General features: G+C 47.0%; 2 protein-coding genes and 1 non-coding gene across 6 annotated transcripts; 2 read left to right on the top strand and 1 right to left on the bottom strand.

Annotated features, from left to right (window-relative positions):
• The first annotated feature begins 16,574 nt into the window (after window positions 1-16,574).
• Window positions 16,575-93,610, top strand: TNFAIP6 (TNF alpha induced protein 6). Its single transcript, XM_063932290.1, has 6 exons — window positions 16,575-16,862; window positions 35,807-35,944; window positions 72,853-73,014; window positions 76,620-76,848; window positions 88,492-88,532; window positions 91,447-93,610. The coding sequence occupies exons 1-6, from the start codon at window positions 16,763-16,765 to the stop codon at window positions 91,596-91,598; spliced, it is 822 nt and encodes a 273-aa protein (XP_063788360.1). The 5' UTR covers window positions 16,575-16,762; the 3' UTR covers window positions 91,599-93,610.
• Window positions 93,611-207,063: 113,453 nt separating this feature from the next.
• RIF1 (replication timing regulatory factor 1) lies at window positions 207,064-545,210 on the top strand. Of its 4 annotated transcripts, none has more exons than XM_063933565.1 (36): window positions 207,064-207,201; window positions 209,108-209,226; window positions 225,371-225,449; window positions 225,728-225,824; window positions 231,826-231,956; window positions 238,424-238,515; window positions 249,419-249,608; window positions 249,807-249,899; window positions 249,980-250,118; window positions 250,582-250,733; window positions 253,130-253,238; window positions 298,837-299,010; window positions 299,102-299,212; window positions 304,875-304,937; window positions 305,098-305,198; window positions 322,023-322,109; window positions 376,462-376,535; window positions 378,559-378,739; window positions 419,141-419,248; window positions 419,324-419,470; window positions 419,564-419,663; window positions 455,148-455,424; window positions 456,401-456,440; window positions 456,526-456,728; window positions 460,366-460,465; window positions 460,556-460,687; window positions 510,553-510,692; window positions 510,825-510,914; window positions 510,999-511,050; window positions 511,309-513,984; window positions 541,358-541,504; window positions 541,599-541,676; window positions 542,292-542,407; window positions 542,493-542,646; window positions 542,734-542,842; window positions 544,076-545,210. In XM_063933565.1, exons 2-36 carry the CDS (start codon window positions 209,120-209,122, stop codon window positions 544,297-544,299), a joined length of 6,873 nt encoding a protein of 2,290 aa, XP_063789635.1. In that variant the 5' UTR covers window positions 207,064-207,201; window positions 209,108-209,119; the 3' UTR covers window positions 544,300-545,210. The 4 variants fall into 4 exon arrangements, with proteins under 4 accessions (XP_063789635.1, XP_063789636.1, XP_063789638.1 ...); XM_063933566.1 differs by having other exon boundaries at window positions 207,064-207,213; XM_063933567.1 differs by lacking the exon at window positions 207,064-207,201 and adding an exon at window positions 207,226-207,316.
• LOC134946675 (U2 spliceosomal RNA) lies at window positions 264,847-265,030 on the bottom strand. Its single transcript, XR_010182323.1, has one exon. It is a non-coding gene; the product is annotated as a U2 spliceosomal RNA (small nuclear RNA).
• Window positions 545,211-576,716: the final 31,506 nt, after the last annotated feature.

The following is a 576,716-nucleotide window of genomic DNA, read 5'->3' as shown; positions in this document are numbered from 1 at the left end:
TCCACAATCTCTTTAACTTCAAATTCCTCATTCTGCAAAGAGTGAACTTTAGGAGATTTGGACTGGGTAGTACGGAACTTATTGAGAATCAAAGGCTTCAGTAAAGATGTATGAAAGGCGTTAGGAATTCTCAAAGACGGTGGCAACTTGACTTTGTATGACACAGGGTTGAGTACCTTTACAATGGGAAATGGACCAATAAACTTGGGAGCAAATTTCTTAGAAGGAACTTTGAACCTGAGATTGCGCGTAGAAATCCAAACTTGGTCTCCCACTTTGTAATTCGGTACAGCTTTACGTTTTCTATCTGCAAAAGATTTATAACGAGCGGAAGTTTTGACCAAGGACTTACGTACACAACTCCAGATTCTAGATAGACGTTGAAGCTCTTGATCTGCCGCTGGAACTTCTAGGGCTGGTAATGGATGGAACTCTGGCACACGAGGATGAAAGCCGAAGTTAATATAAAAGGGCGTAGATTCTGAAGATGAATGGAAGAGATTATTATGAGCAAATTCTGCCAATGGAAGGTAGTCAACCCAGTCATCCTGTGAGGACGATATATATAGCCGGAGAAATGTTTCAAGGTCTTGGTTGACTCTCTCAGTTTGTCCATCTGTCTGAGGATGATATGCAGAAGAAAAATTCAACTTGACATTTAAAGATGAACAAAGCGACCTCCAAAACTTGGCCACAAACTGTGTTCTCCGATCAGAGAAAATCTCTCGAGGAAGGCCATGCAACTTGAAGATTTCAGAGATGAACAATCTGGCTAGTAAAGGGGCTGATGGTAACCCAGTTAATGGAATGAAATGTGCCATTTTCGAAAATCGATCCACTATCACCCAAATGGTATTTCGCCCTTTTGATGGAGGTAGATCGGTCACGAAATCCATTGAGATATGAGTCCATGGTTGTTTGGGTATGGATAATGGATGTAATAAACCTGGTGGAGAACTTCTTGGACTCTTATGTTGGGCACATTTAGGACATGCTGCAATAAACTCTTGGACATCGGCTTTGAGACGTGGCCACCAATAAGACTGTTGAATAAACTTGAGAGTCTTTAGAACCCCAGGATGACCCATGAAGGAAGAGGAGTGAGCCCAGGTAAGCAGCTGTTTTCGAAGACTTGTGGCAACAAAGGTCTTGCCAGGCGGAGGAACTGGAGAGGTTCGAGTCATTAAAAAGGACGTAGGATTTACAATGGCTTGATTCGTGGTAGCATCATTTGATTCAGAAGAAGCAAAGGGCCGAGAAAGGGCATCTGCCTTTTTGTTCTGAGACCCTGGTCGATAGGTGAGCTTGAAATTGAATCGTGTGAAGAAAAGCGCCCATCGAGCTTGTCGTGGATTCAAACACTGAGCTGACTGCAGATACAGAAGATTCTTATGATCAGTATAAACTGTAATGCGATGTTGTGCTCCTTCTAGAAGGTATCTCCACTCCTCAAATGCCAACTTGATGGCAAGTAACTCTTGCTCACCGATTGCATAATTACGTTCTGCCGGGAGGAACTTACGGGAGAAATATCCGCAGGGATGGACCTTTTTATCTTCAAAGACTTGTGATAACACAGCTCCTACTGCTTCTGTAGATGCATCCACCTCTAGTAGAAAGGGACGATTCAAATCAGGCTGTCGAAGAATGGGGGCTGACCCAAAGGCTTGCTTTAAATCAGAGAAGGCTTTGATTGCTTCAGAAGACCAGTTCGTAGGATTTGCTCCCTTGCGAGTTAGGGCTGTGATGGGAGCAGCTAACGAAGAATAATTCTTAATGAATCTCCTATAGAAATTAGCAAAGCCAAGAAATCGCTGAATCCCCTTGAGAGTTGTAGGAGTGGACCAATCTCGGATAGCTTGTACCTTACCGGGATCCATACATAGCTCTGATCCAGAAATGATGTAACCAAGGAACGGTATGGAAGATACTTCAAAAGTGCACTTCTCTAACTTACAATAGAGTTGATTTTTCCTCAGACGTGTCAGTACCTCTTTAACTTGGTGACGGTGAGACTTTAGATCCGTAGAGAATATTAGGATATCATCCAAGTACACTACTAGACACTTGTAGAGAAGATCACGAAAAAGTTCATTCACATAGCTTTGAAAAACTGCAGGTGCATTACAAAGACCAAAAGGCATTACTAGGTATTCGTAATGCCCATCCCGGGTATTAAAAGCAGTCTTCCACTCATCCCCTGCCCGGATGCGGATTAAATTGTAGGCCCCTCGGAGATCCAATTTTGTAAACACAGTAGCTCCCTTTACCCGGTCAAATAATTCTGGAATTAAGGGTAATGGGTACTTGTTTTTCACAGTGATCTCATTGAGTCCATGGTAATCTATGCATGGTCGTAACCCACCGTCCTTCTTCTTAACGAAGAAGAATCCGGCTCCTGCAGGTGAAGAAGATGGTCTGATAAATCCTTTGGTTAGATTTTCCTGTATATAATCAGACATAGCTTGTGTCTCTGGGATGGATAGCGGGTAAATTCGTCCCCTAGGAGGTGTTTTACCCGGAACCAGGACGATTGGGCAGTCCCATTCGCGATGAGGAGGTAGAGAGTCTGCTGCTTGTTTACTGAAAACATCCGCAAAAGATTGATACACCGGAGGTAGGTCGGGAAGGCTAATTGACCGGAGAGGTACAATTGAGGCTGAACAGTCCTTGGTACAAGATTTACCCCACGAAAGGACTTCCATGGTTTGCCAATTAAGTTGAGGATTATGCTTCTGCAGCCAAGGTAAACCAAGTATCACATCTTGAGAGGCTTTGGGAATCACGTAGAAGGAGACGTATTCGGAATGGAGCACACCAACTTTCATCTTGAGACATACGGTTCGATGAGTAATTATACCATCTGGAATTCGACTTCCATCCACTGCTGTAACAGCAACTGCTGCTTCCAGAGGCATGGTTTGAACTTTAGACCGTATGACAAAGGCTGAGGAGATGAAGTTCTCGGCTGCCCCGGAATCTAGGAGAGCTGAAACTTTCACTGTAGAACTTGGAACTTCTAATTGAATAGACAAGGTCGGCTCTTTCCCAGAACGTGATTCTAAAGTAACTCCTAGCTTAACCTCTCTTGAATAAGCTAGGAGCGAGAGTTTCCCGGTCGGAGTTTGCAAAATTTAACTAAATGTTCAGAAGACCCACAGTACATGCAGAGGTTACCCTGTCGACGACGAAGTCGTTCCTCCTCTGTGAGGCGGGAGCGCCCAATCTGCATAGGCTCTTCTGTCGTTACCGGAGACTGTGATGAAGAATCTTGTCGAGGCCTAGGATGATAATGTGGACTGGATCGCTCTGCCCTGGATTTCTCTAAACATCGCTCCCTGTAGCGTAGGTCAAGTTTGTTACAGAGAGAAATCAATTCATCCAGTTTAGTTGGCACATCCCGGATAGTTAAATCATCCTTGATTTTCTCTGAAAGTCCATTCCAGAACGCGGCGATCAGGGCCTCCTCATTCCAGTTTAACTCTGAAGACAACGTGCGAAACTGAATAATATATTGACTGACAGGACGTAAACCTTGACGTAGACGGAGAATCTCCAAAGATGCTGAGGTTGTCCTGCCTGGTTCGTCAAAGATTCTCCGGAAGGATGATACGAACTCCTTGTAATAAGAGAGGATAGGATCACCTCTTTCCCATAATGGTGATGCCCACTCCAGAGCCTGACCGGAAAGGAGGGCAATAATATATGCAACCTTAGAATGAGCTGATGGGAAACTGGCGGACAACAGTTCGAACTGGATCTCGCATTGATTCAGGAATCCTCTGCAAAGTTTTGGAGTTCCGTCAAACTTACTCGGAGAGGGTAACTGCAAGCGGGACGTAGGCAGCGTCACAGGAGAAACTGTAGTGGTAACTGGGACAACCGGAGTTGGAATCTGGAATCTGAGACGTTTTAATAGCCGTATGAAGAGTCTCTAAACGGTCTGCCATAGTTTGCATAAACTGCACTATTTGTGTCTGTATAGACTCCTGGTTTTCCAGACGGGAAAGGATATCTGACGTAGCACCGCCTCCTGCGAATTGGTCACTTGACGGATCCATGTGGCCAGTGCTTACTGTCAGGTCCGGGTGTTTTTGTGAATCCGTTAACCCGGGACCAACCACAGGTGTAGGTGCTGGGGTATGAAGAAAGCAGGGAGGACGAAGAAAGTTCCGTTCCATATATTTATTGAAAATAACAATTCAGTAAAGTGGTAAATGGCAAGTTATTAATCACCATAGTATACTGACGTATTGCATGAATAATAGAAATAATATGCAGGATATATCTTAAAGAAAAAATAAAAGAAATGTTCATGGAATTGCGTTCAAAACAGGCTGGAGAATAAATGTTAAATTGTCCAAATATAAACAAGCTTTGATGCTGAACTGTAGAATGTGTTTAACTGGATAATGCAGACATGAAGAAATAACTGTGAGGATTTGCAATGAAGTTTTGAGAGGTAACTGAGAGACTGTGAAGAATTATCCTTGTAATGGCAACATAGAAAGTAAAAGAACTAAATTGGGTTACTTGCGAGTTCCGGAGATCACTGTGAGACTGTAGCAGATGATATAAGTGATGAACGGGTTAAAAGCAGAGCAGAACAAACGAACAGCTGAAGTTAGTGGAATCCTCCAAACTCTGTATGGTTGAAAGCAGGCAGACAGGGTTTCCTCATGCAAGACTCTGGGAATCCAATTGTTACCAGTAGGTGCGTGATTAACTGACAGCACAGCGGGGAGCCGGTGGATCTTTTAGCAGTGAAGGCTGCAGACGGGCCTCTGGGAACGGAGGCGATATCTGGACCACGGGAATCACACGGAATGCACGGAGAGAGCTCAGAGCTAGAGCACAGCGTTGATACAACAAAGCACTGGCCCAGAGTAACATAATCCCAGCCTACTTAAAGGCAGCACAAGCACGGGATTGGCTTACACCTGCCCACAGGTGTTTTCACAAGTGCTCTGTATTAGCTATTTGGTCTCCAACATGGCCACCTCCTATACAGCAGACACACCGCAGTGCCTTAGGCCATTTGGTCCCCGCACTCACAGTTCCCAGACTCTGCATTACCTGTGCCACTGATCACGCCGCGTCCCCACACGGGCGCACAGCACCGCGAGCAACCGCACTGGCAATGGATGAACCCCAGAACCCGCAAAGGTGAGAGACCGGTTCGTGACACACATACCACAATGCTCGTGATAAAGTATACCACACACCATAATATCTGTGACACATTATGACACACACCGCAATGTCCGTGACAGTATGACACACACCGCAATGTCCGTGATACATTATGCCACAAATCGCAATGCCCATTACACGTTAAGCCCTTCAGTAAGGCTTCTAATTACTTTTAAATTATTTACGTGCTCGTTGCCAGGGATTTCATGCTCTTGATTCCATGCATGGTGCCAGGGACTTTCATGCTCAGAGTGTCATGTTCGTTGCCAGGAATTTCATGCTGTTGGTTCCATGCATGGTGCCAGGGGTTTTCATGCTCAGGTTGTCATGCTCATTGCCAGGGGTTTCATGCGCTAGGTGTTATGCTTGTTGCCAGGGGGTAATGATTGTTGCCAGGGATTTCATGAGCTGGGTGTCGTGCTTGTTACCAGAGGGTAATGCTTGTTGCTAGGGGTGTGCCCCCAGTGTCGCATATGCTACCAGTGCCAGATATTCCCCCACAGTGCCAGATAAAAATATGCCCTCATAGTGCCAGAAACACATATGCCCTCAGTGCCATATATGCCCCCACAGTACCAGATACACATATGCCCTCAGTGCCAAATATGCACCCAGTGCCAGATACACATATGCCCCCAGTGCCCCATATGCCTCCCAGTGCCAACTACACATATGACCCCAGTGCCAAATATGTTCCCCCAGTGCCATGTACCCCCCATCCCCCCCCCCCCCGGTGCTGTGCCAATTAGAGCTTGCGGACTGGCAGCTGCGGCTCCTGATTGCATTGCTGCCGGTCCGCGAGCTCTGATTGGCTCACAAACTGGCACGCCGCCGCCAGAGACACAGGAGTCAGGACGGACACAGGAGAGGCGCGTGCTGTGCCCTCCTTCCTGGACTCCTCACACACAGCCCAGCAGCAATCAGTGGCGGCGCCCTCGCAGCCCTGTGCCTCCAAGCCTCCACAGTGGCTGCGGGGGTGGTAGTTACGCCACTGAGTATAGTAATAAATGCAGTGACATGCATCACTGATAGGTGTGCATGTGGAGGGTGTTTGATTGCATAGGTAGGAGACCCGGTGGCATGTAAGGCCATGTGGGGAGATCTGATGGGCATGTGGAGAATGTTTTATTTTCATGTAAAGAGAACTGTTGACATGTAAGGAGGTCTTATGGCATATAAGGTTGTGCGGGGCACAGAGCGCCTGAGTCCACACCTCACACCTGCACCCATAGATGAGACTTACTTCTCTGTTGTCTCCAGAGTGCTGCATCGGCCAACATGAGCAGCAGAAGTCACTGTGAAACTTGTGTGGCGGTTATTTTTCCCGTTGATGTGTGCATGTGTAATAGAGAAATCCCCCAGGAAAAAGGCTTGCTTGGGTGCCATGTTTCCATAAACCCTTGCATGCGCAGTAGACTGGCTTAGTGTGCTTCCAGAGAGGGGTGGACCCACACAGAGCCTGCACAGTGCACACGGGCCCTTTTCACTCTTAAACTGATCCAGGATATGTCTGATTCAACATAATGGCATAAATATGCTGCTGATTTTTTATGTGTTATTTTGGAAGGAGAACACATATGTACTAACTTCTTTGAATGCCCGTGACTCCTTTTTACTGTTATCAGTGACTTAGTGATTAGACTTCACAGTCATGCACTGGCAGATTGCCTTATGGAAAGTTGTTGCAAGACTGTTCATAGACTAGACCAGATTGTGCAAATCAGCAATGTGTCACTGATTTATTTCTACACTCAACAGGGCTAACAACATAAAATTGTTCTACTCTTCCTAAATCTTTCTAACCAGTACTGTGTAAATAAGGTTATTATTGCCTGCTCAGCGTCAGGCTCCGAAGCCTTACCTCCGGTGGGTGCTCCTGTGGGTTACCGACCCGCTGGTTGGTGCGGCTGCGGCGGCAGGGAGCTGCTCACGGCGGGTCCTTCTGGATGGATGTGCGGCTGCCAAGGGCCGGAGGCCGAGGGTCTGGAGAGCCGGGCACTGCGGCGGGGATCGCTGCGGTAAGGTCCTCTAGTGGTGACACAGTATAGTGTGTCAGAGACAGAAGCTGGCTAAAGCTGTGTGCTAACAGCTAAGTATGTCTCCTGTGCTAGGGGTAGCCATGTTGGAGACCAGAGTATTACCAATGAAGTTCCCAATCTGTGTCCAGCCAATCCTGCGTGTTCTCCCCTTACAAAAGGGGGCTGGCTCAGAGGGAGAGTGCCAGTGCTTCAAGTTACCTCCTTGTGAAAGGTTCTCCAGCTCTGTGCTCCCAGGTAATTTCTGGTTCCCTGGTCCTGGTTGCTCTCATCCATCGGTTACCTAAACGTTGCTGCAGTCCTGCTGTTTAAGTCCGTTGCCACTCATGGAAGCGCTCACGGGGTCCCAGGTCGTAGAGGAGCTCCAGGTGCTAACAGCGGTTCCCGCAGACGTCTTTATTTCTTCAAAGTCTAAGTTCTTCAGCCTCGTCTTTCAATCACAAACCACAATCTTCATTTCTTCAAAGTCCAAGTTCTTCAGCCTCGTCTTTCAATCACAAACCACAATCTTCATTTCTTCAAAGTCCAAGTTCTTCAGCCTCATCTTTCAATCCCAAACCAGTCTTCATTTCTTCAAAGTCCAAGTTCTTCAGCTTCATCTTTCAATCACAAACCACGTCTTCATTTCTTCAAAGTCCAAGTACTACAGCCTCGTCTTTTAATCATAAAACACAGTCTTCAGTTCTTCTTTACCGGAGTTCTTCAGCTTCACTCTTCAAGTCATTTAACCATAGACTCTAATTCTTCCAATTTCTCCAGTATTCGTGTACAGCCTGATTATTCATTAAAACTAGTTATCTTCCTACAAAGTCCTTCTTTTCTTTACGCCCTCCGGCCAACGTTAACACTTAGTTTGGCTTGCACCCCATGGGGAGGAATTACATTCAGCCACCTCATTTACTCTCCTCACAGGTAGCTGACCCTTTAGCCAAAACTTGGTTGTCGGAACCCCAACTTACGCTGAGCGTGACTCTCAGCCAATGATAGCCAACCAACAGCCTTTTAGCATGACCCAGGTCGAATAACCCTGAAGCCTATCCGGGATGGACACATGATTTACTCTGGTCGCAACCTGTGTAGCGGACCTGGGACGCACAACAGGGGTCGAGCCTTTCACACGGAGGCAGGACCTAGAGCCTAATTTAGACCTGATTGGTTCTGTGTGTTTTCGCACAGCAGCCGATTAGGTCTGAACTGCGATTGCCTCTGCCTGATTGACAGGCAGAGGCTGGAGGGGGTCGGCCGGCGGCATTTGGGCGCCGTTATAGGGGCGCGGCCCGGGCAACGCAGGCATGCTCAGACCGTGCGAGGGGCGGGGCATGGCAGCTGCATGATGTCACACGCAGCTGCTGCAACCCTTACAGCAACGAGTAGCTTCCTGCCATCGCGCAAGACCTGCGCAGGTAGGGAGCTACTCCTAAGAACAAAAGCATCGCCGCTGTGTGATGCTTTCATACTTGTGCGGGGGAGGGGGGGAGGGCCTGACATGCGGGGCGGACTAGCCCTATGTTGGGCATCCCCCTTCATGTCTGTGTGACTGATCGTAGATGTGCTAAATTTAGCACATCTATGATCAGGTCTGAATTAGGTCCCTAAGTCGCACTGGCAATAACCTGAGCTATCCGCTCTGTGTGAAAGGGGTATGATTTTATTCTATACAAAATGCTAGAACTTTTGAACATATTTCTTTTGGAGGGTATCCAGATAATAGGCCGACAATTAATAGGTCGACACCACATAGTCGATATGCATATGGTCAAAAGATCGACAGGTTCAAAAGATAGACATGACAATGGTTGACACAACGGGTGGTCTTCAGTATGCCGACTGACGGGATCCCGGCGCACAGTATACCGGCGCCGGGATCCCGACAGCCGGCATACCGACACTTATTCTCCCTCATGGGGGTCAACGACCCCCCTGGAGGGAGAATAAAATAGTGTGAGCGCGCCACCGTGCCCGTAGCGTGGCGAGCGCAGCGAGCCCGCAAGGGGCTCATTTGCGCTCACCACACTGTCGGTAAGCCGGCGGTCGGGCTCCCGGCGCCGGTATGCTGGTCGCCGGGAGCCCGACCGCCGGCATATCGTAGTGAACCCGACACAACATATGGTCAACACAAGTTTTGTTTTTTTCAACTTTTTCATACTTTACCATCCACGTAAACTATGATTGAGAACGGTAAGCCAAAGCATGGCAAGGAAAGCAAGCCATGCAATGGGATGTGGTACACTAATTGGGGTTTTATGTGCTGAAACCTACAATTTGACTCGAAAAAACCCCATAAAAAACTCATGTCAACCTTTTAATGTGACGACCTTTTCACTGTGTCGACTATTTTCACATTTCAACCTTGTGCATGTTGACCTTTTTTGGTCGACTTAGACACTGTCAACCTTTTGACCCCTATCGCTTTTGGAGGGGGAGTACGTAGCTTTAATATTTTGCTTAAATAATCAGTACACTGAAAATGCTTTCTTAGCTGATAAATACCTAGTCTAGGGCAGTAATAATGAACAAACTACTACAGTAGCTGAGTTGTTCTACCAATATACAAAGAATCTTTCATTAAGAAATGGGGATTAATGGTATTAGTGCTACCAGGGGCAGAACTCTGGGAGGCAGTGGAGTCGGCTGCCGCCGGGCTCCTGACCTCAAGGGGGCACATCTCCTCCATTGTCTCCAGCTGACTGACCCTGGCGATTGTTTGCTGCGAGGAGCTTTCGAGTCAGCGACACAGTAGCTGCCTCCTCGTATATACAGAGAGCTGGCTGGGGCTGCAGATAGGGGGAGCTCCAGAGTGCAGCTCCTGCCGGGCCCTTCCAGTTGAGCTGGCCGAGTGAAGCTGTCTGTTCCTCCGTTGGGCTGATAGCAGCAGGTAGGCACTGGCAGCACTTGCCTCAAGCTGCATTGTGTGGGGGAGGGGTGTAGTTGGAGGGGGGGGGGGGTGCTGGGGGGTCTTTAATAAATGTTGGTAGCACTGTGTTTTATGTGTGCATGTTTAAGTGAGGTGTGTGTGTGAGAGTGAAGGAGGCATGTGTTTGTTTTTGTTTCTGTGTGTGTGTTTTTAAGTGAAAGAGGCGTGTGTGCGTGTAAGGGAGACGTGTGTGTGTGTGTGTGTGTGTATGTGTGTGAGGCATATGTGTGTTTAAGTGAAAGAGGCGTGTGTGTGTGTGTGTGTGTGTGTGTGTGTGTGTGTGTGTGTGTGTAAAAATGAGAGGCGTGTGCATGTTTAAGTGAAAGAGGCATGTGTGTGTTTAAGTGAAGGAGGCGTGTGTGTGTGTGTGAGTTTAAGTAAAGGAGGCGTGTGTGTGAGTTTAAGTGAAGGAGGCATGTGTAAGTGAGAGGCGTGTGTGTAAGTGAGGAGTGTATGTGTTTAAGCGAAGGAGGCATGTGTGTTTAAGCAAAGGAGGCATGTGTGTTAAAGCAAAGGAGGCGTGTGTGTGTGTTTAAGCGAAGAGGCGCGTATAAGAGGCGTGAGTGTAAGTGAGTGGCATGTGTGTGTGTTTAAGTGAAAGAGGCATTTGTGTGTGTGTGTTTAAGTGAAAAAGGCGCTTGTGTGTTTTTAAGTAAAATAGGTATTTGTTTGTGTTTAAGTGAAAGAGGCGTGTGTGTGTGTGTGTGTGTGTGTGTGTGTGTGTGTGTGTGTGTGTGTGTGTGTGTGTGTGTGTGTGTTTTTAAGTGAAAAAGGCGTTTGTGCGTTTTTTTATATATAGATATATATATCGACACACCACTGCGCCAAAGCATCTACATTGTGACACACTAGTGGGTGAAGGAGTACTGTAGGTGTGCTATAAAGGTATGCTGGTGTCTATTTTATTGTGATGACTGACTTGGAGTGCCGGTCACTTTGCTTGTGTGTCTACATTACTATTGGGAAAGGCACCTGAGCACACTGCTACTGTTCACCATGAGTGCCAGATAGCTACATATGAAGAGGGTGTGTGTGTATGTAGGGGGGGCACCAACATTTTTCATGCCTCCGGGCGACTGGGGCGAACTTCCGCCACTGAGTGCTACCGTTAAGTATAGCAAATTACATGCTTGCTACTGAGACAGAGTGACAGATCTTTGCTATATTTAAAAACATATGTACTGTAATACCACATTAACTACAGCCATGTATTTTACTGCCCTTTTATACTGTAGGAAATACATCTTTCAGTACATGAAAAAGGTATGTATTTGCTGTTTAAGTAATTGTATAATTTGTAGCATATTAGCCTTTGAACATCAAACACAGAGGGATTATGTGGCTTCCTTAGGCGCTAGTAACATCTGCTTGGTAATCATAAGCCATATCTCTCTAAGTTACACAAGAGCTCGATTAGAGAGTTCTCTGTTCTGAAGGGTAGTGTTTAGCAACGTGAGAGATGCAGATAAGTTGTGAATGGCATCTACTGTATTTCTGTAGCCCATCTGCTTTTCAGGATTTAGATATTATTAACCAGTAATTGAACCAGGGTATAACTTAAGGTGAAATATCAAGTTGATGAGCAATTATCATAATGAAGGATAACTGTATTGAAAGCTACACTTTTAAAACTCACCCCACAAACACCTCACTTCATCCTTCCAAAAGAAATTTACCTCCATGAGCCAGGCCCCCTCCCAGGCCCAAAGCAGTAAGTAGTAGGTTGGTGAGGACTTGAGCAGATTTGGTATCCAGATGATAGGTCGACCACTAATGGTCAACATGGACAAAAGGTTGATGTGGTCATTAAGTCGACATGTAAAAGGTCAACAGATACAAATGGGTGACAGCTTTTTGTGGGGTTTACCATTTTTTTCAACTTTTTCATACTTTACCTTCCATGTGGACTACGATTGGGAATAGAAACTTGCCTGAAACTTGGTGAGCGATACACTAATTGGGGTTCCATGTGCTGTGACGGTGAAAACGACATAAAAAAAAGTGTCAACCTTTTTTGTGTTGACCATTTGTCATGTAGACCTTTTCCAGTGTCAGCCTTTTGTCCATGTTTACCTTTTCTATTTGTTGACCATGTCGACCTGTCACATGTCGATCTTTTCATCGTGTTGACCAATAGTGGTCAACCTAATGACTGTGATCCATACCCAGCAGATTTAGGCCATCCCACATAATGGTAGGAATCAAACCCATTATACTGTAACACTGACCCAATTGCAACCACTTGATCTGTTCGAGGTATAGGTACAGCTTGTTAGAATATGTGTATTGTGCCACTGAAACTTTCAAAATGACACTCACAAAGTAAATTGGACCATATCTCTACCAGGCAATTCCCCAATGCCGATTCGTTTTCACTTCTCCGAGACAAAACTCTGACTCACCAATTCCAATTGTTTTTGAGTCAGAAATAATGTAATAATGACTTCCAACATGTTGGACTTTTCCAACGACCCAACTCACTTATCAGCACAACGGAGAATCGCCCCATATGATTGTAGATGTACAGTATGTGTCCCATAATTCCCTTCCAATAAGAGTACTGTATTCCAACGCCGGAATCCCGACACTGGTCAGAATACCGATGCCGGGATCCCGACATGGATCAAAATGACATCGCCAGAATCCCAACTGACGACATACCGAACGTAAGTATGCTGGAGCTCCTTAGGGTCAGGTCGCAGGAGGGGGTTATGTTTAGGCTCCTGGAAGGGGAAGGTTAGGTTTATGCACCATCGCTTAGGGATAGGCTGCCAGGTGGGGGGGGGGGGGGGGGGTTAGGGTCAGGCTGTGGAAAGTGAGGGTTAGGGGGGCAGAAGGGAAGGGTAATATACTCACCTTCTAGGTGTCGGGATGATGCGCGTTGGGAGACCACTATCTGTATTCTGACCACCGGCCGGGATCCCAATACCATCCCCATTGCTGAAGTGTTCTTAATTCCAATAGGGGGAAACAGTATATCAAACAAATTATTTAAAAACAATTCTCAGAACTTATGTATGATCATGACCAAATATTACCACTCCTTATTCAATGTTAAACTGGTCACAGCAATCACTTATAATGTATCAGCCCCTTTGAGTACAGATGATGAATAATATAATAATTACCAGAGATGTAATAATAAATAGTAATAATATAATAATTACCAGAGATGATGAATAATAATGACTGTCATAAAATGGTGATATTTAAATGATATAGCATCTCACCATGGGGCAGATGTACTAAGCCTTGGAGAGTGATAAAGTGGAGAGAGATTAAATTGTAAGTTAGTTTTCCAGTATAAGGAACTACAGTATCACTGCATTACGGACACAGTCAGTATGCTGTCCATGTGGTAAGTAGCCTTGCGGACCAGAACTCCTCTACTTTGGGCTGTGAATCAGAGATTGGGTGGTCACAGGTTATATGCGGGTAAGGTGGAGTGTGGCTGTGACTATGCAACTGCAGAAAGATAGCCGGAGAAAGAGCTACAGACTCCTGTGATTGAATATGCACGGTTGTAGTGCATCTGCAAACTTGGAGATGGTAAGTTTGTGGCATTGGCGTTTCTATAGGTTGCAATGTGTGTGGCCCACACCACACACATCGCACCCTTGTTTTAATACTTAACCTTTCTGGAGTCCCATGTCAGGCACTGCAGTCGTGGCAAAAATCACAGCCAAGATGGCCACCGCGCATGCGCAGTAGTGAAATTAGTCTTCTGAACAGCAGCCGGAGGCAGGAGCTCACTCCTGAGCTCCGTCTTCCAATTCCGGCTTCCGGCTCCAGCAGTGTGCGGCTGTGCAGCACTATGGGAGAGATGTCATGATTGCTCTCCCATAGTTCCGAGGAGCAGGTGGCCAGGCGGAGGGCAGCGGTCTGGAAGCAGGAGCAGGGCTTTTGAGTATTTTTCTTTTCTTTTAATGTGTATGTGTAAGCGGCGCTACTAGGGGGCATATCTAATGGGGCATAACAACTGACTGGGGACATATCTAATGGGGCATAACAACTGAATGGGGGCATATCTAATGGGGCATAACAACTGACTGGAGGCATATCTAATGGGGCATAACAACTGACTGGGGCCATATCTACTGGGGCATAACAACTGACTGGGGGTATATCTGCTGGGGGCATAACTACTGACTTTGGGCATAGCTACTGGAGACAGGCTAATTTTTAAGTTGATCATTTTTGTATGGCCCCCAAAGGATTTTATAAATATCCAAATGGCCCTTTGTAGAAAAAAGGTTCCCCACCCCTGCTCTAATCCATCGCTTATGTACAAAAGTCAAAATATCGGTTAGTAACTGAACATTTCTAAAAAGTTTTATTCAAGTGTAACTCGTGTTATGAAGCCCAGTATTGCTGGGTGGTGGTACAGTATATCATTTCTAAATAGCTTTGTCAGACATGCCACAATCCATCACAGTAAGAGGAAGCACTAATCAAAACATCCAGCCCAGTTACAGTAGGTTTAAACAAATCGCCTGTGAGCATTTCTTATGACCCATTACATAATCCTAATTTAATGTATGTTATGTGTTTATGTACTTGCCTGAACGTAAATGTAGTTATTATACATGTCCGTGCTTTGGAGCCTATCCTCAATACTCCCCTTGTAGCCACTATTTTACTGTATGTTCTGCTTTAGAGGGGCTTTTCACTACATATTAGAAATTAAAAATATTATTGTAACATTTATAACAGGTATTAAGAATAATGAACCTTTCACATATGAATTTAAAGGTGGAAAAAATACAAATTTTTTGAAGCAATCCAGGAGTATATGAGGTGTGTTTTTATTAACATACTGTAAATCATAGTGGTAAGCGATAAGAACAAGGATGGTGTTTGCCATTTTCCTTGGTTTGTTTCTTCAGGCTGTTAGTGGTTTTTTTTATTTTATTCTGCACAAAGTATACCATGGCAACCACAGGCAAATCATGTAGCGAGCAGAGAACCTTAGGGAAACCCCTCTGAGCTCTGACTGCTCTCTAGTGTAAAATCATACCCTGCTCATGCCCCCTCTGCCTTCACATGACATGTTGAGAGCTGTGAGCCTGTGTTTGTGTAACATGCAGCCATGTTTAGTAAACTCCAGAGATTTTGAAAAAGAGATTACAATTTGTAGGACAGCTAACAAAAATGACTATTAGATGGTTGCTTAAAAGGTACTTAAATTGCTATAATGAAACAGTAGTGGAACAGACCATAGACCTTCTGTATGTTCCTATGTGAAAGCTGCCTACCCTATCAGACTGGTAGTGTTCTATCACTGACATCCTTTGGTTAAATAAAAAATGATTGGTAAAACATTGCACGGTTAATAGTTGTTACATCTTTGTTAGATCACTCGGGCTTCCTCCATAAACACGTGCCCCAATCCAGTTCTTACTGTACATGAAGGTAAGTAATAACTAAGTAATAAAAGGTCACTAATTAATAGTAAATTATGCAAACTATAAATGAGAGACAGCTTTACAAGGTTTTGCTGCACCTTGTTATAAGAAAATTAAAAGATTTTATAAAATCAAATAAGAAAAAGTAAAAATAAGAAAGGAAGAAACTTCCCAATGTTGTTCTCCCACAATTGCCCCGTGTCCTATACAATTATTTGGCCAGTATTGTGGGTCACCCAGATAATTGAACAGTGTATTGCCAGGACCAACCACTATTGCTGAAATCATCCAGTAAGTCGGAAAGATTTTATAATTATTCAGCCAAATATGGCAGTGTATGCACTACTGACATTGCCCATGTTCCTTCACAGTGGAAGAATGGGAACAAGTCTCCACCCCAGAATGCAGATATCATGTGGCCATACACTGTGAAATATGGGCCTAATTCAGATCTGATCATAGATGTGCTAAAACCCAGGGTGCAACCTCACCCCTTCCCCCGTAGCCAAAATCTAACCAACCCCCACTGCTTACCTCCCCGGCGTGGCGAGGGATGCTCGTTCAGGATCCCGGCTGTCGGGATTCTGGCACCTGGCTGAAGTGTCTGGATTTCAGCGTTGGTATTCTGACTGCGGGGATCCTGACCGGATCCCTGTAAAATGTACAGTATGTCTCTTTTGCTGGTTCTTCGCAGTGCGCTGGGGTGAATTTGTTTGTTTCTTCTTGTTAATATTGGAATACTGTAAATTGTCCAGACATAAACAAACCTTATCACAAGCACTTACCATCTACAGTATATATATCCTGAATCTATAACAATTCCACATTATCATACATTCTTTTTACTGTAGATTTTTCCATCCAAGCATACAGACACAAAGTTATCTTATAAAGACAGGAAAGTTGAAACAGATTAAGCAACCTTTGATGATTCCCCACCACAGAGTATGGTTGGTCATAACCACATGGGAAGTCATTCTGCTGGTTATATTATCGTCATCTTCTCCCTAGAAATATAATGTGACATCATTCTAATTGTGAAATACTACAGCTGTACGTTTAATTGGAGCAAACTCACTAAACTCACAGTAAGCAGGAAAAAAAAAAAAAAAAAGATCTTGCTTTAAAAGATCTGGTGACCAGATGTTTAAAAAGGGCTCCGTGAGATGCAAGAGTAGTTTCCTTGGAAGAAATCCCTCTTAAATAGCTGAAACATGAAAAAATTGATATTCTTCATTTTGATAGCCTTGCACTTGGATGAAACGTTTGAATGGGGAATCAGGAACGGAATATTCCACAATTCAATCTGGCTAGGTATGTGATTAATCCTATTGACTGTTTTTTACGTACACAAATGTTAGTATCATTTGCAGCAGAGTTAGGAATCCTGTGGTTCTTATACAAGTACAGAATTTGAGGCTCTCCCGCTGTTGTAGAACTACTAGTCCCAGCAATAGCTAGGTAACGTTTTCCTCTCATACAGCAAAACTAAGCAACCTCTATTTTACTACTGTGGAACTACAAGTCTCATCATGTCCTTACAAAGTTGTCAGGATATGTTTAGAGTTGTAGTTCTACAAAAGCTGTCGATTCCCAGGCTGTCAGAGTATAGACTACAGAAAGTGACATGTTTTAGAAGAACAATATTGGATTTATTCAAATGTTTACATTATCAAGTAAATATTTACAGTTCGTATATGATGTTTTAGTACAATTTCTTCATAGCAAAGAAAGCCTTTGATCTGAATTACTGGTTAGGTCACTTTTCCTGTAACAAAATTAGTTTGTTTCTCTACATATACATGTACAGTTCTGTGTATTTCGTATGGTTTGTGCTTCAGCTTTGAACTTTCATTTATATAATGCCTTTTCAGACTTCTTCAATTAACACTTTTTAAGTAACATTCTCTCCCTATAAAAGTTGACAGAACACCAAGGCACTGTGATGACAACCACTAGTATGTGCTCAGTTTCAATAAATATCAAAAGCCCAAAACTGCATGACTTTTATGCTATATGCTACAGATGTTATCGTAAAGCAAAATACTATTTTCTGATCAATATTATGTGCCTTGCATTATGCAAATGTTAATTTAAACTATAGTGAATTTTACTAAAGTTTGATACTGTAGTTTGCGTTCAGTAACGGGAAAGGGACACTTGAGCAAATGTTCTATAAGACGTCCCACGGTCCCAGTCTTACATAAACACATCACAGAGAAGAATTAATTGGCTGTCGGACTCCCATGGTCTTCATGGACTACACATTTATCAAAATGCAAATTTACAAATAAAGTGCAGAATGTTATTCCATGGAATGATAAGAAAAACTGTAGATAGTATCAGCTGAACTGTGTATTCTTCTTTCCACAGTGTGATCTCTTGGCCAAAGAATAGCCAGGTTAATCTTTCTAAAAGAATATGTAGAAATAAATACATAGATTGCTCTTTATGGCAGAAAAGAAATACTAAATATACACTAGTTTATTCTTTGTCCCATGCCCATGTTTAGCAAATTCAGTCCTAGTGCCTTTACAGGGTCTGATTAAGAGGTGCATGCTCCAGTATGTTGATGTCGGATACAATGGAGCAATTTTTGCTATTGCGCCAACTCCATACAGCATACGTGCGGTGATTGTCTTGCGATAGGACACGCACAGAGGATTTATTTGCAAAGTAAGTGCCAGATAATCAGCATTTGTGGATGTTGGTGATGGGTGGCTAGAAAAACGCAGGCATATCAGCCACTGTGAATTCATTCGCAGCAGGAGACGGCCAGGCGTCTTAGGGAAGACTTTGGTGAGCCGTTGTGCAACCGAAGTTTCCGTACATGAGAGGCAGGTGTGAGGCACCCGAGGTGGGCATAGCTGGTCGCTAGACAGCATATTTTCGCACTCACTCCACAAAATGTAATAGCCTCCAACAGGGGCTGGCTGGCAACTTTCAGCCTGTGGGGCAGACTCAAGCAAGTGGCCCAGCTTTTCATAGGGAATGCAGTGAGAAAATAGCCCTGGAACACCCTGCGCCCCTGCCCAGCCAGCTCCTAGCCTCCAATCTCAGGAGATGTTGGACTTTGTGCAGCAATTGTGTGCGAGTCTGCCCGTGTTTTTAAAGCAGCAATCATTTACAAGGTAAAACTAACCTGATTTTGCCTTGTAAATGATTGCTGTTTAAAAAAACGGGCACTCGCCAAAAATTCTCACCCCTCCGGAACTCGGAGGCTATTCCACTTAGCCAACCATACATGAGCGATCACAGCTGCAGTTGTGTGTACATCAGGCCCACAGTGAGCACTCAGCCTGGGGCTGCAGGTACAGGCTAGCTGGGCCACCTGTTGCCCATCACTGGTATAATGCATGTCTGCATGAACTTATAACATGGCATCACGTCTAAAAGAAGCATTGTCCCTCCAAACGAGAGACAGCTGACAAGTAGGAATTCTAAAATATTACTGTATAGCTATATGCACAAACACATACATAGTAATGCATAGGAAAAGAAAACTAAATTGGATTGAATGAACATTGTTGGTTTCATATTCCCTGCTACCCTATGCTATAGAAGTATGAACACCCAGCTACACATGAAAATGTATAACTGGATATTTATTAGGTTTAAAGTTCAACAGTGACTTTTGTTACTTGTTTCTATGAATGTCATCCCTTGTAACCCATTATTGTACAGCCTTACCGAATATGTTGGTGCTATTAATGTAATAATATAGTAAGGAAGATGAGAATTGATATACAGAAACTAATAAAAGTATTGTATTTCACAAATGAAACATTTAGAATGTTTGTGAACCTATATTTAGCCAACTTTCTCGGAAACAGTGACATCAGTGAGGCATGAGGCATGTATCCTAGCTAATACATAGGCTGTATTTATGTAAATATTGGCACAACCAAAACTGCCACCACTACTGTGCCTCATTCACAATGTATAATGCAGCTATTTGTGCTGGTGTGTCTAGATTTTCACTATTTGTGGAGCAAGATGTAGTCACTGGGAGAGGGTAGAATTGTGCAGCACAAAATTAATTCATTGGACGGAGCATGATGTTCGTCATTAAGTTCATAAAAATGTGGTTAAATAAACAAAAACGTATGGCAGAATTCACACGAGATTAGATCAGGGATGTCGAACTCGTGGGCCGCATTCAGACCCTACCGCATACTTTTGCAGGCAGGGGTCCTTTTGTGGCCCGCAGGGGATTAACTTGGGCCAGAACGGGGCTAAACTGCTTCCCTGGCGATGGGCTGTTGCAGGGCAGAGCTTGGAGAGTGACAGCAGCCGGGTGATACACAGCAGACGGGTGATACACAAAGCCGGCCCCACGCCCATAGGCTGATAAAAAAAGACATGCCTGACCATCTTTCTCTCACTGGCTTGTAGCTGCAGGTATGTCTGCCTCCCCTCTGCCGCCTCCTCCTTTCCCCTCCTCCATCTCTCTCTGGCTCTCGGCACGGGGGAGACTTCCATCGAGGTACACGTGTGCTGGCTGTGCCTAGAATAGAGCAGACATGAAGCACTGTGGTCTCTGCAGTGACTGTGCCACATCCAGGGTACCAGCCTGCCATACATACAATGCCTGTGCCCCATGCGGTGGTGTGAAGCAGGGAGCCCCGACAGACAGATTCAGCCCTTACAGCCGGAGTCCTGATGCCCTGACCTGTGAAGCAGCATGCCCACGAAGGAGCATTCTGCTAATCTAAGTCTCTGGGGCTTGCTGCAGAGGGGATGGGAGTACACTGGGGACATTATGTGTATCAGGCACTATACTGGTAGAAATTATGTGTAACTGGCAGTATATGGGGGACATGTGTAACTGGCACTATACTGGGGACATTATGTACAAATGACACTATGCTGGGGGCATTATGTGTAACTGGCACTATACTGGGGACATTATGTTCAAATGGCACTATGCTGGGGGAATTATGTGTAACTGGCACTATAGTGGGGGCAAAAAAATCAAAATATTCCAAAATAATAATCTGTTATTCAGAATGCTTCTGGTCCCAAGCATTTTGGATAAGGGATACTCGACAGACACACACACACACACACACACACACACACACACACACACACACACACACATATATCTTTTTATTGCGGCCCACACAAGACTTAGACCTTGATATTTCGGCCGAGTTGGGATTTGGAGTATGACATGCCTGGATTAGATATTCTTAAAATATTTTAACAAAAAGCACAACCATTCAAATATACAGGCGGTAGCTTTAAAGTTTATGCATAACTTTACGGTTTGTGGCTATGTACTAATAGCATAATGCAGAACTTCACAGAAGTCTCCTGCAGAATGTTAATTATCACTACAGATTGCATTACCTATTATTATCAATGGGGACTACAATCTGACCCTTATTTACTCAGGGTTATTCAGGGTTGTTAGCAAACCAAAAAAGCAATTGGGCAAAACCATGGGGGTAATTCAGACCTGATCGTAGCAGCAAATTTGTTAGCAGTTGGGCAAAACCATGTGCACTGCAGGGGGCAGATATAACATGTGCAGAGAGAGATAGATTTGGGTGTGGTGAGTTCAAACTGAAATCTAAATTGCAGTGTAAAAAAAAGCAGCCAGTATTTACCCTGCACATAAACAATATAACCCACCCAAATCTAACTCTCTCTGCAAATGTTATATCTGCCACACCTGCAGTGCACATGGTTTTGCCCAACTGCTAACAAATTTGCTGCTACGATCAGGTCTGAATTACCCCCCTTGTTGCACTGCAGGTGGGGCAGATGTAATGTGCAGAGAGAGTTAGATTTGGGTGGGGGTAGCAGGAGAGAGATCTTCCTGTAGCCTCTGACCGGCGCCGGTTCAGATTCTGGAAACAGACAGTGGGGTATATTTACTAAGATGGGAGTTCTATTTAAGATGGGATGTTGCCTATAGCAACCAATCAGATTCCAGGTATTATCTTCTAGAAGGTGCTAGATAAATGAGAAGTAGAATCTGATTGGTTGCTATGGGCAACATCCCTTCTTAAATAGAACTCACATCTTAGTAAATTTACCCCACTGTGTGCATGCATAGTGTCAGATTTTCCCATAGGAGTTTTTCACAAACATGAAAACTCCTCCAAAATATAAAACTTGCAGGGACAGCGGTTATAGGGCCCAATTCAGACCTGATCGCTGCTGTGCGTTTTCGCACAGCGGGCAATTATCAATGCGCATTGCCAAACAGCGAAAAGCTGGTGCGAAAATTTAAATCGCAACAGCCATTCGCAAGCCGATTGACAAGAAGAGGCTGTTTGTGGGTGGTAACTGGCCGTTTTCTGGAGTGTCAGGGAAAACACAGGTGTTCCCAAGCGTTATCTGGGAGGGTGTGTGACGTCAGCTCCGGACCTGATCAGCCTGTTCTTTTCAAACTGGAGGAGTAAGTGCTGGACTGCGCACAGACAGTACACCCTGGAAAAACCATTTGATGGTGAGTGAGGTGCGAATGGATTTGCAGCTGTCCGCTGACTGATGGACATTTGCAGCACAGCGTACACATGGAATCGCACGCTTGCACGGGCCAAATTTACATTCCCCTTGGGCGGCGACTATCTGATCGCAAGACAACAAAATTAACAGCACAGTGATCAGCTTTGAATTTAGGCCCATTGTTACTGCTCTCCCTGTGAGATTCCCTAATTACATAGAAGGGATATTTTCATTAAAAATGAAAATATTTACAGCAAAATGTAATGTTAATAATCATGGCAGTTCTGCAATTATTAACACATATGCCCATTAATGTGTAAACAGGTACCACAGTGTTTAACCATGAAAGATATTTTTGGACTTCTACATTTGCTACTCTATAGATTCAAATAGGGTGGCAAACCATGCCACAATGCAGAATAGTTCCTCACATTTTAGCAGTACCATTCAGTGCCCCATTAGGTCATGCCCCTTTCTGCTGGAAGCTATGTACAATAGCTGATGCAATGGACATTATGTAATATGCACAAATTGGAGCAATTACTTTGAGCTTGGTAAACCGCCATCTCCTCTGCATGTTGGAGTTAACCATATTAGGGAATGACAGACGATCATCTAAATTACCATTTAATGTGAAAAATATGCGGTAACTGAAGGTGACTCTTGTTTATGCTTTATTTCACAACAATTTACCCAAATTCTTTATAAAAAAAATTGTGTTTCTTTTTCAAACAGTATTATGAGTGACAGTGTGCTGTTTGCAAGCAATTATTAGGCCTCAGGAAACCCCTACCTCATGAGAACATCACAATTTTTTATGATTAATGTCAGAATTCATTTAATATAAACTAAGGGGGTAATTCAGACCTGATCGTAGCAGCAAACTTGTTATCAGTTGGGTAAAACCATGTGCACTGCAGGTGGGGCAGATATAACATTTGCAGAGAGAGTTAGATTTGGGTGGGTTATTTTGTTTCTGTGCAGGGTAAGTACTGGCTGCTTTATTTTTACACTGCAATTTAGATTTCAGTTTGAATGCACCCCACCAAAATCTAATTACCCCTAAATCTCTTGGCTATGACAGGTTGTGTTCAACCCCTGTGAGCAGTAACGTTAAGGGGTGAGGATAGCTGTTTATGATAGTTTAGTTGCAACCTACAAGGTAGGTTTCTATAAGTTGGATTTTTGTAGGGTGACCAGACTATGGGCCTAATTCAGACCTGGTCGCATGTAGGCTATTTTTTGCACTGCTGCGACCAGGTAATCGCCGCCCACAGTGGAGGGGGGATTCACTGTGCAGGGCTGCAAACGCTTGTGCAGAGAGCTGCACAAACTGTCTCTGCACAGCTCAGGACTTACTCACCCGCTGCGATGAACCGGGACGGAGCTGACGTCAGGATCCCTCCCTGGAAACAGCCGGGCACGCCTGCGTTCGCATGGACACTCCCTGAAAACGGTCAGTTGACGCCCACGAACGGCCTCTTCCTGTCAATCTTCTAGCAATCGCCGGTGCGATCGCTATCTTCGCTAGATCTGTCGCTCCCAGGCGACGGCCGCCGCCTGGGAGCAACGTGCCTGCGCATTGCGTTCCATGCGCAGGCGCACTTCAGACCTGATCACACCGCTGCGAAAAACGGCAGCGTGCGATCAAGTCTGAATGACCCCCTATGCCTTTAACCTGGGACACTCATGAATTACACAGGTTCTGTGGCTGCTTAAAACCAGGTGAAATGCAGGCTTGTACTCAGCCAGCTACAGAACCTGTGTAATTCATGAATGTCCCAGGTTAAAGGGATAGTCTGGTCACCCTAATTTTTGTCTTCAGTAAGGTAATGTCACCATCTACTGTAATCACTTTTTCTTCTGGAAATCCCTTCCACCCTCCCCGTCACTTTCCTTATAAGCTCTGGCATTAGGTGGGAAAGAACATTAGTAAGTGACCACCTTGCAGTAATGGATTTCATTGTGCTCTCCCTAACAATACAATGGTGAGGCTGATCTGTTACCCTACTGTGGTCAGCCAGCGGCACCATCTGACTGGGTGGGTGAGATCATTAGTCATATTATTACAAATCGAGTCAACAATGTCGGATGGCATTGACTCAAGTATTATTGAAGAGACAATAGCTCATTCACCATGTATAGAATTGGCACGGCTGGTTCCATGTATGTACGCATAACCATGAGTATAGAATAAGGGTTTAAATATACACCCCTATACCAACCGTTAGACACTGTTTTATACCCCCCTGCAACCTGAATAGATAATGTCAGGCAATTCATAGGGCACCTCAGTGAATAAGGGTATAATTCCAGTAGTCAACAATTTTGAGGTTGGTTTCAGGAATCTTTGCACACACACAAAAGTGATATTGATACAATAAAGACACATAAGTGAATTTGATATCGATTTTTATTCAGTGTATTGTTTGTAATCTTTGTCTTGCAATTTTTCACATCATCAGGCATTTTAATTTTATGATATTAAAAGTTAAATTTTAATTATACTTACCTTCTTTCTACAAGTGCGCCAACAAAGAGACAAACCTTTCCTTTCCAGTGTTTTTCCTCTACTTTTTTGTCTATGGCAGCACCCCCTAGATAGTATCATGAATTGATTCATAATATTTAAATTGGGGAACCGTATCGTCTATTTGAAGCATTGTCAATCTGACAAAAGTCTAGTGCAGAGGATTTCCATTTCCCCTTTTTCCTTAATCTACGGCATATAACATCAGCAAGGCACCACAACACTGCAAGCCTACACTCAAGGTCAGACATCTAGCTATTATCTCAAGGACACGCTATACAAGTGTTCCCCTAGTGAACTTCTACTGACCGCTGGTGCTCCCCACACCCATACCTGTATTCATACACTGCTATAGAGAGAGAGAAAGATAGATAGATAGATAGATAGATAGATAGATAGATAGATAGATAGATAAGAAAGAATGGAAATGTAATACCACCAGAAACAGTATAACCTGCATCACGTGCTGTAATAAAGGCTGTCAGTCATATAGTCACCTGAAGTGTCAATGCTTCGGTCCCCTTCCGGACCATTTTCAAGACCACCAACAATTACAGCAGCAGCTCTCAAGCCAAAAAGCACCTGCAGTTACTTGCAGGCTTGACAGTGGCTGCTGTAATTACAGTATTGGCAGCTTTGATTCAAGGGACAATGGGGCAGATTTATTAAGCCTGGTGAAGTGATAAAGTGGAAGGTGATAACGTACCAGCCAATCAGCTCCTAATTGTCATTTTTGAAACCCAGCCTGTAACATGGAAGTTAGGAGCTGATTGGCTGGTGATTTACCACCTTCCACTTTTTCACTTCTCTAAGCTTTAATAAATCTGCCCCAATGTGTGGCGGGCCCTGTGTGAAACAACCCCTAGTCACAACCCTGCTGTTGCTGTTCACTCCCCCTGCGATGGTACACAATAGGCCCTTCATAAATTTCAGCTCCAGGCCCATGTGGTCCTTAATCTGGCACTGGGGATCAGCATTAATGGATAACTGATTAACCATGACGTTCTAAGAAAAGGTACTTCCAGCTGCTCCCTCACCTCAAATTATTGATTGTAGGAGGTGCGTTTTCTGGGAAAAAGTAACAAAACATTAGGAGTGAGAACATTTTGAGCTTTAATAATTACTAATGTTCTAAAATAGTGGATATTTCTCTTTGGCCCAAATATTTGGCAAATAAGTACTTACATTATCCAAGACTATGTGATCTGATCTATGAAAAATGTAAGTGCTGTGTTAAACTAGCAGAGGAAAGCTGGAACCCAGGAAAGTTTATCACCGTGACAGTTTGTATTTCGTAGTATTAGTTGAAGACACAAGAGCTTACAGTTCCCAAGAGCCCCTAGTTCCTACTATATGCTACTACTGGCTCAGACGTACCACAAGCATTGTGATACCACGTATCACTGCATTTCTGTATCTGAGGCATTCACATAGTTACAAAACCATTGTAAATGTCAGTTATCAATGTAATGTTTCTTATTTCCCCAGTGTGCTTTCAGCTCTACTATAAGGTTAGGACAACTGTATTTTGTATTTATCCTTTGATTTATATTATTGTTATAGTTAAATAAATAAAAATAAATGACACAAAAAGTTGAAAAGAGGATATAAATGTTTTTAAATAAGATAGTTTAGTGCAGTGGTTCCCAAATTCGTTCCTCAAGGCACCCTGACAGGCCAGGTTTGGGCACAGGTGTCTTAATTACCACCTCCGTCAATTTGATTTAACCATCGGTGCACATTGCTCAAGCATGGATATCCTTAAAAACTGGACTGTTACAGTACCTTAAGGACTGAGGGTCTAATTCAGATCTGATTGCAGCAGCAAATTTGTTAGCTAATAGGCAAAACCAGGGGGATCATTCAGACCTGATCGCTCGCTAGCGTTTTTTGCAGCGCTGCAATCTGGTCAGAACTGCTCATGCTTATGCACCGCAATGCGCAGGCGCGTCGCACGGGTGCAAAGCGTATCGTTGCTGTGCAATGGGTTTTACAAAGAACCCATTCGCACAGCCGATCGCAAGGAGATTGACAGGAATAAGGCGTTTGTGGGTGGCAACTGACCATTTTCAGGGAGTGGTTGGAAAAACGCAGGCGTGTCCAAGCGTTTGCAGGGCGGGTGTCTGACGTCAATTTCGGCCCCGAACAGTCTGAAGTGATCGCAGCGGCTGAGTAAGTTCTGGGCAACTCAGAAACTGCACAAAGTTTTTTGGTACCGCACAGCTGGACATGCGATCGCACACTTGAAAAGCTAAAATACACTCCCCTGTAGGCGGCGACTATCTGATCGCAGGACTGCAAAAAACTGCTAGCGAGCGATCAGGTCTGAATGACCCCCATGTGCACTGCAGGTGGGGCATATATAACATGTGTAGAGAGAGTTAGATTTGGGTGGGGTGTGTTCAAACAGAAATCTAAATTGCAGTGTAAAAATAAAGCAGCCAGTATTTACCCTGCACAGACTCTGCCTGCACATGTGTTATATCTGCCCCCCCCCCCTGCAGTGCACATGGTTTTGTCCACTAGCTAACAAATTTGCTGCTGCGATCAGATCTGAATTACCCCATGAGTTCAGGACCCACTAGTTTAGTGAATGCCATAACCAACTCATCACTACTTGGGTGGAAATAAAAATATAAGGGGTCTATTTACCAAGCCCTGCAAACTCACCCCCAGCAGCTTTTAGCTAATATGCCTAAATTGCTGAAGCAAGGTGGCATTACATGATGATGGGTGGAGGCAGGTTCACTGTGCATATGCAGATCTGGTCATGCGACATCAGTTGCAGTGCCCCAAAAGCTGCAACTTGACTGACATGTTGCTAGGTGCAGTGATGGATGGCGTTCCAGAAAGCAGGGGTATGTCGACCCCATTCTCTGGGCGTGTCGAAGCCAGTGGCTTTTGGATGCAGCCCCACTAGCCTGTCAGCGTGATTTTATCGGACATCCTGAGTAACCTGAAGGTTACTCAGATGTCTGATAGTCATGCAGTTGATCCGTTGCTGCATCTTCACATGCAACAGAAGTTCATAGAATCTGTCAGTGGACCTCTTTTTACGTAAGATGCCTCCGGCAGCTTTTGCATAAAAGATGCAGCAGCTGTGCTATAGCATCTATCTCTGAATTGGCCCCATAATCTTGTGGCTGGTGCCCCATCCCTCATGATAAACCCGTGGCGCACTAGTTATTTGCTAATTAGACAAATCAGCAGTAGGCGCCATATACTGTAAATGTATAGGTAATAATGTGTTTTAACATGTTATATTTAGTGCTCTATGAATATTTATAATATTGCATGTTTAAAATGTATAGACTATGCACTTATAAGAAATGTATAAAGTATATTTTTTCCAAAAGGTTTTGACATTTGGAAACAAATTACCCTTGGGACATTCTCACATAGGAATTGATATGTCAATGTCCCTGGCCCCCGCAAGGGTCTTTGGTGGTGGGACTAGACAAGCAATTTTTTTGAGATGCAGTCCAGGGGGTATTTTTGTGTGTCTCTATGTAATACATAGACACACAGGTGAAGAGACAGTTTTGTTGGTTTTCAGAATTTCTTGTTGTGTGGTATTTTCTGTGAAAGGGAGAGGCAATTGAAATTCAAGTTATATTTACATTTTGAAAGAGACTATGCTAAATCAGATTGTGCTTAGGAAAGCAAACTGGTTTGGGCTATATATATATATATATTAAAATGGAAGCAGGAAAATGCTTTATCCAGTTGTTTAACTTCTTTTGAAATGTAGTCTGTATTTATCTATATTTTGTGAGAGAGCATGATTGGTTAAAGAGACCACAGGGCGGAACTATCTACCTGTGGGACTGTAAGAACAGGATAAAAATTGGGAATGTTAAACTATATACCTTCTGTGACATCAAGAAGTGTACTGCTGTGAACATCTGTATGCTGTACCTCCTTCCAAAAGGGAAGAGTCTTTTTTAAGACTATTGAGAAATAAATGTCTTGCCTTCAAGACGAATGCTTTATATTGCAACCAACAGGAGTGCAACAAACGCAATCTCATTCTCCGGCTGTTTTAGGTTGAGACCAGCATCTCCATGCACGGCTCTCTGCCAGCTACCATGCAGGGCTTGGTCCATGTGAGGGAACAAAGGGAATCAGCTGACACCAATTAGGTTGTGTCAGCAGCGTGTCTACGCATAAATAGCAGTAAGCGGTTCCAGTAGCCGATGGGAGGAGCCTGGTAGTGGCAGCAAAATACAGGCAGTTACTGACAGTAAGAGGGAATCCCCCAGTGGTGCAGCTCCAGTGTGATTGCTTGGTGCAGGCAGCGAAGTGCATCTGGTCACCGTCATATTTATAATTAGTACTGTATTATAAGCATGATGCAGACTTGAACAAGTCAGCCATAATTGCTCTTATATTGTGTGCACAGAAATAAATGCATGTGTTTGCCTGTGGGCAGAGATGTACACATCACTGTGTACAAACCTTCTTGAATTCATAGTCATCATCATCAGGGATCACTGAACCAACCCTATCCCTGGCACTGTTACGCAATCTGTCTAGCCTACTATTCCATTCTTTCTGTATGTAGCCTATGTGAGACCAGTTACATTCCTTCAGCCACGAGTGGAGATTCAACTGATTTGTGCACAACTCAGCAATGCCTGTAGAGGTGTTTGCTTGGCTCCAACCCATGTATAACGTGAAACATGCAAGATAAGCTCAGCAAACGGACTTACGTTCCACTCCACGTAAACTCAAAAGTGCTTGAAGCTGGAATTGTGGCATGGAATATTATAATGCACTTTGAGTGGTGGAGTCTGCACATACTGATGGTGTTCCTGTTTGAGTGGTGTCCACAAAATTAACACACAGTATTTTTAGATTTCCACTAATGTAAAGCTAACCAACGCATGTAGCAGTCGGGTTATACCCCTATACCCCTCTGTAAGCAAAACAGTTGTAAAAAAAAAAAAACTACACATGTGAAAATAATAAATGCATACATTTTGGTTGCACGAATTTGCTAATTATGTGAGCCATCCATCATTAACTAAATTCTTCCACCAATGGGATAGTCCAAGCTGTAATCCATGACATTACTAAAGAGATTACCATAGCCTTTGAGACAGTTATAACATTGCATCTGCTGTCTGGAAAATCAGTACATACCCACTACTTCCTATGCTTTAACTTTTTTTGCCTTTATTTAATTTCCACTAAGGGCCTATGTACCAACCCTATTTTTACGTAAATCATCTGGTAATTACATTTTCTAAGTTGTATTGGGACTATTTGGGTCATTCAGAGTTGTTAGCAAACCCAAAAAAGTAGTAATTGGTCTAAACCATCTGCGATTCCATAAATATTAAGTGCAGCACATACTTTCTTGAGATGTGAGATTCGACCGGCGTGCCCGCTCATCGCGCTGTAAAGGTACCTAAAATGTGCATATAATCCTTCGATTTCTCTCACAGATGCGGTCGAAGGTTAGCACCGATTATCTCACAAGTGTATGGGCACCATTAGATTTGAGTGGGGTGTGTTCAAACTGAAAACTAAACTGCAGTGTAAAAATAAAGCATCCAGTATTTACTATGCACAGAAACAATATAACCAACCCAAATTTAAATCTCTCTGCACATGTTACATCTGCCCCACCTGCAATGCAACATGGTTTTGCCCAATTGATAACTTTTTGGTTTGCTAGCAACTCTGACTAACCCCCTATGTAGCAATAGCCCAATGCAGGAACTATCACAGATATCTCCTGCAAATTGGCAATTAGTGCTGCAGACCGTAGGTATCATCTTCACCTTTTTCTTATGGATGCATTCTCGCTGGAGAGGGATGTTGTGATCCATCATGCTCCATCCTTCTGATATTTTTTTGAGGAAAATGTCACACAGGAGAACTGAAGTGTGAGACGGTGAGGAGATGTGAAAGGAAATGCATATGCAAAAAATCCTGAAAGTTTGAGCCGGGATGTAATTTGCAGGTGGTCATTCCGAGTTGTTTGCTCGCTAGCAGTTTTTAGCAGCCGTGCAAACGCTGTGCCGCCTCCCACTGGGAGTGTATTTTAGCTTAGCAGAAGTGCGAACGAAAGGATCGCAGAGCGGCGGCAAACTTTTTTTGTGTAGTTTTAGAGTAGCTCAGTACCTACTCAGCGCTTGCGATCACTTCAGACTGTTCAGGTCCTGTTTTGACATCACGAACACGCCCTGCGTTCGCCCAGCCATGCCTGCATTTTTTCTGGCATGACTGCGTTTTTCCTGGCACGCCTGCGTTTTTCCGAACACTCCCTGAAAACGGTCAGTTGACATCCAGAAACGCCCTCTTCCTGTCAATCACTCTGCGGCCAGCAGTGCGACTGAAAAGCTTTGCTAGACCTTGTGTGAAGCTACATAGTTTTTTGTAATAGTACGACGTGCGTGCGCATTGTTCCGCATACGCATGCGCAGAAGTGCCTTTTTTTTTTTGCTCATCACTGCACAGCGAATGAATGCAGCTAGCGATCAACTCTGAATGACCCCCAGTGTGTTCCTTGCAACTGCTGACCCTGCAAACTAAGGGGGTAATTCAGACCTGATCGCTGCTGTGCGTTTTCTCACGTTTTCTCACTGCCGCGATCAGGTCTGAACTGCGTATGCACTGCAATGTGCAGGCGCAACGGACCGCAGCAATGGGGAGCGCCGGTTAGCGACAGGATGGTGCGAAAAATCTGAACGCACCGGCGATCGCATGGAGATTGACAGGAAGAGGGAGTTTGCGAGTGGCAACTGACCGTTTTTAAAGAGTGTCCGGAAAAACGCAGGAGGGACCAGGCGTTTGGAGGGAGGGATTCCGACGTCCGCTCCGGCCCTGATCATCGCAGCAGCTAAATAAGTCCTGGGCTGAACAGAAACTGCAAAAACTTATGTTTGTGCAGTTCTGCAACACATGCGATCGCACACCTGCACACAGCTAATACTCTCCCGCTGTTGGCGACGACTACCTGATCGCAGGGATGCAAAAAACGCACCCTAGCGATCAGGTCTGAATTAGGCCCTAAGTTTCATACTGTACATAGCAGTGTTACTATGAAAAACCATGCCTCAATATGGATTAATACATATCGCAGCACTACTGTCATGTTTGCAGGGCCGGCTCTACCATTTGGCAGCTTTAGGCAGCTGCCTAGGGCGCGGGGATCTGGGAGGAGGGGGGCATCATTGAGTCTGCCTATCCTAAATTTAAGGATGTCTCCGAAAGTAACATCCTTGTTGTACTATGCAAGTGGAGCTTATAAGTCACACTTCATCTGGAGGGCTGGGAAGTGGGTATTGGTGATGGCTGGGGGCAGTAGGCTGAAATTTTGCCTAGGGTGCCGAGAAACCTTGCACAAGCCATGCATGTCTGATACATAGACCCCTAGGTGTGGTTAACTTGCAGACTTGTCTTTATTTCAATGCTATCTGGTATCTTATGGTTTGCATATCATATAGGCACCACAAAAGGGATAGTACATGAACTTATTTCCTCAATAACAGGTTACAGTATAATGAAATACATTTCTAGATCATGTATGGAAGGAATCAATCACCAGGTGGTTCACCAACCCCTTAGTCTTAGTTCTTACCAGTCTCATCAGGTGGAAGGTGACACTCCATATCCCAACAGTCTGACAGGTAATCAAAGAAATATGTTTTTCACATTTCTACCTTTCAGCACTGGCCAAATTCACATGCTGTCATGCTACTGTATGTCCCTAAGTAGGTGTTTGTGTATTGCGGCCCATAGTTAGGTAATTGGCTCATCTATAATGGGTGCAGGGTGTACATATAAAATTATACTTACCCCTTCGGAGTCCCACGGCGATCGGCGATGCAGCCAGAAATCACTAGGAAAATGATGTGGCAGCCATGTCCCAGTGTTTTACACATATGCAGTAGATATGTCCATGGGAATAAGGCACGGGTGCCATGTTCCCAGAGACTTGGCATTCGCAGCAGACTGTGGCACTAAGCCAGAGTCTATAGTGCTGCGGCCACTGGTAGAGAGGTGGGTGACTGCAGGGAGCCTGTACACTCTCTTCTCTTAATATGCCTCTGGATTGGGTATATCTCCACCTTTTGATCTGTCAACCTAGAACATGTTGACCTAGAAACCATGTCGACCTAGGAACCATGTCAACCTAGTGACTATTGACCAATAGTGGTCGACCTAAACATTGTCGACCTAGACAGTGTCGACCTTCAGACCGGATCCCATATCTAATATAGGTGCTGGATTAAGTATAGTTGTGTCTCCCTCCTGTCTGGGATGTCTACAGTAAACTTTAGAGGTACAATGGGTACCAGGGGATGCTAATGACGAGGTATAGCCTCAGAAATTAAGGGTGTCTCACCGAGTCAGTGTCCCTCTTATTTCTCTCCTACTCTACCCCTCCTCCCTCTTCTCTCTCCCACCAATTTTTCATTCTCACCCTCTGTTCTTACCTCCACCATGTCCACCTCCATCAGGAGTACAGCCACTCTGACCTAACCAGCAGGTCCAGGCTGCATGGGAAGGTAGGCAGGCCATGGGATCATACTAAAGGGAAGAATGTCTCCCAGCGCTTGGTTATATCGAGTGAACTCTATACAAACAGAATCATCAATAATCACACAATTCAAAGGAATAAAAATAAATTTTCTTTTATTAAAGATAAGCTATGGGGATTTCCATAAAAAATGTCTTTTACTTTAGTCTAGAATATTAAAAATTATACAGTGACTCCTAATACCGGTATACTAAAAAAATAATAAGACAACAGGACAAACAACATAAATAACATGTACGATAGCGGTACGCTGTCTTTTAGCGATTTATCCACTAATCACTCATGGGTGAGTCTTAAGTCCCAAAGTATGTAAATTATTCCAAGATAAACCTCACTGAAAAGTGAGTCTTAAGTCCCAGGAATGAGGTAGTTTTCCACATTGATTTGTATCAACAAAGCAGTCTTAGTATACCTTCCATTCAGGTCACAATTTTCTGGGGTCAAATTGCACAGTTCCCTTTTATGCACAACCTGTGGAAAGTCACTTACTTCAAAACCGCAAAGAGACAAACGACGGGTGTCTGCCGGCAGACAAAAACACAGTGCCTCAGTGATCAACTAGTTTCGCCTGTCTCAGCAGGCTTCCTCAGGATAGCCGAGTACACCTAATCCCCGCTATTTAAGCCCCCGTGCGGTTTCCGTTTCTATAGTGACCAAATACTCACAGCGTTCAGCTGCGCTACGTCATTTCCGGTCCTTGTGGCTGGTTCCTCTATCTGTGTTGCCGGTCGCTTAGCAACCCTCTCTTCAACCACCGCCACGTCTTGGCTGATGCGTCACGTCACTTCCGGTCCTCGTGACTTTTCTCTTTACATACGTCGTCTAGGTTACTTCTGTAACTTCCGTCCCAACGTCTCCATTTGTATATAAATGGGATAGTGATTATTGATGATTCTGTTTGTATAGAGTTCACTCGATATAACCAAGCGCTGGGAGACATTCTTCCCTTTTGTTGTTCTAATAACGAAGAGGATAGTGGAATCCTCTTTTTGTTCTCCAGAGCAGCTGGAACTTGTCGAGTGAAGTAGGAATAAGCGCAGTCCCCTACCCCTTCTTTGTACATGGGATCATACTGCTCATCTTGTTCTGGAACCTTCATCTCCCGCTCTGTGGGGCACAAATGACAGCATGGTAGATACACTGCAGCCAGGTCATGGCCATAATTAGTGGCAATTAGGTATCTCAGGATGGGCACACGCTGCATGCGTCTGCCTCCGCCTGTTTCACACTGCAGGTCATAGGCACACAACTTTGTTCCATTATAGTGATTCTTTTAGTGCTTGAGAAAATATACATACACTTTTATGTATGTAGACAGCAATACAGTAATCTTTTTAGTAGCTAGAGTTGGCCCTGAACAGAACAATTCACTGGAAAATTAATTATAATTGACATTTCTGAAAAACATGTCAAGGTAATATAGCAGTTATACAGTATACCACATAAAGAATAAACATTTATTTTTAGTACATTTGCTACAAACCAGATCCGAACAAAGGTGAAATAGGGCCCATGTCTACTTGCATTTTCCCCTATTGCACTATCACTGCTTCCTGCAAACAGGCACAGCCTCCATGTTCTACCAACATGCTCTCTCAGCACTGCCCTGCACTGTACCAGCTGTATTTTCCACATTCCACAGTAAACACTTAACACCTTGTGGTGTAGGAGGTGACCTTAATCCACAGTCCCTCAGAGACTGCTGCCAGTGTGTGTTGCTCATGCCATGAAGTAATTGCTATTCCGAGATGTGAATATTGAATGAGACAAGGATTGTGTAGCATTAAAATTACATTTCTTTTATTGTATAATTATTACTGGTTGAGTATCCCATATCCAAATATTCCGAATTACGGAATATTCCAAAATACGTGGGTTTTTTGTTAGTGAGACTGAAACAGTGAAACCTTTGTTTTCTGATAGCTCAGTGTACACAAACTTTGTTTAATACACATAGTTATTAAAAATATTGTATTAAATTACCTTCAGGATGTGTGTATAAGGTGTATATGAAACATAAATACATGCTGTGCTTAGACTTGGGTCCCATCACCATGATATCTCATTATGGTATGCAATTATTCCAAAATACGGACAAATCCAATCTCCAAAATACTTCTGGTCTCAAGCATTTTGGATATGGGATACTCAACCTGTATAATACATTTTGCATGAAAAGAGGGATTTTTTTTTACCTCAGATGCACTGTGAGTGGAGAAACGTTAAGTAGAGAAATTGAAGACAGGATGATAATTGAACAGCAAGCCTTGTAGGAGACTGAAATGGGTCTAACCACATAGGAGGAAACTCTGACATAACCAAAACAATGGAATAGTCTGTGTTTTTATAAACCAAATAAAAAAAGCCTTTAACAAAAGGATCCTTGGAGCCTTTCCGCTGGTTTTTAAATTGAAACTATGGGACATTTCTTTATGGATTATAATCTACAGGAAACAACAAATTAGTAGGTTTACATTGAAACAATGTTGCTAGGGTAACATACAGAATGAAAAATCTGGAATATATATATACTAAAGTACAGTATGACTTTGTTCTAATTCTGGGCCACTGTCCAATACTCTCAATGAAACCGATCTTGTGTTTCTTTCTGACAGATTTGTACTACAGTATATGCAATGCTGGAGGTAGATTAATGTCTTGGATTGGATACTGCTAAACAATATCCTAATTGTTACTTGTTATATTATTCAGAACAAGCAGCTGGAGTTTATCATCGAGAATCACGGAGTGGAAAATACCAGCTTACCTACAGAGAGGCCAGGGCGGTCTGTGAATATGAAGGCGGGCAGCTGGCCACTTATGATCAACTGGAGGAGGCGAGGAAAATAGGTATATAAGTCATTGTGCTTTGGTATATTCAGAAGTGTATAATACATGGTTTTGCAATTTAGGGAGAATGGCAAATTCTCCAGAGGAGTAAAGGCTGGAAAGAGAGCAGATGTGGGCCAGTAGATAGCAACAATTTGAATTGTAACATATATGAATTTAACTAGCAAAAAGGACCAGACTGACCAGTACAGAGTACAATGACCAGTACAGAGTACAATGACCAGTACAGAGTACAATGACCAGCATTAATTAGCTTGCTGATAAATTTCTCATCACCACCGCTTGTCACCAGGGAGGTGCATACTGTATGTATCAAAGCTTGCAGAGAGATAAAGTGGGGAGAGATAGAAGTACCAACCAATCAGCTCCTAACTATCATGTTAAAGGCTGTGTTGAAAAATGACAGGAGCTGATTGGTAGGTGCTTTATCTCTCTCCACTTTATTTAGCTCACAGCTTTGATACATTTGTCCCTAAGACCTCACTCCCTCAGAATTCTATTAATTTCAACACCAGATGTAGCCACCACCACATTTTCGCAAAAACACCACATAAACGATGGGGGCGTGGCCATGTCAGCAAGGGAGTAGGAAGCGGTTTCCCTGAGCACCCCGGTCCAAGATCCTGATTGCCCAATTTAGTGATGGGAAATCTAGTTCAGTTTGGTGATTAGTTCATTATGATCTAGTTCACTGAAAAGATTAGTTCAGAAGATTAGTTCATCTAGTTCATTTAGTTCATCATTTCACTCACTGACTCTGAGACTGAAAGGAGTGATTAGATTTAGAACTAGTCTAGACTACTACACATAGAGTAGGTATTTCTAATACTAGCTCATTGTAGGAGTTATAGGGGTATATGCAATTGCGGTCGAATTCCCGAAATTGTCGAATTTCGGGTATTTTTCGCCAAAAATAAATAAATTCGTCAATGCAATTCAGTGCTTTCCGTCAAAAAAACGGACTTTCAAAATTCGACTTTTTGAAATTCGACTTTTTGCAAATTCGACTTTTCTGCAATGATACAAGTGCTGCAATTCGACAAAAGCATATTCAATTCAAGTTTGGAAATTCGACAGCAGTGCTTTTAGACAGCAAATTCGTCATTTTCAATCCGCCACACTTTGGAGGGTGAAACCAATAAAAAAAATTTAAAACATGTTTTTTGGTGGGTTTTTTTCGTGGTAATATCAGATCTATTTATATTAGAAGGGATTAGGTACTTGGTTTGTCTTTTTTAGAGGCACAAGTATTATTATTGGTTTTTTTTAAATAATATATATATTTTTTTTATTATTTTTTTATAGATGGAATGGTAAAATCCCTGAAAAAAATGGCGTGGGGTCCCCCCTCCAAAGCATAACCAGCCTCGGGCTCTTCGAGCTGGTCCTGGTTCAAAAAATGCGGGGGGAAAATTGACAGGGGATCCCCCGTATTTTTAAAACTAGCACCGGGCTCTGCGCCTGGTGCTGGTGCAAAAAATACGGGGGACAAAACGAGTAGGGGTCCCCCGTATTTTTTACACCAGCATCGGGCTCCACTAGCTGGACAGATAATGCCACAGCCGGGGGTCACTTTTATACAGTGCCCTGCGGCCGTGGCATTAAATATCCAACTAGTCACCCCTGGCCGGGGTACCCTGGGGGAGTGGGGACCCCTTCAATCAAGGGGTCCCCCCCACCCAGCCACCCAAGGGCCAGGGGTGAAGCCCGAGGCTGTCCCCCCCATCCAAGGGCTGCGGATGGGAGGCTGATAGCCTTGGTAAAATGTCAAGAATATTGTTTTTTCCAGAAGAACTACAAGTCCCAGCAAGCCTCCCCCGCAAGCTGGTACTTGGAGAACCACAAGTACCAGCATGCGGGAGAAAACCGGGCCCGCTGGTACCTGTAGTTCTACTGGGGAAAAAATACCCAAATAAAAACAGGACACACACACCGTGACAGTAAAACTTTATTTCATACATCGACACACACATACTTACCTATGTTCACACGCCGACATCGGTCCTCTTCTCCATGTAGAATCCACGGATACCTGAAAAGAAAAGATCAATATACTCACCTCAGCCAGGGTCCAGAGATAAATCCACGTACTTGTTAAAAAAAACAAACCGGACACCCGTACCATGCCGGACTGAAAGGGGTCCCATGCTTACACATGGGACCCCTTACCCCGAATGCAGAGAGACCTCTCAGAGTGACAGCTGTCACAGAAAGGTCTCTAAAGCCAATCAGGAAGCGCAACTTCGTTGCGCTCACCTGATTGGCTGTGCGCTGTCTGAACTCAGACAGCGCATCGCACAGCTCCGTCCATTACTTACAATGGTGGGAACTTAGCGGCTAGCGGTGAGGTCACCCGCCGGTCAGCGGCTGACCGCGGGTAACCCCCGCAGACGGCAAAGTTCTCACCATTGAAAGTAATGGAGAGGCTTTGCGATGCGCTGTCTGACAGCTCAGACAGCGCACAGCCAATCAGGTGAGCGCCACGGAAGTAGCGCTTCCTGATTGGCTGAAGGGACTTCAGTGACAGGAGTCACGTGGTGTCCCGGCATTCGGGGAAAGGGGTCTGATGTGAAAGCATGGGACCCCTTTCAGTCCGGCATGGCACGGGTGTTCGTTTTTTTTTTTTAACAAGTACGTGGATGTATCTCTGGACGTGGATGTACCTCTGGACGCTGGAAGGTGAGTATAATTTTTTTCACAGGTACCCTCGGATCGTCGGAGACCGTGGCAGTCGGCGTGTCAACATAGGTAAGTATGTGTGTGTCGGCAGTGTGTAATAAAGTTTTACTGTCACTGTGTCTGTGTACTGTTTTTATTTGGGTATTTTTTTTTCAGTAGAACTACAGGTACCAGCGGGCCCGGTTTTCTCCCGCATGCTGGTACTTGTGGTTCTCCAAGTACCAGCTTGCGGGGGAGGCTTGCTGGGACTTGTAGTACTGCTGGAAAAAACAATATTCTTGTCATTTTACTCAAGGCTATCAGCCTCCCATCCGCAGCCATTGGATGGGGGGGACAGCCTCGGGCTTCACCCCTGGCCCTTGGGTGGCTGGGGGGGGGACCCCTTGATTTAAGGGGTCCCCACTCCCCCAGGGTACCCCGGCCAGGGGTGACTAGTTGGATAATTAATGCCACGGCCGCAGGGCACTGTATAAAAGTGACCCCCGGCTGTGGCATTATCTGTCCAGCTAGTGGAGCCCGATGCTGGTGTAAAAAATACGGGGGACCCCTACTCTTTTTGTCCCCCGTATTTTTTGCACCAGCACCAGGCGCAGAGCCCGGTGCTGGTTTTAAAAATACGGGGGATCCCTGCCCAATTTTTCCCCGCATTTTTAGAACCAGGACCAGCTCGAAGAGCCCGAGGCTGGTTATGCTTTGAAGGGGGGACCCCACGCCATTTTTTTTACGGGTTTTTCCCGTTTTTTCCCGTTTTTTTAAATCGCAGCAAAATCCGGCAAATCGGCCGTTTTTCGCCCGCGGAACTGTCGAATCCGTTTTTCATTGAATATGGTGAATTCCGGCAGCCACCTGCCGGAATTCACCTGTTGAATTGTGTCGAATTAAAAAACGTCGATAAGTTGCCGCGATTCGCCGTGAATTGCATATACCCCATAATCTTTTTCAAATGATCAGATGTGTGTAATATGTCATATTTTTTTATTTTTAAGAAAAGCAATAAGTTATATAGCAACCTTATAGTGACATATGTATCTCTGCAATATTAATCCAATTGTTGGTACTCCTTTTTACTTCATAATATGCATGTGAAAGACCCAAATCCAGAGTAATGTCATAAGTCACTTTTAGTTTTTTCTGCTTTTAAAATACAGTAATTAAAAGAAAAAAAAAGTCCCTTTGCCCCAATGTAACAGACCTTAGAGAGATAAAGTGGAGATGTTGCAAAGTAACCAATCAGCTTCTGTCATTTATCTTCAACAGTATATAAAGTGACAGAAGCTGATTGGTTGCTAGGGGCAACTGCTGAACTTTATGTCACTTGAAGGTTCATAGTACATATCCCCCTGTGTCTTGTGTGGAGTAATCATACCCTACAGCAGGCATGTCCAAACTGCGGCCCTCCAGCTGTTGTGAAACTACATATCCCAGCATGCCCTGACACCGTTTTGCTGTCAGAGAATGCTAAAGCTGTGTCAGGGCATGCTGAGATGTGTAGTTTCTCAACAGCTGGAGGGCCGCAGTTTGGACATGCCTGCCCTACTGGATAGCATGCAGCACTCAGCACTGTGTCTTTAGCTGATTGGGAGTGTAGCTTGTCACCTAATATACTGGGGGAATGAATCATGGCTATATGCAGTTTAGTATCAGCTCCATACAATGCATATGCCTGTGCACAGCAGTGCCACACATGCAGGGCCGTCTTAACAGCAGTGTGGGCCCCTGGGCACAGCAATACACTGGGGCCCCTACCCATCCTCCATGGGTGGGGGTGCTATCAACGGCAGCTTTGATATCCCACGGACGGTAGGGGGTGTTCTAGCTTCCGCTCAGCATGTCGGACCTGGAGCAGTAATTTCTGCTAATTACTCCTTTACTGCACAGATGGTGCGGGAGGGAGAACACTAAACTGTAGAAAGTTCACATTGGGCTGAATGAAGGGGCCCCAGTACATGACTTCCAGGGTGGTATGGGGTGTTTAATATGTAAGGGAGGGGTCGATAGTGGAGTGGGCTTCATTTTCATCATTTTCTGGTGGGAGGGCAGCTTGCTTAACTGCAGATATGTCAAGTTCCTGGAAAAATATTTTGTAGCTTTGCATGGGATAAAAAAATTAGAGTGTCTCACCTGTCAGGAGGTTCTGGGGAATTGGGGATCACAGTTCAGAAGCCAGAACAATCCACCAACTAATATACAAAACTGCATATTAGGCGTGTGGAGCTTGAGCAGGGACCAGCTGCTTGAAGGCTGATATCTCTGGTTATGGGCATAGTAGAGACAAGCTGCTAGTGTCCACCAAAAGGGAAGAGTCACAGCTTTTGAAATGTACCATCAGAAAAACTCTAAGTCATACAGAGCCCGAGATATCTTGATGGTAATAGCAATTAACAGGCTTGGATGGGGACCACTACTTTGAACTCGGATATCTCTGGTTCCCTAGGGCCGATTTTCAAAAATCTGGTACCCCTGGAAAGAGGGGACCCTCAGCTATCAGCCCATGGCGCTTATACTTCTGGGGCCCTTGGGCAAGAGCCCATTGAGCCCATACGAAAAGACGGCCCTGCACACATGGTAGCTGAGAAGTACTGTACTGACTCGTATGGCTGTATGAGTCATTGAGTCAGTGAACTGATCAGTGAACTGCAATGAATCACTGAACTACTGAACTACTGAACTACTTGCAAGGAGAGTGACTCATGAGTCGTCAGGACAATGCAGTTCAATCAGCTTCACAGAGTCCACTGACTCCATGAGCACAGCAGTGACCCCTGTGGCAGCTGAGGTAAACTGACTCATGAGTATTGAGTATTCACTCTCTCTCTCTCTCTCTCTCACACACACACACACACACACACACTGATTGGTTGCTATGGGCAACATCACTTCTATAGAACTACCTAAGTATATGTACCATCATATTTTTAATTATTTCAAGACTGAAGGTTCATCAGACAGACATACATATCCCCCTATGTCTTGTGTAGAGTAATCAGACCCTACAGCAGGCATGTCCAAACTGCGGCCCTCCAGCTGTTGAGAAACTACACATCCCAGCATGCCCTGACACAGCTTTAGCATTCTCTGACAGCAAAACTGTGTCAGGGCATGCTGGGATATGTAGTTTCACAACAGCTGGAGGGCCGCAGTTTGGACATACCTGCCCTACAGGATAGCATGCAGCACTCAGAATTTGTCTTTGGCTGATTGGAAGTGACAGTGTACCTTGTGACCACCTAATATGCTAGGTGAATTAATCATGGCTATATGCAGTTCAGTATCAGCTCCATACAATGCATATGCCTGAGCACAGCAGTGCCACACATGGTAGCTTAGAAGTACTGTACTGACTCGTATGGCTGTATGAGTCATTGAGTCAGTGAACTGATCAGTGAACTGTAATGAATCACTGAACTACTGAACTACTTGCAAGGAGAATGACTCACGAGTCATTGGGACAATGCAGTTCAATCAGCTCCACAGAGTGAGTCCACTCCATGTCTGAGCACAGCAGTGACCCCTGTGGCAGCAGAGATGTACTGACTCATGAGTATTGCTGAGTGAGAGCTGAATAAAAACAATGCTGCTGCTGCAGCAGCACCTACACAACACCCAGCAGAAGATTTAGCACAGCAGTATGCACAGGAGCCAGTAGTACCAGAAGTAGCAGCAAGTGTTTGGACATCGGGACTAATAGGACAGTGATTGTATCACAGAAAGGTGAGCAGCATGACCACACATGCTCACTCACAGACACACATAGGGGTAAATTTACTAAGGTGGGAGATTTTTAGAACTGGTGATGTTGCCCATGGCAACCAATCAGATTCTACTTACCATTTATCTAGCTGCTTCTAGCAGATAATACATATAATCTGATTGGTTGCTATGGGCAACATCACCAGTTCTAAAAATCTCCCACCTTAGTAGATTTACCCCATAGACTTTGGCTAGGCAGTGCAGATGCTATTTTTTATTAGATCTGTATTGCTGGGCTGTGTTGTACTTTTAACTTTCATTTCACAGCATCAGATTCAGGAAGTGAAAATCCAGTGAATGAGACAGTGACTAGCCTAATGCTGGCTCTATTCTGTCTGTGTCTAACTCCTCCTTCCTGATGAACTAATCTTTGCCAAAGCTGTGAACTGAACGAACTAGTTCACTTTGAAGATTAGTTCATTTTGAACTAATCATTCATGAACTACCCATCACTATGCCCATCCGGACCTATATTCAGTGGCTCTTTTCAACCAACACTGTTCCTTACCCACTTGGGGAACCGGTGACGCCCCGCGGACCCGCTCTGAGACCCTGCAGTGCGCAGCAGCCAACTTCTCGGTGCCACGGCCTGTGCCTCCTATTTATCACTGGGGCGCAGCTGGACTTCCGGTTGCGTGTCCCCGGCGGTCGGCTCCTGATTCCCGTGGCGGTGTCTGGCGTCATCCGGCGCTGGTGGTCTGGTTCCCCGGTGGCTGGTGACCTTGAGCAGCTTATAGCCTGCCTGTGGGCGCTGCTTGCTGCTGCTGTGGGGGAGTTCTGGATGCCCGGCAGCCATTCTGGGAGCCCACATAGCACACTGTGAAAATCAATTCTACACGTGGCTGCTGCCTCAGTGGAGATGCTGTGATACTAGACACCTGTGATGAATTGCTATCTCTGATATCAGTGAGTACACAGTGGTCTGCAATTGGACTCTATCCGCTCTTATTATACATTATATTGTCAAGTGTGTGGTGCTGTTTCTGACTGCCTCTGCTCCTGCAATACACCCGCAGCTTTGTTTCATATTGGGAGTGCTCACGCCTGTGCCCCACACTCCTGCCTGATATCCCTGTGTCAGTTTAATTACACTACATTTATACACAATGGTGAAAGATCATAACCGTACAGCAGCTGCCAAGCTGGAGAACTTTGCCAGACAGCCTGTCAACCAAGACTCTAGCTCCCCTCCTGTGCCTCACCAACCTGCTCAACCTGACTCCCCTTCTGGGTTGAACTCTGGCGCTTTAGCGTCCTCCTCGACCACCTCCATCCAGCAGGTGTTCAACCTGACCCCCCCTTCTGGGGTGAACTCTGGTGCTTTAGCGACCTCCTCCATCCAGCAGGTGTTGGAGGCTCTTGCGGGTAGTGTAAAACGCCTGAGAGAGTACAATGTGATCTCTCACTGCTGCGACAAGATGTGCAGCGTATCCGAGAACGAGTTGGGGAAGTTGAGACCCTGTGTTTCTACCCCTGAGGACTCCTGTGGCCCCTTACAGCAAAATGTCTCTACGCTTTCACATCAAGTCTCCTCAATCCAGGCTAAGCTCCTTGATATGGAGGGACGTCTGCGCAGAAACAATATCAGGTTCATTGGCCTTCCTGAGAAGGAAGAGGGCTCCGATCCTAAGGAGTTTCTGGAGTCCTGGCTTATTGCGCGTTTTTTGCATTACAGAGACCGTGATTCTGTCCTTCGTCTGGGGCATACTAAGGGCCCTCTCCCCAGGAACGGTGTCAGGGTTTCTGCATTCCCAGACTTTGCTGCGGACGTTCAAAAGGACCGAGCCCAGTTCCTCCCTGTTAAACGTCGCCTTTGGGATCTTAACCTCTCATACTCTCTGCTGTTTCCCTCCAAGCTGCGTGTGGTGGCAGGGGGTGAATCAAAATTCTTCAATTCTCCTCGAAAGGCGGCTGCATGGCTGGATCACTACGCGCCGGGTGCCCGACAGCTAGCTCCAGACTAGCATCCTGTATCTGTTGTCTTATTTTGTTTATATTGTGTCCTGGGTATGCAAATATATGCCCGGGGAGCCACCAAGATCTTGTGGTTTTAGTTCTCAGGTTATCGCCTCATCCATAGATATACGTTAGGTCTACTGTGTATTGGGGGTTTAGTTTCGGGATCCAAGTATGCCACTGTTTGCGGAGCTATACAGGGAAGGGGGTAGTTGGGAAATGTTTTGTCTTTTCTCTGTTTTTCTTTTTGTTTTAGTTTTTTGTTTTTCATATGTTTGCACTGCTCTTTCTCATATAACCGTGTATTGGTGCATTTTTTCTGTGCGTTTGCTGCATATGCGATATTGGATTTGCTCTGTCAAGGATATAGCCCGCTGTTCTTTACAGACCGCTGATGGTTTAGTTTTAGAGCCCTGTGATGTCTTATGTACCCTGCGCCCACACTTGCTCTTTATGTGTAAACGCTTCTATTATGCTGAGGGGGAAGTTTCTATAATACCTAATCATTTTGTTGTTGACCTTGCTGATGGTCTTGGGTGCCTTCATTACCATATTGAGTTTCCTGCTGGTTGCTTCTGTCAGGGGATGTGTACTCTTGTTCTCCTTCAGACTTATAATGTGCCGTCTCTATTATGCCTGATTTAAAACTCTTGGCCTGGAATGTCCGGGGCATTAATAGCAAGGTAAAACGCTCCCTAGTATTGAAAATGGTCAAGAAATATGACCCGGACATTGCTTGCCTTAGTGAGACTAATTTGGAGAGTACTAGATTGATGTCACTCCGTCGACCTTGGTTTGGGTGGGTGTACCACGCCTCCCACTCCTCTTTTTCTAGAGGGGTCTCGGTCTTTGTCAAGAAAACTGTACAATTTGAATTACTCTCGATAAAGGCAGATTTGTATTTATTGAATGTAAACTGTGCTCCCAACCCTTCTTTATATTGGCAATTTATATTCCCCCTAATTTTGCCTATGAGGTTTTACAGAAAGCGGCTACCTGTTATAGCCTCCTCTCCCCATACTCCTGTCATTTGTTTAGGGGACTTTAACAATCTTTTAGACCCAGGGGCGTTTCTACAGAGGATGGCCCGTGTGCACCTCCGGGTGGGCCCCCTCCTCTGCACGGCGCTGTAGACGGCGTATTAGATGCCGGCACTGTGCCGGAGTCTACTGCGCATGCGCAGATCTCCGGAAACATGGCGCCCACCATGATCCGGAGACCAATTTGGCTACCGCGCATGCGCGGTGGCTATTTTGGTGGCGATTTTTGCCGTGATTGCAGCTCCCGGCGCTGGACTCCGGAAAGGTAAGTATTAAAATGGGTGCAATGGGTGCGGTGTGGGCCCCCCTGGATCCAGGGGCCTGTGTGCACCGCACCCATTGCACCCATTATAGAAACGCCAGTGTTTAGACCCCTTCCTTGACAAATGGAAGACACCTCTCTCTGTTATGGCTGGTGGCGGCCCCTCTAGGTTTGCTGATTATCTTGGGGTGGGTAGATGCCTGGAGAAGCCGCCACCTCTCACTTCGACAATTCTTCTGTTTCTCTAAGACCCATGGTTCCTTTTCCAGAATCGACCTGGCCCTAGTCTCCCCTTCTCTTTTACCCAAACTTACTGATATACATTACGAGGCCAGAGGTATTGCCGACCACTCACCCTTGTTGTTATCACTTACTGTTATGCCAGAGGGGACAGTCCTATTGGAAATTGCACCTGTCCTGGTTGCTGCAGATGAATGACGGTCCTGCTTTAGAGAAGCAATGGGAGGGATACTTTGCTCTTAATACTGGGTGTGCACATGTAACTGTGGTTTGGGACTCATTCAAGGCCTACATGCGAGGTACACTTATTAAGCGAATTGCTGCCCTCAAAATATCTTCTCGGACAACCGTGAGGGCTCTGGAAACCGAATTTTGGAATCTAGAAACACAATATTTGATGGACGATTTGCCTACTACTAAAACCCGCTGGCTCAATCGGCCTGGTTAGCTCATCTGTCAGACAGGATTTCTAGATCACTTATGTTTAGGGCCCAAAATATTTACATGCAAGCAGATAGACCTGGCAGTCTGTTGGCCCATTTAGTGCATTACGATCGTCCTGGGACCGCTATTACACAGGTGATTGACCCTGCCGGTGCCACTATTGATACTACACCAGTTATTGCGCGTACATTTCTATCCTATTACAGCACTGTATATAAGTACCGTTTAACCTGCTTGGCCTTTGAGCTATGTAAATTCCTGTCTACCATTACCTTTCCTAAACTCTCCTCTGAGGCATGCGCTTTCCTAGATGCGCCTATAACACTTGAAGAGGTGACCGCAGCAATTGGCTTCTTTCAGCATGGTAAAGCCCCTGGAAGCGATGGTCTCCCTATTGAATTATATAAAAAACATGTCAATATTTTCCCCCCATTTTACATTCCTTATATCTAGATCTTTTTGCTGTGAATAGGCTTCCTCCCTTTATGTCTGAGGCTGTTATCATTGTGTTGCCGAAGCTTGGCAAGGACCTCAGACTCCTAGAGTCTTATAGACCAATTTCTCTTATCCCCACTGATGCCAAGATCCTGGCAAAACTTCTAACCCCGAGGCTTAATGCTGTCATCAAAACCATTATTCATTCGGCTTAGTCTGGTTTCATGCCTGGCATGTCCACATCCACCAATTTACGCCGCTTAAACACTGTTCTCCAAGGTCCTCATGATTTTCCCTCCGATTCGGTCATAGTTTCTCTGGATGCGGCCAAAGCCTTTGACAGTGTAGAATGGCTTTACTTGTGGGAGGTTATGAGTGGTATGGGCTTTGGTCTGAACTATTTGCGTTGGACCAAACTCCGTTATCAGCACCCTTTTCTCCCACACTTTTTGCTATTGCCATCGAACCTCTTGCATGTATTATTCGGTCTTATCCCAGCATACAAGGTATATGTGTTGGCTCTAGTTTGCATAAGATTGCCCTCTATGCGGATGACTTAATGCTGTTCTTGCAAGACTACACTGTGTCCATGCCAAAACTTCTACAGGTGATAGAAGACTATGGTAGGTTTTCTGGCCTTCGCATAAATTTGTCCAAGTCAATTATAATGCCAGTAATTGACCCCCCCCCCCCCCCTCCTGCTACTCCCAAAATGTCCTTGCCCTTGTGCTGGACTGGCCAATTTAAGTACCTAGGCATTCAGATCACTAATGATCCCTCTGATTTTATCCCCTTAAACCTTGACCCATTAATGCAGCAAATTATACGCAAATCTAAATCATGGTGTAAACTTCCGTTGGCGGTAACCGGCAGTTCAATCTTATTAAAATGTTATTGTTGCCCAAGATTCTGTACATACTTTTACAGTATCCTGTCTATATTTTTCCCTAATTTTTTAGGAAATTGAACATTATTCTCTCTTCATTGATTTGGGCCAATGGGCGACCTCGACTGCAGTTAAATACTCTCACCCGACCTAGGGCAGAAGGTGGAATGGCGCTTCCTAACTTCCAACTATACTATTATGCTGCTCAAATTACACACCTCAGGCTCTGGTTACAGGATATTGATATGCAGGCTTTACATGTAGCATTTATTCAATGCTACTTCCCTGGTTTTTCACCTGTGCAGGTTTTGCTAAGTGATAATTTATCCCCGTTTTCTCCTCCCATCGTTTTTCAGGCTGCAAAGATTTGGCTGGCGTTGCGGGTGCTCACTAAGTTTGATGGTCTTGATCCGGATACTCCCCTCTGGTACTCTCTCTGGCTCCCTGAACTGAAGTCTCTTCTGTGATCTGTGATTTCACTGTCTCAACTTTGTAGTGGTGGTTCATTGAAATCCTTCCAGCAATTGAAGAATGAGTTTGGCTTACCTAACTCGTACTTTTATTGTTTCCTCCAACTTCGACACGCATTGCAGGCTCAGTTCAGGGACTCACCTCCTGTGATTCTCCCGTTTCCTATTAAGACTTTTGTATTTAATCTGGGTCACAATAAGACGATTTCCCTCTCCTACCTACATCTCCTTGCCTTGCATCATACTGACCCACTCTCTCATTTCCGTGCGAAATGGGAGGTTGACCTGGGCCCGGTGGATGAGAAGGAATGGAAACTAGCTATGGAATATCCATGTATTGTTACTAAATCCCTTAGATTCCAGCAGATCCAGTTTTTTATATTTCATAGGACCTATATGACATTGGTTAGACTTGCCAGGTTTGTGAGTGGGTGCTCGGACGCCTGTGCTAACTGTGCAATTGCCCAGGGTACTTTCTGGTATCTTCTGTGTAGTGTGGACATGCCCTACTATACAGTCGTTTTGGTCTCGGGTCAGGTCGGTTCTGGAGAATACAGGGATAACCCTGAGAGTATTAACTCCTAAATTATGTGTTCTTGGGATAGTGGGCTCTGATTCCCTGTCCAGGTGGGAGGAATTGTACATTTACAATGTCTGTGCCCTGGCCAAGGTGTGTATTGCACTACTTTGGATGGTTCCTAAGGGACCCATTTTTTCCTCCTTTCAGGCACTAGTGAATGACTCTTATCTCTAAAGAACATTTTGTTTACATACAAAATAATGGCAGTTCTAAATTTGAAAAAATATGGTCTCCCTGGTTAGAATCTGTATATTCCTCCCATGAACCCTCTATATAGCCTTTTATAGCCTTCTTTGGGCCTGTAGCACTGTTTTTTGGGCTTGGTTTGTCAGAGCTTGTTCTTCCTGACTACTCTTGCTGTACTTGCGGTACACTTTATCCTATGTACCTATTGTGTGTTTGTTTTGTTTATTTTTTGTTGTTGTAGGCAAGTGCCTGCTTTACTTGGCTAGGTTGTGTTTCAAAATTGCATTTTGTGTTATTGTGATCAATAAGATACTTATGTACAGACTTGATGTAATAATTGTTTATTGCTTTGCGAGTCTCCTAGTAATATACACGTGTTTCTGTCATTTTTTTTTATATGGAACTGATGTCGTATTCTAATATGTATATATCACAAGCCATGTAATGTGTTTGCTTGCTTGCATCATCTCTTATATGTACCTGACATTTTTCTGTAAATAAAAATCTACTCTATTAAAAAAAAAAAACACCACATAAACGTGCCCATGGAAGTGGAACATGGAAAACTGTCTGGTGACTAGAAAGCTTAAATAAACAATACAAGTCAGTAATGGACCATATTAAAAGGCACTGGGAACCCACCTTGGTTTTACACCATTATGTCACGATAGTCCAATATCACTTAAGATGCTCTTAGGAGAAGCCATTGAAGAATAAGGTGAACATCAGAATGCACTTATCCCATACCCATAGTGTACTCATAAGTGCAGAATGCATACCTTTAAAAGAGCAAGACAAGAATTTCTCTGTTAGAAGGTGTCAAATTAATTTAGGGAGTAAGAATTGTAGTGTCTTTGCAAATACCATACATAAAAATGACATCCTCTCCATTCCTTTCTCTCATTTCAATAATCTCGCAATGCACAACTAAATCTTATTTCTCATACGTCCTAGAGGATGCTGGGGTCCACTTCATGACCATGGGTATAGACGGTTCTGCAGGAACTATGGGCACTCTTAAGACTTTTCAATGGGTGTGAACTGGCTCCTCCCTCTATGCCCCTCCTCCAGACCTCAGTTTTAGAAATGTGCCCAGGCAGACTGGATACACTCCAGGGGAGCTCTACTGAGCTTTTCTGAAAAGACTTATGTTAGGTTTTTTATTTTCAGGGAGAACTGCTGGCAACAGACTCCCTGCTTCGTGGGACTGAGGGGGCAGAAGTAGGAACCAACTTCCTGAAGAGTTTCATGGCTCTGCTTCTGGCTGACAGGACACCATTAGCTCCTGAAGGGTACTGAACGCTAGCCGTGTCTAGATGCTCACTCCCACAGCACGCCGTCACCATCCTCACAGAGCCAGAAGTCAGAAGACAGGTGAGTAGAAGAAGACAGATCTTCTATCAAGTAAAGTGACGGCTGAGGTACAGCGTGGCTGGTGGGAGCGCAGCGCGCCATTGCTGCCCACACACACAGGCACTGCAGGGTGCAGGGCCCGGGGGGGGGGGCGCCCTGGGCAGCAAAAACACCTCTATAAACTGGCAAAAAGGGGGCATAAGGTGCCTAGGCACAGCCCTACCCCCGCCAGTATAAATATTATGAAAAGTCTCTGAGGTAAAAATGCGCCATCCTCAGGCAGCCAGCACACTGCTCAGCGCCATTTTCTCTCTCCTCAGGCCGCAGAGACATCGCTGGTCCTTCTTCACTTCTGACTACAAGTATCAGGGTGCAAAACGGGAGGGCACAAGCGAATTTGGTGCTTTACAAGTGTATTTTTACAGTGCAAAAAGCGCTGCATGTCAGTGGGCATTCTGTGTTCACAGGCATTAGATACTGGCGCTGGGGTTGTGAACTGGCTGCTCCTAAACTGTGTCCCTCTGACAGATTTTACTGTGGGTCTGTCCCCTATAAGTCCCAGTGTGTCTGTGTGTGTGTTGTACACGTGTGTCAGACATGTCAGAGGCAGGGAGTTCCTCCCCGGAGGAAACCATTTTAGGGACACAGAAGTGTAATGTGGTGGCGCTGCCGGCACACCAAGAGCCTGCATGGGTGAAAGAGATATCTGATAGTATGCATCATATCAATAGGAGATTAGATAAATCTGAATCTCATGCTGAGTGCTGGAGAAAATCTGTGGAAGATGTGATTTTTCAGGGCTCTGTTCTTCCATCCGCAGGTGACCCCTCTGTGTCACATAGGATACCATTTGCAAATATTGTGAATACTGATACTGACACGGACACTGATTCTTGTGTCGATGATAGTGACTCCAGAGAAATAGATCATAAATTGGCAAAAAATATACAATATATGATTGTAGCTATAAGGGAAGTGCTGGAAGTCACGGTAGAAATTCCTGTAAATCAGGAGAATGTTAGGCGCCGGGGTCCGCTCGTCGGTGCGGCCCGGCGCCTAGCAACCAGGGACGCCGTGCGCGTACAGCCGCCGGCTCCCTGGCAACGCTAGACGCCGGGCGCACGGAGCCGCACGGACCCTAGCAACGGGGACGCCACTGGCGGACCGCGTTCCCCGTTGCTGGGTCCATTTAAATTAATAGGGCACCTGTTTTCTGGCCGTGCAGCAAGGCAGCTGCACGGCATTTAATCCAATCAGCCTCTGAACAGCTGATTGGAGGACTCCCTGTTAAGTACACTTCCTGGGCTTCTCACAGACGCCGGTAATAGCTTCCTGCATGCTGTATCTGTTTGCTGAGAGTGTTTCCAGTCCTGCTGTACCCGGTCGTTCCTGTCCTCAGTTGTCCTGTACTCGGAAGTCGTCATCTGTTCCTGGAGTCCTGACTGAGCACCTTTAAACATCCAGTGGTGTTCGTGAGTCACGGCGTAGCCGTGTGTTGCGGCTTGGCCGCTTTATTACTTATTATTTATCATTTGTGTTCCGGAGCTTTTGCGGAGGATTCCGCTCCCACAGATCCACTCTGGTATCCAGCGGTTCTGGGTAGGAGTAACGGACTAGTGGATTTTGGTTGTCCTTTTATCTGGCGGTTTTTCCGCGCATACTTTTGGTTTGGTTAGTTAGCTTGTTGCCCCTGGCCTGTTGTCAGTCAGAGGTCCTCTTGTCATCATCCTGCCTCGGATTTCCCTTTGTCTCTCACTAAGACCGGGGGGCACCGGAGTTGGGCAGACATAATCCGCCTTTCAAACGTAGCTGCCAGGGGCTCAAGAAACCATAGTCTCGCAAGGGATTTTCGATAGCACGGGTGAGACAATAGAGTTAGGGCGCCAGGGGCAACTAGTCTTTCTAGCTCCCGTAACGAGCATTCCCCTTCCAGTACTCTGGCCATTGTCATTAGATCTCCTCCGGTCAGGAGTACTGGAATCATAACATTATTACCGGCCATACCAAAACTTAAAATTAAACAGGGTTTGATTTTTTCCTTATTCAGTTTTGTAAGAGTTATCGGCCTCATGAATCCCACAGGTTTAGGGCCAAATCCTGGCCAGCTCCTAGTCAGCCAGATTCAAGAACTTACTCAGATGGTTCAGGATCTTTCCCTTCGGGTGAAGTCGCAGGAAGATCTTTTACGAACTTCCCCGAGGGTAGTCCCTGAACCAAAAATGCACTTGCCTGACCGTTTTTCTGGTGATAGGAAGGAGTTTTTTAATTTTAAAGAATCCTGTAAACTTTATTTTCGTTTAAGACCGATCTCCTCAGGTACTGAATCTCAGCGGGTCGGAATTATTATTTCTTTGCTCCAGGGGGATCCTCAGACCTGGGCTTTTGGTTTAAAAGCAGAGGATCCGGCATTGTTGTCAGTAGACGCCTTTTTGGGGTCTTTAGGGCTTTTGTATGATGACCCTGATAGAGAGGCATCCGCTGAGAGTCAGTTACACGCTCTCAGACAGGGTAGAAATCCTGCAGAGGTTTATTGTACAGAATTTCGCCGTTGGTCGAACGACTGTGGCTGGAATGACCCAGCCCTGCGCAGTCAGTTTCGCCTCGGCTTATCTGAGTCTATAAAAGACAGTCTCCTTCAGTATCCCGCTCCTGAGACTCTCAATAAACTCATGGAGCTTTCTATTAAGATTGATCGTCGTCTCAGAGAGCGGAGGGCTGAAAAAGGAGCACCTGTCAGGTCTACTCCATGTGTATTTTCCATTCCTGAGGACATAGAGGAGCCCATGCAGATGGGTCTCTCTCGGCTGTCTCCAGAAGAAAGAGCCAGAAGGCAAAACTCTGGTCTTTGTTTGTACTGTGGGGGTAAGGGACATTTTGCCCGTAATTGTCCGAACAAGTCGGGAAACGCCTCGACCAAGTGAATTGTGAGGGGGTTCACTTTGGTCTGCAGCTTATCTCCTCGAATAACTCCCTTTTAGTCCCAGCTAAAGTTTCCTTTGGCAGCCTCAGTTCTTCGGTGTCGGCTTTTGTTGACAGTGGAGCTGCAGGGAACTTTATGGACTTAACGTGGACCAAAGCCTTAGGTATTCCTCAGTTAGCCTTGGGTAGGTGTATCACCATGCATGGTTTAGATGGGAGTCCCTTGTCCAATGGGGTTATTTCCCTCCGTACACCCCCTATACTACTTACGGTAGGAGCTCTTCATTCCGAAAAGATCGAGTTTTTCCTTACCCATTGCCCAGCAGTTCCAGTGGTTCTGGGTCACCCTTGGCTGGCCTTTCATAATCCCATCATTGATTGGCAGTCGGGGGAGATTTCACAATGGGGTACCATCTGTAATAAGGAATGTATTACGTTTCCCGTCAGAATAGCTGCTGCCATTCCCGAACTCATTCCCGTGGAATACCAGGACTTTGTTGATGTGTTTTCCAAGGGCAATGCGGACATTCTGCCTCCCCATCGGCCTTATGATTGTGCTATTGAGCTAATTCCTGGTGCCACATTGCCAAAGGGAAGGTTATATGCATTATACGGGCCAGAAACTGCGGCCATGAATGAGTATGTTAAGGAGAGCCTAGGGAAAGAATTTATCAGGCCATCTAAATCCCCTTTAAGTGCAGGCTTCTTCTTTGTGGAGAAAAAAGATGGATCACTCAGACCTTGCATTGACTTTAGAGCCCTGAATAAGATCTCAGTTAAAAATACTTACCCTCTGCCGCTGATTTCTGTCCTCTTTGATCAGCTGCGTTCGGCTGTGATTTTTTCTAAAATTGACCTGAGGGGAGCGTATAACCTCATCCGAATCAAGTCGGGAGATGAGTGGAAGACGGCTTTCAGTACTCAGTCGGGTCACTACGAGTATCTGGTGATGCCGTTTGGCTTGTCTAACGCTCCGGCAGTTTTCCAGGATCTCATTAACGATGTGCTCCGTGATTTTCTAGGAAGATTCGTGGTCGTTTACTTAGACGACATTGTGATCTATTCTGACTCAATTGAACAACATGTTACCCAGGTGCGTCAGGTTCTTCAAAAATTACGTGAAAATCACCTATATGCCAAGCTGGAGAAGTGTGAGTTTCATGTCACGGAGGTATCCTTTTTAGGGTACATTATTTCCCCTCGGGGATTCTGTATGGAACCTAAGAAGCTCCAAGCCATCCTTAGTTGGGCGCAACCCACCAACTTAAAAGCAATTCAGCGCTTTTTAGGGTTTGCGAATTATTATAGAAGATTTATTCATTCTTTTTCCGACCTGGTTGCTCCCATTGTGGCACTGACTAAGAAGGGAGCGGATCCTACCAACTGGTCACGTGAAGCTGAGTTATCCTTTCAGGCCTTGAAACAAGCTTTTGTCTCAGCTCCAGTCCTCAGACATCCCAACCCAGAATTGCCCTTCATTGTTGAGGTTGATGCCTCGGAGGTTGGAGTGGGGGCTATCCTATCTCAGAAGGATCCGGACTCACTGGAACTACATCCTTGTGCCTTTATGTCCAGGAAATTCTCATCTGCTGAATCCAACTACGATGTTGGTAACCGGGAGTTACTGGCTATTAAATGGGCTTTCGAGGAGTGGAGGCATTGGCTTGAGGGAGCAACACATACCATTTCAGTATTGACTGACCACAAAAATCTTCAGTACATCGAATCAGCTAAGCGGCTGAATACCCGGCAGGCTCGTTGGGCTTTATTTTTTACTCGTTTCAAGTTTATTATCACTTTTAGGCCAGGTTCCAAGAATACCAAGGCGGATGCCCTGTCACGCAGTTTTCTTCCAGTTCATAATAACAGTCCTGTTACTCCCATACTTCCGTCTTCAGTCATTTGGGCAGGCCTCACACAAGATTTGTTTACCCAGTTAAAGCAGCTTCAACATCAAGCTCCTGGAAATACTCCTGCTGGTCGTCTTTACGTCCCTGAGTTTTTGAGAGCTACTGTTTTGACTGAGTTTCATGATAGCAAAGTTGCCGGGCATCCGGGGATCTCTAAGACTTTGGAATTAGTCTCCCGCTCAGTATGGTGGCCTGGTCTTTCTAAAGACATTAAGGAGTTTGTTTTTTCTTGTCAGGTCTGTGCACAGCATAAGGTTCCCCGTTCCTTGCCTATCGGGCAACTTATGCCCTTAAATGTTCCTCTCAGGCCATGGTCTCATATTTCCATGGATTTTGTGGTAGACCTCCCTCTGTCAGCCGGATTCCAAGTCATATGGGTGGTAGTGGACCGTTTTAGCAAGATGGCCCATTTCATTGCTCTTCCCCGACTGCCATCTGCCCAGGGATTGGTTGTTTTGTTTCTCCACCATGTTTTCAGACTTCATGGGTTGCCCACTGATATTGTTTCTGATCGTGGTCCACAATTCATTGCACAATTCTGGAAGTCTTTTTGTGCCTCATTAAAGATGAAATTGTCTTTAACATCCGGCTATCATCCCCAATCCAACGGGCAGACCGAGCGAGTTAATCAATCATTAAAACAGTATTTGCGTTTGTACTCAGCCAAACTCCAGAATGATTGGTCCGAGTTTCTTCCTTTGGCGGAGTTTGCTTACAACAATTCTTGTCATTCCTCCACTAATGTGTCTCCATTCTTTTCAGTTTTTGGTTTTCACCCCAGAGCTAATTCTTTTTTCCAACATTCCTCTGTTTCCTCGCTAACCTTAACCTCTCATCTCAGAGTCATTTGGAAAAAAGTGCACCTTGCTCTCAGAAAAGCGGCATTTCGAGAGAAAAAGTTTTCTGACAGGCTCCGGCGTCCTTGCACTTTTAAGGTGGGAGACAGGGTATGGTTGTCGACTCGTAACATTAGACTTCGACAAACCTCAGCTAGATTGGGCCCCAAATTTATTGGACCATTTCATATTATTAAAAAAATCAATCCAGTTGCTTTCCGGTTACGTTTACCAAGAGCTCTCCGAATCGGAAATACGTTCCATTGCTCCCTGTTGAAACCATACGTTTCTTCCAGTAGATTTCCTCGGAAGATCTCTCAGGGGAAATCACCAGTAGATGTACAGGGACATCAGGAGTTCTTGGTGGAGAAGGTTCTCGATTCCAAATTGTCCCGGGGTCGGCTTTATTTTCTGGTGCACTGGAAGGGCTATGGTCCAGAGGAAAGGTCTTGGGTCCTGGATAAGGATCTCCATGCCCCGAGGCTCAAGAGGGCATTTTTTCGGGAATTTCCTCGGAAACCTGGCTTTAGGGGTTCCTTGACCCCTCCTCAAGGGGGGGGTACTGTTAGGCGCCGGGGTCCGCTCGTCGGTGCGGCCCGGCGCCTAGCAACCAGGGACGCCGTGCGCGTACAGCCGCCGGCTCCCTGGCAACGCTAGACGCCGGGCGCACGGAGCCGCACGGACCCTAGCAACGGGGACGCCACTGGCGGACCGCGTTCCCCATTGCTGGGTCCATTTAAATTAATAGGGCACCTGTTTTCTGGCCGTGCAGCAAGGCAGCTGCACGGCATTTAATCCAATCAGCCTCTGAACAGCTGATTGGAGGACTCCCTGTTAAGTACACTTCCTGGGCTTCTCACAGACGCCGGTAATAGCTTCCTGCATGCTGTATCTGTTTGCTGAGAGTGTTTCCAGTCCTGCTGTACCCGGTCGTTCCTGTCCTCAGTTGTCCTGTACTCGGAAGTCGTCATCTGTTCCTGGAGTCCTGACTGAGCACCTTTAAACATCCAGTGGTGTTCGTGAGTCACGGCGTAGCCGTGTGTTGCGGCTTGGCCGCTTTATTACTTATTATTTATCATTTGTGTTCCGGAGCTTTTGCGGAGGATTCCGCTCCCACAGATCCACTCTGGTATCCAGCGGTGCTGGGTAGGAGTAACGGACTAGTGGATTTTGGTTGTCCTTTTATCTGGCGGTTTTTCCGCGCATACTTCTGGTTTGGTTAGTTAGCTTGTTGCCCCTGGCTTGTTGTCAGTCAGAGGTCCTCTTGTCATCATCCTGCCTAGGATTTCCCTTTGTCTCTCACTAAGACCGGGGGGCACCGGAGTTGGGCAGACATAATCCGCCTTTCAAACGTGGCTGCCAGGGGCTCAAGAAACCATAGTCTCGCAAGGGATTTTCGATAGCACGGGTGAGACAATAGAGTTAGGGCGCCAGGGGCAACTAGTCTTTCTAGCTCCCGTAACGAGCATTCCCCTTCCAGTTCTCTGGCCATTGTCATTAGATCTCCTCCGGTCAGGAGTACTGGAATCATAACATTGAAGGCTTATTTCTATAAAGAAAAGAAATCCAAGGTCACTTTCCCTCCTTCCCACGAGCTTAATACTCTCTTTGAAGGGATGTGGGTGAATCCCGAAAATAAATTTCGTATTCCCAAGAGAATTCAGATAGCCTATCCTTTCCCGATGGAGGACATTAAAAAAATGGGAGTCACCCCCTGTGTTAGACAGTGCACAGTCCAGGTTGACAAAGAAGGTAATTCTACCTGCACCTGGCACGGCTTCACTAAAAGAGCCGGCAGACCGAAAGATGGAAACTACATTGAAATCCATTTATGTTGCCAATGGTACGCTGCTCAGGCCCACAATTGCTTGCGCGTGGGTGAATCGTGCTATTGAGAAATGGTCAGAAAGCGTGTCATCAGAAATTGACACGATTGATAAAGATGAGGTACTCCTTAAGTTAGGGAATATCAAAGACGCTGCCACATACATGCTAGAAGCGATGAAAGATATTGGACTCTTGAGTTCACAAGCCGCTACCATGGGCATTGTGGATTCGCCAGTGGAACGCGGATGCAGATTCCAAAAGAAATATGGAGGCTCTCCCATATAAAGGTGAGGCCTTATTTGGCGATGGACTGGATGCGTTAGTCTCGGCGGCTACCTCAGGTAAGTCGACATTTTTGCCCTCTGCACCTGCACCGGCAAAAAAGACATATCACCCTCACATGCAGTCCTTTCGGCCCAATAAATACAAAAAAGCGAGAGGTTCCCCCTTCTTTGCAGGTAGGGGAAGGGGAAAGAGAAAGAAGTCCACAGCGGCTTCAGGTTCCCAGGAGCAGAAGTCTACCCCTACTTCTGCCAAATCTTCAGCATGACGCTGGGGCTCCTTTGCGGGAGGCCGCTCGGGTGGGGGCACGTCTCAAACTGTTCAGCCAAGGTTGGATTCTGTCTGGCCTGGATCCCTGGGTGTTGCAAATAGTGTCCCAGGGATACAAGCTGGAGTTTCAAGACATTCCCCCATGCCGATTTTTCAAATCGACCTTGCCAGCTTCTCTTCCGGAAAGGGCAGCAGTAACAGCGGCAATCCAAAAATTATGTCAGGATCAGGTCATAGTCCTGGTACCTTTGTCACAACAGAATCTCTACTTGGAACGATTCAAGTTCAAAATGGAATCACTGAGGTCAGTGATTTCCAGTCTGGAGGAGGGGGAATACATGGTCTCTGTAGACATAAAGGATGCTTACCTGCATGTTCCCATTTATCCTCCTCACCAGGCTTATCTGAGATTCGCGGTCCAGGATTGCCATTACCAATTCCAGATGTTACCTTTTGGTCTCTCCACGGCGCCGAGGGTATTCACCAAGGTGATGGCGGAGATGATGGTTCTCCTGCGTCAAAAAGGAGTCAATATAATTCCTTATCTAGACGATCTCCTGATAAAGGCGAGATCCAGGGAGCAGTTGTTACAAAACATCACACTCTCCCTGTCAATACTCCAACAACACGGTTGGATCATAAATTATCCAAAGTCACAGTTGGAACCGACGACTAGATTGTCTTTTCTCGGGATGATCCTGGACACAGAAGTTAAGAGAGTTTTTCTTCCGGTGGAAAAGGCTCTGGAAATCCAGAGAATGGTAAAACAGATATTGAAGCCAACAAGTGTGTCGATCCATCAGTGCATTCGGTTGTTAGGAAAGATGGTGGCGGCCTACGAGGCCATACAGTTTGGCAGGTTCCATGCCAGACGGGTTCCCATTTACACATGCACCGAAAGATAATCCTGTTGTCGAAAGCCAGGATTTCGCTCCTGTGGTGGTTGCAAGGCTCTCACCTGCTAGAGGGACGCAGATTTGGGATTCAGGACTGACTCCTGGTAACCACGGATGCAAGTCTCCGAGCCTGGCGAACTGTCACTCAGGGAGAAAGCTTCCAAGGAAAATGGACAAGTCAGGAAGCCTGCCTTCACATAAACGTGCTGGAATTGAGAGCCATTTACAACGGCCTTCAACAAGCGGTACATCTTCTTCAAGATCCTCCCATGCAGATCCAGTCGGACAATGTAACAGCAGTCACATACATAAACAGGCAGGGTGGAACGTAAAGCAGAGCGGCAATGGCAGAGGTGACGAAGATCCTCCTCTGGGCAGAAAGACATGTAAAGGCTCTGTCTGCAATTTTCATTCCGGGAGTAGACAACTGGGAAGCAGACTTCCTCAGCAGACACGATCTCCATCCACGAGAGTGGGGCCTCCACCAAGAAGTCTTTGCAGAGGTGACAAGTCTTTGGGGAGTTCCTCAAGTAGACATGATGGCATCTCGTCTCAACAAGAAGCTTCAGAAATATTGTTCCAGGTCGAGAGACCCTCAAGCAATAGCAGTGGATGCACTAGTGGCCCAGTGGGTGTTCCGGTCGGTGTATGTCTTCCCTCCACTTCCGCTGATCCCAAAAGTATTCAGGATCATAAGAAGAACAAGAGTTCGAGCAATCTTCATTGCCCCAGACTGGCCAAGGAGGGCTTGGTACCCAGATCTTCAGGAGTTGCTCATAGAAGATCCTCGGCCTCTTCCTCTCTGTGAGGACCTGCTGCAGCAGGGGCCATGCTTTTATCAAGACTTACCGCAGCTACGTTTGACGGCATGGCAGTTGAACACCGGATCCTAGCCCGAAAGGGTATTCCCAAGGAAGTCATCCCCACCCTTATTCAGGCCAGGAAAGGAGTAACGTGTATGTGTCTTGGTGTGAATCCAAGAAGCATCCTACGGAAGAGTTTCAGTTGGGACGTTTTCTCCATTTTCTGCAGGCTGGTGTGGAGGCGGGCCTCCGATTGGGACCAATCAAGGTCCAAATTTCAGCCTTGTCAGTGTTCTTCCAAAAACAATTGGCCTCTCTTCCAGAGGTTTATACCTTCGTGAAAGGGGTTCTGCACATCCAGCCTCCATTTGTGCCTCCAGTGGCACCATGGGACCTTAATGTGGTGTTGCAGTTCCTTCAGTCGGATTGGTTTGAGCTTCTACAAGAGATAGAGTTGGAGTTTCTCACTTGGAAAGTGGTGATGCTTTTGGCTTTGGCATCTGCACGGCGGGTGTCTGAATTGGGGGCCCTGTCTCACAAGAGCCCTTACCTGATCTTCCATGAAGATAGAGCAGAGTTGAGAACTCATCCACATTTTCTCCCAAAGGTGGTTTCATCTTTCCACATAAACCAACCTATTGTGGTGCCAGTAGTTACTGACACGTTCACTGAGTCAAAGATGTGGTTAGGGCTTTGAAGATTTATGTCGCTAGAACAGCTCGAATACGGAAAACAGAGTCTTTGTTTGTCCTGTATGCTCCCAACAAGATTGGGTGTCCTGCTTCCAAGCAGACTATTGCGCGTTGGATCAGAGGTATGATTCAGCATGCTCATACTACGGCTGGATTGCCGTTACCGACGTCGGTGAAGGCCCATTCCACTAGGAAGGTGGGCTCATCCTGGGCGGCTGCCCGGGGGGTCTCGGCATTGCAACTTTGCCGAGCAGCTACTTGGTCGGGGTCAAACACATTTGCAAAATTCTACAAGTTTGACACCTTGGCCGATGAAGACCTCAAGTTCAGTCAATCGGTGCTGCAGGGTCATCCGCACTCTCCCGCCCGTACTGGAGCTTTGGTATAAACCCCATGGTCATGAAGTGGACCCCAGCATCCTCTAGGACATATGAGAAAACAGGATTTTTATACCTACCGGTAAATCCTTTTCTCCTAGTCCGTAGAGGATGCTGGGCACCCGTCCCAGTGCGTACTTTACCTGCAGTTTTGTTATTAAAGTTACACGAGTTGTGTTATATTAGTTTCAGCATGTTGCTGTAATTGATTCATGCCTGTTGGCATGTGTTATGCTGAATGCCATGTTGTGCGGCATGGTTGAGGTGTGGGCTGGTATGTATCTCACCACTAGTATTAAAGTAAATCCTTTCCTCGAAATGTCTGTCTCCCCGGGCACAGTTCCTATAACTGAGGTCTGGAGGAGGGGCATAGAGGGAGCAGCCAGTTCACACCCATTGAAAAGTCTTAAGAGTGCCCATGGCTCCTGCGGAACCGTCTATACCCATTGTCATGAAGTGGACCTCAGCATCCTCTATGGACTAGGAGAAAAGGATTTACTGGTAGGTATAAAAATCCTGTTTTGTGCACCGTTCTGCAATACTGTAGCTCTGCTCCTCTGCAATCGCCAACACGGGGTCATTCTGACCTGATCGCTCGCCGCCGTTCATCGCAGCGCAGCTATCAGGTCAGAAGTGCGCATGCGCCACTGCCGCAGTGCGCCAGCGCATGGCTGACAGCCGACGGCTGTCGTTGCCTAGCGATCGCCTCTGCCTGATTGACAGGCAGAGGCGGGAGGGGGCGGCACCGCAGCGTTTGGCCGGCGTTCTGTGGGCGCAGTCCGGCCAACGCAGGCGTGACCAGAACGGGTGCGGTATGTAAGGTCGACCACTATTGGTCGACAGTAAGTAGGTCCACAGGGATGCTAATTCGACAGGGTCTTTAGGTCGACATGGTCTAGGTCGACAGGTCAAACGGTCGTTTTCTCCGTACAGTGACCGGGAACCCCAATTTTGCAGGGCTACGATCAGGTCTGAATTAGGCCCACAAAGCTATACCTGCTTTGTAAGAAATTTAGGCACTACAGCATTAAATGCTCCAAAGGAGATTTATCTTGCTGTATGGCAGTTAGTCATTTGCACGTTAAGTTTTGTGTATTATTTTGTTATGTTTTCATTAAACAAACAAATGGATGCTTGTAGGTACTTGAAGGTTTATTCTAGCCATAAAAAGGGGTTGGGTATATTAGACTAAAGGTGTATACACACTATATAGTCAAAATCGCAAACGTTAGTACTGTACATATTGCACCATGAGGGTAATATAGAGTTGATCGCAGCAGCAAATTTGTTAGCAGTTGGGCAAAACCATGGGGGTCATTCAGACCAGTTCGCACGCTGCGGTTCATTGCAGCGGTGCGAACGGGTCGGTTCTGCGTATGCGCGGTGGATGCAATGCGCAGGTGCGACGTTGCTCAGCGATGGTAGTCGCTGGGCAACGACGCCGGGAACGAAGAAAGCGGTTGCAGCGCGGATCCGAAGAAGATAGACAGGCGGGAGGCGGAACGGGGCGTCTACTCACCGTTTTCTGGGTGTGGAGATCCGAACGCAGGCATGTCGAGGCGTTTGGAGGGTCGATGTCTGACGTCAATTCCGGGACCTTCATCGCTGGATTCATCGCACAGGGTAAGTAACTGCAGGGCTAGCCTTCTTTTACACAAAACTTTTTTAGCATAGCAGGGCTGCACAAGCGAGCGCAGCCTTGTACATTCCCCCATAGGCGGCTTCTAGTTGATCGCAAGCAGCAAAAAGTTGCTACGTGCGATCAACTCGGAATGACCCCCATGTGCACTGCAGGGGGGGCAGATATAACGTGCAGAGAGAGTTAGATTTAGATGGGGTGTGTTCAAACTGAAATATAAATTGCAGCGTAAAAATAAAGCAGCCAGTATTTACCCTGCACAGAAACAAAATAACCCACACAAATCTAACTCTCTCTGCAAATGTTACATCTGCCCCACCTGCAGTGCACATGGTTTTGCCCAACTGCTAACAAAGTTGCTGCTACGATCAACTCTGAAATACCCCCCATGTGTACACAGCTTGCGATACTGATGCGCTGTCCCGCGGGATCAGTATTGCAAGAAAAAACTGACTGTGCAGGCAAGGCAATTTTGACTATCTAGTACTAACGTACAGTATAGTCAAAATCGCACATAGCCAATATCGCACATAGGCCCTCATTCCGAGTTGATCGCTCGCTGCCGTTTTTCGCAGCATAGCGATCAGGCTAAAAACTGGCTGTTCTGCGCATGCGTATGGGCCGCAGGGCGCACGCGCCAAGTACTTTCACACAAAACTAAGCAATTTTACACAGGGGCGAGCAATGCTTTTCAGTCGCTCTGCTGATCGGTGTGTGATTGACAGGAAGTGGGTCTTTCTGAGCGGAAACAGACCGTTTTCCGGGAGTGTGCTGAAAAACGCAGGAGTGGCTGGGGAAACGGGGGAGTGACTGGCCGAATGCAGCACGTGTTTGTGACGTCAAATCAGGAACCAAACAGTCTGAAGTGATCGCAATCTAGGAGTAGAGCTACTCAGAAACTGCAGGAAAAGATTTTCGAGCAATTCTGCTAATCTTTCGTTCGCACTTCTGCTAAGCTAAGATACACTCCCAGAGGGAGGCGGCTTAGCGTTTGCACTGCTGCTAAAAGCAGCTAGTGAGCGATCAACTCGGAATGAGGGCCATAGCCAATATCGCATAGTTAAAATTGCATAGTCAAAATCGGGCAAAGTCAATAGCTCACTGTGTGTATGCACCTTGACATTAATAATGTTGACACTGACGAAATGTGAACATGTCCAAAATGTTGACACAGCATTTTTCAGGTAACTCTAACAGTGATGTCAACATTTTGTCTATGTCAGCATTGTTTTGACAAATCAACTATATGGTCATTATAACATTCTGATGTCTATATCATGAATGTCGACACAGTGAATATCAGCATCATAACTGCATACCCTTTTCATGATAAAGCCAGGTAGCTATGTTTGCTAGTGGCTTGCCAATCATGGGGTATGGGTCATTAGGTCGGCTCTATCCGACCATGTTGACCTACCGACCATGTCGACCTAATGCCTGTCGACCAATAGTGGTCGACCTAATGACTGTCGACCTAAGTGTGGTCAACCTAATGACCGTATCCCCAATCATGTACCACTGTTCCTGGGTGATGCCGCCTTCTTTCCTGGTTAGGTGAAAAACACTGTTTAAGTAAAGCTGCCCATGCATACAGCCCATACACCCAGGCATACCAATGACAATTCAGTCATTTCAGACAAAACTTGGCAGAAATTACTGTGTGCATGAGCTCTTAATAACATTAACTTCTGATCAAGATCTGACTGGAATCTATCAACAGTCAGTTATTATAACTGATTACAAATATGGGGGGTAATTCCAAGTTAATCGCAGCAGGATTTTTGTTAGCAGTTGGGCAAAACCATGTGCACTGCAGGGGAGGCAGATATAACATGTGCAGAAAGAGTTAGATTTGGGTGGGTTATTTTGTTTCTGTGCAGGGTAAATACTGGCTGCTTTATTTTTACACTGCAAATTAGATTGTAGATTGAACACACCCCACCCAAATCTAACTCTCTCTGCACATGTCTGATGTCTATATCATGAATGTCGACACAGTGAATATCAGCATCATAACTGCATACCTTTTTCATGATAAAGCCAGGTAGCTATGTTTGCCAGTGGCTTGCCAATCATGGGGTATGTGTCATTAGGTCGGCTCTATCCGACCATGTCGATCACCGACCATGTCGACCAATCAGAATAATTGCAACCAGCGGCGGCGGCTGTCCCTGGGCTGCAGTGCTGTCCAAACTGTGCAGGGGGGAGCTGGCCAGGACATATAGATAGAGCCATATTTATCTTGGCCTTTAATAGGATTAACTGAGTCAAGGCAATCAGACTTAATCCCCTGCTGTAATTACTTAATTCCCTGCTATATTGTTCTCTCTTATTGTATTGCAGCTGAGAATAATAGATTAAAGGCTTATGCTAATAAACCATGGTGTGCCTAGACGCGGCATAGAAGCCAAGATGATCGTGGCTCCATCTGTATGAACATACATGTGAAGTTGTATGTAACGTATTTACTGGCTTTCTTCCCTGCTAATCAGCAGCCGCTGCAGCATGGAACACACTGTGTCACTGCTCAGCCTGTGAATCGTCATTTAGCCCGCCTCCAGACACCTGTGAAACCAGCCAATGGGAGTCCAGGGGTGGGCTAAATGACGATTGATAGGCTGAGCAGTATGTTGCATGCTGCGATGGCTGCTTATTCCCAGGGAAGGAAGCCTGGACATATGTTACATACAAATTTGCAAGTATGTTCATATGTCCTGGGCTGGCCAGCTCCCCCCTGCACAGTTTGGACAGCGCTACAGTCCAGGGGTAGCAGCAGCCGCTGATTGCGACCTATTATTAGGTTCCAAATCCTATTATTTTATGTTTCTGTGCATGTATGGACACTAATAACTAATACAATAATCATAATGACTAATACAAATAACTAATACAATAATCATAATGACTAATTCTAAACAAATAGACACTGTTAAAGATAATGTATTATTGGACACTGATATTCGCCATGTAGTAGGCTTCTCTATAATAAAAACTATTTTGGATCATGGTCTTATAAAAACACTCCTGAAGGACAAACCCTTCATATTTCTGTATAAAGACTTTAAAACTTCCCTTACAATCCCTAAAATCCCGAGGGTAAAGTGCTGTCTTAAACATCTGCAATTCCTTGAATTTTGGCAGGGTAAAATAATGGCATTGTGTAAGTACAGAAGTAAAACTTGTATAAGTCTCACTGATATGAGATCATTTCCCTTGATAAGTCAGATGAGCAAACAAAAGTCTTCCTATGATTTGCAACTAGGTGATTCATCGTGCCCTACGCCCCCTTAACCCTTGCATGCCCTTGTGGCGTGCAATATTTTTATTATATGGAGTATTACCTCCAGTCATAATTGTGTGAGTGGTTGAATATTGCACGGACAAAGGGCTCCGGGGCTCAGAGAGTATGCGGCACAGGGAGGGCTATGAAAGCCTTCCGCTGTGCTGCTTTCGTACACATCTGTGCCGGTGGCCGCAGCAGCTTTTGTTCCACCTGCAGCGCAGCTAGGGAGTGGGGACTGTTGATGGCAGTGCATGCAGGCGGACTGGCAGCAGGACATAGGACGCTGCAGTAAAAGGATTTTTTTCCCCCTATCTACAGCACAGAGACTTGCTGCAGATGCAGTGGCATACCCTCCAGCTGTACCTTTTTGGCAGGTACAGTACCTTTTTTTATGGTCTGTACCGATTTCTGGCTCTCCAAACTTCCATTGAAAGTATAGGAAAAGGGGCATGGCCATGTCCCTTTATCTGTGGCCACGCCCCCTTTTCATATTTGTACCGATTTTTATGTGTACATTTTTGGAGGGTATGTTGCTGCAGATGCAGTGGGCCTATTTTGGGGTGTGGGCCTGGAGCTGCAGCTCCATCAACCCCATTGCTAATCCTGCTCTGGGAACACACAGCAGCCAAAGGGCAGAGCCTCCCATTGGATGTAACCTGTGTGGGAGGGCGTTTCTCGCCCAATCAGCTGTGGACTGGGTGTGATAGACCTGCTGCTAACCTAATGAAAGCACCTAGCCACGCCCAGCGTTATCCACACAGTCACAGAGTGACAGATCTGGGCTATTATATAGATTATACTCATTTACTTTTTCTCCATGGGCAGTTGAGAAACTAGTAATTAGTGCAAACTTAAGACAAGACTACTACTACGTGTGTGTGTGTGTGTGTGTGTGTGTGTGTGTGTGTGTGTGTGTGTGTGTGTGTGTGTGTGTGTGTGTGTGTGTGCGTGTATACATATACACACAAATATATCTCTTAGGGACTTATGCAGCATTATAAGTGAGTACTGTACATATTCCCAGCTGTCCACATTTCTAGATGTTGTGTTGCTGTGGAAAGATATGTTCCAATGGGGTGTAAAAGCTGATTTACTTACAGGACTAAAAGCAATACTTCAATACATTCAATACACTTAAATTCAAGCCGCTGCGGCCGCTGTATTCAATCCTCAACCTACGTACTTTTTACACAGTTAGCGGACAAGGGCACGTACCGTGTACGCACTTTGCATACACACGCCGCAACGGACGTACAAAGTACACACAGTGAAATACACACACGCCGACACGTTGAGAGCACAATGCAGCTTCACGTGTGGCAGAAATACACTTAAAACCTTAGCAGGAAAAGAGACAAGACACCAATTGTATTTAAGAAGTTGGGATCCGACCCGCCAACATATAATTGATAAAAGAGGGTTACAACAAATATACAATTACAATAAGAGAAAAGAGGCTACAATACAATGGTACATACGTTTGGTTTCGCCAGCGCCATGCGGCCCTGGTGCTCAGATCAATCAGGCAAGATGACCCTTAGAGAGAGAGTGACCGGCTAGGCAGCTTTGGCTTTTATACAGTTGGTAAATACACAATACAATGGAAACTGTAACCTCTTCATCCATAGGTCAAAGGGATGGTCATTTACAGTACAGGAGGGGTCATAGGTTGGTTTGAATAGGTGGGCGATGTCTGTTCTAGGTGTGCTTGCAGTTGTTCTCCACTGGGTTCCTGCCGAATATCAGAGTACAATAAACACAGTATAATAGTAATATTCTGTTCCTGCGCATAATTATGCGCAGGAGCCTGCTATCTTCTGCAAACTGCTACCGTTATGTTGCCCTTAAAATACCCTATAGTTGGATACCAAACACCACCTTATAACCTAATGCTGTCCCCTCATATCCTGTAAAGGTGAATCCCTTTGTTGTTGTACCATTTAAACAAGTATACATTGCTGGTGCGGTGCATGTGGGCTATGTGTACATTGTGCACTATGTGGATTAAATATATGATATGTCTTTGTGGCTTTTCCATGCGAGCACAAATGCTACCGCAATTACTCATACCACACGCTAACACGCACGACCGCGCAAGCGGTCATACGCAATTTGCAAATATGTGCACGCACGGCAGAACAAGTACACGCACGGAGGCTATCTGTGTGGTGTTTGTACGTGATGTGTGTACTGTAATATTTTCCGACTTCGACAGGGGTGTGGATTGATTTATCAACAGAAAATAGGTCGACGGTCAATAGGTGGACCCCATATGGTCAACATGCATTAGGTCGACATGGTAAAAAGGTCAACATCAAAAGGGTAGACATTGGTAAAGGTCAACAGGTATAAAAGGTCAACAGGTGCAAACGGTCAACATATAAATGTTTGATGCAAAAAAAATGGTCAACAGAAGTTTTTTTTAAGTTTTTGGGTTGTCATTTTGTATATTTCATCATATGTTAGCCCAATTCGTGTAAAGTGTACCCTCGTGAAGCTTGCCGTGCTTCAGGTAAGGTGCATTACATATATTTGTATAAGAGAGCAGTACAATGAATAAGGCGGCAAGACCTCTCATTGAGTAAATTTATTCAACTCGTACATATACAGTAGATATAATCAATAGTATGGCTTTGGTACGTTTTTTACCACATAGGGGTATATGCAATTAGCGGCAAATCGCGGCAATTTTTCGCCCGTTTTTTAATTCGACACAATTCGACCGTCGAATTCCGGCAAGTGGGTGCCAGAATTCAACATATTCAATAAAAAACGGATTCGACAGTCCCGCTGTCGAAAAACGGCCGATTTGACGGATTTTGATACGATTTTTAAAAAAACTGAAAAAACTGTAAAAAACCCGAAATAAAATTGCATGGGGTCCCCCCTCCAAAGCATAACCAGCCTCGGGCTCTTCGAGCCGGTCCTGGTTCTAAAAATCCGGGGGGGAAAATGACAGGGGATCCCCCGTATTTTTAAAACCAGCACCGGGCTCTGCGCCTGGTGCTGGTGCAAAAAATACGGGGGACAAAAAGAGTAGGGGTCCCCGGTATTTTTTACACCAGCATCGGGCTCCACTAGCTGGACAGATAATGCCACAGCTGGGGGTCACTTTTATACAGCGTCCTGCGGCCGTGGAATTAAATATCCAACTAGTCACCCCTGGCCGGGGTACCCTGGGGGAGTGGGGACCCCTTCAATCAAGGCCCCCCCAGCCACCCAAGGGCCAGGGGTGAAGCCCGAGGCTGCCCCCCCCATCCAAGGGCTGCGGATGGGGGGCTGATAGCCTTGAGAAAATTGAAAGAATATTGTTTTTTCCAGTAGTACTACAAGTCCCAGCAAGCCTCCCCCGCAAACTGGTACTTGGAGAACCACAAGTACCAGCATGCGGGAGAAAAACGGGCCCGCTGGTACCTGTAGTTCTACTGAGAAAAAAAATACCCAAATAAAAACAGGACACACACACCGTGATAGTAAAACTTTATTTCACACATGTCGACACATACATACTTACCTATGTTCACACGCCGACCTCTGTCCACTTGTCCAAGTAGAATCCACGTGTACCTGTGAATAAAACTATACTCACCTGATCCAGTGTCCAGATTATAATCCACGTACTTGGCAAAAAAAAAAAACGAACACCCGGACCAAACGGACTGAAAGGGGTCCCATGTTTACACATGTCTGCTTCCACAGAAAGGTCCCTTCAGCCAATCAGGAAGCGCTACTTCATGGCACTCACCTGATTGGCTGTATGCGCGTCTGCTGGCAGACAGCGCATCGCACAGCTCCCTCCATTAGTTTCAATGGTAGGAACTTTGCCGTCAGCGGTGGGGTTACCCGCGGTCAGCGGCTGACCGCGGGTGACCTCACCGCTGACCGCAAAGTTCCCACCATTGAATATAATGGAGAGGCTTTGCGATGCGCTGTCTGACAGCTCAGACGCGCATAGCCAATCAGCAGAGTGCCAGGACGTTGCGCTCGCTGATTGGCTGAAGAGACCTTTCTGTGACAGCAGTCACGGGGGGGTCTCTGCATTCGGGGAAAGGGATCCCATGTGTAAACATGGGACCTCTTTCAGTCCGTTTGGTCCGGGTGTTCGTTTTTTTTTTTTTGCCAAGTACGTGGATTATAATCTGGACACTGGATCAGGTGAGTATAATTTTATTCACAGGTACACGTGGATTCTACTTGGACAAGTGGACAGAGGTCGGCGTGTGAACATAGGTAAGTATGCATGTGTCGACATGTGTGAAATAAAGTTTTACTATCACGGTGTGCGTGTCCTGTTTTTATTTGGGTATTTTTTTTCCAGTAGAACTACAGGTACCAGCGGGCCCGTTTTTCTCCCGCATGCTGGTACTTGTGGTTCTCCAAGTACCAGCTTGCGGGGGAGGCTTGCTGGGACTTGTAGTACTACTGGAAAAAAACAATATTCTTTCAATTTTCTCAAGGCTATCAGCCCCCCATCCACAGCCCTTGGATGGGGGGGACAGCCTCGGGCTTCACCCCTGGCCCTTGGGTGGCTGGGGGGGGACCCCTTGATTGAAGGGGTCCCCACTCCCCCGGGGTACCCCGGCCAGGGGTGACTAGTTGGATATTTAATGCCACGGCCGCAGGGCGCTGTATAAAAGTGACCCCCGGCTGTGGCATTATCTGTCCAGCTAGTGGAGCCCGATGCTGGTGTAAAAAATATGAGGGACCCCTACTCTTTTTGTCCCCCGTATTTTTTGCACCAGCACCAGGCGCAGAGCCCGGTGCTGGTTTTAAAAATACGGGGGATCCCCTGTCATTTTTCCCCCCGGATTTTTAGAACCAGGACCGGCTCGAAGAGCCCGAGGCTGGTTATGCTTAGGAGGGGAGACCCCACACAATTTTTTTTCTGATTTTTACCATTCCATTTAAAAAAATATATATATATTTTTTTAAAAATATATAAATAATACTTGTGCCTCCAAAATAGACAAACCAAGTACCTAATCCCTTCTAATATAAATAGATATGCTATTACCAATAAAAAAAACACAAAAAAAAACATGTTTTTAAAAAATTTTATTAGATTCCGCCACCAAAGTGTGGCGGATTGAAAATGACGAATTTACTGTCTAAAAGCACTGTTGTCGAATTTCCAAACTTCAATTGAATATACTTTTGTCGAATTGCCGCATTTGTACCATTGCAGAAATGTCGCATTTGACAAATGTCGAGTTTCAAAAAGTCGAATTTGGAAAGTCCGTTTTTTTGACGGAAAGTACTGAATTGCATTGTCGAATTTTTTTGGGGGGGCGAAAATGTCCCGTTTTTCGACATTTTCGGGAATTCGACCGCAATTGCATATACCCCATAGTCCGCATACTTGTTTAAGCATTTATTCCAAAGATACACCAAGGCATTTATCCAGCATAGAAGAAATAAGTGTCATGCACCCGAAGCCAGGACATGACGGGTTGCTGAACTTCACCGCTGGTTGCGAATCGCCTTTCAACCAGGTGGAACCATTATCCAATATCAATATTAGTATACTATTATTGGTTCCATTTTTTTCCTTTTTTCCTCCCCCTTTTTTTCTTTTTCTTTTTCACTTCTATATTCAACTACAATCTGTTTTATTTGTGATATGAATAAAAATTAAATGATTTTATCAATTATCTTATCTTTAATACTTTAAGACCATTTAAGAGTGCACCCACAAGAGTCTTCTTTTCTTCTTTCTTTGTCATATGTATTATTACTGACTCAGGGTGCACCACCAAATCCAAGATTGATTAGGAAATACTAAATTTTCAATCTCTATCATTGTATTTTGGTACCTAGAATATCTATCCTATATTTCATTATCTTCCTGTGCGGTATACCCCTATACATGCTTCTTCAATGGTCCAAAGAGATGGAAATCAAATTGACATCTGTGGTGGACATGTTTCACTAGCCGGATCGCTGCTCATCTTGAATGTTTGTCCTGTCGATATCAGAGGCAGTGGACCAAAGCCAAACCTGTTTCCCTGACATGACGTTATCAACGTACACCTCCACAAGTTGGCGATGAATGCCAGCTGCTGATGTGCCCTTTAGACGCAGAAATCTGATTACACTACGCACCCATGTTTCCTCCAGCCCGCCATCCTACAGCAGTTATTGGGACAGTATGAGGCATAGGGGGAAGGGGAAGCAGTGGTCTACCTGCTCTGTCCCTGTGGGAAATTAGAAAGAAATAGAGAACAGTAAACATGTGAGAGGTCTTGTTACCTTACTTATTTCTAGTGTATATGTATATATGTGTGTGTGTGTGTATATATATATATATATATATATATATATACACACATACAGTACAGAACATTATATTTTTTATATTTTCCTTTATGCCACTAATTTTGTTCATTTGTCACAAGATAGAGTATGTACCGAATCATAATTTAGTGATGTGTGCTCAAATTTTAACAGAAATCTAATGCTAGCGATTGCATCATGATGGTTTTATATGGTTCTTTATTACACAGTCTAGAAACTATTGACTTTAACAAATGCATCTACGTAAAATAAATTGACTCTACCCTAGCCATGCCAAGTGATCACATAATAGATGTTTTATATTTATTGCTTCTTTGTTTAAACAAGTCAGTAAGTTAAACTGTCTGAGGATTACAGTCACGCAAAATGTCTGATCTTTAATGTCTTGTGCAGCCGTAGAGAACAGTCCATACTATTAAGAGTAATTAAGCCTGGCCATTAACATTAACAGAGGAAACAGACAGGAAAAGAAGGAAAATTATAATAAGTAATGGGTCTGGTATTACAGGGTAATGAGAGATGATAGTTTTTATAACCGTTCGGCAACACCCATGGATTCTGCTTATGTTGATTACTTTTTATGTTTTTATGGTCCCCAGGGTTCCATGTATGCGCTGCAGGATGGCTGCAGAAAGGAAGAGTTGGGTATCCCATAGTAAAACCTACATTCAACTGTGGATTTGGGAAAAAAGGCATCATTGATTATGGCTACCGGTTAAATAAGAGTGAAAGATGGGATGCCTACTGCTATAATCCTCACGGTACTGTACAAATAAAGTGTAATTTATGCTGTTCTTAATTTATTTATTAACAGTTTCTTATATAGTGCAGCAAATTCCGTTGCGCTTTACAATTGTAAATAACAATGATATAACAATGAAAACAATGATATAACAAAACTGGGTAATAACAAACAGTCATAGAGGTAGGAAGGCCCTGCTCGCAAGTTTACAATCTATAGGTAAATAGGTATGGATACACAAGGATAGGTGCTACCTATTGCATAGTTGTCCACCAGATTGCAAAGGTTCTTGGTGGGCTGTATGATATGGTCACACAGCAATGATGAATCGGGGTCGAGAGAAGGATAAGAAGACGTGAGGATATGTGTGGACTGTGCAGAGTGGATGCAATTTGATAGGAAGGTTTATGAAAGTTACTGTGTGTGGGCAGTTCTGGAATTTGATACGCTTGCCTGAAGAGGTGAGTTTGCAGGGAATGCTTGAAGGTTTGGAGACTAGAGGAGAGTCTTATTGTACGAGGTAGGGCATTCCACAGAGTGGGTGCAGCCCGATGAATGTCCTGTAATCGTGAGTGGGAGCGAGTAATGAGTGCGGATGAGAGACTCAGATCTTGTGAAGAGCGAAGAGGTCGGGTTGGGAGATATTTTGAGATAAGCGAAGTGATGTACGTTGGTGTAGTTTGGTTAATGGCCTCGTGTGTGAGTAAAAGTATTTTATATTGAATACGGTAGAATACAGGTAACCAATGGAGGGACTGACAGAGTGGATCTGCAGACGATGAACGTCTAGCGAGGAAGATTAGCCTCGCAGCTACATTCAGTCTCGTTTTGGGAAGACCAGCTAGGAGACTATTGCAATAATCAATGCGGATAATGAGAGCATGGATTAGAGTTTTAGCAGTGTCTTGTGTAAGGTATGGTCGTATTTTGGATATGTTTTTTAGATGCATGTTACATGATTTTGAGACCGATTGAATGTGGGGAACAAATGACAGATCAGAGTCAAGGATGACACTTAGGCAGCGAGCTTGTGGGGTAGGGTAGATTGTCGAGTTTTCTACAGTTGTAGAGATATCAGGTTGGTACCTACTATTGGCTGGTGGAAATATAATTAACTCTGTCTTTGAAATATTAAGTTTGAGGTGGTGAGATGACATTCAAGATGAAATGGCAGATTGGCATTCAGTGATATGGCCCAATACAGATAGGGACAAATCTGGAGAGGATAGGTAGATATGAGTATCATCTGCGTACAGATGATACTGAAATCCAAAAGAGCTGATTAGTTTACCAAGAGATGAGGTATAGATAGAGAAAAGCAGAGGACCCAAGACTGAGCCTTGCGGTACTCCAACTGAAAGAGGTAGCAAAGAGGAGGTAGATTCAGAGAAGTGAACACTGAAGGAGCAATTAGATAAGTAGGATAGGAACCACAAAAGGGCTGTGTCAGTAAGACCATGTATAATATGCAAGTAAGGGTAATATTTTCTCCTATTACAATTAGAGATTTGTGGTTCGATTTCTTTTTCAGAAATCCAAACTGATCTGAATAAAGGGGATCTGAGTGGAACCGAATCCAAATTCAGAACTTCCCTTGTGTCGAAACTTGAATTTCAGATCCAAATCTTGGGTTTCGGCATACCTCCCAACTGTCCCGATTTTGGCGGGACAGTCCCGTTTTTCACGGTCTGTCACGCTGTCCCACCCGCGGGTCGCAGTGTCCCGCAGGTGGGGGGGCAGTTGGGAGATCCCCATTTGTCACTCGCTGCTCTGAGCAGAGCAACGGTGAATAGATGTTGTGCGCATGCGCACAGCGTCTATTCCCTGACAGAGAGGGACAGGGGGCATGGCCAGCAGCTCTCTCAGCGCTGTCCATGCCCACATAATGACAAAAATGGGGGCGTGGCTTGCGATCGCGGCAGTTGCCGTGAGGCCACGCACCCTTTTCATTAGGCAACGGCCCCTAAATTCGTGCGCGCGATGATGTCCCTCCCTGGATGATGCTAAAGTTGGGAGGTATGGTTTTGGATTGCTTGCAAGTGCAGGAGAGTGTGGTCAATACTGCCTGGAAATGAATGTTATGATGTTAATATTACTGTAGGAACTATTGTAGTAAATAGTGTAGAATACTGTAGGTACAAATTACATGTTTTTTAGAGAAATCCAAATCCAAATCAGAATCAGAATCAAAACACTTGAGGTGACTCCTTTTCTAAAAGTCGATTTTAGATGACATTTTTTAACAGTATTCTTTTTTAATCGATTTCAAATCAATCTAAATTAATGTTGTGTTTCAGGGGCTGAAACACACATTTACTAACATTCAAAAATCAGTGATTCAGACCTGATCGCTGTGCTGCTTATTTTGTTGTCCTGCATTCGGATAGAGTGTAAATTCGTCCGTGCAAGTGTGTGATCGCATGTGTACGCCGTCCTACAAATTCCCCTCAGTCAGCGGACAGCTACAAATCTGTATGCACCGCACTCACCATTTAATGTTTTAACCAGTGTGCGCAGCCCAGGACTTACTCCTACAGTGCGATGAGAACAGGCTGATCGGGTCGGGAGCTGACGTCACACACCCTCCCTGCAAATGCTTGGGAACGCCTGCGTATTCCCTGTCAATCAGCGTCTTCCTGTTAATCAGCAAATGGCTGTGCAATTGAAATTTTTGCACCAGCCTGACGCTGTTCAGTGATGCCTGTTGATGTTTGGCGACACACGTGTGCATTTCGGTGCATACGCATGCGCAGTCTATCGATAATCGCACGCTGTGCAAAAACGCATAGCAGCAATCAGGTCTGAATCGAGACCTTTGTCTGTTAATACACGTGTTGTAGCCCTGCATTTTTCCACTGCAATTGACACGCAATGCTGGTTTGAATGCATCAATCTCAGTAATATATTACACTTTTTAGAACTTACATTACATATGTATTAACCTACACTTTAATTCCGGGTATCTAGGGTATACAGATATTTTTGTCCGGATCATAACTATACGCTCATTTTTCTATTACTGCATATGTGTAACAATGTTGCTACTTGTACCATTAACCTTCTTTGAAAGAGTACCATAAGTCTTTCCCTTTTATGTGTGAATATGCAGCGAACTGGTGCTCTGTTATACCATACCTCCCAACTGTCCTAAATACAGCGGGACCGCACCGTTATTGGACACTGTCCCGCTGTCCCTCCCGGCAGCCGCCTCTCTCCCCAACCCAGTACACAGCAGCTTGTGCTGGGCTGAGGAGAGAGGCTGCTGCAGCAGCAGTTGTCAGTCCTCTATCTCCCTGCCTTAAGTGTCGCTGTCTGCAACTAGGAAGGGGGGCAGTGGGACCTTGGCCCTAACTGGGCCCCTCCAAGTTCCAACTGGCCCTGCCTGACTAAAGAGTACTCACTCCCCCCACTCTCAGTGCCACTATCCCAATAAAACAGGAAAGACTATCTTGGATGAGACTATCTAAGTACACTTGGAAGAGACTATCTAAGTACACTTCCACCATTCTACAACTATTATATTACATAGACAGAAAGGAGGAAATGTAATGACTAGAATGTTGATATTTTATGTACTTGAATATACAACATAGTATATAGTAATTATATGTATTTGGTTTTCAGCAAAGGAGTGCGGTGGAGTGTTTACTGAGCAAGAGAGGATTATTAAATCCCCAGGATATCCTGATGAATATGAAAATGAGCAAATCTGCTATTGGCATATACGAGTCAACATTGGCCAGCCGATTCTCCTGCAGTTCTTAGAGATGGATATTGAGGAAGACACTGACTGTCTGTCTGACTACTTAGAAGTATATGACAGCTATGATGATTTTCATGGTTTAGTAGGAAGGTAAATCATATCCTAATATCTAAAATTCATGAATTTATATATTTTTTACTTCTGTGTTTTTTTGTTTTTGTTCTTTACTTTCTGGGTTTTTTAACTACATTTTACAGAGAATATTTTCAAAATGAGTCATGTCATGCTAGTAGGGAGAGTCATTGGATATGCAGACAGAAAACACAAGCACTATTACTGGCTCCTTTATCAGTAAATGTTTACAATGAAAACATCTATAGACAGTGGAGCTCATTAATGAAGCTCAAGCAATGCGCACCACAAAGTAACTTTGTGTGCCATTAGCGCACCTCAGTGGTCCACCCTTCACATATAAAAGCACATTCCCTCTCGCTGTAACTGCAGCATATAAATCTGTAGGAGATGCAGTGTAAACGTCCAACCTTCTGCCCTTTTGTACCACCTCTCCATTTTAATTAAATAAAGGTTTCTGTTTTGGTTCTACAATAATGCTGTTTACTGGGGCGCTTCTAGAGTGGAGGAGGCCCGTGTGCAGACTCAGTCTGGGCCCCCTCCACTCTAGCCAGCAGTGATGAAGACTCTGGGCACTAGGGGACCCTAGCAATGTCCCAGAGTCTACTGCGCATGCATAGGTCTCTGGGAAAATGGCATGGCGGACATTTTCCCTGTGATTTTCTAACTGCACCACACCATTTCCTAGGTGATTTCTCCGGAGGGTAAGTATTGAAAAAAATGGGTGCCAGGTGTCGGTGTAGGACCCCCTGGTCCCCATGTGCACCGCACACGCTGCACCCATTGTAAATACTCCAGTGGATGTTTAGCCTTACTATTTAGAAGAGCGAGGTGACATAGAGATATATTTTATTATGTTTCACTGTAATATGCATGAAGCCTTCTGTTATGTAGCTTGGACTGTGGCTTAAAAATAAGATTTTAAACCTACCGGTAAATCTTTTTCTCCTAGTCCGTAGAGGATGCTGGGGACTCCGTAAGGACCATGGGGTATAGACGGGCTCCGCAGGGGACATGGGCACTATAAAGAACTTTAGATGGGTGTGCACTGGCTCCTCCCTCTATGCCCCTCCTCCAGACCTCAGTTAGAGAAACTGTGCCCAGAGGAGACGGACAGTACGAGGAAAGGATTTTTGTAAAGCTAAGGGCAAGATTCATACCAGCCCAACCCATCCACACCGTATAACCTGGAATATACGCAACCAGTTAACAGTATGAACACAACAGTATCAGCCAACGACTGATCTTAACTGTAACATAACCCTTATGTAAGCAACAACTATATACAAGTCATGAAGAAATATGTCCGCACTGGGACGGGCGCCCAGCATCCTCTACGGACTAGGAGAAAAAGATTTACCGGTAGGTTTAAAATCTTATTTTCTCTTACGTCCTAGAGGATGCTGGGGACTCCGTAAGGACCATGGGGATTATACCAAAGCTCCAAAATGGGCGGGAGGGTGCGGATGACTCTGCAGCACCGATTGAGCAAACATGAGGTCCTCATCAGCCAGGGTTTCAAACTTGTAGAATTTTGCAAAAGTGTTTGAACCCGACCAAGTCGCCGCTCGGCAAAGCTGTAATGCCGAGACGCCTCGGGCAGCCGCCCAAGAAGAGCCCACCTCCCTAGTGGAATGGGCCTTTACCGAATTTGGTAACGGCAATCCAGCCGTAGAATGAGCCTACTGAATCGTGTTACAGATCCAGCGAGCAATAGTCTGCTGAGAAGCAGGAGCGCCAATCTTGTTGGCTGCATACAGGACAAACAGTGCCTCTGTTTTCCTAATCTGAGCCGTCCTGGCTACGTAAATTTTTAAGGCCCTGACTACATCAAGGGACTTGGAATCCTCCAAGTCTCCCGTAGCCACAGGCACCACAATAGGTCGGTTCATATGAAATGATGACACCACCTTAGGCAAAAATTGAGGACGTCCTCAACTCAGCTCTATCCACATGGAAAATGAGATAAGGGCTCTTATGATACAAGGCCGCCAATCCGGACACCCGCCTTGCAGATGCCAAGGCCAACAACATGACCACCTTCCAAGTGAGAAATTTTAATTCAACTGTTTGAAGAGGCTCAAACCAGTGAGATTTTAGGAACTGTAACACCACGTTAAGGTCCCATGGTGCCACTGGGGGCACAAAAGGAAACTGGATGTGTAGCACTCCATTTACAAAAGTCTGGACTTCTGGGAGAGAAGCCAATTCCTTCTGGAAGAATATAGATAGGGCCGAAATCTGTACCTTAATGGAGCCTAACTTTAGGCCCACATCCACTCCTGTCTGTAGAAAGTGGAGAAAATGGCCCAAGTGGAAATCTTCCGTAGGAGCATTCTTGGCTTCACACCAAGATAAATACTTCCTCCAAATACGGTGATAATGTTTCGCCGTCACCTCCTTCCTAGCCTTTATCAGAGTAGGGATGACTTCCTCCGGAATACCTTTCCCAGCTAGGATTCGGTGCTCAACCGCCATGCCGTCAAATGTAACCGCGGTAAGTCTTGAAACACGCAGGGCCCCTGCTGCAACAGGTCCTCCCTGAGAGGAAGAGGCCATGGTTCTTCTGTGAGCATCTCCTGAAGATCTGAATACCAGGCCCTTCGAGGCCAATCTGGAACAACGAGTATTGTCTGCACTCTTTTTCGTCTTATGATTCTCAATATTTTTGAGATGAGAGGAAGAGGAGGGAACACATAGACCGACTGAAACACCCATGGTGTCACCAGGGCGTCCACTGCTACTGCCTGAGGGTCCCTTGACCTGGCACAATACCTCCGAAGCTTCATGTCTATTTGAGGAAGTCCCCAAAGACTTGTTATCTCTGCAAAAACTTCTTGATGAAGTCCCCACTCTCCTGGATGGAGATCGTGTCTGCTGAGGAAGTCTGCTTCCCAGTTGTCCACTCCCGGAATGAATACCGCTGACAGAGCACTTACGTGATTTTCTGCCCAGCGCAGAATCCTGGTGGCTTCCGCCATTGCCACTCTGCTCCTTGTCCCGCCTTGGCGGTTTACATGAGCCACGGCTGTGACGTTGTCTGATTGAATCAGAACCAGTAGGTCGCGAAGAAGATTCTCCGCTTGTCGAAGGCCATTGTATATGGCCCTTAATTCCAGTATGTTGATGTGTAGAAAAGCCTCTTGGCTTGACCATAGTCCCTGAAAGTTTCTTCCCTGTGTGACTGCTCCTCATCCTCGGAGGCTCGCGTCCGTGGTCACCAGAACCCAGTCTTGAATGCCGAACCTGCGACCCTCTAGAAGGTGAGCACTCTGCAGCCACCACAGGAGAGACACCCTGGCCCTGGGGGACAGGGTTATTTTCTGATGTATTTGAAGATGGGATCTGGACCACTTGTCGAGAAGGTCCCACTGAAAAGTCCTCGCATGAAACCTGCCGAAGGGGATGGCCTCGTAGGTCGCCACCATTTTCCTCAGTACTCGTGCATTGATGTACTGACACTCTCTTCGGTTTTAACAGGTCTCTGACCATGTTCTGGAGTTCCTGGGCTTTTTCCATCGGGAGAAAAACCCTCTTTTGTTCTGTGTCCAGAATCATGCCTAAGAACGACAGCCGAGTCGTAGGAACCAACTGTGACTTTGGTAGATTTAGAATCCAGCCATGCTGTTGCAGCACTCTCAGGGAGAGCGACACACTTTTCTGCAACTGTTCCTTTGATCTCGCTTTTATCAGGAGATCGTCCAAGTACGGGATAATTGTGACTCCTTGCGTGTGTAGGAGCACCATCATTTCCGCCATTACCTTGGTTAAAACCCTCGGGGCCGTGGAAAGCCCAAACAGCAACGTCTGAAACTGGTAATGACAGTCCTGTACAGCGAATCTCAGGTATGCCTGATGAGGAAGATATATGGGGATGTGAAGGTATGCATCCTTTATGTCTAGTGACACCATAAAATCCCCCCCTTCCAAGCTGGAGATAACCGCCCTGAGCGATTCTATCTTGAACTTGAACCTTTTTAAGTACAGGTTTAGGGATTTTAAATTTAGAATGGGTCTGACCGAGCCATCCGGTTTCGGGACCACAAACAGGGTTGAATAGTACCCCTTTCCCTGTTGAATTAGGGGAACCTTGATAATCACTTGCTGTTGACACAGCTTTTGAATTGCAGCTAAAACTATCTCCCTCTCTGGGGGAGAAACTGGTAAAGCCGATTTGAAGAATCGGCGAGGAGGCACGTCTTCGAATTCCAGCTCGTAGCCTTGGGATACAATTTCCAGCGCCCAAGGATCCACGTCCGACTGAACCCAGACGTGGCTGAAAAGTTGAAGACGTGCCCCAACCGGCTCAGTGGAGCCCCAGCGTCATGCGGTGGATTTAGTAGAAGCCGGGGAGGACTTCTGCTCCTGGGAACTAGCCGTAGCAGGCATTCTTTTCCCTCTACCCTTACCTCTGGCGAGGAAGGAAGATCCCCGACCTCTTCTGGACTTATGCGACCGAAAGGACTGCATTTGATACTGTGGTGTTTTCTTTTGCTGTGGGGGAACATAAGGCAAAAAGGTAGATTTACCCGCTGTAGCTGTGGAAACCAGGTCCGTAAGCCCTTCCCCAAATAAAACCTCACCCTTGTAAGGCAAAACTTCCATATGCCTTTTTGAGTCGGCATCACCCGTCCATTGGCGGGCCCACAGTGCTCGCCTAGCAGAAATCGCCATGGCGGTGGCTCTCGAACCTAGCAGCCCAACGTCTCTCTGAGCGTCTCTCATATATAAGACTGCGTCTTTAATGTGACCTAAGGTCAATAAAATGGTATCCCTATCTAGGGTATCAATATCAGCTGACAAGGTATCTGTCCAAGCTGCTACAGCGCTACAAACCCAAGCCGATGCTATTGCCGGTCTGAGTAAAGCACCCGTATGTGTATATATTGATTTTAAAGTCGTTTCCTGTCTGCGATCAGCAGGATCCTTGAGGGCTGCCGTGTCTGGAGACGGTAGCGCCACCTTCTTGGATAAGCGCATTAAAGCCTTGTCCACCCTGGGCGAGGATTCCCACCGCACCCTGTCCTGTGCAGGGAAAGGATACGCCATAAGAATTCTTTTGGGAATCTGCAGTCTCTTGTCTGGAGATTCCCAAGTCTTTTCAAATAACGCGTTCAGCTCATGAGATGGGGGAAAGGTTACCTCAGGTTTCTTTTCCTTAAACATGTGTACCCTCGTGTCAGGGACAGAGGGGTCATCTGTGATATGCAAAACATCTTTTATTGCAATAATCATATAATGAATGCTTTTGGCCACCCTTGGGTGTAACCTCGTATCATCGTAGTCGACACTGGAGTCAGAATCCGTGTCGGTATCAGTGTCTGCTATTTGGGATAGGGGACGTTTTTGAGACTCTGAAGGGCCCTGTGACACCGACAAAGCCACTGATTGACTCCCTGTATTATCCCTGGACTCTGCTTTGTCTAATCTCTTATGTAACATTTGCATTTAAAACATTCCACATGTCCAATCAATCAGGTGTCTGCGTTGCCGACGGAGACACCACAATCATCTGCTCCACCTCCTCCTTAGATGAGCCTTCCGCTTCAGACATGCCGACACATGCGTACCGACACCCCCCCACACACAGGGATATATTTAGATAAAGACAATTCCCCAATAAAGCCCTTTAGAGAGACAGAGAGAGAGTATGCCAGCACACACCCAGCGCCTACTGACACTGGAAACAAAATTCCCAGATAAACAGCGCTTTTATATAATTATATGTATATATCTATACACTCACTGCGCCTTACAAGTGCCCCCTCCCCCTCTTTTTTGCCCTGTGTCACCGTGTTCAGCAGGGGAGAGTCCGGGGAGCCAGCTTCTCTGCAGTGTGCTGTGGAGAAAATGGCGCTGGTTAGTGCTGTGGGATCAAGCTCCACCCCCTCAGCGGCAGGCTTCGGTCCCGCTCAATTTTTTTAATACTGGCGGGGGATTATAATATATATTGCCTCCTCAGCCTATATATGCCTGTTTGCCAGTCCAATAGGTTTATTATTGCTGCCAGGGCGCCCCCCCCCCCCCCCTGCGCCCTGCACCCATCTGTGCCTGCAGTGTGTGTTGTGTGTGGGAGCAATGGCGCATTACCTCAGAGAAGATCTGAAGTCTACTGCCGCCTTTGAAGTCTTCTTTCTTCTTATACTCACCCGGCTTCTATCTTCCGGCTCTGTGAGGACGGCGGCGCGGCTCTGGGACGAACGGCGAGGGTGAGACCTGCGTTCCGACCCTCTGGAGCTAATGGTGTCCAGTAGCCTAAAAAGCAGAGCCTATCATTTAAGTAGGTCTGCTTCTCTCTCCTCATTTCCACGATGCAGGGAGCCTGTTGCCAGCAGTGCTCCCTGAAAATAAAAAACCTAACAAAATTCTTTTTCAGAGAAACTCAGGAGAGCTCCCCTGTAATGCACCCAGTCTCCTCTGGGCACAGGATCTAACTGAGGTCTGGAGGAGGGGCATAGAGGGAGGAGCCAGTGCACACCCATCTAAAGTTCTTTATAGTGCCCATGTCTCCTGCGGAGCCCGTCTATACCCCATGGTCCTTATGGAGTCCCCAGCATCCTCTAGAACGTAAGAGAAATGTGCTTCTTTTCCATAGACAGAGACTTTAGGGCTAAATGTAATAGCCTCTGAGTTGCTGGAGGTACAGGACTTTGGGCCTAATTCAGCATGGATCGCTGCTGTGGCAGCGTTTGCATGCCGAAGCCCTGTTAAGTGTGCGCACACGCAGCAACTGCACTGCGCGTGCGCGCACAGTAAAATGGGAAAGAATCTCACATCTGCGAACGCCTCTGCTGACTGACAGGCAGACGAGTTAGCGGGATGGGGAGGGGGCGTTGCGGGAGCATTTTCAGGGCGCAGTCCAGACAATGCAGGTGTGTCTGGGCCGTTTGCGGGGCAGGCCGCGGCGGCTGCGTGACGCCACACACATCCGCTGTGACCCGAAACATGGCGGGTAGCCATCTGCCTACATGCGAAAACATCGCCTTGCAAGTCAGAGAAATGGATCGTAGATGTGCGTTTTTTCGCACATCTACAATCCATGCTGAATTAGGCATGCTGATCCATGCGAGTAAGCCCATTTATTTTTAAAGCAGCAATCATTTACAAGGCAAAACCAACCTGGTTTTGCACTGTAAATGATTGCTGTTTTTAAAAAAAAATGTCTAACACTGAATGATACTTTATTTAAAATCTTAAAAAGGGGTAATAAAAAGATACAGGTTTAAGTAAATCATATAATTGGTACAATAGCATTGATGGGATAAAGGTTGAGTGGCATATATCAAATGCACTCAATTATTTTATTAATTCGACGTGGTGATTAAATGATCACACTTTTTATCATGTAATAGTGAGGGTCTAAGTTTCCTCAATTAATAGTAATGCGTCCGCACTGCCGACTTATTTTTGCATACCATCCAATATTATGATCTATGTCTGATGAGCCAGCACCTATTATCATCACACAAAGTGACAGCATCTGGTGATTGGACAGTGACTCATCAGTTTTCATTCATATTTCCAACTTTATTTCACATTTTCTTTTACACAGTCTATTGAGTACACATTGTTTTAGCATATTTTACTAGTTAGGCTTTTTATTAATAATACAAATAAAAGTTATATTTTAAATTCATGATTTTTTTTGTGCGCCATTATAAGACAATGAATCCTTCTGTTCTTGCCTGTTTCTAGTTCCATTTATTGTCTTAGGCAGCACTCCCGTAATATACACTGGGTATATTAAATAACCACTTTACCAGAGGGTATGCCATTCAACTAATACAAGTACTTGTGCACAGGTTTCTCCCTCTCCCCAACCCCAATTTAATTGTCTAAGCACAGTATTAAAAAGTCTGACCAATGATTGTTCCTCATCTTTCCAATGCAAGGAAACCAGTCTTATGTGTTCATTTAAGGTTTATAGGAAAAAATTATCCACAGTGTTCTTTAGTATTGATGCTCCCATATTTCTTACCACCTTGCTCCCTCACAATCACTTTCACTCCTGATAATACAAATGGCTACGAATTATGGTGCAAATTCAGTAAAGATTGCAAAAATTACTAATTAGCAAAAATTGCGAGCAAAAGCAAAATTGCGAAAGCACGCCAAAACGGAAAAACTGCAACACTAATTTAATTTAACGAAAAGGAGGCCTTGTGAAATGTGCAAATATTGCAAAAACCATCCTAATTATCGCAATTTTTGCGTACATGTTTCTGATGTTGCATTTTGTGCTAACAACAGTGTTTTTCCCTTAAAAATTGCACAACCTACTTTCCTGCACCCAAATTAAAGAAACTACTTAACAATTGTAAATCAATTCAATCATCACTTAATTGGTCAAATGATCTTGTGGTAATTTAGCAATTATTATCTTAAAGACACCATAGTGTTTTTCTTCAAACATTGACTAATGCCCATAACTGTGTTCAAATATATTCAGCTAGAGAAAGTGTGAATTCTAACCTCTAAACACTACAGAACAGCAATTATTGGTATATGTTTTAACAAACACACTTTTTTTGGAGTCAAAATATTTCAATTCGGAAACAACAGTAAAATTTTTATTTAAAAAAATATAGTGTTTTTTTGATTGTGAAGTGGTCAAACATTACATACTATTGTTTCTTTGCTTTTATTTACATACTGTACCTTACTTTAAGGAATTATGGCCCTCATTCCGAGTTGTCCGCTCGCTAGCAGCTTTTAGCAGCAGTGCAAATGCTAAGCCGCCGCCCTCTGGGAGTGTATCTTAGCTTAGCAGAAGTGCAAACGAAAGGATCGCAGCACTGTTACAAAAAAAAATGTGCAGTTTCAGAGTAGCTCGAGACTTACTCCTAGCTAGCGATCACTTCAGACTGTTTAGTTCCTGTTTTGAGGTCATGAACACGCCCTGCGTTCGGCCAGCCACGCCTGCGTTTTTCCAGGCACACTCACGTTTGTATTTGTCATGCTTGCGTTTTTTCACACACTCCCCGAAAATGGTCAATTACCACCCAGAAACACCCATTTCCTGTCAATCACTCTGCGGTCAGCAGTGCGATTGAAAAGCGTCGCTAGACCTTGTGTGAAACTACGTCGGTTTTTGTGAAAGTACGTCGCGCGTGCGCATTGCGCCCCATACGCATGTGCAGAATTGCCGTTTTTTTGCCTGATCGCTGCGCTGCGAAAGAAAGCAGCTAGCGATCAATTCGGAATGAGGGCCTATGTGTAAATATTTGTTTCAATAAGTATACAAATGGAGCAGAATTTGCAGAACTTGAAAATAAAAAGATGGTGTTGCTGTTCTTCAACATATGTTTATGTATGTAGCGCACAAATAAAATAAAATAAAAATGTATGTGGGTATGTTTAACAAAAAAAAAAGTTAGGAAGCTAAATGTCATTCAGCAGATACTACTAAGCAAAATGCTTGTAAAGGTTATTTTACATTTGTTTCTATCAAATAGTGTGGTTGTAAAACCTCGATTGTTAGTAAGTGTAAACACAAATCGGTTAGTAACATATATTTTCACAATCAACATGTTTTACAGAGTTAAACAATACCTTACATGTTTCTAAGTTCCAATACAGCTGAATGAAGTGATTTGTGGTCTGAGGTGTAATGTAGCAATGATTGCAGTTTACATGCAGTCTACAACTGAGGTCAGCTTGTGCAAATTTTAAGGTAGACCTGTAGTCACTCAGAAACTGCACATCAGAAATGTGCGATCTGTTGTAAAAATTGCAAATGCACCGCCCACTGACCATCAGCATACGCCCACACACGCCCCTGATCATAGTTTTTGCGAGTCCAGCCCTTTAGTATGCCCCCTACATGCCTACTTTCGTAGTGCAAACGCAGTTTTTGCCAAGTCTCAGAAATTGTGGTTTTTTTTCTCAGTTTTTGCTATTTAAGTTGCAGAATTTGTGTTTTTACGCTTTTTTTTTTACTAATTTTGCTGATTTGCGATCCTTGCTGAATTGGGCCCTATATGAAGTCAGTAGGACATGATTACGTCACAGAATGAGTTCAGATGTTACTCATCCGGAATCCTCCGATGTCAGCATGTACTGGGAGCTTCTCCTAGTTCTGTAGTTCTGTGAGTGTATGTAAGGGGGTGGGGGGAAATGAAACACACTACTGAGAGCTTGTACAATTAAAACAAGCCTTTATTCAACAACTCTTGCAAGCAGTGACATGACCTAGGTATGGCCATAGACCATCGATGATTCATAATCATCGATGGTTTATGGTCAGTGTAGAATACTTTTGCCATGGATGTGGGAGAACCATAGCTCCACCCCCGACATGCGCAAGGCCCCATTCCCAGGTTTTGATTGGCCCATGGGTCAGTCATTTAATCACTTAACTGAGGAATATTTTTTCCAATGCTCAGAAATAGTCTGGGTTTTTTTATGATTGACTTAGGTCAAAAATATTTAAATAAAGATTGTACAAAATAATTTTCTAAAAAAAAAATCAAAAAACATTGGTGCAAACATCGATGGTCAGAAAATCATGACCATCGATGATCGGAACATCGGGGGTTCAGTATGTGTTACCGCCGCACGGGATGCCAAATGTCAGTATACTGACATAGGAGTCCTGAGCGGTGGAATGCAGCAGGGGGCGAGCGCAACAAAGCCCCTTGCAGGCTCAGTGACAAGCTATGGTTGCCACAGGGTCTATTCTCACTCTATGGGTGTCATGGACACCCATAGAGGGGGAATCACCTACCTCGCCGGTATACCGTCGGGAGTATGGCTCTCCAGTCGGGATTCCGGCGTCAATATTCTGACAGCCGAGCGGTATGCTGACTGCATACCACCCCCGGTGTGCCTCTCAGGAAGGTAAGGGGCTGGGGGTTTTTTTACATTTCCCCAGCGGCTGCTAATGTCTGTAGTGGGTGTGGGGGTTGCTGCCAGGCTGACCGGAGGTCCCTCTGAGAGCAGCAATTGCTGCACAGTGAGCTTTCTGATTGGTTCGCATCAAATGCGACCATGTCAGGGAAAGCCCAGCCTGGTGTGATAGCATCTGATGTGACCATGCCAGGGAAGTGGTTAAAGAACAGGGATGACCATTGGTTTGTTAATCCATTGATGGTCATCCATTGCATAGTTTGCTATCATCGATGGCCACTTGCCATATCACCATCAATGGCAGTCACACCGATGGCCTTCCCTAATATGACCACTGTCAGAATTGGCATGGCCCAGTCAAAAACATCATGAATTTCACAAATATTAAAATATGATATGTCGTTTATACATGGCAATGTGGCACATAAGGGGAGAGTGAGCAGTGAAAAGAGTGGAGAAGTGAGCCAATGGAGAAGTTGCCCATGACAACCAATCAGCTGCTCTGTATAATTTTATAGTATGCAAATTATAAATGTTACTTCAATGCTGATTGGTTGCAATGGGCAACTTTTCCACTGGCTCACCTCTCCACTCTTTCACTGCTTAATACATCTCCCTAATAGTAACAAAAATGTGGGTGTGGTCCTAGGCATTTCATTGCAGGTCATCCAACTTCCTCAGGAGGTGTTCTTCCAAAATAATGAGGCACGGCACAGAATAAACTTTGGTTCCATGGTTTACTTTGAAAGTTTTTTTTTTTTCAATTATATTTATTCCTTTTTATGTTTTTCATTTTTCTTTCTTAATCTCTAGGTTTTGTGGAGACATGCTTCCTGATGACATCATCAGTACAGGTAACACTGAAAACTGATCAGTTATCTATTGTGTGCAAATGCAGTTACTGACAGCTATACAATACAATTACTGTAAAGCTGATAAATTTGTTATGTTTCATAAGTACTGGCATGAAAATCTAAAACAGTATGAGGATCATATGGTACTTTATTAAAGAAATAGTTTATTTCAATGAGAAAAAAATAAAGGAAATAACATACATACAAAGTAATTCTCTTTTACTAAGAATGAGATGGAAAATCTGCATATGTATACACTGCACAGTAAATCTCCATTGGGCTAAATATATTGCACAGAGGAAAGGGAAGGATTATCACTAGTTTCTGACTGTAACTGCGAGTAATAAATTGGATTAGTATCTTCACATTTCGTACGCAAAAAAGAAACTTACACAAATATAGAACTATTTAGCAACACTGTTTTTAACATTTGCTAAAGACTTTTCAAAAGAAGATGGGAATTTTGTATAATGTATAGTTTATGTGGCAGTTTCTATTGGATTTAACTTTTTAGAGAATTGTTTCTCAAACTCCTCAAGACATACTAACAGTCCAGGGTTTAAGCATATACATGTTGAGCACAGGCAAATTAATTAGTATCTCAGTCATTTTTATTTAACTACAGTATCTGTGCTCAAGCATGGATATCCTTAAAGCCTGACCTGTTTGTGTGTCTTGAGGACTGAGAAGGGGATTTATCAAAACTTGGATAGAAATAAAGTGAAGACAGATAAAGTTTAAAAAGCATTGTGGTAGAGCATGACATGGTGACCTCATCGAAGCAGGCCTAGTGGTGCTGGTCTACATTGTTAAGTGCTAAAGAAGAGGCCACAGTGAAACACTGAGAATAGATAGGGAGTCATTAAGACAATACTTACTTGGAGTAACACTAATATTCAGTGCATACCTCTAGAGCAGGGGCATCTTTTTTTGGAAAGATATATTTAAAAAAGATTATGTTGAACAGAGAGTGACACATTTTTTTTCTTACAGCTCAGAACCCACCATCATAATATGCCAATCCAGAGCCCCCTATCATGGATTTATATGCCAGTAAATAGATCTACTCTCATGTCCGTATACTGTATGCCAGCCCGGAGCCCCCCTGTCTCCTGTCTGGCTCCAATAGCTTATCTTTGGTCCACCCAACACCCACCTTTGAACCGCCACTTGGCACTAACTCCAGTGACTGCTGTTTCTGGATGGCAAAGGTGGACTGGAAGTCGAGTTGGTGGGATTTTCAGCCCAGCAGTGATGTTGCTGGGTGATGCTAAGCATTTACCACTTCCAAACTACGGACAGAGGTGTCCAGAGCTCTGGTAGAATACTGTATGGGGTGAGGGGGTGTAATTTGTAGAAGGGGGCAGGCTGCTTTTGGGCCACAGGCCATAGTTTGCCCATCTCTGCTCTAAAGGGTCTCTCTTTAAGAGGGATACTCACTCTGGACTACACATTTCCTTTTGATATTGTCCTTAAAAATAGCCTAATCTCCACATTCTGGTTCTGATTTACAGAACTTTGAGAATAAATTCAGCCACTGGCTGCTAAAAGTGTATTTTCTGAGCTAATAAATTATTAACTTAATACTGTAATCAGATTTTTGAGCAATTTTATTATAAATGGGGAAACCAAATATACCAGGTGAAAGGGAGAATAAAATACAAATTAGCTTTCACAAAACAATTTCTATTAAAGGCAGATAAATCTGAGAAAGAGAAAAAAAAACTACACAAAAATATCCAGTTAACAGTGGGAACAACTACTACTGTAGTACTGCATAAAATGCCTCTCCAAGATAATACCATTCCTCGGAAAACCACATATCCTATCACTGATCACTATTCAACTAATTCACCAATTAAATGTAATGCTGAAATCTGGACTAGCATCTAAATGACAGAGAAAGCTTCTCCTGTAGGTACAGTAAATACAATACCCATTAACTGAGGAGGAAAGAGATTTAGGAGTCATTATTTCAAGTGACTTGAAGGCAGGAAAGCAATGCAACAAATCAATGAGAAAGGCAAGTCAGATGCTTGGTTGCATAGGGAGAGGAATCAGTAGCAGGAAAAAAGAAGTGATAATGCCACTGTATAGGTCATTGGTACGGCCCCATCTGGAATACTGTGTCCAGTTCTGGAGACCCTATCTCCAGAAGGATATAAATACATTAGAGAGTGTACAAAGAAGGGCAACTAAAATGGTGCATGGCCTACATCACAAAACTTACCCGGAAAGGCTAAAAGATCTTAACATGTATAGTTTGGAGGAGAGAAGGGAAAGGGGGGACATGATAGAAACTTTCAAATATATCAAGGGTCTTAAAGTTCAGGAGGGAAACATTCTTCAAAGGAAAAGAAGTATTAGAACTCGAGGGCATACATTGAGACTGGAGGGGGGGGAGGTTCAGGGGAAATTTAAGGAAAAATTACTTCACAGAAAGGGTAGTGGATAAGTGGAATAGCCTCCCATCAGAGGTGGTAGAGGCTAAGACTGTAGGGCAATTTAAACATGCTTGGGACAGGCATATGGATATCCTTACAAAGAATTAAGGTTAAAAAAGGGTTGAGATTGCCTAAAGGATAAAATAAAAAAGGGGCAGACTAGATGGGCCAAGTGGTTCTTATCTGCCGTCAAATTCTATGTTTCTATGTAACTGCAAAACTACTCTTATAAATCTATGTATGGATGAGCGTTTTACGCTTGTATTATAAACTGGATGGCTGCTTTCTCCTGGTACCTCAATATGCTTGGAATTATATCCAGTATATATCCAGTAGAAATTAAATAACAGTGATTTTGCAAAGTAACTTAAACCTGTGATTATGTTATTTCAACGAGGAGTCCAACCCAAGTAGAATTGTAAAAGTATTACAAATTCTTACTCATACTCCTTCTTGTGTTTTCCTTTCAGGAAATGTTATGACTTTGAAATTTTTGTCAGACGGTTCCATCACCGGAGGAGGATTTCAACTCAAATATACTGCTCTAAGCCCACCCTCGAAATATGACCCTGAAATAGACACAAACTTGACGTCTGAAGCAAACCCTGATTTTTTACATTAAAGTGCTTTAATGAATTAACGGAATGCTTGTTTATGACCAAAGAAGCAAATGAAATTAATTTGGTGGTGATTCATCTGTCTTCACTGTGCGTAATGCAGATTGTTCTGGGCAAAGCTCCAACTGACTTAAATGGGAGATGAATGGAACACTTAACATGCGACAGACGATGATAGATTACTTCTTAGACTTTCCATGTAATGTACTAAAGTTATGTTGATTTATCATCAGAAAGATGATAGCTGGACAGTTGGACATGCACAGGCCTGTTAAGTGTAATGTTTTGCTGCGTACTTTTAACTTTTCCAACCAACATGTCTGAAAAATGTCAAGTTCACCTTATTCCTAAATAAGGAATAATTTACGCCAGGGACTACTAGAATTGAGGATTCTGTATTACCTTGATTTAGCATAACCACAAATGTTGCTACCACTCCATAAATAGACCTGGCTGGAAACCATCTAATTTAATTACCAGCAATTAATTAATTCCTGGGTATGCTAATCACGCACCGTGATACTCGTCCACATGATAATTATATTATTATTATTATTATTATTATTATTATTATATTAATCATTACCATTGGAACAAATGTACTGCTCCCTCCCTGCACTGATCTGCTCCATCACCTCTTGTCTGTTTACTATTAGAGCTGTATTATATGTAATGCCAAAATACTACATATTGTGCCTCTCTGCAAAAAAACTTTCAGGTCACTATGGTAAAATGGTACAATTGTACCTATAATTGCACTTTTCCTATGGAGGTGCCTGGAATGTGTGAAAGGAATCCCATTGAAAGTTTAGGCCATTGTCTGATCATTGGCCCATTGAAAGTGGTGTAAAAATTGTCACTTTGCCAGAGGAAGGCGGCTCTGTGGTTCTCCACTAACCCAAGAACAGTGCTGTAAATGCACACTTTCAATCCCATAAAACTCATTTATTTCGGTCTTTCCTCAACATAAAATTTTATTTAGGGCGGGATGTATCAAGCATCGCATTTTAAATGCGATACACTGCCGTACAATGTACAATCTCAATTAAAATTGCAAAGGGCAGTTTTTTGATAAGAGCTGTCTTTGCAACGAGAGGACTTTTGGGTTTATGATCCAGGAGTCTTTTTGTAAATGCACAGCTGTCGGCACACTTGGGAACTATGCAAATATTAGCCCATAATAATCCTATCTGGCGCAAGCTCCAGAAAGATTTGCTAAGCTTTGGATTTATGGTAAATGCATCCAAATGGAAGTAAATAAAAGTGACTAGCCTTTATTCAGTAAAGAACACGAGACAGATCCTTCCATCTTGAGATACAATGCTAAGCAATACACAGGCACTTTCAAGTACATCTGTTTTTCCAACCATCTAACATACTTGCACTGTTGATGAGATGCACTCTTTAGTCTATGCTGTCTGCAGAAATCATGCATTCTATGCAGTCCTAGGGCAGGCACATGAGCCCTACACTTCATAGATGCTACCAGCCTCCTTATTTCTTACCTGTGAGGGGTACTACAGTGAAATCACTGAATAAATTACACTACGTTGGCAAAATTATATTTTATTATAGCTGTATTATACTAATTCAGTGCTTGGCACTCTACTGGACTACCACCTTCTTCTAGTCGCAGTATTAGCCCTGTGCACATACTAGCCGGTAGCCAATCCGTTATCATTTGAAGAATGCAGATATTTTTTGAAAATCCGGTACAGTTATCTGGAACACCATAAATAAGTGTGTACAGGTATCAAATGAATGATTGTGCTTGGTAAAATGCATCTGCTGTCCTACCAAATAGTTTCACTGGTTTATCTGTTTTAATCTGTCATCCAGATTTCTCAGATTATCCAATCTGAAGTTTTTTCCATGTTTTAATATGTCAAATACAGGAAAAGGCAAAATACCACATAGCACATTATTTAAGACAACGTTCATTTAGAATATGAATAATTACATTTATTATTTTCACCCCTGAATTTGAAAGGGCAATACTAATATATTCGAAACAAAATGGATGTGAAAAAAAGAAAGAATGGGAGCGCTAGATGAATCTAATATATCTTTTTTTATTAAAATATTATTATATCAACCACGTAAAAATACAGTACATAAACTGGCCTAAAAATGATGAACAATTAATAATGTATAAATATATTTGTCACTTAATACAGCGCGGGAGTCCGCAATTTCAATACTGGGATACTCTTTGCCAATGAGGTTCTTTTGTGTACAAGGAGAAGAGAGTGTACACTTTAACAGTGATTTATAACAGAGGCACTTTTTCATCAGTCTCCTTTTTATAAATATTTCAGCTCGTGGACGCACGGCTGATTTTCATGAAGCACCAATGCAGCCCTTAATTAAGGTTTATTAAAGGTTTTCTTATTCATATTGGTTCAGGAGATATTGCAGTCTTGTATATATTTATACATTATTAATTGTTCATCATTTTTAGGCCAGTTTATGTACTGTATTTTTACGTGGTTGATATAATATTTTAATAAAAAAATATATATTAGATTCATCCAGCGCTCCCATTCTTTCTTTTTTTCACATCCATTTTGATCTATTGTTGGGGCAGCCCACCCACAACTGGTGAGTAGCTGTCTGAATCCAATTGGATATAGTGTGTGTACTGTAGAGCGCCAATCTTTTGTACATATTATTGGTATATTCGAAACAAGACTGATTAGCATTTATTGTTATTGGCCTTTTACATATAGCCGGCAAATCAAAAAAGAATCAAAGACAGTTTGATATGTTGCTTTTCTTACCATGAAAAGTATGCTTCCCCTTCACACAGTCACTTTGAGCCTAAAGTATTATTTAGTTTCACTCCAAGAAGTATAAATGTAATGGTACTGCACTGCCACCTCTGGGGACATGTGGTTATAACGTTACAAAGAGCTGTTAAACCAGCATTAAAAAACTGCTCCTCTACAGTTGTAGGTTATCTAGGCTTTGTCCGGCAGTAAATTACACAAAACGTAATCCATGTTAGATAATATTTAATAAAACGTTTAATTTGTTTTTGATTGTAAACAGATCTCACAGCTCACAAATATTAATTGTGTGTAGCAATGGTTTGATTACATTATTGCATTAAATGCTGATCTCAAGCTTGACTGAATTTTCTCAGGTTTGTTAGTTGGTGGGGAGAGAACAACACATAGCCCAGTGGTTTCCAAACTTGGGGGGTCATTCAGACCTGATCGCACGCTAGCTCTTTTTTTGCAGCGCTGCGATCAGATAGTCGCCGCCTATAGGGGAGTGTATTTTAGCTTTGCAAGTGTGCGAACGCTTGTGCAGCCGAGCATTACAAAAACAGTTTGTGCAGTTTCTGAGTAGCTCAGGACTGTCAGGAATCGACTTACCAGACTGGCATCCGTCCGCCGCTGCGGACTCCGTCCTGGCTCCCTGCGGTCACCTGTCGCCTATGCCCCTGCCATGGGACATCATCAAGGTCCTGGGAACACTCCTGAGCCAGCGGGCGTGTGCGCGCCGCGTCCCCGCTGGGCCGCGGCGTGGGCGCCGCCATGACAGTTTCCAATCAGCTAGTATGCTGCGGCCAATCCGGTGCGTGGCCGCACCCACTGTCCTTTCCTCCATCCAATCCCTGCACACCATGGGGTATATAGGAGGCTACAGTTTCACCTCACAGGCATCCTGGACTTTGTGTCATTCTGACAACCTGCATGAAAGGATCGACTCCTGTTTCTCCTGAGTTCCTGGTTCTCTGCTAAGAACTTATACTCCTGGTGATTCTGCTTTGCTCCCGTGGAACTTCAAGGCTCAGCAATACCAGCAACCTGCATTGGGCTTCACACTCATCACCACCTTGTGTGCTTCAGCCTGCAGTTGAAGACTAAACTCCAGGTGTGTTCATTCCTCCACCTGTGACACAGCTTGCTGCTGCCAGTGCCTCATCACCTGCACTGTGAGTTGGTCTCCTGCTTATGCTCAGGTTTGCAATATCCATCTACTGCCTTAGTTCTCTGTTTTAAAACCCTGCTCTGGTTTCTAAACCAGAATCATTTCATTGACATTCATTCTGTTGTTTTATATTTCCGGATATGATTTCTCAAGTCACCTATCATCCATTACCATAGACTATTTGTTATCATTCCAAGTGTTTGACTTTCTCATCTGATTTATTATTTCTGCTGCATTTCTGTTTAAACTTATCTGCTAAATAAAATACCATTGCGCTCATGCGCAAGAACGTGATACAACCTCCTCGTCTCTTTCCTCCTACCTCCACTGACCCACTAGCGCCCCCTCCGGGGACACAGACCAAACACAATCTGACAGTAAGTCCAGGATCGATGGACTCGGATGGTGGACGGAGTGTGGGGTCAGAGGCCTTGCAAAATCTGGTCTCCCGTCTGGATGGTCAAGAGGTTGCGCAGCAGCAGATGCTTCACTTTCTACAAGGGATGTCCTCCCGATTGGATACACTGCAGCAATCCCTGCCAAGTGTACTCTCACCTACTGTTACCCCAGCACCTGCCAGTGCTGTAAGTTCTTCTATGTCGGCTGCATCAGCTCCAGTGTCTCGTCTGCACCTGCCCGTGCCGAGCAAATATGATGGCAGTCCTAAATTATGTCGCGGGTTTCTTAATCAGTGCGAAATACAGTTTGAGTTATTGCCACATAACTTTCCTACACCAAGGTCCAAGGTTGCCTACATCATTTCCTTACTCTCTGGATCTGCTCTGAATTGGGTGTCTCCTCTGTGGGAACGTGCTGACCCTCTGATCAATAACTACTCAGACTTCGTGTCAACCTTTAGACGGATCTTTGACGAGCCTGGTCGTGCAACATCAGCTTCGGCAGACCTGATCCAACTTCGTCAAGGTAACCGAAGCATGGGACAATATGTCATCCAGTTCCAGACGTTGGCTGCAGAAGTCCAATGGAACAACCAAGCTCTGGTAGCAACCTTCTGGCACGGACTTTCGGATCGGATCAAGGACGAACTGGCAACCCGTGACATCCCTGTTCAACTGTCTGACTTGATCTCCCTGTGTATAAAGCTGGACTCTCGCATCCGCGAACGCAATAATGAACGCGCTCGGAGTGAACCTCGCAGAGTAAGGTTCATACCTTCTGTACAGTTTCAGCCTCCTTCTTCTGACGAGCCTATGCAGGTAAATAGGTCCCGCCTAACCCCTGAGGAGCGGGCAAGAAGATTACGAGAGAGGCTTTGCCTATACTGTGCTGCTGCGGGTCATCAAATTAACTCCTGCACGATGCGTTCGGGAAACGCCAGATCCTGACTTGTAAGGGAGGAGTCAAGTTAGGATCATTCAGTCAAGCTCCTTCTCAACAAGATCTCATTCTTCCAGTGACGCTAGAAACTTCCGTTGGGCTCCAGTCTGCGTCAGCATTAGTGGACTGCGGTGCTGCAGGAAATTTTATCACCCAAGCTGCGGTAAACAAATTTTGCTTGTCTACCTGTGAACTCTCTTATCCTGTATACATTACTGCTGTGGATGGTAGTAGAATCTCTAAAGGGAACATTTCACATCAAACTACCCCAGTGGTTCTGGGAGTTGGATTTCTCCATTCAGAAGTGATCAAGTTCCTGGTCATCCCTCAAGCCACCCAGGAGATTGTCTTGGGCATGCCTTGGCTTCAACTACATAACCCACAGTTCGACTGGACAACGTTGCAGCTTACCTCATGGAGTTCACACTGTCATCATTCCTGCTTAGCCCAAGTGTGTCCCATCAAGTCTACCGAAGTAAAGTCACAGCTAACACTCCCAGCAGCTTATCAAGACTTCGCAGACGTCTTCTGTGAAAAGGCTGCTGATATCCTGCCGCCCCATAGGGAATGGGATTGTCCCATCGATCTCCTTCCTGGCAAGAAGCCACCCAGGGGGCGCACCTACCCTTTGTCTGTTCCTGAAACAGAGGCGATGAGTAATTACATCAGAGAGAATCTTCAGAAAGGATTCATCCGTCCGTCATCATCACCCGCTGGTGCAGGTTTTTTCTTCGTCAAAAAGAAGGATGGTGGACTACGTCCATGCATTGACTATCGGGGTCTCAATGACATTACCATCAAGAATAGTTATCCTCTACCACTTATTACCGAACTTTTTGATAGAGTTAAGGGGGCTCGCATCTTTACCAAATTAGATCTCCGCGGTGCCTATAATCTCATCAGAATCCGGAGTGGTGACGAGTGGAAGACAGCCTTCAACACTCGAGATGGCCATTATGAATACCTGGTAATGCCATTTGGGTTAAGTAATGCTCCAGCGGTATTCCAACACTTCGTGAACGAGATCTTTCGTGATGTCCTGTATAAGTACCTTGTTGTTTACTTAGATGATATTCTTATCTTTTCTCAAGACCTTCCATCTCATCGCCTACAAGTCTGTGAAGTTCTCCGACGTCTTCGTGAGAACCGTCTCTACGGGAAATTATCTAAATGTACCTTCGAAGTTCCCTCTATACCCTTCCTGGGGTATATAATTTCCGGATCGGATCTTCAGATGGACCCGGCAAAATTGGAAGCCATTGCCAATTGGTCCATTCCAAACTCCCTCAAATCTATCCAGCGGTTCCTGGGTTTTGCCAACTATTATAGAAAATTTATTCGAGGATTCTCCACTCTCATCGCTCCTATTACCAACCTGACTCGGAAAGGGGCAGATCATTCCAACTGGTCAGAAGAAGCCTTGGCAGCCTTCCGGAAGATCAAGCTAGCCTTTATGTCTGCTCCAGTGCTGTCACAGCCAGATGTCAACAGGCCGTTCGAGTTGGAGGTAGATGCCTCTACAGTTGGGGTTGGAGCTGTTCTCTCCCAGAAGGGATCTGATGGGAAAGTTCACCCTTGTGGATTCTTTTCTCGCAAGTTTCTTCCCGCAGAAGCTAACTACTCCGTGGGAGATCAAGAGTTACTGGCAATCAAACTGGCTCTCGAGGAATGGAGATATCTCCTAGAAGGGGCTAAACATCCGTTTAACATCTTCACGGATCATAAAAACCTGCTATACCTAAAAGCAGCTCAGTGCCTTAACCCTCGCCAGTCCAGGTGGGCTATGTTTTTCTCACGTTTTAATTTTAGGCTTCATTTCCGCCCAGGTTCACAGAATGTGAAAGCCGACGCATTATCCCGGTCCATGGAATCAGAAGAGGGAACATCTGACTCTGTGCCACATTCCATCCTGAGTCCCGTGGTTTTCGCTGCCTCTCAAGTCTCTCCAGCTCCACCTCCGGGTAAGACTTTTGTTTCCCCAGAACTCCGTCCCAAGTTGCTAGCTTGGGCCCACCAATCCAAGTTCACTGGTCATCCTGGTGTCCTGAAGACATTCAAGTTCCTTTCTGCGTCATATTGGTGGCCGAAGATGAAAGTGGACATCCAGGATTTCGTGGCATCCTGTCCTAAATGTGTGCAGCACAAGACTCCTCGTCAGTCTCCAGCAGGTCAGTTACAACCCTTATCTGTCCCTAATCGTCCTTGGTCTCACCTATCAATGGATTTTATCACTGATCTTCCACCTTCTCAGGGACATAACACTATTTGGGTTGTAGTGGACAGATTTTCCAAGATGGCTCATTTCGTTCCTCTCCAGGGTCTCCCTTCAGCCCCGAAACTTGCCCAGATCTTCCTACAGGAGATCTTCCGTTTACACGGTTTACCCTCCGAAATAATATCTGATCGGGGGGTACAGTTTGTAGCAAGGTTTTGGAGGGCCCTGTTCTGCCATGCAGATAAAATTGAAATTCTCGTCATCATACCATCCTCAGACGAACGGGCAGACAGAGAGAGTCAATCAAGAACTTGAGACTTTCCTAAGGCTATATGTAACATCCTCCCAGGATGATTGGTTCAATCTGCTCCCATGGGCCGAGTTTGCCCATAACTTTCGTTACCACACTGCTACAGACACGACACCTTTCTTTGCAGTCTATGGGCAACATCCCCGGGTACCTGAATTCCAAGAACTCCCTCACATGGATGTTCCTGCTGCCACTACTGCTCTGACTCAGTTTTCCTCCATTTGGAAAAGAATTCATGTTTCCCTCAAAAAAGCCTCCAGTCGATACAAGATCTACGCCGACCGCAAGAGACGTGCGGTTCCCCATTTGAAACCGGGGGACAGGGTTTGGTTATCAACCCGCAACCTTCGTCTCAGGGTCCCATCCATGAAGTTTGCACCACGCTTCATTGGTCCATACCCTATTGAGAGTGTCATCAACCCAGTGGCTTACAAGTTGAAATTACCACCTTCACTTCGTATTCCTAATGCCTTTCACATTTCTCTCCTCAGACCTCTAGTCCTAAACCGCTTTCAGAATACTCTTCCAGCAGGTCCCAAGGTTCGAACTCAGCGGGGCGTGGAATTTGAGATCAACAAGATTCTGGACTCTCGTTGCCGGTATGGACGTCTCCAGTACCTGGTCGATTGGTTCGGTTATGGCCCAGAGGAGAGAAGCTGGGTGAATTCATCTGATGTCCATGCTCCTAGGTTGGTCCGTGTCTTCCACAGCACTCATCCCTCCAAACCACGTGGGTGTTCGGTGTCCACCCCTAAAGGAGGGGGTACTGTCAGGAATCGACTTACCAGACTGGCATCCGTCCGCCGCTGCGGACTCCGTCCTGGCTCCCTGCGGTCACCTGTCGCCTATGCCCCTGCCATGGGACATCATCAAGGTCCTGGGAACACTCCTGAGCCAGCGGGCGTGTGCGCGCCGCGTCCCCGCTGGGCCGCGGCGTGGGCGCCGCCATGACAGTTTCCAATCAGCTAGTATGCTGTGGCCAATCCGGTGCGTGGCCGCACCCACTGTCCTTTCCTCCATCCAATCCCTGCACACCATGGGGTATATAGGAGGCTACAGTTTCACCTCACAGGCATCCTGGACTTTGTGTCATTCTGACAACCTGCATGAAAGGATCGACTCCTGTTTCTCCTGAGTTCCTGGTTCTCTGCTAAGAACTTATACTCCTGGTGATTCTGCTTTGCTCCCGTGGAACTTCAAGGCTCAGCAATACCAGCAACCTGCATTGGGCTTCACACTCATCACCACCTTGTGTGCTTCAGCCTGCAGTTGAAGACTAAACTCCAGGTGTGTTCATTCCTCCACCTGTGACACAGCTTGCTGCTGCCAGTGCCTCATCACCTGCACTGTGAGTTGGTCTCCTGCTTATGCTCAGGTTTGCAATATCCATCTACTGCCTTAGTTCTCTGTTTTAAAACCCTGCTCTGGTTTCTAAACCAGAATCATTTCATTGACATTCATTCTGTTGTTTTATATTTCCGGATATGATTTCTCAAGTCACCTATCATCCATTACCATAGACTATTTGTTATCATTCCAAGTGTTTGACTTTCTCATCTGATTTATTATTTCTGCTGCATTTCTGTTTAAACTTATCTGCTAAATAAAATACCATTGCGCTCATGCGCAAGAACGTGATACAACCTCCTCGTCTCTTTCCTCCTACCTCCACTGACCCACTAGCGCCCCCTCCGGGGACACAGACCAAACACAATCTGACAAGGACTTCCTCAGCCGTTGCGATCACTTCAGCCTGTTCGAGGCCGGAATTCACATCAGACACCCGCCCTGCAAACGCTTGGACACGCCTGCGTTTTTCCAAACACTCCCAGAAAACGGTCAGTTGACACCCACAAACGCCCTCTTCCTGTCAATCTCCTTGCGATCGGCTGTGCGAATGCATTCTTTGTAAAACCCATCGCACAGCAACATAGTATCTAAGGTTGAAAAAAGACAATTGTCCATCGAGTTCAACCTATTTATGGTCTCCTATGCACGATTATTTAATCTAAAATTTGGCTGATGCTGATGTCAGCCGTTACGTTTTATCCCTTTTTATAGTAACTATAGTGCGTGACTAAGGACCATAACCCTGAATATCCATATCCATTAGGAATTAATCTAGCCCTTTCTTAAAGGTGTTGACTGAGTCTGCCATTACAACTCCCTCAGGCAGGGAATTCCAAACACGTATTGTCCTTACCGTGAAAAAGCCTTTACGCCGTATTGTGCGGAATCTCTTCTCCTCTAACCTGAGCAAGTGTCCACGAGTTCTCAGTGTTGATCTAACAAAAAACAGGTCCTGCGCAAGATCTGTGTATTGTCCCCTTATATATTTGTAGATGTTGATCATGTCCCTTCTTAGTCTCCTCTTTTCCAGTGTAGACATGCTTAGTTTGCAAGCCTTTCCTCGTATTCCAGCGTCTCCATGCCCTTAATTAGTTTGGTCGCCCGCCTCTGAACCTTTTCTAGCTCCAGGATATCCCTTTTGTAGTATGGTGCCCAGAATTGTACACAGTATTCAAGGTGTGGCCTCACTAGTGATTTATATAACGGGAGTATAACACTCTCGTCCCTTGCATCGATTCCCCTTTTTATGCATGCTAATATCTTATTAGCCTTCATTGCTGCAATCCTACTTTGGGTACTGCTGCTTAGTTTGCTATCTATGAGGACACTTAAGTCCTTTTCCAGTACAGAATCCCCTAATTTTACCCCATTTAGTATGTAGGTGCTATTTTTGTTCTTGTTACCACAGTGCATTACCTTACACTTGTCTGTATTGAAGCACATTCTGTTATGAGCCACGGCTGTGGCTCATTCCTGTTTTGCATGTCAGTTAGGTATTTTATGTTATTTTTCTGTTCATGTTACCCGTGGGTGTCATGGGGTGCTCGGAACTCACCCTTAAGGAGGGGATACTGTTATGAACCACAGGTAGTGGTTCATTCCTATTTTATGTTTATAAGTTGTTTCGCAGGCCAGGATTTCCCGTTGCTCTGTTTAAGAGTACTCTTGGTTGCTGCCGCTGGTGAGTCTGTGTAATTGCAGCTTGTTCCCATGTGTTCAGCTTCACCTGGCTGCTAATTGCATCTTGTCAGTTTGGAGTCATGCAACAGGGCAGCTGCATGAGATTATTAATTAGGCCTCTCTGTTATATGCTGGCTCAGTGCTATTCACAGACGCTGGTGATATTTCTAGGTTTCCAGTCTGCTTGAGTTCTGAGCTTGGTTCCTGCTAGTTCCTGAGCTCCGTGTAGCAGTGTCAGTCGAGCTGCTTCCTGTGTCGATTCCTGTGTCAGTCCCTGTGTCGATTCCTGTGTCTGATCCCGTGTCCTGCCGTGAGGCGTTCCTGTCCTGAGGTCCAGTGGCTTTGCATGTGCCTGGTCAAGTTTCTGGCTTCTTGGTGTCCACCGGTCTGTCGTTTGGGATTCTGCCTGTCATCCAGTTCTGAGAGTCTGTGTCAGCAGCATTGGGAGTTCCTGTCCGTTTGCCAGTATTCGTACCGGTTCCGTGAGTAGCGGCTCTGCCGCGTCCGTCGGCCTAGGCCGCTGTATTCCGTTATTATTTCTGTCACTGGTGTTTTGCAGAGGGTTCTGCTTATGCTGTCACCGCCGGTACACAAAAGTATTGTGTCGGCGTGTGGTCAGCATTTCCTTTGTTGTTCTTTTCCTTTGGCGGCAAGCCGCACATACATTTAGTTTTAGGCTAGTTAGTAGCCCCTGTCTTTGGTTGTTTCAGTAAGAGGGCCCCTTGTTATCACCCTGTCTCGGTATACTCTTTGTCTCTCATTAAGACCTGAGGGGGCATCGAAGTTGGGCAGACGTAATCCGCCCTTCAAACGCGGCTGCCATGGGCTCAAGCAACCATAGTCTCGCAAGAGTGTACTGACAGCACGGGCGAGACAACGGAGATAGGGCGCCAGGGGTTATTCCCTTTCCATTCCCCTTTCCCAGCGTTACGTCCTGGTGCTCTGGACTCGCTTCATAACATCTCCCTTGTTCTGAGCACCAGGAACCTAACATTTTCTCCATTTCACTGCCCATGCTTCTAATTTAACTAAGTCGTTCTGAAGCGACTCAGCATCCTCCTCCGTATTTATAGCCTTACACAATTTGGTATCATCTGCAAAAATTTACACCATGCTCTCTAGACCTTCTGTTAGGTTGTTAATGAAAATATTGAACAATAGCGGTCCTAATACTAAGCCTTGTGGCATACCACTTAGCACTTCAGTCCAATTTGAAAAAGATCCATTAACCACAACGCGCTGCTCCCTATTATCTAACCAATTTTTGATCCAAGTGCATATTGTGCTTCCTAGCCCTATTTCTTGTAGCTTGTAGATAAGTCTCATGTGTGGTACAGTGTAGAAAGCTTTGGCAAAGTATAAAAAGATTACATCTACCTCTTTACCCTGATCGAGGTTTGCACTTACTGTTTCATAAAAGCCAAGTAAGTTGGTTTGACAGGATCTGTCCTTCACAAATCCATGTTAATTCCTTTTAATGACCTTATTGACTTCAAGGAACTTCTGTATACTATCTCTTAGAATACCTTCCAATACTTTCCCCACTATAGATGTAAGACTAACTGGTCTATAATTACCCGGTTCAGCTTTACTTCCCTTTTTGACAACGATACGCTTTGTACCTGTATGGCACGCCTGCGCATTGCGGTGCATACGCATGCGCAGTTCTGACTTGATCGGAGTGCTGCTAAAAACACTAGCGAGCGAACAGGTCTGAATGACCCCCCAGGTCCTCAAGGCATCCTAAAGGTGCATACACACTCAGCGATATAGGGGGTAATTCAGACCTGTTCGCTTTCTAGCATTTTTTGCAGCGCTGCGATCAGGTCAGAACTACACATGCATATGCACCGCAATGCGCAGGCGTGTCGTACAGGTACAAAGCGGATCGTTGCTGTGCGATGGGTTTTACGAAGAATCCATTCGCACAGCCGATTGCAAGGTGATTGACAGGAAGAGGGCGTTTGTGGGTGGCAACTAACCGTTTTCAGGGAGTGGTTGCAAAAACGCAGGCATGTCCAAGCGTTTGCAGGGCGGGTGTGTGACTTCAATTCAGGCCTCGAACAGCCAGAAGTGATCGCAATGGCTGAGTAAGTCTTGAGCTACACTCCCCTATAGGCGGCTACTATCTGATCGCAGCGCTGCAAAAAATAGCTAGCGAGTGATCAGGTCTGAAAGACCCCAATAGAAAACGATATAGCTCATTTCCCCCCTCCTGAGCGATAAAGTTTACTATATCGCCCACTGTGTATGCAACTGATGACGGCCGAATTGCTGCTGCAGCCATTCGTCCAAAGCTGCATGTACAGCCTGGCCGCAGCAAGACATCACTGTGCGATATCGCACAGTGTGTATGCCCGTCGGGCGGCCCGGGATGGGACACACTAAGTGAAGCCACTCACGGTGCAATGCGCACCCACCTTTACAGTGCAGGTTTTGAGGATACCCATGTTTGTGCATAGATGGTATAATCAAATTAACTGAGGTACTAAATAAGTAATTTTAGCATGGTAATTCCTTAAAACATGGACTGTTACAGTGCTTTGAGGGCCGAGTTTGTAAATAATGATTTTGCCAAAAAGATAATGTGAATGCTCACGCAGCACAAATTATTTAAGCAAAATACTAACATTTACCCGTTTCACATCGCAAAATAACCCGGGTCGACACGGGTCAATGTGCGATGTGAAAGGGGCCATGGAGAATTCCCGGGTTGCCTGACCCAGTAATTCAACCCGGGTTATAAGAAGGGTTATTCCCGGGTTGAATACAGAGTCAGTGGCAGTGTGAATGGGTTCGACCCGGGACCCGTTCACTACACAGGGAGAGGCGGCGTGGAGATGCCCCCGCTGCCGACTCTGCCCCTGCTGCTATGGCAACCCGACCCGCTGCTAGGGTCCAATGCCGGATCCCACCCGGGAAGGACCTGTTTCCAAGTCCCGGGTGGTATCCAGCATTGGAGATGTGAAAGGAGTGATTGTGAAGACTACCAGAGATGGATATGAAGGATACAGTAAGATAGCCTATAGGTTACAATAGCTAATGCCATCTAAAAATGTTATATAAGCTAAACTATTAGAAGTGAAGTTGCCCATAGCAACCAATAATATTCTAGCTATTATCTTTTAGAAGGTGGTAGATAAATGATAAATAGAATCTGATTGGTTGCTATAGGCAACATGTCCACTTCTAAATACCCACAATTTAGTAACTAAACCCCATAGAGTCAGACTACAGTACCCATTGAAAACAATGATACACGTGGTCTGCAGCATTATTTAGCTTTGTGCCATAGATATTTCTGATATCTCTAGTGTAAGGCTGTTGTTAAATATCCCCAATACCTAAATCATGATTTGAAGCAACACGGATCTTGATAATTAAGCCCCTAAGGGGGTATGCAATTTGCTCCGGTATTCTCGGAGCTGTTGATTTCGCCCCACTGCATATTCAATTGAGTCCGTTTTCTAGGGAAATTTTCACCAATGCCTTATCACCTTTTTTTTTTTCTGTGAAAAGGCATTTTTGAAAAATGCCTCAAAATCGGCGAAAGCAACCCATGTTTTTGCCAGAGCAGGTGAGAACACACGTGGATTCGCCAATCCACATGTTTTTCGCTCCTGCTGAATTTTTTGCCTAGGCGAAAAGATGGCCCTGCTGTTGAATAGGGCAAATCCCGATTAGCCCTAAAAATAGCGAAAAGTACAGTTTTTTCGCCTAGGCGAAAAAAACTGACCAAATTGCATACCCCCCTAAGCCTGTAAATCAGAGTCACCCATTTAAAGAGACACTAAAACTTAAATTTGTTTTGATTTGCCTAATGTAAATATTGCTGCTTTTATGAACAGTATTTTTATAGGATATTAATTAATTTGATGGCGATAGTAAGTTTTTGCAAGGATCCACAGGTGGAAACAGCAGCTGACACAGGTGTGCCACACTGGAATCCCCCCCCCCCCCCCCCACACCTCCACCGGGTCATAGACTACCTCCTCTACCCATTGCTCTGGGACTTTTAGACTGCTCACCTGAGCAGCCCAAGTAAACAGTATAAGGGGCTAATTCAGTAAGGATTGCAAATTCTGCTAATTAGCATGCTGTGGTCCGCCCATCGCAGGTCAAGGCCACCCAGCATGCTGACCGCCGCCTTCCTTCCAGCTTCAACAAGCATTTCTGTTTGTTAGCAGAAATTAAGGATGCCTCCTGCCAGCGCAGCTCTGCTGAGCCCGCAGGAGGCCTGCTGCCATGTTTCCGATCGTGGCAGCTGTGTGTGATGTCACACAGCCACCGCGATCACACCCCCATTCACTCCGCCCCCGCAATGCTTCGTCTCTGCCCTGGAAACGGAGCGTTGCCAGTCCGGACGCTCCACAACCACCTCTGCCTGATTGACAGGCAGAGGCGATCACATTTTGTGCGCCGCCCCCCTGCGATCCAACCTGAATAAGCCCCTATGTCCTGGGTGAGGGAGGGGGGGTAGTCCATAATGTGGTGGAGGGAGAAAGTCCCAGAGCGGCGCCCCTGTGTCAGCTTAGGTGCTCCTTTCCTAGGATCCAGTAATCCTAAAACTACAGTAGTACGTACTAGCCTGCATATTTGTATTTTGACTGCCATGTTCCTGCTGTATGGGTTTTTCTCTTATTTATGATGGAGAATGCTGCCTCGCTGAGAACAGTCTTGTGTCCTGTTTTCACCATTAAAAGGATATCCTGTCTGCAGCTTGCCCTCCTATGACGTCTTCTACACCTGGTTCCCCGACAGCCCTTAAAGGTAACTGCTATGACAAAAAAAAGTCTAGGCCCAAAACAATATGGAATGCTTTGGAATAACAGCTACTTTCATAGATCTCTCTGTTTCTCAAGTTAATTAGTACATACAGTGCCAGACAGGAAGTACACAAACCTACCTTGGAAAATGTAATATTGCTGCTGTCGATCTCAACAGTTCAGTCCAACCAGGAACCTAAAACTTTGAGTGACCACGTCTGATAGATTTGGGTGAGGGCATGATCAGTACTTGGAGGCTGTTTCAGCAGGTAGCTAAGGTGGCACAATGTGTAACCACACTTGAATTTCTGGGCTATATCTTTACTCATAAAGGCATTCGGAACAAACCCTCAAAGACTACAGCAATTAATTTGCCAATATCTAAAGGCCCCCATACATTACGAGAAATTGTGTCAAAATCTCAATTACAGACCAGAAACAGTGAGGATTGGCAAATAATTGATTTTTTTAAATTATGAATTACCCCGATTCCCCAATGAATTGCTAACCGGGTTGGGGAATCGGGTAACGTACTAAAGATGTTGGAGGTTTTAAGACGTTAAGGCAGTGCAGCACATTGTTAGCATTGCCAACTAAGACAGATGACATATATAACTTTGTGATCCTGAATATTATCCTGGCTAAACAGGGGATAACATTCCAGTGGTTTGCTTCTACCCAACAGGCTGTCATCCTTCGCTATATCCAGATACCATTCAACCCTCTATCCTGGACATTGATGGCTGGGACAAGCAGTGGGAACCATCCTATCTCAAAGGCAAGGGATAAAAATGGTCCTACATCTATTTGCTTTGTCTTTCGAGAGAACACCTTCCGCTTGAAAAGAATTCAATTGGGCACAGGGAACTCATAGTGATGATGTTTTACAGAGAAAATGGTCAGCTTTTACAGAACAAAAAATTAAAATAAAATAAAAAAAGTCTCCCTACAGGCTTCCTTCACATCAGTGGTCTCCAAACTCAGTCCTCAGGACCCCACACAGTTCATGTTTTTCAGGTCAATTGTGGATTTTTAAAATGTAACAGTTGGTCATATACAGTGCACTTGCCGAATGTCCTGGAAAACATGAACCATTAGGGGTCCTTGAGAACGGCGTTTGGGAACCAGTGCTTTATATCAAACTCTTGGGTGTTGTTCTTTTCTCACTTTCATGCAACCTATTGCCCTGACACTGTAAATGCAGATGTATATGACCACCCTGACAAGTTCTTATTCATGAAATCATCCTGCTCGAGTATACTGGCACTGTGCTCAAGCAGTTCTTTTCAATCCATAGTGACAGGAGAAACAGTATAAAACAATAGCATCAATTCCCAGTTATCTTTCAGAGGTATCCTAGCAGTAGCCCAGTCAGGGAGATTGCTTTCACTTCAATAAATATATTTTTATTCCCAGGTGAATCATTATACTCAGATGTCCTCTTTACTAGTATAATGATCAGAACGCCAGACACCCAGGCATCCATGTAACCTATGAACTTTTGTCTTCTGCCTATTGCTGGTCTAAAATTTAGAGGTCCATTTGGAAGTTTGATCCAAAAAATATTTCAAGGAAGCGAAACCTGATAAACTCAAATTTTAGGGATCTGCACCTTGGGAATGGTGGTTTATATATTCAGTGGCACGCTGCATTCTACTAAACTAGAGCAGTGCTGTGGGTTTATTAATGGCACATTTCCAGAAAACAGTGAGTGTGCATCCTTTGCCTAGATGAAGTGTTTCAGCAATATTGTTGAACTAATACTTACTGTTACAGTTATTAAAATGCAGCCTTTTAACTTGAACCCAGTGATATCACTTAAACATGAAAGAGGCTGCATCCAGTGTGTATGTGTAGGGGACAGGTACCTTAAATATAAACAGATATTTTTTATGTGTCAGTGTAAATGGGAAATAATGAGTAAATATTTATTTACAAACGTAAACCTGACATAATGTATGTACAATGTTATATTTCATATTAATATTATTTAGCATCTGTTCTTATTTATATGCTGTAATATATTAATCATTTAATGAAAATACATATGTTCTCTATTAACAATTTTAAATAAACAAAATATATTCTGAATGATGCTACAGTTTTCTTTTGATTTTAAATGAAATACAAAATGAAGTGCTCGTTTACACTGGCCAGCAAGTAAATAAGAACACTTAGTTTTGTTCCAAAAATTCAGAACTAATATTATTGTTTATTTATAGTGTGCCAAACTATTACGCATCTCTGTTGAGAGAATGTTTATTCAAGCACACAGACTCTTCTCAACTACTTTCCCTAACGCAGACACACATACAAGGAGTGTGCAATAAGTTTCCGGATGCACAAAAAGGAGTATATCTATAAAGTGGACATGACATTTTTTTCAGGATATTTGCCAGAGTAATCTATTTAAAGTTTCATGCGCTAAAACCACTTGGAGAAGGAGCTGGACCACTCCAAAGCAGGTATGTCTTCTATATGCTGGATGAAGGTCTCCACTGCAGCTTCTGGTGACTCAAAATGAAATGTCTTCCAGCAATTGCAGCAGGCATTGGTTTTCGTACCAGTTCCCAGTGACGGTGCGCTGCTGCATGAGTTGAACAGTAGCTACATGACCAGTCTTGGCCACAAAAAAAGCCAACATCTGCTTGGCCATGCTGCGCTCATGTTGGAACTTCTGTGGTGGCACACCTCCAAATGGGGTCCACTGGGCTGACTGTTGTTGGTCTTGGGATCACAACTGTAGATCCAGGATTCATCACCACTGATGATATCCCCAAACATAGAGTGACCACCATAAATCCTGGCCAGCATGTTTCTGGCAGCAAGTCACACAAGCCTCCTTCTGCTTTCGAGTCATTTGTTGAGGAATTCCGCATGCAGAAACCTTTCTCATGCCAAGCTTTTCGTGGAGTATCAAGCAGATGGATCCCGATGAGATACCTTCTCTAACTGGGCAATGGCCACCATGGCGTCCACCTCAACTATGGCCTGCACGTCTGCAACATTGTCCTTAGTGATGGCAGACATAGGTTGGCCATAGCACCGCTCGTCTTCCAGGGGCCACCTCCCACGGCGAAATTAAGTAGACCACTCAAACAGTGGTTCGGGATGGTGCTTCCTCCCCAAAAGCAGCTTGCAGATGGTCAAAACTCTCCTGCTGTCCAAAAACACTCTTGTAGTTGCCTCTGTTGAGATCCATAATGAGTTTGTGAAGGAAGCGAACATGTTGACTCCTTCGGTGTGCACTACTGCTTATATACAGTTCTGTGCCTTGACAAGAACTTTAGTCAAAGATTCCAGTTCACTACCAGAAAGTCAGATTGTGTCTTCCCTACCTGTGCACTGTACATCTGGAAACTTATTGCGCGTGTACAGTATGGCCATTTTACTTAGAAGACAATTAACCTACCAGTGTGATTTTTGGAGGAAACCTATGCAGGAACAATGAGATCATACAAACTCCATACTATTGTATTAGTTCTAGAATTCAGTATATTAAATCCTGGAAAATGGGAGACACTAAGGACAGTTAGGTTGGTATAATGAGGTCCATGGAAATGAGGGAACAAGGATTTTATTACTCTTAACTCTGGGTTCTCAACTCCAGTCATCAAGTATCACCAACAGTGCATGTTTTGTGGATGTTTTAAATCATGTGCAGGTGAGTTAATTTATTTTTCTGGGTCAGTAATTGTGTCCACAGACAGAAATCCTCGAAACATGGATTGTTGGAAAAACTTGAGGGTCAAGGTTGAGAACTACCATTCTAACTGAATGCATTAAAGAAAGCCTATCCACAGGGTCACCTGTATTTATACCCCTTTTTTAATGCCTCTAAAATACCAGGTTTGTGCATGTGAATGCGCATAAAACCAGGGATTTTTGGCAGTGGAATAGGGTCCACGACCCTGCTCTTTACCCAGGTGGGGCAGAGAAGCCAGGGATTTGTTGGGGGCTATATCAATTTAACGCCTCTGTATGCATCCACTTTCAGCAACAAGCCTCTGACACTCTAATAACTATGGAGTTACATAGAACCTGATTAGCCAAACCCCTGTAACCACAGAGGAATTCCTAACACATTTCTAATACACTTCTTGGTGCGTGTATCTGAATCTGTACTGCGACTCTGCATGAAAACCATCGGGAAGCATGAGCAGTGTAACTTCAACACATGCACAAATGAAAAATATTGCAATAGACAAAAAATGAAACACATTTGACCCCACAGTAAAACAACAAACTCACTTGCCCCTACAGGGAAAAAAACAAACATTTTCCTTCACAGTGAAAATATATAAAACACATTGGCCCCAATAGGAAAAGAAAAACAATTTGGCCCCCACAAGAACAAAAACCCACACTTACTGTCCCTAATCAGAAAAACAAACTAAAACACATTGGGGGGAATTCAAATGTTTGAAAAGTCGTTTGGGTGTCTGTTTTTTTCCTGTCTATTAGATAGGAAAAAACAGACACCCAACTGACTTTTCAAACATTTGAATTCCCCCCACTGGCTCCCATAGAAAAAAAAATCAATTGGCCCCCAAAGAAAATAAACACATACATTGTTCCTCACAGGGAAAAAAATAAAACACACTGGCCTTTACAGGAAAATACTAACACTATGGTCATCACAGGGGAAAAAAACACACATTGTCTTTCACACGAAAAAAAAGAAAACACATTGGCCCCCACAGAGGACTGAAATACAGGCATACAATCTCATGAAGGTATATATCTCAACTTACTACCCCCCTCCACCCCTCACCCCTGCCGGTTCTACTTACCTCAGAACTTCTCAATTCTTCCTTTTCTCTCGGCTTCTCTTCTTATTGTTTAAACTCTTTCATTCTGCTTCTCTTCTGCTCTTTCTGTTTTTTCCCCATTGTCTACAGTGCTGGCTGAGTCCAGTCTACCCCACTATATGGACGTGAGACGATGCGGGTAGCTCAGTCACTGCCAAAAAGCTGTGGGACCATGGCGCTGGGTAATAGCTTGAAGCACGCCTTCTAGCATATGCATGCTGGGACTCAGAGTGCCTGCAACCCGGTGTAACAGTAAACACAACTCCCGAGCCCCAGGTGGTTAATCTGCCAGCCAATGGCAGGCACCCGGAAGTGCCCGCTAGCTAGAGCAGATGACAATTTCATGTGTGTTTGTTCACAGGGGAATGCAAGTTCAGAGGTGCTGCAACTGGCATGGGAGATGTATGAATCAGCCTGATTCAGGCAGCGTTAGCCAGCCTGGCAGGTATTGTAAGCCATCCCTGCAGTGGGGAACATGGGATCGGCCCAGTGTAAACCTTACAGCTGTCCCAGAAGACCAATCCAGCCCTGATGCCACCATCGCTGCATCTTGGACCTCTGACTAGAGAACTTTGGTGAGTGCTGTTAGGATGAGACTGTGTGTTCATAATTACATCTATAAGCCTCTGTCTCCTATGTACTGTACCCCTATATTGCAACTGATCTATTTTGATCTATGTGCAGAGGTGGGACGTCACGCAGCCGCCGCAGCCCGCACAATCCGGGCACGCCTGCGTTGCGCCCCCAAAACGGCGGCCAAACGCCGCCAGACCGCCCATTGAATACCTCTGCCTGTCAATCATGCAGAGGCGATTGTTGGGCTGAGATGCCGATCACATCTCTGGCATGCACATGCACACTGCGGTGCATGCGCATGCGAAGTTCAGACCCAAACCCTCAGCAGCGATCAGGTCTGAATTAGCACCCAAGATTTAATTTACAATTTAGCAGCCCCAATACAAATCTATGGGGCATCTTTTGCAATAGGAAATAGAGAAACCACAGCAGGTAGCTTCAATATATGCTGCAGAACTCCCTTCATACATCCTGTGGATGTTTATTTTTTGCAGGTATACCCTATAATGGCAGTTTTAGGGGGTTATATGTAATATAACTTTCATAAATATACACTTTAACATTTTTTTTTCTGTCTTTATCATCGCAGATGTGCACATGTGACCGACATGAGCTGGAGAACAGAACAACATAGGATAAAACAGAATGTCACAGCAAATGGGATAATGTTGGTACTTTATAGCTGCATCTGGCACTTTGGACTGTTTTTTTCACTGGTATGCTGCCCTGGGCCTTCTGGCTTATGCTGGTGTTTTGGGGTGCCACACCCTGCACCTAGATATAGCCCTAGGGACCCCAAATATACAGAGACGCCTTGATGCGGCTTTGGGGCTTATTCACACATTTGCACAAATATGTGTAACCAAGATCTCTGAATTCTAATATTATGTGGGATTTATATCTGGTTACTGTTATCATTCAGAGTGCTGGGGGAAACAATGTCTCTTTTTTTCTTACTTTGGACTAGAGAACAAGAGTGAGCACTGCCTGGATGGGACTGTCTGTTTCTAATTAAGGGCGTAATTCAGACCTGATCGCAGCAGCGCAGCAGCAAATGTGTTAGCTAATGGGCAAAACCATGTGAACTGCAGGTGAGTGTGTGTGGGGGGGGGGGGGGGGAGGGCAGATATAACATGAGCAGAGAAAATTAGATTTGGATGGTGTGTGTTCAAAGGCTTTGTTTGAAAAATTAGTTAGGAGCTGGTTGGTTGGTACTTTATCTCCGTCCACTTTATCCCTCTCCAAGGCTTAATACATACTCTAGACCCCATATTGATTTGCTCAAGTGTATCTAGTTTCCTACTACTTGGCTGCATAGGTCCACAAGGTGACACATTTGTTGAGGAGCAAGTGATCCTAGTACAGAATAGGATAGACAAAATTGAAGCTAAAAAGGAACTAGAGTCACAGTTATTGTGAATGGAGTCCCGGGTTCATGCACAGGATTCCATTATCATAAATGTTCTGGCAATGTATATGAGAATTCACTTGTGGTCCTTTCTCTAATGGTCACTTTATAATGAAAACAGACATTGTTGACTGCAGTCCAGTCAAGGTGAGTGTAGTGGCAGGTGATGAAGCTGAAGGAGGGGCCCCTCTGAAGTCAGCTTGTGAGGTCTCAGTATTGTAATCAGGGCCGGATTATACGCAGGACGGCAGGGGCGGTTGTCCAGGGCCCCCCACACATAGAGATCCCCCACAAACTGTTCCTGGTCCCCAGCCACTACTACAGAAAAACGGAATACAGCGTTGACCAAACAGGTGCTGGCGCTCCTCGGCAGCTTAGGAACTTACTTGGCACGCCAGCTGTACAGTCACTGTCTCGCGAGATGACATTGAATCTCGCCAGACTGTGTTCAGCCTAGAGCCAAAGTTGCAGTGAATGCGCAGCAGAGCTGCTGAGCCAGACGGCAACACTCAAGGCATTGTTCATCAGCCACTCTTCCTCAGCGTTTCTCCGGGGTGCAGTGGTGAGGTAATGCAGGCTCTTGTGAGAAGAGCAACAAGCCAAGTCAGGAGAGTTGACAGGCATGTTGCCCACTGTCCTACAACACACACATATTTATAATAAATATAATGAGCACGCATCAAAGGTTTGGTTAAAATACCATCCCTCCTTAAGAAATACACCAGGGTCTCAAGCAGGGGACAGGACCAGCACATCGTTAATTTGACAAACATTTATTGCCATTTTTCAGGATAAATAAGGCATCTCATGAATAAAATAGTATTTTAATATACCTACCGGTAAATCCTTTTCTCGTAGTCCGTAGAGGATGCTGGGGTCCATTTTAGTACCATGGGGTATAGACGGTTCCGCAAGAGCCTTCGGCACTTTAAGGCTTTTCAATAGTGTGAACTGTCTCCTCCCTCTATGCCCCTCCTCCAGACTTCAGTATAGGAACTGTGCCCGAGTAGACAGACAATTTCGAGAGAAGAATTTAACATTAAGCTAGTGGCTAGATTCACACCAGCTCACACCATGCAAACCATGCCGCACATCATGGCAATCAACAAAAACCATGCCAACGAGGATGACTAACGTAACAGCAATGGCTGTATAACGGCTTAACACATGAGGACCTGTGTAAAAGACAAAAACATAATGCAGGAAAAAGGAGCACTGGGCGGGCGGGCGCCCAGCATCCTCTACGGACTACGAGAGAAGGATTTACCGGTAGGTATATTAAAATCCTATTTTCTCTTCGTCCTAGAGGATGCTGGGGTCCATTTTAGTACCATGGGGATGTACCAAAGCTCCCAGTACGGGCGGGAAGGTGCTAATGTTCCTGCAGAACTGACTGACCAAACAGAAGGTCGTCAGCAGCCAAGGTGTCAAACTTGTAAAATTTAGCAAACATGTTTGCACCTGACCAAGTAGCTGCTCGGCAAATCTGCAACGCCGAGACACCCCGGGCAGCCGCCCAGGAAGAACACACTTTCCTTGTAGAGTGGGCATTTACAGAAGTCGGTATCGGCAATCCTGCCGTGGAATGAGCGTGCTGAATCGTATCTCTGATCCAGCGTGCAATACTCTGCTTAGAAGCAGGACACCCAATCTTGTTAGGGTCATAGAGGACAAACAAAGCTTCAGTTTTCCTTATCCGAGCCGTTCTTGCAACATAAGTCCTCAAAGCTCTGACGACATCCAGGGACTTTGAAACGGCTAAGTGTCAGAAGCCACTGGCACCACAACAGGTTGGTTGATATGGAAAGAAGACACAGCCTTTGGAAGAAATTGCTGACGTGTTCTAAGTTCAGCCCTATCTTCATGAAAAAACAAATAAGGACTCTTGTGAGACAGAGCCCCTAACTCAGACACTCATCTGCCTGATGCCAAGGCCAACAGAATGACCACTTTCCAAGTGAGAAACTTCAACTTCACCTCATGCAGAGGCTCAAACCAGTCCGATTTAAGGAACTACAACACCACATTCAGATCCCATGGTGCCGCAGGAGGCACAAATGGAGGGTGGATGCGCAGAATCCCTTTCACGAACGTCTGAACCTCGGGAAGGGAAGCCAACGGTTTCTGAAAGAAAATGGACAAGGCCGAAATTTGGACCTTGATAGACCCTAATCTTAAGCCTGCATCCACACCACCCTGTAGAAATAGGAGGAGACTTCTTGGATTCACACCAAGATACATATTTTCTCCAAATACGATGGTAATGTTGGGACATTACTCCTTTCCTGGCCTGAATAAGTGTGGGAATGACTTCCTTGGGAATACCCTTTCGGGCTAGGATCTGGCGCTCAACAGACATGCCATCAAACGTAGCCGCGGTAAGTCTTGATAAACCAATGGCCCCTGCTGAAGCAGGTCCTCGCGCAGAGGAAGAGGCCAAGGTTCTTCTATCAGTAACTCCTGAAGATCTGGATACCAAGCCCTACGTGGCCAGTCTGGGGCAATGAGAATTGCCCGAACCCTTGTTCTTCTTACGATCTTGAGAATTTTTGGTATTAGTGGAAGTGGAGGGAACACATACACTGACTGGAACACCCACTGGGTCACCAGTGCATCCACTGCTATTGCTTGTGGGTCTCTTGACCTGGAACAATATTTCTGCAGCTTCTTGTTGAGACGAGATACCATCATGTCTACTTGAAGAACACCCCAACGACTTGCTACCTCTGCAAAGACTTCTGGGTGGAGGCCCCATTCTCTTGGATGGAGATCGTGTCTGCTGAGGAAGTCCGCTTCCCAGTTGTCCACTCCCGGAATGAAGATCGCCGACAGAGCTCTTGCATGTTTTTCTGCCCAGAGGAGGAGTATTTTTGTCACCTCTGCCATTGCTGCTCTGCTTTTCGTTCTGCCCTGACGGTTTATGTAAGCTACTGCCGTTACATTGTCTGACTGGATCTGTATGGGACGATCTTGAAGAAGATGCGCCGCTCGATGAAGGCTGTTGTACACAGCTCTCAACTCCAGAACATTTATGTGGAGAAGTGTTTCTTGACTTGACCATCTTCCTTGGAAGCTTTCCCCTTGCGTGACTGCTCCCCAACCTCGGAGACTCGCATCTGTGGTCACCAGGATCCAGGCTTGAATCCCAAACCTACGTCCCTTCAGGAGGAGAGAACTTTGTAGCCACCACAGGAGCGAAATTCTGGCTTTCGTCGACAGGATAATCCTCTGATGCATGTGTAGATGCGATCCAGACCACTTGTCCAGTAGGTCCCACTGGAACACCCTGGCATGGAATCGGCCATATTGTAGAGCCTTGTAAGCCGCTACCATCTTCCCCAGCAGGCAGATGCACTGATGAATCGACACGCGTGCTGGTTTCAAAATCTGTTTGACCATCTTCTGGATCTCTAGAGCCTTTTCCACCAGTAGAAAGACTTTCTGTACCTCGGTGTCCAGTATCATTCCCAGAAAAGATAATTTCATTGTCGGTTCCAATTGTGATTTTGGAAGGTTTATGATCCAACCGTGCTGTTGAAGCACCGTCAGGGATAGTGCAATGTTCTGCACTAACTTCTCTCTGGATCTCGCTTTTATCAGGAGATCGTCTAAGTACGGAATTATGTTGACTCCTCTCTTGCGAAAGAGAACCATCATCTCCGCCATCACCTTGGTGAATATTCTCGGAGCCGTGGAGAGCCCGAAAGCTAACGTTTGGAACTGGTAGTGACAGTCCTGAACCGCAAACCTCAGGTATGCTTGATGTGGAGGGTAAATGGGAACATGCAAATAAGCATCCTTGATGTCCACCGACACCAGAAATTCCTTTTCCTCCAAGCTGGAGATCACCGCTCTCAGAGACTCCATCTTGAATTTGAATCTTTTTAAATAAAGATTCAGAGATTTAAGGTTTAAAATCGATCTGACCGAGCCGTCCGGCTTCGGAACCACAAACAGGCTTGAATGAAAACCTTTCTCCTGTTGTGGTGCAGGAACTAAGGAAATTACTCCGTCTTGACATAATTTCTGTATTGTGTTCAGTACTTTTGTTCTGTCCGGAACAGAAACTGGTAAGGCTGATTTGAAAAATCGGCATGGTGGAAGGTCTTGAAATTCCAACTTGTAACCTTGGGATACTATCTGTAATATCCAAGGCTCCAGATTTGAGTGAACCCAGACCTGGCTGATGAACAGTAGACGTGCCCCCACCCGATCGCACTCCCGCAGGGGAGCCCCAGTGTCATGCTGAGGTTTTAGCAGAAATAGCTGTTGACTTCTGCTCCTGCGAGCCTGATGGTGTTGTAGGTTTCCTACCTCTTCCCCGCCCTCTTCCTGCGAAGAATGGGGTACATTTTGCTTTTTTGTACTTGTTGGGCCGAAAGGACTGAATCGTATGAGAATGATACCCTTTCCTAGGTGGAGCAGCTGCGGAAGGCAGAAATGCCGACTTGCCTGATGTAGTCGTTGAAATCATGGCATCCAGCTTGTCTCCAAACAGGGCCTCCCCATTGTAAGGGAGCGCCTCTATATTCTTCTTTGATTCCGCATCAGCATTCCACTGGCGGATCCATAGTGCCCTGCGGGCTGAAATCGCCATAGCAGAGGCTCTTGAACCCAGCAAACCAATATCCTTCATAGCTTCAACTAAGTAACCTGCAGCATCTTTGATATGGCCAAGAATTAGGACTAACTCATCCTTGTCATCTGTGTCTATATTCACTAGCAAGTTGTCTGACCATTTTTTCCACAGCGTTACCCACCCACGCACAAGCAATGGTGGGAATGAGCAACGTTCCGTTAGCCGTATAGATGGACTTTAAGGTTGCCTCTAATTTATGGTCAGCAGGATCCTTTAATGAAGCTGACCCTGGGGCAGGCAAAACGATTTTCTTAGACAGCCTAGAAATTGAGGTGTCTACCATTGGGGGTGATTCTCATTTGCACCTGTCTTCCTCAGGGAAAGGGTATGCTACATGTATCCTTCTAGGAATGGTAAATTTCTTTTCTGGGGTAGACCAGGATTCCTCAAAGAATGCATTCAGATCCTTTGAAGGAGGAAAGGTCATTACCTGCTTTTTATTCAGTTTAAAATAATCCTTTTCCTCAGGAACAGGTGTTGTCTCAGTAAACTCTAACAACTCTTTAATAGCGACAATCATACATTGAATGCTTTTGGCTTGTTTGGGGTCAACCCCTCTTAAATCCCCAGTGTCGACCTCAGTGTCGGAATCTGTGTCTGTGTCCCCTTGCATTATCTGGGCCAGAGACCTTTTCTGGGAACTGGAAGGGACCTGAGTGGATGACATGGAGGGATCAGCAAACAGTGCGTCCTCCACAGACCGTCTCCAATACTTTGTCTGTTGTTCAGACTCAGGGAATTTCTTTGCAAGTTGTGCCATATTCTTCTGCAACTTTCTCACCCACTCCGGCTCCTTCTGAGAGGGAAGGGCCACCACATTACCCTCTTGTGCATCTAAAATGGGTTCCTCCGGGGAAGAACTCTTCCCGTTGTCTGACATGTTACACGCGTGTATACACACACACACACACACACACACACACACACACCCCTATCACACAGGAGAGCTATCGGGGACAGACTCACACTAATGTCTGTCAGAGAAACACAGAGGGATTTGCCAGTCCACACACTGCGCCCTATATGTAAATCGTGCAAATATTACACAATTACAGCGCTTTACCAATATTAGGCCCGCAGACCTAATGTAATGTACACTCCCTTCCCCCTCTATAACATCCTGGTACTTGTATCAGTATAGTTTTGAGGAGAAACAGCGTTCAGGACCTTCACAATGGCGGTTATGCAGGAGAAAATGGCACTCAGTGAGTGGTCCGGTCAGTCTGAGAAGTCCCGCCCCCTTGTAATGGCGCGATTCAGCCTCAGCAAGGAACAATATTTATACTGGCCCCGGGGTAGTACAGCCGCGGACACCTTGGATGTACTCTATTTCGCCAGTGAGAGTAAGGATTTACAACATGCCGCTCAGAGCACGCCCCCCTGCGCTCTCTGCACCCGTGTGTTGAGAGACATGGCAGCACAGCGTCCCGCCGCTGCGCTTGTACCTGTATGCCGCCAATGATGACCGGAGGGCCTCTCTCTGCAGGACTCCGGTAATTATACTCACCAGCCTTCTGACTTCTGGCTCTGTTAGGGGGTGGCGGCAGTGCTGTGGGAGTGAACGCTGGCCAGGCTTGAGCTGTGTTCAGTACCCTTCAGGAGCTAATGGTGTCCTGTCAGCGGAAGCAGAACCATTAACTAATTGAGAAGTTGGTTCCTACTTCCCCCCCTAAGTCCCACAAAGCAGGGAAGCTGTTGCCAGCAGCTTCCCTGAAAAATAAAAAAAAACTAACAAAGTATTTTCCAGCAGAACTCTGTAGAGCTCCACTAGTGTGCATCCAGTCTCCCGGGCACATTTTCTAAACTGAGGTCTGTAGGAGGGGCATAGAGGGAGGGGCCAGTTCACACTGTTGAAAAGTCTTAACGTTCAGAAGACTCCTGCGGAACCGTCTTTACCCCATGGTACTAAAATGGACCCCAGAATCCACTAGGACGTAAGAGAAACCATAATACTCAGCAAGAATGCATCCAGCATGGGTTCAGAAGAGATTCGCTCATACCCCAACATGCCCCCAGCTGTTCCTGTTTACTACCTTCCTCAGCGGCCCCTTGAGTATTATGTTCCCTGCTTGAGACCCTGGTGGATTTCTTAAGGACGGATAGTATTGTATATTTTTACAGACTCTGCACATAATTGAGAATACTGATGTTATGTGTGCAGTTTTAATAGCTTCTATATACAGTGTATATATATATATATATATATATATATATTCACAACAGTATATTTGAACTTCAAATGCAAGTTCATTATGTCTGCTTTCGAATGTAAAATACCCGAATATCATCAAACTTCGTCAATATATAACGCCAGCAAGATAAGGACTGCTACAAACTGGTCAGGTATAGGTCTCCTGAAACAGCTGTAGCTAGCAACCAGTGCATTTCTGTCTTCTGATCAATATGTAGCACTTCCACAATGGGGGGTCATTCCGACCCGATCGCTCGCTGCAGTTTGTCGCAGCGCAGCGATCGGGTCGGAACTGTGCATGCGCCGACGCCGCAGTGCGCCGGCGCATGGCAGCCGTCGTTGTCTAGCGATCGCGTCTGAGGCAGAGGCGGTCGCTGGGCGGGAGGGGGCTGGACGGCGGGGTGCGGTCCGGCCAACGCAGGCATGGCCGGACCATTGGTGGGGGCAGGCCGCGGCGGCTGCGTGACGTCACACGCAGCCGCTGCGGCCCGGGGAGTGACGAGCAGCTCCTGGCCAGCACGCTAAAGCTGCGCCGATCGGGAGCTAGTCTTGAAGTGCAAAGGCATCCCCGCTGTGCGATGCCTTTACACTTCTGCAGGGGGGGGGGGGGGCACTGACATGCGGGCGGACTAGCCCTGTGCTGGGCATCCCCCCGCATGTCAGTGTGAATGATCTTAGCTGTGCTAAATTTAGCACAGCTACGATCAACTCGGAATGACCCCCAATATAAAGAGAATAATGTGAGTCCAGCAAACTTGGAGGCACAATTGAAACCCCTCTGTATTGATGGCTTTCTCAAAGAGTCCAAAAATATAATAAGCCTCTCACCACTTCATGGTGCCAAGGCTGGGTACACACTGGTTGATGTGTACCCGGCCCAACATTGCTGCCAAGGGGACCCGGCATGTGGCAAGTGCATACAGACTTGCTGACCAGGGCACCGCTTCCGGTCCATTTATGCCAGGACAATGTTTAGAAGCACCCAGCTCTTTACACCCGCTACCTGCAACACAGGGGTAAGTGCAGAGAACCGGGTGCCTCTAAACATTGTCCCGGCATAAATGGACCGGAAGCAGTTCCACAGTTAGCCAGTCTGACATAGCACACTTGCCAGTGCCGGGTCCAACAGGGGGGAGACGCGTGACATGCTGCATTCTGCCGCGACATGCTGCATTCATCGTCTGCAGACCCACTATGTCAGCCCCTCCATTGGTTACCTGTATTCTACCGTATTAAATATAAAATACTGTTACTTACACACAAGGCTATTAACCATACTACACCAACACACATCTCTTCACTTTTTTCAAAATATCTCCCAACCCAACCTCTCCGTTCTTCACAGGATCTACGTCTCTCTTCCACACTCATTACTTGCTCTCATGCATGATTACAGGACTTTCTTTGGGCTGCACCCACTATGCTGAATGCCCTACCACGTATATTTTGACTCTCCTCTAGTCTTCAAACCTTGAAGGGTTCCTGAAAACTCACCTATTCAGACAAGCATATCAAATTCCAGAATCACTCACATTACCTTCATATCTTTCGTATCCAATTATATCCCCACAGTACTGTCCACACATATCCCCCACATATTTTCTATCTTCACTCTCCCTTCCTCCCGACCCTGGTTCATCACTGCTGTGATGTGATATCATGCAGCCCACCAAAAACCTTTGCAATCTGGTGGACAACTATGCAATAGATATCACCTATCCTTGTGTATCAGTGCATATTTCCCATAGATTTTATGCTTGCGAGCAGGGCCCTTCTACCTCTATGACTGTTTGTTATTATCCAGTTTTCTCTTCTCATTGTGTCCAGTTGTAAAGCGCAACGGAATTTGCTGCGCTATATAAGAAACTGTTAATAAATAGATATATGCAGGGGGGCATCCTTTAATTCCAGTTCAGCTATGCGATCGCAATTAGATTGTGATCGCAACGCTGGGTGGCCCTTTGGATGCCGGACAGCATTGCCCTGTGCTGGGTGGCCCCCAGCATAGGCAAATGCAGGGGGGTTTCCGGTTGCCTGGAAACCCCCCTCCTCTTGGCAAGTGGGTCAAATTACGACAATTGCAATGGTATATAATACAATTACTAGAACTGCCGCCACATCATGCAGTTTAAGCTGCTGCACATGTCCTGGGGTAGAAGCTTCTTCTGCTTCTGAGGCCTCAATCAGTGTACTGGACCAGAGAGTAGCTACCAGGAAGAAGAGACAGGAGCCTTACCATGAGGTGGGAGAATGTGTGCTTAGAAAGTGCAGTACTGGTTCTATTATGTTTGTGTATTTATTTATTTATTGTGGTATGTTAAACCTTTTCCTGACCACTTACATTATCTTATTTATATTAAATATGTTTGCTACAGCCTATACTATAGACCATTTATAGTGTTAAATATTAACTGCATTCCATGTTCCGCAGAGTGGTAGATTGTGGATTGCATTTGAAAACCCCCCTATAGAAATCCTGCGTTTGCCACTGTCATGCGAGCACAAGCTGTAGCAGATTCAAGGTGAGGTGCTTTAAAGAAAATACAAGGGTGACTACAAATTTGGAGGGAGAACATACTGACACATATGACGAGATTCAATTGTTTATCGCTCCTGATCTCCTGTCTAATTAACGGGAGATCGGGGGGGGGGGGGGGGCAATATTCAATCGTGCTTTGGCTCAGAGACGTTGGAGGATATGCTCTACAGCATTGGCCTTCAACCTGCAGCAGGGCATGCTGGGATGTGTAGTTTCACAACAGCTGGAGGGCCGCAGGTTGAAGACCCATGCTCTACAGCAACAGAAGCCTTCCCCTGTGTCTAGGTTGGTGTTAAAATACATCAGCGCATCAGAAGCCTCAAGCTGAAAAAGCAGTCTCAACAAAATTCAGATGACAGAAAGAGGAATGACAAGCTACAGGTGTCAGGCTCCAGTGTAGAACAACAATTTGATAAGAAATAAATATGTTGTACTGTTTATGTTTGCCTTTTTGGGGGGTGTTTCCTTTTTGGAAAAAGGAGATTTATGGCAGACTTACCATGGTTAAATCTCTTTCTGCGAGGTACACTGGATTCCACTAGAGATGAGCGGGTTCGGTTCCTCGGAATCCGAACCCCCCCGAACTTCAGCCTTTTTACACGGGTCCGAGGCAGACTCGGATCTTCCCGCCTTGCTCGGCTAACCCGAGCGCGCCCGAACGTCATCATCCCGCTGTCGGATTCTCGCGAGGCTCGTATTCTATCGCGAGACTCGGATTCTATATAAGGAGCAGCGCGTCGCCGCCATTTTCACACGTGCATTGAGATTGATAGGGAGAGGACGTGGCTGGCGTCCTCTCCGTTTAGATAGAGAGTGAGACACTTGATTTACTAGTAATTTAATTTTAGTAATTTTGGGGAGCATTAGGAGTACTCAGAGATTGCAGAGTTTTGCTGATAGTTATACTAGTGACCACCAGTTTTATTTATTATTTAAAATCCGTTCTCTGCCTGAAAAAAAACGATACACAGTCACATACCATATCTGTGCTCAGCCTCAGTGTGCTGCATGATAATATAATCTATGTATATCTGACTGTGCTGAGTGCTCACTGCTCACACAGCTTAATTGTGGGGGAGACTGGGGAGCAGTTATAGCAGGAGTACATAACAGTGCACACTTTTGCTGCCAGTGTGACTGACCAGTGACCACCAGTATATTGTCTGCCTGAAAAAGTTAAACACTCGTGTGGTGTTTTTTTTTTTTAATTCTATAAACGCATTCTGCTGACAGACAGTGTCCAGCAGGTCCGGCATTCATTATATTATAATATATACCTGCAGTAGTGATATATATATATATTTTATATCATTATCATCCAGTCTATACTAGCAGACGCAGTACGGTAGTCCACGGCTGTAGCTACCTCTGTGTCGGCAGTGCTCGTCCATAATTGTATACCTACCTGTGGTGGGTTTTTTTTTTCTATCTTCTTCATACTAGTAGTTTAGGAGTCTGCTGCTGACAGTGTCCAGCAGGTCCGTCATTATATAATATATACCTGTCCTGCAGTAGTGATATACAGGTTAAGTATCCCTTATCCAAAATGCTTGGGACCAGAGGTATTTTGGATATCGGATTTTTCCGTATTTTGGAATAATTGCATACCATAATGAGATATCATGGCAATGGCACCTAAATCTAAGCACAGAATGCATTTATGTTACATATACACCTTATACACACAGCCTGAAGGTAATTTTAGACAATATTTTTTATAACTTTGTGCATTAAACAAAGTGTATCTACATTCACACAATTCATTTATGTTTCATATACACCTTATACACACAGCCTGAAGATCATTTAATACAATATTTTTAATAACTTTGTGTATTAAACAAAGTTTGTGTACATTGAGCCATCAAAAAAACAAAAGTTTCACTATCTCACTCTCGCTCAAAAAAGTCCGTATTTCGGAATATTCCGTATTTTGGATATTTGGATATGGGATACTCAACCTGTATATATATTTTTTATATCATTATCATCCAGTCTATACTAGCAGACGCAGTACGGTAGTCCACGGCTGTAGCTACCTCTGTGTCGGCAGTGCTCGTCCATAATTGTATACCTACCTGTGGTGGGGTTTTTTTTTTCTATCTTCTTCATACTAGTAGTTTAGGAGTCTGCTGCTGACAGTGTCCAGCAGGTCCGTCATTATATAATATATACCTGTCCTGCAGTAGTGATATATATTTTTTATATCATTATCATCCAGTCTATACTAGCAGACGCAGTACGGTAGTCCACGGCTGTAGCTACCTCTGTGTCGGCAGTGCTCGTCCATAATTGTATACCTACCTGTGGTGGGGTTTTTTTTTTCTATCTTCTTCATACTAGTAGTTTAGGAGTCTGCTGCTGACAGTGTCCAGCAGGTCCGTCATTATATAATATATACCTGTCCTGCAGTAGTGATATATATATATTTTTTATATCATTATCATCCAGTCTATACTAGCAGACGCAGTATGGTAGTCCACGGCTGTAGCTACCTCTGTGTCGGCAGTGCTCGTCCATAATTGTATACCTACCTGTGGTGTTTTTTTTTTTTCTATCTTCTTCATACTAGTAGTTTAGGAGTCTGCTGCTGACAGTGTCCAGCAGGTCCGTCATTATATAATATATACCTGTCCTGCAGTAGTGATATATATATATTTTTTATATCATTATCATCCAGTCTATACTAGCAGACGCAGTACGGTAGTCCACGGCTGTAGCTACCTCTGTGTCGGCAGTGCTCGTCCATAATTGTATACCTACCTGTGGTGGGTGTTTTTTTTTCTATCTTCTTCATACTAGTAGTTTAGGAGTCTGCTGCTGACAGTGTCCAGCAGGTCCGTCATTATATAATATATACCTGTCCTGCAGTAGTGATATATATATATTTTTTATATCATTATCATCCGGTCTATACTAGCAGACGCAGTACGGTAGTCCACGGCTGTAGCTACCTCTGTGTCGGCAGTGCTCGTCCATAATTGTATACCTACCTGTGGTGGGGTTTTTTTTCTATCTTCTTCATACTAGTAGTTTAGGAGTCTGCTGCTGACAGTGTCCAGCAGGTCCGTCATTATATAATATATACCTGTCCTGCAGTAGTGATATATATATATTTTTTATATCATTATCATCCAGTCTATACTAGCAGACGCAGTACGGTAGTCCACGGCTGTAGCTACCTCTGTGTCGGCAGTGCTCGTCCATAATTGTATACCTACCTGTGGTGGGGGTTTTTTTTCTATCTTCTTCATACTAGTAGTTTAGGAGTCTGCTGCTGACAGTGTCCAGCAGGTCCGTCATTATATAATATAAACCTGTCCTGCAGTAGTGATATATATATATTTTTTATATCATTATCATCCAGTCTATACTAGCAGACGCAGTACGGTAGTCCACGGCTGTAGCTACCTCTGTGTCGGCAGTGCTCGTCCATAATTGTATACCTACCTGTGGTGGGGTTTTTTTTTCTATCTTCTTCATACTAGTAGTTTAGGAGTCTGCTGCTGACAGTGTCCAGCAGGTCCGTCATTATATAATATATACCTGTCCTGCAGTAGTGATATATATATATTTTTTATATCATTTTCCTCCAGTCTATACTAGCAGACGCAGTACGGTAGTCCACGGCTGTAGCTACCTCTGTGTCGGCAGTCACTCGTCATCCATAAGTATACTAGTATCCATCCATCTCCATTGTTTACCTGAGGTGCCTTTTAGTTGTGCCTATTAAAATATGGAGAACAAAAATGTTGAGGTTCCAAAAATAGGGAAAGATCAAGATCGACTTCCACCTCGTGCTGAAGCTGCTGCCACTAGTCATGGCCGAGACGATGAAATGCCATCAACGTCGTCTGCCAAGGCCGATGCCCAATGTCATAGTACAGAGCATGTAAAATCCAAAACACCAAATATCAGTAAAAAAAGGACTCAAAAATCTAAAATAAAATCGTCGGAGGAGAAGCGTAAACTTGCCAATATGCCATTTACCACACGGAGTGGCAAGGAACGGCTGAGGCCCTGGCCTATGTTCATGGCTAGTGGTTCAGCTTCACATGAGGATGGAAGCACTCAGCCTCTCGCTAGAAAAATAAAAAGACTTAAGCTGGCAAAAGCACAGCAAAGAATTGTGCGTTCTTCGAAATCACAAATCCACAAGGAGAGTCCAATTGTGTCGGTTGCGATGCCTGACCTTCCCAACACTGGACGTGAAGAGCATGCGCCTTCCACCATTTGCACGCCCCCTGCAAGTGCTGGAAGGAGCACCCGCAGTCCAGTTCCTGATAGTCAGATTGAAGATGTCAGTGTTGAAGTACACCAGGATGAGGAGGATATGGGTGTTGCTGGCGCTGGGGAGGAAATTGACCAGGAGGATTCTGATGGTGAGGTGGTTTGTTTAAGTCAGGCACCCGGGGAGACACCTGTTGTCCGTGGGAGGAATATGGCCATTGACATGCCTGGTGAAAATACCAAAAAAATCAGCTCTTCGGTGTGGAAGTATTTCAACAGAAATGCGGACAACATTTGTCAAGCCGTGTGTTGCCTTTGTCAAGCTGTAATAAGTAGGGGTAAGGACGTTAACCACCTCGGAACATCCTCCCTTATACGTCACCTGCAGCGCATTCATCATAAGTCAGTGACAAGTTCAAAAACTTTGGGCGACAGCGGAAGCAGTCCACTGACCAGTAAATCCCTTCCTCTTGTAACCAAGCTCACGCAAACCACCCCACCAACTCTCTCAGTGTCAATTTCCTCCTTCCCCAGGAATGCCAATAGTCCTGCAGGCCATGTCACTGGCAATTCTGACGAGTCCTCTCCTGCCTGGGATTCCTCCGATGCATCCTTGCGTGTAACGCCTACTGCTGCTGGCGCTGCTGTTGTTGCTGCTGGGAGTCGATGGTCATCCCAGAGGGGAAGTCGTAAGACCACTTTTACTACTTCCACCAAGCAATTGACTGTCCAACAGTCCTTTGCGAGGAAGATGAAATATCACAGCAGTCATCCTGCTGCAAAGCGGATAACTGAGGCCTTGGCATCTTGGGCAGTGAGAAACGTGGTTCCGGTATCCATCATTACTGCAGAGCCAACTATAGACTTGTTTGAGGTACTGTGTCCCCGGTACCAAATACCATCTAGGTTCCATTTCTCTAGGCAGGCGATACCGAAAATGTACACAGACCTCAGAAAAAGACTCACCAGTGTCCTAAAAAATGCAGTTGTACCCAATGTCCACTTAACCACGGACATGTGGACAAGTGGAGCAGGGCAGACTCAGGACTATATGACTGTGACAGCCCACTGGGTAGATGTATGGACTCCCGCCGCAAGAACAGCAGCGGCGGCACCAGTAGCAGCATCTCGCAAACGCCAACTCTTTCCTAGGCAGGCTACGCTTTGTATCACCGCTTTCCAGAATACGCACACAGCTAAAAACCTCTTACGTCAACTGAGGAAGATCATCACAGAATGGCTTACCCCAATTTGACTCTCCTGTGGATTTGTGGCATCGGACAACGCCAGCAATATTGTGTGTGCATTAAATATGGGCAAATTCCTGCACGTCCCATGTTTTGCACATACCTTGAATTTGGTGGTGCAGAATTATTTAAAAAACGAGAGGGGCGTGCAAGAGATGCTGTCGGTGGCCAGAAGAATTGCGGGACACTTTCGGCGTACAGGCACCACGTACAGAAGACTGGAGCAACACCAAAAACGCCTGAACCTGCCCTGCCATCATCTGAAGCAAGAAGTGGTAACGAGGTGGAATTCAACCCTCTATATGCTTCAGAGGTTGGAGGAGCAGCAAAAGGCCATTCAAGCCTATACAACTGAGCACGATATAGGAGGTGGAATGCACCTGTCTCAAGCGCAGTGGAGAATGATTTCAACGTTGTGCAAGGTTCTGCAACCTTTTGAACTTGCCACACGTGAAGTCAGTTCAGACACTGCCAGCCTGAGTCAGGTCATTCCCCTCATCAGGCTTTTGCAGAAGAAGCTGGAGACATTGAAGGAGGAGCTAACACAGAGCGATTCCGCTAGGCATGTGGGACTTGTGGATGGAGCCCTTAATTCGCTTAACAAGGATTCACGGGTGGTCAATCTGTTGAAATCAGAGCACTACATTTTGGCCACCGTGCTCGATCCTAGATTTAAAACCTACCTTGGATCTCTCTTTCCGGCAGACACAAGTCTGCAGGGGTTCAAAGAACTGCTGGTGAGAAAATTGTCAAGTCAAGCGGAACGCGACCTGTCAACATCTCCTCCTTCACATTCTCCCGCAACTGGGGGTGCGAGGAAAAGGCTCAGAATTCCGAGCCCACCCGCTGGCGGTGATGCAGGGCAGTCTGGAGCGACTGCTGATGCTGACATCTGGTCCGGACTGAAGGACCTGACAACGATTACGGACATGTCGTCTACTGTCACTGCATATGATTCTCTCCCCATTGAAAGAATGGTGGAGGATTATATGAGTGACCGCATCCAAGTAGGCACGTCAGACAGTCCGTACGTATACTGGCAGGAAAAAGAGGCAATTTGGAGGCCCTTGCACAAACTGGCTTTATTCTACCTAAGTTGCCCTCCCACAAGTGTGTACTCCGAAAGAGTGTTTAGTGCCGCCGCTCACCTTGTCAGCAATCGGCGTACGAGGTTACTTCCAGAAAATGTGGAGAAGATGATGTTCATTAAAATGAATTATAATCAATTCCTCCATGGAGACATTCACCAGCAGCAATTGCCTCCACAAAGTACACAGGGAGCTGTGATGGTGGATTCCAGTGGGGACGAATTGATAATCTGTGAGGAGGGGGATGTACACGGTGATGAATCGGAGGATGATGATGAGGTGGACATCTTGCCTCTGTAGAGCCAGTTTGTGCAAGGAAAGATTAATTGCTTCTTTTTTGGTGGGGGTCCAAACCAACCCGTCATTTCAGTCACAGTCGTGTGGCAGACCCTGTCACTGAAATGATGGGTTGGTTAAAGTGTGCATGTCCTGTTTATACAACATAAGGGTGGGTGGGAGGGCCCAAGGACAATTCCATCTTGCACCTCTTTTTTCTTTCATTTTTCTTTGCGTCATGTGCTGTTTGGGGAGTGTTTTTTGGAAGGGCCAGCCTGCGTGACACTATAGTGCCACTCCTAGATGGGCCAGGTGTTTGTGTCGGCCACTAGGGTCGCTTAGCTTACCACAGCTACCTCATTGCGCCTCTTTTTTTCTTTGCGTCATGTGCTGTTTGGGGAGTATTTTTTGGAAGGACCATCCTGCCTGACACTGCAGTGCCACTCCTAGATGGGCCAGGTGTTTGTGTCGGCCACTTGGGTCGCTGAGCTTAGTCACACAGCTACCTCATTGCGCCTCTTTTTTTCTTTGCGTCATGTGCTGTTTGGGGAGTGTTTTTTTGAAGGGCCATCCTGCGTGACACTGCAGTGCCACTCCTAGATGGGCCAGGTGTTTGTGTCGGCCACTAGGGTCGCTTAGCTTACTCACACAGCTACCTCATTGCGCCTCTTTTTTTCTTTGCGTCATGTGCTGTTTGGGGAGTGTTTTTTTGAAGGGCCATCCTGCGTGACACTGCAATGCCACTCCTAGATGGGCCAGGTGTTTGTGTCGGCCACTAGGGTCGCTGAGCTTACTCACACAGCTACCTCATTGCGCCTCTTTTTTTCTTTGCGTCATGTGCTGTTTGGGGAGTGTTTTTTGGAAGGGCCTTCCTGCCTGACACTGCAGTGCCACTCCTAGATGGGCCAGGTGTTTGTGTCTGCCACTAGGGTCGCTGAGCTTAGTCACACAGCTACCTCATTACGCCTCTTTTTTTTCTTCTTTGCGTCATGTGCTGTTTGGGGAGTATTTTTTGGAAGGGCCATCCTGCCTGACACTGCAGTGCCACTCCTAGATGGGCCAGGTGTTTGTGTCGGCCACTTGGGTCGCTGAGCTTAGTCACACAACTACCTCATTGCGCCTCTTTTTTTCTTTGCGTCATGTGCTGTTTGGGGAGTGTTTTTTGGAAGGGCCATCCTGCGTGACACTGCAGTGCCACTCCTAGATGGGCCAGGTGTTTGTGTCGGCCACTTGGGTCGCTGAGCTTAGTCATCCAGCGACCTCGGTGCAAATTTTAGGACTAAAAATAATATTGTGAGGTGTGAGGTGTTCAGAATAGACTGAAAATGAGTGGAAATTATGGTTATTGAGGTTAATAATACTTTGGGATCAAAATGACCCCCAAATTCTATGATTTAAGCTGTTTTTTAGGGTTTTTTGAAAAAAACACCTGAATCCAAAACACACCCGAATCCGACAAAAAAAATTCGGTGAGGTTTTGCCAAAACGCGTTCGAACCCAAAACACGGCCGCGGAGCCGAACCCAAAACCAAAACACAAAACCCGAAAAATTTCTGGTGCACATCTCTAGATTCCACAACGGTGTAGAGCTGGATCTTGATCCGAGGCACCAACAGGCTAAAGCTTTGACTGTTCCCAGGATGCACTGCACCACCTCCTCTATAGCCCCGCCTCAAGGCATTGGAGCTCAGTTTCGTTAACCAGTCCAATGCAGTAGCAGGTAAGAGAGACAGTAGATGTTAGTCACATAGTACCACATTCTCATGACAGGAGAAGGGACTAATGGCTAATGCCATACAAACCCAAAGAAGCTTAGGGGCAAATTCAGTAAGAATCGCAAGTAGCGATTCGTACGGATTTTTTGCTGAGGGGGTGTGGGCGCATGCGCAGTGGGTCCTACTGCGCATGCACCCGCATTTTCTGATTGACAGGCAGAGGCGGTCGCGGGGCGGCAACACTCCATTTTCTAGGAGGAAACGGAGCATTGCGGGGGCGTGCCTGCCGAAACGGTGGGCTGGTACGCGCGAACGGGGGGGTGTCGGAGATGCGGTCACGGTGGCTGCGTGACGTCACACGCAGCTGCTGTAACAGGAAAAATGGCGCTGGGACTCCTGCAGCCGCAGCTAAGCTGCGCCGGCAGGAGTCATCCTTAATTTCTGCTAACAAGCAGAAATTGCGTGCTGTTAGCAATTTCTGCTTGTTGAAGGGGAGAGGCACCGGTCACCATGCTGGACGGCCTTGCCCAGCGCTGGGCGACCCCCAGCATGCGTGCTAAAGGTTAGCAAATTCTGCTGATTAGCGGAATTTGCTAATCTAACTGAATTGGCCCCTAAGTGCGTTTGGGTTGGCGCCCTGTGGAATCCAGTGTACCTCGCAGAAAGAGATTTAACCATGGTAAGTCTACCATAAACCTCCTTTTCTGCAGCGGGGTACACTGAGATTCCACAGGGAATGCATCGGGAATGTCCTAAAGCAGTTCCTCATGGGAGGGGACGCACTGTAGTTCCAAAGGAATCTTCGTAGGAGGTGGAAGTATGAAAGGCATAGAGCCTGATGAACGTGTTCACTGAGGACCACGTAGCCGCCTTGCACAATTGTTCAGTGGACGCGCCTCAGCGTGCCGCCCAAGAAGGTCCAACAGACCGAATAGAATGGGCTTTAATAGCAGCAGGAGCAGGAAGACCAGCCTGTGCATAGGCTTGTGCAATCACCATTCTAATACATCTGGCCAAGGTTTGCTTATTGAAAAGGGAAGGGGGCCCTAATTTGCACACCTTAATTAGGTAATGAGGTGCTACTCTGCTTGAGACTTAATACAGTGTACAGAGGGAAAAAGTAGCAGGTAGCACTATCTCACACTAGCTCAACCTGTAATAACCAGAGGCATTTAGCATATTCCTGGCCAGGGCTATGAGCTTACCCACCGCATCAAGGTAGCCTCTCATTGGGTAAGTCCCTAACACTAACTATAGAGGTTCAGGTCCGGGGGGGCAGGACACCCTAGAGCCACCCAGCCAGACAACCCCAGGGCATCGCAAGAGTGATACAAATAAAGGGTTAAAGAGGTAGGAACAGCAGCTGCTGCATGTGTGAGTAATGTGAGGGGTAAAAGAAAATGATGTGAAAGTGTTACATATATATAAAACAAACTATAAGTGCCATAGTGTAATTAAATAGTGTTAGGTTGCGATGCCCCAGGGACGTCCAGCCACGGCAGGTACAGTAAGCCCCGCACCCCAGTGAATCCCCCCAATATTGACTGCCATAGTAACAAAATGTAGGACTCTTACCTCAGTGTGCTCATTCCACACATGCAGGCCAGAGTACTAGACTATTTAAAATCAGTGAGGGTAGGTGGGGCAGGGTGCTAAATTAGGATGAAGGTGTCTCCTACCTTCAGAAATATGTATGAATACATAGAATCAGTTGCACCTTGATGCAGTGGGTAAGCTCATAGCCCTGGCCAGGAATATGCTAAATGCCTCTGGTTATTACAGGTTGAGCTAGTGTGAGATAGTGCACCTGCTACTTTTTCCCTCTGTACAAGGTTTGCTTATTCGCAGGCCAGCCACGTTTGTGAAAACCAAAAAGTACAAAAAGGGTATCTGACCTCCTGAGGGAGGCAGTAAATATGGAGAGCCCGTACCACATCCAAAGACTGCTCTTTGGAGGACAAAGAAGAGATAAAGGCGGGAACCACAATCTCTTGGTTAAGATGAAAAGATGATACCACCTTAGGTAGATAACCAGGGCGAGTTAGAAGAACTGCCTGGTCACGGTGAAAAATCAGAAAGGGTGGACGACAGGACAAAGCACCTAAGTCTGACACCCTCCTAGCAGAGGCAATAGCCAGTAAAAACACGACCTTAAGTGAAAGACATTTAAGATCCACAGACTCAAGAGGTTCAAATGGAGACTCTTGTAGGGCACATAAGACAACATAGAGATCCCATGGAGCCACAGGAGGGACATAGGGAGGCTGAATCCATAAAACACCCTGAGTGAAAGTATGAACGTCAGGAATAGACGCAATTTTTTTCTGAAACCACACCGACAAGGCAGATATATGAACCTTGAGGGAGGCCAGATGAAGGCCTAAATCTAGGCCTTGTTGCAGAAAAGCAAAAACCCTAGAAGTTCTGAATGAATAAACATCATAATTCTTAGCAGCACACCATGTGAAGTAAGAGTTCCAGACCCTGTAATAAATCCGTGCATAAGCCGGTTTGCGGGCCTTCAACATAATATGAATAACCGCCTCAGAGAATCCGTGGCCCTCAGGAGTGAAGCTTCAAGAGCCATGCTGTCAAAGCCAGTCTGGCCAGGTCCGGATAGACACAAGGGCCCTGAACAAGGAGGTGTGGGCGCTGAGGAAGTAGAAGAGGACGCTCTATCGATAGACCCTGCGGGTCTGCGAACCAATGCTGTCTGGGCCACACTGGAGCGACTAGAAGTAGTATTCCTCTTTCTTGCTTGAACTTCCGTAGTACCCTGGGCAGGAGTGACACTGGAGGGAACACGTATGGCAGCCGAAAGTTCCATGGAATTGCCATTGCATCCACAAACGCTGCTTGAGGATACCTTGTCCTTGATCCGGATACCGGAACCTTGTGATTGTGTCGAGACGCCATCAGGTCTACATCTGGTATGCCCCACTTGTCCACTAGGAGTTGAAAGAATTCTGGATGAAAACTTCACTCTCCGGCGTGAACGTCCTGATGACTGAGGAAATCCGCTTCCCAGTTGAGGACTCCGGGAATGAACACTGCCGATATTGCTGGCAGATGGCGTTCCGCCCAACGGAGGATTTTTGATAGTTCCAGCATTGCCATGCGGCTTCAGTGCTGCCTTGATGATTTATGTACGCCACCGTGGTTGTCTGATTGTACTTGAACAAGCCTGTTCTGTACTAGAGGCAGGGCCAGTGTCAACGCATTGAACACTGCCCGCAATTCCAGAATGTTTATCGGGAGGAGAGATTCCTCCCTGGTCCACCGACCCTGGAGAGAGTGTTGCTCCAACACCGCCCCCCAACCCTGCAGACTGGTATCCGTTGTCAGGAGGACCCAGTTGGAGATCCAAAAGGGACGGCCCCTGCTCAACTGTTGGTCCTGTAGCCACCAGCTCAGTGAGAGACGAACCTCCGGAGTCAAGAAGATCATTTGAGACCTGATCTGATAAGGCAGGCCATCCCACTTGGAAAGGATTAACCTCTGCAGAGGGTGAGAATTAAATTGAGCGTACTCTACCATGTCGAAAGCTGACACCATGAGGCCTAGTACTTGCATCGCTGAGTGTATCGACACTCTTGGGCGAGAGAGGAAATATCTGAATCTGTCCTGAAGTTTCAGGACTTTCCCTAGAGACAAAAACAATAGTTGGCTGTGTGTGTCCAGTAGTGCCCCCAGGTGCACCATTCTCCGAGCAGGGACCAGCGAGTACGTTTTCCAGTTGATGAGCCACCCGTGGGCTTGTATGAATTGGCCCGTCAGTTCCAGATGACTGAGGAAAACCTCTTGGGGGTTCACCAGGATCAGCAAGTCGTCCAGATATGGCAGGATCCTGATTCCCTGACGGCGAAGAGCCGTCATCACAGCCATGACCTTGGTGAAGATCCGAGGGGCCGTGGCCAATCCAAAAGGCAGGGCTTGGAATTGATAATGTAGGTTGCCAATAGCAAACTGCAGATATTGCTGATGCGACATGGCAGTAGGTATGTGCAGGTAAGCATCCTGTTTGTCCAGGGATACCATATAGTCTTCGGGTTCCATGGCCAGCACAATAGAGCGCAGAGTTTCCATACAGAATTTGGATACTCTCACAAACTTGGTAAATGATTTAAGGTTGGGTATAGGCCGGAAGGACCCATTTGGTTTAGGAACTAGAAACAGGGTCGAATAGTATCCCCTGCCTCTCTGAGACAGAGGTACCGGCACTAGCACTACTGTGTCCAGGAGGGATTGTACAACAAAGTGTAGAGGTTGCACTTTTAACGGATCCGCAGGGATAACTGTTGTGCAAAACTGGCGAGGGGGACGTCTCTTGAAAGAGATTGCGTGCCCGTGAGAGACAACTTCCTGCACCCAGGTGTCCGAAGTGGTCTTTAACCAGGCCTGGGTGAACTGCAGAAGTCGGCCTCCCACCCTGGGAACCACCATGGGGAGGCCCACCCCGTCATGCAGCAGGCTTGTCTTGTTTGGAAGCAGGCTGATGGGCGGCCCAGGATTGTTTAGATTTGGGCTTAGTGGTTTTGGAAGCACGAGCCTGTCTCAGATACGTCTGACCTTTTGCTTTCCCTGGAAGTCAAAAGGAATGAAAAGTTGTACTCTTAGCTTTTGGAGCAGAAGGATTAGTACTTGGGAGAAACACACTCTTGGCAGTTGCCAAGTCAGTCACAATCTTGTTCAGATCCTCCCAAATAGGATGTCTCCCTTAAAAGGGAGCACCTCCAAGGTCTTTTTGGAGTCCATGTCCACCTTCCAGGACCTCAACCACTGAATCCGGCGAGCCAGGATAGACGTACAGAAGTAGACGCCTTGGCCGCCATTACACCTGCATCAGAGACCGCCTCCTGAATATAGTGGGAGGCTGTGGTAATATAAGACAGATATTGTCTGGCAGTGTCAGAAAAATCCTGAGGCAGCTCATCCTCAATTGGCTGAACCCATGCTTTAATTCCTTTCACATCCCAGGAGGCTGTCATAGTGGGTCTATGTACAGCACCAGTAAGAGAGTAAATAGACTTCGGGCAACCCTCCACACGCTTATCCGTCGGTTCCTTCAGTGAGGTGACAGTGGTGACAGGCAGAGTAGATGACACCACAAGACGGGAGGCATGAGAGTCCACCGGAGGTGGAGTTTCCCACTTGTTACTCAACTCCGCAGGGATAGGATAACGAGCTAGCATCTTTTTAGACAGGGAGAACTTATTTCCTGGAGACGACCAGGATTCCTGACGTATGTCAATTAAAAGGTCAGAATGTGGTAGAACTACTTTAGCAACCTTCTGACGTTTGAACTTATCAGGTTTCTTAGATGTGGCAGTAGGCTCGATCTCATCATCAATTTGGAGAATCAGCTTGATAGCCTCCACTAGGTCAGGAACATCAACCTGGGTTGTAGATTCCTCATCAGAAGCAACTGTATCAGTGTCTGACGGATCAGTATATTCCCCATCCTCATCTGAAGAATTATCCAAAATATTAGTGGATTGTGAGGAAGAAATGCCCGCTTAGATGACCCCTTGGCCCCAGATGGGCGTGGGGTAGACTTGTATCTTATCAAAGATTGATTTAATTGTTGTAACTAGGTAGACAGAGTGTACGCCCAGGGCAGATTAACTACAGGGACAATATGTTGCTGTAATGGCACAGGAGGCCCCACAGGGGGTGTAAGCAGTGTTACAAGCAAGGTGGGTCCTGTTTGGCCACAGGTGCCGCAGGTGGACTGGGAGATGTATGGCACCCAGCGCCTGAACCAGCAGCTAACACTTCTCCCACCGGTAAATCCGTGGTGATAGCACTGCAGGATGCAGAAGCGTCCGCAGATTTCCCGCCCTGTGTGGCCGACATTATAGGGAATGTAGCCTTAGAGCGTTATGTGACAGTAAATACAGGGCACAAACAAAGGATTTAAGTGGTATGAGGTGAGTGAAATATACAGTAAAAAATACAAAACAGTATATACTACGTAGCACTATATATATATGAGACCCTGATGTACCTAGCCTCCCATGGTACAGAATATAGTGATAGCAATACATGTGATACAGGAAAATAGCATTTTGGTACTTACCAGATAAATCCTTTTCTTTGAATCCACAGGGGGCACTGGAGTACTCTTGGGATATGGATGGGGCGTTAGCAGGGATAGGCACATTTAAATATTTAAATTAGTAACTCTCCACCCCCTCCATACTCCCAAAGGTACCTCAGTGTTTTTACTGAGCCGAACAGGAGCGATAGAGAGGATGAACAATAGAGAATTACATATAACATTAGAACATAACGAACAACAATAAAGTTGACAACATAACGGACAACTAAACAGTGGACACTACAATGGACAACAATCACCTTAACCTTTGAACAAATCGGTGAGAATGTGTTACCATAAGATCTACTGAACTTACCACAAGACAGGTGAAACTGCTTTGGGCGGGAGTCCAGTGCACCCTGTGGATTCAAAGAAAAGGATTTATCTGGTAAGTACCAAAAACGAGATTTATGGTAGGTACCTTTGTTAAAAGTCTTTCTGCGAGGTACACTGGGCTCCACAAGGATAGACATAGGGGTGTAGAGTAGGATCTAGATCCGAGGCACCAACAGGCTGAAAAGCTTTGACTGTTCCCAGAATGCATAGCGCCGCCTCCTCTATAACCCCACCTCCCTGCACAGGAGCTCAGTTTTTAGTTAACCAGCCCAATGCAGTAGCAGGAAAAGAGACAACGGTTAGTAGCCACATACACCACACTCTCACGACAGGAGAAGTGTCAGCGGCTAATGCCATACCAACCCAAAGAAGCTAAGTGCGTCAGGGTGGGCGCCTTTTGGAGCCCAGTGTACCTCGCAGAAAGAGTTTTAACAAAGGTAAGTTCTTACCATAAAACTCGTTTTCTGCTGCAGGGTACACTGGGCTCCACAAGGATAGACATAGGGGATGTCCTAAAGCAGTTCCTTATTGGAGGGGACGCACTGTAGCGGGCACAAGAACCCGGCGTCCAAAGGAAGCATCCTGGGAAGCGGCAGTATCAAAGGCATATTGTTCAAGGGTCGCACCACGGCGGGCCGCCCAAGAAGGTCCAACAGACCAAGTAGAATGGGCCGTAATGTGAGCAGGAGCTGATAGACCAGCCCTCACATAAGCATGTGCAATCACCATTCTAATCCATCTGGCCAAAGATTGTGAGCAGGCCAACCCCATTTGTGAAATCCAAACAGCACAAAGAGAGAATAAGATTTCCTAATAGAAGCAGTTCTCTTCACATAGATACGGAGAGCCCGTACCACATCCAAAGACCGCTCTATGGGAGACAGATCAGGAGAAACAAGTACCGGAACCACGATCTCCTGGTTAAGGTGGAACGAAGAAACCACCTTAGGTAAATATCCGGGACGAGTCTTAAGAACCGCCCGGTCACGGTGAAATATCAGATATGGGCCCCACTCGATCACTGCGATCTGTAGATGAAAGACTTTTAGCAGTACCTAGAATCTCCCGTAACTCATCGAGCTTTTAGTTATGCGGCTCGACACTATGGAACGCACTTCCCCGCACAGTTCGAGAGGCCCCAACTATAGAATCCTTCAAAAGTAGACTCAAGACTTTCCTGTTTACTCAAGCATTTCCATAATGTCCCTTTTAGTATCTTCATGCTTCTGTATTTTATGAAAATATACTTCATTATATTCTGTACTATATTATGCTATGTACTGTATCTGTTAAGTGCCTTGAGTCATATTGGAGAAAGAGCGCTATATAAATAAAATTACTATTATTATTAACTACAAGACAAGACACTTAAATCCGACACTCTTCGAGCTGAAGCAATAGCCAGCAGAAACACCACCTTAAGGGAAAGCCACTTAAGATAAGCTGAACCAAGAGGTTCAAACGGAGACTCTTGTAGCGCCTCCAAAACCACTGACAAGTCCCAAGGAGCCACAGGCGGGACATAAGGAGGTTGGATACGCAACACACCCTGAGTAAAGGTATGCACATCAGGTAAGGTCGCAATTTTTCTCTGAAACCACACCGACAAGGCAGATATTTGAACCTTGAGGGAGGCCAGATGCAGGCCTAAGTTCAGGCCCTGCTGAAGAAAAGCCAACAACTTGGCTACACTAAACTTGGAAGCATCAAAAGCGTTAGATGCGCCCCAAACAAAGTAAGAATGCCAGACCCTATAGTAAATCCGAGCAGAAGCCGGTTTCCGGTCCCGCAACATAGTTTGAACGACCGCCTCAGAAAACCCTTTAGCCCTTAAGACGGAAGCTTCAAGAGCCACGCCGTCAAAGACAGTCGGGCTAGGTCCTGGTAGACACAGGGGCCCTGAACGAGGAGGTCTGGGTATTGTGGAAGTAGAATTGGACGCTCTGACGATAGGACCTGCAGGTCTGAGAACCAGTGCCGTCTGGGCCACGCTGGAGCTATGAGAAGCAGATTTCCTTTTTCTTGCTTGAACTTCCGAATTACCCTGGGCAGGAGTGACACCGGAGGGAACACGTACGGCAGCCGAAACCTCCACGGCACCGCCAGCGCATCCACGAATGTGATTGTGTCGAGACGACATCAGATCCACGTCTGGAAGGCCCCACTTTTCCACTAGTAGTTGAAACACTTCTGGATGGAGGCCCCACTCTCTGGCATGTACATCCTGATGACTGAGAAAGTCCGCTTCCCAATTCAGGACTCCCGGAATGAATATTGCCGATATGGCCAGTAGATGGCGTTCCGCCCAATGTACAATCCGTGAGACTTCCTTCATTGCCATGCGGCTTCGAGTGCCACCTTGATGATTTATGTAAGCCACTGTGGTGGCGTTGTCCGACTGTACCTGAACACGACGGTTCTGAATTAAATGCTGGGCCAGGTTCAACGCATTGAAGACCGCCCGCAATTTCAGAATGTTGATCGTGAGGAGAGATTCCTCCTTGGTCCACCGACCCTGAAGGGAGTGTTGCTCCAGCACTGCGCCCCAACCTCTTAGACTGGCATCTGTCGTCAACAGGACCCAGTTGGATATCCAGAATGGACGGCCCCTGCACAATTGTCGGTCCTGGAGCCACCATAGCAACGACAGACGGACCTCCGGAGTCAATGAGATCATGTGAGACCTGATCTGGTGAGGCAGGCCATCCCATTTGGCTAGAATCAGCTTCTGGAGGGGGTGAGAATGGAATTGAGCATACTCCACCATGTCGAATGCTGACACCATGAGGCCCAGCACGTGCATCGCCGAATGTATCGACACTTGCGGACGAGAAAGGAAGCAACAAATCCTGTCCTGAAGCTTCAGGACTTTCTCCTGAGACAAGAACAACTTCTGGTTGGGAGTGTCCAATAGCGCTCCCAGGTGCACCATGCTCTGAGCAGTCATATCCAGATGACTTAGGAGAAGTTCTGGGGAATTTGCCAGGATTAACCTGTCATCCAGATACGGCAGTATCCTGACCCCTTGACGGCGGAGTACCACCGTCATTACCACCATAACTTTGGTGAAGACTCGCGGAGCCGTAGTTAAACCAAAAGGTAACGCCCGAAACTGGTAATGGAGATTGCCAATCGCAAATCTCAGGTATTGCTGATGTGACGCTGCTATAGGAATATGCAGGTAAGCATCCTGTATGTCCAGGGAGACCATGTAGTCCCCAGGTTCCAAGGCCAGAACTATAGAGCGAAGGGTTTCCATACGGAACTTGGAAACCTTCACAAACCTGTTCAATGCCTTGAGGTTGAGAATGGGCCGGGAGGACCCATTCGGTTTCGGGACTAGAAACAGCGGAGAATAGTACCCCCGGCCCCTCTGAGCAAGAGGCACCTGTACTACGACTCCTGTATCCAGGAGGGTCTGTACCACCAAATGTAGAGTGTTTGCCTTTGTCTGGTCCACAGCAAAATCGATGAGGGGGTCGGTTTTTGAAGGCTATGGCGTAAGCTTGAGTAACGACTTCCCGTACCCAGGCATCTGAAGTGGTCTTCAACCATTCCTGGGTATACCCTAGAAGCCGGCCCCCCACCCTGGGATCCGCCAGGGGGAGGCCCGCCCCGTCATGCGGCAGGCTAATCGGTCTTGGAAGCTAGCTGACGGGCCGCCCAGGCTCTTTTGGGCTTTGGCTTACCAGGTTTGGAAGTGCGGGCCTGCTTGTCCAGATCCACGGACCAGGATCTCAGCCACAAAATCCGGCGAGCCAGGATTGATGTAGTAGAGGCCTTGGCTGTTAGGATACCGGCATCAGAAGCCGCCTCTTTAATATAGCGAGAAGCTGTAACAATGTATGACAAGCATTGTCTAGCATGGTCAGAAGAGATTTCAGCTTCTAACTCCAAGGCCAATGCTTCAATAGCCTCAGCAGCCCATGTTGCTGCAATAGTGGGCCTTTGTGCAGCACCCATGAGGGTGTAAATCGCTTTTAGATAACCCTCCACACATTTATCCGTAGGCTCTTTTAGAGACGTGACGGTAGTGACAGGTAGAGCTGAGGAAACCACCATCCTAGCCACATGCGAGTCTACAGGAGGAGGTTTTTCCCAATTTTTAGACAGCTCTGGTGCGAGGGGATAGCGAGCCAGCATCTTCTTTTGAGGCACAAACTTCTTTCCCGGGTTTCACCAGGGTTCCTGACGTATATCCACTAGGTGGTCAGAGTGAGGTAAAACTTGTTTAACCACCTTCTGACGCTTGAACCTATCTGGTTTCTTAGGAGGGACGGATGGCTCGGGATCATCCGTAATCTGTAAAATCAACTTAATAGCCTCCAAAAGATCAGGAACATCCACATGTGAACCACCCTCCCCATCAGCAGTATCTGAGTCAGAATCTGTGGGGTCAGTGTAAGTGCCATCTTCATCAGACGAGGTGTCAAGGACTGGTTCAACTTCTTCAACTGAGCAGATAAATTGTCCGCCCACAGCGGATTAGCTGCAGGGACCACATACGGTTGTACCGGCATAGGGGGTCCCATAGGGGGTGTTAATTTATTAACTAGCGTATGTAGAAGCGTGGAAAAAGCAGCCCACGGCGGGTCATAATGGACCTCCGTTGCCACAGTTCCACTGGGGGGCAAGGAGCCCCCTGAACCAGAACCCACAGCTGCTATATTCTCCTCATATGGATCTGTGCAGAGCTGGATTAAGGCTTCGGGGGGCCTGGGGTTAAAACAGGGGGGCCCTAAGCTCTAAAATGACAATCATAATACATTTATATATATATATATATATATATATATATATAGCTCCCAGTAAGAAACAGCAGCACTCGAGGTTTTTGTGCAATCACAAACGTGTATTCAAAGTACACATAAAACCAACGTTTCGGGGCCTACAAGCCCCTTTGTCAAGGTGCTTGACAAAGGGGCTTGTAGGCCCCGAAACGTTGGTTTTATGTGTACTTTCAATACACGTTTGTGATTGCACAAAAACCTTGAGTGCTGCTGTTTCTTACTGGGAGCTGTACGGATTTCTACCAGAGCGCACCAGGGTATGCTGCCTACATTGGAATGAGTGCCGGTCTATGCATACAATATAAATATATATATATATATATATATATATATATGTATTTGTTTCCAGCATGATCGACACTCCCAAATGCAGTGCTATAGGCCAGTGTCCATACACTCCTTAAAAAAAGTCTAAAATATATACCGGCCTAGTACGGCACTCACAGCTCAATAAATCATGCTATACCAATTTGTAATATATCAACACTTCAATGCATTACATTTTCTTCAGAATATACTGAAGAAAATGTAATGCATTGAAACGTTAATATATTACAAATTGGTATAGCGTGATTTATTGAGCTGCGAGTGCCACCCTAGGTCTGTATATACATATATACAGATACTATACATATATATATATATATATATATATATACTAATATGTGTGTGTGTGTGTGTGTAGATATACATACAGTATATATATATATATATATATATATATATACACTGTATGTATATCCCTGTATACTATATACACACACACACGACCCATTAACTTCAACTTTCTACAGTAACATTAAAAAAAGTGAATGCATCCCGCCTTACTTTAGCACTGCTGTGCTGGAGGCAAAGACAGGCTGTGACAAGGAACACGGGGGAAGAGAGAGAGCTTGCAGGTTCCTCTCTCCTCCTCTGGATACAAACATCTCCACGCGCCGCCAAAGATGAGCATGGCCGGGATCCCGCCTCCCCCTTTCCTGCAGCCTGCGCTCCAACCAGTCACGGAGCCGCAGGCTGCATTTTCATATATCATTGGACAGCGGAGCCGTCGCTCGGCTCTGCTGCCATGCTGAACTCTGGCTGGCTGTCGCTGATATTAGCGGGGAGCCGCAGCGCCGCAGATCGGATCGGTAATAGAGATCCGATCTGTGACGGGGGGCCCCGTCACTGAGGGGGGCCCAGGGTTACTTACCCCCCGAGCACCCCCCTTAATCCGGCTCTGGATCTGTGGCTTCAGCAACACCAGCAGTGTGTTCCGCCCCAGAACCGTTACTGTCAGAAGCAGACATGATATAACTTGCAGTAACAGGTAACACAGTACAATTGGCAGCAACACAATACCTCTTACCCAAACCCCTGCGCAGTGTAGTCAGCACAAGCAGGGACACAGGAGAGATACAGTGACTAAAATCACAGAGAAAAAAATAAGATTTTACTTACCGGTAAATCTATTTCTCGTAGTCCGTAGTGGATGCTGGGGACTCCGTAAGGACCATGGGGAATAGACGGGCTCCGCAGGAGACAGGGCACTTTAAGAAAGAATTTGGATTCTGGTGTGTTCTGGCTCCTCCCTCTATGTCCCTCCTCCAGATCTCAGTTAGAGAAACTGTGCCCGGAAGAGCTGACAGTACTAGGAAAGGATTTTGGAATCCAGGGCAAGACTCAAACCAGCCACACCAATCACACCGTATAACTTGTGATAACTTACCCAGTTAACAGTATGAACAACAACAGAGCATCAGACCAACCCTGATGCAACTATAACATAACCCTTATTTAGGCAATAACTATATACAAGTATTGCAGAAGAAGTCCGCACTTGCGACGGGCGCCCAGCATCCACTACGGACTACGAGAAATAGATTTACCGGTAAGTAAAATCTTATTTTCTCTAACGTCCTAGTGGATGCTGGGGACTCCGTAATGACCATGGGGATTATACCAAAGCTCCCAAACGGGCGGGAGAGTGCGGATGACTCTGCAGCACCGAATGAGGAAACTCAAGGTCCTCCTCAGCCAGGGTATCAAACTTGTAGAACTTTGCAAAAGTGTTCGAACCTGACCAAGTAGCTGCTCGGCAAAGCTGTAATGCCGAGACCCCTCGGGCAGCCGCCCAAGAAGAGCCCACCTTCCTAGTGGAGTGGGCCTTAACCGATTTTGGTAACGGCAATCCTGCCGTAGAATGCGCCTGCTGAATCGTGGTACAGATCCAGCGAGCAATAGTTTGCTTTGAAACAGGAGCACCCAGCTTGTTGGATGCATACAGGATAAACAGCAACTCAGTTTTCCTGACTCTAGCCGTTCTGGCCACATAAACCTTCAAAGCCCTGACCACATCAAGTAACTCGGAATCCTCCAAGTCACGAGTAGCCACAGGCACCACAAAAGGTTGGTTCATATGAAAAGATGACACCACTTTTGGCAGAAATTGTGGACGGGTCCGCAATTCTGCCCTGTCCATATGGAAAACCAGATAGGGGCTTTTATGTGACAAAGCCGCTAATTCTGACACACGCCTAGCCGAAGCCAAGGCTAATAGCATGACCACCTTCCACGTGAGATATTTTAACTCCACGGTTTTAAGTGGCTCAAACCAGTGTGACTTCAGGAAACTCAACACCACATTAAGATCCCAAGGTGCCACTGGAGGCACAAAGGGGGGCTGAATATGCAGCACTCCCTTTACAAACGTCTGAACTTCAGGCAGAGAAGCCAGTTCTTTTTGAAAGAAAATAGACAGGGCCGAAATCTAGACCTTAATGGAACCCAATTTTAGGCCCAAAGTCACTCCCGACTGTAAGAAGTGAAGTAAACGGCCCAGCTGGAATTCCTCCGTGGGGGCATTCCTGGCCTCACACCAAGCAACATATTTTCGCCATATACGGTGATAATGTTTAGCCGTCACGACCTTCCTAGCCTTTATCAGCGTAGGAATAACCTCATCCGGAATGCCTTTTTCTGCTAGGATCCGGCGTTCAACCGCCATGCCGTCAAACGCAGCCGCGGTGAGTCTTGGAACAGACAGGGCCCCTGTTGCAACAAGTCCTGTCTTAGAGGCAGAGGCCATGGGTCCTCTGTGAGCAGTTCTTGCAGATCTGGGTACCAAGTCCTTCTTGGCCAATCCGGAACAATGAGTATTGTTCTCACACCTCTTCTTCTTATGATTCTCAGTACCTTTGATATGAGAGGAAGAGGAGGAAATACATAAACCAAATGGAACACCCACGGTGTCACTAGAGCATCTACAGCTATCGCCTGAGGGTCTCTTGACCTGGCGCAAGACCTCTGTAGCTTTTTGTTGAGGCGGGATGCCATCATGTCCACCTGTGGCAGTTCCCACCGACTTGCAATCTGCGTGAAGACTTCTTGATGAAGTCCCCACTCTCCCGGGTGGAGGTCGTGCCTGCTGAGGAAGTCTGCTTCCCAGTTGTCCACTACCGGAATGAACACTGCTGACAGTGCTTTTACGTGATTCTCCGCCCAGCGATGAATTTTGGTGGCTTCCGCCATCGCCACCCTGCTCCTTGTGCCGAGGCAAGGAACGGCTGAGGCCTTGGCCTATGTTCATGGCTAGTGGTTCAGATTCACATGAGGGTGGAAGCACTCATCCTCTCGCTAGAAAACTGCAGTGCCACTCCTAGATGGGCCAGGTGTTTGTGTCGGCCACTTGTGTCGCTTAGCTTAGTCACACAGCGACCTTGGTGCGTCTCTTTTTTTCTTTGCATCATGTGCTGTTTGGCGGTTTACATGAGCCACTGCAGTGATGTTGTCTGACTGAATCAGAACCGATTGGTCGCGAAGCAGGGTCTCCGCTTGACGTAGGGCGTTGTATATGGCCCTTAATTCCAGGATGTTGATGTGAAGGCAAGTCTCCTGACTTGACCACAGACCTTGGAAATTTCTTCCCTGTATGACTGCCCCCCACCCTCGGAGGCTTGCATCCGTGGTCACCAGGACCCAGTCCTGAATGCCGAATCTGCGGCCCTCTAGAAGGTGAGCACTCTGCAGCCACCACAGGAGAGACACCCTGGCCCTGGGGGATAGGGTGATCAGCCGATGCATCTGAAGATGTGATCCGAACCACTAGTCCAGTAAGTCCCATTGAAAGGTCCTCGCATGGAACCTGCCGAAGGGAATGGCCTCGTATGATGCCACCATCTTTCCCAGGACTCGCGTGCAGTGATGCCCCGACACCTGTTGTGGTTTTAATAGGTCTCTGACCAGTGTCATGAGCTCCTGAGCCTTCTCCCTCGGGAGATAAACCCTCTTCTGGTCTGTGTCCAGAAACATGCCCAGGAAGGGCAGACGAGTCGTAGGAATCAACTGCGACTTTGGAATATTTCGAATCCAGCCGTGCTGTTGTAACACTTCCTGAGAGCGTGCTACGCTGATCAGCAACTGGTCTCTGGACCTCGCCTTTATGAGGAGATCGTCCAAGTATGGAATAATTGTGACCCCTTGCTTTCACAGGAGCACCATCATTTCCCCCATTACCTTGGTAAATATTCTCGGTGCCGTGGAGAGACCAAACGGCAACGTCTGGAATTGGTAATGACAATCCTGTACCACAAACTTGAGGTACGCCTGATGAGGCGGATAAATGGGGACATGAAAGTATGCATCCTTTATGTCCAGAGACACCATAAAATTCCCCCCTTCCAGGCTTGCGATGACCGCTCTGAGCGATTCCATCTTGAACTTGAACCTTTTCAGGTATATGTTCAGAGATTTTAAATTCAATATGGGTCTGACCGAACCGTCCGGTTTCAGTACCACAAACATGGTCGAATAATAACCCTTTCCTTGTTGAAGAAGGGGAACCTTGACCACCACCTGCTGAAGATACAACTTGTGAATTGCAGCTAACACTATTTCCCTCTCTAAGGGGGAAGCTGGCAGGGCCGATTTGAGGTATCGGTGAGGGGGCATCTCTTCGAATTCCAGCTTGTATCCCTGAGACACAATCTCTATTGCCCAGGGATCGACCTGGGAGTGAATCCACTTGTGGCTGAAATTTCGGAGACGCGCCCCCACCGGGCCTAGCTCCGCCTGTGGAGCCCCAGCGGCATGCGGTGGATTTAGTGGAAGCCGGGGAGGACTTCTGTTCCTGGGAACTAGCTGTGTTGTGCAGCTTCTTTCCTCTGCCCCTGCCTCTGGCAAGAAAGGACGCACCTCGGACTTTCTTGCCCTTTTGTGAACGAAAGGACTGCATTTGGTAATACGGTGCTTTCTTAGGTTGTGAGGGAACATATTGCAAAAAATTTGACTTTCCAGCAGTAGCTGTGGAGACCAGGTCCGAGAGACCCTCCCCAAACAATTCCTCACCCTTGTAAGGTAAAACCTCCATGTGCCTTTTTGAGTCGGCATCGCCTGTCCATTGCCGAGTCCACAGGACCCTTCTGGCAGAAATCGACATAGCATTTATTCTAGAGCCCAGTAGGCTAATGTCTCTTTGAGCATCTCTCATATATAGGACAGCGTCTTTTATATGCCCCAGGGTAATTAATATAGTATCCTTGTCTAAGGTATCCAGTTCCTCAGATAAGGTATCCGTCCATGCTGCCACAGCACTACACACCCAGGCCGACGCAATTGCCGGCCTTAGTAAGGTACCTGAATGTGTATAAATGGACTTCAGGGTACCCTCTTGCTTTCTATCCGCAGCATCTTTGAGGGTAGCCGTATCCTGTGACGGCAGGGCTACCCTCTTGGATAAGCGTGTTAAAGCTTTGTCCACCCTAGGGGAGGATTCCCAGCGTAACCTGTCAGTTGGTGGGAAAGGATACGCCATAAGCATCCGTTTGGAAATCTGCAGTTTTTTATATGGAGATTCCCAAGCCTTTTCACATAACTCATTTAGCTCATGTGAAGGGGGAAAGGTCACCTCCTGCCTTTTTTCCCCATACATATGAACCCTCTTGTCAGGGACTTGGGTTTCCTCTGTGATGTGCAACACATCCTTCATTGCTATAATCATATAACGGATGGCTTTAGTCAATTTAGGCTGTAACTTTACATCATCGTAATCGACACAGGAGTCCGAATCTATGTCGGTATCTGTGTCAACAATTTGGGATAGTGGGCGCTTCTGAGACCCTGACGGCCTCTGCGACATAGGATCAGGCATGGGCTGAGACCCCGACTGTCCTAAGGTTTCAGCTTTATCCAACCTTTTATGCAAGGAATTAACATTATCATTTAAAACCTTCCACATATCCATCCAATCAGGTGTCGGCGCCGTCGGCAGAGACACCACATTCATTTGCTCCCGCTCTGCTTCCACATAGCCTTCCTCGTCAAACATGTCGACACAAGCGTACCGACACACCACACACACAGGGGATGCTCTTTTTTGAAGACAGTTCCCCCACAAGGCCCTTTGGAGAGACAGAGAGAGAGTATGCCAGCACACACCCCAGCGCTATATATCCCAGGAATCACACAGTAACTTAGTGTTAACCCAGTAGCTGCTGTATATTATGTTTTTGCGCCTAATTTATGTGCCCCCCCTCTCTTTTTACCCTCTTCTACCGTGAATCTGCAGGGGAGAGCCTGGGGAGCTTCCTCTCAGCGGAGCTGTGGAGAAAAAATGGCACTGGTGAGTGCTGAGGAAGAAGCCCCACCCCCTCAGCGGCGGGCTTCTGTCCGGCGTTTTTGTGTAATATTATGGCGGGGGCTCATACATATATACAGTGCCCAACTGTATATATGCTCCGCTTTTGCCAAGAGGTCCTAATTGCTGCCCAGGGCGCCCCCCCCTGCGCCCTGCACCCTACAGTGACCGGAGTATGTGGGTGTAGTGTGGGAGCAATGGCGCACAGCTGCAGTGCTGTGCGCTACCTCAGTGAAGACTGGAGTCTTCTGCCGCCGATTTTGAAGTCTTCTTGCTTCTTTCACCCGGCTTCTGTCTTCCGGCTCTGCGAGGGGGACGGCGGCGCGGCTCCGGGATCGGACGTCAAAGGGTGAGATCCTGTGTACGATCCCTCTGGAGCTAATGGTGGCCAGTAGCCTAAGAAGCAGGACCTAGCTTCAGAGAGTAGGGCTGCTTCTCTCCCCTCAGTCCCACGATGCAGGGAGTCTGTTGCCAGCAGATCTCCCTGAAAATAAAAAACCTAACAAAATACTTTCTTATAGCAAGCTCAGGAGAGCTCACTAAACAGCACCCAGCTCGTCCGGGCACAGATTCAAACTGAGGTCTGGAGGAGGGACATAGAGGGAGGAGCCAGAACACACCAGAATCCAAATTCTTTCTTAAAGTGCCCTGTCTCCTGCGGAGCCCGTCTATTCCCCATGGTCCTTACGGAGTCCCCAGCATCCACTAGGACGTTAGAGAAATACGTATTAGAGTATATCTTGTGAAGATCCTATATTATTATAAGACCTGACACACCAAGCCCCCTCAGGTTATAGAATATAGGGATAGCAAGTTGAGTGAGAGACACGAAATGGAAACCACTCAGCAAGCTAATGCACACACATATAGTCACAGTTATACAATGCAGAGGTTATTACCAACAATAATACTGCACTGGACCAGCTGATATAGCTATGTAGTCAATAGATATAACACTGCACAGTAAGAACTGGATGTATATCACAGGGTAATTGTACTAGAAAACCCTGACTAAATGCACTCTTTCTTAACTAACACTGTCTAATAGGCAGGTAGAATACTTAAGTGTCATGTAAAGTCACAGCGCTGACAACCAGGCGGCTTTACATAGGAGGAATTGCTCAAGCAGTCCCAGGAACAGTGTAGCTGAGAGAAATGGCGCCCAGACACTGACAGGGAGTGAGGAAAAGACAGATATGCTGCTCCAGGGCGGGAACATTTGCGGGAAATGGAGCCCTGAGGCTGGGGGAGGGGCTCCAGGTCTACGCCTTATCCCCCTGCTGGCAAAACCACCAGGTACTGCGGGCTACTATTAAAATGGCTTTCAGAGAAAACCTGACCTGCACCCATGCCCTGGTGATCTAGTGGGATCGCCTGTACTGCCACAGTGTCCACCGCCAGCGCATGCGGCCCGCCTCCCACTGACCGCGCCGGATCGCGATAAAGTACGGGTCCCGCAAGTGGGACCCACTCACCACCTCCCGAAGCGCGGCCATGCGATCCCAGAGAGCCCCCGTCGTGTGTGCCTGACAATGGAAGAAAACCGGAGCCTCCTGCTGTAGTTACCCGGCAACCAGGGCTCGGGAGTGTACAGCACCGCTGGGGAGAGACGGAGCTGCAGCAGTGAATGTCAAAAGACATATACACACTGCTTGAAAAAAGAACTCAGCTGCGCAATGAAATTGGAAACATGAACAAAAACTGACGTATGCTGAGATAAATTATAAAGAAAATTTAATATGACAATAAAATTAATGGCATACAATAAAACATATAGTCTGGACTTAAACCTTATAAGGAAAATAGTAAAATACCCTGTACTGGATATCAGATAAAACAAGCACTTGTGGTGTGAGCAGTAACAATATGCAACATTTGTATCCAACAAGTAGAAACAGTATCGTATCCCGGATATGAATGAATTGTTAGAATGTGGAGTAATTCATAAGTTTTAAACTGGTAACTGCAGTCCCATGAATGTATTAATGGAGCTCCTTTATGTAGAAATGCTCCGATGTCAGATAAAGTCAAAATTACCTCTCCCGTGGGCTGGTTTCTAAGCGAGCGTCCCTATAATTCTGGATGATGGAGATAGGTCTAGTCTAGATATGTTGGAATCTTTATTTCTAGAAAGCAATAGCCCTCATTCTATCACGCCCATTTATAATGCTGATGAAACCAATGATTGTGTATTAAAGTTTAAAAATAAATCACAATTTTTCCCTTTACATCATAGGAGTCCTCCAATAGATATTTTTTTATAAAAAAAAACATTGGATGAATTTAATACTTTATGTCAGAAAGAACACAAAAAATTTCAATATAGACAAAATTTATCAGTTAATGAAAGATTAGCTTTACAGAGATTGGCCAATGACCCCTCCCTTGTCATCAAGCCTGCTGACAAGGGAGGGGGAATTGTGATACAAAATATAGATGAATATCTATCTGAAGCAAATAGACAATTAAGTGATGTTAAAACATATGTTCAATTATCAACCAATTCTTCCAATGATTTCCATAATTCTTTAACATTATTAGTTAAAGATGCTTTTGATAGAGGAGTTATATTTAGAGAAGAGTTGAGATATCTTATTCCTCCTCACCCTATTGTCCCCTCATATTATCATTTACCTAAAATCTATAAATCACTCACTGCACCCCCTGGAAGACCCATTATTTCTGGTGTTGGGTCCCTCACCTCTAATTTGTCACATTTTGTTTATTTTTTACAGCCACTCGCATCGTCACTTCGTTCTCATATAAAAGACACTACCTCCTTTTTAAATTCCATTTCATCCATAGAATGGAAGGACACATTTTTTCGTAACCTGTGACGTCCAGGCTTTATATTCAAATATCCCACATCATAAAGGGACACAAGTCATTTCTGATTATTTATCTAGGTCGGGAGAAAATTCTTTGGAATTGCAACAATTTATTGTTGCCTCGATTTCATTTATTTTATCTCACAACTTTTTTCTGTTTAATAAAAGTTATTATTTACAGAAACTTGGGACGGCCATGGGGACGAGGTTTGCGCCGAGTTTCGCCAACCTATACATGGGGGCGTTTGAAGACGCCCATATGTTGGGGCGGAACTTCGGCGCGGACCTCGGCTACTATGGCCGTTATATAGATGATCTGTTTTTCATTTTTGACGGTGATCTAACTCTTTATTTTCTAATTTTACCACTGGTCTTAATGATAATGATTTTAATTTATGTTTCACAGCACGATTGATAGCCTATCTATCTCTTTCCTCGATATCTCCTTGACCGTCATCGACGGTCACATTTCAACCAAAACGTATAGGAAGGAGGTTGACACTTTGAAATTTTTACATTATGAAAGATCACATTATAAGCCATGGATAGATAGTATCCCCTACGGTCAATTGCGACGAATCAAACGCAATTGTAGCAGTGTCCATGAATATGTTACACAGGCAGATGAGCTGTCCCTGTCTCTTCAGAGGAAGGGATACCCTCTAGCTCTTATTAGTTCAGCTCGTGAACGAGTTGACCATTTAGATAGAAAAGAATTTCTAGGATATAAAGAATACAATCAGAAATTTGAACAGGATAAGCCTAATTTTTTCTCTCAGTATAATAATTCGTCTGCTAAAATTAAATAAATTATTTATAACAATCATTCCATACTTCTTACTGATCAGATCCTTAAAACTCAATTGAACACTACTCCATCTGTGATTTTCAAAAAATCTACAAATTTGAAACAGCATTTAGCTCCCAGTTTTTTTTTATAGATAAAAGAGATATAAGACCCACTGACAAAACAGTGAACCTTTCCAATTGGTTACCTAAGGCTATAGGTTGTTTTAGGTGTGGTTCGAACAACTGTATCACGTGTTCCTACATTCTGAATAATACGAACAGTTTTTCATCTTCAGATAATAAACAATTTGAAATACGATCCTTCATCAATTGTAACAGTTCTTACATCATATACATTCTAATATGCAGTTGCAACCTCATATATGTGGGCAGGACCACACACAAGCTTCGACTGAGGTTCTTAGAGCATAGACGTAATATCCTAAGGGGTTTTCTCTTCCATAAGGGTAAATTTACTAAGATGGGAGTTCTAGTTAAGATGTGATGTTGCCCATAACAACCAATCAGATTCCAGGTATTATCTTCTAGAAGGTGCTAGATAAATGAGAAGTAGAATCTGATTGGTTGCCATGGGCAACATCACATCTTAAATAGAACTCCCATTTTAGTAAATTTACCCCATAGTGTTTCAAGACACTTCTTAGAAGTTCATCAAAAGAATCCTGATCACTTACATCTTATAGCAGAGGCGGAACTACCGGCAGGGCAAGCAGTGTGTTGAACTGGGGCCCGCCTCTGTCCAGGGGCCCAAGCATGTAATGAGTCAAACTGACTCATTACATGCCGCTGTGCGCTGCGGGCAACCACTGCCCGCAGCGCACAGCCGCCCACAGAGGAGAAGAGCAGCGGCACGGACGGGGGAAGGAGGAGGACGGAGGTGAAGGAGGGAGCCGCAGCAGCGCTTTGTTACTGGTGGAGGCGCTGCTGCCCCTCTGCTTCACTATAGGCTGTCTTCCGAGAACAGCCTATAGTGAAGCAGGGGTGCAGCAGCAGCAGCGCCTCCACCAATAACACAGCGCTGCTGCGGCTCCCTCCTCCACCTCGTCTACTGCCCGGGAATCGTCAAGCTGCACGAGGAGCCTGAGCCAGCGGAGAGGGTAAGTATGATTCTACTTTCTTTCTTTCTCTTTATTTCTTTCTTTCTGTCTCTTTATTTCTTTATTTCTTTCTGTCTCTTTCTTTCTTTATTTGTTGGGACTGCCTGCCGCTATGTGTAAAAATGGGGGACTGCCTACCGCAATGTGTAAAAAGGGTGGACTGCCTGCCGCTATGTGTAAAAATGGGGGACTGCCTGCCGCAATGTGTAAAAATGGGGGACTGCCTGCCGCAATGTGTAAAAATGGGGAATCTGCCTGCCGCAATGTGTAAAAATGGGGAATCTGCCTGCCGCAATGTGTAAAAATGGGGAATCTGCCTGCGGCTATGTGTAAAAAGGGAGAATCTGCCTGCCGTAATGTGTAAAAATGGGGAATCTGCCTGCCGCAATGTGTAAAAACGGGGGACTGCCTGCCGCAACGTGTAAAAAGGGGGAATCTGCCTGCCGTAATGTGTAACAAGGGCACGCTGTCTGCCGTAATGTGTAACAAGGGCACGCTGTCTGCCGTAATGTGTAACAAGGGCACGCTGTCTGCCGTAATGTGTAACAAGGGCACGCTGTCTGCCGTAATGTGTAACAAGGGCACGCTGTCTGCCGTAATGTGTAACAAGGGCACGCTGTCTGCCGCTATGTGTAAAAAGTGTACGTTGTCTGCCGTTATGTGTAAAAAGTGTACGCTGTCTGCCGTAATGTGTAAAAAGGGTGACGCTGTCTGCCGTTATGTGTAAAAAGTGTACGCTGTCTGCCACTATGTTTAACAAGGGCACGCTGTCTGCCGTAATGTGTAACAAGGGCACGCTGTCTGCCGCTATGTGTAAAAAGTGTACGTTGTCTGCCGTTATGTGTAAAAAGTGTACGCTGTCTGCCATTATGTGTAAAAAGGGGACGCTGTCTGCCGTAATGTGTAAAAAGGAGGACGCTGTCTGCCGTTATGTGTAAAAAGTGTACGCTGTCTGCCGCTATGTTTAACAAGGGCACGCTGTCTGCCGTTATGTGTAAAAAGTGTACGCTGTCTGCCGTAATGTGTAAAAAGTGCACGCTGTCTGCCGCTATGTGTAACAAGGGCATGCTGTCTGCCGCTATGTGTAAAAAGGGGACGCTGTCTGCCGTAATGTATAAAAAGGGGGACGCTGTCTGCCGTAATGTGTAAAAAGGGGACGCTGTCTGCCGTAATGTGTAAAAAGAGGAATCTGTGCGCTGTAAGGTGTAAAAGAGTCTCTACCTGGTGTAGTGGTGCTACTGTGCGGCGTAATTTGAAGAATGGAGACTACTGTGCACCGTTTTAGGAATTGGTATTATTTTGTGGCCACACCCCTTCCCCGCGAAGCCACGCCACTATGTATTTTTGTGCGCGCCTACGGCGCGCACTGCCCCTGTTTTGCATGCAGGGGTGGGGCTCAGATGCCGTTTCTTGCACACAGTGCTAAAATGTCTAGTTACAGCACTGTTGCTAGGTATCCATTTCTCTGGCACTGAGCAGGTCCCCCTCACCAGATCCTCTCAAGGGGTGAGGGGGTGGACTTGGATGGGAATGGGGGGGGGGGAGGGCAAAGCATTTTGTCGCACCTGGGCCCACCGCTCGCTAGTTCCGCCACTGTCTTATAGGGATAGAGACAGTCACACCAACAGCACGGGGAGGAGACAGACACAGAAAACTCTGCCTTAGGGAGAATTATTGAATACACAAGTTAAGAACCCTCGTTCCCGAGGAGCTTAATGAAGCTATTGAATTTGACCTCTGAAGGCATATTGTTATGTCTCGTTTCCTTCCCTCACTTTTAGCAGCAAATTCCATCCAAGTATGGATTGTGGTTATTATTTTTTTAATAATTATACAGGACACTGACTAATATATAGGTTTGTTATCCTCTATTTCTTAACTTGAGAATCAGTGGCACATTCAGCTAATGCCCCCATTAGTTCTTCAGAGAGAGTAGAGTTCAAAACCTGACTCTAGATCTTTTTTTTTTTTTTTACTTACTTTAAGAATATGTAGGAACATTGGGGGTAATTCCAAGTTGATCGCAGCAGGAATTCTGTTAGCAATTGGGCAAAACTATGTGCACTGCAGGGGAGGCAGATATAACATGTGCAGAGAGAGTTAGATTTGGGTGTGGTGTGTTCAATCTGCAATCTAATTTGCAGTGTAAAAATAAAGCAGCCAGTATTTACCCTGCACAGAAACAAAATAACCCACCCAAATCTAACTCTCTCTGCACATGTTATATCTGCCTCCCCTGCAGTGCAGATGGTTTTGCCCAACTGCTAAAAAATTTCCTGCTGCGATCAACTTGGAATTACCCCCATTGTATCTATATTCCTTCTACATCCAACATGCACTCATACATATAGTTTATCAGATATAGTGCAGTTAATTAAGTATGGATTGTGGTTTTCATATTAATATTATTAATTATATGGGATATTGACTGTTATATAGGTTTGTTATCCTCTCTTAACTTGAGATTCAGTGGCACATCCAGCTAATGCTTCTATCAGCTCTTTAGAGAGAGTAGAGTTCAAACCTGACTTCAGATTTGTATTATTTTTTCAAATAAATGTTTTTAATTGTTGTTAATAATTCTAATTTCTTTTTAGTCCATCCTGGTTTTTTAATTGTTTTATTTTTTCTGAAATATCTCCTATATATTAGCCCTGTGACTCTGTGGCTGCATTTCTAACGCTGGGGGGAGTCACAGACCTGGGCGGACTTAGCAGCTCCTGCCCTGTCCCAGTGTCAGCACAGCACAGCACACACCAATAGCAGAAGGGAGCACCAGCCAGAGATTCCACCCACCATTCCCTGCCACAAGCCAGCAGCGCACTTACGCCCCACACTGCCAGGTAAGCATGGCCACCTTGCCAGGCGCACCCCACACCACCCTTCCCCTGCAAACACCCACCTTCCTCACCACGGCGGGACACACACCCGCAACCGAGGCCGCCGCTAACCTCTTTAAGATTACAGACGCGGCCACACACTCACAACAAAACGCCCTCCACACCCAGGCCGCACACACCGCTCCCCCCTCCCCACTACCGCTGCACACACTGGCCGGCGGTGGAGGGAGCAGAGGCCGCTGCGGATGTATGACCCGGGGATCGGGGCCGGTGGTGGGGAGAGCAGAGGCCGCTGCGGCTGTGTGCCGCGGGGATCGGAGCCGGCGGTGCGGGGGAGCAGAGGCCGCTGCGGCTGTGTGCCGCAGGGATCGGAGCCGGCGGTGCGGGGGAGCAGAGGCCGCTGCGGCTGTGTGCCGCGGGGATCGGAGCCGGCAGTGCGGGGGAGCAGAGGCCGCTGCGGCTGTGTGCCGCAGGGATCGGAGCCGGCGGTGGGGGGAGCAGAGCATCCAGCCACCGATGCCACAGACGGGACACACTGCCCGGGAGGCCACTGACACCCGCACCCCACACCCCTCCCTCTGCACCAGCCTGTCGCCTGTTCCCACATGCAGCCACTGTCACGCTGCCCGGGACCCGCCGTCCGCAACACGGGGTAACACAGGCCATAGCTGTACATGCGGCATTACCCTGACAGCACGCCGCACCTGACTCTGTACCAGCGTTATCTCTCTCACCGCTGCTGCCTCCGACCCCACGAATCTGTCTGTTTCCAAACGTCCAGCAGGGTCGTCGGGTCCGAGCCAGCAGCAGCGACAGAGATAGCGCTGGTACAGAGTCAGGTGTGGCGTGCTGTCAGGGTGATGCCGCATGTACAGCTATGGCCTGTGTTACTGTTACCCCGTGTTGTGCAGACAGCGCCCCCACTCACCAACTTGACGATGACGTGCCCCCCATATCACCCATCCTACCACTTCCACCAAGCCCCACTCGCACCCTGTCCATCACAAGGGGGGACACAAGTAGCAGCCTCATGGCCCCACACATACCAACACCTATCACCACATACACTGCAACCACTTCTACCTTACACACACTTCTAACAATGCGCACGCACCCTCCACTTCACTTTCCCCTCCCCCCTACACACACACTCTCACCCTCCACAATCCTACCAACACGCATGCACCCTCCACTTCACTTTCCCCTCCCCCCTACACACACACACACTCACCCTCCACACTCCTACCTACACGCACGCACCCTCCACTTCACTTTCCCCTCCCCCCTACACAAACACACACCCTCCACTTTCCCCTCCCCCCCTACACATGCACACACTCACCCTCCACACTCCTACTAACACGCCCGCACCCTCCACTTTACTTTCCCCTCCCCCCAACACACACACACACACTCACCCTCCACACTCCTACCAACACGCACGCACCCTCCACTTCACTTTCCCCTCCCCCCAACCACACACACTCACCCTCCACACTCCTACCAACACGCCCGCACCCTCCACTTCACTTTCCCCTCCCCCCTACACACACACACGCCCACACCCTCCACCTTCCCCTCCCCCCCTACACATGCACACACTCACCCTCCACACTCCTAACAACACGCCCGCACCCTCCACTCCTCCCCCCACGCACACACTCACCCTCCATACACCTAACAACACGCACGCACCCTCCACTGCCCTTTCCCCTCCCTTCCCCCCCCCCCCCCAAACACAAAAACCCTCCACCATACAACCACCCATCCTATGTGGACCTCCTCCACCCATGCCAACTTTAAACCCTCTCACCCATCCCCCTGCCACCTAACTCCATCCCACACTACACCTCCTATCACCACCACCATCCCTCACCCCTACGCAAAAACATATACAGGCAGTGACCCCTCTCCACACACTTGCCCAAGGACCATAAATCATTACCCACAGCATTTCATAAAACCACACGCCAAACTACGTACCCTTCACAAAAAACACTCCACCACACACATTCCCTTCAACACCCTCCACAATCCAGCCACACACCACCCTAACCCTATCGCACACCCACCGCCCTCCCTCTGCACCCAACTAATTCAGTCAAACCATTAAAACACCAGCTACCCCACAAGACTACCCCTATAGCCTAAAGCCACTAATACGCCAATTCTAACTCCAACATCTGCTAACATAACACACCTCTACCCCCAACAAACACCCTAACACCACATCCACTTCACCTTGCCACACACATAAACAATTCACCCACCGCTACCACAAAAACACAATAGACGCACCCTCCAAACACACCATTCCACCACAACTTCACCATCAACTATTCTACTCCTTCACTTTTCTGTTGAGTTTACCGGGGCGTAGCCCCTTACGACGGTGTGAAGAGCGCCCGTAGGGCGCGATGAATCACCTAGTATAAAATAAACACTATATGGTATAAATATCAGACCCTCCATCATGATCCGCCCCACTAGGTACAAAATGCTCTGTTTCTGGACTTCCCTCTTAATTTATGATTTCCATCACCTGTGTTGAACTAGTTAAATGATAAGAAAGCTGTTTCTTCACAGGTGATGGCAATAATAAATTAAGGTGGAAGTCCAGAAACAGAGCATTTTGTACCTAGTGGGGCGGGTCATGTTGGAGGGTATGAAATATGTACAAAATGTTTGTTCACATGTACTGTATGTTTACATATATTGTTCTATCTACCTTAGAGTTTATAATGTACTTAATTTATTTTGGAGTTATAGGTTTCCTCTGTTTTCCGTGACATATAAGGTCTATATAATATTGTGTCTGCCTTTTTGTTCCCTACAAAACACTCTGTTGTGAATTACTAAGCATTTTACTATTTGACAAGCTGACGTTGCTGAGTTTTATAATTAATTAATTGATTATTGACACCTGCATGTATTCAATTATTTGCTTTATATACTGATACCTGGACTGAGGGGATATACCTATGAGAAAGTCATGTGGAGCATGACGAAACCGGTTAGGACTCCTCAATTCTTTTTTACCAACTGGAATTCTACACTCTGCCTAACAAGCATTTTGCATGACAAGCACTTTCATCTATACTAAGAGACCGATATTGGCCTTGCAGCCCCTGCAGTGGCATATTATTCTCTGCACGCCGCAGCTGACATTAAGGCCTGCCGAGCAGCATTGGCAACTCAGTCTCCATAGTGGCTCCTTTATACCTCCAGCAGCATCTCCGTGTAGGACTCCGCCCGGTGCAAGCTTTGCACTCTCCCTCCCAGTGACAGCTACGTGGTGGGCAACGCAGGATAATCTAACCGAGGACGCTCGGTTAGAAACCTGCCCACGGGAGAGGTAATTTTGACTTTATCTGACATCGGAGCATGTCTACATAATGGAGCACCATTAATACATTCATGGGACTGCAGTTACCAGTTTAAAACTTATGAATTACTCCACATTCTAAAAATTCATTCATATCCGGGTTACGATACTGTTTCTACTTGTTGGATACAAATGTTGCATATTGTTACTGCTCACACCACAAGTGCTTGTTTTATCTGATATCCAGTACAGGGTATTTTACTATTTTCCTTATAAGGTTTAAGTCCAGACTATATGTTTTATTGTATGAAATTTATTTTATTGTCATATAATTTTTTTTTAGAATTTATCTCAGCATACGTCAGTTTTTGTTCATGTTTCCAATTTCATTGCGCAGCTGAGTTCTTTTTCCAATCTAGTTTCCTTCAATTAGGCAAATACACAGTGCCTACACAGCAGCGCATTGAAATTGGGGATTTTTTTTTATATAGAACAATTTATTACGAGGCGCTTTCAGCAGTTTTTATTTGTTTTAGTCTGATATACACACTGCTGCTGCCCTTGAAGTCTTCACTTTTCTTCTAAAAAGCTCTTCTCAGGGCTGCCCAGCGCAGCCCCTCTGTTATGTGCCTGCTATCTGCGGCACCAACTACAAAACTGAGCTCCTGTGCAGGGAGGCGGGGTTATAGAGGAGGCGGCGCTATGCATTCTGGGAACAGTCAAAGCTTTTCAGCCTGTTGGTGCCTCGGATCAAGATCCTACTCTACACCCCTATGTCTATCCTTGTGGAGCCCAGTGTACCCCGCAGCAGAAATCCTATTTTCTTTTTCATCCACTAGGGGTCACTGGAGTACTCTTGGGACGTACCAAAGTTTCCCCCTTGGGCGGGAGAGCTGTTTGGCACCTGTAACACTAGACGGCCAAAGCTAGATGCTGGTGCAGCAAACGTATCAAACTTGTAAAAGCACACAAACATGTGCACTGATGACCATGTAGCCATACGGCAAAGTTGCGTCGTAGAAGCTCCACGACCTGCTGCCCATGAAGTTCCCACATAACGTGTGGAATGAGCTGAAACTGATGTAGGCGGTTGTAGTCTAGCATGCAGATAAGCCTGACATATGGTCAGCTTAATCCATCTTGATAAGGTCTGCTTGGAAGCTGGCCAACCCATCCTGACTGCATTAGAGAACAAACAATGTTTCAGTTTTATGTACTGTTGATGTTCGGGCTACATAAACGCGGAGCGCGCTTACCACATCCAAAGTAGCTGGAGTTCCTGCACCCTGTGATAATACCGGAACTACGATTGGTTGATTGATGTGAAAAGATGATACTACCTTTGGTAGGAAAGTGGGATTCATCCGAAGTTCCGCTCTATCATTATGAAAGACCAGATACTGCGGCTTGCATGACAAGGCACCCAATTCTGAACCATCCCTTGCTGAAGCTAAGGCTAGAAGAAAAACTGTTTTCCAAGTGAGAAACTTAACCTCCACTTGTTGTAAGGGTTCAAAAATTGAAGACTGTAAAAAATCTAAAACCAGATTCAAGTCCCGTAGAGCTGTCGGTGGTATAAATGGAGGTTGTACTCTGAGGACACCTTGCAGGAAAGTGTGAACTGTTGGCAAAAGGGCCAAACGCCCTCGAAAGTAAACTGACAAGGCAGAAACCTGCACCTTTAGTGTAGATAAATGTAATCCTCTATCTAACCCAGTCTGTAAAAATAGCAACAGACGAAATAACTTGAAAGAAGATGTCGGAAACGTCCGTGCTTCACACCACCCTATATAAGCACGCCAAATCCTGTGATAATGAGCTGCTGTAACTGGCTTCCTAGCACGTAACATGGCTGGTATAACCAATTCTGGAATGCCCTATCGTCTTAATAAGACAGTTTCAACAGCCACCCCGTCAACCGCAGCCGCGCTAAATCGGGGTAAAGGAACGGACGTAGCGGGAGCAGCCATGGATCATCTGTGAGTAGACCGCAGAGATCGGAGAACCACGCTCTCCGAGGCCAATGAGGCACCACTAGTATGACTGTCGTGGACTCTCTTTTGATCCGTTTTAGCAACCGAGGAAGCAGCGGAAATGGTGGAAACAGATACACAAGGCTGTACGGCCATGCGATTGTGAGAGCATCCACTGCCACTGCCTTTGGATCTCTTGTTCTGGACACATACTGGGGTGCTTGATGATTTTGGCGAGATGCCATTAGATCCACCTGTGGGTAACCCCACCGCTGGACCAACATCTGGAACACTTCTGGATTCAATGCCCATTCTCCTGAATGAAAATCCTGATGGCTGAGATAATCCGCCTCCTAGTTGTCCACTCCTGGAATAAACACTGCCGACAATATCACTTGGTGATGCTCTGCCCAATTCAGGATTCAAGCAACTTCCCACATGGCCATGTGACTTTGAGTTCCTCCTTGTTTGTTGATGTATGCGACTGCTGTCGTGTTGTCGGACTAGACCTGGACAGTCTGAGACTGGAGCATGTGCACTGCCTGTCACAGCACGTTGTAAATTGCCCTGAGTTACAGGACATTTATTGACAGTAATCTTTCTCAGTCTGATCAGAGACCCTGAAGCTGACAATTTTGGACCACTGCTCCCCAACCTCTGAAACTTGCGTCCATCATCAGAATTATCCAGTTCCAGACTCCGAACCTTTTTCCTGCGGTGAGATTGTGAACTTGGAGCCACCAGAGTAGTGATACTCTGGCCCTTGGAGACAACCACACCATCTGATGAATTTGTAGATGCGAGCCTGACCACTGTTCGAGAACATCCAGTTGAAAAGGAAATCATCCGAACTGGAGTGCTTCGCAAGACGCCACCATCTTTCCTAACAGTCGAATGCACAAATGCACCGAGACTGTCCGTGGTTTGAGCACTAACTGTATCAGATGGCGAATACTTTGTACCTTCTGTTCTGGCAGGTAAATTCATTGAGCCACTGTATCGAGAATCATTCCTAGGAATTTAAGTCTTTGAGATGGAATCAGGCTTGATTTCTTGAAGTTGACAATCCAGCCGTGCTGAACTAGTACATTGTACGTTAGTAAGGCATGTTGAAGGAGTGTCTGTTAAGACGGCGCTTTGATGAGCAGATCGTCTAAGTACGGAACTATTTATCGCTCCCAGGGATCTGAGAGGAGCTATAATCACAGACATCACTTTTGTGAATACCTGAGGCACTGACGAGAGGCCAAACGGTAGTGCCTGAAATTGATAATGGTTTTGCTGTACTGCAAACCTTAAGTACACCTGATGCGGTGGCCAAATGGGAATGTCTAAGTATGCATCCTTGAGATCCAGCGAAATCATGAATTCCTGTGGCTCTAAACCTGCAATGACTGACCGCAGGGATTCCATCTTGAATCTGTAGTAAGTGACATACTGATTGAGCCCCTTTAGGTTCAATATCGGTCTGAAAGAGCCATCCGGCTTTGGAACTACAAAAAGACTGGAATAATAACCTTGAACTTGTTGGTGAACTGGAACTGGAATCAAAACTGCTGATCTACGAGAGACTGAATCATGGTCTGCAGAACCGCCTTTTTGTCTACTGACACAGGCAGACCTGTCTTGAAAAATCGCATTGGTGGAAGACAATCGAACTCTATTTTGTAACCTTTGAACACTAAATTGCGGATCCACCCATCTGTGGATGTCTGAACCACACCAAGCGAAACGTCTGAAGGCGTGCTCCCACAACTGAAGATCCGAGAAGGGCTGGAAGCCCGTCATGCCACTGGCTTGTCGGCAGTCTTAGCATCCTGAAGACGGTTAGTGGTTTGTTGAAAACCACATCCTCTACCACGTCTACTGTGTATGGTTGTTCCTCTAGCACGGCCTCGAAAGGACTGAGGTCTAAAGTATTTGAACGCTGGTCCAGAGTATTTACGTTTAGGAACCTGTGTAGGCAATGGCAGAAAAACAGACTTTCCCCCAGTGGCCTGAGAAATCCTTTGTCCAATTCCGGACCAAACAACATCTCGCCAGCATAAGGCAAAGCTTCTATTCCTCGTTTGGACTCTGCCTCCACCTGCCAAGAACGCAGCCAAAGTGCACGTCGTGACGCAACTAGTGATGCTGAAAGGTGAGAACTAACTTGGCCGTACCTAGATACTCAGCAGATTCACATATGTGATCCGCTAGAAGTATAAGGTGGTCTTCTTGTAGGCCCAACTTGAGCTGTGTTGCCCATGCAACTACAGCCTTGTTAACCCAAACTCCAACCAAAGCATGTCTAACCAACACCCCTACTGCTGTATACATTGACTTTAGCATAGCTTCTAGCTTACGCTCTGACGGGTCTTTAAGCGTTGTAGCAGCTGTTACTGGAATTGTTAACTTTTTAGAAAGTTTTGACACAGAGGAATCCACAGTCGGTGGATTTTCCCATTTAGATGTCATAGACTCTGGAAACGGGTAGCTAGACAGAAACCGCCGAGGTATGGAAAACTGTTTATCCGGATTCTTCCATGCTTCCGTTAACTGCTTATTAAGAGAATCTGAATAAGGAAAAAACATCAGCATTCTCTGTCGTTTAGTAAATAACACCTCATCATTTGAAAGAGGTTCTTCTGACGTACTGCCCTGATGAGATTATCAATGGCCGGGCTATCAGTAACCTCACTATCTGATTCCTGGCCCACCTCACTTTCCTCATGTTCCTCTTGAGATATCCGGTCTGGCATTGAATCGTCAGAATGCAACATAGCTGAAACTGGTACGTTATAAGACAAATTATAACTATTTTTCGGAATTGAGCTAGACTAGACTTTCCTTCTGGTATCTCAGGAGGTATTACCTCAGATCTAGCCGCCTCATGCTCCTTTCGCGCAGCGGCCAATTCCAACTGTAAACCAGTCATTACCTCTGCATGAGCCTTACTCATTATGTACACAGACAGAGAAGTACAGAAAGAAAGACAAGTCCCACGACTCAGTAAAAATGTTTTCTAAAGTGTGTATAAGCAAGAAGTGCAGTGCACGCTGGTACACACTACTGGTACACACTACAATCAGTGAAATAAATGCTTTACAAACTCCTACTAACACCCCGGCTCCCCCAGTGGCCGAGTGTTGTAGAATGGCAGCAAAACTTCCTGCAAGAAGCAGGAAGTTACGTTAAAATGGTGTCCAGCCATGTGATATATATAAATAATAAGATTTTACTTACCGATAAATCTATTTCTCGTAGTCCGTAGTGGATGCTGGGGACTCCGTCAGGACCATGGGGATTAGCGGCTCCGCAGGAGACAGGGCACAAAACTAAAGCTTTAGGATCAGGTGGTGTGTACTGGCTCCTCCCCCTATGACCCTCCTCCAAGCCTCAGTTAGGATACTGTGCCCGGACGAGCGTACACAATAAGGAAGGATATTGAATCCCGGGTAAGACTCATACCAGCCACACCAATCACACCGTATAACTTGTGATCTAAACCCAGTTAACAGTATGACAAACGTAGGAGCCTCTGAACAGACGGCTCACAACAATAACAACCCGATTTTTTTTGTAACAATAACTATGTACAAGTATTGCAGACAATCCGCACTTGGGATGGGCGCCCAGCATCCACTACGGACTACGAGAAATAGATTTATCGGTAAGTAAAATCTTATTTTCTCTGACGTCCTAAGTGGATGCTGGGGACTCCGTCAGGACCATGGGGATTATACCAAAGCTCCCAAACGGGCGGGAGAGTGCGGATGACTCTGCAGCACCGAGTGAGAGAACTCCAGGTCCTCCTCAGCCAGGGTGTGCCCCTGACCAAGTAGCAGCTCGGCAAAGTTGTAAAGCCGAGACCCCTCGGGCAGTCGCCCAAGATGAGCCCACCTTCCTTGTGGAATGGGCATTTATATATTTTGGCTGTGGCAGTCCTGCCACAGAATGTGCAAGCTGAATTGTACTACACATTCAACTAGCAATCGTCTGCTTAGAAGCAAGAGCACCCAGTTTTTTGGGTGCATACAGGATAACAGCAAGTCAGTTTTCCTGACTCCAGCCGTCCTGGAAATCTATATTTTCAGGGCCCTGACAACATCTAGCAACTTGGAGTCCTCCAAGTCTCTAGTAGCCGCAGGTACCACAATAAGCTGGTTCAGATGAAACGCTGACACCACCTTAGGGAGAAACTGGGGACGAGTCCGCAGCTCTGCCCTGTCCGAATGGACAATCAGATATGGGCTTTTGTGAGACAAAGCCGCCAATTCTGACACTCGCCTGGCCGAGGCCAGGGCCAACATCATGGTCACTTTCCATGTGAGATATTTCAAATCCACAGATTTGAGCGGTTTAAACCAACGTGATTTGAGGAATCCCAGGACTACGTTGAGATCCCACAGTGCCACTGGAGGCACAAAAAGGGGGTTGTATATGCAGTACTCCCTTGTCAAATTTCTGGACTTCAGGAACTGAAGCCAATTCTTTCTGGAAGAAAATCGACAGGGCCGAAATTTGAACCTTAATGGACCCCAATTTGAGGCCCATAGACACTCCTGTTTGCAGGAAATGCAGGAATCGACCGAGTTGAAATTTCTTCGTGGGGCCTTCCTGGCCTCACACCACGCAACATATTTTCGCCACATGTGGTGATAATGTTGTGCGGTCACCTCCTTCCTGGCTTTGACCAGGGTAGGAATGACCTCTTCCGGAATGCCTTTTTTTCCCCCTTAGGATCCGGCGTTCAACCGCCATGCCGTCAAACGCACCCGCGGTAAGTCTTGGAACAGACACGGTACTTGCTGAAGCAAGTCCCTTCTTATCGGCAGAGGCCCTGAGTCCTCTGTGAGCATCTCATGAAGTTCCGGGTACCAAGTCCTTCTTGGCCCATCCGGAGCCACGAGTATAGTTCTTACTCCTCTACGTCTTATAATTCTCAGTACCTTTGGTATGAGAAGCAGAGGAGGGAACACATACACCGACTGGTACACCCATGGTGTTACCAGAACGTCCACAGCTATTTCCTGAGGGTCTCTTGACCTGGCGCAATACCTGTCCAGTTTTTTGTTCAGGCGGGACGCCATCATGTCCACCTTTGGTCCTTCCCAACGGTGCACAATCATGTGGAAACAACTTCTCGATGAAGTCCCCACTCTCCCGGGTGGAGGTCGTGCTGAGGAAGTCTGCTTCCCAGTTGTCCACTCCCGGAATGAAAACTGCTGACAGTGCTATCACATGATTTTCCGCCCAGCGAAGAATCCTTGCAGTTTCTGCCATTGTCCTCCTGCTTCTTGTGCCGCCCTGTCTGTTTACGTGGGCGACTGCCGTGATCTTGTCCCACTGGATCAATACCGGCTGACCTTGAAGCAGAGGTCTTGCTAAGCTTAGAGCATTGTAAATTGCTCTTAGCTCCAGTATATTTATGCGGAGAGAAGTTCCCAGACTTGATCACACTCCCTGGAAATTTTTTCCCTGTGTGACTGCTCCCTAGCCTTTCAAGCTGGAATCCGTGGTCACCAGGACCCAGTCCTGAATGCATAAGTGTGGCACTTTAGTAGATGAGCACTCTGCAGCCACCACAGAAGAGACACCCTTGTCCTTGAAGACAGGGTTATCCGCTGATGCATCTGAAGATGCGATCCGGACCATTTGTCCAGCAGATCCCACTGAAAAGTTCTTGCGTGAAATCTGCCGAATGGAATCGCTTCGTAAGAAGCCACCATTTTTCCCAGGACCCTTGTGCAATGATGCACTGACACTTTTCCTGGTTTTTGGAGGTTCCTGACTAGCTCGGATAACTCCCTGGCTTTCTCCTCCGGGAGAAACACCTTTTTCTGGACTGTGTCCAGAATCATCCCTAGGGACAGCAGACGTGTCGTCGGAGACAGCTGCGATTTTGGAATATTTAGAATCCACCCGTGCTGTCGTAGAACTACTTGAGATAGTGCTACTCAGACCTCCAACTGTTCTCTGGACCTTGCCCTTATCAGGAGATCGTCCAAGGGATAATTAAGACGCCTTTTCTTTGAAGAAGAATCATCATTTCGGCCATTACCTTGGTAAAGACCCGGGGTGCCGTGGACAATCCAAACGGCAGCGTCTGAAACTGATAGTGACAGTTTTGTACCACGAACCTGAGGTACCCTTTGTGAGAAGGGCAAATTTGGACATGGAGGTAAGCATCCTTGATGTCCAGGGACACCATATAGTCCCCTTCTTCCTGGTTCGCTATCACTGCTCTGAGTGACTCCATTTAGAATAGGTCTCACCGAGCCGTCTGGCTTCAGTACCACAATATAGTGTGGAATAATACCCCTTTACTTGTTGTAGGAGGGGTACTTTGATTATCACCTGCTGGGAATACAGCTTGTGAATTGTTTCCAATACTGCCTCCCTGTCGGAGGTAGACGTTGGTAAAGCAAACTTCAGGAACCTGCGAGGGGGAGACGTCTCGAATTTCCAATCTGTACCCCTGGGATACTACTTGTAGGATCCAGGGGTCCACTTGCGAGTGAGCCCACTGCGTGCTGAAACTCTTGAGACGACCCCCCACCGCACCTGTTTGTACGGCCCCAGCGTCATGCTGAGGACTTGGCAGAAGCGGTGGAAGGCTTCTGTTCCTGGGAATGGGCTGCCTGCTGCAGTCTTCTTCCCTTACCTCTATCCCTGGGCAGATATTATGGGGACGAAAGGACTGAGGCTGAAAAGACTATGTCTTTATCTGCTGAGATGTGACTTGGGGTAAAAAAGGTGGATTTTCTAGCTGTTGCCGTGGCCACCAGGTCCGATGGACCGACCCCAAATAACTCCTCCCCTTTATACGGCAATACTTCCATGTGCCGTTTGGAATCTGCATCACCTGACCACTGTCGTGTCCATAAACATCGTCTGGCAGATATGGACATCGCACTTACTCTTGATGCCAGAGTTTCGCATATATAGAAATGCATCTTTTAAATGCTCTATAGTCAATAAAATACTGTCCCTGTCAAGGGTATCAATATTTCCAGTCAGGGAATCCGACCAAGCCACCCCAGCGCTGCCCATCCAGGCTGAGGCGATCGCTGGTCGCAGTATAACACCAGTATGTGTGTATATACTTTTTAGGATATTTTCCAACCTCCTATCAGTTGGCTCCTTGAGGGCGTCCGTATCTGGAGACGGTAACGCCACTTGTTTTTATAAGCGTGTGAGCGCCTTATCCACCCTAAGGTGTGTTTCCCAACGCGCCATAACTTCTGGCGGGAAAGGGTATACCGCCAATAATTTTCTATCGGGGGAAACCCACGCATCATCACACACTTCATTTAATTTATCTGATTCAGGAAAAACCACATGTAGTTTTTTCACACTCCACATAATACCCTTTTTTGTGGTACTTGTAGTATCAGAAATATGTAACATCTCCTTCATTGCCCTTAACAAGTAACGTGTGGCCCTAAAGGAAAATACGTTTGTTTCTTCACCGTCGACACTGGAGTCAGTGTCCGTGTCTGTGTCGACCGACTGAGGTAAAAGGACGTTTTAACGCCCCTGACGGTGTTTTAGACGCCTGGACAGGTACTAATTGGTTTGCCGGCCGTCTCATGTCGTCAACCGACCTTGCAGCGTGTTGACATTATCACGTAATTCCTTAAATAAGCCATCCATTCCGGTGTCGACTCCCTAGAGAGTGACATCACCATTACCGGCAATTGCTCCGCCTCCTCACCAACATCGCCCTCATACATGTCGACACACAAGTACCGACACACAGCACACACACAGGGAATGCTCTGATAGAGGACAGGACCCCACTAGCCCTTTGGGGAGACAGAGGGAGAGTTTGCAAGCACACACCAAAAACGCTATATTATACAGGGACAACCTTTATATAAGTGTTTTTCCCTTATAGCATTTTAATATATATATACATATCGCCAAATAAGTGCCCCCCCTCTCTGTTTTAACCCTGTTTCTGTAGTGCAGTGCAGGGGAGAGCCTGGGAGCCTTCCCACCAGCCTTTCTGTGAGGGAAAATGGCGCTGTGTGCTGAGGAGAATAGGCCCCGCCCCCTTTTCGGCGGGCTTCTTCTCCCGTTTTTCTGAGACCTGGCAGGGGTTAAATACATCCATATAGCCTCCAGGGGCTATATGTGATGTATTTTTAGCCAGAATAAGGTATTATACATTGCTGCCCAGGGCGCCCCCAGCAACGCCCTGCACCCTCCGTGACCGTTGGTGTGAAGTGTGTGACAACAATGGCGCACAGCTGCAGTGCTGTGCGCTACCTTCATGAAGACTGAAAAGCCTTCTGCCGCCGGTTTCTGGACCTTCAATCTTCAGCATCTGCAAGGGGGGTCGGCGGCGCGGCTCCGGGACGAACCCCAGGGTGAGACCTGTGTTCCGACTCCCTCTGGAGCTAATGGTGTCCAGTAGCCTAAGAAGCCAATCCATCCTGCACGCAGGTGAGTTGAACTTCTCTCCCCTAAGTCCCTCGATGCAGTGAGCCTGTTGCCAGCAGGACTCACTGAAAATAAGAAACCTAAAAACTTTTTCTAAGCAGCTCCTTAAGAGAGCCACCTAGATTGCACCCTGCTCGGACGGGCACAAAAACCTAACTGAGGCTTGGAGGAGGGTCATAGGGGGAGGAGCCAGTACACACCACCTGATCCTAAAGCTTTAGTTTTGTGCCCTGTCTCCTGCGGAGCCGCTAATCCCCATGGTCCTGACGGAGTCCCCAGCATCCACTTAGGACGTCAGAGAAATAGGATTTTAATACCTACCGGTAAATCCTTTTCTTAGTCCGTAGAGGATGCTGGGGATGCTTCAAGAATCATGGGGGGGGGGGGGGGGGTATAGACGGGATCCGCAGGAGACATGGGCACACTATTAGACTTTGAATGGGTGTGAACTGGCTCCTTCCTCTATGCCCCTCCTCCAGACTCCAGTTATAGGAACTGTGCCCAGGGAGACAGACATTTTGAGGAAAAGGATTTAATTATTTTAACTAAGGTGAGATACATACCAGCTCACACCTCTAACACGCCATTCAACAAACAACGCATGCAATGGCATGACCAACAACAGTCACAGACTGACCGAACTCAACGCAACATGAGCGTAACTACAACCAAACTGCAGATACAGCCCGCACTGGGACTACAGACTAAGAGAAAAGGATTTACCGGTAGGTATTAAAATCCTATTTTCTCATACATCCTAGAGGATGCTGGGGATGCTTCAAAAACCATGGGGTTTATACCAAAGCTCTAGAACGGGCGGGAGAGTGCGGATGACTCTGCAGCACTGATTGACCAAACAAGAGGTCCTCCTCAGCCAGGGTATCAAACTTGTAAAACTTCGCAAAGGTGTTTGAACCCGACCAAGTAGCAGCTCTGCAAAGTTGTGACGCCGAGACTCCCCGGGCAGCCGCCCAGGATGAGCCCACCTTTCTGGTAGAATGGGCTTTCACCGACTTCGGTAACGGCAATCCTGCCGTAGAATGAGCCTGCTGAATCATATTACAAATCCAGCACGCAAAAGTCTGCTTAGAAGCAGGAGCCCCAATCTTGTTGGGAGCCCACAGGACAAACAGAGCCTCTGTTTTCCTAATCTGCGCCGTTCTGGCGACATAGATCTTCAAAGCTCTGACCACATCGAGAGACTTTGACTCCGCCAAGGCGTCAGTAGCCACTGGCACCACAATTGGCTGGTTAACATGAAATGATGAAACCACTTTTGACAGAAATTGCTGGCGAGTTCTCAACTCCGCTCTATCAGCATGGAAAATCAAATAGGAGCTCTTGTGAGACAAAGCCGCCAACTCAGACACTCGCCTTGCAGACGTCAAGGCCAACAACATAACCACTTTCCAAGTAAGGAATTTTAACTCAACCTTGCGCAAAGGTTCAAACCAATGCGATTGCAAGAATTGCAATACCACATTAAGGTCCCATGGTGCCACGGGGGGCACAAAGGGAGGTTGGATGTGTAGCACGCCTTTTACGAAGGTCTGAATTTCTGGAAGGGAGGCCAATTCTTTTTGAAAAAAGATCGACAAGGCAGAAATCTGTACTTTAATAGAGCCTAACTTTAGGCCCGCATCCATACCAGCTTGTAGGAAATGGAGCAAACGCCCCAGGTCTTCCGTAGGAGCCTTCTTGTATTCACACCAAGACACATATTTTCTCCAAATATGGTGGTAATGCTTTGCCGTTACTTCCTTTCCAGCCTGAAGAAGTGTGGGAATGACTTCACTGGGAATATCCTTTCGGGCTAGGATTTTGCGTTCAAACGCCACGCCGTCAAACGCAGCCGCGGTAAGTCCTGATACACGCACGGCCCCTGTTGTAACAGGTCCTCCCGAAGAGGACAGGGATCTTCTATGAGCAATTCCTGAAGATCTGGACACCAGGCCCTTTTTGGCCAATCCGGAACAATGAGGATCGCCTGAACCCTTGTTCTTCTTATAATTTTTATCACCTTCTGAATGAGTGGAAGTGGAGGGAACACATAGACCGACTGAAACACCCACGGTGTCACTAGGGCATCCACCGCTATTGCTTGAGGGTCCCTCGACCTGGAACAATGGGGATCATTCCGAGTTGTTCGCTCGTTATTTTTTTCTCGCAACGGAGCGATTAGTCGCTAGTGCGCATGCACAATGTCCGCAGTGCGACTGCGCCAAGTAAATTTGCTATGCAGTTAGGTATTTTACTCACGGCATTACAAGGTTTTTCTTCGTTCTGGTGATCGTAATGTGATTGACAGGAAGTGGGTGTTTCTGGGCGGAAACAGGCCGTTTTATGGGTGTGTGCGAAACAACGCTACTGTTTCTGGGAAAAACGCGGGAGTGGCTGAAGAAACGGAGGAGTGTCTGGGCGAACGCTGGGTGTGTTTGTGACGTCAAACCAGGAACGACAAGCACTGAACTGATCGCAGATGCCGAGTAAGTCTGGAGCTACTCAAACTGCTAAGAAGTGTCTATTCGCAATTCTGCTAATCTTTCGTTCGCAATTTTGCTAAGCTAAGATTCACTCCCAGTAGGCGGCGGCTTAGCGTGTGCAAAGCTGCTAAAAGCAGCTTGCGAGCGAACAACTCGGAACGAGGGCCAATATCTCTGAAGTTTCATGTTGAGGCGGGACGCCATCATGTCCACTTGAGGAACTCCCCAACGACTTGTCACTTCTGCAAAGACCTCTTGATGAAGACCCCACTCTCCTGGATGGAGATCGTGTCTGCTGAGGAAGTCTGCTTCCCAGTTGTCCACTCCTGGAATGAAGACCGCTGCCAGAGCGCTGGCATGTCTTTCCGCCCAGCGAAGAATCTTTGTGGCCTCGGACATCGCCGCTCTGCTCTTTGTTCCGCCTTGGTGGTTTATGTACGCCACTGCTGTCATGTTGTCTGACTGAATCAAGACCGGCAGACCTCGAAGAAGATGTTCTGCTTGCAGTATGCCGTTGTGGATGGCTCTTAATTCCAGAATGTTTATGTGTAGACAAGCTTCCTGACTTGACCACTTTCCCTGAAAGTTTCTTCCCAGCGTGACTGCTCCCCAGCCTCGGAGGCTTGCATCCGTGGTCACCAGGATCCAATCCTGAATCCCGAACCTGCGCCCCTCCAGAAGGTGAGAACTGTGCAGCCACCACAGCAGGGAAACTCTTGTCCTGGGAGATAGAATTATCTTCCGGTGCATGTCCAGGTGAGACCCGGACCACTGGTCCAACAGGTTCCACTGAAACACCCTGGCATGAAACCTGCCATACGGAATGGCCCGTAGGCCGCTACCATCTTCCCCAGCAACCGAGTGCAGCAAGGAACCGACACCTTCGCCGGTTTCAGAATCTGTTTCACCATGTTCTGTATTTCCAGAGCCTTTTCCACTGGAAGAACCACTCTTTGCAATTCTGTATCCAGAATCATACCCAGGAACGACAGCCATGTCGTTGGATCCAACTGTGATTTTGGCAAATTTAGGAGCCAACCATGTAGTTGCAGAATCGTCAGTGAAAGGGCAACATTCTTCAACAGTTGCTCCTTGGACCTCCCCTTTATGAGTAGATCGTCCAAGTACGGGATAATTGTGATTCCCTGCTTGCACAGGAGAACCATAATTTCCGCCATTACTTTGGTGAAAATCCTCAGAGCCGTGGACAGACCAAACGACAAAGTCTGAAATTGGTAATGACAATCCTGCACAGCAAATCTCAGGTAAGCCTGATGCGGAGGATATATGGGGACATGTAAGTAGGCATCTTTTATGTCGACCAACACCATAAAATCCCCCTCCTCCAGACTGGAGATCACTGCTCGTAGGGACTCCATCTTGAACTTGAATTTTTTCAGAAAGAAATTGAGGGATTTTAGGTTTAGAATCGGTCTGACTGAGCCATCCAGCTTCGGGACCACGAACAGGCTCGAATAAAACCCTTCCCCCTGTTGAGACGGGAGTACCGTGACAATTACTTGATTTTGACACAACTTTAGTATCGCAGCGCTTATTATCTCCCTGTCTGGAAGAGAAGCTGGTAAGGCCGATTTGAAAAATCGGTGAGGGGGCACGTCTTGAAACTCTAACTTGTACCCTTGGGTTACTATGTCTACTATCCAAGGATCCAGGTCCGATTGCACCCAGACCTGACTGAAGAGCTTGAGACGTGCTCCCACTGGTGCGGACTCCCGCAACGGAGCCCCAGAGTCATGCGGTGGATTTGGTAGAAGCCGGAGAGGACTTCTGCTCCTGGGAACTTGCCACAGCCTGTAACCTTTTTCCCCTTCCTCTCCCCCTCGCAACAAGGAAGGAGGACCCGCGTCCTTTTTTGAATTTGTTGGGCCGAAAGGACTGCATCTGATAGTGAGGCGATTTCTTCTGCTGTGCAGGAACATAAGGTAAAAAAGACGACTTACCCGCTGTAGCCGTAGAGAACAGGTCAGTGAGGCCGTCACCAAACAAGACCTTACCGTTAAACGGTAAAGACTACATCGCCTTCTTAGAATCAGCATTCCATTGATGAATACAAAATGCTCTCCTAGCAGAGACTGCCATGGCATTGGCCCTTGATCCCAAAAGGCCAATATCCCTTACTGCTTCTTTTAAATACGCTGCAGCGTCCTTGATATGACCCAAGGTCAAAAGCACACTATCCCTGTCTAGGGAATCTACCTCCGATGACAAGTTATCTGCCCACTTTTCAATAGCACTACTCACCCATGCCGCAGCAACAGCGGGTCTGAGTAGCGACCCTGTAGTGACATAAATGGACTTCAGGGTATTTTCCTGCTTACAATCCGCAGGATCCTTCAGGGCTGCCGTGTCAGGGGACGGAAGCGCTACCTTTTTGGATAAACGCAACAAAGCTTTTTCTACCATGGGGATTGACTCCCAGCTGTCCCTGTCCCCAGAGGGAAACGGATAAGCCATTGGAATTCTTTTGGGAACATGTACCTTTTTGTCTGGATTTTTCCAAGCTTTTTCAAAAAGTGCATTCAATTCATGAGAGGGAGGAAACGTTACCGTAGGTTTCTTGCCTTTAAACATACAGACCCTCGTATCAGGAACAGCAGGGTCCTCAGTGATATGTCAAACGTCTTTTATCGCCACAATCATGTACTGAATACTGTTAGCCAGTTTTGGATGTAATCTGGCATCACTATAGTCGACACTGGAATCAGAGTCCGTGTTGGTATCCGTATCTGCTATTTGGGCAAATGCACGTTTCTGCGACCCCAAAGGGGTCTGGACCTGTGACAAAGCATCCTCCATGGATTTCCTCCATGACTGGTTCTTAGACTCAGATTTATCAAATCTCTTAGCCAACTTAGTCACATTCGTATTTAAAACACTCGGCATATTGACCCATACTGACAGTTCTGTGAGTGACAGTGTCGGCACCGCCGACGGATGATTATCCGTCGGCGGTGCCAACACGGTCACTCTCACAGAACTGTCAGTCCCCATGCCAGCCTCCTCCTGGGCAAGAGCATTCAGCCAAAAAACAAGTGTTTCCGCACCGGTAGCTCCATGATTAAGCTACGGGCGAAATGCGCATTGGAGTGAGGCGCTGACGGCCCCAGATATGCTCCTAATGATATTGTGTTAATTATATATGTTAGTATAATTAAAGTGATCGAACTGAGGGTGCAAGTGTTAATGCAATATAACACTGCCCCCCCGAACTTGAGATATATGATATCTCGTGTACTGTGAGAGATTCATAATTGTTTGTAACACCGTGCAGATCAGGATTGCCTAATGCCGTCCTATACAGCACGGCTGACATGAACGCAGCAGACCGCTGTTAACCTAATATACAAATAAACACTGCTTAATTGTGGGAACTGTCTATAACACTGTGCAGACGAGCATTCTTTGCCTAACACAACTTTGTGACCCTAATAGATTGTTACTAGTTTAACACACAAGGAGACACTGATTATTGTGCATATAGCTGAATGAGTGACATGCGTGAGCCACACGACACGTCAGAAACAGCATTATGTTTAAACAGTGATTAAACTAGACGGCTCATCACACACCCTGAAGAGTAATCCACTATACCTGAGTTATTACTAGCTCTCACTATATAACCACATAGATAGCGCATTAACGGGTGGATAATCCCCTGCACCCATTTGGAAGAGATTTGTCATTACTTTAGTGAGGTGTGCTGACGATTCATTTTGCAATCTTATCATAGATTGAAGCAGTATAGAGAAGACAGAATAATTAATTAAGCTATTAGCATTTCAATCAATTTATTATTCTGTCACCTTTACATTCCAGGCACACAATCTCCAGAATTCTGTATTAGTCCAGAGTGTATGGGAATATTCATCCAGGCATTGTGAATAACCACAAATGCAGATCATGTTCTGCATCACAGCAGTTCATAGAAAAAAGAATGCATAGCCTATTTGTTACAATTTTGTTACAGTGAGTTACTCTGTTACTCCTTGATAGTGAAAATTCAGCAGAATATATTTTTGCAACAGTACACGGGGGAGACTTAGTATTCAATTTTATGACTCAGTGACAACTATCAAACCCACTCTTATTCATTACTCCTGAATTATATAACAATATGGACTAAATATATAAGGAGTGTCCGTTGCTTCTGTTTTTGCCGGTGTTAATTAGTGGATCACTATATAATATATACTGCAGGTGATAACTTATACACCACTATGCAAGACTAACATTTATATTGAGTGGTGATAATTTTACACACCACTACACAATACTAATATTGATATTTGGATCGAGCATTGAGCATTAATAGGAGCAATATCAGGTGTCCCAGCGCCAGATTTTAATATTTCACCTCTTACTATCTTCTATCCTTTTTAAAATATTTCGCTTTTCTTGATAGGTGGGGAGTTTATTTTATTTTATCTGAAATATCATAATAAAAGTTATGTTTTAATTGATCAATAAACAGCTATTTGTTGACTGAGTGCACCACAAAGCTACCTCCTTTCTTTTTCTTTTTTGATAAAAAAAGAGCATTCAGCCTCAGACATGTCGACACACACACACACGTACCGACAGCCACAAACCCACTGGGTTATAGGGGACAGACCCACATCAGAGCCTGTTAGAAAAACACAGAGAGAGTTCTGCCAGCAGCAGAAACGGTGGAAACAGATACACGAGGCTGTACGGCCACGCGATTGTGAGAGCATCCACCGCCACTGCCTTTGGATCTCTCGTTCTGGACACATACTGGGGCGTTTGGTGATTGTGGCGAGATGCCATCAGGTCCACCTGAGGGTAACCCCACCTCTGGACCAACATGTGAAACACTTCCGGATTTAATGCCCATTCTCCTGGATGAAAAGCCCGACGGCTGAGATAATCCGCCTCCCAGTTGTCCACTCCCGGAATGAACACTGCCGACAATATCACCTGGTGGTATTCTGGCTAATTGAGGATTTGAGCTACTTCCCGCATTGCCATGAGGCTTCTCGTTCCTCCTTGTTTGTGTATGCGACTGCCGTCGCGTTGTGTGACTGCACCTGGACAGTCTGAGAGCGAAGCATGTGTACTGCTTGTCGTAGTGCATTGTAAATTGCGCGGAGTTCCAGGACATTTATATACAGCAGTCTGTTGTGATCCGCCCAGAGACCCTGGAGCTGACAATTTTGAACTACAGCTCCCCAACCTCTGAGACTCGCGTCCGTCGTTAGAATTATCCAATTCCAGCCGCCGCCTGCGGTTAAATTGTGTACCTTGAGCCACCAGAGTAGAGACACCCTTGCCTTTGGCGACAACCTCACCCTGTGGTGAATCTGCAGATGCGAGGCCGACCACTGTGCGAGCACATCCAGTTGAAATGGACGTGAGTGAAATCTTCCGAACTGAAGCGCTTCGAAAGCCGCCACCATTGTTCCTAATAGGCGAATACACAAATGTACCGAGACTGTGCGTGGCTTGAGCACTAATTGTACCAGATGGCGAATAATCTGTACTTTCTGTTGTGGTAGGTAAATTCTTTGATTTACCGTATCGAGAATCATACCTAGGAATTGAAGTCGTTGAGACAAAATTAGATGTGATTTCTTGAAGTTGACACTCCAACCGTGGTGAACCATTACATTGTACGTTTGCAGCGCCTGTTGGAGGAGCATCTGTTGAGATGGAGCTTTTATGAGCAGATCGTCTAAGTACGGAACGATTGTCACTCCCAGGGATCTGAGATGAGCTATCATCACAGACATCACTTTGGTGAATACCCGAGGCGCTGACGAGAGGCCAAACAGTAGAGCCTGAACCTGGTAATGGTTGTGGCGCATTGCAAAACGCAAGAACCTCTGATGAGGTGACCAAATCGGAATATGTAAGTACGCATCCTTGAGATCTAGCGCAATCATGCATTCTTGTGGCTCTAAATCTGCAATTACTGACCTCAGAGATTCCATCTTTAATCTGTAGTAAGTGACTTACTGATTGAGACTCTGACGGAGCCATCCGGCTTCGGTACCCCAAACAACTGGAATAATAACCCTGCCCTTGTTGGTGTACCAGGCCTGGAATTAAAACTGCTGAATCCAGCAGAGACTGAATGGCAATTTGCCGAACCGCCTTCTTGTCGTCCGACAGAGGCAGGTCTGTCTTGAAAAAACGCAGTGGTGGGAGACAGCTTTCTTTTAACACTAAATTGCGGATACATACATCAGTGGATGTCTGGAATCCCGGCAAATGTAACGTCTGAAGGCTTGCTCCCACTATTGGAACTCCGAGATGACCTGGGAGCCCGTCAAGCCACTGGCTTGTCGGTGACCTTAGTGCCCTGACGTTACAAGGCGTGGCTGTTTCTCTACCACAGCCTTGAAAGGACTGAAGTCTAAAGGATCTGAACGCCGGGCCAGAGTATTTCCGTCTCGGTACCAGTGGAGGCAATGGCAGGAAACTAGACTTCCTCGTGGCCCGGGAAAAGCATTTGTCCAATTTAGGACCAAACAACTTCTGGCCACCGTATGCTTTGGACCTCTGACTCCGCTTGCCAAGAACGCAGCCAGAGTACTTGTCATGCTGTAACTAGCGACGATGAAAAGCGAGAAGTGAGCTGACAGCCGGCAGCCGAAACTGTACACAGATACTCAGCAGCTTCTCAGATTTGATTAGCGATAAGTATAACGTGATCGTCATGTAGAGCAGACTTGATTTCCGTTATCCATACAAATAGCGCCTTAGTGACCCAAATGCCCTTCTATCTTAAGTCTGAAGGGTCTTTATAAGGTTTGACACAGACGAATCCACCAATGGTGGATTTTCCAATGTAGATGTCACTGTGTGGAAACGGGTAAGTAGACTTAAATCTGAGAGGTAAAGAACCGGTTATGCGGTTCTTTCGTGTTTCTACGAACATCTTATTAAGATATTCCTAAAGAAGAACCCCATTGGAGATCTCTGTCGTTTAGTAAATACGACTTTATTATATGTCAGAGGCTCCTTAGTCTATGTAAACTTCAGAGACTGACGCACTGGCCTGATGAGATTATCAATGTCTGGGCTGTCAAAAGCTGCACTATCTGACTGCTGGTCTAATTTGCCCTCCTCACCCTTATTTAGCGCCGTGAGGTCTGGCATAGAATTGTTAGACTGCAACAAAGCAGAAACGGGTAAATTATAAGACAAATTAAATTTATCCCTTGTACCCAAAGTGAAGTTGGACCTTTGCAAAGGCTGAGACTCCTCCGTTAGATCTGGCGGTCTCACCCCAGACTCCGATCTTGCCGCTCGTGTCGAGCGGCGGCCAATTCTAATTGCAACCCAGCCATTACATTTGCTTAACATAGGATCTGGGAATGAAACCGGCTTCCGGAGTGGAAACCTACAAAACATACTGAACATGTGGTAGATTTATGTACAGACATTGCAGTAAAACTTCTTTTTAGTCTTTGCTGGTGCCTTACTCATTATGCAGACAGACAACACAATAGACAAAGACAGACACTTGCACGACTCAGTAAAATTGTTACTTAAGGTGTGTAATATATATATATATATATATATATATATATATATATATATATATATATATATATGGCCGAAGTGCAGTTCACATGGCCAGCCTATATGAAACCTGAACCAAAAATTCCCACTAACACCCCTGCGCCTCCGGTGGAGTAGAGATGTAGGACAGGAACGTTCTGGAATTACAAACAGGAAGAAACAGGAAGCATGGTTAAAATGGCCCCCATGCCATGCTTACACTGATAATCACAGGTCAGGTTACAATACAAGCCTCCTGACTGCAGTTTAATATAGGCTCAATAGTCTATTAATACAACCTATGGTGCATATGGCAGCCTGTCATACAGGCTATTCTTCCCATATAAGTTTTTCTCACTTGCAGCAGCGCTGTAATCAGACTTGTCTCCCCCCCCTCCCCCTGTGCTCCCTGTAGCGCTGTGTCTCAGCAGGGAGCGTTGCCGGGAAGCTGACCTTGTCATTGCAGGGAGGCGGGGGACGCTTATGAAGATAGCAGCCGAGGGAACATTATGCAGACAGCGAAGTTCGGCTGGCCGGTTCGGCGCGTAGCGGCTTCCGGCGGCGCTCCCCCTCTTAGCGCTGGTACTTTGATGGACGTACAGCGCTGACCGAGCGGCTGGGCCAGGCGGACGGAGCGGCTGGGGCAGGCGGACGGAGTGGCTGGGGCGGGCTGTATCAGCGGCAGGTGCGGGCGGCATTATAACACGGATCCCACACAGGGAGGCGGCAGCGAGCGCTGACCGCCCCGTTCACCCCCAGCATACCTTGTCTCCTGTAGGGAGGGCTGCGACGGGGCTTCTTTCTGTAAGCTCCGTCCAGCTCTTGCAGCAGGCAGTGAGCTGCGTGTGGCTGTGAGGGTGCTCTTTGTGAGGACCGACACGCCATGTGCTGCTCTGTGCAGCGGCACTATCCCGGACCCATGTTTTTAGTAGAAACTGGGAAGGGATGTGTTTAAGTAGTAATAAAAAAGGTAAAAATTTAAAATTAAAAACAAAGGCCCTCATTCCGAGTTGTTCGCTCGCAAGCTGCTTTTAGCAGCTTTGCACACGCTAAGCCGCCGCCTACTGGGAGTGAATCTTAGCTTATTAAAATTGCGAACGAAAGATTAGCAAAATTGCGAATAGACACTTCTTAGCAGTTTCTGAGTAGCTCCAGACTAACTCGGCATCTGCGATCAGTTCAGTGCTTGTCGTTCCTGGTTTGACGTCACAAACACACCCAGCGTTCGCCCAGACACTCCTCTGTTTCTCCAGCCACTCCCGCGTTTTTCCCAGAAACGGTAGCGTTTTTTCACACACTCCCATAAAACGGCCTGTTTCCGCCCAGAAACACCCACTTCCTGTCAATCACATTACGATCACCAGAACGAAGAAAAAACCTTGTAATGCCGTGAGTAAAATTCCTAACTGCATAGCAAATTTACTTGGCGCAGTCGCACTGTGGACATTGCGCATGCGCATTAGCGACTAATCGCTCCGTTGCGAGAAAAAAATAACGAGCGATCAACTCGGAATGACCCCCATAATCAAAAAGTATTCAAAGAAAAGTGTGGATCCCCACACAAGCCTCTGTTAGTGCATGAGCACAGAAAAAACACTGAGGTACGCTGGGATATGGAGGGGTGGAGAGTTCTAAATTTAAATATTCAGTGCCCTGTTTCCTGCGGAAGCCGTCCATATCCCAAGAGTACTCCAGTGACCCCTAGTGGATGAAAAAGAAATAACAATGCACAGTAGATACTGGATGTATATCACAGAATATTTGTACTAAATATTCAGACAGCAGCACACTTGTTCTTAACTAACACTGTCTAAAATGACACGTAGAATACTTAAGTGCCTGTAAATGCACAGCGCTGATGAGACAGGTGGCTTTACAGAGGAGACAGAGCCCTGCAGTCCCAGAGATCAGCCCAGCTAGTAGTGAAGATGGCGCCAAAATCTCTGTCAGGGAGTGAGGGAGAGAAATGCAGCCTCAGGGCGGGAACACCAGCAGTAGATGGCGCCTGGAGCTGGGGGAGGGACTACAGGTCAGCGCCTTATCCCCTCTGCTGGGCTTCACCACCGGGTACTGTTGAGCATATTGTAAACGGATTTTAGTAAATCCGACATGTGTTCCCTGCCCGGGTGGATATAGTGCGGTCTCTGTGCAGTACTGTGTCCACGCCAGCGGCGCGGTCCATCTCCTAGAACCATGACCGGGCCGCGATTTACCGGCTGGACCCTCTTACTTCCTCACTGATGTGTAGCCACGTGATCCTGGAGAGTGTCAGCGTTGATGTGCCTGATGACCGGTGCGTCTCTGCTGCAAGTACCTGGGAACCCAGACGCGGGAGTACGCAGCGCTGCTGGGGAGGTGATGGAGCCGCAGCACAGAATGTCAAAATTAGAATCAGTGCTGCGGCCCTTGAAGTCTTCTTGAAAAGCCCCACCTGCTAGTGACCTGCTCAGGCACCAACTTACAAACTGAGCTCCAGTGCTTGGAGGTGGGGTTATAGAGGAGGCGGTGCAAGGCATCCTGGGAACAGTCAAAGCTTTAGCCTGTTGGTGCCTCGGATCAAGATCCAACTCTACACCCCGATGTATTCCCTGTGGAATCCCAGTGTACCCCAGTGCAGAAAGGTACTTTTGTGGGTGAGGTGTGGTGCCAGTGAGTGGTGGTGGGTGAGAGGTATTGCATGGGCAAGGTACAGTGGGGGTAATTCCAAGTTGATCGCAGCAGGAAATTTTTTTAGCAGTTGGGCAAAACCGTGTGCACTGCAGGGGAGGCAGATATAACATTTGCAGAGAGAGTTAGATTTGGGTGGGTTATTTTATTTCTGTGCAGGGTAAATACTGGCTGCTTTATTTTTACACTGCAAATTAGATTGCAGATTGAACACACCACACCCAAATCTAACTCTCTCTGCACATGTTATATCTGCCTCCCCTGCAGCGCACATGGTTTTGCCCAATTGCTAACAGAATTCCTGCTGCGATCAACTTGGAATTACCCCCAGTGTCAGGAACTGATGGTATTACAGTAGGTAAATTATAGTGTCCAGGAGATGTGTTAAGCAATCGGTATTTCAGTGGGTGAGATACTGAGGTTGGGAGCAGTAGTGGGTGAGGGTTTGTTTAGATTGTAAGTTCACACGAGTGATCCCACCTCCCTCACCTGCATTTACCTTCCTCAATTATACCATCATCTCCTTCCCACTAAAAAAAACGGCACCAAACTTTAGGTTCAGTCAGTGCGGCTTTTGTGGAGAATATTACTGCAGTGCATACAGGGCCTGATTCATAATTATAGGGAAAGCAAAAAAGAAAGCAACTAGGCAAAACCATGTTCTGGGGCGGATGTAACGTGCAGAAAGATTTTTGTTTGGGTGGGTTATATACACTGCTCAAAAAAATAAAGGAAACACTAAAATAACACATCCTAGATCTGAATGAATTAAATATTCTTATTAAATACTTTGTTCTTTACATAGTTGAATGTACTGACAACAAAATCACACAAAAATTATCAATGGAAATCAAATTTATTAACCCATGGAGGTCTGGATTTGGAGTCACCCTCAAAATGAAAGTGGAAAAACACACTACAGGCTGATCCAACTTTGATGTAATGACCTTAAAACAAATCAAAATGAGGCTCAGTAGTGTGTGTGGCCTCCACGTGCCTGTATGACCTCCCTACAACCCACACAAGTGGCTCAGGTAGTGCAGCTCATCCAGCATGGCACATCAATGCGAGCTGTGGCAAGAAGGTTTGCTGTGTCTGTCAGCGTAGTGTCCAGAGCATGGAGGCGCTACCAGGAGAGAGGCCAGTACATCAGGAGATGTGGAGGAGGCCGTAGGAGGGCAACAACCCAGCAGCAGTACACCTACCTCCGCCTTTGTGCAAGGAGGAACAGGAGGAGCACTACCAGAGCCCTGCAAAATGACCTCCAGCAAGCCACAAATGTGCATGTGTCTACTCAAACGATCAGAAACAGACTCCATGAGGGTGGTATGAGGGCCCAACGTCCACAGGTGGGGGTTGTGCTTACAGCCCAACACCGTGCAGGACATTTGGCATTTGACAGAGAACACCAAGATTGGCAAATCCGCCACTGGCGCCCTGTGCTCTTCACAGATGAATGCAGGTTCTCACTGAGCACATGTGACAGACGTGACAGAGTCTGGAGACACCAAGGAGAATGTTCTGCTGCCTGCAACATCCTCCAGCATGACCGGTTTGGCAGTGGGTCAGTAATAGTGTGGGGTGGCATTTCTTTGGGGGGCCGCACAGCCCTCCATGTGCTCGCCAGAGGTAGCCTGACTGCCATTAGGTACCGAGATGAGATCCTCAGACCCCTTGTGAGACCATATGCTGGTGCAGTTGGCAGTGGGTTCCTCCTAATGCAAGACACTGCTAGACCTCATGTGGCTGGAGTGTGTCAGCAGTTCCTGCAAGACGAAGGCATTGATGCTATGGACTGGCCCTCCCGTTCCCCAGACCTGAATCCAATTGAGCACATCTGGGACATCATGTCTCGCTCCATCCACCAACGCCATGTTGCAGCACAGACTGTCCAGGAGTTGGCGGATGCTTTAGTCCAGGTCTGGGAGGAGATCCCTCAGGAGACCATCCGCCACCTCATCAGGAGCATGCCCAGGCGTTGTAGGGAGGCCATACAGGCACGTGGAGGCCACATACACTACTTTGACTTGTTTTAAGGACATTACATCAAAGTTGGATCAGCCTGTAGTTTGTTTTTTCACTTTCATTTTGAGGGTGACTCCAAATCCAGACCTCCATGGGTTAATAAATTTGATTTCCATTGATAATTTTTGTGTGATTTTGTTGTCAGCACATTCAACTATGTAAAGAACAAAGTATTTAATAAGAATATTTCATTCATTCAGATCTAGGATATGTTATTTTAGTGTTCCCTTTATTTTTTTGAGCAGTGTATTTTCTGTGCAGGGTAAATACTGGCTGCTTTATTTTTACACTGCAATTTAGATTTCAGTTTGAACATACTCCACCCAAATTTCTCTCTGCACGTTATATCTGCCCCATCTACAGTGCAACATGGTTTTGCCCAGTTGCTGGCTTTTTTGTTCTACTTACAAACATGAATTAGGCCCAAGCAAAAGCACAGATACATTTTTTTTTTAATTGGCCTAAAACTTGAGTCTCAGATGGCAGTAAATTAAAAAAAGTAGGAAAAATAATTTCACACGCTCAAAACAGTAAATTCCCCCAGTGGCCCGATCTCACAGCGGATTTGTGAATTTTTGTGCACAGCCCTATGGAGCTTGCAAAAAAAAAAAAAAAAAAAATCCACGTCTGTCAGTACCATAGATGCAGCATACAGTCCTACAGTGCATTCGGAAAGTATTCACAGCGCTTCATTTTTGTTATGTTACAGCCTTATTCCAAAATGGAATAAAAAAAAAAATCCCTCAAAATTCTACACACAATACCCCATAATGACAACATGAAAAAAGTTTTTTTTTTTTTTTTTAGATTTTGAAAGTTTATTAAAAATAAAAAAACTAAGAAATCACATGCACATAAGTATTCACAGCCTTTGATCAATACTTTGTTGATGCACCTTTGGCAGCAATTACAGCCTCAAGTCTTTTTGAATATGATGCCACAAGCTTGGCACACCTATCTTTGGGCAGTTTTGCCATTCCTCTCTGCAGCACCTCTCAAGCTCCATCAGGTTGGATGGAAATCGTCGGTGCACAGCCATTTTCAGATCTCTCCAGAGATGTTCAATCGGATTCAAGTCTGGGCTCTGGCTTTGGCCACTCAAGGACATTCAGAGAGTTGTCCTGAAGCCACTCCTTTGATATCCTGGCTGTGTGCTTAGGGTTGTTGTCCTGCTGAAAGACGAACCGTCGCCCCAGTCTGAGGTCAAGAGCACTCTGGAGCAGCTTTTCATCCAGGATGTCTCTGTACATTGCTGCATTCATCTTTCCCTCTATCCTGACTAGTCGACTAGTCTCCCAGTTCCTGCCGTAGAAAAACATCCCCACAGCATGATGATGATGATGCTGCCCACCACCATGCTTCACTGTAGGGATGGTATTGGCCTGGTGATGAGCAGTGCCTGGTTTCCTCCAAACATGACGTCTGGCATTCACGCCAAAGAGTTCAATCTTTGTCTCATCAGACCAGAGAATTTTGTTTCTCATGGTCTGAGAGTCCTTCAGGTGCATTTTGGCAAACTCCAGGTGGGCTGCTGTTGTGCTTTTTACTAAGGAGTGGCATCCGTCTGGCCACTCTACCATACAGGCATGATTGGTGGATTGCTGCAGAGATGGTTGTCCTTCTGTAAGGTTCTCCTCGCTCCACAGAGGAATGCTGTAGCTCTGACAGAGTGACCATCGGGTTCTTGGTCACCTCCCTGACTAGGGCCCTTCTCCCCCGATTGCTCAGTTTAGGCTCTAGGAAGAGTCCTGGTGGTTTCAAACTTCTTAAATTTACAGATGATGGAGGCCACTGTGCTCATTGGGACCTTAAAAGCGCAGCAGATATTTTTCTGTACTCTTCCCCAGATTTGTGCCTCGAGACAATCCTGTCTCGGAGGTCTACAGACAATTCCTTTGACTTCATGCTTGGTTTGTGCTCAGACATGTACTGTCAAGTGTGGGACCTTATATAGACAGGTGTGTGCCTTTCCAAATCATGTCCAATCAACTGAATTTACCACAGGTGGATTCCAATTAAGCTGCAGGAAGATCTCAAGGAAGATCAGTGTAACCAGGATGCACTGGAGTTCAATTTTGAGCTTCATGGCAAAGGCTGGGAAAACTTATGTACATGTGATTTCTTAGGGGGACATTTACTAAGCAGCGATAAGAGCTGAGAAGTGAGCCAGTGGAGAAGTGCCCATGGCAACCAATCAGCACTGAAGTAACATCTATAATTTGCATAGTAGAAAATTATACAGAGCTGCTGATTGGTTGATGGGGCAACTTCTCCACTGGCTCACTTCTCCGCTCCTATCACTGTTTAGTAAATGTCTTCCTTAGTTTTTTATTTTTAATACATTTTCAAAAATCTGATCACATTGTCATCATGGGGTATTGTGTGTAGAATTTTGAGGGGAAAAAATTAATTTATTCCATTTTGGAATAAGGCTGTAACATAACAAAATGTGAAAAAAGTGAAACGATGTGTATACTTTCCGGATGCACTGTAACTGAATCGACCCCTATGTTTGCACATGGCATTCTTGTTTTTCATCACTTTCACGTTTCCAGTTTGTTTGAGTACAATTTAAGAACTCAAGATAGAATTTTAAATAGCCGTTTTCAAAGGGCACCAGTGACACTAGTTACGCCTCTGAGGAGCACGTGTCTGTAAGTGCGGATGCTGTCGGAATAAGTCTCTCGCTGCATGTATCTGACTGCGCTCATTTTCAGTGTGTGAAAACACACAGTATACACACTGCCAAAGTGCAAGCTCACAGCTGCATCAGCCCTCAGTGCGTGTTTAGGGTGATATGGGGAAAACTGGGATCTTCTCATGCAAAGCGTGACATAAATGTTTGACATAAGCGCAAGGAGATCACCCATAGTGTAGGGATCTGCGGAATATACACAAAAATAGGATTTTAATTACCTACTGGTAAATACTTTTCTCATAGTCCGTAGAGGATGCTGGGGTTCACATTAGTACCATGGGGTATAGACGGCTCCACTAGGAGCCACTGGCACTTTAAGAGTTTGAGAGTGTGGGCTGGCTCCTTCCTCTATGCCCCTCCTACCAGAGTCAGTCTAGAAACTGTGCCCGAGGAGACGGACATCTTTGAGAGAAGGATTATACACAGATAGTGGCGAGATTCACACCAGCTCACACATACAAGGCAAACCAAGCTAACTAGCTTGAACTCAGCAACGACTGAAAAAACATTACTTAACCAAGTAACAAGGCAGTACTTAACGAAGAACAAAGTCGTACTAAACCAGATAACCACTGCAGGGCAACGAAGCGCTGGGCGGGCGCCCAGCATCCTCTACGGACTACGAGAAAATGATTTACCAGTAGGTAATTAAAATCCTATTTTCTCTTACGTCCTAGAGGATGCTGGGGTCCACATTAGTACCATGGGGATGTACCAAAGCTCCCAGAACGGGAGGGAGAGCGCGGAGGCTGCTGCAGAACTGATTGACCAAACTTTAGGTTCTCAGAGGCCAAAGTATCGAACTTGTAGAACTTAGCAAATGTGTTCGACCCAGACCAAGTAGCCGCTCTGCAAAGTTGTAAAGCCGAGACACCCCGGGCAGCCGCCCAGGAAGAACCCACCTTACGAGTAGAGTGGGCCTTAACAGATCTTGGACACGGCAATCCTGCCATGAATACGCATGCTGGATAGTGAACCTGATCCAGCGAGAGATCATCTGCTTAGAAGCAGTACACCCAATTTTCTTGGGATCATACAGGACAAACAGAGAGTCCGATTTTCTGTGACAAGCAGTCCTCTTCACATAGATTTTCAGAGCCCTTACAACATCTAAGGACTTTGAAGTAATTGAGGAGTCAGTAGCAACTGGCACCACAATAGGTTGGTTGATATGAAAAGCCGATACAACCTTTGGAATTAACTGCTGACGTGTCCGGAGCTCAGCTCTATCTTCATGGAAGATCAAGTAGGGACTTTTGCAAGACAAAGCCAATTCCGACACACGTCTAGCAGAAGCTAAGGCCAACAAAGTGACAGCCTTCCACGTGAGAAGTTTGACCTCAACCTCCTGTAGAGGCTCAAACCAATCCGATTGGAGGAACTGCAACACCATGTTAAGCTCCCAGGGCGCCGTAGGCGGTACAAAGGGAGGCTGGATGTGCAGAACCCCTTTCAAAAAAGTCTAAACCTCAGGGAGGGCAGCCAATTGTTTCTAGAAGAAAACAGATAAGGCGAAATCTGGACCTTTACGGATCCCAACCTGAAGTCCATATCTACAACTGCTTGCAGGAAGAGGAGAAACCGTCCCAGTTGAAACTCCACCGTAGGAAACTTCTTGGATTCATACCAAGATACATACTTTTTCCAAATGCGATGGTAATGTTTAGACGTTATTCCTTTCCTAGCCTGTATGAGGGTAGAAATGACTTTGTTCGGAATGCCCTTCCGAGCTAATATCTGGCGTTCAACCTCCATGCCATCAAACATAGCCACGGTAAGTCTTGATAAGCGAATGGCCCCTGTTGCAGAAGGTCCTCGCGAAGAATAAGAATCCCCGGATCTTCCAGCAGTAAGTCCAGAAGATCCGCGTACCAAGCTCGCCTTGGCCAGTCCAGCAATGAGAATTGCCTGAACCTTTGTTCTCTTTATGAGTTTTAGAATTCTTGGAATGAGTGGAAATGGAGGGAACACATACACTGACTTGAACACCCACGGAGTTACCGGGGCATCCACTGCCACTGCTTGTGGGTCTCTCGACCTGGAACAGTACCTCCGAAGTTTCTTGTTGAGACGTGAGGCCATCATGTCTATTTGAGGCATGCCCCAACGACTGGTCACGTCCGTGAACATCTCCGGATGGAGGCCCCATTCTCCTGGATGGAGATTGTGTCTGCTGAGGAAGTCCGCTTCCCAGTTGTCCACTTCTGGAAGGAAGATCGCTGACAGCGCCAACGCGTGCCTTTCTGCCCAGAGGAGGATTATTGTCACCTCTGACATTGCGGCTCTGCTCTTTGTTCCTCCCGGTCGGTTTATCTAGGTCACCGTCGTTACATTGTCCGACTGCACTTGAATGGCCTGATCTTGTAGAAGATGTGCCGCCTGGAGAAGACCGTTGTACACGGCTCTTAGTTCCAGAATGTTTATTGGAAGAATGGCTTCCAGATTTGACCAACTTCCTTGGAAGGTTTCCCCCTGGGTGACCGTTCCCCAACCTCTGAGACTTGCATCCGTGGTTAGAAGGATCCAGTCCTGAACTCCGAACCTGCGGCCCTCCAGAAGGTGAGGCATTTGCAGCCACCAGAGGAGCGAAATCCTTGCCTGTGGTGAGATGTATTTTCAGGTGCATGTGCAGATGAGATCCCGACCATTTGTCTAGGAGATGCAACTGGAAGGGTCAAGCATGGAATCTTCCGTACGGTAGAGCCTCGTAGGAGGCAACCATCTTTCCCAGAAGGCGAATGCACTGATGAACCGATACCCGGGCAGGCTTCAAAACATCCCGGACCATTGATTGTATCACCAACGCTTTCTCCACTGGTAGAAATACCCTCTGCACTTCAGTGTCTAGGATCATCCCCAGGAAGGACAATCTCCTTGTCAGTTCCAAAAGTGACTTTGGAAGGTTCAGGATCCAATCGTGAACCCTGAGCAGTCGAGTCGCGAGAGCAATGGACTGCAACAACTTCTCCCTGGACACTGCCTTTATCAGCAGATCGACTAGGTATGGAATTATGTTTTACTCCCTGCCTGCGGTGGAGAACCATCATCTCTGTAATCACCTTCGTGAACACCCTTGGTGCCATGGAGAGACCGAATGGCAGTGCCTGGAACTGATAGTGACAGTCTAACAGTGCGAATCAGAGATAAGCCTGATGAGGCGGCCAAATCGGAATGTGGATGTACGCATCCTTGATATCCAGGGATACCAGGAACTCCCCCTTCTCCAGACCTGAGATCACCGCTCTCAGAGACTCCATTTTGAATTTGAACTCCCTCAGATAGGGGTTCAACATTTTCAGATACAAAATTGGCCTGATCGAACCATCCCGTTTCGGTACCACAAAAAGGTTCGAATAGTAACCCTTGTTCTGCATCTGAGGTGTAACTGGTACAATGACCTGTGACTTTTCCAATTTTTGGATGGCTTCTTGTAGGACAGCCCTGTCTGCCAGCAAAGCTGGTAAGCCTGATTTGAAGAATCGGTGAGGCGAGAGTTCTTGAAACTCCAGCCTGTACCCCGGGACACAATATCCTGTACCCACGGGTCCAGGCCGGATGATATCCAAACGTGGGTGAACCGTCTGAGCCTCGCCCCCACGGTCCTTCCTCCAGGCCGTGCGGTCCACCGTCATGCTGAGGATTTTGATGTACCAGAAGCAGGCTTCTGGTCCTGGGAAACTGCAGTAGCAGGTTTTTTTGATTTTGCCCGACCTCCTCTAAAGAAGGTGTTAGACGGCTTGTTCTTTCCTGGTTTAGCCGTCCGAAAGGACTGTGACGTAGCTGAATATAAGGGTTTCTTCGTAGCAGGCGCAGCTGAGGGAAGAAAATAAGATTTTAAACCTACCGGTAAATCTTTTTCTCCTAGTCCGTAGCGGATGCTGGGGACTCCGTAAGGACCATGGGGTACAGACGGGATCCGCAGGAGACATGGGCACCATAAAGAACTTTAGAATGGGCGTGCACTGGCTCCTCCCTCCATGCCGCTCCCCCAGACCTCACTTAGAGAACTGTGCCCAGAGGAGACGGACAGTACGAGGATAGGATTTTGGTAATCCAAGGGCAAGATTCATACCAGCCCACACCATCCACACTGTATAACATGGAATATATACGCAACCAGTTAACAGTATGCAACAAACAGTATCAGGCAAAGACTGATTTCAACTGTAACATAGCCCTTATGTAAGCAACAACTATATACAAGCCTTGCAGAAAATAGTCCGCACTGGGACGGGCGCCCAGCATCCTCTACGGACTAGGAGAAAAAGATTTACCGGTAGGTTTAAAATCTTATTCTCTCTTACGTCCTAGAGGATGCTGGGGACTCCGTAAGGACCATGAGGTTTATACCAAAGCTCCAGACCGGGCGGGAGAGAGCGGATGACTCTGCAGCACCGACTGAGCAAACGCAAGGTCCTCATCAGCCAGGGTATCAAACTTATAGAACTTTGCAAAAGTGTTTGAACCCGACCAGGTAGCTGCTCGGCAAAGCTGTAAAGCCGAGACGCCTCGGGCAGCCGCCCAAGAAGAGCCCACCTTCCTAGTGGAATGGGCCTTTACCGTATTTGGTAACGGCAATCCAGCCGTAGAATGAGCCTGCTGAATCGTGTTACAGATCCAGCGAGCAATAGTTTTTTCGAAGCAGGAGCGCCAACTTTGTTGGCTGCATATAGGACAAACAGTGCTTCTGTTTTCCTAACCCGAGCCGTCCTGGCTACATAAATTTTTAAGGCCCTGACTACATCTAGGGACTTGGAGTCCTCCAAGTCACCCGTAGCCACAGGCACCACAATAGGTTGGTTCATATGAAATGATGAAACCACCTTGGGCAAAAATTGAGGACGAGTCCTCAACTCCGCTCTATCCACATGGAAAATCAGATAGGGGCTCTTGTGAGACAAGGCTGCCAATTCGGACACCCGCCTCGCAGATGCCAAGGCCAACAACATGACCACCTTCCAAGTGAGAAATTTTAATTCAACTGCCTGAAGTGGTTCAAACCAGTGAGATTTCAGGAACCGTAATACCACGTTACGGTCCCATGGTGCCACTGGAGGCACAAAAGGAGGCTGGATGTGCAGCACTCCCTTTACAAAAGTCTAGACTTCTGGGAGAGAAGCCAATTCCTTTTGAAAGAATATAGATAGGGCCGAAATTTGTACCTTAATGGAGCCTAACTTCAGGCCCATATCCACTCCTGTCTGTAGAAAAGTGGAGAAAACGGCCCAGATGGAAATCCTCCGTAGGAGCATTCTTGGCTTCACACCAAGAAACATACTTCCTCCAGATACGGTGATAATCTTTCGCCGTCACCTCCTTCCTAGCCTTTATCAGCGTAGGGATTACTTCTTCCGGAATACCTTTCCCAGCTAGGATTCGGTGTTCATCCACCATGCCGTCAAACGTAACTGCGGTAAGTCTTGGAACACACAGGGCCCCTGCTGTAACAGGTCCTCCCTGAGAGGAAGAGGCCAAGGATCTTCTGTGAGCATTTCCTGAAGATCTGAGTACCAGGCCCTTCGAGGCCAATCTGGAGCAATGAGTATTGTCTGCACTCTTTTTTGTCTTATGATTCTCAATATTTTTGAGATGAGAGGAAGAGGAGGGAACACATAGACCGACTGAAACACCCATGGTGTCACCAGGGCGTCCACCGCTACTGCCTGAGGGTCCCTTGACCTGGCACAATACCTCCGAAGCTTCTTGTTGAGGCGTGACGCCATCATGTCTATTTGAGGAATTCCCCAAAGACTTGTTATCTCTGCAAAAACTTCTTGATGAAGTCCCCACTCTCCTGGATGGAGATCGTGCCTGCTGAGGAAGTCTGCTTCCCAGTTGTCCACTCCCGGAATGAAGACTGCTGACAGAGCGCTTACGTGATTTTCCGCCCAGCGAAGAATCCTGGTGGCTTCCGCCATTGCCACTCTGCTCCTTGTCCCGCCTTGGCGGTTTACATGAGCCACGGCTGTGACGTTGTCTGATTGAATCAGAACCGGTAGGTCGCGAAGAAGATTCTCTGCTTGTCGTAGGCCGTTGTATATGGCCCTTAATTCCAGTATGTTGATGTGTAGACAAGCCTCCTGACTTGACCATAGTCCCTGAAAATTTCTTCCTTGTGTGACTGCTCCCCATCCTCGGAGGCTCGCGTCCGTGGTCACCAGAACCCAGTCCTGAATGCCGAACCTGCGACGCTCTAGAAGGTGAGCACCCTGCAGCCACCACAGGAGAGACACCCTGGCTCTGGGGGACAGGCTTATTTTCTGATGTAGTTGTAGATGGGACCCAGACCACTTGTCCAGAAGGTCCCACTGAAATGTCCTCGCATGGAACCTGCCGAATGGGATGGCCTCGTAGACTGCCACCATTTTCCCCAGAACTCGAGTGCATTGATGAACAGACACTCTTTTTGGTTTTAGCAGGTCTCTGACCATGTTCTGGTGGTCCTGGGCTTTTTCCATCGGGAGAAAAACCCTCTTCTGTTCCGTGTCCAGTATCATGCCTAGGAATGATAGTCGAGTCGTTGGAATCAATTGTGACTTTGGCAGATTTAGAATCCAACCGTGCTGTTGTAGCACTCTCAGGGAGAGCGACACGCTTTTCAGCAATTGATCTCTCGATCTCGCTTTTATCAGGAGATCGTTCAAGTACGGGATAATTGTGACTCCCTGCCTGCGCAGGAGCACCATCATCTCCGCCATCACCTTGGTGAAAATCCTCTGAGCCGTGGAAAGCCCAAACGGCAACGTCTGAAACTGGTAATGACAGTCCTGTACAGCGAATCTCAGGTACTCCTGATGAGGAGGATATATGGGAACATGAAGGTATGCATCCTTTATGTCTAGTGACACCATAAAATCCCCCCCTTCCAGACTGGAGATCACTGCCCGGAGCGATTCCATCTTGAATTTGAACTTTTTTAAGTACCGGTTTAGGGATTTTAGATTTAAAATGGGTCTGACCGAGCCATCCGGCTTCGGGACCACGAACAGCGTTGAATAGTACACTTTCCCCTGTTGGACTAGGGGAACCTTGATAATCACGTGCTGTTGACACAGCTTTTGAATTGCAGCTAACACTACTGCCCTCTCTGGGGGAGAAGCTGGCAAGGCCGACTTGAAAAATCGGCGAGGGGACACCTCTTCGAATTCCAGTTTGTAGCCTTGGGATACAATTTCCATCGCCCAAGGAGCCACGTCTGATAGAACCCAGACCTGGCTGAAGAGTCGAAGACGTGCCCCCACCGGCGCGGACTCCCTCAGTGGAGCCCCAGCGTCATGCAGTGGATTTAGTAGAAATAATGAAAAACCACTCAGAGAAGCGCTGTCGTTGAACAGTATTAATAAAAATTTATTATTAAACATATTTCATATATATCTATCACAATATAATAAATGAACCAAGTATCCTGTGGTTTTGTAATATAAACCAAACATTAGTAGCTAAAAGTAGCAACAAAATGTAAGATACATTGTAAAGACTCCCTTAAAGAAATGTAACTTCCTGTGTTCCGGATGAAGATGCAGCATTTATGCTTGATAGATGCTCCTTAGAATAAGCTCCATGCATGGGCTAATTGATCACATAGGCTTATTAGATGTTCCTTTAAATTTGAGAGTCCATCCACAATGAAAATGGTACACACTTAAATTATCCAACGTTTAATAAACAGCTTGAATGCTCACAGTCTTATCCACCAATGTGAAAAGGCTTTTTATGGGCATCTTATATAGGCTTAATACCATGCACAACACAGTGACTTTTAAGCTGGAACCGCTATTTGAACAGTCTCGTGCAAAGCTTACCCTGGCCTTAGCAGTGGAGGAATTAAACAATGTCTCCTTCCTGATAGTGGGCGCCGGCTGCCCACACCGCTATGCAGCGGCACGGAGGAAGCTGTCAGATGCAGTGGATGAGGACAGGACTCACAGGACAATGTTGGAGCGCGGCTAATCCACCAGAAGCCGTTCGCTCGTGGTTACGTAGCGGGAGCGCGGCTAATCCACCAGAAGCCGTTCGCTCGTGGTTACGTAGCGGGAGCCGCCAAAGCGCGTTGCTGCGTATTTAGTAGAAGCCGGGGAGGACTTCTGTTCCTGGGAACTAGCCGAAGCAGGCGTTCTTTTCCCTCTACCCTTACCTCTGGCGAAGAAGGATGAGCCCCGACCTCTTCTGGACTTATGCGACCGAAAGGACTGCATCTGATATTGTGGAGTTTTTTTTTGCTGTGGGGGAACAAAAGGCAAAAAAGTAGATTTACCCGCGGTAGCTGTGGAAACCAGGTCCGCGAGACCTTCCCCAAATAAAACTTCACCCTTGTAAGGTAAAACCTCCATATGCTTCTTTGAGTCGGCATCACTCGTCCATTGGCGGGTCCACAGGTCTCGCCTAGCAGAAATCGCCATGGCGTTGGCTCTCGAACCTAGTAGCCCAACGTCTCTTTGAGCGTCTCTCATATATAAGACTGCATCTTTAATGTGACCTAAGGTCAATAAAATGGTATCCCTATCTAGGGTATCAAAGTCAGCTGACAAGGTATCTGTCCAAGCTGCAACTGCGCTACATACCCATGCCGATGCTATTGCCGGTCTGAGTAAAGCACCCGTATGCGTATAAATAGATTTTAAGGTAGTGTCCTGTCTGCGATCAGCAGGATCCTTGAGGGCTGCCGTGTCTGGAGACGGTAGCGCCACCTTCTTGGACAAGCGCGTTAAAGCCTTGTCCACCCTGGGCGAGGATTCCCACGTACCCTGTCCTGTGCAGGAAAAGGATACGCCATAAGAATCCTCTTGGGAATCTGCAGTTTTTTGTCTGGAGTTTCCCAAGCCTTTTCAAATAACTCGTTCAGCTCATGAGATGGGGGAAAGGTTACCTCAGGTTTCATTTCCTTATACATGCGCACCCTCGTGTCAGGGACAGAGGGGTCATCTGTGATATGCAAAACATCTTTTATTGCAATAATCATAATGAATACTTTTGGCCACCCTTGGGTGTAACCTTGCATCATCGTAGTCAACACTGGAGTTAAAATCCATGTCGGTATCAGTGTCTGCTACTTGGGATAGAGAACGTTTTTGAGACCCTGAAGGGCCTTGTGACATAGTCAAAGCCATGGATTGACTCTCTGCTTTTTCCCTGGACTCTGCTTTGTCCATCCTCTTATGTAATAAGGTCACATTTGCATTCAAAACATTCCACATGTCCACCCAATCAGGTGTCGGCGTTGCCGACGGAGACACCACAATCATCTGCTCAACCTCCTCCTTAGATGAGCCTTCCGATTCAGACATGTCGACACACTCGTACAGACACCCCCACACACACAGGGATATATTTATATGGAGACGGTTCCCCAATAAGGCCCTTTGGAGAGACAGAGAGAGAGTATGCCAGCACACACCCAGCGCCAACTGACACTGGAAACAAATTCCCAGATAATATAGCGCTTTTATATATAATTATCTGTATAATACACTCACTGCGCCTTACAAATGCACCCCCCCCCCCCCCCTCTTTTCTCCCCTGTGTCACCGTGTTCAGCAGGGGAGAGTCCGGGAAGCCAGCTTCTCTGCAGTGCTCTGTGGAGAAAATGGCGCTGGTTAGTGCTGTGGAATCAAGCTCCTTACGGAGTCCCCAGCATCCTCTAGGACGTAAGAGAAAAGGTGACTTACCCGCGGTTGCCAAGGAAATCCATGCATCCAACGCTTCCCCAAACAGAGCCTGACCTGTGTAGGGTAGGTTCTCCACCCCTTTCCTGGATTCTGCATCGGCAGATCATTGGCGCAGCCAGAGTCCCCTGTGAATCGAGACAGACATGGAAGATATCCCTGCAGCCATCGAACCCAGGTCTTTCATGGATTCCACCATAAATCCTGCAGAATCCTGTATGTTACGTAAAAATAATTTAACGTCACTTTTATCCATTGTATCCAAGTCTTCAAGTAACGTGCCTGACCACTTTACTAGCCGTGAAAATGGATTTGAGCGTAGTGTCAATCTTGCGATCTGCCGGTTCTTTTAACGCGGTAGATCCCGGGACAGGTAAAACCACCTTCTTTGACAGTCTGGAAACAGATGCGTCAACTATGGGTGGGTTTTCCCATTTCTTTCTATCCTCCTCAGGGAAGGGAAAAGCAACCAGAACCTTTCTTGGAATCTGGATTTTTTTCCTCCGGGGTTTCACAGGATTTTTCAAATATAGCGTTTAATTCTTTAGACGCAGGGAAGGTTAGCAAGGCTTTCTTGTTATCTGTGAAGTAAGCCTCCTCAACCTGCTCAGGTGTTGCGTCAGCAATGTTCAACACATCTCTAATGGCCTCAATCATTAACTGCACCCCTTTTGCAAGAGATGCCGCCCTCCGCAGCACATCCCCATCACCGTCTGCCGTGTCAGAATCGGTATCCGTGTCATCTTGCATAATCTGGGCAAGAGCACGTTTTTGAGAGTGTACGTTAGGGGGCCCTGAAGGAACTGAACCGGACCAAATTGCCATAGAGTTCTGTAAAACCTGAGTTGCAGTCTCAGTCTGTGCAACCCTAGTAGAAATCTGAGAAATCATACCCTTAAGAGAGGCTAACCACTCATGCTCCCTTGCAGCGATCTGCGCTAAAACAGTGCAATCCTGATTACATGGAATGGGATCATCCCAAGAGGAATTATCCTCTGCAGCATATGACAGAGTCACTAGACATGGCTGTTTGGAGACAACAAACACTCCACACACACACACACACACACACACACACACACACACACACACACACACACACACACACACACACACACACACACACACAGAAAGGACAGACAGAGTTTCCCCTCCAAGAATGCCAAGAGAGACACAGAGATTGGAGCCAACACCCACACAGCGCTTTTAAGCTATAGGGAAGCCCCTACCCAGCGCTTACTGTGCACCCATATATACACAGTATATACACCGCCACCCCCCCTCCCCTTCTACAACCCCCTGGTACCGTACAAGATAGCTGGAGTTGACTTGGAGGGACAGCTCTCCCTGTCAGTGCTTCTGCAGGCAGGAAAATGGCATTGAACGCTGCTGGGTCCGCTCTGAGAAGCTCCGCCCCCTTTCATGGCGCCGCTTCCCGCTCTCCTGTAGTTTATACTAGTGATGAGCGGATTCGGTTTTACTCGGTTTTACTCGGTTCTCAAAACCGAATCTTATTGGCTATCCAAAATACGTGACATCAGTGAGCCAATAAGATTCGGTTTTGAGAACCGAGTAAAACCGAGTAAAACCGAATCCGCTCATCATTAGTTTATACTGGCCTGAGGACTTGTGCTGGCAGCGATCCTGGGACCCTGACAGGCTTGCTGGACAGTGTAGGGTGTAGGCGCTGGCTCAGGGTGCCCCTCACAGCGCCGCACCATGTACCGCTGAGCCCCGGAGCGCAGTTAGTACTGCGTTCCCTACCCCGTGGCCGCCATCTTCATACCGGCTCCCCGCTTGCCAGGGGAGCCAGTGACTAACTCGCCACTGAAGTCTTCTGGCTCTGTAAGGGGGTGGCAGCATGCTGCTGGGGTGAGCGATCCCCTGTGGCGGCAAATGTTCAATGCCCTCAGGAGCTCAGTGTCCTATCAGCGGAGATAGTGGCTCAGACCCCTCAGGGAGGACGCTACTCCCCCTCCTTAGTCTAACTCTAAAAAAAAAAAAAGAAGGAGGAACTCCTATGGAGCTCCCCTAGCAGTGACCGGCTCCTCGGGGACATTTTCAAAACTATGGGGGTAATTCCAAGTTGATCGCAGCAGGAAATTTTTTAGCAGTTGGGCAAAACCATGTGCACTGCGGTATCCGTTCACATGGTCGACCATGTTATGGTCGACAGTCATTAGGTCGACCACTATTGGTCGACATTGACATGGTCGACATGGACACATGGTCGACACATGAAAATGGTCGACACATGAAAGGTCGACACATGAAAAGGTCGACATGAGTTTTTTAACTTTTTTTTCTTTTGGGGAACTTTTCCATACTTTACGATCCACATGGACTACGATTGGAACGGTAAAGTGTGCCGAGCGAAGCGAAGGCACCATGCCCGAAGCATGGCGAGCGAAGCGAGCCATGCGAGGGGACGCGGTGCACTAATTGGGGTTCCCAGTCACTTTACGCAAAAAACGACACCAAAAAAAGTTAAAAACTAATGTCGACCTTTTCATATGTCGACCTTTCATGTGTCGACCATTTTCATGTGTCGACCATGTGTCCATGTCGACCAATAGTGGTCGACCTAATGACTGTCGACCATAACATGGTCGACCATTCATACCGGAACCGTGCACTGCAGGGGGGGCAGATATAACATGTGCAGAGAGAGATAGATTTGGGTGTGGTGAGTTAAATCTGCAATCTAAATTGCAGTGTAAAAATAAAGCAGCCAGTATTTACCCTGCACAGAAACAAAATAACCCACCCAAATCTAACTCTCTCTGCAAATGTTATATCTGCCCCCCCCCCCCGCAGTGCACATGGTTTTGACCAACTGCTAAAAAATTTCCTGCTGCGATCAACTTGGAATTACCCCCCATGTCTGGTAGGAGGGGCATAAAGTGAGGTGCCAGCCCACACTCTCAAAATGCCAATGGCTCCTAGTGGACCCGTCTATACCCCATGGTACTAATGTGGACCCCAGCATCCTCTAGGACGAAAGAGAAACTACATTTTTCTACCACTATATTCACCTGACATTCCCCTTCCCCTTAGCTGTTCAGCATGTAATTCCTTAACACACCCATTACCAGCATTCATTTTAAAAGAAATGTCTGATACAATGGTTTAAATAAGAATTTACTTACCGATAATTCTATTTCTCGGAGTCCGTAGTGGATGCTGGGGTTCCTGAAAGGGCCATGGGGAATAGCGGCTCCGCAGGAGACAGGGCACAAAAAGTAAAGCTTTTCCAGATCAGGTGGTGTGCACTGGCTCCTCCCCCTATGACCCTCCTCCAGACTCCAGTTAGGTACTGTGCCCGGACGAGCGTACACAATAAGGGAGGATTTTGAATCCCGGGTAAGACTCATACCAGCCACACCAATCACACCGTACAACTTGTGATCTAAACCCAGTTAACAGTATGATAACAGAAGAGCCTCTGAAAGATGGCTCCCTAAACAATAACCCGAATTAGTTAACAATAACTATGTACAAGTATTGCAGATAATCCGCACTTGGGATGGGCGCCCAGCATCCACTACGGACTCCGAGAAATAGAATTATCGGTAAGTAAATTCTTATTTTCTCTATCGTCCTAGTGGATGCTGGGGTTCCTGAAAGGACCATGGGGATTATACCAAAGCTCCCAAACGGGCGGGAGAGTGCGGATGACTCTGCAGCACCGAATGAGAGAACTCCAGGTCCTCCTTTGCCAGGGTATCAAATTTGTAGAATTTTACAAACGTGTTCTCCCCTGACCACGTAGCTGCTCGGCAGAGTTGTAATGCCGAGACCCCTCGGGCAGCCGCCCAAGATGAGCCCACCTTCCTTGTGGAATGGGCCTTAACAGATTTAGGCTGTGGCAGGCCTGCCACAGAATGTGCAAGTTGAATTGTGTTACAAATCCAACGAGCAATCGACTGCTTAGAAGCAGGCGTACCCAACTTGTTGGGTGCATACAGTATAAACAGCGAGTCAGATTTTCTGACTCCAGCCGTCCTTGAAATGTATATTTTTAAAGCTCTGACAACGTCCAACAACTTGGAGTCCTCCAAGTCGCTTGTAGCCGCAGGCACTACAATAGGCTGGTTCAGGTGAAACGCTGATACCACCTTAGGGAGAAAATGCGGACGCGTCCGCAGCTCTGCCCTATCCGAATGGAAAATTAAATAAGGGCTTTTATAAGATAAAGCCGCCAGTTCAGATACTCTCCTGGCGGACGCCAGGGCCAGTAACATAGTCACTTTCCATGTGAGATATTTCAAATCCACATTTTTTAGTGGTTCAAACCAATGGGATTTGAGGAAATCTAAAACTACATTTAGATCCCACGGTGCCACCGGAGGCACCACAGGAGGCTGTATATGCAGTACTCCTTTGACAAAAGTCTGGACCTCAGGAACTGAGGCCAATTCTTTTTGGAAGAATATTGACAGGGCCGAAATTTGAACCTTAATAGATCCCAATTTGAGACCCATAGACAATCCTGATTGCAGGAAATGTAGGAAACGACCCAGTTGAAATTCCTCCGTCGGAGCACTCCGATCCTCGCACCACGCAACATATTTCCGCCAAATGCGGTGATAATGCTTCGCGGTGACTTCCTTTCTTGCCTTAATCAAGGTAGGAATGACTTCTTCTGGAATGCCTTTTCCTTTTAGGATGTGGCGTTCAACCGCCATGCCGTCAAACGCAGCCGCGGTAAGTCTTGGAATAGACACGGTCCCTGCTGAAGCAGGTCCTGTCTTAGAGGTAGAGGCCACGGATCGTCCGTGACCATCTCTTGAAGTTCCGGGTACCAAGACCTTCTTGGCCAATCCGGAGCCACTAGTATCGTTCTTACTCCGCTTTGATTCTCAATACCTTTGGTATGAGAGGCAGAGGAAGAAACACATACACCGACTGGTACACCCAAGGTGTTACCAGCGCGTCCACAGCTATTGCCTGCGGATCTCTTGACCTGGCGCAATACCTGTCCAGTTTTTTGTTGAGGCGAGACGCCATCATGTCCACCATTGGTCTTTCCCAACGGTTTATTAGCATGTGGAAAACTTCTGGATGAAGTCCCCACTCTCCCGGTTGAAGATCGTGTCTGCTGAGGAAGTCTGCTTCCCAGTTGTCCACTCCCGGGACGAACACTGCTGACAGTGCTATCACGTGATTCTCCGCCCAGCGAAGGATCCTGGCAGCTTCTGCCATTGCACTCCTGCTTCTTGTGCCGCCCTGTCTGTTTACATGGGCGACTGCCGTGATGTTGTCCGACTGGATCAACACCGGTCTTCCTTGAAGCAGAGGTTCCGCCTGGCTTAGAGCATTGTAGATTGCTCTTAGTTCCAGAATGTTTATGTGAAGAGACTTTTCCAGGCTCGACCACACTCCCTGGAAGTTTCTTCCTTGTGTGACTGCTCCCCAGCCTCTCAGGCTGGCGTCCGTGGTCACCAGGATCCAATCCTGTATGCCGAATCTGCGGCCCTCCAATAGATGAGCCCTCTGCAACCACCACAGAAGAGATACCCTTGTCCTTGGAGACAGGGTTATCCGCAGGTGCATCTGAAGATGCGTGCATTGATGTACAGACACCTTTCCTGGTTTTAGGAGATTCCTGACCAGGTCGGATAACTCCTTGGCTTTTTCCTCGGGAAGAAAAACCTTTTTCTGAACCGTGTCCAGAATCATCCCTAGGAACAGCAGACGAGTTGTCGGCATTAATTTGGATTTTGGAATATTCAGAATCCATCCGTGCTGCTTTAGCACCTCTTGAGATATTGCTAATCCCATCTCTAGCTGTTCTCTGGACCTTGCCCTTATTAGGAGATCGTCCAAGTATGGGATAATTAATACGCCTTTTCTTCGAAGAAGAATCATCATCTCGGCCATTACCTTTGTAAAGACCCGAGGTGCCGTGGACAAACCGAACGGCAGCGTCTGAAACTGATAGTGACAGTTTTGTACAACGAACCTGAGGTACCCCTGGTGTGAGGGGTAAATTGGAACGTGGAGATACGCATCCTTGATGTCCAAGGATACCATAAAGTCCCCTTCTTCCAGGTTCGCTATCACTGCTCTGAGTGACTCCATCTTGAACTTCTTTATGTACAGGTTCAAGGACTTCAGATTTAGAATAGGCCTTACCGAGCCATCCGGCTTCGGTACCACAAATAGAGTGGAATAATACCCCTTCCCTTGTTGTAGAAGAGGTACCTTGACTATCACCTGCTGAGAGTACAGCTTGTGAATGGCTTCCAAAACCGTCTCCCTTTCGGAAGGGGACGTTGGTAAAGCAGACTTCAGGAAACGGCGAGGTGGATCTGTCTCTAATTCCAACCTGTACCCCTGAGATATCATCTGCAGGATCCAGGGATCTACCTGCGAGTGAGCCCACTGCGCGCTGTAATTTTTGAGACGACCTCCCACCGTCCCCGAGTCCGCTTGAGAAGCCCCAGCGTCATGCTGAGGCTTTTGTAGAAGCCGGGGAGGGCTTCTGTTCCTGGGAAGGAGCTGCCTGTTGCTGTTTCTTCCCTCGACCTCTGCCTCGTGGCAGATATGAATAGCCCTTTGCTCTCTTATTTTTAAAGGAACGAAAGGGCTGCGGTTGAAAAGTCGGTGCCTTTTTCTGTTGGGGAGTGACTTGAGGTAGAAAGGTGGATTTCCCGGCTGTAGCCGTGGCCACCAAATCTGATAGACCGACTCCAAATAACTCCTCCCCTTTATACGGCAAAACTTCCATATGCCGTTTTGAATCCGCATCGCCTGTCCACTGTCGCGTCCATAAAGCTCTTCTGGCCGAAATGGACATAGCACTTACCCGTGATGCCAGTGTGCAGATATCCCTCTGTGCATCACGCATATAAAGAAATGCATCCTTTATTTGTTCTAACGACAGTAAAATATTGTCCCTGTCCAGGGTATCAATATTTTCAATCAGGGACTCTGACCAAACTACCCCAGCACTGCACATCCAGGCAGTCGCTATAGCTGGTCGTAGTATAACACCTGCATGTGTGTATATACTTTTTTGGATATTTTCCATCCTCCTATCTGATGGATCTTTAAGTGCGGCCGTCTCAGGAGAAGGTAACGCCACTTGTTTTGATAAGCGTGTTAGCGCCTTGTCCACCCTAGGAGGTGTTTCCCAGCGCTCCCTAACCTCTGGCGGGAAAGGGTATAATGCCAATAATTTCTTTGAAATTATCAGCTTTTTATCAGGGGCAACCCACGCTTCATCACACACGTCATTTAATTCTTCTGATTCAGGAAAAACTATAGGTAGTTTTTTCACACCCCACATAATACCCTGTTTAGTGGTACCTGTAGTATCAGCTAAATGTAACGCCTCCTTCATTGCCAAAATCATATAACGTGTGGCCCTACTGGAAAATACGGTTGATTCTTCACCACTGGAATCAGTGCCTGTGTCTGGGTCTGTGTCGACCGACTGAGGCAAAGGGCGTTTTACAGCCCCTGACGGTGTTTGAGGCGCCTGGACAGGCACTAATTGATTGTCCGGCCGCCTCATGTCGTCAAACGACTGCTTTAGCGTGTTGACACTATCCCGTAATTCCATAAATAAAGGCATCCATTCTGGTGTCGACCCCCTAGGAGGTGACATCCCCATATTTGGCAATTGCTCCGCCTCCACACCAATATCGTCCTCATACATGTCGACACACACGTACCGACACACAGCAGACACACAGGGAATGCTCTAAACGAAGACAGGACCCACTAGCCCTTTGGGGAGACAGAGGGACAGTCTGACACCAAAAAGCGCTATATATGACAGGGATAGCCTTATAATAAGTGCTCCCTTATAGCTGCTTTATATATATCAAGATATTGCCATTAAATTTGCCCCCCCTCTCTGTTTTACCCTGTTTCTGTAGTGCAGTGCAGGGGAGAGACCTGGGAGCCGTCCTGACCAGCGGAGCTGTGAGAGGAAATGGCGCCGTGTGCTGAGGAGATAGGCCCCGCCCCTTTTCCGGCGGGCTCGTCTCCCGCTATTTTGTGAATACAGGCAGGGGTTAAATATCTCCATATAGCCTCTGGGGGCTATATGTGAGGTATTTTTAGCCTTTATATAGGTTTACATTTGCCTCCCAGGGCGCCCCCCCCCCAGCGCCCTGCACCCTCAGTGACTGCGTGTGAAGTGTGCTGAGAGGAAAATGGCGCACAGCTGCAGTGCTGTGCGCTACCTTTAGAAGACTGCAGGAGTCTTCAGCCGCCGATTCTGGACCTCTTCTTACTTCAGCATCTGCAAGGGGGCCGGCGGCGCGGCTCCGGTGACCATCCAGGCTGTACCTGTGATCGTCCCTCTGGAGCTGATGTCCAGTAGCCAAGAAGCCAATCCATCCTGCACGCAGGTGAGTTCACTTCTTCTCCCCTCTGTCCCTCGTTGCAGTGATCCTGTTGCCAGCAGGAATCACTGTAAAATAAAAAACCTAAGCTAAACTTTCTCTAAGCAGCTCTTTATGAGAGCCACCTAGAATTGCACCCTTCTCGGCCGGGCACAAAAATCTAACTGGAGTCTGGAGGAGGGTCATAGGGGGAGGAGCCAGTGCACACCACCTGATCTGGAAAAGCTTTACTTTTTGTGCCCTGTCTCCTGCGGAGCCGCTATTCCCCATGGTCCTTTCAGGAACCCCAGCATCCACTAGGACGATAGAGAAAAGCTTTTGCAGGACTGCTATACAGGATACTATGCCAGTCACACACAACCACCAGGTCTCTGCCTACTGCAACTCATATGACTGTATGTGTGTGACTGACACCGCCATGAATCTCCAAAAGTTACTTCCCCCCTTGTCTGCTCCCCTCCATCGATCCATCCGAAATCCATACGATCTGTGTGTGATTATGTCCCCTGGCTGTCATCCACCAGCTCGGCACTCTGCTATCCAGGCAGCCACTTCCAACCAATCTGGCGCCATTTTAGTTGGCGGGAGCTGGAAGGGGAGGCGCCTGTAGAGCGCGGGTAAATCAGGCGTTGACGGCTGGGGGACGGCGAGCGCTGGTCCTGTGTCCTGGAAATCCGTAGTGTGAAGGGTTCCAGCGGCTAGGTGCGTCCTTGGGTGAGCGGGGACACTGGGGCATCGGGCAGGGATCCGTTGGGAAGCCTGTCACAGGCAGACAGAGCCCATAGCGCGCTGCAGGGACAGTGATGGTGCCCAAGAGGTTCTGCGGCAGCCGCTTATTTCTCACTGTGTCTCCCTAGCTTGTCCACGGACCACAAACTATATGGCATGTGTGTTGGTGACGGACTACAAGTCACAGTGTGCCACATCAGCCACTTTCAGTTGGACCAACCAACTTCTCCTGTGTTATGCAGCGGCCGGTGTGTCAGTGTCAGGCCCACACACAGGTGTCAGTGATCATGGCCTGCATCTATGGGCAGTGTGCTATAATGCAGCTAGTAGGACCTGTATGTACTGGCAGTGCTGGTGGGCATTGGGCCGGGTATGACCATTTGCATGGCAGTGCTGATCAGGGCCAGTCAGTGGTGATGTGATGCCTGTCATCCTGCAGCGTCTGTCTGCCCTCGTAGCTGACAGTCATGGATGGCTAGACATGCTTAGTCTGTGGTGCATGTGCAAAATAGTGTTCTGTTCCAGGAATGGGCAGAGTTGCTAATTGTATTGCTCTCATTAAGTACTTAAGGCAGCAGAAGTGTCTGATCGTAGCCCTTGTGGACATGTAACGGTTTTCCAAGGCTACCTGTGTATCTTCTACAATGTGTCGGTATTGTTTGTGGTCCCTAAGGGCCAAGTCTGGCCACCACTGTAGTACACTATACAAGTAATCGGAGCACATTTTTTTCTAATTGTATCACTATTTACACAGTTGTAGTGTGTGTGTGTGTGTGTATATACAATTTCTGCCAATGATTCTTTTGGTTATAAGGGATACTTGTATGGCTGCTCGTGGTCCGAAATAAGATTCATATTGTAATAACTAAAACATATTGTGTTCCGGAAGTGTCCATTAGTCAATGTGATTGTCAGGAAGATTAGTCATAGGTCATACAAGGGATGCACGGAGCAGGTTAAGGTGATTCCTGTTTCTCTGCTGAGTCTGTGAGGAGGGTTTACCTGGGTTTCTTGTTTACACAATCATGGCCTGTTGACATAAAGATCAGGAGCAGTGGTTACTTGCTGTCATTTATACCCCTTTCGCACAGCCACTTCGACCTGGGTCACGTTTTGAAGAGATAGGCTCCTCAAAAGCAGAGAACACTGGTCCAGTTACCGGGGAAGGGGGGGGGGGGGGAGCGCCGGGTTAGATACGGGAAGGAACTGGGTAGCAGTGTGAACAGGTAATCCGGCTGGATCCCATTTTCACCCCATGGAGAGCTGGCTCACTGGTGCTTGGAGATGTTATTCCCAAGTTCCATCAGAACAGTTACACTGCACCCTTGTGCAGTGTGGACAATGCAGATCCGGATATAACTCCGGTCAGAGCCACAGTGTCAAAGGGGTCTGTCCCGGATTGGAACACTGGGGCAGATGCATCAAGCCTGGAGACGACATAAGGAATTGATAAGCCAGTGATAAGTGCAAGGTGATAAACGCACCAGCCAGTCGGCTCCTAACTGTTAATTTACATATTGCCTTCTCCAGGTTAATACATCTGCCCCACTGTTCCAAATCCCAGGTCAGTCTCAGGATTTTTGTGTGCAAGGGGTATTAGGGGGAGATGTGTCAAGCCTCTTAATACATTCATACCGTACATACTATAAGAGAAGTAGATGCTGCTGAATCTTTTCTTTGGTCAACTTGTTCCCTCTTGAGAATGTCTCCCCCCTTATTTACTTATTTGCTGCATAGCCATTGACTGCTTGGTACACAGCTGGCTAACAGGCTTTAGAGCTGGTCATTTTGATGCAAACTTGATACATTTTGTGGCTGACTGTCAAACTGCATATCCCACATTAAGTGACAATACAATTTTTTTTTTCTTTCTCCGTAGCATTTATGAAAAATGTCTGCTGCCTTAGATGATTCACAATTGGTGCCTTTACTAGAAACTTTGGAGGACTCCTCTACCTCATACACAGAAAAAACAGATGCATATCTCTCCATTGCAAAGTGAGTAAACACTCTAATAAATGTTTGTTCCTACAATGGTAAAATGTCTTTCTGACATTTCTAGTTTTAACTTGGTGAACACGCTGAGCCGAAAAAAAAAGTGGGTCCCAGGGACCCTTCATTTTTATAAATTGGGATCCTAACTGTCCTTTTCTGGGTCCCATCGGAATGAAGGTTCTTATTAATGATTCAAATATAAAAACACAGACTTGATTTGGACACTAAAAAAGTGTTGCAAGGGGGAGGAGGGGGTGACAATGCTGCTGGGCTATGTAGCATACAGGACACTGCACCAGAGCTGTAACTAGACATTTTGGTTCCCTTGTGGCAGAAAGTGAATTGGTGCGCCCCCTCCCATATTCCAAAGTATGGATATTGCGCGCCGAATATACATAATAGTGCCAATTCACATTACACCACACAGTAGTGCCGCTTATACACATTGCACCAGGTAGAACCTCCTGTACACTTTGCGTCAGGCAGAGCCACCTTGTACACTTTGCGCCAGGCAGAGCCACCTTGTACACTTTGCGCCAGGCAGAGCCACCTTGTACACTTTGCGCCGGGAGAAGCTACCGGCGTTGATTTAATGGCGAGAGAGGCACTGAAACAGTATTATTGGCAGAGACGCACTGGTCATTTAGAGACGGCGTGTCCCGCGAGACCCCCTCATAAGAGTCTCTCTGCGGCTGCTACTGTGCATGGACATGGCTGCCAGTGCCTCTGCGCATTCCTCCCAAGGACTTTTGGGGACGGTCAGGACAGGGGTGTAATAGAAGTAGGCAAGGGCTGAGAGAGCGGCCCCAGTCCTTCTCTTCCTGCCCGGTGTCCGTGTCAGCAGCCATAGAGGGGGAGTTCAGAATAGTAAAATAGGTATGACACAGGCAGCATTTGAGTCTGGGGGGAGGAGGAGGAGAGCGGACCCTTTACTGGATAGGAGACAGGACTCGAGTGACTGGCTATGCCGTGTCTCTTAATACACAGGCTCTGGGACACTGGCGGTGGGCGGGCGAACAGGCGCAGCGCTGTTGGCGGCATTCAGTGAGACTCATTGTAATGCCGTCCCTGAACAAGCCCCCACCGCGGGAACAGACAGCCCCCCTCTTCCCACGCCACTTGTAACCGCTTAAAGCAAAAGCTCCACCGGCCCCCCTCGCCACGGACCACTGGCAGCACTCACAAGCCAAACCTCCTCCCCAGCCGCGGGTTACCCACTGTCACAAAGGAACAACTCACCAAATCGCGTAGAGCTGCCACAGAGCTGCGCTGTTATGTCCGGACTGGCATGGCTCCACCTCCTGTTTCTAAAGCCTGCCGCCGGGCTGCCACGCCAATCAATCTGCCAGGCTAGGGATTGGCTGCAGCGGAGCACGTCCCAGAGGACTGATGCATGTTGGAAAAGGGAGTCCCTGGACATCAATACCGAGTAAAAAAGCGCTATAGTGCGTTTTTGCGGACACTAACTTATCTTGGTGCCTTGGAGTATTTATTTCAGATTGCCAGTTCCTCTGGAGGAAGGGTGGAGGGGGTCTGTTAAGAATGGTGCCCATAGGGGTTGCAACATGCAGATTGGTTTTCCTCCGACAGTGCCTGTTCTGTTACATGCTTTCATAGCGGCAGAGGAGGAAACCTGAACAAGCTGACCAATCACAAGCCGCAATCGTCCTAGCTGTCAACAGAGGAGCCCCTTGAAAAAATAGCTGTACAAGATAGGCTAGGGCAGAGGTTCTCAAACTCAGTCCTCGGGGGCCCACACAGTGCATGTTTTGCAGGTCTCACAGAATCGCAAGTGAAATAATTAGCTCCACCTGTGGACCTTTTAAAATGTGTCAGTGAGTAATTAATACACCTGTGCACCTGCTGGGTTACCTGCAAAACATGCACTGTGTGGGCTCCCGAGGACCGAGTTTGAGAACCTCTGGGCTAGGGTTTCCTTGGATCATATTTCTCTTTCATCCACTAGGGGACACTGGAGTCTTATACAGTAGGGTGTGAAATTTGCAACCGGAGGTGTGGCACAATCTAAAAATTAGCATTGTCTGCACAGCCGGCTCCTCCCCCTTCACATCCCCCATCCCTCAGTTTGAAAAATTGTGCCTAGGAGGTGCAAGTACAGATAGGAGCTCCTGCTCCATTTAAAAAATGAGTCAACCTAATGAAAAGGGGGACAAAAGTCTTAAGAATAGAGAGACAATGGTCCCTAATAAAGGGGATCTGCATCTCTCTACAGGAGATCCAGAGCAGCAGAGTGAGTACTGGTTGTACAAAAGGGCCCTAGTTTAACAGTACCTGCAGTCTGCACATTTCTCCAATGGCGGAGAGTGTTACATAACAAACTGCTGTCGTGCCCCTCTCCTCCCTAACACTGCTGTCCCCCCTTTCAGAATTAAAAAGCTCTGGGGTGCTGGGATTATTCCTCCCGGCTCCCAGTTTATGCAGAGACGCGGCAGCAGCGTTCAGACCAGCGTGTCCCCTGCTTACCCCCCTCCCTCCGCCAGCTCATACACAGTGCGCTCAGCAGCAGCGCGGGATAATCAAAGCAGCCACAGCCCTCCAATACTAGCCCCGTCCACCGACACGCAGTGAGAGATGCACAGTGCGCTTAGCACAGCGGCGCAGGAGACCTCTAGCCTCCCAGTAAATTAAAGCAGGTAACTCCGCGCTCAACAAGGCCGGGGGAGAGTGTTACAGATGCGGCGGAGGGTGACTCTCAGCAGAGGCGTCTCACTGTGGGACGCGCTGCAAGGTCAGGGCAGAGCCGCAACGACGGGCGCTCCAACGTTTACAGACGTGGAGCAGTTTAGCTAAGAAGTATGGTACAGTAAGGGGGCTCCAGCGGCCACAGAGCGCTGGTAGAGATGTTAAATGATGGTGCTTAAATTTTTCAAAGACGGACATTTTTATAGAAATAAAAGGCGCCAAACCTAGATAACAGATCACGCCCCTCTTAGTGGGGACATGAAAAAATGTAACCAGTCAAAACAGAGGGAGGGATCTTATTTAAAATAGATGAATTGCTCCCTCTACTGATAAGAAATCTAGCCAGTTAAAAGTGATGGTAGGGTAATTGCTCCCTCTTCTGGTGAATAGTTGTCTCTGCTGCAAAGGATCCTCCAGTATTTTAATCAGGCATGCCTTATATTTTCAAGGACTTCTATTTAAAAGATCCTGAGAAAATAAAAGGAAGCGACTGAATATCAACCCCGATCATCAAAGCTGAATCACAGTTGGGTGTGTGAGGGTTGTAAGAAGGCTGATGTAATCATATATTTCTCTGACGTCCTAAGTGGATGCTGGGGACTCCGTCTGGACCATGGGGATTAGCGGCTCCGCAGGAGACAGGGCACAAAACTAAAGCTTTAGGATCAGGTGGTGTGTACTGGCTCCTCCCCCTATGACCCTCCTCCAAGCCTCAGTTAGGTTTTTGTGCCCGTCCGAGCAGGGTGCAATCTAGGTGGCTCTCTCAAGGAGCTGCTTAGAAAAAGTTTTTAGGTTTCTTATTTTCAGTGAGTCCTGCTGGCAACAGGCTCACTGCATCGAGGGACTTAGGGGAGAGAAGTTCAACTCACCTGCGTGCAGGATGGATTGGCTTCTTAGGCTACTGGACACCATTAGCTCCAGAGGGAGTCGGAACACAGGTCTCACCCTGGGGTTCGTCCCGGAGCCGCGCCGCCGACCCCCCTTGCAGATGCTGAAGATTGAAGGTCCAGAAACCGGCGGCAGAAGGCTTTTCAGTCTTCATGAAGGTAGCGCACAGCACTGCAGCTGTGCGCCATTGTTGTCACACACTTCACACCAACGGTCACGGAGGGTGCAGGGCGTTGCTGGGGGCGCCCTGGGCAGCAATGTATAATATCTTATTCTGGCTAAAAATACATCACATATAGCCCCTGGAGGCTATATGGATGTATTTAACCCCTGCCAGGTCTCAGAAAAACGGGAGAAGAAGCCCGCCGAAAAGGGGGCGGGGCCTATTCTCCTCAGCACACCGCCATTTTCCCTCACAGAAAGGCTGGTGGGAAGGCTCCCAGGCTCTCCCCTGCACTGCACTACAGAAACAGGGTTAAAACAGAGAGGGGGGGCACTTATTTGGCGATATGTATATATATATATTAAAATGCTATAAGGGAAAAACACTTATATAAAGGTTGTCCCTGTATAATATAGCGTTTTTGGTGTGTGCTGGCAAACTCTCCCTCTGTCTCCCCAAAGGGCTAGTGGGGTCCTGTCCTCTATCAGAGCATTCCCTGTGTGTGTGCTGTGTGTCGGTACTTGTGTGTCGACATGTATGAGGACGATGTTGCTGAGGAGGCGGAGCAATTGCCTGTAATGGTGATGTCACTCTCTAGGGAGTCGACACCGGAATGGATGGCTTATTTAAGGAATTACGTGATAATGTCAACACGCTGCAAGGTCGATTGACGACATGAGACGGCCGGCAAACCAATTAGTACCTGTCCAGGCGTCTCAAACACCGTCAGGGGCGTTAAAACGTCCTTTTACCTCAGTCGGTCGACACAGACACGGACACTGACTCCAGTGTCGACGGTGAAGAAACAAACGTATTTTCCTTTAGGGCCACACGTTACTTGTTAAGGGCAATGAAGGAGATGTTACATATTTCTGATACTACAAGTACCACAAAAAAGGGTATTATGTGGAGTGTGAAAAAACTACATGTGGTTTTTCCTGAATCAAATAAATTAAATGAAGTGTGTGATGATGCGTGGGTTTCCCCCGATAGAAAATTATTGGCGGTATACCCTTTCCCGCCAGAAGTTATGGCGCGTTGGGAAACACACCTTAGGGTGGATAAGGCGCTCACACGCTTATAAAAACAAGTGGCGGTACCGTCTCCAGATACGGCCGCCCTCAAGGAGCCAACTGATAGGAGGTTGGAAAATATCCTAAAAAGTATATACACACATACTGGTGTTATACTGCGACCAGCGATCGCCTCAGCCTGGATGGGCTGGGGTGGCTTGGTCGGATTCCCTGACTGGAAATATTGATACCCTTGACAGGGACAGTATTTTATTGACTATAGAGCATTTAAAAGATGCATTTCTATATATGCGAAACTCTGGCATCAAGAGTAAGTGCGATGTCCATATCTGCCAGACGATGTTTATGGACACGACAGTGGTCAGGTGATGCAGATTCCAAACGGCACATGGAAGTATTGCCGTATAAAGGGGAGGAGTTAATTGGGGTCGGTCCATCGGACCTGGTGGCCACGGCAACAGCTAGAAAATCCACCTTTTTTACCCCAAGTCACATCTCAGCAGAAAAAGACATAGTCTTTTCAGCCTCAGTCCTTTCGTCCCCATAATATCTGCCCAGGGATAGAGGTAAGGGAAGAAGACTGCAGCAGGCAGCCCATTCCCAGGAACAGAAGCCTTCCACCGCTTCTGCCAAGTCCTCAGCATGACGCTGGGGCCGTACAAACAGGTGCGGTGGGGGGTCGTCTCAAGAGTTTCAGCACGCAGTGGGCTCACTCGCAAGTGGACCCCTGGATCCTACAAGTAGTATCCCAGGGGTACAGATTGGAAATTCGAGACGTCTCCCCCTCGCAGGTTCCTGAAGTTTGCTTTACCAACGTCTACCTCCGACAGGGAGGCAGTATTGGAAACAATTCACAAGCTGTATTCCCAGCAGGTGATAATCAAAGTACCCCTCCTACAACAAGTAAAGGGGTATTATTCCACACTATATTGTGGTACTGAAGCCAGACGGCTCGGTGAGACCTATGCTAAATGGAGTCACTCAGAGCAGTGATAGCGAACCAGGAAGAAGGGGACTATATGGTGTCCCTGGACATCAAGGATGCTTACCTCCATGTCCAAATTTGCCCTTCTCACAAAGGGTACCTCAGGTTCGTGGTACAAAACTGTCACTATCAGTTTCAGACGCTGCCGTTTGGATTGTCCACGGCACCCCGGGTCTTTACCAAGGTAATGGCCGAAATGATGATTCTTCTTCAAAGAAAAGGCGTCTTAATTATCCCTTACTTGGACGATCTCCTGATAAGGGCAAGGTCCAGAGAACAGTTGGAGATCTGAGTAGCACTATCTCAAGTAGTTCTACGACAGCACGGGTGGATTCTAAATATTCCAAAATCGCAGCTGTCTCCGACGACACGTCTGCTGTCCCTAGGGATGATTCTGGACAGTCCAGAAAAAGGTGTTTCTCCCGGAGGAGAAAGCCAGGGAGTTATCCGAGCTAGTCAGGAACCTCCCAAAACCAGGAAAAGTGTCAGTGCATCATTGCACAAGGGTCCTGGGAAAAATGGTGGCTTCTTACGAAGCGATTCCATTCGGCAGATTTCACGCAAGAACCTTTCAGTGGGATCTGCTGGACAAATGGTCCGGATCGCATCTTCAGATGCATCAGCGGATAACCCTGTCTCCAAGGACAAGGGTGTGTCTTCTGTGGTGGCTGCAGAGTGCTCATCTACTAAAGTGCCACAGTTATGCATTCAGGACTGGGTCCTGGTGACCACGGATTCCAGCTTGAAAGGCTGGGGAGCAGTCACACAGGGAAAAAATTTCCAGGGAGTGTGATCAAGTCTGGGGACTTCTCTCCGCATAAATATACTGGAGCTAAGAGCAATTTACAATGCTCTAAGCTTAGCAAGACCTCTGCTTCAAGGTCAGCCGGTATTGATCCAGTGGGACAACATCACGGCAGTCGCCCACGTAAACAGACAGGGCGGCACAAGAAGCAGGAGGACAATGGCAGAAACTGCAAGGATTCTTCGCTGGGCGGAAAATCATGTGATAGCACTGTCAGCAGTTTTTCATTCCGGGAGTGGATAACTGGGAAGCAGACTTCCTCAGCACGACCTCCACCCGGGAGAGTGGGGACTTCATCGAGAAGTTGTTTCCACATGATTGTGCACCGTTGGGAAGACCAAAGGTGGACATGATGGCGTCCCGCCTGAACAAAAAACTGGACAGGTATTGCGCCAGGTCAAGAGACCCTCAGGAAATAGCTGTGGACGTTCTGGTAACACCATGGGTGTACCAGTCGGTGTATGTGTTCCCTCCTCTGCTTCTCATACCAAAGGTACTGAGAATTATAAGACGTAGAGGAGTAAGAACTATACTCGTGGCTCCGGATGGGCCAAGAAGGACTTGGTACCCGGAACTTCATGAGATGCTCACGGAGGACTCAGGGCCTCTGCCGATAAGAAGGGACTTGCTTCAGCAAGTACCATGTCTGTTCCAAGACTTACTGCGGGTGCGTTTGACGGCATGGCGGTTGAACGCCGGATCCTAAGGAAAAAAAAGGCATTCCGGAAGAGGTCATTCCTACCCTGGTCAAAGCCAGGAAGGAGGTGACCGCACAACATTATCACCACATGTGGCGAAAATATGTTGCGTGGTGTGAGGCCAGGAAGGCCCCACGAAGAAATTTCAACTCGGTCGATTCCTGCATTTCCTGCAAACAGGAGTGTCTATGGGTCTCAAATTGGGGTCCATTAAGGTTCAAATTTCGGCCCTGTCGATTTTCTTCCAGAAAGAATTGGCTTCAGTTCCTGAAGTCCAGAAATTTGACAAGGGAGTACTGCATATACAACCCCCTTTTGTGCCTCCAGTGGCACTGTGGGATCGCAACGTAGTCCTGGGATTCCTAAAATCACGTTGGTTTAAACCGCTCAAATCTGTGGATTTGAAATATCTCACATGGAAAGTGACCATGATGTTGGCCCTGGCCTCGGCCAGGCGAGTGTCAGAATTGGCGGCTTTGTCTCACAAAAGCCCATATCTGATTGTCCATTCGGACAGGGCAGAGCTGCGGACTCGTCCCCAGTTTCTCCCTAAGGTGGTGTCAGCGTTTCATCTGAACCAGCTTATTGTGGTACCTGCGGCTACTAGAGACTTGGAGGACTCCAAGTTGCTAGATGTTGTCAGGGCCCTGAAAATATAGATTTCCAGGACGGCTGGAGTCAGGAAAACTGACTTGCTGTTATCCTGTATGCACCCAAAAAACTGGGTGCTCTTGCTTCTAAGCAGACGATTGCTAGTTGAATGTGTAGTACAATTCAGCTTGCACATTCTGTGGCAGGACTGCCACAGCCAAAATATATAAATGCCCATTCCACAAGGAAGGTGGGCTCATCTTGGGCGACTGCCCGAGGGGTCTCGGCTTTACAACTTTGCCGAGCTGCTACTTGGTCAGGGGCACACCCTGGCTGAGGAGGACCTGGAGTTCTCTCACTCGGTGCTGCAGAGTCATCCGCACTCTCCCGCCCGTTTGGGAGCTTTGGTATAATCCCCATGGTCCTGACGGAGTCCCCAGCATCCACTTAGGACGTCAGAGAAAATAAGATTTTACTTACCGATAAATCTATTTCTCGTAGTCCGTAGTGGATGCTGGGCGCCCATCCCAAGTGCGGATTGTCTGCAATACTTGTACATAGTTATTGTTACAAAAAAATCGGGTTGTTATTGTTGTGAGCCGTCTGTTCAGAGGCTCCTATGTTTGTCATACTGTTAACTGGGTTTAGATCACAAGTTATACGGTGTGATTGGTGTGGCTGGTATGAGTCTTACCCGGGATTCAATATCCTTCCTTATTGTGTACGCTCGTCCGGGCACAGTATCCTAACTGAGGCTTGGAGGAGGGTCATAGGGGGAGGAGCCAGTACACACCACCTGATCCTAAAGCTTTAGTTTTGTGCCCTGTCTCCTGCGGAGCCGCTAATCCCCATGGTCCTGACGGAGTCCCCAGCATCCACTACGGACTACGAGAAATAGATTTATCGGTAAGTAAAATCTTATTTTTTTGTAAAGTTTTTTTGTTTTGTTTTTAGCAATATATATATTTAGATAACCCAGCCAGGTAAGGTTTACCTTTGCTTCCACCACCCATACGGTCTTTCTCTTCCTAATTTAAAGGGTGAAAGTACCTGTGAGTGTTCGGTATGTGTGTGCGTGTGCTGTTTTAGTTTAAAGCACCAGCCTAGAACACTAGAACAGATTACGTTTGCACAAAATGTAAAATGAACGTTAAAAGCTCTGGGGTGTGCGATCCATGTTATAAATGACAAAGACGCTCAACCCGAGAGCTGTACTCCATCTGGTTTATGGGAATGGCGGAATCCCGCAAACAGCATTCAAAATGAGCTGTAGGATCTTTTTCCAAGAAAATGGAGGAAGTTTCAGATCAAACTAACCCCACCTACACAGGCAGTTTAAGAAAAAAGTCCGTAAGGCGGTTATGAGACCCCCTCCACATCCTACAGGAGGAGTGGGAAGGTTTTGGTAATTGAGGTCCTAAACTTCAAAGAGAAAGAAGTTAAGGAACCAGAGAGGTTTGATTTATCGAATAAAAAAAAAAAAAAAGAGATAGATACTGCTGTCGGCAGTTTTTCCAATTGCTCAATCTCTCCAGCTCAGATGGGGTAGCATGGAAGCAGCCCGATAAATGCTTTCACGTTCCAGGGCAGACTGGTTAGTTCAGTTGGTAGAGTGCATGTCTACACTATCTAGGCCTGTCATAAGCTATTTTACCTATACCAGTGGAAGGTAAATTACTTGAAACTATTTGGGACAGCAGGTGCATCACAGGCCTAAAATATCAGTGCTTGGGTAAACAAGGCCATAGTAGCATGGACTGGATATATTGTACAAGCTATTGAAAGGAGAATAGCCAACAGGACATTGCTCACCTAGCGGAGCATATTCGAGAGTCTGCTACATATATGCGCCAGGATTCAAAGGAAGCTAGCAAAATAGCGTCACACATCGGTATCTGCCATATCGGCTAGACGGATTATGTGACTCAGACAATGACAGATGGACTCTGACGCCAAGTAAGTTGTAGAGGCTTTTCTCTTTGGGGGAGAAAGGTTAGTTGGCCCTGAGTTTGACAAGTGGATTTCACATACAAAACAGACGAGTACCTCTCCACAGGTTAGAATAGGTTACTCAGGTCGAGTGGTAATTCATTTAGAGTCCTTTCGAGTCAAACTAGGACAATCTTGAAATCAGAGGTAGAAGATCGTTCCCAGAAACCAAAATGCAAGACCTCAAGCTGGCTGATAGAACCGGGGCATGACGGTCTCCCAGCTCACCTAGGGTTCCCCTGGTGGATGCAAAGGTGGTTAGATAACTTTTCAAGCGCCATCAGTCAGTTCTTTACTACAAGGTTGCCTCGGTGCCCTCAGAAGGAGAAGGCATTACACAGGGTAATTCGGGAATTATTACACAGGGTAATTCGGGAATTATTACACAGGGTAATTCGGGAATTATTACACAGGGTAATTCGGGAATTATTACACAGGGTAATTCGGGAATTATTACACAGGGTAATTCGGGAATTATTACACAGGGTAATTCGGGAATTATTACACAGGGTAATTCGGGAATTATTACACAGGGTAATTCGGGAATTATTACACAGGGTAATTCGGGAATTATTACACAGGGTAATTCGGGAATTATTACACAGGGTAATTCGGGAATTATTACACAGGGTAATTCGGGAATTATTACACAAGGGTAATTCGGGAATTATTACACAAGGGTAATTCGGGAATTACCACACAAGGGTAATTCGGGAATTACCACACAAGGGTAATTCTGTCAGTCCCGGATTCTCGAGGACAAACAAGGTTTTCTTCAAATCTTTTGGTCGTACCAAGGCAGGATGGGTAGGTCTGACCAATCCTCAATTTACCAGTTTTAATCCAGTTTCTAACTGTTTCCAGATTCAAAATGAAATCAATCCAGTCGGTCATAGCATGGAAGAGTTCCGGGTGTCTATGGACATGAAGGATGCATACCTTCAGGTTCCAATTTGGACCCCTCACCAAGCCTACTTGCGTTTTGCACTAAAAAAAAATAAAAAATAAAAATCACTACCAGTTCAAGGTAAATAAGGGTCGCAGGTTTGAGAGCGTTTGGTACTACGTTAGTACCTTACCTGGAGATCTGCTGATCATGGCCCCTTTGCAGGAACAGCTAATTGAGATGCTCAGATGGCTCATCAGCTTCTTATTCAACTTGGCTGGATTGTCACCTTCAAGAAATCCAACCTGCTACCGACGCAGAGGGTTCAGTTTCTAGGTCTCATATTGAACTCATTACAATTGAGGAGGTCTGTACCAGAGAACAACATCCAGGGCATAAGGAAGCTGGTGGATCAGGTATTAAGACACCGAACGGTGTCCTTACATCTGAGTACAGTTTCTCGGGAAGATGGTGGCGTCTTTCGAGACACTACAGTACGGCAGTCTTGACTCCAGACCTTTCCTAAGCCTCATTGCTCAGGTATCAAATTCGCACGGGCCTCTAAATCGCAGACTCGGGCAGTCAGGTACGGGTCCGTACCTCGCTAATTTGGTGGTCATTACACAAGAAATCTCGCAGCAGACAGGAGATTCGGTATTTAGAATTGGTGGACCCTTACAACGGATGCCAGTCTCAGAGTTTGGGGTGCCATTCTAGTGGAACATCGGTTTCAGGGCAGTTGGACGCCACAAGAGAGCGTTCTACCTATAAATATTTTCAAACTAAGAGCAGTTTACAATGCTCTTCCCTTAACCGGAGACCTAGTCATGGGTCAACACGTAAAGACAGGGTCACGACGTCTGCTTACATAAACCGTAAGAGCAGGATGGGGTTAAAGGAGGCCACAAAGATCCTGTTGTGGGCAGAAAGGCGAAACATCATCCTCTCGGCAGTGTTCATTCCAGGGTGGAACACTGGGAAGCAGATTATCTCAGTTGCCAGGACATGCATACGGTAGAATGATGCCTACATCCACGAATTTTCGACAGGGTGGTGAGGATATGGGGTCTACCTCAAGTGGACCTAATGGCGTCTCGGCAAAACCATCGGCTGCCCGGATATGTGTCCAGGACAAGCGATCCAGCAGCAGGAGTGGACGCATTGAAACTTCCTTGGTGTTACGGAAGGGTTTACATTTGTCCACCTTCCCCACTCATACCCAGGGTTCTGAAAAGGGTGAAACGAGAATGAGTGTGGGCAATTCTATTCGCACCAGATTGGCCCCGCAGGAGTTGGTACTCAGACATGCGGGGGTTACTAGCGGAGGATCCTTGGCGGTTACCTCAGAAAGTGGACCTGCTGTCTCAGGGACCGTTCCTACCTCCAGACCTCAACAGGCTGCGTTTAATGACGTGGTTACTGAAACCCGAATCTTAAGAAACAGAGGAATACCAAGAACGGCTTTTCCTATGATGATTGCCACTAGGAAGCCGGTCACAGCCATGCACTACTACAGGATTTGGAAGAAGTACATAGTCTGGTGTAAGGAACGTGGGTGGAATTCGTCGAACTTCCACTTATCCAGACTTCTACTTTTCCTTCAGGCCGGTCTAAATGGAGGACTGCGGCTGGGCTCCCTGACGTTTCAAATTTCGGCTCTCTCCATCCTATTTCAACAGCGGTTGGTATCCTTGCAAGGGGTTCCAACCTTTTTCCAGGGGGTTCTGAGGATACAACTCCCTTTTTCGTTCTCCCACTGCGCCGTGGGACTTAACTTTGGTGTTGGAATTTTTGAGATCACCAACCTTTGAGCCGTTAGCAAGAACAGACCTGAAATATCTCTCTTAGAGGGTTGCGTTATTACTTGCCTTGGCTTAGGCCAGGAGGGTTTCTGAGTTGGGAGCCTTATCGTGTAAGAGTCCCTTTTTGATTTTCATGTGGATAGGGCAGAACTCCGTACAAGAGCAGATTTCCTTCCTAAGGTTGTTTCGGGGTTTCACGTAAACCAACCACTGGTGATACCATTTTTCCAGGGACTCGCAGATGGGGATGTGTCCTTGGATGTTGTCAGAGTTTTGCGGGTATACGTACAAGTTACGTCGTCCTTCAGAAAGTCGGACCATTTGTTTGTTCTTTATGATGGGCCAAAGCAGGGTTGGCCAACATCTAAGTAGTCTGGGTTTAGCTGGATTGGACTGGCCAGTCGGCAAGCTTATAATTCCTGTGGAAAACAGGTTCCTGTTCAGACGGGTGCTCATACCACCAGATCAGTGGGTGCCTCATGGGCGCCTGCCAGAGGTGCTTACTTTACTCAACTTTGCGGAGCGGCGATGTGGTCCTCAGTCCACACGTCTGCGAACTTTTACAAGTTTGGTAACTTTGCGTCCAGAGAATTTAAGTTCGGACGTTTAGTTTGTGGGCCACTGACAGCACTCCCTCCCTGGGGGATAACTTTGGGACGTCCCCTACTGTATAAGACTCCAGTGTCCCCTAGTGGATGAAAGAGAAAAGAGGATTTTGGTACTTACCGATAAATCCATTTCTCTGAATCCTCTAGGGGACACTGGACACCCGCCTCGGTGCTGTCAGCCTGCTGGGTTCACACTTGTGACTCGCATGATTAGTCCCTGGACTTTGACGAACAAGGTCATAGGATCAAATCTCATTGGGGCTCTATGCCTGCTATGGATTTTACACCGTTGTACAAACGGCGTTAGTTTTTCAGTTAAGAGTTTTTGGGTGCTGTTTGGTAGGTTGTACGGTTCGGTTCCTCGCCATGTGCTCAAGTATGTCCTATTCTCTCAGTCAAATTTTCCAAACTGAGGGATGGGGGGTGTGAAGGGGGAGGAGCCGGCTGTGCAGACAATGCTAATTTTTAGATTGTGCCACACCTCCGGTTGCAAGCTTCACACCCTACTGTATAAGACTCCAGTGTCCCCTAGAGGATTCAGAGAAATGGATTTATCGGTAAGTACCAAAAATCCTCTCTTCCTAAGTGGCAATGCAGCTTTACTGAATGGCCAATGCAAATGATGTGGTGCTATACAAAGACTTCAATTTCAGAAGCTTGCATAGTATATATTTAAATTAATCTCTTATGTCTGACAATAAACAAGCAAGGAATCTGCTGACATGAAAGAGATGACTGCCTCTTACCATTTGAAGCTGTGCCAAGTCCCCAAAACTAGCCCGTTTCTCCGGCACTTTCACCAGACAATCTAATTAGGATGGGTGTTTATTCCGAAGGGTCGGTTCACGTAGCTGTAAGCTGGGTGATGTGCCATTGCAGTGGCATAGCAAATCACTCCAGACCCAGATTTTTGTATCGAAAAATTTGGGGCTACAGTAAGTACACACTTAGAAGACAAATAGACTTGCAGCTTATTGACTTGACCGCTAAGGGACCAATTCAGTCGTTTTAATAGTGGCTGCCACTAGAAGGCCTGCTACGGTCGCAGTTCAATTGATCTGCCGTTCAGGCGCCCAGTAGCCACGGAGGTCTTTTTTTTTCTTTTCTTTTTTTTTCTTTTTTTTTTCTTCTTTTTTTCTCGCAGACTCCTGAGCTGTTAGAAAAACTGTGTGTGAACTCAGCATTTTGGACATCCAAAGCAGGATTTTAGGTGGCTAAACCCCGGTCAGTTTGGTTGTGACCAGGAAGTTGATCACCATCCAATCGTCTCCTGTCATTGTACCTGTAATGATTGGCTGATGCTTTATCACTTCTCCAGGCTTAATACATCTGCCCACGTGTGGCACGCCACACTTTGTCAGATGACACCAATTTTTTTTAAGCTTCCCTGCGACTTTCAAGAACAAGGACTTTACTGGTAGCTTGCTTAGCAGCTGCATGAGCAGAACCCCATCTGCCTATCCGTGCATATCCGAGCCTACTGACATCCTAGCCTGCATTTCCACCCCAGCATTAACAGTATTACACAAAATAAAGTGATACAGAGCTAATTAAAATATTAAATAAAGTGCTGCTTGATCTAAAAGTAACTAATTTAATCTATGGCAAAATATAAACACATTCAACAATTTAGTAATAAAATACCATATAGAATATTTATGGTACCTACTTGCTGAAGGTAGATCTTTCACCACTGTAGACCTGCCGGCATTGCACACAAAGTGCATGCACAGATGGCCCTATGTGCAGCTACTCTCACGACACAACATGCTCAGTCTGTAGCAACTTGTCCAGTAAGCCCTCCGGTCAGTTTGTGGGGTTAGTACCTTCAATACCAATGTACAGAGATTACCAAACATCTGTTAACTGCAACACACAAGCACTCAATAACACAGGTCATTACCTGGACCACCGAGAAAAGAAAACAACTGTTTGGTATTATAATTTGGTTATTAAATCTAAATCTTTTGTTAAAATACACAGTATAATTTGGAGAAGAAATAAAAATAAAAGTGGCTAAATAATATGCAGCAGGTCAATGTGCACACTAAAATGCATTATAACTATGTTGCAGCATTAGTGACCCAGAACGTTGCATCCAATGTGTTGCACTTCATAATATAAATGTGCCCTCCTGATCAGCACCCTGGCCAAAATAAAAGCCAAGAGTGAACACTAAGTAAAACACGATTAGTCATATTCCAATACATTGTTGGGGCTCGATTCAATTCAACGCAATGTTAATAGTGCTGGGAAGGAGGTACTGGAGCTATTCAATTGGCTGTACTGTTTAGCCCGATTACAGGATTTCTGCTCGCACCCATCCTGAGGTGCGAGCAGAAATCCGACTAAACTAGTGCCGCAATGCTGTTTTCTGCCTTTAGTGCTATGCATTCAGCATCACTGCAGCCCATTAAGCAGGAGAGTGCCGGGTCTCACGACTAAACACCTGGCTTCAAGCATGAGAACGGGCTTCTCCCGACCTAGTGATGACAACAATTGAATAGCTTAGATTGTTACGTATGTAATTGCCTTACTTTACTGGTTTGAACAAGCTTTTTTAAATTATTTGTCCTAGACAGCTCAAAACCAAAAGTTAAGTGACTGCTTTATATTTGTGCATGTAGAACAGGCCTGGCCAGCCTGTGGTGCTCCAGCTGTTGTGTAACTACAAGTCCCAGCATGCCCTGCCACAGTTAAAGCATTCCATAATAGTAAAACTGTGGCAGGGCTTGCTGGGTCTTGTAGGTCCCAACAGCTGGGGAGCCATAGGCTGGCCAGATCTGATGCAGAAGATCGGATCTGTTCACCAATTGTTACTAATTGGATACTTTACTAGAGTGTATTGAAGCATTTCTTAGAACAAAATCGGGAATTACAGTTGCAAAATATTTTCACATTGTCCTACATAAACCGTAGATTATTTGTGCAAGTGTTAATTTCAGTTCTCATTTGGGTCAGCACCAGTGACGCTTGTTTTGATCTCTCCCTTTAGCCGTCTTAGTGGAGAAGATGGCAAAGATTTCACTGTCCTGGTTGGAAAACAATTCTCACGTCTTTGTAAAGCTTTTAAGGTATGGAAATTAACTTGTGCGTCCTCTGTTAGAATTAGCCCAATATATTGTATTGCCCCAAAAGTACTTTTGGCAAATACTGGTTTTGATTGAATTTGGTTGATGTATGATCCATGCAGCCAAATTTGAAGCTCTGATTAGCCCATAGGTGGTTTCCTTTAGACTTTAGTAATATGATTACTATAGTGTTAATGCTGTACTATACACATTTACAAGAAACTGCAGTTTTATTTATTTTTTGCCTGGTTTCTCCCTACTCATAATAAACTTTCTTTTAGGTTCACATTTCTCACCAGAATTCTGATCTCAGTAACGCAGCACTTCAGATGTTGGGATTTTGTGTTTTTAATAGTAATATAGCATCTAGCATATCAGGTAATGTATAAGAGTTGGGTGGTGTGGGTGTAATGGTTTTTGGTCATAACTGTAATTTGTATTATGTAAGTTATGTAAAATAAAGGGGGTGGGGGGCAGAGAATACTTGCTATTCTTCCCCCCCCCCCCCCCCCCCCCCCCCCCTGCCATATTGAAGCATAGGATATATTCCTTTTCCTTAACCCCCAACTGGACAATTATGCAAGTAATTACCCCAACAGGTGTGCAGAGACATCCATGCTCATCTTAGCTGTGAATACAGCAAGTTAAGCATGGCTATATCTGTATACCAACTTTTGATATATACCTATAGAGATTGAATAACTAAATTGGGTTTTAACTTCCAAATAAAGTCAGTGTAAATTTCATATTGTTGCACATTTGTTACAAGAAAGGAAAGTGGGATGTAAGGCCTGTCAAGTGAAGTTGTGGGTTTCTCAAATGTATTTGCATTTTCTCTATCGTCCTAGTGGATGCTGGGGTTCCTGAAAGGACCATGGGGAATAGCGGCTCCGCAGGAGACAGGGCACAAAAAGTAAAGCTTTAGGATCAGGTGGTGTGCACTGGCTCCTCCCCCTATGACCCTCCTCCAAGCCTCAGTTAGATTTTTGTGCCCGGCCGAGAAGGGTGCAATCTAGGTGGCTCTCCTAAAGAGCTGCTTAGAAAAGTTTAGCTTAGGTTTTTTATTTTACAGTGAGTCCTGCTGGCAACAGGATCACTGCAACGAGGGACTTAGGGGAGAAGAAGTGAACTCACCTGCGTGCAGGATGGATTGGCTTCTTTGGCTACTGGACATTAGCTCCAGAGGGACGATCACAGGTACAGCCTGGATGGTCACCGGAGCCTCGCCGCCGGCCCCCTTGCAGATGCTGAAACAAGAAGAAGGTCCAGAATCGGCGGCATGAAGACTCCTCAGTCTTCTTAAGGTAGCGCACAGCACTGCAGCTGTGCGCCATTTCCTCTCAGCACACTTCACACGGCAGTCACTGAGGGTGCAGGGCGCTGGGAGGGGGGCGCCCTGGGAGGCAATGAAAACCTATTTTTGGCTAAAAATACCTCACATATAGCCTCCGGGGGCTATATGGAGATATTTAACCCCTGCCAGAATCCGTTAAGAGCGGGAGACGAGGCCGCCGAAAAAGGGGCGGGGCCTATCTCCTCAGCACACAGCGCCATTTTCCCTCACAGAAAGGCTGGAGGGAAGGCTCCCAGGCTCTCCCCTGCACTGCACTACAGAAACAGGGTTAAAACAGAGAGGGGGGGCACTAATTTGGCGTTAGAAATATATAAAAAAGATGCTATAAGGGAAAACACTTATATAAGGTTGTCCCTATATAATTATAGCGTTTTTGGTGTGTGCTGGCAAACTCTCCCTCTGTCTCTCCAAAGGGCTAGTAGGTCCTGTCCTCTATCAGAGCATTCCCTGTGTGTGTGCTGTGTGTCGGTACGTGTGTGTCGACATGTATGAGGACGATGTTGGTGAGGAGGCGGAGAAATTGCCTGTAATGGTGATGTCACTCTCTAGGGAGTCGACACCGGAATGGATGGCTTATTTAGGGAATTACGTGATAATGTCAACACGCGGCAAGGTCGGTTGACGACATGAGACGGCCGACAAACAATTAGTACCGGTCCAGACGTCTCAAAAACACCGTCAGGGGTTTTAAAACGCCCGTTTACTTTAGTCGGTCGACACAGACACAGACAGGGACACTGAATCCAGTGTCGACGGTGAATAAACAAACGTATTCCTTATTAGGGCCACACGTTAAGGGCAATGAAGGAGGTGTTACATATTTCTGATACTACAAGTACCACAAAAGAGGGTATTATGTGGGATGTGAAAAAACTACCGTAGTTTTTCCTGAATCAGATAAATTAAATGAAGTGTGTGATGATGCGTGGGTTCCCCCCGATAGAAAATATGGGCGGTATACCCTTTCCCGCCAGAAGTTAGGGCGCGTTGGGAAACGCCCCTTAGGGTGGATAAGGCGCTCACACGCTTATCAGAACAAGTGGCGGTACCGTCTATAGATTGGGCCGTCCTCAAGGAGCCAGCTGACAGGAGGCTGGAAAATATCATAAAAAGTATATACACACATACTGGTGTTATACTGCGACCAGCGATCGCCTCAGCCTGGATGTGCAGAGCTGGGGTGGCTTGGTCGGATTCCCTGACTAAAAATATTGATACCCTTGACAGGGACAGTATTTTATTGACTATAGAGCGTTTAAAGGATGCATTTCTATATATGTGAGATGCACAGAGGGATATTTGCACTCTGGCATCAAGAGTAAGTGCGATGTCCATATCTGCCAGAAGATGTTTATGGACACGACAGTGGTCAGGTGATGCAGATTCCAAACGGCACAAAGGTGTATTGCCGTATAAAGGAAGAGGAGTTATTTGGGGTCGGTCCATCGGACCTGGTGGCCACGGCAACTGCTGGAAAATCCACCGTTTTTACCCTAAGTCACATCTCTGCAGAAAAAGACACCGTCTTTTCAGCTTCAGTCCTTTCGTCCCTATAAGAGTCATATCTGCCCAGGGATAGAGGAAAGGGAAGAAGACTGCAGCAGGCAGCCCATTCCCAGGAACAGAAGCGTTCCACCGCTTCTGACAAGCTCTCAGCAGGACGCTGAGACCGTACAGGACCCCTGGATCCTACAAGTAGTATCCCAGGGGTACAGATTGGAATGTCGAGACGTTTCCCCTGCGCAGGCTCCTGAAGTCTGCTTTACCAAGGTCTCCCTCCGACAAGGAGGCAGTATGGGAAACAATTCACGAGCTGTATTCCCAGCAGGTGATAATTAAATTACCCCTCCTACAACAAGAAAAGGGGTATTATTCCACACTATATTGTGGTACTGAAGCCAGAAGGCTAGGTGAGACCTATTCTAAATCTAAAAAAATTTGAACACTTACAAAGGTTCAAATCAAGATGGAGTCACTAAGAGCAGTGATAACGAACCGGGAAGAAGGGGACTATATGGTGTCCCGAGACATCAGGGATGCTTACCTCCATGTCCCAAATTTGCCCTTATCACTAAGGGTACCTCAGGTTCGTGGTACAGAACTGTCACTATCAGTTTCAGACGCTGCCGTTTGGATTGTCCACGGCAACCCGGGTCTTTACCAAGGTAATGGCCGAAATGATGGTTCTTCTTCGAAGAAAAGGCGTCTTAATTATCCCTTACTTGGACGATCTCCTGATAAGGGCAAAGTCCAGGGAACAGTTGGAGGTCGGAGTAGCACTATCTCGGATACTGTTACAACAGCAGGGGTGGATTCTAAATATTCCAAAATCGCAGCTGATCCCGACAACAAGTCTCCTGTGCTTAGGGATGATTCTGGACACAGTCCAGAAAAAGGTGTTTCTCCCGGAAGAGAAAGCCAGGGAGTTATCCGAGCTAGTCAGGAACCTCCTAAAATCAGTGCATCATTGCACAAGGGCCATGGTAAAAAAATGGTGACTTCCTTCGAAGCAATTCCAGTCGGCAGATTTCATGCAAGAACTTTTCAGTGGGATCTGCTGGACAAATGGTCCGGATCGCATCTTCAGATGCCTCAGCGGATAACCCTATATCCAAGGACAAGGGTATCTCTCCTGTGGTGGTTACAGAGTGCTCATCTTCTAGAGGGCCGCAGATTCGGCATTCAGTTTTAGATGTTGGTGACCACGGAGGCCAGCCCGAGAGGCTGGGGAGCAGTCACACAAGGAAAAAATTTCCAGGGAGTGTGATCAAGTCTGGAGACTTTTCTCCACATAAATATAGCTAAGGGTAAATTTATAATGCTCTACGCTTAGCAAGACCTCTGCTTCAAGGTCAGCCGGTATTGATCCAGTGGGATAAAACATCACGGCAGTCGCCCACGTAAATAGACAGGGCGGCACAAGAAGCAGGAGGGCAGTGGCAAAAACTGCAAGGACTTTTCGCTGGGCGGAAAATCATGTGATAACACTGTCAGCAGTGTTTCATTCCGGGAATGGAAACTGGGAAGCAGACTTCCTCAGTAGGCACGACCTCCACCCGGCAGAGTGGGAACTTCATGGGGAAGTTTTCCACATGATTGTAAACCGTTGGGAATTACCAAAGGTGGACATGATGGCGTCCCGTCTGAACAAAAAACGGGACAGGTATTGCGCCAGGTTAAGAGACCCTCAGGCAATAGCTGTGGACGTTCTGGTAACACCGTGGGTGTACCAGTCGGTGTATGTGTTCCATCCTCTGCTTTTCATACCTAAGGTACTGAGAATTATAAGACGTAGAGGAGTAAGAACTATACTCATGGCTCCGGATTGGCCAAGAAGGACTTGGTACCCGGAACTTCAAGAGATGCTCACAGAGGACTTATGGCCTCTGCCGCTAAGAAGGGACTTTTTTCAGCAAGTACCATGTCTGTTCCAAGACTTACCGCAGCTGCGTTTGACGGCATGGCGGTGGAACGCCGGATCCTAAGGGAAAAGGCATTCAGGAAGAGGTCATTCCTACCCTGGTCAAAGCCAGAAAGGAGGTGACCGCACAACATTATCACCACATGTGGCGAAAATATGTTGCGTGGTGTGAGGCCAGGAAGGCCCCACGAAGAAATTTCAACTCGGTCGATTCCTGCATTTCCTGCAAACAGGGGTGTCTATGGGCCTCAAATTGGGGTCCATTAAGGTTCAAATTTCGGCTCTGTCGATTTTTCTTCCAGAAAGAATTGGCTTCAGTTCCTGAAGTCCAGAAGTTTGTCAAGGGAGTATTGCATATACAACCCCCTTTTGTGCCTCCAGTGGCACTGTGGGATCTAAACGTAGTTCTGGGATTCCTCAAAACACATTGGTTTAAAACCAGTCAAATCTGTGGATTTGAAGCATCTCACATGAAAAGTGAACATGCTCTTGGACCTGGCCTGGACCAGGCGAGTGTAAAATTGGTGGTTTTTTTCTCAAAAAAGCCCATATCTGTTTGTCCATTCGGACAGGGCAGAGCTGCGGACTCGTCCCCAGTTCTCTCCCTAAGGTGGTGTCAGTGTTTCACCTGAACCAGCTTATTGTGGTGTCTTGCGCCTACTAGGGACTTGGAGGACTCCAAGTTGCTAGATGTGGTCAGGGCCCTGAAAATATAGGTTCCAGGACGGCTGGAGTCAGGAAAACTGACTTGCTGTTATCCTGTATGCACCCAACAAACTGGGTGCTCTTGCTTCTAAGCAGACTTTTGCTAGTTGGATGTGTAATACAATTCAGCTTGCACATTCTGTGGCAGGCCTGCCACAGCCAAAATATGTAAATGCCCATTCCACAAGGAAGGTGGGCTCATCTTGGGCGGCTGCCCGAGGGGTCTCGGCTTTACAACTTTGCCGAGCGGCTATTTAGTCAGGGGCAAACACGTTTGTAAAATCCTACAAATTTGATAACCTGGCTAAGGAGGACCTGGAGTTCTCTCATTCGGTGCTGCAGTCATCCGCACTCTCCCGCCCGTTTGGGAGCTTTGGTATAATCCCCATGGTCCTTTCAGGAACCCCAGCATCCACTAGGACGATAGAGAAAATAAGAATTTACTTACCGATAATTCTATTTCTCGGAGTCCGTAGTGGATGCTGGGCGCCCATCCCAAGTGCGGATTATCTGCAATACTTGTACATAGTTACAAAAATCGGGTTATTATTGTTGTGAGCCATCTTTCAGAGGCTCCGCTGTTATCATACTGTTAACTGGGTTCAGATCACAGGTTGTACAGTGTGATTGGTGTGGCTGGTATGAGTCTTACCCGGGATTCATAAATCCTTCCTTATTGTGTACGCTCGTCCGGGCACAGTATCCTAACTGAGGCTTGGAGGAGGGTCATAGGGGGAGGAGCCAGTGCACACCACCTGATCCTAAAGCTTTACTTTTTGTGCCCTGTCTCCTGCGGAGCCGCTATTCCCCATGGTCCTTTCAGGAACCCCAGCATCCACTACGGACTCCGAGAAATAGAATTATCAGTAAGTAAATTCTTATTTTTTCCCCTTTTGTAGCATCTGAGGTGAAAGAACTGCTGACTGCACTAAACAGTATTGCTGTAAAAGCAACAGATAAAAACACATGCACTAGAGCACTTTGGGTGATTTCAAAACAAAACTTCTCCCCTGAAGAAGTTGGGAAGGCGGTGAGTTTATTTTTTAATTCTGTTTGTAAGATGGCAAGTTAATGGTAGTGTGCATTCTCCATTTACGAAACCGGTGGGCTCTTCATCCCAAGTAGTGACTGTCAATTCTCTTTCTCGAAACATCACATAATAAAAATGTCTGTAGCTGTATTCCGTAAGGGAGGTTCAATATTCGTTATTCCTTAAACGTGAGCTTAATACTGCAACATGTAATTCTGCACATAATACACACCTAAATCAGTGTGTAGACAAGTCTTTGTTAAATCGCCATACAGGTAAAAAGGTGTTTGTATAAAATACATAAATAACAATATTATTTCTCTAACGTCCTAAGTGGATGCTGGGGACTCCGTAAGGACCATGGGGAATAGCGGCTCCGCAGGAGACTGGGCACATCTAAAAGAAAGCTTTAGGACTATCTGGTGTGCACTGGCCCCTCCCCCCTCCAAGCCTCGGTTAGATCTCTGTGCCCGAACGAGAAGGGTGCACACTAGGGGCTCTCCTGAGCTTCTTAGTGAAAGTTTTAGTTTAGGTTTTTTATTTTCAGTGAGACCTGCTGGCAACAGGCTCACTGCATCGAGGGACTAAGGGGAGAAGAAGCGAACTCACCTGCGTGCAGAGTGGATTGGGCTTCTTAGGCTACTGGACATTAGCTCCAGAGGGACGATCACAGGCCCAGCTTGGATGGGTCCCAGAGCCGCGCCGCCGGCCCCCTTACAGAGCCAGAAGGCAGAAGAGGTCCGGAAAATCGGCGGCAGAAGACGTCCTGTCTTCAACAAGGTAGCGCACAGCACTGCAGCTGTGCGCCATTGCTCTCAGCACACTTCACACTCCGGTCACTGAGGGTGCAGGGCGCTGGGGGGGGCGCCCTGAGACGCAATAATAAACACCTTGGATGGCAAAAAATGCATCACATATAGCTCCTGGGCTATATGGATGCATTTAACCCCTGCCAAAATACATAAAAAAAACGGGAGATAGGCTCCGCCCCCTTATTGGCGGCCTTATCTCCTCAGCACACTGGCGCCATTTTCCCTCACAGCTCCGTTGGAGGGAAGCTCCCTGGCTCTCCCCTGCAGTCACTACACTACAGAAAGGGTTAAAAAAGAGAGGGGGGCACAAATTAGGCGCAGTATTAACTATACAGCAGCTATAAGGGGAAAAACACTTATATAAGGTTATCCCTGTGTATATATATATATATATATATATATATATATATATATATATATATATATATATATATATATATATATATATATATATATATATATATAGCGCTCTGGTGTGTGCTGGCAAACTCTCCCTCTGTCTCCCCAAAGGGCTAGTGGGGTCCTGTCCTCTATCAGAGCATTCCCTGTGTGTGTGCTGTATGTCGGTACTTTTGTGTCGACATGTATGAGGAGAAAAATGATGTGGAGACGGAGCAGATTGCCTGTAATAGTGATGTCACCCCCTAGGAGGTCGACACCTGAGTGGATGAACTGTTGGAAGAAATTACGTGACAGTGTCAGCTCTGTATAAAAGACAGTGGTTGACATGAGACAGCCGGCTACTCAGCTTGTGCCTGTCCAGACGTCTCATAGGCCGTCAGGGGCTATAAAGCGCCCGTTACCTCAGATGGCAGATATAGACGCCGACACGGATACTGACTCCAGTGTCGACGGTGAAGAGACAAATGTGACTTCCAGTAGGGCCACACATTACATGATTGAGGCAATGAAAAATGTTTTACACATTTCTGATAATACGAGTACCACCAAAAAAAGGGGTATTATATTCGGTGAGGAAAAACTACCTGTAGTTTTCCTAAATCTGAGAAATTAAATGAGGTGTGTGATGATGCGTGGGTTTCCCCCGATAACAATTTCTAAAATGTTATTGGCATTATATCCTTTCCCGCCAGAGGTTAGGGTGCGTTGGGAAACACCCCCTAGGGTGGATAAAGCGCTCTCACGCTTGTAAGGGCTCTATCCTCTCCTGAGATGGCCGCCCTTAAGGATCCTGCTGATAGAAAGCAGGAGGGTATCCTAAAATGTATTTACACACATACTGGTGTTATACTGCGACCAGCAATCGCCTCATCCTGGATGTGCAGTGCTGGGTTGGCGTGGTCGGATTCCCTGACTGAAAATATTGATACCCTAGATAGGGACAGTATATTTTTGCCTATAGAGCATTTGAAAGATGCATTTCTATATATGCGTGATGCACAGCGGAATATTTGCCGACTGGCATCAAGTCTAAGTGCGTTGTCCATTTCTACCAATAGAGGGTTATGGACACGTCAGTGGTCAGGTGACGCGTATTCCAAACGGCATTTGGAAGTATTGCCTTATTAAGGGGAGGAGTTATTTGGGGTCGGTCTTTCAGACCTGGTGGCCACGGCAACAGCTGGGAAATCCACGTTTGTACCCCAGGTCGCCTCTCAACATGACAGAGGGAGAGGAAAAAGGCTGCAGAAATCAGCCAGTTCCCAGGAACAGAAACCCTCTCCCGCCTCTGCCAAGCCCTCAGTATACGCTGGGGCTTTACAAGCAGAATCAGGCACGGTGGGGGGCCCGTCTCAATGAATTTCAGCGCGCAGTGGGCTCACTCGCAAGTAGACCCCTGGATCATTCAGGTGATATCTCAGGGGTACAAATTAGAATTCGAGACGTCTCCCCCTCGCCGTTTCCTAAAGTCGGCTTTACCGATGTCTCCTGACAGGGAGACAGTTTTGGAAGCCATTCACAAGCTGTATTCCCAGCAGGTGATAATCAAGATACCCCTCCTGCAACAGGGAACGGGGGGGTATTCCACACTGTTGTGGTACCGAAGCCGGACGGCTCGGTGAGACCGATTCTAAATCTAAAATCTTTGAACACTTACATACAGAGGTTCAAATTCAAGATTGAGTCACTCAGAGCAGTGATTGCGAACCTGGAAGAAGGGGACTACATGATGTCTCGGGACATCAAGGATGCTTACCTTCATGTCAAAATTTACCCTTCTCACCAAGGGTACCTCAGGTTTATGGTACAGAACTGTCACTATCAGTTCAGACGCTGCCGTATGGATGGTCCACGGCACCCCGGGTCTTTACCAAGGTAATGGCCGAAATGATGATGGCCCTCATTCCGAGTTGATCGCTCGCAAGGCGATTTTAGCAGAGTTGCTCACGCTAAGCCGCCGCCTACTGGGAGTTAATCTTAGCTTCTTAAAATTGCGAACGATGTATTCGCAATATTGCGATTTACACACCTCGTAGCAGTTTCAGAGTAGCTCCAGACTTACTCGGCATCTGCGATCAGTTCAGTGCTTGTCGTTCCTGGTTTTACGTCACAAACACACCCAGCGTTCGCCCAGACACTCCCCCGTTTCTCCGGCCACTCCTGCGCTTTTTCCGGAAACGGTAGCGTTTTTTCCCACACGCCCATAAAACGGCCTGTTTCCGCCCAGTAACACCCCATTTCCTGTCAATCACACTACGATCGCCGGAGCGAAGAAAAAGCCGTGAGTAAAAATCCTATCTTCATAGCAAATTTACTTGGCGCAGTCGCAGTGCGGACATTGCGCATGCGCACTAAGCGGAAAATCGCTGCGATGCGATGAATTTTACCGAGCGAACAACTCGGAATGAGGGCCGATATTCCTTCAAAGGAAGGGAATTTTAGTTATCCCTTACTTGGACAATTCCCTGATAAGGGTAAGATCCAGGGAACAGTTGGAGGTCGGTGTAGCACTATCTCAGGTAGTGTTGCTGCAGCACGGTTGGATTCTCAATATTCCAAAATCGCAGCTGGTTCCGACGACTTGTCTTATGTTCCTAGGGATGATCCTGGACACAGTCCAGAAAAAGGTGTTTCTCCCGGAGGAGAAAGCCAGGGAGTTATCCGAGCTAGTCAGGAACCTCCTAAAACCGAGCCAAGTCTCAGTGCATCAATGCACAAGGGTTCTGTGTAAAATGGTGGCTTCCTACGAAGCAATCCCATTCGGCAGATTCCACGCAAGAACTTTCCAGTGGGACCTGCTGGACAAATGGTCCGGGTCGCATCTTCAGATGCATCAGCGGATAACCCTGTCACCAAGGACAAGGGGTCCCTCCTGTGGTGGTTGCAGAGTGCTCATCTTCTAGAGGGCCGCAGATTCAGCATTCAGGACTGGGTCCTGGTAACCACGGATGCCAGCCTGCGAGGCTGAGGAGCAGTCACACAGGGAAGGAATATCCAGGACTTATGGTCAAGCCTGGAGACATCACTTCACATAAATAAAGCTAAGGGACATTTACAATGCTCTAAGCTTAGCAAGACCTCTGCTTCAAGGTCAGCCGGTGTTGATCCAGTCGGACAACATCACGGCAGTCACCCACGTAAACAGACAGGGTGGCACAAGAAGCAGGAGGGCAATGGCAGAAGCTGCAAGGATTCTTCGCTGGGCGGAAAATCATGTGATAGCACTGTCAGCAGTATTCATTCCGGGAGTGGACAACTGGGAAGCAGACTTCCTCAGCATGACCTCCACCCGGGAGAGTGGGGACTTCACCCAGAAGTCTTCCACATGATTATAAACCGTTGGGAAAAACTCGACAGGTATTGCGCCAGGTCCAGGGACCCTCAGGCAATAGCTGTAGACGCTCTGGTAACACCGTGGGTGTACCAGTCAGGGTATGTGTTCCCTCCTCTGCCTCTCATACCCAAGGTACTGAGATTGATAAGATGGAGAGGAGTAAGCACTATATTCGTGGCTACGGATTGGCCAAGAAGGACTTGGTAACCGGAACTTCAAGAGATGCTCACGGAGGATCCGTGGCCTCTACCTCCTAAGAAGGGACCTGCTCCAGCAAGGACCCTGTCTGTTCCAAGACTTACCGCGGCTGCGTTTGACGGCATGGCGGTTGAACGCCGGATCCTGAAGGAAAAAAGGCATTCCGGATGAAGTCATCCCTATCCTGATCAAAGCCAGGAAGGATGTAACCGCAAAAACATGATCACCGCAATTGGCGAAAATATGTTGCGTGGTGCGAGGCCAGTAAGGCCCGACGGTGGAAATTCAACTGGGTCGATTCCTACATTTCCTGCAAACAGGAGTGTCTATGGGCTTGAAATTGGGGTCCATTAAGGTTCAAATTTCGGCCCTGTCAATTTTCTTCCAAAAAGAACTAGCTTCAGTCCCTGAAGTTCAGACGTTTGTAAAAGGGGTACTGCATATACAGCCTCCTTTTGTGCCTCCAGTGGCACTTTGGGATCTCAATGTAGTTTTGGGTTCCAAAAGTCACATTGGTTTGAACCACTTAAATCTGTGGAGTTAAAATATCTCACATGGAAAGTGGTCATGCTGTTGGCCCTGGCCTGGGCCAGGCGCGTGTCAGAATTGGCGGCTTTATCCTGAAAAAGCCCTTATCTGATGTTCCATTCGGACAGGGCGGAATTGAGGACTCGTCCTCAGTTTCTCCCTAAGGTGGTTTCAGCGTTTCACCTGAACCAACCTATTTGTGGTGCCTGCGGCTACTAGGGACTTGGAGGACTCCAAGTTGCTAGACGTTGTCAGGGCCCTGAAAATATGTTTCCAGGAGGGCTGGAGTCAGGAAATCTGACTCGCTGTTTATCCTGTATGCACCTAACAAGCTGGGTGCTCCTGCTTCTAAGCAGACTATTGCTCGTTGGATTTGTAATACAATTCAGCTTGCACATTCTGTGGCAGGCCTGCCACAGCCAAAAATCTGTAAATGCCCACTCCACAAGGAAGGTGGGCTCATCTTGGGCGGCTGCCCGAGGGGTCTCGGCTTTACAACTTTGCAGAGCAGCTACTTGGTCAGGAGCAAATACGTTTGTAAAATTCTACAAAATTGATATCCTGGCTGAGGAGGACCTGGAGTTCTCTCATTTGGTGCTGCAGAGTCATCCGCACTCTCCCGCCCGTTTGGGAGCTTTGGTATAATCCCCATGGTCCTTACGGAGTCCCCAGCATCCACTTAGGACGTTAGAGAAAATAAGAATTTACTTACCGATAATTCTATTTCTCATAGTCCGTAGTGGATGCTGGGCGCCCATCCCAAGTGCGGATTGTCTGCAATACTTGTACATAGTTATTGTTACAAAAATCGGGTTATTATTGTTGTGAGCCATCTTTCAGAGGCTCCTCTGTTATCATGCTGTTAAGTGGGTTCAGATCACAGGTTATACGGTGTGATTGGTGTGGCTGGTATGAGTCTTACCCGGGATTCAAAATCCTTCCTTATTGTGTACGCTCGTCCGGGCACAGTATCCTAACTGAGGCTTGGAGGAGGGTCATAGGGGGAGGAGCCAGTGCACACCAGATAGTCCTAAAGCTTTCTTTTAGATGTGCCCAGTCTCCTGCGGAGCCGCTATTCCCCATGGTCCTTACGGAGTCCCCAGCATCCACTACGGACTATGAGAAATAGAATTATCGGTAAGTAAATTCTTATTGTTACACCATGTGAACATGCTTATTCTCTACCTTCTTAGGTACCGTCTATAATTTCTACATTAGAAAGTGTACTTAATAAAGATGCGCATTCGCTTGTCATTGCGTATGAAGCACTGAATGTTGTTATAAGGTAAGAATAAAAACCTATTTCCTTATCTAAGGCTAGTAAAGCTACATGAAAAATAGGATTTTAATTACCTACCGGTAAATTCTTTTCTTGTAGTCCATAAGGGATATTGGGGTAATCTAGTACGATGGGATATAGATGGGGTCCAAAGGAGCCGGTGCACTTTAAATTTCTTCAACTGGGTGTGCTGGCTCCTCCCCCTCTGTGCCCCCTCCCACAGGCAGTTATAGGTAAAATAGTGCCCGAAGGAGAGAGGACGTACTTGAGAAGGCACAAACAATGAGTGGTGAGATTTATACACCAGCACGCCACTAACACAAAACGACCAGCAATGGTTGGTAACAAAACGGCAATAGCTGAACAGGTAACCATAGAAAAGAGAACCTGCAGAAAAGTCAACGCACTGAGATGGGTGCCCAATATCCCTTATGGACTACGAGAAAAGGATTTACTGATAGGTAATTAAAATACTATTTTCTCTAGCATCCATAAGGGATACTAGGGGAATCGAGTACGATGGGCACGTTCCAAAGCTTCCATACGGGAATGTGCGGAGACGTCTGCAGCACCGCTTGCCCAAACTGGGAATCCTCTTTGGCCAGGGTATCAAACCTTTAGAACTTAACAAAGGTGTTCTTCCCCGACTAGTTAGCAGCTCGGCATAGTTGCAAGGCCGAGACTCAACGGGAATCCACCCAGGAAGACCCCACCGATCTTGTAGAGTGGGCCTTCAGAGACTGTGGAACAAGCAAGGCTGCTGACACATAGGCCTGTTGGATAGTATGCCTAAGCATTCGAGCAATGGACTGCTTAGAAGCAGGGCAACCCTTTTTCTGCGCATCATATAGCTCGAACAAGAAATACGTCTTTCTGATCCGAGCCGTTCTCTTGACATAAATCTTCAAGGCTCGCACAGCATCCAATGCCTCCGGAGGAGCAGAAGTGCCAGAACTTGATGGAATCACAATAGGTTGATTCAAGTGGAACGCAGAGACTACTTCCGGCAGGAACTGCTGCCTAGTTTCTGTCCTCATAAAAGACCAAGTAGGGGCTCTTACAAGATAAGGCCCTTAATTCTGTGAGATGCCTAGCAGAAGCCAGGGACAATGTCAGTCTTCCACGTGAGGTACTTGTCTTCTACTGTCGTCAGAGTTTCAAACCAGGAGGACTGTAGAAAGTCCAACATTACATTCACGTCCCAGGGTGGCAGAAAAGGAGGTTAAATGGGAAGCACCCCTTGCAAGAAGGTCTGAACTTATGGCAATACTGCCAATTTCTTCTGGAAGAAAATGGAGAGCGCTGAAATCTGGACCTTAATGGAACGCAGACGCAAGCTCTTATCCACACCAGCCTGCAGGAAACAGAGGAATTGTACTCAAGTGGAACTCCGCAGACGGATATGTGCGGTCCTCGCACCAAGAGGCACATCTCCTCCAAATATGATGGTGATTTGATGTCACAGGTTTCCTGGCCTGCACCATGGTAGCAATAACCATTTTGGAAAGGCCGATGTGAGCTAGGATGTTCCGCTCAACCGCTATGCCGTCAAACAAAGCCGCCGTTAGTTCGGGTAGACGAACGGTCCTTGTTGAAGATCTCTTTGCAGAGGCTGAGGGTCTTCGACAGACATGTCCAGAAGATCCGTGTACCAAGCCCTCCGAGGCCAATCCGGGGCAATCAGAATTGCCTGGACTCCTTGATTCCTGATTCGCATGAGCACCCTTGGGAGCAATGGAATCGGAGGAAACTGGTAGACCAGCCGGTAAGGCCGGGCAATGTCAATGCATCTACTGCCCTCGCCTGAGGGTCCCTGGTTCGTGAGCAGTACCAATGAAGCTTCTTGAGTCGAGAAGCCATCATTTGTGGGCAGCCCCACCAGTCGATCTGCTGAAACATCTAATGGTGAAGCCCCCACTCTCCCGAGTGGAGATCGTGACGACTCAAGAAGTCTGCTTCCCAGTTGTCTACTCCCGGAATGAAGATTGTGGACATTGCTCTTGCATTTCTTTCTGCCCAGAGGAGCATCTTTGACACCTCTCGCGTGCAGACCCTGCTTTTTGTCCCTCCTTGTCGATTGATGTACGCCACTGCTGTGGCATTGTCCCACTGTACCTGGATCGTGTGATCCCTGATAAGAGGCCTGAAGCAGAGCTTCCCCTCCTCTCAGACTCCCATCCGTTGTGAGGAGGATCCAATCCTGAATCCCAAAACTTCGGCCTTCCAGTAGGTTGGAGGACTGCAGCCACCACAGGAGAGAAATCCTGGCCTGAGGTGACAGCCGTATTATCCGGTGCATATGAAGATGTGATCCGGACCACTTGCTCAGGAGATCCAAATGAAAAGTCCTGGCATTGAACCTTCCATACTGGATCGCCTCGTACGAGGCAACCATTTTCCCCAACAATCTTATGCAAAGATGGATGAATACCCGGGTAGGCTGGGGAACCATGCGGACCATCTGCTGAAGTGTTCTCGCCTTGTCCTCTGGGATGAACACTCTTTGGGCCACAGTATCCAGCAACATTCCCAGGAACCAGGAGCTTCTCAGTTGGCTCTAGGTGGGACTTCTGTAAATTGAGGATCCACCCATGATGTGACAGAAGCTGGATAGTGCGGTCGATATGGAGCAACAAAAGCTCCCTGGATCTTGCTTTTGTCAGGAGATCGTCCAGGTAAGGGACAGCATTGACCCCCCTAGACCCAGAGTTGGAACATTATCTCCATCACCTTCGTGAACACCCTTGGAGTTGTGGACAGGCCGAAGGGTAGCGCGTGGAACTGGTAGTGATCATTCAGCTGGGCAAACCTCTGGTAAGCCTGATGAGGTGGCCAAATCGGGATACGGAGATAGGCGTCTTTTATATCCAGGGAGACCATGAACTCCCGTTCTTTCAGGCCCGCAATCACTGCTTGCAAGAATTCAATCTTGAACTTGAAAACCTTTTAGGTAAGGGTTCAAAGATTTTAGATTCAAAATGGGGCTTACCGAATAGTCTGGTTTCGGTACCACGAACAGGTTGGAGTATTAACCCTTTCCCTGTTGCAGCAGCACTGGAACAATGACCTGGGATTGGACTAATTTTAGGATGGCCCGTTGCAGCGTAACACGCATATCCTCCAAAGCTGGTAAGCTTGATTTGAAAAACCGTTTGGGAGGAGCACTGTCGAACTCCAGCTTGTAGCCCTGTGAAATTAAGTCCTTGACCCAGGTAAACCGGCACTTTTTTTTTTTTTGGTCTTACCTCTGGTGCCTCTAGCAGCGTTTGAGGCACCTCTGGCCCTAGATCTAAATCTGTTAGACCGAAAGGACTGGTTAGACGGCCTCGGGTAGGAACGTCTAGCCGGCGGGGCCCCAGAGGGGAGAAACATGGATTTCCCCGCTGTAACTTTAGAAATCTACGTATCCAATTCAAACCCGAAGAGCCAATGCCCTGAAAAGGGGAGAGACTCGACATTGCGCTTGGCTTCTGCGTCCGCATTTCACTGATGCAACCACAAATCCCTGCGCGCTGCCATAGCAGTCCTAGCATTAATATTGCCTATCTCCTTGAGAGAGTCACACAGAACACAAGCAGTGTCCTGAATGTGCTTCAGGAGAGTCACTGTAGTTACCAGGGGCATATCCCCCAAGAGGCCCTGCTGAATCTGAATAGGCCATGTATGAATGGAATGAGTCATCTAGCAATCTGCTATGATCTGTCTTTGTGACATACCCGCTGCTGTGTAGATAGATTTCAGTGTAGTGTCTATCTTCCTATCCCCAGGGTCCTTCATGGTGAAGGAGCCCGGAGCAGGCAGTACCGCCTTTTTAGACAGGCGTGAGACTGAAACGTCCGCAGCAGAGGGTTCTTCCCAGAACTTTCTGCCTTCAGGAGCAGATGGGAAAGTGTGCAGAAACCGTTTTGATACTTGGTATTTTTATCTGGATTTTTCCAGGCTAACTTAAACAGGTCATCTAACTCTGCAGAATCGGGGAAAGTGACACTGAGCTTGTTTTGTGTGAAGAAAAATGACTGCAGTGTCGCAGCGTCCTCTAGAGGGAATTTTAACACGTCCCGTATAGCTAAAATGAGGGGTTCAATACCCTGTGCAGAAGGGGAATCCCCAGTAACTGGATCCAACTACCTCCTCCCCCTGTTTTAGTGGTCCTGAGTTAGAGAGGGGGGCTGTGGAACTTCTGCCGTAGCAGCTAGGTCTGCAACAGCCTGCTGCAGTTGAGGTTTTTTTTAGCATTATCAGTGAGCTGTGATGACATATCTGACACAATGGTTTTTATGGCACCTAACCAGGAAGGCTCTTGACCCTCCGCTGCCCCCCCCCTCACATGATATTGAACCAGACGTAGAGGGAGAGAATCTGGTGTTACATACACTGCACAATTAGTGTTTTACCATGTTTACTGTAAACACTCATATACATATGCACACAGACAAGTAATATAATAGCAACCATGCTCTTAGTGGATGTGAGAGGGAGACAGAGAGAAGGCACCAGCACACCCAAGCTTAACCAGCCCCAGTAAGGCTGCAAGCTGAAATATCACGGTGAAACACCGGTGTTTTTCTCCTTTTCAGGACACAGATTGTGTACAATATCTGCTCTCCCCCTTTGTTACGCCTGTACCAGTTTTCTTGAGTGTCCGGTGGAGCTGTGTGTTTCTGCTGCTGCAGCTGTAAGCAGTTGAAGGCGCCAAAAACGCAGTTGGTCCTGATCTGAGGAAGCTTTGCCCCCTGTAATGGCGCTGGAGACAATGATCTTTATTCTCAAAGTCTCCCTTTTGAATATAAAACCTCACAAGTGCTGTTTCTACCCCCCCCCCCTGCTGCCAGTGTACATGGGGGGGGGGGGGCTATAGTGGGTACACCCCAGGAGGGTCCTGTATGCCGCCCCTGCGGTTTTCTGCACCATGAACCCCGGTTTGTACTCACCACTGATGTCACCTTCAGGCTGTTACGGGTGTGTGGCGTGCTGTGATTGTGACTGCCAAGGCGCAGTGCCCTGCTTTACAACAACCTCTCAGAAAGGAAGCGGCTCTGACAACTCGCCTCCCTCCCCCTAACTCCCACGGTGCAGGTATGCTGTTGCCCAAACAGCGCACAGAAAATAACAAGCATTTAAAAGAAACTGAAGAAAACTCTCTGGAGTTTGCAGTGTGTGCATCCTCTCCTGAGGGCACTTTTTTCTAAACTCCCTGTTCGAGGGGGCATAGAGGGGAGGAGCCAGCACACCCAGTTGAAGAACTTTAAAGTGCATCACCTCCTTTGGACCCCCGTCTATACCCCATCGTACAAGATTCCCCCAATATCCCTTATGGATGTTAGAGAAATGTACTTTCAGGTGAACTTTTTATTATTTTCTCTATCGTCCTTGTGGATGCTGGGGTTCCTGAAAGGACCATGGGGAATAGCGGCTCCGCAGGAGACAGGGCACAAAAAGTAAAGCTTTCCGATCAGGTGGTGTGCACTGGCTCCTCCCCCTATGACCCTCCTCCAGACTCCAGTTAGATTTTTGTGCCCGGCCGAGAAGGGTGCAATCTAGGTGGCTCTCCTAAAGAGCTGCTTAGAGAAAGTTTAGCTTAGGTTTTTTATTTTACAGTGAGTCCTGCTGGCAACAGGATCACTGCAACGAGGGACTTAGGGGAGAAGGAGTGAACTCACCTGCGTGCAGGATGGATTGGCTTCTTGGCTACTGGACATCAGCTCCAGAGGGACGATCACAGGTACAGCCTGGATGGTCACCGGAGCCGCGCCGCCGGCCCCCTTGCAGATGCTGAAGTAAGAAGAGGTCCAGAATCGGCGGCTGAAGACTCCTGCAGTCTTCTAAAGGTAGCGCACAGCACTGCAGCTGTGCGCCATTTTCCTCTCAGCACACTTCACACGGCAGTCACTGAGGGTGCAGGGCGCTGGGAGGGGGGCGCCCTGGGAGGCAAATGAAAACCTTTTTTGGCGAAAAATACCTCACATATAGCCCCCAGAGGCTATATGGAGATATTTAACCCCTGCCAAGATTCACTAAATAGCGGGAGACGAGCCCGCCGAAAAAGGGGCGGGGCCTATCTCAGCACACAGCGCCATTTTCTCTCACAGAAAGCCTGGAGAGAAGGCTCCCAGGCTCTCCCCTGCACTGCACTACAGAAACAGGGTTAAAACAGAGAGGGGGGGCACTGATTTTGGCGATATTGAGATATATATAAAGATGCTATAAGGGAAAACACTTATATAAGGTTGTCCCTATATAATTATAGCGTTTTGGTGTGTGCTGGCAAACTCTCCCTCTGTCTCCCCAAAGGGCTAGTGTGGGTCCTGTCCTCTGTCAGAGCATTCCCGGTGTGTGTGCTGTGTGTCGGTACGTGTGTGTCGACATGTATGAGGACGATGTTGGTGAGGAGGCGGAGAAATTGCCTGTAATGGTGATATCACTCTCTAGGGAGTCGACACCGGAATGGATGGCTTATTTAGGGAATTACGTGAGAATGTCAACACGCTGCAAGGTCGGTTGACGACGTGAGACGGCCGACAAACTATTAGTACCGGTCCAGGCGTCTCAGAAACACCGTCAGGGGCGTTAAAAACGCCCATTTACCTCAGTCGGTCGACACAGACACAGACACGGACACTGAATCCAGTGTCGACGGTGAATAAACAAACGTATTTCTCATTAGGGCCACACGTTAAGGGCAATGAAGGAGGTGTTGCATATTTCTGATACTACAAGTACCACAAAAAAGGGTATTATGTGGGAGTGAAAACTACCTGTAGTTTTTCCTGAATCAGATAAAATAAAATGAAGTGTGTGATGATGCGTGGGGTTACCCCGATAGCAAATATTGGCGTTATACCCTTTCCCGCCAGAAATTAGGGCGCGTTGGGAAACACCCCTTAGGGTGATAAGGCGCTCACACGCTTATCAAGTGGCGTTACCGTCTCCAGATACGGCCGCCCTCAAGGAGCCAGCTGATAGGAAGCTGGAAAGATATCCTAAAAAGTATATACACACATACGGTGGTTATACTGCGACCAGCGATCGCCATCAGCCTGGAGATGCAGTGCTGGGTTGGCTTGGTCGGATTCCCTGACTGAAAATATTTTATTCATATAGAGCATTTAATAGGATGCATTCTATATATATGTACGTGAGATGCACAGAGGGATATTTGCTCTCTGGCATCAAGATAAGTACGTTGTCCATATCACCCAGAAGATGTCATGGACACGACAGTGGTCAGGTGATACAGATCCCATACGGCACATGGAAGTATTGCCGTATAAAGGGAAGGAGTTAGTTGGGGTCGGTCCATCGGACCTGGGGACCACGGCAACAGCTGGGAAATCCAACCTTTTTACCCCAAGTTACATCTCAGCTGAAAAAGACACCGTCTTTTCAGCCTCAATCCTTCCTTTCCCATGAGGGCATCCAGGCAAAAGGCCAGTCATATCTGCCCAGACATAGAGGTAAGGGAAGTAGACTGCAGCAGGCAGCCCCTTCCCAGGAAAAGAAGCCCTCCACCGCGTCTGCCAAGTCCTCAGCATGACGCTGGGGCCGTGCAAGCGGACTCAAGGTGGGGGGGTAGTCTCAAGAGTCTCAGCGCGCAGTGGGATCACTCGCAGGTTGACCCCTAGATAGTACAAGTATTATCCCAGGGGTACAGATTGGAGAGTCGAGACATCTTCTCCTCGCAGGTTTCTGAAGTCTGCTTTACCAACGGCTCCCTCCGACAGGGAGGCAGCATTGGAAACAATTCACAAGCTGTATATCCAGCAGGTGATAATCAAAGTACCCCTCCTACAACAAGGAAAAGGGTATTATTTTTCCACACTATATTGTGGTACTGAAGCCAGACGGCTTGGTGAGACATAGTCTAAACTGAAATCTTTGAACACTTACATAAAAGGTTCAAATCGAGATGGAGTCACTCAGAGCAGTGATAGCGAACCGGAAAAAAGGGGACTATATGGTGTCCCTGGACATCAAGGATTACCTCCATGTCCAAATTTGCCCTTCTCAACAAGGGTACCTCTGGTTCGTGGTACAGAACTGTCAATATCAGTTTCAGACGATGCCGTTTGAATTATCCACGGCACCCCGGGCCTTTTACCAAGGTAATGGCCGAAAAGATGTTTCTTCAAAGAAAAAAGGCATCTAAATTATCCCTTACTTGGACGATATCCTGAAAAGGGCAAGTTCCAGAGAACAGTTGGAGGTCGGAAGAGCACTATCTAAAGTAGTTCTACGACAGCACGACTGGATTCTAAATATTCCAAGAATCGCAGCTGTTTTCCGACGATACGTCTGCTGTTCCTAGGAATGATTCTGGGCATAGTCCAGAAAAAGGTGTTCCTCCGGGAGGAAAAAGCCAAGGAGTTATTCGACCTAGTCAGAAACCTCCTAAAACCAGGCCAAGTATCAGTGCATCAAAGCACAGGAGTCCTGGGAAAAATGGTGGCTTCTTACGAAGCGATTCCATTCGGCAGATCTCAGGGGATTTGCTGGACGAATGGTCCGGATCGCATTTTCAGATGCATCAGCGGATAATCCTGTCTCCAAGGACAAGGGTGTCTCTTCTGTGGGGGCTGCAGAGTGCTCATCTTTTAGAGGGCAGCACACTCAGCATTCAGGACTGTGTTCTGGGGACCACGGATACCAGCCTGAGAGGCTGGGGAGTAGTCACACAGGGAAAAAATTTCCAAGGAAGTGTGGTCAAGTCTGGAGACTTCTCTCCACATGAATATACTGGAGCTAAGGGCAATTTACAATGCTCTGAGCCTAGGAAGACTCCTGCTTCAAAGTCAACCGGTGCTGATCCAGTAGGACATCATCATGGCGGTCGCCCACGTTATCAGACGGGGCGACACAAGAAGCAGGAGGGCAATGACAGCAAGGATTCTTCGCTGGGCGGAAAATCATGTGATAACACTGTCAGCAGTGTTCATTCCGGGAGTGGGCAACTGGGAAGATTTCCTCAGCATAAATGAATTCCACCCGGAAAAGTGGAAACTTAATCTGGAAGTTTCCACATGATTGTAAACCGTTGGGAAAGACCAAAGGTGGTTATGATGGCGTCCCACCTGAAGCGCCAGGTCAAGAGACACTCAGGCAATAGCTGGGACGCTCTGGTAACACCGTCGGTGTACCAGTCGGTGTATGTGTTCCATCCTCTGCTTTTCATACCCAATGTATTGAAAATGATAGGAAGGAGAGGAGTAAGAACTATACTCGTGGCTCCGGTTTGGCCAAGAAGGACTTGGTTCCCGGAACTTCAAGAGATACTAAGAAGGGTCTTGATTCGGCAAGAACCGTGTCTGTTCCGGGACTTACCGCAGCTGCGTTGACGCCAAGGCGGGTGAACGCCGGATCCGAAGGGAAAGAGGCATTCCGGAAGAGGTCATCCCTACCCTGGTCAGAGCCAGGAAGGAGGTGACCGCACAACATTATCACCACTTAGGTGAAAATATGTGCCAGGGTGTGAGTCCAGGAAGGCTCCACGGAAGAATTTCAACTAGGTTAATTTCTACATTTCCTGCAAACAGGAGTGTCTATGGGTCTCAAATTGGGTCCATTAAGGTTCAAATTTCGGCCTGTTGATTTTCTTCCAGAAAGAAATTGGCTTCAGTTCCTGAAGTCCAGAAGTTGTTAAGGGAGTACTGCATATACAGCCCCTTTGATGTCTCCAGTGGCACTGGGCGATCTCAACGTAGTTTTGGGATTCCTAAAAAATCACATTGGTTTAAACAACTCAAATCTGTGGATTTGATATATCTCACATGGAAAATGACCATGCTGTTGGTCCTGGCCTCGGCCAGGCGAGTGTCAGAATTGGCGGCTTTATCTCACAAAGCCATATCTGATTGTCCATTCGGACAGAGCAAAGCTGCGGACTCGTCCCCAGTTTCTCCTTAAGGTGGTGTCAGCGTTTCACCTGAACCAGCTTATTGTGGTACCTGCGGCTACTAGGGACTTGGAGGACTCCAAGTTGCTGGATGTTATCAGGGCCCTGAAAATATAGTTTCCAGGTTGGCTGGAGTCAGGAAATCTGACTTGCTGTTTATCCTGTATGCACCCAACAATGCTGGGTGCTTCTGCTTCTAAGCAGTCGATTGCTCGTGGGATTGGTAGCACAATTCAACTTGCACATTCTGTGGCAGGCCTGCCACAGTCTAAATCTGTTAAGGCCCATTCCACAAGGAAGGTGGGCTCATCTTGGGCGGCTGCCCGAGGGGTCTCGGCATTACAACTTTGCCGAGCAGCTACGTGGTCGGGGGAGAACACGTTTGTAAAATTCTACAAATTTGATACCCTGGCAAAAGAGGACCTGGAGTTCTCTCATTCGGTGCTGCAGAGTCATCCGCACTCTCCCGCCCGTTTGGGAGCTTTGGTATAATCCCCATGGTCCTTTCAGGAACCCCAGCATCCACAAGGACGATAGAGAAAATAAGAATTTACTTACCGATAATTCTATTTCTCGGAGTCCGTAGTGGATGCTGGGCGCCCATCCCAAGTGCGGATTATCTGCAATACTTGTACATAGTTATTGCTAACTAAATCGGGTTATTGTTGTTGTGAGCCATCTTTTCAGAGGCTCCGCTGTTATCATACTGTTAACTGGGTTCAGATCACAGGTTGTACAGTGTGATTGGTGTGGCTGGTATGAGTCTTACCCGGGATTCAAAATTCCTCCCTTATTGTGTACGCTCGTCCGGGCACAGTACCTAACTGGAGTCTGGAGGAGGGTCATAGGGGGAGGAGCCAGTGCACACCACCTGATCGGAAAGCTTTACTTTTTGTGCCCTGTCTCCTGCGGAACCGCTATTCCCCATGGTCCTTTCAGGAACCCCAGCATCCACTACGGACTCCGAGAAATAGAATTATCGGTAAGTAAATTCTTATTATTTGTTTTATGTACTTTTAGGCTTTTGGAGCAAGCGCCTGCACAAATGACAGAGGAGGCCGTTCGATGGGCAAAATTAATCATCCCATTAGTGATCTACTCTGCGCCCAAGGTTCGGCTAAGAGGAGCAACGGCTCTAGAAATTGGGCTGCCGCTGTTGCTTCAGAAACAGCAAGAAGTGTCGGCTGTAACAGAACAGCTCATGTCATCTGTGAGTTAACTTGAATGTTATATCCATGAATGTTTTATATTGTGACTGAGATACATTGGGGTAATTGTGACTCATTTTTAGGGTATTAATACATTAGATACTTGACTGGAAGTAAAGATAAATGTGTATGTAATGTGTGGTATTTTTTTTTTTTTTTTTTTTTAATTTCCATTACGGTACCTTTTTTCCCTCTTGCAGAAAATCATTGCGGAACTGCACAAACTTTTTACAAGTAAAAATGAGACTTATGTGCTGAAACTTTGGCCGTTGTTTGTCAAGCTACTTGGGAAGGTAATTTTGCCATGTCTTTTTCAATGGGTCTGTTATGGGTAGTTTTGTTTCTTGATGATAAATTTTTTTCTCGTCTCAAGACATTACATCGAAGTGGCAGCTTCATTAACTCATTACTGCAGCTGGAAGAGTTGGGCTTTCGAAGTGCATCTCCGGCAATCAAGAAAATTGCTTTTATTGCTTGGAAAAGCCTTATTGACAACTTTGCATTAAATCCAGGTACATCTAAATGAAATTGCAAAACTTAGTTGATTTTATGTAATTTGGAAATATGATTTGCATTTTTCTTGGCAACATAATATACTCAAGAGGTTTGTTTTATAGTTTATATTGTTATGATGGAACAATAAATTGAATTCAGTTACAGTTGTCAAATCCCAAATTGTGCAAAAAAAGTTGTCCCATAATACAAATTCCCTCCACCCCAGCCCAATCCATTAAATCGTGGATCTAGATAAAATGATTCATATAGTTGTGCCTGTTTCTGTGTATGGTATTAGCTAGTATGTGAGAAAAGTGGCTTTCATAACTATTACTCTACAACTGTTCTAATTACATGGGATGTTCTAATTACATGGGATGTTTTAATTACATGGCTTTCATGGGATGTTGTAGTTTTTCTTTTGAGTATGTGCATTGTAAGTGGTCATTCAAATCCATCTTGTACTATCTGTGTTCTCAGATATACTATGCAGTACCAAGAGACTAAAACTGCTTATGCAGCCATTAAGTTCTATTCATGTTAGAACAGAAGCCCTAGCTCTGACAAAAGTAGAAGTCTGGTGGTATCTTCTAATGCGTCTTGGATCTCAGCTGCCAGCACACTTTGAACAGGTAACTTTAGGCTTCCCTTCATAGAGGTTACTTCTTGGTATTATATGTTTAATATCTATCTGGTCGAGAGATACTTCTGCTCTAAGATTAGCACAGGTAGGAAGCTTCAAGGGACACTCCTGCTGGATAGACTAAAGGTTTAGGCTTTCTGTACTCCATACAGCCCCTTGACAGCATTTTAAATTGCTCACTATATATACCAATATAGTTTATTTTTGGGTTCAATATTACACTTTAGGGTGGGGGGATGGAGAAGGATTTTTAAAAAGAAACAAACCAGGAAAAGGGGGTGGTCACAGACCAGATCAAACTGTGCTGATAAATAAGCCCCGGCAAAAAAATAGTGGTAAAATATTTTTTATATAATTTAAACTAACAATCACCTGATGAATATACCAGAGGAAACGCCACTATTGATGACCAAAAATAGCCCAAAAAAACCCAACTATGCATAATACAGAGTTTGAATCTACCTTTCCAGCGGAGAGCAGCATAACTCCACGGCAGCGCAAGGAGCTTTCAATTAATAGTATAATTGCAGTAAAACGTTATAGATTACGATCAAAACAGTCTTCCAATTGGGATTATAAAGCCAAACATATGGTAAAGTCCTCTTGGTGCCTGCTATGTGAGGCAGTTCCTACCTTATTTATAGTGTTCTTACAGTCATACAGGTGGTCCTGTGTTAAAGAACACTGTATAAGCTCCAGGTTTATTACTCACTGCACATGTAGTAAAATAGGTAAACACCCAAGTTACTCGCTTTCAAAGAAGCAACCAAATGTGGAACAATCATTGTGCAAACAGTGGGAGTCCTGACCATTTACTCCATGAAAATAACTAACCAGAAATTCCTTGATAAAGGTCTATTTTGTGTCCTGCCTATGACCATGTTTCACTATACATAGCATTTTAAGTTTGTGACTGCATGGTAGCAAAATTATCTCCTTGATTAAAAGATAACTCGATCACCTATGGCTCCTTAAATTCAGCCTGTTGTAGTGTCAGCTGCTGTTTTCTGCCTGTGGGTGTTACCACTGATCTTACAGAACCAGTCTATGCTAAGTCTTTGACTCATTCTGTACCTGCACATACCTGAGAGGTGGACAAGGGTTAGATTATTTCTGCTTTATGTAAATTATTCTCAGGGAATGGTATATGCTAGACCAGAGATACTTAGGGCCTTTAACAGTCCCCAGTACCAATGGCTTTGGAGAGAAGCCTGTCTGTGCAAGGGCTTGTTAAGGCATTTCCTCTTTAGAGAGGTATTTGGATGTCACCATTCCAGCTAGATTTTGCAAGTACAAAAGAGCTCTGAGTACCTAAGTTAAGAGTCTAGTTTTGTAAAACCTTTTTAATGCTCCAAAGTAAGGTTGGCTTGTAAATCAGCCTTGCTAGATGAATTACTCAAATACTTGTATTCTAAAAAGCTTACCTGTTCTGAAAATGTGAGGCCATATCCTACTGGATCAGTGAATGCCTAATGAGCCATGGAGATTACACTGTGCAGCTATTGTATATCTGAGGCACCTGGTCTTCTGTCCATAATTTCACTTGTTTTATATGTTCAATGTTTGTGCAGTAATACTCATTTTGGCCCAAAGGGGATTTGCACCGCTTCTACTGAGCGTACTCATCCTTTGAATTAGCTTTGGGATATCCACAAGGTTTCTATTAGCTGGCTTCATTTGCAATTACTTCATGGTGGTTGGTCCTTTCACCACAACTAGAAACCAGTGCATTGTGGCATGGGTCATGGATTGCTCCCCTCTTCACTGATAGAAACCTTTCATTATGTTAAGTGGGGAGCACCGGAGAGCTGACTAAAGAAAATGGTGTCCTTGGTGTACGGCAAGTGGGCACCAGGCTTTATTGCAAGTGGTAAATGCCCTATGATGTTTGGTTCACTGAGCCAGAGGTATGGGCTGCCCTCAGTTAACTGCTTAAACTGAGGCAACGGGGTGCTATTACCAGTTGCCTAAAAAATGCCAATGTGAACACTATCAATCTTTAAATGGGTGGTTGGGTGTTACATAATAGCAGCCATGAGGAAAGCGAAAACAACTGATCGACATGGCCATAGAGGTTTCTTATAGGGCTGAATCCACTTGATGCTTGTATAGTGATTTCATGCATTTTTAGAAAATCGTGTATATACCACTGCTTTCATAATGGACAGAGGATTGTTTACTTAAATTCCTCTGTCTCTCTAATATTAGTGGCTCTTGAAAGAATTCTAGCTGCTCTGTGTCCCAAGCTTGATAGTGTGTGGTCGTCTTCCCCCTTCCCAGCACAAAATAAGTTAATAATTAAATGTAATGTGCATGTGTGTCTTAGAACTTTTTACTTTAACCACCTACCATTCATTTTTTTTCTTCAAATTTATATATTTGCAGGTTTGTTTACCTTTGATTCAAAGTGCCTTATGTGTGGACTCTTCATCTCAATCCACTGCGTTACGTGGAGCTAGTCCATGTCTGACTGTGTCTACTCCCTTGCAAAAAGGTACATACCCGGCGATTAATTAGGAGTCGAGCAAGTCCATTTCCTTGTGACATTTCTTCTTGTACTCTGTACGTAGTTGTTACAAGCATTAAAAAAGATTACCATGAAATTAGTAATCTGTTTCTAGGTTACTCATATCAAGTTATGTTGTGCTCAAAACATGTATGACATGGAACAGGCTTGTACAGCACACAGTTCTCCTGCTGTAATATAAGCAATCTAATCAATGAACCTGGGTGCAATAAGAGTCTGCACTGGTATCTGCTGCTGTAAGAGGTAGTCAGACTCTTAAAATAGGTAGTTATAAAAAGTACAGCCTGAGGCACAAGTGAATTGCGCTATATAAATGACTGCCAATACACAAAATGAACAATTAACAGTCATAAAAATTCTATATAGAGAATAAATCTGTATCACTGTATGTTAAAACAAAGTATACATTTATTCTTTCAGAATGCAAAGAAACACCAAAAAAAATAAAATAAAAAGTGACACAATGTTGTTGCTGATTTTTAAATGCCCTCATCCCAGTTAAATTGTTGGCTGATGCATGTGCTTATAAGAATCCTTTACCTCAGAAACTGGAGGAAGTACCAAAATCCTGGTACTGTAGACAATGAGTGTGCAGTTGGCAAGCGTCCTGTCTCCTGCTCTACCGGTCCCTGTGACTGGGAGCGCAGCTAGGCTGTGCTGCGGGAGTGGTTATGGCCAAACAAGGGATGGTAAAAGCAGATACGGAATCCAAGGGGACGCATATGTTCCTCCTACTCCCCTGTCACTTGGTGGTGACAGTGTGGGAGTCCGTAGCTTGTATCTGGGAATGAGGGCTGAGAGCCCGCCAGCTTGTGATCCCTTTGACTGAGGGGGAGGCAGTGTGTGGAGATGCATTGCCTGCACTCTTTTTAGGAGCAGTATCTCACAGGTAGAGGGCGTATCACCTATGTGTTTCGATGGCCACCTGGCGATTACAAGCCGCCAGGCTCTCAGTCCTCATTCTCTGGCTCATTTACCAATGCTGCTACACACAGCTGACACACAGACTCTGCCCTCCTGCCAGCTAAAGATATCTTATAACCTCCTGTATCAGTACATTCACTAGGTTAGGACATTTTAAATCCACAGAATCATGACAATGTTTGTCTTTTAAATTGGCATTTTTATATGCTTATTTGTATTCTATATGATAGAAATAAATTGATACTTTGTTTAATATACGGTAATACACAGGTTTATTCTCTATAGAATATTTACTCCACATTTCCTTGTTCATTTAAATTTACTTGTGCCTCCTGCTGTAATATACATAGGGTTTTTACTTGGTAGACAGAGATCCACACTTTGCATATCACTGCTCTAAATATTTATGGAAGTGAATACATGGACCAAAGATTTTATAATTTGACTGTTTTTGGGACACAGAGTCCTTGGGTATATAGGCTGATCTAGGATTTGGTGCAATTTACTTTATAAAGTCTCTGCTTGGTTAACAATGCTGCAGGAAGTAGACGGAAAAACTTGCAGAAGACCCATAAATTCCTGTCTAAATAGGGAACCGTTCATTGCAAATGTGTGTGGCATCCACATACCTTTTGGGATATAATTCTTTATGCTGGGCTCATAAGGGCTGGGATTTCACTTTCTGGTTTCGGCATCCTGTAAGGTCTGGGAAGTAGTGTCTAAGGGGCCCTACACACTGGCCGTCCCGCCGCCAAGCTGCCCGACGGCGGATACGGCCGACGAGCGACCCGGCGGCGGGGGGGCAGTGACGGGGGAAGTGAAGTTTCTTCACTCCCCCCGTCACGCGGCTCCATAGAACTGCAGGCAAATATGGACGAGATCGTCCATATTGGCCTGCATGCACAGCCGACGGGGGACCAGCGATGAACGAGCGCGGGACCGCGCATCGTTCATCGCTGGAGCCTCCACACTGAAAGATATGAACGAGTTCTCGTTCATTTATGAACGAGATCGTTCATATCTTTCAAAAATCGGCCAGTGTGTAGGGCCTATAAGGGTGTGTACACACGGTGAGATATTTTCTTTCGATTTTGACTATAGTCAAAATCGCAAGAAAAGTTAGTGCAGATCGCAAGGTGAAAGTCACCTTGCGATCCCGATGCGCGGTCCCGCCAGGTCGGCATCGCAAGAAAAGATAGACTGCAGGCAAGTCAATCCTTGCTAGATCGGTGTACTATCTAGTTCATCTCACATGTCAATGACATCTCGCATAAGCCAAAATCGTAAGCACACACAGTCCATGTCTCAAGAAAAGTTAGTCAAAATCTGTGCTATCTGGGCTCCAGGGAGTTCACGGGAAATCGCAAGTGAAAATTGGGCATAGCAAGGATCTCACCGTGTGTACACACCCTAAGACTTTCACAGGCTGTATCTTACTGATCCAGATCTTTTAAAATATTCACTTCAGGAAGTGTAGAAAGAATTGGGATTCTTTAATGTTTCTCTATCATCCATCTGGGGGACGCTGCGCATTTACACTTGGGTTAGAGTGTGTGAGTATGGCCTTTGGCACAAGCTATGAAAAGATCTAACCCCTCCCATCAACCCCCTGTTCACAGGAAGTTCTCAGTTTTAGTTTTGTGACTTGGAGTGAAGGCACTTTTTTTTTTTTTTTGCTTTTAGTTAGGTTTTATTTCTAATTGTTTTCTTGTTTGGTGTTGGTCCCTAATGTTGGCGACAAATATAACCAGAGTGAGAATAGTTAGGTTAGAAGAGCTTCTGTGAGCGCTGTTTCTCACTCTGGACTGCCTCTGGAGAGTCACTACACTTCTGAGGTCCCTGGGGCTCTCCCTTCCTGCTCACAGAATTCGAGGAGGTCAGTTAGGAACAGCCTCCGCCTACAGAGGTAGTGCTGGGCTGTGACACTTTTCATACTAGCATGACAGTCCCTCAGAGTTAGTTCCCCACACTGTGTCTGCTGGCTGTATATTTCCTGTGCCCTGGCTAATTCACTGTAAGGGCTGTATGAAGGACTGTATCATACCCTCCAGCTGAACCTTTTTCTTTTTACCAGGTACAGTACTTTTATTTTTTTATTATTTCTCTATCGTCCTAAGTGGATGCTGGGGTTCCTGAAAGGACCATGGGGAATAGCGGCTCCGCAGGAGACAGGGCACAAAAAAGTAAAGCTTTTACCAGATCAGGTGGTGTGCACTGGCTCCTCCCCCTATGACCCTCCTCCAGACTCCAGTTAGATTTTGTGCCCGAACGAGAAGGGTGCAATCTAGGTGGCTCTCCTAAAGAGCTGCTTAGAGAAAGTTTAGCTTAGGTTTTTTACTTTACAGTGAGTCCTGCTGGCAACAGGATCACTGCAACGAGGGACTTAGGGGAGAAGTAGTGAACTCACCTGCGTGCAGAGTGGATTTGCTGCTTGGCTACTGGACACTAGCTCCAGAGGGACGATCACAGGTACAGCCTGGATGGTCACCGGAGCCGCGCCGCCGGCCCCCTTGCAGACGCTGAAGAGAGAAGAGGTCCAAAATCGGCGGCTGAAGACTCCTGAGTCTTCATAAAGGTAGCGCACAGCACTGCAGCTGTGCGCCATTTTCCTCTCAGCACACTTCACACAACAGTCACTGAGGGTGCAGAGCGCTGGGGGGGGCGCTCTGAGAGGCAAATAACCTTATTAGAGGCAAAAAATACCTCACATATAGCCCACAGAGGCTATATGGAGATATTTAACCCCTGCCTAACTTCAAAAATAGCGGGAGACGAGCCCGCCGAAAAAGGGGCGGGGCCTATCTCCTCAGCACACAGCGCCATTTTCTCTCACAGAAAAGCTGGAGAGAAGGCTCCCAGGCTCTCCCCTGCACTGCACTACAGAAACAGGGTTAAAACAGAGAGGGGGGGCACTGATTTTGGCGATATTGTGTATATATATATAAAAGATGCTATAAGGGAGAAACACTTATATAAGGTTGTCCCTATATAATTATAGCGTTTTTGGTGTGTGCTGGCAGACTCTCCCTCTGTCTCCCCAAAGGGCTAGTGGGTCCTGTCCTCTGTCAGAGCATTCCCGGTGTGTGTGCTGTGTGTCGGTACGTGTGTGTCGACATGTATGAGGACGATGTTGGTGAGGAGGCGGAGAAATTGCCTGTAATGGTGATGTCACTCTCTAGGGAGTCGACACCGGAATGGATGGCTTATTTAGAGAATTACGTGAGAATGTCAACACGCTGCAAGGTCGGTTGACGACATGAGACGGCCGACAATCTATTAGGACCGGTCCAGGCGTCTCAGAAACACCGTCAGGGGTTTTAAAAACGCCCATTTACCTCAGTCGGTCGACACAGACACTGAATACAGTGTCGACGGTGAATAAACAAACGTATTTCTCATTAGGGCCACACGTTAAGGGCAATGAAGGAGGTGTTACGTGTTTCTGATACTACAAGTACCACAAGAAAGGGTATTATGTGGGAGTGAAAAAACTACTTGTAGTTTTTCCTGAATCAGATAAAATAAAATGAAGTGTGTGATGATGCGTAGGGTTACCCCGATAGCAAATATTGGCGTTATACCCTTTCCCGCCAGAAATTAGGGTACGTTGGGAAACACCCCTTAGGGTGATAAGGCGCTCACACGCTTATCAAGTGGCGTTACCGTCTCCAGATACGGCCGCCCTCAAGGAGCCAGCTGATAGGAAGCTGGAAAAATATCCTAAAAAGTATATACACACATACGGTGGTTATACTGCGACCAGCGATCGCCATCAGCCTGGAGATGCAGTGCTGGGTTGGCTTGGTCGGATTCCCTGACTGAAAATATTTTATTCATGTAGAGCATTTAATAGGATGCATTCTATATATATGTATGTGAGATGCACAGAGGGATATTTGCTCTCTGGCATCAAGATAAGTGCGTTGTCCATATCTCCCAGAAGATGTCAGGGACACGACAGTGGTCAGGTGATACAGATCCCATACGGCAGATGGAAGTATTGCTGTATAAAGGGAAGGAGTTATTTGGGGGTCGGTCCATCGGACCTGGGGACCACAGCAACAGCTGGGAAATCCAACCTTTTTTACCCCAAGTTACATCTCAGCTAAAAAAGACACCGTCTTTTCAGCCTCAATCTTTCCTTTCCCATGAGGGCATGCAGGCAAAAGGCCAGTCATATCTGCCCAGACATAGAGGTAAGGGAAGTAGACTGCAGCAGGCAGCCCTTTCCCAGGAAAAGAAGCCCTCCACCGCGTCTGCCAAGTCCTCAGCATGACGCTGGGGCCGTGCAAGCGGACTCAAGGTGGGGGGGTAGTCTCAAGAGTCTCAGGGCGCAGTGGGATCACTCGCAAGTTGACCCCTAGATCGTACGAGTATTATCCCAGGGGTAAAGATTGGAGAGTCGAGACATCTTCTCCTCGCAGGTTCCTGAAGTCTGCTTTACCAACGGCTCCCTCCGACAGGGAGGCAGCATTGGAAACAATTCACAAGCTGTATATCCAGCAGGTGATAATCAAAGTACCCCTCCTACGACAAGGAAAAGGGTATTATTTTTCCACACTATATTGTGGTACTGAAGCCAGACGGCTTGGTGACACATAGTCTAAATCTAAAATGTTTTGAACACTTACATAAAAGGTTCAAATCGAGATAAAGTCACTCAGAGCAGTGATAGCGAACCGGAAAAAAGGGGACTATATGGTGTCCCTGGACATCAAGGATTACCTCCATGTCCAAATTTTGTCCTTCTCATCAAGGGTACCTCTGGTTCGTGGTACAGAACTGTCAATATCAGTTTCAGACGATGCCGTCTGAATTATCCACGGCACCCCGGGCCTTTTTACCAAGGTAATGGCCGAAAAGATGTTTCTTCAAAGAAAAAAGGCATCTAAATTATCCCTTACTTGCACGACCTAAAAAGGGCAAGTTCCAGAGAACAGTTGGAGGTCGGAAGAGCACTATCTAAAGTAGTTCTTCGACGGCACGACTGGATTCTAAATATTCCAAGAATCGCAGCTGTTTTCCGACGATACGTCTGCTGTTCCTAGGGATGATTCTGGACACGGTTCAGAAAAAGGTTTTTCTTCCCGAGGAAAAAGCCAAGGAGTTATCCGACCTGTCAGGAACCTCCTAAAACCAGGAAAGGTGTCTGTACATCAATGCACAAGAGTCCTGGGAAAAATGGTGGCTTTTTACGAAGCAATTCCATTCGGCAGATTCCATGCAAGAATTTTCCAAAGGGATCTGTTGGACAAATGGTCAGGGTCGCATCCTCAGATGCACCTGCGAATAACCCTGTCGCCAAGGACAAGGGTATATCTTCTGTGGTGGTTGCAAAAGGCTCATCTATTGGAGGGCCGCAGATTCGGCATACAGGATTTGATCCTGGTGACCACGGACGCCAGCCTGAGAGGTTGGGGAGCAGTCACACAAGGAAGAAACTTCCAGGGGGTATGGACGAACCTGGAAAAGTCTCTTCACATAAACATTCTGGTACTAAGAGCAATCTAAAATGCTCTAAGCCAGGCGGAACCACTCCTGCAAGGAAAACCGGTGTTGATTCAGTCGGACAACATCACGGCGGTCGCCCATGTAAACAGACAGGGCGGCACAAGAAGCAGGAGTGCAATGGCAGAAGCTGCCAAGATTCTTCGCTGGGCGGAGAATCACGTAATAGCACTGTCAGCAGTGTTCTTCCCGGGCGTGGACAACTGGGAAGCAGACTTCCTCAGCAGACACGATATTCACCCGGGAGAGGGGGGTCTTCATCCAGAAGTCTTCCACATGCTAATAAACTGTTGGGAAAGACCAATGGTAGACATGATGGCGTCTCGCCTCAACAAGAAACTGGACAAGTATTGCGCCAGGTCAAGAGATCCACAGGCAATAGCTGTGGACGCACTGGTAACACCTTGGGTGTACAAATCAGTATATGTGTTTCCTCCTCTGCCTCTCATACCAAAGGTATTGAAGATTATACGGTGAGGAGGAGTAAGAACAATACTAGTGGCTCCGGATTGGCCAAGAAGGACTTGGTACCCGGAACTTCAAGAGTTGGTCACGGACGACCCGTGCCCTCTACTTCTGAGAAGGGACCTGCTACAACAGGGTCCCTGTCTCTTTCAAGACTTACCGCGGCTGCGTTTGACGGCATGGCGGTTGAACGCCAGATCCTAAAAGGGAAAGGCATTCCAGAAGAAGTCATTCCTACCTTGATTAAGGCAAGGAAGGAAGTCACCGCGAAACATTATCACCGCATTTGGCGAAAATATGTCGCGTGGTGCGAGGATCGGAGTGTTCCGACGGAGGAATTTCAACTGGGTCGTTTCCTACATTTCCTACAATCAGGATTGTCTATGGGTCTCAAATTGAGATCTATTAAGGTTCAAATTTCGGCCCTGTCAATATTCTTCCAAAAAGAATTGGCCTCAGTTCCTGAGGTACAGACTTTTGTTAAAGGAGTACTGCATATACAGCCTCCTGTGGTGCCTCCGGTGGCACCGTGGGATCTAAATGTAGTTTTAGATTTCCTCAAATCCCATTGGTTTGAACCATTGAAAAAGGTGGATTTTAAATATCTCACATGGAAAGTGACTATGTTACTGGCCCTGGCTTCCGCCAGGAGAGTATCTGAATTGGCGGCTTTATCTTATAAAAGCCCTTATCTAATCTTCCATTCGGATAGGGCAGAACTGAGGACTCGTCCGCATTTTCTCCCTAAGGTGGTATCAGCGTTTCACCTGAACCAACCTATTGTGGTGCCTGCGGCCACTGGCGACTTGGAGGACTCCAAGTTGTTGGACGTTGTCAGAGCCTTAAAAATATACATTTCAAGGACGGCTGAAGTCAGAAAATCTGACTCGCTGTTGATACTATATGCACCCAACAAGTTGGGTGCCCCTGCTTCTAAGCAGACGATTGCTCGTTGGATTTGTAACACAATTCAACTTGCTCATTCTGTGGCAGGCCTGCCACAGCCTAAATCTGTTAAGGCCCATTCCACAAGGAAGGTGGGCTCATCTTGGGCGGCTGCCCGAGGGGTCTCGGCATTACAATTCTGCCGAGCAGCTACGTGGTCGGGGGAAAACACGTTTGTAAAATTCTACAAATTTGATACCCTGGCAAAAGAGGACTTGGAATTCTCTCATTCGGTGCTGCAGAGTCATCCGCACTCTCCCGCCCGTTTGGGAGCTTTGGTATAATCCCCATGGTCCTTTCAGGAACCCCAGCATCCACTTAGGACGATAGAGAAAATAAGAATTTACTTACCGATAATTCTATTTCTCGGAGTCCGTAGTGGATGCTGGGCGCCCATCCCAAGTGCGGATTATCTGCAATACTGTACATAGTTATTGTTAACAAATTCGGGTTATATTGTTAAGGAGCCATCTTTAAGAGGCTCTTTCTGTTATCATACTGTTAACTGGGTTTAGATCACAAGTTGTACGGTGTGATTGGTGTGGCTGGTATGAGTCTTACCCGGGATTCAAATTGCCTCCCTTATTGTGTACGCTCGTCCGGGCACAGTACCTAACTGGAGTCTGGAGGAGGGTCATAGGGGGAGGAGCCAGTGCACACCACCTGATCTGGTAAAAGCTTTACTTTTTTGTGCCCTGTCTCCTGCGGAGCCGCTATTCCCCATGGTCCTTTCAGGAACCCCAGCATCCACTACGGACTCCGAGAAATAGAATTATCGGTAAGTAAATTCTTATTTTCTCTGACGTCCTAAGTGGATGCTGGGACTCCGTAAGGACCATGGGGAATAGCGGCTCCGCAGGAGACTGGGCAAAACTAAAAGAAAGCTTTTGGTCTAACTGGTGTGCACTGGCTCCTCCCCCTATGACCCTCCTCCAGACCTCAGTTACAATCTTGTGCCGGGCTGAGCTGGATGCACACTAGGGGCTCTCCTGAGCTCCTAGAAAAGAAAGTATATTTTAGGTTTTTTATTTTCAGTGAGATCTGCTGGCAACAGACTCACTACTACGAGGGACTAAGGGGAGAAGAAGCGAACCTACCTGCTTGCAGCTAGCTTGGGCTTCTTAGGCTACTGGACACCATTAGATCCAGAGGGATCGAACACAGGGCCCGACCTCGATCGTCCGGTCCCGGAGCCGCGCCGCCGTCCCCCTTACAGAGCCAGAAGCATGAAGATGGTCCGGAAAATCGGCGGCAGAATACTTCGGTCTTCAACAAGGTAGCGCACAGCACTGCAGCTGTGCGCCATTGCTCCTCATGCACACCTCACACTCCGGTCACTGATGGGTGCAGGGCGCTGGGGGGGGCTGCGTTTGACGGCATGGCAGTTGAACACCGGATCCTGAAGGAAAAGGGCATTCCTGAGGAAGTCATTCCTACGCTGATTAAAGCTAGGAAAGAAGTGACCGCGAACCATTATCACCGCATTTGGCGAAAATATGTTGCGTGGTGTGAGGCCAGGAAGGCCCCAACGGAGGAATTTCAGCTGGGCCGTTTCCTGCACTTCCTACAGTCTATGGGCCTAAAACTGGGTTCCATTAAGGTCCAGATTTCGGCTCTATCGATTTTCTTCCAGAGAGAACTGGCTTCACTGCCTGAAGTTCAGACTTTTGTTAAGGGAGTGCTGCATATTCAGCCCCCTTTTGTGCCTCCAGTGGCACCTTGGGATCTCAACGTGGTGTTGGATTTCCTAAAGTCACATTGGTTTGAGCCACTTAAAACCGTGGAATTTAAATATCTCACATGGAAAGTGGTCATGTTGTTGGCCTTGGCTTCGGCCAGGCGTGTATCAGAATTGGCGGCTTTGTCATGTAAAAGCCCTTATCTGATTTTTCATATGGATAGGGCAGAATTGAGGACTCGTCCCCAGTTTCTCCCTAAGGTGGTATCAGCCTTTCATTTGAACTAACCTATCGTGGTGCCTGCGGCTACTAAAGACTTGGAGGCTTCCAAGTTGTTGGACGTAGTCAGGGCCCTGAAAATTTGTTTCCAGGACAGCTGGAGTCAGAAAGACTGACTCGCTGTTTATCCTGCATGCGCCCAACAAGTTGGGTGCACCTGCTTCAAAGCAGACTATTGCTCGCTGGATCTGTAGTACGATTCAGCTTGCACATTCTGCGGCTGGACTGCCGCATCCTAAATCAGTGAAAGCCCATTCCACGAGGAAGGTGGGCTCTTCTTGGGCGGCTGCCCGAGGGGTCTCGGCTCTACAACTTTGTCGAGCAGCTACTTGGTCGGGGGTCTAACACATTTGCTAAATTCTACAAGTTTGACACCCTGGCTGAGGAGGAACTAGAGTTTGCCCATTCAGTGCTGCAGAGTCATCCGCGCTCTCCCGCCCGTTTGGGAGCTTTGGTATAATCCCCATGGTCCTTACGGAGTCCCAGCATCCACTTAGGACGTCAGAGAAAATAAGATTTTACTCACCGGTAAATCTATTTCTCGTAGTCCGTAGTGGATGCTGGGCGCCAATCCCAAGTGCGGATTGTCTGCAATACTTGTATATAGTTATTGTTTAACTAAAGGGTTATTGTTGAGCCATCTGTTGAGAGGCTCAGTTATTGTTCATACTGTTAACTGGGTATTGTATCACGAGTTATACGGTGTGATTGGTGTGGCTGGTATGAGTCTTACCCGGGATTCAAAATCCTTCCTTATTGTGTCAGCTCTTCCGGGCACAGTATCCTAACTGAGGTCTGGAGTAGGGTCATAGGGGGAGGAGCCAGTGCACACCAGTTAGACCAAAAGCTTTCTTTTAGTTGTGCCCAGTGTCCTGCGGAGCCGCTATTCCCCATGGTCCTTACGGAGTCCCAGCATCCACTACGGACTACGAGAAATAGATTTACCGGTGAGTAAAATCTTTATTTATTTTTAGTAATAGGGGCATGACCACACACTCTTTACCTGTGGCCATGCCCCCTTTCCTAATTTGTACCGATTTTTCTGTGTAAAATGTTGGAGGGTATGCAGTATGTGGCTGCACAGACTAGTGGGGCCAGCGGTGGCCATGGGACACTGAGGGTAGTATTATAAAGTGCCTCAGGTCCTGAGAAGGAGCCATTTTGTGCAGCTTCTTGCTACATACTAAGTCCCTGTCTCTGTATTTCTTCAGCCATGAGGCTGTGGCTCGGCACACTAGTGCAAGAATCCAATATGTATAGAGACCTACGGTCTCTTGACAGACACTATAGCTCAGTTACTTCAAAGGATAATCATTTTGTCCTAGTTCAGACGTATCGGCCGTACACACTGGCCGACGGTCCCGCGATATATCGGCCATTCAAGAGAACGGTCGATATATCGACCAGTTTGTACGGGCCTTAAGACCTGCCTTAGAAGTGACCATAACTAGAGATCATAACAACTAGGACAAAATGATTATCCTTTGAAGTAACTGAGCTATAGTGTCTGTCAAGAACCTGGCTCAGCTCTGCGCAGCCATTTTGGCAATTTATAGGTACATAGTGCACAAGAAAATAAATAGTCTGTCTTGATATAGAAATAACGAAAGGAAAACAGACTACAAACAATCACTGCTTTAGGTGAAAGTCTTGACCACAGAGTATTTTACATTAACTCAGCCATTAACATTTTACAAAGGTTTGTGGGCTAAGTAGTAAACAGATTACCAGTACCATGTCATAGTGCAAGCAAGAGCAGACTGACAATACCGGTATTTGGGTACTGGTACTGGACGCACTGCAATACCAGGTCAATGTATAAAGTGGACAGAGCAAGTTCCTCTTCTATCTTACTAAAAATTCATGTAATATATGGTCCCTAAATAGGGAGCGTATCCGATATTAAACTGATAAAAACAGATATTGCATTTGAACTTTGCTAACAGGCTGAGATAATAAGCCTTTTAGATATATCTACTAGTGTGTACCCACCTTTAGTTTTATACTTCCTGGTGTCTGTCTGAGATGGCTACCTTAAGCAGGATGATTGCGTCCTCAGGCTGTACCGCCAATTGGCAGTGTACTGCACCTTCCTCTATTTCGTTCCTGGTTCTGATCCACATTTTTATGCGTTATCTCAGGAAATTGGTAAAATCCTGTCAGGGAGGATACTTCAGGATAGGAATAAGAAATAGACTACTGAGTTAATTGATTTCCACTTCTTCCCTCATGTTGGGACGATGTAGCGGTTCTTGCTTCTGGGGTAATGCGTCTGTCTCTAGTACACAATGTTGCTTCAGATCCGATAGCTCACATTTACAGACAGTGTTTCTTTATCCTTTCGCTGATGAAGACATTGAGCTGATGGAGGTTCCACTAATAATTAGTGGATGCATCCATCATGTGGTAGCCTTTCCTAAAGTACAGTATGTGACCTTAAATCACCGTGGATTGACAACAGTGAGGCGGTTATTAAATTGCTATTCCTATGCCCTATACTGGCTAATGCATGGATCTTAGAGCGGTTGCAGATTGCATAATGCAAGTTATCCATTATTGTATAAAATGATCCTTTTCAAATTATCCATTGATAGATTGGGTCTCTGAAGCTCTATCCTCTGTCAATGTTTTCTTGGATTCTATTTCTATTCAATCCTGCATCTCTGCCCTGTCTGTGACACCTATATACAGGTTGAGTATCCCATATCCAAATATTCCGAAATACGGAATATTCCGAAATACGGACTTTTTTGAGTGAGAGTGAGATAGTGAAACCTTTTGTTTTTTGATGTCTCAATGTTCACAAACTTTGTTTAATACACAAAGTTATTAAAAATATTGTATTAAATGACCTTCAGACTGTGTGTATAAGGGGTATATGTAACATAAATGAATTGTAAATGTACACACACTTTGTTTAAGGCACAAAGTTATAAAATATATTGTCTAAAATGACCTTCAGGCTGTGTGTAGAAGGTGTATATGTAACATAAATGCATTCTGTGCTTAAACTTAGGTCCCATCACCATGATATCTCATTATGGTATGCAATTATTCCAAAATACGGAAAAATCCAATATCCACAATACCTCTGGTCCCAAGCATTTTGGATAAGGGATACTCAACCTGTATTCATTTTGATTGCAATTTGTGGAATTCTGCTTCCAAATCAAAGTGTGCCTTGCAGGCAGGATCAAATAGCTCTAGGAGTAAGGTGTCTGCCTTCAGTATAACAGGTCATGGGTTCTCATTCTGAGTGACTGCTAAGAAATGTGTTATTTAAAATTAAATATCAATGAAATATGTATTCTTTTTAGAAGGCATTTGTCCACCTGGAACTCTGACTTCCGATATGTCCTCCTGCATGGCTCATGGAGTCGGGTGGTCTGGTTCTCAGTGGAGAAAAACCAACTTTCTCAGATTCCACTCGTCCGTTGGATATACCGAATTATATCATGAGCATATATTCTGAATCTTGGGGAACACTAACCAAGCAGGATTCTTTACCCCTCTTATTTGCATTTCGTCCAAGAGAGAGGCTCTAATTCTTGCAGTAACGTGGTAGTATTCATTGCAATCCCTTTAACATCAACAGGGTCTTGGGGTTTTTACTGTTACTTTCCCATCACTGCCATATTTAGTCGATTGTTGCAAAAAGAGCTCCGTCTCATGCACCTTTTGTCATACACATCTACAGTTCCGGATTTCTTACTTCGTGGAGGATGGTGTTCAGATGTTTATTTTTCAACCCCAGGTATCTGTCTTTCTCAAACGTCCTAGAGGATGCTGGGACTCCGTAAGGACCATGGGGATAGACTGGCTCCGCAGGAGACATGGGCACTTTAAGAAAGACTTTGGATCTGGGTGTGCACTGGCTCCTCCCTCTATGCCCCTCCTCCAGACCTCAGTTTTGATACTGTGCCCAGTGGAGACTGGGTGCTTTCAGGGAGCTCTCCTGAGTTTCCTGTAAAAGTATTTTAGTTAGGTTTTTTATTTACAGGGAGCCTGCTGGCAACAGGCTCCCTGCATCGAGGGACTGAGGAGAGAGAGACAGACCCACTTCTCTGAGTTTCAGGGCTCTGTTTCTTAGGCTACTGGACACCATTAGCTCCAGAGGGATCGGTACGCAGGTCTCACCCTCGCCGTCCGTCCCAGAGCCGCGCCGCCGTCGTCCTCGCAGAGCCGGAATAGAGAAGCCGGGTGAGTATGTGAGGAAAAGACTTCAGAGGCGGCAGAAGACACCTTGATCTTCATAGAGGTAACGCACAGCAGTGAAGCTGTGCGCCATTGCATCTATTCACCTCACACACTTCGGTCACTGTACGGGTGCAGGGCGCAGGGGGGGGGGGGGCGCCCTGGGCAGCAATAAACACCTCCTGTAGCAAATACACATATATACATTTACAGCTGGGCACTGTACATGTATAAAAAGAGCCCCCACCATGTTAGGAAATTTGAGCGGGGCAGAAGTTTGCCGCCGAGGGGGCGGGGCTTCTCCCTCAGCACTCACCAGCGCTATTTTTTCTCCACAGCACTGCTGAGAGGAAGCTCCCCGGACTCTCTCCTGCTTGACACGGTGAAAGAGGGTTTTAAAGTAGAGGGTGGGCACATAATTGGCGCATATACATGCTACAAAAGCGCTACTGGGTAAAAATTCTGTTTTTTTTCCTGGGTCATATAGCGCTGGGGTGTGTGCTGGCATACTCTCTCTCTGTCTCTCCAAAGGGCCTGGTGGGGAACCTGTCTTCAGAAAAGAGCTTCCCTGTGTGTGTGGTGTGTTGGTACGCGTGTGTCGACATGTCTGAGGTTGAAGGCTCACCTAAGGAGGAGGGGGAGTGTATGAATATTAGGTCTCCGTCGGCAGTGCCGACACCTGACTGGATGGATATGTGGAATGTTTTAAGTGCTAATGTTAATTTATTGCACAAAAGATTAGACAAAGCTGAAGCTAGGGTACAGTCAGGGAGTCAACCAATGTCTGTCCCAATGTCGCCGGGACCGTATGGGTCTCGGATGCGCCCACTATCCCAAATAGTTGACACGGATTCTGACTCCAGTGTCGACTACGATGAAGCAAAATTGCAGCCAAGGGTGGCTAAATGTCTTCGGTATATGATTATCGCAATTAAAGATGTTTTGCATATCACTGAGGAACCCCCTGTCCCTGACACGAGGGTACACATGTATAAGGGAAAGAAACCTGAGGTCACTTTTCCCTCTTCACATGAGCTGAACGAGTTATGCGAAAAAGCGTGGGAAACTCCAGACAAAAAATTGCAGATTCCCAAAAGGATTCTAACAGCGTATCCTTTCCCGTCACAGGACAGAATTCGGTGGGAATCCTCCCCTAGGGTAGACAAAGCTTTGACACGCTTATCAAAAAAGATAGCACTCCCATCCCAAGATACGGCTACCCTCAAGGATCCTGCTGACCGCAAGCAGGAGGTTACCTTGAAGTCCATTTACACACATTCTGGTACGTTACTCAGACCGGCAATTGCGTCGGCCTGGGTTTGTAGTGCTGTAGCAGCATGGACAGATTCTTTATCAGCGGATATTGAGACCCTTGATAAGGATACCATTTTAATGACCCTAGGGCATATAAAAGATGCTGTCTTAAATATGAGGGATGCTCAGAGACATTCGTTTACTGGGTTCCAGAATAAACGCTATGTCCATTTCTGCTAGGCGAGTCTTATGGACCCGACAGTGGACGGGTGATGCCGACTCAGAGGCATATGGAGTTTTTGCTTTACACGGGTGAGGAATTGTTAGGAGAGGGCCTCTCGGACCTAGTCTCCACAGCTACGGCAGGTAAATCGAATTTTTTGCCTTATATTCCCTCACAATCTAAGAAAGCGCCTCATTATCAAATGCAGTCCTTTCGTTCAAATAAAAGCAAAAGAGTACGTGGATCGTCTTTTCTTGCCAGGGGTAAGGGCAGAGGGAAAAAGCTGCACAACACAGCTAGTTCTCAGGAACAGAAGTCCTCCCCGGCCTCTGCAAATTCCACTGCATGACGCTGGGGCTCCCCAGAGGGAGTCCGCTCCAGTGGGGGCACGTCTTTGACTTTTCAGCCACATCTGGGTTCAATCACAGGTGGATCCCTGAGCAATGGAAATTGTTTCCCAGGGATACAAGCTGGAATTCGGAGAGGTGCCTCCTCGCCGGTTTTTCAAATCGGCGCTACCAACTTCTCGTCTGGAAGGGGAGATAGTGTTACATGCAATTCAAAAATTGTCTTCAACAAGTGGTGGCCGAGGTTCCCCTCCTTTAGAGAGGGAAGGGGTACTACTCAACCCTGTTTGTGGTCCCGAAACCGGACGGTTCGGTCAGACCCATTTTGAATTTAAAATCCCTGAACCTTTACTTAAAACGGTTCAAGTTCAAGATGGATTCGCTCAGAGCTGTTATCGCCAGCCTGGAAGGGGGGGATTTTATGGTATCGCTGGACATAAAGGATGCATACCTGCATGTTCCCATATATCCTCATCAGGCGTACCTGAGATTTGCGATACAGGATTGTCATTACCAATTTCAGACGTTGCCGTTTGGGCTTTCCACGGCCCCGAGAATTTTCACCAAGGTAATGGCGGAAATTATGGTGCTCCTGCGCAAGCAGGGTGTCACAATTATCCCGTACTTGGACGATCTCCTCATAAAAGCGAGATCACGGGAGAAGTTGCAGAACAGCGTATCCCTTTCACTGAAGGTGTTACAGCAACACGGCTGGATTCTCAATATTCCAAAGTCGCAGCTTAATCCTACGACTCGCCTGCCCTTCTTGGGCATGATTCTAGACACAGACCAGAAAAGGGTTTTTCTGCCGGTAGAAAAAGCACAGGAACTCATGACTCTAGTCAAGAACCTGTTGAATTCGAAACAAGTGTCAGTACATCATTGCACTCAAGTCCTGGGAAAAATGGTGGCGACATACGAAGCCATTCCCTTCGGCAGGTTCCATGCAAGGACTTTCCAATGGGACCTATTGGACAAATGGTCCGGGTCACATCTGCACATGCATCAGCGGATCACCCTGTCCCCCAGGGCCAGGGTATCTCTCCTGTGGTGGCTGCAGAGTGCTCACCTTCTAGAGAGCCGCAGGTTCGGCATTCAGGATTGGATCCTGGTGACCACGGATGCAAGCCTCCGAGGTTGGGGAGCAGTCACACAGGGAAGAAATTTCCAAGGCCTTTGGTCAAGTCAAGAGACTTGTCTTCACATCAACATCCTGGTACTAAGGGCCATATACAACGCCCTACGTCAAGCGGAGACTTTACTTCGTGACCGACCAGTGCTGATTCAGTCAGATAACGTCACCGCAGTAGCTCATGTAAACCGCCAAGGCGGCACAAGGAGCAGAGTGGCGATGGCGGAAGCCACCAGAATTCTTCGCTGGGCGGAGAATCATGTAAGCGCACTGTCAGCAGTGTTCATTCCGGGAGTGGACAACTTGGAAGCAGACTTCCTCAGCAGACACGACCTGCATCCGGGAGAGTGGGGGACTTCACCAGGAAGAAGTTTTCGCACGGATTGCAAGTCGGTGGGGACTGCCCCAAATAGACATGATGGCGTCCCGTCTCAACAAAAAGCTACAAAGGTATTGCGCCAGGTCAAGAGATCCTCAGGCGGTAGCTGTGGACGCCCTAGTGACACCGTGGGTGTTCCAGTCGTTCTATGTATTTCCTCCTCTTCCTCTCATACCCAAGGTGTTGAGAATAATAAGAAAAAAGTGTGGGAACGATACTCATTGTTCCGGATTGGCCACGAAGAACCTGGTATCCGGATCTTCAAGAAATGCTCACAGAGGATCCGTGGCCTCTTCGTCTAAGACAGGACCTGTTGCAACAGGGTCCCTGTCTGTTCCAAGACTTACCGCGGCTGCGTTTGACAGCATGGCGGTTGAAGGCCGGATCCTAGCGGAAAAAGGTATTCCGGATGAGGTCATTCCTACGCTAATAAAGGCTCGGAAGGACGTGACATCTAAACATTATCACCGAATATGGCGAAAATATGTTTCTTGGTGTGAGGCCAGGAATGCTCCTACGGAAAAATTCCATCTAGGCCGTTTTCTTCACTTCCTACAAACTGGAGTGAATTTGGGCCTAAAATTAGGCTCCGTTAAGGTTCAGATTTCGGCCTTATCCATTTTCTTTCAAAAGGAATTGGCCTCTCTACCTGAAGTACAGACTTTTGTGAAGGGAGTACTGCATATTCAGCCTCCTTTTGTGCCTCCGGTGGCGCCTTGGGACCTTAACGTGGTGTTAAGTTTCCTTAAATCACATTGGTTTGAACCACTTAAAACAGTGGAGTTGAAATATCTCACTTGGATGGTGGTCATGTTAGCCTTGGCTTCGGCTAGGCGAGTTTCGGAATTAGCGGCTTTATCACATAAAAGCCCCTATCTGGTTTTCCATATGGATAGAGCGGAATTGCAGACCCGTCCTCAATTCCTACTTAAGGTGGTCTCATCCTTTCATATAAACCAACCTATTGTCGTGCCTGTGGCTACACGTGACTTTGAGGATTCCGAGTCCCTTGATGTGGTCAGGGCTTTGAAGATTTACGTGGCCAGAACGGCTAGGATCAGAAAAACAGAAGCGCTGTTTGTCCTGTATGCAGCCAGCAAGGTTGGCGGCCCTGCTTCAAAGCAGACTTGCTCGCTGGATCTGTAACACGATTCAGCAGGCGCATTCTACGGCAGGCTTGCCGTTACCAAAATCGGTTAATGCCCATTCCACTAGGAAGGTGGGCTCATCTTGGGCGGCTGCCCGAGGGATCTCTGCACTATAGCTGTGTCGTGCTGCTACTTGGTCGGGGTCAAACACCTTTGCAAAGTTCTATAAGTTTGATACCCTAGCTGAGGAGGACCTCCTGTTTTGCTCAATCGGTGCTGCAGAGTCATCCGCACTCTCCCGCCCGTTTGGGAGCTTTGGTATAATCCCCATGGTCCTTACGGAGTACCAGCATCCTCTAGGACGTTAGAGAAAATAAGATTTTAAACCTACCGGTAAATCTTTTTCTCGTAGTCCATAGAGGATGCTGGGTGCCCGTCCCAATTGCGGACTATTTCTGCAAGACTTGTATATAGTTATTGCTTTCATAAGGGTTGTGTTGGTTTCGTCAGTCTTGGGCCGATGATATGTTGTTGTTCATACTGTTAACTAGATTGTATATCACAGGTTATATGGTGTGATTGGTGTGGCTGGTATGAATCTTGCCGTTAGATTAACAAAAATCCTTTCCTCGTACTGTCCGTCTCCTCTGGGCACAGTTTCTCTAACTGAGGTCTGGAGGAGGGGCATAGAGGGAGGAGCCAGTGCACACCCAGATCCAAAGTCTTTCTTAAAGTGCCCATGTCTCCTGCGGAGCCCGTCTATCCCCGTGCTCCTTACGGAATCCCAGCATCCTCTACGGACTACCAGAAAAAGATTTTACCGGTAGGTTTAAAATCTTATTTTTGAGTGCAGGATTTCCAGGCCAGATTACACTTTTTTTTTTCTGCAGTTTCCGAAGTGGACAGTGATCCATGGCATACACTTCCTTTGCAAGATAGAGGCAACTTTACAGGTGGCTCCATTCTACCGGTCTCATGCCTGGATTCTTCCATCTCAAATTCTATGTTATTAATCCCAGGCACAATTGAGTTTACATAAACAAGTCAGTATGTCACTTCAAATACGACTATCTTTGTTGGTGTCTACACGATCCGAATCTGACCCATAGGACTCCATTTTCTGTATTGACATGGAAGGTCATAACCACAGTCACTAGTCTCGGACGTTATTGTTTTGGGTTTCAACTTTTGGTTTTCAAAAACATTGAGGTCCGTAGTGGAGATGTCACTTCCATCTCTGGGCAATCCACGACGCCTTGGGTCCAGCTCAAGGCTCGCTTTGGCAGCACACATACTAAAATAAATAAAATTAAATGGGAACGATACAGAGAAGATTTAGCATGGGCTTGCATCCCGCACCCAGTCAAACTTCGAAACTGCAGTGGCCTATATCAACATGTACAGTGACACTTGCAGCTGGAGAGCCGTCTGAACGGTATCTCACATATGCAGAGGGCTGAACTATGGGTTTCGGCAATATCGGCGTCTCCAGTTCCAGAATGGACAACTGGGAAGTGGACTTCCCGGGTTGTCATGCTTTTCTTCCCTGAAGAAGGTGAAATAATCAAACAGGTTTTTTTTCTGATTTTTATGCACCTGTGTGACAAGCCGACATCGACCTCCAGGGTTTCTTGTAGAGATGAGCGGGTTCGGTTCCTCGGAATCCGAACCCGCCCGAACTTCAGGTTTTTTTTACACGGGGCCGAGCGACTCGGATCTTCCCGCCTTGCTCGGTTAACCCAAGCACGCCCGAACGTCATCATCCCACTGTCGGATTCTCGCGAGGCTCGGATTCTATCGCGAGACTCGGATTCTATATAAGGAGCCGCGCGTCGCCGCCATTTTCACACGTGCATTGAGATTGATAGGGAGAGGACGTGGCTGGCGTCCTCTCCGTTTATAGAGAAGAGAGTGAGACTAGAGTAGAGAGAGACACAGTATTTACTTTAGTAATTTTGGGGAGCATTAGGAGGAGTACTACTACTTGCTGAAGTGATAGTGTGACTGTATATCTGACTTGTGGGGGAGACAGTGGGGAGCAGTTAGAGTCTGAGAGCAGGAGTACATATTTTAACGTACAGTGCACACTTTTGCTGCCAGAGTGCCACACTGCCATTGTGACCACACTGACCACCAGTACATATTGTGATTGTCTGCTTAGGAGTACTACTTGCAAGTTGCTGATAGTGTGACCAGTTACCTGACCACCAGTTTAATTAATCACCACCAGTTTAATATATATATAATTGTATACCACCTACCCGTGTTTTTTTTTTTCTTTTTTCTTTCTTTCTTTCTTGATACATACTACTATAGTAGCTTACTGTAGCAGTCTGCGGTGCTGCTGAGCTGACAGTGTCCAGCAGGTCCGTCATCAGTCATTACATAATAAATATATATACCTGTCCGGCTGCAGTACTAGTGATATTATATATATATATATTAATTTCATCTCATTATCATCCAGTCTATATTAGCAGCAGAAACAGTACGGTAGTCCACGGCTGTAGCTACCTCTGTGTCGGCAGTCGCTCGTCCATCCATAAGTATACTAGTATCCATCCATCTCCATTGTTTACCTGAGGTGCCTTTTAGTTGTGCCTATTAAAATATGGAGAACAAAAATGTTGAGGTTCCAAAATTAGGGAAAGATCAAGATCCACTTCCACCTCGTGCTGAAGCTGCTGCCACTAGTCATGGCCGAGACTATGAAATGCCAGCAACGTCGTCTGCCAAGGCCGATGCCCAATGTCATAGTACAGAGCATGTAAAATCCAAAACACCAAATATCAGTAAAAAAGACTCCAAAATCTAAAATAAAATTGTCGGAGGAGAAGCGTAAACTTGCCAATATGCTATTTACCACACGGAGTGGCAAGGAACGGCTGAGGCCTGGCCTATGTTCATGGCTAGTGGTTCAGCTTCACATGAGGATGGAAGCACTCAGCCTCTCGCTAGAAAAATGAAAAGACTCAAGCTGGCAAAAGCACCGCAAAGAACTGTGCGTTCTTCGAAATCCCAAATCCACAAGGAGAGTCCAATTGTGTCGGTTGCGATGCCTGACCTTCCCAACACTGGACGTGAAGAGCATGCGCCTTCCACCATTTGCACGCCCCCTGCAAGTGCTGGAAGGAGCACCCGCAGTCCAGTTCCTGATGGTCAAATTGAAGATGTCAGTGTTGAAGTACACCAGGATGAGGAGGATATGGGTGTTGCTGGCGCTGGGGAGGAAATTGACAAGGAGGATTCTGATGGTGAGGTGGTTTGTTTAAGTCAGGCACCTGGGGAGACACCTGTTGTCCGTGGGAGGAATATGGCCGTTGACATGCCTGGTGAAAATACCAAAAAAATCAGCTCTTCGGTGTGGAAGTATTTCAACAGAAATGCGGACAACATTTGTCAAGCCGTGTGTTGCCTTTGTCAAGCTGTAAGGACGTTAACCACCTCGGAACATCCTCCCTTATACGTCACCTGCAGCGCATTCATAATAAGTCAGTGACAAGTTCAAAAACTTTGGGCGACAGCGGAAGCAGTCCACTGACCAGTAAATCCCTTCCACTTGTAACCAAGCTCACGCAAACCACCCCACCAACTCCCTCAGTGTCAATTTCCTCCTTCCCCAGGAATGCCAATAGTCCTGCAGGCCATGTCACTGGCAATTCTGACGAGTCCTCTCCTGCCTGGGATTCCTCCGATGCATCCTTGCGTGTAACGCCTACTGCTGCTGGCGCTGCTGTTGCTGCTGGGAGTCGATGGTCATCCCAGAGGGGAAGTCGTAAGCCCACTTTTACTACTTCCACCAAGCAATTGACTGTCCAACAGTCCTTTGCGAGGAAGATGAAATATCACAGCAGTCATCCTGTTGCAAAGCGGATAACTGAGGCCTTGACAACTATGTTGGTGTTAGACGCGCGTCCGGTATCCGCCGTTAGTTCACAGGGAACTAGACAATTTCTTGAGGTAGTGTGCCCCCGTTACCAAATACCATCTAGGTTCCACTTCTCTAGGCAGGCGATACCGAGAATGTACACGGACGTCCGAAAAAGACTCGCCAGTGTCCTAAAAAATGCAGTTGTACCCAATGTCCACTTAACCACGGACATGTGGACAAGTGGAGCAGGGCAGGGTCAGGACTATATGACTGTGACAGCCCACTGGGTAGATGTATGGACTCCCGCCACAAGAACAGCAGCGGCGGCACCAGTAGCAGCATCTCGCAAACGCCAACTCTTTCCTAGGCAGGCTACGCTTTGTATCACCGGTTTCCAGAATACGCACACAGCTGAAAACCTCTTACGGCAACTGAGGAAGATCATCGCGGAATGGCTTACCCCAATTGGACTCTCCTGTGGATTTGTGGCATCGGACAACGCCAGCAATATTGTGTGTGCATTAAATCTGGGCAAATTCCAGCACGTCCCATGTTTTGCACATACCTTGAATTTGGTGGTGCAGAATTTTTAAAAAAACGACAGGGGCGTGCAAGAGATGCTGTCGGTGGCCAGAAGAATTGCGGGACACTTTCGGCGTACAGGCACCACGTACAGAAGACTGGAGCACCACCAAAAACGCCTGAACCTGCCCTGCCATCATCTGAAGCAAGAAGTTGTAACGAGGTGGAATTCAACCCTATATATGCTTCAGAGGTTGGAGGAGCAGCAAAAGGCCATTCAAGCCTATACAATTGAGCACGATATAGGAGGTGGAATGTACCTGTCTCAAGCGCAGTGGAGAATGATTTCAACGTTGTGCAAGGTTCTGCAACCTTTTGAACTTGCCACACGTGAAGTCAGTTCAGACACTGCCAGCCTGAGTCAGGTCATTCCCCTCATCAGGCTTTTGCAGAAGAAGCTGGAGGCATTGAAGGAGGAGCTAAAAGGGAGCGATTCCGCTAGGCATGTGGGACTTGTGGATGGAGCCCTTAATTCGCTTAACAAGGATTCACGGGTGGTCAATCTGTTGAAATCAGAGCACTACATTTTGGCCACCGTGCTCGATCCTAGATTTAAAACCTACCTTGGATCTCTCTTTCCGGCAGACACAAGTCTGCTGGGGTTCAAAGACCTGCTGGTGACAAAATTGTCAAGTCAAGCGGAACGCGACCTGTCAACATCTCCTCCTTCACATTCTCCCGCAACTGGGGGTGCGAGGAAAAGGCTCAGAATTCCGAGCCCACCCGCTGGCGGTGATGCAGGGCAGTCTGGAGCGACTGCTGATGCTGACATCTTGTCCGGACTGAAGGACCTGACAACGATTACGGACATGTCGTCTACTGTCACTGCATATGATTCTCTCACCATTGAAAGAATGGTGGAGGATTATGTGAGTGACCGCATCCAAGTAGGCACGTCAGACAGTCCGTACTTATACTGGCAGGAAAAAGAGGCAATTTGGAGGCCCTTGCACAAACTGGCTTTATTCTACCTAAGTTGCCCTCCCACAAGTGTGTACTCCGAAAGAGTGTTTAGTGCCGCCGCTCACCTTGTCAGCAATCGGCGTACGAGGTTACTTCCAGAAAATGTGGAGAAGATGATGTTCATTAAAATGAATTATAATCAATTCCACCGTGGAGACATTGACCAGCAGCAATTGCCTTCACAAAGTACACAGGGAGCTGAGATGGTGGATTCCAGTGGGGACGAATTGATAATCTGTGAGGAGCGGGATGTACACGGTGATATATCGGAGGATGATGATGAGGTGGACATCTTGCCTCTGTAGAGCCAGTTTGTGCAAGGAGAGATTAATTGCTTCTTTTTCGGTGGGGGTCCAAACCAACCCGTCATTTCAGTCAGTCGTGTGGCAGACCCTGTCACTGAAATGATGGGTTGGTTAAAGTGTGCATGTCCTGTTTATACAACATAAGGGTGGGTGGGAGGGCCCAAGGACAATTCCATCTTGCACCTCTTTTTTCTTTCATTTTTATTTGCGTCATGTGCTGTTTGGGGAGTGTTTTTTGGAAGGGCCATCCTGCGTGACACTGCAGTGCCACTCCTAGATGGGCCAGGTGTTTGTGTCGGCCACTAGGGTCGCTTATCTTACTCACACAGCTACCTCATTGCGCCTCTTTTTTTCTTTGCGTCATGTGCTGTTTGGGGAGTGTTTTTTAGAAGGGCCATCCTGCGTGACACTGCAGTGCCACTCCTAGATGGGCCAGGTGTTTGTGTCGGCCACTAGGTCGCTTAGCTTAGTCATCCAGCGACCTCGGTGCAAATTTTAGGACTAAAAATAATATTGTGAGGTATTCAGAATAGACTGAAAATGAGTGGAAATTATGGTTTTTGGGGTTAATAATACTTTGGGGTCAAAATGACCCCCAAATTCTATGATTTAAGCTGTTTTTTAGTGTTTTTTGAAAAAAACACCCGAATCCAAAACACACCCGAATCCGACAAAAAAAATTCGGTGAGGTTTTGCCAAAACGCGGTCGAACCCAAAACACGGCCGCGGAACCGAACCCAAAACCAAAACACAAAACCCGAAAAATTTCAAGTGCACATCTCTAGTTTCTTGTCTCTGCTAAAAGGAGTTCCTTGGTACGGTGATCGCTCCGGGGATCCTCTTGTGGATGCCGTGTTAGCTCCTTGTAACTTTCATCTGGTGCATTTGTTTCTGCCTCTGGCAAGATCCAGTGAGTGCTTCAATAAATTTGACTAGTGGCTCTTTCGGTCTGCAGTGCTTTAGACCAGGGTGGCCAAGGCTCCTTATAGTGTACCTCTTCGGCCAGATCTTCTTTCAAACTGTCATCACCGTTATTTGTCTCGTCTGGTGGTGACAGCGTGATTGTGGAGAACAGCATTATCAGAGTAATAAGTTTACCTCAGTCAGTAGCCCTGACTATGGCTTGCGAGCCTGAAACAATCACCGTGCCCAGTAAATCTTTTCATCTTTTTTGCGAATATAAAGGTCTCAGCTGAAGTTCTTAGTCTTTTTCGCCTCCTTGTCCTTTCTGCAGAACAGTTGTCAGAAGGACTTTGTCGTCTTATCTTCAGATACGGGGTTCTGCTCTAGATTTTCTTTTCCAGAGTTGGTTACCAACATTCTTATGGATGTTCGGTGTTTCCTTCACAGCTTTTTGCATATACAGTTTCTCTGTGTAGCTCCTGTGTCTCCTTTCCAGCCTCTGGACTCTGTTGGGTGGCGGTTCCTTCTTACGGTGGTTTTGTTATCTTTTGCCCATTGCCTCAGCTCGGCGTGTTTGAGTTGGCAGTCCTTTACTGCAGTCCCCCTTTGGTGTTTCTATTATGATAGTTTTGTATGTTATACCACTCCCCAGACACTAGACACTAGAGCTCGGTTTGTGTCCCCCCCCCCCCCCCCCCCCCCCCAGAAGACTTCAAGGGCCGCAGCACTTTCTATGTCATCCTGACATGCTGTGCCGCAGCTCCATCACCTCCCTCAACGGTGCTGCATACTCCCGCTGCCTGGTACCCGGGTACTTGCAGCGGAGACTCACTGGTTTTTAGGCACTCTGCCGCTCTCCTTGATTGCGTGGCTGCACATCAGGGAGGAGGTAAGAGGGTCCCCCAGGTGGGACCCGCCGGCAAATCGTGGTCCGGTCTAAGGGAACGGACCGTGACGCTGGCATGGATACTGGCCGTGCAGGGACCCCACTATATTCACCAGAACATGGGAGCACAGGTCGGATACCTATATATACATTTAAATAAGGCTCGATAGTACCAGGTGGTGAGGACCAGCATAGGGGATAAGGTGCTTGACCTGTAGCCCCTCCCCCAGCTCCAGGCACCATCTACTGCTGGTGTTCCCGCTCTGGAGCTGCCTCTCACTCTCGCTCCCTGACTGAGACGCTGGGTACCATTTTCTAAAATGGATGCGACTGATCTCCGGGACTAGGGCAAGGTCTCCTTTTGTAAACCCACCTGTACATCAGCGCTGTGGTTTTACAAACACAATTTTTTTTTTTTTGTGTGTGCGTTCATATCAGTTTTGTCATGAAAATAATTATCTGCATTGAAAACGTGACTGTACGCCTGTATATGCTATGTAATTCACTGTGGTGTATTCCAGATCTATCACTGTATACTGTACCCTAGAGGACTAGGTGTGTCTGGGTCAATATGTAGTGCGTCACAGTATTTACCTATTATGTGTATTATACTGTGTACTCGGTCACATAATACCAGATTTATTTGCAGGTGTTGTGTACTGGGTACTCAGTCACATGCTAACTGATTTATATGCAGGTATTGTACTCTGTCTGGCTTCATTGTACTAAACCGCTCTCTGCTGCATTTGTGTATAATGTTTAACATGTAGGGTAGTAAATCTGGGGACGCTCCTGCATCCTTCAGAGCATGCAGATCGGATTTAACTGAGGGGAAAGTTTTGTGTGATGGTCTGTGTACTATGTCTCATACATCTCCCAGTCAGTCCGCAGCTCCTGTAATCAATCTGGAGCCAACCTGGGTTGGGTTCTCGAACTGAACGCTTTATGCCCCCTATGGGACCACCTGTAACATTAGTCACTGATGTCCACATGGTTACTCCGCTTTGGGCGCGAAAATTTAACCTCACAGGTTGTAGCATAGGACTCATCCCTTGCTCAGGCAAAACCCTATTCCAGGTCACTTTCGTGTCTCTGGATCATCTAAGTGGGCTGCTTCCTCCTCCCTATCCAATAATCTGATATTTTATCTGAAGAGAGGGGGAACATACTGTCCTGTCAGTATCTATCTATATTAGGCGTTTCTGACAAGGATTTTCTATTGCTAATTGATACCGCTGACCTTGTGGTTACTGGGAAGCAAATCCTACAAATCATAAGAGGATTTCCCTACTGTGGTTAAGCAAACTGATATGCTCACACATCAGAGGGTAAATAAAATTCTGTTACCCCATTCTGACCATTTAGTGTACATCAGACAAGATCCCTGGTCTAATCCAGGGAAGACATTCCCCCTGTCTACAACGGGCATTAGCTCGATATCCTCCCCCTGCAGCGTTATATAACAAATAGATAATTCACTGCTAGTGAACTAATGTGTCGTCCACTCTGCCTGTCACCACTGTCCCCTCACTGTAGGAACCGACAGATAAGCGTATGGAGGGATGTTCGAAGTCTTATTCCCTTACAGGTGTACATAGATCATGATTGCATACTCCTTGGGGCTGCAAAATATATTGATTGGTTCAGGCATTAGAGGATGTGCTGCCTGAGGATATATTTGTCAATGCCAGACATTCCCTGTCTCACAATGCTACCGCTAAATGTTTTTATTTTTCATCCACTAGGGGTCACTGGAGTACTCTTGGGATATGGACGGCTTTAGCAGGACAGGCACTGAATATTTAAATTTTAGTAACTCTCCTCCCATCTATACTCCAAGAATACCTCAGTGTTTTTTTCGGTGCTCACAGGAGTGACAAGCACGAGTGGATTCCTCCACACATACTTTGATTTTTATACAATATTTTTCTTTTACAACTTCGGCACATAAAGCTTGGTCCGGGATAGTGCACGCTGCAAGGGCAGCTACTGGCGTGTCGGTCCTCACACAGAGCACCCTCACAGCCAACAGCAACTCTATCTCTGAGCTGCAGGAACGGCTGGACAGAGCTTACAGAAGAAGCCCCGTCATAGCCCCTCACTACAGGAGATCAGGTATGCTGGGGGACAGGCCCGCTGTGTGGGGAACGTTCTCCATTATCTGTGTTGCCCGCTCCCGCCACTGCTTACGGACTGTATACGGACGGTACTCAGCGCCCGCCACAGCTGCTCCTGCCGCCGCTGCTTACAGAACGCCGCTCCGAGCGGCCGCACATCACTCAGACGTAGGCCGCACTTACGGACCGCAGCTCCCCGGCGCTATATATCGCTCTCCCTGCACCCGCACTAGCTCCCGTCCGCTGGAGAGGCAGCGATACATGGAGCTCAAGGGGGGGTGTCTGTCCTCACAAGCAGCGCAGCTGGGGGGAATGAGGGGGGGTGAATGCCCATAGCAGCAGCAATATAGGCAAGGCTGCATGTATTAACAGGGGGTTAGTTACTGGCTATAAATGTGTATAGACAAGTATTTATAACCTGAACTGTGATTATGACTGTAAGCATGGCAGGGGGGCCATTTTAACCATGCTTCCTGTTTCTTCCTGTTTATGATTCCAGAATGTTCCTGTCCTACAACACTACACCGGATGGCGCAGGGGTATTAGTGGGAATTTTGGATCATGTTTCATATAGTACTGGCCACGTGCACTGCACTTCAGCCATTTATAGACACACCTTAGTAACAATTTTACTGAGTCGTGCAAGTTGTCTGTCTTTATCCATTTGTATTGTCTGTCTGCATAATGAGTAAGGCACCAGCAAAAACAAAAAAGCAGTTTCAATGCAATGTCTGTAAGAGTGTGTTACCGGATGGTTCTACCACATGTACAGTATGTTTTGTAAATTCAGCTACAAATACGATTTCTACTCCGATTTTCATCCCCGGATCCTCACTGGGCAGTATTAGCGGATATAATGGCTAGGTTGCAATCTGAATTGGCCGCCGCTCGCCACGAGCGGGAGGCGGCAAGATCTGAGTCTCGGGTGAGTCCGCCACACATACCAGAAGATTCTCAGCCTTTGCCAAGGTCCAAGTCCACTTCGGGTAGAAAGGATAATTTTCATTTATCTTATAATTTACCAGTTTCTGTTGCATTCTGACAATTGCAGTTTCGGTTGCATTCTGACGATTCTATGCCAGACCTCACTGCGCAAGATGAGCATGAGGAAGGCGAATTGGATCAGCAGTCAGATAGTGAGGATATTGACAGTCCGGGCATTGATAATCTCATCAGGGCAGTGCGTCAGTCTATGAAGTTTACAGAGACTGAAGAGCCTCTGACAAATGAGGTGGTATTTACTAAACGACACAGATCTCCAGTGTGTGTTCCTTTTTCTGAATCTCTTAATAAGATGTTAATAGAGAACGGAAGAATCCGGATAAACGGTTTTCTATACCTCGCCGATTTAAGTCTAGTTACCCGTTTCCAGAGTCTGTGACATCTACATGGGAGAATCTGCCAATGGTGGATTCGTCTGTGTCAAAACTTACAAAAAAATTAACCATTCCAGTACCAACTGCTACTACTCTTAAAGACCCTTCAGAGCGTAAATTAGAAGCTATTCTAAAGTCCATGTATACAGCAGCAGGAGTGTCACTTAGACCTGGTTTGGGTGGCATTTGGGTAACTAAGGTGCTAATTGTATGGATAACGGAACTCAGTCTGCCCTACAGGACGATCACCTTATACTTCTTGCTGATCAAATCTGTAAAGCTGCTGATTATCTTTGTACAGCTTCTACTGACGTCTATCAGGTCAGTTCTCGCCTTTCATCGTCACTAGTTACGGCACGGCGAGCACTCTGGCTGCATTCTTGCCAGGCGGAGGCAGAGGTCAAGAGAGGAATAGAAGCGTTACCTTACGGTGGCGAGAAGTTGTTTGGTCCTGAATTGGGCAAATGGATTTCTGAGGCCACGGGGAGGGAGGGAGTCTGTTTTCCTACCATTGCCTCCAACGGTACCTAGATGGAAATACTCTGGACTAGCGTTCAAATCCTTTAGACCTCAGCCGTTTCGAGGCCGTGGTAGAGGAACAGCCACACCTGGTAGAGGACGTGGTTTTCAACAAACCACCACCAGTCGTCGGGACGCTAAAGTCACCGACAAGCCAGTGGCATGACGGACTCCCAGCCCATCTCGGATCTCCAGTTGTGTGAGCACGCCTTCAGACGTTCCATTTGGCGTGGTTCCAGACATCCACAGATGGGTGGATTCGCAATTTAGTGTTAAAAGGTTACAAAATAGAGTTCGACTGTCTCCCACCTGTGCGGTTTTTCAAGACAGGACTGCTTGTGTCGGAAGACAAGAAGGCGGTTCTGCAAATTGCCATTCAGTCTCTGCTGGATTCAGCAGTATTGATTGCGGTCCCTGTTCACCAACAGGGTCAGGGTTGTTATTCCAGTCTTTTTGTAGTACCAAAGCCGGATGGCTCGGTCAGACCAATATTGAACTTAAAGGGTCTCAATCAGTACGTCACTTACTACAGATTCAAGATGGAATCCCTGCGGTCAGTAATTGCAGGTTTAGAGCCACCGGAATTCATGATTGCGCTGGATCTCAAGGATGCGTACTTACACATTCCAATTTGACCACCGCATCAGAGGTACTTACGGTTTGCGGTACGGCAAAACCATTACCAATTCCCTGCTCTACCGTTTGGCTTCTTGTCAACGCCTCGGGTATTCACCAAAGTGATGTCTGTGATAGCTCATCTCAGATCCCTGGGAGTGATGATAGTCCCGTACTTGGACGATCTACTCATCAAAGCTCCGTCTCATCTGATTCTTCTCCAACATGCTTTGCTAACATACAATGTGCTAGTTCAGCATGGTTGGATTGTTAACTTCAAGAAATCACATCTGATTCCGTTTTCAGCGACTTCAATTCCTAGGAATGATTCTCGATACGGTAAATCAAAGAATATACCTACCAGAACAGAAAGTACAGAGTATTCGTCATCTGGTACAGTTAGTGCTCAAGCCACGCACAGTCTCTGTACATTTGTGCATTCGACTGTTAAGGAAAATGGTGGCGGCTTTCGAAGCGCTTAAGTACGGAAGATTTCAATCACGTCCTTTTCAACTGGATGTGATCGCACAGTGGTCTGGCTCGCATCTGCAGATTCACCACAGGGTGAGGTTGTCTCCACGGGCCAGAGTGTATCTACTCTGGTGGCTCAAAGTACACAATCTCACCGCAGGGAAACGGTTCGGCATCTGGAATTGGATAATTCTAACGACAGACGCAAGTCTCAGAGGTTGGGGAGCTGTGGTTCAAAATTGTCAGCTCCAGGGTCTCTGGGCGGATCACGAAAGATTGCGGTCTATAAATGTCCTGGAACTCCGGGCAATTTATAATGCGCTACGACAAGCAGTGCATATGCTCCGGCCTCCCTGTCCAGGTGCAGTCAGACAATGCTACGGCGGTCGCGTACATCAACAAACAAGGAGAAAAGAGAAGCCGCATGGCCATGCGGGAAGTAGCTCGAATCCTCAGTTGGGCCGAGCATCACCAAGTGATATTGTCGACTGTGTTCATTCCGGGAGTGGACAACTGGGATGTGGATTATCTCAGCCGTTGGGATTTTTATCCAGGAGAATGGGCATTTAAATCCAGAAGTGTTTAACATGTTTGTAGAGAGGTGGGGTTACCCACAAGTGGACCTGATGGCATCTCGCTGCAATCACCAAACGCCCCAGTATGTGTCCAGAACGCGAGATCCAAAGGCAGTGGCGGTGGATGCTCTCACAAGCGCGTGGCCGTACAGCCTTGTGTGTCTGTTTCCACAGTTTCCGCTGCTCCCTCTGTTGCTAAAACAGATCAAACGAGAGTCCGCCACAGTCATACTAGTGGTGCCTCATTGGCCTCGGAGAACATGGTTCTCGGATCTCCCCGGACTACTCGCGGACTAACCTTGGCCGCTCCTGCTACGTCTGGACCTGTTACAACAGGGTCCGTTCCTTTACCCCGATTTAGCGCGGCTGCGTTTGATGGGGTGTCTGAGACCGCCCTCTTAAGAAGAGAGGGCATTCCGGAATCTGTTATACCAACCATGTTACGAGCTAGGAAGCCAGTTACGGCAGCTCATCACAGAATTTGGCGTGCCTATATAGGTTTGTGTGAAGCTCGGAAGTTTCCGACATCTTTCAAGTTATCCCATCTTTTGTTATTTCTACAGACTGAGTTGAATGGAGGACTACGTTTGTCTACACTACACTAAAGGTGCAGGTTTCTGCCTTGTCAATTTACTTTCAAAGACGTTTGGCTCTTTTACCGTCTGTACACACCTTCCTGCAAGGTGTCCTCAGAGTACAGCCTCCATTTATACCACCTACAGCGCCATGGGACTTGAATCTGGTTTTAAATTTTTTAGTCTTCATATTTTGAACCCTTACAACAAGTGGATGTTAAGTTTCTCACTTGGAAACATTTTTGCTCCTAACCTTAGCTTCGGCAAGGCGTGTTTCAGATTGGGGTGCCTTGTCATGCAATCCACCGCATTTGGTGTTTCATGATGACAGAGCGGAACTTCGGACGAATCCTGCTTTCTTGCCAAAGGTAGTGTCATCTTTTCACATCAATCAACCAATAGTAGTTCCTGTGTTAACAGAAGATTCTAGAACTTTGGATGTGGTACGCGCATTACGCGTTTATGTAGCCCGAACGTCTACAGTGCGTAAGACGGATACATTGTTTGTTCTCTATGATGCTGCAAAGGTGGGTTGGCCAGCTTCCGAGCAGACCTTATCCAGATGGATTAAACTGACCATACGTCAGGCTTACCTTAATGCTAGCCTACAGCCGCCTACATCAGTAACAGCTCGTTCCACACGTTCTGTGGGAACTTCATGGGCAGCAGGTCGTGGGCCTTCTACGACGCAGTTTTGCCGTGCGGCTACATGGTCATCAGTGCACACGTTTGTGCGCTTTTATAAGTTTGATACGTTTGCGGCATCGGTTACAGGCCTAGTGTTACAGGTGCCAAAACGCTCTCCCGCCCAAGGGGGAAACTTTGGTACGTCCCAAGAGTACTCCAGTGACCCCTAGTGAATGAAAAAGAAAATAGGATTTTGGTACTTACCAGGTAAATCCTTTTCTTTGAATCCATAGGGGGCACTGGACGCCCATACAGAGCAGTTTTACCTGTCTTGTGGTAAGTTCAGGGGATCTTATGGTAACACATTCTCACAGAATTGTTCAAAGGTTCAAGTTATATCGGTTATGGTGTCAACTGTTTAGTTGTCAGTAACGTTATGCGTTAACTTTATTGTTGTCCGTAATGTTATGTTATTTGTAATTCTCCATTGTTCATCCTCTCTCGCTCCTGTTCGGCTCAGTAAAAAAACACTGAGGTATTCTGGAAGTATGGAGGGGAGGAGAGTTATTAAATTTAAATTTCTCTTACGTCCTAGAGGATGCTGGGGACTCCGTAAGGACCATGGGGATAGACGGGCTCCGCAGGAGACATGGGCACTTTAAGGAAGAATAGGTATGGGTGTGCACTGGCTCCTCCCTCTATGCCCCTTCTCCAGACCTCTGTTTACTACTGTGCCCAGAGGAGACTGGGTGCATTACAGGGAGCTCTCCTGAGTTTCCTGTCAGAAAGTATATTTGTTAAGTTTTTTTTTATTTTCAGGGAGCCTGCTGGCAACAGACTCCCTGCATCGAGGGACTGAGGGGAGAGAAACAGACCTGCTTTAATGCTAGGCTCCGTTTCTTATGCTACTGGACACCATTAGCTCCCGAGGGATCGGTACGCAGGTCTCACCCTCGCCGTCCGTCCCAGATCCGCGCCGCCGTCCTCCTCGCAGAGTCGGAAGATAGAAGCCGGGTGAGTATGAGAAGAAAAGAAGACTTCAGAGGCGGCAGAAGACTTCATGATCTTCACTGAGGTAACGCACAGCAGTAAAGCTGTGCGCCATTGCTCCCATACACCTCACACGCGGCAGTCACTGTAAGGGTGCAGGGCGCAGGTGGGGCGCCCTGGGCAGCATATGAACCTCTCTTTGGCAAAAAAAATAATAATAAAAAAATAAATTATATATATATATATATATATATATATATATATATATATATATATATATATATATATATATATATATATATATATATTTACACATATACACACACACACAGCTGGGCATTGTATATATAACGAGCCCCCGCCAGGTTTGTAGTATATTTGAGCGGGACAGAAGCCCGCCGCCGAGGGGGCGGGGCTTCTCCCTCAGCACTCACCAGCGCCATTTTCTCCACAGCACAGCGCTGAGAGGAAGCTCCCCGGACTCTCCCCTGCTTATTCTACGGTGAAAGAGGGTTTTAAAAAAAGGGGGGGGCACATAATTTGGCGCATAGATATATATAAAACAGTGCTACTGGGTAAACATATTTATTGTGTTTTTTCCTGGGTCATATAGCGCTGGGTGTGTGCTGGCATACTCTCTCTCCCCAAAGGGCCTAGTGGGGGGAACGGTCTTCAGATAAGATTCCCTGAGTGTGTGGTGTGTCGGTACGTGTGTGTCGATATGTCTGAGATAGAAAGCTCGCCTAGGGAGGAGGGGGAGCAAATGAATGTGGTGTCTCCGTCGACAACGCCGACACCTGACTGGATGGATATGTGGAATGTTTTAAGTGCTAATGTAAATTTATTGCACAAAAGATTAGACAAAGCTGAAGCTAGGGAACAGCCAGGGAGTCGACCCATGTCTGTCCCTATGTCGCAGGGACCTTCGGGGTCTCAAAAGCGCCCATTATCCCAAATGGTAGACACAGATACCGACACGGATTCTGACTCCAGTGTCGACTACGATGATGCAAAGTTACAGCCAAAAGTGGCTAAATGTATTTGATATATGATTGCAATAAAAGATGTTTTGCATATCACAGAGGAACCCCCTGTCCCTGATACGAGGGTGCACATGTATAAGGGAAAGAAACCTGAGGTAACCTTTCCCCCCCTCACATGAGTTGAACGAATTATGTGAAAAAGCTTGGGAATCTCCAGACAAAAAACTGCAGATTCCCAAAAGGATTCTTATGGCGTATCCTTTCCCGCCAACGGACAGGATACTGTGGGAATCCTCCCCTAAGGTAGACAAAGCATTGACACGCTTATCCAAAAAGGTAGCGCTGCCATCCCAAGATATGGCGACCCTTAGGGATCCTGCTGACCGCAAGCAGGAGGTTACCTTGAAGTCCATTTACATACATTCTGGTACCTTACTCAGACCTGCAATTGCGTCGGCCTGGGTTTGTAGCGCTGTAGCAGCATGGACAGATACCTTATCACAGGAGATTGAGACACTAGATAAGGATACCATTTTATTGACCCTAGGGCATATAAAAGATGCTGTCTTGTATATGAGATATGCTCAAAGAGACATTAGTCTACTGGGTTCTAGAATCAACGCTATGTCGATTTCTGCTAGACGAGTCCTATGGATCCGGCAATGGACAGGTGATGCCGACTCAAAGAGGCATATGGAGGTTTTACCTTACAAGGGTGAGGAATTGTTTGGGGAAGGTCTCTCGGACCTGGTCTCCACAGCTACAGCTGGTAAATAAATTTTTTTGCCTTATATTCCCTCACAGCCTAAGAAAGCGCCACATTATCAAATGCAGTCCTTTCAATCACAAAGAAACAAAGTACGAGGCGCGTCCTTTCTTGTCAGAGGTAAGGGCAGAGGAAAAAAGCTGCACAACACAGCTAGTTCCCAGGAACAGAAGTCGTCCCCGGTCTCTACAAAATCCACTGCATGACGCTGGGGCTCCGCTAAAGGAGTCCGCTCCAGTGGAGGCACGTCTTCGAGTTTTCAGCCACATCTGGGTTCACTCACAGGTGGATCCCTGGGCAATAGAAATTGTTTCTCTGGGTTACAAGCTGGAATTCGAAGAGGTGCCTACTCGCCGGTTTTTCAAATCGGCCCTACCAGCTTCTCCCCCGGAAAGGGAGATAGTGTTAAATGCAATTCACAAATTGTATCTTCAACAGGTGGTGGTCAAGGTTCCCCTGCTTCAACAAAGGAAGGGATATTACTCTACCCTGTTTGTAGTCCCGAAACCGGACGGTTCGGTCAGACCCATTTTAAATTTAAAATCCCTGAACCTATACTTGAAAAGGTTCAAGATGGAATCGCTAAGAGCGGTCATCGCCAGCCTGGAAGGGGGGGATTTTATGGTATCTCTGGACATAAAGGATGCATACCTTCATGTTCCCATTTATCCACCTCATCAGGCGTACCTGAGATTTGCGGTACAGGATTGTCATTACCAATTTCAGACGTTGCCGTTTGGGTTTTCCACGGCCCCGAGGATTTTCACCAAGGTAATGGCGGAAATTATGGTGCTCCTGCGCAAGCAGGGTGTCACAAGTATCCCGTACTTGGACGATCTCATAAAGACGAGATCACGAGAGAAGTTGCTGTACAGCGTATCACTTTCACTAAATGTGTTACAGCGACACGGCTGGATTCTTAATATTCCAAAGTCGCAGCTGAATCCTACAACTTGTCTGCCCTTCTTGGGCATGATTCTGGACACAGGCCAGAAAAGGGTTTTTCTTCCGACGGAAAAAGTGCAGGAACTCATGACTCTAGTCATGAACCTGTTGAAGCCAAAACAAGTGTCAGTTCATCATTGCACTCAAGTCCTGGGAAAAATGGTGGCGACATACGAAGCCATTCCCTACGGCAGATTCCATGCAAGGACTTTCCAATGGGACCTATTGGACAAATGGTCCGGGTCACATCTGCAGATGCATCAGCGGATCACCCTGTCCCCCAGGGCCAGAGTATCTCTCCTGTGGTGGCTGAAAAGTGCTCACCATCTAGAGGGCCGCAGGTTTGGCATTCAGGACTGGATCCTGGTGACAACGGACGCGAGCCTCCGAGGTTGGGGAGCAGTCACACAGGGAAGAAATTTCCAAGGCCTTTGGTCAAGTCAAAAGACTTGTCTTCACATCAACATCCTGGAACGAAGGGCCATATACAACGCCCTACGTCAAGCGGAGATCTTACTTTGCGATCGACCAGTTCTGATCCAGTCAGACAATGTCACCGCAGTAGCTCATGTAAACCGCCAAGGCGGCACAAGGAGCAGGGTGGCGATGGCGGAAGCCACCAGAATTCTTCGCTGGGCGGAGAATCATGTAAGCTCTCTGTCAGCAGTGTTCATTCCGGGAGTGGACAACTGGGAAGCAGACTTTCTCAGCAGACACGACCTGCATCCGGGAGAGTGGGGACTTCATCAGGAAGTCTTCGCACGGATTGCAAGTCAGTGGGGACTGCCCCAAATAGACATGATGGCGTCCCGTCTCAACAAGAAGCTACAAAGGTATTGCGCCAGGTCAAGAGACCCTCAGGCGGTAGCTGTGAACGCCCTAGTGACACCGTGGGTGTTCCAGTCGGTCTATGTGTTTCCTCCTCTTCCCCTCATACCCAAGGTGTTGAGGATAATAAGAAAAAGAGGAGTGAGAACAATTCTCATTGTTCCGGATAGGCCACGAAGGACATGGTATCCGGATCTGCAAGAAATGCTCACAGAAGATCCGTGGCCTCTTCCTCTAAGGAAGGACCTGTTACAACAAGGTCCCTGTCTGTTCCAAGACTTACCGCGGCTGCGTTTGACGGCATGGCGGTTGAACGCCGGATCCTAGCGGAAAAAGGTATTCCGGAGGAGGTCATTCCTAATCTAATAAAGGCTAGGAAGGACGTGACGTCAAAACATTATCACCGAATATGGCGAAAATATGTTTCTTGGTGTGAGGCCAGGAATGCTCCTACAGAAGAATTCCATCTCTAGGCCGTTTTCTTCACTTCCTACAAACTGGAGTGAATTTGGGCCTAAAATTAGGCTCCATTAAAGTTCAGATTTCGGCCTTATCCATTTTCTTTCAAAAGGAATTGGCCTCTTTACCTGAAGTACAGACTTTTGTGAAGGGAGTACTGCATATTCAGCCTCCTTTTGTACCTCCGGTGGCGCCTTGGGACCTTAACGTGGTGTTAAGTTTCCTTAAGTCACATTGGTTTGAACCACTTAAAACAGTGGAGTTGAAATATCTCACTTGGAAGGTGGTCATGTTGTTAGCCTTGGCTTCAGCTAGGCGAGTTTTGGAATTGGCGGCTTTATCACATAAAAACCCCTATCTGGTTTTCCATATGGATAGAGCGGAATTGCGGACCCGTCCTCAATTCCTACCTAAGGTGGTCTCATCCTTTCATATGGACCAACCTATTGTCGTGCCTGTGGCTACACGTGTCTTGGAGGATTCCGAGTCCTTTGATGTGGTCAGGGCTTTGAAAATTTACGTGGCCAGAACGGCTAGGATCAGAAAAACAGAAGCACTGTTTGTCCTGTATGCAACCAACAAGGTTGGCGGCCCTGCTTCAAAGCAGACTATTGCTCGCTGGATCTGTAACACGATTCAGCAGGCGCATTCTACGGCAGGCTTGCCGTTACCAAAATCGGTTAAGGCCCATTCCACTAGGTAGGTGGGCTCGTCTAGGGCGGCTGCCCGAGGGGTCTCTGCACTACAGCTGTGCCGAGCTGCTACTCGGTCGGGGTCAAACACCTTTGCAAAGTTCTATAAGTTTGATACCCTGGCTGAGGAGGACCTCCTGTTTGCTCAATCGGTGCTGCAGAGTCATCCGCATTCTCCCGTCCGTTTGGGAGCTTTGCTATAATTCCCATGGTCCTTACGGAGTACCAGCATCCTCTAGGACGTTAGAGAAAATAAGATTTTAAACCTACCGGTAAATCTTGTTCTCGTAGTCCGTAGAGGATGCTGGGCGCCCGTCCCAAGTGTGAACTACTTCTGCAAGACTTGTACATAGTTATTGCTTACATAAGGGTTATGTTATAGTTTCATCGGTTTTGGACCGATGCTATGTTGGTTTTTCATACTGTTAACTAGATAGTATATCACAAGTTATACGGTGTGGCTGGTATGGATCTTGCCCTTGGATTAACTAAAATTCTTTCCTCGTACTGTCCGTCTCCTCTGGGCACAGTTTCTCTAACTGAGGTCTGGAGGAGGGGCATAGAGGGAGGAGCCAGTGCACACCCATACCTAAATTCTTTCTTAAAGTGCCCATGTCTCCTGCAGAGCTCCTCTATCCCCATGGTCCTTACGGAGTCCCTCAGCATCCTCTACGGACTACGAGAAAAAGATTTACCGGTAGGTTTAAAATCTTATTATTCAGTGCCTGTCCTGCTAAAGCTGTCCATATCCCAAGGGTACTCCAGTGCCCCCTATGGATTCAAAGAAAAGGGTTTACCTGGTAAGTACCAAAATCCTATTTTTACACCAGGAGGCGTCCCCTGAGGCAGGTGTGTCGGCTGCCACGGCATCGAATACGTCTGTCCCGGCTCGCCGTATTCTATGGTTGAGGTCATGGAAGGTGGAACCTGGACTCCAAAAGTCCTTGTAAGTATTCTCTTTTACTGGAGACATCCTCTTTTTGGGGAAGAACTAATTAAAAATTGGGTTTGTCTCGACGGCTACTATGTTTGCTTTTCTCTCAAATGCTAATCCTTCTGCACAGAGGGCAAAAGGTACTACTTTTACCTGCTTTCAGCCTCATGGGAAAGCGAAGGTCATATCTCGTGCTACCAAAAATCATTAAGCCCACGGCCTAATAATCCTGGGCAGTCCGTCAGCCTGCTTCTAAACATGACAAGCCTGCTGCATGATTGGACAGGCCTCCCCCTGGGGATGCATGGGTACGACAAGTTCTCTCACGGGTACGCAAATCACTGAAAGTTGCGAGTGTATCTAAGTTCTGTCTGGAAATACTGCGCTCAATTGTACTGGCCATGGAACCCAGAGATTATATGGTATCCCTGGTTATACAAGATGCTTACCTGCATATACTTATTGCAATATCGCATCAGCACTATTTGCTGTTGGCAACCTTCACTATCTGTTCCAGGCTCTGTCGTTTGGACTGGCCACGACTCCTCAGATCTTCACCAAGACTATGGCCGTGATGACTGCTCATCTCCGTCGCCAGGGAGTAAGGATCCTGCTGTATTTGGACGACTTGCTAATCCTGGCAAACTCCCACGGTGTCCTCCTCAGTCATCTATGACTGATGGTAAACTTCCTACAAGCCCATGGGTGGCTCATCAACTGGAATTACTCGCTGGTCCCTGCTCAGAGCATGGCCCCGCTCCTTGACTCCGGAGGTTCGTCTGTCACTGAGCTGGTGGCTATAGGGGCCGTCCCTTCTGGATCCCCAACTCTCCTCCTGATTAACATTCTGGAATTGCGGGCAGTGCTCAATGTGTTGACACTGGCCCTGCCTATGCTACAGAACAGGCCTGTTCAAGTACAATAAGACAATGCCACCACAGTGGCGTACATAAATAATCAAGGCGGCACTCGAAGCCGCATGGCAATGATGGAAGTGTCAAAAATCCTCCAATGGTCGAATGCCATCTACTAGCCTTATCGGCAGTGTTCATTCTGGGAGTCCTCAACTGGGAAACGGACGACATGCACGCTGGAGAGTGGAGTCTTCATCCAGAAGTCTTTCAACTCCTAGTGGACAAGTGGGGCCTACCAGATGTAGACCTGATGGCACCTCAACACAATCACAAGGTTCCGGTCTTCAGGACAAGGGATCCTCAAGCAGCGTTTGTGGACGCACTGGAAATTCCATGGAACTTTCGGCTGCTGTACGTGTTCCCTCCAGTGTCCCTTCTGCCCAGGGTAATATGTAAGTTCAAGCAAGAAGGAGGAATACTACTTCTAGTCGCTCCAGTGTGGCCCAGATGGCATTGGTTCTCAGACCTGCAGGGTCTCTTGATAGAGTCCTCTTCTACTTTCTCAATGCCCAGACCTCCTCGTTCAGGGCCCTTTGGTCTACCCGGACCTGGCCAGACTGGCTTTGATGGTGTGGCTCGTGAAGCATCTCTCCTGAAAGCAAAAGGGTTCTCTGAGGTGGTCATTCAAACTATGTTGAAAGCCCATAAACCAGCTTCGGCTCGGATTTATTACAGGGTCTAGAATTCTTACTTCACCAGGTGTGCAGCTAAGAATTATGATGCATATACTTTAAAACTTTCAGACTTTTGTCTTTTTTACAACAGGTCCTAGACTTGGGCCTTCGTCTGGCCTCCATCAAGGTTCATATCTCTGCCTTGTTGGTGTGGTTTCAGAGAAAAATTGCGTCTCTTCCTGACGTTCACACTTTCACTCAGGGTGTTCTACGGATTCAGCCTCCCTATGTCCCTCCTGTGGCTCCATAGGATCTGTCTGTTCTAAATGCCCTACAAGAGTCTCCATTTGAACCTCTTGAGTCTGTGGACCTTAAATGCCTTACGCTTAAGGTTGTGTTTCTGTTGGCTATTGCCTCTGCAAGGTGGATGTCTGACTTAAGTGCTCTGTCCTGTCGTTCACGCTTTCTGATTTTTCACAGTGACCTGACAGTTCTGCGAACTCGCCCTGGTTATTTGCCTAAGGTGGTGGTATCATCTCTTCATCTTAACCAGGAGATTGTGGTTCCTGCCTTCGTCTCTTCTGGTGTGTCCTCCAAAGAAAGATCTTTCGATGTGGTACGGGCTCTCCGTATTTATGTGGAAAGGACTGCTTCTGTCAGGAGGTCAGATTCCCTTTTTGTACTTTTTGGTTTTCCCAAACGTGGCTGGCCTGCGAATAAGCAAACCTTGACCCAGATGGATTAGAATGGTGATTGCTCAAGCCTATGTGCAGGCTGGGCTCCCAGCTCCTGCTGCTATCAAAGCCCATTCTACTCTCTGTTGGACCTTCTTGGGCGGCCCGCTGTGGCGCGTCCGCAGAACAATTGTGCAAGGCGGCTACATGGTCCTCTGTGAACACGTTCATCAGGTTCTATGCCTTTGATACTTCTGCCTCCCAGGATGCTTCCTTTGGATGCCGGGTTCTTGTGCCCGCTACAGTGCGTCCCCTCCAATGAGGAACTGTTTTAGGACATCCCCGATGTGGTTCCCTGTGGAACCAGTGTACTCCGCTGCAGAAAAGGAGATTTATGGTAGACTTACCATAGTTAAATCTTTCTGCGAGGTACACTGGTTTCCACAGGGCACCCACCCTGACGTACTTAGTTTCTTGGGTTTGTATGGCATTAGTTGCTAGTCCCTTCTCCTGTTGTAAGAACGTGGTTCTATGTGACTAACATCTACCGTCTCTTGCCTGCTACTGCATTGGACTGGTTTACAAAACTGAGCTCTAGTGCCTGGAGGCAGGGCAATGCATCCTGGGAATAGTCAAAGCTTTAGCCTGTTGTTGCCTCGGATCAAGATCCAACTCTACACTCCCGATGTCTCTCCCTGTGGAAACCAGTGTACCTCACAGAAAGATTTAACTATGGTAAGTTTACCACAAATCTCCTTTTCTGCCTGCCTTATCTCACTCTTTGAGAGTTGTCCTGTCATTGGTTACGTAGTTGGACGGTACTGTACTTTTTGCCACAGAGACAACCCCCCATTTATCCAGGCTTGGGACTAGCTATGAGATTCATGTGTGCTGTCAAGATTAGCCGACGGTGGAGCTTGCTGTGTCTTGTGCACAGCCTGGAGCTGACTGTAGAGCTTGCAGGTGTGGCATGCAGACCGGAACGGATGTCGCAGCTTGTGTGAGATGCATAGCCTGTAGCTGACGGAGCTTGCTGTGTGTGGCGCAGAGCCTTTGGGGTAAATTTACTAAGATGGGAGTTCTATTTAAGATGGGATGTTGCCCATAGCAACCAATCAGATTCTACTTCTCATTTATCTAGCATCTTCTAGAATATAATACCTGGAATCTGATTTCTTGCTATGGTAACATCCCATCTTAAATAGAACCCCGATCTTTGTAAATGTATTCCTGTTACTGATAGAATGATAGCAGGAGACCACACACACACACAGGAAATAGAACTGGAACAAATGCGCATACAACACACAGAGAGAGTAACTAGAAGTGGAACAAATGCGCAGGTACACTGCCAGGATCCAGGAAGCATGTCTATAGAGAGTAGTAGCTCTGACAATAAGTTCACTGCCATATCTGGTTTAAATAGGGTGCTCTTGTCCCAGATACTGTAGGGTGAGTGGACCAGGCAGTGGAACCAGGTTGGTAATTAGTTAGGTGACATCAGCCAAGATTGCAGCGCCCATACTCAGACCGCGCAGGAGATGATTCCAGGATGGATGCCAACCATCCAGCTGGTTGGCAAGCATGAAGCTCTGGGATTTCTCTGGCGGCCAGAAGGCGCACCACTGGTAGTGACCTGGCTCAGCTGGGTCAGTTAACAGGGCCTTGAACTCTGATGTGTGACATCCTCCTTCTTTGAGCTCATCTTGTCAATAATAAAGAGGCAACCGCTTTAAAAGGCTTCCTTTGAGCTTTCAACTAGGAAAGGCCTCTGTGGGTAGGAGGTCTCACTGCCCACGCATGTGTATGCCAGATATAGGCTGGTGGACAGATACCAGTAGTTCCATCTCTGAGAAAATGACCTCTTGGCAGAGCATGTAGAGAGACTACATTGGCAGGAGTGAGAGAGCCTACATACTGCCAACATCCAATGAGAGACTGGTCTATACTCATCAACCATAGAACAGTATCTGCAGATGCTTCAGCTTATTACACCGCCGACAGATGAACTCTCTAAGGCCACTCCATAACTCACTGGTGGATGATTGCACTATTGGACATTTTGGAGACGAGCACTTGTGCTGGTCTTTAGCTGACACACAGACATTAGGTGCAGGCTTCTTAGCAAGAGTATTGTGAGATCTGTGTGTAGATTGATAAATCGTCACAGGACAGGGAACCCTTCAGACTCTTGTTGATGAGGTGGGTAACATTGGTTTGCCCATTTTTGTGTTGTCTCCCATGAAACATGCAAGAAAAAAAGTCAGTGGTGGCTCTGACATCTAAACAACAAGATAGGTAGTCTGTTTCCTTCACATTGTGTATGAACTACCCAGGTGGACTAGGCAGCAAGTGGGTCTAGTAGGTTGTAGTCAGGTTTTCCCTGCGTACAACAGGATTGCGATGCATTAAATATGCAAGAGATAACATCTAGGCTGTTCACAATGTGATGGCAATTGGTGAAATATTGAAGGTATCACTTATTACAACCCTGTAAGAAAGGGAATATTTAGAACAGATGACAGAAGTTGATGGGACATTTGAATAATCTGAGAGCTAATTGGTTGAAAATAAAACCAATGCAAAATGTATTTTGGCAGTGAATTTGTACTTTTTCATTTTTAAAATGAGAATGGCAGATGAATTCATGTATGTGGCTGAGCAAATAGCGAGTCACTGGCTGTTTTCAGCTAGCATTAAAGTAATGTAACAGAAACCTGAAGGTATTTTGGCTGAATATTGGATATTTGGATACATGTGATGTACTGTGCTTAGAATCACTGCCTAATTTATTTTCTTAATACATTTTGTGCCTATCCTCTTGAAATAAAAAAATTACTTATGAATTTATTTTTTGGGTTTGTATTGTTTGAGGGCCAGACTACATGACCGTACAGTTACATGAAGACTTATGTCACCTCAAATCTATCGTATATTTACATCACCCCTCATTTGTATCTCAAATCTATCAGGGCTGACTAGATGGTCCAAGTTGTTCTTATCTGCTGTCCAGCTCTCCCTCCGCAGCAAGCAGTGGGACCTCTGTAGGCACAGCCTGTCTCTGTTCAGGGTATGGTCTAAGGGGATCAGTATGAAAAACTGGCGACAGCGGTATCCCGGCCCCTGCCACGCTGCTGGCACGGTGGCTCAATGCGCTCGCCACAGGTTATATTCTCCCTCTATGCATGTCATGTATTTCACCACTAGTCTGTATTCTGGCGTCTGCATTGTGACCTCCGGGGTGCTGACTAGCGGTGTTGTAACCGCTTCCCAGTCCAAGTGTTCCCGAAAACGGGACGTGGCTGCTCAGAGGGGGCGTGGTTTTATGACATGACCCACGTTTTTCACTCTAGGGGGCATGCCCAGCACTTATGGAAATGCTGTCCTGTCCTCAAGCTCTATCCACACTGCCCTCCATAAGATCTTCAGTCTGGCTACAAATTGCCCTCTGAAGCTTCATCTCTGCCAGAGGACAGTTTACAGTAAGAATCTGACAAATCTGTTTGCTTAGGAGGAGGAACAAGCTAGTTCTGTGAACATGGAGGGCCTAATAGCAGTGGTTCAATCTGTTCTACTTATTAAAGATTGTTGACCAACCTTATGCTCTAGTTCTCCCTTTTGAGTTACAAAAGTAAATGTTATCACAAGATATTTATCCTCCTTTCCTTTGCTTTTTCCTGTGGTTGGTAAAGAAAAAAGACAAGATTCCCCTTATGTATGTAAAAGGAAATGAGTTCATGCAAGTATAAATATTGTTCTAATGTGGTTTATTGGGTTCACAAAATGAACACGCTCTTACTGTTTTTGTATGGGTTCTCTCCCCCCCCCCCCCCCCCCCCCCTTCATTATTACTTCTGAGGGAATCCTTACACATTACTCTTGTGTTTCGCTCCACCTGAATGATGTTGCATATTGGCAGTTGGTAATGTTGTTTAATGCTTTCAAACTGTCTCCTATCATATAGGAACAATGCCCTTTGGCAGTCCAACAACCCCCAAAATAAACTTGAATTCTAGCCTTTTGGCATCAGTAGCTTTTCCATCAGTTCATCTTCTGGGTGTGGAGATGATGCTTCATTTCCTGCTTGGTCCTGAGGTTGTATCGTTTGCCAGTAAGCACAAACTTGTGCTTAGTTTAGGTATGTGTACTCTTTTTCTAATGTATTGGTGTATTTATAACATATTAGTGTGTTCAATATATGTGTCCTGACCGATTGTATTATCCCGCAGAGCCTCTCCAGCATCCTCTGATCTGCAGTTCATCATTTTTCTGTAAACATGCAAGCTCCTTGCTAAATGCCATGCAGGATGGTTTTATTATCATTGGAAAAGATGCCTCAGGTAAACTCTTTGTGGGGGGAAGGGGTCTTCCCTTCCCTGCACCTTTCCCTTCAGAATGCATAAGCAGTAACGGTTTAAGCTTCCTGGATTTTTAGTATTTTAAAGGTTTGTTTCTCTAACGTCCTAAGTGGATGCTGGGGACTCCGTAAGGACCATGGGGAATAGCGGCTCCGCAGGAGACTGGGCACATCTAAAGAAAGCTTTAGGACTATCTGGTGTGCACTGGCTCCTCCCCCTATGACCCTCCTCCAAGCCCCAGTTAGATTTCTGTGCCCGACGAGAAGGGTGCACACTAGGGGCTCTCCTGAGCTCTTTGTGAAAGTTTTAAGTTTAGGTTTATTATTTTCAGTGAGACCTGCTGGCAACAGGCTCACTGCATCGAGGGACTAAGGGGAGAAGAAACGAACTCACCTGCGTGCAGAGTGGATTGGGTTTCTTAGGCTACTGGACATTAGCTCCAGAGGGACGATCACAGGTTCAGCCTGGATGGATCCCGGAGCCGCGCCGCCGGCCCCCTTACAGAGCCAGAAGAGCGAAGAGGTCCGGAAAATCGGCGGCAGAAGACGATCCTGTCTTCAGATAAGGTAGCGCACAGCACCGCAGCTGTGCGCCATTGCTCTCAGCACACTTCACACTCCGGTCACTGAGGGTGCAGGGCGCTGGGGGGGCAGCGCCCTGAGACGCAATAAGTCGATAAAAACCTTATATGGCTAAAATAAATGCATCACATATAACTCCTGGGCTATATGGATGCATTTAACCCCTGCCAAAACATACAGAAAAACGGATGATAGGCTCCGCCCCTTTCTCGACGTCCTTATCTCCTCAGCACACTGGCGCCATTTTCCCTCACAGCTCAGTTGGAGGGAAGCTCCCTGGCTCTCCCCTGCAGTCACTACACTACAGAAAGGGGTTAAAAAAGAGAGGGGGGCACAAATTAGGCGCAGTATAAACAATACAGCAGCTATAAAGGGAAAAACACTTATATAAGGTTATCCCTGTATATATATAGCGCTCTGGTGTGTGCTGGCAAACTCTCCCTCTGTCTCCCCAAAGGGCTAGTGGGGTCCTGTCCTCTATCAGAGCATTCCCTGTGTGTGTGCTGTGTGTCGGTACGTTTGTGTCGACATGTATGAGGAGAAAAATGATGTGGAGACGGAGTAGAGTGTCTGTAATAGTGTTGTCACCCCCTAGGGGGTCGACACCTGAGTGGATGTACTGTTGAAATTGCGTGACAGTGTCAACTTTGTATTAAAGACAGTGGTTGACATGAGACAGCCGGCTACTCAGCTTGTGCATGTCCAGACGTCTCATACAGGGGCTCTAAAGCGCCCGTTACCTCAGATACAGACGCCGACACGGATACTGACTCCTGTGTCGACGGTGAAGAGACAACCGTGATTTCCAATAGGGCCACACATTGCATGATTGAGGCAATGGAAAATGTTTACACTTTTCTGGTAATATGAATACCACCAAAAAAAAGGGGTATTATGTTTGGTGAGGAAAAACTTCCTGTAGTTTTCCTGAATCTGAGATATAAAATGAGGTGTGTGATGATGCGTGGGTTTCCCCCCGATAACAATTGATAATTTCTAAAAAGTTATTGGCAGTATACCTTTTCCCGCCAGAGGTTAGGGTGCGTTGGGAAACACCCCCTAGGGGGGATAAGGCGCTCACACGCTTGTAAGAACAAGGGCTCTATCCTCTCCTGAGATGGCCGCCCTTAAGGATCCTGCTGATAGAAAGCAGGAGGGTATCCTAAAATGTATTTACACACATACTGGTGTTATACTGCGACCAGCAATCGCCTCAGCCTGGATGTGCAGTGCTGGTTGGCGTGGTCGGATTCCCTGACTGGAAATATTGATATCCTAGATAAGGACAGTATATTATTGCCTATAGAGCAATTAAAAGATGCATTTCTATATATGCATGATGCACAGCGGAATGTTTGCCGACTGGCATCAAGTATAAGTGCGTTGTCCAATTCTACCAGTAAAATGGTCAGGTGATGCGGATTCCAAACGGCATTTGGAAGTATTTCCTTACAAAAAAAAAGGGGATGTACCCCTGGTCGCCTCTCAAAATAAGACGCCGTATTATCAGGCGCAGTCCTGGTTGGCAAGCGGACAAAAGGGTTCCTCTTTTCTGCACGTGACAGAGGGAGAGGAAAATGGCTGCAGAGATTAGCCAGTTCCCAGGAACAGAAACCCTTTTCTGCCTCTGCAAAGCCCTCAGTATGTCGCTAGGGCTTTACAAGTTCAGGCACGGTGGGGGCCCGTTCTCAATGAATTTCAGTGCGCAGTGGGCTCACTCACAAGTAGACCCCTGGATCCTTCAGGTAATATTTTCAGGGGTACAAATTGGAATTCGAGACACATTCCCCTCGCCGTTTCCAAAAGTCTGTTTTACCGACGTCTCCCGCTGACAGGGAGGCAGTTTTGGAAGCCATTCACAAGCTGTATTCCCAGCAGATGATAATTAAGGTACCCCTCCTGCAACAGGGAACGGGGTATTATTCCACACTATTGTGGTACCGAAGCCAGACGGCTCGGTGAGACCGATTTTAAAATCTAAAATCTTTGAACACTTACATACAGAGGTTCAAATTCAAAATTGAGTCACTCAGAGCAGTGATTGCAAACCTGGAAGAAGGGGACTACATGAGGTCTCGGGACATCAAGGATGCTTACCTTCATGTCAAAATTTACCCTTCTCACCAAGGGTATCTCAGGTTATGGTACAGAACTGTCACTATCAGTTCAGACGCTGCCGTAGGGATGGGCCACGGCACCCCGGGTCTTTACTGAAGTAATGACCGAAATGATGATATTCCTTCGAAGGAAGGGAATTTTAGTTATCCTTTACTTGGACGATTCCCTGATAAGGGTAAGATCCAGGGAACAGCTGGAGATCGGTGTAGCACTATCTCAGGTAGTGTTGCGGCAGCACGATTGGATTCTCAATATTCCAAAATCGCAGCTGGTTCCGACGACTTGTCTTCTGTTCCTAGGGATGATCCTGGACACAGTCCAGAAAGAAGGTGTTTCTCCCGGAGGAGAAAACCAGGGAGTTATCCAAGCTAGTCAGGAACCTCCTAAAACCGAACCAAGAGTGCATCAATGCACAAGGGTTCTGGGTAAAATGGTGGCTTCCTACGAAGCAATCCCATTCGGCAGATTCCACGCAAGAACTTTCCAGTGGGACCTGCTGGACAAATGGTCCGGGTCGCATCTTCAGATGCATCAGCGGATAACCCTGTCACCAAGGACAAGGGTGTCCCTCCTGTGGTGGTTGCAGAGTGCTCATCTTCTAGAGGGCCGCAGATTCGGCATTCAGGACTGGGTCCTGGTGACCACGGATGCCAGCCTGCGAGGCTGGGGAGCAGTCACACAGGGAAGGAATATCCAGGGCTTATGGTCAAGCCTGGAGACATCACTTCACATAAATATCCTGAAGCTAAGGGCCATTTACAATGCTCTAAGCTTAACAAGACCTCTGCTTCAAGGTCAGCCGGTGTTGATCCAGTCGGACAACATCTCGGCAGTCACCCACGTAAACAGACAGGGTGGCACAAGAAGCAGGAGGGCAATGGCAGAAGCTGCAAGGATTCTTCGCTGGGCGGAAAATCATGTGATAGCACTGTCAGCAGTATTCATTCCGGGAGTGGACAACTGGGAAGCAGACTTCCTCAGCACGACCTCCACCCGGGAGAGTGGGGACTTCACCCAGAAGTCTTCCACATGATTATAAACCGTTGGGAAAAACTCGACAGGTATTGCGCCAGGTCAAGGGACCCTCAGGCAATAGCTGTAGACGCTCTGGTAACACCGTGGGTGTACCAGTCAGTGTATGTGTTCCCTCCTCTGCCTCTCATACCCAAGGTACTGAGATTGATAAGATGGAGAGGAGTAAGCACTATATTCGTGGCTCCGGATTGGCCAAAAAGGACTTGGTAACCGGAACTTCAAGAGATGCTCACGGAGGATCCGTGGCCTCTACCTCTAAGAAGGGACCTGCTCCAACAAGGACCCTGTCTGTTCCAAGACTTACCGCGGCTGCGTTTGACGGCATGGCGGTTGAACGCCGGATCCTGAAGGAAAAAGGCATTCCGGATGAAGTCATCCCTATCCTGATCAAAGCCAGGAAGGATGTAACCGCAAAACATTATCACCGCATTTGGCGAAAATATGTTGCGTGGTGCGAGGCCAGTAAGGCCCGACGGAGGAAATTCAACTGGGTCGATTCCTACATTTCCTGCAAACAGGAGTGTCTATGGGCCTAAAATTGGGGTCCATTAAGGTTCAAATTTCGGCCCTGTCAATTTTCTTCCAAAAAGAACTAGCTTCAGTCCCTGAAGTTCAGACGTTTGTAAAAAAGGTACTGCATATACAGCCTCCTTTTGTGCCTCCAGTGGCACTTTGGGATCTCAATGTAGTTTTTGGGTTCCAAAAGTCACATTGGTTTGAACCACTTAAATCTGTGGAGTTAAAATATCTCACATGGAAAGTGGTCATGCTGTTGGCCCTGGCCTGGGCCAGGCGCGTGTCAGAATTGGCGGCTTTATCCTGTAAAAGCCCTTATCTGATTTTCCATTCGGACAGGGCGGAATTGAGGACTCGTCCTCAGTTTCTCCCTAAGGTGGTTTCAGCGTTTCACCTGAACCAACCTATTGTGGTGCCTGCGGCTACTAGGGACTTGGAGGACTCCAAGTTGCTAGACGTTGTCAGGGCCCTGAAAATATGTTTCCAGGACGGCTGGAGTCAGAAAATCTGACTCGCTGTTTATCCTGTATGCACCCAACAAGCTGGGTGCTCCTGCTTCTAAGCAGACTATTGCTCGTTGGATTTGTAGTACAATTCAGCTTGCACATTCTGTGGCAGGCCTGCCACAGCCAAAAATCTGTAAATGCCCACTCCACAAGGAAGGTGGGCTCATCTTGGGCGGCTGCCCGAGGGGTATCGGCTTTACAACTTTGCCGAGCAGCTACTTGGTCAGGAGCAAATACGTTTGTAAAATTCTACAAAATTGATACCCTGGCTGAGGAGGACCTGGAGTTCTCTCAATTGGTGCTGCAGAGTCATCCGCACTCTCCCGCCCGTTTGGGAGCTTTGGTATAATCCCCATGGTCCTTACGGAGTCCCCAGCATCCACTTAGGACGTTAGAGAAAATAAGAATTTACTTACCGATAATTCTATTTCTCGTAGTCCGTAGTGGATGCTGGGCGCCCATCCCAAGTGCGGATTGTCTGCAATACTGGTACATAGTTATTGTTACCAAAAAATCGGGTTATTGCTGTAGTGAGCCATCTTTTCTAGAGGCTCCTCTGTTATCATGCTGTTAACTGGGTTCAGATCACAAGTTGTACAGTGTGATTGGTGTGGCTGGTATGAGTCTTACCCGGGATTCAAAATCCTTCCTTATTGTGTACGCTCGTCCGGGCACAGTATCCTAACTGAGGCTTGGAGGAGGGTCATAGGGGGAGGAGCCAGTGCACACCAGATAGTCCTAAAGCTTTCTTTAGATGTGCCCAGTCTCCTGCGGAGCCGCTATTCCCCATGGTCCTTACGGAGTCCCCAGCATCCACTACGGACTACGAGAAATAGAAATATCGGTAAGTAAATTCTTATTTTTCCACTTTCCCTTGTACATCTCCAGGTGCTGTGCTTCATACTGTATGGAAGGATATGATTGAGTTTGCCAAGGCAGCTATGGAGACCGGTAAGCATGTATAACGCCATTAAGGCCAATAGGGGTGTGCGTTCGGGGGGGGGGGGGGGGGGGGAGAATCTTGTTGCTTTGAGAATTTAGTCTATCAGACTGAAATCGTACTGTTTTGTTAGATGTTGGCGAAACATTTCAACATTCTTTTTGTCATTAGGTATCAAGAAGGAACGACAAGGTTCAGAATTACTGACTTACTTGCTGCAGACTTTGAAAAACATTATCACATCAGATGCTCTTCAAGTGGAGAAATGTGTGGTAAGTGCAGAGCAGTTCTTATCTGTGATACATTTTTTTTTTTCAAGGTTTTTATTTTTTCCTCCTGCAGGGTCCACAGGTTAAACAGTGGGATATGAGGTAGCGATAGCGGATTGGCACCAACGATCAAAGGTTTTGGCCTCCCAGAATGCAATGGGCCAGTCCCCTATATCCCTGCCTCCTGGCTCAGGCAATTCAGTTTTTTGTTTGGTGTGGCAGGAGCCGGTGGTCAGTGGGCTGCTGGTTTTTAGCAGCCATAAGCTTTTTAGTTTTATTTTTTATACTTTTACGGTTTTGAGCGATCTTTCTAAAAAGTGTCTTGTGCGTACTTTTTAGAAAGAGTCGCTCCAACAACTCCCCGCCGGGTTGCGACAACGTTTACCCACGTGTACACTGCTATTTCGACGGGCGTCTGTGTAGGTTGTACTAACAAGTCCTGGCTGTGGCTGGAGCACGGGGAGAAGGTAAGGCATCGTTTCCGCTTAGTAGGGGAAACACGAGACACAGCAGCACTGTTTTGGGATGGAGACTACCAAACAGACGCGAATGCTGCTGCCACCTCGGGTGTACCAGCGCTAGGCCTCAGGGATCATAGGCTCCAGGGGTAGTATGAGGCCGCGATCCCTAGGGTTGATGGCAGCAGCGGGGAGTTAGACGCTCCCCTGGTCGCTCCTCCCCCTGGTACTTGACCAATTTCCTCAGAGTTTCTCACAATTAACAGATTTCCCGCTTCCGTCTAAGACGCTGTGTATCTAAAAGGACCCAGTCGCAGCATGGGAGTTGCTGTGGTGCGTTGGTGTTCACTTGGGTGTCTGTGTTCACTGTAGGTTCACGGGGCGGTTGTGTACTCTAATAGCGTCTGGATCCACAAAGCGTTCACTAACGTATTGATCGATCCTGGAAGCGGAGTGAAGTTTCCCTGTAACCCACTCTCCTGAGCTCACTGTATCCCACTCTCCTGAGCTGGGTGATACAGCACTAAATCTCTATCTACCATTGAGTACAAATAGTTGGATAAGTGCCTGATGCATATGAGTCTGTAAACTATTGCTGCTGTTACTTTCGCTGTGCGACTGAATACGTTTAAAGTCCTATATAAGGTAATGCAGTAATGTTTCTCCTACATACTTGAAATGTGTTTAGTTGAATATGGGCTATTTTGCACATTATACTAATGTATAACGTGACTGATTGCTAGTGTGATTGCTGACTTAACTATTTTCTGTCGGTTACTGTGTGTTCCGATCCTCAATGCTGGAGCAAAACGGAGGGATCGCGTTGTATGTCACTTTAACAAGCTTTAAAGTGATTTCAGTCACAAATTGTGTAGCTAACACTGTACAGGTGTGTGATTTGTTTACCATGTCTAAGAGGCAAGGATACACTCAGCAGCACCAACACTCATTTCATGATTGTCTTGCAAAGCTGGGTTAACCTCTCAGGATCTGGTTCAAAATGGATTATGTGCAAACTATTTTAGTTTTCACCAAAGCCTCCTGAATAATCCAAGGCAGGCACAGGTTCAAATTGAACCCCCATGGGCTACGTTTGCACAGACCTTATCCAGTATAGCTGAGCGGCTAATGCCAGCTCCTATACCAGGGATAGGTTACCCGATTAACCCTTACATGCAACATTCCACTTGGGGTTTATCACATCCAGTACAGGAATCTGCAGCCTTGCAACAAAACAGGCTGAAAGGGTGATTATTACAATTTATAAGGCGACATAAGTGTTTTGCAGCGCCGTACAAAGGACCGCACAGGGAGACTAAACTTAACATTACAGTAAATAAATAACAAAAATAGAGTACAGGTAACAAAGAGCACCACAATTCTCAAAACATAATACAGCTTAGATGTAAGTAGCGAGTGAGTGATCAGTGTACTACTAGGAGCTGGTGGCCATAGATAGAGAGGAGCCTTTACTAGCAGGAGAAAGTGGGTAAAGATGGTCACTGAGTAGGAGAGGACTGTGAATGAAATGTGTCGGAGGATCTTAACAAGAGGAAAGAGGGCCCTGCTCTGAGGAGCTTACAACGATGGAAACAAAATCACAGACCTGAAACAACAACTTCAGTCTACACGTTTCAGATGGGGACTCGTCGGCAGAAGAGGACTCATAACACTCCGGTTCTGCATACAGAGATGAGGATGAAGGTCTTAGCTCAGTGGACATACCTGAACTAATTATTGCTATGAAAGCCATTCTATCCTTAGAGGATGCAGCAGAGCCTTTCTTATAATCTAAGGCACCTGTGTTTAAACGTCCCAAAACAGTTTGGACTGAATTTCCTGGATTAGAACAGCTGACGTAAATTATGCATGAGGCTTGGGTAACACCCAGTAAGAAGTTTAGAATTCCAAAGAAATAGAATTCCCATTATCCTCTTCCACCTGGGGACTGTTTAAAAAGGGAGGTGGCTCCCAAAGTACTGTAGATACGCATGTCTTTCGATTGGTGTGAAGCTACATTACCTCTGCCGTCAACATCATTAAATGATGTCACGGATAGGAAAATAGTTTTCTAAAGACCATTTTCTCTAGCATCCATAAGGGATATTGGGGGGGAAACTAGTATGATCGGGTATAGACAGGCATGTCATCCCAGCTCACTGCTAATGTGCAGAAAACTCAGCTACTGCAACATGCTGTTGCAGATTTAGCTGCTAGGGTGGGCGCACAGCTCTCTCTCTCTCTCATGCAGGTCCCCAGAAGCATGGCTTACCTGCTCTCTGATACAGATGATGTCCAGGATGATGGGGATGACACGGATGCAGTTAGTGGGGTTAACAATTCTACTTTGGCCATTGAACCCCTCATTTTGGCTATAAGATGCGTTGCAGCTCCCTCTAGAGCAGGCATGTCCAAACTGCGGCTCCAGCTGTTGTGAAACTACAGATCCCAGCATGCCCTGACCCAGTTTTGCTGTCAGAGAATGCAAAAGTTGTGTCATGGCATACTGGGATGTTTAGTTTCTCAACCGCTGGAGGGCTGCGGTTTGGACATGCCTGCTCTAGAGGATGCTTCTTTATAGCAGTCATTTTTCTTTGTACAAAACAAGCCCAATGTAACTTTCCCTGAATCTCCAGAGTTAGATGGCTTCAAACAGGCCTGGAAGAATCCAGATACATTTCAAGTGTCCAAAAAGTATTGGCGCACTTTCCCATTTGCTCCTCAAGGTAGAAAATTTTGGGAGAAACTCCCTGGGGTGGATGTCTGTCTCTCACCTGTCTAAAAAGGCGGTGCTACCCCAGGCTCCTTTACCATGAAGGATCCTGGGGATAGAAAAATAAACTACCCTAAAATCTATCTACACTGCAGCCAGCCTTTCCCAAAGACCGGTCTCTTGGGAGTTGCTGGATGATCATGCCATTCATTGTTGGGCCATACAAATTCAAGGGGGGCTTTCGTGATATATGCCCTTAGTTACCATGGTTACCCTCCTAAAACACATTCAGGACACTACTCGTGTCCTCTGTGATTCCCTCAAGGAGATGGGGAACATCAATGCTCAGACGTCAGCCATGGCGGTGTCTGCACGCAGGGCCTTGTGGTTACGTCAGTGGATTGCAGACGCAGAATCCAAGCGTAATGTGGAGTACCTCCCCTTTTCTGGGGAATGGCTTTTTGGGGTTAAGCTGGATGCCTGGATTTCAAAGGTTACTGCCGGAAAATCCCACGTTTCTCCATTCTGGGGTCCCGCCAGCGAGACGTTCCTATACGGGACAGTCTGTCCAGTCCTTTTGGTATCGCACATTTCGATCGAAGGCCAGAGGTGCCTCCAATGCGGCTAGAGGTACCAGAGGTAAGTCCAGAAAACATGCAAGTTCCAGTCCTCGGGAACAGTCCACCAGTTCTGCTTCCACTAAAGCTACAGCATGACTGTGCCAACCCACCCCGAAGGGATCTCGAAGTGGGAGCTCGACTGCGCCACTTCAGCCGGGTCAGGGAGCTCGTTTCTCAGGGCTACAAGCTGGAGTTCGTCAGTACTCACCCACAACAATTTTTCAAATCAAGCTTACCAGCTTTGGAGGAAATGCAAGTTACATTACGACAGGCTATCAAAAAATTAGTCCAATCCTACGTCCTTGTTCCAGTATTTCTACCGCAACGCGGCAAGGTGTTTTACTCAAACCTGTTTGGTGCTGAAGCCAGACTGTTCGGTCAGACCCATTCTGAATCTGAAAGCCTTAAATCCTTATTTAAAGGTGTTCAAGTTCAAGATGGAATCCCTGCGTGCAGTAATGGCTGGCCTGGAAGACCAGGAATGTATGGTCTCCTTGGGTATAAAGGACGCCTATCTCCACATTATGATTTGGTCTCATCAGGCGTACCTGCGGTTTGCACTGCTTGACGATCAGTTCCAGGCACTACCCTTTGGCCTGTCAACAGCACCAAGGGTATTCGCGGAGGTGATGCTTCAACTCCGGATCCAAGGGATAAATGTGGTGCCTTATCTAGATGATCTCCTAATAAAGGAAAGATCCAGGGAGCTTTTGTTGCTCCATATCGACCGCACCATCCGTTTTCTGTCCGACCATGGATGGATCCTCAACTTACAGAATTCCCACCTGGAGTCAACTCAGAGGCTCCTGTTCCTGGGGATGTTGCTGGATACTGTGGCAAAGAAGGTGTTTCTACCAGAGGACAAGGCGAGCACACTTCAGGAGATGGTCCGCATGGTGCTCCGACCTGCTCAAGTTTCCATCCATCTTTGCATCAGATTGTTGGGGAAGATGGTCGCCTTATACGAGGTGATCCCATATGGGAGGTTCCATGCCAGTACATTTCAGTTGGATCTCCTGAGCAAGTGGTCCGGATCACATCTCCAGATGCACCGGATAATTTGGCTTTCACCTCAGGCCAGGATTTCCCTCCTGTGGTGACTTCAGTTTTCCAATCTCCTGGAGGCCAGGACTTTTGGAATTCAGAATTGGACCCTCCTCACGACTGATGCGAGGATGGGCAGCTGTCACCCAAGGGGTGCGGTTCCAGGGCAGGTCGTCCTCCCACGAAAGCCTCCTTCCAATCAACATTCTGGAACTTCGGGCGATCTACAATGCTCTGCTTCATGCGTCTCCTCTGCTCAAGGATCACGCTATCCAGGTACAGTCTGACTTTTCCATGGCAGTGGTGTATATCAATCGACGAGGGGACAAAGCAGAACCTGCATGCGAGAGGTGTCAAAGATACTCCTCTGGGAGGAAAGGAACGCAAGAGCCATGTCAGCAATCTTCATTCCGGTTGTGGACAACTAGCAGGCGGACCTCCTGAGTAGTCACGATCTCCACTCGGGGGAGTGGGGACTCAACCATCTGGTGTTACAGCGGATTATTGACCAGTGGGGTTGCCCACAAATAGGCATGATGGCTTCTCGTCTCGACAAAAAACTCCCCTGGTATTGCTTGCGGACCAGGGATCCTTAGGCGTGGGCAGTGGATGCACTGGTATTGCCTTGGCAGTAACGGCTGGTCTACCTGTTTCCTCCGATCCCATTGCTCCCAAGAGTGCTAAAGCGAATCGGTAATCAAGGTGTCCAGGCAATTCTGATTGCCCCGGATTTGCCTCGGGGGACGGGGTACGTGGATCTTCTGGACATGTCTGTCGAAGACCCTTGGCCTCTACCACTAAGAAGCGATCTTCAACAAGGACCGTTCGTCTACCTGAATTTATGGCGACTTCGTTTGACGGCATGGAGGTTGAGCGGAACATCCTAGCTCACAACGGCCTTTCCAAAAAGGTTATTGCAACCATGGTCCAGGCCATGAAATCTGTGACGTCAATACACTTATCATATCTGGAGGAGAGATGTCTCTTGGTGAGAGGAACGCACGTTTCCGCCTACGTCTGGGTTCCATTAAGGTCCAGATTTCAGCGCTCTCCATTTCTCTTTCATCCACTAGGGGACACTGGAGTCCTATACAGTAGGGGTGTGAAGCCTTGAACCGGAGGTGTGGCACAATCTAAAATTAGCACTGTCTGCACAGCCGGCTCCTCCCCCTTCACATCCCTCCTCCCTCAGTTTGAAAAATTGTGCTGGAGGCACAGCACATGGAGCACTGAGCTCCTGACTAAAATCTAACGAAGTGTGCTGCGTCTACCTAATAAAAGGGAGACAAAGCCACATATCTATTGGAGAGACAAAGATCCCTATTGAAGGGACCTGCCTCTCTCCACAGGAGATCCTCCAGAGTCGTCCTAACAGTGAGTACTGGTGAAGGAAGAAATAGCTTAGACTAGGTTACTTCATGTAAAATTTTTTCTTCTTCTTTTCTTGGATTCCTTATTTCATATCACTGCTGCCTCCTTAATAAACTCCCTTCTTGCAGACTACAGCGGCGGGCGCGGGACAGAGTGCGGCGCGGGACTCAGCCCTTCCTCCCTGTGAGCAGAGAGCGACGGCAGAGAGGCGCGCTACACAGCAGACGCGCGCCGGCCAGCGCCAGCCGAAGCGGAGCACAGGCGCCGCTACGGGACTGTCCAGGCGCGCGCCGGCCTGCGGGTCCGGAGCGCGCCATATAGTAGAGGGGAAAGCACAAGCGCCGATAGCAACTCGGCGCGCGCCAGCCAGCGGGCAGCAGGAGGGGACCAAACGAACAAGGCAGCAAGTGCAAAATTAAAAACAAACTAGATGTAATAGAAATATATATGGGACAGACCATAGAACATTACACATTTACTGAGGGCCATATATAATAAGTATGGCGCCAGAATGTGATAAGGGATGGGTCCTCCCCCTCCCCCCAGTAAAGTAAATAGCAGAAGGTTACTTATTAAAGAATTAGCTCCCTCTGCTGGGGTAAAATATATTTACAGTATATGAGGATCTCCTGAAAAGTAATCAAACTTTACAATTTATATTTTCAAGGGACTTCTGTTTCAAAGATCCTGCAGAAAATTCACGTAAGCAAGCGAATACCAACTCTAACATCGCAGCTTTACAGTTGGGGTGTGAGGATTGCGAGTCGGCTGTTATATTTTTTTATTTTAGATTTTTTTTGTTTAATTAATTAAAGATATTGGCCTGCTCCTTTTTATATACGAAAAGGACAGGTAATTCCAGCCGGATCCAATACCTTCGCTTCCATCATCTCCCAGTCTGTCTCTTCCTAGTTTAAAGGGTGAAAGCGCGGCGGGTTACCCTGGTACAGGGTTTTCAAAACAACATGTCTAAGGCAACCAAGACCTCCAAGACCTGTTGTGTTTGTACGAAATGTAACAAGAAGAGCACGCGGGTTGGCAGCTTCGGGGTGTGCGACTGCTGCTTAGACAAGGACGCCCCACCTGGGAGCAGTGTTCTGGCTAAGGCATGGGAAGACAACCTTGCTAATAGAATCTCCATGGAGATGGCAGAATCTCGCAAGCAACAATCAGAATGGGCTGCGGGATTCTCCAAGACGATGGAGGAATTCCTAATCAGGTTAACGCCGCCCGCACACGCAGAAACAAGTGTGCGCAAGGCTGTTAAAAGAACTCTCCCTATGATACCAGAATCAGAAGAGGAAGAGGGTTTTCTTCTTGATACGGAGGAAGGTGAGTTAATTGAACCTAACCTAGACGCCGACTTTCCAGAAGAGGACTCTGCAATCTCAGGTCTAGACTCCTTAATTGACGCGGTAAAAGAGATCCTAAGCTTTAAAGACGAGGAAATACGTGAGCCGGAGGATTTCGATTTGTTCGAATCCCAGAAGCCGCGTTCAGCAGTGTTTCCCATTCCCAAATCCCTCCAATCTCAGATAGAGGAAGCTTGGAAACAGCCTGACAAACTGTTTCAATTTCCGAAATGGTTTCAGGTAACTTATCCCCTACCTAAGGGTGTAATGGACAAGTGGGAGACTCCGCCGGTAGTGGATGCTTCACTAGGAAGGTTGTCAAAAAAGACAATTTCTCTGACGTCCTAGTGGATGCTGGGAACTCCGTAAGGACCATGGGGAATAGACGGGCTCCGCAGGAGACTGGGCACTCTAAAAGAAAGATTAGGTACTATCTGGTGTGCACTGGCTCCTCCCTCTATGCCCCTCCTCCAGACCTCAGTTAGGATACAGTGCCCGGAAGAGCTGACACAATAAGGAAGGATTTTGAATCCCGGGTAAGACTCATACCAGCCACACCAATCACACCGTATAACTCGTGATACTATACCCAGTTAACAGTATGAAATATAACTGAGCCTCTCAACAGATGGCTCAACAATAACCCTTTAGTTAGGCAATAACTATATACAAGTATTGCAGACAATCCGCACTTGGGATGGGCGCCCAGCATCCACTACGGACTACGAGAAATAGATTTACCGGTGAGTAAAATCTTATTTTCTCTGACGTCCTAGTGGATGCTGGGAACTCCGTAAGGACCATGGGGATTATACCAAAGCTCCCAAACGGGCGGGAGAGTGCGGATGACTCTGCAGCACCGAATGAGAGAACTCAAGGTCCTCCTCAGCCAGGGTATCAAATTTGTAGAATTTAGCAAACGTGTTTGCCCCTGACCAAGTTGCAGCTCGGCAAAGTTGTAAAGCCGAGACCCCTCGGGCAGCCGCCCAAGATGAGCCCACTTTCCTCGTGGAATGGGCAGTTACTGATTTAGGATGCGGCAATCCAGCCGCAGAATGCTCCAGCTGAATTGTGCTACAAATTCAGCGAGCAATAGTCTGCTTAGAAGCAGGAGCACCTATTTTGTTGGGTGCCTACAGGATAAAAAACGAGTCCGTTTTCCTGACTCCAGCCGTCCTGGAAATATAAATTTTTAAGGCCCCGACTACGTCCAGTAACTTGGAATCTTCCAAGTCCCTAGTAGCCGCAGGCACTACAATAGGTTGGTTCAAGTGAAAAGCTGATACCACCTTAGGGAGAAACTGGTGACGAGTCCTCAATTCTGCCCTATCCATATGGAAAATCAGATAAGGGCTTTTACATGACAAAGCCGCCAATTCTGACACACGCCTGGCCGAAATCAAGGCCATGGTCCTTACGGAGTTCCCAGCATCCACTACGGACTACGAGAAATAGATTTACCGGTGAGTAAAATCTTATTTTTACCAATTCCTAACGTAACTACTCTAAAGGATGCGTCAGACCGTAAGGTTGACACTGCGTTAAAGTCAATTTTTGTGGCAGCTGGTGCAGCGCAGAGACCTGCGATCGTCTGTGCTTGTGTCAACAAGGCTATGGGTGCATGGTCCGGCCGTATTGTACAAGCTATTGAGGAGGAAAATAGCTTAGAAGAGATTACCCAACTGGCGGAACATATTCGGGAATCTGCATCGTACTTATGCCAAGCTTCTAAGGATATTAGCAGAATAGCATTGCGCATATCTGCATCGGCCATATCGGCTAGACGGATTTTATGGCTCAGAGAATGGCAGGGAGACTGAGACCAAAAAGGCAGTAGAATCCATCCCCTTTGGGGGGGAAATGCTGTTCGGACCAGAATTAGACAAGTGGATTTCGCAGGCTACAGCGGTGAAGTCCACTTTTCTGCCTACTCCTTATACGAGAACCACTCCACAGACTAGGAGAGGTTATTCGGGACCTGCGTTTACTTCATTTCGAGCCCGAGGAAGGGGTTTCGATACACACGCACGTGGAGGCAGAGGTAGAGGCCGCTCACAGGCAGCAACCAGAAAGCAGGATAAACCTACTTACAAGACCGTGGCATTACTGCCTCCCAGCTCACCTGGGGTCCGACTGGAAGGTTTTCAGGACATCTGGGCCAAGACCTCACCAGAACTTTGGGTGAACAGCTTAATCTCTCAGGGATACAAACTGGAATTTCAAGAAAGGCCTCAGTCAGTTTTTTACGACAGGACTGCCTCAGTGCCCTCACAAAGCAAGGGCACTACGGGCAGCAATTCAAAAGTTGCTACAGGCAGAGGTCATTATTCCGGTTCCCGCTTCTCAGAGAGGAAAGGGGTTCTATTCCAATCTTTGTCTTGCCAAAGCCAGACGGGACGGTCAGACCAATTCTCAATTTAAAAGTTTTCAACCAGTTCTTAAGGGTCTTCAAATTCAAGATGGAATCAATCCAATCGGTCATTGCAGGCCTAGAACAGGGCGAGTTCATGGTTTCCATGGACATAAAATATGCATATCTGCATATTCCAATCTGGACTCCTCAGGCTTACTTAAGGTTCGCACTGCTGGCGGATCACTACCAATTCCGGGCCTTGTCGTTCGGTCTATCATCAGCCCTAAGAATCTTCACAAAGATCATGGCAATCATGGTTGCAGGACTGAGACTGTCGGGGGTCACGATTATACCTTATCTGGACGATTTACTGATCAAAGCACCATTTCAAGATCGACTGCTCAGGGATGTTCAGACATCCCATCAATTTCTAATTCAACATGGATGGATTATCAATTTCCAAAAGTCCAACCTCATACCGACTCAACGGATTCAATTCCTCGGTCTCATCTTGGACACGGTACTATTACGTATGTTCCTGCCAGAGAACAAGGTCCAGGACCTACAGAGATTAGTGGCTCAAGTACTGAGGACGCAAACTGTTTCTCTGCACCTCTGTGTGCAACTTCTCGGGAAGATGGTGGCGTCGTTCGAAGCTCTCCAGTACGGCAGACTTCATTCCCGACCATTCCAAATAAACCTCATTGCTCAGGGAGCAGGCTCGCACTGGCTTCTCCATCGGAGAATCAGACTTCAACCTCAGGTACGAGTCTCCTTGATATGGTGGTCGTTACACAAGAACCTTGCAGCCGGCAAGAAATTCGGCATTTGGGATTGGAGGATTCTGACAACGGACGCCAGTCTCAGAGGTTGGGGAGCCGTCCTAGAGGACCATCAGTTTCAAGGACGGTGGACGTTACAGGAGAGCAGACTACCCATAAATATCCTCGAACTGAGAGCAGTTTACAATGCGCTTCGCTTGGCAGAAGACAGTCCTGAATCAACACATCAGGATTCAGTCGGACAATGTCACGACGACGGCTTACATAAACCGTCAAGGAGGGACAAAAAGCAGGATGGCGTTAAAGGAAGCCACAAAGATCTTGTTGTGGGCAGAAAGACGAAACATCATCCTCTCTGCAGTGTTCATTCCAGGTGTGGAAAACTGGGAAGCAGATTACCTAAGTCGCCAGGACATGCATCCGGGAGAGTGGTGCCTACATCCACGGATTTTCGACATGGTGGTGAGACGATGGGGTCGGCCTCAGGTGGACCTAATGGCGTCTCTGCAAAACCATCAGCTGCCCAGATATGTGGCAAGGACTCGAGATCCAGCAGCAGAAGGAGTGGACGCATTAACGCTTCCTTGGCGTTACAGGAGGGTTTACATATTTCCACCATTCCCACTCATACCCAGGGTTCTGAAAAGGGTGAAGCGGGAACGAGTGTGGGCGATTCTAATCGCACCAGATTGGCCCCGCAGGAGTTGGTGCACCGACCTGCGGGGGTTACTTGCGGAAGATCCTTGGAGGTTACCTCAGAGAGAGGACCTGCTATCTCAGGGACCTTTTCTACACCCCGACCTGAACAGGCTGCGTTTGACGGCGTGGCTATTGAAACCCGGATCTTAAACAGAGGGATTCCAAGAACGGCCATTCCTACAATGATTGCAGCAAGGAAGCCGGTCACAGCCAGGCAGTACTACAGGATTTGGAGACGGTACATGGCTTGGTGTCAGGAACGGGGATGGAATTCGACGAACTTCCACTTATCTCGATTGTTACTTTTCTTTCAGGCCGGTCTAGAGGGAGGACTCAGACTGGGCTCTCTGAAGGTTCAAATTTCGGCTCTCTCCATCCTTTTTCAACAGCGGCTAGCATCCTTGCCAGAGATTCGAACTTTTTTACAGGGGGTTCTGACGATTCAACCCCCTTTTCGTCCTCCCACATCACCATTGGACTTAAATTTGGTCTTAGAATATTTGAAGTCGCCGACGTTTGAGCCGTTGACAAGAACAGGCCTGAAATATCTCTCTTGGAAGGTCACGTTATTGCTTGCCTTGGCTTCAGCTAGGCGGGTTTCTGAGTTGGGAGCCTTATCCTGTAAGAGTCCTTTCTTAGTTTTTCATGAGGATAGGGCAGAACTCCGTACAAGAGCGGACTTCCTTCCAAAGGTAGTTTCAGGGTTTCATGTAAACCAGCCAATAGTGGTTTTATCTTTCCAGGGTCTCACAGATGAGGACGTGGCCTTGGATGTTGTCCGAGCCTTACGGGTGTACGTACAGGCTACGTCGTCCTTCAGAAAGTCGGACCATTTGTTTGTTCTTTATGATGGGCCAAAGAAGGGTTGGCCAGCTTCAAAGCAGTCTTTGGCTAGATGGATCAGACTTGCCATTCGGCAAGCTTATATTTCCTGTGGTAAACAGGTTCCAGTTCAGACGGGTGCTCATACTACCCGTTCAGTGGGTGCCTCGTGGGCGGCTGCCAGGGGTGCTTCCACTACTCAACTTTGCAGAGCGGCGACGTGGTCTTCAGCCCACACGTTCGCGAAATTTTACAAGTTTGATACTTTTGCGTCCGGAGAATCTAAGTTCGGACGTTTAGTTTTGCAGGACACCGACAGCACTCCCTCCCTGGGGGTAAACTTTGGGACGTCCCCTACTGTATAGGACTCCAGTGTCCCCTAGTGGATGAAAGAGAAAAGAGGATTTTGGTACTTACAGATAAATCCATTTCTCTGAATCCTCTAGGGGACACTGGATGCCCGCCTCGGTGCTGTCAACCTGCTGTGTTCTAAGTTCTTGTTTCAAACGGTGTTCCTTATTCGGTCAAGAGTTCTTGGGCGCTGTTTGATATGTTGTACGGTTCGGTTCCTCGCCATGTGTTATAGTGGCATGTCCTATTCTCTCAGTCAAATTTTTCAAACTGAGGGAGGAGGGATGTGAAGGGGGAGGAGCCGGCTGTGCAGACCATGCTAATTTTAGATTGTGCCACACCTCCGGTTCAAGGCTTCACACCACTACTGTATAGGACTCCAGTGTCCCCTAGAGGATTCAGAGAAATGGATTTATCGTTAAGTACCAAAATCCTCTTTCTTTCAGAAGAAATTGGCAGTCATAGAGGGGAGAAGCCAGCACACCCAGTGAAGAAATGTTAAAGTGCACTGGCTCCTTTGGAACCAGTGTATATCCCATCGTTCTAGTTTCCCCCAATATCCCTTCTGGACTACGAGAAAAGGATTTACCGGTAGGTATTAAAATCCTATTTTCTCCTTGTCTAGGGCAATAGTAACACCAGCCATGGCTTCAGCCTGGATGGCAAAAGCAGTGGGCAGCCTGAGCTGATGCATTGGAGGATTGTCTTTCAATGGTATCTAGAGAGCAAAAATCCCATATTGCACATAACAGGGAGCTATTTTTATGGAAGAAGCAGCCTTTGATATGGGTACAATTGCCTCTCAGGCATTAGCAGCTCACAGAGTGGTTTGGCTACGTACATGGAAAGCTGACTGAGTCCAAGAAGGTTCTAGAGTCTTTGCCTTTTACTGGAGATATTCTTTTTGGTAAAGAATTAAACAGAATTTTGGAGTCAGAAGCAGACTCCAAGAAAGTGAAGTTTCCTTCCACACACAAATCCAAGCCTATATTTCCAGCTTTTTCGGTCCTTTCGGATTTAAGGAAAAGCAAAAGGAAATGGTTATGGCAAACGGTCTCAATCTGACAAGTTTGGTAAGACTAAAAAGTATTGGGCTACCATGGTGCTGGCTTCAAAGTCAGAAGATAAGCCATCAGCTGGATGGTGCGGGCCTCCACCTGGGGGACCCCAGGGTGGGAAGCTGACTTTTTTCTATTTGCACATACCTGGCAGAAGTCCACCACAGATGCCTGGGTGCAAGAAGCTGTTTCTCATGGTTATGCATTTGCCTTCAAGAAACACCCTACTCAAAGGTTTTTTGTGCCAGCCAGTCTTCAGTGGAAACACAGGCCAGGGCTTTGCAAGAGGCAGTTCAGAAGTTTCTTCAGTCTGGAGTGATAATTCCAGTTCCTCCTGCACGAGGACAAGGTTTTTATTACACCCTGTTTTTAGTCCAGAAGCCAAATGGGTGATCTCAAAGCGCTGAACAAGTACTGTACATTTGGATGCCTCGGTTTCATATGGAGACATTACGTTCCATTATTTTGGCTGTGGAGCTGGAGGATTTTATGGAATCCCTGGATATCCAGGATGCTTACCTACGTGTTCCTATAGCACTATCCTCCAGCAACATTTTCAGTTTCAGGCCCTACCATTTGGACTGGCCACAGCTCCCAGAGTATTCACCAAATTTATGGTGGCTATGGTATCTTATCTCCGTCAACAGGAGATAAGGATTTTTCCATACCTCTTTGACTTATTATTCCTGGCACATTCTCAGGAATTGCTTCAGTGTCATCTGCAACAGACATTAGCTTGTTTGCAGAAACGCGGTTGGCTCATAAATTGGGCAAAGACGTCTCTGGTTCCGTCACAACGGATGACTGACTTGGGGGCTGTGTTGGGTTCGGGCCTTCAGAGTAATTTTACCTGAAATACCCAAAATTCAGTCAAGTATTCAGGAGCTGCTACACAGTCAAAGGGTATCCATTCACACAGCAATGTGTGTGTGTGATGGGATTTTGTTAACATTCGACATGGTGGAGTATGCTCAGTTCAACTTGAGGCCTCTGCAACGTCTGATCCTTTCCAAATGGAATAATTTTCATCAGACACTAAAAACGCAGACTATGGTCCTTCAAGGAGGTCATTAGCTTGGTGGCTACAGACATCCCATCTGGACAAACGGAGACACTTTTTTGATTATCAGATTGGTAAATTCTGATACCAGTCTTCAGGGCTGGGGGGAGCAGTGTCAGGAAGAAGTTGCTTTCAAGGACAGTGGACCAAGGAAGAAAGTTGCCTGCCAATAAATATATTGGAACTTTAGGCCATTTTATATGGCACTCAATCAGGCAAAAGACATTCTTCAGGGGAAACCAGTTGAAATTTGCTCGGATAATGCAACAGCAGTAGCGTACCTCAATCAAGGAGGAACTCCAAGCCAAAAAGCAATGAAGGAGGCAAGCCGAACGTTAAGGTGGGCAGAACTTCATTATCCAGCCTTGTCCGCAGTGTATATTCCGGGAGTCCTAAACTGGGAAGCGGATTTTCTCAGTCGACACACCATGCATGCAAACGAATGGGCTTTACACTCTGAGGTCTTCCAGACTCTGGTAGCCAAGTGGTGGTTGCCGGTGATAGATCTCAGGGCGTCCCGTCAAAACAAAAAAGTTCCCGCATACGGGTCAAGAACAAAGGATCCCAGAGCGACCTTTGTAGATGCCCTGTCAGTGAGATGGGAATTTCGTCTGGCCTATTTGTGTTTCGGTTGATCGCCCTGTTGCCCAAAAGATAAAACAAGGAAAGGGTGGCGTGATGCTAATAGCTCTGGCTTGGCCCAGAAGACATTCGTACACAGATCTGCAGAGGCTGTCGATGGATGCTCCAAGACTATATTCAATGGTGCAGTGACAGGAAATTTGACCCTAGGTCTTTCAGAGTTTCCAGAATACTAGCATTCCTTCAGGCATGAATGGACAAAGGTCTATGGGTGGCTTCCTTGACAGTGCAGGTGGCAGCATTGACTGGATGGTTCCAAAAGAAAATTGCTAACCTACAGGATGTTCGCACTTTCTTTCAGGGAATGCTTCACATCCAACCTCCCTTTGTTTCTCCTACAGTGCCTTGGGATTTAAGGTTAGTCATAAAGGTGCTTCAAGTTACTCCATTTTCACCACTAAAGCAAGTGGATCTTAAATGGTTGACCGCTAAAGCTCTCTTTCTACTGGCTATTGCTTCAGCTAGAAGAGTTTCAGATTTAGGGTCAATAATTAGGTCGACCTAATAGGTCATCCAGATAGAGCGGTTCTTAGAACCACATCTGGTTATCTTCCTAAGGTGGTGTCTAAATTCCACCTTAACAAAGAAATTTGTTGTCCTGACCTTCCAAGAGCTGTACCTTTTCTACGGGAGATGCATCATTGGACATGGTCCGTGCCTTAAAGATCTGCGTGGATCTTACCAGTGCCATCAGAAAGACAGACACTCTTTGTTCTCTACGGATTTCACGAGAGGATGGCCTGCTGACAAGCAGGCACCGGCGAGGTGGCTTCAGATGACCATTTCAGAAGCATATTCTCAAGCTGATCCCCCTGTTCCGGCTAATGTCTCTGCTCACTCTACTCGTAAGGTAGGTCCGTCATGGGCAGCACAACGTGGTGCTTCAGCAGAACAGATATGTAAGGCAGCCACATGGTCTTTCATTAACACATTCATTAGACATTTATGCCTTTGATACCTTTACATCTCGGGACGCTGAATTCGGGCGAAGGATTCTTCTGTCTAATCAGGAGCGTCCCCACCACTAAAATTGCTTTGGGACATCCCAATGTTTATCCTGTGGATAACCTGTGGACAAGGCAGGAGAAGAAATAATAGTTACGGTAGACTTACCGTTGATAACTCTATTTCTCCTAAGTCCACAGTATTTACAGGGATCCCATCCTGTCGCACCTGATTTGAGGATCCTTTCACCTACTGACTGCTTCCTCCTTGTACGGAAAGGTGTGCATGTGTGTTCTTCTCGCCTGATTAGGGCTCTCTATGATGCTCCTGCCTTGAGCTTTGGAAAACAATTTAATTGCCTGTGCCAGGAGGCGGGTACATAGGGGACTGGCCCGTTGCATTCTGGGAGTTCGAAAGCTTTGATAGTTGGTGCCAATGCACTGTCGCTACCTCATATCCCAATGTTTATCCTGTGGATACTGTTAACTTAGGAGAAATAGAGTTCTCAATGGAAATTCTAACGTGACTATTTTTTAATGTGGTGTCTGCTTTCTTAGAGCCTGCTGGAATGCACCGTGAAGGGACTTCCTCAAAAAGTGCTTGGATCTGCAGCTTATCAGGTGGCAAATATGGATCTTCTTAATGTAAGAAATAGTATTAGCTGTTTGCCACTACAGTGTTGAGCTATTTAGCTTACTTCTAGTTAAAAGACCACCAATCCTAAAATGCATTTCTATGTAAAATTCTAAAGTTCCCATAAAGCACCATAATGTGAGTAAAAGGTCCCATAAAGCTCCATAATGTGGTGCGGTTGGGTATGGGTGACGGGTGGTTGGGATACAGTCTGTCACCATACTGATGCCGGGATCCCGGTGTTCAGATAGCCGCCGGTGTTGGTTTTGGGGGGCTGAAGAGGGGTTTATGGATGCGATAAAGCCCCTTGCAGGCTTGATGGCTCGCTGCACACTCCACAGGTTCTATTCCCAATCTATGGGTGTCGTGGACACCCACTAGTGGGAATGGTCCCTGTCCGTTGTATCCCATGTGGTGAACTTTGCACTTTTATATCTCCAGTCTGCCTTTCTCTGTGGTGGCCTGGTCCTTTTGGGTACTCTCTAGGTTTCTGTTTTTTCTTACAGCATCAGAGGGTGCTGTCTGTAGATGTATATCTACTGCAAGAGGCAAGTGACATTTTGGATTTTGGCCAGCCTTTAGATTTCTAGTTTTGCTTTGGTATCTTAATTTTTATTTCTCTAACGTCCTAAGTGGATGCTGGGGACTCCGTCAGGACCATGGGGTTTAGCGGCTCCGCAGGAGACAGGGCACAATAATAAAAGCTTTAGGATCAGGTGGTGTGTACTGGCTCCTCCCCCTATGACCCTCCTCCAAGCCTCAGTTAGGATACTGTGCCCGGACGAGCGTACACAATAAGGAAGGATATTGAACCCCGGGTAAGACTCATACCAGCCACACCAATCACACCGTATAACTTGTGATCTGAACCCAGTTAACAGTATGACAAACGTAGGAGCCTCTGAACAGACGGCTCACAACAAGAACAACCCGATTTTTTTTTTTTTTTTTTGTAACAATAACTATGTACAAGTATTACAGACAATCCGCACTTGGGATGGGCGCCCAGCATCCACTACGGACTACGAGAAATAGAATTATCGGTAAGTAAATTCTTATTTTCTCTAACGTCCTAAGTGGATGCTGGGGACTCGGTCAGGACCATGGGGATTATACCAAAGCTCCCAAACGGGCGGGAGAGTGCGGATGACTCTGCAGCACCGAATGAGAGAACTCAAGGTCCTCCTCAGCCAGGGTATCAAATTTGTAGAATTTTGCAAACGTGTTTGCCCCTGACCAAGTAGCAGCTCGGCAGAGTTGTAATGCCGAGACTCCCCGGGCAGCCGCCCAGGATGAGCCCACTTTCCTTGTGGAATGGGCCTTGACAGATTTAGGTTGTGGCAATCCTGCCACAGAATGTGCAAGTTGAATTGTGCTACAAATCCAACGAGCAATCGTCTGCTTAGAAGCAGGAGCACCCATCTTGTTGGGTGCATACAATATAAACAGTGAGTCAGACTTTCTGACTCCCGCCGTTCTTGAAATATATATTTTCAATGCCCGGGCCACGTCCAACAACTTGGAATCCTCCAACTCGTTAGTAGCCGCAGGCACCACAATAGGCTGGTTCAGGTGAAACGCTGACACCACCTTAGGCAGAAAATGAGGACGCGTCCGCAGTTCTGCCCTGTCCGTATGGAAAATCAGATATGGGCTCTTATATGATAAAGCCGCCAATTCTGATACTCTCCTGGCTGAAGCCAGGGCCAGTAGCATGGTTACTTTCCATGTAAGATACTTCAACTCCACCGATTTGAGCGGCTCAAACCAATGGGATTTGAGAAAATCCAAGACTACATTAAGATCCCACGGTGCCACTGGGGGCACAACCGGGGGCTGTATATGTAGTACTCCTTTTACAAAAGTCTGGACTTCAGGAACTGAAGCCAATTCTTTCTGGAAGAAAATCGACAGGGCCGAAATTTGAACCTTAATGGACCCCAATTTGAGGCCCATAGACAATCCTGTTTGCAGGAAATGTAGGAATCGACCCAGTTGAAATTCCTCCGTGGGGGCCTTCCTGGCCTCACACCACGCAACATATTTTCTCCAAATGCGGTGATAATGTTGTGCAGTCACCTCCTTCCTGGCTTTTACCAGTGTAGGAATGACCTCTTCCGGAATGCCTTTTTCCCTTAGAATTCGGCGTTCAACCGCCATGCCGTCAAACGCAGCCGCGGTAAGTCTTGGAATAGACACGGTCCCTGCTGAAGCAGGTCCCGTCTTAGAGGTAGAGGCCACGGATCCTCCGTGAGCATCTCTTGAAGTTCCGGGTACCAAGTTCTTCTTGGCCAATCCGGAGCCACTAGTATCGTTCTTACTCCCTTTTGCCGTATAATTCTCAGTACTTTTGGTATGAGAGGCAGAGGAGGGAACACATACACTGACTGGAACACCCACGGTGTTACCAGAGCGTCCACAGCTATTGCCTGAGGATCTCTTGACCTGGCGCAATACCTGTCCAGTTTTTTGTTGAGGCGGGACGCCATCATATCCACCATTGGTTTTTCCCAACGGTTCACAATCATGTGGAAGACTTCTGGATGAAGTCCCCACTCTCCCGGGTGTAGATCGTGTCTGCTGAGGAAGTCTGCTTCCCAGTTGTCCACTCCCGGAATGAATACTGCTGACAGTGCTATCACATGATCTTCCGCCCAGCGAAGAATCCTTGCAGCTTCTTCGTAGAAGGATCATCATTTCGGCCATTACCTTGGTAAAGACCCGAGGTGCCGTGGACAATCCAAACGGCAGCGTCTGAAACTGATAATGACAGTTTTGCACCACGAACCTGAGGTACCCTTGATGTGAAGGGCAAATTGGGACATGCAGGTAAGCATCCTTTATGTCCAGGGACACCATAAAGTCCCCTTCTTCCAGATTCGCTATCACTGCTCTGAGTGACTCCATCTTGAACTTGAATTTTTGTATGTACAGGTTCAAAGATTTCAGATTTAGAATAGGTCTTACCGAGCCGTCCGGCTTCGGTACCACAAATAGCGTGGAGTAATACCCCTTTCCCTGTTGTAGGAGGGGTACCTTGACTATCACCTGCTGAGAAAACAGCTTGTGAATGGCTTCCAATACCGTCGCCCTGTCTGAGGGAGACGTTGGCAAAGCAGACTTTAGGAACCGGCGAGGGGGAGACTTCTCGAATTCCAACCTGTAACCCTGAGATACTACCTGCAGAATCCAGGGGTCCACCTGTGAGCAAGCCCACTGTGCGCTGAAATTCTTGAGTCGACCCCCCACCGCTCCTGAGTCCGCTTGTAAGGCCCCAGCGTCATGCTGAGGGCTTTGCAGAACCCTGGGAGGGCTTCTGTTCCTGGGCAGGGGCTGCTTGCTGCCCTCTCTTACCCTTTCCTCTGCCCCGAGGCAGATATGACTGTCCTTTTGTCCGCTTGTTCTTATAGGACCGAAAGGACTGCGGCTGAAAAGACGGTGTCTTTTTCTGTTGGGAGGGGGTCTGAGGTAAAAAAGTGGATTTTCCGGAAGTTGCCGTGGCCACCAGATCCGATAGACCGACGCCAAATAATTCCTCCCCTTTATACGGCAATACTTCCATATGTCGTTTGGAATCCGCATCACCTGACCACTGTCGCGTCCATAAACTCCTTCTGGCAGATATGGACATCGCATTTACTCTCGATGCCAGAGTGCAAATATCTCTCTGCGCATCTCGCATATAAAGGAAAGCATCCTTTAATTGCTCTATAGTCAATAAAATACTGTCCCTATCCAGGGTATCAATATTTTCAGTCAGGGAATCCAACCAGACGACCCCAGCACTGCACATCCAGGCTGAGGCGATGGCTGGTCGCAGTATAACACCAGTATGTGTGTATATACTTTTTAGGGTAGTTTCCAGTCTCCTATCCGCTGGATCCTTGAGGGCGGCCGTATCAGGAGACGGTAACGCCACTTGTTTTGTTAAGCGTGTGAGCGCCTTATCCACCCTAGGGGGTGTTGCCCAGCGCGCCCTAACCTCTGGCGGGAAAGGGTATAATGCTAATAACTTTTTTGAAATTAGCATTTTTCTATCTGGGTTAACCCACGCTTCATCACATACATCATTTAATTCCTCTGATTCAGGAAAAACTACAGGTAGTTTTTTCACCCCCCACATAATACCCCTTTTTGTGGTACTTGCAGTATCAGAGATATGCAAAGCCTCCTTCATTGCCGTGATCATATAACGTGTGGCCCTACTTGAAAATACGTTTGTTTCATCACCATCGACACTAGATTCAGTGTCTGTGTCTGGGTCTGTGTCGACCGACTGAGGTAAAGGGCGCTTTACAGCCCCTGACGGTGTCTGAGACGCCTGGGCAGGTACTAACTGGTTTGCCGGCCGTCTCATGTCGTCAACTGATTTTTGTAATGTGCTGACATTATCACGTAATTCCATAAACAAAGCCATCCATTCCGGTGTCGACTCCCTGGGGGGTGACATCACCATTATCGGCAATTGCTCTGCCTCCACGCCAACATCGTCCTCATACATGTCGACACACACGTACCGACACACAGCAGACACACAGGGAATGCTCTTATCGAAGACAGGACCCCACTAGCCCTTTGGGGAGACAGAGGGAGAGTTTGCCAGCACACACCCAAGCGCTATAATATATATGGGAACAACCTTATATAAGTGTTGTTCCTTATAGCAGCTTAAATATATCCAATATATCGCCAAAAAATGCCCCCCCTCTCTGTTTTACCCTGTTTCTGTAGTGCAGTGCAGGGGAGAGTCCTGGGAGCCTTCCTCACAGCGGAGCTGAGCAGGAAAATGGCGCTGTGTGCTGAGGAGAATAAGCCCTGCCCCCTATTTCGGCGGGCTTTCCTCCCGTAGTTTTAGATAACTGGCATGGGTTAAATACATACATATAGCCTTAATGGCTATATGTGATGTATTCTTTTGCCATAAGGTATTAAAATATTGCTGCCCAGGGCGCCCCCAGCAGCGCCCTGCACCCTCCGTGACCGCTTGGTGTGAAGTGTGTGACAACAATGGCGCACAGCTGCAGTGCTGTGCGCTACCTTCATGAAGACTGAAGAGCCTTCTGCTGCCTGTTTCCGGACCTTCAATCTTCAGCATCTGTAAGGGGGGTCGGCGGCGCGGCTCCGGGACGAACCCCAGGGTGAGACCTGTGTTCCGACTCCCTCTGGAGCTAATGGTGTCCAGTAGCCTAAGAATCCAATCCATCCTGCACACAGGTGAGTTGAAATTCTCTCCCCTAAGTCCCTCGATGCAGTGAGCCTGTTGCCAGCAGGACTCACTGAAAATAAAAAACCTAAAAATCTTTTTCTAAGCAGCTCTTTAAGAGAGCCACCTAGATTGCACCCTGCTCGGACGGGCACAAAAACCTAACTGAGGCTTGGAGGAGGGTCATAGGGGGAGGAGCCAGTACACACCACCTGATCCTAAAGCTTTAGTTTTGTGCCCTGTCTCCTGCGGAGCCGCTAATCCCCATGGTCCTGACGGAGTCCCCAGCATCCACTTAGGACGTTAGAGAAAAAAGAGGTGCGATGCGGGCTGTGTTCATACAGCGGGTATCACCAATTGAATGATGTAACAGAAAGTGGGCGTCAACGCGTTTCGTCTCCTAGCAACGGAGACTTGAGGAAGTCTCCGTTGCTAGGAGACTAAACGCGTTGACGCCCACTTTCTGTTACATCATTCAATTGGTGATACCCGCTGTATGAACACAGCCCGCAGCTCAGTTCATCCGCGACAGCTTTGGCCGCAGCTTATTGCCGCACGTTGGATCCTTCACTGCCGCACGGCTTCAGAAACACTGGTCGGGTGAGTTCCATGTGACCCTCGCTGTGGGGCCTAACACCTGTCTCCAGAAGTTTCATTCACGGCGGCTATATTTATATGAACGTTACCTTATATCTAAACCAACCAACACCTGTTTGGGAAATACTGCAATTACCAGCTGCTATTATAATAGGAACTAAATGAAACTCTTTCACTCCACGTGTACTTAATCTATTCAAAAGGACCCTGTTTGCATACTAATGCAGGAACCAGCACGGGAGCTTTAAACACAGTTTACACCATTTCCTCTAAAGTGTTATATTTTCTGAGACTCTGGAACTATTAATCAATTCTGCGGGAATTACAAACCTTAATCAATACACTGGGACGCCAGTGTTTTTGATTTTTTGATTTTTTACTATCACCACTTGAAAAAGTTATTTTAACAAACCTATTGTATGTTGTATGTTTACATCTAGATAGTACATATGAGTAAAATGTCCAAATAATTATTTATTCATTTATCTTTCCAAATGTTACATTCTCTGCTTTAATAGAAACTATAAAGTTGTTTTTCATTACATTTAAGTTGTACTGAGTCAATCTTCCGTGTCCGACTGCACATTTACTTTAGATATATTGTTTCAAGCGCAGAGTTTATCTCTCCTTTTTTTCTAGTTTTCAATTGTTGCAACTTGGCAAGTTGTTTATACTCAGCTGCAGAAACAATTAGTGTATAAGGAATTAAATCATTACAGCGCCGGGTTATCACAATCGGTTACCGATTTGTGATTTTTCTTTTTTCTGTTTTTATTTGGGTATTTTTTTCCAGTAGAACTACAGGTACCAGCGGGCCCGTTTTTCTCCCGCATGCTGGTACTTGTGGTTCTCCAAGTACCAGCTTGCGGGGAGGCTTGCTGCTACTTGTAGTACTACTGGAAAAAACAATATTCTTTCATTTTTCCAAAGGCTATCAGCCCCCAATCCGCAGCCCTTGGATGGGGGGGGACAGCCTCGGGCTTCACCCCTGGCCCTTGGGTGGCTGGGGGGGGAACCCCTTGATTGAAGGGGTCCCCACTCCCCCAGGGTACCCCGACCAGGGGTGACTAGTTGGATATTTAATGCCACGGCCGCAGGGCGCTGTATAAAAGTGACCCCCGGCTGTGGCATTATCTGTCCAGCTAGTGGAGCCCGGTGCTGGTGTAAAAAAATACAGGGGACCCCTACGCTTTTTGTCCCCCGTATTTTTTGCACCAGGCGCAGAGCCCGGTGCTGGTTTTAAAAATACGGGGGATCCCCTGTCATTTCCCCCCTCCCCCCCGGATTTTTAGAACCAGGACCGGCTCGAAGAGCCCGTGGCTGGTTATGCTTTGGAGGGGGGACCCCACGCCATTTTTTTTCGGGATTTTACCATTCCATTTAAAAAAAAAAAAATATTTTTAAAAATATATCAATAATACTTGTGCCTCCAAAATAGACAAACCAATTACCTAATCCCTTCTGATATAAATAGATATGCTATTACCAATAAAAAAAAACACACCAAAAAAAACATGTTTTTTTTTTTTTTTTTTATTAGATTCCCCCACCAAAGTGTGGCGGATTGAAAATGACGAATTTACTGTCTAAAAGCACTGTTGTCGAATTTCCAAACTTCAATTGAATATACTTTTGGCAAATTGCCGCATTTGTACCATTGCAGAAATGTCGAATTTGACAAATGTCGAATTTCAAAAAGTCGAATTTTGAAAGTCCGTTTTTTTGACGGAAAGTACTGAATTGCATTGTCGATTTTTTTTTTTTTTTTTTGGCGAAAGTCACGTTTTTTGACAATTTCGGGAATTCGACCGCAATTGCATATACCCCTAAAAGTGCAGGTATCTGGTTGTCAATTTACTTTTAAAGACGTTTGGCTCTATTGCCGTCGGTACACACTTTTCTGCAAGGTGTCCTCAGAGTACAGCCTCCATTCATTCCACCTACAGCGCCATGGGACTTGAATCTGGTTTTAGATTTCTTACAGTCTTCATATTTTGAACCCTTACAGCAAGTGGATATAAAGTTTCTCACTTGGAAAACAATTTTTCTTCTAGCCTTAGCGTCAGCAAGGCGTGTTTCAGATTTGGGTGCCTTGTCATGCAAGCCACCGTATTTGGTGTTTCATGATTACAGAGCGGAACTTCGGACAAATCCCGCTTTCTTACCAAAGGTAGTGTCATCTTTTCACATCAATCAACCAATAGTAGTTCCTGTGTTAACAGCACATTCTGGAACTCTGGATGTGGTACGCGCTTTACGCGTTTGTTTCCCGAACGTCTACAGTTCGTAAGACGGATACGTTTGTTCTCTATGATGCTGCCAAGATGGGTTGGCCAGCGTCTAAGCAGACCTTATCCAGATGGATAAAACTGACCATACGTCAGGCTTACCTTAATGCTAGGTTACAGCCGCCTACATCAGTAACCGCTCATTCCACACGTTCTGTGGGAACTTCATGGGCAGCAGGTCGTGGAGCTTCTACGACGCAGCTTTGCCGTGCGGCTACATGGTCTTCAGTGCACACGTTTGTGCGCTTTTACAAGTTTGCGGCATCAGCATCTAGCTTTGGCCGCCTAGTGTTACAGGTGCCAAACAGCTCTCCCGCCCACGGGGGAAGCTTTGGTACGTCCCAAGAGTACTCCAGTGACCCCTAGTGGATGAAAAAGAAAATGGGATTTTGGTACTTACCAGGTAAATCCTTTTCTTTGAATCCATAGGGGGCACTGGACGCCCACCCAGAGCAGTTTTACCTGGTTTGTGGTAAGTTCAGGGGATCTTATGGTAACACACTCTTACCGACTGGTTCAAATTATCAAGTGCTGGTTATGGTGTCAACTGTTTAGTTGTCAGTAACGTTATGTGTCAACTTCGTTGTTGTCCGTTATGTTATATGTAATACTCCATTGTCAACCTCTCTATAGCTCCTGTTCGGCTCAGTAAAAAACACTGAGGTACTCTGGGATATGGAGGGGTGGAGTGTTCTAAATTTAAATATTCAGTGCCCTGTTTCCTACGGAAGCCGTCCATATCCCAAGAGTACTTCAGTGCCCCCTATGGATTCAAAGAAAAGGATTTACCTGGTAAGTACCAAAATCCTATATTTCTGGGGGAAACTTTATTTGGTACAGAGTTGAACAAGTGGGTTTTGCAGGCCACGGTGGGAAAATCTACGTTTCTGCTTATTATGTATCCTAGAACCACACCACCGGTAAGAAACTACTACGGTCTGGCTTTCAATTAATTTAGGTGGCAGTACTTTTGAGGTAGAGGTTTTTGTGGATAAACTCGTGGAAACAGAGGCAGAGGCTGTTCCCAGTCCACAGCCTGAAAAAAGGACTCTAAGCCCACTGACAAGACCGTGGCATGACTGTCTCCCAGCTCATCTTGGGTCTCCCAAGGTGGGTGCACTGTTGAGAAGGTTTCAGGAAGCCTTGGCCGAAACCTTCCCAGAAGTCTGGATCAAAAATGACCTCCCAGGGATACAAAATAGATTTTCTAAATCTGCCTCAGTCAGTTCTTTACTACGGGCCTACCTTGGTTCCCTCAAAGGCGGGGGCGTTAAACATGGCTATTCAAAGATTACTTCTGACGGAAGTAATCACACCAGCTCCGGTTCCACAAAGAGGGACGGATTTTTATTCAAATCTCTTACGTCCTAGAGGGTGCTGGGGACTCCAAAAGGACCATGGGGTATAGATGGGATCCGCAGGAGACATGGGCACACTATAAGACTTTGAATTGGTGTGAACTGGCTCCTCCCTCTATGCCCCTCCTCCAGACCTCAGTTAGATTCTGTGCCCAGGAGAGACTGGACACACTAGGGGAGCTCTACTGAGTTTCTCTGAAAAGACTTTGTTAGGCTTTTTTTCTCTAACGTCCTAGAGGATGCTGGGACTCCGTAAGGACCATGGGGATAGACGGGCTCCGCAGGAGACATGGGCACTTTAAGAAAGACTTGGACTCTGGGTGTGCACTGGCTCCTCCCTCTATGCCCCTCCTCCAGACCTCAGTTTGATACTGTGCCCAGTGGAGACTGGGTGCATTTCAGGAGCTCTCCTGAGTTTCCTGTAAAGAAAGCATTTTAGTTAGGTTTTTTATTTTCAGGGAGCCTGCTGGCAACAGACTCTCTGCATCGAGGGACTGAGGAGAGAGAGACAGACCCACTTCTCTGAGTTTCAGGGCTCTGTTTCTTAGGCTACTGGACACCATTAGCTCCAGAGGGATCGGTACGCAGGTCTCACCCTCGCCGTCCGTCCCAGAGCCGCACCGCCGTCGTCCTCGCAGAGCTGGAAGATAAGAAGCCGGGTGAGTATTGAGGAACAGACATCTAAGGAGGCAGAAGACACCTTGATCTTCATTGAGGTAACGCACAGCACTGCAGCTGTGCGCCATTGCTCCCATTCACCTCACACACCTCGGTCACTGTAAGGGCGCAGGGGGGGATGGGGCGCCCTGGGCAGCAATATAAACCTCTACTATGGCAAATACACATATATACATGTACAGCTGGGCACTGTACATGTATATAAACAGCCCCTGCCATGTTATTGGAAAATTTGAGCGGGACAGAAGCCCAGCACTCACCAGCGCCATTTTTCTCCACAGTACCGCTGAGAGGAAGCTCCCCGGACTCTCCCCTGCTTGACACACGGTGAAAGAAGGGTTTTAAAGTAGAGGGGGGCACATAATTGGCGCATATACATAACAAAAGCGCTACTGGGTAAACATACTGTGTTTTTTCCTGGGTCATATAGCGCTGGGGTGTGTGCTGGCATACTCTCTCTGTCTCTCCAAAGGGCCTGGTGGGGAACCTGTCTTCAGAAAAGAGCTTCCCTGTGTGTGTGGTGTGTCGGTACGCGTGTGTCGACATGTCTGAGATTAAAGGCTCACCTAAGGAGGAGGGGGAGTGTATGAATGTTAGGTCTCCGTCGGCAGTGCCGACACCTGACTGGATGGATATGTGGAATGTTTTAAGTGCTAATGTTAATTTATTGCACAAAAGATTAGACAAAGCTGAAGCTAGGGTACAGTCAGGGAGTCAACCCATGCCTGTCCCAATGTCGCCTGGACCTTCGGGGTCACAGAAGTACCCACTATCCCAAATAGTTGACACAGATACCGACACTGATTCAGACTCCAGTGTCGACTGCGATGATGCAAAATTACAGCCAAAGGTGGCTAAATGTATTCGATATATGATTATCGCAATAAAATATGTTTTGCATATCACTGAGGAACCCCCTGACCCTGACACGAGGGTACACATGTATAAGGGAAAGAAACCTGAGGTCACCTTTCCCTCCTCACATGAGCTGAACGAATTATGCGAAAAAGCGTGGGAAACTCCAGACAAAAAACTGCAGATTCCCAAAAGGATTCTAATAGCGTATCCTTTCCCGTCGCAGGACAATACGGTGGGAATCCTCCCCTAGGGTAGACAAAGCTTTGACGCGCTTGTCAATAAAGATAGCGCTTCCATCCCAAGATACGGCTACCCTCAAGGAACCTGCTGACCGCAAGCAGGAGGTTACCTTGAAGTCCATTTACACACATTCTGGTACGTTACTCAGACCGGCTATTGCGTCGGCCTGGGTTTGTAGTGCTGTAGCAGCATGGACTGATTCCTTATCAGCGGATATTGAAACCCTTGATAAGGATACCATTTTAATGACCCTAGGGCATATAAAAGATGCTGTTATATATGAGGGATGCTCAGAGACATTACTTTACTGGGTTCCAGGATAAACGCTATGTCTATTTCTGCTAGGCATGTCTTATGGACCCGACAGTGGACAGGTGATGCCGACTCCAAGAGGCACATGGAGTTGTTGCCTTACAATGGTGAGGAATTGTTTGGAGAAGGCCTCTCGAACCTCGTCGCTACGACAGGTAAATCGAAATTTTTACCATATGTTCCCTAACAGTCTAAGAAAGCACCTCATTATCAAATGCAGTCTCCTTTCGTTCCAATAAAAGCAAGAGAGTACGTGGATCGTCCTTTCTGGCCTGAGGTAAGGGCAGAGGGAATAAGCTGCACAACACAGCTAGTTCCCAGGAACAGAAGTCCTCCCCGGCCTCTGCAAAATCCACCGCATGACGCTGGGGCTCCCCTGAGGGAGTCCGCTCCAGTGGGGGCACGTCTTCGACTGTTAAGCCACATCTGGGTTCACTCACAGGTGGATCCCTGGGCAATAGAAATTGTTTCCCAGGGTTGCAAGCTGGAATTCGAAGAGGTGCCTCCTCGCCGGTTTTTCAAATCGGCCCTACCGAAATCCCCCCTGGAAAGGGAGATAGTGTTGCATGCGATTCACAAATTGTGTCTTCAACAAGTGGTGGTAGAGGTTCCCCTGCTTCTAAGAGGGAAGGTGTACTACTCAACTCTGTTTGTGGTCCCGAAACCGGACGGTTCGGTCAGACCCATTTTGAATTTAAAATCCCTGAACCTTTACTTGAAATGGTTCAAGTTCAAGATGGAATCGCTCAGAGCGGTCATCGCCAGCCTGGAAGGGGGGGATTTTATGGTATCTCTGGACATAAAGGATGCATACCTTCATGTTCCCATTTATCCACCTCATCAGGTGTACCTGAGATTTGCGGTACAGGATTGTCATTACCAATTTCAGACGTTGCCGTTTGGGCTTTCCACGGCCCCGAGGATTTTCACCAAGGTAATGGCGGAAATTATGGTGCTCCTGCGCAAGCAGGGTGTCACAATTATCCCGTACTTGGACGATCTCCTCATAAAGACGAGATCACGAGAGAAGTTGCTGTACAGCGTATCACTTTCACTAAATGTGTTACAGCGACACGGCTGGATTCTCAATATTCCAAAGTCGCAGCTGAATCCTACAACTTGTCTGCCCTTCTTGGGCATGATTCTGGACACAGACCAGAAAAGGATTTTTCTTCCGACGAAAAAAGCGCAGGAAATCATGACTCTAGTCATGAACCTGTTGAAGCCAAAACAAGTGTCAGGACATCATTGCACTCAAGTCCTGGGAAAAATGGTGGCGACATACGAAGCCATTCCCTACGGCAGATTCCATGCAAGGACTTTCCAATGGGACCTATTGGACAAATGGTCCAGGTCACATCTGCAGATGCATCAGCGGATCACCCTGTCCCCCAGGGCCAGAGTGTATCTCCTGTGGTGGCTGAAAAGTGCTCACCTTCTAGAGGGCCGCAGGTTTGGCATTCAGGACTGGATCCTGGTGACAACGGACGCGAGCCTCCGAGGTTGGGGAGCAGTCACACAGGGAAGAAATTTCCAAGGCCTTTGGTCAAGTCAAAAGACTTGTCTTCACATCAACATCCTGGAACTAAGGGCCATATACAACGCCCTACTTCAAGCGGAGATCTTACTTTGCGATCGACCAGTTCTGATCCAGTCAGACAATGTCACCGCAGTAGCTCATGTAAACCGCCAAGGCGGCACAAGGAGCAGGGTGGCGATGGCGGAAGCCACCAGAATTCTTCGCTGGGCGGAGAATCATGTAAGCTCTCTGTCAGCAGTGTTCATTCCGGGAGTGGACAACTGGGAAGCAGACTTCCTCAGCAGACACGACCTGCATCCGGGAGAGTGGGGACTTCATCAGGAAGTCTCTGCACGGATTGCAAGTCAGTGGGGACTGCCCCAAATAGACATGATGGCGTCCCGTCTCAACAAGAAGCTACAAAGGTATTGCGCCAGGTCAAGAGACCCTCAGGCGGTAGCTGTGGACGCCCTAGTGACACCGTGGGTGTTCCAGTCGGTCTATGTGTTTCCGCCTCTTCCCCTCATACCCAAGGTGTTGAGCATAATAAGAAAAAGAGGAGTGAGAACAATTCTCATTGTTCCGGATAGGCCACGAAGGACATGGTATCCGGATCTGCAAGAAATGCTCACAGAAGATCCGTGGCCTCTTCCTCTAAGGAAGGACCTGTTACAACAAGGTCCATGTCTGTTCCAAGACTTACCGCGGCTGCGTTTGACGGCATGGCGGTTGAACGCCGGATCCTAGCGGAAAAAGGCTAGGAAGGACGGGACGTCAAAACATTATCACCGAATATGGCGAAAATTATGTTTCTTGGTGTGAGGCCAGGAATGCTCCTACGGAAGAATTCCATCTCTAGGCCGTTTTCTTCACTTCCTACAAACTGGAGTGAATTTGGGCCTAAAATTAGGCTCCATTAAAGTTCAGATTTCGGCCTTATCCATTTTCTTTCAAAAGGAATTGGCCTCTTTACCTGAAGTACAGACTTTTGTGAAGGGAGTACTGCATATTCAGCCTCCTTTTGTACCTCCGGTGGCGCCTTGGGACCTTAACGTGGTGTTAAGTTTCCTTAAATCACATTGGTTTGAACCACTTAAAACAGTGGAGTTGAAATATCTCACTTGGAAGGTGGTCATGTTGTTAGCCTTGGCTTCAGCTAGGCGAGTTTTGGAATTGGCGGCTTTATCACATAAAAACCCCTATCTGGTTTTCCATATGGATAGAGCGGAATTGCGGACCCGTCCTCAATTCCTACCTAAGGTGGTCTCATCCTTTCATATGGACCAACCTATTGTCGTGCCTGTGGCTACACGTGACTTGACCTTTGATGTGGTCAGGGCTTTTAAAATTTACGTGGCCAGAACGGCTAGGATCAGAAAAACAGAAGCACTGTTTGTCCTGTATGCAACCAACAAGGTTGGCGGCCCTGCTTCAAAGCAGTCTATTGCTCGCTGGATCTGTAACACGATTCAGCAGGCGCATTCTACGGCAGGCTTGCCGTTACCAAAATCGGTTAAGGCCCATTCCACTAGGTAGGTGGGCTCGTCTTGGGCGGCTGCCCGAGGGGTCTCTGCACTACAGCTGTGCCGAGCTGCTACTTGGTCGGGGTCAAACACCTTTGCAAAGTACTATAAGTTTGATACCCTGGCTGAGGAGGACCTCCTGTTTGCTCAATCGGTGCTGCAGAGTCATCCGCACTCTCCCGTCCGTTTGGGAGCTTTGGTATAATTCCCATGGTCCTTACGGAGTCCCAGCATCCTCTAGGACGTTAGAGAAAATAAGATTTTAAACCTACCGGTAAATCTTTTTCTCGTAGTCCGTAGAGGATGCTGGGCGCCCGTCCCAAGTGCGAACTACTTCTGCAAGACTTGTATATAGTTATTGCTTACATAAGGGTTATGTTAAAGTTTCATCGGTTTTGGACCGATGCTATGTTGGTTTTTCATACAGTTAATTAGATAGTATATCACAAGTTATACGGTGTGGCTGGTATGGATCTTGCCCTTGGATTAAATAAAATCCTTTCCTCGTACTGTCCGTCTCCTCTGGGCACAGTTTCTCTGAGGTCTGGAGGAGGGGCATAGAGGGCGGAGCCAGTGCACACCCATACCTAAATTCTTTCTTAAAGTGCCCATGTCTCCTGCAGAGCTCCTCTATCCCCATGGTCCTTACGGAGTCCCAGCATCCTCTACGGACTACGAGAAAAAGATTTACCGGTAGGTTTAAAATCTTATTTATTTTCAGAGAGACCTGCTGGCTACAGGCTTCATGCTTCGTGGGAGTGAGGGGAGAGAAGTCAGACCTACTTCTTCTGAGTTAAGGGCTCTGCTTCTTAGGCTACTGGACACCATTAGCTCCAGAGGGTTCGATCACTTGGTGCGCCTAGCTCCTTGTTCCCGGAGCCGCGCCGTCATCCCCCTCACAGAAGCCAGAAGAAAGAAGCCGGGTGAGTATACAGAAGGCAGAAGACTTCAGTAACGAAGGTACAGTGCAGCGGTCGCGCTGCTCTCCATGTTCTCACACACACACACACACACACACACACACACACACACACACACACGGCACTCACAGGGCGCAGGGGGGAGCGCCCTGGGCAGCAGGTTACTGGAGTTTTCACTGGCAAAAAAAGCACATTATCGGTGCCTGGTCACTAAATGAGACCCCCGCCAGAATAATAAGAATTTGAGCGGGACTATAGCGTGTCGGGAGGGGGCGTGGCTTAGCCGCACAGCTTACCAGCACCATTTTCTCTTCACAGAGCATGCAGAGATGCTGGGCCGGACCTCCACTCTCCTTTACAAGTACAGGGAGCAAAACGGGAGGGGGCACAGTCAATTGGTGCTATATATATATATATATATATATATATCTATCCAATTCAGTCGGCACTCCAGTAATCACAGTTCAACTTCCCCCGGTGCCTGAATCCTGAATCATACAATTGTCCAAGGGAGGAAATAAACGGCACTCACAGGGTATATTCAAAGCAAAACTGGTATATTGGTGACGTTTCGGAGCAGCAGCCCCTTCTTCCAGACAACACCAGAGTAAAACAAAACAGAGTAAAACTCACCTCATTAAGTACCCCAGCCGTCCATCCACGCCGTCCTCTCCATCCCAGACACGCTACGAGTCGCAGGTGACACACTTCCGGTGACACACTTCCGGGTGCGGGCTCCCAGCAGTCGTCATAGTAACGGCACTGTTTGCGCTTCACTGCCCGGGGGTCACCATAGAGACCCGGACCCAGAGCGGTCTAAGGGGTAATAGAGAGGAGTGTAGGTGAATTAACAGCACATATAAACAGACCAACGAAAATATAAGCATAATGCATACTTAATAATATACAGAAAAATACATGCACAGAAAAAAAGTACATGCAAGAAATACACAAAACAAAACATACACCTAAGATACACATGGAAAAATACAAAATAAATGATAATACCTATATCAAACACCAATTTATAATGTATAATAATGATCAATAATCAATATTAAATAAGCTAGATGGTTCTTGTCGAATGGACATCACATGATGCTATTCCAGCTGATTTTCTCATTCAGCCCATTGGGCACCATAGTGTTAAGCCTGAAGATCCACCGTGATTCAGCCAAAAGTAATAGCTTGCCACGATCTCCCCCCCGAAGGGATGCCGGTATATGATCTATCATAAAATATTTAAGATCTGATAAACGGTGGCCTTTGTTTTTAAAATGGCGCGCCACTGGCTGATCTATAGATCTCCCTGCTAGGGATAAATCAATGCTGGAACGATGAAGGGCCATCCGGTCCCTGAATTTACGTATTGTTTGGCCCACATAGTATAAACCACATGGGCAGCAAATGACATACACTACGTGAGTGGTTTTGCAAGTGAGTACATGGCGAATGTCGAATGATTTATTCAGGCTAGGATGCTTAAAGCTTTTGCAGGGCATTATATACTGGCATGTAACACAATCATGGCAGCTATAGCAGCCGGGCGGTTTAGTATATGTGTTGGGGGGTCTTGGGACTCCTCGACCAGATATATCTGTTATCACAAGCCTGTCTCTTAGATTGCGGCCTCTTTTAAAGGCCGCCATTGGTCTATCTTCTTTAAAGCAGATTAACTCCTTGTCGGATTTTACTATAGGCCAAAGTGCCTTAGTGGCCTGATTAATAATAGGACTTGCCACCGTGTATGTACTCACCCACGGTATCACACGTTTACTATCTCGTTTAGCTGGATCCAATAATTGAGATCTAGACAGTTTGAGGACTTGTTCTTTTTGGGCTAGTAGTATATTGCGGTCATATCCTCTTATAATAAATTTATCAATGAGCTCATCAATACGTTCAGAAACCTTTGATTGCTCACTGATGATCCTGGCCACCCTCATCATCTGTGATAGCGGGAGCCCCCGCTTTAGGGATGCCGGGTGGTGACTACTTGCCTGTAGAAACGTATTACGGTCTACATCTTTAAAAAAGATGTCTGTTTCTATCCGACCGTGATTAATGATCACTTTTACATCCAGGAACTGCATAGTGTCACTGCTGTACACATAGGTATACTTAATGGGCGTGTCAATATCGTTAACTTCTTTCATCAAGCCATCGAATTGATCAGCCCCCCCGGTCCATAGAATGAAAATATCATCTATGTACCGGGTATAGGCCAAAATATTCTGGCTAATTTCTGGCCTGTCTAGAAACATGCGGTCTTCAACATTAAACATAAAGACATTCGCGTATGCCGGGGCCACTGCTGACCCCATGGCACAACCGCGTAACTGTAAAAAATATTGACTATCATAGAGAAAATAATTTCGTTGTGATAAATTGAAAATCACTGTTCTTTGCAGCTCCATCTCCGCTCGGGACTCATTGTACCAAAACATTGCCCAGCTATTGGATCATATCCTGCAGCCATTACTGTTGCTTAAAAAATCTTTTCTTAAAGATACATCTAGTTTTATCAAATTGTTGATGGACATTGGACAGGTTCCCGAGGGTACATTAATGTGCTGTTTGGATGTTTGTAATTTATATACGTCAATTCCCCATGAAGAAGGATTGATATCAATGAAACACTTCCTTGACTAGTTTCTAGATGTATTAATATTTGATCAAAAATTATTTTTACAATTTCTTGAATTAACACTACTTAGAAATTATTTTCTCTATGATAGTCAATATTTTTTACAGTTACGCGGTTGTGCCATGGGGTCAGCAGTGGCCCCGGCATACGCGAATGTCTTTATGTTTAATGTTGAAGACCGCATGTTTCTAGACAGGCCAGAAATTAGCCAGAATATTTTGGCCTATACCCGGTACATAGATGATATTTTCATTCTATGGACCGGGGGGGCTGATCAATTCGATGGCTTGATGAAAGAAGTTAACGATATTGACACGCCCATTAAGTATACCTATGTGTACAGCAGTGACACTATGCAGTTCCTGGATGTAAAAGTGATCATTAATCACGGTCGGATAGAAACAGACATCTTTTTTAAAGATGTAGACCGTAATACGTTTCTACAGGCAAGTAGTCACCACCCGGCATCCCTAAAGCGGGGGCTCCCGCTATCACAGATGATGAGGGTGGCCAGGATCATCAGTGAGCAATCAAAGGTTTCTGAACGTATTGATGAGCTCATTGATAAATTTATTATAAGAGGATATGACCGCAATATACTACTAGCCCAAAAAGAACAAGTCCTCAAACTGTCTAGATCTCAATTATTGGATCCAGCTAAACGAGATAGTAAACGTGTGATACCGTGGGTGAGTACATACACGGTGGCAAGTCCTATTATTAATCAGGCCACTAAGGCACTTTGGCCTATAGTAAAATCCGACAAGGAGTTAATCTGCTTTAAAGAAGATAGACCAATGGCGGCCTTTAAAAGAGGCCGCAATCTAAGAGACAGGCTTGTGATAACAGATATATCTGGTCGAGGAGTCCCAAGACCCCCCAACACATATACTAAACCGCCCGGCTGCTATAGCTGCCATGATTGTGTTACATGCCAGTATATAATGCCCTGCAAAAGCTTTAAGCATCCTAGCCTGAATAAATCATTCGACATTCGCCATGTACTCACTTGCAAAACCACTCACGTAGTGTATGTCATTTGCTGCCCATGTGGTTTATACTATGTGGGCCAAACAATACGTAAATTCAGGGACCGGATGGCCCTTCATCGTTCCAGCATTGATTTATCCCTAGCAGGGAGATCTATAGATCAGCCAGTGGCGCGCCATTTTAAAAACAAAGGCCACCGTTTATCAGATCTTAAATATTTTATGATAGATCATATACCGGCATCCCTTCGGGGGGGAGATCGTGGCAAGCTATTACTTTTGGCTGAATCACGGTGGATCTTCAGGCTTAACACTATGGTGCCCAATGGGCTGAATGAGAAAATCAGCTGGAATAGCATCATGTGATGTCCATTCGACAAGAACCATCTAGCTTATTTAATATTGATTATTGATCATTATTATACATTATAAATTGGTGTTTGATATAGGTATTATCATTTATTTTGTATTTTTCCATGTGTATCTTAGGTGTATGTTTTGTTTTGTGTATTTCTTGCATGTACTTTTTTTCTGTGCATGTATTTTTCTGTATATTATTAAGTATGCATTATGCTTATATTTTCGTTGGTCTGTTTATATGTGCTGTTAATTCACCTACACTCCTCTCTATTACCCCTTAGACCGCTCTGGGTCCGGGTCTCTATGGTGACCCCCGGGCAGTGAAGCGCAAACAGTGCCGTTACTATGACGACTGCTGGGAGCCCGCACCCGGAAGTGTGTCACCGGAAGTGTGTCACCTGCGACTCGTAGCGTGTCTGGGATGGAGAGGACGGCGTGGATGGACGGCTGGGGTACTTAATGAGGTGAGTTTTACTCTGTTTTGTTTTACTCTGGTGTTGTCTGGAAGAAGGGGCTGCTGCTCCGAAACGTCACCAATATACCAGTTTTGCTTTGAATATACCCTGTGAGTGCCGTTTATTTCCTCCCTTGGACAATTATATATATATATATATATATATATATATATATATATATATATATATATATATATATATATATATATATAAAAACTGGGGGATAGGGGTACTGGCGACAAGTGTGGCTAAAAACTGTATTTTAAAGCTTAAAATTAGAAGCCAAAAAATTTATAAAAATAGATTTTTAATATATATGAGAGTACACACAGTTTCTAAAAAAAATTTTTAAAACAAGGATAAAAAGTTTTTGTCCATAAATGAGAAATATAAAAAACAATTATAAAGGATAGGAATTCAAAACTTAGCTTGTCAGTAATGGGTGGTCAGTACGTCTCCTGACACGGCTGCCCTCAAGGATCCTGCGGATCGCAAGCAGGAAACCACATTAAAGGCCATTTATGTCACTACGGGTGCAGTACTCAGACCTGCCGTGGCGTCTGCATGGGTGAGTAGTGCTTTTGCTAAGTGGGCTGATTATTTGGCATCTGATATGGATACCCTTGATAAGGATTTCATTATTTGGACTCTGTTATATCGGGGACGCTGCAGCTTACCTAAAGGATGCCGTGAGGGATATTGGCCTCTTGAGATCAAGGGCCAATGCCATGGCAGTCTCGGCCAGGAGGGCGCTGTGGATTCATCAATGGAATGCTGATGCTGACTCCCAAGAAAGCTATGGAAGCTCTCCCTTATAAAGGTAGTGTCTTGTTTGGTGATGGCCTCTCTGACCTGGAGTCTACAGCTACTGCGGGTAAGTCATCTTTTCTTCCTTATGATCCCGCACAACAGAAAAAGGCGCCCCATTAGCAGATGCAGTCCTTTTGGCCTAATAAATACAAAAAAGGAAGGGGCTCCACATCAGGCCTTCCTGAGATTTGCGGTGCAGGATTGTCATTGCCAATTTCAGACGTTGCTGTTTGGGCTTTCCAGGGCCCTGAGGGTCTTCACCAAAGTGATGGCGGAAATGATGGTACTCCTACGCAAGCAGGATGTCACAATTATCCCGTACTTGAACTATCTCCTGATAAAGACGAGATCAAAGGAGCAGTTTATACAAAAAAACGGTAAACTCTCCCTGGCGGTTCTGCGACATCATGGTTGTATTCTAAATTTGCCAAAGTCTCAGTTGATCCCGACAACTCTGCTGCCCTTCTTGGGCATGATCCTAGACACGGAACTACAGAGAGTGTTTGTTTCTTCCGGGGGAAAAAGCTCTGGAAATCCTTTGCATGGTCAAGGAGTTTCTGAAACTGGCAAGTGTCGATTCATCAATGCACTCGAGTGCTAGGGAAGATGGTTGCTGCTTAAGAAGCCATTCCGTTTGGCAGGTTTCATGCCCCGGTGTTTCAGTGGGACCTGCTGAACAAATGGTCCGGGTCTCACCTGCACATGCACCGGAAAATAAGTCTATCTTCCAGGACCAGAATTACTTTCCTGTGGTGGTTGCAAAGTTCTCACCTTCTAGAGCAGGGCTGGCCAAACCGGTCCTCGAGATCTACCAACAGTTCATGTTTTCCAGGCCTCCTGGAGATCTGTATAATTGTCAGTTAGGAATGAGTGCAGCACATCTTAATTAGTAATGACTACACCTGTGCACCAGCTAGGTGATCTGGAAAATGTGAACTGTTGGTAGATCTCGAGGACTGGTTTGGCCAGCTCTGTTCTAGAGGGACGCAGGTTCGGAATCCAGGATTGGGTTCTGCTGACCACGGATGCAAGTCTCCGAGGCTGGGGTGCAGTCACACAAGAAAAATTTTCCAGGGAAAATGGTCAAGCCAGGAAACTTGTCTCCACATAAACGTTCTGGAGTTGAGAGCCATTTACAACGGCCTTCTGCAAGCGGAACACCTTCTTCGTGGTCTACCTGTCCTGATTCAGTAGGACAACCTAACAGCGGTAGCATACGTAAACCGCCAGGGCGGAACAAAGAGCAGAGTGGCAATGGCAGAGGCCACAAGGATTCTCCGCTGGGCGGAAAAGCACGTGAGCGCTCTGTCAGCAGTCTTCCTTCCTGGCGTGGACAACTGGGAAGCAGACTTCCTCAGCAGACACGGTCTCCATCCAGGAGAGTGGGCTCTTCATCAAGAGGTATTTGTAGAAGTGACATGGTGTTGGGGAATTCCTCAAATAGACATGATGGCGTCTCGCCTCAACAAGAAGCTTCCGAGGTATTGTTCCAGGTCAAGGGACCCTCAAGCCAGTGCAGTGGACGCCCTGGTAACTCCATGGGTGTTTCAGTCGGTATATGTGTTCCCTCCACTTCCTCTCATTCCAGAGGTGTTGAGGATCATAAGACGAACAAGGGTTCCGGCAGTACTTGTCGTTCCAGATTGGCCACTGAGGGCCTGGTATCCGGACCTTCAGAAATTGCTCATAGAAGATCCTTGGCCGCTTCCTCTCAGAGAGGACCTGTTACTGCAGGGGCCATGCGTATTTCAGGACTTACGCGGCTGCGTTTGACGGCGTGGAGGTTGAACGCCAAATCCTAGCTCGAAAGGGTATTCCTGGGGAAGTCATCCCCACTCTCCTTATGGCTAGAAAGGAGGTCTCGGCGAAGCATTATCACCGGATTTGGAGAAAATGTGTCGTGGTGTGAAGCCAAGTAAGCTCTGGCGGAGGAGTTTCAGCTAGGTCGTTTCCTCCGTTTTTTGCAGGCAGGCGTGGATGCAGGCCTGAAATTGGGTTCCATCAAAGTGCAGATTTCGGCTTTATCGATTTCTTTTTCATCCACTAGGGGTCACTGGAGTACTCTTGGGATATGGACGGCTTCCGCAGGAACAGGGCACTGATTATTTAAATTTAGAACACTCCACCCCTCCATATCCCAGAGTACCTCAGTGTTTTTTCTGTGCTCAAGTAGCAACAGGCTTGTGTGGCTTAGTCCACAATTATTTTGAATATTTTTATTTTTTTGTTAATATTTTTTCTTTTTTCACATTACCACATTCCTTTCCCCCTTCCAAAAGGCCATGGTCAGGGATAGTGGAAGCTGCTACAAGCAGCTGTGGCGTGTCAGTCCTCACCAAAAGAGCACCATCACAGCCAGAGCAGACATCCTGCAGAAAGGCTGGCCGGCGCTTACAGAGAAGCCCCGTCGGAGCCTCACCACAGGAGTCCAGGTATGTTGGGGGACGGGGCGGTCAGCTCACGCTGCCGCCCTGCTGTGTGGGGACACTGTTTTTTACAACATACAAGCGTGCACCGCCCGCCGCCGCCGCTGCTCAAAGCCGCTTCGGGGGACCGCGCTCCCCGCCTCCTGCTGTCTGTTCTCCTGCACCGCGTCCCGCTACCCGGCACCCGCTGGCCGCCCCACACTACCGCTGGCCGGCCCTTTTACATGCTCATTGCCACGGAGCATACCGGGGGGGGGGGGGGGATCACAGCACCATTATAAGGAGCACGCAGCTGCACGAGGGGGGCAAGCAGCAGCAGTATGCTAGGCTGCATGGATAATATACATAGGATTTTTGTTACACTATCCCGGGTTATATATCTGTTTAAAAGATTATGACCTGTACTGTGATTTATACTGTAAGCATGGCATGGGGGCCATTTTAACCATGCTTCCTGTGTCTTCCTGTTGTGATTCCAGAACGTTCCTGTCCTACATCTCTACTCCACCGGAGGCGCAGGGGTGTTAGTGGGAATTTGGGATCACATTTCATAGGACTGGCCACGTGTACTGCACTTGGCCAGATATATATATATATCACACACACCTTAGTACTATCTATTTTATTGAGTCGTTCAATTGTCTGTTTTTGTATATTGTATTGTATGTCTGCATAATGAGTAAGGCACCAGCAAAAATTAAAAAGCAGGTTCACTGCAAGGTCTGTAGCAGTGTGTTACCGGATGGATCTACCACATGTAAAGTATGTTTTGTGGATTCAGTTACGAATACAATTTCTGCTCCGGTTTTAAAGCCAGTTTCCTCCCCGGACCCTCCATGGGAAATGCTAGCCAATGTACTGGCTGGGTTGCAATCAGAATTGACCGCCGCTCGACAAGAGCGGGAAGCGGCAAGATCTGAGTCTAGGGCGAGACCGCCAAAACTACTGGAGGCGTCTCAGCCTTGCGAAAGGTCCAAATCCATTTTGGGTAGACGGGATAAATTTCATATGTCTTATGATTTACCTGTTTCGGCTATGTTGCATTCTGACGATTCCATGCCAGACCTCACGGCACAAGATGAGGGTGAGGAGGGCGAAGTGGAGTCAGATAGTGATGATTTTAACAGCCCAGGCATTGATAATCTCATCAGAGCGGTGCGTCAGTCTCTGAAGTTTACAGAAACGGAGGAGCCTCTGACAAATGATGAAGTTGTATTTACTAAACGACGGATCTCCAATGCGTTTTCCTGTTTCGGAGTCTCTCAATAAGAGGTTAGTAGAAACACGACAGAATCCAGATAAACGGTTTTCTATACCTCGCAGATTTAAGTCTAGTTACCCGTTTCCAGACTCTGTGACATGTACATGGGAGAATCCACCAATGGTTGATTCGTCTGTGTCAACTTACAAAGAAATTAACCATACCAGTGCCAACTGCTACTACGCTTAAAGACCCTTCAGACCGCAAAATAGAAACTATGCTAAAGTCCATGTATATAGCAGCAGGAGTGCTGCTGAGATCTGGGTTGGTTGGCATTTGGGTCACTAAGGCGCTCATAGTATGGATAACAGAACTCAAGTCTGCCCTACATGACGATCACCTTATACTTCTTGCTGAGCAAATGTGTGAGGCTGCGGAGTATCTATATACAGCTTCTACTGACGTCTGTCAGCTCACTTCTCGCATTTCATCGTCACTGGTTACAGTACGACGAGCTCTCTGGCTGCGCTCTTGGCAAGCGGAGGCAGAGGTCAAAAGAGGTATAGAGGCGTTACCTTACGGTGGCGAGGAGTTGTTCGGTCCTGAATTGGACAAATTGATTTCTGAGGTAACGGGTGGGAAGTCTGTTTTCCTACCATTGCCTCCAACGGTACCTAGATGGAAATACTCTGGACCAGCGTTCAAATCCTTTAGACCTCAGCCCTTTCGGGGCCGTGGTAGAGGAACAGCCACACCTGGTAGACGAGGTAGATGACGTGGTTTTCAACAAACCACCACCAGTCGTCCGGACGCTAAGGTCACCGACAAGCCAGTGGCATGACGGACTCCCAGCCCATCTCGGATCTCCAGTTGTGAGAGCACGCCTTCAGACGTTCCATTTGGTGTGGTTCCAGACATCCACAGATGGGTGGATCCGCAATTTAGTGTTAAGAGGTTACAAAATAGAGTTCGACTGTCTTCCGCCACTGCGGTTTTTCAAGACCGGACTGCTTGTGTCGGAAGACAAGAAGGCGGTTCTGCAAATTGCCATTCAGTCCCTACTGGATTCAGCAGTTTTAATTCATGTCCCGGTACAACAACAAGGTCAGGGTTATTATTCCAGTCTGTTTGTGGTACCGAAGCCGGATAGCTCTGTCAGGCCAATATTGAACTTAGTGTCTCAATCGGTACGTCACTTACTACAGATTCAAGATGGAATCTCTGCGGTCAGTAATTGCAGGTTTGGAGCCAAAGGAATTCATGATTGCGCTAGATCTCAAGGATGCGTACTTACACATTCTGATTTGGCAACCTCATCAGAGGTTCTTGCGTTTTGCAATACGCCAGAACCATTACCAGTTTCAGGCTCTACCGTTTGGCCTCTCGTCAGCGCCTCGGGTATTCACCAAAGTGATGTCTGTGATGATAGCTCATCTCGGATCCCCGGGAGTGACAATAGTTCCGTACTTAGACGATCTGCTCATCAAAGCCCCGTCTCAACAGATGCTTCTCCAACATGCGCTGCTAACGTACAATGTACTGGTTCACCACGGTTGGATTGTCAACTTCAAGAAATCACATCTAATTCTGTCTCAACGACTTCAATTCCTAGGTATGATTCTCGATACGGTAAATCAAAGAATTTACCTACCACAACAAAGTACAGATTATTCGTCATCTGGTACAATTAGTGCTCAAGCCACGCACAGTCTCGGTACATTTGTGCATTCGCCTCTTAGGAACAATGGTGGCGGCTTTCGAAGCGCTTCAGTTCGGAAGATTTCACTCACGTCCATTTCAACTGGATGTGCTCGCACAGTGGTCGGGCTCGCATCTGCAGATTCACCACAGGGTGAGGTTGTCGCCACGGGCAAGGGGGGTCTCTACTCTGGTGGCTCAAAGTACACAATCTCACCGCAGGGAAACGGTTCGGCGCCTGGAATTGGATAATTCTAACGACTGATGCGAGTCTCAGAGGTTGGGGAGCTGTAGTTCAAAATTGTCAGCTCCAGGGTTTCTTGGCGGATCACGAAAGATTGCTGTCTATAAATGTCCTGGAACTCCGCGCAATTTACAATGCGCTACGACAAGCAGTACACATGCTTCGGTCTCAGACTGTCCAAGTGCAGTCAGACAACGTGACGGCAGTCGCGTACATCAACAAACGAGGAGGTACAAGAAGCCGCATGGCAATGCGGGAAGTAGCTCGAATCCTCAATTGGGCCGAATACCACCAGGTGATATTGTCGCCAGTGTTCATTCCGGGAGTGGACAACTGGGAGGCGGATTATCTCAGCCGTCGGGATTTTCATCCTGGAGAATGGGCATTAAATCCAGAAGTGTTTCACATGTTGGTCCAGAGGTGGGGTTACCCTCAAGTGGACCTGATGGCGTCTCGCCACAATCACCAAACGCCCCATTATGTGTCCAGAACGAGAGATCCAAAGGCAGTGGCGGTGGATGCTCTCACAATCGCTTGGCCGTACAGCCTAGTGTATCTGTTTCCACCGTTTCCGCTGCTCCCTCTGTTGCTAAAACGGATCAAGAGTCGGTCACAGTCATACTAGTGGCGCCTCATTGGCCTCGGAGAGCTTGGTTCTCAGTCTGCAAGTAGTCCGCGGAGATCCATCATTGGCCGCTCCCACTACATCCGGACTTGTTAAAACAGGGTCCGTTCCTTTATTAGCGCGGCTGCGTTTGACGGGGTGGCTATTGAGACCGCACTCTTAAGAAGAGAGGGCATTCCAGAATCGGTTATACCAACCATGTTACGAGCTAGGAAACCGGTTACAGCAGCTCATTATTACAGAATTTGGCGTGCCTATATAGGTTGGTGTGAAGCTCGGAAGTTTCCGACATCTTTCAAGTTATCCCGTCTTTTGTTATTTCTACAGACTGGGTTAGATGGAGGACTGCGTTTATCTACATTAAAGGTGCAGGTATCTGCGTTGTCAATTTATTTTCAAAGACGATTGGCTCTATTGCCGTCTGTACACACTTTTCTGCAAGGTGTCCTCAGAGTACAGCCTCCATTCATTCCACCTACAGCGCCATGGGACTTGAATCTGGTTTTAGATTTTAGTCTTCATATTTTTAACCCTTACAGCAAGTGGATATTACGTTTCTCACTTGGAAAACAATTTTTCTTCTAGCCTTAGCTTTGGCAAGGCGTGTTTCAGATTTGGGTACCTTGTCATGCAAGCCACCGTATTTGGTGTTTCATGATGACAGAGCGGAACTTCGGACGAATCCCGCTTTCTTACCAAAGGTAGTGTCATCTTTTCACATCAATCAACCAATAGTAGTTCCTGTGTTAACAGGACATTCTGGAACTCTGGATGTGGTACGCGCATTACGCGTTTATGTATCCCGAACGCCTACAGTTCGTAAGACTGATACGTTGTTTGTTCTCTATGATGCTGCCAAGATGGGTTGGCCAGCTTCTAAGCAGACCTTATCCAGATGGATAAAACTGACCATACGTCAGGCTTACCTTCATGCTAGGTTACAGCCGCCTACATCAGTAACAGCTCATTCCACACGTTCTGTGGGAACTTCATGGGCAGCTGGTCGTGGAGCTTCTACGACGCAGCTTTGCCGTGCGGCTACATGGTCATCAGTGCACACGTTTGTGCGCTTTTACAAGTTTGATACGTTTACGGCATCAGCATCTAGCTTTGGCCGCCTAGTGTTACAGGTGCCAAACAGCTCTCCCGCCCACGGGGGAAGCTTTGGTACGTCCCAAGAGTACTCCAGTGACCCCTAGTGGATGAAAAAGAAAATAGGATTTTGGTACTTACCAGGTAAATCCTTTTCTTTGAATCCATAGGGGGCACTGGATCCCCACCCAGAGCAGTTTTACCTGGTTTGTGGTAAGTTCAGGGGATCTTATGGTAACACACTCTCACCGACTTGTTCAAATTTTCAAGTTCTATTGGTTATGGTGTCAACTGTTGTCAGTAACGTTATGTGTTAACTTCATTGTTGTCTGTTATGTTATATGTAATTCTCCATTGTCAACCTCTCTATAGCTCCTGTTCGGCTCAGTAAAAAACACTGAGGTACTCTGGGATATGGAGGGGTGGAGTGTTCTAAATTTAAATATTCAGTGCCCTGTTCCTGCGGAAGTCGTCCATATCCCAAGAGTACTCCAGTGCCCCCTATGGATTCATAGAAAAGGATTTACCTGGTAAGTACCAAAATCCTATTTTTCTTTCAAAAAGAATTGGCCGCCCTTCCTGAAGTTCAGACTTTCGTGAAGGGTGTGCTGCATATCCCTCCCCCGTTTGTGGCACCGTGGGATCTTGACGTGGTGTTGCAATTTCTCATGTCTCACTGGTTTGAACATTTGAGAAAGGTTGAGTTGAAATTTCTCCCTTGGAAAATGGTCATGCTTTTGGCCTTGGCGTCCAGCAGACTGGTGTCGGAATTGGCGGCTTTGTCTCACAAGAGTCCATATTTGATTTTTCATGTGGATAGAGCGGAAGTGAGGACTCGTCAACCGTTTCTGTCGAAGGTGGTTTCTTCGTTTCACATAAATCAACCTATTGTGGTGCCTTTGGCTTCGGATGCCGTGACTGTGCCAAAATCTCTCGATGTCGTGAGAGCTTTGAAAATTTATGTTGCCAGGACGGCTCTGGTTAGGAAAACAGAGGCTCTGTTCTGTGTGCTTCCAACAAGATTGGAAATCCTGCATCCAAGCAGACTATTGCACGCTGGATTTGTAATACGATTCAGCACGCTCATTCTACGGCTGGATTGCCGTTGCCGAAGTCAGTGAAGGCCCATTCTACCAGGAAGGTGCCCTAGGGGTCTTGGCACTTCAACTTTGCCGAGCAGCTACGTGGTCGGGTTCAAACATTGCTAAGTTCTACAAGTTTGATACCCTGGCTGATGAGGACCTCGTGTTTGCTTAATTGGTGCTGCAGAGTCGTCCGCACTCTCCCGCCCGGTATGGAGCTTTGCTATAGACCCCATGGTCCTTTTGGAGTCCCCAGCATCCTCTAGGATGTAAGAGAAAATAGGATTTTAATACCTACCGGTAAATCCTTTTCTCCTAGTCCGTAGAAGATGCTGGGCACCCATCCCAGTGCGTACTGTTACTTGCAGTTGTATTGTTAGTTGTTGTTTCGATTACACAAAGGTTGTGTATCGGTTATGTTCAGCTTGTTGCTGTTTTTCGTTCTTGCTGTTCTCTGGTATTCCTGCTAATCCAGTTGTACGGTGTGTTTGTGGTATGAGCTGGTATGTGTCTCACCCGTAGTGTAACAAAAATACTTTTCCTCGAAATGTCCGTCTCCCTGGGCACAGTTCCTATAACTGAGGTCTGGAGGAGGGGCATAGAGGGAGGAGCCAGTTCACACCCATTCAAAGTCTTAGTGTGCCCATGTCTCCTGCGGATCCCGTCTATACCCCATGGTCCTTTTGGAGTCCCCAGCATCCTCTACGGACTAGGAGAAAAGGATTTACCGGTAGGTATTAAAATCCTATTTTTAGTGGTGCCATAACCAGATGGTTCAGTCAGATCCATTCTAAATTTTAAAAGTTTTAAATCAATTCCTGACTGTTTAAAGATTCAAAATGGAATCGATACAGTCGGTCATTGTGGGTTTGGAGGAAAAGGAATTCATGATGTTGATGGACTTAAAGGATGCATACCTGCAGGTCCCAATTTGGTTGCCACACCAAGCTTATTTAAGGTTTGCAGTGGACATGAACCACCACCAAATCAGAGCTCTGCCGGTCATCAGCCCCGAGGATCTTCACAACGATTATGGCAGTCATGGTAGTGAAACTGAGATCATTATAGTTACAATACCGTATTTGGACGACCTTATCAAGGCTCCGTCTCGGGAACAATTGATCCAGGATGCCCGGATCACTCGCCAAATACTAACTCAACACGGTTGGATTGTAAACTTCAAAAAATCCAATTTACAACCAACACAGAGAATTCAATTCCTGGGTCTTAGATACAATACAATTGAGTGTTCCTCCAGATTTGAGACGTCAGGGAAATGGTATGACAGGTTTTACAAAATCAGACTGTGTCCCTGCATCTTTGTATACGGTTTCTAGGAAAGATGTCTTCATCATCTTTCGAAGTGATCCAATACGACTACATTTCAGACCCTTTTTAGTTAAATACATCTCCTTCACCAAAGGATTTGCTTTTAACCTCAGGCCAGGACTTTGTTGATTTGGTGGTCGATCCACAAGAACCGATCAGCGGGAAAAAGGTTTGGAATCTGGGATTGGATAATTTTGATGACTAATGCAAGTTTCAGAGGATGGGGTGCAGTACTGGGCAGCTGTCCGTTTCAGGGGAGATGGACACCGTACGAGAGCAGCCTACCAATAAATGTACTGGAACTACGAGCCATCTACAATGCACTTCAGGCGGAGAACCTAGTACGAGCTCATCACGTGAGAGTGCAATCGGACAACGTGACAGCAGCGGCTTACATAAACAGTCAGGGAGGAACAAAGCCGCATGGCATTAAAGGATGCTACGAGGATTCTGTCTTGGACAGGAAGGCACGACATAATCTTAAATCTTTAACCCAGGAGTGGACAATTGGGAGGCAGATTACCTCAGCCGTCGGGAAATGCACCCAAGAGAGTGGTGTCTAAACCTCCTAGTCTTCAACGTGGTGTTAAGACGGTGGGGTTTACCGCAGGGAGACCTATTGGCCTCTCAGAACAACCATCAGCTTCCGAGATATGTGGCCAGGACACGGAATCCAGCAGCGGAGGCGGTGGATACGCTGGCGATTTGCTGGACATTCGAACTGGTATACATATTCCCACCGTTTCCCTTATTGCCAAAAGTGTTAAAGGTGAAACAGGAAAGAGCGTTTGTTATTTTGATAGCACTGGACTGGCCTTGCAGAAGTTGGTACTCAGATCTGAAGAGACACCTGGTGGAAGTTCCTTGGAGGCTTACACAGACGAAGGATCTGCTATCACAGGGTCCATTTCTACACGCAGATCTGAACCACCTACGTTTGATGGCGCGGTTCTTGAAACCAGGATACTAAGGGAAAAGGGCACACTATTATAGGATCTGGAAGAAATACATGGACTGGTGCCAGCCTAAGGGTTGGAACCCCAGAGAATTTCACCTTACTAGATTGTTGATGTTTCTCCAAATTGGTTTGGCTGGAGGGTTACGGTTGGGATCTTTGAAAGTGCAGGTCTCGATCCTTTTCAATTTTTTTATATTTTTTCCCCAGCAACGTCTGGTGTCCTTGCAGGAAGATCAGACATTTTTACAGGGAGTGTTGAGAATACAACCCCACTTTCGTCTCCCCACGTCTCAATGGGATCTAAAGTTGGTGTTGGACTTTTTGAGATCTGACCTTTTTGAACATTTGTAACAGGCAGATCTAAAATTTGTGTGCTGGAAAACAATCTTCTTTAGTATCGGCAAGAAGGGTAGCTGAATTGGGAGTCCTGTCATGTAAAAGTCCTTTCCTAGTATTTCATGAATATAGGGCGGAACTCTGTACGAAGGCGGAGTTTTTACCTAAGGTGGTTTCTGGTTTTCACATAAAGCAGCCAATCGTGGTCCCATCGTTCCAGGGGTTGTCAGAGGGGGGACTTTTCCCTGGATTTGGTCAGCTTTACAGATATACGTACAAGCTACTAGTTCTCTTAAAAGGTCAGACGCTTTGTTTATACTATATGATGCTGGCCAGCTTCAAAACAAACGGCTAGATGGATAAGGCTAACAATCAAGCATGCATATGTTAAAAAGGGTAAAAGAGTTCCGTTTCGTGTGGGTGCTCATACCACTAGTTCTGTGGGGGCTTCTTGAGCCGTGGCTAGACGAGCTTCCACTACCCAACTTTGTAGAGCTGCAACGTAGTCATCGGCACACATGTTCACTCGTTTCTACAAATTTGATACCTTTGCATCTAAAGATTCAAATTTTGCACGTTTGGATCTACATGCTTCGGACAGCACTCCCACCCATGGGGGTATCTTTGAGACGTCCGCAGCTGTCTAACTCCAGTGTGCCCTAGTGGGTGATAGAGAGAAGAGGATTTTGGTACTTACAGATAAATCATTTCTCTGAATCAACTCGGACACTGGGCACCCACCTCGGTGCTGTCAGCCTGTGTGTTCTTATATTGCCTCAAACTTGATTAATGATTTGATAGTTTCTTGGTTGATGTTTGATGGTGTGGTTGGTTCCTTCCCAACAGGTTTTGTTTCATGTTCCCTTTTCTCTGTCAGTTTTTCAAACTGGAGGGATGTGGGGTTGTGAAGGGGAGGAGCCAGCTGTGCTTAGGTGCATTCTCCCACACCCCTAACTCCAGTGCCCCCGAGTGAATTCAGAGAAGTGGATTTATCGAAGTACAAAAATCCTCTTCTCATGCTCCTCTCCTCCACTAGGCATATCTAATTGGGAAACCCTTTCTCCCCAGCCTACACACTTTTTGCAAAGATAAAGCTGTATTTGACACTTCAATCTAGTCTACATTTATTTTTTACGTCGACTTTGCTGCAGTCTCGCCAAACAGCTCCTCCTGGCTTTTTGCTGAAAACGCGTGTTAGTCGCCACACAATGTGACTAGGACGGACAAGGAGACTTTGCTGATTAATTTGATATGACACTTGTATATCGGTGTGCTACCAGAGTCTCTGAATCTGTATACGAAACAGCCACAGCTTTTTTCCAATAAAAGTTCTGTTTTGCTCCGTATACAGTCTGTCACACACAATATACAAGTGTTCTATCAAATTAAAAAGCAGTCTGCTAGTTGCAATGTGTTGTGACGAAGACCCGTTTTTTGTTTTTACAAAAAGACCTGATTTTTGCAGAGTTGCACAGTACCTGGCGGCTCACTCATGCCAGGCATCTCGTGCTGCATGGCGTATTGAGGCTGGATGTATGAGGATACATCTGTATTCCCAAACTATACATGGCCCATATACTTTAAATTTGCTGGGAAGGTCCTCTTGGTGGCTGTTCTTGGAGGTCTCTCCTTTAACTCAGGGTGATATAATTTTTATAAAATTATTTAATAATTGTGACAATTTGGCCACAAATGGTATTATGTATTCAGCAATAGTGGTAATAATTACACTCTTTTAAACACCATATAGGTCTGTGTGCCAATAATAACTCACTTGTTATATAGAAGTCCCAAACAGTCCTTGTTCCGTGCGGGCATATATTGGTTTCCAAATTTCTATAAATAGAAATTGTCCTTATAGAAGGTTTTAAGCACTCAAATTAATGCAGGGATGGACAGATGAAGTATGTCCGCCAAAACCAAACCGCTATAGTGGTGTTAGCAGGGAGTGCCCGGAGTGATGTTAGTGCAGCCAGCCGTTGGAGAGCGGTGTCTGAGATGGCCGTCGGGTTGGAGTGAAATAGAGCCGTGCACAGACTGTCAGACCCAGATCGCTGGATGTTGTCTCTGTGACACGGTATGCATGCGCTCTCACCTAAAACGGCTGTGCTTACCTCTCACGGGCAGCTCCGACTGAGCCTCCCTGCACTTCACCTGCTGTAGGAGAGGGACTGTTGGAGCCACGGATATGTTGCGCTGGCTGTGTATGGGAGCCAGCCACGCTCTGTGGCGATATTGGAGTTGCGTCTCCTTGTCTGGCTCCAAATAGACCTCACTTGGATGGACCGCCGACTGCGTCAGAAGGCACCGGAGCCCCGGCACCTAAGTGTAAGCTGGGCGGTATAATGCTGTGCAGTACAGCGGCCGTCTGGGACTGATCTCCTGTGTTGGCTCAAGGTGAGCTAGACTTCGATTAGTAAAAGGTTACACCTGTATCCTAACGCGTTTCAACGCCAGCAGGGCGTCTTCTTCCAAAAGGCAGGTATAACAGGAAGTGGAAGTGTCCGATACTTATACCTGCTACATAGGTGAGGTTAATTATGGCTCATTGTATCAGAACGATCTCAATAATTATAAACCTATGGGGAGCCGGCCTTTTTACTCTGTAGCAGATAACATAATTGTAACTCATATAAAAGGTATATAGTACATTTATAACATAAGGATGCCTGTATACATCCGCATCTCTATATTAAAAAATACACATAAATTAGATTAGTACTAATTAATATACAATATAATAGTGTCTATAACGACACAAAATGAGACTGGGAATGTAGAGTGTTGAAAACAGTGATCGCTACTGTACAGTGGTTTACATTTATATTCCTATTAGGACTTCATCAACATATATTAAATACACAAAAATTTGCTGCAATCATTTACTATTGCTACTACTTCTACTATTAAATGACATTGATCGAAGAAGATAATGTAAAATGAGCTAATATAATCCCTAAAAGGGGGAAGAGTACCAACACATGCATATTTAGGTTAGAGGAATGAGGAAAAGAACCAGCTGAATGATTCTCAGCTGTATTACAGAGAGACTACCGAGGTGAAACAGTGAATGAACATATAAATAAAAAGAAACAATAATAAATAAAGCAACTAGATAGAGATACTTATAACATAGGGTGATGGTATCCATAACTATAATGGACACTGAACAGAGGATGAGAAAAAGAAAGAAGAAACCCCTCACTAGGGTATATAGCAGATCTTAACATGCTGATATCTGGTCTAAATAAATTCTAATTAACAAAAAGGGAGGTAATCTGCGCACTGGGGTGGTTTTACTGTATGGGATGTGCTGCTAGTCAAAAGGGTGTCCTTGCCCTTTGGTTCAATATGGATATCTGGTTTTCACCTGACTGCGCTCATCCCCTACAGTTTGAGTACTCGTGAAATGATGCAAATGGATACTTATATAAAGGTGTGTTTTACTTTCATATGTATCAAATATGACACTCAATATAATGAAACAGTGCAGATAAATATTGTTGAACATGAAAAAGGTGGTAATCACAATGTGTGCTCCACGGGGAGCACCTGTTTAACTCAGTCCTTTAATCACTCAAATTGGTGATTAAATCCTTTAGGTTCTTGGCGTGTGTGTTCTGACACAAAGGCCAATGGGCTGGAAAAAAATATATAAATGTAATGATTAAATCTGGCTGTGTTGCTTTAAAAGTCAAATGTAGATTTTCCAGTGGAAATGTCTCTAGTCCTGACCGGACTGTGTGGGCTTTAAAAATCTGTCTTTAGTAATTGGATTCATATAGTTGCAGAGGACGGCGTCCCGTACCTCTGCGTGTGGAAGTCAGGTATTCGTGCACTATCGTTGCGGCCGTACTTGTAAGATGTACAGGTGCGGGGGGCAGCGGGAACCTCCTGGCAGCTCCGGACAGACTCGTCCCTCAGCTCGCGCACCCGCTCTCCGGTTCGTCCTGTTAGGGATCTCCCCGTGTGCCTGCGCCGCTCGCTGGGTTGGTCGTGTTCGCGTGGGGGGGAGCTCAGCCGCAGGATCTAAACAGAGCCTGTGGCAGTGTTGCACCTCCCCACAACGGAGTACTCACCTGTGTGGTCCTCCTGCTGCCCGTCCGTCTGTACTGCTTACCGATGTCTGCACCGTAGGTCCGAGGGTCTCACAGCACTCTCCTGTCCTCCAATGGTTTGATGTCTCTTAGTCGTCTCCTCCAACGCGTTTCAACCGGATCGGTCTTCCTCTGGGAGTTTTTGCAGTGTTCTGATAGTGGTGGATGTTAAAATGGCTTGCGGGCGGGACCAGCATCAGTTCCTCCTTTGTTCCACTGATTTGATTGGTGGTTGAGGTTGTCAGTATTGGATGTTAAATTGGCTTGCGGGCGGGACCAGCATCAGTTCCTCCTTTGTTCCACTGATTTGATTGGTGGTTGAGGTTGTCAGTATTGCAGGGGGCAGATCACATGTTCCTGCAATCTGTCCCATTTGTAAGTTTCAGAAACAGGGAAAGTATGAAAACATGGCAATGCAAATGAAATTCCTTTTTTTTTTTTTTTTTTTTTTTTTTTTTTTTTTTTTTTTTTTTTTTTTTGGTGGTTAAGGTTGTTAGTATTGCAGGGGGCAGATCACATGTTCCTGCAATCTGTCCCATTTGTGAGTTTCAGAAACAGGGAAAGTCTGAAAACATGGCAATGCAAATGAAGTTCACTTTTGTTTTTTGTTTTTTGATTGGTGGTTGAGGTTGTTAGTATTGCAGGGGGCAGATCACATGTTCCTGCAATCTGTCCCATTTGTGAGTTTCAGAAACAGGGAAAGTCTGAAAACATGGCAATGCAAATGAAGTTCCTTTTTTTTTTTTTTTTTTTGATTGGTGGTTGAGGTTGTTAGTATTGCAGGGGGCAGATGGTATGTGGCTTGTTAGTATGCTATCTGATCACGGAGCTTTTAAAAAATTCAAGATGTTTCTTGTGTGTCAACAATTATGGTAAAGTGGATTCTTTGGTATTGTTATGAAATATTTGGGATATATATAACTTTCCTACTTTGGAGTGGTTTATAAGCCTATGTTCCCTGTGGGCTTTTTCTGGGTATTGGATATCTGTATACTAAATGATTGGTTCTACTTGCAGATGATAGACCTTATTTCATTATCAATGTTTAACCCTTTTGGTGCTAGTGTGCCAAAGGAGATTATTAAACGTAACTCTTCTTTATTTATTTTTTGTATGTAATCCCCTCCCCTCCAGTTCTTCTTGACTTCTTTCAGCCCCGTAAACTTTAGTAATGCGGGATTTGATTCATGATGGTCTCTAAAGTGTAATGAGAGCGGATGATCTTCTGTTTTTCGTTTAATATTGCGAATGTGTTCACTGATTCTGATTTTCAGTGGTCGGACGGTTCTCCCTATATACTGTAACTTACATGGACATTCTAGTAAGTATATGATGCCTTTGCTGTGGCATGTGATTCTGTCTTTGATTTTGTAACTGTATGAGTTAGTTGCAGATTGTTTCATGATAGTGGGTAATGTGCTTCTTGCTTTTACCATATGGCAACCTGAGCAGGTCCCACAATGGTAAAAACCTCCTTTGTTCTGTGACCCATCTATTGTGGTTTGTATCTGATTTGGTGGCGGTATGTGGCTGTGTGTTAGTTTTTTCTTTATGTCAGGAGCCTTTCGATAGATGACTTTGGGGTTAGGGGGTAGAACTTTAGCTAAATTGTCATCTTGCAATAATATCTGCCAGTGTTTTGTGATGATCTTTTTGATCTGATGGGCTTGGTCTGAATATTGTGTTATGAACAGTGGTTCTTCGATTTGTGTCATCTGTTTTGGCTTCTCTTTGTAGTTAAGGAGTGCGGGCCTCTCTATCTTTTTTGCTGTTTCGAAGGCTACTTGTACTGTCTTGGTGTGGTAGTTTTTTTCCTTAAATCTGTCACTCAAAACCTTCCCCTGTGTTTCATAATCACTCATTTTGGAACAGTTTCTACGAAGTCTTTTAAATTGTCCCATTGGTATGCCATTGAGCCATGTCGGATGATGCCCACTGGTGGCTAGTATATAACTGTTCACGTCGACAGTTTTATTGTAAGTGTTTGTGTGTATTCGATCTTCATCTATGAAAATGTTGAGATCTAAAAATTGTACTTTTTCCTTGCTATATGTGGTGGTGAGTTTGAGATTCCGATCGTTCTGATTGAGGTGTGTATTGAAACTTTTGAGTGATTCTTCATCTCCCTTCCAGATGAAGAATATATCATCTATGAATCTGGTCCAGAGGACGAGGTTCGCACCAAGCTCCACATCAGACCAGATTGTATCGTCTTCCCACTTGCTCATGAACAGATTTGCGTAACTTGGCGCGAACCTCGTCCCCATAGCGGTCCCGGTGGTCTGTAGGTAATAGTTGTTGTTAAACCATAGGTAATTGTGGGTGAGAATATACTCTATGCCCCCCAAAATGAATTCTCGTTGGTCTGGTAACATGTTGGGGTCTTGTTCGAGGTAATGACATGTGCTGTCTATTCCCTGTGCATGCTCTATGATGGAATATAAAGAGGTGACATCGCTTGTGACTAACCAGTAGTCCTCTTTCCATGTGATTGATTCTAACTTTCTAAGGATGTCAGTAGTGTCTCTAAGATAGGATTTCTGAGTTTTTACATATGGCTGTAGAAAGACATCAATATACTGTGAGAGATTTGAGCTGATTGAATCTATTCCGGATATGATCGGTCTGCCTGGTGGTTTTGTTGGGTTTTTGTGCACTTTTGGTAGGTAGTAGAATACTGGTATGATTGGATGTTGTATGTTGAGATATGTGTGTTCCTGTGTCGAGAGGATCCCTTTGTCCAACCCTTCACTAAGTAGGGTCTGTAGTTGCTGTTTGAATGTATGGGTGGGGTCTCCTTGTAGTTTTCTGTAGGTGCTCGTGTCGCTCAGTATGTTGTTGGCTTCCTTCATATAGTCATCCTTGTTAAGAAGTACTACCCCTCCCCCTTTGTCAGCCGGTTTAATTACCAAGTTAGTATTTTTGCTGAGTTCTGTCAGTGCTCTTTGTTCCTTATTGGTCATGTTGTGTTTCCTAAGTCTATTAGGTCTCTCATCTAGTCTCATGACGTCTTTCTCTACCATATCGGTGAATGTCGCTATATGGTTTCCCATCATGTAATTGGGATAAAACTGTGACTTGGGTTTGAGAGAAGTGTGAGAAAAAGGGTCATCTTTGTCTGGTTTATGTTGTGGTAGTGGGGTCTTCTGAAAGTATTTCTTTAGTGTAAGCTTACGTGTAAATTTTTGTATGTCCAGATAAGTTTCGAATTTGTTTAACGGTGCTGTAGGTGCAAATTTGAGTCCCTTATCTAGGGCACTAACTTGATGTTTGTTAAGTACATGGCTGCTCAAGTTGAATATGCCCTGTCCTTCGGTTTGTGTCACTTTAGGGTTCAGTGTTTTGCTTTTTTGTCCCCCCCTGCATCCTCGTCGGGTTCTGAAAGTTTTCTCTTTGTCTGCTGGTTCTGTGTCTTGACAGACCCTATCTGGTGGATGAGGTCTGTCGTTGATTCTAAAAAACTGTTGGAGTCTCCACATGTTGGATTGGTGTCAGTTTTGGCTTCTTCAATGAATATGGTGCTCTCACCGGTGGCCGTGAGATATTCCGTCTGTGACCCCAGTACTCCTGGTGTTGTATTGAGTAACGCTAATTCAGTGTCAAGCCAGCCCTGTTCTAACGATTTTCTGGCTAAATCATGGGAGAATTCATCATTAATGTCATAGATAGAAAAGGATGTATCGTTATCAGTTATCGTAGATGTTTCAATGGATGTGTCATGATAGCTTGATTGGGTAATGGGTTTGCCTGTTTCTAAATTTCTCGAATGTAACTTTGTCATGTACTGTTGGTATGTTAATTTTAACCTTTTGTATATGGGTGTTCTAGGTATAGCTGGTGGTGCTTTTGTTCTCGCTTTGGGCAGACTTTTGTTCTGATTAGCGTTTCTGTGTGAATCATGAGTTGCTTTCTGTTTGGATTTGTTTTTGTGATGTATTCCAAATTTATCTCTGAGTATTTTATTCTTTTTAATGGTGATGATCTTCTCTTCTCCTTGTCTAATCCTTTGTAGTGTGATTTCTGTTAAAGTGCGGAATTCTTGTTTTTGTTCAAATGGTTCTAGTTCCAAACTTAATTGTTGAATGTTGTGTTCTAGTTTGGCTAACTCCTCCGTATGTGTATCTAGTAGTAATTTAACTAATTGATGAGAGCACTCATCAAGTATGTTGTTCCATTGTTTCGTAAATGTGATGTCAGGATTGTGTAGGGCTGAAGCCTTCTTGATTTTAAGCCCTTTTGGTATAATATTGTTGCTTTTGTACCATGCTAATGTCTGTATGTCCCACCATAGTTTATTTTCTTTCGTAATATGCTTTTCTAATAGGGTAAATTTGTTAAAGAAGTTAGTGGTGTTGGGTACCTCATTGGTGGCACTACTGAATTGTGCAAATAAATCCTTGGCTCTGTTTTCCCTATCTGTTCGGTTGTAAATGATGCCCATGAACGTGAATGTAGTGACCCTTGCTGCAGATTATGGACAGGCTAGACAATTAACAAAAAGGGAGGTAATCTGCGCACTGGGGTGGTTTTACTGTATGGGATGTGCTGCTAGTCAAAAGGGTGTCCTTGCCCTTTGGTTCAATATGGATATCTGGTTTTCACCTGACTGCGCTCATCCCCTACAGTTTGAGTACTCGTGAAATGATGCAAATGGATACTTATATAAAGGTGTGTTTTACTTTCATATGTATCAAATATGACACTCAATATAATGAAACAGTGCAGATAAATATTGTTGAACATGAAAAAGGTGGTAATCACAATGTGTGCTCCACGGGGAGCACCTGTTTAACTCAGTCCTTTAATCACTCAAATTGGTGATTAAATCCTTTAGGTTCTTGGCGTGTGTGTTCTGACACAAAGGCCAATGGGCTGGAAAAAAATATATAAATGTAATGATTAAATCTGGCTGTGTTGCTTTAAAAGTCAAATGTAGATTTTCCAGTGGAAATGTCTCTAGTCCTGACCGGACTGTGTGGGCTTTAAAAATCTGTCTTTAGTAATTGGATTCATATAGTTGCAGAGGACGGCGTCCCGTACCTCTGCGTGTGGAAGTCAGGTATTCGTGCACTATCGTTGCGGCCGTACTTGTAAGATGTACAGGTGCGGGGGGCAGCGGGAACCTCCTGGCAGCTCCGGACAGACTCGTCCCTCAGCTCGCGCACCCGCTCTCCGGTTCGTCCTGTTAGGGATCTCCCCGTGTGCCTGCGCCGCTCGCTGGGTTGGTCGTGTTCGCGTGGGGGGGAGCTCAGCCGCAGGATCTAAACAGAGCCTGTGGCAGTGTTGCACCTCCCCACAACGGAGTACTCACCTGTGTGGTCCTCCTGCTGCCCGTCCGTCTGTACTGCTTACCGATGTCTGCACCGTAGGTCCGAGGGTCTCACAGCACTCTCCTGTCCTCCAATGGTTTGATGTCTCTTAGTCGTCTCCTCCAACGCGTTTCAACCGGATCGGTCTTCCTCTGGGAGTTTTTGCAGTGTTCTGATAGTGGTGGATGTTAAAATGGCTTGCGGGCGGGACCAGCATCAGTTCCTCCTTTGTTCCACTGATTTGATTGGTGGTTGAGGTTGTCAGTATTGGATGTTAAATTGGCTTGCGGGCGGGACCAGCATCAGTTCCTCCTTTGTTCCACTGATTTGATTGGTGGTTGAGGTTGTCAGTATTGCAGGGGGCAGATCACATGTTCCTGCAATCTGTCCCATTTGTAAGTTTCAGAAACAGGGAAAGTATGAAAACATGGCAATGCAAATGAAATTCCTTTTTTTTTTTTTTTTTTTTTTTTTTTTGGTGGTTAAGGTTGTTAGTATTGCAGGGGGCAGATCACATGTTCCTGCAATCTGTCCCATTTGTGAGTTTCAGAAACAGGGAAAGTCTGAAAACATGGCAATGCAAATGAAGTTCACTTTTGTTTTTTGTTTTTTGATTGGTGGTTGAGGTTGTTAGTATTGCAGGGGGCAGATCACATGTTCCTGCAATCTGTCCCATTTGTGAGTTTCAGAAACAGGGAAAGTCTGAAAACATGGCAATGCAAATGAAGTTCCTTTTTTTTTTTTTTTTTTTTTTTTTTTTTTTTTTTTTGATTGGTGGTTGAGGTTGTTAGTATTGCAGGGGGCAGATGGTATGTGGCTTGTTAGTATGCTATCTGATCACGGAGCTTTTAAAAAATTCAAGATGTTTCTTGTGTGTCAACAATTATGGTAAAGTGGATTCTTTGGTATTGTTATGAAATATTTGGGATATATATAACTTTCCTACTTTGGAGTGGTTTATAAGCCTATGTTCCCTGTGGGCTTTTTCTGGGTATTGGATATCTGTATACTAAATGATTGGTTCTACTTGCAGATGATAGACCTTATTTCATTATCAATGTTTAACCCTTTTGGTGCTAGTGTGCCAAAGGAGATTATTAAACGTAACTCTTCTTTATTTATTTTTTGTATGTAATCCCCTCCCCTCCAGTTCTTCTTGACTTCTTTCAGCCCCGTAAACTTTAGTAATGCGGGATTTGATTCATGATGGTCTCTAAAGTGTAATGAGAGCGGATGATCTTCTGTTTTTCGTTTAATATTGCGAATGTGTTCACTGATTCTGATTTTCAGTGGTCGGACGGTTCTCCCTATATACTGTAACTTACATGGACATTCTAGTAAGTATATGATGCCTTTGCTGTGGCATGTGATTCTGTCTTTGATTTTGTAACTGTATGAGTTAGTTGCAGATTGTTTCATGATAGTGGGTAATGTGCTTCTTGCTTTTACCATATGGCAACCTGAGCAGGTCCCACAATGGTAAAAACCTCCTTTGTTCTGTGACCCATCTATTGTGGTTTGTATCTGATTTGGTGGCGGTATGTGGCTGTGTGTTAGTTTTTTCTTTATGTCAGGAGCCTTTCGATAGATGACTTTGGGGTTAGGGGGTAGAACTTTAATGATGAATTCTCCCATGATTTAGCCAGAAAATCGTTAGAACAGGGCTGGCTTGACACTGAATTAGCGTTACTCAATACAACACCAGGAGTACTGGGGTCACAGACGGAATATCTCACGGCCACCGGTGAGAGCACCATATTCATTGAAGAAGCCAAAACTGACACCAATCCAACATGTGGAGACTCCAACAGTTTTTTAGAATCAACGACAGACCTCATCCACCAGATAGGGTCTGTCAAGACACAGAACCAGCAGACAAAGAGAAAACTTTCAGAACCCGACGAGGATGCAGGGGGGGACAAAAAAGCAAAACACTGAACCCTAAAGTGACACAAACCGAAGGACAGGGCATATTCAACTTGAGCAGCCATGTACTTAACAAACATCAAGTTAGTGCCCTAGATAAGGGACTCAAATTTGCACCTACAGCACCGTTAAACAAATTCGAAACTTATCTGGACATACAAAAATTTACACGTAAGCTTACACTAAAGAAATACTTTCAGAAGACCCCACTACCACAACATAAACCAGACAAAGATGACCCTTTTTCTCACACTTCTCTCAAACCCAAGTCACAGTTTTATCCCAATTACATGATGGGAAACCATATAGCGACATTCACCGATATGGTAGAGAAAGACGTCATGAGACTAGATGAGAGACCTAATAGACTTAGGAAACACAACATGACCAATAAGGAACAAAGAGCACTGACAGAACTCAGCAAAAATACTAACTTGGTAATTAAACCGGCTGACAAAGGGGGAGGGGTAGTACTTCTTAACAAGGATGACTATATGAAGGAAGCCAACAACATACTGAGCGACACGAGCACCTACAGAAAACTACAAGGAGACCCCACCCATACATTCAAACAGCAACTACAGACCCTACTTAGTGAAGGGTTGGACAAAGGGATCCTCTCGACACAGGAACACACATATCTCAACATACAACATCCAATCATACCAGTATTCTACTACCTACCAAAAGTGCACAAAAACCCAACAAAACCACCAGGCAGACCGATCATATCCGGAATAGATTCAATCAGCTCAAATCTCTCACAGTATATTGATGTCTTTCTACAGCCATATGTAAAAACTCAGAAATCCTATCTTAGAGACACTACTGACATCCTTAGAAAGTTAGAATCAATCACATGGAAAGAGGACTACTGGTTAGTCACAAGCGATGTCACCTCTTTATATTCCATCATAGAGCATGCACAGGGAATAGACAGCACATGTCATTACCTCGAACAAGACCCCAACATGTTACCAGACCAACGAGAATTCATTTTGGGGGGCATAGAGTATATTCTCACCCACAATTACCTATGGTTTAACAACAACTATTACCTACAGACCACCGGGACCGCTATGGGGACGAGGTTCGCGCCAAGTTACGCAAATCTGTTCATGAGCAAGTGGGAAGACGATACAATCTGGTCTGATGTGGAGCTTGGTGCGAACCTCGTCCTCTGGACCAGATTCATAGATGATATATTCTTCATCTGGAAGGGAGATGAAGAATCACTCAAAAGTTTCAATACACACCTCAATCAGAACGATCGGAATCTCAAACTCACCACCACATATAGCAAGGAAAAAGTACAATTTTTAGATCTCAACATTTTCATAGATGAAGATCGAATACACACAAACACTTACAATAAAACTGTCGACGTGAACAGTTATATACTAGCCACCAGTGGGCATCATCCGACATGGCTCAATGGCATACCAATGGGACAATTTAAAAGACTTCGTAGAAACTGTTCCAAAATGAGTGATTATGAAACACAGGGGAAGGTTTTGAGTGACAGATTTAAGGAAAAAAACTACCACACCAAGACAGTACAAGTAGCCTTCGAAACAGCAAAAAAGATAGAGAGGCCCGCACTCCTTAACTACAAAGAGAAGCCAAAACAGATGACACAAATCGAAGAACCACTGTTCATAACACAATATTCAGACCAAGCCCATCAGATCAAAAAGATCATCACAAAACACTGGCAGATATTATTGCAAGATGACAATTTAGCTAAAGTTCTACCCCCTAACCCCAAAGTCATCTATCGAAAGGCTCCTGACATAAAGAAAAAACTAACACACAGCCACATACCGCCACCAAATCAGATACAAACCACAATAGATGGGTCACAGAACAAAGGAGGTTTTTACCATTGTGGGACCTGCTCAGGTTGCCATATGGTAAAAGCAAGAAGCACATTACCCACTATCATGAAACAATCTGCAACTAACTCATACAGTTACAAAATCAAAGACAGAATCACATGCCACAGCAAAGGCATCATATACTTACTAGAATGTCCATGTAAGTTACAGTATATAGGGAGAACCGTCCGACCACTGAAAATCAGAATCAGTGAACACATTCGCAATATTAAACGAAAAACAGAAGATCATCCGCTCTCATTACACTTTAGAGACCATCATGAATCAAATCCCGCATTACTAAAGTTTACGGGGCTGAAAGAAGTCAAGAAGAACTGGAGGGGAGGGGATTACATACAAAAAATAAATAAAGAAGAGTTACGTTTAATAATCTCCTTTGGCACACTAGCACCAAAAGGGTTAAACATTGATAATGAAATAAGGTCTATCATCTGCAAGTAGAACCAATCATTTAGTATACAGATATCCAATACCCAGAAAAAGCCCACAGGGAACATAGGCTTATAAACCACTCCAAAGTAGGAAAGTTATATATATCCCAAATATTTCATAACAATACCAAAGAATCCACTTTACCATAATTGTTGACACACAAGAAACATCTTGAATTTTTTAAAAGCTCCGTGATCAGATAGCATACTAACAAGCCACATACCATCTGCCCCCTGCAATACTAACAACCTCAACCACCAATCAAAAAAAAAAAAAAAAAAAAAAAAGGAACTTCATTTGCATTGCCATGTTTTCAGACTTTCCCTGTTTCTGAAACTCACAAATGGGACAGATTGCAGGAACATGTGATCTGCCCCCTGCAATACTAACAACCTCAACCACCAATCAAAAAACAAAAAACAAAAGTGAACTTCATTTGCATTGCCATGTTTTCAGACTTTCCCTGTTTCTGAAACTCACAAATGGGACAGATTGCAGGAACATGTGATCTGCCCCCTGCAATACTAACAACCTTAACCACCAAAAAAAAAAAAAAAAAAAAAAAAAAAAAAAAGGAATTTCATTTGCATTGCCATGTTTTCATACTTTCCCTGTTTCTGAAACTTACAAATGGGACAGATTGCAGGAACATGTGATCTGCCCCCTGCAATACTGACAACCTCAACCACCAATCAAATCAGTGGAACAAAGGAGGAACTGATGCTGGTCCCGCCCGCAAGCCAATTTAACATCCAATACTGACAACCTCAACCACCAATCAAATCAGTGGAACAAAGGAGGAACTGATGCTGGTCCCGCCCGCAAGCCATTTTAACATCCACCACTATCAGAACACTGCAAAAACTCCCAGAGGAAGACCGATCCGGTTGAAACGCGTTGGAGGAGACGACTAAGAGACATCAAACCATTGGAGGACAGGAGAGTGCTGTGAGACCCTCGGACCTACGGTGCAGACATCGGTAAGCAGTACAGACGGACGGGCAGCAGGAGGACCACACAGGTGAGTACTCCGTTGTGGGGAGGTGCAACACTGCCACAGGCTCTGTTTAGATCCTGCGGCTGAGCTCCCCCCCACGCGAACACGACCAACCCAGCGAGCGGCGCAGGCACACGGGGAGATCCCTAACAGGACGAACCGGAGAGCGGGTGCGCGAGCTGAGGGACGAGTCTGTCCGGAGCTGCCAGGAGGTTCCCGCTGCCCCCCGCACCTGTACATCTTACAAGTACGGCCGCAACGATAGTGCACGAATACCTGACTTCCACACGCAGAGGTACGGGACGCCGTCCTCTGCAACTATATGAATCCAATTACTAAAGACAGATTTTTAAAGCCCACACAGTCCGGTCAGGACTAGAGACATTTCCACTGGAAAATCTACATTTGACTTTTAAAGCAACACAGCCAGATTTAATCATTACATTTATATATTTTTTTCCAGCCCATTGGCCTTTGTGTCAGAACACACACGCCAAGAACCTAAAGGATTTAATCACCAATTTGAGTGATTAAAGGACTGAGTTAAACAGGTGCTCCCCGTGGAGCACACATTGTGATTACCACCTTTTTCATGTTCAACAATATTTATCTGCACTGTTTCATTATATTGAGTGTCATATTTGATACATATGAAAGTAAAACACACCTTTATATAAGTATCCATTTGCATCATTTCACGAGTACTCAAACTGTAGGGGATGAGCGCAGTCAGGTGAAAACCAGATATCCATATTGAACCAAAGGGCAAGGACACCCTTTTGACTAGCAGCACATCCCATACAGTAAAACCACCCCAGTGCGCAGATTACCTCCCTTTTTGTTAATTGTCTAGCCTGTCCATAATCTGCAGCAAGGGTCACTACATTCACGTTCATGGGCATCATTTACAACCGAACAGATAGGGAAAACAGAGCCAAGGATTTATTTGCACAATTCAGTAGTGCCACCAATGAGGTACCCAACACCACTAACTTCTTTAACAAATTTACCCTATTAGAAAAGCATATTACGAAAGAAAATAAACTATGGTGGGACATACAGACATTAGCATGGTACAAAAGCAACAATATTATACCAAAAGGGCTTAAAATCAAGAAGGCTTCAGCCCTACACAATCCTGACATCACATTTACGAAACAATGGAACAACATACTTGATGAGTGCTCTCATCAATTAGTTAAATTACTACTAGATACACATACGGAGGAGTTAGCCAAACTAGAACACAACATTCAACAATTAAGTTTGGAACTAGAACCATTTGAACAAAAACAAGAATTCCGCACTTTAACAGAAATCACACTACAAAGGATTAGACAAGGAGAAGAGAAGATCATCACCATTAAAAAGAATAAAATACTCAGAGATAAATTTGGAATACATCACAAAAACAAATCCAAACAGAAAGCAACTCATGATTCACACAGAAACGCTAATCAGAACAAAAGTCTGCCCAAAGCGAGAACAAAAGCACCACCAGCTATACCTAGAACACCCATATACAAAAGGTTAAAATTAACATACCAACAGTACATGACAAAGTTACATTCGAGAAATTTAGAAACAGGCAAACCCATTACCCAATCAAGCTATCATGACACATCCATTGAAACATCTACGATAACTGATAACGATACATCCTTTTCTATCTATGACATTAATGATGAATTCTCCCATGATTTAGCCAGAAAATCGTTAGAACAGGGCTGGCTTGACACTGAATTAGCGTTACTCAATACAACACCAGGAGTACTGGGGTCACAGACGGAATATCTCACGGCCACCGGTGAGAGCACCATATTCATTGAAGAAGCCAAAACTGACACCAATCCAACATGTGGAGACTCCAACAGTTTTTTAGAATCAACGACAGACCTCATCCACCAGATAGGGTCTGTCAAGACACAGAACCAGCAGACAAAGAGAAAACTTTCAGAACCCGACGAGGATGCAGGGGGGGACAAAAAAGCAAAACACTGAACCCTAAAGTGACACAAACCGAAGGACAGGGCATATTCAACTTGAGCAGCCATGTACTTAACAAACATCAAGTTAGTGCCCTAGATAAGGGACTCAAATTTGCACCTACAGCACCGTTAAACAAATTCGAAACTTATCTGGACATACAAAAATTTACACGTAAGCTTACACTAAAGAAATACTTTCAGAAGACCCCACTACCACAACATAAACCAGACAAAGATGACCCTTTTTCTCACACTTCTCTCAAACCCAAGTCACAGTTTTATCCCAATTACATGATGGGAAACCATATAGCGACATTCACCGATATGGTAGAGAAAGACGTCATGAGACTAGATGAGAGACCTAATAGACTTAGGAAACACAACATGACCAATAAGGAACAAAGAGCACTGACAGAACTCAGCAAAAATACTAACTTGGTAATTAAACCGGCTGACAAAGGGGGAGGGGTAGTACTTCTTAACAAGGATGACTATATGAAGGAAGCCAACAACATACTGAGCGACACGAGCACCTACAGAAAACTACAAGGAGACCCCACCCATACATTCAAACAGCAACTACAGACCCTACTTAGTGAAGGGTTGGACAAAGGGATCCTCTCGACACAGGAACACACATATCTCAACATACAACATCCAATCATACCAGTATTCTACTACCTACCAAAAGTGCACAAAAACCCAACAAAACCACCAGGCAGACCGATCATATCCGGAATAGATTCAATCAGCTCAAATCTCTCACAGTATATTGATGTCTTTCTACAGCCATATGTAAAAACTCAGAAATCCTATCTTAGAGACACTACTGACATCCTTAGAAAGTTAGAATCAATCACATGGAAAGAGGACTACTGGTTAGTCACAAGCGATGTCACCTCTTTATATTCCATCATAGAGCATGCACAGGGAATAGACAGCACATGTCATTACCTCGAACAAGACCCCAACATGTTACCAGACCAACGAGAATTCATTTTGGGGGGCATAGAGTATATTCTCACCCACAATTACCTATGGTTTAACAACAACTATTACCTACAGACCACCGGGACCGCTATGGGGACGAGGTTCGCGCCAAGTTACGCAAATCTGTTCATGAGCAAGTGGGAAGACGATACAATCTGGTCTGATGTGGAGCTTGGTGCGAACCTCGTCCTCTGGACCAGATTCATAGATGATATATTCTTCATCTGGAAGGGAGATGAAGAATCACTCAAAAGTTTCAATACACACCTCAATCAGAACGATCGGAATCTCAAACTCACCACCACATATAGCAAGGAAAAAGTACAATTTTTAGATCTCAACATTTTCATAGATGAAGATCGAATACACACAAACACTTACAATAAAACTGTCGACGTGAACAGTTATATACTAGCCACCAGTGGGCATCATCCGACATGGCTCAATGGCATACCAATGGGACAATTTAAAAGACTTCGTAGAAACTGTTCCAAAATGAGTGATTATGAAACACAGGGGAAGGTTTTGAGTGACAGATTTAAGGAAAAAAACTACCACACCAAGACAGTACAAGTAGCCTTCGAAACAGCAAAAAAGATAGAGAGGCCCGCACTCCTTAACTACAAAGAGAAGCCAAAACAGATGACACAAATCGAAGAACCACTGTTCATAACACAATATTCAGACCAAGCCCATCAGATCAAAAAGATCATCACAAAACACTGGCAGATATTATTGCAAGATGACAATTTAGCTAAAGTTCTACCCCCTAACCCCAAAGTCATCTATCGAAAGGCTCCTGACATAAAGAAAAAACTAACACACAGCCACATACCGCCACCAAATCAGATACAAACCACAATAGATGGGTCACAGAACAAAGGAGGTTTTTACCATTGTGGGACCTGCTCAGGTTGCCATATGGTAAAAGCAAGAAGCACATTACCCACTATCATGAAACAATCTGCAACTAACTCATACAGTTACAAAATCAAAGACAGAATCACATGCCACAGCAAAGGCATCATATACTTACTAGAATGTCCATGTAAGTTACAGTATATAGGGAGAACCGTCCGACCACTGAAAATCAGAATCAGTGAACACATTCGCAATATTAAACGAAAAACAGAAGATCATCCGCTCTCATTACACTTTAGAGACCATCATGAATCAAATCCCGCATTACTAAAGTTTACGGGGCTGAAAGAAGTCAAGAAGAACTGGAGGGGAGGGGATTACATACAAAAAATAAATAAAGAAGAGTTACGTTTAATAATCTCCTTTGGCACACTAGCACCAAAAGGGTTAAACATTGATAATGAAATAAGGTCTATCATCTGCAAGTAGAACCAATCATTTAGTATACAGATATCCAATACCCAGAAAAAGCCCACAGGGAACATAGGCTTATAAACCACTCCAAAGTAGGAAAGTTATATATATCCCAAATATTTCATAACAATACCAAAGAATCCACTTTACCATAATTGTTGACACACAAGAAACATCTTGAATTTTTTAAAAGCTCCGTGATCAGATAGCATACTAACAAGCCACATACCATCTGCCCCCTGCAATACTAACAACCTCAACCACCAATCAAAAAAAAAAAAAAAAAAAAAAAAAAAAAAAAAAGGAACTTCATTTGCATTGCCATGTTTTCAGACTTTCCCTGTTTCTGAAACTCACAAATGGGACAGATTGCAGGAACATGTGATCTGCCCCCTGCAATACTAACAACCTCAACCACCAATCAAAAAACAAAAAACAAAAGTGAACTTCATTTGCATTGCCATGTTTTCAGACTTTCCCTGTTTCTGAAACTCACAAATGGGACAGATTGCAGGAACATGTGATCTGCCCCCTGCAATACTAACAACCTTAACCACCAAAAAAAAAAAAAAAAAAAAAAAAAAAAAAAAGGAATTTCATTTGCATTGCCATGTTTTCATACTTTCCCTGTTTCTGAAACTTACAAATGGGACAGATTGCAGGAACATGTGATCTGCCCCCTGCAATACTGACAACCTCAACCACCAATCAAATCAGTGGAACAAAGGAGGAACTGATGCTGGTCCCGCCCGCAAGCCAATTTAACATCCAATACTGACAACCTCAACCACCAATCAAATCAGTGGAACAAAGGAGGAACTGATGCTGGTCCCGCCCGCAAGCCATTTTAACATCCACCACTATCAGAACACTGCAAAAACTCCCAGAGGAAGACCGATCCGGTTGAAACGCGTTGGAGGAGACGACTAAGAGACATCAAACCATTGGAGGACAGGAGAGTGCTGTGAGACCCTCGGACCTACGGTGCAGACATCGGTAAGCAGTACAGACGGACGGGCAGCAGGAGGACCACACAGGTGAGTACTCCGTTGTGGGGAGGTGCAACACTGCCACAGGCTCTGTTTAGATCCTGCGGCTGAGCTCCCCCCCACGCGAACACGACCAACCCAGCGAGCGGCGCAGGCACACGGGGAGATCCCTAACAGGACGAACCGGAGAGCGGGTGCGCGAGCTGAGGGACGAGTCTGTCCGGAGCTGCCAGGAGGTTCCCGCTGCCCCCCGCACCTGTACATCTTACAAGTACGGCCGCAACGATAGTGCACGAATACCTGACTTCCACACGCAGAGGTACGGGACGCCGTCCTCTGCAACTATATGAATCCAATTACTAAAGACAGATTTTTAAAGCCCACACAGTCCGGTCAGGACTAGAGACATTTCCACTGGAAAATCTACATTTGACTTTTAAAGCAACACAGCCAGATTTAATCATTACATTTATATATTTTTTTCCAGCCCATTGGCCTTTGTGTCAGAACACACACGCCAAGAACCTAAAGGATTTAATCACCAATTTGAGTGATTAAAGGACTGAGTTAAACAGGTGCTCCCCGTGGAGCACACATTGTGATTACCACCTTTTTCATGTTCAACAATATTTATCTGCACTGTTTCATTATATTGAGTGTCATATTTGATACATATGAAAGTAAAACACACCTTTATATAAGTATCCATTTGCATCATTTCACGAGTACTCAAACTGTAGGGGATGAGCGCAGTCAGGTGAAAACCAGATATCCATAAATAAATTCTAAATCTATCGTTTCGTTTAGACCCTGAGGGTTAAGTGACTGTAATTTGAGAATCCAGGCTGCCTATTGTCTGCACAGGGTTCTAAAGCGGTTACCTCCCCTGCTGGTGACTGGGACATGTTCCAGTCCTACCAGCCGGAGTCCCGCTGGATCCCCCCCATGCATTTCCAAGAAGTGCCGTGGGACACTATGGTTGGTACATTTATTCTGAATATTTCTCCTATGTTCCATGAACCGAGTCTTTAAAGGGCGTATTGTCCTGCCTACATAATAAAGTTGACATGAACATATCAATAAATAGATGACATATTGTGTGCTACAGTTGATAAATGAATCAATGGTGTAAACTTTCTTAGATGATGTTGCACATATAGTTTTGCTTTTATTCAAAACAAATGAGCAAGTAGTGCACCTAACATGATTGCACCTATAGATACCTAAGACCTCTGGTCCAATAAGTGTCCTTTGTGGGCACTTCAGTACCCGTTTGTTGGAATGTCCTCCAAAGAAGCTAGGGGCCAGAATATTTCTTAGATTCTTTGCTTTCTTGAAAACTATCGAAGGTGTTTCAGCAAGGTGTTCCATGAGAATGGGATCTGTAAATAATGATCTATAATTTTTCTTAATATTTCTAATTTTATTTGCGGCTACATTGAACTTAGATTTGAACACTAAACCATATTGATTATTTTTGCCATTACCCTTATTTGTCATGGCTCCACTGTTGCTGGTTTTATTTTGTGTGGTGTCTGTGTTATCATTATTATTCACAGTCTCATCGCGCCCATGTCTTAATATCTCTGTCCCCACAAAGGGTTTATCTTTGTTAGTGGTAAGGGTATCTGTTCTAACTAGCTTTGAGGCATAATCCAAAGCTTCATCTAGTACTGTTTGTGGATATTCACAGTTTTTGAATGTTTCTACCAAGTTAAGTATCTGTTCTTTATATTTTACATCAGAAGTGCAATTTCTTCTGATTCTGTGTGCTTGGCTCTTGGGAACATTCTTAAGCCAGCTCTTATTGTGATTGCTAGAGTAAGGTATGTAGTTGCATGTATCTACTTCCTTCTTAAAGGGAGACACCGTAACAATTCCCTCTACCACCTCCACCGTAACATCTAAAAAATTAATTTTTGAGGGATGGTGAGTGCAAGTGAAGCTTAAACCATATGTTGTGTTGTTAATATAACTAACAAATTCAGTGACAGAAGCAGAATCCCCTTTCCAAACAAAAAATAGATTGTCGATATAGCGACCATAGAGGACCAGGTTCGCGGCGTGGGCACCTGCCCAGATGTACGTATTTTCAAAGTCGCCCATGAAGATATTGGCGAAACTGGGCGCGAACCTGGTCCCCATCGCTGTACCGAGGATCTGTAAATAGTGACAGTGATCAAATAAAAAATAATTGTGAGATAAAATAAAAGAGATGGCTGACAGAATAAATTTACATTTCCTCTCTGAGATTCCAATATCATCCTGTGCGGCTTTCCAAACCCAACCTTTGCAACACAAGAATAAGGGGCAAGACTAGAAAACGAAGACAATGGAAATTAAATGCTGTGCAATGTGCTTACTATGTACATATTGGCCAGTTACAATACTGCTGACATCGCAAGCAACTGCCAGTGGATACGATATGTCCCAGAACAGCACAACTTGTCTATCGCATTGAATCGGCCTTACTGCATGTCTGTAGCCAAGGGCTCAAAAGTCTTGTTTTAGGTTTAGTGGTCTTTTAATGCACAACCGGCTTGATTACTCCTGCGTGCAAATGATGTGGTTAATGTGTTCGAAGTAATTAGTATTATTATTATTATTATTATTATTTTTGAATGTTTACTACTTATATTATATCTATCTTCTAGGGAACGCCCGCTCTCTTTCTAATTCAGCTTCACTTTCACCCTGGACTTTTTGAACATGGTTTTACGGAGGAAAGGTATGTTCCTCCATTCTCGAGTGTCGCCTAGTTGAAGGTAGAGTTTATAAAGATTGTTAACAATGGTTATGCCCAGTCTTCTGATTGCTAGATGTGCTCCATATAACCTAGCCAGAGTGTGAGTGAATTTGGCTAAGCCACGGGTAATGCTAATCATTACCCAAAGTGGCTTACCTCTTGTCTTCAAAAATTTGTTTAATAACATTTAAAAAATGTTCATGAAAAAATTAACATGGGGGTGTCACATATGGCCTTAATGTAACTTTGCCCCTACCCCTCTACTTGTAATAGACCCTCACTGTGATTATGCATCCACCCGCCAGTGTCTATAGGTCCCCATTGTGGTACTACTCACACTACACAGTGCCATATGTCATAATTGACGTATTGTACATCATCCTCTCAGTGGAAATACACCCTTTTATAGGGAATTACTCGCCTCCTTAATATAAAGCACAGTAGTCTCTGGGGACGACTAATAGTGCTCAAAAACCTTGGGGGTAAATCCAAGTTGATCGCAGCAGGACATTTTTTAGCAGTTGGGCAAAACCATGTGCACTGCAGGGGAGGCAGATGTAACGTGCAGAGAGTTAGATTTGGGTGGGTTATTTTATTTCTGTGCAGGGTAAATACTGGCTGCTTTATTTTTACACTGCAAATTAGATTGCAGATTGAACACACCACACCCAAATCTAACTCTCTCTGCACATGTTAAATCTGCCCCTCCTGCAGTGCACATGGTTTTGCCCAACTGCTAAATTTCCTGCTGCGATCAACTTGGAATTACCCCCCTTGTGCAGAACATGTTACCTTAAAACAGTGATAGGGAACCTTTGGCACTCCAGCTGTTAAACTACACATCCTAGCATGCCCTGCTACAGTTTTGCTATTTGGCCATGCTAAAACCTAAAACTGTAGCAGGGCATGCTGGGATGTGTAGTTCAACAACAGCTGGAGTGCCAAAGGTTCCCCATCACTGCCTTAAAATAATAGAAGAGGGAGACACCGTTACATAGGATGTTAGTGTCAAAGTCCATCTGGTTGCTGTTGCTATCTGTCTGTGCTGGTTAAGTGGTTTTGCTGGTAATTCCATTTGAAGACCTTCAAAACATTATTACCCGTTTTTGTTTTTTTTTATGTAGCGCACATATTTTCCGCATCGCTTTACAGAGTATTTTGGCCATTCACATCAGTCCCTGCCCTAATGGAGTTTACAATCCCCTACCACATGTACACACACACACACACACACACATTCATGCTAGGGTTAATTTTGTTGGGTGCTAATTAACCTATTAACCTAGTATATTTTGGATTGTGGGAGGAAACGGGAGCACCCGGCGAAAACTCGCACAGGGAGAATATAAAAACTCCACACAGGACCATAGTGGGATGACTTCAGTGCTGTGAGGCGGTAATGTTAACCATTACACTGTCTGTGCTGGCCATTTCTGGAGGATTAAATAAAAAGATTCTACATATTCAAAAAAAAAAAAAAAAAAAATTTGCTCTATATTACTACAGTGGCATTCTCACATTGCAAAGTTATCACCAAAATGGCTCCTTCCTTTCAACTTTTAAACGTCACTCAGTGAGCATTTAGAGGAAGGTCTTAAAGTTTGAATAAGTAATCTCTCAATTTTATGTCAAAGTACTGCAGAGCGTATTTGAATATAAATACATGTGTTTTTGTATAGAGAGTTAAATTATGAGTTATACTCCTAAGCTTTGCTTGTTCTCTGTGCAAAAATGTGGCCGTACTCCTAAATTATACATTTATTCATGGTTTTATAGTGCTTCTACTCTTTACATACGTCTTAAGATACTTGTTTTATTCTTTTCCGAAATTATTTTGCTGATTTTTCTTCCTGACTCTGGAACTAGTTCTAAGAATTAAACACATTTACGCCATACCTTAGAGCACAAGAAAAAAAAGAAAAAAGACTTAAGTATTTGGTATGTCAACTCCATTCTGTTGGAACGGTCTGTGGAGCTCTCTAACACCATGCTTTGCAATTTACAGATTCTTCATAAACTTCGAGACTCTTGTCAGCTACGTCTTCTCCGGTACTACCTCTCCTTTGGCATTTAGCGACTCTGTTCTTAGTGAGTTGAACAAAGGTGCCAATCTGCTAGAGAATAAGGAGCTACTTTGGCGTATGTGGAGTATTGTGATCAATCCGCTGACAGATAGGGTCAATCAGGTACCCAATCTTTTTACGAAAATCTTTGCTTTATTTTTGCTCCATGCATTCTACAGTCAAAGTGTAGTGAATGGCAAATTTATTATGTAAAGCAGTGTCCGTATGGCGAAAATTCAGTTAAAAGCAGGAAATTTAAAAGACCCTGTGCGCAAGGTTTATCCCGCAGCCACAGTGTTTCTCTATTCAATTAGAGGATGAAAAATGAGACTTAGTTAACGCACCTCCAGAGAGAGACTTTTTTTCCTAAAATCATTAGTTTTAGAAAAAAATCACTGGGACTTGCTCTGGCACCCTTGCGGCACACTCCATAAGAACATATTAAGCAGTTGTGACTTTTTTTTTTCTTTAATTGGATACCGCATGGAGCGCACCCATGGTAATCCAAAATTAGGTGCAAGGTTTTCTTTTGGGCCCTAAACACTACCCGACCCGCTGCTGAGCTGCCAGACGGCGGATACGCGCGACCCGGGGGAGAAGTTTCTTCACTCCCCCCAGCTCCATAGCAGTGCATGCTAATATGGATGAGATTTTCTATATTGGCCGGCATGCATAAGCAACGGGGCACCAACGGTGAACGAGTGCGGGGCCACGCATTGTTCACTGTTGGTGCCTACACTGAACGATATGAACGTGTTATATCGCCCAGTGTGTAGGGCCCATAAGTCCCCCTCATCAATCCCCCCCAGACTGTATTTTTGGTCGCTGTGTTTCTGTTTTTTTTATAGATTTCCCATATTCATTTGTTAGTGTATAGTATGTGTGTAGTTATTCATCTTAACTTTGGAGCGCTGAATGCAAGAAGAATTTGTGGTACTGTTGCATGTGTGGTGTTTTTTTGTTTTTTTTACACTTTGCAGTAAAACTAACTATCTTTAGCCTAACTAATATATTTTTGTTCCTGTATCATGCAATCTAGGGGACACTACTGCTCTGGTATATAAATGAGGCACTACAGTTAACCTGACACTGAAGCTCTTCCCCCTTTAAGTACCAACCTTTCTCTAGCATCCATAAGGGATATTTGGGGAATTTAGTACGATGGGGTATAGACCGGGTCCAAAGGAGCTGGTTCACTTTTACAATTCTTCAACTGGTTGTGCTGGCTCCTCCCCTCTATGCCCCCTCCCACAGGCAGTTTAGAAAAAAGTGCCCTCAGGAGAGGATGCACACTCTGCAAGCTCCAGAGTTTTCTTCAGTTATTTTTTTCAGGTCGGCTGTTGGGCAACAGCCTGCCTGCACCGAGGGATGGCGGCCATGTTCTCTCAGCCCTCTACAAATAGTCATAAGACACAGCGACAGCTACTGCAGCCGTCTGTATAGCAGACTTGGCTGCAAGAGGCACAGACCCTTCTCCCTAGCTCAGTGCAACATACACGTGGGCTGCCTGCTTACTCTCAGTGATTGATGAAGAGGGACAGAAGGAGGGGGAGGAGATGGACCCTATTATTGAGGATTCATCGCCTGCACAAGGGCTTGGGCCCTCCTCATAATTGCTATCAGGGATGTGTTAAAACTCCCAGTAGAAGACGATGCAGTAAAGCAGTCGTTTTTTCTCCTCGGACCTGGAAAAATCGTGATAAATTCCAGGTGGCCAGACGCTTCTTAACACTTTCCCATTTTTTCCTGAAGGCAGGAAAAACTGGGAACATTCCCCCGGCTGTTGACGTCTGTCTCACGCCTGTCTAAAGAGGTGGTGTTACCGGTACCTGGCTCCTCGGCTTTGAAGGACCCTAGGGATAGAAAACTAGAAGACTACAATGAATTCTATTCCACAGCAACTTGTATATCACAGAGACCTGTGATAGTGGGTTGCTGGTTGATACAGGTCATTCACACCTGGGTGGGCCAGTTCAAGAGGGCCTCGCAGGGGATATGTCTGAGTATGGTTACTCTGATCAAACACATTCAGGATACTGCACGCATCCTGTGCGACTCTAATAAAGAGGCGCTATTAATGTGAGTACTACTGCCATAGCAGTGTCAGCGCGCAGAGCTTTATGGCTGCGCCACTGCATAGCGGACACGGATTCCAAGCGTAGTGTGGTGTCTCCCTTTCTCAGGGGAGTGGCTCTTCAGGGTTGAGTTGGTTTTGTGGATTTCCAAAGCCTCTGCGGGGAGTTCCACATTTCTCCCCTCTGGGGCCCCACTGGCTAGGAGTTCCTACCCGGGGCCATCTACTCAGCTCTTTCGGACCGTTATGTTTCTCATACGTCCTAGAGGATGCAGGGGTAACCATAAGAACCATGGGGTATAGACGGGATCCACAGGAGACATGGGCACCTCAAGACTTTAAATGGGTGTGAACTGGCTCCTCCCTCTATGCCCCTCCTCCAGACTCCAGCTTTAGAATTGTGCCCAGGCAGACTGGATGCACACTGAGGAGCTCTACAGAGTTTCTTGGGAAAAGACTTTTGTTAGGTTTTTTTATTTTCAGGGAGACTGCTGGCAACAGTCTCCCTGCTTCGTGGTACTTAGGGGAGAGAAGTCAGACCTACTTCCAGTGAGTTTTTAAAGGATCTGCTTCTTGGCTACAGGACACCATTAGCTCCTGAGGGTCTAATCGCTAGGTACGCCTAGATGCTCGTTCCCAGAGCCGGCCGTCTCCCCCCTTGCAAAGTCAGAAGACAGGTGAGTAGAAGCAAAGAAGACTTCAGTGACGGCTTCTAAGGTACCGCACAGCGATCGTACACTGCGCGCCATGCTCCCACTACACAGCGGCACTGCGGGGGGGGGGGGGGGGGGGTGCACCGGACTGCACCCTGGGCCGCATATAAACCGCAAAGGAGACTGGCTGTAGGGGACATAGTGCCCGGGGCACTGTCCTAACCCCCGCCAGTATAAATAGTTATTTAAAAATAGCGGGACTGAAGCGCGCCATTACGGCAGAGCTTAGCCCTCACAGCTCACAACAGCGCAATTTTCTCTACAACAGGCTGCAGAGACGCTGGTCCTTCCTCACACCGCTGCATAAGTATCAGGGTGAAAAACGGAGGGGGGCACAGTAAATTTGGTGCAATATATGTGTGTTATAAAAGCACTGCAGGTCTGAGGCACTGTTTAGTGTTGTCAGAACCGTTGGTGAAGCGCTGGGTTGTGGGCTGGCAAACTGTCTCTCTGTTAGACTTAAGGTGGGTCTGTCCCCTATATGCCCAGTGTGTTTGTGAGTGGTGAATACACGTATCGGCATGTCTGAGGTAGAGTGCTCTTCCCAGGAGGAGACTGTATTAGGGACACAAACGGCTGTGGGAGTGACCCTGTCTGCACCGCCGACTCCTGATTGGGTAAATGTGTTGAATGCTTTGAATGCAAATGTGGCTTTTATTAATAAGAGATTGGATATATTTGAGTCTCAGAACCAGGCATGGAAGAAATCTGTGGAGGATGTGTTACAAGTCCAGACCCCCTTGGGGTCACAAAAGCAATCGTTTGCTCAGTTGGCAGACACAGATACGGACTCTGACTCCAGTGTCGACTACAGTGATACCAGATTAGATCCAAAATTGGCAAAGAGCATTCGGTACATGATTGTGGCGATAAGACGTATTACTTATCTCGGAAGACCCTCTTGTTCCTGATAAAAGGGTCTGTATGTATAAGGGAAAGAAACCTAAGGTAACAATTCCTCCCTTTCATGAACTGAACACTCTATTTGAAAAGGTTTGGGAAAATCCTGACAAAGTTTAAGATTCCCAAAAGGATTCAGGTGGCGTATCCGTTTCCCTCGGGGGATAGGGAAAAGTGGGAGTCATCCCCCATTGTGGACAAGGCTATTGCACAGCTGTACAAAATGGTGGCTCTTCCGTCCCCTGACACGGCAGCTCTTAAGGATCCTGCGGATCGGAGGCAGGAAACTACATTGAAATCCATTTGTCACCACAGGTTCGCTGCTCAGGCCAGCCATTGCATCTGCCTGGGTGAGTAGTGCTATCAAAAAATGGGCTGATAGCTTGTCTTCTGAGATAGATACCCTGGAATAGGGATAGCCTTCTCTTGACACTAGGTCATATCAGGGACGCTGCAGCCTACCTAAAGGAAGCTGCAAGGGATCTCTGCCTTTTGGGTTCGAAAGCCAATGCCAAGGCAGTCTCAGCTAGGTGAGTGTTGTGGATTCATCAATGGAATGCTGATTCTAAGAGAAATATGGAGTCTCTACCATATAAAGGTGGTGTCTTGTTTGGTGACTGTCTCGCTGATTTAGTATCTACGGCTACCAAATCAGTCATCCTTTATACCTTATGTTCCTGCACAACAAAAGAAAACACACCACTATCAGATGCAGTCCTTTCGGTCCAATAAATACAAGAAAGGGCGAGGTTCTTCCTTCCTTGCTAATAGAGGAAGGGGAAAAGGTAAAAGATCACCGGCAGTGGCAGCTTCCCGGGAGCAGAAGTCCCCTCCGGCTTCTGCCAAATCCACCGCATGACGCTGGGACTCCTCTGCACCGGTGGGGGCACGTCTCAAACTCTTCAGTCAGTTCTCGATTCGTTCGGCCCTGGACCCATGGGTTTTGGAAATAGTGTCCCAGGGGTACAAACTAGGGTTTCAAGACGTCCCGTCCCCCCCCCCCCCCCCCCCCCGCCGCCGATTTTTCAAATCTGCCTTACCAGCTTCTCTTCCGGACAGGGAGGTGGTACGCGACACAATACAAAAGTTGTCAAAATTAGGTCATTGTCAAGGTTTCCCCGTCACAACAGGGAGAAGGATTTTATTCGAGCCTATTCGTGGTCCCGAAGCCGGACGGCTCGGTCAGACCAATCCTGAATCTAAAATCCCTCAATTTCTACCTAAGAAAATTCAAATTCAAGATGTGATCTCCAGTCTGGAGGAAGGGGATCTTATGGTGTCGGTGGATATAAAGGATGCCTACTTGCATGTTCCCATGTATCCTCCGCATCAGTCTTACCTGAGGTTTGCAGTTCAGGATTATCATTAACAATTTCAAACGTTGCTGTTTGGTCTGTCCGTGGCTCCGAGAGTTTTCACCAAAGTAATGGCGGAAATGATTGTTCTGCGCAAGCGAGGAATCACAATTATCCCGTACTTGGACGATCTCCTGATAAAGGAGAGATCCAGGGACCAATTGCTGCAGAACATGGCGATCTTCCTGACCGTTCTGCAACAACATGGTTGGCTCCTAAACTTGCCGAAATCACAGTTAGTGCCGACGAAGCGGCTGTCCTTTCTGGGAATGATTCTGGACACAGAATCAGAGTTTTTCTTCCAGTGCAAAAGGCTCTGGAAATTCAGAACCTGGTCAAAAGTCACACAGGGGGAAAAACTTCCAGGGAAGATTATCAAGCCAAGACATTTGTTTACACACGAACGTTCTGGAGTTAAGGGCCATTTACAACGGCCTTCTTCAAGCGGAACATCTTCTGTGCAATCTGCCCGTCCTGATTCAATCGGACAATGTAACAGCAGTAGCGTACACAAACCGCCAGGGCGGAACAAAAAGCACAGCAGCAATGGCCGAGGCCACGAAAGTTTTCCGTTGGGCGGAAAAACATATAAGCGCTCTGTCAGCAATCTTCATTCCAGGAGTGGACAACTGGGAAGCAGACTTCCTCAGCAGACAAGATCTCCATCCAGGGGAGTGGTGCCTTCATCAAGAGGTCTTCACAGAAGTGACAAGTCTTTTGGGAGTTCCTCAAATAGACATGATGGCGTCTCGTCTCAACAAGAAACGTCAGATATTGTTCCAGGTCCCGGGACCCTCAAGCAATAGCAGTGGACGCCCTAGTAACACCATGGGTGTTTCAGTCGGTGTATGCATTCCCTCCGCTTCCTCTCATTCCGAAAGTACCAAAGATCATAAGAACAAAGGTTCAGGCGATCCTCCTTGTTCCAGACTGGCCAAGGAGGGCTTGGTATCCAGATCTTCAGGAATTACTCATATGAGATCCCTGGCCTCTTCCTCTACGAGAGGATCTTACAGCAGGGGCCGTGCGTGTATAAAGACTTACCGCGTCCACGTTTGACGGCGTGGCGGTTGAACGCCGGATCCTAGCCCGAAAGGGTATTCCCTGTGAAGTCATTCCCACACTTCTTCAGGCTGGAAAAGAGTAACGTCTAAACATTACCACCGTATTTGGAGAAAATGTGTATCTTGGTGCGACTTCAAGAAGGCCCTACTGAAGAATTTCAGTTAGGACGTTTTCTCCATTTTCTACAAGCAGGTGTAGATGCGGGCTTAAAGTTGGGCTCAAGGTTGAAATCTGTACTTTAATTATCTGTTTTATTTAAAAAAAACAATTGGCCTCCCTTCCAGAAGTTCAGACTTTCTTGAAAGACGTGTTGCACATCCAACCTCCTTTTGTGGCTCCAGTGGCACCATGGGATCTTAATGTGGTGTTGCAGTTCCTTCAATCACATTGGTTTGAACCTTTACAGAAGGTAAAGTTGAAATTTGTCACTTGGAAAGTGGTCATGCTGTTGGCCTTGGCATCCGCAAGGCGGGTATCTGAGTTAGCGGCCTTGTTTCACAAGAGCCCTTATTTGATCTTCCATGAAGATAGAGCAGAGGTCGAGGACTCGTCAACAATTTCTGCCGAAGGTGGTGTCGTTCCACATGAACCAACCTGTTGTGTTGCCAGTGGCTACTGACGTCTTAGTGGAGTCAGTCTCTCGATGTGGTCAGAGCTTTAAAAATTTGTCGCCAGAACGGCTCAGATTAGGATAACGGAGGTTCTGTTTGTCCTGTATGATCCCAACAAGATTGGGGCTCCTGCTTCCAAACAGACTGTTGCACGCTGGATTTGTGCTACGATTCAGCTGGCTCATTCTATGGCTGGATTGCCGTTACCGAAATCGGTGAAGGCCCATTCCACTAGGAAGGTGGGCGCGGTAAATCCTTTTCTCTTAGTCCGTAGAGGATGCTGGGCGCTCGTCCCAGTGCGTACTGTATCTGCAGTTATTAGTTATGGTTACACACAGGTTGTGTTATGGTTATAGTCAGCCTGTTGCTGACATTGTTCATGCCGTTGGCTTGAGTTCTGTTGAATGCCATGTGGCGTGTTTGCGGTGTGAGCTGGTAGGTATCTCTCACCTTAGTTTAACAATTCCTTTCCTCGAAATGTCCGTCTCCCTGGCACAGTTCCTATAACTGGAGTCTGGAGGAGGGGCATAGAGGGAGGAACCAGTTCACACCCATTCAAAGTTTTGAGGTGCCCATGTCTCCTGCGGATCCCGTCTATACCCCCATGGTTCTTATGGTTACCCCAGCATCCTCTACGGACTAAGAGAAAAGAATTTACCGGTAGGTATTATTAAAATCCTATTTTCTATCTTGAAACAGAGGCGCCTCAAATGCTGCACGATGCACCAGAGGTAAGGCAGAAAAGCCAGCAACTGCAGGTTCTCATGAACAAAGCACCAGTTCAGCTTCCACTAAGGCCTCAGCATGACTGTGCCCGCCCACTCCGGGGGAATCTTGTGGTGGGAGCTCGGCTGTTCAAATCAAGCTCAACAGCTTTGGAGGATACGCGTGTAACGCTGCAACAGGCCATCCTAAAATTGGTCAAGTCCAGAGTCATTGTTCCAGTGTTACTGCAACAGGGCAAGGGTTATTACTCCAACCTGTTAGTGGTACCGAAACCAGGTTTGATACCCTGGCTAAAGAGGATTCCCAGTTTGGTCAGGCGGTGCTGCAGTCGTCTCCACACACTCCGACTGTTATGGAAGCCTTGAGACATCCCCATCGTACTAGATTTCCCCAATATCCCTTATGGATGGCAGAGAAAAATAAGAATTTACTTACCGATAATTCTATTTCTCATAGTCCGTAGTGGATGCTGGGGACTCCGTAAGGACCATGGAGAATAGCGGCTCCGCAGGAGACTGGGCACATCTAAAGAAAGCTTTAGGACTAACTGGTGTGCACTGGCTCCTCCCCCTATGACCCTCCTCCAAGCCTCAGTTAGGATACTGTGCCCGGACGAGCGTACACAATAAGGAAGGATTTTGAATCCCGGATAAGACTCATACCAGCCACACCAATCACACCGTATAACTTGTGATCTGAACCCAGTTAACAGCATGATAAACAGAGGAGCCTCTGAAAAGATGGCTCCCAACAATAATAACCCGATTTTTGTAACAATAACTATGTACAAGTATTGCAGACAATCCGCACTTGGGATGGGCGCCCAGCATCCACTACGGACTATGAGAAATAGAATTATCAGTAAGTAAATTCTTATTTTCTCTAACGTCCTAAGTGGATGCTGGGGACTCCGTAAGGACCATGGGGATTATACCAAAGCTCCCAAACGGGCGGGAGAGTGCGGATGACTCTGCAGCACCGAATGAGAGAACTCCAGGTCCTCCTCAGCCAGGGTATCAAATTTGTAGAATTTAGCAAAAGTGTTTGCCCCTGACCAAGTAGCTGCTCGGCAAAGTTGTAAAGCCGAGACCCCTCGGGCAGCCGCCCAAGATGAGCCCACTTTCCTTGTGGAACGGGCTTTTACAGATTTTAGCTGTGGCAGGCCTGCCACAGAATGTGCAAGCTGAATTGTACTACAAATCCAACGAGCAATAGTCTGCTTAGAAGCAGGAGCACCCAGCTTGTTGGGTGCATACAGGATAAACAGCGAGTCAGATTTCCTGACTCCAGCCGTCCTGGAAACATATTTTCAGGGCCCTGACAACATCCAGCAACTTGGGTTCCTCCAAGTCCCTAGTAGCCGCAGGCACCACAATAGGTTGGTTCAGGTGAAAACGCTGGAACCACCTTAGGGAGAAACTGAGGACGAGTCCTCAATTCCGCCCTGTCCGAATGGAAAATCAGATAAGGGCTTTTACAGGATAAAGCCGCCAATTCTGACACGCGCCTGGCCCAGGCCAGGGCCAACAGCATGACCACTTTCCATGTGAGATATTTTAACTCCACAGATTTAAGTGGTTCAAACCAATGTGACTTTTGGAACCCAAACTACATTGAGATCCCAAATTGCCACTGGAGGCACAAAAGGAGGCTGTATATGCAGTACCCCTTTTACAAACGTCTAAACTTCAGGGACTGAAGCTAGTTCTTTTTTTGGAAGAAAATTGACAGGGCCGAAATCTGAACCTTAATGGACCCCAATTTCAGGCCCATAGACACTCCTGTTTGCAGGAAATGTAGGGATCGACCCAGTTGAATTTCCTCCGTCGGGCCTTACTGGCCTCGCACTACGCAACATATTTTCGCCAATTGCGGTGATAATGTTTTTGCGGTTACATCCTTCCTGGCTTTAGATCAGGATATGGATGACTTCATCCGGAATGCCTTTTTTCCTTCAGGATCCGGTGTTCAACCGGCATGCCGTCAAACGCAGCCGCGGTAAGTCTTGGAACAGACAGGGTCCTTGCTGGAGCAGGTCCCTTCTTAGAGGTAGAGGCCACGGATCCTCCGTGAGCATCTCTTGAAGTTCCGGTTACCAAGTCCTTCTTGGCCAATCCGGAGCCACGAATATAGTGCTTTCTCCTCTCCATCTTATCAATCTCAGTACCTTGGGTATGAGAGGCAGAGGAGGGAACACATACACTGACTGGTACACCCACGGTGTTACCAGAGCGTCTACAACTATTGCCTGAGGGTCTCTTGACCTGGCGCAATACCTGTCGAGTTTTTTAATCATGTGGACGACTTCTGGGTGAAGTCCCCACTCTCCCGGGTGGAGGTCGTGCTGAGGAAGTCTGCTTCCCAGTTGTCCACTCCCGGAATGAATACTGTTGACAGTGCTATCACATGATTTTCCGCCCAGCGAAGAATCCCTGCAGCTTCTGCCATTGCCCTCCTGCTTCTTGTGCCACCCTGTCTGTTTACGTGGGTGACTGCCATGATGTTGTCCGACTGGATCAACACCGGCTGACCTTGAAGCAGAGGTCTTGCTAAGCTTAGAGCATTGTAAATGGCCCTTAGCTTAGGATATTTATGTGAAGTGATGTATCCAGGCTTGACCCTAAGCCCTGGATATTCCTTCCCTGTGTGACTGCTCCCCAGCCTCGCAGGCTGGCATCCGTGGTCACCAGGACCCAGTCCTGAATGCCGAATCTGCGGCCCTCTAGAAGATGAGCACTCTGCAACCACCACAGGATGGATACCCTTGTCCTTGGTGACAGGGTTATCCGCTGATGCATCTGAAAATGCGACCCGGACCATTTGTCCAGTAGGTTCCACTGGAAAGTTCTTGCGTGGAATCTAACGAATGGGATTGCTTCGTAGGAAGCCACCATTTTTACCCAGAACCCTTGTGCATTGATGCACTGAGACTTGGTTCGGTTTTAGGAGGTTCTTGACTAGCTCGGATAACTCCCTGGCTTTCTCTTCCGGGAGAAACACCTTTTCTCTAACGTCCTAAGTGGATGCTGGGGACTCCGTCAGGACCATGGGGAATAGCGGCTCCGCAGGAGACAGGGCACAAAAACTAAAAGCTTTTGGACCTAGGTGGTGTGCACTGGCTCCTCCCCCTATGACCCTCCTCCAAGCCTCAGTTAGATCTTTGTGCCCGGCCAAGAAGGGTGCAATCTAGGTGGCTCTCCTGAGCTGCTTAGAAGTAAAAGTATACTTAGGTTTTTTATTTTCAGTGAGTCCTGCTGGCAACAGGCTCACTGCAGCGTGGGACTAAGGGGAGAAGAAGCGAACTCACCTGCGTGCAGAGTGGATTGGGCTTCTTGGCTACTGGACATTAGCTCCAGAGGGACGATCACAGGCCCAGCCATGGATGGGTCCCGGAGCCGCGCCGCCGGCCCCCTTACAGATGCTGAAGCAAGAATAGGTCCATAAATCGGCGGCAGAAGACTTTCCTGTCTTCATAAGGTAGCGCACAGCACTGCAGCTGTGCGCCATTGCTCTCAGCACACTTCACACTTCGGTCACTGAGGGTGCAGGGCGCTGGGGGGGGCGCCCTGGGAAGCAATGAATTTACCTTATTTGGCAAAAAATACATCACATATAGCTCCTGGGCTATATGGATGTATTTAACCCCTGCCAGTTTTCCAGAAAAAAGCGGGAGAAGAGCCCGCCGTGAAGGGGGCGGGGCCTATCTCCTCAGCACACAGCGCCATTTTTCCCACACAGCTCCGCTGGTAGGAAGGCTCCCAGAATCTCCCCTGCATCCTGCACTACAGAAACAGGGTAAAAAAAGAGAGGGGGGCACTTATTTGGCAAAATAACAGATATAAGCAGCTATAAGGGATAGACACTTATTGTAAGGTTGTCCCTATACATATATAGCGCTCTGGTGTGTGCTGGCAAACTCTCCCTCTGTCTCCCCAAAGGGCTAAGTGGGGTCCTGTCCTCTATCAGAGCATTCCCTGTGTGTGTGCTGGGTGTCGGTACGTGTGTGTCGACATGTATGAGGAGGAAAATGATGTGGAGGCGGAGCAATTGCCTATAATGGTGATGTCACCCCCTAGGGAGTCGACACCTGAATGGATGGCCGTAATTAAGGAATTACGTGACAGTGTCGGCACGTTACAAAAAACTGTTGACGACATGAGACAGCCGGCAGCTCAGTTAGTGCCTGTCCAGGCGTCTCAAACACCGTCAGGGGCTATAAAACGCCCGTTACCTCAGTGGGTCGACACAGACACTGACTCCAGTGTCGACGGTGAAGAAACAAACGTATTTTCCAGTAGGGCCACACGTTACATGATCACGGCAATGAAGGAGGTTTTGCACATCTCTGATACTGCAAGTACCACGAAAAGGGGTATTATGTGGGGTGTGAAAAAACTACCCGTAGTTTTTCCTGAATCAGAGGAATTGAATGAAGTGTGTGATGAAGCGTGGGTTACCCCCGACAAAAAACTGCTAATTTCTAAAAAATTATTGGCACTATATCCCTTCCCACCAGAGGTTAGGGCTCGTTGGGAAACACCCCCTAGGGTAGATAAGGCGCTCACACGCTTATCAAAACAAGTGGCGTTACCGTCTCCAGAAACGGCCGCCCTTAAGGAGCCAGCAGATAGGAGGCTGGAAAATATCCTTAAAAGTATATACACACATACTGGTGTTATACTGCGACCAGCAATCGCCTCAGCCTGGATGTGCAGTGCCTGGGTGGCGTGGTCGGACTCCCTGACTGAGAATATTGATACCCTGGATAGGGACAGTATTTTATTGACTATTGAGCAATTAAAAGATGCATTTTTATATATGCGAGATGCACAGAGAGATATTTGCACTCTGGCATCAAGAGTAAGTGCGCTGTCCATTTCTGCCAGAAGAGGGTTATGGACGCGACAGTGGTCAGGTGATGCGGATTCAAAACGGCACATGGAGGTATTGCCGTATAAAGGGGAGGAGTTATTTGGGGTCGGTCTATCAGACCTGGTAACCACGGCAACGGCTGGGAAATCCACATTTTTACCTCAAGTCACCTCTCAACAGAAAAAGACACCGTCTTTTCAGCATCAGTCCTTTCGTTCCCATAAAGGCAAGCGGACAAAAGGACAGTCATATCTGCCCCGGGGTAGAGGAAGGGGAAAAAGACTGCAGCAGACAGCTTCTTCCCAAGAACAGAAGCCCTCTTCCGCTTCTGCCAAGTCCTCAGCATGACGCTGGGTCCTTACAAGCAGACTCAGGTACGGTGGGAGGTCGTCTCAGAAATTTCAGCGCGCAGTGGGCTCACTCGCAAGTGAACCCCTGGATCCTGCAAGTAGTATCTCAGGGGTACAAATTGGAATTCGAGACGTCTCCCCCTCGCCGGTTCCTGAAGTCTGCTTTACCAATAGCTCCCTCCGACAGGGAGGCGGTATTGGGAGCCATTCACAAGCTGTACTCCCAACAGGTGATAATAAAAGTACCCCTCCTACAACAAGGGAAGGGATATTACTCCACACTGTTTGTGGTACCGAAACCAGACGGTTCGGTGAGACCGATTTTAAATCTAAAATCTTTGAACACTTATATCAAAAGGTTCAAATTCAAGATGGAATCACTAAGAGCAGTGATAGCGAACCTGGAAGAAGGGGACTATATGGTGTCTCTGGACATCAAGGATGCCTATCTCCATGTCCCGATTTGCCCTTCTCACCAAGGGTATCTCAGGTTCGTAATACAGAACTGTCATTATCAGTTTCAGACGCTGCCGTTTGGATTGTCCACGGCACCCCGGGTCTTTACCAAGGTAATGGCCGAAATGATGATTCTTCTTCGAAGAAAAGGCGTATTAATTATCCCTTACTTGGACGATCTCCTAATAAGGGCAAGGTCCAGAGAACAGTTAGAAGTCGGAGTAGCACTATCTCAAGAAGTACTACAACAGCACGGGTGGATTTTAAATATTCCAAAATCGCAGCTGATTCCGACGACACGTCTGCTGTTCCTAGGGATGATTCTGGACACAGTCCAGAAAAAGGTGTTTCTCCCGGAGGAGAAAGCCAGGGAGTTATCCGAGCTAGTCAGGAACCTCCTAAAACCAGGAAAGGTGTCAGTGCATCAATGCACAAGTGTCCTGGGAAAAATGGTGGCTTCTTACGAAGCGATTCCATTCGGCAGATTCCACGCAAGAATTTTTCAGTGGGATCTGCTGGACAAATGGTCCGGATCGCATCTTCAGATGCATCAGAAAATAACCCTGTCTCCAAGGACAAGGGTATCTCTTCTGTGGTGGCTGCAAAGTGCTCATCTCCTAGAGGGACGCAGATTCGGCATTCAGGACTGGATCCTGGTGACCACGGATGCCAGCCTGAGAGGCTGGGGAGCAGTCACACAAGGAAGAAACTTCCAGGGAGTGTGGTCAAGCCTGGAGACTTCACTTCACATAAATATACTGGAACTAAGGGCAATTTACAATGCTCTAAGCCTAGCAAAGCCTCTGCTTCAGGGTCAGCCGGTGTTGATCCAGTCGGACAACATCACAGCAGTCGCCCACATAAACAGGCAGGGCGGCACAAGAAGCAGGAGGGCAATGACAGAAGCTGCAAGGATTCTTCGCTGGGCGGAAAATCATGTGATAGCACTGTCAGCAGTGTTCATTCCGGGAGTGGACAACTGGGAAGCAGACTTCCTCAGCAGACACGACCTACACCCGGGAGAGTGGGGACTTCATCCGGAAGTCTTCCTCATGATTGTGAACCGTTGGGAAAAACCAAAGGTGGACATGATGGCGTCACGCCTCAACAAAAAACTAGACAGGTATTGCGCCAGGTCAAGAGACCCGCAGGCAATAGCTGTGGACGCTCTGGTAACACCTTGGGTGTTCCAGTCGGTGTATGTGTTCCCTCCTCTGCCTCTCTTACCCAAGGTACTGAGAATTATAAGACGGAGAGGAGTAAGAACTATACTAGTGGCTCCGGATTGGCCAAGAAGGACTTGGTACCCGGAACTTCAAGAGATGCTCACAGAGGACCCGTGGCCTCTGCCGCTAAGAAGGGACCTGCTTCAGCAGGGACCCTGTCTGTTCCAAGACTTACCGCGGCTGCGTTTGACGGCATGGCGGTTGAACGCCGGATTCTGAAGGAAAAAGGCATTCCAGATGAAGTTATTCCTACCCTGATTAAAGCTAGGAAGGATGTAACCGCACAGCATTATCACCGTATTTGGCGAAAATATGTTGCGTGGTGCGAGACCAAGAAGGCCCCAACAGAGGAATTTCAACTAGGTCGTTTCCTTCATTTCCTGCAAACAGGACTGTCCATGGGCCTAAAGTTAGGGTCCATTAAGGTTCAAATTTCGGCCTTGTCGATTTTCTTTCAGAGAGAATTGGCTTCATTTCCTGAAGTTCAGACTTTTGTAAAAGGGGTACTGCATATACAGCCTCCCTTTGTGCCCCCAGTGGCACCTTGGGATCTCAATGTAGTTTTGGGATTCCTAAAATCACATTGGTTTGAGCCACTTGCCACGGTGGAATTAAAATATCTCACATGGAAAATGGTAATGTTGTTGGCCCTGGCTTCAGCCAGGCGAGTATCTGAATTGGCGGCTTTATCCTATAAAAGCCCTTACCTGATATTTCATTCGGATAGGGCGGAATTGAGGACTCGTCCTCAATTTCTTCCTAAGGTGGTTTCAGCGTTTCACCTAAACCAACCTATTGTGGTGCCTGCGGCTACTAGGGACTTGGAGGACTCCAAGTTGCTGGACGTAGTCAGGGCCCTGAAAATATGTTTCCAGGACGGCTGGAGTCAGGAAATCTGACTCGCTGTTTATCCTGTATGCACCCAACAAGCTGGGTGCTCCTGCTTCTAAGCAGACTATTGCGCGTTGGATTTGTAGTACAATTCAGCTTGCACATTCTGTGGCAGGCTTGCCACAGCCAAAATCTGTAAAAGCCCATTCCACAAGGAAAGTGGGCTCATCTTGGGCGGCTGCCCGAGGGGTCTCGGCTTTACAACTTTGCCGAGCAGCTACTTGGTCAGGGGCAAACACGTTTGCTAAATTCTACAAATTTGATACCCTGGCTGAGGAGGACCTGGAGTTCTCTCATTCGGTGCTGCAGAGTCATCCGCACTCTCCCGCCCGTTTGGGAGCTTTGGTATAATCCCCATGGTCCTGACGGAGTCCCCAGCATCCACTTAGGACGTTAGAGAAAATAAGATTTTACTCACCGATAAATCTATTTCTCGTAGTCCGTAGTGGATGCTGGGCGCCCATCCCAAGTGCGGATTGTCTGCAATACTTGTACATAGTTATTGTTAACAAAATCGGGTTTTTGTTGTAGTGAGCCATCTTTTCAGAGGCTCCTCTGTTATCATACTGTTAACTGGGTTCAGATCACAAGTTGTACGGTGTGATTGGTGTGGCTGGTATGAGTTTTACCCGGGATTCAAAATCCTTCCTTATTGTGTACGCTCGTCCGGGCACAGTATCCTAACTGAGGCTTGGAGGAGGGTCATAGGGGGAGGAGCCAGTGCACACCACCTAGGTCCAAAAGCTTTTACTTTTTGTGCCCTGTCTCCTGCAGAGCCGCTATTCCCCATGGTCCTGACGGAGTCCCCAGCATCCACTACGGACTACAAGAAATGATTTATCGGTGAGTAAAATCTTATTTTTTCTGGACTGTGTCCAGGAACATCCCTAGGAAACAGAAGACAAGTCGTCGGAACCAGCTGCGATTTTGGAATATTGAGAATCCAATCGTGCTGCCGCAACACTACCTGAGATAGTGCTACACCGACTTCCAACTGTTCCCTGGATCTTACCCTTATCAGGGAATCGTCCAAGTAAGGGATAACTAAAATTTCCTTCCTTCGAAGGGATATCATTTCGGCCATTACCTTGGTAAAGACCCGGGGTGCCGTGGACCATCCCTACGGCAGCGTCTGAACTGATAGTGACAGTTCTGTACCATAACCTGAGGTACCCTTGGTGAGAAGGGTAAATTTTGACATGAAGGTAAGCATCCTTGATGTCCCGAGACATCATGTAGTCCCCTTCTTCCAGGTTCGCAATCACTGCTCTGAGTGACTCAATCTTGAATTTGAACCTCTGTATGTAAGTGTTCAAAGATTTTAGATTTAGAATCGGTCTCACCGAGCCGTCTGGCTTCGGTACCACAATAGTGTGGAATAATACCCCGTTCCCTGTTGCAGGAGGGGTACCTTGATTATCACCTGCTGGGGATACAGCTTGTGAATGGCTTCCAAAACTGCCTCCCTGTCAGAGGGAGACGTCGGTAAAGCCGACTTTTGGAAACGGCGAGGGGGAGACGTCTCGAATTCCAATATGTACCCTTGAGATATTACCTGAAGGATCCAGGGGTCTACTTGCGAGTGAGCCCACTGCGCACTGAAATTCATTGAGAACGGGCCCCCACCGTGCCTGAGCTTGTAAGGCCCTAGCGTCATACTGAGGGCTTGGCAGAGGCGGGAAAGGGTTTCTGTTCCTGGGAACTGGCTAATCTCTTCAGCCTTTTTCCTCTCCCTCTGTCACGAGCAGAAAAGAGGAACCTTTTGTCCGCTTGCCAACAAAGGACTGCGCCTGATAATACGGCGTCTTATTTTGAGAGGCGACCTGGGGTACAAACGTGGATTTCCCAGTTGTTGCCGTGGCCACCAGGTCTAAAAGACCGACCCCAAATGTCCCCTTTCAAAGGCAATACTTCCAAATGCCGTTTGGAATCCGCATCACCTGACCATTTTACTGGTAGAATTGGACAACGCACTTATACTTGATGCCAGTCGGCAAATATTCCGCTGTGCATCATGCATATATAGAAATGCATCTTTTAAATGCTCTATAGGCAATAATATACTATCCTTATCTAGGATATCAATATTTCCAGTCAGGGAATCCGACCATGCCAACCCAGCACTGCACCTCCAGGCTGAGGCGATTGCTGGTCGCAGTATAACACCAGTATGTGTGTGAATACATTTTTGGATACCCTCCTGCTTTCTATCAGCAAGGATCCTTAAGGGCGGCCATCTCATGAGAGGGTAGAGCCCTTGTTCTTACAAGCGTGTGAGCGCCTTATCCCCCCTAGGGGGTGTTTCCCAACGCACCCTAACCTCTGGCGGGAAAGGGTATACAGCCAATACTTTTTAAGAAATTATCAATTGTTATCGGGGGGAAACCCACGCATCATCACACACCTCATTTTATTTCTCAGATTCAGGAAAACTACAGGTAGTTTTTCCCTCACCGAACAGAATACCCCTTTTTGGTGGTACTCGTATTATCAGAAATGTATAAAACATTTTCCATTGTCTCAATCATGTAACGTGTGGCCCTACTGGAAATCACGGTTGTCTCTTCACCGTCGACACAGGAGTCAGTATCCGTGTCGGCGTCTGTATCTGCCATCTGAGGTAACGGGCGCTTTAGAGCCCCTGACGGCCTATGAGACGTCTGGACAGGCACAAGCTGAGTAGCCGGCTGTCTCATGTCAACCACTGTTTTTTTTATACAGAGCTGACACTGTCACGTAATTTTCAACAGTACATCCACTCAGGTGTCGACCCCCTAGGTGGTGACATCACTGTTACAGACACTCTGCTCCGTCTCCACATCATTTTTCTCCTCATACATGTCGACACAAACGTACCGACACACAGCACACACACAGGGAATGCTCTGATAGAGGACAGGACCCCACTAGCCCTTTGGGGAGACAGAGGGAGAGTATGCCAGCACACACCAGAGCGCTATATATATATATATATATACAGGGATAACCTTATATAAGTGTTTTTCCCCTTATAGCTGCTGTATGTTTTAATACTGCGCCTAATTAGTGCCCCCCTCTCTTTTTTTAACCCTTTCTGTAGTGTAGTGACTGCAGGGAAGAGCCAGGGAGCTTCCCTCCAACTGAGCTGTGAGGGAAAATGGCGCCAGTGTGCTGAGGAGATAGGCTCCGCCCCCTTTTCGGCGGCCTTATCTCCCGTTTTTCTGTATATTCTGGCAGGGGTTAAATGCATCCATATAGCCCAGGAGCTATATGTGATGTATTTTTTGCCATGTAAGGTATTTTTATCATGTTTTATTGCGTCTCAGGGCGCCCCCCCCCCAGCGCCCTGCACCCTCAGTGACCGGAGAATGAAGTGTGCTGAGAGCAATGGCGCACAGCTGCAGTGCTGTGCGCTACCTTATTGAAGACAGGAACGTCTTCTGCCGCCGATTTTTCCGGACCTCTTCGCTCTTCTGGCTCTGTAAGGGGGCCGGCGGCGCGGCTCCGGGACCCATCCAGGCTGGGCCTGTAATTGTCCCTCTGGAGCTAATGTCCAGTAGCCAAGAAGCCCAATCCACTCTGCACGCAGGTGAGTTCGCTTCTTCTCCCCTTAGTCCCTCGATGCAGTGAGCCTGTTGCCAGCAGGTCTCACTGAAAATAACAAACCTAAACTAAAACTTTCACTAAGAAGCTCAGGAGAGCCCCTAGTGTGCACCCTTCTCGTCGGGCACAGAAATCTAACTGAGGCTTGGAGGAGGGTCATAGGGGGAGGAGCCAGTGCACACCAGTTAGTCCTAAAGCTTTCTTTAGATGTGCCCAGTCTCCTGCGGAGCCGCTATTCCCCATGGTCCTTACGGAGTCCCCAGCATCCACTTAGGACGTTAGAGAAATAGGATTTTATTAACTGGTAAATCCTTTTCTCTAACGTCCTAGTGGATGCTGGGGACTCCGTAAGGACCATGGGGAATAGACGGGCTCCGCAGGAGACGGGGCACTTTAAGAAAGAATTTGGCTACTGGTGTGCTCTGGCTCCTCCCTCTATGTCCCTCCTCCAGACCTCAGTTTGAATCTGTGCCCGGACGAGCTGGGTGCTACTTAGTGAGCTCTCCTGAGCTTGCTAAAGTATTTTGTTAGGTTTTTTTATTTTCAGAGAGATTTGCTGGCAACAGACTCTCTGCTACGTGGGACTGAGGGGAGAGAAGCAGCCCTACTCACTGAAGATAGGTCCTGCTTAAGAAGGCTGCTGGACACCATTAGCTCCAGAGGGATTGTACACAGGATCGCACCCTTGGTCGTCCGATCCCGGAGCCGCGCCGCCGTCCCCCTCGCAGAGCCGGAAGACAGAAGCCGGTGACAGAAGCAAGAAGACTTCGAAATCGGCGGCAGTAGACTCCAGTCTTCATATGAGGTAGCGCACAGCACTGCAGCTGTGCGCAATTGCTCCCACACTACACCCACATACTCCGGTCACTGTAAGGGCGCAGGGGGGGGGGCGCCCTTGGCAGCAATTAGAGACCTCTTTGGCAAGTGTTTGCATAATATACAGTTGGGCACTTTATATATGTATGAGCCCCTGCCAAAATTGTACATGAAAGCCAGTACCTGTGTGCCATTGTGCGATCGCATCGAATAGAGGTAGATCCCTGCCTTTGCAGCATCGCTGTGTATGCAGGCGGTACGGCGTCATGTTTCCCCTCCCCCACTAAAACGTTCTGTCGATGCCTGTTGCCTGCAATCAATGCGATCACATGGTGAAGAGTCAAACGTGCGCAGACCCTCTGTATGCGGTCGCAGCGTTCACCCCTTAATAAGGCGTTATGTTCCCTTTCTTCTGTTTCTCTTGTGTTCAGTTTGTGGTGCTATCTCCACAAAAAATAAGATTTTACTCACCGGTAAATCTATTTCTCGTAGTCCGTAGTGGATGCTGGGACTCCGTAAGGACCATGGGGATTAGCAGCTCCGCAGGAGACTAAGCACAACTAAAGAAAGCTTTAGGACTACCTGGTGTGCACTGGCTCCTCCCACTAAGATCCTCCTCCAGACCTCAGTTAGGATACTGTGCCTGGAAGAGCTGACACAATAAGGAAGGATTTTTGAATCCCGGGTAAGACTCATACCAGCCACACCAATCACACCGTATAACTCGTGATACTATACCCAGTTAACAGTATGAAATATAACTGAGCCTCTCAACAGATGGCTCAACAATAACCCTTTAGTTAAGCAATAACTATAAACAAGTATTGCAGACAATCCGCACTTGGGATGGGCGCCCAGCATCCACTACGGACTACGAGAAATAGATTTACCGGTGAGTAAAATCTTATTTTCTCTGACGTCCTAAGTGGATGCTGGGACTCCGTAAGGACCATGGGGATTATACCAAAGCCCCCAAACAGGCGGGAGAGTGCGGATGACTCTGCAGCACCGAATGAGCAACCTCTAGGTCCTCCTCAGCCAGGGTATCAAACTTGTAGACTCTTGCAAAAGTGTTTGAACCCGACCAAGTAACAGCTCGGCAAAAGTTGTAAAGCCGAGACCCCTCGGGCAGCCGCCCAAGAAGAGCCCTTTTCCTCGTGGAATGGGCTTTTACAGATTTAGGGTGCGGCAGTCCAGCAGCAGCATGTGCAAGTTGAATCGTGCTACAGATCCAGCGAGCAATAGTCTGCTTAGAAGCAGGAGCACCCAGCTTGTTGGGTGCATACAGGATAAATAGCGAGTCAGTTTTCCTGACTCCAGCCGTCCTGGAAACATATACTTTCCAGGGCTCTGACTACGTCCAGTAACTTGGAATCCTCCAAGTCCCAAGTAGCCGCAGGCACCACAACAGGTTGGTTCACATGAAAAGCTGATACCACCTTAGGAAGGAATTGGGAACGAGTCCTCCATTCCGCCTTAGCCATATAAAATACAGATAAGGGCTTTTGTATGACAAAGCCGCCAATTCTGATACACGCCTGGCCGACGCCAAGGCCCACAGAATGACCACTTTCCACGTGAGGTATTATAGCTCCACGGATTTAAGTGGCTCAACCCAATGCGACTTCAGGAAATCCAACACCACGTTGAGATCCCACGGTGCCACTGGAGGCACAAACGGGGGCTGACTATGCAGCACTCCCTTAACAAAAGTCTGAACTTCAGGCAGTGAAGCCAGTTCTATTTTGGAAGAAAATCGATAGAGCCGAAATCTGGACCTTAATGGAACCCAATTTTAGGCCCATAGTCACCTCTGACTGTAGGAAGTGCAGAAATCGACCTAGCTGAAATTTCTCCTTTGGGGCCTTCCTGGCCTCACAGCACGCAACATATTTCCGCCATATGCGTTGATAATGGTTTGCGTTCACTTCTGTCCTAGCTTTAAATAGCGTAGGGATAACTTCCTCCGGAATGCCCTTTTTCCTTCAGGATACGGCGTTCAACCGCCAGGCCGTCAAACGCAGCCGCGGTACGTCTTGGAACAGACAGGCCCCCTGCTGCAGCAGGTCCTGTCTGAGCGGCAGAGGCCATGGGTCCTCTGAGATCATTTCTTGGAGTTCTGGTTACCAAGCTCTTCTTGGCCCACCCGGAACAATGAGTATAGTTCTTACTCCTCTCCTTCTTATTATTCTCATTACCCTGGGTAAGAGAGGCAGAGAAGGGAACACGTACACCCACGGTGTTACCAGAGCGTCCACAGCTATCGCCTGAGGGTCCCTTGACCTGGCGCAATATCTTTTGTAGCTGTTTGTTGAGGCGGAACGCCATTATGTCCACCTGTGGCCTTTCCCAACGGTGTACAATCATTTGGAAGACTTCTGGATGAAGTCCCCACTCTCCCGGGTGGAGGTCGTGCCCCTAGAAGATGAGCACTCTGCAGCCACCACAACAGCGACATCCTGGCCCTTGGAGACAGGGTTATCTGCTGATGCATCTGAAGATGTGACCCGGACCACTTGTCCCACAGATCCCACTGGAAGATCCTTGCATGGGACCTGGGGAATGGAATTTCTTCGTAAGAAGCTACCATCTTTCCCAGGGCTCGCGTGCATTGATGCACCGACATCTGTATCTGTATTAGGAGGTCTCTGTCTAGAGACGACAACTCCTTGGACTTCTCCTCCCGGAGAAAACCTTTTTATCCTGTTCTGTGTCCAGAACCATACCCAGGAACAGTAGACGCATCGTAGGAACCAGCTGCGACTTTGGAATATTCAGAAACCAGCCGTGCTGTTGTAGCACTTCCCGAGATAGTGCTACTCCGACGAACAACTGCTCCCTGGACCTCGCCTTTATAAGGAGATCGTCCAAGTACGGGATAATTATTTCGGCCATTACCTTGGTAAACACCCTCGGTGCCGGGGACAGACCAACGGCAACGTCTGGAATTGGTAATGACAATCCTGTACCACAATTTTGAGGTACTCCTGGTGAAGAGGGTAAATAGGGACATGCAGGTAAGCATCCTTGATGTCCAGTGATACCATGAAATTCTCCAGGCTTGCAATAATCGCCCTGAGCGATTCCATTTTGAACTTGAACCTTCGTATATAAGTGTTCAAGGCTTTCAATTTTAGAATGGGTCTCACCGAACCGTCTGGTTTCAGTACCACAACATTTTGGAATAGTAACCCCCGCCTTGTTGAAGGAGGGGTACCTTGATTTCACCTGCTGGAAGTACAGCTTGTGAATTGCCGCCAGTACTGCCTTTCTCCGAGGCAGCAGGCAAGGCTGATGTGAGGTAACGGCGAGGGGGAGTCGCCTCGAACTCCAGCCTGCATCCCTGTGATACTATTTGCAGAACCTAGGGATCCACCTGTGGGCAAGCCCACTGGTCCCTGAAGTTCCCGAGACGCGCCCCTATCGCACCTGTCTCCACCTGTGGAGCCCCAGCGTCATGCAGTGGACTCAGAGGAAGCGGGGGAAGATTTTTGATCCTGGGAACTGGCTGCTGGTGCAGCTTTTTCCCTTGTCTCTGTGCAGAAAGGAAGCGCCTTTGACCCGCTTGCTTTTCTGAAGCCGAAAGGACTGTACCTGAAAATACGGTGCTTTCTTAGGCTGTGAGGAAACCTGAGGTAAAAAAAATTTCTTCCCAGCTGTTGATATGAGGTCCCAGAGACCATCCCCAAACAATTCCTCACCCTTATAAGGCAGAATCTCCAAGTGCCTTTTACAGGCAGCATCACCTGTCCACTGCCGGGTTTCTAATACCCTCCTGGCAGAATGGACATTAAATTAATTCTGGATGCCAGCCGGCAAATATCCCTCTGTGCATCCCTTATATATATGACGACGTCTTTAATATGCTCTGTTAGCAAAATATTATCCCTGTCTTAGAGTATTAATATTATCTGACAGGGTATCAGACCACGCTGCAGCAGCAGCACTATTTATGCTGAGGCAATTGCAGGTCTCAGTATATAACCTGAGTGTGTATATACAGACTTTAGGATAGCCTCCTGCTTTTTATCAGCAGGCTCCTTCAAGGTGGCCGTATTCTAAAACCGCACTGTTACCTTTTTTGACAGACGTGTGAGCGCCTTATCCACCCTAAGGGATATCTCCCAACGTGACCTATCCTCTGGCGGGAAAGGGCACGACATCAGTAACTTTTTAGAAATTACCAGTTTCTTATCGGGGGAACCCACGCTTTTTCACACACTTCATTCACTCATCTGATGGGTGAACAAAACACTGGCTGCTTTTTCTCCCCAAAAATAAAACCCCTTTTATGTGGTACTTAAGTTCATGTCAGAAATGCGTAACACATTTTTCATTGCCGAGATCATGTAACGGATGTTCCTAGTGGATTGTGTATGTCTCCACCTCGTCGACACTGGAGTAAGACTCCGTGTCGACATCTGTGTCTGCCATCTGAGGTAACGGGCGTTTTTTTTTTGAGCCCCTGATGGCCTTTGAGACGCCTGGGCAGGCGCGGGCTGAGAAGCCGGCTGTCCCACAGCTGTTACGTCGTCCAGCCTTTTATGTAAGGAGTTGACATTGTCGATTAATACCATCCACTTATCCATCCACTCTGGTGTCGGCCCCACAGGGGGCGACATCCCATTTATCGGCCTCTGCTCCGCCTCCACATAACCTTCCTCATCCAACATGTCGACACAGCCGTACCGACACGCCGCACACACAGGGAATGCTCTGACTGAGGACAGGACCCCACAAAGTCCTTTGGTGGGACAGAGAGAGAGTATGCCAGCACACACCAGACAGAGCACTATATAATGCAGGGATTAACACTATAACTGAGTGATTTTTCCCCCAATAGCTGCTTGTATACATATATTGCGCCTAAATTTAGTGCCCCCCCCCCCCTCTTTTTAACCCTTTGAGCCTGAAAACTACAGGGGAGAGCCTGGGGAGCTTTCTTCCAGCTGCACTGTGAAGAGAAAATGGCGCCAGTGTGCTGAGGGAGATAGCTCCGCCCCTTTTTTGCGGACTTTTCTCCCGCTTTTTTATGGAATCTGGCAGGGGTATTTATCACGTATATAGCCTCTGGGGCTATATATTGTGATATATTTGCCAGCCAAGGTGTTTTTATTGCTGCTCAGGGCGCCCCCCCCCAGTGCCCTGCACCCTCAGTGACCGGAGTGTGAAGTGTGTATGAGGAGCAATGGCGCACAGCTGCAGTGCTGTGCGCTACCTTGGTGAAGACTGATGTCTTCTGCCGCCGATTTTCCGGACTCTTCTGGCTCTGTAAGGGGGCCGGCGGCGCGGCTCCAGGACCGAACATCAATGGCCGGTTCCATGCGGTCGATCCCTCTGGAGCTAATGGTGTCCAGTAGCCTAAGAAGCCCAAGCTACCACCAGTTAGGTAGGTTCGCTTCTTCTCCCCTTAGTCCCTCGTTGCAGTGAGTCTGTTGCCAGCAGATCTCACTGTAAAATAAAAAAAACCTAAATATACTTCTTTCTAGGAGCTCAGGAGGAGAGCCCCTAGTGTGCATCCAGCTCAGCCGGGCACAGAAATCTAACTGAGGTCTGGAGGAGGGTCTTAGTGGGAGGAGCCAGTGCACACCAGGTAGTCCTAAAGCTTTCTTTAGTTGTGCCCAGTCTCCTGCGGAGCCGCTAATCCCCATGGTCCTTACGGAGTCCCAGCATCCACTTAGGACGTCAGAGAAATCAAACTTGAAGCTCCATTTGTGGTAGAAGCATTTTCTCTGGCAGGGTCCACAGGTTATCCACAGGATAACATTGGGATATGATGAAGCGACAGCGGATTTGCACTAATCAGTCAAAGCTTTTCGTGCCCATCCATATGTTCCCCGCCTCCTGGCTCAGACAAATAATTTTTGTTTGGTTTGGCAGGAGCCGGACCATGGTCAATGGGCTGCTGGTTTTTAGCAGCCATAAGCTTTTTTTTTTTTTTTTTTTTTAAGTCTCTCTTGATCTTTCTAAAAAGCGTCTTATACGTACCTTCGAGTCGGTCCAACAACTCTCTGCCTGGCCGCGACCACGCTTACCCACAAGTACAGTGCTGTTTCGGCGGGCGTCTGTCGAATATACAGGTCCAGCAGGCGTTACCAGGGAGAAGGTAAGTCATCTGTTCCGCTTAGAGGGGGAATACGGACACAGCCGCACTGGTTTGGGAGGAGACTACCAAATGGTCGCTGACGTGGCTGCCACCTCGGGTGCACCAGCGCTAGCCCTTAGGGATCATGAGCTCCAAGAGTAGTGTGAGGCTGCGATCCCTAGGGTAGATGTCAGCAGTGGGGAGTCAGATGCTCTCCTGGTCGTCCCTCCACCCGGTTCATGACCAGTTCCTCCGAGTCTCTCGCCATTAACGGTTTTCCCGCTTCCGTCTGGGACGCTGTGTACTAAGGGACCCAGTCGCAGCATAGGCGGCTATGTGACTGGTGCGTCAGTATTCACTTCGGTTCACTATAGGTTCTCGGAGCGGTGGTGTACACTAATAACGTCAGGATCCACTCAGCGTTCGCAGGCGTATTGCTCGATCCTGGAAGCGGGGTGAGTCTCCCTCTACTGAGTATGGGTTATACAGCACTAAGTCTCTATCTACCTTTTGAGTACGAATAGTTGGATAAGTGTATAATGCATAGGAGTTTGATAATACTGTGGTTTCTTTCGTTATGCTTTTGAGTATGGCTTAAAATTTTATGAAGTAATGCAGTTATGTTTCTCCTACATACTTGGAATGTATCTGTAGTTGATTATGTGCTCATATGGTTGCTTATACTAATGTATAACATGTGACTGACTGCTAGTGTGATTGCTGACTTAACTATAGTTCTGTCTGTGTTTTTTCTATCCCGATTCTCAGTGCTGGTGTAGAGCAGGGTAGGGTCGGATTGTATGTCACTTTAACGAGTCTTAAAGTGATTAGTCACAAATTGTGTAGTACACTGTAAGGGTGTGTACACGCGGTGAGATTCGGACTTAACCGATTCTCACTGTGCGACAGGGGCCGGGTCGGCACTTAGCCAGTATCGCAAGCACATAATGAGTGTGCTTGCGATCCTGGTTCTGTGCGATTTTGGCTGTGTGTCAATCTCGACTATCTCTTCTATAGAGATAGTCAAGATTGACTTGCCTGCACAGTCTATTTTTTCTGCCGATGCCGACCGCGCACCGAATCGGGATCGCAAGGTGACTGTCATCTTGCGATCTGCACTATCTTTTCTTCCGATTCTGACTATATAGTCAGAATCGGAAGAAAAGATCTCACCGTGTGTACACACCCTAAGTGTTGATTATTTATCATGTCTGAGAGCGGCAAAGGTGAGGAAGATACTCACAGCAACACCAACACTCATATCATGTTTTTCTTGTAAAGCTGGGTTAACCTCTCAGGATCTGGTTCAGGATGGTTTGTGCAAATTGTTTTAGCTTTCACCAAGGTCTCTTGAAAAGTACAAGGCAGATACAGGTGCAAGTTGAGTACTCCCTTGGGTTATGTTTGCACAAACATTATCCAGTATAGCTGAGCGGATAATTCCAAATTCTGTACCAGGAATAGGTTACACGATTAACCCTTACATGCAGCTTCACACCTGTGGTTTATCCCTTCCAGCGGTAGTGAAAAACCTCAAAAGAAATAGGCTGAAAAGCCAGTGGTAAGTAAATCTACATCTTCAGTTTACGCATTTCAGATGAGGATGCATCAGAGGATGAAGGCTTACTAAGCTCTGGTTCTGCATACGAAGAGGAGGAGGTAGGCCTCAGCTCAGTGGACATAGCTGAGTTAATTAAGGCAATGAAAGCCATTCTATCCTTAGAAGAATCAGCAGAACCGGTGTTAAAATCCAAGGCACCTGTGTTTAAACGTCCCAAAACGGTTAAGACTGAGTTTCCAGGGTCTGATCAGCTGACGGAAATCATGGAAGAGGCTTGGGCTACGACCAGTAAGAAGTTTAGAATTCCTAGTAAATGGAATTCCAATTATCCTCTTCCAGCTTGGGATTGTTTAAAGAGGGAGATGGCCCCCAAAGTAGATACGCATGTTCAATTTAGTGCAAAAATCTACATTACCTCTGCCTTCAACGTCATTAAATGATGTCACGGATAGGAGAGTGGATGGTTTTCTAAAAAAAACATTTTTTCCCTGTCTGGGGCAGTCATAAGACCAGCCATGGCTTCACCTTGGATGGCAAAAGCAGTGGCTGCCTGGGCTGATGCATTGGTAGGAGATCTTTAAATGGCATCTAGAGAGCAAAAATCCCATATGGCACATATAAAACAGTGTTCTTGGAAGAAGCAGCTTTGGATATTGGTACTATTGCCTACAGGGCATCAGCTTCAACAGTAGCCGCTCACAGGGCAGTTTGGCTACGTACATGGAAAGCTGATTCAGAATCTTAAAAGGTTATCCGAGTCTTTACCTTTTTCTGGAGATATTTTTTTTGGTAAAGAATTGACAGATAATTTTGGAGTCTGAAGCAGACTCCAAGAAAGTAAAGTTTCCTTCCACATACAAATTCAAACCTAAAGTTCCAGCTTTTCAGCACTTTCTGTCTCAAAGAAAAGCTAAAGTGAAAAGTGATGGCAAACGGCCCCAATACAGCAAGTCTGGTAAGACTAAAAAGCATTGGGCTACCAGAGGACCAGTTGGTAAAATAGAAAATAAGCCATCAGCCTGATGGTGTGGGCCTCCACCTGGGGAATTTCAGGGTGGGGGCCAACTTCTTCAGTTTGCTCAGATCTGGCAGCAGTCGACAACAGATGCCTGGGTGCAGGAAGCGTTCTCTCTGTTATGCATTTGCCTTCAAGAAACACCCTCCTCAAAGGTTTTTTTGTACCAGCCCATCTCTGGTAGAGAAAGTCCAGGGCTTTGCAAGAGGCAGTTCAGAAATTGCTTAAGTCAGGGGTAATCATTCCAGTTCCTCCTGAACAACGAGGACAGGGTTTTTCACTCCAACCGGTTTCTAGTTCAGAAGCCAAATGGGTCTTTCTGGCCTATATTCAATCTCAAAGTGCTGGACAAGTACATTTGGGTACCTTGGTTTCATATAGAGACTTTACGTTCCATCATTTTGGCCATGGAGCCAGGGGATTATGGTATCCCTGGATATCCAGGATGCTTACCTATATGTTCCTATAGCACTGTCCCAACAGTGCGCTCTCAGGTTTGCTATCCTCCAGCAGCATTTTCAGTTCAAGGCCCTACCTTTTTTGTCTGCCACAAGCCACCAGAGTCTTTACGAAGATTATGGTGGTAATGGCAGCTTATCTCCGCCAACAGGGGATCATTTTCCATACCTCGATCTTTTAATCCTGGCAGTGTCTCAGGAATTGCTCTGTCATCTGCAGCAGACTATAACGTGTCTGCTGAAGCACGGGTGGCACATAAATTGGGCGAAATGGTCTCTGGTTCCATCACAGCGGATGACTCACTTGGGCGCTGTACTGGATTCAAGCCTTCAAGGAGTATTTTACCTCTGAACAAGATATCCAAAGTTCAGTCAAGGATTCAGGAGCTGCTACACAGTCAAAGGGTATCCATTCACGCAGCAATGCATGTGATGGGATTGATGGTGTCGACATTCAACATGGTGGAGTATTCTCAGTTCCACTCTGCAGTTTCTGATCCTTGCCAAATGGAATGGGTTTCATCAGATGATAAAACGCAGACTATGGTCTTTCCGGTGGAAGTAAGGAGGCCCTTAGCCTGATGGCTACAGACATCCCATCTGGACAAAGGGAGACCCTTTTGGATATCAGATTGGGAAATTCTGACAACAGATGCCGGTCTCCAGGGCTGGGGAGCAGTGTCAGGAAGGTTTTGTTTCCAACCGCAGTGGACCAAGGAAGAAGGTTGCCTGCCAATAAATATATTGGAACTTCGGGCCATATACATGGCACTGATTCAGGCAAAGGACATCCTTTGGGGAAAACCAGTTCAGATCCACTCATACAATGTGACGACAGTAGCGTCAGTGAAGAACTCGCAGCCAAAAAGCTATGAAGGACGTAAGTCGCACACTAAAGTGGGCAGACTTTATCATCCAGCCTTGTCTGCAGTGTTTTGTTCCGGGAGTGCTAAACTGGGAAGCGGATTTTCTCAGTCAACGAATGGGCTCTACACCCGGATGTCTTCAAGACTCGAGTCGACAAGTCCCATCAGAACAACAAAGTTCTTGCATACAGGTCAAGACAAAGGATCCCAGAGCGATCTTTGTGGATGTCCTGTCGGTGAGATGGGATTTCCATCTGGCCTATGTGTTTCTTCCAGTCACCTTATTACCCAGGGTGGTGAGAAAGAAAGCAAAGAAAGGGTGCCGTGGTACTAATAGCTCTGCCATGGCCCTGAAGACACAGGTCTGCAGAGAATATTGATGGATGCTCCATTCCTGCTCCCTCAACATCCAGATCTACTGACGCAGGGTCCTTGTTATCACAGACATCTGGTTTGACTGTCTTTGATGGCGTGGCTCTTGAGACCTCTATCCTGAAGTAAAGAGGATTCTCTCAACCGGTAATCAAACAATGCTGAGAGCAAGGAAACCTTCCCCAGCTCAAATTTAATACTAAATATGGCAAACCTATATTCATTGGTGCAGTGAACAGAAAATGTACCCTAGGTCTTTCAGAGTTTCCAGAGTCTTAGGGGGCGTGGCCTGGATGTCCTGGAGAGTGGATGTGAATTCCACAGCTCCTGCTTTCGCGACCCTCATATTGATCCCCATCCTCTACCGACCACCGCCAGACTGCCCCAGCTCCCTCACAGGGACCCTCTGTACCCACCTGCACCTGCTGTGGGGGACCCGCGGAGTCGGGGAGTGCTTTTAAGCACTCCTGCGGATTGCGGCCTTCCCCCCGGCCTAAAGCCTGGGGCTCGAGTTTGGAGCTGGGCCGGATCGACGAGCCGGGACGGACGTCTCGCAGAAGCTCGTCGCCTCTCTCCCTTCTCCCCCGTGCCCTCCATCAACCCTGAAGTGGATCCGGAGGGCGATCTGACCAGCTGAGGCCTCCTGCGTCCCTGCACAGAAGACGGCGCTAGCTCCGGCGGAGGCGCTCGGACTGCGGACCCGCTGGCCGGAGGGAGCCGGGATCGAGGTCGGGCGACGGGGTAAGTCGAGAGTATAACTCCCCCTGCGCCCCTTGCCCTGCGACCCGATCCCTGGTGCTGCGGCGAGCTGCGGCCTACTCTGTGAGCCGGGGCCTCAAGTTTGACGCTGGCCCGCCCGCGAGCCTCAGACCCGACCTACCCACGTTGGGATCCCCCACAGGCATCGGAAAGGCCCTTCCCTTCTGCTCTCCACACAACATACCACCCCCAAGCTAGCTCTGCCATTGCTGGTTGCTGGGGACTCTCCAGAGAAGCACTGCAGCTACCCTCTGTCCCCTCTCAGCTACCATCCCCATAGGGGTCAGACGTGCTGCTGGCCTCCGGCCCTGCAAAAGGCCCGGCCTACCTCTGCATTGGGGCTCATCACAGCTTATTCCGGATCTGGCCGGTGGACTCCCCTTCCGCTACTGGCTGCAGACCTACCTCCCCGCTGAGTGGTGCTGCCCCGGTCACTGGCTGGTCCGTGCCCGGAGCGCGCCTCCGCGATTCCTGGTCGGTGGAGACCCTACGTGAGTCCCCCTCTCAACCCCGGATATCTGCCCTCCGGGCCCTCCACGGGTCACCCCCATGGTCCGGACACGGATAACTACAATATAATGCACCCGTAATGCTCTCGGCCTGCCTTCCCCGGTCCTGAGTCTCACCGCTGGAGCGCCGCCCCCAGCATCTCCCCTGCTGTCTATCCCCCCCTCCCTACTCCCACGATGACCAGAGGTAATAAAAAATCCCAGGGGTCCGATCTTACACCATTCCTAACCAAAAAAAACACCCCGGCCATGAACAAGTCTGTTACTCCCGGGCCCTCCCAGGCCCCTTCCGAATCGGAAGCCGAGGAAGACGATCTTACGCCCCTTACCCGCAGAGACTTCCTCTCCCTGCTTAGGGAGATGCGGGATATCAAATCCTCAGTCCAAGCTCTACACTCCCTCAAATCAGACATCGCTGACATCGGCTCCAGAACTGACCAACTCGAAAGAAGGGTCGAGGAGGTGGTAACGTTCCAGCAAACGGTTGAAACCGATCTTCACCAAATCCGCCAAGATGTCGCCCACCTTAAGGAGGAGCATGAAGATCAAGACAACAGAGCAAGGAGAAATAATTTGCGGATCCGGGGTATCCCCGAGGAGGTCGAGCCTACTCACCTTGAGCTCTACCTCAAACGCCTCTTTGCACACCTATCGCCTGACACCCCTGAGGAACATCTCCTCCTGGACCGGGCCCACAGGGCCCTGCGGCCCCGCTCCCAGGACCCCTCCCAGCCCAGAGATGTCATCCTCCGACTACATTACTTCACGGCAAAGGAAGCCGTCATGAGGGAGGCCCGACGATTAGGATCTGTGACTTTCCAAAACACCCCGCTTCAAATTTTTCAGGACTTATCCCCGCTCACTCTAGCTAAACGTAGGGACTTTAAACCCATTACCTCCCTACTCTCCCGCCACAACGTGAAGTACCGCTGGGGTTTCCCTTTCCGGATCCTCGTATGGCACCAAGGGAAACTTCTCACAGCCAAAGATCAATCAGAAGCCCAAATACTCCTCTCCAGGCTGGGCATCTCCACCCCTGACCAAGATGCTCACCCGCCGCGCTTCCCGCCACGGTCACAACGGGACACACCCCAATCTCCTCGCTCAGAATGGATCACGGTCCCATCTTCCGCGACCTCCCAAGCTCCACCTCCAGTTACCTGAGAACTTTCATCCCTCTACACAACCGCTTTTCACACAAAAATGGGGCGACCACCCCTGGTCGCACTCTCCCAATAGAAATGTTACGTTATTTCAGGTTCTCCGTAACCGGATCTCTTGTTTCCTCAGTTGTTGTTTTACAAATGCTTTATTGTTGCCCCCTGTTGAAACGTTTCAATGTTGCGAATCTTAAGGCCTAACTGCCTAAAATTACAAATGTCTCTGTCCTGAAGTGATTCCATCCTATCCTCTGAGTTAAGTCCTTCCATCCTCCCCCCCCCTCTCCTCTTCTTAGCCCCTTGGGGCTGGCGCTCCAGCTGTCTTCTCTTCCTGTCCTCTCTCTAGCTTTCTCCCTCAGGCTCCCCCCGGGGGAGGCTTGCCTACGATTATTTCCCGAGCGGCTCGTGATCCACGAACTGGGCCCCATGCCGCGCCCCCACAGGGCCACGCGCCCTACCGCTGACCTAGGTGCTCACCCGACGCCTAGTACTCCCTCCCATTGTCAGCTCTACCGGTCCTGGCCCCCAATGCCAGATGACCAACTACCTTCCCACCCCTTCCGGTCTCCTCTCCCCCCCCCTCCCTCCGTGGACCACACTCTTTCCCACCTCATATACCTCCAATCTATCTCCCCCTCCCCTTCCTACATCTCTAAACATTTCCGCTCTTTTTAATCTGCCTACTTCGCTGTTGTTTCCCCATGGGTCTCCGGGTACTTTCTCATAATGTGAAGGGTCTGAATAGCCCTCAAAAGAGAGGTAAATTGTTTGCCTCCCTTAAACACCACAGAGGCGACCTAATCTTCCTACAGGAAACTCACTTTCTACACGACTCCCATCCTACCCTCCATTGCAAACCATTCCCTGTCTCCTTTCACGCCTGTGATCACTCAGCCAAAAAACGTGGAGTAGCGATCCTATTTGCCCGTCACCTCACCTTTGAACTCCTAGACTCCCATACCGACAAAGACGGTCGATTCCTTGTCCTGGTGGGGAAACTTAATAATAAATTATGCACCCTGGTCAACGTCTACGCCCCCAACCAACGACAGGAACGATTCTTCACAAGGCTGGATACTCTCCTCACGCGAGTCCGACGGGGCGACCTCATACTTGCAGGGGACTTTAACTCCGTCCTCAACCCACAGCTAGATCGTTCTACCGCCTCCGCTGCCCCGTCCCCGTCGGACTCCCTCCGCTCTAGATCCCTCCTCCGTCTCATGCGCTCTCAACTCCTCTATGACTCTTGAAGGATAAAAGATCCCTCTGCCCGCGATTACACCTTCTACTCCGCCCCACATAACTCCTACTCCCGAATTGATATGATCCTGCTCAGCCATGATCTGGCCTTGAATCTCCGGGATGCCCATATTCACCCACTAATTTGGTCCGACCACACCCCCATATCCTGCGACCTGACAGGCTTGGTTTCTCGTCCTCGCTCTATGACATGGCGTCTCAACGATTCCCTCCTACACAACCCTGAGATAAACTCTCACCTCCAAAACATGATCTCTGATTACTTCGCCTTAAATGACCATCCCGACACCTCTAGGTCCACCCTCTGGCTGGCACACAAGGCTGTCCTTCGGGGGCACCTCATTAGCCTTGCCTCAAAAGCCAAAAAGCAAACCCTCTCCCAATACAATAGACTCTCCATTAAACTCCACGCACTCGAGACCCTACACAAGGCGTCCTCCGACCCGACGGTCTTGTCCGAACTTCGCACCATTAAGGCGGAACTTGATCTCCTTCTCACTACACGGGTGGCCAAGCGCCTTAAGTGGCTTCGCCAGACCTTTTATGAGAAGGGCGACAAGGCGGACAAGATTCTGGCGGCACGACTCCGCTCTACGAGAGCCACAACCAACATTGTCACTATCAGGAACTCTCTCAACCAACTTGTTCAAGACCCCATAGCCATTAGAGCCGCTTTTCAATCCTACTATACTGATTTATACAACCTCCCGCCCCCCCCACCGGGTGCACCCTCCCAACCCCACGCTGACCTCATATCCCACTTTCTCTCCGCTTCCAAACTACCCAGACTACCCCAGGACGCATTGGACTCCCTCAACAGGGAGATCACGGTGGAGGAGATCGCCCAGACTATCCTCATGCAAAAAACTGGCAAATCCCCGGGCCCGGACGGGTTTACGGCTCTATACTACAAAAAATTCTCTGCCCTTCTCTCCCCACACCTGCACTCTCTCTTTAATGGGGTTGTCCAGGGCGACCTCTTTCCCCCTGAGATGCTAGAGGCCAGAATCGTGGTGATTCCCAAAGAAGGCAAAGATCCCCTTAACTGCGCCAGCTACCGCCCCATATCCCTCCTGAACCTAGACCTTAAAATTTTTGCCAAGATCCTGGCCACCCGTCTTAACCCATACCTCCCTTCCCTAGTTCACTACGATCAAGTAGGATTTATCCCGGGCCGCCAGGCAAGGGATAACACCAGGCGTGCTATTGACCTCATACATATCTCGAATTCCAGGAGAGCCCCCACTATCATACTCTCCTTAGACGCCGAAAAAGCATTCGACCGAATCTCCTGGGATTTCTTGAGACCCGCCCTAGAGGCCTATGGCCTATCTGGCGGCTTTCTCACAAGCATCCTAGCATTATACTCCACCCCCACTGCCACCGTCCTTATCAATGGTATCCCATCCGCCCCACTTAGTATTGCCAACGGCACACGTCAGGGCTGCCCTCTCTCCCCTCTAATATTTGCCCTCATTATAGAACCACTTGCTTCTCAAATTAGAGCACATCCGGACATACATGGTATACAGGTGGGCCCCACAAATCCCAAAATTTCTCTCTTTGCAGACGACATCCTACTCTCCCTGTCCCAGCCCCTCATCTCACTCCCAAATCTATTCTCGCTTCTACAAGCCTACAGTCTTATATCAGGATATAAAATCAACTATTCCAAATCTGAGGCCATGATGCTTCATACCCCCCAACGTGAGGCCGAGTCCCTCCGTACCAACTTCAATTTTAAATGGCAACCCACGAAGATCAAATACTTAGGGATATACCTAACCCCTCGATACGACTGCCTCTTCCGAGAAAACTTCCCACCCCTTCTTACCAAAACACTAGCTGACCTGACCTCTTGGAACAGTCTTTTCATCTCGTGGCTGGGCAGGATCATAGCGGTTAAAATGACCATTCTCCCCAAATGGCTCTACCTTTTCCAGACCCTTCCCGTGGCAGTCCCGACCACCTTCCTCCGCACTATCCAACGAGCCCTCACACGCTTTATTTGGAACCACAGACCTCCCCGCATAGCCGCCAATACTCTGAAAAGACCAACCTCCGCGGGTGGCAGAGGCCTTCCCGACGTCAAACTATACTACCTTGCTTCCCACCTATCCCACATTGTCACCTCATACGCTCCTCCAGGATCGGTGTCCTGGCTGGACATCGAAGCAGACTTCATGGGCATGCCAGACCTGTCCCCCCTATGGGGCCTCTCCCCCACCTCTCGATCCCCAGCCTCTAAGCATCTCCCTACCATCAAATTCAATCTCAAAACATGGGACGCTCTCTCTCTGAATTGGGGTCTCACTACCACACCCTCACCCTTGACCCCCATCTGGCAAAACCCCAAGTTTCCCTCCGGACTCTCGGTTACGAGATCCCGAATGTGGATAACACTGGGCCTTAAATTTCCAACGGACTTTGCCGATCGAGGCCAATGGTTGTCCCTGCCCGACCTCCAGCGGAAAACTCCCTCACAACCACTTAACCCCTTCCAATACCTACAAATACGCCACTTTCTGGCCTCCTTCCCCTCTACCGCCTTACTCCGCGCCCTTACTCCCTTTGAATCCCTATGCGTCAACTCCCATTCCTCCAAAGGTATAATCTCCCAACTCTACTCTCTCCTACTAGACTCCTCCCTCCCTTCTTCCCGGCCCCATGAACTCGCATGGGAACAAGACCTCGGGCCTCCTCCAGAAACAGAGGACTGGGAGGACATGAGGCTGGGGATCGCTAAAAGCTCCATTGCCACTGCCTTTAAGGAAACGGCCTACAAAATCTACTACCGCTGGTACTACACCCCCGACCGACTTAACAAAATTTTCCCGTCCTCCTCCCCGTCCTGTTGGAGAAACTGCGGAGCTAGAGGCACTATGCTCCACATATGGTGGACCTGCCCAGTAATTGTGCCCTTCTGGGACTTGGTCTACTCCCTCCTTAACTCACTTCTAGACCCTCCTGTCCGGAAAGACCCCTGGACCTCCCTGCTATGTTATACCCCCCCACTCCTCAATAAATTCTCCCAAAAGCTAACCTCACATATTTTAGCAGCAGCAAAATCATTGATTGCCCTCAACTGGAAGATCCCCTCCCCACCTTCCCTACTCTCCCTTAAAGCTAAAACTTGGCACATCGCCTCAATGGAAAAGATCACATACTATCTCCACGACCGGGGCCACGTCTTCGAGCAGGTTTGGGCTCCTTGGCTCGCCGCCGAACGCAGAAACTAGTCTCCCCTCCTTTAGAACATCCCTTTCCCCCCCAGGGACCCATGGGCCCCTACCGCTCCCTCCCTCCGACAATTCTCTCTAACTCACCCCCCCCCCCCCCCCCCCCCCGCTCTAACTTCCCTTCCTCCCTGCTGCTCTCTTCGTCCACACCCCCTTTCTGATTCTCCTTCCCCCTCTTAATCTGACTTTACTTGTTCTCATGGTATACATCATGTATAGACACAAATGTGGTCCTCCCCCCTCCCCTCCCAAACCCCATGTTTGAACTTGATTGTCTCTCCCTCACTGATTAATCTTGTTATATGCTTGAAAAATGTGGTCTACCCCGGACACTGGCTATGTTGGCCGCCTGTCCCATGTATTTTCAGTATGCTTTCTGTATCTACCTGACCACGCATAAATAAAGTATTTAAAAAAAAAAAAAAGTTTCCAGAGTCTTAGCATTCCTTCAGGCAGGAATGGATAAAGGTTTGAAGGTGGCTTCCTTGAGAGTGCAATTGTCAGCATTGACTGTATGGTTCCAAAAGAAAATTGCCAACTTACAGGATGTGCATACTTTTTTCCAGGTAATGCTGCACATTCAACCTCCTTTTGTTCCTTCTACAGTGCCTTGGGACTTAAGTTTAGTCCTAAAGGCCCTTCAAGTTGCCCCATTTGAACCACTTAATAAAGTGGATCTTAAATGGTTGACTGCTAAAGTTATCTTTCTACTGCCCATGGCTTCGGCTAGAAGAGCATTAGATTTAGGGGCATTGTTAAGTCTGGTGCTCATCCCTACCTTAACTAACATCTGTAATCTCTCTCTCTCTCTCTCTCTCTCTCTCTCTCTCTCTCTCTCTCTCTCTCTCTCTCTCTCTCTCTCTCTCTCTCTCCTGGTATTTTTCCTTCAAGCATGCAGTGATTACTCCCATTTTAAAAAAAACAAAATTCTGACCCTAATGCTCTCTCAAACTACCGCCCTATCTCTCAGCTCCCTTGTCTCTAAGCTACTTGAGAGACTTGCCTACACTCGACTCACACACTTTCTTAACTCATACACTTTGTTGGACCCACTTCAGTCGGGCTTCCGTTCCCAACATTCCACAGAGACAGCACTGACTAAAGTGGTTAATGATTTGGTCACTACGAAGTCTAAAGGCCACTACTCACTACTTATTCTTCTAGATCGATCTGCTGCATTTGACACTGTAGGACCACTCTCTTCTCATACAGACACTACAATCCCTAGGTCTTAAAGATACAGCCCTTGGTTCCTATCGTACCTATCTAATCGCTCCTTCAGTGTTTGCTTCTCTGAATCTACCTCCTCTTCGCTACCTTTCAGTTGGAGTACCGCAAGGCTCAGTCTTGGGTCCTCTGCTTTTCTCTATCTATACCTCATCTCTTGGTAAACTAATCAGCTCTTTTGGTTTTCAGTATCATCTGTACGCAGATGATACTCAAATCTACCTATCCTCCCCTGACTTGTCCCTATCTGTACTGGACCGTGTCACTGAATGCCTTTCTGCCATTTCATCCTGGATGACATCTCGCCACCTCAAACTGAATATTTCAAAGACAGAGTTAATTATATTTCCACCGGCCAATAGTAGGTACCAACCTGATATCTCTATCACTGTTGAAAACTCGACTATCTACCCTACCCCACAAGCTCGCTGCCTAGGTGTCATCCTTGACTCTGATCTGTCCTTTGTTCCCCACATTCAATCTGTCTCAAGATCATGTTACATGCATCTAAAAAAACATATCCAAAATACGACCACACCTTACACAAGACACTGCTAAAACTCTAATCCACGCTCTCATTATCTCCCGCATTGATTATTGCAATAGTCTCCTAACTGGTCTTCCCAAACGAGACTCTCACCACTACAATCCATTCTGAATGCAGCGGCGAGGCTTATCTTACTCTCTAGACGTTCATCGTCTGCAGATCCAGTCCCTCCATTGGTTGCCTGTACTCTACCACATTCAATATAAAATACTTTTACTCACACACAAGGCCATTAACCAAACTACACCAACGTACATCACTTCGCTTATCACAAAATATCTCCCAACCCGACCTCGCTCTTCACAAGACCTGCGTCTCTCATCCACACTCATTACTCGCTCCCACTCACGACTGCAGGACTTTCATCGGGCTGCACCCACTCTGTGGAATGCCCTACCACGCACAATAAGACTCTACTCTAGTCTCCAAACCTTCAAGCGTTCCCTGAAAACTCACCTCTTTAGGCAAGCGTATCAAATTCCAGAACCGCCCACATAACTTTAATAAACCTTCCTATCAAATTGCATCCACTCTGTACAGTCCACACATATCCTCACATGTCTTCTCATTCTATGTAATAGATAGCACCTTTCCATGTGTACATATGCCTATTTACCTATAGATTGTAAGCTTGCGAGCAGGGCCTTCCTACCTCTGACTGATCACCCAGTTTGTTGTTGTTATTTCAAATTGTAAAGCGCAACGGAATTTGCTGCACTATATAAGAAACACTAAATAAATAAATTGTTATGTCGTCCTCCATTTCTGAGGTTTTTATCCAGATAGAGCAGTTCTCAGAACTAAATCTGGGTATCTTCCCAAGGTGGTGTCTACATTTCACCTTAACGAAGAAATTGTAGTCCCGGCTTTCCAGGAACTGGGCCTTTCTGCGGGAGATGCATCGCTTGACGTGGATCGTACCAGTGCCATCAGAAACAGATTCTCTCATCATTTTCTACGGATTTCACAAGAGTATGGCCTGCTGATAAGCAGACACTGGCGAGGTGGCTTCCGATGACTATTTCAGAGGCATATTCTCACGCTGATCTCCCTGTTCCGGCTAATGTGTCTGCTCACTCTACTCGTAAGGTAGGTCTTTCATGAGCAGCACAACGTGGTGCTTCAGCAGAACAGATATGTAAGGCAGCCACATGGTCTTGCGTTAACACATTCATTAGACATTATCGAGTGGATACCTCTGCCGTTCAGGATGCTGAATTCGGGCGAAGGATTCTCCTGTCCAATCGTAAGCGTCCCCACCACTAAATTGCTTTGGGAAATCCCAATGTTATCTTGTGGATAACCTGTGGACCCTGCCGGAGAAATAATACGTTATGGTAAGAACTTAACGTTGATAACGGTATTTCTCAAGTCCACAGGGATACCACCCCGACGCACCTGATTTGAGGATCCTCTTACTCACTAACCTCTTCCTGCTTGTACGGAAGGGTGTGTATGTGTGTTCTCGCCTGATTAGGGCTATCTATGATGCTCCTGCCTTAAGCTTTGGGAAAACAACTGATTTGTCTGAGCCAGGAAGCGGGGATATATGGATGGGCCCGTTGCATGCTGGGAGGCCGAAATCTTTGACCGATTGGTGCAAATCCGCTGTCGCTTCATCATATCCCAATGTGATCCTGTGGACGTAGGAGAAATACTATTATCAATGGTAAGTTCTTACCATAACGTATATATCTGTTTCAGATGGTTTCACTGTTAAGTACCTGCTCTTCAGTGCCCTGCCTTTATATCAGAGTGGCAGTGTCCCCCAGATGGATTACAAAAAATGGGTTTTTCATAAAGTAAGAAATCCTATTTCTATATTTCAGACTAATGAAGTGAACCAAGGAGATGCCCTGGAACACAACTTCAGTGCGATGCATAGTGCTTTAATGCTCCCTATAAATCACATGTTCCCTATTACAGAGTTTCCACAGGTAAGTAATGGGATAAGAAATGGTTTACTGTCCTTACGTACATTTGCATCTATTAAGTTTGCGTTACTGTTTCAGCCCACTATGAAGACCTTGATGCGCACATGGTCAGAACTATATAAGGCCTTTGCTCGCTGTGCTGCTTTGGTTACCACAACTGATGAAAATGTCTGTTGTGAGGAACTCTGCTCCCGAATACTTTCTGGACTTGGGGATCATCCCTTTGTGAGTGTGATTTGTGTTTTTCTGCTTCTGTGTTTTTGTTTGTTTTTGTCCAAATGTGATGATAGAGCATTTAGTAGACTATTTTATTTTCAGGTGATGCCTCTGTTGGAGAGAATTGTTCAAGTCATCACAGTAGTTGTGGAATGTATCAACTTCTCCCCATATAGTACAAAATTTCAGCCAAAAACAAAAGGTATGGATTTGTTAATTTTAGTGATTTTTAACTGTAGCCCTTGGAATAACCATTTTCTATAATTTTGTTTTGATTCACTAACTCCATCCTGTGGGAATAGTCTAAATAGGTATTTCTCCTTCATCCATTGCTCCCAACTTTTTCACTTTATCAATCTCCGTTGGATCGTGTCCACATTGGAATTGCCTCCCACGGATGCTGTTGCGGTGGCGCGTGTAGCTGATATCACTCCACTTTGGGTCAGGTCTTGACGTCCTTTACGGATCCTCTAGTTATAACATTGGAAGGTTGTCTCAACTCCATTTCTTAGGCCCCAGGGTCACTCTCCGACTGCTGCTGTCCTCAGCAAGGTGGGCTTGAGATATGGAGCATTTATCTAACAAACATTGAGGGCATTGACAGCAATTTCATCTAGGGCAGTGATGGGGAAACTTTGGCAGTCCAACTGTTGAACTACACATCCCAGCATGCCCTGCTACAGGATCCTGATCCCGTCTGTATTTCTCCTTCATCCACTAGGGGCCACTGGAGTGTAGTTACAATGGGGAATAGTAGGTGGTAATTGGGAGCTGGCACTTAAAAAATTCTCACACTGTGGCTAGCTCCTCCCCTACTATCTCCCCTCCAAGCCAGTCTTAGTTTAGTGCCCGAGAGAGCTGGTTCACTTGGGTTTAGCTGAAGAAATTTTTATTTTTTCTTTATTTCTCAGACGTCCTAGTGGATGCTGGGACTCCGTAAGGACCATGGGGAATAGCGGCTCCGCAGGAGACAGGGCACAAAATAAAAGCTTAAGGATCAGGTGGTGTGCACTGGCTCCTCCCCCTATGACCCTCCTCCAAGCCTCAGTTAGATTTTTGTGCCCGGCCGAGAAGGGTGCAATCTAGGTGGCTCTCCTGAGCTGCTTAGAATAAAAGTTTAGTTTAGGTTTTTTTATTTTCAGTGAGTCCTGCTGGCAACAGGCTCACTGCATCGTGGGACTAAGGGGAGAAGAAACGGACTCACCTGAGTGCAGAGTGGATCGGGTTTCTTAGGCTACTGGACATTAGCTCCAGAGGGACGATCACAGGTTCAGCCTGGATGGGTCACCGGAGCCGCGCCGCCGTCCCCCTTACAGAGCCAGAAGAGACGAAGAGGTCCGGTGAAATCGGCGGCAGAAGACATCCTGTCTTCAGACTAAGGTAGCGCACAGCACCGCAGCTGTGCGCCATTGCTCTCAGCACACTTCACACTCCGGTCACTGAGGGTGCAGGGCGCTGGGGGGGAGCGCCCTGAGACGCAATATAACAGTATATACCTTAGGTGGCAAAAAGAATACATCACATATAGCTCCTGGGCTATATGGATGTATTTTAACCCCTGCCATTTTTACACAAAAAAGCGGGAGATAGGCCCCGCCCCTTCACGACGTCCTTATCTCCTCAGCACACAAGCGCCATTTTCCCTCACAGCTCCGCTGGAAGGACGGCTCCCTGACTCTCCCCTGCAGTCCTGCTTCAGAATCAGGGTAAAAAAGAGAAGGGGGGGCATTTTTGGCAGCAAATAACGATAATAACAGCAGCTATAAGGGAATAACACTTATATAAGGTTATCCCTGTGTATATATATATATATATATAGCGCTGGGTGTGTGCTGGCAGACTCTCCCTCTGTCTCTCCAAAGGGCTAAGTGGGGTCCTGTCCTCTATCAGAGCATTCCCGGTGTGTGTGCTGTGTGTCGGTACGCGTGTGTCGACATGTATGAGGAGGAAAATGATGTGGAGGCGGAGCAGTTGCCTGTGTTGGTGATGTCACCCCCTAGGGAGTCGACACCTGACTGGATGATTGTATTTAAACAATTAAGTGATAATGTCAGCAATTTGCAAAAAACTGTTGACGACATGAGACAGCCGGCAAATCAATTAGTGCCTGTCCAGGCGTCTCAGACACCGTCAGGGGCGCTAAAACGCCCGTTACCTCAGTGGGTCGACACAGACCCTGACACAGATACTGAGTCTAGTGTCGACTGTGACGAGACAAACGTAATGTCCAGTAGGGCCACACGTTACATGATCACGGCAATGAAAGAGGCATTGAACCTTTCTGACACTACAAGTACCACAAAGAAGGGTATTATGTGGGGTGTGAAAAAACTACCAATAGTTTTTCCTGAGTCAGAGGAAATAAATGAGGTGGGTTTCCCCCGATAAAAAACAGCTAATTTCTAAAAAATTATTAGCATTATATCCCTTCCCGCCAGAGGTTAGGGCGCGTTGGGAAACACCCCCTAGGGTAGATAAGGCGCTCACACGTTTATCTAAACAAGTAGCGTTACCGTCTCCTGATACGGCCACCCTCAAAGAACCAGCTGATAGAAGGCTGGAAAATATCCTAAAAAGTATATACACACATACAGGTGTTATACTGCGACCAGCAATCGCCTCAGCCTGGATGTGCAGTGCTGGAGTCGCATGGTCGGATTCCCTGACTGAGAATATTGATACCCTGGATAGGGACAATATTTTGTTAACTATAGAACATTTAAAGGATGCATTACTATATATGCGTGATGCACAGAGGGATATTTGCACCCTGGCATCAAGAGTAAGTGCTATGTCCATCTCTGCCAGAAGAGCGTTATGGACGCGACAGTGGTCAGGGGATGCGGATTCCAAACGGCACATGGAAGTATTGCCGTATAAAGGGGAAGAGTTATTTGGGGCTGGTCTATCGGACCTGGTGGCAACGGCTGGAAAATCCACCTTTTTACCCCAGGTCACTTCACATCAGCAGAAAAAGACACCGTCTTTTCAAACTCAGTCCTTTCGTTCCCATAAGTACAAGCAAGCAAAAGGCCACTCCTTTCTGCCCCGGGGCAGAGGAAGAGGAAAAAGACTGCACCATGCAGCCGCTTCCCAGGAGCAGAAGCCCTCCCCTGCTTCTGCCAAGTCTTCAGCATGACGCTGGGGCTTTACAAGCAGACTCAGATATGGTGGGGGCCCGTCTCAAGAATTTCAACGCGCAGTGGGCTCACTCGCAAGTGGATCCCTGGATTCTACAGGTAGTATCGCAGGGGTACAAACTGGAATTCGAGGCGTTTCCCCCTCGTCGGTTCCTGAAGTCTGCTTTACCAAAGTCTCCCTCCGACAGGGAGGCAGTTTTGGAAGCCATTCACAAGCTGTATTCCCAGCAGGTGATAATCAAGGTACCCCTCCTGCAACAAGGAAAGGGGTATTATTCCACGCTGTTTGTGGTACCGAAGCCGGACGGCTCGGTGAGACCAATTTTAAATCTGAAATCCTTGAACACTTACATAAAAAGGTTCAAATTCAAGATGGAGTCACTCAGAGCAGTGATAGCGAACCTGGAAGAAGGGGACTATATGGTGTCTCTGGACATCAAAGATGCTTATCTCCACGTCCCAATATACCCTTCTCACCAAGGGTACCTCAGGTTTGTAGTACAAAACTGTCATTATCAGTTTCAGACGCTGCCGTTTGGATTGTCCACGGCACCTCGGGTCTTTACCAAGGTAATGGCCGAAATGATGATTCTTCTACGAAGAAAAGGCATTTTAATTATCCCTTACTTGGACGATCTCCTGATAAGGGCAAGATCCAGGGAACAGTTAGAAGTCGGAGTAGCACTATCTCAGGTAGTGTTACGTCAGCACGGGTGGATTCTAAATATTCCAAAATCGCAGCTGATTCCAACGACACGTCTACTGTTCCTAGGAATGATTCTGGACACAGTCCAGAAGAAGGTGTTTCTCCCGGAGGAGAAGGCCAGGGAGTTATCTGAGCTAGTCAGGAACCTCCTAAAACCAGGCCAGGTCTCAGTGCATCAGTGCACGAGGGTCCTGGGAAAAATGGTGGCTTCTTACGAAGCGATTCCATTCGGAAGATTCCATGCAAGAACGTTTCAGTGGGATCTACTGGACAAATGGTCCGGATCGCATCTGCAGATGCATCAGCGGATAACCCTGTCGCCAAGGACAAGGGTGTCTCTCCTGTGGTGGCTGCAGAGTGCTCATCTACTAGAGGGCCGCAGATTTGGCATTCAGGATTGGATCCTGGTAACCACGGATGCCAGCCTGAGAGGCTGGGGAGCAGTCACACAGGGAAGGAATTTCCAGGGCTTGTGGTTAAGCATGGAAACATCTCTTCATATAAACATTCTGGAACTAAGGGCCATTTACAATGCCCTAAGTCAAGCAAAACCTCTGCTTCAGGGTCAGGCGGTGTTGATCCAATCGGACAACATCACGTCAGTCGCCCACGTAAACAGACAGGGCGGCACGAGAAGCAGGAGGGCAATGGCAGAAGCTGCAAGGATTCTTCGCTGGGCGGAAAATCATGTGATAGCACTGTCAGCAGTGTTCATTCCGGGAGTGGACAACTGGGAAGCAGACTTCCTCAGCAGACACGACCTTCACCCGGGAGAGTGGGGACTTCACCCAGAAGTCTTCCACCTGATTGTAAACCGTTGGGAAAAACCAAAGGTGGACATGATGGCGTCACGTCTAAACAAAAAACTGGACAGATATTGCGCCAGGTCAAGGGACCCTCAGGTAATAGCAGTGGACGCTCTGGTAACGCCGTGGGTGTACCAGTCAGTGTATGTGTTCCCTCCTCTGCCTCTCATACCAAAAGTACTGAGAATCATAAGAAGGAGAGGAGTAAGAACTATACTCGTGGTTCCGGATTGGCCAAGGAGGACTTGGTACCCGGAACTTCAAGAGATGCTCACGGACGAACATGGGCCTCTACCTCTAAGAAAGGACCTGCTACTGCAGGGGCCTTGTCTGTTCCAAGACTTACCGCGGCTGCGTTTGACGGCATGGCGGTTGAACGCCGGATCCTGAGGAAAAAAGGCATTCCAGAAGAAGTCATTCCTACTCTGGTCAAAGCCAGGAAGGACGTAACCGCAAAACATTATCACCGCATTTGGCGTAAATATGTTGCGTGGTGTGAGGCCAAGAAGGCCCCTACAGAGGAATTTCAACTGGGTCGTTTCCTTCATTTCCTGCAAACAGGACTGTCTCTGGGCCTAAAATTAGGGTCCATTAAGGTTCAAATTTCGGCCCTGTCGATTTTCTTCCAGAAAGAACTGGCTTCAGTACCTGAAGTTCAGACTTTTGTAAAAGGGGTGCTGCACATACAGCCTCCTTTTGTGCCTCCAGTGGCACCTTGGGATCTCAATGTGGTGTTGAGTTTTCTAAAGTCACATTGGTTTGAACCACTTTCCACTGTGGACTTAAAATATCTCACATGGAAGGTGTCGATGCTGTTAGCCTTGGCTTCAGCCAGGCGTGTGTCAGAATTGGCGGCTTTATCATATAAAAGCCCTTACTTAATTTTTCATTCTGACAGGGCGGAATTGAGGACTCGTCCTCAATTTCTACCTAAGGTGGTTTCTGCATTTCACATGAACCAACCTATTGTGGTACCTGCGGCTACCAGGGACTTAGAGGACTCTAAGTTGCTTGACGTTGTCAGGGCCTTGAAAATATGTTTCCAGGACGGCTGGAGTCAGAAAATCTGACTCGCTGTTTATCCTGTATGCACCCAACAAGCTGGGTGCTCCTGCTTCTAAGCAGACGATTGCTCGTTGGATTTGTAGTACAATTCAGCTTGCACATTCTGTGGCAGGATTGCCACAGCCAAAATCAGTAAAAGCCCATTCCACAAGGAAAGTGGGCTCATCTTGGGCGGCTGCCCGAGGGGTCTCGGCTTTACAACTTTGCCGAGCAGCTACTTGGTCAGGGGCAAACACGTTTGCTAAATTCTACAAATTTGATACCCTGGCTGAGGAGGACCTGGAGTTCTCTCATTCGGTGCTGCAGAGTCATCCGCACTCTCCCGCCCGTTTGGGAGCTTTGGTATAATCCCCATGGTCCTTACGGAGTCCCAGCATCCACTAGGACGTCTGAGAAAATAAGATTTTACTTACCGATAAATCTATTTCTCGTAGTCCGTAGTGGATGCTGGGCGCCCATCCCTAGTGCGGATTGTCTGCAATACTTGTATATAGTTATTGTTACAAAAATTCGGGTTATTATTGTTGTGAGCCATCTTTTCAGAGGCTCCTTTGCGTTTATCATACTGTTAACTGGGTTCAGATCACAAGTTGTACGGTGTGATTGGTGTGGCTGGTATGAGTCTTACCCGGGATTCAATATCCTTCCTTATTATGTACGCTCGTCCGGGCACAGTATCCTAACTGAGGCTTGGAGGAGGGTCATAGGGGGAGGAGCCAGTGCACACCACCTGATCCTTAAAAGCTTTTATTTTGTGCCCTGTCTCCTGCGGAGCCGCTATTCCCCATGGTCCTTACGGAGTCCCAGCATCCACTACGGACTACGAGAAATAGATTTATCGGTAAGTAAAATCTTATTTATTTTATTATTCTTACTTACACACACAGACTGGCAGCTCTGCCACTGCCAGTCTGCACCGCGGGAGCTGCCGGCGGGGTCCCATCGCAGCTGCGTGCGGCTCGGGATGGGCCCCGGCTGAGGGAGACACTCAGCTCTCCTGAGTTGGCGGACACCGCTGCGTGCGGCGCGTGTCGGGACCACTCCATCCAGCAGAAGATTCCGGCAGCATGGCAGCGGTGAGTATCAAAAATGGTCGGACACCGCTGCGTGCGGCGTGTGTCGGGACCACTCCATCACAAAAGATTCCGGCCGGACACCGCTGCGTGTCGGGGCCGATCGGTGAACTACATCAGGACAGCGGTGAGTACAATCTCCCCCCCTCCAGACTGATGTGTGTTTTTACTATGTACAGAGGCACACTTACGCCATTATGTAGACGGAACCTCAGCCCACTCTGTAAGCGGGCTCAGCGCTCTTCACTCCCCGCCTGCAGCATACAGGCATCCGGGGTGATACACTCCCCACTTACAGGAGCCGGATAAGGAAGCGATAGGGTGATTTTTAATATGAAAGGCTCTCTCCGGCTGCAGCATAAGGCGGCCAGGAGTTACATTACAATGTGAGCACCTCTCACCGGCCGCAGCATACAGGCGGCCGGGGAACACATTTAGGTCACCGCTCCCCAGCCGCTGCATACACGCAGCCGTGGGGATAGATCACCGCTCCCGGGCCGCTGCATACACGCAGCCGTGGGGATAGATCACCGCTCCCCGGCAGCTGCATACACGCGGCCGTGGGGATACCTTTAAACACTACACCTCTGCCCGGCATTTCATACAGGTAGATCAGGAAACCTGCTCTATTACAGGAGCTGGGGCTCAGCTCATTAATAATTAAAAATCTACTGTGCAGATTTCTTTACTCTACAAAGTGTATATATGTATATATATATTATATATATATGTATGTCTGTATGGATATATAGATATGTTTGTATATATATTTAAGTGTGTGTGTGGGTATGTATATAGATATATGCGTACAATACCATATATAGGGGATAAAACAAACACTTCCGCAAGGTTTTCTAATAACAGAATACCCCACCTTGCCACATAACATTTTCCCCCATTTTTTCTCACAGGCTGGTCACCATTTTGAAAAGCCAGCGCAACCTCCGAGAAACTTCTGGTGCACCTAAAATAGCGGTACACTACATACAGGGCGGGGTGTTGCCTTCCCTTTATTATTCCTTGGTGTCACTAGTTACTAATGCTATTTGTAATTTGGGGAATGTGTGTGGTATCAGACAAATAGCGCGGCGGCTCAGTACGCTAATAGCGGGTATCTGAAGGGAGCTCCTATAGCCTAGGGCTCAGACCCCTGTCCCACAGCGCAACGCTACTGATTCAGATCTCCGCTGCTCCAGAAAGTTTATTTGAATTGTGTCGGTCACTACACATTATAGTGCAGACCTTACATAGGGCTGTGTTTATTTAACCCACCTTTTTTCCTTTCGTTTGTCTCACCTGGGATAGTCAAAGAATTCCCTCTTAGGTGTGCAGTATGCGGTGGAGCCATCTGCTTAGCCCTCCACGCACCTGCAGGACACCATGTTTGAACAGCACAGATTATACAGGTTATGTCACTGGTAACCAGAGACCTTGTACGTCATTTCACCTCTCCAGGTTTCTAAAGGAACCTTGCTAACTAACCTTCCATGTTACAATACTGATGATGTCTGTTTTCTGTGGAGTCTGAACCTGTGTCTCAGAATATCCAGGTGCATTATACAGCAGTTCGTCTGATACTGCAGGTAAAGGAGGCGGACACGTCAAGTCCATCAGGGCTCGAAGCCGATGACGAAATGGCAGCAACTGGTCCAGTTTCAGATGAGCTGGGCAGGCTCCGGTAGACGGCCGGCAGACACCCGAATACACAATTTCAGGTATCAAACAATGTTTGTTTTCCTATCCTTTCCCCGCAGACGGCAGGAAATGGTATCAGAACCTCTCCAGGGTATACCCCTCGATGTATCGCCGGTCCAACAACCTGCGTTTTCCTGAGGCAACCTTGCTCAGGGATCCATCAAAGACATATACGGCAGCAGGGTTTTCTACCTTGTCCTGAGCAGGTAGGTTGTGGAACAATTGTCCTCTAGGTTACAGGATGTTTCGCATCAGGTTCAATTGATACTTTGGTACAGGTCAGAATCACGATTCTGCTTTATGTTCTTTGGAGGTCTCCACGTCTGCAGACTCGGAACCTACATTTTCACTGGGGATGTCTTAACCAGACGACCTCTGGGGCTGCGACAGTGACAGGTGAACATGAAAAACCTATGGGGCAGAGGGTTCAGGGGAAGGAACTTTCTGCATGATTTCTTGAACCATTGGAGGTAAGTCCACTTTGTTTTCTACGACGGCTGCCCCAGCTCCAAGACAGACCTTTACCGGTCTTTCCTTTAAAGAAATGTTCTTTCCGTGCCCCTTCAAGCTTTCGACTCCACACGGGCGATATCTCCGTCGCCAGGGGATCTCAAAAAAAAAAAAAGGCTGAAGTAGAGGTTCAACATCCTCGGTCCAGTCTGACTTTAGGTCATCCTATACACCCACTACAGGTCAGACTTTTCTACTACCTGGATGGTCCCAGGGTAGGCGCAGGTCGGTGGGAGAAGGCTTGTGCGGTTTCAAACTAGATTTTGGAGTACAACCGTCTCAGGAGTCCCTCGACATGGGTCGGCCGAGTTACGATGACAAGAGAGTCATACTGCAGGCGGCGCTCCATATGCTTATAGCCGAAAAGGGTGTTGATCCCTGTTTTTCACATGTCATTTGAATCGGGACAGTTCTCAGGCCTTTGTTTTCTTTTCACGTTCCGAAGCCAGTTGGCTCGGCCAGGCCTATTCTGGCCTTAGAATCCTTTCAGTCTGTGATTGCTAGTTTGAACAAGAGAGGGAGTTCTAAGTGTCCCTTGTCTTCAAAGATGCCTGTTTACTGATTTCCGTGGGGTTTTTCCTCAACGGGTTTTTCTCAGATTCGCATTACAGGATTCTCTTTTTCACTGTCAATCCTTTCCTTTCGGTCTCTCTTCCGCTCCCACAGAGTTCAGGAAGTTCACAGAATAACTCTTTTTCAAGGGCAGTAGGTGACGTTGGTTCCATAATGGGACAATCTACTATCCCACTCTGTACATTAGGTGGCTTCTGCATATCCGGAGGATCTAGAAGCTTCTGGTTCGACACAGATCCAATTTATGCTCCTCGTAGACGTTTCTCAACATGGTCCGTCAGAGGATTTTTCCTTTCTCGGCACCAGGTACTCTATCCTTCAGTCAAGTTGCGACGCAATGAGTGATCGCCTACATTCCTCTCTGAGCGGGGGACAACGATCTTCTTTCCAGGTCAAGCCACCAGGTCAGACTCCCGGGTGAGGGAACATTCCCCGGAGTTTTGTCAGCTGGTCCGCTGTGGGCGGAGATTTCGGATCGACCTCAGGACGTTCTGACTCAATCTTTAACCCTTTACTACTCTCGGACGTGAGCTCTGGCGGCAGTAGCCGAGAATGCCCTCGGGGCTCCAGGGAGTTTTCTGGTTACTCTATCCTGCCTCCTTTTCTATTTCTACCTCATGTTCGGTAACACAGGAGGGGATTTTGCGTGCTAGTCCTCTCGGTGGCTCTGGTTGGGCCACGCATGACTTGAGGATACAGATACACCTGTTGTCAGTAGAGGAGCCTTGGCTCCTACCTCGACTGGACTGTCTACTCCAACAGGTTCCTTTTTTCTTTGTTCAATCTTACACTGGTTTCGTTTAACCGTGGGACTGTTCTCGAGACCTCAGAAGGGAGGAGTTCCCTGGGTCGGTTAGGCCTACTGGGCCCCGATTTCAGAAGTCTGTTACCTCTTCTCGCTTTTGCCACTTTTGGAAGACTTTATGGGACATAATAAGGATGAACGGGGTTTTCCCTTTCTTTCAGTTACCATTCATCTTTGGTTTCTCTGGGAGGTTTTGCTCCGCTACGCTTCAAACCACACTGACCTGAATTTTAGGTCTCTGCCTTTTGTTTTGGTTTTTCTTCCAAAAGAGATTAGCCTAGCGGCCGTAAGTTCGGCCTCTTTTTCAGGGAGTACTCTATTGACAACTCCCCCGGCTGAGCTTCGGCCTCAGCGATCGTTTCTTCCAGAGGGGTTGTCTATTTTTCGTATAAATCTGACACTAGTGTTTTTCGGTCCTCTTTGAATGCTTGTCAGGGCTCGCTGACTCTCTCTACAGAGGTCTTCGGCTATTCAACGAAGTGTTTTTCTTCTTTGTCTCTGTACGATGCTCCCGTGCTAAATAGCCGGGGTCCCAGCAGACGCTGGGCTGTTGGATACATCTGACCATCAGACAGTCTTCTAGGCGGTTGCTAGGGAGCCTCCGTTTTCCATTTCAGCGCACTTTACGCGCGATATAAGACCTTCGTGGGCGGCTGCCCATGGGGTCTCCATGAATACTTTGTCGGGCGGCTACTTCGTCGGACCGACATTCGTTTTGTCAATTTCTACAAGTTTGACACTTTTGCGGCCTCTGCATCACAGTTTGGCCAAGCAGGTTTTAAAGGACTCTCAGCGCTCTCCCACCCGTTTTTGGGAGCTCTGGGACGTCCCCATTGTAACTACACTCCAGTGGCCCCTAGTGGATGAAGGAGAAATCAGGATTTTGGTACTTACCGATAAATCCCTTTCTCCGATTCCACAGGGGCCACTGGACGCCCGCCCAGCGCTATTCCCCCTTGTTTTTTGCTTAAGGGTTTGCAGGTCACCATATGACTGCTTGTTGAGTTCAGGCTAGCCTGGTTTTTTGTCAGGTTCTGTTCCAGGTTTAGTTTGGGTTATCCTGGTTTACAGGGCGTCATTAACCTCCTCTACCTTAGGGTTTGTTTATTCCATCTCTCATCGGGCACAGTTTTACGTAGACTGGCTTGGAGGGGAGATAGTAGGGGAGGAGCTAGCCACAGTGTGAGAATTTTTAAAGTGCCAGCTCCCAATTACCACCTACTATTCCCCATTGTAACTACACTCCAGTGGCCCCTGTGGAATCGGAGAAAGGGATTTATCGGTAAGTACCAAAATCCTGATTTTTATGCCGGCATTATGCCACCGGTTGTATTTCGGTTGCTGGGATCCCGTCCGGAGGCATTGTAACTAGTGTGGGGCGGGCTTGCGTACTCCCCTTTGGGTGATCCCATAGGCCACCAGCGTAGACTGGCCAGCGGTTGTGAAAATAGGTGTTGGGGCCTCATTTTGCACATTGGGAGACTTTGCCAGTATAAAAATCATGTTCGCTCCTGCGCCATTGTAGGGGGCGGAGCTATCAGAGCAGGACCAGAAGCTTCCTGGCACCATTCTCTGCATTCTCAGCGCTGCAGCAAGATTGACAGCTCCTCCAGGGATACTCCAGCAACCTAAAACTCGATACAGGGGAGTTGTAAGCATGGTGGAAAGGCTGTGTGTAATGTCTGTCGCATCAGGTTTTCACCTTCCCCTGCAGATATTCTCATGTAAACAATGTAGCCAGCCTTCATAGAACAGTGAGGCTTCGGGGGGGTTAACAAAAACCAGCTTGGCTGCTCTCTATAAAATCCATGATGGCTGACATGTCCAATTAGTTAACTGCTACTAGACCAGAAACACAGCAGTTACAATCTGACTGAGGATAAGGCAAATGACAGACAGGTAACCCCTCGCTCCAAAACAGTGCCACATAAGCGTGGGTTACCGGGCATCCTCTGGGAATCATGAGTTATCAGAAGTGGAGGAAAGGGAGGAGCTGGAACCTATTACTGGGGTAGAGGATTCCTCTCCAGCACAGGGAAAGGGGACCCTTATACGCTATAAAAGATGTGCTATAAAAGATGTTTTACAGATACCTGCTGATGACACCGGAGGTACAGCAGTCTTTTTTCTCTGACGTCCTAAGTGGATGCTGGGACTCCGTAAGGACCATGGGGAATTAGCGGCTCCGCAGGAGACTGGGCACAACTAAAGAAAGCTTTAGGACTACCTGGTGTGCACTGGCTCCTCCAACTAAGACCCTCCTCCAGACCTCAGTTAGATTCTTGTGCCCGACTGAGCTGGATGCACACTAGGGGCTCTCCTGAGCTCCTAGAAAGAAAGTATATTTAGGTTTTTTATTTTACAGTGAGATCTGCTGGCAACAGACTCACTGCAGCGAGGGACTAAGGGGAGAAGAAGCGAACCTACCTAACAGGTGGTAGTTTGGGCTTCTTAGGCTACTGGACACCATTAGCTCCAGAGGGATCGACCTCAGGACCCGACCTTGGTGTTCGTTCCCGGAGCCGCGCCGCCGTCCCCCTTACAGAGCCAGAAGCATGAAGAGTCCGGAAAATCGGCGGCAGAAGACTTCGGTCTTCACCAAGGTAGTGCACAGCACTGCAGCTGTGCGCCATTGCTCCTCATGTACACCTCACACTCCGGTCACTGATGGGTGCAGGGCGCTGGGGGGGGCGCCCTGAGGGCAATATATGACACCTTGGCTGGCAAATCTACATCATATATAGTCCTAGAGGCTATATAGATGTAAAATTACCCCTGCCAGTATTCCAGAAAAAGCGGGAGAAAGTCAGTTGAAAAAGGGGCGGGGCTTCTCCCTCAGCACACTGGCGCCATTTTCTCTTCACAGTGCAGCTGGAAGACAGCTCCCCAGGCTCTCCCCTGTAGTTTTCAGGCTCAAAGGGTTAAAAAGAGAGGGGGGGGCACTAAATTTAGGTGCAATATATGTATACAAGCAGCTATTTGGGGAAAAATCACTCAGTTATAGTGTTAATCCCTGCATTATATAGCGCTCTGGTGTGTGCTGGCATACTCTCTCTCTGTCTCCCCAAAGGACTTTGTGGGGTCCTGTCCTCAGTCAGAGCATTCCCTGTGTGTGTGCGGTGTCGGTACGGCTGTGTCGACATGTTGGATGAGGAAGGTTACGTGGAGGCGGAGCAGAGGCCGATAAATGGGATGTCGCCCCCTGTGGGGCCGACACCAGAGTGGATGGATAGGTGGAAGGTATTAACTGACAGTGTCAACTCCTTACATCAGGGATGGGGAACCTTCGGCCCTCCAGCTGCTGTTGAACTACACATCCCAGCATGCCTTTCAACAGTTTTAGCATGGCCAAATAGCAAAACTGTAGCAAGGCATGCTGGTATGTGTAGTTCAACAACAGCTGGAGGACCGAAGGTTCCCCATCCCTGCCTTACATAAAAGGCTGGACGACGTAACAGCTGTGGGACAGCCGGCTTCTCAGCCCGCGCCTGCCCAGGCGTCTCAAAGGCCATCAGGGGCTCAAAAAAATGCCCGTTACCTCAGATGGCAAACACAGATGTCGACACGGAGTCTGACTCCAGTGGCGACGAGGTTGAGACATATACACAATCCACTAGGAACATCCGTTACATGATCTCGGCAATGAAAAATGTGTTACGCATTTTCTGACATGAACCCAAGTACCACATAAAAGGGGTTTTATTTTTGGGGAGAAAAAGCAGCCAGTGTTTTGTTCCCCCATCAGATGAATGAATGAAGTGTGTAAAGAAGCGTGGTTTCCGCCGATAAGAAACTGGTCATTTCTAAAAAGTTACTGATGGCGTACCCTTTCCCGCCAGAGGATAGGTCACGTTGGGAGATATCCCTTAGGGTGGATAAGGCGCTCACACGTTTGTCAAAAGGTGGCACTGCCGTCTTATGATACGGCCACCTTGAAGGAACCTGCTGATAAAAAGCAGGAGGCGATCCTGAAGTCTGTATTTACACACTCGGGTTATATACTGAGACCTGCAATTGCCTCAGCATAAATAGGGCTGCTGCAGCGTGGTCTGATACCCTGTCAGATAATAATACGCTAAGACAGGGATAATATTTTGCTAACATTGAGCATATTTAAGACGTTGTCTTATATATAAAGGATGCACAGAGGGATATTTGCCGGCTGGCATCCAGAATTAATGCAATGTCCATTCTGCCAGGAGGGTATTAGAAACCCGGCAGTGGACAGGTGATGCTGCCTGTAAAAGGCACATGGAGATTCTGCCTTATAAGGGTGAGGAATTGTTTGGGGGATGGTCTCTGGGACCTCGTATCCACAGCAACAGCTGGGAAGGAAAATTTTTTACCTCCGGTTTCCTCACAGTCTAAGAAAGCACCGTATTTTCAGGTACAGTCCTTTCGGCTTCAGAAAAGCAAGCGGGTCAAAGGCGCTTCCTTTCTGCACAGAGACAAGGGAAGAAGGAAAAAGCTGCACCAGCAGCCAGTTCCCAGGATCAGAAGTCTTCCCCCGCTTCCTCTGAGTCCACTGCATGACGCTGGGGCTCCACAGGTGGAGACAGGTGCGGTAGGGGCGCGTCTCGGGAACTTCAGGGACCAGTGGGCTTGCCCACAGGTGGATCCCTAGGTTCTGCAAATAGTATCACAGGGATACAGGCTGGAGTTCGAGGCGACTCCCCCTCGCCGTTACCTCACATCAGCCTTGCCTGCTGCCTTGGAGAAAGGTAGTACTGGCGGCAATTCACAAGCTGTACTTCCAGCAGGTGAAATCAAGGTACCCCTCCTTCAACAAGGCGGGGGTTACTATTCCAAAATGTTGTGGTACCGAAACCAGACGGTTCGGTGAGACCCATTCTAAAATTGAAAGCCTTGAACACTTATATACGAAGGTTCAAGTTCAAAATGGAATCGCTCAGGGCGATTATTGCAAGCCTGGAGAATTTCATGGTATCACTGGACATCAAGGATGATTACCTGCATGTCCCTATTTACCCTCTTCACCAGGAGTACCTCAATATTGTGGTACAGGATTGTCATTACCAATTCCAGACGTTGCCGTTGGTCTGTCCCCGACACCGAGGTATTTACCAAGGTAATGGCCGAAATAATTATCCCGTACTTGGACGATCTCCTTATAAAGGCGAGGTCCAGGGAGCAGTTGTTCGTCGGAGTAGCACTATCTCGAGAAGTGCTACAATAGCACGGCTGGATTCTGAATATTCCAAAGTCGCAGCTGGTTCCTACGACGCGTCTACTGTTCCTGGGTATGGTTCTGGACACAGAACAGGATAAAAAGGGTTTCTCCCGGAGGAGAAGTCCAAGGAGTTGTTGTCTCTAGACAGAGACCTCCTAATACGTATACAGGTGTCGGTGCATCAATGCACGCGAGCCCTGGGAAAGATGGTAGCTTCTTACGAAGAAATTCCATTCGCCAGGTCCCATGCAAGGATTTTCCAGTGGGATCTGTTGGACAAGTGGTCCGGGTCGCATCTTCAGATGCATCGGCGGATAACCCTGTCTCCAAGGGTCAGGGTGTCGCTGTTGTGGCTGCAGAGTGCTCATCTTTTAGGGGTCCGCAGATTCGGCATACAGGACTGGGTCCTGGTGACCACGGATGCCAGCCTTCGAGGCTTGGGGGCAGTCACACAGGGAAGGAACTTCCAAGGCTATGGAAAAGTCAGGAGACTTCCCTACACATAAATATTGTGGAACTGAGGGCCATTTACAATGCCCTAAGTCAGGCTAAACCCCTGCTTCAACACCGGCCGGTGCTGATCCAGTCAGACAACATCACGGCGGTCGCTCATGTAAACAGACAGGGCGGCAAAAGAAGCAGGATGGAGATGGCAGAAGCCACAAGGATTCTCCGATGGGCGCAAAATCATGTGTTAGCACTGTCAGCAGTGTTCATTCCCGGAGTGGACAACTAAGAAACCTCCACCCGGGAGAGTGGGGACTTCATCCAGAAGTCTTCCAAATGATTGTACACCGTTGGGAAAGGCCACAGGTGGACATGATGGCGTCCTGCCTCAACTAAAAGTTACAAAGATATTGCGCCAGGTCAAGGACCCTCAGGCGATAGCTGTGGACGCTCTGGTAACACCGTGGGTGTACCAGTCGGTGTATGTGTTCCCTTCTCTGCCTCTCTTACCCAGAGTAATGAGAATAATAAGGAGAGGAGTAAGAACTATACTCATTGTTCCGGGTTGGCCAAGAAGAGCTTGGTAACCAGAACTCCAAGAAATGATCTCAGAGGACCCATGGCCTCTGCCGCTCAGACAGGACCTGCTGCAGCAGGGTGCCTGTCTGTTCCAAGACGTACCGCGGCTGCGTTGACGGCATGGCGGTTGAACGCCGGATCCTGAAGGAAAAGGGAATTCCGGAGGAAGTTATCCCTACGCTATTTGAAGCTAGGAAAGAAGTGAACGCAAACCATTATCACCGCATATGGCGGAAATATGTTGCGTCCTGAGAGGCCAGGAAGGCCCCAAAGGAGAAATTTCAGCTAGGTCGATTTCTGCACTTCCTACTGTCAGAGGTGACTATGGGCCTAAAATTGGGTTCCATTAAGGTCCAGATTTCGGCTCTATCGATTTTCTTCCAAAATTGAACTGGCTTCACTGCCTGAAGTTCAGACTTTTGTTAAGGGAGTGCTGCATAGTCAGCCCCCGTTTGTGCCTCCAGTGGCACCGTGGGATCTCAACGTGGTGTTGGATTTCCTGAAGTCGCATTGAGTTGAGCCACTTAAATCCGTGGAGCTATAATACCTCACGTGGAAAGTGGTCATTCTGTGGGCCTTGGCGTCGGCCAGGCGTGTATCAGAATTGGCGGCTTTGTCATACAAAAGCCCTTATCTGTATTTTATATGGATAAGGCGGAATTGAGGGCTCGTTCCCAATTCCTTCCTAAGGTGGTATAATTTTTTAATGTGAACCAACCTATTGTGGTGCCTGCGGCTACTTGGGACTTGGAGGATTCCAAGTTACTGGATGTAGTCAGGGCCCTGAAAAGTATATGTTTCCAGGACAGCTGGAGTCAGGAAAACTGACTCGCTATTTCTCCTGTATGCACCCAACAAGCTGGGTGCTCCTGCTTCTAAGCAGACGATTGCTCGCTGGATCTGTAGCACGATTCAACTTGCACATTCTGCGGCTGGACTGCTGCACCCTAATTCTGTAAAAGCCTATTCCACGAGAAAAGTGGGCTCTTCTTGGGCGGCTGCCCGAGGGGTCTCGGCTTTACAACTTTGCCGAGCTGTTACTTGGTCGGGTTAAAACATTTTTGTAAGAGTCTACAAGTTTGATACCCTGGCTGAGGAGGACCTAGAGGTTGCTCATTCGGTGCTGCAGAGTCATCCGCACTCTCCCGCCCGTTTGGGAGCTTTGGTATAATCCCCATGGTCCTTACGGAGTCCCAGCATCCACTTAGGACGTCAGAGAAAATAAGATTTTACTCACCGGTAAATCTATTTCTCGTAGTCCGTAGTGGATGCTGGGCGCCCATCCCAAGTGCGGATTGTCTGCAATACTTGTTTATAGTTATTGCCTAACTAAAGGATTATTGTTGAGCCATCTGTTGAGAGGCTCTGTTATATTTCATACTGTTAACTGGGTATTGTATCACGAGTTATACGGTGTGATTGGTGTGGCTGGTATGAGTCTTACCCGGGATTCAAAATCCTTCCTTATTGTGTCAGCTCTTCCGGGCACAGTATCCTAACTGAGGTCTGGAGGAGGGTCTTAGTTGGAGGAGCCAGTGCACACCAGGTAGTCATAAAGCTTTCTTTAGTTGTGCCCAGTCTCCTGCGGAGCCGCTAATTCCCCATGGTCCTTACGGAGTCCCAGCATCCACTACGGACTACGAGAAATAGATTTACCGGTGAGTAAAATCTTATTTTTTTCTTTTTTTTTCTTTCTATACACAGAAAAAAGCCAATGACTTTTTCTGATTCTAAGGAATTGGACGAACTTTTCAGACAACCCTTGGTTAACCCTGATATGAAATTCCAAGTGACAAAAAAAATAGTAACCATTTTCCCAAGGAAAGTCTGGGAAATTTCCCCTTCTTTAGATGCCTCCGTATCGTGCTCGTTTCCTATGTGAGACAATCAAGGCCATCGGTATTAATGCTCGAACTACCACCATAGCAGTTTATGCACACAGGGCCTTGTGGCTGCGTCAGTGGGTAGCCGAATCAAAAAAGTGTGGAGGTTTTACATTTAACAGGGGATTGGCTTTATGGGGGTGAATTACACATGGATTTCGAAGGCTGCCGCTGAAAAGTCCATGTAACTCCCGTTTGCGGCCCCACCGGCTAGACACTCTTACCTGGGCCCTTCCCTGCAGTCCTTTCGGACCACAAAGTTTAAGGGAAAATCCAGAGGCGCCTCAAATGCAGCAAGAGGCACCAGAGGTAGGGCACGTAAACCTGCCATCACAGGAACAGAGCACCAGTTCTGCTTCCTCCAAGGCCTCAGCATGACTGTGTCCCTCCATCCCTGGGGGATCTCAGGGTGGGAGCTTGTCTAAGGTTCTTCAGCCTCATTTGGAGAATGCCTGAGTAAAAGATCTGGTCTCCCAGGGCTACAAACTGTAGTTCGAAAGTTCTCCACCTCACAGATTTTTCAAGTCAAGCTTACCAGTTTCAGCGGACACTCTAGTTACGCTACAGGAGGCCATTCACGAGCTGGTTTAGACTCGGGTCATTGTTCCAGTTCCACTACAACAGCAGGGTGAGGGAATATAGTCCAACCTGTTCGTTGTACCAAAACCGTACGGTTCGGTAAGGCCCATTTTGAATCTCAAATCGTTAAACCCATATCTGCGGGTTTTCATATTGAAGATGGAATTCCTAAGAGCAGGGATCTCAGGACTGGAAGAAGGGGAGTTCTTAGTATCTCTGGATATAAAGGACGCTTACCTCCATATTCCAATATGGCCGCCTTATCAAGCTTACCTCAGGTTTGCTCTGCTGTACGATCACTACCAGTTCCACGCACCAAGGGTTTTCACGTAAGCAATGGTGGAAATTATGCTCCAGCTCTGGATTCAGGGGGTGAACATTGTCTCCTACCTGGACGATCTTTTGATAAAAGCAAAATCCAGGGAGCAACTGTTGGACATCATCAGCTGCACTACACAATTACTGTCATATCACAGATGCATTCTCAAACTACAGAAATACCACCTCGAGCCAACTCAGACTCCAGTTTCATGGAATGATTCTGGACACGGTGGCTCAAAGTTTTCCTTCCGGCGAACAAGGCAAAGACTCTTCAGGAGATGGTTCAAGCAGTACTGAAACCGAACAGAGTTTCAGTACCTCTTGGAGGGACGGAGCGTCGGGATGCAGGATTGGATTCTCTTAACCACCGACGTGAGGCTTTGGGGTTGGGGAGCTGTCACCCAAGGGGCACAGTTCCAGGGCAGGTGGGCAAGCCATGAATCAATTCTTCCGATACACATCTTAGAACTCCGGGTGATCTGCTATGCTCTGCTTCAGGCCTCTCCTCTGCTTCAGGATCAGGCCATACGAGTTCAGTCGGACAAGGCCACAGCATTGGTGTGCATCAGTTGACAAGGAGGACCAAAAAGCAGAGCTTACATGCGAGAGGTTCATATTCATTCCAGGAGTAGACAACTGAGAGGCGGACTTCCTAAGTCGTCCAGCTCTTCACCCGGGAAAGTGGAGTCTCCATCTACTGGTGTTTCGGTGGATAACAGATCGGTGGGATTGTCTGCAGATTGATCTGATGGCTCCTGGCTCAACAAGCTTTGCCACTATTGTTCCAGAACAAGGGACCCCCAAGCGGCAGCGGTTGACGCACTGACAACACCGTGGTCTTACCAGTTGGTGTACCCGTTTCCTCCAATTCCATTACTCCCCATTATTCTAAAGAGAATCAGAAGGGAAGGAGTATCAGTAGAAGACCCCTGGCCTCTGCCAGTGCGGGAGAATCTTCTTCAGCAAGGGCTGTTCATCTACTCGGACTTACGGCGGCTTCGTTTGACAGCATGGTTGTTGAACGGAACATTCTAGTTAAGAAAGGTATTCCGGACAAGGTTATTGCAACAATGATTCCAGCCAAGAAGGCGGTCACGTTGAAGCATTATCATATCTGGAAAAGATAGGTCTCATGGTGTGAAGACCGAACGTATCTGTGGCCGGACCGCCCTAGTGGCAACCTGGGTAATGGTGGCCGCGGCACTGAAGGGGTTAACCCCTAGTGCCCGGCGCCACTATGGGGGCAATGGGCGCTTGGCGCCATGTTTAAAAAATGTTTAATAATGTTTTTGCATTATGTACCGCGGTCCTGGACCTCTCCGGCGACCGCGGCAGTGAGGGCAGCCCCTCCCCGGCGCACTGAGCCGTGTGTGCGCGCCGGGGGAGAGGGGAACCGCTGCAGGCGGGAGATCAGCTCCCGCTGCAGCGATCGGAGTGCGCCGCTGACCGCCGGGTCCGGGAGCTCTGCTCCCGGCGACCGCGGCAGTGAGCACAGCCCCTGGTGCACTGGCTGTGTGCGCGCCGGGGGGAGAAGGGGGAGCCGCTGCGGCTGGGAGCTCAGCTCCCGCTGCAGCGCGCTCTGTGGTTGCCTCTGCTGGGCGTCCCGGATTGCTGTGATGCTGGGGGGGGGGGGATTCGCCTGTCACGGGAGACTGGGCTAGCGGGTTCACTAGCGGCGGAGGCACGTGAAGGGCAGTGGACACTGGGGACACTCAGCGCTCCAGAGACACAGCCGGGTTTTAGATCAGGGGGGGGGGGGTGCGCCGAGGCCACCAAGTAGTGCCACACTGGGGGGACAGGGAGAACCAGCTCCCTGGACCCCAGTGGCAGGCTGGAGGATGGGGGAAGCCAGCCCCATACCTCCAGCACTGAGAGAGCCCTAACAGCCAGGCTGCAGGGCTAGGGGCGCTGAGCGCTGGGCACAGTATTCAAAAACCAAAACATTGTTTTAAATGTAATAAAAAGTATATTGTGTTATGAGGCACTGCAGTGCCTGGGTATGTGGAGCCTGTGCAGGGCACAGGCTCAGTGTATATTTAAAGGGGAATGTACAGTGTATTTTAAATGTACAGTGTATTTTAAATGTGATGTATTTAAAGGTAAAATGCACTTGGTTGTGTGTCCCATGAGGGGGGAATCCATGGCTGTGCAGGTTGATGGATTCTCCCAGACCTTTTCCCCAAAAACGGAATACTTTCCCTTCCAGCCTCACACTTTAAAGAGGCCTTGGAAGAGAGAAGAAGCTCAGCTTTGAAACAAGCTGAGTGGTTTTCTGGAGCTCCATGGAGATCACCCGTAGTGGCCAGGAAACCCTGACCGGGGATCTAGGCTACCCAGCTCTGGAGCCCGAATCCAGGCTGCGGACAGTGGGCTAGGTCCCGGGCAAGTTTCTGGAAGTCAGTTTAGGCGGGAAAACTTCCCCCAGCCTAGACTGAACAGCACCGGGGCGTATCCTGATCCTCCAGGATGGGACAGTCAAAGGAGAGTGACTACTCCCCACTGTCCATAGAGGACAATGTTAGCTGTGCATGTGACCAAGGCATGCACAGCCCATGGGTAAACATTGATTGGCTGTAAACCACAGGGCGGGCTTACCCCCTGTGGTAGTGTGTATTGGAGTAGGATAAAAGGAGGGCAGTTGCCCCATGAAAAGTGTATTATACCATCTTCATTCTGCTGTAACATCTGCTGTATTGCTCAGCCTTTTTGAAGGCTGTATTTGGGCAAATAAAGATCTTCTGCCTAAAGACAACGCTTCATCTTGTTACCTGCAGGCCTATGCAAAACATAGCCCCGTTCTCCGACTGTCCCGGGAGCACCCCAACGTCTCCAAGTTCTGCCTTTTGCCAGCTACCGGTAGAGGACTAGTGGGGATTCGTCAATACTACACAGGTGTGGTAAAGCAGTGTGTCGGCACATACAGAGCAGAACCGTGGTTCCAAACGCCACGGCAGGTTAGGAGTTTGGTGGCAGCATAAACCCGCCCACAGCACAGTGGGTGGAGTCAGTAACAGGCGGTTACTGACGGTAAGCGGGAATGCCCTATGTGGTAAGGTCCCGTGTGACCTAACCTTCCATTCTGTGCACTGGGGACGAGCCCGTCTGGTCACAGTATCCTACTGCGAATTTCAACCTGGGGCGTTTCTTACAGGCTGGAGTGGATATGGGCCTACGGCTAGGCTCCATTAAAGTCCAAATCTTGTCTTTGTCCATTTTCTTTCAGAGAAAATTGGCTACACTGCCTGCAATCCAGACATTATTGCAAGGTGGTGTTCTCATACAATCTCCCTTTGTGCCACCCACGGCACCTTGGTATCTGAACGTGGTTTTGGATTTTATACAACTTTCTTGGTTTGAACCATTGATGAGAGTAGAAGACAAGTACCTTATGTGGAAGACTATAATGCTGTCAGCATTTGCCTCGGCTAGGCGAGTCTCAGAACTTGGAGCTTTATCATGCAAGGATCCATACTTGGTCTTTCATGTGGATGGAGCAGAGCTATGGACTAGTCAGCGGTTCCTGCCAAAAGTGATTTCTGCGTTCCACCTAAATCAACCAATTGTGGTTTCAGCCAATTCTGACACTTCTAATCCTGAGCCCTTGGATGTAGTGCGAACCTTGAAGATCTATCAGGAGGATGGCTCGTGTCAGAAAAACGGATTCCCTATTTGTGCTGTATGATCACAAAAAAGGGTTGCCCTGCTTCAAAGCAGTCAATTGCTCGATGAATTAGACTTACCAACAGGCCTATACTTCGGCAGCCTTGCCTCTTCCACAGTCTATTAGGGCACACTCTCTACAAGATCGGTTCCTCCTGGGCGGCTGCCTGTGGTGTGTCTGCTTTGCAACTATGCCGAGTGGGTTCCTGGTCAGGGACAAACACGTTTGTCAAGTTCTACAAGTTTGATACCCTGGCTAAAGAGGATATCCAGTTTGGGCATTCGGTACTGCAGATGTCTCGGCATGTTCCCGCCCGTTCTGGGAGCTTTGGGACTTCCCCATTGTACTAAGTGAACCCCAGTATCCCTTATGGATGTGAGAGAAAATAGGAGTTTAATTATGTACCAGTAAATCCATGAGGGGTACTTGGCGCCCGCCTCAGTGCTTCGACTTTTCTGCAAGTTTATTCTTGTGTGAAAGTTGTTTGCATCAGCTGTTCTGTTTGGCCAGCCGTTGCTGGTCTTGTTAATGTTATGTTGTGTGCTTGTTCGTTAATCTCACCACTCGTTGTCTTGTCATGTTTCCTCTTCTCAAGTATGTCCATCTCCTTCGGGGCACAGTTTACCTAGACTGGCTGTGGAAGGGAGCATAGAGGGGAGGAGCCAGCACACCCTGTTTGGGGAATTTAAAGTACACTGGCTCCTTTGGACCCCATCTATACCCCATCGTTCTAAGTAGTGAACCCCTGTATCCCTTACGGACTACGAGAAAAGGATTTACCGGCAGGTAATTAAAATCCCATTTTTTTTTCTCTGTACTCTCTGTACTCTCTGCTATTCTGTGATACTGGAAACCAGTTTAGTCATGGACTTTCCACAGCGTTTAGCCTCTCCCTTCGTTTCTTTGCCTTCCGTCAGGGAGGTTTGGAGGCAGGCTTAATTCTTTGGAAGCACAAATTTTGGCCCTGTCACTTTATTCCAGATGCATTTGGCCCTTCTTCCAGTGATTCTAACCTTTTTACGGGGGGTGGTGTCTTCGGCCTCTGTTTTGTTCACTGATGGAACAATGGGATTTTTATCTGGTCATATTGGCTTTCAACCTGGCTCTGTTTCAGCGCTTCACTGCAGTGGATCTTCAGTTATTTACATGGAATTGGGTCTTCTTAGGACTATTGCCTCAGCTCGGTGTGTTCTGAGTTGGGGGGTTTTGTCTTGCAAGCAGCCCTTTATTGTATTCATTGTTGATGGTGTGGTTTTCTGCTCGTTTCCTCCTCCTGCGCCCAGGGCCGTCTTTTCGTATGGGCTCAATGGGCACTTGCCCAAGGGCCTCATTAGTATAAGGGCCCTAGTATGATAGCTGAGGGTCCCCTCTTTCCAGGGGTACCAGATTTTTGAAAATCTGCCCTAGGGAACCGGAGATATCTAACTTCAAAGCAGTGGTCCCCATCCGAGCCTGTTAATTGCTCTTCCCAGTCAGATCTCTCGGACTCTGTCTAACTTAGAGTTTTTCTGAGGGTATACTCCAAAAGCTGGGACTCTCCTATTTCAGTGGACACTGGCAGCTTGTCTTTACTATTCCCAGAACCAGAGATATCATCCTTCCAGCAGCTGGTCCCTGCTCCAGCTCCACACGTCTGATATGCAGTTTTATATGTTTGTTGGTGGATTGCTCTGGTTCCTGAAGTCTGATCCCCAAGTGCCCAGTATCTACTGAAAGGTGGGACTGTGTAGATTTTTTAGCCCATTCAAAACTAAGAAATCTTTTTCCAGAAATTTGAGATATCTGCAGTCAAGCAAGCTGCCCTCCCACCTGAAAATGATGACTATAAAGCCCACTCCAATATTCACCTCTCCCCTGCATATTAAACACCCCCTACCACCCTGGAAGTCATGTACTGGGGCCCCCTTCATTCAACCCAATGCCCCTTCTACAGTTTAGTGTTCTCTATTGCCCCATCTCCACCATCTGTGCAGTAAAGGAGTACATGCTGAGTGGAAGATAGAACACCCCCTACGGTTCGAGGGACATCACAGCTGCCGCTGATAGCACCCCCCACCCCTACTTCTGGAGGATGGGTAGGGGCCCCAGTGCATAGCTGTGCCCAGGGGCCCACACTGCTGTTAAGACGGCCCTGCCTGCGCCTTCCAGGTAACTGTACACCCTCACAGCACTTTTCTGTTTGTTTCTGTACTTTTGTTTTTTTCTGTTGTCCTTGGTGGACACTGGGACTGTGGGGTATGGTGTAGGAGCACTGCAGACACCAAGGAGTTAAACTTCTGCACAGTGCAGCAGAGGCGGCTCCTCACCTATACCCTGCCTGCCCATGAGAAGCCAGTTTTTTGTTTTTTTTCTTGATGCCTTCAGCACAGACACATTTTCTCTGACGTCCTAAGTGGATGCTGGGACTCCGTAAGGACCATGGGGAAAGCTTTAGACTACTGGTGTGCACTGGCTCCTCCCACTATGACCCTCCTCCAGACCTCAGTTAGAATCTTGTGCCCGGCTGAGCTGGATGCACACTAGGGGCTCTCCTGAGCTCCTAGAAAGAAAGTATATTTTAGGTTTTTTATTTTACAGTGAGATCTGCTGGCAACAGACTCACTGCAGCGAGGGACTAAGGGGAGAAGAAGCGAACCTACCTAACAGGTGGTAGTTTGGGCTTCTTAGGCTACTGGACACCATTAGCTCCAGAGGGATCGACCGCAGGACCCGACCTTGATGTTCGTTCCCGGAGCCGCGCCGCCGTCCCCCTTACAGAGCCAGAAAAGCATGGAGAGGTCCGGTAAATCGGCGGCAGAAGACTTCGGTCTTCACCAAGGTAGCGCACAGCACTCCAGCTGTGCGCCATTGCTCCTCATGTACACCTCACACTCCGGTCACTGATGGGTGCAGGGCGCTGGGGGGGGGGGGGGGGGGGGCGCGCCCTGAGGGCAATATTACACACCTTGGCTGGCAAATATACACCATATATAGTCCCAGAGGCTATATAGGTGTAAATTAATACCCCTGCCAGAGTTTCAAAAACGCGGGAGAAGTCCGCCGAAAAAGGGGCGGGGCTAACTCCCTCAGCACACTGGCGCCATTTTTCCCTCACAGCTCCGCTGGAAGGAAGCTCCCTGGCTCTCCCCTGCAGTCTACAAGCTACAGAAGGGTAAAAAAGAGAGGGGAGCACTAAATTTAGGCTATATAGATATAGATATATATATAGATAGATAGATATATATATATAGCAGCTATAAGGGGATATAGTTCAGTTAGTCCCTGTATTATATAGCGCTCTGGTGTATGCTGGCATACTCTCACTCTGTCTCCCCAAAGGGCTTTGTGGGGTCCTGTCCTCTGTCAGAGCATTACCTGTGTGTATGCGGTGTGTCGGTACGGCTGTGTCGACATGTTTGATGAGGAGGCTTATGTGGAGGCGGAGCAAATGCCTGTAAATGTGATGTCACCCCCTGCGGGGTCGACACCTGAGTGGATGGTTCTGTGGAAGTAATTGCGCGACAGTGTCGACTCCTTGCATAAAAGGTTTGACGACATACCTACTATGGGACAGCCGGTTTCTCAGCCTGTGCCTGCCCAGGCGTCTCAAAAGTCATCAGGGGCTCTAAAACGCCCGCTACCTCAGATGGCAGACAGATGTCGACACGGATACTGACTCCAGTGTCGACGACGATGAGACTAATGTAACTTCCAGTAGGGCCACACGTTACATGATTGAGGCAATGAAAAATGTGTTGCACATTTCTGATGTTACCCCCGGTACCACAAAAAAGGGTGGTATGTTTGGAGAGAAAAAACTACCAGTAGCTTTTCCTCCATCTGAGGAGTTAAATGACGTGTGTGAAGAAGCGTGGGCTTCTCCTGATAAGAAACTGGTAATTTCTAAGAGGTTACTAATGGCGTACCCTTTCACGCCAGAGGATAGGTCACGCTGGGAAACATCCCCTAGGGTGGATAAAGCGCTCACACGCTTGTCAAAGAAGGTGGCACTACCGTCTCTGGATACGGCCGCCCTGAAGGAATCTGCTGATAGAAAGCAGGAGGCTATCCTGAAGTCTATATATACACACACAGGTGTTATACTGAGGCCAGCTATTGCGTCAGCATGGATGTGCAGTGCTGCAGCTGCGTGGTCAGATCCCCTGTCGGAAAATATTGATACCCTAGACAGGGACACTAAATTGCTAACCGTAGAGCATATTAAAGACGCACTTTTATACATGAGGGATGCACAGAGGGATATTTGCCGGCTGGCATCCAAAATTAGTGCAATGTCCATTTCTGCCAGGAGAGGGTTATGGGCACTGCAGTGGACAGGAGATGCAGATTCCAAAAGGCACATGGAAGTTCTGCCTTATAAGGGTGAGGAGTTGTTCGGGGATGGTCTCTCGGACCTCGTTTCCACAGCAACAGCTGGGAAGTCTACATTTTTACCCCAGAGGCAGAGGTAGGGGGAAAAAGCTGCAGCATACAGCCAGTTCCCAGGAGCAAAAGTCCTCCCTCGCTTCCTCAATCAGTGGGCTCGCTCACGGGTGGATCCCTGGATCTTTCAAATAGTATCTCAGGGGTACAAGCTGGAATTCGAGACGTCTTCCCCCCCCCCCCCGCCGTTTCCTCAAATCTGCCTTACCAACCACTCCCTCAGGCAGGGAGGCAGTGTTACAGGCAATTCACCAATTCACAAGCTGTATTCACAACAGGTGATAGTAAAGGTGCCCCTACTTCAACAAGGACGGGGTTACTATTCCACAATGTTTGTGGTACCGAAACCGGACGGTTCGATGAGACCCATTTTAAATTTGAAATCCTTGAACACATATATAAAAAAATTCAAGTTCAAGATGGAATCGCTCAGGGCGATTATTGCAAGCCTGGACGAGGGGGATTACATGGTATCACTGGACATCAAGGATGCTTACCTGCATGTCCCCATTTACCATTCTGGTAAATACCTTTGTGGTACAGGATTGTCATTACCAATTCCAGACGTTGCCGTTCGGTCTATCCACGGCTCCGAGGGTCTTTACCTAGGTAATGGCCGAAATGATGATACTCCTTCGAAAGAAGGGAGTTTTAATTATCCCGTACTTGGACGATGATCTGATAAAAGCGAGGTCCAGGGAGCAGTTGGTCGGGGTAGCACTATCTCGGGAGGTGCTACAACAGCACGGCTGGGTTCTAAATATTCCAAAGTCACAGCTGATTCCCTACGACACGTCTACTGTTCCTGGGGATGGTTCTGGACACAGAACAGAAAAGTGTTTCTCCCAGAGGAGAAGGCCAAGGAGCTGTCATCTCTAGTGAGAGGCCTCCTAAAACCAAAACAGGTGTCGGTGCATCACTGCACGCGCGGATCCTGGGAAAGATGGTAGCTTCCTACGAAGCAATTCCATTCGGCAGGTTCCATGCAAGAACCTTTCAGTGGGACCTATTGGACAAGTGGTCCGGATCGCATCTTCAGATGCATCGGCTGATAACGCTGTCTCCAAGGACCAGGGTCTCTCTCCTGTGGTGGCTGCAGAGTGCTCATCTTCAAGAGGGCCGCAGATTCGGCATACAGGACAGGGTCCTGGTGACCACGGATGCCAGCCTTCGAGGCTGGGGGGCAGTCACACAGGGAAGAAATTTCCAAGGACTATGGTCAAGTCAGGAGACTTCCCTGCACATAAATATTCTGGAACTGAGGGCCATTTACAATGCCCTAAGTCAGGCAAAACCCCTGCTTCAAAACCAGCCGGTACTGATCCAGTCAGACAACATTACGGCGGTCGCCCATGTAAACCGACAGGGCGGCACGAGAAGCAGGACGGCGATGGCAGAAGCCACAAGGATTCTCCAATGGGCGGAAAATCATGTGTTAGCACTGTCAGCAGTGTTCATTCCGGGAGTGGACAACTGGGAAGCAAACTTCCTCAGCAGGCACGACCTCCACCCGGGAGAGTGGGGACTTCATCCAGAAGTCTTCCAAATGATTGTAAACCGTTGGGAAAGGCCACAGGTGGACATGATGGCGACCCGCCTAAACAAAAAGCTAGAAAGATATTGCGCCAGGTCGAGAGACCCTCAGGCGATAGCTGTGGACGCTCTAGTGACACCGTGGGTGTACCGGTCGGTTTATGTGTTCCCTCCTCTTCCTCTCATACCAAAGGTACTGAGGATAATAAGGAGAAGAGGAATAAGAACTATACTCATTGTTCCGGATTGGCCAAGAAGAGCTTGGTACCCGGAACTTCAAGAAATGATCTCAGAGGACCCATGGCCTCTGCCGCTCAGACAGGACCTGCTACAGCAGGGGCCCTGTCTGTTCCAAGACTTACCGCGGCTGCGTTTGACGGCATGGCGGTTGAACACCGGATCCTGAAGGAAAAGGGCATTCCGGAGGAAGTCATTCCTACGCTGATTAAAGCTAGGAAAGAAGTTACCGCAAACCATTATCACCGCATTTGGCGAAAATATGTTGCGTGGTGTGAGGCCAGGAAGGCCCCAACGGAGGAATTTCAGCTAGGTCGATTTCTGCACTTCCTGCAGTCAGGGGTGACTATGGGCCTAAAATTGGGTTCCATTAAGGTCCAGATTTCGGCTCTATCGATTTTCTTCCAGAGAGAACTGGCTTCACTACCTGAAGTTCAGACTTTTGTTAAGGGAGTGCTGCATATTCAGCCCCCTTTTGTGCCTCCAGTGGCACCTTGGGATCTCAACGTGGTGTTGGATTTCCTAAAGTCACATTGGTTTGAGCCACTAAAAACCGTGGATTTGAAATATCTCACGTGGAAAGTGGTCATGTTGTTGGCCTTGGCTTCGGCCAGACGTGTATCAGAATTGGCGGCTTTGTCATGTAAAAGCCCTTATCTGATTTTCCATATGGATAGGGCAGAATTGAGGACTCGTCCCCAGTTTCTCCCTAAAGTGGTATCAGCTTTTCATCTGAACCAACCTATCGTGGTGCCTGCGGCTACTAAAGACTTGGAGGCTTCCAAGTTGTTGGACGTAGTCAGGGCCCTGAAAGTCTGTTTCCAGGACAGCTGGAGTCAGAAAGACTGACTCGCTATTTATCCTGTATGGGTGCACCTGCTGTATGGGTGCACCTGCTTCAAAGCAGACTATTGCTCGCTGGATCTGTAGTACGATTCAGCTTGCACATTCTGCGGCTGGACTGCCGCATCCTAAATCAGTGAAAGCCCATTCCACGAGGAAGGTGGGCTCTTCTTGGGCGGCTGCCCGAGGGGTCTCTGCTCTACAACTTTGCCGAGCAGCTACTTTGTCGGGGTCAAACACATTTGCTAAATTCTACAAGTTTGACACCCTGGCTGAGGAGGACCTAGAGTTTGCCCATTCGGTGCTGCAGAGTCATCCGCACTCTCCCGCCCGTTTGGGAGCTTTGGTATAATCCCCATGGTCTTTACGGAGTCCCAGCATCCACTTAGGACGTCAGAGAAAATAAGAATTTACTCACTGGTAATTCTATTTCTCGTAGTCCGTAGTGGATGCTGGGCGCCCATCCCAAGTGCGGATTGTCTGCAATACTTGTATATAGTTATTGTTTAACTAAAGGGTTATTGTTGAGCCATCTGTTGAGAGGCTCAGTTGTTATCATACTGTTAACTGGGTATTGTATCACGAGTTATACGGTGTGATTGGTGTGGCTGGTATGAGTCTTACCCGGGATTCAAAATCCTTCCTTATTGTGTCAGCTCTTCCGGGCACAGTATCCTAACTGAAGTCTGGAGGAGGGTCATAGTGGGAGGAGCCAGTGCACACCAGTAGTCTAAAGCTTTCTTTATAGTTGTGCCCAGTCTCCTGCGGAGTCGCTATTCCCCATGGTCCTTACGGAGTCCCAGCATCCACTACGGACTACGAGAAATAGAATTACCGGTGAGTAAATACTTATTTTTAAGGAGTGGGCTGTATTTAAACTTATTATTTTTCACAGGGTGAGGCAGCTATAGATTCGGGTACATTTGCTGCCAAAATCTCCGGTCTCGGTGGTGGCTAGGCGAGCCTTGTGGCTTTGCTTGTGGAGAGCGGATAATGACTCTAAAACTTTTTAGTTTCTCCCCTTTATAGGTGACATCCTCTTTGGACCTGAATTAGATAAATTTGTTACTAACCTGGCAACTGCTAAGACTGCTTTTCTGCCTTCGGCTCCAAAGTCCAAGCAATATTCCTTTCGTCCTCAGGGCAAACCAAAGGGGCCAGTCTTCTGTGTACAGGGTTCCTCTTCTAAATCAAACCAAATTGTAAGGTCGACAGTCCTGGGTCGGATGTAGTCAAACCCCTAAGCAACCAGACAAACCGCCATGACGTGACATCTGGCTAACATCCATGTCCGACTCTTGGGTGTCAGGCATAGTATTAAGGGGATACGCCCTCTCCTTTCTGGAGCTGCCACCTCGTCAATTTTTTACCACCAGCCTGCCAGTGGACATGGGCAAGGCCACCGCCCTTCAGATCCCTCCTGACGGCAGGGGTCATTGTTCCCATCCCCTTTCCTCAAAGGGGTACTGGTTTCTAATCAAAGCTGTTCCTGGTACAAAAGCTAGACTGTTCTTTCAGACCCATTCTCAAGAAGTTGAATCTCTTTTTTTTTTTTTTGTGTTCCCAGGATCAGGATGGAGTCTCTCCGGTTCCAGCGCCTGCATGATGGACCGGAAGACTTCATGGCCTACTTGGATATTCAGGACGCCTACCTACACATCCCTATTCGGGCGGACCATCAACGGTTCTTGGTTTCGCTCTTCGGAGCAACCACTATCTGTTCCGGGCACTGCCTTTTGGTCTCTCCGCAGCACCGAGAGTCTTTACTAAAGTCATGGCGGCCTTGCTGCGCTTACAGGGAATCGGGATTCTTCCATACCTGGACGAACTTCTTCTCCTCGCTCAGTCTCAAATGGTCTTACAACAGCATCTCTGGGTCACAATTGCGCTGTTGCAATCCCATGGCTGGCTGATCAACTGGTACAAGTCCAGCCTAAGTCCATCCCAGTCCATGCTTCACTTAGCGTGTGTTTCTACCCAGGAACAAGGTAGTGGATATCCAGAAGTTAATCAAGGTTTTCCTCAAACATCGCAGTGTTTCCCTTCATCATTTGCATGAGGGTCCTAGGCAAGATGGTCTCTTGTTTCGACATGGAGTATGCCCAATTCCACTGCAACTGGAATTGCTTCGTTGCTGGAACAGGTCACTTCTCCATCTCAGGTCCAGCCGGATTTCACTGTCCAGGGACACTCGCCTGTCACTCCTGTGGTGGCTTCAGTCGCCACATTTCACAATGGGCCGCCCATTTGTGATCCAGTACTGGGTCATTCTGACCATGGACGCCAGCCTACAGGGCTGGGGAGCGGTTACGGGCAGCCGTTCCTTCCAGGGTCGTTGGTCAGCTCAAGAGGCGACTCTATCAATGTCCTGGAGCTCCGAGCAATATACAGAGCTCTTTGCCAAGCGGTCCCTCTTCTCGGCAAGCCTGTCCAGATCCAGACAGACAACGCGACGGCGGTCGCTTATATCAACCATCAAGGCAACACCCGAAGTCAGGCCGCCATGCAAGAGGTCTGTCACATCCTCCTTTGAGCAGAACGCTACCTACCGGCTCTGTCAGCGATTTACATCCCCGGCATACAGAATTGGGAGGCAGACTTCCTGAGTCAACAAGACGTCTGTTCCGGAGAATGGTCACGTTACTCAGAGGTATTCCACCTTATAGTGACTTGCTGGGGTCGGCCGCACATAGATCTGATGTCCTCCCGTCAAAATCACAAACTTCCTCGGTACGGATCTCGAACTCTGGATCTAGGCACGTTTCTGGTGGATGCTCTGGTAGTTCCTTCGCCTTTTCCGAAGGTTTGGGTTTCCGCCGATTGCTCTCCTACCACATGTACGCAGACGTTTAAAGCAGGAGCGGGTCACGGCCATCCTCATCGCCCCGGATTGGACAAAAGCCGGACATGGTACACGGATCCTTGCAGCCTCTCCATTCAGCCTCCATTTCACCTGGCTTTTACTGGGTGGTTGTTGAGAGGTTGGTCTTAAGAGCTCAGGGGTTCTCGGACCCAGTCATTGACACTATGCTCTCAGCCAGAAAACAGTCTTCGGCCCGCATATATCATAGAGTGTGGCGATTGTACTTTCAGTGGTGCTCGGATAGTCACTACAAACCCTTGAGATATCAAGTGTCCAGGGTTTTGGCTTTTCTTCAAGCCAGTTTGGACTTGGGACTTTGGCTTGCGTCCCTGAAAGTGCAGGTGTCTGCTCTTTCGGTTCTCTTTCAACGAAAGGTGGCCAATTTTCCGGCTAGTCACTTTTCTGCAGGGGTTGCTACGTTTGCAACCTCCCCCTGTTCATCCATGGAACTTGTCTTTAGTCTTCCGGATGCTTCAGCAGGCTCCATTTGAACCCTTGGATTCTGTGGCCCTTTCTTGGCTTACTTGGAAGACTGTCTTCCTGTTGGCCATTGCTTCGGCACGCTGGGATTCCGACTTGAGTGCCCTGTCTCACAGATCTCCTTTCATAGTTTTCCACTTGGATCGGGCAGTCCTACGTATTAGAGTGGATTATCTTCCAAAGTTGTTTCCAGGTTCCACACCAATCAAGAGATTGTGGTTCCGTCCTTACCCACCATGTCAGATGTTCCAAAGTGACCAAGGGATCCTCCGGAACATCTGACATGGTGGGTAAGGACGGAACCACAATCTCTTGATTGGTGTGGAACCTGGAAACAACTTTGGAAGATACTGTACTGGCTCTCTGTACCTATGTTGTCAGAACAGAATCCTTCTGCAAATCGGACTCCCTTTTCGTTCTTTACGATGTCTGAAAGCGTGGCTGGCCTGCTACTAAACAAACTTTGGCCCATTGGATCCCCATTGCCATTAGACAAGCTTATCTGCTGGCTGGGCGGCCTATTCAAGCATCCGTCAGAGCTCATTCCACTCGGTCGGTTGGCCCTTCGGCGGTTCACCACGGAGCTTCTGCTGATCAGCTTTGCAGGGCGGCTTAGAGGACTTCTATCAGTTTGACACCTTCGCCTCAGCTGATGCGGCCTTTGGGTGTCGTGTCCTTAGTGCAGCTCAGGAGCGTTCCAGCCCGTAACAGGACAGCTTTGGGACGTCGCACAGTCCCAGTGTCCACCTAGGCTGACAGATGAAACAGGGATTTTTTTCTTACCTGTAAAATCCTTTTTTCGGAAGCCGTGGTGGACACTGGGCACCCGCCCTCACGCTCCGTTGCTGAGGTGTCCTTTCTGCTCGCACTCTGTGTCATGGCTCTCTTGACCGGGGTAGTATAGTGTGTGTTGGTCCTTTTTCTTTTCAGTTTCTTCTCTTCGGTACCTGTTCTTGAGGCTTGTTAAGATGCAAACTGGCTTCCCATGGGCAGGCGGGGGGTTTAGGGGAGGAGGAGCCTCTGCTGCACTCTGTAGAAATTTAGCTCCTTGGTGCCCGCAATGCTCCTACACCATAGTCCCAGTGTCCACCATGGCTTCCAAATAAAGGATTTTACCGGTAAGACAAAAATCCCCTTATTTTGTGATTTATTTATTTTCTCTTCCTGTACTACACCTCTCCTTTTTGGGCTTTGATTGAAAAAAAAGAAAAACCTGGAAATTTCAAATAGCGGCGGTATGTTCTGAATTTAGTTTCAAGCTCCTAGCACAACTGCCTATGATGGTCATTCCGAGTTGATCATTCACACTGACATGCGGGGGGACACCCAGCACAGGGCGGCGATGCCTTTGCACTTCAAGGTCAGCTCCCGACCAGAGCAGCTTTAGCGTGCTGGCCGGGAGCTACTCGCCGTTCCCTGGCCCGCAGCGGCTGCGTGAGACGTCGCTCAGCTGCCGCGGCCCGCCCCTCCCCCAACGGTCTGGCAATGCCTGCGTTGGCCGGACCACGCCCCCTAAACGGCGGCTCAACACCGCCGTCCAGCCCCTTCCCGCCCAGCGACCGCCTCTGCATCAGAGGCGATCGCTGGGCAACGACGGCTGCCATGCACCAGCGCATGCGCAGTTTCGACCCGATAGCTGCGACAATCTGCAGCGAGCATTCAGGTCAGAATTACCCCCTATGTCCCCAGTATTCCCATTGTACCACATGGAGTCTGAGAAGGATTTTAAAGTAAGTTCAAAAATCCTCTTTACGGAATGAGTTTAATAAACCATTCTTTACAGATACTAATTACAGTACAGGTTGAGTATCCCATATCCAAATATTCCGAAATACAGACTTTTTTGAGTGAGAGTGAGATAGTGAAACCTTTGTTTTTTGATGGCTCAATGTACACAAACTTTGTTTAATACACAGTTATTAAAAATATTGTATTAAATGACCTTCAGGCTGTGTGTATAAGGTGAATATGAAACATAAATGAATTGTGTGAATGTAGACACACTTTGTTTAATGTACAAAGTTATAAAAATATTTGCTAAAATGACCTTCAGGCTGTGTGTATAAGGAGTATATGTAACATAAATGCATTCTGTGCTTAGATTTAGGTCCCTTCACCATGATATCTCATTATGGTATGCAATTATTCCAAAATACGGAAAAATCCCATATCCAAAATACCTCTGGTCCCAAGCATTTTGGATAAGGGAGACTCAACCTGTATAAGCACTCTGAAAAGGTATGCTTATTAACTATAAACCTTGTGTACTTTCAGCTCCACAAACTCCTACGGATTGGTCTAAGAAGAAGAAAGGTCCCCTGGGAAACCTGAATTCCTTTCTGAAGCTATTTGTGAAATTAATTGATGGGTTTCACATTTTGTGCTCTGATCAGAGTCAAATAGAAGCTAACACTTCAACACTGACTGCCATGGGCTCTTGCATTATAAGCACTCTGTCTACCTGTATCAGCCATATAAGTTTACCATCAGTCCTTAGAACTGTCTTTACACTGCTCACCAAGCCAGTCTCTGTGTTCTACACTAAAACAAAGTGAGTAATGGGGAGCAATGTAATGAACATTTTTTTTTTTTTTCCCTCGCATCCATGGGGAACACTGGGAAACTTGGGTATTGTGGGAGCAGGAGTCTTGGGCATATTTTTTAATGTCATTCTTTCTTATCACTATTAATTGAACAATTTTAATCCAGGTATTATTGCGCTTCTTTTTAAGCCATAAGTGCCAAAGGCAAGTTCCCACTTGTCCTTAACAGTGCAGTAATAGTTATAAGGAACCATCCCTCACCTGTTAACCGCTGGAAAGGGTTAGGGCTTATTTTACCAGGGAATACAGTGATGTAATAGAGTCCCACTCCTTCCAGTATCTGCACTAGAGGTGATTGGAAAAATCCATGCATTGGGGGAGGAGACCATCAAGAGCATGTCTGCATGTGAAAATAAAGGTTTCTTTTAACTGTCTTTGTTTTTAGCCATTCTAGATTATTTATCTTCCTGAAGGAAAGTGTGGGCTTGGGAATGAGGCTTTATTGAAGGTTTATGTTTGAGCTCTGGTGGTTTTATTTAAGAGTATATATTAAAATATATAGTTTGTTGGATTTTGAGTTTTTTCCCCCCCTACTTTTTGTATTTTTGGAATGTCACCAGCCCATAAAGTTGGCAAGATGGGCTCAGCTAAAGCATGAGAAAATGATTTTTGGTGAAGGGGTTAATGCTTTGAGGCTATTGATAAATCTACCTGTTTAGATCTATTGGGCGATTTCCTGTGATGCACGGGACAGCTACACAAATTCAAACATACTTCTCCAAAATGCCAAGATTTTCTAAGCAATTAAGTTTTCCTATAACAATTTCTTAACAGACCAGTTTAAAAGGAAAAAAAAATGTAATGCACAGGGCTTGATTTTCACTTTGTGGAGAATCACCCTATTTTGAACATTTTGTTCATAACTTGTGACAATCATTTTATCTGTAACACTTTTTTTTTTTTTTTTTTTTTTTTCCCCAACAGGTCTAATTCTTCTAAGGGTTACAGTGGTCTCGGCAGTAAGGTGAGATTTTCTTTTATGGTTTTCTATTTCATTACCCTGTAAAAGCAACAAATGATGGATCTGCTTTTTTTTATTTTTCTCCTAGTTGGATAAACTTCTTGGTGATGTTCTCCAGTGTCTTGGTTCTCGATATACTGGTCCTTATGATGACGACTTGCTTGATTCAGTTTCTCCGCTGCTTTGCGCCATATTCTTGCATAAGAATAAGACTTTCAGAAATCAAGCTGCACAGTTCTGGAATGGGTCCTTTGCTAAGGCTGCAACGTTGGTTTATCCAGAGGAGCTGAAGTACGAATTTGTATTAATAACAATAATTAATTTATTTATATAGCGCTCTTTCTCCAATAAGATTCAAGGCGCTTAACAGATACATAGCATAATATAGTACAGAAAATGAAGTACAGAAAAGCTTTTCATAAAATACAGAGGCATGGAGATACTAAAAGGGACAGATACTAAAAGGGACATTATGGAAAAGCTTGAGTAAATAGGAAAATCTTGAGTCTACTTTTGAAGGATTCTATAGTTGGGGCCTCTCGCACTGTGTGGGAAAGTGAGTTCTATAGAGTCGGAGCCGCATGACTAAAAGCTCGACCGCCACAGATGAATTATGGCAGATTCTAGGTACTTCTAAAAGTCCATCTACAGATCGCAGTAATCGAGTGCGGCAGTATGGGGTCAGAAGCTGCTTCAGGTACCTTGGGCCCTGGTCATGTAGTGCTTTGAAACTCAGTTAGCCAATCTTGAAGATGATTCGCCATCTTACAGGCAGCCAGTGAAAGGAGTAGAGTATGGGTGTTCTGTGGCTAGAATGGGGCTGGTCGGTTAACAGCCTTCAAGCTGTGTTTTGCACCAGCTGTAAGCGGTGCAATTCTATTGCTGGGAGAACAAGGTAAAGGGGGTTACAGTAGTCTAATCGAGATGATACAAATGCATGGATGATTTTTGGCAGATCTGAGGGAATTAAGTGCTTGATTCTGGCTATGTTCCTCAGGTGAAAGAATGAGGATTTGATTGTGGCTGATATCGGATGTTTAAGTGTCAAGCCACCATCCAGGACAACGCCAAGATTCCGCACACGATCAGTGGTTTGTAATTCTGAATCCCCGAGTGCAAGTCCAGTTGGTTGGCTATGCTGCAGTCTTGTCCTTTGATGTTGCAGTCCTATCATAAGTACCTCTGTTTTATTCGGGTTCAGTCGCAACCAACTGGCACTCATCCACTCCTGGAGTTCAGCTAAACAGCCTTTTAGGGTTGCTGTTGGGTTATCAGTGCCCGGAGCAAAGGACAAGTACAGTTGTGTATCATTTGCATAGCAGTGGTAGACTAGCCATGGCGCCTGATTATTTCACCCAGCGGGAGCATGTAAACTGCAAAAAGCATGGGGGATAATATGGAACCTTGTGGAACACCATATGGCAGTGGCACTGATGGTGATGAGTATAATTCAGACGATACTCTGTGACCTGCCTGTGAGAAATGATTTGAACCAGTTTAGGACTGTGCCATCCAATCCACAAAAATGTATCCGTCACTCAATCAGAAGCCCATGGTCCACGGTATCAAATGCTGCAGAGAGATCCAGAAGGATTAATATTGAACAGTCACCTCTATCTCTTGCCATTAGAAGATCATTTAACACACACACCAGGGCTGTTTCAGTGCTGTCTTCTCCTGAATCCTGATTGGAATGGATCATAGATATCATGGGTTGTCAGGCGGGTTTTCAGTTGATTTGCAACCACTTTCTCAATAACCTTTCCTAGAAAAGGAAGGTTTGATACCGGTCTGTAGTTGGTCATGCAGTCGGGATCTAAATTAGGTTTTTTAAGAAGAGGTCTAACAATGCTTCCTTCAGGAGTCCAGGAAAAATGCCTGTCTGCAAAGAGCTATGAACAATTTTTGCAAAGACAGGACCAATTATATCCATACAACCTATTAGAAGCTTTGTTGAGGCCGGTTCCAGATCACAGGTGGTGGGATGCAAAATCTGTGCAATTTCAGCAATGTCCTTTATAGCCACTGGATTAAAGCTGGTCCATGATGGCGGGTGGCTTATATTGGCTGGCTTTGTAGTTTGGCACTCCTTTGATGGTACTGTGGAGATTCCAGCCCAGATGGATATTTTATCTGCAAAGAATTTTGCAAACTCGTTGCATCTTGCCTGGGAGAGGGTTTCATCAGTCTGCAGGCATGCTGGCTTGCAAAGCATCTCCATTGTGCGGAAAAGTTGAGCTGGTTTATTAACTGCCGTGATCTCATTTGACAGGAACTGATACCTTACGGGTGATTGTCGATTGATATTCTTCGTTATGCTTTATCAGTTTTATTTTGTCATCCACTGGGTTAGTCTTCCTCCATCGTCTTTCAAGTCTACGCCCCCTTTTCTTGAACTCACTAACACTGTTGTCAAACCAGGGAGCTCAACGTTGTGGTTTACAAGGTCTTATACGCACAGGGGCGATTATCAATTGCAGCCATAACATCCCTATTATAATAACAGACTAGGGAGCAGGGATCTTCACAGGCGCCCAGTATAGCAGAGAGATCCAGATTTGCTGCAGGAGCCTAGGGCAGCGGTGGCCAACGCGTGGCTCTTGAGCCGCATGTGGCTTTCTTCTCACTGATGTGGCTCCCGCCACTGCTGACAGTCTGCACTCTGCACACTTTGACACGCGGCCAGGTCCCAACTTGCAGGGCTGCCGGTAGCGGAGGCGGGAGCGCAACGCTGGCACTACATCACGGCCACGCTCCCTGTCTAGGACTCCTGCCATTGCCGTGTAGAGCGGCACCTGTCTGGCCTCACTGTCCACCTGATCACTGTCATACAGATGATGGCAGCTACCAGTGACCAGAGAGGGGGAAAGAAAGAGGCGGAGGATGCTGAAAGACATTGAGTGAAGGGGGAAGGGGGGGGGGCAGGCTAAGAGGCAGAGTGAAGGGGGAGTAGGCGACAAGGCACAGAGTGAAGGGGGAGCAGGCTGTGTGAGGCACAGAGTGGAGGGGGGCAGGCTGTGTGAGGCACAGAGTGGAGGGGGGCAGGCTGTGTGAGGCACAGAGTGGAGGGGGGCAGGCTGTCTTGTTTCAGTGTATTTTATGTGGATCTTTATTGTTTCGGTGTTTCTCGCCCCAAGTGTGACTAAAAACGGGGGTTTGACACATGGTTATGCTCCTACAAACATCCATACCGAAGGCGGGAGCACAAAAATGGGGCATGGCCTTGTGGCAGTTGGACCACTCCCCATTTTTTGCACACGCACCTTCTGCGCGCGCATTATACCAACTCTTTGCGTTGACTGCAGATATTATTGGTCTCTTTCCCTCTGTTTGGCCACCCCTGGCCTAGGGAGTCATACCCCTCCTTGGACGATACCTGGTCAACTCCACGGGCAGAGATCTTATTTGAGGGGTTGCAACTGAGAACCAAAGGGAGTGGTGGTCTGACCAGACGACTGGGTTTATTTTTAGGTCAGTGACTTCTAATCCAATCTGAAAGACAAGATCAAGAGTGTGACCACCTTTGTGTGGCAGAAGGAATGACCTGTGTGAAGCCCAGACCATTCATTGTGCCCAGGAGGTCTTGGCCAAGGCGTGAGAGCTCATCATCCACCCATGCATTGAAATCCCCGAGGATGAGCCATCTTTGATGTTCCAGAACCAGGCCAGCAACAGTGTTTGCAATTTTTTGTAGAAATAGCTTTCCATCTCCAGGGGGTCTGTAAATGAGTTTATTCTGCCACCGCTCCCTCTTCCCAAAACTTCCTTGATTTGTTTTAGTAAATCAACATTTACTAGTGTGATTTAAGTTGTTCCTATGTTCTACAAAAAATATGAATAGTCAAGATCACCTGTGATTAAGCTGAATCTTTAAGTAATTTAGAACGTATACATAGATTTTCAACTGTAACTTTTCATTGTTTTACAGACCGGTTTTAAGTCAAGTAAAGTTAAAAACGCCACTACTTTTACCTGGCTTTACCTACTCAAATGCTGCAGAAGAATCAAGTGGCCCATATTTTGATAATGTAAGCTCCATTTTATTATAAATGTAAATTTTAGTGAAGCTCCTTAAATATATCTGAAATACAACTCTCTGCTTTTGATTTCTGACATAGTTGGACAACTCCCAATTGGGAACAAAAATCAGTGGAATTGAAGTAAAGTCTACTGGGAAACGAGAATCCTTACTGGCCCGTGCTGAAGAGCTGAAAGAAAAGGGCACCCCAACTAAATCTCCAATGGTCAAGGTAAGAAATACATTATCTGGTTGGTTGTGCCCTGTAAATATGTGAACATTGAACAAAAATTGAATACTTGACTATAGGTTAACCTTGCCATGTAATTTGAAGAGACTGGATTTTATAAGTTTTTGTTAGAGTATGTGAATTAATCCATATTTATTTTGGCCAAATATATTGTGTAGTGGATGCTGTGAGGTGCTGGCACATTAAATGAAACTTGTTTAAAGCAAATCCTTTCCTCTCTACACCACCTCTCAGACAATTGGACAATTTAATGATTTTCCTTGGAGTGAGTACCAACTTTGCTAGCTGCCAGAAGCAGTTTTGTAAGTGTTATTTTTCTTATTACTTTCAGAGTTCTATAGGAGAACTCTGCTGAAAGGGGCAGGCAAGAGTGCTTTTGATGCCATGTCTTTCCCTACGATCTCTGCTTGCCGGTGCTGGGGTTAACTGGTCTTTTTTGAATCTCACCACTATCTGTAAATTCCTTCTCGAAGTTGTCTGTCTCCTCAGGCACAGTTTCTATACTGAGTCTGGTAGGAGGGGCCTAGAGGGAGAAGCCAGCCCACACTCTCAAACTCTTAGTGCCAGTGGCTTAGTGGACCCGTCTAAACCCCATGGTACTAATGTGGACCCCAGCATCCTCTACATACTACGAGAAAAGGATTTACCGGTAGGTAATTAAAATCCCCCCCTTTTTTTTTTCTTCTTATGTTGTGTGCTCCAGGGTGTCTGCAGCTAGCCACTGCTGAGCCAACGATTGGGAGCCGTGGCTGGAACCACAGTGTTGCACTTTCTCACTATGCCTAAGAAGAGGCTTGCCACGGTCCTAAGCTTGCGTTAATTAGGATCAGTCAGCGAGAGACCTTTACAGAGCATCTGGCCTCTGCTGTTGGTAATGATCCAAGTACAATCAATGGCAGAGCTAGCCTCTTAGTGCTATTGTGTATAAGGAGGATGCGTTTGCATGCATTAGGGGGTAACACATCTGAAGATGTTGGAACCTGCCTTGGTTTGCGTCATGTTATGTCCAATCACCGACCCTATTGGGGGGAATCAACAAAGTTCTGCCTTAACCTTGTCTGCACCTCAATATCCCCTACACCGTTGCCTACTCCACCCTCTTCTAACCACCCTCCAGCCCCACTATCTCACAAAAGTTCTCACAGTTGATTGACTTAGAACAGACCTGGGTTGTGTCCATGCATGAGAATATAGCCTTAATGCCTTCTATGCTGGACAGACTGAGGACACGTTAGCTAGTGGCTTCCACAAGTGCCAGAGCATTTTAGGCATGGCCTTACAGGGACAGCCCAATTTAGAACTCTTTCTAGAGTAGGAGTATGAAGTTTGGGGAGAGTGTGTATCTCCTTGTAGACCAGGCGTGGAGTATTTGATTATCTGCCAAGCTTTAGACTTTGCAGACCCGGTAGAACATGCAGATCCATTGGTTTCTTTACACAAACTGACCTCAAAGCAGACCAGTTGCCATGTATTTCCTACTTATCGGCAACTTAGGGGGGAGACATGGAAGAAGCCTGATGGGCGTTACCAGGTGCCACATCGCTCTGCTTCAGTGTACACTTTTACTCCAGTGGACTTGTGCAAAAGTGAAAATAGAATTTTGGTACTTACCAATAATACCCTTTCTCCGAGTCCATAGGTGACGCTGGAGTCTAGTACCATGGGGTATAGATAGGGTGATCAGGCGAGCCGGCACTTTAAATATTTTAATGTCTGGCCTTTACCCCTCCCCAGACCAGTTAAGAAACTGTGTCTGAGGAGAGACTGCAACACGACCAACAGAGGAGGTGGTAAACAAGATGGCCATAAGGAGAGATCCCTGTAAAACAAGAACCCCAGAAACTCGCTGAAAAACACAATTTTGTATTTGAAATCACACCGGTCATAGCAGTCACACTCAGGATAAGAATCCAGACCTGTTACACTGAAAGTAGACACCATACAGAGAGCTATTTACACTTGCATGAAAACCAAAGAAAAATACAAAAGAACAGTAACGCAACGAAACCATGCAACTAGGTACAAAGGACACCCAGCCACCTGGAACCACTGGGACAACCAGGGATAAAACCACACCGCCAGAAGAGAGCAGCGCAGGGTGGGCGTCCAGCGTCCCCTGTGGACTGAGAGAAAGATTTCAATAAGTACAAAAATCCTGTTTTCTCTATCATCCATAGGGGACGCTGGAGTTCAGTACCATGGGGACGTCCCAGAACTTCCCAAACGGGCAGGAGAGCTCTGAGAGTTCTGGAAAACTGCAGTCAAGCTGAGACTCAAGGTCATAACCGAGAGAACTGTTGAGCTTGACAAAAGGAGGTCAGGCAACCGAAGATGCAGTACTACCTCGAGGCAGCCAATACAGAGACCCACCAAGATAACTGGGATACAGATATTGCACCAATAACTGGAATACCTGTATTGCGCCAAGAGCCCAGCCAGTGAGCTAGGTATCATGTCGAGGCTGGCCAGGCAGTGATCAAACAAAGGGGAAATCAACATGGTATGGAAAGACTGAAGCCACAATCGTGCCCTGAAAAGCCGTGAGACTGCAGAGGCTAGCTAAAATTTTTTGCAATACTGCAAAAACTATTGAGGGCCGTAAGAGTAAGTCAGAACTTGAAGGTCAAGAAACGGGTGGAGCTAACAGCTGATTGTCCGACAGTACTAGTTATAGAGAAGACCGACAAGCGAGTCTTCACCCTAAAGAAGTGCATTAAGAGACATGTTGGTAACAAATCTGGAACGGAAAAGGTGCTACCAACCACCAGGTGTATGCACCCCAGGCAACCTATGCCATCCTCCAGTATAGGAATGGCTGCACTTAAGGCGTCATGCATCCAGATACAGTAGAGTAACCACCACGGAATGCCATATATCCGTCCTAGGAAAGTATACTAGAATGTTGCGTAATTGAGGGACTTAACATGCTGCGCCACCAGAGGTCCCCACATTCAATAACCACACCTTGAACAGCCAACTATCAAACGAAGGTGCCCGAATGCAGAGGCAACAAACCAGGGTCGCCCGCGAGAAAACTCGGCCCTGCGAGACTATACTACACATGAGAACGAAACAGTCTTTTGTTTTACCCGGTATGAGTAAACGGGGAAGGAGCAGAGAGGTCAGTTGGCCCCAAAGGTAACTGGCAAGACCACAGAGCAGACAAGGACTCCGTTGACTCATTGGATAAGTATGCTACAGTAGAAGAGTAAAGCAGAATCTGTGTATTCCTACTCCCAAGAGTAAACCGTAGGGATGCAGTCTGACCAGACTGAATTGACTTATTCTCAAACGGAGAAGCGATATGACCCAATGCCGTTCAAGTAGTCCTAGTTCCAGGACATCTATGGGCAGTGCAGAATCCTAAGGGGATACCTGCACTAGTCTGGAGAGATCAGCTTGTAGTTGAGAAAAATCCAGTCCCTTTGAAAAGGAGACCCCATAAGAAAATGGGAAAGACTCTATGGGAAAGTCCTATTTAAGGCCAACCAATTCTCGCAGAAGGAGATAACACTGAGCAGAGGACCCAGCAAAGAGAAACCCTTACGCTCAAGGAGAGCATCCAACAGAGACTATGCGTTCAGACTAAAGTCTCTGTATGTACTGAGACTCGAGAAAAGCGTCCTTCATATATACTGTGTGTGAAGCATTAATCAAATCTCTCTCCTGAATATGCCTAGAGCAGATGTTCCCAAACACGATCCTCAAGGCACCCCAATGGTCCTGGTTTTAAATGTATCCATGCTTGGCCACAGGTGACCTATTTAGCACCTTGGTCAATTTGATTTAACCATCTGTGCTTGAGCCATGGATATACCTAAAACCTGGACTGTTGGGGTGCCTTGAGGACCGCGTTTAGGAACCTCTGGCCTAGAGTAAAAGGTCATCCAGCTAAGAGATAAAGCCTATAACTGGAGCACACAGATGAGCAGCTCCTGTAACCACGAATAACGCCCCCTGAGCCATAGGGCGTCAAGGAGAAAACGTATTAAAAGCTGGAATATTACCAGAGGACTACAAACCCAAGTTTCTGAAGAATCTGTCAGAAGGGAATGAGGAGAAATCCAAAGACATTTAGGAAATCCCCCTACACCAAGTCCAAACTGGGATATACAGTTGCAAGAAAAAGTATGTGAACCCTTTGGAATTTCCTGGATTTGTTCATAAATTGGTCATAAAATGTGTTCTGATCTTCACCTAAGTATCAACAATAGACAGTCTGCTAAAACTTAATACCACACAAACAATTCTATGTTCTCATGTTTTTATTCACAGTGCAGTGTGGACAAAGTATGTGAACCCTTGGATTTAATAACTGGTTGACCCTCCTTTGGCAGCAATAACCTCAACCAAACGTTTCCTATAGTTGCATATCAGACCTGCACAATGGTCAGGGGAATTTTGGTCCATTCCTCTTTACAAAACGGTTTCAGTTCAGCAATATTCTTGGGTTGTCTGGTGTGAATCGCTCTCATGAGGTCATGCCACAGCATCTCAATTGGGTTGAGGTCGAGACTGACTGTGCCACTCCAGAACGCGTATTTTCTTCTGTTGAAGCCATTCTGTTCTACTAATGTGCTTTGGGTCGTTGTCCTGTTGCATCACCCACCTTCTGTTGAGCTTCAATTGGTGGACAGATGGCCTTAAGTACTACTGCAAAATGTCTTGATAAACTTGGGAATTCATTTTTCAGTCGATGATGGCAATCTGTCCAGGCCCTGAGGCAGCAAAGCAACCCAAACCATGATGCCCTCTGCACCATACTTCACAGTTGGGATGAGGTTTTGATGTTGGTGTGCTGTGCTTTTTTTTTTTCTCTCCACACAGTGTTGTGTGCTCCTTCCAAACAACTCAACTTTGGTTTCATCTGTCCACAGAATATTTTGCAGTAGTGCTGTGGAACATTCAGGTACTCTTTTGCAAACTTCAAAGGTTCAGCAATGGGGGGTTTTGGACAGCAGTGGCTTCCTCTGTGGTATCCTCCCATGAATTACATTCTTGTTCAGTGTTTTACGTATGGTGGATTCGTCAACAGATGTTAGCATGTGCCAGAGATTTCTGTAAGTCTTTAGCTGACACTTTAGGATTCTTCTTCACCTCATTGAGCATTCTGCGCTGTACTCTTGCAGTCATCTTTACAGGACGCCCACTCCTAGGGAGAGTAGCAACAGTGCTGAACTTTCTCCAGTTTGTCTTACCGTGGACTGATGAACATCAAGGCTTTTAGAGATACTTTTGTAACCCTTTCCAGCTTTATGCAAGTCAACAATTCTTAATCGTAGGTCTTCTGAGAGCTCTTTTCTGCGAGGCATGGTTCACATCAGGCAATGCTTCTTGAGAATTGCAAACGTAAAACTGGTGTGTTTTTTATAGGGCAGGGCAGCTTTTAACCAAGACCTCCAATCTCATCTCATTAATTGGACTCTAGGTTGGCTGACTCCTGACTCAAATTAGCTCTTGGAGAAGTCATTAGCCTAGGGGTTCACATACTTTGTCCACCCTGCACTGTGAATGCTTACATGGTGTGTTCAATAAAAACATGAGAACATATAATTGTGTGGTATTAGTGTCAGCAGATTGTTCGTCTATTGTTGTGACTGATGAAGATCAGAACACATTTTATGACCAATTTATGCACAAATCCAGGAAATTCCAAAGGGTTCACATACTTTTTCTTGCAGCTGTAAACCCTCAGTTCCAGAAGAGACTGGGATCTTAACACAGGTCCGTATACTTACTGCTTGGTGTTCCTGATAAGTTTATCCTATATTGGAAACAAAACAAAATAGCTGAAGGCTTGGAGTCTGAATTAGTGCTCAAAGGTCCATGACCCTTTGCACCAACCTCCAGGAATAACTGTTCTAAGAGAAGCCAGGTGGCTGAGACCTGAGTATCCTTTGCCTGTAAGCAGTTGAGAGATATGACCCATAAATGTGGAGGCCTTTGCCCTAATCGTGAAAGAGTCAGGAAACCCCATCCACACTGCGATTTTCCCGTTAAGATGGGAGGTAACACTATTCGCCGATGGAATCTACTTACAGAACCAGACCGTACCCACAACCTGTATAGAGATAGATATATATAGATATATATAGAGAGAGAGATTTAGATATAGATAGATAGATAGATATAGATATATATATATATCTATATCTATCTATCTATCTATCTATCTCTATCTATCTAGGAGAAAAAAAGCAGCGGCACTCGGGGTCTTGTTAAAGAGTAAGTTATAATTGAGACATCAATGAAGAACCATCAACGTTTCGGGGGTTCAAACCCCTTTGTCAAGATGTGAGAGTAAGTGTGTGTGTAGAGTAACTCACCTTATGAAGAGAGAGACCCGCCAAACCGAGTGCGTACCGCCGCTTCGTGTCACGCTGGAGGCGCTGAGTGATGACGTGTGGACGCGTCAATGCAGTGTCAGGGCCGGCACGTTGCTAAGCAACGCCGGGAGGAAAATGCACCAACGTACGTGCGGCTGTGAAGGAAACAAGAAGAGTGCAGGGAAACTAAAAGCACCGTTTAGGACTACAGGCATGAGGACATGAAGTAGGGACAGTATGTGTTAAAAACCTGCGATGACAGGAACATGGGGTAACATCAGAGACCTGTGCTGAATGAAGCAAAAAGCTGTGCAGCACAGGGTTCATGATGGTGGATCTAAAGTGGGGAGCAATGCCAACAGGATCTGAAAAAATGGAGCATGCACAACCACCATACCCGCTGGGATCAACTGTAGAAGGTGATAGTGAGCAGTGATGGACAATAATGATAATGGACGATAATAAGCAATAATTTAACATAATAGTTCACTGCAGGCTACCAAATAAGTAATTGTGGTTAAGTACATATACTGCATTCCCCAAGTGGGAGGTAAATAGTAAATCCTAAATCAGGACCACTGTTCCAAAGGGCTAGATAATAGATACTAGGCGCTTCATCGCGCCCTACGGGTGCTCTTCACACCGTCGAAAGGGGCTACGCCCCCTTAACCCCTGCACGCCTTGCTGGGGTTCAATATTTGTATGAGTATTACCTGCATTCCTAGGTTTGTTACTGGTTAAATATTGCACGACGAAAGGGCTTCCGATGGTGAAGGGGGCATAGCCCCTTGCGACGGCGTGAACAGCGCCTGCAGGGCACGATGTACAGAATGTAGCGGGTGCGGGGGAACCACGGATGAGGCAGGGAGTATGTAGATGATGCGGGTGGAGGGGTGGTGTGGGACCAATAACTATGTGATTGTATGTGTAACAATATATAGGACAAGGATGTATGTGGTATAGACATACCCGCATGAAGAGGTATATGGTGTTATTAGACACAGAGGGGATCGCTGGTGCAATGAGGAACAGTGGCAGCTGTGTCCTCTCTCTACACCGTCTGATCCTTCAGGTGTAGCAACGCGGACATGTTGCGCAAGCAAGGTCTCCATGCGGCCGCAGGTGCACCAGTCCCTTGTGCATGCGCTATATGCGCGGCCCCCTCAGGTGCAGTAGGAAGAGGGTACGCAGGCTGGTGCTGCTCCCAGGTCCAATGGGCATGGGCAGCGTGGTCATGTGTTCTGTGCTGGGCTTGCGCCCTGCGCTTGCTGTGTGAGGGATGGGCAGAGCGGAGCATCACCGATATACCGGTAACTACGGGGGGCACCACAGGGGGTTATGGCTCCTGTCCTCCTGGTGAGGGTTTGTCAGGGAGGTATCAAGGAGCCGGTGGTATGGACCCTGTATGGGACACAGGGGGGTAGGGAGGGGATACAGAGATGCAGGGCGATAGGGAGGGGATACAGAGACGCGGGCGGTAGGGAGGGGATACAGAGACGCGGGCGGTAGGGAGGGGATACAGAGAGGCGTGGCGGTAGGGAGGGGATAGAGAGGCGTGGCGGTAGGGAGGGGATAGAGAGGCGTGGCGGTAGTGAGGGGATAGAGCGGCGTGGCGGTAGGGAGGGGATACAGAGACGCGGGGCGGTAGGGAGCGGACAGACGCGGGCCTGTAGGGAGGGGATAGAGAGATGCGGGGCGGTAGGGAGGGGAAAGACGTGGGGCGGTAGGGAGGGGAAAGAGGTGGGGCAGTAGGGAGGGGAAAGAGACTCGGGGCGGTAGGGAGGGGATAGAGATGCGGGGAGGCAGGGAGGGGAAAGAGACGTGGGGCGGTAGGGAGGGGATACAGACGCGGGACGGCAAGGAGGGGAAAGAGACGCGGGGCGGCAGGGAGGGGATAGAGAGACGCGGGCCTGTAGGGAGGGGATAGAGATGCGGTGAGGCAGGGAGGGGAAAGAGACGTGGGGCGGTAGGGAGGGGATACAGACGCGGGACGGCAAGGAGGGGAAAGAGACGCGGGGCGGCAGGGAGGGGATAGAGAGACGCGGGCCTGTAGGGAGGGGATAGAGAGATGCGGGGCGGTAGGGAGGGGAAAGATGTGGGGCGGTAGGGAGGGGAAAGAGGCGGGCGGTAAGGAGGGGAAAGAGGCGGGGCGGTAGGGAGGGGAAAGAGACTCGGGGCGGTAGGGAGGGGATAGAGAGACGCGGAGAGGGAGGGGAAAGATAGACGTGGGTCGGTAGGGAGGGGATACAGAGACGCGGGACGGCAAGGAGGGGAAAGACGCGGGGCGGCAGGGAGGGGATAGAGAGACGCGGGGCTGTAGGGAGGGGAAAGAAACGCGGGGCTGTAGGGAGGGGAAAGATGCGGGGCGGTAGGGAGGGGATAGAGGGAGGTGGGGCGGCAGGGAGGTGATACAGAGACGCGGGGCGGCAGGGAAGGGGATACAGAGACGCGGGGCGGTAGGGAGGGGATAGAGAGACACGGGGCGGTAGGGAGGGGATAGAGAGACGCGGGGCGGTACGGAGGGGATAGAGAGACGCAGGGCGGTAGGGAGGGTCCCCAGTGAGGAAGCTGATGAAGAGGATGGGGGGGGGGGGTGCAGCAGAAGGTGAGACATGTGTAAAGTGGCGCCCACACATAGAATCAGTGGGTAGGATGGCCGGAGGGACTCACCGTTGAGGCTGTGGGCGGCTGCTGCAGGTTGGTAAACAGTGTCCAGAGGCGTCACCGGGTCAGTGTTACTGTTACATACATCTCGCAGGGGATAGAGAGACGCTGGGCGGCAGAGAGGGGATAGAGAGACGCGGGGTGGTAGGGAGGGGAAAGAGACGCGGGAGGTAGGGAGGGGATAGAGAGACGCGGGGCAGTAGGGAGGGGATAGAGAGACGAGGGGCGGTAGGGAGGGGATAGAGAGACGCGGGGCGGTAGGGAGGGGATAGAGAGACGCGGGGCGGTAGGGAGGGGATAGAGAGACGCGGGCGGTAGGGAGGCGATACAGAGACGCGGGGCGGTAGGGAGGGTCCCCAGTGAGGAAGCTGATGAAGAGAGGGGGGGGGGGGAGTAGCGGTAGGGAGGCGGTAGGGAGGGGAAAGAGACGCGGGGCGGCAGGGAGGGGATAGAGAGACGCTGGGCGGCAGGGAGGGGATAGAGAGACGCGGGGCGGTAGGGAGGGGATAGAGAGACGCAGGGCGGTAGGGAGGGGATAGAGAGACGCGGGGCGGTAGGGAGGTGATACAGAGACTCGGGGCGGTAGGGAGGGGATAGAGACGCTGGGCGGTAGGGAGGCGATACAGAGACGCGGGGCGGTAGGGAGGCGATACAGAGACGCGGGGCGGTAGGGAGGCGATAGAGACGCGGGGCGGTAGGGAGGCGATACAGAGACGCTGGGCGGTAGGGAGGCGATAGAGAGACGCGGGGCGGTAGGGAGGGGATAGAGAGACGCGGGGCGGTAGGGAGGGGATAGAGAGACGCAGGGCGGTAGGGAGGGGATAGAGAGACGCGGGGCGGTAGGGAGGGTCCCCAGTGAGGAAGCTGATGAAGAGAGGAGGGGGGGGGGGGGGAGTAGTGGAGGGGGGGAGTGCAGCAGAAGGGGAGACATGTGTAAAGTGGCGCCCACACATAGAATCAGTGGGTAGGATGGCCGGAGGGGCTCACCGTTGAGGCTGTGGGCGGCTGCTGCAGGTTGGTAAACAGTAGTGTCCAGAGGCGTCACCGGGTCAGTGTTACTGTTACATACATCTCGCACCACCACCCCGCGGTCGAAAAGGGGGCGTGGCCTGCTGTGAAAGGGGCGTGGCCTCGCGGGTATGTTCTCTCTCGCTCCGGGGGTGTTTCCAGCTTGCCTGTAGATGCTGGCAGCCCCCGGAGACTGGAGTGTGTGTGCCGGCTCTCTGTGACAGGAGGCGAGTGCTGCAGGAGATGTCACTGCAGCACTCTGCTCCTGTCACAGCAGGAGAGCTGACAGCTAGATGTGCTAGATGTGTTGTTCCCCCGGCGCTGTGGCCGGGGAGTCGGAGACGGAGGGGTGAGATGGACAGGCAGCAGGAGCAGGGACTTGCTGCACATGTGGTGGGCGGACTCTGTGACTCCGCTCTCCGCTGTGACTCCGCCCAGCGTTACGGCCAGGCACAGAGTCAGATTTGGGCTAATATATAGGAGATATAGATATATAGAGAGATATATAGAGAGATAGATGGATAATGATCTGTAACTATGTACGGTGCCTTGCTAAAGTTTTCACCCTGTTTGCATTTGTCATGTTTTTGTTGCCTCACAAACTGGAATTAAAATGGGTTGTTTTAAATGATGCAAACCTTCGTTCACAGCCTACAGCTTTGAAGATTTCTTTTTCATCCACTAGGGGTCACTGGAGTACTCTTGGGATATGGACGGGGCGTAGCCGGGAATGGCACATATTTAAATATTTAAATTAGTAACTGGCCATCCCCTCCATACTCCCAGAAACCCTTCAGTATTTTTCTGTGCCTCCAGTCGGGAAGGTACTAGTGGACGAGAGTTCCACAGAAAACTTCACTTTTTTTTCTCTAACGTCCTAAGTGGATGCTGGGACTCCGTAAGGACCATGGGGAATAGCGGCTCCGCAGGAGACAGGGCACAAAATAAAAGCTTGAGATATCAGGTGGTGTGCACTGGCTCCTCCCCCTATGACCCTCCTCCAAGCCAGTTAGATTTTTGTGCCCGGCCGAGAAGGGTGCAAACTAGGTAGCTCTCCAGAGCTGCTTAGAATAAAAGTTTAGTTAGGTTTTTTTATTTTCAGTGAGTCCTGCTGACAACAGGCTCACTGCATCGTGGGACTAAGGGGAGAAGAAGCGAACTCACCTGAGTGCAGAGTGGATTGGGCTTCTTAGGCTACTGGACGTTAGCTCCAGAGGGACGATCACAGGTTCAGCCTGGATGGGTCACCGGAGCCGCGCCGCCGTCCCCCTTACAGAGCCAGAAGAGACGAAGGTCCGGTGAAAGCGGCGGCAGAAGACATCCTGTCTTCAAGACTAAGGTAGCGCACAGCACCGCAGCTGTGCGCCATTGCTCTCAGCACACTTCACACTCCGGTCACTGAGGGTGCAGGGCGCTGGGGGGGAGCGCCCTGAGACGCAATATAACACACATATACCTTAGCTGGCAAAAGGAATACATCACATATAGCTCCAGGGCTATATGGATGTATTTTTTCCCCTGCCATTTTACACAAAAAAGCGGGAGTTAAGGACGTCGTGAAGGGGCGGGGCCTATCTCCTCAGCACACTGGCGCCATTATTCCCTCACAGCTCCGCTGGAAGGACGGCTCCCTGATTCTCCCCTGCAGTACTGCATCTGATTCAGGGTAAAAAAGAGAAGGGGGGGCATTTTGGCAGCAAATAACTAGATTAACAGCAGCTATAAGGGATTAACACTTATATAAGGTTATCCCTGTATATATATAGCGCTGGGTGTGTGCTGGCAGACTCTCCCTCTGTCTCTCCAAAGGGCTAAGTGAGGTCCTGTCCTCTATCAGAGCATTCCCGGTGTGTGTGCTGTGTCGGTACGCGTGTGTCGACATGTATGAGGAGGAAAATGAGGTGGAGGCGGAGCAGTTGCCTGTGTTAGTGATGTCACCCCCTAGGGAGTCGACACCTGACTGGATGATTGTGTTTAAGCAATTAAGTGATAATGTCAGCAATTTACAAAAAACTGTTGACGACATGAGAAAGCCGGCAAATCAATTAGTGCCTGTTCAGGCGTCTCAGACACCCTCAGGGGCCCTAAAACGGCCGCTACCTCAGTGGGTCGACACGGATCCAGATACTGAATCTAGTGTCGACGGTGACGAGACAAACGTAATGTCCAGTAGGGCCACACGTTACATGATCACGGCAATGAAAGAGGCATTGAACCTCTCTGACACTACAAATACCTCAAAGGCGGGTATTATGTGGGGTGTGAAAAAACTGCCAATAGTTTTTCCTGAGTCTGAGGAAATAAATGAGGTGTGTGATAAAGCGTGGGTTTCCCCCGATAAAAAAAACAGCTAATTTTTAATAAGTTATTAGCACTATACCCTTTCCCGCCAGAGGTTAGGGCACGGTGGGAAACACCCCCTAGGGTAGATAAGGCGCTCACACGTTTATCTAAACAAGTAGCGTTACCGTCCCCTGATACGGCCACCCTCAAAGAACCAGCTGATAGGAGGCTGGAAAATATCCTGAAAAGTATATACACACATACTGGTGTTATACTGCGACCAGCAATCGCATCAGCCTGGATGTGCAGTGCTGGAGTCGCATGGGCGGATTCCCTGACTGAGAATATTGATACCCTGGATAGGGACAATATTCTGTTAACTATAGAACATTTAAAGGATGCATTGCTATATATGCGTGATGCGCAGAGGGATATTTGTACCCTGGCATCAAGAGTAAGCGCAATGTCCATCTCTGCCAGAAGAGCATTATGGACCAGACAGTGGTCAGGGGACGCAGATTCCAAACGGCACATGGAAGTATTGCCGTATAAGGGGGAGGAGTTATTTGGGGCTGGTCTAACAGACCTGGTGGCCACGGCAACGGCTGGAAAATCCACCTTTTTACCCCAGGTTACTTCACATCAACAGAAAAAGACAGTCTTTTCAAACTCAGTCCTTTCGTTCCCATAAGTACAAGCGAGCAAAAGGTCACTCTTTTCTGCCCAAGGGCAGAGGAAGAGGAAAAAGGCAGCACCATGCAGCCGCTTCCCAGGAGCAGAAGCCCTCCCCTGCTTCTGCCAAGTCTTCAGCATGACGCTGGGGCTTTACAAGCAGACTCAGACACGGTGGGGGCCCGTCTCAAGTATTTCAACGCGCAGTGGGCTCACTCGCAAGTGGATCCCTGGATTCTACAGGTAGTATCACAGGGGTACAAACTGGAATTCGAGGCGTTTCCTCCTCATCGGTTCCTGAAGTCTGCTTTACCAAAGTCTCCCTCCGACAGGGAGACAGTTCTGGAAGCCATTCACAAGCTGTACTCCAAGCAGGTGATAATCAAGGTACCCCTCTTACAACAGGGGAAGGGGTATTATTCCACACTATTTGTGGTACCGAAGCCGGACGGCTCGGTGAGACCAATATTAAATCTAAAATCTTTGAACACTTACATAAAAAGGTTCAAATTCAAGATGGAGTCACTCAGAGCGGTGATAGCGAACCTGGAAGAGGGGGACTATATGGTGTCGCTGGACATCAAGGATGCTTATCTCCACGTCCCAATATATCCTTCTCACCAAGGGTACCTCAGGTTTGTAGTACAAAACTGTCATTATCAGTTTCAGACGCTGCCGTTTGGATTGTCCACGGCGCCTCGGGTCTTTACCAAGGTAATGGCCGAAATGATGATTCTTCTACGAAGAAAAGGCATCTTAATTATCCCTTACTTGGACGATCTCCTGATAAGGGCAAGAACCAAGGAACAGTTAGAAGTCGGAGTGGCACTATCTCAGGTAGTGCTAAGTCGGCACGGATGGATTCTAAATATTCCAAAATCGCAGCTGATTCCAACGACACGTCTACTGTTCTTAGGAATGATTCTGGACACAGTCCAGAAGAAGGTGTTTCTCCCGGAGGAGAAGGCCAGGGAGTTATCCGAGCTAGTCAGGAACCTCCTAAAACCAGGACAGGTCTCAGTGCATCAGTGCACAAGGGTCCTGGGAAAAATGGTGGCTTCTTACGAAGCGATTCCATTCGGAAGATTCCATGCAAGAACTTTTCAGTGGGATCTACTGGGAAAATGGTCTGGATCGCATCTTCAGATGCATCAACGGATAACCCTGTCGCCAAGGACAAGGGTGTCTCTCCTGTGGTGGCTTCAGAGGGCTCATCTACTAGAGGGCCGCAGATTTGGCATTCAGGATTGGATCCTGGTAACCACGGATGCCAGCCTGAGAGGCTGGGGAGCAGTCACACAGGGAAGGAATTTCCAGGGCTTGTGGTCAAGCATGGAAACATCTCTTCATATAAACATTCTAGAACTAAGGGCCATTTACAATGCCTTAATTCAAGCAAAACCTCTGCTTCAGGGTCAGGCGGTGTTGATCCAGTCGGACAACATCACGTCAGTCGCCCACATAAACAGACAGGGCGGCACGAGAAGCAGGAGGGCAATGGCAGAAACTGCAAGGATTCTTCGCTGGGCGGAAAATCATGTGATAGCACTGTCAGCAGTGTTCATTCCGGGAGTGGACAACTGGGAAGCAGACTTCCTCAGCAGACACGACCTTCACCCGGGAGAGTGGGGACTTCACCCAGAAGTCTTCCACCAAATTGTAAACCGTTGGGAAAGACCAAAGGTGGACATGATGGCGTCACGTCTAAACAAAAAACTGGACAGATATTGCGCCAGGTCAAGGGACCCTCAGGCAATAGCAGTGGACGCTCTGGTAACGCCGTGGGTGTACCAGTCAGTGTATGTATTCCCTCCTCTGCCCCTCATACCGAAAGTATTGAGAATCATAAGAAGGAGAGGAGTAAGAACTATACTCGTGGTTCCGGATTGGCCAAGAAGGTCTTGGTACCCGGAACTTCAAGAGATGCTCACGGACGAACCGTGGCCTCTACCTCTAAGACAGGACCTGCTACTGCAGGGGCCTTGTCTGTTCCAAGACTTACCGCGGCTGCGTTTGACGGCATGGCGGTTGAACGCCGGATCCTGAAGGACAAGGGCATTCCAGAAGAAGTCATCCCTACTCTGGTAAAAGCCAGAAAGGAAGTAACCGCAAAACATTATCACCGCATTTGGCGTAAATATGTTGCGTGGTGTGAGGCCAAGAAGAAGGCCCCTACACAGGAATTTCAACTGGGTCGTTTCTTGCATTTCCTGCAAACAGGACTGTCTATGGGCCTAAAATTAGGGTCCATTAAGGTTCAAATTTCGGCCCTGTCGATATTCTTCCAGAAAGAACTGGCTTCAGTACCTGAAGTTCAGACATTTGTGAAAGGGGTGCTGCACATACAGCCTCCTTTTGTGCCTCCAGTGGCACCTTGGGATCTCAATGTTGTATTGAGATTTCTAAAATCACACTGGTTTGAACCATTGTCTACGGTAGATTTAAAATATCTCACGTGGAAGGTGTCGATGCTGTTGGCCTTGGCTTCAGCTAGGCGTGTGTCAGAATTGGCGGCTTTATCATGTAAAAGCCCTTACCTAAATTTTCATTCTGACAGGGCGGAATTGAGGACTCGTCCTCAATTTCTACCTAAGGTGGTTTCTGCATTTCACATGAACCAACCTATTGTGGTACCTGCGGCTACTAGGGACTTAGAGGACTCTAAGTTGCTGGACGTTGTCAGGGCCTTGAAAATGTATGTTTCCAGGACGGCTGGAGTCAGGAAAACTGACTCGCTGTTTATCCTGTATGCACCCAACAAGCTGGGTGCTCCTGCTTCAAAGCAGACGATTGCTCGTTGGATTTGTAGTACAATTCAGCTTGCACATTCCGTGGCAGGATTGCCACAGCCAAAATCAGTAAAAGCCCATTCCACAAGGAAAGTGGGCTCATCTTGGGCGGCTGCCCGAGGGGTCTCGGCTTTACAACTTTGCCGAGCAGCTACTTGGTCAGGGGCAAACACGTTTGCTAAATTCTACAAATTTGATACCCTGGCTGAGGAGGACCTGGAGTTCTCTCATTCGGTGCTGCAGAGTCATCCGCACTCTCCCGCCCGTTTGGGAGCTTTGGTATAATCCCCATGGTCCTTACGGAGTCCCAGCATCCACTTAGGACGTTAGAGAAAATAAGATTTTACTTACCGATAAATCTATTTCTCGTAGTCCGTAGTGGATGCTGGGCGCCCATCCCTAGTGCGGATTGTCTGCAATACTTGTATATAGTTATTGTTACAAAAAATTCGGGTTATTATTGTTGAGCCATCTTTTCAGAGGCTCCTTTAAATTTATCATACTGTTAACTGGGTTCAGATCACGAGTTGTACGGTGTGATTGGTGTGGCTGGTATGAGTCTTACCTGGGATTCAATATCCTTCCTTATTATGTACGCTCGTCCGGGCACAGTATCCTAACTGGCTTGGAGGAGGGTCATAGGGGGAGGAGCCAGTGCACACCACCTGATATCTCAAGCTTTTATTTTGTGCCCTGTCTCCTGCGGAGCCGCTATTCCCCATGGTCCTTACGGAGTCCCAGCATCCACTACGGACTACGAGAAATAGATTTATCGGTAAGTAAAATCTTATTTTTTATTGTTTTTTTTTTTTTCTTTCTCTTTTCCACGCTCCCTTCCCAGTTTATCAAGAAACTTGGGTCCGGGTTTGTTGGTGCTGCAGAAGGCAGCAGATGGTCTGCCGTTGCCCATGAAAAGGGCCCCGCCATTGACCAAAATCAGCCGAGCTGATGGCAGGAGGAAGCAGGACGGAGCTTAGCAGAGAAGCCCTGTCATGGCCTCCACGGGTGGTGCAGGTACTGAGCGGTTAGGCAGCTCTCACTGCCGCCGCTCATTTACTTTCTATGCCGGACGGTCAGCTCACGCTGCCGTCCATTCTGTGATTGTATTTGTTTTTCACAAAAACTGTTTTTTATACACCTGCCTGCCACTGTAAACCGGCGCCGCTTGCAGGGGGAGCCAGCGAGCAGTCCCTGGCACTGCCGCAGGGCCGCTCGCTGCTCCCCGCCTCTCAGAACAGCTTCTGTACAGGAGAGAGCGGGTGAGCTGACCGCGGACAGCTCTCCCTGCTGTCGCGGCCAGCTCTTTCGTCCGCTCCCCAGTCTCCGATGATGCCGCGCTCTCCGGCTCCCTGAACACGCCGCTTCCCGGCTCCCAGAACAGGCCGCGCACGCGCCGCTCCCCGGCTCCCAGCGCAGGGTGAGTGGGTAGAAGCCGCACACGCCGCTTTTGAGCGCCAAGCACAGGCGCGCACATGCACCTCCCCGGCTCCCTGCACTCGCCGCTCCCAGTATACATTTCCGCTGCCCCCCGACTCCTGTCCGTTGAAACAAGGGGGGGAGCAGTGGGGGAAGTCGGCGCTTCAATGACAGATGACCGCGGACAGCTCTAATGGCGGTCCGACGCTGCACGTGAGAAGGGGGGGGAATTACCCGCAGGGAGGCCCCATAACTAAGCTGTGTTTAAGGCAGCAAACAAAGCAGGCTTTAAGCCTGGAAGGGGGTAAAAGTTATTATTAGTGCTGCTGGGCACTACAAGAGCCTCTGTTACCTGTAGAGGGGTGTATGTATATGTGTGTGTGTCTGTGTGTGTATCTTTGTTCTAAATCAAAAAATGTATCTGATAACAAGAATGAATTGGCATTTATCTCCAAATTTAACAATAGATCAAACCAAATAAAAAATAAGATTAAACAGAATTACCATATGCTCTTAAATGATCCAATATTGAATAATAATCTTCCACCGAAACCCACCTTCATCTTCAAAAAGAATAGATCCTTAAAGAATATATTATCCCCAAGTCAACTCAAAACTCATACATTGAATAAAGGGGATAAGTGCGAACAAGGTTGGCTAACAAAGAAACCAAAAGGTTTTTTTAATTGTGGAGCCAACAGATGCACCACATGTACTTACGCATGTAACAAAACCAAATTAATAGATTTAGCTTCAGAAGGGAAAACTATCAATATTTCTCTGACGTCCTAAGTGGATGCTGGGGACTCCGTCAGGACCATGGGGATTAGCGGCTCCGCAGGAGACAGGGCACAAAAGTAAAAGCTTTAGGACTAGGTGGTGTGCACTGGCTCCTCCCCCTATGACCCTCCTCCAAGCCTCAGTTTGGTTTTTGTGCCCGGCCGAGAAGGGTGCAATCTAGGTAGCTCTCCTGAGCTGCTTAGAATAAAAGTATAGACTTAGGTTTTTTTATTTTCAGTGAGTCCTGCTGGCAACAGGCTCACTGCATCGAGGGACTAAGGGGAGAAGAAGCGAACTCACCTGCGTGCAGAGTGGATTGGGCTTCTTGGCTACTGGACATTAGCTCCAGAGGGACGATCACAGGCCCAGCCATGGATGGGTCCCGGAGCCGCACCGCCGGCCCCCTTACAGAGCCAGAAGAGTGAAGAGGTCCAGAAATCGGCGGCAGAAGGCATCTTGTCTTCAAGAAAGGTAGCGCACAGCACTGCAGCTGTGCGCCATTGCTCTCAGCACACTTCACACTCCGGTCACTGAGGGTGCAGGGCGCTGGGGGGGGGGGGCGCCCTGAGACGCAATGAAAACACTATTTATGGTAAAAAATACATCACATATAGCTCCTGGGCTATATGGATGTATTTAACCCCTGCCATTTTACCTCATAAAAAGCGGGAGAAAGGCCGCCGTGAAGGGGGCGGAGCCTATCTCCTCAGCACACAAGCGCCATTTTCCCTCACAGCTCCGCTGGTAGGACGTCTCCCTGACTCTCCCCTGCAGTCCTGCACTACAGAAACAGGGTAAAAAAGAGAGGGGGGGGGCACTAATTTGGCATATAAAAACATATATAGCAGCTATAAGGGAAAAACACTTATTTATAAGGTTGTCCCTATACATATATAGCGCTCTGGTGTGTGCTGGCAAACTCTCCCTCGGTCTCCCCAAAGGGCTAGTGGGGTCCTGTCCTCTATCGGAGCATTCCCTGTGTGTGTGCTGTGTGTCGGTACGCGTGTGTCGACATGTATGAGGAGGAAAATGGTGTGGAGGCGGAGCAATTGCCTGTATTAGTGATGTCACCCCCTAGGGAGTCGACACCTGACTGGATGGTCTTATTTAAGGAATTACGTGATAGTGTCAGCACTTTACAAAAAACTGTTGACGACATGAGACAGCCGGCAAGTCAGTTAGTGCCTGTCCAGGCGTCTCAAACACCGTCAGGGGCTCTAAAGCGCCCATTACCTCAGTCGGTCGACACGGACACTGACTCCAGTGTCGACGGTGAAGAAACAAACGTATTTTCCAGTAGGACCACACGTTACATGATCACGGCAATGAAGGAGGCTTTGCATATTTCTGATACTACAAGTACCACAAAAAAGGGTATTATGTGGGGTGTGAAAAAACTACCCGTAGTTTTTCCTGAATCAGAAGAATTAAATGAAATACCCTTTCCCGCCAGAAGTTAGGGCGCGTTGGGAAACACCCCCTAGGGTGGATAAGGCACTCACACGCTTATCAAAACAAGTGGCGTTACCGTCTCCTGATACGGCCGCCCTCAAGGAGCCAGTTGATAGGAAGCTGGAAAATGTCCTAAAAAGTATATACACACATACTGGTGTTATACTGCGACCAGCGATTGCCTCAGCCTGGATGTGCAGCGCTGGGGTGGCGTGGTCGGAGTCCCTGACTGAAAATATTGATACCCTGGACAGGGACAGTATTTTATTGACTATAGAGCGTTTAAAAGATGCGTTTCTATATATGCGTGATGCACAGAGGGATATTTGCACCCTGGCATCAAGAGTAAGTGCGATGTCCATTTCTGCCAGAAGATGTTTATGGACACGACAGTGGTCAGGTGATGCGGATTCCAAACGGCATATGGAAGTATTGCCGTATAAAGGGGAGGAGTTATTTGGGGTCGGTCTTTCGGACCTGGTGGCCACGGCAACAGCTGGAAAATCCACCTTTTTACCCCAACTCACCTCAGCAGAAAAAGACACCGTCTTTTCAGCCTCAGTCCTTTCGTCCCCATAAGGGCAAGCGGGCAAAAGGCCAGTCATATCTGCCCCGGGGTAGAGGAAAGGGAAAAAGACTGCAGCAGACAGCCTCTTCCCAGGAACAGAAGCCCTCCACCGCTTCTGCCAAGTCCTCAGCATGACGCTGGGGCCTTACAAGCGGACTCAGGTGCGGTGGGGGGTCGTCTCAAGAGTTTCAGCGCGCAGTGGGCTCACTCGCAAGTGGACCCCTGGATCCTACAGGTAGTATCCCAGGGGTACAGATTGGAATTCGAGACGTCTCCCCCTCGCAAGTTCCTGAAGTCTGCTTTACCAACGTCTCCCTCCGACAGGGAGGCAGTATTGGAAGCAATTCACAAGCTGTATTCCCAGCAGGTGATAATCAAAGTACCCCTCCTACAACAGGGAAAGGGGTATTATTCCACACTATTTGTGGTACCGAAGCCAGATGGCTCGGTGAGACCTATTCTAAATCTGAAATCTTTGAACACTTACATACAAAGGTTCAAATTCAAGATGGAGTCACTCAGAGCAGTGATAGCGAACCTGGAAGAAGGGGACTATATGGTGTCCCTGGACATCAAGGATGCTTACCTTCATGTCCCAATTTGCCCTTCTCACCAAGGGTACCTCAGGTTCGTAGTACAGAACTGTCATTATCAGTTTCAGACCCTGCCGTTTGGATTGTCCACGGCACCCCGGGTCTTTACCAAGGTAATGGCCAAAATGATGATTCTTCTTCGAAGAAAAGGCGTCTTAATTATCCCTTACTTGGACGATCTCCTGATAAGGGCTAAGTCCAGGGAACAGTTGGAGGTCGGAGTAGCACTATCTCGGGTACTGCTACAACAGCACGGGTGGATTCTAAATATTCCAAAATCGCAGCTGATCCCGACGACACGTCTGCTGTTCCTAGGGATGATTCTGGACACAGTCCAGAAAAAGGTGTTTCTCCTGGAGGAGAAAGCCAGGGAGTTATCCGAGCTAGTCAGGAACCTCCTAAAACCAGGAAAAGTGTCAGTGCATCATTGCACATGGGTCCTGGGAAAAATGGTGGCTTCTTACGAAGCGATTCCATTCTGCAGATTTCACGCAAGAACTTTTCAGTGGGATCTGCTGGACAAATGGTCCGGATCGCATCTTCAGATGCATCAGCGGATAACCCTGTCTCCAAGGACAAGGGTGTCTCTTCTGTGGTGGCTGCAGAGTGCTCATCTACTAGAGGGCCGCAGATTCGGCATTCAGGATTGGATCCTGGTGACCACGGATGCCAGCCTGAGAGGCTGGGGAGCAGTCACACAGGGAAGAAATTTCCAGGGAACGTGGTCAAGTCTAGAGACTTCTCTCCACATAAATATACTGGAGCTAAGGGCAATTTACAATGCTCTATGCCTAGCAAGACCTCTGCTTCAAGGTCAGCCGGTGCTGATCCAGTCGGACAACATCACGGCAGTCGCCCACGTAAACAGACAGGGCGGCACAAGAAGCAGGAGGGCAATGGCAGAAGCTGCAAGGATTCTTCGCTGGGCGGAAAATCATGTGATAGCACTGTCAGCAGTGTTCATTCCGGGAGTGGACAACTGGGAAGCAGACTTCCTCAGCAGGCACGACCTCCACCCGGGAGAGCGGGGACTTCACACGGAAGTCTTCCACATGATTGTGAACCGTTGGGAAAAACCAAAGGTGGACATGATGGCGTCCCGCCTCAACAAAAAACTGGACAGGTATTGCGCCAGGTCAAGGGACCCTCAGGCAATAGCTGTGGACGCTCTGGTAACACCGTGGGTGTACCAGTCAGTGTATGTGTTCCCTCCTCTTCCTCTTATACCCAAGGTACTGAGAATTATAAGACGGAGAGGAGTAAGAACTATACTCGTGGCTCCGGATTGGCCAAGGAGGACTTGGTACCCGGAACTTCAAGAGATGCTCACAGAGGACCCATGGCCTCTGCCGTTAAGAAGGGACTTGCTTCAGCAAGGACCCTGTCTGTTCCAAGACTTACCGCGGCTGCGTTTGACGGCATGGCGGTTGAACGCCGGATCCTAAGGGAAAAAGGCATTCCGAAGAGGTCATACCTACCCTGGTCAAAGCCAGGAAGGAGGTGACCGCACAACATTATCACCGCATTTGGCGAAAATATGTTGCGTGGTGTGAGGCCAGGAAGGCCCCCACGGAGGAATTTCAACTCGGTCGATTCCTGCATTTCCTGCAAACAGGAGTGTCTATGGGCCTCAAATTGGGGTCCATTAAGGTTCAAATTTCAGCCCTGTCGATTTTCTTCCAGAAAGAATTGGCTTCAGTTCCTGAAGTCCAGACATTCATCAAGGGAGTACTGCATATACAACCCCCTTTTGTGCCTCCAGTGGCACCGTGGGATCTCAACGTAGTTCTGGGATTCCTCAAATCACATTGGTTTGAACCGCTCAAATCTGTGGATTTGAAATATCTCACATGGAAAGTGACCATGCTGTTGGCCCTGGCCTCGGCCAGGCGAGTGTCAGAATTGGCGGCTTTGTCTCACAAAAGCCCATATCTGATTTTCCATTCGGACAGGGCAGAACTGCGGACTCGTCCCCAGTTTCTCCCTAAGGTGGTGTCAGCGTTTCACCTGAACCAACCTATTGTTGTGCCTGCGGCTACTAGGGACTTGGAGGACTCCAAGTTGCTAGACGTTGTCAGGGCCCTGAAAATATATATTTCCAGGACGGCTGGAGTCAGGAAAACTGACTCGCTGTTTATCCTGTATGCACCCAACAAGCTGGGTGCTCCTGCTTCTAAGCAGACGATTGCTCGTTGGATTTGTAGTACAATTCAGCTTGCACATTCTGTGGCAGGCCTGCCACAGCCAAAATCTGTAAATGCCCATTCCACAAGGAAGGTGGGCTCATCTTGGGCGGCTGCCCGAGGGGTCTCGGCTTTACAACTTTGCCGAGCTGCTACTTGGTCAGGGGCAAACACGTTTGCTAAATTCTACAAATTTGATACCCTGGCTGAGGAGGACCTGGAGTTCTCTCATTCGGTGCTGCAGAGTCATCCGCACTCTCCCGCCCGTTTGGGAGCTTTGGTATAATCCCCATGGTCCTGACGGAGTCCCCAGCATCCACTTAGGACGTCAGAGAAAATAAGAATTTACTTACCGATAATTCTATTTCTCGTAGTCCGTAGTGGATGCTGGGCGCCCATCCCAAGTGCGGATTGTCTGCAATACTTGTACATAGTTATTGTTACAAAAATCGGGTTATTATTGTTGTGAGCCATCTTTTCAGAGGCTCCTCTGTTATCATGCTGTTAACTGGGTTCAGATCACAAGTTGTACAGTGTGATTGGTGTGCCTGGTATGAGTCTTACCCGGGATTCAAAATCTTTCCTTATTGTGTACGCTCGTCCGGGCACCGTATCCTAACTGAGGCTTGGAGGAGGGTCATAGGGGGAGGAGCCAGTGCACACCACCTAGTCCTAAAGCTTTTACTTTTGTGCCCCTTCTCCTGCGGAGCCGCTAATCCCCATGGTCCTGACGGAGTCCCCAGCATCCACTACGGACTACGAGAAATAGAATTATCGGTAAGTAAATTCTTATTTTCTACCTTTATTAATTGCAACTCATCATTGGTTATTTACTTACTCAAGTGTGGATGCAATTTGAAGTATGTCGGCAGAACAACTCGTACACTGAAACTGAGATTTATGGAACATCGCAGAAATATTATGAATGGATTTACGAAACATAGTCTATCAAGACATTTCTTGCACCACCATAATAAAGACCCCAGTTCTCTACGATTAGTCGGACTGGAGCATATTACACCTACATGTAGGGGGGGAGACAGATATACCCGTTTATGCCGACAGGAAATTTTCTGGGCATTTCAATTGAACTCTCTATATCCAAGTGGCCTCAATGAGGCACTTGAATTAAATGCAGTATTGTAATGTATACCAACGCTAACACTTACCAGTGATAATATTAATAGATCTATTGATTTATTTTGTAATATTGTAATCTTTACCAATATCAATGGTTAACTACGACTATTGATACCATTGACAAGCCTACTAACTTTATTCTGTTAGATGGCCACAAGAGGTCACGAAAGGGTTCTGCTATGGGTATTATTTTGTTTTAAATCTCTTCCCTATATATTGGAACTATATAGAAATAGCCTAACCTTATTAATTTTAACATCCATTATATTTCTTATTTATCTCTTTAGAATATTTGTCAATTATTGTCTGTCTGTATCTAAGTCGTAGAATCTATCTCTATGTTCGGTACAACATCGCTGATCTATTGTTATCAATCTGTTAAGAGAATAAATATTAATTTACTGCACATAGGGAGCAAAAGAAACGAGGTTTATCCTGTTTAAATATAAGTTTTCTTCCAACTGTGGGCAAATTATGCCCTTTCAAGGGTCTGATACCGTGACTGTATACTAACGGAGGTGATGCGCTTCCTGTGACTTGCGTCTCGGACGAAATAGCCCGGTCACGTGACTACTACTTCCCTCTATACATCAGAGGGATCTCGTCATCACTGTAGGGCTGCAGCCGATCACATGGACGGACGTAGGGTCACGTGATCGGCGTCATCCCGCAAACCCACCAATGAGTCTCTGGTATGTGTTCCAGAGACCGGAAGTACTGATCCGCGGTCATGTGACCAGTAGCTATATTCAGGAAGTGCTTTACATTTTAAACTTTATAATTAAAAAATTACTATTCAAACTAAGTTCCTTAATACATATTACCTTGTCTCCACTAACCACAATTCAATTAAACTGGTTATAGTCTTATTTTAACATTTTTAATTGTATGATATTTGCAATGAGCAACAGCTGTAACTATTGGGCAATCAGCACAGCCTTTATAAGGGGCACTCACAATGGACACATATACCTTGATGAAGCTGTTGACACAGCGAAACGCGTCGGTTTTGGAGAAGCCTGCACCATTATTCCTACAGATGTCCTGGAATAACGCCTAGAAGTCCACCATTTGTGAAAACAGGGATACATTGTCGTCCACAATAAGGAGTATAGGACCAAGCTTTTACGAGGACTCTGATGCCCGGATTCAAGCTCTAAAGGTCTGTGCAACCTACTCCACAAGGACTATCCACATTTATCCAGTGTTTCATGCACCCCTGGGACTGTGGCTATAATTCCATGGACTCTAAACAAAGGATCATGTGAGGCTTCTACATATGATATTATTCTATCTTGATTTGCTGTGCTGAGTTTGCCCCATCTGTTTTATGTTACTAAGCTTTTTAAAAAGTATTCATTGTGTGTTATTACATAAGTACTTATGAGATATTGCAACTTAAATTCTTCTTTTAATAAATTATATACATCTATATATCCAGTTTACAGCGCTGCATATTTTCTCCTTTTAAACTGTTCTATAAGGGGTAACTATCCCTTAAGCAGCTGCTCTAGGTCAAACACCTCAATTTACAAGCGCCGGTCTAATTACGTTGGTAATTTTTTTCCTGCTACATAATCAGTAAGTCTGAATACAAAGCAAGCAGCTTCACTGCACAGTCGGTCGGACAGATGTCGAATAAATACGACTGCACCCTTGCCGATCCTCTTTGGGGGGGAAGGCTGGCGCATTTACTGCCTGAGGAAAATTGTTATTTGTCTTATAATTTGAGTATTTCAGCTACGTTGCTTGCTGCTGAATCGACGCCAGCCCTCTTATCACATAGCAGGCAACAGGGCAGTACGTCAGGTTCTCCACGAAGACTTAACCACATTCTTCCAGTGAGAGATTATTGTTGTTATTGGTGTTATACCTTGCCAGTTTTAGGCTACAACGTTTAAATACCCGTCAAAGCGTACCCTACAGTGTACAGCAGTATGGGTGTTGCTTCGCCCTGCTTTGTTAGGGGTTTCAGGTTACCAAGACTGTAGTTGCATGGCAATACCAGTCACGTTTGCCCTACAATAGGAACACCTTAGACTTCTCGCTGATCACGTTGTCATTCTGCTCATCTTGCCTTTCAGCTTCACTAGTTAACGACGTGCACTTTCGCTACGTTCTTAACAGGCGGAGTCAGATTATAAACGAGAATAAAAGCTTTACTTTACATGGTCCTGTCTTGGACACAGGCTTTTCGCAGACCACGAGGGGGGAAAATTCAGATTTCTTACCTTGGTCTTTACAAATTCCTGATTAGAAATGCTCAGGATATAGGCTTTACACTTCAGTCCTTTCAAGGCCGTGCTACAGCAGCAGCCATGTGGTAGAATACGGGTAAGGTACTGCCATATACTTCGAGACATCTCTAACCAAGTTGCAGTTGTCTTTACACCTAAGCCACTGACATAATGGCGTACCAGGCCATCTCCGAACATCAGTTGTGGGCATCCACAGTTGGGTTGATCTGCAAATTTTGGGTTCACAGCGTACAAAATATAGTTTGACGGGTTTCCACCATTGCCATTTGCAAGACAGGTCTACCTACGTCATACAACAAGACGGCGGTTTTGCAGACCGTGACGCAAGCTCTATTAGGCTCAGCAGTTTGATGCAGTAGTTAACACCCGAGTCACGATTATTCCAGTTTTGGATAGTTCCAAAACTGGATGACTGTCAGTCCTCTACTGACCCTACAGACAGTACGTCACTTACTACAGATTCAACATGGAATATTTGCAGTCGGCATGTTGGAATCCACAGTAATTCTGGATTACGATGGATCTCGTACTTAGACGAATCAGGCCTGCTTCTGGTTTGCTGTAGAAACACTGCTTACTTTCAAGCGCTACCTTTTGGGTTCTTATCGGCGCCTCGGGTAGTCGCAAGAGTCAGGATAGTTCATCTCAGATCCCTGTAAGTGAAAACAGTTCCCTGCTTTGCAGATCTGCTCATCAAAGCTCCGTCTCAACGCTTATTACTGGAACGTGACTTACTAATGTACAATGCCGTCGTTCAGCACGATTGGATTGTCAACCTCAAAAAAATCAAGCCTCATTCCGTCACAAAGGATTCATGCATGGGAATGGTTCCGTGGATACACGGATTTACCTGCCTCACCACAACACACACACAGTTTGTCATTACGTACAGTTAGTACGCAAGCCACGGATAGTCTCGGTACGTTTTGACATTCGGCTATTAGGAAGGAGGGTGGTGTCTTTCGACTCACTCCAGGTCGCACGAGTTTACTCACGTAATTTTCACCTGGATGTTTTGCATGCATCTACGACTTCATCAGGAAGTGCGTTTGTCTCCAAGGACCAGAGTATCACTTATCCACGTATACAATCTCACCGCAGGGAGAATGTTCGGCGTCTGTAATTGGATAATTCTAAAGAGGGACGCGAGTCTCAGAGGTTGGGGAGCTGTAGTCCAAATTTGGCTACTTCATAGATCACGGAAGATTGCTGTCAATTAAATGTACTGGAACTCAGGGCAATTTACAACGCGCTGCAGCAAGCGGTGCACAGGCTCCGGCCTCAGACTGTCCACGTGCAGTCAGACAACGCGACGGCGATCGCATACATCACCAAACAAGGAGGAATTCGAAGTCGCATGGAAATGTGACAAGTGCTCGAATCCTCAATTGGGCCGAGCGTTACCTCACCTCACCTATTGTCGGCAGTGTTCATTCTGGGAGTGGACAACTGGGAGGCAGGTTATCCCAGCGGTCAGGATTTTCATCCAGGAAACTGGACATTATATTCAGAAGCGTTCCTGATGTTGGTCCAGCGGTGGAGTTACCCACAGGGGGATCTATGGCATTTTGCAAAAAATCATCAAACATCTCAGAATGTGTCCAGAACAAGAGCTCCAAAGGCAGGGGCAGTGGATGCTCTCATGATCGCGTGGCCGTACAGCTTTGTGCATCTGTTTCCACCGTTTACGCTGCTTTCTCGCTTGCTAAAACAGACCAAACGAGAGTCCACGACGGTCGTACTAGTGGCGCCTCATTGGACTCGGAGAGCTTGGTTCTCGGATCTCCGCGACCTGCCACGTCCGTATCTGTTACAACAGGCTCCGTGCCTTTACCCCGATTTCGCGAGGCGGCGCTTGACGGGGAGGCTGTTGAAACCGCCCTCTTAAGAAGGGAGGGCATTCCACAATCTGTTCTCCCAACCATGTTAAGTGCTAGGAAGCCAGTTACGCCAGCTCATTATCACAGAATTTGGCCTGCCTATTTAGGTTGGTGTGAAGCTCGGAAGTTCCGACATTATCTTTATCATTATCCCGTCTTTTAATATTTTTACAGACTGAGTTAGGTGGAGGACTACGTTTCTGCACTCAAGGTGCAGGTCTTGGCCTTGTCAATTTACCTGCAAAGGCGTTTGGCTCTTTTGCTGACTGTAATTACTTTCCAGCAAGGTGTCCTCAGAGTACAACCTCCATTTATACTACCTACAGCGCCATGGGACTTGAATCTGGATGTTGATTTTTTTACAGTCTTCATATTTTGAACCCTTACAACAAGTGGAGGTTAAGTTTCTCACTTGGAAAACATTTTTCCTTAGCCTCAGCAAGGCGTGTTTTTACATTGGGTGCCTTGTCATGCAAGCCACCTTATCTGGTGTTTTATAATCATAGAGCGGAACTTCGCACAAATTCCGTTTTCCTACCAAAGATGGTGTAATGTTACACATCAATTACTAAATCGTAGTTCCTGTGTTATCAGTAGGTTCAGGAACTTCAGCTACTTTAGATGTGGTACGCGCACTACGCGTTTATGTAGCCAAACATCAATTGTACATTGTTCTCTATAATATGGTTAAGATAGCTTAGCCAGCTTCCAAGCAGACCTTATACCATACGTCAGGCTTCGCTTCATACTAGGCTACAACCGCCTACATCAGTGTCAGGCCATTCCACACGTTCTTCGGAACGTCATAGGCAGGCTACAACCGCCTTCATCAGTGTCAGACCATACCACAAGTTCTTTGGGAACGTCATGGCCAGCAGGTTCTGAAGTTTCTACGAAACAACTTAGACGAGCTGCTACAAGGTCATGAGTGCATGGTCATCAGTGCACACGTTTGTGCGCTGTTACAAATTTGCTACGTTTACGGCATCCACATCTAGCTTTGGCCGTCTAGTGTTACAGGTGCCAAACGGCTCTCCCGCCCAAGGGGGAACTTTGGTACGTCCCAAGAGTACTCCAGTGACCCCTAGTGGATGAAAAAGAAAATAGGATTTTGGTACTTACCAGGTAAATCCTTTTGTTTGAATCCATAGGGGGCACTGGACGCCCGCCCAGAGCAGTTTTACCTGTCTTGTGGGAAGCTCAGTGGATCTTATGGGAACACATCACCAATGGATACGATGTTACGGTGATATCTATTATGGTGTCAACTGCTTAGTTGTCCGTTACGTTATGTATCAACTTTAGTGTTGACCGTTATATTATACTGTTATATGTAATTCTCTATGGTTCATCCTCTCTATCGCTCCTGTTCGGCTCAGTAAAAATACTGAAGGGTTTCTGGGAGTATGGAGGGGATGGCCAGTTACTGATTTAAATATTTAAATATGTGCCATTCCCGGCTACGCCCCGTCCATATCCCAAGAGTACTCCAGTGCCCTCTATGGATTGAAAGAAAAGGATTTACCTGGTAAGTACCAAAATATTTTTTTTATTGTGAAGGAAACAACAAATAGGGCAAAATAACAGAGAGCTTCACGTGTATCAAGATTTGGCATCTGGAAAAACAAAAGAACAGTCATTTCAGGGTTATTCCAGTGGCTCCTGCTGTGGTCAGCATTCGGTGCTGCGCAGGTGCTCCTGTGCTAAGCCTGCCCACAAGCAGTCACTTGTCTTCACCTAGAACAGTCTGCTTCAGTTGATGGCTTTTTTCATCTGTGCGATATTAGTCATAGATATAGGCTATATTATACACTTTGCAGGATCTACACACCAATGTTACTTCGTCACCGATCTACAAAGGAACGAGGTTCGGCATCTGACTTTTCAAGGGGCCATTCAGTCATTACTGCAGTTTAGGGTCATCTCAAAAGCCTAAGAAGGATTCTTTTTAGAAACCAGATTTCGCATTCCATCTGATTCTGACTCTACAATTGAATTGAATATGCGTGTCCCTACATCCCGGTTGGAGCCCCTCCGTTCTGTAATCCATCTCATGGAGTGAAACTCTTTTTCGCTTCCATCAACATCAAGGATGTCTTTCCCAGTTTAAGGAGGCATCACTGCATACTCAGATTCACGATTGGCAGTGTTAATTTCCAATTCCTGGCACTTTCATTTGTTCTAGCAATGGCAGCATGGTTCTTCACGAAGATCATGACAGTGATGGCTGCGCAGTCAAAGGTGGTGACTGTTATCCTATATCTTGCCATGATTTTCCAGCTTTATAAAACAAAGTCTGCAGCACTTACCTAGTCCTCTCTCTATTTGAGAATCAAGACTTTGGAGGGGCATGGCAGGGTTGACAAAAAAACTACGTGGTACTGTATCGGTGTCTCAGATTCCTTGGTCTCCTCTTTTGACATAAGATTGTACAGTATTCTTTGGCCATCTTGTGTCAGGTGTTGGGCACTCTCTGCTTGCACTCAAGGAACAGAACTCCCAGTCATTTTGGTGGCACCAGACTTGCCATAATGGTCTTGGTATGACAACTTTTTTGTGCTGGTGATGATCCTCTGGATACTGATTGTGAAGACCTGCTACAATAAGTCAAGTTCACCTCTTCAATCCAGACTTAGCTGGTTTAACATTGAAACCATATTATAGCTATGATCCTCTGAGCTAAGGTTTTAATTTCACCGGGTCATCCAAACTGATCAGTACAAGCACAGAGTTAAGATATGTTTGTGTGATCAGAAAGGTTCAAATTTAGTCGGTTCGCTTGCCTTTGCCAATTGTCATTTTTTCGGCAGGGTCCACAGGTTATCCACAGGATAACAATGGGATATGATGAAGCGTCAGTGGATTTGCACCAATCGGTCAAAGCTTTCTGATCTCCCAGCATGCAACGAGCCCGTCCATATATCCCTGGCTCGGGCAAATCAGTTTTGTTTGTTGCGACAGGAGCCGGACCATGATCAGAGGGCCACTGGTTTTTAGCAGCCCTAAGCTTTTTCTCTCACGTCCTAGAGGATGCTGGGGACTCCGTAAGGACCATAGGGGAATAGACGGGCTCCGCAGGAGACATGGGCACTAAAAAGAACTTTAGATATGGGTGTGCACTGGCTCCTCCCTCTATGCCCCTCCTCCAGACCTCAGTTTGATACTGTGCCCAGAGGAGACTGGGTGCACTACAGGGAGCTTTCGTGAGTTTCCCTGAAAGAAAGAATTTTGTTAGGTTTTTTATTTTCAGGGAGCCCTGATGGCAACAGGCTCCCTGCATCGTGGGACTGAGGAGAGAGAAGCAGACCTACTTAAATGCTAGGCTCTGCTTCTTAGGCTACTGGACACCATTAGCTCCAGAGGGAGTCGGAACGCAGGTCTCCCCTCGCAGTTAGTCCCGGAGCCGCGCCGCTGTCCTCCTCACAGAGCTGGAAGATAGAAGCCGGGTGAGTAGAAGAAGATAGAAGAATTCAGAGGAGGCAGAAGACTTCAGATCTTCACAGAGGTAACGCTGCGCGCCATTGCTCCCACACAAGACACACACAGCAGGCACTGATGGGTGCAGGGCGCAGGGGGGGTGCCCTGGGCAGCAATTTACACCTCTAGGACTGGCCAAAAGATACCTATATACAGCCCCAGAGCCTATATATATAGATCACCCGCCAGTTTTTGAAGGAATCGAGCGAGACCGAAGCCCGCCGCTGGGGGGCGGAGCTTGATCCCTCAGCACTAACCAGCGCCATTTTCTCCACAGCACACGCTGAGAAGCTGGCTGCCCGGACTCTCCCCTGCTGAACACGGTGACAGAGGGTTTTAAAGAAGTGGGGGGGGAGGCACATAATTGGCGCAGTAAATAAATATATATACATATATATATATACATATATATATATATATATATATATATATATATATATATGCGCTATATCTATCTGGGAATTTTCTCTAACGTCCTAGTGGATGCTGGGGACTCCGTAAGGACTATGGGGATAGACTGGCTCCGCAGGAGACATGGGCACTTCAAGAAAGAATTTAGGTTCTGGTGTGCACTGGCTCCTCCCTCTATGCCCCTCCTCCAGACCTCAGTTTGATACTGTGCCCAGACGAGCTGGGTGCTTTTCAGTGAGCTCTCCTGAGTTTGCTGAGAGAAAGTATTTTGTTAGGTTTTTTATTTTCAGGGCGCTCTGCTGGCAACAGACTCCCTGCATCGTGGTACTGAGGGGAGAGAAGCAGCCCTACTCTTTGAAGCTAGGTCCTGCTTCTTAGGCTACTGGACACCATTAGCTCCAGAGGGATTGGTACGCAGGATCTTACCCTCGCCGTCCCCCTCGCAGAGCCGGAAGACAGAAGCCAGGTGAGTATGAGAAGCAAAGAAGATTTCACAGGCAGCAGAAGACTCCGTGTTCTTCACTGAGGTAACGCATAGCACTGCAGCTGTGCGCCATTGCTCCACACACCTACACATACTCCGGTCACTGTAAGGGTGCAGGGGGGGGAGGGGGGGGGGGCGCGCGCCCTGGGCAGCATTTGGGACCTCTTTTGGCAAAGTTAAGCATATATACAGCTGGGCACTGTATATATGTATGAGCCCCCGCCAAAAAATTGCATATTTAAGCGGGACAGAAGCCCGCCGCCGAGGGGGCGGGGCTTCTTCCTCAGCACTCACCAGCGCCATTTTTTTCTCCACAGCTCCGCTGAGAGGAAGCTCCCCAGGCTCTCCCCTGCAGATACACTGTAGAAGAGGGTAAAAAGAGAGGGGGGGCACATAATTAGGCGCAAAAAGCAATATAAACAGCAGCTACTAGGTTAACATTAAGTTACTGTGTTATTCCTGTGTTTATAGCGCTGGGGTGTGTGCTGACATACTCGCTCTCTGTCTCTCCAAAGGGCCTTGTGGGGGAACTGTCTTCAGAGAGGGCATCCCCTGTGTGTGTGGTGTGTCTGTACGCTTGTGTCGACATGTCTGATGAGGAAGGCTATGTGGAAGCAGAGCTTGAGCAAATGAATGTGGTGTCTCCGCCGACGGCGCCGACACCTGATTGGGTGAATATGTGGAAGGTTTTAAATGATAATGTTAATTTCTTGCATAAAAAGTTAGAAAAAGTTGAAGCCTCGGGACAGTCAGGGTCCCAACCCGTGCCTGATCCTATGTCGCAGAGGCCGTCAGGGTCTCAGAAGCGCCCACTATCCCAAACTGTTGACACAGATACAGACATGGATTCTGACTCCAGTGTCGATTACGATGATGCAAAGTTACAGCCAAAATTGGCTAAATCCATCCGTTATATGATTATAGCAATTAAGGATGTGTTGCACATCACAGAGGAAACCCCAGTCCCTGACAAGAGGGTGCATATGTATGGGGAAAAGAAGCCGGAGGTAACCTTTCCCCCCTCACACGAGCTAAATGAGTTATGTGAAAAGGCTTGGGAATCTCCAGATAAAAAACTGCAGATTTCCAAAAGGATTCTTATGGCGTATCCTTGCCCGCCAACGGACAGGTTACGCTGGGAATCCTCCCCTAGGGTGGGCAAAGCTTTAACACGCTTATCCAAGAAGGTAGCCCTGCCGTCACAGGATACGGCTACCCTCAAAGATGCTGCGGATTGCAAACAGGAGGTTACCCTGAAGTCCATTTATACACATTCAGGTACCTTACTGAGGCCGGCAATTGCGTCGGCCTGGGTGTGTAGTGCTGTAGCAGCATGGACGGATACCTTATCTGAGGAAATTGATACCTTAGGCAAGGATACTGTATTGTTGACCCTGGGGCATATTAAAGACGCTGTCCCATATATATGAGAGATGCTCAAAGAGACATTAGTCTACTGGGTTCTAGAATAAATGCTATGTCGATTTCTGCCAGAAGGGTCCTGTGGACTCGGCAATGAACAGGTGAGGCCGACTCAAAAAGGCATATGGAGGTTTTACCTTACAAGGGTGAGGAATTGTTTGGGGAGGGTCTTTCGGACCTGGTCTCCACAGCTACAGCTGGAAAGTCAAATTTTTTGCCTTTTATTCCCTCACAGCCTAAGAGAGCACCGTATTATCAAATGCAGTCCTTTCGATCACAAAGAAACAAGAAAGTCCGAGGTGCGTCCTTTCTTGCCAGAGGCAGGGGCAGAGGTAAGAAGCTGCACAACACAGCTAGTTCCCAGGAACAGAAGTCCTCCCCGTCCTCTACAAAATCCACCTCATGACGCTGGGGCTCCACAGGCGGAGCTAGGCCCGGTGGGGGCACATCTTCGAAATTTCAGCCACAAGTGGGTTCACTCCCAGGTGGATCCCTGGGCAATAGAAATTGTGTCTCAGGGATACAAGCTGGAATTCGAAGAGATGCCCCCTCACCGATAGCTCAAATCGGCCCTACCAGCTTCCCCCCACGAGAGGGAAATAGTGTTAACTGCAATTCACAAATTGTATCTTCAACAGGTGGTGGTCAAGGTTCCCCTCCAACAGGGAAGGGGTTATTATTCGACCATGTTTGTAGTCCCGAAACCGGATGGTTCGGTCAGACCCATATTGAATTTAAAATCCCTGAACATATACCTGAAAAGGTTCAAGTTTAAGATGGAATCGCTGAGAGCAGTCATCGCAAGCCTGGAAGGGGGGGATTTTATGGTGTCTCTGGACATGAAGGATGCATACCTTCATGTCCCCATTTATCCACCTCATCAGGCGTACCTCAGATTTGTGGTACAGGATTGTCATTACCAATTTCAGACGTTGCCGTTTGGTCTCTCCACGGCACCGAGAATATTTACCAAGGTAATGGCGGAAATGATGGTACTCCTGCGGAAGCAAGGGGTCACCATTATCCCGTACTTGGACGATCTCCTCATATAGGCGAGATCAAGAGAGCAGTTGCTGAACAGCGTCGCACTTTCTCTGAAAGTGTTACGGCAACACGGCTGGATTCTGAATATTCCAAAGTCGCAGTTGGTTCCTACGACTCGTCTGCCTTTACTGGGCATGATTCTAGACACAGACCAGAAAAGGGTTTATCTCCCGATAGAGAGAGCTCAGGAACTCATGACACTGGTCAGGAACCTATTAAAACCAAAACAGGTGTCAGTACATCACTGAACCCGAGTCCTGGGAAAGATGGTGGCATCATACGAGGCCATTCCCTTCGGCAGGTTCCATGCGAGGACCTTTCAGTGGGACTTACTGGACAAGTGGTCCGGATCACATCTTCAGATGCATCAGTTAATAACCCTATCCCCCAGGGCCAGGGTGTCAGTCCTGTGGTGGCTGCAGAGCGCTCACCTTCTCGAGGGCCGCAGATTCGGCATTCAGGACTGGGTCCTGGTGACAACGGACGCAAGCCTCCGAGGTTGGGGAGCAGTCACACAGGGAAGAAATTTCCAAGGTCTGTGGTCAAGTCAAGAGACTTGCCTTCACATCAACATCCTGGAACTAAGGGCCATATACAACGCCCTACGTCAAGCGGAGACCCTGCTTTGCGACCAACCGGTTCTGATTGTCAGATAACATCACCTCAGTGGCTCATGTAAACCGACAAGGCTTCACAAGGAGCAGGGTGGCGATGGCGGAAGCCACCAGAATTCTTCGCTGGGCGGAGAATCACATAAGCGCACTGTCAGCAGTGTTCATCCCGGGAGTGGACAACTGGGAAGCAGAATTCCTCAGCAGACACGACCTCTACCCGGGAGAGTGGGGACTTCATCAGGAAGTCTTCGCACAGATTACAAGTCGGTGGGAACTGCCACAGGTGGACATGATGGCATCCCGCCTCAACAAAAAGCTAGAGAGGTATTGCGCCAGGCCAAGAGACCCTCAGGCGATAGTTGTGGACGCCCTGGTGACACCGTGGGTGTTCCAGTCAGTCTATGTATTTCCTCCTCTTCCTCTCATACCCAAGGTGCTGAGGATAATCAGAAAAAGAGGTGTGAGAACAATCCTCAGTGTTCCAGATTGGCCACGAAGGACTTGGTATCCAGATCTGCAAGAAATGCTCACAGAGGACCCGTGGCCTCTTCCTCTAAGAAAGGACTTGTTGCAACAGGGGCCCTGTCTGTTCCAAGACTTACCGCGGCTGCGTTTGACGGCATGGCGGTTGAACGCCGGATCTTAGCAGAGAAAGGCATTCCGGATGAGGTCATTCCTACGCTGATAAAGGCTAGGAAGGACGTGACAGCTCAACATTATCACCGTATATGGCGAAAATATGTTGCTTGGTGTGAGGCCAGGAATGCTCCTACGGAAGAATTCCAGCTGGGCCGTTTCCTTCACTTCCTACAGTCCGGAGTGAATTTGGGACTAAAATTGGGTTCCATTAAGGTCCAGATTTCGGCCCTATCCATTTTCTTTCAAAAGGAGTTGGCTTCTCTACCTGAAGTTCAGACGTTGTAAAGGGAGTGCTGCATATTCAGCCTCCTTTTGTGCCTCCAGTGGCACCTTGGGATCTTAACGTGGTGTTAAGTTTCCTGAAATCCCACTGGTTTGAACCGCTTAAAACGGTGGAGTTGAAATATCTCACGTCGAAGGTGGTCATGCTATTAGCCTTGGCTTCGGCTAGGCGTGTGTCAGACTTGGCGGCTTTGTCACATAAAAGCCCCTATCTGTTTTTTCATGTGGATAGAGCAGAATTGCGGACCCGTCCACAATTTCTGCCGAAAGTGGTTTCATCTTTTCATATGAACCAACCTATTGTGGTGCCTGTGGCTACTACTGACTTGGAGGACTCCGAGTTGCTTGATGTGGTCAGGGCTTTGAAGGTTTATGTAGTCAGAACGGCTAGGGTCAGGAAAACCGTCGTTTATCCTGTTTGCATCCACCAAGCTTGGTGCTCCTGCTTCAATGCAAACTATTCCTCGCTGGATCTGTAACACGATTCAGCAGGCTCATTCTGCGGCTGGATTGCCGCTGCCAAAATCAGTTAAGGCCCATTCCACTAGGAAGGTGGGCTCTTTTTGGGCGGCTGCCCGAGGGGTCTCGGCATTACAACTTTGCCGAGCGGCTACTTGGTCGGGTTCAAACACTTTTGCAAAGTTCTACAAGTTTGATACCTCTTGTTTGCTCAATCGGTGCTGCAGAGTCATCCGCACTCTCCCGCCCGTTTGGGAGCTTTGGTATAATCCCCATGGTCCTTACGGAGTCCCCAGCATCCACTAGGACGTTAGAGAAAATAAGATTTTACTTACCGGTAAATCTATTTCTCGTAGTCCGTAGTGGATGCTGGGCGCCCGTCCCAAGTGCGGACTTCTTCTGCAATGCTTGTATATAGTTATTGCTTCAATAAGGGTTATGTTATGGTTGCATCAGGGTTTGACCTGATGCTCTGTCGTTTGTCATACTGTTAACTGGTTGTTTTCACATGTTATACGGTATGATTGGTGTGGCTGGTATGAATCTTGCCCTGGATTACCAAAATCCTTTCCTTGTACTGTCAGCTCTTCTGGGCACAGTTTCTCTAACTGAGGTCTGGAGGAGGGGCATAGAGGGAGGAGCCAGTGCACACCAGAACCTAAATTCTTTCTTAAAGTGCCCATGTCTCCTGCGGAGCCCGTCTATCCCCATGGTCCTTACGGAGTCCCCAGCATCCACTACGGACTACGAGAAATAGATTTACCGGTAAGTAAAATCTTATTTTTTCAAAGGTCTTTGGCGCTGGGTGTGTGCTGGCATACTCTCTCTCTGTCTCTCCAAAGGTCCTTGTGGGGGAACTGTCTCCAGATTAGAGATTTCCCGGAGTGTGTGGGGTGTCAGTACGCGTGTGTCGGCATGTCTGAAGCGGAAGGCTATTCTAGGAGAGGAGGTGGAGCAATTGAGTGTGGTGTCTTCGTCGGCAACGCCGACACCTGACTGGATATGTGGAATGTTTTAAATGCAAATGTGAATTTATTACACAAAAGGTTGGACAAAGCAGAGTCCAGGGAATGTACAGGGAGTCAAGCCCTGCCTTTCACTATGTCGCAGGGACCTTCTGGGTCTCAAAAGCGCCCACTATCCCAAGTAGTAGACACTGATACCGACACGGATTCTGACTCCAGTGTCGACTATGATGCGAAGTTGCAGCCAAAATTGGCTAAAAGTATTCATTATATGATTATTGCAATAAAAGATGTGTTGCATATCACAGATGACCCCTCTGTACCTGACACGAGGGTCCACATGTTTAAAGAAAAGAAGCCTGAGGTCACTTTTCCCACTTCACATGAGCTAAATGAGTTGTTTGAAAGGGCTTGGGAAACTCCAGACAAGAAACTGCAGATTCCCAAAAGGATTCTTATGGCGTATCCTTTCCCGGCTAAGGACAGGATACGGTGGGAATCCTCCCCAAGGGTGGACAAAGCGTTGACACGCTTATCCAAAAAGGTAGCGCTGCCATCTCAAGATACCGCATCACTCAAGGATCCTGCGGATCGCAGGCAGGAGACGACCTTGAAGTCAATTTACACACATACTGGTACATTACTCAGACCGGCGATAGCGTCGGCTTGGGTTTGTAGCGCAGTAGCAGCGTGGACAGATACCTTATCTGCTAATATTGATACGCTGGATAAGGAAACCATTTTATTGACCCTGGGTCATATTAAGGATGCTGTCCTATATATGAGAGATGCTCAGAGAGACGTTGGCCTACTGGGTTCCAGAGCCAACTCTATGGCGATTTCTGCTAGGTGAGCCCTATGGACCCGACAGTGGACGGGTGATGCTGACTCGAAGAGGCATATGGAGGTTTTGCCTTACACGGGTGAGGAATTGTTTGGGGAAGGTCTCACGGACCTGGTTTCCACAGCTACTGCTGGTAAATCAACTTTTTTGCCTTATGTTTCCTCACAGCCTAAGAAAACACCACATTATTAGATGCAGTCCTTTCGGTCGCATAAATCCAAGAGTACGGGGATCTTCCTTTCTTGCCAGAGGTAAGGGCAGGGGGAAAAAGCTGCCAACTACGGCTAGTTCCCAGGAGCAGAAGTCCTCCCCGGCTTCTACAAAATCCACCGCATGACGCTGGGGCTCCGCTGAGGGAGTCTGCCCCAGTGGGGGCACGTCTTTGACTTTTCAGCCACGTCTGGGTTCACTAACAGGTGGATCCCTGGGTAATGGACATTGTTTCCCAGGGTTACAAACTGGAATTCGAAGAGGTGCCTCCTCGCCGGTTTTTCAAATTGGCCCTACCGGCTTCTTCCCCAGAGAGGGAGGTAGTTTTAAATGCAATTCAAAAATTGTCTTCAACAAGTGGTGGTCAAAGTTCCCCTGCTTCAGCAGGGGATGGGGTATTACTCAACCCTGTTTGTGGTCCCGAAACTGGTAGGTTCGGTCAGACCCATTCTGAATTTAAAATCCTTAAACCTATACTTAAAAAGGTTCAAGTTCAAGATGGAATCGCTCAGAGCGGTCATCGCCAGCCTGGAAGGGGGAGATTATATGGTGTCCCTAGACATAAAGGATGCATACCTTCATGTCCCCATATATCCGCCTCATCAGGCGTTCCTGAGATTTGCTGTACAGGATTGTCATTATCAATTTCAGATGTTGCCGTTTGGGCTTTCCACGGCCCAGAGGATTTTCACCAAGATAATGGCGGAAATGATGGTGCTCCTGCACAAGCAGGATTTTTCTCCCGATGGAAAAGGCCCAAGAACTCATGAACTTGGTCAGGGACCTCTTGAAGCCAAAAAGGGTGTCGGTGCATCACTGCACTCGAGTTCTGGAAAAGATGATGGCGTCTTACGAGGCCATTCCATTCGGCAGGTTCCATGCGAGGACTTTTCAGTGGGACCATCTGGACAAGTGGTCCGGGTCACATCTACAGATTCATCAGATGATCAGCCTGTCCCCCAGGACCAGGGTGTCTCTCCTGTGGTGGCTGCAGAGTGCTCACCTTCTACAGGGTCGCAGGTTCGGCATTCAGGACTGGGTTCTGGTAACCACGGACGCGAGCCTCCGAGGATGGGAGCAGTCACACAGGGAAGAAACTTCCAAGGTCTATGGTCAAGCCAGGAGGCTTGTCTACACATCAATGTACTGGAATTAAGGGCCATATACAACGGCCTTCGTCAAGCGGATAATTTGCTTCGCGACCTACCGGTTCTGATTCAGTCAGACAACATCACCGCAGTGGCTCATGTAATCAGTCAAGGAGGAACAAAGAGCAGAGTGGCAATGGCAGAAGCCACCAGGATTCTTCACTGGGCAGAAAATCATGTAAGCGCTCTGAGACAGTCTTCATTCCGGGAGTGGACAACTGGGAAGCGGACTTCCTCAGCAGACACTGTCTACATACAGGAGAGTGGGGACTTCATCAGGAAGTCTTCGCAGAGATTGCAAGTCAGTGGGGACTGCCTCAAATAGACATGTCGTCGCGCCTCAACAAGAAACTTCTGAGGTATTGCGCCAGGTCAAGGGACCCTCAGGCGGTTGCAGTGAACGCCCTGGTGACACCGTGGGTGTTCCAGTCGGTCTATGTGTTCCCTCCTCTAACTCTCATCTCCAAGATATTGAGAATCATAAGACGAAGAGGAGTACAGACAATTCTCATTGTTCCAGATTGGCCTCGAAGGGCCTGGTATCCGGATCTGCAGGAAATGCTCACAGAAGATCCGTGGCCTCTTCCTCTCAGAGAGGACCTGTTGCAACAAGGGCCCTGTCTATTCCAGGACTTACCGCGGCTGCGTTTGACGGCATGGCGGTTGAACGCCGGATCCTAGCGGAAAAGGGCATTCCGGATGAGGTCATTCCTACTTTGATAAAGGCTAGGAAGGACGTGACAGCGAAACATTATCACCGTATATGGAGGAAGTATGTATCTTGGTGTGAGTCCAGGAATGCTCCTCCGGAAGAATTCCATCTGGGCCGTTTCCTTCACTTCCTACAGACTGGAGTGAATTTGGGCCTAAAATTAGGCTCCATTAAGGTTCAGATTTCGGCCCTATCCATTTTCTTTCAGAAGGAATTGGCTTCTCTCCCAGAAGTCCAGACTTTTGTGAATGGAGTGCTGCATATCCAGCCTCCTTTTGTGCCTCCAGTGGCACCATGGGAGTTTAACATGGTGTTAAGGTTCCTTAAGTCTCACTGGTTTGAGCCTCTTCAAATGGTGGAATTAAAGTACCTCACTTGGTAAGTGGTCATGTTGTTGGCCTTGGCATCGGCAAGGCGAGTGTCTGAGTTGGCGGCTTTATCTCACAAAAGCCCCTATCTGATTTTCCACGTGGATAGAGCGGAGTTGCGGACTCGTCCTCAATTTTTGCCTAAGGTGGTTTCATCTTTTCATATGATCCAACCTATTGTGGTGCCTGTGGCAACGTGGTACTTGAAGGATTCCAGGTCCCTTGATGTAGTCAGGGCATTGAAAATTTATGTGGGCAGAACGGCTCGGGTTAGGAAAACAGAGGCATTGTTTGTCCTGTATGCAGCCAACAAGGTTGGCGCTCCTGCTTCTAAGCAGACTATTGCTCGCTGGATCTGTAACACGATTCAGCAGGCTCATTCTACGGCTGGATTGCTGTTACCAAATTCCCCTAGGAAGGTGGGCTCTTCTTGGGCGGCTGCCCGAGGTGTCTCGGCATTACAGCTTTGCCGAGCGCCGACTTGGTCGGGGTCAAGTTCTACAAGTTTGATACCATGGCTGATGAAAAACCTACTGTTTGCTCAATCGGTGCTGCAAAGTCATCCGCACTCTCCCGCCCGTTTGGGAGCTTTGGTCTAATCCCCATGGTCCTTACGGAGTCCCCAGCATCCTCTAGGACAGTGATTTTCAACCTTTTTCAACTCACGGCACACCTACAAGACTTTAAAATTGCCAAGGCACACCATCAGTGCCCCACGGGATAAAAACCCCATACACACACATTGGCCCCCACGGCAATTAAACAAAAACACAGGCCCCCACAGAAGTGCAAACACATTGGCCCCCACAGTACTAAAACTAATTTATAATAATGCCACACACTGTCCCCCAGAGTAATTCAACCACACACTGCCTCCCCAACTAATTTCACCTGCAACTTAACCTGGTCACTATTGGGTGGTCTTCAGTATGCCGGCTGTCGGGATCCCGGCGCACCGTATACCAGCGCCGGAATCCCGACAGCCGGCATACCGACACTTATTCTCCCTCGTGGGGGTCCATGACACCCCTGGAGGGAGAATTAAATAGCGCACCGAGCCCGCAAGGGGCTCATTTGCGCTCGCCACACTGTCGGTATGCCCGCGGTCGGGCGCTGGTCACCGGGAGCCCGACCGCCGGCATACCATACTACACCCTCACTATTTACTCCTTATTTACAACTATATAATGCAGAAGGAGTCATCAGGACCACGTCTAAAATTCCCCACCAGCAGTACAAAATTGCCACTTCATATATGCAAAACTCCATATTGCATAAACATTGTCCCCCACAGTAATTTCACACTGCCCCCCCAATAGAAATTCCACTCACTGCACCCCCCAGTAATTCCACACACTGACCCCCCCCCCCCCACCCCCCCATAGTAATTCCATGCAATGTCTGCCCCCACCCCACAGTAATTCCACACATAGATAATGGAAAAAATATATATATAATATTATAAATAACCTATACCTGATAAATCTGGGAGAAGTGAGGAGCATTGAGTGGATGGACCAGGCAGCAACAGCACCAGCACGGAGCAGCAGTGGGTGGGCCGTGCGTGACCTATGACTCGCCATAGGTCATGGGTGGGTAGCGGAAGTGCACAGCACTGCCGAACCGGCTACTGACTGCAGTGCCAGCTGTGCTGGCATCTCTGGCGGGCGGCGCAGGTCTCTCTCTGGCGGGCGGCGCAGGTCTCTCTGGCGGGCGACAGCGGCATCTCTGGCAGACGTCGGCACACCTGGCAACCGCTCGCGGCACACTAGTGTGCTGCGGCACAGCGGTTGAAAAACACTGCTCTAGGACGTAAGAGAGGTTTAAAACCTAATTTTACCGGTAAATCTTTTTCTCCTTGTCCGTAGAGGATGCTGGGCGCGCGGACTAAATTCGGCAAGACTTGTATATAGTTTTTGCTTACATAAAGGTTATGTTACAGTTTTGATCAGTCTAGAGCTGATGCTGTTTTGTTTCATGCTGTTAACTGGTTCGTATATTCCATGTTATATGGTATGGGCTGGTATGAATCTTGCCCTTAGATTAACTAAAATCCTTTCCTCGTACTGTCAGTCTCCTCTGGGCACAGTTTCTCTAACTGAGGTCTGGAGGAGGGGCATAGAGGGAGGAGCCAGTGCACATCCATATCTAAAGTTCTTTTTAGTGCCCATGTCTCCTGCGGAGCCTGTCTATTCCCCTATGGTCCTTACGGACTAGGAGAAAAAGATTTACCGGTAGGTTTTAAAATCTTATTTTTATTTATATAGTCTTACTATTTTTCTGAGCAATCTTTCTAAACAGCATCTTACACGTACCTTAGAAAGTCGCTCCAACATTTCTCCACCTTACCCATGAGTACAGTGCTGTTTCGGCGGGCGTCTGTGTCGGATATACTAGCAGGTCCAGCAGACGTTACCAGGCTGTGGCCGGAGCACGGGAAGAAGGTATATCATCGGTTTCGCTTAGAAGGGGAATGCGGACACAGCCGCACTGTTTTGGAAGGAGACTACTAAACAGTCGCTGACGCGGCTGCCACCTCGGGTGCACCAGCGCTAGGCTTTAGGGATCATAGGCTCCAGGAATACTATGAGGCTGCGATCCCTAGGGGGTTGATATCGGCAGTGGGGAGTCAGACGCTCTCCTGGTTGCCCTTCCACCCGGTTAATGACCAGATTCCGCAGAGTCTCCTGCCATGAACTATTTCCCGCTTCCGTCTCACGCTGTACACGAAGGGGACCCAGTCACGGCATAGGCGGCTTTGTGACTGGTGTGTCTGTGTTAACTATAGGTTCATGGAGCAGCAGTGTACACTAGTAGCGTCTGGATCCACTCAGTGTTCGCTAACGTATTGATCGGTCCTGGAAGTGAGGCGAGTCTCCCTGTATCCCACTCTACTGAGTACGGGTAATACAGCACTAAGTCTCTCTATCTGTTTGTTTTTTTGGAGTATGTATAGTTAGATAAGTGCCTATTGCATATGAGTCTGTATACATGTACTGTTTCTTTCGCAATGTATCTGAATACGGTAGGTCTGTTTAAACATGATTCAGTAATATGTTCTCCTACATACTTGAAATGTAGTTGAAGTTGATGTGCTCATATTGCTTATTATACTAATGTACAACGTGACTGACTGCTAGTGTGATTGATGACTTAACTATATTCTGTCAGTTTTGTTCTATTCCGATACTCAATGCTGGTGCATGGGTAGGGTCGGATTGTATGTCACTTTCAAAAGGTTAAAGTGATTACAGTCTCAAATTGTGTAGTACACTGTGGAAGTGTTGATTATCATGTCTAAGAGCGGCAAAGGTGAGGATGATACTCGCAGCAACACCAACACTCATATCATGTTTGTCTTGCAAAGCTGGGTTTACCTCTCCGAATCTGGTTCAGGATGGTTTGTGTGCAAATTGTTTTAGCTTTCACCAAGGGTTCTTGGAAAAATACAAGGCAGATTCAGGTGCCGGTTGATCCACCTTGGGCTATGTTTGCACAGACTTTATCCAGCATAGCTGAAAGGATCATTCCTCCAACTCCTGTACTGTGGAAAGGTTACACGATTAGCCCTTACATGCCGCTTCCCATCTGTGGTGTATCCCTTCCAGCAGCTGCCTCTCAAAAGAAACGGGCTGATAAGCCGGTGGTAAGTAAATCTTCATCCTCACAGGCTACACGTGTTCAGATGAGGATTCTTCGGAGGATGAAAGCTCAGTTAATTCTACTTTGGCATACGAAGAGGAGGAGAAAGGTCTCAGCTCAGTGGATATAGCGGATTTAAAGCAATGAAAGCTTTTCTATCCTTAGAGGATTCAGCGGAGGCTGTGTTAGAAACCAAGGCACCTGTGTTTAAACGTCCCAAAACAGTTAAGACTGAGTTTCCAGGGTCAGATCAGCTGATGTAAATCATGGAAGAGGCTTGGGCTATGCCTAATAAGTTTAGAATTCCTAAGAAATGGAATTCCAATTATCCTCTTCCAGCTGGTGATTGTTTAAAAAGGGAGTTGGCTCCTATAGTAGATACGCATGTGATTCGATTAGTGCGAAAATCTACATTACCTTTGCTGTCAACATCATTAAATGAGGAGAGTGAATGGTTTTCTAAAAACCATTTTTTGCCTGTCTGGGGCAGTCATAAGGCCAGCCATGGCTTCAGCTTGGATGGCAAAGGCAGTGGCTGCCTGGGCTGATGCATTGAAGGGAATATTTCAATAGCATCTAGAGAGCAAAAATCCCATATAGCACATATAAAACAGGCTGCAATGTTCTTGGAAGAAGCAGCATTGGATATGGGTACTATTGCCTCCAGGGCATCAGCTTCAACAGTAGCTGGTCGCAGAGCAGTTGGGCTACGTACGTGGAAAGCCGATTCAGAATCTAAGAAGGTTTTGGAATCTGCCCTTTTCTGGAGATATTCTTTTTGGTAAAGAATTGACAAATATTTGAGTCAGAAGCAGACTCCAAGAAGGTCAAGTTTCCTTCCACATGCAATTTCAAACCTAAAGTTTCAGCTTTTCGGCCCTTTCGGTCTCAAGGAAAAGCTAAAGATAAAAGTGATACCAGACAGTCCCAATACAAGTCTGGTAAGACTAAAAAACATTAGGCTACCAGAGGACCGGTTGGTAAGACGAGCCATCAGCCAGATGGTGCGCTTCTCCACCTGGGGGATCCCAGGGTGGGGGGGGTCGACTTCTTCAGTTTGCACAGATCTGGCAGAAGTCTACAACAGATGCCTGGGTGCAGGAAGCGGTATCTCTAGGTTATGCTTTTGCCTTCAAGAAGTACCCTTCTCAAAGGTTTTTATTTTTGTACCAGCCCATCACTGGTAGAGACGAAGGCCAGGGCTTTGCAAGAGGCATTTCAGAAATTGCTTCAGTAAGGAGTAGTCATTCCAGTTCCTCATGCACAATGAGGACAGGGGTTTTACTCCAACCTGTTTTTAGTTCAGAAGCCAAATGGGTAATTTCGGCCCATTCTCAGTATCAAAGTTCTGAACTAATACATTTGGGTATCTCTGTTTCACATGGAGAGTTACATTCCATCATTTTACCCATGGAGCCAGGGGATTATATGGTATCCCTGGATATACAGGATGCTTACCTATATGTTCCTATAGCACTGTCCCATCAGTGCCATCTCAGGTTCGCTATCCTCCAACAGCATTTTCAGTTCCAGGCCATTCCTTTTGGGTTAGCCACAGCCCCCAGAGTATTTACCAAGATTATGATGGTAATGGCAGTTTATCTCCGCCAGCAGGGGATAAGAGTTTTTCCATACCTCGATCTTTTAATCCTGGCACAGTCGCAAGAATTGCTCCTATGTCATCTACAACAGACAATAACGTGTCTGCAGAAGCACGGGAGGCTCATAAATTGGACAAAATCGTCTCTGGTTCCGTCACAGCGGATGACTCACTTTGGGCTGTATTGGATTAAAGTCTTCAGAGAGTAATGTTACCTCTGAACAAGATATCCAAAGTTCAGTCAAGGATTCAGGACTTGCTACACAGTCAAAAGGTATCCATTCACACAGCAATGCGTGTGATGAGTTTTGATGGTGTCAACATTCAACATGGTGGAGTATGCACAATTCCACTCGAGGCCCCTGCTGCATCTTATTCTTGCCAAATGGAATGGGTTGCATCAGACGATAAAAACATACTATGGTTCTTACAATAGAAGTAAGGTGGTCATTAGCCTGGTGGCTATAGACATCCCATCTGGACAAGGGGAGACCCTTTTGGATATCAGATTGGGAAATTCTGACGACAGATGCTAGTCTCCAGGGCTGGGGAGCAGTGTCAGGAAGGTTGTGTTTCCAGGGGCAATGGACAAAGGAAGAAGGTTGCCTGCCAATATATATATTGGAACTTCGGGCCGTATACATGGCACTGATTCAGGCAAAGGACATTCGTCGGAAGACCCGTCCAGATCCGCTTGGACAATGTGACTGCAGTAACGTACCTCAACCATCAGGGAGGAACTCGCAGCAGCAAAGTGATGAAGGAGGTAAGTCGCATACTAAAGTGGGCAGAACTTCATCCAGCCTTGTCCGCAATGTTCGTACCGGGAGTCCTAAACTGGGAAGCTTTCTCAGTTGACACTCCATTCAGGCAAGCGAATGGGCTCTACACCTGGAGGTCTTCCAGACTCTAGTAGACAAGTGGGGTTTGCCAGAGAGAGATCTCATGGTGTCCCGTCTGAACAACAACGTTCTCACATACGGGTCAAGAACAAAGGATCGCACTTTTTTCCAGGGAATGCTGCGCATTCAACCTTTTGTTCCTCCTATAGTGCCTTGGGACTTAGGTCTAGTCCTGAAAGCCCTTCAAGTTGCCCCGTTTAAACCTCTTAATAAAGTGGATCTTAAATGGTTGACAACTAAAGTTCTCTTTCTACTGGCTAGAAAAGTATCCGATTTAGGGGCATTATGTCGTTCCCCCTTTCGGATTTTTTTTATCCATATAAAGCAGTTCTCAGAACTAGAACTGGGTATCTTCCAAAGATGGTGTCTAAATTCCACCTTAATGAAGAAGTTGTAGTCCCGGCTTTCCAGGTACCGGGCCTTTCTGCGGGAGATGCATCGCTGGACATGGTCCGTGCATTAAGGATCTACATGGATCGTACCAGTGCCATCAGACAGATTCTCTCTTCATTCTCTATGGATTTCACAAGAGAGATAAGCAGACACTGGCAAGATGGCTTCGGATGACTATTTCAGAAGCATATTCTCAAGCTGATTTCCCTGTTCCGACTAATGTCTCTGCTCACGCTACTCGTAAGGTAGGTCCATCATGGGCAGCACAACGTGGTGCTTCAGCAGAACAGATATGTAAGGCAGCCACATGGTCTTCCATTAACATATTCATTAGACATTATGCCATGAATAACTTTGCCTCTCATGACTCTGAATTCGGGCGAAGGATTCTCCTGTCCAATCAGGAGCATCCCCACCACTAAATTGCTTTGGGAAATCCCAAAGTTATCTTGTGGACCCTGCCGGAGAAATATACGTCATGGTAAGATCTTACCATTGATAACTGTATTTCTCCTAAGCCCACAGGGATCCCACCCTGACGCACATGATTTGAGGATCCTTTTACTCACTAACTTCTTCCTTGTACGGAATGGTGTGTGTTCTTATCGCCTGATTAGGGCTATCTATGATGCTCCTGCCTTGAACTTTGGAATACAACTGATTTGCCTGAGCCAGGGGGGGGGGGGATATATAGACAGGCCCATTGCATGCTGGGAGGCCTGAAAGCTGTGACCGATAGGTGCAAATCTGCTGTCGCTTCATCATATCCCATTGTTATCCTGTGGACTTAGGAAAAATACCGTTATCAACGGTAAGTTCTTACCATAACGTGTATTTTTGCAGGGTGGATTAAAGCTTGCCTTCTGAAGGTGCAGGTTTTGGCTGTCAAACTCTTACTCTTTTTTTTTTTTCTCCCAAAGCAAATTGGCTACCCATTTAGGAAGTTCAACAGTGGTGACATTAATTTGTTTGGCAAAAGCCACCCACCCTTTGAGCCGCTTGATTCCGTGGGATTCAAGTACCTTATCTAGGTGTCTGTTCTGTTGGCAGTCTTCCAACCTGTGCTTTTTTTCTCCAAACCCCCTTTTTTCCCCCCTTTATTTCCCCTTCCGTTAACTGAATTTGATGGTCCGCTTTCACTTAAATTTGGAGTTTGTAACTCCGCCATTATGCATCCATTCTGCTCTAGAAATTAGATAACTTTTTACTTTTGGATTTGGTATGGAGATGCAGTTAATTTGCCGACTGTCTGGATACAGACACCGGAATACTGACAACCGGCGATGCCGACAGCTGGAAACCTGGTGCACAGGGGATATTCCCACTAGTGGGTGTCCATGATACCCATAGAGTGGGAGTAGAACCTGTGGGGACTCTTTGTGCTCACCTCGCTGCTGGCATTCTGGAAGGCAGGATGCCACTGTGGAGATATTGACAGCCGGCATCCCGTCTGCCGGGAATATGTATGTATTCCATGGTACGGAACTTGAGAATCATATGTGGATAAATCAGCGTTGCTAGTCTTACCTAACGGTCTGCTCATTTTGTATGTTGCACGCAAATGTTGGCAAGCAACAAAATATTCAGTTTTCCAGGACGTCACTGCTACTATTGACAAATAATGTCTTGGAATATGTTCCTGATTTCAGACGTGTTTTTGGCTCATTCTACTTGAATAGTGATATGTATGTTTCAGTGGAGCAGTTGCGCAGAGCATGCATTTACAGCTAGACACTAGTTTAGGGCAAAACATTTTGCACACGGCTTAGTTTAAGCATACACTTCTGTAGGGGCAGCTTTGGAACAGCTCAAAAGTTGGCAGTGTTCAGATTGTAGAACAGAGAAAAGGAGGATTTTGTGTTAACGGTGAAATCTGTTTATCTTACTCTATTTGAGAGGCACTGTGTTCCCACCACCTTGTTATACACTGTGTATATTCACTCTTGCTTGAATGTGCCTCTGGTTGTGTGTTTTAGGCTCTCCTAATGTGAAGTCCAATTGGCTGAAGGGGATCTAATGGTATGTGAAGGGGGAGGTGCTTAGCTTCAATCTAGTTACGTTTAATGTGCCAGCGTCATCTACATTCCAAGGTTAGCAGAATCGCCTAGATGGAGCAGGAGAAATTAATTTGACAAGAAGTACCAAAAATCCACTTTTGTGTCAGAATCAAGGTTGGCTATATGCTTTAACAATGCCATTAAATATACTTTCTCTCCTAGCTGAAGCTAGATTTTTCTTCACCAATTACTAAAAAGAAGATTTTAGAAGAAGAACAATCTGTTGACTTTGTTGTTATCCCTACTGAGACAAAGCAAAGAGTACTGACTGAACATCAGAAAGAAGTTCTTCGTACAAAAAGGTAGGTAACTGATTTGCCAAGTGGTTAGTCATGGTTTCCCAAACTTGATCTTCAAACTTTTCCGCACTGTAAATGTGATTCTGAAATGAAAAGGCTTTGAGCTAAATTTTGATTACGTTTGTTTTTTTTTAGGGTGGACATACCCACCATGTACAACAATTTAGATGCATCCCAAGACACCAATTTGTTTACACAGTATACTCAGAGCCAGGAAAGTTCACTGTAAGTATATGGGCAGTTCATTACTCTTGTTTAATTATTTATAAAAAATAAATAAATAAAAGGATTTATTTTTTTCTTTAAAAGAGAGAACCTAGCGCAACCAGACAATCCTAGAGGAAATGCAATGGAAACAGAGGTAAGTGTTTTTTAAGGATTTTTTTTTTTTTTTTGGCTTTTTTTCCCCACAAAGAGCAGACCCTCTTGCCTGCCCCTGTATGTGCATTATAGAAGGCAACTCTCCCCGCTCATTTTGGAAGTGTTTTTTGGCCTAAAGTTTTACACAAGGTGATAGGTGGTCCTAATCCTTTATTAACATCTAATTTAAAGCTCAGTTTGGTTTCTTTCAAGTTTATTTATTTATTTTTTTACATTTATTTTTATCTGTCTTGTGTAGGTAGAAATTACTGAGAAAACAGAAGCCATTGTGGATAAGGAAGAGAAGTCTACGGTCTTAGAAATTCCTGATGCAGAAATGTTAGAGGTCAAAGTTGAAGACTCCAAATCCATAGATGATTCTGCAGTCATAAATACTTCAAATGAAGCTCAGAATACGTCAAATGTCAGCAATAGTTCTACCTCTTCAGATATGGTCTCTGGAACACCTCCCCAACCAACAAGCAGAAGGCAGTCCTTCATCACCTTAGAAAAGTTTGACAGTTCTGAGAATCGCTCTTTTAGTCCCTTGTCAAAATCAAATTTTGCAAAAGACGTTATTTTAGTACCAGACAGCCAAGAAGCTATGGATACAATAGAAAAAAGCAGTGAAAATGTAGAGAACGCTACAAAAACATTGCAGAAGGAGGTTTTAAGACCAGTATCAAAAAGACGATCAAGAGCACAACGTGTTGCTGAAGAGACCGAAAACAAACTTGGTGTATCTGAAGAACCTAAACAGGAATGTACAAATGAGTCTGTGATGAATGCCAGCGAGGAAATGGAGGAAAATGACTTTGTTCCAGATTCTCAGTCTCAGTTAGAAAAAAAGGTTGAGGGACAGGATAAAGAAAACGCTGTAGTAGAAAATGCAGTAGACACCAAGGAAAATACTCCACCAGAGGTTGTTAACCAGGCCCAAAATAAAGACCTTCAGGTACCACAGAAAGCGCCTGCTAGTCAAATCTTGAGGCGTTCTTGCAGGAGGCAATCGGAAATATTAGAAAGCATCAAAAGTGACTCTGAGACAGAAAAACGTGGCTTCACAAAAGAGGAGCAAAGACCGGTCTCAAAGAAACTTCTACCAACTAAAGAATCCCTAAGCAGGCAACAAAGTGAAAAGCTTGTAAAAGGTAAAGATGATCAGGATTTTGCGAAGAAAGCTCAAGAGGAGGAAACGGTCACTAACAAAACAGTAAAGAATGGAGATCAAGTGGAGGAACTCCCAGACTCTAATTCTAGCAAGGAGACACCAAGCAGTAGACCTAGATATCAAACAAGAAGGTCTTTGACTTCTCTGTCCCAAGTAGACTTGCTTGCAGAGTCTGAGAAATCTGAAACTCCTGAAGTAACAGGCAAAAGAAAGCGTAAAGGTAGTGCTAGAAGTGTGGAGAAACTTGAAAAGTCAGAAAGTCTTCAGGAGCAACTGTCTGAATCTAAACCTCAGCCTGACATGGAGCACTGTGTGGAGAGTCTTGTAAGTGCTTCCGCTGTTTCAAAAATGGATAGCACTCAGTCAGAGGTAGATAATAAAACATATACATTAATTGCAGATACCCTGTTACATTCAACGATTCGGTCATTGGAAAGTAATAGAAATGCTGAAGTAGGGTCTAAATTAACTACAGTCGAGGCCAACAAAACGTACGTAATTTCCAAATTGTCTACGGAGATTAATGGCACCTTCGAAAGTTTAAATACTGAGCCCACCGCTGGTGACTATTCAACTGCTGTTTCAGATGTTTTCCAAAATTCTCAAAGTAGCTTACAGTTACTTGAATGTCCCCATAAAAAAAGCAAACGAGTCAGAAGGTCAAAGGTTTGTGATTGCTGCGTTGAATCAAAACAACTTGATAAATCTGAAGAAGTTGAAAGTAAAGAACAGAAACTATATTTGATGTCTGGCATGCAATTTAATGATACATTCTCTGGGCCATGTGCTATCAGCACACCAGTAGCGAATGAGCAAGTATTTTTCAATCCCTCAGCTAGCGAGATAAAGTCAGACACAGAGTCTGAGCAAGATCAAACCATTGCTCAGTTAAGTGAGAGTAACAGTGAAACGGGGGAACAAACCCAAGTTTTTGTTCAAACAAAGACTGTCGATGTCATAGATACCTCAAAAGAACTTGATGATGAAACTGTAGTGGCAGAGAGCCCGAAAGAAATTAGGGCAGAGGGAGTAACTTTGGAGGTGGATCATGTGGAAGAGGTTTGTGCAGAGGGGGAACAAAGTCAAGTTGAAGACTTGCAACAGGACAGAACCAATTGCAACACCTTGACTGTACAGGTGCCTGCAAGTAACCTAGTTGATGAAAAAGACGAGGATTTGGAAAATGCTCAGAGTGTTATATCGGATGAAGAGGCGGATGCTAACATAGCTGAAAAAACTGAGATTGGCTCAGAACCAAACCATTTTATTACAAACCACATTGAAATGAAGGACCCTGCTTCAGAAGTTGCTAAAGAAAACATTGACGTCAGTGAGCAATCAGATGAAGAAATATTGATTTCAACAGATAAATCCACAGCAGAGAATATAGCTGACAAAAACACAAACTTGGAGAAGAATGCTGAACCTACACATGCAGACAAAAGTGAGCCGGAAACACTTCAGGCTACTGTTACAGTGACTATATTGCCTGATGGAGCAAAGGTTGAGGAAGAACTTCCTCAAACGACAGAAAAATGTGGCACTCCAAGAATGCCTGAGAATGTGCTATTGGAGAACCTCGGTGATGGAATGTCAAACACAGATTCGCCACCAAAAATGAAAGGAATGTCCTTCATGGTCATGGCTAATGACAGCCCAAGTGGAAGCTTTAGCTGGTCCCCATCTGCATCACCCTCAACCAGTATTCTTAAGAAAGGGCTAAAGAGACAACAGGAAATTGAGTCCCCATCTCCGGTTAACAAGGTAATTTTAAGTTTCTTAATGGTGTAAGCTGATTGTAGACGTGTTTGAATAATAATCTTTTTAGGGGTTTCTCAATATAAATGAAATTTAGTGGGACAGCATTTCTAAAAACTTCAAACGTAAACCATTTCTGTGATATGGGTATAATGTATATTAGGACTTTAAGTACAACATAATTTCACTTGTTCATGTATAAAATAAAACCTCACTAGATTTCAAGGTTATATTGGTATCTGACATGAAATGTGATAAGATCTTAGGTAAGGGATACAATATAATAAATCAAATAGTTTTTGCAAACTCAATCTTTACCTTATTCATATTCTTTCATGTAAAGTATGCAGTTTAAAAATTTGAAAGCGATTGGTTTCTACATATCTTGACTTACTGTCTCAACACGTTAAAAAGAAATTGTATTATGGAATTTTCCCATATTTATTTACAAGAGCGAAGATGAGGAGAAAATGGCCCAGTCAGTAGATATAGGGGGCAAAACTTTTTTTAAGTATATAAATGAAAGAAGAAAATCAAATGAAGGAATAATAAGACTTAAGACAGAGAGTGAGAATTTGGTGGAGGGAGACAAGGCAATAGCATATCACCTAAATAATTATTTTCGCTCAGTATTTACTTCAGAAGGAGAAGGGAAGGGGCCAGAGTTAAGTTGCAAGGACATTCATAAAAATAAGGTAGATGAATGTACATTTACAGAGGAGAAGGTCCTAACTGAACTTTCAAAACTAAAAGTGGATAAATCAATGGGGCCAGATGGGATACACCCATGGATACTAAAAGATGTGCTGGTGGCACCATTAACAGAATTATTTAACCAGTCACTAAATACAGGTGCCATTCCAGAGGACTGGAAAAGAGCAAATGTAGTTTCACTGTACAAAAGTGGAAGCAAGGAAGAAGCAAGTAACTACAGACCAGTAAGCCTTACATCAGTAGTAGGGAAAGTAATGGAAAAACTACTAAAAGAAAAAGTTGTGGAATATCTTAAATCAAACAACTTACAGGATCCAAAACAGCATGGATTTACTGGAGGGAGATCATGCCAAACAAATCTTATTGACTTTTTTGACTCTGTGATGAAAATAATAGGTCAAGGGGAGCTGTAGATGTAGCATATCTAGACTTTAAGGCATTTGACACTGTCCCACATCGCAGACTGCTAAATAAACTTGAAAGTGTGAGGGTGGATTATAAAAGTTAAATGGATAAGAAACTGGTTGCAGGATATGAAACAGACAGTTGTAGTAAATGGAGTGCAATCTGTGGAGGGAAATGTTACCAGTGGAGTTACCCCAGGGATCTGTACTCGGACCAGTTCTCTTTAATATCTTTGGTGACATTGCAAATGGTATTGAAGGGAAAGTATGCCTTTTTGCAGATGGTCCAAAGATATGCAACAGGGTAGACACACCAGGAGGGGTAAAACAAATGAATGATGACCTAGCTAGACTTGAAAAATGGTCAAGAACATGGCAACTACAGTTTAATGCTAAAAAATGCAAAATCATGCACTTGTGTCTCAAAAACCCAAAGGCTAAATATAGTATCAAGGGTACTATAATGGAAACTACTGAGGAGGAAAGGGATTTAGGAGTCACTATTTCAAGTGACTTAAAGGCAGGAAAGCAATGCAACAAAGCAATGAGAAAGGCAAGTCAGATGCTTGGTTGCATAGGAAGAGGAATCAGTAGCAGGAAAAGAGAAGTAATAATGCCACTATATAGGTCATTGGTGCGGCCTCATCTGGAATACTGTCCAGTTCTGGAAACCATATCTCCAGAAGGATATAAATACATTAGAGAGTGTGCAAAGAAGGGCAACTAAAATGGTACATGGCCTACATCACAAAACTTACCCGGAAAGGCTAAAAGATCTTAACATGTGTAGTATGGAGGAGAGAAGGGAAAGGGGAGACAAACTTTCAAATAAACCAAAGGTTTCAATAAAGTTCAGGAGGGAAACATTCTTCAAAGGAATAGAAGTATTAGAACTCAAGGACATACACTGAAACTGGAGGGAGGCAGGTTCAGGGGAAATTTAAGGAAAAATAACTTAACAGAAAGGGTAGTGGATAAGTGGAATAGCCTCCCATCAGAGGTGGTAGAGGCTAAGACTGTAGAGCAATTTAAACATGCTTGGGATAGGCATATGAATATCCTTACAAAGAATTAAGGTTCAAAAAGGGTTGAGATTACCTAAAGTATAAAAAGTAAAAGGGGCAGACTAGATGGACCAAGTGGTTCTTATCTTCTGTCAAATTCTATGTTTCTGTGATATTAAATATCTTTATTAAGCTTATTTTACTGCTTTAAGTGAAGTGCTCATGAACACCATTTCTTGGGATATGGGGTTTTCTAAGGAAAGTAGCATCTTCAATGAGCTGCTTGAATCAAAATTATGAGGACTATACTGCTAAAAGGTGTTTTAAAGAGAAAGTAAACTCAGACTATGGGGAATATTCAATAATGATCGAAAGTTCAGACGGCGGAAAGATGGCACTTTCCGCCGATATTCGGAAATATCTGACACTTCAATATTCAATTTATATATTTCCAGCTGTATCACTACTGTGTTTCATTGCTCCCTATATCTCTACGGTCTTTATCCTCCTCTAATAGGGTGAAAGTACTGCTGATTGGTGTGTGCTTGTCTCTAAACATGTCTAAAGCATCAACCGAGACTACAAAGACTTGCTATGTTTGTTCAAAATGTGATAAGAGCATTAATGTTGGCAGCATTGGGGTGTGCCATACGTGTTCAGGAATGGACTCTCAGCCTGGGAGCAGTGGTACGTCCGTGTCATGGGAACATGCCCTGGCAGATATTTCTAGAGAAATGGCGGAATCCCGCAAGCAACATTTCTCTGACGTCCTAGTGGATGCTGGGAACTCCGTAAGGACCATGGGGAATAGCGGCTCCGCAGGAGACTGGGCACATCTAAAGAAAGCTTTAGGATCACCTGGTGTGCACTGGCTCCTCCCCCTATGACCCTCCTCCAAGCCTCAGTTAGATTTCTGTGCCCGACGAGAAGGGTGCACACTAGGGGCTCTCCTGAGCTCTTTGTGAAAGTTTTAGTTTAGGTTTATTATTTTCAGTGAGACCTGCTGGCAACAGGCTCACTGCATCGAGGGACTAAGGGGAGAAGAAGCGAACTCACCTGCGTGCAGAGTGGATTGGGCTTCTTAGGCTACTGGACATTAGCTCCAGAGGGACGATCACAGGTTCAGCCTGGATGGGTCACCGGAGCCGCGCCGCCGTCCCCCTTACAGAGCCAGAAGAGCGAAGAGGTCCGGAAAAATCGTCGGCAGAAGACGATCCTGTCTTCAGATAAGGTAGCGCACAGCACCGCAGCTGTGCGCCATTGCTCTCAGCACACTTCACACTCCGGTCACTGAGGGTGCAGGGCGCTGGGGGGGGGCAGCGCCCTGAGACGCAATAAATCGATAAAAAAACCTTATATGGCTAAAATAAATGCATCACATATAACTCCTGGGCTATATGGATGCATTTAACCCCTGCCAAAACATACAGAAAAAGGATGATAAGGACGCCGAGAAAGGGGCGGAGCCTATCTCCTCAGCACACTGGCGCCATTTTCCCTCACAGCTCAGTTGGAGGGAAGCTCCCTGGCTCTCCCCTGCAGTCACTACACTACAGAAAGGGGTTAAAAAAGAGAGGGGGGCACAAATTAGGCGCAGTATATAACAATACAGCAGCTATAAAGGGAAAAACACTTATATAAGGTTATCCCTGTATATATATATAGCGCTCTGGTGTGTGCTGGCAAACTCTCCCTCTGTCTCCCCAAAGGGCTAGTGGGGTCCTGTCCTCTATCAGAGCATTCCCTGTGTGTGTGCTGTGTGTCGGTACGTTGGTGTCGACATGTATGAGGAGAAAAATGATGAGGAGACGGAGTAGAGTGTCTGAAATAGTGTTGTCACCCCCTAGGGGGTCGACACCTGAGTGGATGTACTGTTGAAATTGCGTGACAGTGTCAGCTTTGTATAAAAGACAGTGGTTGACATGAGACAGCCGGCTACTCAGCTTGTGCATGTCCAGACGTCTCATACAGGGGCCCTAAAGCGCCCGTTACCTCAGATACAGACGCCGACAGGGGTACTGACTCCTGTGTCGACGGTGAAGAGACAACCGTGATTTCCAATAGGGCCACACATTGCATGATTGAGGCAATGGAAAAAGTTTACACTTTTCTGATAATATGAATACCACCAAAAAAAAAAAAAAAGGGGTATTATGTTTGGTGAGGAAAAACTTCCTGTAGTTTTCCTGAATCTGAGAAATAAAATGAGGTGTGTGATGATGCGTGGGTTTCCCCCCGATAACAATTGATATTTTCTAAAAAGTTATTGGCAGTATACCTTTTCCCGCCAGAGATTAGGGTGCGTTGGGAAACACCCCCTAGGGTGGATAAAGCGCTCACACGCTTGTAAAAACAAGGGCTCTACCCTCTCCTGAGATGGCCGCCCTTAAGGATCCTGCTGATAGAAAGCAGGAGCGTATCCTAAAATGTATTTACACACATACTGGTGTTATACTGCGACCAGCAATCGCCTCAGCCTGGATGTGCAGTGCTGGGTTGGCGTGGTCGGATTCCCTGACTGGAAATATGATATCCTAGATAAGGACAGTATATTATTGCCTATAGAGCAATTAAAAGATGCATTTCTATATATGCAGGATGCACAGCGGAATATTTGCCGACTGGCATCAAGTATAAGTGCGTTGTCCAATTATTCCAGTAAAGTGGTCAGGTGATGCGGATTCCAAACGGCATTTGGAAGTATTGCCTTAAAAGAGGGGATGTACCCCAGGTCGCCTCTCAAAATAAGACGCCGTATTATCAGGCGCAGTCCTGGTTGGCAGGCGGACAAAAGGGTTCCTCTTTTCTGCTCGTGACAGAGGGAGAGGAAAATGGCTGCAGAGATCAGCCAGTTCCAAGGAACAGAAACCCTTTTCCGCCGCTGCCAAGCCCTCAGTATGACGCTAGGGCTTTACAAGTTCAGGCACGGTGGGGTCCCGTTCTCAATGAATTTCAGTGCGCAGTGGGCTCACTCGCAAGTAGACCCCTGGATCCTTCAGATAATATTTCAGGGGTACAAATTGGAATTCGAGACGTATTCCCCTCGCCGTTTCCAAAAGTCTGTTTTACCGACGTCTCCCGCTGACAGGGAGGCAGTTTTGGAAGCCATTCACAAGCTGTATTCCCAGCAGGTGATAATCAAGGTACCCCTCCTGCAACAGGGAACGGGGTATTATTCCACACTATTGTGGTACCGAAGCCAGACGGCTCGGTGAGACCGATTTTAAAATCTAAAATCTTTGAACACTTGCATACAGAGGTTCAAATTCAAAATTGAGTCACTCAGAGCAGTGATTGCAAACCTGGAAGAAGGGGACTACATGATGTCTCGGGACATCAAGGAGGCTTACCTTCATGTCAAAATTTACCCTTCTCACCAAGGGTATTTCAGGTTATGGTACAGAACTGTATCAGTTCGGACGCTGCCGTAGGGATGGTCCACGGCACCCCGGGTCTTTACTGAAGTAATGACCGAAATGATGATATTCCTTCGAAGGAAGGGAATTTTAGTTATCCTTTACTTGGACGATTCCCTGATAAGGGTAAGATCCAGGGAACAGTTGGAGATCGGTGTAGCACTATATCAGGTAGTGTTGCGGCAGCACGATTGGATTTTCAATATTCCAAAATCACAGCTGGTTCCGACGACTTGTCTTCTGTTCCTAGGGATGATTCTGGACATAGTCCAGAAAGAAGGTGCTTCTCCCGGAGGAGAAAGCCAGGGAGTTATCCGAGCTAGTCAGGAACCTCCTAAAACCGAACCAAGTCTCAGTGCATCAATGCACAAGGGTTCTGGGTAAAAATGGTGGCTTCCTACGAAGCAATCCCATTCGGCAGATTCCACGCACAGTGGAACCTTCTGGACAAATGGTCCGGGTCGCATCTTCAGATGCTTCAGCGGATAACCCTGTCACCAGGGACAAGGGTATCCCTCCTGTGGTGGTTGCAGAGTGCTCATCTTCTAGAGGGCCGCAGATTCGGCATTCGGGACTGGGTCCTGGTGGCCACGGATGCCAGCCTGCGAGGCTGGGGAGCAGTCACACAGGGAAGGAATTTCCAGGGCTTATGGTCAAGCCTGGAGACATCTCTTCATATAAACATTCTGGAACTAAGGGCCATTCACAATGCCCTAAGTCAAGCGAAACCCCTGCTTCAGGGTCAGGCGGTATTGATCCAATCGGACAACATCACGTCAGTCGCCCACGTAAACAGACAGGGCGGCACGAGAAGCAGGAGGGCAATGGCAGAAGCTGCAAGGATTTTCGCTGGGCGGAAAATCATGTGATAGCACTGTCAGCAGTGTTCATTCCGGGAGTGGACAACTGGGAAGCAGACTTCCTCAGCAGACACAACCTTCACCCGGGAGAGTGGGGACTTCACCCAGAAGTCTTCCACCTGATTGTAAACCGTTGGGAAAAACAAAAGGTGGACATAATGGCGTCCCGTCTAAACAAAAAACTAGACAGATATTGCGCCAGGTCAAGGGACCCTCAGGCAATAGCGGTGGACGCTCTGGTAACACCGTGGGTGTACCAGTCAGTGTATGTGTTCCCTCCTCTGCCCCTCATACCAAAAGTACTGAGAATCATAAGAAGGAGAGGAGTAAGAACTATACTCGTGGTTCCGGATTGGCCAAGAAGGACTTGGTATCCGGAACTTCAAGAGATGCTCACGGACGAACCGTGGCCTCTACCTCTAAGAAAGGACCTGCTCCAGCAAGGGCCTTGTCTGTTCCAAGACTTACCGCGGCTGCGTTTGACGGCATGGCGGTTGAACGCCGGATCCTGAAGATCCCTACCCTGGTCAAGGCCAGGAAAGACGTAACCGCATAACATTATCACCGCATTTGGCGAAAATATGTTGCGTGGGGTGAGGCCAAGAAGGCCCCTACAGAGGAATTTCAACTGGGTCGTTTCCTCCATTTCCTGCAAACAGGACTGTCTATGGGCCTAAAAATTAGGGTCCATTAAGGTTCAAATTTCGGCCCTGTCGATTTTCTTCCAAAAAGAACTGGCTTCAGTGCCTGAAGTTCAGACATTTGTAAAAGGGGTACTGCATATACAGTCTCCTTTTGTGCCTCCAGTGGCACCTTGGGGATCTCAATGTTGTGTTGAGTTTCCTAAAGTCACATTGGTTTGAACCACTCACCACTGTGGACTTAAAATATCTCACATGGAAGTGACGAGTTAGCCCTGGTTTCAGCCAGGCGGGTGTCTGAATTGGCGGCTTTATCATATAAAAGCCCTTACTTAATATTTCATTCTGAAAGGGCAGAATTGAGGACTCGTCCTCAAATTTTCTACCTAAGGTGGTTTCTGCATTTCACATGAACCAACCTATTGTGGTACCTGCGGCTACTAAGGACTTGGAGGATTCCAAGTTGCTTGACGTGGTCAGGACCCTAAAAATACATGTTTCCAGGACGGCTGGAGTCAGAAAATCTGACTCGCTGTTTATCCTGTATGCACCCAACAAACTGGGTGCTCCTGCTTCTAAGCAGACGATTGCTCGTTGGATTTGTAGTACAATTCAGCTTGCACATTCTGTGGCAGGCCTGCCACAGCCAAAAATCTTAAAATGCCCACTCCACAAGGAAGGTGGGCTCATCTTGGGCAGCTGCCCGAGGGGTCTCGGCTTTACAACTTTGCCGAGCAGTTACTTGGTCAGGAGCAAATACGTTTGTAAAATTCTACAAATTTGATATCTTGGCTGAGGAGGACCTGGAGTTCTCTCATTCGGTGCTGCAGAGTCATCCGCACTCTCCCGCCCGTTTGGGAGCTTTGGTATAATCCCCATGGTCCTTACGGAGTTCCCAGCATCCACTAGGACGTCAGAGAAAATAAGAATTTACTTACCGATAATTCTATTTCTCGTAGTCCGTAGTGGATGCTGGGCGCCCATCCCAAGTGTGGATTGTCTGCAATACTGGTACATAATTATTGTTACCAAAAAATTCGGGTTATTGTTGTAGTGAGCCATCTTTTCTAGAGGCTCCTCTATTATCATGCTGTTAACTGGGTTCAGATCACAAGTTGTACAGTGTGATTGGTGTGGCTGGTATGAGTCTTACCCGGGATTCAAAATCCTTCCTTATTGTGTACGCTCGTCCGGGCACAGTATCCTAACTGAGGCTTGGAGGAGGGTCATAGGGGGAGGAGCCAGTGCACACCAGGTGATCCTAAAGCTTTCTTTAGATGTGCCCAGTCTCCTGCGGAGCCGCTATTCCCCATGGTCCTTACGGAGTTCCCAGCATCCACTACGGACTACGAGAAATAGAATTATCGGTAAGTAAATTCTTATTTTAAAATGGGCTGCGGGTTTTTCCAAGACTATGGAGGAATTCCTAATTAGAGTAACCCCAGCCGCACAGGTAGAAAAGAATGTGTGTAAAGCAGTTAAGAGGCTCATCCATATTCTACAAGAAGAGTCTGAAGAGGAGGAGGGTCTCATAGATGAGTAGGGATAGTCAGTCGAGGCAATAATTGATGTCAGTCCTCAGGATGAGGCTGCTGAGGTCAAGGGGTTAGAATCCTTTATTGAAGTGGTAAAACAGGTCCTCAAAGAAGAGGTTAAGGAGCCAGATGATTTTGATCTATTTGAGTCTCAAACTACAAATAGCCGTTTTTCCGATACTTCAGACTCTCCAGGATCAAATGGGAGAGGCATAGAAGCAGCCAGATAGACACTTCCAGATTCCTAAAACGTTTACGACTAATTACCCACTGCCTAAGAGTGTCATGTCTAAGTGGGAAGTCCCGCTTATTGTGGACGCCTCCCTGGCACGACTGTCTAAGACCATTTTACCGATACCAAATGTGACTACGCTAAAAGATGTCAGATCGTAAGTTGGATATGGCAATAAAATCTATCTTTTGTGGCTGCAGGAGCATCACAAAGACCTACGATTATCAGTGCCTGGGTGAACAAGGCCATTGTAGCATGGGCTGGTCAGATTGTTCAGGGAATTGCGGAAGATAATAGCCATGAAGAAATAGTTCGACTAGCGGAGCATATCCGTGAGTCAGCCACATAAATTTTCCAAGCTATAAAGGAGGCTAGCAGGATAGTGTCACGCATCTCAGCTTCTGCTATATCAGCCAGAAGGATCCTGTGGCTCAGAACGGCCGGTGGACTCCGATTCCAAGAAGGCAGTGGAGGCGATCCCCTTTGTAGGGAAAACCTTATTAGGCCCGTAATTGGACAAGTGGATTTCACAGGCAACAGTGGGAAAATCTACTTTTCTGCCAAATACGTATCCTAAAACTACGTCACCGGTCATAAGAAGTTACTCTGGTCCAGTATTCAACTCTTTTAGGTCTTAGTCCTTTCATGCTAGAGGAACAGGTTTTGGCGGTCAAGTTCGTGGGAACAGAGGCAGAGGCTGTTCCCATTCCACAACACGAAAACAGGTCCCTAAACCTGCTGACAAGACCGTGGCATGACGGTCTCCCAACTCACCTTGGGTCTCCTATGGTGTGCGCACGGTTGGAAAGGTTTTGGGACACCTGGGCCGTAACCTCATCAGAAGTCTGGATCAACAGTATTATTTCCCAGGGTTACAAAATAGAATTTCTGAACCAACCTCAGTCAGTTCTTTGCAACAGGCCTTCCTCGCTGCCCTCAAAGAGCGAAGGCATTAGACACTGCTATTCAAAAGTTGCTTCAGTCAGAAGTAATTATGCCCGTCCCAACTTCTCAAAGAGGAACAGTATTTTATTCTAATCTTTTTGTAGTACCAAAACCGGATGGATCTGTCAGACCAATACTCAATTTAAAGGTGTTAAATCAATTCCTGACTGTATTGATTCCATCTTGAATCTGTAAATAGTTTTTGCGGGACTGGAGCAACGGGAGCTCATGCTGTCGATTGACATAAAGGATGCGTACCACCATGTTCCAATTTGGACACCGCACCAGGCCTATTTACAGTTTGCAGTGGGCAGGACTCATTACCAGTTCAGAGCTTTACCATTCGGCCTATCCTTAGCCCGAGGAATCTTCACAAAGATCATGGCAGTCATGGTAACGAAATGGAGATAGTTAGGGATAACGATAATACCGTATCTGGACCACCTTCTTTAGCAAGGCTTCCTCTCAGGACCGGTTGATCCTGGATGCTCAGGTCACTCATCAGTTTCTGATCCGACATGGCTGGATCATTAATTTCAAGAAATCCAATCTGCACCAATGCAAAGGATTCAACTACTGGGCCTCATTTTAGATACGGTACAACTGAGGGTGTTTCTCCCAGAAGACAAGCTTCAAGACATTAAGGAAATGGTACTTCAGATTATCAAGAACCAGACTGTCTCTCTGCCTCATTGTGTTCGGCTGCTAGGATAGATGATGGCAGTCTTCGAAGCGATCCAGTACGGCAGACTACATTCCAGACCCTTTCAGCTGAATCTGATTGCTCAGGGGGCAGGCATGTATTTACTACTTCACCGAAGGATTAGCTTGTCGCCCCAGGCCAGGACCTCGTTAATTTGGTGGTCGGTCCGCAGGAATCTAGCAGCGGGAAAGAGGTTTGGAATCTGGGATTGGAACATTTTGACAACAGATGCCAGTCTCAGAGGATGGGGAGCAGTAATGGACAGCCATCAGTTTCATGGAAGATGGTCAACGCAAGAGAGCAGTCTCCCAATAAATGTACTGGAGCTAAGAGCCTTTTACAATGCACTTCTTCTGACGGAAGACCTAGTATCTACATGTGAGAGTGCAGTCGGACAATGTTACGGCGACAGCATACAGAAATCGTCGGGAGGAACAAGAAGTCGCATGGCTTTAAAAGTGGCCACAAGGAATCTGTCTTGGGCAGAAAAGCGCAACATAATCCTGTCGGCAGTCTTCATTCCAGGGGTGGACAACTAGTAAACAGACTACCTCAGTCGTCAAGACATGCATGCAGGGGAGTGGTGTCGACATTCACAGGTAATAGAGGCAGTAGTACGTTGGTGGGGCCTACCGCAGATAGATCTAATGGCCTCTCGGAACAACCATCAGCTGCCAAGATATGTGGCCAGGATGCAGGATCCAGCAGCAGAGGCGGTCGACGTGCTGGCGAATCCCTGGACATATGAAGTACCCGCCGTTTTCCCTGTTACCAAGAGCGTTGAAGGTGAAACGGGAACACGCGTGGGTGATTTTAATAGCACCAGGCTGGCCTCTCAGAAGTTGGTTCTCTGACCTGAGGGGGACTCCTGGCGGAAGATCCTTGGAAACTGCCACAGAGGGGAGGACCTGTTGTCACACGACCCGTTCCTTGACCCAGATCTGAACAGTGTACGTTTGATGGTGTGGTTCTTGAGACCAGGATATTAAGAGACAGAGGCATCCTGAAATCGGCTATTCCTGCCATGTTAGCTGAAAGGAAGCCAATCACCGCAGCACACTACTATATAATCTGGAAGAAATACATGGACTGGAGCCAGTGTGTAAGGTATGGAATCCCAGAGAATTCCGCTTTACTGGACTCTTCAAAATGGTTTGGATGGTGGTTTGAGATTTGGTTCCTTGAAGGTCCAGGTCTCTGCCACCTCGATTTTTTTTTTTTTTTCAGCAACGTCTGGCGGCCTTGTAGGAAGTCCAGACATTTTTTGCAAGGCGTGTTGAGAATACAAGCACCTTTTTCTCCACCCACTTCCCTGTGGGATCTGAATTTGGTGTTAGAATTTTTGACATCGGCAGTTTTCGAGCCTTTGGAAAAAGCAGATCTGAAATACTTGAGCTGGAAGGTAGCCCTGCTTCTAGCTTCAGCGAGGAGGGTTATAGAGTTAGGGGCTCTGTCTTGTAAAAGTCCTTTCCTCGTTTTTCATGAAGACAGAGTGGAGCTCCGTACAAAAGCAGAGTTTTTACCTAAAGTGGTTTCCATATAAACCAGACTATTGTGGTTCCCTCCTTTCAGGGAGACTGGGATTTAGCATTGGATGTGGTAAGAGCCTTACAGGTAAACGTTCAGGCCACAAGTTCCATGAGGAAATCACTCTGTTTGTCTTGTATGATTGTCCCAGGAAAGGCTGGCTGGCTTCGAAACAAACTCTGGCCAAATGGATATGATTAACCATAAAGCAGGCTTATCACTCTAGTGGTAAGAGTTCAGTTTAGGGTAGGTGCTCATACTACCAGATCAGTGGGTGCTTCATAGCCTGCGGTTAGAGGAGACTCCACTACAAAACTCTGCAGAGTTGCAACGTGGTCATTGGCACACACGTTCACTTGCTTCAAGTTCGATACGTTTGCATCTCGAGATGCAAGGTTTGGACTATTTGTTCTTCAGGCTTCAGACGGCACTCCCGCTTATGGGGGATATCTTTGGGACATCCCCAGTGGTTTAAGAATTCTCCACTGTCCCCTAGTGGATGAAAGAGAAAAGGGGATTTTGGGATTTACCAATAAATCCATTTCTCTGAATCCACTCTGGAACACTGGATGCCCGCCTCGGCGCGGCCAGCCTGCACGTTCTGGTTAAATTTAGTTTAAACAGTTTGATTATTATGTTCATAGTTCTTGGTTGCTGTTTGACTTGGTTGGTTCCTTCCCGAATGGTTGATGAATCTTCATGTTCCCTCTTCTCTCCGTCAATTTTTCAAACTGGAGGGATTAGGGGGGGGGGGGGGGGTGAAGGGGGAGGAGCCAGCTGTGCATCAATTAAATTTTTTTTTTTATATATATATATATATATATATATATATATATATATATATATATATATATATATATACATACATATATATATATATATATATATATATATATATATATATATACATATATATATATATATACATATACACATACATACATACATACATACATACATATACTCAATTTAAAAGTTTTAAACCAGTTTCTAACGGTTTACAGATTCAAGATGGAGTCAATCCAGTCGGTTATTGCAGGTTTGGAACAAGAAGACTTTTTGGTGTCCATGGACTTAAAGGATGCATACCTTCATGTACTAATTTGGACTCCTCACCAAGCATACTTATGATTCACATTGGAGAAGAATCACTACCAGTTCATCAGCCCCGAGAATTTTTGCAAAGATCATGGCGATAATGGTAACGAAATTGAGAGCGTTAGGAGTCCGATCATACCTTACCTAGAAAATCTACTGATCAAGGCCCATTCTCAGGAACAGCTGATCATAGATGCTCAGGCGACTCATCAATTTCTGATTCAACACTGCTGGATTGTGAATGTCAAGAAATCCAACCTGATACCAACGCAGAGGATTCAGTTCCTAGGTCTAATATTAGACACAATACAATTGAGGGTGTTTCTCCAAGAGAGCAAGATTCAAGACATGAGGAAGCTGGTGGATCATGTATTAAAGAACCAGACAGTGTCCCTACATCTATGCGTACAGCTTCTCGGAGAGATGGTGGCATCTTACGAAGCTATACAGTACGGCAGACTTCACTCCAGACCTTTCCAGATGAACCTGATTGCTCAGGGAGCAGGCTTGCATGGACTTCCACACCGAAGGATCCGTTTGTTGCCACGGGTCAGAATCTCGTTAATTTGGTGGTCATTACACCGGAATCTTGCAAGAGGTTCGGAATTTGGAATTGGAGGATCCTAACAACTGATGTCCGTCTCGGAGGTTGGGGTGCAGTTTTAGAAGAATATCCATTTCAGGGAAGATGGATGCCACATCCGAGCACACTGCCCATAATTATTCTGGAATTGAGAACAATTTACAATGCGCTTCTAGCCAAGGCACCTTGAAGGTTCAAATTTCGTCTCTCTATTTTATTTCACAACGTCTATCATCCCTACAGGAGGTTCAGACATTCTTGCAGGAGGTTTTGAGTGAGGATACAACCTCCTTTCCATCCTCCCACTGCACTGTGGGACTTAAATTTAGTGCTCGAATTTTTGAAATAGACCGCTTTTGAGCCTTTGGGAAAAGCAGGTTTGAAGTAGATCTCCTGAAAGATTACTCTGTTACTAGCCTTGGCTTCAGGCAGAAGGGTCCCAGAGTTGGTGGCCCTATCGTGTACGCCTGTGTCGACATGTCTGAAGCGGAAGGCTCATCTAGGGAGGAGGTGGAGCAGATGATTGTGGTGTCTCCGTCGGCAATGCCGACACATGATTGGATGGTTATGCTGAATGTTTTAAATGCAAATGTGGCTTTATTACATAAGAGATTAGAAAAAGCAGAGTCCGGGGATAATGCAGGGAGTCAATCAATGGCTTTGACGGTGTCACAGGGCCCTTCAGGGTCTCAAAAAATGTCCCCTATCCCAAGTAGCAGACACTGATACCGACACGGATTCTGACTCCAGTGTCGACTACGATGATGCGCGGTTACACCCAAGGGTGGCCAAGAGTATTCATTGTATGATTATTGCAATAAAAGATGTTTTGCTTATCACGGATGACCCCTCTGTCCCTGACAAGAGGGTACACATGTTTTTTTTAATAGAGTAATTTTTATTCAACAGTGTTTTTATATATACAGACATTTCAGTGTACACTGGGAAGCATATTGGGGTTACACGTTATTCAAAGCAATATTGTCTCCAAGGATAAACGTATACTTGTACTGATACGAATAACAATTCCCATTTTATAGTTCCCGTGCAATCTTCCCACCATATACATATTTTCTGAGGTCTGTAACCAGGTCGTTTTTCGCATACTTAACATTTTGTATTTCCTCCCTCCCCCCCACCCAAAACCTGTGTTAAAGGTTACCCCGTCTATCAGGCCCTAAGTATCCCCCAACCCCTCTACCCCGAACAAACCCTTTAACTAACTTAAGCCTAGTTACCTAACATATGCGTGGTGTGGTGTGGCGACCAGATATGTAAACAGCTATAATAGAGGAAAGGTGATGGTCCGACTCAGCGCCCCAGGGCCCTAATAACACTCCGCGGCGAAGGTCGGTGCCTCTAAGTCCTAAGGGCAAGGGATGAGTATGTGGAATTAATCCAAGGAGACCATATCTTCTCGTATTTGGTAAGGGCATTAAATTTCATGTAGACATAACGTTCTTTTATTAGAGTATCGTTTACCAAACCTTTAAAAGCATGTATCGTGGGAGGTCGCGGGGCCATCCACGTCCGCGCGATGCACACCTTTGCAAGGGCGCACATGTTACGGGCGTATAAGTCTTCCCAGCGGGACCCAGAATCGGGGTCTCCCACCCCCAGAATGCAGAATTTCGGAGTCAGCAAGCTTCTCTGTATCCCCGTATGTTCCAGAATCGACCCGACCCCGGCCCAGAACACCTGCAGCAGCGGGCATTCCCATGTGAGGTGCCAGAATGTGCCTCCGGCATCCCCGCACTTGGGGCAAGCGCCAGCGCTATCTGTCCTAAATCTGGCCAGCCTGCTCGGAGTCATGTATGATCTATGTAGAATAAAAAACTGTATCTGTTGAAACCGCAGCGATTTGGTGACCTGACTCGGGTTACCCAGAGCGCCCTCCCAGTCTTCCCCGTCCATGGGACCTACGTCACTCTCCCATCTCTCCCTAAGGCTTGAGAGCGGGTCTGCATGTGTCGTTTGAAGGAGATACGAGTAGATGAAGGAGATCACCTTAACTCGGCCCAGTGAATGTAGAAATGCTTTCATGGGGAAGGGGAAAAGCGTTGGGGAAGAATCTGCGAATTGCGCCTGCAGGGCATGCCTCAGTTGTAAGAATCTATAGAAGTGGGAATTCGGGAGACCAAACTCCTCTTTCAATTGCTGGAATGATTTTAACGTGCCATTGCTGTATAGCTGGGACACCGAAACGATCAAGTACGGAGCCCATACCTCCTCACCCCCCAGGGACCCCAGTTCACTGAGAGATCTGGAGTGCCACAGAGAGGTGTCCGGGTCCATTCCCTCATACCCAAGTAGGACCTTCAATGCCAACCATATCTTCAGAGCCTGGAAGACAATTGGAGGTGAGAGTCTGGAAGGGTTACCCCCCGCCAAAACCTGTGCCGGGGAAAGACTTGGGTGATAGCAGCTGAGGAACGCCCGGCCCAGTTCATCTTCCTCCCCTCCTCGGAGCCACGTGCCAATGTGTGATAACTGAGCAGCGTAATAATACAGTTGGAAGTGGGGTAATGCCAGGCCACCGTCCCTTTTTTGTCTGGTAAGAGTGGATAGTTTTATTCTGGATCTTCTATTGGCCCATATCAAGGACGTCAGGACACTATTTAATTTTCTGAAGAACGCTGGGAATATGTAAACGGGGGACTGCAATAGAACATACAAAAGTTTAGGCAACACTACCATTTTAATGAGGCCGACTCTACCCGTCATTGTCAGTGGCAGCTTGCACCAAGCTCTCGATTTGCGCACAACCATCTGTACCACAGGGTCAAGGTTTAAGGGCACAAAGTCCGATGGGTCGTTGGTGACCAGGATCCCTAGGTACTTAAACTGGGCTGTCCAACACAGCGGCAAGGATATTTTCGGAGTCTGGGGGGGGGGGGGCCTATAACGGGCATGATAAACGACTTGGTCCAGTTTATGCGGAGACCCGAGTACCTACCGAAAGTCTCTATGACCTGCAACACAATGGGCATATCCACCGCGTAGTCTCGAAGGAATAGCAACAGGTCATCCGCATAAAGGGCCAATTTATCAGTGCAGGGACCCGTACTGATTCCCTCAATGTCCGGGTGTGACCTAATCAAACAGGCCAGGGGTTCCATGGCTATGGCAAACAAGGCGGGAGAGAGGGGACATCCCTGTCTGGTGCCTCGCGTTAAGGGGAATGAGGAGGAAATGTATCCATTCACCAGGACCCTGGCGCGTGGATTTTGGTATAACAGTTTGACCCATTGTATAAAGTTAGGGCCAAAGCCCATGCTCCCCATAACTCCCCACAGGTATGGCCACTCAACACTATCAAAAGCCTTGGCCGCGTCCAATGAGACCACGACCTCGTCTGAAGGGAAGTCATGAGGAGCCTGCAGAATAGTGTACAGCCTGCGCAAATTAATGGACGTGGATTTCCCTGGCATGAAGCCCGTTTGATCGGAATGGATTATGGATTCAATCACTGTGTTTATACGGACCGCAAGAATTTTCGCTAGGATCTTAGCGTCTGTGGGTATAAGGGAGATCGGCCTGTATGACTCCAAGAGTTTAGGGTCCTTGCCAGGTTTTGGAAGCATTATTAGAATAGCCTCGGACATTGAGGGAGGGAGGCAGTCAGCGGCATATATGTTGACATACATGTCTAGTAGTTGAGGTCCAAAAAACTTAATGTACTGTTTGTATAGTTCCGTGGGAATACCGTCACTACCCGGGGATTTGCCACTAGGAGCCGCCTCGATCGCCGACATCACCTCCTCCAGGGTCAGAGGCGCGTCCAGGGCGTCCCTAGCCTCAGGGGAAAGTTTAGGAAGGGGGATATTTGTCAGGTAGAGGTCTAGCTCCTCCCCGGAGCATGTCAGTCGACTGTTGTATACCTCCCTAAAGTAACAGAGGAGTAGCTGTGCAATGTCGGGGGTGTTATCTGTAATGGAGCCGTCAGCGCCGAGCAGCTGCGCTATCGTGGTCCCAGGCCTGTCGTAGTGCACCAGGTGGGCCAACAGGCTACCTGGTCTGTCCGCCTGCATGTATATATTATTGGCCCTGAACAGGAGGGAGCGTGCATTTTTGTCTGAGAGGTGAGCCAGCCAGGCCCCCTGAGCCATCTGCCAGCGGGCCTTCAGCGTAGGGGTGCCCTCAGTTAGGTAGCGTGTCTCCAGGTCCCTGCACTCGGTCTCAAGCTGTCTTTCTGTCGCCCTGCGAGCCACCTTGCAGGCAGCAATTTTGCCAATTAAGGTACCCCGCATATATGCCTTGAATGCATCCCATATTACCGGAGCCGGGGCCGTGTCAGCGTTATCTGCGAAAAATCCCTCCCATGCGGGCGCTAACTCTGGGCATTCGCCCAGCTGGGCAAGCCAGGATGGATGCAACCTCCAGTATGATTGTCCCTTCTCACATTCCCCCACCAGTGACAGCACCAGGGGTGAATGATCAGATACCCCTCGTGCCTCGTAATGAGCATCCATCACGCCAGGCACAAGCTCAGGCGAGACCAGGGCCAGGTCGATTCTGGAAAAGGAGCCATGTGTACTCGAATAACAGGAGTATTGCCGAAGGGTAGGATTGCGAGCCCTCCAGACATCAACCCACTGCATACTGTCCAGAAATTCTGCAAATTTAGATTTCGGAGGAATCAAGTCGCCCCCCGCTCCCTGTCTCGAAGGAGTCCCCCATCTGTCCAAAGAGGCATCCAACACAGCGTTGAAGTCTCCCAGGCAGATGACAGGAGTATGGGGGGAGGAGGCAACGAATGAAGCAGCCTTTTGCAGGACATCGTAGGAGAATGGGGGAGGAACATACACAGACAATAGGAAAAAATTTCGTGAAAACAGTTTGCACTCTAGAAATACGTATCTACCATAAGGATCTGTGTTTACCCTGACCATCTCGAACTGTACAGTTCTCCTTATCATTACCGACACCCCTCGGGAATAAGAGGAGTGTGAGGAATGATACGCCCACCCCACCCAAGGCCTGCGGAGCGATAACAGCCTATTCCCTTCCAAGTGAGTTTCACTCAAGCAAATGATATCCGGGCCATATTTCTTGATCATTTTAAATACTAGGGAACGTTTAACTTTATTGTTGATGCCCCGGACGTTCCACGCCAGAAATTTCAAGGGAGGCATGTCAGTCTAAGTATCAACAGGGACGCAGCTCTTTTAGCATCCACCCGTCCAACCGGTGTTTCGCACCTATAATCATGTCGCCCGAGCCCCGAGCCGGACCCCTTAAAACAGTACAGGCCCACCACACCCTCCAGGTAACAAGCATATAGGCTTCTTAATTTCAAAACGAGCAACATAATAATAGCTAAGAGGCCAACGGCGGCCCCCAAACTTCCCCCCACCCCGTATACCTCCCCGAACTGTGGTATACCCATATCCCTAACTAAACTCTAACCTTGGAGTTCCCAAAGCCTACGGCAACACTGTACCAGGTGTACAGATCAATTCAACCCCGATACAAAAAAAGCCTTTTTTGTACGTTAATGTCACTTCTCAGCAAAGTCCAGAACCATTAAGCTAGAGGAAGCTCCCTGGACTTATACTTGCGGAGTGTTGGCCCATATAGGAGGGCGACCCGGTGTCAGTCTGGAGCCAGCTGGCGGTCCCCCGGAGCATACCTGTCCAGCCAGGACGCCGCCTCCCTCGGCGAGCCGAAGAACTTTGTCTCCCCGTCCGCCACCACGCGGAGCCTGGAGGGGAACAGCATCGAGTAGGGCAGATTCAAGTCTCGAAGGCGTCTTTTGATGGGAAGGAACTGGGCCCGGTCTTTTTGAACGTCCGCTGCAAAGTCCGGAAATGCCGACACCCTAATTCCATTCCGGAGTAGAGGGCCCTTCACACGGCCCAGGCGCAGGACCGAGTCCCGATCCTTGTAGTGCAGGAACTTTGCAATAAAAGTTCGTGGCGGGGCGCCTGGGGGTAGAGGCCGGAAGGGCACCCGGTGAGCCCGCTCCACTGCGAACTGGGAGGTGAAGGATTCAGCGCCATATGCCTCTTTTAGCCAGGACTCCAGGAAATCTTCAGGATTTGCCCCCTCCTCCTTTTCGGGGAGGCCCACGAATCTCACATTGTTTCTGCGGAGTCTGCCCTCCATGTCCAGGAGTTTAGTTTGCATTGTCGCGACTTGCTGTGTGACTGCAGACACCGATCTCTGTAGAGGGCCACTGAGGTCTTCCAAATTGGAGACTCTTGTTTCGGTTTCGCCCACTCTCTCCCGTATTCGCTGGACATCCTGCCGCATCAATGAAAGATCGCACTGTACCTTCTCCATTTTGTCTGACAGACGTTGTTCGCTGGCCGCTATAGCCTCCAGGACCCGCTGGATGGAGGGGGCGGGTGGCTGTGTATTCGCCCCCGAGTCGGCCCCGGCCGAGGGATCCATTCTGGCAGGGGGGGAGGTCTTAGGTGATGGCTGCGTCGACTGGGTTGCAGGCTGTCGTGCAAACTTCTCCAATTTAGCAGCAGCAGCGCTCTGGCCGCCCCTCACCATCGTATCAATGCCCAGCACAGCTCAAAGTCTCGCTATTCAGTGTCAGGAGGTATAGCAGTAGGGCGGTAAATGCAGTATCAGCAGCTGCCGGGCACTGGGAGAGCCAGCTGCCAGGCCAGTGGGAGAAGGGGGGAACCCGGTGGATGCAGTGGAAAATAGATATAAATGTAAATCCAATATGTGATGTGTGATGTTCCAAGGGTATAGGCAGGAGAAGGGCAGCTGGGGCCAATCCAAACTCCTCCAGCCCAGCTCAATCTCACACTCACTGCGCCCTGCTGTAAGGGGAGAGGGAGGAAGCTGCAATCAAGATGGCCGCCCAGCACCTTTATTATTTCCTCCTCTCACCCTGCCCCAGCCCTCAGGGGAGCTGACTTATTGCCGTGTGGAGCCCTGGGGGTGCAGGAGTGAGGTGTCTTTCGTCCCCAAGAGCCGCCAGCCGCTGTGTCTGCCTCCGGCGCGGGGTCGCGCGCACGCGCACACGCGCGCCCGGCCGAGCTCCAAAACTGAGGCCGGGGATTGAGTTGCGGCCTAGGCCCGATGTCCGGGCGGCCGCTGGCGCGGGCCGGGAGTGCTCGTTTCGGGCAGCGACTGTGCCTGCTGCCTCCCCAGTGCTGATAGGCAGGAGTGGGGACCAGGGGAGACCGCAGTGTAGAGCCCCAGGATTGAATCAGGATCTTTTTCCAGGGAGCTCCTCTGTCCCGCTGCCTAGTCCCTTGCTGCCGTGGCCACGCCCCCCCGGGTACACATGTTTAAAGAAAAGAAACCTGAGTTAATTTTTCCCCCATCTCATGAGCTGAACGAGTTATTTGAAAAGGCTTGGGAAACTCCAGACAAGAAGCTGCAGATTCCCAAAAGAATTCTTATGGCGTATCCTTTCCCTGCGCAGGACAGGTTACGGTGGGAATCCTCACCCAGGGTGGACAAGGCGTTAACGCGCTTGTCCAAAAAGGTGGCGCTACCGTCTCCAGACACCGCAGCCCTCAAGGATCCTGCTGATCGCAGACAGGAAACTACCTTAAAATCATTTTATACACATACGGGGGGCCTTGCTCAGACCGGCAGTAGCGTCTGCTTGGGTTTTGTAGCGCTGTAGCAGCTTGGACTGATGCCTTGTCAGCTGACATTGATACCCTAGATAGGGATACCATTTTATTGACCTTAGGTCACATAAAAGACGCTGTCTTGTATATGAGAGACGTTGGTCTGCTAGGTTCGATAGCCAACGCAATTTCTGCTAGGCGAGCCCTGTGGACCCGCCAATGGACGGGTGATGCAGACTCAAAGAAACATATGGAAGTTTTACCTTACAAAGGTGAGGATTTATTTGGGGGAAGGTCTCGCAGACCTGGTTTCCACATCTACCGCGGGTAAATCTACCTTATGTTTCTCCACAGCAAAAGAAAACGCCGCAATATCAGATGCAGCCCTTTCGGTCGCATAAGTCCAGAAAAGGCCGGGGCTCTTCCTTCCTCGCCAGAGGTGAAGGTAGAGGGAAAATACTGCTTACTACGGCTAGTTCCCAGGAGCAGAAGTCCTCCCCGGCTTCTACTAAATCCACAGCTTGACGCTGGGACTCCACTGAGGGAGTCCCCCCCCCCCCCCCCCCTCCCCCTGGTGGGGGCACGTCTTCGACTCTTTTTAGCCACGTCTGGGTTCAGTCAGACGTGGATCCTTGGGCAATGGAAATTGTATCCCAGGGCCACAGGCTGGAATTCGAAGACGTGCCCCCTCGCCGGTTTTTCAAATCGGCTTTACCAGCTTCCTCCCCAGACAGGGAGATAGTGTTAGCTGCAGTTCAAAAACTGTGTCTACAACAGGTGGTTGTCGAGGTTCCCCTAGTTCAACAGGGGAAGGGGTACTATTCAACCCTATTTGTGGTCCCGAAACCGGATGGTTCGGTCAGACCCATTCTAAATTTACAATCCCTGAACCTGTACTTAAAGTTCAAATTCAAGATGGAATCGCTCAGGGCAGTTATCTCCAGCTTGGAAGGGGGGATTTTATGGTGTCTCTAGACATAAAGGATGCATACCTTCATGTCCCCATATATCCCCCTCATCATACGTACCTGAGATTCGCTGTACAGGACTGTCATTACCAGTTTCAGACGTTGCCGTTTTGGCTTTCCACGGCCCCGAGGATTTTCACCAAGGTAATGGCGGAAATTATGGTGCTCCTGCGCCGGCAGGGAGTCACAATTATCCCGTACTTGGACGATCTCCTGATAAAAGCGAGATCGAGAGATCAGTTGCTGAAAAGCGTGTCACTCTCCCTGAGTGTGCTGCAGCAGCATGGCTGGATTCTAAATCTTCCAAAGTCGCAGTTGGTTCCAACGACTCGGCTATCTTTCTTGGGCATGATTCTGGACACGGAACAAAAGAGGGTTTTTCTCCCAATGGAAAAAGCCCAGGAACTCCAGAACATGGTCAGAGACCTGTTAAAACCGAAAAGAGTGTCAGTCCATCAATGCACTCGAGTTCTGGGGAAAATGGTGGCGACCTACGAGGCCATCCCCTTCGGCAGGTTTCATGCGAGGACGTTTCAGTGGGACCTTCTGGACAAGTGGTCCGAGTCCCATCTTCAAATTCATCAGAAAATAAGCCTGTCCCCCAGGGCCAGGGTGTCTCTCCTGTGGTGGCTGCAGAGTGCTCACCTTCTAGAGGGTCACAGGTTCGGCATTCAAGACTGGGTTCTGGTGACCACGGACGCGTGCCTCCGAGGATGGGGAGCAGTCACACAAGGAAGAAACTTTCAGGGGATATGGTCAAGCCAGGAGGCTTGTCTACACATCAATGTACTGGAATTGAGGGCCATATACAACGGCCTACGTCAAGTGGAGGATCTTCTTCGCGACCTACCGGTTCTGATTCAATCAGACAACGTCACAAGGCGGGACAAGGAGCAGAGTGGCAATTTCGGAAGCCACCAGGATTCTTCGCTGGGCGGAAAATCACGTAAGCGCTCTGTCAGCTGTCTTCATTCCGGGTGTGGACAACTGGGAAGCAGACTTCCTCAGCAGACACGATCTCCATCCAGGAGAGTGGGGACTTCATCAAGAAGTTTTTGCAGAGATACCAAGTCGTTGGGGACTTCCTCAAATAGACATGATGGCGTCACGCCTCAACAAGAAGCTTTGGAGGTATTGTGCCAGGTCAAGGGACCCTCAGGCAGTAGCAGTGGACACCGTGGGTGTTTCAGTCGGTCTGTGTGTTCCCTCCTCTTCCACTCATCTCAAAGATATTGAGAATCATAAGACGAAAAAGAGTGCGGACAATACTTATTATTCCAGATTGGCCTCGAAGGGCCTGGTATTCAGGTCTTCAGGAAATGCTCACAGAAGATCTGTGGCCTCTTCCTCTCAGAGAGGACCTGTTGCAACAGGGGCCCTGTGTTTTCCAAGACTTACCGCGGTTACGTTTGACGGCATGGCGGTTGAACACTGAATCCTAGCTGGGAAAGGCATTCCGGAAGAAGTCATCCCTACTCTGATAAAGGCTAGGAAGGAGGTGACGGCGAAACATTATCACCGTATCTGGAGAAAGTATGTATCTTGGTGTGACGCTAAGAATGCTCCTACCGAAGATTTCCATCTGGGCTGTTTTCTCCACTTTCTGCAGACAGGAGTGTATATGAGCCTTAAATTGGGCTCCATTAAAGTACAGATTTCGGCCCTATCGATTTTCTTTCAAAAGGAATTGGCTTCTCTCCCAGAAGTCCAGACTTTTGTAAAGGGAGTGCTGCACATACAGCCTCCTTTTGTGCCTCCAGTGTCACCATGGGACCTTAACGTGGTGTTACAGTTCCTAAAATCTCACTGGTTTGAGCCCCTTCAAACAGTGGAATTAAAATTTCTCACTTGGAAGGTGGTCATGTTGTTGGCCTTGGCGGGTGTCTGAATTGGCGGCTTTGTCTCACAAAAGCCCCTATCTGATTTTCCATGTGGATAGAGCGGAGTTGAGAACTCGTCCTCCATTTTTGCCTAAGGTGGTTTCATTGTTTCATATGAATCAACCTATTGTGGTGCCAGTGGCTACGAGTGACTTGGAGGATTCCAAGTCCCTGGATGTAGTCAGGGCCTTAAAAATTTATGTAGCCAGGACGGCTCAGGTTAGGAAAACAGAGGCACTGTTTGTCCTGTATGCAGCCAACAAGTTTCGCGCTCCTGATTCTAAGCAGACTATTGCTCGCTGGATATGTAACACGATTCAGCAGGCTCATTCTACGGCTGGATTGCCGTTACCAAATTCGGTAAAGGCCCATTCCACTAGGAAGGTGGGCTCTTCTTGGGCGGCTGCCCGAGGCGTCTCGGCATTACAGCTTTGCCGAGCGGCGACTTGGTCGGGTTCAAACACTTTTGCAAAATTCTACAAGTTTGAAACCCTGGCTGATGAGGACCTCATGTTTGCTCAATCGGTGCTGCAGAGTCATCCGCACTCTCCCGCCCGGTCTGGAGCTTTGGTATAATCCCCATGGTCCTTACGGAGTCCCCAGCATCCTCTAGGACAGGGCTGGCCAAACCGGTCCTCGAGATCTACCAACAGTTCACATTTTCCAGACCACCTATCTGGTGCACAGGTGTAGTCATTACTAATTAAGATGTGCTGCATTCATTCCTAACTGACTATTCTACAGATCTCCAGGAGGCCTGGAAAACATGAACTGTTGGTAAATCTCGAGGACCGGTTTGGCCAGCCCTGCTTTAGGACGTAAGAGAAAATAAGATTTTAAACCTACCGGTAAATCTTTTTCTCCTAGTCCGTAGAGGATGCTGGGCGCCCGTCCCAGTGCTGACATATTTCTGCTAGACTTGTATATAGTTATTGCTTACATAAGGGTTATGTTACAGTTTTGATCAGTCTCGGGCTGATGCTGTTTTGTTTCATACTGTTAACAGGTTAGTATATTCCATGTTATACGGTGTGGATGGTGTGGGCTGGTATGAATCTTGCCCTTAGATTAACAAAATCCTTTCCTCGTACTGTCCGTCTCCTCTGGGCACCCTTTCTCTAACTGAGGTCTGGAGGAGGGGCATAGAGGGAGGAGCCAGTGCACACCCATTCTAAAGTTCTTTATAGCGCCCATGTCTCCTGCGGAGCCTGTCTATACCCCATGATCCTTACGGAGTCCCCAGCATCCTCTACTGACTAGGAGAAAAAGATTTACCGGTAGGTTTAAAATCTTATCTTTTTTTACAGGCTATCTAGATGGATCGCCTGTACAAAAAATAAATAAAATAAAAAAACATTCTCCCAAAAACACACAGGTTCTGTAAAACAGCCCTGTTTTCGGACGAAAACGGGTCTGTTTCGGGGATTCTGCTTCGCCTGCCGGAGGCAGGTGAAACAAAATCCTCGATAAGCCGCGGCACACGCCGGCTTATTGGGGCTAATTAGATAGCCCCCGGCGGGATAATTAACCCCGGTAAATTACCAGGGCTAATTGGATATTCCCCTTTGTCCTTTATGATGGTCCGAAGAAGGGTTGGCCGGTGTCTAAACAGACGGACTAGGCTTACCATTAGACAGGCTTATATATCCTGTGGTAAACAGATTCTGTTTCAGGTAGGTGCTTATACTACCAGATCGGTGGGAGCCTCATGGGTGGCAGCCACAGGTGCCTCTACTACTCAGCTTTGCAGAGCAGCAACTTGGTCATTGGCACACACATTCACAAAATTCTACAAGTTTGATACATTTGCGACCAGAGATTCCAGGTTTGGACGATTAGTTTTGCAGGCTACGGGCAGCACTCCTGCCCATGGGAGTAACTTTGGGACATCCCCAACTGTCTAAGCTGTTCCAGTGTCCCCTAGTGGATGAGAGGATTTTGGTACTTAACGATAAATCCATTTCTCTGAATCCACTCGGGGACACTGGACGCCCGCCTCTGCGCTGTCAACCTGCAGTGTTCTTGTTAAGAAACAGTTTGTGCAAACAGTGCTAGAGTATTTAAACCAGGCATGTCCAAAGTGCATCCCTCCAGCTGTTGTGAAACTACATATCCCAGCATGCCCAGACACAGTTTTGCTGTCAAAGAATGCTAAATCTGTGTCAGAGGATGCTGGGATGTGTAGTTTCTCAACAGTTGGAGGGATGCACTTTGGACATGCCTGATTTAAACAAAGTTCTTGGTTGCTGTTTTGTTTTGTTACGGTTGGTTCCTCGCCATAGGTTTATAGTTTTCAAGTCCTCCTCTCTCCGTCAAATTTTCCAAACTGAGGGATGGGGGGCGTGAAGGGGGAGGATCCGGTTTGCATATCATTTTTAATTTTAGATTGTGCCACACCTCTGGTTGCTAGCTTCACACCCCAACTGTTAAAGCTGTTCCAGTGTCCCCGAGTGGATTCAGAGTAATGGATTTATCTGTAAGTACCAAAATCCTCTTTGCAGGGGGAGAGTTAATTGAGATGTATGCAGTCTGTTCTTTGGTTATACTGGGAGTAATTCCATTTCCTGGCATCAATTTGATGTGCCATTTCAGAATGACACATCTCGCTAGTTTTCCCTCCATAGAGGTGTGATGGAAAATGTCACTTCATGCACAATTCAATCCCCCCCTTTCAGTGTATGTGAAGTTTTACTTGGATATGTCCTCATACATCTTTGCTGCAGTCACGCCAAAAAGCAGGTCCTCTTGTCATACCAGGTTGTGTTCTGGAGCTGGTAGGTGGGTTTTTTTTCTTTTCTTTCTACTTTTCCCGAAAATGCAACCAGTACGCACGGGGAGATTGCTGAGTAATTTGATACATGACACTTGTATATCTGAGAGGCTGAGTCTCTGAATCTGTAAATGAAGTGCTACAATGTAGCAGCCGCAGCTTTCTTCCAATACAAGTTCTGTACTGCTCAGTATACAGGCTCAGTCACACACAATATACAAGTGTCATATCAAATTAATCTGCACAGTATTCGCGTGCGTAACAGGCTTATCGTTTTGTGACAAGGAAGCAATTTTGGTAAAAAGACACCCAATGTTTGTAGAATTGCAGAATACCTGGAACCTCACTTAAGCCAGGCATCTTGCACTGCATGGCTTACTGAGGTTAGATGTATATATTGGTTATAATATGCCTTTTACATATTGCAGAGACTTGTTTTCTAGGCATTATATACAAGTATTGGGAAATGGACCTCTTGTAAAACAAGGAGAAATTAGTGCTTTAGCATAGGCATCACAATCAATCTCCTAAACGTAAACCTCTGTTTTCCAGATGCGAAGAGTATCTTTTGCAGATCCAATATATCAGGAAGGATTGGCCGATGACATTGATCGCCGCAGTCCTGTTATAAGGAACAATTCTTCACACAGTTCACCATCTTCAAAAAGTCTTAAAATGTTAACAAACACTCAGCCGAAGGTTAGTAACTTTTGTGTGGAGAGGGGTTCTTCAACGTGGCTCTTTCTCCCTCTGAGTTGCTTTTTTTTTCTCTTTCCTTAACCCCTTTCTCCAGATTAACACCACTCCAACCAAAGGATTTGTCTCTCCTGGAGCGCGTGCTCTTGGTTTGAAGAGCTCGAAGAAGAGTCTGGTAAGCGTGGAATATATTAAGATGGATATATTATAGATGCCAGAATAAGTGTTAGCTACTCTCCGCTGTCCCCTCAGCCAGGCCAACTTTCTCAGTTTGTCATTTATGTTCTTGTTTTGTGAGCAAGTGACATTTAAATTAAGGAGCTGTACATGCTACCATCATGTCAAATATTGAATGACTGGCATGATAACCATAAAGGGCGAACATGTCACTGACCTGGAACTACGTAGCTGTTACTGCAATCTGATCTGGTTGGAATCACGATGCCAGAATCCTGCAATGCCTCTAATTTGCCTGTGATCTGGGTGTCCTTACATACACTGATCACACATAGCTTTGTGACCAAGGTTTATTAGTTCCTCAAGTGACCTACTGTACATCACAAATCTGATTTTTACTGGACTCCTATAGGGTACACACACTGAAACTGTTTTGGATTATAGGTAGCAGACTCCAGTAAAGACTACACAAATGTTAAAGCAGGGCAATGTTTGGCAATAATAGAATAGTGTAAAAACAATGTCTATAAAGAGTTGATTTGGATAAGGTGCGTACTGTATGTTTTTAGTGTATTTTTAATGATTTGTAACCATTGCTAACTTAAATGACCAGATCTCCGAAATGACTAAAGAATCCATGCCGTCTCCTAAGGAAAGCGTTTACCCTGCACTAATGAACTGCACAACACCTGTCGATGTCATTCTGCCGCAGATTACCTCCAATATGTGGTCAGTAGTTCGGTTAATGAGGTTTAATATGAGTAACGTTTTTAAAGCAACAGAGGTTCTAAAGATAGGTTTTATTATTCTATAGGGCAAGAGGATTGGGACAGCTAATCCGTGCTAAAAATATTAAAACGATTGGCGACCTCAGCACGCTAACACCTTGTGAAATAAAGACTCTACCTATCCGTTCTCCAAAGATTTCTACTGTGAAAAAAGCACTGAGGATCTATCATCAGCAGCAGGTAATATATAATGTTTTCAATTTACATTTTGTAACTGTCACGTAAACAAACGACTACATCTGTGTATGTTTATTCCTGCCCCCTTAGACAAAGACAAAAGGATATGATGAATTTGCTGCTCTTGATGAAGCTGAAAAGCCGTTAAATGGGCTTGACGAGAAATCTATTTCAGCTGATGAAGAAAGACTCGAAACAGGTATTGTGCCCCCATTGGTTTTTGCCTTTTCAGATTTTTTTTTTTTTTTTCAGGAAGTACTCTTGTCTGGATGAAAAATGTTATTTGAAGTCAAAACAGTTGTTTAATGTGTTCAGTAACCCTGTAACCCAGTGGTCTCCAACCTTAATTGGGGTGTGAGCTACTTTTGGAAAATAAAACCTCTGAAGGAGCTACCCCCTCCCGCCAATGCACGTTCGTTCCTGCGAAAGTGGGTGTGGCTTCAACTACAAGTAATGCCACGCCCCCCTGCGTAGTGCCAGATACACACATAATGCCCCTCAGCAGTGTCGAATACACACATAATGCCCCTCAGCAGTGTCGGATACACACATAATGCCCCTCGGCAGTGTCGGATACACACGCGGTGCCCCTCGGCAGTGTCGGATACACACGCGGTGCCCCTCGGCAGTGTCGGATACACACGCGGTGCCCCTCGGCAGTGTCGGATACACACGCGGTGCCCCTCGGCAGTGTCGGATACACACGCGGTGCCCCTCGGCAGTGTCGGATACACACGCGGTGCCCCTCGGCAGTGTCGGATACACACGCGGTGCCCCTCGGCAGTGTCGGATACACACGCGGTGCCCCTCGGCAGTGTCGGATACACACGCGGTGCCCCTCGGCAGTGTCGGATACACACGCCTTCGGCAGTGTCGGATACACACGCCTTCGGCAGTGTCGGATACACACGCGGTGCCCCTCGGCAGCTTCGGATACAGTGCTGAACCTTGCTGGCTGCTTCTTCTGTTGCTGCTCCTCCTGTATGAGGGATGCAAGGGGAGTAGAGCGCAGCACGCGCCTCTCCTTTGAAGTCCGGAGAGCGGCTGCGGTGAGGGTGACAGTCTCCGGCGGCAGCGGGCATTTAAAATATGGTGCAGGTAAGTGAGCCAATCAAAACTTGCGGTCCGGCAGCCAATCAGGTGCCGCCACTTCTGGTCCACGAGCTCTGATTGGCTGACGGCTGGGACCATATTAAAAATGAAGGGAAGAGGAGTTCCAGTGACTGCCCAAGCCCGTGCGCTCTGAGCTACCGAAAATACTACGGCGAGCTGCCGGTAGCTCGCGAGCTACGGGTTGGAGATCACTGCTATAACCATTGTAGTATGCTTGTATAGGATTCTTTTTTGATCCTTTTAACTTTTACTGGATATTTACCTAAAGATAATAGCTTAAGAAGTTTTTTGTTTTCTCCTCTCTACTACTGTCCACTAGACTTGCCAGAGGCATCGGCTACAGCAGCTATGGAGACTGCACCCTCTCCAGACCTTCTGTCCCAGCTCAATTCGTTATCCCTACTGCTAGCTTCAGAGGAGCTTGGGAAATATTCAGGAAGCCAACTTTTTGAAATGCAGGAAAAGCTTGGAACAATGTCAAACTGCATCCTTCGACATCTCCAGTCACGATGGAGGTCCCCGCCTCACAACACTTCAGATTAATACAGCAGTGCTTTAATGACTAAGAATTTTCTTGTGATGGGACATTTTTATTCCACTTTCTGGAAAGACTTTTTATAACAAAGTAGTTTGCTTTCTTTTAAAGATAACCATCATGTACTGTTCCTTCCCTTGCCTTCTAACTCCAAGCTGCTATATACAGTGCTTAAAGCACTAGGGTTAAATATTGATTCTTTAAAGGTAAGTTCTTAAAATTGTACCAATTGCTTAACTGAGCTTCCGTTTAAAACCTTGGAAACGGCTATTTTTGTAGGCTGAATTCAGACCTAATCTTTTCACTAGAAAACTAGTAAAAAGTTAATAAAAAAATTTAATGAACATCAGTAGTGCTACAGGACACGATTGCTATGGATTACTGTTATAATCGAATTTACATTCTTGGTTAAGACAGCTTAATTACTACTATTCACGTTACTTGGTTGATCTTGTTTACCTAGTAGAGACAAAATATAACTGGGCATGCAATTTCAAGAAAAGATGAATTCAGACACCCACTGAAACGTATATCTCGCTGTTGCAATTTTTCCCCAATGTTGGATGTGTTCTAGTGATTACCTAAAACACACGGAAGTTTTTAAAGTCTCAATCACTAATATAAGTGACAAAGTTCATGCTGCCCGGCAAGTGTATTGCACTTTCTTTTACCTCTAAAGATCTGACTGCGATGTCATCTTTCATGCGTTTCATCAAAAATATCACAGTATTCCACTTTTTTTTCTTTTATATTAAGATCACTTTTTAGTTAGTATACTTCTGTCCATTTTGTAAATTCTGTATATAGATTTTGACAGCAGGTGCATTGCTAGTTTAGATGATCCATGTTTGTACATATAATTTAAGTCTGTTCCACCAAGCTTCTTAATGTCAGCTGTGTTTTTTTTTTTTTTTTAATGAAATGTAAAATTGAAACTATTAAAGTAATTTTTCATGTTGCAAGTGGGCATCTTTACAGAGAATTTATAAATGTAGATTTGCAAATGATTGAATTTATGCTTAGGATTAGAATCATGTAAAATTGGGAGATATATTGGCAGTATAGAATGAAGAACTGTGTATTACATAGTAGGTAATACTACAGTTGCTTTTAGGGTTTGACTCCTTGGGGCAGATGTATTAAGCCTGGAGAAGTGGTAAAGCAGTGATAAGTGCAAGGTGATAACGCACCAGCCAATCTGCTCCTAACTGCCAATTTACATATTGGAGCTGATTGGCTGGTGTGTTATCACTTTGTACTTGCTTTATCACTTCTCCAGGTTTAATACAGCTGCCCCTTTGTGTTTAAAACTTTCTAGCATTAAACTGAAACTTCCCTGTTCTGTTTGAAGTTCACATCAGCTGTAGGGGGGTAGGTATCCTATTGGGTGCAATCCTTTTTCGGGTGATAAAAATGGCGCGATTTTTGACAGATGGTCGTTAATGTGCTATCAAATTAAAGGTCATTTCTTTTTCATCCACTAGGGGTCACTGGAGTACTCTTGGGATATGGACGGCTTCCGCAGGAACAGGGCACTGAATATTCAAATTCAGTAACACTCCTCCCCTCCATACTCCCAGAGTACCTCAGTGTTTTTTCTGTGCTTGTCGGAGCAACAGGGCTGGTGTGGGGGCTCCCACACTTAGTGAATTTTTTATTTTTACAACTTAAGACACATCCCTTCCCAGTTTCTACTAAAAACATGGGTCCGGGATGGTGCCGCTGCACGGAGCAGCGCATGGCGTGTCGGTCCTCACAGCCACACGCAGCTCACTCACTGACTGTTGCAAGAGCTGGACGGAGCTTACAGACAGAAGCCCCGTCGCAGCCCTCCCTACAGGAGACAAGGTATGCTGGGGGGACGGGGCGTTAAGCGCACGCTGCCGCCCCGCTGTGTGAGGTCCGTGTTGTAACCGCCGCCCGCCCCAGCCGCTCCGTCCGCGCTGTCCGGGGCTCAGCGCCCACCGCAGCACGCCGCTCCGGCTCGCCGCACTCAGTGCACACCCGCCGGCCACACTTCCATCACGGCCGCTCTCCTTATAGCGCGCTCCCCACCTCCCTGCACTTACTCCGGACAGGTTCGGCTACCGCTCCCCGCTGAGACACAGCGCTACACGGAGCACAGGGGGAGGGGGGAGAGGTCTGCACACAGGCAGCGCAGCTGCAAGGAGGGAAAAGCATAGGCTGCATGGCTGCCTGCCATATTACATAATACTATGCTGCATGGGGTATATTATGCTGCATGGGTTATATTAATAGGCTGTTAAGCCTATATTAAAGGCAATGTCAGGTACAGGTTATAAAGTCATGTATTGTAACCTGCCCTGTGATTCTAACTCTAAGCATGGAATGTGGGCCTTTTTAACATGTTTCCTGTGTCTTCCTATGATTCCAGAACGTTCCTGCACTACATCTCTACTCCACCGGAGGCGCAGGGGTGTAAGGGGGAATTTCCTATCAGGTTTCATATAGTACTGGCCACGTGCACTGCACTGCGGCCATATATATATATATATATATATATATATATTACACACCTTATTAACAATTTTACTGAGTCGTGGAAGTGTCTGTCTTTGTATATTGTAATGTCTGTCAATGTATCTACCACATGTACAGTATGTTTTGGGAATTCAGCTACAAATACATTTTCCACTCCGGCCGGTTGCATCCCCGGACCCTCCATGGTCTATGTTAGCACATGTAATGGCTGGGTTGCAATCAGAGGCCGCCGCTCGACACGAACGGGAAGCAGCAAGATCTGAGCCTTGGGTAAGACCGCCAGAACTACCGGAGGGCTCTTAGCCTTTGCAAAGGTCCTAGTCCCCTTTGGGAAGAAGGGATAAATTTCATTTGTTTTATGATTTACCAGTTTCTACTATGTTGCATTCTGACGATTCTATGCCAGACCTCACTGCGCAAGCTGAGGGTGAGGAGAGCGAATTAGACCAACAGTCAGATAGTGATGATTTTGACAGCCCGGGCATTGATAATCTCATCAGGCCAGTGCGTCCGTCTCTGCAGTTTACAGAGACTAAGGAGCCGCTGTCATATGATGAGGTCGTATTTACTAGACGACAGAGCAATGGGTTTTCCTGTTTCCTGATATGATGTTAGTAGAAACGAGGAAGAATCCGGATAAACAGTTCTATACCTCGCCGATTTATGTCCAGTTACCCGTTTCCAGAGTCAGTAACATGGGTGAATCCGCAATTGGAGGATTCGTCTGTGTCAAAACTTATGAAGACCCTTCAGGCCGTTATATAGGATGCTAAAGTCCATGTATATAGCAGCAGGAGCCTTGCTTAGACCTGGTTTGGTTGGCATTTGGGTAACTAACGCGCTACATGACGATCACCTTATACTTCTCGTTGATCACATCTGTGAAGCCGCTGAGTATCTATGTACAGCTTCTACTGACGTCTGTCAGCTCACTTCTCTCTTTTCATCGTCGCTAGTTACAGCACGACGAGCACTCTGGCTGCGTTCTTGGCAAGCGGAGTAAGAAGTCAAGAGTTTCCCTTACGGTGGCGAGAAGTGGTTTGGTCCTGATTTGGAAGAATGTATTTCTACGGCCACGGGAGGAAAGTCTGTTTTCCTACCATTGCCTCCAACGGTACCTAGAAGGAAATACTCGACCCCGGCGTTCAAATCCTTTAGACCTCAGCCCTTTTGAGGCCGTGGTAGAGGAACAGCCATGCCTGGTAGACGAGGTCGAGGACGTGGTTTCCTACAAACCAACACCAGTTGTCAGGACGCTGAGGTCACCGACAAGCCAGTGGCATGACGACTCCCAGCCGTCTCGGATCTCCATTGGTGGGAGCACGCCTTCAGATCCACATATGGGTGGATCCGCAATTTAGTGTTAAAAGGTTACAAAATAGAGTTCGACTGTCTCCCGCCACTGCGGTTTTTCAAGACAGGACTGCCTCTGTCGGACAACAAGAGGGAGGTTCGGCAAATTGCCATTCAGTCCCTGCTGGATTCAGCAGTTTGCTTCCGGTCCCTGTACACCAACAAGGTCAGGGTTATTATTCCAGTCTGGTTGTGGTACCAAAGCCGGATGGCTCAGTCAGGCACATATTGAACTTAGAGGATCTCAATCAGTACGGCAGAACTATTACCAGTTTCAGCCTCTACCGTTTGCCCTCTCGTCAGCGCCTCAGGTATTCACCAAAGTGTGGTCTGTGTTGATAGCTCATCTCAGATCTCGGGGAGTGATACTAGTTCCGTACTTTGACGATCTGCTCATCAACGCTCCGTCTCAACAGATGCTTCTCCAACATGCGTTGCTAACGTACAATGTACTAGTTCAGCACGGTTGAATTGTCGACTTCAAGAAATCACATCTAATTCCGTCTCAACGACTTCAATTCCTAGGTATGATTCTCAAGGCGGTAAATCAAAGAATTTACCTACCAGAACAGAAAGTACCACGCACAGTCTCTGTACATTTGTGCATTCGCCTCTTAGCCACAATGGTGACGGCTTTCGAAGCGCTTCAGTTCGGAAGATATCACTCGCGTCCTTTTCAACTGGATGTGCTCGCACAGTGGTCGAGCCAAGTACACAATCGAACCGCAGGGAAACAGTTCGGCCCCTGGAATTGGATAATTCTAACGACAGACGCGAGTCTCAGAGGTTGAGGAGCTGTAGTTCAATTGTCAGCTCCAGGGTCTCTGGGCGGATCACGAAGGATTGCTGTCTATAAATGCTCTGGAACTCCGGCCAATTTACAATGCGCTACGACAAGCAGTGCACATGCTTCGGTCTCTGACTGTCCAGATGCAGTCAGACAACGCGACGGCAGTCGCATGCATCAACACAAGGAGGAGCGAGAAGCCGCATGGCAATGCGGGCAGTAGCTCGAATCCTCAATTGGGCCGACCATCACCAAGTGATATTGTCGGCAGTGTTCATTCCGGGAGTGGACACCTGGGAGGCGGATTATCTCAGCCGTCTGGATTTTCATCCAGGAGAATGGGCATTAAATCCAGAAGTGTTTCACATCTTGGTCCGGAGGTGGGGTTATCCTCCAGTGGACCTGATGGCATCTCGCCACAATCATCAAACGCCCCAGTATGTGTCCAGAACGCGACATCCAAAGGCAATGGTGGTGGATGCTCTCACAATCGCGTGACCGTACAGCCTCGTGTATCTGTTTCCACCGTTTCCGCTGCTCCCTCTGTTGCTAAAACGGATCAAAAGAGAGTCCACCACAGTCATACTAGTGGCGCCTCATGGGCCTCGGAGAGCTTGGTTCTCGGATCTCCACGGACTACTCGCAGACGATCCTTGGCCGCTCCCACTACGTCAGGACCTGTTACAACAGTTCCTGTACCCCGTTTTAGCGCGGCTGCGGTTAACGGGGTGGCTGTTGAGACCGCCCTCTTAAGGAAAGAGGGCATTCCAGAATCGGTTATACCAACCATGTTACGAGCTAGGAAGCCGGTTACGGACGCTCATTATTACAGAATTTGGCGTGCCTATGTAGGTTGGTGTGAAGCTCGGAAGTTTCCGACATCATCTTTCAAGTTATCCCGTCTTTTCTTATTTCTACAGACTGGGTTAGATGGCGGACTGCGTTTATCTCCACTAAAGGTGCAGGTATCTGCTTTGTCTATTTACTTTCAAAGACGATTGGCTCTATTGCCGTCGGTACACACTTTTCTGCAGGGTGTACTCAGAGTACAGCCTTCATTCATTCCACCTACAGCGCCATGGGACTTGAATCTGGTTTTAGACTTCTTACAGTCTTCATATTTTGAACACTTACAACAAGTGGATATTAAGTTTCTCACTTGGAAAACCATTTTTCTACTGGCCTTAGCTTCGGCAAGGCGTGTTTCAGATTTGGGTGCCTTGTCATGCAAGCCGCCGTATTTGGTGTTTCATGATGACAGAGCGGAACTTCGGACGAATCCCGATTTCTTACCAAAGGTAGTGTCATCTTTTCACATCAATCAACCAATAGTAGTTCCTGTGTTAACGGGACATTCTGGAACTCTGGATGTGGTACGCGCATTACGCGTTTATGTATCCCGAACGTCTACAGTTCGTAAGACGGACACGTTGTTTGTTCTCTGATGCTGCCAAGATGGGTTGGCCAGCTTCTAAGCAGACCTTACCCAGATGGATAAAACTGACCATACGTCAGGCTTACCTTCAGGCTAGGTTACAGCCGCCTACATCAGTAACAGCTCATTCCACACGTTCTGTGGGAACTTCATGGGCAGCTGGTCGTGGAGCTTCTACGACGCAGCTTTGCCGGGCGGCTACATGGTCTTCAGTGCACACGTTTGTGCGCTTTTAAAGTTTGATACGTTTGCGGCATCAGCATCTAGCTTTGGCCGCCTAGTGTTACAGGTGCCAAACAGCTCTCCCGCCCACGGGGGAAGCTTTGGTACGTCCCAAGAGTGCTCCAGTGACCCCTAGTGGATGAAAAATAAAATAGGATTTTGGTACTTACCAGGTAAATCCTTTTCTTTGAATCCATAGGGGGCACTGGACGCCCACCCAGAGCAGTTTTACCTGGTTGTGGTAAGTTCAGTGGATCTTATGGTAACACATTCTCACCGACTGGTTCAAATTTTCTAGTTCTATCGGTTATGGTGTCAACTGTTTCGTTGTCAGTTACGTTATGTGTCAACTTTATGGTTGTCCGTTATGTTATAGGTAATTCTCCATTGTCAACCTCTCTATCGCTCCTGTTCGGCTCAGTAAAAAACACTGAGGTACTCTGGGAGTATGGAGGGGAGGAGTGTTAACGAATTTGAATATTCAGTGCCCTGTTCCTGCGGAAGCCGTCCATATTCCAAGAGTACTCTAGTGCCCCCTATGGATTCAAAGAAAAGGATTTACCTGGTATGTACCAAAATCCTATTTTTTATACTCAGAAAAAAAGACCTGCGATCATGCGATAACACATGGGACCTGGAGTAAACTCCCAATCCTATTGCTTATCGCGGATCCTGTTTATAACAGATTATGCATTGGGTGCCTAATGGCCCGTACACACTGGCCGATATATCGGCCGTTCTCTTGAACGGCCAATATATCGCGGGTCCGTCGGCCAGTGTGTAAGGCCGATACGTCTGTGAACTCCGTCGTTCAGACGTATCGCGTTGGCCCCGCAGCACAGCCGACGACCAATATATCTACCGATATATTGGCGCGTCGCTGTGTGTGTACGGTGGTCGGCCGACCGCCCGTACACATGCTGCAGCGGCTGGCGGTGATTGACAGCTGAACTGGGCGGGTGTGTGTACACGCCCACCCAATTCATGACATCAGTCCCCGACGGATCGGGCAGTGTGTATGCTCAACACACTGCCCGATCCGTCCATAGATATATCTGCAGATAAATTGATCTGCAGATATATCTACTAGTGTGTACCCACCTTAAGGCATAATCACGGTGCTGGTTTACGGGGCTAATTATATTGTACAGGTAAGTTACCGCTGCTAATAAGATACCGGCCTAAGGGCCTAATTCAGATCTGATTGTTGCTGTGCATTTTCGCACAGCAGTAGATCAGATCTGAACTGCGTATGCACCGCAATGCGCCGGCACGTTGCACAACAGCAACAGACATCTGCGCCTAGCTACAGGATGGTGCGAAAAATCCGAACGCACAGGGGTTCGCAAGGTGATTGACAGGAAGAGGCAGTTTATGGGTGGCAACTAACAGTTTTCCTGGAGTGTCCGTAAAAACACAGACGGGCTCTGGCGTTTTCAGGGAGGGTGTCTGACGTCCGCTCCGGCCCCGATCTGCTGGAATCAATCGTACGGGAAGAGTAAGTCCTGGGCTGCGCAGAGACTGCACAAACTGATTTCTTTTTCATCCACTAGGGGTCACTGGAGTACTCTCGGGATATGGACGGGGCGTAGCCGGGAATGGCACATTTAAATATTTAAATTAGTAACTGGTCACCCCCTCCATACTCCCATAGAGCCTTGCGTATTTTTCTGTGCCACCAGTCGGGAAGGTACAGTGGACGAAGTCCACAAACTTCAAGGTTTTTGTTTTTTTTTCTTCTCATTTTTCTCCACAATTCCTACCCAGATTATAAAGAATCTTGGGTCCAGAATTGTTGGTGCTGCAGAAGGGCAGCAGATGGTCTGTTGGTGCTCATAAGAGGAGCCCCGCCATTGACCAAAATCGGCAGAGCTGATTACAGACTCCGGCTGCACAAGGAAGCAGGACGGAGCTTAGCAGAGAAGCCCCATCATGACCTCCACGGGTGGTACAGGTACTGAGCGGTTAGGCAGCTCTCACTGCCGCCGCTCACTCACTCACTTTACTATATTTCATTATGTGAATGTATTTATTTGTTAATGTATAAATTCCTGCTGCCTGCCACATCGGGTGAGAACCGTGTTTTCCCCCCACACTGAGCACTCTCCAGTCACAGGCGCCTGTAGTCCAGCGCCGCTGGGTGCTTGCAGGGGGAGCCAGCGAGCAGTCCCCGGCACTGCCGCAGGGCCGCTCGCCTCTCTCCGTTGCCCGCACATTCCACCCTCCCACGGTTCTCTGGGCACGGCTCTGGAGGGTAGAGCGGGCGAGCTCGCCGCAGCCCGCTCTTCCGCTCCCCAATCTCCGGCAAGCCGCTCCAGCCGCTCAAGTCCCGCCGCTCCCTACTCCCGTCTGTTGAAAAGACGGAGCTCAAGGGGGGGGGTGAGGAGGAATCTGCAGCTTGGTTGACCGCGGACAGCTCTCATAGCTACCGCGGTCCGACGCTGAAGGAGAGAGAGATGGGGGTAAGAATGCCCGCAGGGAGGCCCCATAACTAAGCTGCGTTTAGGCAGCAAACAGCTCAGGCTTTTAAGCTTGTGAGGGGGTCACAATTGTGTGTATATATGCATGACTGCTGGGCAATATAAGAGCCTCTATTACCTATGGATATATGTATATAGTTATGAATACATATATATATCTGGGGGTGTGTGTATGTGGGTGGGTGTGTGTGTATGTATGTGTATATATATATATATATATATACACACACGAGGGTCTGAGTGTGTGTATATACATTTGTGTGTATAGGTGGATAGAGATATATAGATAGATAACATTGAAAGTCTATTCTTGCAATAAGCAAGCACATGGCGGACACCATTTTTTTTTTTTTTTTTTTTTTTTAATAATTCTCTTTATTAGACAGCCAAAGGGTCACAACATAAGGTACAAGAGATCAACATAATAGACATGCAGTGGTGACAGACAATCATGTGTCAATATATGAAATGCAAGATAATAAAGGCTGTACAGGTTTTTTTTTTTTTTTATTTGTGCCAACAATAAAAGAAAGAGAGTTAACAGTAAGTCACATCAAGTAATGCAAGCATTGCTGACTAGCAACGGTGTAAAGGGGGCATAAGTCACCGAGGTGCACCCCTGTCCCAAATAGTAAAATTCACAATCATAAACAAAAACGAAATAAGCCAAGTCACGCAGCTGGTAGAGAAAGAGAGAAATAGAAAAGGAAAGAAAGAGGTAGAGAAGAAAAAGAGGCAGTATAGGATATTGTAGGTAAGTGAAATATATTGCCGGGGGGGGGGCAGGGCATATTTCCTGGGGGGGAAAGGGTAAGTCCTGGTTCTGGAGCGAACACTTTGTCAAAAGGTGGGGAGTCGATGTCATGAGAAGGGACTACAAAGTCAACTGACACGTCGAGTCACACCCAGTCAAGTGATGGTTCCTGCTATACGGCTAGTCAAATACTATGTTGTATCCCTGAAAACTTTCCAGATACAGTCCCATCTATCTATAGGTAAACTATCTATATAGATACCCCATTTTTTATGGAAAAGCATCACCCCAGTTTCAATTTGGAAAGTAGCCATTCGCCTCTCACAAAATAATACATCCAATAAAGCTGATTCCCATTCTCCCAGCGATGGGGCCGTTTTATATATCCAATGTCTTAGTATCACCTTCTTTGCTACCGTGACCATCACAGTCAGCAAAGGAATCACAGGAGTGAGGTCAGATCGCAACCCCCAGGATGAAAACTCAGCGAAAAGTAACGGACCCACGTCTCTAGCGAGGTTTATTTTGAGTAAGCGGGATAAATATTGGAGAATCTTACACCAAAATCGCTTAATTTTCCCACAGAACCAGAGATTATGCGCAAGAGTAGCTCCACTCACTCCACATTTAGAGCAACTTCCCGATTCACCAGGGCGGAAATGTTGCCTTTGGGAGGGGGATATATACATCCTATTCACAATCCGCAACTGTATTTCCTGCAACGCCGCGGATTTTAGAGCCTTTAAGACTACCTCGGTGTTCGCGGAGATCTCGTCCATTGTGGGTGCCCCTGGGAGTTCCCGTTGCCATGTCTCAGAGAGGCGTGTCCATGAGGGGGCTGACACTTCGATTAGGTCACTGTAGAGATAGCGAATCTTGAACAGATTATATCTACAAAATGTAAGAGTATCGAGGATAGCTCGATTAGAGATCCTCTTACTCATGGGGTCACCAAGTGAGTGGATATAATGACGTGTCTGGAGATACATAAAGAAGTTGGAGTGGGGTAAGGAGAATTTGTCTCGTAGTTGCATGAAAGAAAGCATCTGTCCCCCAGGATCAAAGACGTCCCTAATTGCTTGTATACCCTTAGATTTCCATGTATAGAAATATCGATTATCTAAAGAGATGGGGAAATTGGGATTGCCCCATAGGGGTATGTATGGTGACTCAAAGGGATCAGTATTAAACATCTTATGAATGGAGATCCAGGCCCTATAAGTGTCCCAAAATAAAACATTAGTCTTAAATTCCTGAGGGAGTTTAGATAGGGGTGTGTGAAGCAGTGCTGCTGGGGAATAAGGGAAAAATAGTGCCTCCTCCAGTTCTAGGTTTGTAAATAAATCTGATCGAAGCAGCCAGTCTGAGGCAATCTTAAATAGTGCCGATCTAGCAAATATCGTCCTATTAGGCATACTAAGACCACCTTTACGCTTGTTGCGGAAGGTTCGGGCTTTGGGCATACGAGGTTTAGCATTTTTCCAGATAAATTTAGAAAACAGTTGAGAACAGAGCAGGGAATCCTGTTTGGAAATTGTAATAGGGAGCATTTGGAGTAGGTAAGCCAGTTTGGGGAAGATAACAGCCTTTATCACCGCTATTCTGCCCAACAGAGAGAGTTTGAGGTCCTTCCAAGTTTCTAAACGTGTTTTGATTGTTTGGATAATGGGAGTATAGTTAAACAGATATAACCGGGAGAGTTCCGAAAGGATATATATACCTAAATATTTTAGTTTATCTTGGGTCATAGTAAATTGTGAAGAGAATTCAGCGTATAAGAGGGGGTCATTAATATTAGTCAAAGGAAGTAGTTCGGATTTATGGGAGTTTATACGATAACCAGCGAAGGTGCTAAAACAATGAATAGTATCGAATATAGCCGGGATGGAAGTACGGGGGTTGGAAACAATAAAATCATATCGTCTGCGAATAATCCAAGTTTAACCTCCCTCCCTCCCACTGAAATCCCAGAGAAAGCCGGTAACTTTCTCAGTGCTATCGCTAATGGCTCTAAAGCTGCCGCAAGGGGGATAAGGGGCAACCTTGCCTGGTTCCTCTATGGATCACTAAGGGTTGAGAAAGAAATCGATTAGTAAAAATTTGTGTAGATGCGTTATGATATATGGTGCGTAGTATGGCTACAAATTGGTCGGGAAATCCAAAACGTCTGAGTGTCTCAAACAGGTGGTCCCACGTCACCAGGTCAAATGCCTTCTCAGCATCTAGTGATAGTAGAAAAGTGGGTCCACCTGTTTCCATACCTCCCAAGGACTGGAGAACTGTCAGAACTTTGCGAATATTAGTCACTGAGTGCCTGTCCGAGATAAACCCGGTTTGATGTTCATGGACTATCTCAGGCAAGATATATTTCAAACGGTCCGCCAACAGTTTAGTAAACAATTTATAGTCCACATTAAGTAAGGAAATAGGGCGGTAAGAGGACGGGAGGAGGGGGTCCTTACCAGGTTTGGGTATAACCCTAATCAGGGCCGAGTTAAAGTAATGCAGGATCGTAAGAGTTGAAAAAATAGAATTAAAGAAGGCAGTCAGGGAGTCGGTTATTTTAGGGGAGAGCAATTTAAAGAATTCCCCAGATAGGCCATCAGGGCCCGGGGTCTTCAAAGGCTTAAGTGCTTTAATAGCTTCCTCTACCTCAGTGGCAGTAACAGGAGCAGTCAGGGAATCCGATTGAGTAGAAGAAATCTGGGGCAATTGCAATGTGTCCCAGAAGGAGTTCTTATTAATTTGGTCAACCTCACTATGTGAATAAAGGTCATTGAAAAAGGAGTAAAAAATATTGGTTATCGCCTTTCCCTCAGACTGTGTTTTAGAGGCAGAGTCCCTCAATGCCGTCACATGATGGGGGCCCCTGTCAGATCTGAGTAAGTTGGAGAGCATTCGGCTAGGTTTATCCCCATATTGGAAGAATTTGTTTTCCCGCGATAAGGAAGCTATTATCCATATTTGTTAGAGTATGGTCAAATTGGGTTTTAGCATCTCTATACACTTGTTTGTTAGCTGGGGCAGGTGAGGATTTAAAATGTTGAAACGAGGATGTGAGTGTAGCTTGTGCTTCTCTATATGCGATATCCCGATCTCGTCTATACTTCGACATGCATGCAATTATGTCTCCTCGCAAAACTGCTTTAGCAGTCTGCCAAAACAGGGCAGGATCAGATATGTGATCAGAGTTGTTAAGAGAGTAAGAGTCCCAAGAAGCTAGCAGCATGTTCTTAAAATCTGGGGAAGCCGCCATTTTGGCAGGGAATCTCCAATGTGAATTAGTACCTAAAGTGAATTTACCTTGCAATACAATCGATATAGGTGCGTGGTCTGAAATAGTTATAGGGTTAATAGTTGCCTCAATGATCCTGGGGGACAGGTCAGTGGATACAAGAAAATAATCGATACAAGAAAAAGAATTGTGAGTTGAAGAATAATAGGTGTATTCTAATTCTACAGGGTTATGCAATCGCCATACGTCTACCAAGCCTAATTGCGTAGACATATAGTCCAGATTGATCTTCGGAAGCCAGGACCTCTGAGATGAAACACACTTCCTGTCCAAAATCAAAGAGGACACCAAATTCATATCCCCTCCGACAATAAGAGAGGTCTGAGAATAAGGTCGGAGAAGATTTGTCATCTCTAAATAAAATGTTTTATCATAAACGGCCGGGGCATAGACATTACATAGGGTCAGTCTGGTTCCCTCCAAGGTGACATCTAGAACAATATATCTACCCAAGGGATCAATAATCTGATGATGGATGTCAATCTCAACCCCTTTACGGATGAGGATCGCAACCCCCCTCGCCTTAGAAGAAAATGAGGAATAGGCTACAACTTCTTGTTTAAGCCTAGAGAACTTACCATGTTCAGCAGGGGTCGGGTGCGTTTCCTGGAGCAGAGAGACAACCGCTTTCACTTAATTCAAGTAAGTGAGGACACGTCTCCGTTTAATAGGAGAATTGATGCCCCTAACATTCCATGACATTATGTTAAGATGGGACATCTATCCAACAATAGGGGAATACAAAGAGCCAATAGCATTTCTTGAAATGGGGAACATTAAGAAGAATAATCCGGAGTAACAGAGACATAAATGCTCCCCCCCTCACCTGGCGAGGCAACTGCAGGAAGGACAGAAAAGAGAAAGCAGTAGGAAAAGACAGAAAAGAGAGGAGAAAATAGAAGTAAGAACAAAGACAAAAACAGTACATGAAAACATCTACAACGGTAAACATCTGTAGAAACAAGCAGCCTGAACCAGCTGCAGTGTAAAGCAAAAAAAAAACAGTTGAGAATTAAAATGAAATAACCAACGGGCAATACCGGATTAGTATATTTAAACAGACAACATTTTGACCCTTACGGAAAAAGAATGGAGCATCATCTACACCATCGTGTTAGGTGGCAAACCAAATCAAAAAACCACCCCGCAATAAGGTAGAAATATTAACAATATCACCCAGTAGAGAAGGAATGGACAAATCACGGTATCAAGCGTCACTCATCCTCGGCTCTGGATGGGGAGGATGGCTGCGAAGCCGAGGGTAATCGTATGGTTCCCTCGAGTTCCATTACAAATTCTTTAGCAGAGTCCACTGAAGTGAAGTCCTTCGGACCTTGTGGGGTGAAGATGCGCAGCCGCGCAGGGTAGAGGAGAGAGAATCGGGTATCATTTTTTTTTGTCTGAAGTTTAAGCTTTTTAAGATAACCGGGCGTGGCCTGGACTTGTTAGAGTCCCGTGGCGGACCCAGTCTATGCGCTCGCTCAATTTCCAACGAGGAAAGGTCTTCCGGGATACCTAGGAGATCCGGTAAATCAGAGATGAGAAATTTTAAAAGGTCGGGGTCTTTCAGCGATTCTTTAAGGCCTACGATTCTCAGGTTATTTCGCCTCGAACGATTCTCCAGGTCATCTATCTTCATCATCATGTGTTGGCGAAAAGATGTCAAGGATATAACCTGTTCTTTTAGATCTTCGATTTCTTTAAAGTTAGCTCCTATCCTATTTTCATTTACTGAGATTCTGCGTGTCATGGATCCGAGTTCCGATTTTCAGGTCCGATACTGCTGTCATGAATTTATCTGCCGGAGTTTGTAGCAGAGGTTCCACAGTCTCCTTAATCTCTTTCACTATATCCGAGTAAGAAGGAGGTGCGGGGGGAGCCTTCGGAGGCATGGTAGGTGGGGAGTCAGCTGTAGTGCCCAGAGAATCAGAATTAGGTGACGGTAATGGAGAATCAGGGCTTGGTTCACCACTCTTAGCACCACTTCTATATCTTTGAGGTTTCGGTGCAGAAGAGCTTAAGAATTTGTCCATAATAATTATTATGAGCTCATGAGGGTCAGACAGATGAGGCGGTATGCCGTTGGTTAGAGAAGCAAGGGAAGCTCTACATCACAGCCGCGTGAGGTGAGTATTCACATATTGCAGACAAATGTTACCAGTCAGAAGAGGCTGAAATCAGACGCAGATTACTATGCCGTCAGAAGGACACAGCTGTGAGCAGCAGGTATAGTTTCAACACCACCAGCACATATGGGAGGGCGGTCAGCCAGATGTAAAGAGCATGGCAAACAGTAATAATAATATTGTAGTATGTCGAAGATTACGGCAATCCGCCCCGCGGCATCACCGTGTAAGCACGCCAATTGAGGGTATATCAATAAGTATTGGGATAACCACTCTCGCTTCCCACATGCGGTGGTAGGAAGGGGGGGGGGTAGGAGGTGTAATTCACTTTGTGGCAATGGACTGGAGAGAGAATCATCGGCATTGAGGGTCAGCTGTAAGGGTAGCAAAGGTGTTCAATCCCACTGTTTTACGGTCCACCAGATAATAGGCGTAGGGTGAGGAGTTGTCCCACAGGGGTAGGGAGAGGAAGGGCTCAGTATGGCTGCTGGGGCCCTGTAGGTGGGTGTTTATTGATGTTTAATGACCCCCTCACCTCTGGCTCTCACTCCTCCGTCCTCCAGGTCCAGTGCGGGATGTGTGCTGTGGGTAGAGCGGCACAGGGAGAGTTGCTCCGGCGATAGAGCAGGGAGCAGCAGAGACGCGCTGGCGCAGCACCGGAAGTGCGCGTCTTTCCCCAGCTGCGGGATCCGAGCTCCGTTCCACAGGCCACCAACGTTGTTGCGAGGGGGTCCCAGAGGGTAGACAGCAGGCCCCGAGGTAGACGAGGGGGGGATGAAGAAGCTCCGATGGTTGCAGGCGTCTCCGTAATCAGTAGGCCCCACGGAGCTTCTCGGCGGACCGGAAGTAGAAATTTAGCCCGCGGCTTCGGCTCCCGGCACAGGCCGCAACCCGCAAAGACCGAGGAAACGGTCTCCCGGCTCCGCGGACAGGCGTACAGGTACCCAGGGCCGTCGGGGGTACAAATTGGGCACAGAAGGGGCAATATCTCCAGCGGCAGCCGCTATTTAGTTGTGTGGAAGCAGGAGCTCTAATTCCCTGCATCCAGCCACCTCTCCAGTCAGGCCACGCCCCCGGCGGACACCATTTTAACATTACTTCCTGGTTTTTCCCAGGAAGTTGCTGCCCTACAACACTTGGCCTCTGGAAGAGCCGGGGTGTTAGGAATTTTATTTTCTTTGTTTTGTACAGCACAGGTTTCGCTGTTGCAGTTAAACACGTGCACTGTAATGCGGCTTTATACACACTTTACTTCCGTTGTACTACGTCACGATACTGGTCTGTTCTGTACTTGCTGGTCGGTGTACATAATGAGTAAGCCTAATGCAAAGTCAAACAAGCAGCTTCGCTGCAATGTCTGTCAGACAGTATGTCGGACAAATACGACTACACAGACGGACCCTTGCCGATCCTCTTTGGGGGGAATGCGGGCGCATGTACTGCCTGGGGGGACAAATTGTGATTACTTGTCTTATCAATTGTTTCAGCTAGATTGGTTGTGGTCAATTCGCCGCCAGTACGTCAGGTTCTCAACGAAGGCTGAACAATTTCCATTGAGAGACCATTGTATTTATTGGAGTTAGCCCTTGTCAGTTTCAGCCTACGACGTTTACCTACCCGTCGGAGCGGACACAGCAGTAGGGGTGTTACTTCGCCCTGCTTTGGGGGAGGGGGTTTGGGTTAACAAGGCTGTAGTGGCATGGCACTCCAGTTCACGTTTGCCCTACAAAAAGAACACCTTACACTTCTCGCTGATACAGCTTCTGTAGAGCGCAGTCGTATTCGTCGGCAACGTTTGTTCTCGCTTTCAGCTTCACTAGTTGTGCCACGACGGCCACTTTGGCTACGTTTTTTACAGGTAGAGTCGTATTCCAAACGAGAATAGAAGCATTACCTTACGCCGGCTAGTGGTTTGGTCCTGTCTTGGACACCTGCCTTTCGCAGGAGGCAGAGACCACGAGGGGGAAATTCTGATTTCCCACCATTGTCTACGCAAATTCCTGAATGGAACTACTCAGGATATTGTCTTTACGCCTCAGTCCATTCGGCGCCGTGCTACAGGAGCAAACATACACAGATGTGGTAAACTACGGTTATGGCTCTGCCACCTGCTTCGAGATATCTCTAACCAAGTTTCAGTGGCCTTTACACCTAAGCCCACTGGCAAGCCAGTGCCATAATGGGTTTCCAGCATCTCCGCTCGTCAGTTGTGGTCATCCACAGGGGTGGATCCGCAAATTTGGATTCACAGATAATGAAAATACACGAGTCGCGGTTATATTTCGGTTTGGGATAGTTCCAAAACTGGATGACTGTCAGTCCGATACTGACCCTTCAGACAATACGTCGCTTGCTACAGATTCAACATGGAATACTTGCAGTCGGTGACTGCAAGTTGGATTCGCAGTAATACCAGATTACGATGGATCTCGTATTTAGACGAATCAGGCCTACTTATGGTTTCCTGTAAAAACCATTCTTACTTGCACATGCTACCGTTTGCCGCCTTATCAGCGCCTCGGGTAGTTACAAGAGTCAGGGTAGCTCATCTCAGATCTCTGAGAGTGATAACAGTTCCGTACTTTGCAGATCTGCTCATCAACGCTCCGTCTCAACGCTTATTCCTGCAACGTGCCTTTCTAACCGTCACGAAGGATTCAGGCATAGGAATGATTCCGTGGATAATTGGATTTCCCTGCCTGAACACAACACACAGTGTTCGTCATCGCGTACAGTTAGTACGCAATCCACGGACTGTCTCTGTGCATTTGGGCATTCGACTATTAGGAAGGAGGGTGGCGTCTTTCGACGTACTCCAGTTTGCAGGAATTCGCTCAGGTCTTATTCACCTGAATGTCATTGCACGCATCTACTGTCCAGGTGCAGTCAGACAACGCGACGGCGGTCGCATACACATTCATCAGGAAGTGCGGTTGTCGCCAAGGGCCAGAGTATCGCTACCCTGGTGGCTCCAAGTACGCAATCTCACCACAAGGAGAATGTTCGGCGTCTGGAATTGGACCAAACTTGTCAAGTTCAGGGTCTCTGGTCAGATCATGGAAGATTGCTGTCAATTAACTGACCTGGAACTCAGGCCAATTTCCAACGTGCTGCAACAAGCCGAGCACATGCTCCGGTCTCAGACAAGGAGGAATTCCAGGTCGCATGGCCATGCGAGAGGTTGCTCGAATCCTCAATTGGGACGAACGACACCAGGTGATTATTGTCGGCAGTGTTTATTCTGGAGTGGACAACTGGGAGGCAGATTATCCCAGCTGTCAGGATTTTTTACCCAGGAAACTGGACAATGACTGTAGAAGCGTTCCAGATGTTGGTCCAGCGGTGGAATTACCCACAGGGGTATCTAATGGCATCTCGCCAAAAATCATCAAACATCCCAGTATGGGTCCAGAACAAGAGCTCCAAAGGCAGTGGCAGTGGATGCTCTCACGATCACGTGGCCGTACAGCTTTGTGCATCTATTTCCACCGTTTCCGCTGCTTCCTCGATTGCTAAAGCGGACCAAACAAGAGTCCACGACGGTCATGCTAGTGGTGCCTTATTGGCCTCGGAGAGCATGGTTCTTGGATTTCCGCAAACTACTCGCAGCCGATCCTTGACCGCTTACGCCACGTCCGGACCTGTTACAACAGGGTCCGTTCCTTTACCCCGATTTAGCGCAGCTGCGTTTGCCGGGGTGGCTGTTGAAACAGCCCTCTTAAGAAGGGAGAGCGTTCCAGAATCTTTCTACCAACCAGGTTACGTGCTAGGAAGCCAGTTACGGCAGCTCATTATCACAGAATTTGGCGTGCCTATATAGGTTGGTTGGAAGCTCAGATGTTTCAGACATCATCTTTCAAGTTATCCCCTCTTTTACTATTTTTACAGACTGGGTTAGGTGGAGGACTACGTTTCTACACTCAAGGTGCATTTCTTTGCCTTGTCAATTTACCTTCAAAGGCGTTTGGCTCTTTTGCCGACTGTGTACACCTTCCTGCAAGGTGTCCTCAGAGTACGACCTCCATTTATACCACCTACTGCACCATGGGACTTGAATCTGGGTTTAGATTTTTTTTCTTTTTTTTTCTTCTTAGTTTCTCTTAGCCTTAGCAAGGCGTTTTTTAACATTGAGTGCCTTGTCATGCAAGCCACCGTATCTGGTGTTTTATGATCATAGAGCGGAACTTCGCACAAATTCCGTTTTCTTACCAAAGATGTTACACATCACTTAATCGTAGTTCCTGTGTTATCGGTAGGTTCAGGAACTTCAGTTACTTAAGATGTGGTATGCGCACTACGCCTTTATGTAGCCCAAACATCAACTGTACGTAAAACAGACACACAGTTTGTTCTCTATAATGTAGTTAACTTGGCTTTGCCAGCTTCCAAGCAGACCTTATACCATACGTCAGGCTTAGCTTCATCATAGGCTACAACCGCCTATACCATACGTCAGGCTTAGCTTCATCATAGGCTACAACCGCCTATAGCAGTGTCAGGCCATTCCACACGTTCTTTGGGAACGTCATGGGCAGCAGGTCGTGGACCTTCTAAGAAACAACTTAGACGAGCTGCTACATGGTTATCGGTGCATGACCATCAGTGCGCATGTTCGTGCGCTTTTACAAGTTTGCTATGTTTACGGCATCAGCATCTTGCTTTGGCTGTCTAGTGTTACAGGTGCCAAACAGCTCTCCCGCCCAAGGGGGAAACTTTGGTAAGTCCCAAGAGTACTCCTGTGAACCCTAGTGGATGAAAAAGAAAATAGGATTTTGGTACTTACCAGATAAATCCTTTTCTTTGAATCCATAGGGGGCACTGGATGCTCACCCAGAGCAGTTTACCTGTCTTGTGGTAAGTTCAGTGGATCTTATGGTAACACATTATCACCGATGGATACAATATTACGGTGATATCTATTATGGTGTCAACTGCTTAGTTATCAGTTAAGTTAGGTGTCAACTTTAGTGTTGACCGTTATTTTATAATGTTATATGTAATTCTCTATGGTTCATTCTCTCTATCGCTCCTGTTTGGCTCAGTAAAAATACTGAAGGCTCTATGGGAGTATGGGGGGGGGGGGGGGGGGGTGACCAGCTACTAATTTAAATATTTAAATGTGCCATTCCTGGCTACGCCCTGTCCATATCCCAAGAGTACTCCAGTGCCCCCTATGGATTCAAAGAAAAGGATTTATCTGGTTCCAAAATCCTATTTTTTTTGTACCGCTCTACTACACTTGCACAGTGATTTAGTAGTGAACAGCAGTGAGGTGCTGTGAGATCAGTGGCTGAGGAGGCACTCCCCTAGTACCAGAGCCAGATTTACACACACACATGAATCACTATATTTTGCGTGTTGCGTATTTTGCATCACTATATGTTGGATGCATTGTGCTGTTACATCCATGGTTGGTTTTGCTCTTGCCATGATGGTCTGCAGTGAGCTCAGAAATGCGCTGTAGTGCGTATTTTACCTCAGAATTGATGGGGACACAAAATAAAATAAGCTGGGCCCCTCAGGATGCGCTGTAACAGACAGAGGTGTCCTGTGCTGTCAGTCAGGTCTCCACAACAGAGGGAGGAACTTGGAAGAGACGGAGACCATGAAGAGTGTGATCCCCCTCCCACGAATAAAGGCTGCAGGTGCCCTCCCTCCGTAAGTAGCGTAGCCATGACTCAACCGCTGCTCCCTGGCATCACACTGGACACCCGTCCGGCTGACTCCGCTGAGGTATAGGTGGGGGCAGTTTGGTCCCTGTGCCCCCGGCTGGATGCCGCCGCTCTCCCTGCTGATTCCCCTCTTCTCCCTCCCCATTCAAGCGGCCACCCCTCCGCGTTTTCCACTCCCTCCTGGCCGCATCCTCTGACTTAAGGCTGCCGGCGGTGTAGGTCTCAGGCCGATCCCCAGACTATACCCTCCGGCTTGTCTCCGCTGCTGGAAGTCTCCATGGAAGAGTCCAGAGGGTTCTTTTCTCTTATGTCCTAGAGCAGAGGTTCTCAAACTCTGTCCTCGGGGGCCCACACAGTGCATGTTTTGCAGGTAACCCAGCAGGTGCACAGGTGTGTTAATTACTCACTGACGCATTTTAAAAGGTCCACAGGTGTAGCTAATTATTTCACTTGCGATTCTGGGAGGAGAAAACATGCACTGTGTGGGCCCCTGAGGACCGAGTTTGAGAACCTCTGTCCTAGAGCACAGGTTCTCAAACTCTGTCCTCAGGACCCCACAGAGTGCATATTTTGCAGGTCTCCACAGAATCAGAAGTGAAATAATTAGCTCTACCTGTAGACCTTTTAAAATGTGTCGGTGAGTAATGAATACACCTGTGCACCTGCTGGGTTACCTGCAAAACATGCACTGTGTGGGGTCCTGAGAACCTGTGTCCTAGAGGATACTGGGGTCCACATTAGTACCATGGGGTATAGATGGGTCTTTTAGGAGCCATGGGTACTTTAAGAAATTAAGTGTGGGCTGGCTCCTCCCTCTCTGCCCCTCCTACCAGACTCGGTTTAGAAAATGTGCCCGGAGGAGCCGGTCACACTTTGGAGGGCTCCTGAAGAGTTTTCTACTTTGAATTTTATTGTTTGTTATTTTAAGCCAGGGCTGTTTAGGCAACAGCCTGACTGCTTTGTGGGACTTAGGTGGGGGGAGAACGGCCCAACTTCCTATAGAGTTAATGGTCCTGTTTTTCTGCTGGCAGGTAACTGAGCTCCTGAGGGAGCTATTCACAAGCCACACCATGGTACAGTGTACCCTCCCACAGCAAGCCGCCACCCCCTCACAGAGCCTGAAGAGTGCCGAGTACAACGCCGGCGCCCCAGCAAGCGGGTCGCTGGCGGGAATGGCGGCACTAGGGTAGGAGTGCAGCTCTCCTTACAGGCTGCGCTCCGGGGAGGCTCAGACGGACACACGCTGCAGCGGATCCCGCCGTGAGGGGCGCACTGGGCCCACCCATCTTACCCACACTGACCACACAGTTAACAGGTATTTACAGCTAGTTAGCACAATCTTACAAATCCTCAGGGCCAGTATAAAGAATAAAGTGCGGGAAGCTGTGCGCCATTTTAGGGGGCAGAGCTTCCCACTGAGCGAATCCAGCGGCTCTCCGGTGCCATTTCCCTCTGGCAAGGCAGCAATACAAGGGACGCGCAGCTCCTCTGACAGGACCCCAAAACTCCACTGTGGTAGCAGGGGGTCTTAGTGAGGGGTGGGGGGAGCAGTGTAACTGTTATAAACACTATACTGGTGCTTGTTTATTACGAACCAGCTTAGTTTTACTACTACTACTGCTGATAGGGGCGCTGTGTGGCTGGCTCTGAACTCTGTGTCTTTCTGAGACTGCCTACATATACTGGGTTTTCACCACTGTGTGTGTGTGTGTGTGTGTGTGTGTGTCTGTGTGTGTGTGTAGGTGTCACTTTACAATGGCAAGAGACTGTTTCTTGTACAGCTAAATGTCTCTCATCCACTGGGGGACTCACAACCCTGTACTCAGGATAGTGTTCACTCCCAGTCCAGTGGGGCTGAACCCCTATGGTTGGCTTCCATTAAAGGGCTGATTTCAAATATTTCAACTAAATTGTCTAATAATGAAAAGGAAACAATTCTTGAGGCAGTCTATGGCTGACCTGATACATAGATTCAGCTCCCATACCTGCACCCCAGGCTCTCGCCATTTGCCCACAAAAACGTACCCTGGCCCAAATCATGCAGGCTGACACGGATCCGGATACATCAGATCAGGAAGAGGGGGAAGTAGATGCGTGTGGGGTGGATACCGTCCTGTCACAGGGAATTCAGGCCCTCATTGAAGCTGTCAGAAGAATCCCTACATATCCCTGACAAGTCTGAGGAGGAATCTTATTTTAATACAAAACAGAAATCCTCTGTTAATTTCCCTGCTTCAAAGGCAATAAATGCCCTCTTTGAAGAAGCGTGGGTTAACCCTGAAAAAGTTTCAGATCCCTAAGAGACCCACTATTGCTTGTGCATGGATCACTAGGGCCATTGCTAAATGGTCAGGTATTCTAATAGATGATTTAGGTTCCTTACCAAGGGATGATGATGTTTTACTCCTACAGCATATCCAGGATTTTGCTAACTTTATGGTTAAAGCCATCAAAGAAATTGGTCTGCTCAATGCACGCACCACTGCCATGGCAGTGTCGGCACGCAGGGGCTTATAGCTACGCCAGTGGACTGCGGACATGGATTCCAGAAAAGGCGTGGAAAGTCTTCCTTTCTTGGGTGAGGCTCTGTTTGGAGATGAACTTAATAAGTGGATATCCAAGGCTACGGCGGGTAAGTCTACATACCTTCCCTCCGCAGCCGCACCTGCTAGGAAAACCTATTCTGGTCCAACTCTGCAGTACTTTCAGACAGCGAAGTTTAAAGGCAAATCCAAGGGTAATTCTACAACCTTCAAAAGGAATAGAGGTAAACCCAGAAAACCTGCTGTTGCAGGTTCTCATGATCAGGCCTCTGGGTCTGCTTCCTCAAAGCCCTCAGCATGACGGTGGTGCACACTGCCTGGAAGACAGGCAGGTGGGAGCCCGATAACGTTATTTTTCATACGTCCTAGAGGATGCTGGGGTCCATTTCATGACTGGGGTATAGACGGTTCCGCAGGAGCCATGGGCACTTTAAAACTTTTCAAGGGTGTGAACTTGCTCCTCCCTCTATGCCGCTCCTCCAAACCTCCGTTTTAGAAATGTGCCCAGGCAGACTGGATGCACTCCAGAGGAGCTCTACTGAGTTTCTCTGAAAAGACTTGTTAGGTTTTTTATTTTCAGGGAGAACTGCTGGCAACAGTCTCCCTGCGTCGTGGGACTGAGGGGGCAGAAGTAGGAACCAACTTCCTAAAGAGTTTCATGGCTCTGCTTCTGGCTGACAGGACACCATTAGCTCCTGAAGGGAACTGAACGCTAGCCGTGCCTAGATGCTTACTCCCTCAGCACGCCGTCACCCCCCTCACAGAGCGAGAAGACAGGTGAGTGTTAGAAGACAGATCTTCAATCAAGAAAGTGACGGCTAAAGGTACCGCGCGGCTGGCGGGAGTGCAGCGCGCCATGTTGCCCACACATACACAGGCACTGCAGGGGGAGAGGGCGCCCTGGCCAGCATGAAACCTATGGAAACTGGCATAAATAAGGGGCATAAGTTGCTGAGGCACAGTCCTACCCCCGCCAGTATAAAAAATGACCTCATAAAAGCTGAGGAGAAACACGCCATTGAAGAGTGGAGCTTCCTCAGTCAGCCAGCACACTGCTCAGTGCCATTTTCTCTCTCTTCTCTGGCTGCAGAGACAACGCTGGTCCTCCTCCACTACTGAACAAGTATCAGGGTGCAAAACGGGGGGGGGGGGCACAGTGAATTTGGTGCTATATAATTGTGTGATTAGCATTATAAAAGCGCTGCATGTCTGGGCATTTTGTGTTCACAGACATTGTGTTACTGGTGCTGGGTTGTGAATTGGCAAATCCTATCTGTCCCTCTGACAGATTTTACTGTGGGTATGTCCCTTATAAGTCCCGGAGTGTCTGTGGTGTGGTTGTGCACGTGTGTGACATGTCTGTGGCAGGGAATCTCTTCCTCTGTGGAAGACATGTTAGAGACAAAGGTGTAATATGACACCAAGAGCCTGACTTGGTGAAAGGTTACATGATAGTGTGAATCACCACTGAATCTCATACAGAAAACAATATAATCTGTTGAAGATGTGATTTTTAATAGTTCTGCCTTTCATCCACAGGGACCCCTCTGGGTCACATACAAATTTGCACAAGTAGTACAAACTGATACCGACACGGACTCTGATTCCTGTGTCGGCACTAGTGATTCCAGGGGAATAGGTCCTAAGTTAGCAAAAAGCATTCAAAACATGTTTTAGCTATAAAGGAGGTGTTAGAAGTTACGAAGCCCCCTCTTTTACCACAAGGAGAGGGTTTACTTTAGTAAAGAAGTAATGTAATTTTTCCTCCACCTCAGGAGTTGAACAGTCTCTTGGAGGGAGTCTGATTTAACCTGAAAAGAAATTCCAGATTCCCAAAAGGAATTCAGGCAGCTTACCTTTTTCCAAAATGTGGGAGTCACCCCACATTTTAGACAGGGCCCTGTCATAAAAGAGAAAAGGTGTTTCTCCCTGCACCTGGAATGGCTTCACTTAAGGTGCCGACAGACCGCAAGTGAGTGAGGTGATCTATTGATGTGGCCAATGGGACACTACTCAGGCCTACCATTGTCTGTGCGTGGGTGAGTAGTGCTATTGAAAAGTGGTCAGAAAACTTGTCATTAGACATTGACACAATAGATGGAGGCGAGATACTCCTAACGTTAGGTTATATCAAAGACGCTGCTGTGTACGTACTAGAAACCATAAAATATATTGGTCTCTTGGGATCAAGAACCGCTACCATGGCAGTATCGGCTCGGAGGGTTTTGTGGATTCGCCAGTGGAATGCTGATGCAGATTCCAAAAGAAATATGGAGGCTCTCCCGTATAAAGGTGAGGCCTTGTTTGGTGATGGGCTGGATGCGTTAGTCTCGGCGGCTACCGCAGGTAAGTCAACATTCTTGCCTTCTGCTCCTGCACCAGCAAAAAAAAAAAAGACACATCACTCTCGCATGCAGTCCATTCGGCCCAACAAATACAAAAAGGCCAAAGGTTCCCCCTTCTTTGCAGGTAGGGGAAAAGGAAAGAAGTCCGCAGCGTCTCCAGGATCCCAGGAGCAGAAGTCAACCCCTGCTCCTGCCAAATCTGCAGCATGACGCTGGGGCTCCCTTGCGGGAGTCCGGGTGGGAGCACGTCTGAAACTTTTCAGCCAAATCTGGATTCAATCTGGCCTGGACCCATGGGTCTCACAAATAGTGTCCCATGGGTACAAACTAGAGTTTCAAGACGTCCCGCCATGCCGATTTTTCAAATCGACCTTGCCAGCTTCTCTTCCAGGAAGAGAGGCATTAACAACGGCAATGCAAAAATTATATCAGGATCAGGTCATTGTCCTGGTATCCTTGTCACAGCAAGGAGAAGGTTTTTATTCAAGCCTCTTCGTAGTTCCGAAGCCGGGCGGCTCGGTCAGACCGATTTTAAACCTGAAAAATCTGAATCTCTACCTGAAAAGGTTCAAGTTCAAGATGGAATCCCTGAGGGTAGTGATTTCCAGTCTGGAGAAGGGGGACTTCATGGTGTCAGTAGACATAAAGGATGCTTACTTGCATGTTCCCATTTATCCTCCTCACCAAGCTTATCTGAGATTCACAGTACAGGATTACCAGTTCCAGACGTTGCCGTTCGTACTCTCCACGGCACCGAGGGTATTCACCAAGGTGATGGCGGAGATGATGGTCCTCCTTCGTCAAATAGGAGTCAATATAATTCCTTATCTGGACGATCTCCTGATAAAAGTGAGATCCAGGGAACAGTTGGTGCAGAACATCGCACTCTCCCTGTCAAAGCTCCAACAACACAGTTGGATCATGAATTTTCCAAAGTCGCAGTTGGAACCGACGACAAGATTGTCCTTTTTAGGGATGATTCTGGACACAGAAGTACGGAGAGTATTTCTTCCAATGGAAAAGGCTCTGGAAATCCAGAAAATGGTCAAACAAAAATTTAAACCAACAAGCGTGTCGATCCATCAATGCATTCGGTTGTTGGGGAAAATGGTAACGGCATACGAGGCCATACAGTTTGGCCGATTTCATGCCAGAGTATTCCAGTGGGACCTGTTGGACAAGTGGTCCGGATCCCACCTACATATGCCCCGGAAAATAATCCTGTCCCCCCAAAGCCAGGATTTCGCTCCTGTGGTGGCTACACAGTTCTCACCTACTAGAGGGACGCAGGTTTGGGATTCACGACTGGGTCCTAATAACCATTGATGCAAGTCTCCGAGGCTGGGGAGCTGTCACACAGGGGAAAAGCTTCCAAGGAAAATGGTCTAGTCAGGAAGCCTGCCTTCACATAAATGTTCTGGAATTGAGAGCCATTTACAACGGCCTTCTACAAGCAGTACATCTTCTTCAAGATCATCCCGTGCAGATCCAGACGGACAATGTAACAGCAGTCGCGTACATAAACAGGCAAGGCGAAAAGCAGAGCGGCAATGGCAGAGGTGACAAGGATTCTCCTCTGGGCAGAAAGACATGTTAGAGCTCTGTCAGCAATTTTCATTCTGGGAGTGGACAACTGGGAAGCAGACTTCCTCAGCAGACACGATCTCCATCCAGGAGAGTGGGGCCTCCACCAAGAAGTCTTTGCAGAGGTGACAAGTCTTTGGGGAGTTCCTCAAGTAGACATGATGGCATCTCGTCTAAACAAGAAGCTTCAGAGAGATTGTTCCAGGTCGGGAGACCCTCAAGCAATAGCAGTGGGTGTTTCGGTCAGTATATGTTTTCCCTCCACTTCCACTGATTCCAAAAGTGCTCAAAATAATAAGAGTTTGAGCAATCGTCATTGCCCCAGATGGGCCAAGGAGGGCTTGGTATCCAGATCTTCAGGAGTTGCTCATAGGAGATCCTCGGCCTCTTCCTCCTCGAGAGGACATACTACAGCAGGGGCCGTGTGTGTATCAAGACTTACCGCGGCTACGTTTGACGGCATGGCTGTTGAGAGTCGGATCCTAGCCCAAAACGGTATTCCCAAGGAAGTCATCCCCACTCTTATTCAGGCCAGGAAAGGAGTAACGTCATTACATTACCACCGTATTTGGAGAAAATATGTGTCTTGGTGTGAATCCAAGAAGGCTCCTACGGAAGAGTTTGAGTTGGGATGTTCTTTCAAAAACAATTGGCTTCTCTTCCAGAAGTTTAGACCTTCATGAAAGGGGTTTTACACATCCAGCCTCCATTTGTGCCTCCAGTGGCACCATGGGACCTTTAAGGTGATGTTGCAGTTCCTTCAATCGAGTTAGTTTGAACCTCTACAGGAGATAGAGTTGAAGTTTCTCACTTGGAAAGTGGTGATGCTTTTAGCCTTGGCATCCGCAAGGCGGGTGTCTGAGTTGGGGGCCTTGTCTCACAAGAGCCCTTACCTGATCTTCCATGAAGATAGGGCGGAGTTGAGAACTCACCAGCATTTTCTTCCGAAGGTGGTTTCATCTTTCCACATAAACCAACCTATTGTGGTGCCAGTGGCTACTGACACGTTCACTGAGTCAAAGTCTCTAGATGTGGTTAGGGCTTTGAAGATTTATGTCGCTAGAACAGCTCGGATACGGAAAACAGAGGCTCTGTTTGTCCTGTATGCTCCCAACAAGATTGGGTGTCCTGCTTCCAAGCAGACCATTGCGCGGTGGATCAGGTACGATTCAGCACGCTCATTCTTCGGCTGGTTTGCTGGAGTCGGTGAAGGCCCATTCTACTAGGAAGGTGGGCTCGTCCTGGGCGACTGCCCGGGGGGTGTCAGCATTACAACTTTGCCGAGCAGCTACTTGGTCAGGGTCAAACACTTTTGTTAAATTTCATAAGTTTGACACTTTGGCCGATGAGGACCTCAAGTTTGGTCAATCGGTGCTGCAGGGTCATCCGCACTCTCCCGCCTGTACTGGAGCTTCGGTATAAACCCCATGGTCATGAAATGGACCCCAGCATCCTCTAAGATGTATGATAAAACATGATTTTAATACCTACCGGTAAATCCTTTTCTCCTAGTCCGTAGAGGATGCTGGGGGCCAGACCCAGTGCATACTTTACCTGCAGGTTTGTTCAGTTAGTTACACAAGAAGATGGTAGCCTCTTACGAGGCTCTACAGTACGGAAGGTTTCACGCAAGACCCTTCCAGCTGGATCTGTTGGACAAGTGGTCCGGATCGCATCTTCACATACACCAGAGGATACATCTGTCGCCAAAGGCCAGGTTCTCCCTTTTGTGGTGGCTTCAGAATTCTCACCTGACCGAAGGCCGAAGGTTCGGGATTCAAGATTGGATTCTGCTAACCACAGACGCAAGCCTAAGAGGTTGGGGAGCAGTCACCCAAGGAGAGTAGTTCCAAGGAACATGGTCATGTCAGGAAGCCGTCCTACCGATCAGCATTCTGGAACAGGGCGGAACGAAGAGCAGTGCAGCCATGTCAGAGGTAACAAGAATCCTCCTCTGGGCGGAAAGGCACGTGATGGCGTTGTCGTCAATCTTCATTCCGGGAGTGGACAACTGGGTAGCAGACTTCCTCAGCAGACACGACCTCCATCCAGGAGAGTTGGGACTTCACCCGCAGGTGTTCGAGTCCTTGACACATCGATGGGGGATTCCTCAAATCGACATGATGGCCTCTCGTGTTTCTGCCTCTTCCGGTGATCCCAAGGGTTCTCGAAAGAATAAAAAAGGAAAAGGTGCAAGCAATTCTCATTGCTCTGGATTGGCCAAGAAGGGCCTGGTACGCGGATCTACTGGAGTTGCTCCTGGAGGACCGTGGCCTCTTCGCGAGGATCTTCTACAGTAAGGGCTGTTCTTCTATCAAGACTTACCGCGGCTACGTTTGACGGCATGGAGGTTGAGCGTCGATTCTAGCCCGGAAAGGGATTCCGGATAGGGTAATTCCTACTTTGATCCAAGCCAGAAAGGGGGTAACGTCTAAGCATTACCACCATATTTGGAAGAAGTATGTCTTTGTGTGAGTCCAGGAAAATTCCTGCGGCAGAATTTAAGCTTGGGCGTTTTCTTCTTTTTCTGCAGGCTGGAGTGGATGTGGGCCTGTGTTTGGGCTCCTTAAAAGTCCAGATTTCAGCCTTGTCCATTTTCTTCCAGAAACAATTGGCATCTCTTCCGGAGGGTCAAAACTTTTTGAAAGGTGTTCTACACGTTTAACCGCCCTTTGTGCCTCCTACGGCACCTTGGGATCTCAATGTTGTGTTGCACTTCCTCCAGTCGGATTGGTTTGAGCCCTTACAGGCAGTGGACGTTAAGTTTCTTACGTGGAAGACTGTTACACTGTTGGTCCTGGCTTCGGCCAGGCGAGTGTCTGAACTGGGGGCATTGTCTCACAAGAGCCCCTACTTGATGTTTCATGAGGATCGTGCTGAACTCTGAACTCGTCAGCCGTTTCTTCCGAAGGTGGTGTCTGCTTTTCATATCAACCAACCTATTGTGGTTCCGGTGCTTACTGACACCTCTGCTTCTTCAAAGTCCTTGGATGTTGTGAGGGCATTGAAAATTTTATGTACAACGGACAGCTTGTCACAGAAAGTCTGACTCGTTGTTTGTGCTCTAAGATCACAATAAGATTGGGTGTCCTGCTTCAAAGCAGTCTATTTCTCACTGGATCAGGCTTACTATCCAGCATGCATATTCTACGACAGGTTTACCGGTTCCATATTCGGTACATGCCCACTCTACTAGGTCGGTGGGTTCTTCCTGGGCGCCGGGGTGTCTCGGCTTTACAGCTCTGCCGAGCAGCTACTTGGTCTGGTTCAAACACGTTTGCCAAGTTCTACAAGTTCGATACTTTGGCCGTTGAGGACCTTCAGTTTGGTCAATCAGTTCGGCAGGAACCTCAGCACTCTCCCACCCGGTTTGGGAGCTTTGGAACATCCCCAAGGCACTAATGTAGACCCCAGTATCCTCTAGGACGTAAGAGAAAATAGGATTTTAATTAGCTACCGGTCAATTCTTTTCTTGTAGTCCGTAGAGGATACTGGGCGCCCGCCCGGTGCTTCGTTTTTCTGCACTGTTATTTGCTTAAGTATTGTTGTTGGTTCAGCCGTTGCTGTTCCGGTTCAAGTGGGGTTAGCATGACTTTCCTCTTGTTTGTGTGTGCTGGTTTGAATTTCACCACTATTCAGTTAAATCCTCTCGAAGTATGGCAGTCTCCTTGGGCACAGTTTCTAGACTGAGTCTGGTAGGAGGAGCATAGAGGGAGGAGCCAGCCCACACTATTTTCTTGAAGTGCCCATGGCTCCTAGTGGATTCGTCTATATCCCATGGTACTAATGTGGACCCCAGTATCCTCTACGGACTACGAGGAAAGGATTTAACGGTAGGTAATTAAATCCTATTTTTACAGTTACGCGGTTAGGGGCCTGGTCTCTGGAGGGTGTTGGTATGGTGGTGCTCCCCAATGGGGGTTTCTGGCTGCACTTTCTCCTGTCTCTCTGTCCCTACTCCTTGCTACCTCTCTCTGTCCCTGCTCCCCGGTGCCTCTCTCTGTCCCTACTACCCGGTACCATATAAAATGTGTATAACGTGCTCTACCCGTGTGGTGTAATGTGAATTGGTACTATTATGTGTCCATGCTCTTTCCCTACGAAGCCACGCCCCTACATTTTTGGTGGGCACCTTTGGCGCGCACTGTCCTTTATGTCGAATATGGTGGGGGGGGGGGGGGAGTACCAATTTACTTTCTGCCGAAGGCCACCAAAATGTCTAGTTACAGCTCTGGTACAGAGTGTCCTGTATGCTACATACCCCAGCAGCATTGTCACCCCATCCCTCACCCTTGCACCACTTTTGTAGTGTCCAAGTCAATTCTGTTTTTATATTTGAATAATTAATAAGATTAATATGAACCTTCATTCAGATGGGACCCAGAAAAGGACAGATAGGACCCCAATTGATTGCAAGTCCATGGAACTCACTTTTTTTCTTGGGGGGGGGGGGGGGGGGGCTCAGCGCGATCACTGGTCTAGTGAGGGGAGTGAGGAGTAGCGTTACAGGATTAAGCTGGGCATACATGGTCATGAAACTCCATTCACCAGACTAATTATCCGGTATGCTGAAAACAAACCATATCCTTGCCATACATTCATACAATTGATTTCTCTGATAGTACAGTGTATCTACTGAGAACACGTTTCCCTCTCTCAGGCATGCTAGAAGATAGATCATGGTTAAAAGGCTGATACTTGTCAATGAATTTTTTTAATTTTCAGTGTATGCTGTACCTACTGTCCCACTGAACTTGTGAAATTTTATTTGCAGCCCCGTAACAGGAGATTGGGGTGTGAGTTCCAGGGCCTTGCAGCGTTTACATGCTTTTACAACAGCAACTAACTAACTGAGTTGATACCCCTAAGGAGTAAATGCAATAGCCTGTGACTTATTTGGTGAGTCTGCCTGATGTTTTAAAGGGGCAATCATTTAGTTTTGCTTTTTAAATGATTACCCTCTTAAAACAAATGGACAGACTCGACTGGTACTCACCAAAGACTGCAAGTTGCAGGCTATTACATTTACCCCTGAATATCCTATTTAGGGGTAAATGTTAAGACTTTCTGCAGGATTCAGTGTCCCCCAAAGGTTTTTTCGAAAAGAGTTACAAGTATAAAATTATCCAATTTAAGGTGTGATCCATAGGCAAAACCCAGTGACCGTTTGCTGTTTGTGTTCTAGGTAGCATTTGTACCTAACCGTCAGATCGCAAGAGACCCCATTAGACAAGTCCCAAACAGATGATTGAAGGTCATAGTGCCCTTTTAGGTTTAAAATACCCATCAGAACTACACATTGTACAGAAGTAGAATTGATCAGAGTA

The sequence above is a fragment of the Pseudophryne corroboree genome, chromosome 7 (genome assembly GCF_028390025.1).
Source record: "Pseudophryne corroboree isolate aPseCor3 chromosome 7, aPseCor3.hap2, whole genome shotgun sequence".
Lineage (NCBI taxonomy): Eukaryota > Metazoa > Chordata > Amphibia > Anura > Myobatrachidae > Pseudophryne > Pseudophryne corroboree.
The sequence above is the reverse complement of the archived record's forward strand: the minus strand, read 5'-3'. Positions and strand labels throughout refer to the sequence as shown.

Bases quoted from the DNA above. Each gene is read 5' to 3' on its own strand.
- TNFAIP6 (XM_063932290.1), top strand. From the start codon at position 16,763: ATGAAAAAATTGATATTCTTCATTTTGATAGCCTTGCACTTGGATGAA. The intron at 73,015-76,619 runs GTACTGTACAAA...TTTGGTTTTCAG, and splicing joins CTACTGCTATAATCCTCACG to CAAAGGAGTGCGGTGGAGTG. The intron at 88,533-91,446 runs GTAACACTGAAA...TTTTCCTTTCAG, and splicing joins TGATGACATCATCAGTACAG to GAAATGTTATGACTTTGAAA.
- RIF1 (XM_063933565.1), top strand. From the start codon at position 209,120: ATGTCTGCTGCCTTAGATGATTCACAATTGGTGCCTTTACTAGAAACT. The intron at 253,239-298,836 runs GTACATACCCGG...CCTATCATATAG, and splicing joins GTCTACTCCCTTGCAAAAAG to GAACAATGCCCTTTGGCAGT. The intron at 513,985-541,357 runs GTAATTTTAAGT...TCTGTTTTCCAG, and splicing joins CCCCATCTCCGGTTAACAAG to ATGCGAAGAGTATCTTTTGC.